This window comes from Oryctolagus cuniculus, chromosome 4, assembly GCF_964237555.1.
Source record: "Oryctolagus cuniculus chromosome 4, mOryCun1.1, whole genome shotgun sequence".
Taxonomy (NCBI): Eukaryota; Metazoa; Chordata; class Mammalia; order Lagomorpha; family Leporidae; genus Oryctolagus; species Oryctolagus cuniculus.
Genome location: NC_091435.1, coordinates 114920034 through 115496749, shown reverse-complemented (window position 1 = coordinate 115496749; position 576716 = coordinate 114920034). Strand labels below are relative to the sequence as shown.

Sequence of the window (576716 nt, the reverse complement as noted above, 5' to 3'; positions counted from 1 at the left end):
ATCAAAAAAATTGCCTGTATTTCTAGGTAGTCTATTCATAATCACCAAAATCTGGAAATAATTCAGCAGGTGAATGAATAAGCAGACTGTGGTAGCTTTCACACAACGGGATACTACTCAGAACTATGAAGGAATAGGACATTGCTGTACGCAACCATATGAATAGATCTCAAAGGCATTATTTGGAGAGAGGGAAACCAGCTTTAAAAGGATACTTTATCTCTGATTACACTTAATTGACTGCCCTGAAAACACACAACTATAGAGATGGAGAACTGATAACTGTTGTTCAGGGTTAGGATCAGGAGGAAGATCTGACGTTGAATCAGAAGAGTTTTGTGATCGATAGAACTATTCTTATCTCGATGGCAGATGTGGTTATACAAGTGTATGCATGTGTTAAAACTCATAAAAGTGTGAATCAATAAAGATCATTTTCAATGTACATCAACTTAAAGCATAAAAATAATAAAAATCATTTAAACAATGATATATCCTGAAAAACATAGTCACCTTGCTTCCAGTCTCCACATAGTTCTGTGTTCTAACACATGGTATAATATAATTGCTTTACATATTTATTCTTTATTATCTATCTTTCCCATTAAAATTTAAATTCTTTTGTCTAAAGACAGGCATTATTTCCCTTCTTGCTGCTGATTTAGTTCCAGTACCTTAAAAGAGCATTGCAAACAGTAGGTTCTCAATGAATATTCACTTAATGAATGAATGAAGGCACAAATATATTAAAGGGTTGTTACCATCTTCATTTCAATTAAAAAATAGATGGATAATGGTAGTTCATTGGAGACTGGGGCTTTCTTTTCAAATATGTTACTCAAGCATAATAGCAATAAAACAGATAATAGAGGAGAAAGTTGTTATGGTACTTTGATCTTCTTATCACAGTGAACTTTGTATTGCCAATGTACTTGTATTCTATATTTATTTCTCAGTGGGAAGTTAATTATAAAAAGTATGATTATCTTGTTATGTTCCATTTTATCAATTTGTGTGAACTTAAATTATTTAAGTAGAACATGATGTACCAAAATTTTCTATGCTAGTTCTTTTCCTAAAAACCCATATTTAGTGGGACACATAGTAATCTGTAGCACTGGCATACCATATGGGTGCCAGCTTGTGTTATGGATGTTCCTAATCTGATCCAGCTCTCTGCTTCAAATTTCTCATGTGTTTGCATATTAGGTTATACTTTTAATTATTATTTTCTCATTGTATTTAACGTTAATAGCTTTATGAAGTTTAATTGACTTTTTAAAACTTTTATTTAGTAAATATAAATTTCCAAAGTACAGTTTATGGATTACAATGGCTCCCCCCCATAATTTCCCTCCCACTCACACCCCTCCCATCTCATGCTCCCTCTCCCATTCACATCAAGATTCATTTTTTTTTTTTTTTGACAGGCAGAGTGGACAGTGAGAGAGAGAGACAGAGAGAAAGGTCTTCCTTTGCCGTTGGTTCACCCTCCAATGGCCGCCACGGCCGGTGCACTGCGGCCGGCGCACCGCGCTGATCCGATGGCAGGAGCCAGGAGCCAGGTGCTTTTCCTGGTCTCCCATGGGGTGCAGGGCCCAAGCACCTGGGCCATCCTCCACTGCACTCCCTGGCTACAGCAGAGAGCTGGCCTGGAAGAGGGGCAACCGGGACAGAATCCGGCGCCCCAACCAGGGCTAGAACCCGGTGTGCCGGTGCCGCTAGGCAGAGGATTAGCCTAGTGAGCCGCGGCACCGGCCCGATTCATTTTCAATTATCTTTATATACAGAAGATCAATTCAGTATATATTAAGTAAAGATTTCATCAGTTTGCACCCACACAGAAACACAAAGTGTAAAATACTGTTTCAGTACTAGTTATAGCATTACTTCACATTGGACAACACACTAAAGACAGATCCCACATGAGGAGTAAGTACACAGTGACTCCTGCTGTTGACTTACCAATTTGACACTCTTGTTTATGGCGTCAGTAATCACCCAAGGCTCTTGTCATGAGTTGCCAAGGCTATGGAAGCCTTTTGAGTTCGCCAATTTTGATCTTATTCCGACAGGGTCATAGTCAAAGTGGAAGTTCTCTCCTCCCTTCAGAGAAAGGTACCTCCTTCTTTGATGGCCCTGTTCTTTCCACTGGGATCTCACTCACAGAGATCTTCCATTTGGGTCCTCTACTTTTTTTTTTTTTTTTTTGCCAGAGAGTCTTGGCTTTCCATGCCTAAAATACTCTCATGGGCTCTTCAGCCAGATCTGAATGCCTTAAGGGCTGATTCTGAGGCCAGAGTGCTATTTAGGACATCTGCCATTCTCTGAGTCTACTGTGTATCCCGCTTCCCATGATGGATCGTTCTCTCCCTTTTTGGTTCTATCAGCTGGTATTAGCAGACACTAGACTTGTTTGTGTGATTCCTTTGACTCTTAGACCTATCAATGTGGTCAGTTGTGAACTGAAATTGATCACTTGGACTAGTGAGATGGCATTGGTACATGCCACCTTGATGGGATTTTATTGGAATCCCCTGGCATGTTTCTAACTCCACTATTTGGGGAAAGTCCGATGCACCATGTCCCAAATTGTACATCTCCTCCCTCTCTTATTCCCACTCTTATATTTAACAGGGATCACTTTTCAGTTAAAATTTAAACACCTAGGAATAATTGTGTGTTAATTACAGAGTTCAACTGATAGTATTAAGTGGAACAAAAAAAATACTAAAATGGATATAGTATTTCATTGTACATCAACAGAAAGGACAAGGGCTGATCAAGTCACTGTTTCTCATAGTGTCCATTTCACTTCAACAGGTTTCCCCTTTGGTGCTCAGTTAGTTGTCACCAATCAGGGAGAACATATGGTATTTGTCCCTTTGGGACTGGCTTAATTCACTCAGCATAATGTTTTCCAGATTCCTCCATCTTGTTGCAAATGACTGGCTTTCGTTGTTTTTGACAGCTCTATAGTATTCTATAGAGTACATATCCCATAATTTCTTTATGCAGTCTACTGTTGATGGGAATTTGGGTTGGATCCAGGTCTTAGCTATTGTGAATTGAGCTGCAATAAACATTAATGTGCAGACAGCTTGTTTGTTTGCCAATTTCATTTCCTTTGGGTAAATTCCGAGTAATGGGATGGCTGGGTTGAATGGTAGGGTTATATTCAGGTTTCTGAGGAATCTCCAGACTGACTTCCATAGTGGCTTGACCAGTTTGCATTCCCACCAACAGTGGGTTAATGTCCCTTTTCCCCCACATCCTCTCCAGCAACTGTTGTTGGTAGATTTCTGAACCTGGGTGAGGTGAAACCTAATTGTGGTTTTGATTTCCATTTCCCTGATGGCTAGTGATCTTGAACATTTTTTCATGTGTTTGTTGGCCATTTGGATTTCCTCTTTTGAAAAATGTCTATTGAGGTCCTTGGCCCATCTCTTAAGTGGGTTGTTGGTTTTGTTTTTGTGGAGTTTCTTGATCTCTTTGTAGATTCTGGTTATCAACCCTTTATCTGTTGCATAGTTTGCAAATATATTTTCCCATAGCTTTAGCTATTTTCCAAATAGCTTTAGCTATTCGAGGTCTCCTGTGTCTCCATATGAATTTCCACATCCTTTTTTCCAGATCTGAGAAGAATGTCTTCGGTATTTTGATTGGTATTGCATTGAATCTATAAACTGCTTTTGGGAGAATGGACATTTTGATGATATTGATTCTTCCAATCCATGAGCATGGAAGATTTTTCCATTTCTTGGTATCCTCTTCTATTTCTTTCTTTAAGGTTTTGTAATTTTCATCGTAGAGATCTTAAACGTCCTTGTTTAAGTTTATTCCCAGGTATTTGATTGTTTTCTGTAGCTATTATGAATGGGATTGATCTTATAAGTACTTCCTCATCATGGCATTGCCTGTGTATGCAAACTGTTCATTTTTGTGCATTGATTTATATCCTGCTACTTTGTCAAACTCTTCTATGAGTTCCAATAGTCTCTTAGTAGAGTTCTTTGGGTCCCCTAAATAAAGAATCATATCATCTGCAATGAGGGATAGTTTGACTTCTTGCTTCCCAATTTGTATCCCTTTGATGTCTTTTTCTTGCCTAATAGCTCTGACTAGAACTTCCAGAACTATATTTAATAGCAGTGGTGAGATAGGGAATCCCTGTCTGGTACCAGATCACAGTGGAAATGCTTCCAACTTTTCCCCATTCAGTAGGATGTTGGCCGTGGGTTTTTCATAAATTGCTTAGATTGTATTGAGGAATGTTCCTTTCATACCCAGTTTGCTTAGAGTTTTCATCATGAAAGGGTGTTGTATTTTATCAAATGCTTTCTCGGTGTCTATTGAGATAATCATGTGGTTTTTCTTCTGCAGTCTGTTAATGTGGTGTATCACATTGATTGATTTGCGAACATTAAACCATCCCTGCATACCAGGGATAAATCTCACTTGTTCTGGGTGGATGATCTCTCTGATGAGTTTTTGCATTCGATTGGCGAGTATTTTATTGAGGATTTTTGAGTCTATGTTCATCAGGGATGTTGGTCTGTAATTCTCTTTCAATGCTGCATCTTTTTCCAGCTTAGGGATTAAGATGATGCTGGCTTCATAGAAAGAATTTGGGAGTATTCCCTCTTTTTTGATTGTTCTGAACAGTTTGAGAAGAATTGGAGTTAGTTCTTCTTTAAATGTCTGGTAGAATTCAGCAGTGAATCCATCTGGTCCTGGGCTTTTTTGTTGGGAGGGCATTTATTGATGTTTCACTTTCTGTCTCAGTTATGGGTCTGTTTAGGTTTTCTATGTCTTCATGGCTCAATTTAGGTAGGTTGCATGTGTCAGGAATCTCTCCATTTCTGATAGGTTTCCCTGTTTGCTGGCATACAAGTCCTTGTAGTAATTTCTAATGATTCTTTTTATTTCTGTGGTGTTTGTTGTTATGTTTCCTTTTTCACCTCTGATTTTATTGATTTGGGTCTTTTCTCTTCTTTTTTAGTTAGTTGGGCCAATGGGGTGTCAATTTTGTTTATTTTTTCAGAAAAACAGCTCCTCGTTTGACTGAGTTTTTGTGATATTTTTTTTGATTCAAACCCTTTGATTTCTTCTCTGATTTTAATTATTTCTCTTCTCCTACTAGATTTGTGTCTGGTTTGCTGCAGATTTTCTAGATCCTTGAGATGAATTTTAACTCATCTATTTGGTGCCTTTCCAATTTCTTGATATAGGCACCTATTGCTATAAACTTGCCTCTCAGTACTGCTTTTGCTGTATCCCATAAGTTTTGATATGTTGTGTTGTTATCCTCATTTACTTCCAGAAAATTTTTTATTTCACTTTAATTTCTTCTATGAATCAGTGTTTATTCAGGAGCATGTTGTTCAATCTCCATGTGTTTGCATATGCTCTAAGGATTCCTGAGTTGCTAATTTCCAACTTCATTCCTTTATGGTCTGAGAAGCTGCATCGTATGATTCTAATTCTTTTGAATTTGCTGAGACTTGCTTTATGGCCTAGTATGTGGTCAATCCTAGAGAAAGTTGCATGTACTGCTGAGAAGAATGTAAATGCTTTTTGTGTAGGATGAAAAGTTCTGTAGATATCTGTTCAATCCATTTGGGCTATATGCCATTTAAATCTACTGTATCCTTGTTGATCTTCTGTCCGGTTGATCTGTCTATTTCTCAGAGTGGAGTATTGAAGTCCCCCAGTACTATTGTATTGGAGTCTAATCTGCCTTTAAGTCCCTTAACAAATCTTTTAAATAAACTGGTGCCCTGTAATTAGGTGCATATACATTGATAATCGTTATATCTTCCTGTTGAATTCATCCCTTAATCATTATATAGTGCCCCTCTTTGTCTCTCTTAACAGTTTTTGTGGTAAAGTTTATGTTGTCCAATATTAAGATGGCTACGCCCGCTCTTTTTACATTTCTGTTGGCATGGTATGTTTTTTGCAGCCTTTCACTTTCATTCTGTTTGCATCTTTGTTGGAAAGATGTGTTTCTTGTAAGCAGCAAATAATTGGGTTTTGTTCCTTAACCCAATCAGCCAATCGGTGTCTTTTAACTGGACAGTTCAGGCCATTAACATTCAATGTGACTAATGATAAGTGGTAACTTTGCCCTGCCATTTGCCAAAGATATTTTCTAATATATGCTTTGAATTCCCTATGATCTTTTGCTGTGAGGTTTCCTTCCTTTACCTTCTTTCTTGATGACCGTGTTTCTGTGTGTAACACATCTTTAAGCATCTTTTGCAGGGCTGGACGAGTGGCCACAAAGTCTTTCAATTTCTGTTTGCTATGAAAGGTCTTTATTTCACCTTCATTCACAAATGAGAGCTTTGCAGGATATAATATTCTGGGCTGGCAGTTTTTCTCTCTTAGTACCTGGGCTATGTCTCGCCATTCCCTTCTAGCTTGCAGGGTTTCTGATGAGAAGTCTGCTGTGAGTCTAAATGGAGATCCTAAGAGAGCAATCGGACGTTTCTCTCTTACACATTTTAGAATCTTTTCTTTCTGTTTCACTGTGGTGAGTTTGATTACAACGTGTCATAGTGAGGATATCTTTTGGTCATGTTTACTAGGGGTTCTATGAGCTTCCTGTACTAGGATGTCTCTGTCCTTCTCCAAACCTGGGAAGTTCTCTGCAAGTATTTCACTAAAAAGGCCTTCTAATCCTTTCTCTCTCTCCATGCCTCAGGAACTCCTAGAATTCGAATGTTGGGTTTTTTAATAGTATCCTATAGATTCCCAACAATATTTTTTAGATTTCTAATTTCGTCTTCTTTTTTTGGTTTGACTGTACACTTTCCTGTGCTCTGTCTTCTAAGTCCGATATTCTCTCTTCTGTTTCACTTACTCTGTTTTTAAGGCTCTCTAATGTGTTTTTCATTTGATCTATTGAGTTCTTCATTTCATTTTGATTTCTCTTCACTATCACACTTTCCTGTTCTACTAGTTTCTGCATTTCATTTTGATTCCTCCTTAAGATTTCATTTTCTCAAAGGAGATTTTCTCTCCTGTCCAGTAAGGAATTCCATAGCTCGAGCATTTGTTTTTGAAAACTTATAATTGTTCTTATAAATTTTTTGAAATCCATATCTTGTATTTCTTCCATATAATCATCTTCATAATCTTGGCTTGGGGTGGCTTGTTCATTTGTGGGTGTCATAATGTCTTCCTTGTTCTTGTTTTCTCGGTTTTTGCATTTGTTGCTTGGCATTGTGGAGATACTCTTTGGAATCTTCTTCCCTTGCTGTGGTGTTTTTTTCTTGTTATACTATGACTGTATTTAGTGGACTGTCTGCTTTTGATGGAGCCTTAGAGGCTTGAGATGGGTGTGGCCTGAGAGCTCTGTTTGGTTCCTCAGGATTAAGGGTGTGCCAAAGGTGACACTCCCAGGTAAGGCATGGTGAATCTCTCTCTCTCTCTCTCTCTCTCTCTCTCTCTTTCTTTCTTTGATTCAAAAGGGAAGTAATTCCACACAGCTGAGTGGAATTGGAGGTAATTAGCAGGCCAATGATATACCCACAGGAGCCAGAAATTGGAAGCTCTTTCCCAAGGACCACACAGGGAATCTGTTCTGCCCTCATTGTGGGCTCAAATTCTCCTGCAGTCTCCCACTGGGTTGCCAAGGTTACCGAATTGTAGCATCTCTGGAGAGTATTCACGTGAATTTGTGAATTCCGTGAGTTCTCTCCCACACTGTCTCTTTTTTCACAGTCTCAGTTCATTACCACCACACATTCACTAGGTCCTAATCTCCTGTTGTTTCACTCCCCACCCAGAGTCAGGTTTTTCTGCGTGGTTGAGGGCAGTTGCAGACCCAAGGTTGCCCCGCTTATGACATATTTCCAAAATGGCACCTGCTCTTTGTCTTGCTCACCTTTGAGAGGTGAGCAGGGAGAGAGAAACTCATGTCCGTATTGGTCACCTTTTTTTTTCCCCCTCTCTCATCTAGTTAACCTGGTGATCTTTTCCCCACGCGGTTTCAAGCCTCGTTCCCTCTAGTCTCCTCTTTCCACTTGCCCGCCGGTGTCTAGGGCTATTGCGGTTCAGCTCACCTCGCGTTCCAGCGCTGGTGTGTTGATTCTGCCACTGGTGTCCTGAACTGTGGGCACCCACGCTCTCCATGCAGGTCCACTGTGAATCACTAGTTCAGGGAGAGTTTCCTCTGCTGTTTCTTCCCCTACTCTTCCTTGAACCTACAGTATCTCCACTTTTATTAAACTGTCTCTTCCCAGACTATTAGTGTGCCCCCTTCCTATTTTGCCATCTTGCCGCTCTCTCAATTCAACTAGTTTATTACAATAAATATTTGTGGAAAATTTCCTCATGCGTCCCCCAGGAGTGAGAGAAAATAACTGCTTTGGAGTACATCGGAAAATTATGTTGTCCTTATCAGGAACTTCCCCTCAAGAGAAACTATGTGTATTTCACCAGATACTAAACCACTGAGGATTTTCAGAGCCTAACCAGCCCCAGTGGATGGAAAATACTCAACCCCAGCCCATGTTGGCCATCCTGTGCTAAGCAGGGAAAAGAAAATGAGAAACATGTGTAAAAGTCATTATTCATAAAAAGAGATTTACCAAAACACTGAGATTAATTATGCAGCTGTTGATGCTTCCTCTCCACTCATACTTTACCACCACATTGCTAGAAGTCTATGCATCACAATTCTTTTTACCAAGTTTAAAATTACAGGGAAAATTCACCAGAAGATTAAAAAAAAAATCAAGAAAATTAAATAGTTTGAATAGACAAAACAAGTACCAGAATCAGAATCGGATATGGTGGGGATGTTGGAATTAGGCTAGAATTTTAAAACTGTTATGCTTAATAAGTCAAGGGTTCAATCTTAATCTGTGTGGGCTGATGTAGCAAAATACCACATGTTGTGTGGCCTAAATAAAAGGTATTTATTGCTCACAGGTCTGGAGGTTGGAAAGTCCAATAAAAAATGTGGATTCAGTTCTTGGTGAAGCCTTATTCCTGATAAACACCCACATTCTGAACGTGTTCTCTTGTGGCTGAGGGAGTGAGAGAGAGAACACAACTGTTTCCTCTCCAGAAAATATTCTTTCACTCTCTCACAAGCATCCAGGGATAGAATTTCCACTCTGTTTTCCCTTTAATTATAAATTCTATTTTAAGGTAATTTCTTTTGTGCTCTGATTTCACTGTAAGCAGTTAAAATGAGCCATGCAGTAGTCTGAATGTTTTTCTGACTGAAGACTTTTTACACCCGATATTCTAGTTCACCGCTTTTAAATTCTTCATTCCATAAATTCCTTGGGCATAGATGCAATATAGTGAAGTTCTTTGTATCTTTATAACAAGTGTGGACTTAACTTCAGTTTCCAATATCCAGTTCTTTAATCACAGCTGAGACCTTGCCACAGTGGGTTTTACTGTCCACATTTCTATCAACATTCTGGTCATGAACACTTAAATCTCTGATAAATTCCAGAATTTCCCATCATTCTTCTGAGTCCCCATCAGAATTGCCCTTGAAGCTGCATTCATGGCAATATAAGATTTTGCTGACATTCACTTCAAAACTCTTTCAGCCCCATTGTTAGTATCCAAAGCTACTTTTACAATTTCAGATGCTTATATATCAACAGCTTTGTTCCCAATCAATTTTCTCTCTTAATCCATTTTCTTGTTTTGTAACTGAGTATTACAGACTAAGTAATTTATGAAACAAAGAAATAGAAATACCATGAATTTCCCTAGTGTGCTCTCTCTCTCTCTCTCTCTCTCTCTCTCTCTCTCTCCTCCTCTGTAAGACACAATTAGAAGTTTTCTCCTTAGTCTCTTTCTGGAGAAAGAGAGAAAGACAAACAGAATGACAATGATAAAAGCCAGTAAGATTTTGGACATACATTGAGACAATGCTAGGTATGTTAGAAGTCATAGTCTAAACACCTTGAAGAAGATGCCTCAGTAAAGCATATTTGGGCAGAGATCATGATGGAAGGCTTGGAGTTTATGCTAGGTAATTGTTAAATTTAGCATCATTGTTATAATTCCTGGCAGAAATCTTGAGGTGTAAAGTCCACAGATTTGGCAATCAGAAGAAAGCTCTGGCTTAGAGATGTAAGTGTGAATTTCACCAGACGGCAACCTAAGTCATTTAACTAGATAAGATTACTTTTTAAAAGTATACATGTAGAGAAGAGAAACTAATAGACTGAGAACTGGCAAGTATTATAACTAAACAGCCAGGGGAAAAAAGAAATATATAAGAAAACTAAAATAACAGGGAGGGATCAGAGATTTGGGGAAAAAACAAGGGAAGTGTCCTAAAAGTCAAATTTCAAAAGTTGTATTAAGGAGGAAGAGTTTACAAATGTTGTTAATGGCAATCATTAACTTCAGAAAATTATAGGTGAATTTTCCGAGAGCAGTTTTATTGGAGTGGTGTTAATGTTCAGTTAGACTGAGTTTAAGAGAGCAATAGTGAAAGAAATTTAACATTGTTTCATTATCTATTTTCTTTGAATAAAATCATTATTTTATTTAATGAAAATCTTAATGCACATACAAATGTTTTATGTAACAAGAATTTTTAGAGAAGATTTTAAGTTATAAAAGTTTGGTTTTGAAATTATAATTAACTTGGATAATCCATGCTACAATTTTCTTTAAATTTGTATGACAAGTAGAGATATAGATAGTGAGACAAAGACAGGAGAAAGGTCTGCTATGACCGGTGCTGCACCGATCCGAAGTCAGGAGCCGGGTGCTTCCTCCTGGTCTCCCATGTGGGTGCAGGGGTTCAAGCACCTGAGCGATCCTCCACTGACCCCCCAGGCCACAGCAAAGAGCTGGATTGGGAGAGGAGCAACCGGGACTAGAATCCTGCGCCCATATGGGATGCCAGTGCCACAGGCAGAGGATTAACCAAGTGAGCCACGGCGCTGGCTCCCATGCTACAATTTAAAGACAGTTTATCATCTCCAAAAGTCCTGTTGAAATTTGGTTCCTAATATAACACTGTTAAGAGTTGATGAGTCTTTTAAGAGGCTTTTGGGGGGCCTGCACTGTAGCACAGGAGGTAAAGCCACTACCTGCAGTGCTGGCATCCCATACGGTCAAGGGTTCAAGACTTGGCTGCTCCACTTCTGATCCAGCTCCCTGCTAATGTTCTTGGGAAAGCATCGGAAGATGGTCCAAGTAATTGGAGCCCCTGCACCCCTGTGGGAGACCTGGAAGAAATTCATGGCTTCTGGCTTCAGATCAGCTCAGCTTTGGCCATTGCAGCCCACTTGGGGAGTGAATCAGCGGATGGAAGATCTCTCTCTCTCTCTCTCCCTTTCTCTTTCTCTCTCCCCCACCCCTGCTTCTCTGTAACTCTACCTCTCAAGCAAATAAATCTTAAAAAAAAAAACCTGAGACTTTTGGATCATGTGGGCAAAAGAGTTAATGATGCCGTACTGGGCTGGGTTAATCCTGAGGGAGGGAGTGGGTTCTCACTGTCACAAGACTGGAAAAGATACTGCAAGAGTAGATTGTTAGAAAATGAGACAGCCCCTCAAATTTTCTCTTTTCCACACATTCCCGGTTCATGTTCCATTTCCACTTCATTTCATGAATCAGCATGAGACTCTCTCCAGAACATCATATTTTTATTTTTAACTTTTGTTATATTTTCTATGTTAAATACTTTTCTCCAATTTATTTTCATGATAGTTATAATCTTTTCACTTCTTTTCAAGATGCATTTACTTATTTGAAAGGCAGAATGAGAGAGAGAGAGAGAGAGAGAGAGAGAGAATCTTCCATCTGCTGGTTCATGCCCTAAATGGCCACAATAGCAGAGTACATTTACTTCATTTCAATAATTTTAAACTTTTCTGAGCTTCTCACTCATAAGGAATTACCTTCCTAGAGATGAATCATGTGTATTTTCCTCTATCTCATTAATCTCCCTTAAACATTATTATTGTGAATTCTTTTAATTCATTGATTCCCATTTCTTTGTGATCTGTTACAAGAGAGCTATTGAGTTCTTTTGGAGGCATCATGTTACCATGTTTACTCAAGTTTCTACATTTCTTCCTATACAACTGGTAGGTCAGTGGCTTCTATAATTTAATAGGATATTTTATATAGTAAAATATTTTCTGATGACTATGTGTCCTAGGATGCTAGTTGGATATGGTAGATTTCTTTTGGTTCCAGGTGGCTGCTTTAATGCAGTGTCCATGTAATGTCTTCAGAAGCAATCAATGTTGGTGATGTCTGTGGGTGCCTCAATACCTAGTCTTCAGGCATTGTGAGATTTGAATGCCACTGGGGATAAAGCTACCTTGGCCAGTGATGTACCCAGCTGCAGTTGTAGGCACTTTTGTGTTTCTATGTGTCATGTGAGGATGAGGTCATCCCCAGGTGCGTGCAGCGCAGCATGCCTAGTGTGAGTTGGGGTGCCAGTCACTGTCTGAGTACCACGCAGTCCTGGGTTACCTGGGTGTGCCTCTATAGGGCGCTTTCATTCACCTGGGGCTGCATAGATAAATTCATGTGGTTTTTCACAGGCTGATTTGAAATTTTTCTTGGGAACAAAGGTATGCAGGAAGCATCAAGTACCTATGTCTCAGGAATCAATGGGCTAGTCTTCTGAAAGCGGGTTTTTCAAATGCTTCTTTGGAATACGTAAGAATTGATGTAGTCATTCAGTCCAAGTCCCTCAGGAAAGGCTGCCCAGTTGTTCCTGAGGTTGTGGGTGAATGTTCATAGCCACTAGTATGTCTCCCTGGGCCTCTGTGGGCCAAGCCACTCAGGACTGTTTGTTGGATTACTTAACAAAGCCAAGGGTGCATAGGTGGAGCCTTGCAGCTGCTGCTGGGGCAGCAGAGGAGGTGAGCAGAGCCACCCACTTGTTTTCTGGGAGCCTCTGCAGGCCAAATTGCACACAGTGTGCCACCCATGTTCTTCCTGGAGCCATGAGAGGGTGGGTGGGGCTTCCTATCTGGTTCATAAGATTAGATCCTTGGAACTGTTCAGGGAAGCTGCTTCAGAGGAACCAGGTGAGTGGAGTCTCACGGGGACTGCATGCAGCAAGACCCTGGATGGGGGAGAATGCAATGTAGATTGGATCCTTTCTACAGATAACAAATGATGTGGTAACCCGGCAGCTCACCAAGCTGGGCTCAGGACCTGCGGGAGTCACAGTGTTCACCTGTGATAAATGCCTCAGGTGTCTATGGGTATGAGTGAGATTTGTGAGGGCCCTTCTGTTTTCCCTTTCCCTACAGGACAAGCCTCTCCTGGTTTAGGGTTAATCTCAGTAGATATAACAGCAGATGCTATTTCCTCAGCTCCCTCATTGATAAGGCCATAGTAAAACTCCTTGCTTGGCAATGTCTAGTCCGGTGCTAACTTCCCTTACCCACTCTCCAGAGGGTGGAGTCTTCTTTGCTGTGCTCTCAGGAATTCTATTATAACAGAAACTGGACTAAGACAAATACCATCTGAAATATGCTGCTTATTCCTTTGTTAATATTGTAGATAGCATATGGAAGTTATATTTTTGGGGACTGCGTTATCTTTTAGGTTCTAACTATTTGAGGCTGTAAAACATGTTTTTCATTCTTTCATTGCTACCAAAATTGTTCTTTGATGGCATCACTTAATGCTTACCCACTGCATGAGACATGCTTCATTTACTTATTTTATTTTATTTTTTAAAGATTTATTTATTTATTTGAAAGTCAGAATTAGGGGGAGAGAGAGGAAGAAAGAGAGAGAATCTTTCATTTGCTGGATCACTCCCTCGATGGCCACAATAGCCAGGCTGGGCTAGGCTGAAGGCAGGAGCCAGGAGAGTCTTCTGAGTCTGCCATGTGGTTGTAAGTGGTCCAAGCACTTGGGTCATCTTCCACTGCTTTTCTCAGGCCATTAGCAGGGAGCTAGGTAGGAAGTGAATCATCCAGAGCACGAATCGGGATGCTGGCATCACAAGCAGTGGCTTTACCTGCTAAACCACAACATTGCCTCCACCCTCCTACTTTTCTTTTTTCTTTTTTCTTTTTTTTTTTTAGATTTACCTTTTTTTATTTATTTGAAAGTTAGGGTTAAAGAGAGAGAGAGAGAGACACCATTGATTTAATTTGTGATGTTTATTATAGTAATAAAAATCAGATAAATCTCTTGGCTGTCATATAACTTAAAAAGGTTTCTACCTCTAAATAAATTTCTGTATAATTTTCCAAAGAATACGAAATAAGAACTTCAGTGTATCATCATTAAAAATTTTTGTGCCCGTTTTATAGCTTAAGGAAATGAATTTTTCAAAGTCTATCCCTCTGACAGTATTTTCCTATTTACTATCACTGGGAAATACATAACATAAGTTAAATAAGAAGATAATGATCAATTCTTGTAAATAGCTTTATCTATATCCCAACATATTTGGTCATTCAAGATATGAAAAATACACAATTTGACCATCTGTATATCACACCATGTTCATATGCTATTATTTATTTCAATTCTGTATTAAAGTAGTTAATGTTATGATTGTGTTGTATAAAAATAAAGTGTAGCTTATGGAGTGGATTATATTGCTTTTCTAAGATGACATGCCTATAACATGAAGGTTTAAAATATTTAGGAAGTAAATATTAGTGACCCTAAAGAGATCCAGTAGGAAGGCCAAGCGACATTAATAAAAATCACTCAAACTTTTCTAGAAAACATAGAAGATCAAGAAAAACCAACAACAAAGAATATGCCCTAGCTAATTTCCTAATGTCTCTGACATTGTTTCAGAATTGGTTATAAAACAATAATATATTATACATAGTAACATTTTTATTTTTTTAAGATTATTATTCATAGTAACATTTTTAAAAGAAAAAATCAATTTAAATTTTGGTTAAGGATATATAAAGAAAGAAAACAAGTGATCTTGGATATTGATTCCAGTAGATTAAATGAATAAATATTTTCACATAGTATCTTAAATGAACGTAAATGATTAATTTGTCCATAAAATATTGAGTGGATTTTTTCATGTTTTAATATTTCAGAAAGAGTGAGTTTCATTTGTTTGTGGTTTTTTATGCATTTGTTTATAAAACAAACATAAATTTAGTATGGATAACATTACTGAAATCATTTTTACGACTGTTGGCTATTCTATCCAATTGACTGAATTGGTCTGAGACAGGAGATTTGCTAAGATATATTGGATACTTAAATTTGAGATGAACGAGTCATTTCACATTCACCTAAGTATTTTCACCCATATAATGCTTATGTTAAATAAACTCATATAACTCTATGAGTTCTGATTTCCCTTCTCAGATAAAAATTGCTTTTGAACATTTCCTATCTTTTGCTACAAAAGTAAAATACTATGTCTAAAATTATGAAGTCTTAAATGTGTGTAATCAATAATTATGTACATTTCCAGAATAACCATAAAAAAGTGAACTTTTTTTCAATCTACCTCTCTGTGGTATACAAAATAGCATGGTACCTGAGTTCCTTCGTAGCTACATCATTCTTTTCCTGGATGTGTCTTTTACAAGGATGCGATTATAGCTTCTGGCTCACCAATCCCTATCTTCCCTCTCTTCTGTCACCATATTGTAAATATGTTCAGTGATGCCTACTAGCCATTATGCCATTTTGCAGTCAAGAAGACTAAGAGTGCAGAGGGAAATATACATTGAATGAGATGATTACTACTGTTTGAGAACTTTATGGATTGGAAAGACCAAGGATGTGGGCCAAATGTGATTGGAATAATAACAAAAACAAGGATTGCACGTACACATTAGCAGATCTTCTGATAGGAACTCATAGAAAACTACCACTTGTTCCTAAACTATAACCACAGAAATCAAGAACAGGTGCCCATTACGTATACATAATAATTGCTCTCTTCTTGGTTTCAAAGCTTGTCTCAGGGCATAAAATAATACAAGAAAAATAACTAATAAAAATGCTGAATGCAAAGAGGTATGAGATTAAACTATATCTCATTCTACATGTGTTTCATTGTGATAAATAAGATTTAAATTCTTTATACTGGACAAGAAGATCCAAAATTTAATCACAAAAATTATTTGTAAAATTTTGTTGATCACATGAAATGATGAAAAGGAGAAAGAACATTTTATTTATCTATCTGGAGAAAATCTATTGCCTTATTATGATATTTAAAAATCCAGATTAGTGTGAAAATGAATTGTTTCTGAGATGCATAAACCTACATTTTCTCTTACTAGCACTAATAACAAAATAAGTTTAAGAAGAGAAGTCAAAAGAGAAAAATGTGGAGGCAAATTACTAAAACTCATGTAGTATAGACATGGAAAGATGGTAGTACTCAAAACAAAATGAAAAAATAGTAAGAAATTAAAGAAGTAATTTTTTTTTGACAGGCAGAGTTAGACAGTGAGAGAGAGAGAGACAGAGATAAAGGTCTTCATTTTCCGTTGGTTCACCCCCTAAATGTGCCGATCCGAAGCCAGGAGCCAGGTGCTTCCTCCTGGTCTCCCATGTGGGTGCAGGGCCCAAGAACTTGGGCCATCCTCCACTGCCCTCCCGGGCCACAGGAGAGAACTGGACTAGAAGAGGAGCAACCGGGACAGAATCTGGTGCCCCAACCGGGACTAGAACCCGGGGTGCCGTCACCGCAGGCAGAGAATTAGCCAAGTGAGCCACAGTGCCAGCCTAAAGAAGTAATTTAATTGCTGAAAATGTGCAGTGTTATATGACTCTACCTTATGTTAACTTTTTATTTTGAAAATTTACATGCTGACTGAAACAAAATATATTAGTACAAATATTTTAGATACTTCAAATCACCTTATAAATTTACCTTGATATTAATTAATGGGACTAAAAAGCAACATAAAAAGTCTCACAAAAATTGATTTCAGAAACTAAAAAGGTGTTAAATGTCAGTAGTATGCTAGAAGAGTTAGTATAACAAGTTTCTTAAATATCTGTTATTATTTAATGAAATGGTTTCCAGTGTGGGAGACAAAAAGAAAGGAAGTTAACACTATTACATCCAATTCTTTTTGTAAAACACTGTGTAATATATATTCTTTTTTCATTATTTTATTTTATCCTTTGGGAAAAAGAAACACATGGACTGTGAAGTTGTTCTAGATATACAGGTGGAAAACACAAAGTTCAATGTCCTCAGTCAGCAAAGGTCCCTAGATTTCTATCTTGATAGACCACACTCCCTGCATTAAATCACTCAACATTTTGGAGTTTAGCCTATCATATATTTTAAACAATAAATAATAAGTTCATATAGAATGTAACCATTAATAATCTTCTGAGCCTCATCTGAATTACCCGGGTTAAGTCCAAAAGTTCACCAGGTCCTTTTTATTTATAAGAATACATTATCTTGACTGTGATAGTGCACATGCAGGAAGCACATGTCATCATAAAGATGACTTCCAATGAAGCCCTTTGTCAAGTAAGGCAGATTTAATTTCTGTCATGCCCATAGAAACTGAAGATGTGGGAAAGCAGTAACAGTTGAATTAAAAGACAAGTCAACAGTGCATGCAATTGATAAATATCATGGCATGACTAGGGGTGACTGTATAGCCTAAATACATCCAAGACTCTCATTCACCGTTGGAAATTTTAAAACTTACAGAAATACCATTTTGATAAGCCTGGGGATTTCTGAATACCAGCTATAATTTTTACTTTAGTTAGTAATTCCTGCTTAGGAGGAGCAGAAGGTGGGTATCCACTCTATTATCTTTTAAGACTTCTCATGGTCATGTTTTCCCTCCCTCTTGATGACTCAAATAATTTGCCTTTTCTCTTTTCCCTTAACCATTAAAACAGACATTTACCTGAACAATTAAATACTGCACAACCAATACATTACTGCTTCCAAGTTAAGTCAGGGTTTGTGATGTATTACAAATATGGAGAACAGGAAACAAATTATGTTTAAATACTTTAGCTAACACTGTTAAAAATGTAGAAATTAAAGTTACTGGTTCAAATTACTGATTAGCAAAATGGTAGTTTTGAAGAAATAAAAAATAATGAATTTCTGTCATACCAAAGTAAGTTACAGATGAACTAAAATCTTAGTGTAGTAAATGAAAGTATAAAAGTACTATGAGGAAACAGAAGAAATGGTCTTATTTTCTTTTTTTTTAAAGAAGCTCTGAGTAGGGAGTTATCTAAATATGTTTCAAAATTCGGAAATGTATATATAGAAAAAAATAGCAAATTAAATACATAAAATGTAAATGAATTACTTTTGTTCAAAACATGGAAAACTGAAGTGTGCATTAAGTCTAGTGATTAAAACTCCTGCATCTCACATTGGAGTACCTGGGTTTGGTACTCACTTCCAGTTCCTGACTCCCACTTCCAGCCAATGTGGACTTTGAGAGGCAGCCTGTGATGGCTCAAATACTTGGATTCCTCCCCACCCCTCCCCAGTTTGAGGCCTGATTGCATTCCTGGCTCTTGGCTCCAGGCCTAGCTCTATCTCTTGGAGCTACTTGAAGAGTAAACTAGCAAATGCAAGGGCTTTCTCTCTCTCTCTCTCTCTTTCTCTCTCTCTCTCTTTCTCAACATCAGAGTTTCTTTTCTGGAATTAACCTAATCTTCTATAAAAAAATCAGTAAAACCAAAGATCTACTGAAAAGGGCCAAAATTATGAACAGACATTACCCAGGAAAAAAGATGGCTCTTAGAAAATACTCACATAAGAAGAAATACAAAATGGAAACCACCTGATCATGAGCAGTAAACTAATTAGACAAAACTGTGATAGTGTGTGGGAAACAGTCCTTTTCACTCACATCTTGGTAGGATTGCTTTCAGCTTGAAAAATGGTGATTTTGGAATTTCTTTTATTAAAAATGTGTATTGGGTCTAGTGTTGAGACGCAATCGGTTAAGTCACTGCTTGTGAGGCTGGCATTCCATATTGGAGTGCTGGTCCAAGTCAGCTTCTCCACTTCTGACCCAAATTGCTGCTAATTTGCTCCTGAAAGCAGTGGAAAATGGCTGAGTCCTTGAGCCCCTGCTACACATATGAGAGCCTGGTACAGTGTTCTTAGCTTCTGGCTTCAGCCTGGCACAATCTTGGCTTTTGCTTACATTTGGAGAATGAACCGGTATATTGAAGATCTCTCACTCCTACTCTCTTATGAAGTCTATTTGCTCCAACATTTACTTTGTATTTAACATTAGTAGTAAGGTAGGGATTATTTAAATTGTTTAGATGGATGCATGGAGGTTATATTCAGAGTTTAGCATTTTATGTAACAAGTTTGAATACTCAGAGATTTGGTATCCAACAGCTGAGGGACAACTGAACATAAGCTGTGGATATACACATGCTTGCCAGTCACTGCCTCTAGGGTTTTCTCCTCGCTAGGGCAGGGCTTTATAAGACATTCACACTTGCAGGCTATTAGTTATGAGAAAAAAAAAGAAGAATCAGAATTAATTCTGTGCAAAAGTCTTAACATTAATAACATCTATTAACTATGCAATCTTGGGTGGTTATTCTGCATCTTGTTTTCCTCAACCATAAAGCAGTTGTGGTATCTTGTTTGCGTAAGAGACTATTTGTCCCAGTACATCAGATCACATTAATCATAGGATTAAAGATTATGTTCTTATTTTTGTTTCTTGTATTCTGTTCCTGACAAGTTACTTAGTCCACCTATATTTCATTTTTATAATTTATATTTTCATTTTATAATTTATTATATTTATAATATTTCAGTTTTATAATTTATAATTTATGAGAATAAATAGTACCAATCTCCTAACAATGGAATAAAGGTAAAATAGTTTGGTTGGAGGCAAAGAAGTTGTACAGATAGAAAAGACTAGATTGTTTCCTGATTAATTTAATAACCTAGTCACAATATCACACAATATATCTTCAATTACATACCAATGTAGAGATAAATATGCACACAAATGTTCTTAAATTATTTTATTTTTTGAAGATTTATTTATTTATTTGAAGACAGAGTTACAGAGATGCAGAGGCAGAGAAGAAAGAGAGGCCTTCCATCTGCTGGTTCACTCCACAAATGGTTACAAACACTGGAACTGGAAAAATCTGAAGCCAGGAGCCAGGAGCTTCTTCCGGGTCTCCCACACAGGTGCAGGGGTGCAAGGACTTTGGCCAACTTCTACTGCTTTCCCAGGCCATAGCAAGAGAGCTGGATCTGAAGTGTAGCAGCCGGGACTCGAACAGGCACTCATATGGGATGCCAGTACTACAGGCGGTGGTTTTCCTCATTACACCATAGCACTGGCCCCATTAAATTATTTTAAACATGAACTTTGTAGTCATACGGTTTAAAAGAATTTTAGACTTTCGAGGACTTTAAGTATATTGACTTTAGAGTTTATCATTAACCTTTAATAATAGCAATGAAAGCTGAAATATCACTCACTTTTATAGTACATATCTATTATCTCTTTAAAAAGACAGTATTTAGAAAATATTTTTAAAATATTGTGATGGATATTTAATATTGTGATGGATTTTTTTGGAGCAGGTGTTGTTGAGGGTAAACTTTGGGAAAAGTAAAAATAAATGCCAGAACATAAGTTGTAAATTAGTAGCTTGGACTTATATATATTAGTTTTCATCAAAAGTGTATGTCTCTTTCTATGCATTCTTTTATTGACACTTGTTTTTGGAGTGTTCAAAATAACTAATCTTTTTTCCAAAATTAGAAGCACTGCTAATATTGTGTAAATTACCTTTCAAAATGACTCTGGATGCAAAACATTCGCAACTTGCAAACATTTTGACTAAGAAATTGTGAAATAATCCACCCAAATAACTTTCTGAAAGAGTTCATATTTGGAGTACTAATGCAGAATACAACCAGTGCCAATCTCAAATTCAATTCTGTCCAATAATTTTACTGTTTAAATTTTTCTGTTCCAGGTGGGTATTTGGACTAGCAATTACGAAGTTGATGTTAATAAAGATGTCTATGTTCCACGTCAGGGTGCCTGGGTTCAATTCTTAACTCCGGTTCCTGCTTCCTGCTTCCTGCCAATGCAGATCCTGATAGGCAGTAAGTGATGGCTCAAGTTGAATAACTGCCACCCATGTGGGTGAATTTAATTTAGTTCCCAGCTGCTGATTTAGACATGGCCTAGTCCTGGTCACCACAGGTTTTTAGTGAGTAAGCCGGTAGATGGGAGCTCCCTCTGTCTGTCTTTCTGTTTCTGTTTCTCAAATAAGTTAAAAAAAATACTAAGAACATTTCCAGTTTAATGATGACATTTGTTCCTACTGTCATCACACTTAATTAGTATGTTTTATCAGGGTGAGCTTACAGTTCATTCTAACTATCAAAAAGATAAGCTGTTGGCATATTCATAAACATTTATTAGAAATCAGTTAGGTTATAGAAATTATTTGAATGAAGAGAAGAAAATAAAGGGAATAGATAGCAATCCTCTATACATATAATTATTACACCAAAAATTTTGAAAACTATTTTGGTACAAAGAAATCTCTTTCAATAACATTATTAAAAACTAGAGCAGAAAGAAATTCTTAGAACATTTGTAGTGAGCTATAAAAGGAAATCTTTTTATTCAGGCAAAAGATAATACAAGTAAAAGACTATGAAATTAAATAATCAGCACTCCAGGACAGCCAATAGACACATATTTTAGGATTAAATAAACTACTAAATACAAATATATTCCTTATTTCCAAATTTGGAAACTGTTATTTGAAGAAAAAAATCAAGATCTACTGAGAATTCTTGGTCATTTAGTCAAAATATTTTTTAAAATATTTACTGATTGATTTGAAAGAGAGAGTGACAGTGAGAGGGAGAGACAGAGAGAGATAAAGACAAAGAAATCTTCAACCCACTGGTTCACTCCCCAAGTGACACCAACAGGCAAGACTGGGCCAGGAACCCCATCTGGATTTCCCACAAAGGTGACAGGGCCTCAAACACTTGGAAGTTCTTCCCCTATCTTTACATATGCATTTTCAGGGAGCTGTTCTAAAACTGAGCAATAGAACTCAAACCAGCACTCTGATATGGAATACTTGCATTGCAAGCACCATCTTAAACCACTGTACCACAATGCCAGCTTACAAGAATGTTTTTAAGTACTTAAATATGCAATAGTTTACACTAAGAATGTCTACCTTTTGAACCAAAGTAGTCTCATATTTTTCATTGCAAATAAATATAAATGAAATAAACCCATATGTCATAGGGTTGCAAGCAATGTGTTCTCGTTTTGAATCGGTTTGGTGGATAAAAGTCTGAATTTGGTGATGCTTGATAGGACTGCTTGCCTGAATTATCTATTCAGCTCACCACACATATTCAATGGCATTTTGAATATTCTAAATATTTGTGAAGTCCTACATAGCTTACAAAAATAACAAGGTAATTATATCTTGTTTTCTATGGTATTAGCAAATGTACTCATACGTTTCTCCAGAGGTAAGATAAAACACAGGCATTCTGACTGTCTTATAAAGAGAGTCGCTAACGCATTCTTTGATTTCCTAGCCAAAACTATTAGGGCTGTCACATGTTTTTCAAGATTAGACTAACTACCAAGTAATTAGTGAATGTTCTGTCCTTCAATGTCATCTGTTATTGAGCTTCAATTCAACATAGAAAGAAATAATTTTAAGATCCTAATGGGAAATTAAATATTTATAATACTGGTAGGTGATCAGATTTGAAGGTATTCATACTATCAAAGTAACCAAACTATTAGAATTTGAAAAAGGATGTCCCAAGGCATTATCTAGGGCTTTCTTCTATAGAGCTACTTCTGTATCACAAAGAAATAATTTTCAACTTTTTAAAAGAGTAACAAATAAATATTTTATCAAAAAATTAATATTTATTAATTAATTTAATTTATTATATAAATATTAAATAAATTTATATAATTTATTAGAACCTTACAGAAAAATGCTTATCCAAGGTAGACATAAAGTGTTTACATTTTACTATATGTAAATTATATTCTAAATAAGGATAAAATTGAAAAGTTTATAGTGTCAATAGATACACTGTAAATAAGATCTAAGACTCACTAATATGTGGCCGGCGCCATGGCTCAGTTGGTTAATCCTCCGCCTGTGGTGCCAGCATCCCATATGGACGCCGGTTCTAGTCCCAGCTGCTCCTCTTCCAGTCCAGCTCTCTGCTGTGGCCCAGGAGGGCAGTGGAGGATGGCCCAAGTGCTTGGGCCCCTGCACCCACATGGGAGACCAGGAAGAAGCAGCTGGCTCCTGGCTTCAGATTGGCATAGTCCGGCCATAGCGCCCATTTGCGGAATGAACCAACGGAAGGAGACCATTCTCTCTGTCTCTCTCACTGTCTAACTCTGTCAAATAAAAAAAAAATTAAGATTCACCAATTTTTGGTCTCCAGAACCATCAGCTTCCTGATTCAGCTATGAAGATGTTTACACACATGATATTACCAAGCTGATATATCTATCACTAATGGTGTTTAAGCAGTTACCAAACTTACCTGTTTGTAAGGCGGTATGTATGCTATTAAACTCAGATATCCTAGAGCTTCTCTAAATCAATTGAATCTGTATGTTTAACAAATTCATCAAATGAGTCTTAGAATGAGCATATTTGAAAAACAGTGATTTTGCTTTCCCCAGTCTTTTTTCTTTTTAAGATGTATTTATTTATTTGAAATGCAGCGTTACAAAGAGGGAGAGAGAGAGGGAGAGGGAGAGGGAGAGGGGGAGAGAGAGAGAGAGAGAGAGAGAGAGATGCTTCATCCGCTGTTTCACTCCCCAGATGCCTAGATGGCCACAACTGCCAGAGCAGCACTGATCAGAACCTAGGAGCCAGGAACTTCTTCCAGGTCTCCCTTATGGGTGCAGGGGCCCAAGGACTTGGTCCATCTTCTATTGCTTTCACAGGCCAGCAGAGAGAGCTGGGTCAGAAGTAGAGCAGCCAGAACTGAAATCGGTGCCCTTATGGGATGCCAGCACTGCAGGCGGCGACCTCACCTGCCCCCACAGCGCTGCCCCTACAAGTCTGTCTTAATAATCACTTTTCTACTGTCTTCTAATTTTTTCCAGCTCAAATTTGTGCCATCGTTCAAATTGTTCAAAGTTTTATGGACCACTCCTTTCTAAAGTTCAATATTTGGTTTTATACATTGATGATATTCTAATCAGGAATTCAAAAAAGAATAAATATAAAGAAAGACTAAAGATTCCTGCTTCTTTTTACTGCATCATGCAATATATTGAAAGAAAATAAAAATATGAGCGTCTTCAAAAAGCTCATAGACAATGCATATTATTTTACAAAATATGCATAGATTTAAAAAATGTTTGCATCAAAATAACCTTATCCTTTAATTCTATTTTCCCATGAGCTTTTTGAAATCTTTCATATGGTTATGATTTACTCCCAATGTCACCTTATTAAACTTAGCTTTACACTCATGCCAGTATTCTTACTTCACACATAATTATGTATTTTTGTAAAGAAAAAATAAACTGCTGTAAGCATTTTGAAGGTCACTAATAGTTCCAAAAAATTACAAAGAACAAATAGGAGAACCAAACAAACAAGGTTTTATTATTTCACTAGTCATTTGGGAAAGAAAATTTATAAATTTTTAAGATAAAACTTAGCATGTCTGACTATATATTTCTGATTTCAAAGAAAAACATTATAATATCCACTTGTTTGAGGTTAAATGTATGTATATAGCTCTCATGTAAAAATTTCGCCTCAATAATTTTTAATTAATTATATGTGCCATTTTCACAAATTTCTAAATTATTGAGTCATTTTGATTATGGTTACACAAAGTTGTCTGAACCGAATACAAATGCTGACAAGTGCCTGGCGTTTCAGCTACCCAAATTATCATCACAAGAGTTTGTTGGCAGGCTTATTCCCATTTACTCTAATAGTCATGATTAAAGAAACTGTCAAAATCACCTGAAATGCTCACCAAAAACAGATTCCTGGATCTTGCCTCATACACGTTCCTCATTTCTGTGTTATCACTCTAATTAAAACTGAATAGTTTATCAACTTTTTAATGTATCTATTTTAAATATTTTGGAGGGTAGTAATTGACAGAAAGCTGTTGCCACTTAATAACAAGACACATTATAACAGCATTTTCTTGAGACTGTTTTAAATTAATCTTTGTCCAGTACACACAAGCTATGGTAATCACTACCATAAAATTGATTAGATAGCACAGTGATCAGTTTTCCTCACGTGGGAGAAAATGTGTTTGTACAAGACACACACATTAACTAAAGCAAAAATTCAGAATAAAAAGTGCATCTGGTATAAATCATACCCCTGTATAAATTATACCAAAAGGAACATGTATTTTATTTATTTAATCTATTCATTTTCCTGGTCTTAAATAAAAAAGAAAAAAAAAACAGTGAAGAAAATCAGTCACCATTAGTTTGCATAGAAATTGATGCCCTAAGATCCATTTATTAAAGAGCACCTTGATGGCCTGAAATAGACAATGCTTGTCAAGTGGAGACATTTCCAGGGAACCCAGAGTGAGTCTAGAAGAATATTTATGTGCTGCCATTTTAAAGTAGGCTAAATGATTTATTAAAATGACCCTTTTTCTTTCACATTTTGAAAATAAAATACTTTTAAAAATGAGTAATCATTTACAAAGTGAATCCTCTAAAGATAATAAAATAAAAACTTTGAAGAAATAGCAATTACAAATATGACAAAGCAACTAATTAAGAATTGAGCACAGGTTCACATATAAATGTATCTAAAATACATTCCTAGAAAGTTTACATACTGAATCAGCCATTGCCTAAACCACATCACTTGTTAAAGTGCAATACTTTTATTATGGTATTTATTATTTTATTTCTCTTTTAATCTTCAATAAATAATGTTAACTCCTTGTTCATGAATATTTTATGAAATAATAAAATTCTCAAAGAATCCCTTCTATTTCCTACATGCATGTTTTCTTACCTAATCTATGTAATCCCAAGAACAATAGCAAAACAAGTGGTTTCAGTCAAGCGAACAGTATCATCAGGTTTGCATTTTCAAAGCTCGATAAATTTAAGTAGAGAGCGTACATTGGAGTGTGTTGAGTTGAAGATATTTTGCTAATCTAGCTTTGGGTTTTGAGGAAACAGTTTGATTTGAGGTAAGACACCAAGTTGTCTGCTACTGATTTAAAAGCTGACTCTGATAGGCCTGGAGAATTCTTTTTTCTTACATTAAAAAAGCTTACATTTTACCAGCAGGTCAAAGGCATTAAAAAGATAAATTAATGAGAGTATAAAGACGTAAGATAATAAATAGTGGTCGAAATAAAAGTAAGGAAGGTAGTATGGGAATGTGAGGGTGGACATGAGAGTTGTACAGTTAAATAGAAAGAGTAGATGGCACTTCCTTGAGAAGGAGCACTTTGAATGATACTATCTTGAAAGCAATTAGGGTGTGAGCATGTGCAGCTCTGGGTGACAAATGACCTAAGCAGAGGGATGGGAGACTGCAGAGAACCTAGCCAGGTGCTGACTGATTGTTGCAGAAACAATCTAGATTATGGAAACCTTTTGGATCTCACATTCCATGCCTGCTTTCCTTGCTACTTCCTTTCTCCAGATCCTAGCCCATGGTCTGGCGAAAGCAAAGAGATCTCCAGCATGCTTGTCCAGAGCCAAAACTCACTTTTGACCTCCATCAGGGGACCGAGGCCCAAGCTTCACCACAGCCTCTAGAGCTGCTTACCTGGCCTAACCAACTTCTTTCCCTAGTTCAAGGCCAGGTGGACTCCAAGTAAGTATGCCTGAGCAGGCATGGAGAGAAGAGGCTGGTAGTTTTGAGGTAGCCCAGTGTGCATATAGTTCTGTGCTTTCCACTTAGTTCTTTGTAGTCCCTGAGTTACAATAGACTAAGAGTGCTAAGAGGCTATGTAGGGTTGATGCTCCTCAGAACCCAGCTTGGCCTCATGGGCAATTTAGTATTGCCCAGGCAGTGCAAGTGACAAATTCTAAGGACAACTATGGGAAGAGGGAGTCTTATTTGCCCCACCTTTTAACTCATTGTAGAACGTCAATTTTTCATTGAGTCACTGAAGTTTTGAGCAGACAATTCACAGCCTTACTTCTGTTTCTTAAGTATCAATGACTTTTGTATGAAGAATAAATGGTAAGCTATCACTCAGAACAGCAAAGACACATATCATGAGAACTGAGTGACTCCACAGTGGTTTTAAAAGGCATCAGCAACCAAAGTGCAACAATTTTATGAACTTTATTCTCTTCCTCTAGATGTCATTTGCCATCAGTTCTTAATTCAGACAAGTGTTCCACAAGTACATTTTCTTTTTGTGTTCTCTTAACATTTTAATGATGAAGTTGCCTGATCCAAGTAGAGTCAGTCTTCAACTTTGATGAGATTGAAATATTTTCGCTTTCTTTTTGCCTTCTATTCACAACATCAAGAATTCTCAGTCACACATCCAAGGCACAGGAAACCAGCAGAAATTTGGATTGTGATTATATGAGTTCAAGTATAACAGGAGCAATCTGGTTAAATTTAAGAAGGTGTTCATCATACATTGAAATCTTATTGATTACAGTGCTATTAGTCTGGGAAAGGGGATGGAAACAGCATACTCAAAATGTATTTCTATCTTGAATGGTTTAGTGATTACTATTTATCTTGAAATTGGATGTAATAGCAAAGAAAAAATCATTAGAATTACTAAATTCAGTAAATTTGCAAGATAAAAAAATCAACATAAAAAACAATACAGTTTCTATATACTATGAAGAAAAGAAATTAAGAAAATAATTCAATTTGCTATATCCCCAAAAGCATTAAAATACTTAAGAATAAATTTACCGAAGGAGTAAAAAGTCTGTACACTGAAAATAATAAAACATTACTGAAAGAATATACAAATAATTGGAAAAATATCCTATGTTCATGGAAGAAAAAGAATCTTAATTGTCAAAAATATCCAAATTACCAAATTAATCCAAAGATTTGCCACAGTCTGTATCAAATTTTTACAGAAATAGGAAAACAAATAGCCAAAGCCATCTTGAATAAAAATAAAAAACAAAGTTGGAGGCATCTAATATCCTGACTTCAATTTATGTAACATATGTATAGTAATCAAAATAAAAATTATGAAAATGACGTGAAAGACATATTGACCAATAAAACAGAATAGAGAGCCTAAAAATAAAACCATGAAACTATGACAAGCTAATCTGTGGAAAATATGCTAAGAATGCAGAATAGGGAAAGGATCGTCTCTTTTAGTTAGGAAAACTGGAGATATATGTGCAAAATAAAGAAATCAAATTCTTTACAGCAATCACACAAATCAATGCAAAATAGTTTAAAGATTTAAATGCCTATAGAATGATAATAAATTTTTGAAAACCATGTAGTCAATAGCAAGTCATCATCCAAAATTGATATAACTCGTAAAAATACAAGTAACTTGATTAAACGTAGGGAAAAGAGTTGAATGGACTTTTTTCAGACATAAAAATATCCAACAAATATTTGAAAAGGTGTTCAGCATCACTTATTTTTAAGAATGTGCAAGTCACAACACAATAAAATATTACCTCACAGATTAAGGTAGCTATCACAAAATACAGAAATATAGTTTGTTGGCAAGGAAGTGAAGAGATGGAACACTCGACACTGTTGGTGGGAATGGAAATTGGCACAGCCATATGTATAACAGTAGGGAGGATCCTCAAAAAATTTAAAAATAAAGCTACCATAGTATTCAACAATCCTAGATGTGTGTGTGTGTGTGTGTGTGTATGCATGTGTAATGGAATCACTATCTGAATGACATCTCTGAAATCCCATGTTCATTGCAGCATTATATAAATATTAATGATAGCAGAAAAAAACCTATTTGCTTATTCTTTACTGAATACATACAAAGAATATCTCTACAGACACAATGGATTATTCTACAATAAAAATAAATATTGCTATTTGACACAGCAAGGGTGAACCCAAAGGACATTAAGCCAAATGACACAGATAAGACACAGGAAAACAGATACTGAATGATATCACTTATGTGTGGAATCTAAAAACAAAACAGAAATATAGTAGAACGGTGATTACCAGGGGCTGGTGGGCAGGTGAAATCAGGAGATATCTGTTCTCAGTCCATGGAGAAGAGCATTTCATTTTTTACCACTAAATATGCAATTGTTCTGTTTTTATATGGGATTAGTTTCAGGTTTCCCTGTAGATAACAAAATCAGCCTATGTTCAAGCCTCTTAGATAAAATATATACACACACACACACACATTTACCCAAGTACTTTAAGTGCACTCTTCAATTCTGCATTTCTTACAATACCTAACACAACATAAATGTTTTTCAGATAGTTTTCATATTGTTAATATTTTGTTAAGGATCTTTACATTTTTGTTCATGAGGGATATAGGCTTGGAGTTTTGTTGGCTTTTTTTTTAATAAGGGTACTGAATGTATTTGGGATAACAGAGTATCAGAATAATACTATTTGATAAAATGATTCAGGAATGTCCTTTCTCTTCTAGTTTCTGAAAGAGATTATGGTGAATTTTTGTTCATTTTTTATTTTTTTAACATTTGGTAGAATTCTATAGGGAAAGGATCTAGGCCTGGATATTTGGGGATTTTTAAAAATCTGATCTCAATTCCTGAACAGTTATGAAGCTATTAAAACTACTTAATATTGGATAAATTGTTATAACTTACATATTTTGAATAATCTTTCCAAGTTCCAGTTTATTTGTGTAAAGTTGTTCACAGTATTCTGTTTTGATTCCTTTGATATCTAAAGGATCTATTGTGATATTAGTATCTTTTCTGTATTTTATTTTATTTTTAAAAGATTTTTATTTATTTATTTGACAGGTAGAATTACAGACAGTGAAGAGAGAGAGACAGAGAGAAAAGTCTTCCTTCCGTTGGTTCACTCCCCAAATGGACGCTATGGCTGGAGCTATGCCGATTTGAAGTCAGGAGCCAGATGCTTTCTCCTGGTCTCCCATGCGGGTGTAGGGGCCCAAGCACTTGGGCCATCCTCCACTGCCTTCCCGGGCCACAGCAGAGAGCTGGACTGGAGGAAGACCAACTGGGACAAGAACTCAGCACCCATATGGGATGCTGGTGCCGCAGGCGGAGGATTAACCAAGCGAGCCACAATGCCGGCCCCTGTATTTTATTTTTTACCAGTTTTGCTAGATGTTTGTCAATGTTATTGACTGAATCAATTCTCATTCATGATTTCTTTTGGTTTTTGTTGTTGTTGTTGTTGTTTCCAAACTTAAGTTTGCTCTTACTTTACCAAATCTTCCCTTCTGCTTTCTTTGTGTTTATATTGATCTTTTTTCCAGTGTCTTCACGTGAAAGTATAGTATTGTCTCAAAATTTTCCTCTTTTTTTAAGAATTGGCTTAGTTGAAAGAGAGAATACCAAATTGAGAGCAGAAGAGAAAGAAAGAATGAGACCTTTCATCCATGGTTGCAAAACCAGGACTGGGCCAGGCTGAAGCCAAGAGCCTGGAACTCCACCAGATTTCCCACATGGATTGCAGGAGCCCAAGAATCTGAGTCATGAAGTGTTCTCATTTTTCTAATAGAACTTAATGTTAAGAATTTGTCTTCAGCACTACTTTAGCTTTGTGCCATAAATTTTATGTTATATTTTTACTTTCATTTTTATTCATGTATATATATATATATATATATATATATATAAATATATATATACACACATATATAAATTTTCCCTTGAGACTTCTTTGGCTCATGGATTAATTAGAATTGTGTTTTTAAAATTAATATATGTTTGGAGGATCTCCTGTTTTCTTTCTATTATTGACTGCTGGTTTTATTCCATTGTCACTAGAATCCATACTCTATATTACTTCATTTATTGTTCTTCAAATTGGGGGATCATTTCTACTTAAATGAATTCTAGAGAAAAATTAATTAAATTCCAATTCTATTGAAAGGACAAACTCCACAGATACTCTTTACATGATAGGAAATACACTTCAATATTAGTAAGATATGATCCTCTTAAATTACATGTAATCTAAATATTAAGTTACTTATATAGCCTTAATGTTCACTGATTTACAGTGTGACCTCAGATAATTTACATTTCTCCACTTCCTCCATTATAAAGTGTCCTCAAATATCCATCCCAGTTTTAAAGTTTTATGTTTTTATGATTCACATCGATTTATGATTTAGTCATTTGTGTAAAAATACCAAGAACCAAATGTGATCACTAGAAAATGTGTTGCCCTTCTTTATCACAGTCCTACCCGTTTATATCTACCATCCTACTTCATCTTGATGCCCTTCTGTCACCTTCGCTTTGCAATTATTGGAGCTACAAACATTCACAACTCACATGCACAGTCACCTCTTTGAACTCCATTTCCATGATATGAAACTCAGAATATTTCCATACAGCTCTCATGCTCCCATCATTCCTTTTCTCTCCCAGTCCTGCTGACTCGCATTTCTCCTCTTTATGGTGTTAGGTCCTTACAATTCTAAGCACCATAGAAAGGTCACCTAACTGCTGATTGAATCCCCTCAAAGGTCAATTAAACAATCTCAGAGAAGCTCTGAACTATACTTTATTTTATTTGTCCATAGTCAAATGTCCATACAATCATGGATCTGTAAACCTTGTCACATTTTTTTTTTTACAATTAATGAAGAAAACCTTTCTTTCTCTTCAGGTCTCACTTAAATTTCTATAACATCAAATTTCTTGAACATATTAGACTGCTTGCCATTCAAAACTTCAATGTTTTGACATTCTTATATATTGTCATTAATGAGTTTAAATCTCCAATTTACACACTTAGAGCCTAGTATATACCAAAGCAAATGTCTACTCTCTCTGTTATTGCTAACTGTTTTTAAAAACCAGGTGATGTGTTCCTCAGGTTCAGGAATTCTACTTTCCAACCAGTCGTTAATCCTGTTGCGAGAGTTCCACCTTTTTTTTTTTTTTTTCTTTTTCTTAATTGCACCTGAAACTCTGAAGGATGTCTTAGATAAGGGATTGGAATGACTGTCTTTTGCTGAATTGCTAACTGTAACCAGATTTCTCAGAGCTGTTTATTGCAATTGTTTCCTTGACCTTTCAACCAAAATGTCCTACATGCCCTTCTAATACAGTACAACAAAATTGAATTTCCCTTCCCAAGTCAACTTCTTCTCCCATAATTGTTTTTTTTTTCCTGTAACCCCTCTCCACCTAATCTTTCCTTTTCCCACTCTTGACTACAAAGAATTCTCAAAAAACCTTAATATGCTCTCTTAGTATTTCAAATCTTAGCTTATCTCTATTGCTCTTCCAAAGTCAGAAAACTAAACAAACCAAAAAGGAAAGAAACAAAAAACTAAGAAAAAATAGCCTCAGAGATGACAAGGATAGTCTTGGTGTTACTGAAGCAAGGCAAATGAAAGGGATTGAAAGAGAAGATGTTGAATAGTCCAGTGCTGCAGAGCGGGAAAGCAATTTAAACATACTACATTTGCTGCCTGTTTTGTGAACCAGGTAGTTGTTCACTAGTAATAATAAATGACAAACAGTTAAAGATAATGAGCTTTGTCAATGTTTAAATTATTTTGCCAATGGACATTGGTTTGAGGGGATAAGCAGAAGGATATGGATTTAAGAGCACACTGCAAAATAAATACAAAATATATGGAAAACCATTGCCTTTATACATTAAAAAAGGCATATAGAAAAATTTTTGAATCTTGACTTTAAAGTAATGATGCAGAGAAATAATCTTTAAACAGAAAATGCTTACACCAAATGTTTTTAAATGGGAACTCAGAGGTTAGTTTTAAGAACAGACTACCTTGAATATGATAATACATCTCATAGTATATTTTCAGGATACTGAAAAATATTAGAATTAACATTTTTCATATCACGATTAAAGATGAGGCAAACAAGACATCTGGGGTAAAATATAAAGAAATAATTGCTCTAGGGTTCTTGCAAGTGTAGAGTCATTATTTGCATTGGATAGCGTTACTACCTTTAATTTTGTGCCTTGAGTACCTTGCTAGCCTCACTCAGATCCTAGATCGACCATTTGTAAAATGTATCCATATACTTTAAAAATACCACAAGAAATGAAGCCTAACAATTCAAAACTCCAGCTTAGAATATAATAGTATGCAAAGGGATTTCAAAATTGCATGAAAAGTGTTTTGTGAAAAACCTATGCATATATTTTAAAAATAAACATCTTTTAATTCCATTTTTCAAGAAGCTTTGTGAAGTGCTCTATTTGCTTATAGACTCAAAGGTCATATTATTTTGTTGTCAAATTATATACAGAAAAATTTTACTTATAAACATGAATCAGCCAGGGTAAGAATCATTAAATGAGTTAGCATGCATATTTTGTAGTGTATATTTTGAGGCTATGTTCAGATAATATTAGTGATATTGCAAAATTTGCATTTAAGTATTAAATAAAATGAGGAGGCTATAAAAAGAATTCACTGTTTGGTTCAAATTAAATAAATTTATAGATACATAGATGCATAAAGAAAATTAGGAAAAATGCATCAAAATATAAGTAATTTTATTTTATAATTTTCCAAGTTATTTAATTTTTTCACTGTATATTTCCCTGTATTTCTAACTTTGTCCCATAATTTTAGATTAGAAAGAAAAATATAATTTTGAAAGCATGTGTCTTTATTGAAAACCTACTAATCTTGAAATATAAATTATTTAAGAATCAAAGATAAGGAAAACAGTAGTCCCTGAAAAGGAATCTCACTGTTGGGAAGCAGCTCACCATCATACCCATACCAACGCAATTGGTTACAGTGTAACATAATATTTTCCACGATACAGCACAGAAATTTCTCTAAGTGATAGCAAAATAATATGATCTTTCTCTAAGAAAATAAGTCACTTAATTTCATTCCCCAAATGTCCACAACATCCAGATCTGGGCCAGATCAAAACTCAGAACTGGAAAATCAATCCATATCTCTCATGTGAGTGGCAGGTACCCAAGCATTTTAATCACCACTTGCTGCCTCCCAGTGTACACTTTAGCAGGAAGTTATTCTCAGGAGCAGAGAGCCACGACTTGAATTCAGGCATAGCAATATGAATGATTTAATTACTGCTCCACACTTTTTTTCTTCTAGATTACTTGTCATTGAAGAAACTCAAAGCATTTTTTTTCCTTGAGAAAATAATCAGTTGATATCTATACTCATGTGTATTTCCCATATTACAATGAATTATTCATTTAAAAGAGCAGTAAATAATTGAAACTAAATGTTCATAATCATGGTAATGTTATCTCTGTCCCTTATTATAATATTTTATTCTCTTTTATTTATATATATGCTTTAAGAGAAGTTATTAATCTATGTTGACATGTTTTTCTGAGTACAGTTCATACTTATAGATGAATATTATATCTTTCAAGCTTTTCACATCATATGTTTCTCAAGAAACTTAAATCTAAGTGTACATTCCCTACTGATTCATATAAAAGGTAGTAACAAATGTTTTCATTTTCCACAAATTCAATTATTCAATTCATTTCTCATTAATAGGATGGATGATCACTACATTTTATTTTACTTCAGTAGTTACTACCTAATTGTTATAATATTTATTATCTATTTTATGTTTGTTTATGCTTTTCCCAGCAACACCATTTTTTTTTACTTCTTATTTTTTGTAATTTTAGGCTGAGATTTATTGTAAAACAAATTTCAAGCAGTTTTTTTTTTTTTGGTAAATGTGGAAGGATTTGGAAAAGAAGGTTAATACATGAATGTATTTTCACACTCATCTCAAAGAGATACACACATTTTTCCTTTCTGCTATGCTCTAAAGATGTACCTGAGTCTAAGAGGAATTAAATACATCAATTTCAAAAGAAAGGAATATTTAATGTTGCTAGCATTGCACTCATAATGAAGAATGAAGAATTTTTCCCCAGAATACTTTTATTTAAGGAGAACAGACTTCATGCAGTTCATAAGTACAACTTTAGAAACATAACCTTTTTCCTACCATACCCATCCTCCCGCCCACCCCTCCACCCTCCAACGCACACTCCTAATCCACTTCTTCCTCACTCTCTCATTCCCAATTTTATATTTGACTAAGATCTATTTTCAATTAACTTGTTACACAGACAATTAATTCTATACTAACTAAATAGCCCAATAAATTATATGAAAAAAATGTTCCTCAATAGTCAAAATTAGGGTTTTTCAAAGCCATTGCAACTCACAGTGTCAATTTCACATCTATAGATTATCTTTTAAGTGCTCTAATAGTTATCACAGATCAGGGAGAACATATAGTGTTTGTTCTTTTGAGATCATTTACTTCAATCAGCATGATGTTTTCCAGTTTCATCTACTTTGTTGCAATGACAGGATTTCATATTTTTAACAATCTGTAGTATTCCATGGTGTACATATCCCATAATTTCTCTATCTAGTCTTCAACTGATGGACTTATGGACCTTTGAGTTGATTCCATATCTTAGCTATTATGCACTGAGTGTCAATAAATATGAGGCTGCAGATAATTCTTTCATATGCTGATATCATTTCCCTTGGGTAAATTCCCAGGAATGGGCTGGCTGAGCCATATGGTAAGTCTATATTCATATTTCTGAAGAATCTCCATGCTGTCTTCCACTTAACTTTACCAGTTTACATTCTCACCAACAGTGGACTAGGGTTCCATTTTCCCCATATCTTTGCTAGCCCTTAATGGTTGTTTTTTTTCTTAAACTTTTATTTAATGAATATAAATTTCCAAAGTACAGCTTATGGATTACAATGGCTTCCCCCCCATAACGTCCCTCCCACCCACAACCCTCCCCTTTCCCACTCTCTCTCCCCTTCCATTCACATCAAGATTCATTTTCATTTCTCTTTATATACAGAAGATCAGTTCAGCATACATTAAGTAAAGATTTCAACAGTTTGTTCCCACACAGAAACATAAAGTGAAAAATACTGTTTGAGTACTAGTTATAGCATTAAATCTCAATGTACAGCAACTAAGGACAAAGATCCTACATGAGGAGTAAGTGCACAGTGACTCCTGTTGTTGACTTAACAAATTGACACTCTTATTTATGGCCTCAGTAATCACCCTAGGCTCTAGTCATGAGCTGCCAAGGCTATGGAAGCCCCCTGAGTTCACTGACTCTGATAATTTTTAGACAAGGCCATGGTCAAAGTGGAAGTTCTTTCCTCCCTTCAGAGAAAGGTACCTCCTTCTTTGATGACCCGTTTTTTCCACTGGGATCTCACTCGCAGATATGTTTCATTTAGGCTTCCCCCCCCCCCCAGAGTGTCTGGGCTTTCCATGCCTGAAATACTCTCATGGGCTTTTCAGCTGGATCCACATGCCTTAAGGGCTGATTCTGAGGCCAGAGTGCTGTTTAGGATATCTGCCATTCTATGAGTCTGCTGTGTATCTCACTTCCCATGTTGGATCATACTCTCCCTTTTTTATTCTATCAGCTAGTATTTGCAGACACTATTCTTGTTTATGTGATCCCTTTGGTTCTTAGTCCTATCATTATGATCAATTGTGAACAGAAATTGATCACTGGGACTAGTGAGATGGCATTGGTACATGCCACCTTGATGGGATTGAATTGGAATCCCCTGGTATGTTCCCAACTCTACCATTTGAGGTAAGTCAGCTTGAGCATGTCCCGAATTGCACATCTCTTCCCTCTCTTATTCCCACTCTTATATTTAACAGTGATCACTTTTCAGTAAGAATTGTGTATTGATTACAGTATTCAACCAAAAGTATTAAGTAGAACAAACAAAAAAAAAATACTAAGAGGGATAACATATCAAGTTGCTCATCAAAAGTCAGGGTGAGGGCTGATCAAGTCACCGTTTCTCATAGTGTTCATTTCACTTTAACAGGTTTCCTTTTTGGTGCTCAGTTAGTTGTCACCTATCAAGGAGTACAAGTGGTATTTGTCCCTTTGGGATTGGCTTATTTCACTCAGCATAATGTTTTCCAAATTCCTAACAGGGATCACTTTTCAGTTAAAATTTAAACACCTAACTATAATTGTGTGTTAATTACAGAGTTCAACCAATGGTACGAGAACAAAAAAAATACTAAAATGGATAAAGTATTACATTTGTACATCAACCATCAGGACAAGAGCTGATCAAGTCACTGTTTCTCATAGTGTCCATTTCACTTCAACAAGTTTCCCCTTTGGTGCTCAGTTAGTTGTCACCAATCAGGGAGAACATATGATATTTGTCCCTTTGGGACTGGCTTATTTCACTCAGCATGATGTTTTCCAAATTCCTCCATCTTGTTACAGATGACCGGCTTTCGTTGTTTTTGACTGCTGTATAGTATTCTATAGAGTACATGTCCCATAATTTCTTTATCCAGTCTACTGTTGATGGGCATTTGGGTTGGTTCCAGGTCTTAGCTATTGTGAATTGAGCTGCAATATACATTAATCTTCAGACAGCTTTTTTGTTTGCCAATTTCATTTCCTTTGGGTAAATTCCAAAGAGTGGGATGGCTGGGTTGAATGGTAGGGTTATATTCAGGTTTTCTGAGGAATCTCCAGACTGACTTCCATAGTGGCTTAACCAGTTTGCATTCCCACCAACAGTGGGTTAGTGTTCCTTTTTCCCCACATCCTCTCCAGCATCTGTTGTTGGTAGATTTCTGAATGTGAGCCATTCTAACTGGGGTGAGGTGAAACCTCATTGTGGTTTTGATTTGCATTTCCCTGATGGCTAGTGATCTTGAACATTTTTTCATGTGTTTGTTGGCCATTTGGATTTCCTCTTTTGAAAAAAGTCTATTGAGGTCCTTGGCCCATCTCTTAAGTGGGTTGTTTGTTTTGTTTTTGTGGAGTTTCTTGATTTCTTTGTAGATTCTGGTTATCAACCCTTTATCTGTTGCATAGTTTGCAAATATATTTTCCCATTCTGTTGGTTGTCTCTTCACTTTCCTGACTGTTTCTTTTGCAGTACAGAAACTTCTCAATTTGATGCAATCCCAATAGTTGATTTTGGCTTTGACTGCCTGTGCTTCTAGGGTCTTTTCCAATAAGTCATTGCCAGTACCTATATCTTGCAGGGTTTTTCCAATGCTCTCTAATAATTTGATGGTGTCAGGTTGTAGATTTAAGTCTTTAATCCATGTTGAGTGAATTTTGTGTAAGGTGAAAGGTAGGGGTCTTGCTTCATGATTCTGCACGTGGAAATCCAATTTTCCCAGCACCATTTATTGAATAGACTGTCCTTACTCCAGGGATTGGTTTTGGATCCTTGATCAAATATGAGTTGGCTGTAGATGTTTATATTGATTTCTGGTGTTTCAATTCTGTTCCATTGGTCTATCCATCTGTTTCTGTACCAGTACCATGCTGTTTTGATTACAACTGCCCTGTAGTATGTCCTGAAATATGGTATTGTGATGCCTCCAGCTTTGTTTTTGTTGTACAAGATTGCTTTAGCTATTCGAGGTCTCCTGTGTCTCCATATAAATTTCAGCACCAATTTTTCCAGATCTGAGAAGAATGTCTTCGGTATTTTGATTGGTATTGCATTGAATCTATAAATTGCTTTTGGGAGAATGGACATTTTGATTATATTGATTCTTCCAATTCATGAGCATGGAAGATTTTTCCATTTGTTGGTATCCTCTTCTATTTCTTTCTTTAAGGTTTTGTAATTTTCATCATAGAGATCTTTAACGTCTTGGTTAAGTTTATTCCAAGGTATTTGATTGTTTTTGTAGCTATTGTGAATATAAAGAAAACAAATTTCATTAATTTCATAGGTACAATTCTAAGATAACCATACTTCCCACCCTACCCCACTCCCACCCTCAATCCTCCTCTTTCAACAGGTATTATTTTTACTTACTCCAGATGTAACCCTCAAAAAGCAGAGGAATTCAATGATTGACAAGTTTTAAGAATATTATTTAGTTCCCAAATTTATTGGTTTCTATGATTTTCAAAAAATGCCTGGATGGCACAGTTGAAAGCTACATGCTTGTCTCTTCTACTTGTTTCTTCCGGTGTTTCCTTCCAAAACTTAACTGAGCTGTATAATATATAATGGTGAATTTATTAATATCCTAGTGCTGCAATAAAAATATATAGGTTTAGAACAACAGAAATTTGCTGCTTCATTCTGGAGATAAAAAATGAGATTAAGATGTTGGCACAGCTGATTTTTCCTGTGTGTTAGGAGGAGATATATATATTCCCAGCCTTTCTCCTAGCTTCTGATCCTATGCTGACCATCTTTGCATGCCTTATATATGCATCACCTTGATCCTCACCTTCCTCTTCACTTATATTTTCCTGGTGTATGTGTGTGCATACATCCAAACTTCCCTATTTTGAGTGTGCCAGGACACACAGATCAAGATCTATTCTGAGGACCTTATTTTAGATTCTCTCTGTGAAGATTCTATCTCCAAACGAGGTCACATTTTTTAACACTTGGGAGTAAGAACTTCTGCTGGCACACAGCTGCACTCACAACAGTAGATATAACATTTTAGTATTGGTCAAAATCCATAGACCTTTACAACACAAGCAGACTTCAATGTGTAAAAAAGTTTTTAATCATTTAGGAAGTCAATAGGTCCCAGAAAAAAATGAAAACTTTGACAAAAGAATATAATTAAAAAGATGTGAAACATTTTATCAAAAATGCTGATTTAAAAAATTTTGGAAATGAATGGCATCTGTAAAATTAATAGCAAAAAGAATTGCACATGAATGCTACATTGAACTTATTAATATTGTTTACTACAGAGGTATCGGTTAGCAAGCTAATGCTTCTGTACATGTATTATAGAATTCAATAATTAATTAAATGGAAGGTGGATAATCAGAGCCAGTTTTATCATAGTATACAGGGGAGGAGGTTGGAATTATCTGTGATTTAAAGGCTTAGAGGTGGAGGTATCAGTAATTCATATTTAACTTAATGTAAATATAGATGGTATTTATACAAATATTTATAGATACTTGTATATACAAAGGAGTGCACAAATGTATTTATTTATTCAGTAGTTGAGAGGAACTGAAAGAGATGACACCACAGTAGAGATGTGCAAACCTGGAACTCAAGTCCTGGTTTCTAATAACAATCACTCTCAAAAGGGATCCTTGGGAAATGGCTGACCTAGGACTAAGATCAGCAGGAAACCTACAAGAAAATGCTCAAGTAGGAGTCTCTTTAGGAAGTCAGTAGGTCCCAGAAAGTTAGGGACGAGTTAAAACAAAATCAAATTTATGAGAACGTATCGAAGTGGTGTGGTACAGACGCCATGTGAATGATTTTAGGAAAAAAAAACACATTAACCAATAATGCAAATAATAAAATAAATATCTGTGAGTGAATACCGGTACACCTAAGTGAATGGATAGGTTATTTAATGGCAGATAAGAAAAAAATTTCTTGTACAGAATTCCAAATAAGTTAGTTAGCTATTTTACCCCACTCTAAAGAAGCAGAATATGACTGCCCACTTTTTTTAAAAAGAAGAGAAAAAAAAACATTTTTAAGATTTATTTTTTGAAATGCAGAGTTACAGAAAGGCAGAGTCAGAGAGAGAAAGAGAAACAAAGAGAGGTCTTCCATCCGCTGGTTCACACCCCAAATAGACACAACAGCTGGAGCTGGGCCAATGGAAGCCAGGAGCCAGGAGCTTCTTCCAGGTCTCACAAGCAGATGCAGGGTCCCAAGGACTTGGGCCATCTTCTACTGCTTTCGCAGGCCATAGCATATAGTTGGATCTGAAATGGAGCAGCTGGGCTTTACCCACTGTGCCACAGCACCAGCCCCTGACTGCACACTTCTTAAGTGTGGGCTGTGCATGGTGATTTTCTCGAAAGGTGTACAATATGAAAATGAAGACAAAGAGTAACTTTATAGTGGAGTAAACTGGCAAACCCTACTTTACCCAGGTGATCATAGTCAACACCAACAGTCATAAATCATATTGTTGGTATGCAGCTTTGGTACATGAGATGAACATGGCACTTTCTTTCTCTGACCTCTTTTTCAAAAATCCATTAACATTACATTTAAACTTGCAAGTATAAGAAAATTCTTCTACTTCTCTAAAAAATTATTATTTATGAAATATGTATAACATATATAATTATGAAAGACTATAGGTACTGTTTTAAGCAATTTGTAGATATAATGAGTTTAGTAAATTAATTCATTTGGTATTACAAATGTAAGGTAAGCCTTACTAAGTTCTCAGTTATAAATTCCTGTCTAATATCTCGGAGAAGTTGAAATGCTTTTAAAGAAAGGAAATCTGACTTCAGAATCTCTGTATCTAAGAACTATAGCATACTGCCTCTCAGACTCCTGGAAGTTTACAACTTATCTGTAAAAAACAAATAATAATGATCAATATAAATGTATATATGTGTATGTTTCTCTTTGTGAATATGCAAGTGCAATAAGCTTAATTGAAGAAAGAATTCAATGGATTCATATACAATGGATCTTCATTATTTGTACACTCTGTTTCCATGAATTTACCGACTCAATAAAATGTATTTGCAAACTCTAAATACGTGAGACAGTTGGGGAGATTATTAATGTACACATGCAGAGTGAATATAAATGAAAACATGCTTCCAGCTGAGGTTCACCATAGCAATACTTCCCAGGTATAGTTCTCATTCTGAAATGACCATGGCATGTCAAAGGCAGAGAGCATTACAATATAGTGTACTGCAAACTGTAATTAATACACAATTATTCTTAAGTGCTGAAACTTAACTGAAAAGTGATAGCTGTTAAATATAAGAGTGGGAATAAGAGAGGGAAGAGATGTGCAATTCAGGACATGCTCAAGCTGACTTACCTCAAATGGTAGAGTTAGAAACATACCAGGGGATTCCAATTCAATCCCATCAAGGTGGCATGTACCAATGCCATCTCACTAGTCCCAGTGATCAATTTCTGTTCACAATTGATCATAATGATAGGACTAAGAACCAAAGGGATCACATAAACAAGAATAGTGTCTGCAAATACTAGCTGATAGAATAAAAAAGGGAGAGTATGATCCAATATGGGAAGTGAGATACACAGCAGACTCATAGAATGGCAGATGTCCTAAACAGCACTCTGGCCTCAGAATCAGCCCTTAAGGCATGCGGATCTGGCTGAAAAGCCCATGAGAGTATTTCAGGCATGGAAAGAACGGGTCATCAAAGAAGGAGGTTCTGAAAGAACTTCCACTTTGACCATGGCTTTGTCTAAATATGATCAGAATCGGTGAACTCAGGGGGCTTCCATAGCCTTGGCAGCTCATGACTAGAGCCTAGGGTGATTACTGAGGCCATAAATAAGAGTGTCAATTTGTTAAGTCAACAAAAGGAGTCACTGTGCACTTACTCCTCATGTAGGATCTTTGTCCTTAGTGTGCTGTACATTGAGATTTAATGCTATAACTAGTACTCAAACAGTATTTTTCACTTTATGTTTCTGTGTGGGAACAAACTGTTGAAATCTTTACTTAATGTATGCTGAACTGATCTTCTGTATATAAAGAGAAATGAAAATGAATCTTGATGTGAATGGAAGGGGAGAGAGAGTGGGAAAGGGGAGGGTTGTGGGTTGGAGGGACGTTATGGGGGGGAAGCCATTGTAATCCATAAGCTGTACTTTGGAAATTTATATTCATTAAATAAAAATTAAAAAAAAAATGTAGTGTAGTGCAAGAAATACTAGATCTGGAGACAGTGGAACTGGGTTTGTATCTCAACTTTGGCATTCATTTTTGGGCCACCAGAAAATAACTTAACACCTCAGAACCTAATTTTCACTAGAAGAGACTTTTTTATTTAATTGAAAGAGAGGGATGGAGAAGAGGAGGGAGAGAGAGAAAGCAGACCAAGGGAGGTGAAGAGCTCCCATCCAAATGCTCTCAGTGTCTGGGACTGGGCTAGGCTGGGACCCGAGCAAAAAACCAGGGACTCAGCTAAGTTCTCTCATGTGAGTTGCAGAATTACAACTAGTTGAAGCATCAGTGCAGAGTTTGCAGGAAAATAGAGTCAGGAATGGGTTCCAAGAATCAGACCCAAGCACTCTAATGGGGAACGTGGGTGCCTTAACCACTAGGCTTAACCTCTTATTCTTTACATTTTGAAATAAAGAAACTACAGATACCAAGATGAATTGCTTTTAAGTTAATATTACAACCTATGTGGGGTGTTATGTGTATGCAGGAAGGTGTATATTAATATATAAATTATTATCTACAAATAATATATATTTTTCCTAGAAGAAAGAGTTCATTATCATGTAATCAATGTTTACTCAGCTAAACTGATTCAAATAAAAAAAGACTGCATTTTAAAGCATGACACATGTTCAAAATTTGCTAGATTCCAGCATGTACATAGTCTCTGACCAAAAAATGTCAGTGTCAAGGGGGAAGAAACTAAAAGTTTCATAAGAGAATTAAAAGTAAAAAAAAAAATCTTTCTAGAAACACTTGGCATATCAAGGGGATAAAAGGTAAATTCTATCTTGGACTTCTTAACCAAAGGAATTATTTTTCCTCTCATCTCTCCCTTCTTTTTCCTATCAGAAGTAAGTTTTTTTGGAGTGAGCAGATTGAATAAATAATCCCAATTTGATGTTCAGTTTTAATTCTCGATCTGTATGCCAAAGAAAACCTTTGGAATCTGCCTTCCTCTCTATTTTATGGCATCCAAAGTTATGCAGACCATGCAGTTTGTGAGGTTGTGTCTTGTCCTTGTACTAAACAAAGGCACGAAAGAATTTGTTTTCTTGTGGCTGGATGTCTCTGTTTCTTCCTTAATTCACACACTTGCATCTTTGCTTTTAGGCAAAAAATAACACAAACATGTATGAAAACCACCAAAGTTAATTTTATTATAATTTTAATCTCAACAGATGTTACTAGAAAGTCAAAGAACCACTATAATTTTAATAGTGAGCTTAAATGGCATTAGATTAGTTTTAGAATTAAATTTTTATTTTGGGTTGACAGTGCATTGCCACTTAATACTATAATATTCAGTTTTCTTTTCCCTGAAATTGAAACAAGTGAATAAATTAAAAAAAAATTCCCAAGAAATCTACATTTACTATCTCATTCCATTACAGATGTAAAGTAGGACACAGATTTACAACTTAATAACCTATCATTAATATAGTCTAAATTTTTCCAACTTAAGACATATAAATCACATTACAGTTCAGCTTTTATTTCTTTTGTTCACATTGATCATTAATATTTTGGTAACAATTATAAAAATAATTAACTAAAATAAAGATCACTGTCAAGTGATCTTTTCACTTAAAGATGAGAAAAAAGCTAACATTTACATAAGAATTTTTTTTTTTTTTTTCCTTTTAATTTTCCTAGAAACATTGGCAAAACTAGTGTCTTCCTCGGGTTTTGCCCATTAACATTGCCTGGAATCAGTTTATGAATCTTTTACATTTTTCCCAGAAGTACTCACTTGGCAAGCACATGGCTCCTAGAATTGAGAGATAAGCAACTATTGGGCCCCCTGTCCCAATATCAGTATTTACAGAAGCAATGGGGTGATGGCCATCCATCTTTTGCTGTACAAAAAGTCTCATTTATCCTTCAGATGCCAGAAATGGCCTAAATGAAGTGACAAAATTAATTAAAGACATTAGATCATGCAAGGTGACTGAACACTCATTAGACTCTTGAAAGCCACTATCTCATGGTGTTGAAATACAATCACATGGTATTTCCTTGTGTGTCCTTTGCTAGTACTTTTTTTTATTAAAGATTTATTTATTTATTTGAAAGGCAGAGTTACACAGAGAGAGGAGAGGCAGAGAGAGAGAATGGTCTTTTTTTTCCCTTTTTTAAAGATTTATTTTATTTATTTGTAAGACAGAGTTACAGAGAGAGGTAGAGACAGAGAGAGAGGTCTTCCATCTACTGGTTCACTCCCCAGATGGCTGCAACATCCGGAGCAGTGCCAATCCGAAGCCAGGAGCTTCTTCTGGGCAGGGGCCCAAGGACTAGGGCCATTTTCCACTGTTTTTCCAGGCCAAAGCAGAGAGCTGGATTGGAAGAGGAGCAGCTGGGACTAGAACCGGTGCCCATATGGGATGCCGATGCTTCAGGCCAGGGCTTTAATCCACTGCACCACAGCGCTGGCCCCAAGAAAATGGTCTTCCATCCGATGGTTCACTCCCCAATTCACCAAAATGGCTAGAGCTGTGCTGATCTGAAGCCAGGCGCCAGGAGCTTCTTCCAGGTCTCCTACATGAGTGCAGGGGTCCAGGAACATGGGCCGTCTTCCACTGCTTTCTCAGGACACAGTAGAGAGCTGTATCGGAAGTGGAGCAGCTGGATCTTGAACTGGCACCCATATGGGGTGCTGGCACTCTAGGCCAGCGTGTTAACCTGCTGCACCTCAGCCCAAGCCCCTGCTAGTACTTTCAATTTAGGGCTCTTTACAACACTAAATTTCCTTTAAAATGTCTTTATAGCCTTTTTTGTGCCTATATCCTCAATGTAAACATAAAATGTGATAATTTATGATGGAATTCACATGTGTCTCACCCATCAGGTCACTCTGGAAGAAACAGATTTTATAATTTCACAGTCTCATATTCTTTGTTGTAGTAAAACTAGCCACATATTATTTTTAGAATCCATGAAGATGAACTAACACTATAATGCAAATTTCTTGGGAATATTATTAAAGCTTATAATCTTTTGTATATTCATACCTTTGTAAACTCTGAAAATTCTGAGCACAAAGTGCCAAAAACAGAGATAGAGACAAAGACAAGCTGACAGAACTTTTTCTTCTTCTAGGAAAGCTTTTGGCTGTTTAGACTGCCACATAGTATCCTAGATAGCCTAATAATCTACCTCCTGTTTCTTCTCAATTTTCCTCCCTCAATACTGAGGCCTGACCCAAGCAGAAATAGTTAAGCTAGTGTTTAACAGAGTGATATAAAATGTGCATACTCTTTATCAACCCATAATGATTCCAAAACATGAAACTAGGTGACTGCTTTGATATATTGACAGGTTTGCAATTCCATCAAAAAGATCCTCCAGATTCATCCTTTGTAGGATGTGCAGTGTGACTTCATGGGTTAAGCTGACCCTTGGGATGAAGTCACCCCATATTGGAGAGCTGATTTAAGTCTTAGCTACTCTGCTTCAGATCCAACTCCTTGATGTTGCACCTTGGAGACAAGAGTGATGGTTCAAGCACTTGACTTCCTACTACCCCTGTGGGAGTCCCAAATGGAGTTTGTGGCTCCTGGCTTCAGCTTGGCTGAGCCTTAGCAGTTGCATCAATTTAGAAAGTGGACCTGCACATAACTCTCTCTCTCTCTCTCTCTCTCTCTGTCACTCCATCTTTCAAATAAATAGATCTTTACCAAAAAAAAAAAATCATACTTCCACAAGTATACTACTCTTTTAGAGAATATATACAGAATGGATCATCTTTATAAAATTTTGAATTTCATAACCCTGTTAGATGGTTGTAGTAAAAGACAAAACACAATTAAAAAGTACTCTTCCACCAGCATTTCTCCTTCTTAGGAAAGAGAAGTGTGTGTGTGTGTGTGTGTGTGTGTGTGTATGTATGTATCTACTTTCTCATATAGTTGAAAAAATATGTCAAAGTAATTTACAGTTTCATTTTACTATTTCTATTCCATAACATAATATTTCATAAATGGTTACAGTTTGTAGGAAGATAAAACATATTGCTTTTTAAGAATTGGAAACACTGGTGCCCAACATTGTGGAGTAGCAAGTTAAGCCACCATGTATTATATTGGGATCCAATATGGGTGCTGGTTGGAGCCCCTGCTGCTTCATTTCAGCTCCAGCTCTCTGCTAATATAGCTGGGAAAAAAGCATAGGATCGTCTGGGTACTTATACCCCTGCCACCCATTTGGGAGACCTGGATGGGTTCCTGGCTATAGTAAACCAGCAGATGGTAGATACTCTCTCTCTCTCTTTCCCTCTCTATCTATAACTTTTTCTTTCAAATAAAATAAATAAACTTTAAAAATAAATAATCCAAGACACTGAAACTCTAATTCACTAAGCTGTATAATTAATGTTAGCATCTTAAAATCCTTGATTTTAAATGTGGAGATCTTAATTTAGATCTCTCACATGAATGGTAGGGACCCAACTACATGAACCATCACCTTTGCTTCTAATGGTCTGCATTGACATGAAGCTGGCATCAGGAGTTGGAAGTCAGGAAACAAACTGAGGCATTCATGTGAGATATGGGATATGGGCATTTTAACCATTAAGCTAAATGTATGTTCTGGGTTTGTTTGTTTGCTTGCTTGCTTTGTAGTTATAAAATAAATAATGAGTAATATATATTAAAAACAATGCTTAAGCATTTATACAAATTCATTAAATTTTCCCCACGATCTTCAGTTAAGCTGTAAAGAATATGTATCCAAGGAATATGTTTAGATGATATTTTCTAATCTATGTCACATGTGCAGTATTTCTTTGAGCTGTTTGAAAAAATATTTTTTAAATAGAAGTGGAAAACAAAGTAAAAGAGAGATAGAGATGATAGAGAGAGAAAGAGAAAGAGAGAGAGACAGAGATGGGGGTGGAGAGAGAGGATAGTTGTTTTCTTCGCCAACACACTTGGAGTGTAGGAGCCTGGTTTCTAGAAATCTATCATTTTCAAATGTACCCTGCCATAGTGCCTGGAACTAAGAATGTGATAAACATATTGAATAAAAATGCAGTTGACAGCACAATGATGGCCATCCTAGCCCTTATATAGGGATTATTTGGTACTTTAAAAAAATTTGAGAAGCAGAAGACAGAGTGAAAGAGACCATCAAACATAGTCTCATCTGCTGGTCCATTCCCCAAATTTGCACAATGGACAGGCCTGACTTAGGACTGGAACTAGGAGCTCAGACCACAACCTAGGTCTCCATTATGAGTTATGGGAACCCAACTACTTAAGCCATTCCTACTGCCTCCCGGAGTCTGCATGAGCAGGAAGCTTCAGTCAGCAGTCAGAGACAAGCATCAAACCCAAACACTCCAGTCTTGGATGCAGGCATCTTAAATCATTAGTCCAAATGCCCACCCCATATCATAAAGAAGATTAGAAAGGTCAGATAGGTAGATAAATAGATATTGTCATAACCAATTTTATACTTTTTCAAAATGGGACATTTTTGAGGATATATGTTAAGGGGCAGATTTTGCTTTCCCACATGTCTCTTAAATAGCATTTTACATAATAGGAACCGATTGCTATGAGACTAAAGTCCGAATAAGGTCTGTCTTCTGAACAAGGTAACAATTTGTTTCTTTTGAGGAAGGCAGACTCCTTAACTTATGGCTGACTCACTGAAATGGAAAATGAGCATCAGTATGCTTTTATCTTTGTTTTTATAGTTACACACAGTATCCGTCCCTTCTTCCAGTACCTAATTGGGCAATAAATTTGTTTCTATGAAAGTAAAATCCATTGCTACTTAGGTTTTGGTTAGGGCAAATGGAATTTTCTTCTATTATTCATTTAAAATAAATCGTTAAAGAAAAGTTACATTAAAATAATCCAAATAAAACAAAATTTACAGAAGTTTCACTTCAACCTAGGATATAAAAAACTAATCAATTTTAATTTAAAATATGATGTATGAGTATTTAAAAATCCCTTTAAAACACAAATTTCTACAGCAAGCCTGGAAGGTATAATCTTAGATGACAGCATGCAAGCAAAGCAGGTTCACCTTTCACTGATGTTGACTAACTTGTCTGAATCCCAGGGAGCAGAACATGCAACTACAAGCTGCATGGAATGGGTTTATTAGGCACAGATAGGTAGCAAGGGACAATAGAAATTTTGGATTCATTACTAAAACCAAATCTCCTAAGGTTTAGAAATGCTGCCCCAAGTGAATGGAGATTCTTCTGTGCATGCCTCGCTTATACTACAGCTGAGGAACCTAGAAAGATCCCCACCCTCCATGTTGCATCCCTGTGAAACAAATTCTGTAACAACTTGTTGAAGTGTACCTTTTCAGATGAAACTGGTATAGAGTCCAGGCTAATATGGGAAATCCCTCCTTATCTAGGGTGTTACATTTACAGCATGTTCTAACTAATTTTTAAAGATTTATTCATTTTTTGAAAGGCAGACAGAAACACAGACAGATACACACACACAGAGAGAGAGATAGAGAGAGAGAGCGAGAGAGAGAGAGAGAATCTTCCATCCACCTGTTCACTCACCAAATGACAACAGGCTGTGCTAGTCCTGGTCAAAGCCAAGAAACAGAAATTCCACTGGGCCTCCTATGTGGGTGGCAGGAACTCAAGTGCTTTATTCACCATCTGCTGTTTCCAAGGTTTATTAGCAGGAAACTGAATTGGAAACAGTACCCAGGACTCAAACTGGCACTCCCATATGAGATGTATATATCCCAAGTGCCAGTTTACCTACCCACTTGTACCACAAGGTTTGACTTACTTTCTAGTTATTTTTGAAGACTACAGTAAGGAGGGAGAATATACTAGTTACACCTTCAATGTAGTGTAATGATCAACTACAAAATTTTTAAGCAAAATATATAATTTGATAATAAAAATATAATAATGTAAATCATTATATAAAAATTAGGATAGAGTATTTGTTTATGTGGAACTCATTTTATAGTTCTAATTTGGGAACTCACATTTTGTAGTTTTATTTTCTCAAACACATATGAGCACCCTCAATGTAACAGAGTTCATTATGGCCATAAATACTGCTCATAATCTAAAAAAGTTATCACAGTAGGTTGCAGCCCCAACTTCATTTGTAAGGATAGAATATCTCTAAGAATTTCTTTTCTCAGCACCTAAAATATAGTTTCAAGGTCTAGGCTCTGATCTCCTAACACTTTAATCAAGTACACCTTAATAACTGGCAAATTTACACCCTCTGACTGGCTTTTCTATAATCAGTAGATTTGGCTCTAGGTCTGTTAAATTTTACTGAATTAAAATCCATCTTACCCTGGGTAGGATCCAGCCATCTTGGACATTTGTAAAACGAGATCTATTTGGTCCATTATTTGCACCAGTTTCAGGAAGTGAGGAATTATTGTCATACTTGTATGTCACTTTATATAGTCAACTGACACTCTTGATTTTTTTAAAATTTTTACTATCTTCAGATAATTTTTACTAATAAATTGAATTTTAAACTTGTTTATTTTCTATGAATATATTAATTTCACAAACACACACACACATACACAATTATGCCTAATCTCAAAGCACATACAGCAAACCTCCAGGCTGTTCATCCCTCTTTTGGATCCCTTTGTAATCAGCTCATCAGTGTGCTTTCAACCAAGACTTCTTAACTGATGTTTGCCTTCACTATTAGCAGCTTCTTACTCTGGCTCTCCTGAGGGCTGACCTACAAATTGCTCCTCTGCATTCCTGGTACCACTTGTTATTGTACTGTGCTTCTTTAAAATTCTTAATGTTAGTTTTAATTAATTTTTAACAGATTCAATAGGATTTCTATTCTAAAGTTGCATTAAAGTAAGAAGTTTAACAAGTAAAAAGCAAAAAGATCCTAGTTTAGTGAGAGTATATATAATGGCTATAAACAATAATTGAATGTATAAATGACCATTTCACCCATATACAGTTTTTTTTGCCAATTAGGTATTCATAATTTCTTTCAATGAAATATGACCAATGACAACATAACATCTAAATATTTTCTGTTATTATTATTATTATAAGATAATAATTAAGTTAATTTAGAATTTAAGTCATTTCCCCTCAACTGTTTATGCACAGGAATAATTGTATGCATATTGCAGTGCAAATAACTATACTTAATGTTTTTTGTACTCTATTAGTTATCACACATCAGAGAAGACAAATGATATTTTTCTTTTGAGGTCCGGCTTATTTCAATAAATATAATGTTTTCCAGTTGCATCCATTTTGTTGCAAAAGACAGGACTGCCTTCTTTTTACAGCTGAGTAATATACTAATATATTATATGCTAATATACTAATGTATATTATATTAAAATAGTATATTATATTAGTAATATACCAATATAACACATACTAATATACTAATGTGTATGTACCATATTTTCTATGTCCAGTCATCTGCTGACAGACATTTAGGTGGATTCCACATCTTAGCTATTGTGAGTTGAACTGCAATAAACATGGGGGTACAGATAACACTTTCAAATGTTGATTAAATTTCACTTAGGTAAATTCCCAGGAGTGGGATGGCTGGGTCATATGGTATTGTTATTATACTTATAACTGTTCAAGAGGAAGAGATGCCAAAAAAGCTTGCCAGTGCTGGCTCTTTTATACCCACAGTAGCTCTCTTTGATTGCCCCTTTCTGAAAACCAGATTCAGATTTAACCAATCACCGTTACCAGATCAGTGTTTGGTGCTTTATTAGAAAAAATATTTTTTAAAAGATTTTATTTATTTATTTGAGAGGTAGAGTTACAGACAGTGAGAGGGAGAGACAGAGAGAAAGGTCTTCAGTCCATTGGTTCACTCCTCAAATGGCCGGAACTGCCAGAGCTGTGCCGACCCAAAGCCAGGAGCCAGGTGCTTCTTCCTGGTCTCCCATGCGGGTGCAGGGGCCCAAGCACTTGGGCCATCTTCTACTGCTTTCCCAGGCCACAGCAGAGAGCTGGATTGGAAGAGGAGCAACTGGGACTAGAACCGGTGTCCATATGGGATGCCGGCGCTGCACCACAGCTCTGCCCCCCAAAAAATATTTTTAGAAAAACATTGTTGCTCTTATTACTTACTATTTCAACAGCTACCACCATCATTAGTTAAAAATATCACTCCTTGTCTAGAATAAATGTGCAAGAGGGTATATAACCTGAAGCAAACTTATATTTCTATCACAATCTTTCTTGTTTCCTATGGTAATTTTTCTACAATTGAAATCTTAAACATCCTCATTAGATAAATAAGGCATAATTACTCTCAGAAACTTTCAAAGGAAGTGAGCGTCTTTCATTTTTCATTTTGCATTGACACAAATTAAGTCCCCAAATACAAATCACTTTTAAGACATGAAAACCTTTGCATCAAAACTTTATTTAAATGCTAAATAGTATATCTTTTTAAGCAGGTATTTTACTTTGTGTTTCTAAATCACTTCCCTAACAGTCTTAAAATAATTTCCAAAAGGTTAAATAAATTACCCAGATTATAACAAGTTGACCTCTATATTTCAATTTTCTTTCTTTTTGAATTACTAAGCCTATTTGTTAATAGAATTTGCCCTGTGCAAACAGTGGTAATATAGGCCCTTGATTTTTTTTTTTTTGAATTGGGAAATATCCCTTGTTAAATAATCATAAGTGACTGTGTGATAGGACTGCAGACTCACTTACTTCAGAATTTTTCTTTCTACACCTCTACCTTACACCTATTCTGAATGTTTATTATAATAATTTGAATATAGTACATTACCGTGTTTTAGATTTTGCTATTACCATTACATAACATTCTTTCGTCCCATGAACTGCACTAAATACCACTGTTTATATATATTTATTATTATTATTATTTATTTGACAGGTAGAGTTATAGACAGTGAGAGAGAGAGAGAGAGAGACAGAGAGAAAGGTTTTCCTTCAGTTGGCTCACTCCCCAAATGGCCACCATGGCTGGCTCTGCGCTGATCCGAAGCCAGGAGCCAGGTGCTTCTTCTCGTCTCCCATGCGGGTTCAGGGGCCCAAGCACTTGGGCCATCCTCCACTGCCCTCCTGGGCCACAGCAGAGAGCTGGACTGGAAGAGGGGCAACCAGGACTAGAACCAGTGCCCATATAGAATGCCGGTGCTGCAGGCAGAGGATTAACCAAGTGAGGCAGGGCGCCGACCCCAACCACTGTTTATATACATATAAATTCCAATATAAGTCACATTAACTAATACCATTGCTTCCATTTTGAAGAAAGGAAAATTAGTCTTAAAAATATTAAAGTCTTTGCTGAAGGTCAACACAGCAAATAAGTGGAGCATTCCAAGTCCAGAGCCTATATCTTAACCTAAACACTGCATTGCACAACTTCATATTTTCTTGCTTCACTAGAGAGGTAAAACAGTTTCTAAGCTGGCTATACTATTTAGAAGCATAGATTGGTATTACTTTAAATTTTCTGTTGCTGCACTTATGCCGGGTCCTTGGCATCTCTGATGCATGTTGTGGTTTATACACAGACTCAGCAACCACATTGTGTAACTGCTGTATCTACCACCATGAGCAACATTGCTTAGAGCAGACAATTTTCTCAAACCTGTCTTCAGTTCTTCCCAAACTCCTCTCCTTTTCATTACTTTAGCTATTGAATTACTGGCTCCATATCCTTACACTTTGTTTCTGTACCTTCCTGGTACTTTAAAAAAAAAAATCTAGAGCCTAGATTCCTACAAATGTTAGATTGTGTTCATACCTTCAGTTTAAATCCACTGAAGATTGGATACAATCTTCAGTATCCTATCTTATGAGTGATTCCCCATTCTCTGCATCAGGGGAAATGTATTGAGACTTATTAGACTGAATCATACTAAATAAAATAATAAGAGACTGATAATAAACTAGAATACCAATATCTTTATTTACAGTGAGAACTCTATAAAAGATGAGAATAGCTTTGTCTGCTCTCAGTGGCTTTTCTTTCTGAAAAAAAAAAGGGACATTTCCTTAAAAAGTTAATAGTAATAGCTGGTGATCACAGAATCAAAGCAAGGTTAATAACCAGATAATCTTAATGGATACTTCATTCTGCTTCATGCTAGGACAGTAGATCTTAATGATTCCCCATGAGGTATCCATACCTCTGAGAAAGTGTTGTGAAATAGTGATATATTTGTACCCAGTGACAGTTTAACCAGTTGTTGATATTAATTGTGCTTCCTTAAAGATACACTAGAATAGGCTTTAGCTCTCATTTATTAATTAATTCATTCATTCATTCATTCAAAAATATTTATTAAATAGGTGATATGCTAAGCAAGGGGAAAGGCACAGTTTTTATCCTCATGTAAATTTTCTGAAAGAAAATGGTGTTATGTGAGTGCACTACAGAACACCCCCTTCTCTGTGTTGAAGTTACAGAAAACATCCCGTTAGAAATGATTTTTAAGCTACAAAGTAAAGGATAAATAGATTGACACTACAAAGAAGTGGAGGAAGAAATTTTTAGGCAGTGGGGAAATGAAAGAAGACCCTCAGATGAGAAATCAATTTAGTATTTTAAGTAACTAATAGAAAACAGAAATGAGAATTATGTTGTAGTGATTATCATGCAATTTCTGTGAACCTGAGAACATAATGTATTAATGAATTCCTTAAATAAAAAAGTAAGCAAATAAATAAAGTGAATCTTTAACAAAGGCAAGATATAAGTAAATAAATAAAATATTTACTTTATAAAAGGAGAGATATCCTGGAGTTTAGCTAAGTGAAAAGAAGTGACTAATTATAGGAGGGAGATATTTGGGAAATGAGATCATCTTCCCATTTATACTGAATATTTTAGATTTTCCAAGAGGATCATGAGTTGTTGACAGGTTTTTTTAAGCAAGAAAGGAACTGATAAGAAAATCATTTTAGCTGCTTTGGCAAATGTGTTTCACAAGGTGGGATCAAAAGTGAGTGTGTTTAGAATAATTAGCATTGCTACAGTTCAGAAAAAGATTATGGCAGCTAAATAATGTTTTCTGGCATAAGAAAAGATAAAACCATAAATGGAACAAGGACATAGAATCAATAACAGCTCATTCCTGTCATGGAACTCCGAGACTGACCTAAATCATTGTGGCCAAATATGGTTATGTAAGAAAGTCATCAAGAGGAATAACCATGTAGGTTATTCTTGCAGATAGCTAGGATTTTCCATTATAAACTCATCACATTGATAGGGATTCCAGGGGGCCCTGGATAGGAAAGAAAAGCATAGCAGTAAACACACACACACAATAACTCTCCCAGAGTAATGAGGGAGGGGGTGTTGGATACAAGTGAAATGTATACAATGTTACCTTCAGAATGGACTTCACAGAACCCCATCCACTTATGTCCAAAAAAGGTTACTCCTGATGGGCTCCTGTAGCCTGCCTCAATAGCATGCACTTTCAGTTTCCTGATTGGTTCATATAGCATGCCTCATTAGCATACACTTTCAGTTCTGTTGTTGGTTGTTATACCTGCTTCCTGACTGATTGTTATTCTACTTCCCCCATGATTGGTGAAATCTGGATCTGGTTTTCAAAAAGTGGACAGTTAGAGCCACTTTGAGTATAAAAGAGCCAGAACTGGCAAGATTTTTTGATAATTCATCCCTTGGAATCTACCTCCTGACTGTTGTAGAAGTTTTCTTTCTTTCAAATAATCTCACTTCCCTCACTGGCCCTGCCATTGGAAATTCCTTTTCTTTGTGAGACAAGAACTAACATTGCCTTCATTGTCCTGGCACAGCATTGTGCCTATGATTTTGATTTAAGAGAATAACTTCTTTAAGCAGCAGAATAGCGATAACTCCTTTGGATTCACTACAGAGATTAGTAATTATGCACTGAAATTAACAGAATATGTGTAGAATGCTAAGAGTAGTGATATTAACCCAGAGGATTATGGAAAAAAGCTGATCCCCAACAGTTCCACCGCAAAATCTTCAGCCATTCTCTCTGAGCAATGTAGTTAAGTACTTTCCTATCATTCATAAAATAACTACAAGAATATCATAATTCTGAACTCATCCAGAGTTAAATATAAATTCAATCAGATTTAAGGAGTCAGAAGTTGTTTCCAGAAAATATGATTAAATAGGTATTTTAAAGCAAAATGATATGAAATTCTTCTTTCTTGCAGAAGGAGTGCTTAATATCTTCAGATGTAGTTTGAACAAGCCAGCATTTTCTAAATCCAGAATCCTTTTTAAAATTTCAATAGTTTAAATAATAATAACTGTATCATTAAGTGACCCTCCAACTAAGGAATTTTAAGTGCAGAATTGTGGCTAATCTTCCTTCAAATAGTTTCAATACGTAACTAATCTATACATGTAATGACTGATGTGAGTTTATACAGACCAAAATAAAAATGAACTGTGACCAGGAGCTGAGACATGGTTACTTCTATATTCTCCCAAGGTTCAGCAGGTCGTTTTCACAGTGGATCGGCTTGTTGAGAACCTCACACAACATTGATGTGACTTTCTGACAAATGGAAACTTAATCCCTTTTAATTCCTGGAATATGTTTTCTCTATACCAATTTTTTGTGATATTTTCTAATAAATGTGTATGTGTGATCCATAGCTCCTAAAACTAATCTCTCATTTCCTTGAGATTATCTATTTTTGCATTCCCAAAAGCTTACTTTGGAGTAGATATTCAATAACTCTATGCAAAATAGGATGCTATATATTCTTGTTAGTAACTGGCCAACCTATTGATAAATGACCTTGTCATTTGTGTCTGTAACACACCTAACATCATTTTAAATCATTATACTCATAAAATGACTGACCTCTTGCCTGTTTTATAGTAGGTTTAAAATTTAAAGTGGCAGGATTAAATTCCTCACTCAAAACAATATAAGGAAGGAAAAAGATACTGGTGTGCCAAAAGAACTCATGTAACTGAGAAGAATCAAGCACCAATACCACAGACAATAAAGTTAAAGTCATTCAAAAACAGCCTTTAAAAACCACTTTCTTTCCTCTAAGGAAGAAGTCTATAGATGTCTATCTAGAGAACTTCCGAGAATATATTTAAATGGCACACATTATTGAAAACCTTCTTTCAATCTCTATCCTAAAAACACATACTTAAATTATGCAAACAGCAGATCCTCTGCTTAGCACTGTGGTGTCTGTGCATTCACTGGAAAGAAAAGCAAGGCAGAGAGTTGACCATTATTTCAAATAACAGCAGCAAAATTAAGTAATCCTGTGGATAAAGAAGGAGTAGGCATGTTCTAAACACCCACATTCTTATTATTTACCTATGTGAAGCCAATGTTTACTGGCATTTCGTCCATCCCCAGAGACTGAAGTTGAGCTATGAAATTTACTTAAAGAATTCATGGCCTGAATTTTGCAAAGCTAGTTCTCAATGAAAGCATTCATTTCCTTAATAACATTGCCTTGTTTGTGAATGCTTTTAAACCTTATTTATTATTCTCTATGGCTTCTCATGTATATTGCTCAGAATAATAAAAATATAAAGCAGATCAAACGAAAGATACACATAAAGCCCCTAAGAGAACAAATTTACTAGAAGACTATAAACAGAAGTAGAAGTGAAGTCAGCTCCAGTATTTTCCTTTTCTTCGTAGCTCATATCCTTTCAGCAACCTAGCCAGTTGTTTCTAGATTCAAAATATATTTTATATTCACTTCCTTCTATCTTCACTGGTACTAGCCTAGTGTATTCCAGGCTGTAATACAGAAAAAATAAATAAAATTAAGCACAAAAGTTATGCTTGCAACCTATATTGGATCCTGGAACAGAATAAAACGATAGTGAAAGAATTACTGAAATCTAGATAAGTCCTAGAGTTTAATTAATAATGCTATACCAATGTTAATTTCTTAGTTTTTACAAATATGCCAACATTATGTGAGCAGTTAACATTAGGGTAACCTGGCTGAAGGGTATACAGGAAACTCTCTCTGTATTATCTTTGTCAGTTTTACATGAACTTAAAATTATAACAAACAATTTTTTAAAGGAACAAAAAGCCTAACTGCTTTCTTAGCTGCCATCTTAGCTCCCTTCTGTACACTCAGAGTGATCATTTAATAAGATAAATCTGACTGTGTAATTTAGAGGGATTAAGCAGCTCAGAAAGATAAAAACAACCTGTCAAAGATTACATGGATATTAATAACTGAACCGAGATTCTCACCCGGATCTGACAGATGCAATAGCACCTCGGCATGATGTTCCTGGACGCTTTCTATGATACACTCAGCATTTCTATGAAATAAACCAGTATCTCACAGCATTACACATTTTCCATATATGATTTACATTTGATCTGATTCAGATCCTTAAGCAATTCATGGTAATAAATATGAGCATGGATACATATCAAACTTATTTTGCCCAAATATGTATCAATCATTTTAATAAAAATTAATTTTCAAACCATGCACATATAACTATTTCTTGCTTTTACATACACACACCCATAATATTGGCCTCAAATACAATTGTAAGTTTCTTTAAATGTTAATGCTTATGCCAATAGACATAGTTCGTAGTTACAAAAGTCTTCAGATTTTAAGTTATGGTCTAAAACATTTTAAAATAACTAAATCCTCAAAGAGTTGTTATAGTATATTAACAAATGTACAAAGAAAATCAGCAATCTCATTTATTCCACATTAGAGACTCTCTAACAATATAAAAATTCTAGATGAATATTAAAAATATCAGTCATTTAATATGTTACTATTCCTCTATGAGCCTATACATCAAAAAACCAGTGACTTGTCTTTAGTTCTATATTCTCTTTCACTCAAATATATGTATTAAGGAGAGATAGGGGCACTCAATAGGTTAATGAACAGAACATATCATCATTTTAAAGACTAATATAATGATTTTTTTCAAGGATAATTTGAAAGTTAAAATAGTCAACAAAGCATACAATGTGTAAATTTTTGAAGCTGTGTGGGAATGGTGGTGAGTAAAGCTTTTAAAGCAGAGGAAAAAAGCAGATACAATTGTTTATATTTGACACATTAGGAATGTTGAATGGCTTCATAGAAATTGATATTAGGAAACACCTGGATTGGAGCCAAGGGTGTGGCTTAGCAGGTAAAGCCCCACCTGCAGTGCCAGTATCCCATATATGGGCACTAATTCAAGTCCCAGCTGCTCCATTTCCAATCCAGCTCTCTGCTATGGCCTGGGAAAGTAGTGGAAGATGGCCCAAGTCCTTGGCCCCTGCACCTGCATGGGATACCTGGAAGAAGCTCCAGGTTCCTGGCTTCAGATAGGCCCAGCTCCAGCCATTGTGGCCATTTGGGGAGTGAACCAGCAGTTGGAAGACCTCTCTCTTGCTCGCTCCCTCTGCCTCTCTGTAACTCTGCCTTTCAAATAAATAAATAAAACTTTAAAAAAAAAAGGAAGAAAATACCATGATTGTTGAAGCACCTTTTGATTATAATATTTTGTCTCCACAACCATTCTCCAGACGTTAAGTGTCACACACATACAGCCTACTGCCAGCGGCTAAGACTTAGGCATAGAGAAATCAATTGTTTATTGCACTCACTACTGGCTATACAGTGTTCAGTTCTTATATGTAATTACATTTTCTTTCAATTTTAGTATATGTGCTGCCAAAGTGAGTGCTATAATTACCTTTTCTTAGTCATTTACTCCTATGAATTTTTAAACATTTATTTAAATATTTAAATATTATTTATTTGAAAGGCAGAGTTACAGGAAGGCAGAAGTGGAAAGAGAGAGAGGTCTTCCATCCACTGGTTTACTCCCAAGATGGCCGCAATGGCTGGAGCTGAGCTGATCTGAAGCCAGGAGTCAGTCCTCTGGGTCTCCAACGAGAGTGCAGAGCTGGATTGGAAGTAGAGCAGCCGGAACTTGAACCAGCACCCGTATAGGATGCTGGTACTGCAGGCAGCGAAATGAGATCTTTACCAATACCAAGTAAATTAGTAGGCCATGAGAATGATGAAAGGAGGGGTTTTTTTTATGTCTTCACCCACAATCCAACTTTCAATGTTCAAAATAGTTCAGTGCCTGGGACTTTCTCAAGGTAGCAGCAGAGGTCTGTGAGATTACTGCAACAGTTACAGTTGCTTTCACCATGATATCTTACAAATCTAGACATTCGAACACATGCTGTAGCAGTGATCACTAGCAGAGATCCCACTCTTTGAACATAAAGCTTCATTCTCTTTGTTTCAAATATTCATTTATTTATTTGAAAGGCAAAGCAGTGGAAAGAGAGGAAGACACACATGGAGAGAAAGAGAGAGAGAGAGAGAGAGAGGGAGGGAGGGAGGGAGGGGGAGAGGGAGGAGAGGAGAGGGGGAGAGGGAGGTTGATTGAGGTCTTTTGTCTGCTGATTCACTCCCCCAAATGCCTGCAATGGCCAATTCTCCACCAAGCTGGTCTCCCACGTGGGTGGCAGGGTCCCAAGCCCTTTGACTATCTGTTGCCTTCCTAGGCACAGTAACAGGAAGCTGGGTAAGATGCTTAGCAGCTGGGACTTGAACCACTACTCTGATATGGGATACTGTCTTTGCTAGCAGCAGCTTAAACCCGGTGCCATAAGGCTAGCCACTTCATTCATTTACTTAGGAAGCAATAGCCAGATCATAAAGACATCCTTCTGAAGTTTAGCATCATTAAACATTCTAGAGTGTAGTAGAAAACTAAAACTATGAAAAACCCATTGAGAATTTGTAAGATGTTCTGTCATAGCTGTGCTCAGTATTAGGACAAGAAAAGCTCCAACAGCCCCAAGTCATTCATTCATAAGGAAAAGAGTTTTTAGCAGTGAGATATAAAACCTGTGTTTATCTCTAGGATCCTCTTTTAACTTGATTTCTATCATACAATAGATACCTCAGCTGAGAAACATGAACACAAGGATGCATTACATGTCACTACAGTCTTTTTCTATCTAGTCTTGCTTATAATAGCAGAAAGCAGAGAAAATCTAAATCCTTATAACAAACACTTAAATAAGTTCATGGTTTCTGAGTTTGTTTTTCATCTTTTTCCTTTGTTTCTTTTGTTTTGGTCATTCATGCAATGAACATCACTCATAAGAAATAATTTTGACTCAGAGCAAAATCTGCATACTGTCATGATAGCATATTCTCCACTCTGAAATAATTCTGACCACACTGCTATCCACAACTCTAAACAATCAAACAAAACGGAACATCTTAGTATGCAATAAAAACTACTTTTCATGTTTTGTAGATATCAGCACTCTATAAAACTCCAATAAAACTTATAGTTTGACTATGAGTGTTTTTAAGGTATCTAAAAACTTTTCCTGTGAGTTATTAATTATCACCACATCTGCTCTCGGTATAACATGTTTTACACAGCTGGTTATTTAGAAGAATTTAAGTTAAAATATCTACTAAGATTTTACAGAGGGTTAATATATAAAACAATTCATGTGTCATTTTCATAGTTTTTATAAGTTGTATACTAACCTTTTTATGAATTTTATCATTTTTATTCATGGAAATGTTAATAAGATTGGGATATTGATACATGTATACACATTTATAAATATTTTATCTTAAAATCCCAATATGCTAAATCATCTCAAAGATAGTATTTCCAGATTTTGATTTTATACATGCCTACTTTATGTTTGAAGGATGTGTTATCCTTATATTCCTGATTCTATTAAGTATCAAGATATACTTTATGGTACATTTTTTACATGTTTGACTATATGCCATTTATTTGCTTTGACAACAGTTGAAAATCCTGCAATCCATTTTGCACAGTGTGTTGCTAAATGACTTCTAAAATAATTAAATTATACTCAAAATGTACTAAAATATGCAAATATACGGTTTAGGATCACTTTTTTCTCTAATAGGATTAGCATTCAATCACAAGTATACTTCAAAGACAACATAAAATGCCAACAAGGTTATATAACTTTAACACAAAGTCACATTAAGACAGCTATGGTATAGGACCACAAGGACAAGCATTCACAAACCAGCTCTAAATTTTCATATTGATACCCATACTTTAAATAAAATAAGTGCTCATAGTGTATATAAAAATAACAAGGTATGACTTTGCTGTCTTATCTTCCTTAAATGTTTTTTATTGTGCTAAATTCACAATTAAATAAACTCTAGTTGATGTTTGTAGCCTTCAGTAAGATGGAAGGGAGTGTGATCATAGTAATATTTCAAGAAAAGAAACACAATATGTGTTCTCTGATTGGTGGTAACTAACATATAGGGCACAAAAATGTAATTTGTATGAATAAAATCGACATCTTGATATTTAATTTATGTTTATAGCCCTTGTCTATACTCCTGAGGAACAGTGGTCTTTCTACATACTACTTGTTGAATTCTTTGTATAGTGGAGGATTAAGCTTGTGATTACAAAGTAAACTGAAAGTATGTTGTCACAAATATTAAAAGATAAGAAGGGAAGGAGGAGGGAGAACTAGAAGCATTGTTCTGTTCTTAAAACTGTAAATATATAATACCTGAAATTTGTTCCCTTTATACAAATGAATTTAAAATAAAATTTTAAAACATTCAAACTTCAGTAAAAACATACTTTTTTAAAAGATCTTACACTACCTAACTGAAAATTTGGTTTGATATGCACTAAAATGGGAAAATGGAAGACATACAGTTATATATTCATCCACAGGATCACTCATACAAGCTTTTGTTCATCATCTATTCTTTCTTCACCTTTGTTCACAACAGGGTCAGAATTTGAAATAAAGTAATAGAGTTAGCAATATTATCTCACTCCCATTGTGAAATTCTTGTATATTTTGGTTGAATAGAAGATACAAAAATTATTGAGACTGCTCAGTTCTCTAAAGAAAGGTGATATGTTTAGTACTCGTAAGTGTTCCCCGCTTTATTTTAATACTCTTGGCCAGATTAACACTCTGGTATAATTTCCAGCGAAGTGTTAGAACTGCTAAGGAATCATCATAAAAACATCAACAGACCTACTAAACTATCACAGTTTTTTGTAAACATTGAACCAACAAACCAAAATCTTCAGGAGTACCATTTTTTATTCTGTTTGCAATGCCCCTTTCTCTGCTTTGCCTGCTCCAGAGGAAGATACAGCTGAGCTCTACACATCTGTACTCTCTTTCCTCCTTCCTCAAGGTCTCCCTCTCTTCCTTTCTTTTCTCCATTACTTTCTTCCTAGAAAAAGGCTCATATTATTCAATGTTCTTCAATCTCGATTTCTTGAGTTTAGTGTGTGTATTATTAATAAAGTTAAGGAAAGTAAAAGAAATCATTAGATTACCATACTGTTACACTTCTTACTATCTCTCTTGCACACCAAACTCCTTCATGTTTATCATTTCTACCAGAAGACTGACAACTTTTGTAAGAACCTATCATCCACACAAATTTTAAAACTTTGTTCATTCATTTATTAAGCAAATGTTCCTCTAGTGTCTGGTACTACTAAGGCTCTGTGTTGGAAACAACAGGAAGGCAATACTGTGACTATTCTAGAAACAAGATTGATGAAACCTGGGATTTTGATGATAATATATTGCCCAAAGCTGTGTAAAATATGGGTTACACCATGGACTACAAAACACCTTTAAGACAGTCTGTGCTCTCAAGTGCTTACAGTATAATTGAAAAGCCAGAATTCTTGGCGCAGAGAGACAAAATGACTGAAGGAACACTTAGGATAAAATATTCCAACATACCCAAATCAGCAAAGTGTAAACAATGTCCATGAATCTTTGAGAAAATTCCAAACTTTTAGTTTACTGTATCAGGAAAGGGCTGTTGAATGAAGGAAATTTGGACTTTAATTTTGATGCCCCTCAAAGTATGTATTTTCAGAAAATAAAATATCCACAGTGATCTGGGCAAAATAAGAGTGAACAAATTGCAAATTCTAAAAGATAAAATTCTGAGAGATGGGTTGGTTTGTGGCCAGACTCTTGCAGAGAACAGTATTCCACAAAGAAGCTGATGAATTGATATATCAAAGTACTTCAGAAGTTTCTGTCCATTTGACCACGCATTATCTTCTCTGTCTCTTCATTTTCTGTTCGCAACATTTCTTTCCATTATTCTGTGTTGATCCTAACAGTGGAAATAAGAGTGAAGCTGTGTGTATTACAGTTAGGTTAAGCAGAGTATAGTTTTCAGAAAAGTTCCCCAAGAATCAATATCTTTACCCTCTCTTCTTTGAATTAGGGCACAATGATTAATATGCTAACTCATGTTTTTGAAATGGGGTGGGAGTAGTGAACAGAGTATCTCAGAACTGCTTAGCCATGCTTAAATTTAAATGAAAACTGATTAAATATCAAACTCAAGTGTAGTCATTTAACAAATTAAACATTACTGGTTCAACATTCTACACTACAGCTTACCAACATTGTCCTAAGTGCAACACTGTATGATGCAAATTGTCACATATTTGATTAAAATGCTGTTAAATAAAATACATATGTGTGAATATACATAGCCACAATTCCTTTGAGCAAGTGCTCAGCTATAAGTTTTACACATGCACAAAGAAAGAAGAGTATATGGTCCAAATTAAGAAGCTTTTTCAAATAGTTTATACTGGTAAAATTCAAATTATAAACAGAAATAGAGAATGATATTATAGTTAATGAGAAATTCTTCGAAATATGTATATCTGGATTTGAGATAGTCATAGTCTAGAATATACTACCTGATAAATCATTTAAATATACATGGTTTTCTTAAATAAACATTAATAATTGCTTTTGTTCCTTAAATGCATTCTGGAATGGGGGAGAAAGACAAAGTAATATCAAAATGTCCCCAAAATTAATTGTTATAATGAAGAGTTCATTCAATTCATGAGGTGTTCTTATTTATGCAGGGAAACAATTTTTTTAAGAAAAAAAATAAGTGTTAATAAAGGCACATGTCTGTACCATGGACAATGCTAACTGGTTTAGGATGCATTGTTACCTCAGTTTATCTTAGTTATTTTTGTCATTAAAAATTAATTATAATTCAAATTTAGGAGTATAGTTTAGTTACTGTTAAAGGTTTTAATGTCCAGTTAGTGTGGCACAACATGGTAATTGAAGTGCCTCAGAACTACACTGGCAGATACAGTGGACCTATTATGAGACATAAAGTCTTCCACAGAGAGAAATCAAAATTAATATGAAAGCCTAGCTCAGACTTTCTCCATTAAGCTTTTATCAAGTCTTCAGAAAGGGAGAGCATTTTCATTTCTTCCCATTTTCTGTCCATTGCTCTTTTTGTTAAAGGTTCCCTGAAGAAAAAATGAGATTTATGGACCTGGTTATTCCACAGAGAGATTACTTATTCCCATAATTAACATTTCTCACTCACTTCCCTTTTTACAGCCAGCTAGAATACAAAAAAGGAACTATCAATTTGAAACAGAGGAACATATTTCAATTTTTTGAATCTAAATCTGGAAAAGAGGAACACAAGCAGAAAAAGAAATCCCCACTCAATTTAATACTATAAAATACCCAAATTAGATAGAACTACAAGTTTTCTTTTTTTCCCCCAAATAATATGTCTTTTTGTGTGGTTAAATTTTTTTTCAAAGACTATCTTTAACAAACTTATTTTTAGTATAAAGTTAGTTATTACAACCCCCCCCCCAAAAAAAACAAAAAACAAACAAAAAAAAAAGGTGGATGATGGTGAGGGAGGGCTTTTAAGATAAATTGTTTTACTAGAATCCCATTAAAAAAAATCCTCAATTCAAAGTAACAATGTAACACCTGGATGGTCCAAATTTAAAGAAATGATGTGTGGATTCTAGTCAAAGGCAACTATTTTTATATAAATATATTGCATTGAAGTTTTAATCTTAATTAAATCAATATTTTGGATTCCATGGAAAAGATAAATGGAACACCAGATGAGAAAAATCAAGTCTGTAAGATTTTAAAACTAGGTTTTATATTTTAAAAACATTTGCTTATTGTTGATTTACACAAATTGATCTAGCATTGAGATTCTGCTTTTTTGTTTTTTATTTTACCAGACTTAGAAATGTTTCCACGAGGAGGAGAGATTTGTTGAATTATTTTCTTAACTGAGGTACAAAGATAAGTGAATAGGATATTTTGTCATCAGATGTGAAGACACTCATCAATCCCTGATCTTGCCTTGGCACCTAACTTGAGCTCACTGAATCTGTCATTAGTCAGAAGAATATCTTGGTAGAGTCAGAAACAGAAGTAGGAGCTGTGCTTTCAGCAGGCAGTGGTGAAAGGAGTCAGGTCTGAAGAGAGAAGAGCACTTCTTCCCATCTTCCCACACAATCGGAGGACATCTTTGTTTTAGCGTCTCTCTTCAGAGCTAACATTTGTCATTTCCAGGAAATGGAAGTGCTCTTGTTTTCAAGCTACTAAAAATCATGATATAGTGTTCTATCATTCAAACGAACTCTAAACCTGTAACAATAGTTCCATCTTCACATATAATAGAGCATTATACAGATAATTTAGTGCCTTTCCTTAATTAGGGCACAGTATACTAATATTTATAATTTAATTAAAATATTCAGATTATCTTTACATGATCATTAGCACATTTTTATGAAACTTGTTCAGTTTTGATATAATCTAATACCCTGTAAACTCTATCACTCACTGCATTACTCAAAAACAAGTAGATAGACTAAATACACTAAAAAAAAAAAAAAAAAAAAAAACCTTTGATTAAGTATATTGAGTCTCTTTGTTACTGAATGGTAATGAAGACAGTTTTTATTTTTTTATGAATGTTTATCATGTTTTAATGTTTAAAGTTATTCTAGGGGTTGGGTCCAACCATAAATTTATTATAATGTCTCTTTAGCTATGTGTCTTTCAGGTTCATCATAAATACTATTTCCTGGGGCCAGCTCCGTGGCGCAGTATGTTAATCCTCTGCCTGTGGTGCCAGCATCCTGTATAGTCACAGGTTCCAGTCCCAGCTGCTCCTCTTCCAATCCAGCTCTCTACTGTGGCCCAGGAAAGCAGTGGAAGATGGCCCAAGTGCTTGAGCCCCTGCACCCGCAAGGGAGAAGAAGCATCTGGCTTCCGGCTTTCGATCGGCACAGCTCCAGCTATTGTGGCCACTTGGAGAGTGAAGCAATGGACGGAAGATTTTCTCTCTGTCTCTCCCTTTCACTGTCTGTAACTCTACCTCTCAAATAAATAAATAAAATCTTTAAAAAAATATTATTTCCTTTAAGAATTTAGACACTGAAAAATCATCTGTATGAGTATAATAGAAGGCAAATGATATATTTTCTCAAAATTAAACATATTAGTCTCAAGACCAAATGTTATCAGAAGAAGCTGGTTAGAGCATTACCTCTTCAAGACCAGCAACTCCTGTTGTTTACCTGCATTCCTGATAAGAAAAAGCTGCCCCTTCTACTCAGATTCCATTTACATTTATGCATGCCACAAATGGTGAGCTCTGCTTATTCCTAAGCATTTTAAATTACAGGGGATATTAAAAGAAACAAAATGGGATGATGAATATCTTAACACTGGTTCTTCACTTTTCACAATTCAACTTCAATATTTCACTTTTTCTAAATATGTAGATAAATTACAAAGGTCTTATCTCATCAATACATCTATTAAAATTGTTTTTACTTATAAAATCTATTCTAGAAATACAGAAATGAAAGAAAAAAGTATTTGATTTTCATTTGACTTAAGTTGCATTCTTGTAAGAATGGGGTCCCTTTACCATGAAGGTTTAACTTGAATAAATCACAATGTGATGGAGATTTGCCCTCTTTGTTAAACAACAAAAAGAAACAGAATGGCAGATAAAAGAACTTTTAAATTCAGAAGTATTCATTACAGCATTACTTTTTACAGGTAAATATTCTCAAAATGAAAACTCATAATTTCATCCAGCCTCACTTGAGGGGTATCTAGACAGGAAAAATAAATGCAGAAAATGGAAAGTGTTATACATGTAATAAAAATGCACACTATACACAGAATTCAGCATCTGTAAGTTATATACATGTATATACACTGTATATACATATATAATAGTGCTGTATATACACACACGATTGCCCAATGACACATGTGTTATTGCTCCTCTTACTTTTAAAAGGCCTATCGCATATTAAACAAAACACATATATGGTAAATTTAATGATATCATTTAAGTTCTGTTCACCTGAATTTTCAGAGTTGAGGGTTTTGAGCTAATTTATCAACGTCTAAATTCAAATTAAACCAGCTCAAATCACATAAGATGAAGTGTCCTTTTATTATCATTTCCTCTCACATTATCTTGATGCTATAATAATACACCTCTCATCTTTTGAAGCATCTCCTTGCTTTCTTTGTCATAGTCATTTCACAAAAGTGCAACCTTTCTTGGCTTAGACAACAAAATTGCAAAATGATGGGACTGCACAAATAATCACTTTGCACTAAATGAATAAAAATGCTTTGCAGTGGTTAAAGACGAGTCCTTTTGTTCTATGTCACATTATGAATTTTTATCATCCTAAACACAAACATTATTTTCAGATATCAAGGGTTTAAAATCAACATTCATAGGTAAGAAAAAATAAAAATAACAACTTCCAAACTCAGTCATTAAAGTTGCCTTGCAATCTCTCTCTCTGAACCTTTTATTAAAATATGGTATTCATCATCCTTACTTCTTAACTATTTTGCAATTAGATGAAATAAGATAACTTTCTAAATAAAAATATAAAGGCATACACATAAATAATACCATATATGATATATAACATGTTAAACTATTACTGAATTAAACTGATAGTTCATTTTCAATTATTTTTCACTAACCATGTTATAGATTAAGGGATATTTCAATATGTTTATTATTTCCAGTATTATTACTATCATTAGTAATAAAAATAGCAATGAGTAATAGCAAATATATGTAAGATTTGGTACTGCTTCAATCAAATCGACTAACAACTATGAAGTTCATTAGTGATCTATTTTTTTCTTAAAAAAATATTTTACTGTAGCAAAACATAAAATAGATCCTAACCATAGTACCTATATACCATGATATTTCATGAAAACACATCAGGAATTATAAATTAAAGCTAATTTAAGTAATTTTAATGCACAGCTAAAATAGGTGGTTTGATCAGGGGGTAGAAATCTCCCTGGAAGAAAAAATTATCTCCTTGAGTAGAAAATTCCACTCTCATATAAATTTATTTTCATCAAATTTATTCCTTATTCAAGGGAGAAATTTCTAGCTCTGTTTAAGACAAGATAGTCTCTCTATTTTATATATGAATTTAAGCATCATTATTATCAAGTTATATTGCAAATTAATAAGGTTTGTGGAGACTCATCTTTCAAATGTTGGAAGCATCAGGGTCTTTGTCTTTCAGGGATCACACTTTATCTTGATTGGTGCAATAAGCCATGTTATGGTGATGGTGTTCAGCAGTATCTGGCTTTGCACGCTGAATTTTTACTGGATACATGCTTTCTACCATTCACCAAAATGTTTTGATTGGAAGAAATGGAAGCATGATAAATTGAGATTCCAAAATTTAGGTTCCCAAACACTTTGGGGAAAGTACTGAGTTTCTGTGCCTTACAAAAAGAAATTCGTGGAGGAGGGAGACGATTGGAAAGAATGAGAAAGGCAAAACAACAGATGGGGAAAAGGTGACTTGCAAAGTAAAATCAAGAAGAAGAAGAATATAGAAGAAAACAACAAAAAAGGAATGACACCTATTTAATCATGGAACTGACTTTCTGGTATAAGAAGAGCTTTACTTAAATATTGTACAAAAAATTAGAGAGTGAATCATATTCATGGGATCTTTTCTGTTCTCTAACATACTTCAAATAATAGAGACAAAGTTATAGGTACAACATGTCCGCAAGGGAGCAGTGAAATTTCAGAGTTTTATATTGTTGCCTTGAGTTTTTTATTAGTTTGAGTACCTGTGTTGGTACTTACATGAAAATTTCAGGATATATATAGAGTATGTTCTTCTAGACATTTATGGGCTTGTTTTAAGTACAGTGCCTTAGTGTATCAACCACAGACCTTTAGAAGCTGCTATTCTAATTCCTTGTGGGGAAAAATGTGATGTAAGGCATCAGTGACTTGTGATGAATTACATTCAACACATAATGACAATTTCTAAGGGCAGTTGGAGGAAACACTAGTTAAAAACACTGGCCTCCCTGCGCAAGGCTGCAGCGCTGTTGGTGGATCATTGGAGCTCTGCTGCCCTCTGCTGGCTGAATTTATGACTGCCTCAAAGCTCTCCAGTTTCTTTTGAACAAAATACTGGCACCTAAAAAAAAAAAATCCAATGTCTTTGGTTTTGTTCACATGGAAATAGATAATAACTTGGATTATTGTCAGATTAATTTTGTAGCATAACCTTACTGTCCAAAAAGGAAACCTCATTCGGCATCCCCTTAGATCAAGCATTCTGGGGCCAGTTGTAGTGAGTGGTTAGAAAAACAAAACAAAACAAAACAAAACAAAACGAAACAAAAAAATGAAAACAAAAAATGGTAGCCAAATATAGCACTGACAACTTCCACAGATAATGGGATTCTGAAAGTTGAACTGGCTCCGAGACCTTTGATTGGGTGCTATGTGTACCTGTGCGTAGGTAAGAGTATATATGTCTGATTTTAGTGCCTAGCTTTCCAAGAATAACAAGTTCACCTTTCTTTTCCTCTATGTCATTTACTATCTGGAAATGCATAAATCCTTGAATCCATTCTCCTGATAATTCTGTAGTTTTTAGCCATGTAGTTAATTTCCCCCAAATGCATCCTACCTTGCGAACGATGCGTCATTGGGATACTAAGTTTGAAATTCACAATCCAAGAAAAAGAAGTGAACTATAAATCAGATTTCATTAAGCCCTAATTGTATCCTAGCATGGGATGGGGGTAATGGATTATAAGACTTATCAACATCACAGTGAATCAAACTTGTTAATAAATTAGTTTTCTGTATAACAAATAAAAGAAATATATTTGTAAGATGGGAGCACGAAAGGCATGGCATAGCTGAAGTTTAAGGTTCAAGCTTTGTATCCTCTATATATAATATATTATGTTTTTCAAAAACTTTTTATTAGGAAAGCTATACCAGACGCATAATCACTATACAATGATTAAACATTACCTTTACAATTTATAATCACTGAAATTACAGAATAAATATATGCACATTTCTTTTGAATCTTTGTGTGTGTGAGAGAAAACATTAAAAGTGCTTCCTACAAAGCTGTTAGTGATATATACCCAGTTGCTTTTTAATTTTTTAATATTATATATATATATATAAGAAAGTGCACATGTTCTCCAAAAAATATTGGTGTCAGGATGAAGTGTCACAAAGAGGGTACTTATCCCTAGGCGTCTGTCTCCAGCTGTTAAACCACCAGGCCTTCACTTCAGTAGGATCCAGCCTCGAATGTGACTTTTCCAGGGTGGTAGGAGAGATGCTGTGAGCTGTACACTAGGGAAGAAGGGCAGGTGAAACTCCAGAGAGGAGAGAAATGTATCAAACCCGAACTAAGTAGTTTGGGTTGAATGGACGTGGTGTGTGTGTGTGCATGTGTGTGTGTGTGTGTTGGTGTGTGTGTACCTGTAAGAGCAGAAAGAGGACCTAACTGTGCAAGGACCTGTGGGCTGAGTATGTGCGTGAGAGACAAGAATGAGTGAGAACATTCGAGCAAGACCCGCCCCCCCTCCCCGTCTTGCAGTTTCCAGGCATGCAGCAAACTGCATTGTTCATACATGTACAGAATCTGTGCCATGATGGGAAGAGGAAAGAAAGCCACAAACGTCAATTCCCCCCTCCCTTTTGAACAAAATTCTAACTAAAGAAAAAAGTTATTGAAAATAAAAAGACACTTTGAATTTTACTGAATTAGGATCAATAGAACGATCCCCAGTATACCTTATACATGGCACAGTCAAAGTCTTAAGTTTCAGTATAAAAAAATAATGGTAACATTTGCTGGCAAAAGTCTGCGAAGGCACTTCATTGATTAATGATCTGAGTGTGGCCCTTCCTCCAAATCACATCTGAGAAGGGAGAGCATACATCTGTGTCTCGAATTGTCATGCGATGTCAGTCCTGTTCAGGACAGGAAAGATGGTGAGGATGGAGTTACTGGGACAAATGAAAGGGAGCGAGGGGTAGATTTATTTTCCTTTTCCTTTCCAAAAAAAAAGAAAAAAAAAAAAAGCACTAATTTATTTTCAGCTTTCCGTTAGAACCTGTATGTTGTCTTCTCTAGGACTTCGAGGTAATCCGGCTTGGTTTGAAGTTTGGCCCTTAACTCGAGGTAATCGCTTTTTTGGGTTTGGTGGTCTGTGAAGCCCTTTCCAGCTGAGAAGAGAAGGGTTTCTTTGAGCCTGGCGTCCTGCTGTAAGTCTGGGTATTGCATGCCAGGAGGGTGGACGTGCAGTTCCTTTAATTTGGGCACTGTGCCATAAAGGCAGTCCACGAATCCCACCGTGCAGGGGGCTGGCTGTGGCCTATCTCGGTCTAGTAGCATACTGCCACCACCACAGCCTCCCCCTGGAGGAAACAGCACCACCCCGCCGTTCTTCTCATGGTGGCGGAATCCAGCCAAGTCTCCCCCGGACCCCCCGACCACCCCTGAAACCCCACCGACTGCCGGGTGGTGAGGGTGAGGGTGATGGTGATTCACCGTCACTATGGTGTTTAGCTGGGAGCTGGACACGGCCAGGGCCCACTCCTTCTCTTTCTCCAGCAAGGTCCGGTAGTTGCTGTGGTTCTCCTTGGGTGTCTCAGCAAATTGCTCACTTCCTAGGAGAACCTCACCCATTCCCGGTGGTTGTGTCCCAGGGCCCCCACGCTCCGCGCCCCCTGCTTCCTGGCCCGATGATACGGCCACTTCTTCCTCCTCGCGAGGCTTATAGATGGGGTTGTTGCACATCTGGGTAACTGGATGCGGGATGTACTCATACACATGCCCCACAGGAGGGGCCTTTTCTGGGGAGGAAAGCGTTGGTCGACCTCCACCTCCATTTCCACCACCACCACCGCCTCCACCATCCTCGAATAGCCGGTGGCATTGCATCTGGATGCCAGTGAGGTCCACGCCTTCCTGCCGCTTACTTCTAAAGGGCAGCTTCTTCCGTCGCCGGCGGAGCACATAGGCAAAGAGGCCTGCAGCGACAAAGACTGCGGAGAAAAACAGAACCAGCAGGCTGAGGATCAATACGGAAAGCGGCACAGGGCCCCCAGGGGGTGAGAACTCATAAGGTGATGCACTTGTTGGCCCCCCAACAAGGTGAGAATCTCCAGGCTGGGCTGGGGATGCCCCAGCTGGTGCAACATGCAGCATCTCTGGGCAGAGAACTTCCAGCTCAATAGTACGCACATCACGGTGGGTGAGGTTCTCAGGGCTCCTGCAAAGCACATCACCTACCACGCTGACTGAGCTGATGGTTTCAATCCACTGTTTAAAGGGCACCAGGTCACAAGTGCAATCCCAAGGATTCTCATTGAGGTCTATCTGGACAATGGCATTCAAGTGTTCCAGGACGCCAGCCACAGGAAGGTAGAGGAAGTAGTTCTTCCTCAAGTTGAGCCGGGCCAGGGATGTGCCTGCAAAGGCATCCGTTGGAAGGGTCCTCAACAAGTTGTTATTGAGGAACAGCAGTTTCAAGTTGGGCATGAGGCTGAAGGCCGCAGGCTGGATTTCTCGTATGACATTGAACTCAAAGTACAAGTAGTGCAAACTCTGTAGGCCTCGGAACATGCCCGGTGTCAGCTTCTCTATGTCATTGCCATTGAGAAAGAGGCTCTTTAGGTTGGGAAGGTTGATGAAGGCCCCATCCTGGACATAAGAAATACGATTGTTTCCCAGATGCAAGAGATCCAAGGAAGAAAAATTCCAAAAATCAGAACGGTATATTTTCTGTATGAGATTGCTGCTCAGGTACAGTTTCTTGGCATTCAATGGCCTTGGAAGAAGTTCAGAAATGTTATTAAATCCTCGTTCTTTGCAGTTGACAGTCAAACCAAGGTCATTGATGTGCAAATTACAGGTACACCCAGTAGGACATATAATGGGAATTGGTGGTCTGGTCTGATAAGGTGCAATGGGAGGTTGGTTTGGACCAGGATATAAAGCTTGGGATGTGGAGGGTGGTCTTGGTGTTCGGGGTTGTTTGGTGGGCTTAGGCTGTTTATTTGAGGACTTGTATTCAACAGAAGAAGCAGTAAAATGCACAGAGGACAACATGGAAGAGGGCTTAGTTGGCCATGCATTCTCCTTGCTTGATGTCAAGTGGGGGATACCCAAACTAGCCTCCACCTCAGAGTCAGACAGCAAGGGACACAGTTCTGTCTTCTTGATTTCTCGAAGGTCCTTCCCATGGAAATGGAAAGGTGTCTCACAGGTGATGTCCCCCACCAGGGCAGTGTAAGGAATGCGTTCCAGCCAGCTCTTCAGCTGTACAATCTCACAGGTACAGTTCCAAGGATTTTCTTCCAGCTGGAGCTCCATGAGGCTTCTGCCAATGTGATCTAGCATTCCTCGGTAAAAGAGAACCTTCAACCTGTTCCCACGTAGATCCAAATGCGTTAAAGAGACAGCTTTAAATAAGTTTGTTGGGAGCATGGGGATGAGATTATCATTTAGAATGAGAACCCTCAGCTTACTTAGGTTACGAAATGCCCCACTTTCTATACGTTTAATGACATTGTAATCTGCCTGCAGATATTCCAGACTTTCCAAGCCAAGAAAGGTGTCATTTCTGAAGACATCTAATTTGTTCTCATGTAGATACAGCCTCTTTAAAATCTTAAGACCATTGAAAGCTCCTGTCTGAATGTCCTGCAATGCATTGTTCCCAAGGTTAATGGACACGGCATTATTTAAATGAAGAAAACTGTTGGTGTATAATTTCCTCATTGAATTCCTCTGCAGATACAGTTTGAAAGGTCTTGACCAGAACTCTGTGATCTGACTAATATTTGTAAATCCTTTACTGTCACAATGTATATGAAAGAGGCTTTCTTTAACTTCACAGTAGCATGGATCAAAACAGGGCTCATCTATTTCCTCTGAGTCCTCTATCAGGGGAATCGGGGTAGTCCATCCTAGAGCAATTGTGCTTAGAAGAATTATCCACAACATCCTCCCTCTGTGAAGCATCTCAGCTACGGACGGTTTCATCATTCGTGGTTGATTACAAAACTGCAACAGAAATAAAGATGCAGATATTTAGCTTGCAGCCATATGTACTATTTTAATTATCTCCTATATGTGAGGCTTTTTAAGAACATTATCAAAATAAGAAGTTGTGAAACTGACATTCAAAATGAGTTAGCAACATGCTTAATGTTTACAGTGTGTGCTATATTTTAATTTGCGATACATTGAAATATTGAACCGATGCAATGACAGTTTCCAGAGCCAAGCCATATTTGGTAAGTGGCATATCACATGAATAAAAAAAGTTTGTATTACCTCTTATTGAAAATAATAAGATTAGTATAGAGTGGCACCTTTTGGACATAAGGAAACCCAGTAATACTGGGAATAATTTGGTCATTACACTTGATTGATTGTTAAAGTCACATTGGCACTGCCCATTATAAAATTGGAATTTTGATAGGGGAAAAAGATGTTTCTAAAATTATAGGCTTCTACTGCTAAAAAGATATACCCCAAAGTTATTAGAGAGTATGATGAAATTGGAACTTATTACTCAACATCAGTTGCTGAGATGTGTGAAATGATTGGCATCCCCCAAAATTTAAGAATTCTTTTAAGAAGTGAGTGATCATGATAAATGCAATTTCAGTGTATGGTCGTAACACTCTATGCCCCTCTCCCTTTGGCCCAAGCACAGATTATTGGCCTGTCCTTTAATTAGATAACTTCTACATATTTGTGTCATTTGCCAATTTAAATCTTTTACCAGTGATTAGTCCTTGTGAAGAATGTGTCCATGCAACTGTCAGAGCTAAAGATAGTGACTCCTAAGGGATGCTGTGTCTGGGAATGTCTGAATTAAAACATTCTTGGAGCTTAGTTTGGAATGACCAATGCAGAAACCTGTAAAAAGTTGGAAAAGCAGGAGACTGGTTTAGGAGGGGTGGGTGGTTAAAGGTAAGAGAGGATGGAAACCTCAATTCTTACCTGCTGATAAATAAACTATCATATGAAATATATTTCAGAAGAAGACATCATTCTTTTTCAATCGGAAGAAACAGATGCAGTGCACTCTTCTACATACAGAACCTTCCTCCATGGCTCTCTTTCCTTGACTAATATCATCAGTATATAAAAATGTGCACATAAATAAATTATAAGAATGCAGTTTTATTAGATTATCCTTCCTGAGTCACTGAAATATCAATCAAAATTGAATGACTGATTTTAATCAATAAAAATAAACCGGAGCTTCAGGCATACATTTTCTCCCTTCACAGATACCTATATCAAAGCAGTATTTTACTAACCCTCCAACTTAAAACACAATGATGTAATTTATAGAGAAAATGAAAAGAATAAATCTTCACATTCAACTTGCATATAATTTACACAGCTGTAAGGAAAAGAGAAACCATGAGAAAGCAAAGAGAAATATGCCTCAGGCATGCAATACTCAATTTTTAGAAACAATTAAATGAAAAAGAGAGATAGAGAGAAACAAGGCAGACCAGGGTACATTGCAGCACCAGTTAGTCTTCCCTGTCTCCCTTATAAAATATTAAAATCTACTTAAGCTCTTTCATCTTCACCACTCTTTTCTTAAATGTTTTTCTTGTTTTTTGTTTTTTTTTTTTTGTTTTTTTTTTGTTTTTTTTTTTTTTTTTACTACCCTGAGGTTTTGGAAAGATAGGCTCCAGATGTCTTTGACTTACCCATTTTGCAGATTTTTTTTTTTAGCATTGAACAATGAAAAGAGGGGTAAAGCTTGAGTTTAAGAATTCTATCTCTTTCCCTCTCCCGCCCCTCCTCTTGCTGAAACTGAAGCAAAGGGAGCTGGGGTTGGGGGGAGACTAAGAGGGGGAAAAAGGCCAGTTAGAGACGTGCCAGGAATGCAATGTGCTCCTCAATGGGCTTCTTTAGGATGCAGAACTGCTGCTTGGCACACTCAATAGGGGAGGGAGAAGGGGCTGCGGGCTTCCAGCTTTGCTGCTGCTGCTGCTGCTGCTGCTGCCGCCGCCGCTGCCGCCGCCTCCGCGGTGGCTGCTCTATGGGCACCAGCAGCACATCATTGGGCACTGGGAGGAAAGGTGGGAAGAAGGCAGGGAGGAAGGAAGGAGCAGAATCTTGGACTTCTCTCACCCGGGATTTTTCTTTCTTTTCCTTTTCTTTTCTCTTTTTAAATTTTAATATGTGCTGTAACCCTGGAGCCAGCTTTCCACGTCATGAAAAAGAGCTCCAAGCAGGGGAACGCGCTTAGCATGGGGTCGGGAGCGAGCACTAGGAAGCCCTGACTATTGAGTTGTGTGTGCCTGTGTGTGTGTGTGTGTGTTTGTGCGAGCATGTGTGTGCGCGCGTGCGTTTCAGGGCAAGGAAAAGAAGTGGAGGAGTCTAAGTGACAAATTGGCGAAATAAGAAACAAGAGTGAACTGGTAAGAGATGAACCCAGGAAACATTCCTTTGCTGGGGGAGGTGGAGATGAGGTTGTTTCCCCTTTCTTCCCTTTTATTTCCTCTCTTCTGCTCTGCTCTTCTCGTCTCCTCTCGTCTCCTCTCTTCTCCTCTCGTCTACTCTCTTCTCCTCTCCTTTCCTCTCCTCTCCTCTCCTCTCCTCTCCTCTCCTCTCCTCTCCTCTCCTCTCCTCTCCTCTCCTCTTTTCATCTCTCTTCTCCTCTCTTCTCTCTTCCTTTTTTCTTTCAAGGAAACCAATCCCTTAGATGATGTGATCCTCTTCTCTGTAGCACAGATGGTTAGGAAAGTGAATTTATTCCTAAGAATTATCCATTTTACAGCACACATCCCCTCCAAAGGTGAGGGTGAGGGGGGAATCCAGGTCCCCAGGGCAAAAGTGCTGAATCTGGCTGATTCTGTTTGAATTCTGTTTGAATTGTCCAGAGTAACAGCCCAGGCAGCCTGAGCAACTTGGACTGAGTTTCTCCTGCATTTTGCTTCGATCCCTTTGCACCAGGAATCCTTTTGTTGTGCTGCAGCTCAAAGCCCTTGATTTACCCTGAATTTAACAGCCATGTGTTTTCTTCCACCCTTTTAAAACCAAAGCCATGGCTCTGGGAGATGCAGACCACTTGGGTAACGGCCGGCACACTTCACTTCCTTCCATCTGCAAAACCCTCACAGAGGAGAGCGAGTGCAGGATTTCAGGATTTGGATTCTTTTTATTTTTCTTTCTTTCTTTTAAAAATCCAAATATTTATCTGTGATATTTTTGGAAACGGGGTGGTAGGGAGCAGTAGAGTGGGCTAGATTGGAGGAAGGTGTTGATATGTAGAAGAACCACCAGGTCATAGTTGGCAGGAAACCTCAAAAAGGAATTTTAAAAGGCTCAAGTGATTCTACAGTCCTATCTGATGAGAGGAAATGCTGCTGAGGGGGAAACTGAGGAGAGCCAAGTGTGCAGATGAGGTGCCTAGCTAGCTGGAATTGTGTGTGGCTGATGCATACCTCCCTCACCCCAGCATACACCAATCCTATCATCAACCCAAGGGGAGAGGGGAGGGGAGGGACTTCCTGGTCACTAAAGAACTAGATTGAACCTCAGTTGCCCAAAGGGATCAGAGTTAGTAGGTCGTCGTGACTTTCCCTTGAAATATTCCTTGCAAAACCAAATTTTAAAGAAAAGCACAGCTTATCCATTTTTTTTGCCACCAAAATATATGCATCATCAAACTAAAAATGTTCCTTTAAAAAGTCATAAGCAATTAACATGATATTGTGCATTTAAAATGACCGTCCCTGTGTCCACTTCCTCCCAGTAGCTAAGACTGGTACAGCAACCAACGATGAGATAAGCAGGGGGCAGAATCCTGTAACATTCTACACCCTTATTATTCCAGACCCACCCTATTCTCAGATAGGTCTCAGCCAAGAAGCAAGCCAACACCAACCAGCAGCCTGACCCCACAGACAATTCCACCCCTTCCCCCTACCCCACTGCACTCCCAGTACCTTCCGTGTTCAATATGCAAAGGCGGGGACTGTTTTCACGGATTTTTATCTGAACCCATGATTTAATAAAATCAGTGGGTAACCAGGAGGCTGCCCTGTGCTCCCCAGTGTCTCTCTGCAATCAAGTCCGGTTGTCTGGTGAACTACAACCCCCTAAGCCTGGACTTGGGCCATGCCCTCAAGGCTATTTCATCCTTTTCCTTCCTTTCATTTCAGGATAGCGTGTCCAAGGGACAGGGAAGACTCCAAAAGTTAGGGGACACGAGGGCCCGGGGGCCCGGTTTCCTACGCGTCCTGCTGGGAGCGCCCAGCACCATTTGTTTGTGCAGAGAACAAGAAGCCCTTTCTCCTGGCTGTGCCCCCTACCCACCTCCCCATTCCCATCGCCGGATCCGCGAACCCTCTCCTCTCTCCAAATCGAAGGTTAAATCTTCCAATATGGAAGCAGAACGATCTCCCCTAGAACAAATAATTAAAATGCTGCATCATTCATTTTCTGAAGAGCTTTGAGTCTCCTAGAGATCCTTTGCTAATCCGCTGTCGCCAGGCGAAACGCACAATGGGTCTGTTCAGACACGGAAAATTGTGGGAAGCACAAGCCGTTTTCCTCCTATCTTTTTACAACACCAGCGAGCGAGCTATTGGGGGGAGGGGTCCCTCGCTCCGCCACCTGGCCCATTTGTCTGAGTTACTTACGATTTCCTTCCCCAGAGACGGGGTCCGAGAGCAGGCTGGTCTCCGGTACCCCTCCTTCCATCATCGTCCTTAGACCTACCGATCCACTTCAAAAATGCAACAAACCCCTAGCACCTGTGAGCGTACGGAAGACGCGGCGGCCAAACTCTTGGCGTGCTGTGCATTGCACACCCTGCCTGCGAGACATACTGGTTTCAATTAGGCAAAGTAAGGAAAAGGATGGCGGCGAGTACCTAGCGGCGCAGAGCGCTCACCATCTCCGAGGTTTGCGGCGAGGGGCTTCCCAGCGGGAGGGGCAAACTCTCGGGGAGGCTGAATTGTATCCACCATGCTGGAGCCTTGCAGCGTCTCCTCTGCTGGCTAGCAACTTTCAGATTGCTCCCGAATCCCGCTTGTAATCCGTTCGAGCGTTTCCACCTTCAGGGAAATGGTCGCTTGCATACCAGCGAAGCCAGGCGCGCACCTAGCGTCAGGGGGGCTCCCGACCACAGCCCGAGGTGGCCCGATGGCAGGCACGCAGCGTGAGCGTCCCACGTCTGGCTTCCTTCGATGTGGAACCTCGGGGCTGTGGATCAGCCAGCGGCGAGCCTCGCTGCTCCCGAGGGCCCGGGGCTCGGGTTCCGGCTCTCTCTCTGTCTTGTCTCTCTCTTCCTGAAAGGTTGTCACTCAGAAGCGCGCAGTTCCCGGCCCGAGGCCTCCTGCTATCCGAGGAGACGGGAAGGAGCCCTCGCCTTTTTCCCGGGTGGCTGCGCTCTTTTGCCCTTTGGGTGGGTGGCCGTGGGGGCTTGGTGGTGTGTGGACCAGAGGCGGAAAGGAGGCAGGAAGGGGTGACTAGATCCCAGATCCCAGCATTGGTCAGACCGCCAAGGTTGGGGGGTGGGGGGTGCGGGGCGGCAGGGAGGGAGGCGGAGGGAGCAGAGACAAATACAACAGTATGGCTGTACACACCAAAGGCGCCTCGGGTGTGGGAGACCTCGCGCGGCGCACCAAGGTGCAGAGATCTCGCTGGCCGCGAGCGAGTGCCCTGACAGCTCACCATTCAGGCACCCTCACTTCTCCGGCCAGAGCCGGGCGGGGGAGGGGGCGGCCGAAAGGCTCAGGCCAAGGAGACGCTCGCGGCGGCGGCGGCGGCGGCGGCGGCAGCGGCATCTTCTCAGACTGACCTGCTTTAAAAGTGCCACTTTAATGGCCTAGGAAATAACTGAAATCGGATTACACGTTACTTACCGACGTCTGCTCCGAAAACTGGGAGCGCCAGGTCGGGTATTAGGGAGGCGAGATAGGACACGCAGGGGCTGGAACCCGAAGGCAGATCCATCAGCCGCCCCCAAATCGCGCACCGAGGGAGCGGCGCTCGGGAGCCCCCAGATCAGCCCATCGCCGGAGCCTCCGCCAGCTGGGCCCCCCCGCACCCCCGGCCCCTCCTCCGCGCCAACTGTGTAAATCAGCCGCCGCAGTCCTCTCGCCGCGCATCGCAGGCAAATCCCTGCTTAGGAAGCAAGGAAGCAAGCGATCCTCGCTCTCTCGCGCGCGCTCTCTTTCTCTCTCTCTCTCTCTCTCTCTCTCTGCCTCCTTCCCTTCCTCCCTCCCCAGTCCTCTCTCTCTCTCTCTCTCCCCCCCTCCTCTCTCTCTCTCTCCTCTCTCTCTCTCTCCTCTCTCTCTCTCCTCTCTCTCTCTCTCCTCCTCTCTCTCCTTTATGGGTCACAATCTGGCAGCTCTACAAAGAGGAACCCTACAGAATCTAGTACCAGGAAGTCAGCATTCTTTCTTTCCGGATTGATTTTAACTTTTGCAAAGGAAGATATGGCTGTTTGGAAAATTACAGCCCAAACTGGGGGGATGGGGTGATCAAATTAGGAACATCTGAGCTGTATTGGTGGGCGGTATCGCTAAACGCCTCCGACGACGAGCCGTTTCCAAGTGATTTGCAGTAATCTCCCACCTTCGTGAGACATAGGTGACAATTTGAAAGTACACATATTGCCTCATCTGTTTACACGTGCTAAGGGCAGGTGGCATAGAACTGGAGGGTTAGGGGAGGTCTGAGGGGGCGTTTGCTGGAGGGAGGCTGGACACCATTTCGTTACAAATTAGATAAGAACATTTGAACAATGATTGCACCTACGTGAAACTGTTATCACAACATTATGGAAGCCACCATTACCCCCACTGCAGTCATACTAATGCAGTCGTTTAATGCTCCATTCAATCTGCAGTGTAAACCAACGCAGTGCTTTTTAATAGATCCCTTTCATCAGTGGTGGTGTTGAAGAGGGGAGCCTTCCACGAACTTCCCAGCTGAGCACGAGGTAGCCTGAGAAATCATCTTAGTATCTCTTGCTGTTCCTTCCTGAAGTGAAGCCGGCAAATTGTCCAAGACAAGCCAAGTTGTGTAGCTATAATAAGTGTAGACCAAAAATGAACCTGACCCTATTTTTGAAAGCTTTCAAAGGATCTCTAGCTCACCCTTTGCAAAGAAACACATTTTAATTTAAATATGGAAATATTTGAGAGGCAGGCCTAGAGGTAGGACTTCAGCCTTTATCTAGTGAGTTTTCTGTATGCTGTAAATTATACCATTAAACCACAATTCGAGATGAGAATTGGTATAGGGAGAACCAGGGGCCTACAAAATTTTCTGAATATATACAAATACATTTATGTATGTGTGTATATATACACACACACATACACACATGGCAACTATTGGTTATGCACAAAGTATGGCTCTATATTATATACTCATGAATGTGTGTATATAAACATTTATATATTGTGTTTATAATATTACAATCTGTTTTCCAAAATAATCAGTACTATTTAAGATTAGTAAGGCATCTCCAAGTATATAGTAACTGCAAAGACACCAAGATATGAAAACCTACTCTAAATATAGCATTTCACAACTATTGACATGAATTTCAACCCTATATTCAGTATTTTCTAGGAAAATAAGTCCTTCCATGTGAATTTTACCTTTATGAAGACATAGATATGGAAAGACTATTTGTCCTATGTGTTTCACCACTAGGTCTCCAAATGGGGTTTTAAAGAGGTATATTCAGGAAAGCTGGCCAAAGGAGTTCATCTCTTTAATAAATAAGTGTGATTTAGGAGAAGGCAAATGGCATCAGTAGGCTGATGAGTCACAGAAATGTGTCTGGCCTTTTCAGGTGGTTGCTCAATTCGAGGCAAATCATCCCTGGGTACAACATATTCTGTGTGGGCAAGTGTGAACTCACACACATGCCCCTTGAGCCTCAGTGCTGGGAGGTACATTAGAGTAACCCTGAAAGAAACCAGGCAACATCATTCCTAAAACAACTGAATCACTTTAACTTTTTGGAAGTATTTTCACTTTATTTGATTTTCAAGGTTATCAGTTGATAAAAGGAATCATGAACATGTTAATGGATTTATTCCCAGCAGATGCTGGTACTTGGGAGGCACAGAACACTCAATAGCTGACATGTGTTGTGAGTCTTAAAAGTGACTTCTTCCAATACAAATATTTCATGCCAGATAAAAATGCACTGGGGTGATCATGAAGAATGCTTGATTTTACGTTACAACATTTGAGTGATTTCTGCAATGACACTTATATGTCCACAGCTTTATTTTAATAAAATATTTCCTTGTGAAAAGGAGGAATTCTTGTGGAAAAAAGGTCTTTATGTACATAATGGATAAAAGGAAAACATAAAAATAACATACAGGATGCAACTTTCAGTTCAACAAAAATATATCTACATTGCTGATTAGTGTGTGTCTAAGTCAAAATGGCATTACAGTATTTCAAATAGCTTCTTTCTAACTATTCTGTATTTTTCTAGAGAGGGACAGTGGTATTAAAATGACTAAAATAAGTATAATTTTCTTGTCTAGCATGTACTTCACTCATTCTGATGGCTTAAATAAAAAAATCTTTCAATAGATTTATTGGTAGAGTAACAATAGAGAACTCTTTAACATGCGGTGGAGTATTTATCAAGAAAGTTCCAAACTCTAAAGGCAGTCATCTTTGTTTATGTACAGTGTACCTAAGTCTTCTACATATTATATTCACTTCTCTTTAACTTTTGTACAAGTATTCATGAAGGTTACTGCTTTTTTTTTCTTTTGTCCATTCCAAATGATGTTTAGGCCAACAGACCATATATTTGATAATCAGGAGAAAGCTAACTGGCATCCTCTTTGATATACTACTGTTGAGACAATTGAAAATATATTGCACACAGTTGTCTAGCTGCAAATTAAGCCTGTAAAAGTTAAGCAAATAAAAATATGATAAATTAGAGATTATTGTTTCACTTTTGTTTTGTTTGGGGATTGTCAGTGTTTACTGAAATTCTAAGTGCTGAACAGTATTCATTCAGATGGAGGGCTATATACTTGCAGAAACTGTAATTTGTGTAGATTTTCCTACATCTATATGAAATAAATACTTTGGAAATATTTTATATCCTGTAAAAAAGTTGTAAAGCAGTCTAAAACTGTGTTTTTCAAAAAGATCTTGTAAAATTTAGTGAATCAGCATATATTTGTGTAGCTCCATTATCATTAAAACTAATATGCTATAAATACAGAAAAGTTACAAGATATCCAATTAGACATTGATCTTTTATATCATGTTACACTAAAACATTTCAAAGTACTCTATAAGCATCCACTAAATGAAACCTCAGCTTATTTTTTAAATAAACAAGTATTTTAATCTCAAAGGTTAATTGAATTATTTTAGGACAACAAAAGTAAGTCTATTCAATATGAAAAAAGTTTTTTAATTTGTAAACTGGATTAAGCATAGAAAGCTATTGCTTCCTTTGTAAGATATTTTTAAACATTACTTGTAATCAATGAATTGCAGATGTTATAATGAAAATTAACAAGATTTTTTTTAAAAGTCTTGAAGGACCAAGAAGAGGAAAAAGAAATAACATGCACTTGTTGAAGTAAATTGATTATTGAATAATGCACTGAGAAATAAAGAATTGGTATTATATGTAATTGAAAGAGGTAAATCACATAAGTTTTAGTAGTAAAGGAAGATTATTAAAATAGATGACATTATGAGAAAAGGCAGTGAGAATAATTTTGCAGAATCACAGACTCTCAGGCTTAAGAGGCCTTGGAAGGTTTTATATATTGAACGATTCTGCGATATTTGAATCTTTACAACACTGTGCCCTAACAAATTCGTATCAAGACTATGCTTTAGTAGAACTATGATGTGGAGTTTACTTCAAGATAGCCCATTTTACTTTTGAACAAATTTAACTGAGAAAACACGCTTGCATTAATTTGTCTTGGTTTCACCCCTTACAGACCTGTTTATATGACTTAGAAATTTAATCATGCAGAGACACCTGGCAGGTAGGAAAGCAGAACCAATCAGTCTTCAAGAGTTGCACTGGGGCTAGAGAAACAGTGACTGATAAATTGATACGTGAAGCCATGAGGCCGATTGTCCTAGCTCCATCCGTTGCTGCCATTTGGAGAATGAACCAGCAGGTGGAAGACCACTCTCTCTCTTGCTGTATCTCTGCCTCTCAAATAAATAAGTAAATCTTTTAAAAAGAAAAAAAAAAAAAGGAGAGTAAATCAGCAGATGGAAGATTCTCATTCTTTCCTCTCTCTATTTCTCTCTGTGTGCGTGTGTGTTTATAATGCTGTGTTTTAAATAAATAAATAAGTCTAAACAAGGTCCATTTCATATTTTTTATCTCAAGTAACTTAAAAATTCAAACAGGAGAAACTAGATTTCTCAAATATCATATTATGGTTTAGTCTCTCTAACATATGTGGCTATTACCAGTGCTATTGCTCTATTATGTTGTAGGGTTTTTCAAATTATTGTTTTAAAGATTTATTTATTTATCTGAAAGGCAGAGTGACAGTGAGAGAGGGAGAAACAAAGAGATAAAGAGATCTTCTGCCTGTTGGTTCACTCACCAAACAACCACAGAAGCCAGGAGACTGGAACTCCATTTGGGTCTCCCACATGGATGGCAAGGGCCCAAGCACTTGTGCTGTCCTCCTCTGTTTTTGAAGCGAAGCAGCCCAGCCCAATATGGAATGGCAGCATTGCAGGTGGCACCAAACTATCAATGTCACAATATCAGACATTATGGATGCTTTTAAGTTTAGTAGATTAAAGGGAAACATACATGGGAAGGTATTTAGCACAGTAGTTAAGACACTGCTTGGGATGTCCATATCCCCTATTAGAAAGCCTGGATTTAAATCTCAACCCCACTCCCAATTCCAGATGTTTGTTAATACAGTCCCTGAGATCCCTGCTCCCAGCTTAGCCAGGACCAGTTCCACCTGTTGCAGGTATTTGGGGAGTGAACTAGTAGATGAGAACTTCTCTCTCTCTCTCTCTCTCTCTCTCTTTCTGCCTTTCAAACAAATAAAAACAAAATTTTAAAAATTTGACCCTAAGCATGCAAAGAATATATGATAATAGAGGGAACTAAAATAAAAAGGGACACATAAAGCATTTCAAATGTGTTTCCAAAAGAATTCCAATGATAGCTTATCAAAATAGTTTAGATATTTTCTACCTAATTTTCAAGAGCTGGGCAAATCTGAACCTAGTAGCCAAGAGCTTCATGCAGGTCTCCCAGTTGTGTGCAGGGGCCCAAGCACTTGGGCCATCTTCCACTACTTTCTGAGGCCATCAGCAGGGAGCTGGATTGGAAGTGGAGCAGCTGGGACTTGAACTGGAACCTGTGCCCATATGGGATGCCAGCATAACAGGGGGAGGCCTAACTTACTAGGGCACCACACAGGCCCCCAGTTGACTTTCTTTTAAATGGTTGCAATGGCTGAAGCTGGGCCTGGCTGAAGCTAGGAGCCAGGGACTCCTTCCATGTCTCCCATTTGAGTGCAGAGGCCCAGGCATGTATGCATCTCCTGTTGCTTTCCCTGGTGTATTGCCAGGGGCCTGGATTAGAGGTGGAGCAGCTGGTAAAGGAACCAGTGCTGGTATGGAATGCCAGTTTTGCGGGCAGTGGCTTAACCTGCTATGCCAGGACGCTAGCCCCTGAAATAGATACTTTTTTCTAATTTTTTCATTGAATTTATAGAATTCAATGAAAAAGTCTTACCCCCCTCCCAACTGTTGGGTAAGACAAAAGGTTTTAATATACTCATGTGCTATAATGCACAGACAATGGAAACCTTATGGATAGTCTTGCATTTCAAGTGTAGAACAAAATGTTATGAAACACTGAATATGTTTGTTAATGTCAGCAATTCCTAAAGCGATGCATTTAAATCGACGACACTTAAGTTGCCTTGAACTTAGCTGCCTCCCCTTTATCAGTATGCTGAGGCTTTGGCATTTAACTTCTTTTAGCTCCAGTATTCTCTCCAAAAGTCCCTTCATGTTTCTATGTTGTTAACCAACTAATGTTTAGTGATTCCCATATGTCTGTACCTCTGTATTTTACATTTTGAAATTGACTTTTGTTTCACATTTAGGCATCTGATTGTAAATATATGCGATTTCATATGGGTGCCTATTTTTTTTTTCCATCAAGTCAGACAAAATACTCTTCTTTCATAGATGAATGATCTGAATTTTATTTCCTCAGATGCCGGTGCTTTACAAAATTTGGTGATCGGAAAATTTTTTATTCAGCAAATATTTTCAGTAAAGTAAGAAAAAATTAATAAGCATATGTGGTATGGCTAACCTACCACTCCCTGGTTTTTTTGTTTTTGTTTTTGTTTTTAGATGTCTTGATTTTTATTCATTTTTTTTTTTTTTGACAGGCAGAGTGGACAGTGAGAGAGAGAGACAGAGAGAGAAAGGTCTTCCTTTTGCCGCTGGTTCACCCTCCAATGGCCGCCGCTGCAGCCGGCGCACCGCGCTGATCCTGGCAGGAGCCAGGAGCCAGGTGCTTTTCCTGGTCTCCCATGGGGTGCAGGGCCCAAGCACCTGGGCCATCCTCCACTGCACTCCCTGGCCATAGCAGAGAGCTGGCCTGGAAGAGGGGCAACCGGGACAGAATCCGGCGCCCCAACCGGGACTAGAACCCGGTGTGCCGGCGCCGCAAGGTGGAGGATTAGCCTATTGAGCCACGGCGCCGGCTGATTTTTATTCATTTGAAAGTCAGATTCATAGAGAGAGGGAGAAACAGAGAGAGATCTCCCATCTGCTGGTTCACTCCCCAAATGGCCACAATGGCCAGAGCAGGGCCAGGCCAAAGTCAGGAGTCTGGAGCCTCATCTGAGTCTCCCACATGGATGGGAGGCGCCCAAGTACTTGGCCATTTTCCACTTTTTCCCAGACACATTAAAAGCAAGCTGGGTTGGAAATGAAGCAGTCAGTATTCAAACTGGTGCTGGCATTGCAGGCAGCACCTAGTAGTAGCACCTAGTAGGTTTTACCTACTATTCCACAATGCGAGCCCCCACTTAAGGTTTTTAATGATGACAAAATTATCAAGTGTGGAACCTTGATATTATAAATTTACCACACCTCCTCAAATTATAATAAATCTTCTAGAAAGAATCATCAAAGATATCAATAGAAGATAAATAACAGTTTTATATATGAGCATGTATTTTGATGTTGATCACATAACAAAACAATTTTGTTATTTCTTATTTTAGCTGAGTAATTTTTTTAACAGGTAGAGTTAGACAGTAAGAGAGAGAGACAGAAAGAAAGGTCTTCCTTCTGTTGACTCAGCCCCCAAATAGCCACTATAGCCGGCACGCTGTGCTGAACCGAAGCCAGGAGCCAGGTGCTTCCTCCTGGTCTGCCATGTGGTGCAGGCGCTCAAGCACCTGGGCCATCCTCCACTGCCTTCCCAGGCCACAGCAGAGAGTTGGACTTGAAGAGGAGCCACCTGGCCTAGAACATGGTGCCCACATGGGATGCCAGCACTGCAGGCGGAGGATTAAACAAGTGAGCCACAGTGCTGGCCCCTAGCTGAGTATTTTCATTCAAAATATGGTAGTGACATGTCTAATATTATTAAGACAGTGGCAAAGTGGTATAACTCCTCTCCCCTATTTTGAAGGACTGTATAGTTGATTTTATATTGTGTCATAAGAAATACCATGAGAAATACTGAAAATATGCCTGCACATATGCAATGACACGTGTGTGTGTATGCGTGTGTATCAAAAAAATCAAAATTATAAAGTATTGGACTCCTTATAAAACATTTGTTTGAGCCGGCGCCGTGGCTCAATAGGCTAATCCTCCACCTTGCGGCGCCGGCACACCGGGTTCTAGTCCCGGTTGGGGCGCCGGATTCTGTCCCGGTTGCCCCTCTTCCAGGCCAGCTCTCTGCTATGGCCAGGGAGTGCAGTGGAGGATGGCCCAGGTGCTTGGGCCCTGCACCCCATGGGAGACCAGGAAAAGCACCTGGCTCCTGGCTCCTGCCAGGATCAGCGCGGTGCGCCGGCTGCAGCGGCGGCCATTGGAGGGTGAACCAGCGGCAAAAGGAAGACCTTTCTCTCTCTGTCTCTCTCTCTCACTGCCCACTCTGCCTGTCAAAAAAAAAAAAAAAAAAAAAATTTGTTTGAATGTTTTATCTCTAAAATGGGAAAGTATCCTTCTTTTCAAAGAAAAAAACAAAATATAAAAAACAAAATAGCTTTGTACAAAATATTAAATTTGAGTCACATATCCTCAATACATTTTCATTGATAGTGAATGAAAATATTCATCCAGTTAGCATCTTGGACAACTCATGTCATAGAGGACCTGACAAATCTTTATTTTAGAAGTTGACCTTTCTTTTGCACTTAAACCAAACCCTGGAAAAATAACTTTCTCAACAAAGTAATAGACGACATAAACTCCACATATGTAAGATTTTTCTGCATTTTCTATCATTTAAAAAAGATAAAGTTTTAAAAATTTTTGAGGTCGGTGGTGTGGTGCAGTGGGTTAAAGCCCTGGCCTGCAACACTGGCATGCCATAAGGGCACCATTTTGAGTTCTGGCTGTTCCACTTTCCATCCTGTTCCCTGCTAATGTGCCTGGGAAAGCAGCAAAGGATGGCCCAAGTGCTTGAGTGCCTGCACCCACATGGGAGACCTGGAAGAAGTTCCTGGCTCCTCCCTTCAGATCATCTCAGCTGTTGTCTCTATTTGGTGAGTGAACCAGCAGATGGAAGACTCTCTCTCTCTCTCTCTCTTTGTCTGTCTCCCTCTCCCCATCCCCTCTCTCTTTAAAGGAAAAATTTACAGCTCCATTTCATGGAAATCAAGGACTGAAAGAAGTATAGCCAGACCTCATGAGAAACATAATAGGAAATTAGGACATACTTTGTCCCCCTCAGGGTCCACATGGCCTCCCTGTCACCTCCCTCACTTCCCATCTGTTCTTTATAGCAGCAAGGGTGACTCTTAAAAATATAGATCTGATGTAAATCTTCTAGTAACCCTTGATTGGCTTCCTGTCTCTCTACATCAAAGCCAGTGAGTGCCCTTAGACAAGTGCTACGTGATCTTGTTGCTCACTCCATGTCTGACCTTATAATCTATTATATGACCTCTTTCTCCCACAATAAGTCAGATTTTCCATCCTGCTTTTCCTTTGACTCATGAAGAACACATATATTTCAGTCTTTGTACCATGCACTCTTCTCATAAAACCCTTTCCACAAACATAAGCATGTCTTTCATCTTCACTGCATTTAAGTTTCTGTGCAACTAACACAAGAAGAAATAGACATCCCTGATCATCCTACCCAAGTAACATTTCTTGCATTGCTTTTCAAGTTCATAATTTTCTTTCTTTCTATTCCTACAGCTTTTCACTTAATAGCATATAATGTATTTGCTTGCTTGGGTTTATTTAATCTCTCTAACTGTAAAAATAATTTTCATGAGTTTATAGACCTTGTTCAATCCATTTGGGTATCCCTGGCACATGGAGCAGTGACTAGTGTATAACAATAAATTAACATGAATGTATAGAAAGAATCAAATGAATGAATGTTATCTTCATTTTTATTTCATTTTATTTATTTATTTTTACCATCTGATACTTTTTCATATTATTGTGATATTAATACAAAGAGAACAGATTCAGTATAGATCACAGGTGCAATTATAATATAACATTCTTTTCTTCCTTCCCTCCAACCAAACTCCCTTCCTCCCTTCCACCCTGCCTCTCTCAATAAGGTTATCTTTAATTTCTACTTTCTTTTGAATCTGCTGGGTGACTTTCTTTCCATCAGCCAGCACATAGCTCATAATTGCTACATGACCTGTCAGTTATAGTATGCTCTACCCAATGGAAATTCTTTTACTTTAGTACAATTTCATGAAAATCTAATTAGACAGACTTATTTTTTCCAGTAAGGCCAAACAAACCACAGAGTTCTGGCTAATCTATGGATGTATTCGTTTTGGTCAGATGTATATACTCCTGGTCTAATAATTTTGAGCAACCTGAGAGTTTTGCTAATTAATTGTAAGGGGTTTTGGGCGGGCAGCCAGGCAACATAAACATGTCTAGTACAAATAGCCATTTCAGCTGCATGTGCACCACAGCTCTTCATTGTCCCATGTCTTGCCCATGAGTCTGACATCACTTTCAACTCTGCATCTACCTACTTCTTCCATGACCTTCCTGATTAAATGGCTTCTCCAATATTTTTTGTTCATGACAGATACAGCTATGCATCTATAACAATTCTGTGATAAGTAGACTCATGTCCCTGTCTTGATCCTACAGGCTAAAAAATGTCCCTGTACTCCTTCTGTCCTCAATTCTGTTTTACCTAGCTTTTAATTAGTAAGCAAGAAATTCCATATTGGTCACATAGATCCTGTTGCAGACATACTCTGTGATGACCTCCAGTGAATTCATGTTCCTACTTAAAATCCTCTCCATTCTGTGAGCAGAACCTGCCACTTGCATCTCCTCAGTAGAATATGGCAAAGGTGAAGGGACTGTGTAGTCATTAACAAAGTCCCAACGAACAGGGACATTATTCTGGCTGGGCCTGGCTTAATCAACTGAAAGTCCCTAAAAGAATCATTTGGTCCCCTTCCTGATACGAATATACATTTTCCTACTAGCCTTGAAGAAGAGAGCCACCATGAGTACTATAGCCCCAAAGAAATGAAGTTCCTAACAACTTAATTGAACTTCGAGACTGGTTCTTCCTTAGCCAGGCCTCTAGATTAGAATACAGTTCAACTGACACCTAGATTTCAGTCATGGGAGACCCTGAGCTAAGAATTCATTTAAGCATTGTCTGTACTATTGTAAGAAACTATGAGATAATAAATGATCTTTGTTTTAATCCCCTGCTCTATTTTATTAAGGCTAGCAATAAAAATCTAACATAGATCTTTATCCTGGTTCCTTTTAATATAATTTTTATGTGTTTAATTTTATTTTTCACTAAAATATTTCCTTTAAATGCTGGGGAGTATTTATTTAAATATTTATGGGTAAAATGATCCCCAAATTAATCTGAGTATTACATATAAATGTTCATATAAACTTTTTGGCAAATGCTGGTATTTCTATGTTTGATCACAGATATGCATTTCTTTTTTTTTTTTTTTCATATGGTTCCAAATGTTATTTATTCTGTTTACGGTCTTTATATATTTGAGTGTCTTTACTTCTGAAGAATTTCTATATGTCATTCACCACAGTATAGTTTATAAAGGCATGTAATTTAGGATTCATTTAGTTATAAAATATATTTTTATTTTTCAAAGTACAAGGTGGCATGAATAGGGTATGAATAGTTAATCTTCATTTCAATCATATCAAAACATATATTTAGAGAACCATTACAAACTCACAAAAAAGTGTAGTTTAAATATTTGGCACCTGCTCTTTTTAATAGAAAACTTACATTTCTTTAGCAGATGTTTAATGGCATGTGTTTGAAAAGCAAATATATTCACTTTCATACATGGAAATAAATATTTAATATGAAATATGATGAAACAAATTTCTTCTATGTTTATCCCACCAGAAATTGTCAAATACTGGTTTGAAATTGAAGTGATTATGACTTTCTATTTCCCAAAGGGGCCCCGAAGAGTATATAATCAAACTTTGGTTCACACTTTGCCGGAAAAAAATCACACAATCACTGTAAATGAGTCTCTGATTACGTAGTTTCAAAGTGGAGTTTTGATTTTGAAGGAACAGGGAATTCCAAATTTTGAGGCATGGTGGAAATAGAATGGAATGGGTTGAGAGAGGGGGTAGCAATGCATGTTTGCTTTCTTGGGAATAGAGAAACATGCATTCGTCATCTTGCTGAATGCATATCACGGTACATAAGCCTTAAAAATGTCCTGTGCAATTAATTAAGCTTATATCTCATTCAGTTATACCAGTTATCCTCTAAGGGAAAGAGGCTTAGGGAGATGAAAGGAATTAACTCTGAGTTCTGCTAAAATTTTCAAGTTATATGGACACCTGTCACAGGAACTGCTTTTACTTGTTGTCATACTCAGTTAGTATAATGCATAGATATGGAACCTGTTAATCATCTTCAGGCATAAGATTTGTAATTTTTAAAAGTCACAGAGCTTGTTTAACATGCTTGCATTGTGTTGGTTGGGATGCACATAATTTCTCTTTTGGAAAGCTTTCTTTGAGTTAAATACCAAAATCTTGGAAACTTCTAATAGAAGTCGGTGTTAATTATTTTCTTGTCGGATGAGTCACCAAGAAGCAAAAAATGAATTTGCGTCTCCTGTTTGTACATACATGAGATCACACTTTTACTTTATTGTGAAGTATGAAAGAAATACAAATTTCATAGGCAATAGAATGTGCTTTTCCTGCGTTTTTTTTTTCTTGGCTTTTATTTTTTACGTTCCCTGGGATGGGTAAATAAACCCAGTATGCTTATTTAACAAAGAATCTGCTGACATTCTTGTTCCGCCCACAGTTGTTCTAAATTTGCTGCAGCTGCCTCGAGGCACCTCCAGATGGCGCCCCAGCGCGTGTTCTCTCCTCCCGTGATCGGCCGGTTGCCAGCTGCCGGGGAGAATGAGCTTGGAGCGGCAGGGCTTAACCCGGTGCGGCTCAGAGGTGGTTTCTGAAGGACTCGAAGAGGCAGCTGCAACAAGGCATCACTTACTGCACAAGTGTATCCATTTCTGAGAGCGAAAGCAAGAACTTAAGCGGGTGGTACTTGGAGCGTAAATTGCTTTGTAGTATTTAAAAGCAGCATGGATCGTGGGCAACCGAGCTGGTACGTGCGGTAGAAACTACTCAATGGAACTGTGCTGGGTAGGAACCCGTGTGATCATCCTTTGTGTACCAAATGTTCTGTGTCCGGGATTGTGCCTATGTGTATACGCCCATTTCATTTTCATCAGGAAGCTGGGGGCTGAGAGGTCGAGGTCTTTCATTCTTTCCAATACGATATAATAAAAGCTTTACAGAACGTTGTTTATGGATAGAAATGTGACCCGAGTCCTGGTCTGCAGGAACACATGATAATGGCACCAAATACTTTTATATTTCTTTGTTAGAGGACAAGAAGTAAGAAACTTCAATCAGGTTACTTCATAGTTTTACCTGATATGAGTGTTGAAAGACAATGGCAAACAAATATGTTTAATTACCGTGAACTAGATATTAAAACACTTTTAACTGTAAATGTGGACTTGAACACACCTGTAAAATCTCAATATTTTCATGTCTGTGTCAGAGAGAACAGTGTGTAGCTCTGAAAGTACTAGCTATGAAAAACGTGTCATGTGTATGTGCTTTTTATGGTCTAACGTGCCATCTGGATGTGTCATGTATGTGTGTATTCAGTAGTATGTATATGTGACCTAGATGTAGAATTATTATTGCATAGTTTATAATGTACATTGATAAACATGGATGGATTTTAGTGCCTTCACATGTGTTATTTTTATCTAAATAATTTAGAATATAGAATATCTATTACCAAACATTAAATTTGAATTTTAAAAAATGTACTTTTTTACCTGTTATAGTTTAAATTTGTCAAGTTTCACTCAGTTGTGCAGTTTGGTTGCAGTGCTTTTAAATTCTGAGGAAAGTGTTGGTTTTAAGAAATATTGATTTAGGTGATAATTTGGGAATAAGGTGCAAACACATATAAATATAAGTTCCCTGGACATGAGAATGCACATGGAGTTCACAAGAATTTTGAAATCTTAAGTGTTATGACTGAGAGTTTTTATTGTAAATAAATCAGAAAATTGAAAATTCAAAGATTCAGAACTAAACTGGAAATACCTGAGGCTGAATCTTACTCAATAATATTGTTCTAAGTCTAGTGTTAAACTACTTAAAAAATTGATGGACTCCCTTGGAACAGCTATTGCACACAAAGCAGCAGCTAAATATTATGTCCGTCCATTGCACACAAACAAATATAACACAATTAAACATCAGAAATAAAAATTTAGGGCTAAATATATAATAAAATATGCTAAATAACATCTAAGATACCAAAAAAAAAGTTTGAATTTGAAACTGTTGAACTTCTGCCCTCCAGGAGTTGCCAGTTGAATGGCTTGGTGGGGCTTACTCATGAACACAGGCTAACAGTAAAGTACAAATGAAATAAATACCACTAGGGAGAAGATGCACAGCATGTGAGCCACTTAAATAGAGAAAGAGCTCCGACTTAAAGGTATTAATAAGGACTTCATGTTGGAAAGTCCCTTCTCTCAATGGATGAGTTGAAATCACCATTTTGGCAGATGTGATTAGGTAGAGAATTATTCCAGTTAGTTGGTGTTATAACTACCTTCTTCATTGATTGTAGACATGACCAGTAAGAGATTTTATGCCAATAGATTGGGTAACATTGGACATGAGGTTGAACAGCAGACTCGAAATTTGGGGTTTCATCATTAGCTCACTGTCAGCACCACTAACAAGGTACATTCAGCACTCATAGGAACACTGTGTATAACAGTGAGATCCAGTGCAAAGTTTTAGAATAATTTTTTAAATTTATTTACTGTCTACCATAATAGAACATAAGTTCCAAGATATGGATCTCTTTTTCAAAATTATCTCCTCAGATCCTACGTTAATGTTTGAAAACATTTACCAAACTGAATGAATGAATGAATGAATGGTAAAATGGAGATAAACCAGGATTATATATCTTTCACTTTTAGTTTCTGTGAGAGTCATAAAAGATTAACAGCCTCAAACTTTACCAAGTCTTTGGTGCTATTGCTCCAGCTAAATCCATTTCAGATACATCAAGCAAGCTCCCTGGAATCCCTGCTACTGATAAATAATCACACTCTAATATCCTATTTTCAAACTCTTACATAGTCTTTCCTTCACATTTTAAAAAATGCTTATTAAGATAATTATAGACTGTGATTATTCAGACATAATTCATTAGTTCATCTGCATATCCCACTGTAAACATTGTAGATAAGAACACACATCAGACAAATAAATTCAGGAAACAGTTGAAGAATTTGTGGAAGTTTTTGCACTCTGTGACATGTTTACTTTCTTACAAATACACTTCAAGTACTTGATTGTCTGCACTCAGTTCAGATGAAACTCACTAGAGTCAATAAGTCTAGATTTCAAATGGATCATTTAAGAGAATCTTAGCTCCCGTAGCACGTGGAAGACTGACACAGTTTGACCATGGAGGTTCCTTTTCTCTCTCCCTGTGTACTGATGTCCTTACCTTTTATGGAAAATGACAGACATACGCGAAGAAACTAGTAAAGAAAACGATGCAACTAAATGAAAAAATAAAACAAATTTTAAAGGAATTTATAAATGTGATTTGTTCAACTAAATTATGAATGAATGCAGATCTTACAAACAGAAAAGTCAAACAAACAATGCCATTTAACCAACAAGTTAAAAAAAATTCACCTGGAATTTAGTCCCCCAAGAGGGACATCATCTGTGATGATGATTTTTATATCCCAATTTACTTTTATCTGACTCACCTAAAATATATATAAGGGTGGAATTTCTCAGTTTAACAATATATGATGTTAGCGTTTATATATGTCAGTTAAATCGAGAGTGCAGAATTTCAGTTTCACTTTGAGCTAATCTGCGCAGAGTCAGGCTTTTTCTTTCATCAGTGTCAATATGACAAATTTCCACACCAGCCCCATTCTCCATCCTGCTGGACCTGCTGTTAATGCTTTATTTTTAGCTCTTTGAGAGGAGGTGCTAAGACATAGTGGCTGACCCAAAACTTTCACCTTATTCTAAGCCCTGGGGCACGGGTTGGCAAGAGACTAATGGATTGGGGAAGCACACATTGTTCCTAAGATGCTGGATGTTCAGTTTTGGGGAAATATACTGCAGTGTATACTGCAGATTTTTTCCCCTAGTGGTTGACTTAAAGCTGTTGTGTTTCTTAAAACATCAGAAGTAATCTTTTCTTCATACAATGCAGCTAATTTGGTCAAGATTTTCTCAATTTGTAAAAACTTATTTCACAAGAGCATATGGTTTTCTTTAAATGATGAGTTTGAAAGGTACAAAGGCAATGTCCTATAACACATACCGAGGGTTTTTCTTTATTTTTTGGAAGGCTGGATATTAGAAAAATACACAAATACAAACTAATATAAAATAATAATAGATGATTCCCTACAACTCGATCCCATATTGTACTCTATATTTTGATGTGTAGAGGAAAGTTTCCTTCTCTCTGTGTATCCAATGCCACTCTTTTCTATAGTCAGTGTCAATGAATCAGTGTCACATGGTTTCTCTTTAGCCTCTCCAACCATAATGCAAACTTCTTAAACGCAGGGAACAGATTTCATACCTCTTTTGAAATTCCCAGTTATACTAAACACACTGCCAAGCCCAAATATCCCTTGCATTTGTTCATTTTTTTTTTTTGGAAAATTGAATAAAGATTAAATTATTTTTTCATGTAGATTGAAGCAGGTATATATTGCCGTACAGTACCGACTTCTGAAGGGTAGTTCCGTATACCGGGAACATTACACCTGCCACGTTTTGGAAGGAAAAAAAGTTCCTTCATCTTTGCTATTTACAATGAAACATCTTTTTAAAATGTCTGAAAACTGGAGCTATCCATAAAGTCACAAAACTTGCCTTTACTGTATAAAGCTATTTACCTGTAGAATAACTGTCTTCTAGCATATCTGCGTCTCTGGGGCATTGTGTAACTATAGGTAGAACATTGCAACATCAGAATTGCTAAAAGCTAGGGACAATGAGAATATTTCCTAGGAGTAAAAATTGAAGGAAGACTAGAAGCATTGACATGCTTTGGAGCTATTCTTGAAAAAATGTGTATTTTTGTAATGAACATATTTATGAACATACCACAGTCTGCCGCCAAGATGCATAAAATTGAGTTAGTAGCAGTAAATTGCTATTTTTGCAAGTGCTAAAGGAAAATAACAAAGGATCTGTGGCTGTATTGTCTACAGGAGTGAAGAAGCTTCTCTTGTATCTCTGGACAGAAAGGCTAACAGAAGAGCTTTTGGTTACTAAGATGTATTCTTTCCTGGTCTCAGGCTCATTAACGAGGGAAGTAGGAGGGAGAGCCTATAAAGCGGCAGCTGCAGCTGTGGGCACTCAGATCATTTGTCACCTGGCATGAAGTTAGTGTTGGCAGCTCCAGAGATCCAGCACTGAACACCAGGGAGCAAATGCCAGCTGATTGTTGTTGTCCCCAGCTTGCTGGCTGAGTCTTGCTCATTCTTTGCATCTCTGCTGAAGTGTTGCTTCCTCCAGGTAGCTTGATGCTCCCTAGGATGCACTTAGCACCTTCCTCTCTGCTGTTGTGACCTGTATTTCAACCTTGCTATATCACATTTACCTTCTGAAGACAGCCTGCCCTCTTCCCCAGCCTGAGGGCAGAGCTGAGTGTCCTCCAACATTATTCAGTGTCTGGTCTTGCAAACAGTAGATTGTAAATACTGATGAAGGTATTTCCTGTTGTATGATGGTTTTAGGACTGCTGGATTTTGATGTTGACAAAGGTGGAGTTGGGCTCTTGGTCCCCATGTAAGCTGAGAAGTAACTAAACTCTCCTGCAGTGTCTTTATCCAGGATCTGGGTAAATTCTGTACATGCATCTCAAGGGTGGTTGCTGAAGTTAAAAATAATATCTGTTGTTGTGATTATTATTATTATAAAAGCAATACTATGAAGATTTTCCCATGGGATTTCTACATATTAACTGAGTTAATCCTCAAAAAAAAAGCCCTTCTGAGTATCAATTTGGTATTATTATTATCCTACTTTATACAGGAATAGAGGCATTAAAAATGAAAAAAGAACCATGGAAAATTTGTTTCATTCCCAAGGTCATGGAGAGAAGAATAATGAAAATGAAGGACTGATGACATAACTCAGAAGAGTAGACATGCATTCAGTCCTGGTTTGGAGGCTATTGCAATTTTGTGAGGGCAAAGCTGATTCCCAAACAATTGGGAAATTACCCTACAAAGTTAAGAACAGTTTGTTCCCTGATTTCAGAACTTTCTGTTGCAAATATTTTATTTGTAGAATTCCCACAGAAGCAAATGTGGTCAGGGAAAAAACCTCTAATCTGTGTACAATCTGAGAGAATCTTTATCTTTCATTGAGGACTTCTCAGGGTAGGCATGTTATAAACTAAAGAAACAATTTAAAAAGCAAATAATAGCATATTTTGATAATTTGCATTACTCTGTCTTTATTTTGTTTTATTTCCAAATGCATCATTTGAAAATTTCATTTTATTTTATACATTACATATTTTTTTCTCAGTACAAAATGCCTTTTGGAGAAAATGTGTAAAATACAGATGAACTGCGAAATAGAAAAAATATAGTCCAAAAGTGTTTAACCAAGGCATAACTGCTATTAAGATTTTGACATGTTTCTTTCTTATCTCTTAATAAAATTACAAACACATAGCTGTATACACACATGCACTCACACACAAATAATTAATATGTAGGAGATCATGTTACATATATATTTTATGTCATATTTCATAGCTATCATTTTATCATGTTTTTAAAATAGTAATTTTAGTACCTGTATGATTTTTTAATGTGGTTATAATTTGAATTATGATTTTTGCTTTGTTTAATATGCTAATTTGTAGGTTCTTCTATTGTTTCCAATTTTAGCCCATTTGAACAGGCTTTCTAAGGGACTTTACATAGCAGATGTACTTCCTAAATAATCATACCTAGATGAGTGATTAATCTCTAATAATAAGATTTTAAATGTGGGAATGTGTTTCTACTCAGAAAGAAAAAGACCGAAAAAGAATTTTAAAATGAGGTTCATGTTTAAGAAAATGACAAGGAAAAAAAGAGAACTGAAATTGGGAATGGAGTACTACTTCTTGAGTGACCTACAAAGACCAATGATATAATCATAATTTTACCATGATTAACTGGAGCTCAAAGAGGATGAACGACAAAATCTGGCTGCTCTAGTGGCACTGCCAGGATTCCAATGTAAGTCTCCCTCCTGGACATTGTTATCTTTGTCACCCTATCATGCAGGCTACACAGCATCCTGGCAGTGTTCACAGCATCCCACAGCTTAATTTCTTTGAGCCTCAGTTTCCTCAACTGTAAAATGGAAACATTAATAATACTCATTACAGAGGACTTTTGAGATGATTACTTTGACTAAATGTGGAGTTGAATGCCAAAGAAATTTTTCATAGAGCTCAATGATTTCATTGAAGTTGATAAATAACTCATAAAATACTTCCACAAACTGATAAGAGTTTAAAAATCCTGGGATTAGATGGGCTGGCAGAAGCATTGCTAACTATCAAAATTCACAAATGTGGGGGCCAGCTTTATGGTGTAGTGGGTGAAGTCAAGGCTTGCAATGCAAGCATCCCATATGGGTGCTGGTTGCTGACCTGGCAGTTCCACTTCTGATCCAGCTCCCTGCCAAGTGCTGGGAAAAGCAACAGAAGATGATGCTAGTGTTTGTGCCCCTGCCACCCACGTGGGAGACCAGATAAAATACCTGGATGTTGGCTTCTGCCTGGCCCAGCATCAGTTGAGTGAAGCAGCAGATAGGAAAAAATCTAAAAGTGAATTCACAAAGGTGGGTCTAGAAAACATACTCAGAATCTGAGGTAGGTCATTGTCTTGGTCTTTTACAAGTTCTTCCAGTGATTTTACTAAGATGTAATAAATGGCAAACATGGATACAAGCAAGTTGAAAAATGAGGTTGAAAGAATGCTGAAAAATGTAAGACCAGACATGGAAATTTGGTAGTCATTGGACAGTGGTTGAAAGTAGACATAGCCACCCATTTAAGAAAGAGGGTGGCTGGAAACAGGACATAAAAACAACTCAGGGTTGGAAGGCGTCATTTTCCCAGGTGATTTGAATTATGTTAAAAGACATTTGAAATCAACAGCAAAAATAATACAGAAGTGACTTAACAGAAATGACATATATTAAAGGTTTACCAAGGTAGGATGTGTTTTATTTTTTCCCCAGAAAATTCCTTTATTTAAGGAATACAGATTTCATTAATGTCATACAACTGGGTGATAATGGAAGTAAATGCCCTGGGTGCTTGGTGCTTGGGTGTCATGATCGCATGCACACTATCTATGCTGAGAAATCTGATTTGAATTTTCAATTTTACTGTTTTTACAATCAGGATGTTTTAGGGTTAGTCAGTTTCTTCCATCTCTACAATTCCATTGTATTTTTCCATTCTTTCATACTGAGTAACAGTTGATGCAATTAACAGTTTTTAAGCAAGTGAAAAGTGTTTTCCCTGATCTGTGGTAACTAATGGAGCATCGAAACTATAATGTATAGGAGTGAAATTAACTTGAATAATACGTCAAGAGCTCGTGGAGAACAAGGTCCTATATTATTCAAGAATGATGCTTAAGAAACAATTTTTGATCCATGTATTTGTCAATCCATATTTTCTCTAATTTTGATATCATGAGAACATTTCACAACTCTAAGAACATTCTGTATGGGAGACATTCATTAATACTGATTAATTAAAATTATACTGAAGGTATTAGGACATTTTCCTTGTGTGTATTTGAAGCGACTTCTAAGAGGCTACTGAAGAAAATATTTCTTTTTTAAATTCTCATTTTATCTGAAAGGCATAGGAGAGGAGGAGGGAAGATCTTCAAATTATTAACTCCACAAATGCCTGCAAGAGCCAGAGCTGGCTGAAATCAAGAGCTAGGAACTGAATCCCAGTGTCCCAAGTATATGGGCCATCACCTGTTGCCTCCTGGGGTGCACATTAACAGGAAGTTTCAATTGGAAGCAGAGCCCTGACAGGGTCACAGGCATCAGCATGGGATGTGGTGTCCCAAACAGTGTGTTAACTGCTATACCCATAAAAACATTTCTAACATTTAAGACCAATGTTCTCCAAGGTTTGCGTTGTTAGGAAGCAGCAAGCTGCCTGACATTCAGATCTTGATGATTGTTACTGAGAAGTGTGAATTCCTTGGTGTACCTTCAGCTACGAAGATTTCGTGTTGTGCCAACCAATTTTGTGGATCTGTTACTACATCAAGAATTTACTGGAGGCTAGATATTTTGACTAATAGGAATGTGGCATACTTTATTATTTTTCTGGTTAAATATAACCTTTAAATTCTCTATAATTGCATTTTTGAACTGGCCCTTAACATATATCTTAAAATCTTAGGGGGCTGAAGAAGAGCTTGAAAAGTGATTTTCAGGGTGAGATGAGAACCTGTACAATTCCCAAGTATTTTCAAAAAAGCCGTGTCACAACTTCCTCCGCTAATCCATCACAGTGTGCAGCTAGCTGCATTGCTGTAAGGTTCTTGGTTAAACCCTTTCCTAAATCCTTCCTGGTGCTGCATAAGCCCCCATCTTCATGCTTGATCTTAGCGGAGACTGAGAAAAGCTGGTTACGGTCTTTTTAATACTTGTTATTTAGATGTTAGGAACTTGTTATTGAAATCTTCCTCAACAAATATTGCAGACATGTTACGCATGTCACCAGGATCTCTGGATGATTTCCTTTTGTAGGGTAGGCTGCTGTCCCATACACTTTAATGTAGCTACAAGAGGGTCTTCTTCAAGCCTCCTTGTCTTCTTATTTCTACCTTTTTAAATCAATTTTATCTGGTACTGTATTATATCTAAGTTGGCTATTTTTTGTTTTTTGCTCCCTTCTTCAATTTCTCCACTTGTCTTTTTACCTTCCACCTATGACCAACTACATTCAGAGAGAAAAAAAAAAAAAAAAAGCAGTTGAGCACTAATGCAGCACTTTTACAATAGGATTTTATATGGATGGGATTTCATACACAAATTTCAGAAACCCCTATTATCATTGTCCTTTTGGCATGGACTATTCAAATGTAGCTTTACATCAAACAGTAAGTGGGTTTCTAAATAATGCAAAGGAGTAAACCTCGCCCTTGTGGGAGGCCCAGCCTGCATATAGCAATAACAAAAGCAATACTACCTACTTGCTGTGTGCTGAATCCTAACAAAAATCCTGATGAGAGGTAATATGAATACACTGGAACTAAAAACAAAAGATTGTTTGAGTGATCATGCTGATCTTTTCACCTAATTCCTGAGCAAAGATTGTTTTGTCAAAGTGAGAAACTGTTCTGCTCTTTAGAAATTTAGCCTGTTTCTATTCATTTAATTTATGTCACCTACAGTAATTTGTACCATCCAGTTCTAGAGAGCAAGATTTCCTTGTTTTTTTTTTCTTTTTCACTTTTTTTTCCCCCTCATCTCATTTTGCAAGTCACTTTCTCTCCTGGCATACTTATGGATTTCACAAGTGAGAAGGTTGTTGAAGTCACATTGATTGCCATTTTCTATGCAGAATCTTCCAGCTAATGTCAAAGACAGCTTATATTACATTGATATCTCACGTATAGGAAATTAGATTCAGAATGGACTGGTTATAGTGAATTCACTGTATTCTATTAGATGAAATTAGATTCACTACAGATTTTCTCATGAACCTTTAAAACGTACCTATTTAATATTAAAATTGAGTGCAATTAATTGAGATAAATTATTTTGGAGTATGTTCATGGTCCTATGCATCATTTTCAGAGACACTTTTTATATTTACATTATATTTTTATTGTATATCTTTCAGCTATTTATTTATTTATTTAAGTTGCTTTCTCTTCAATGTTCAGAGAAATGTGTCTTTGGAAAATAAGAGTTGGGATTCTCCCTAGCCTTTGGTTATCTGCACTACATGCCTGGACAAATTACAAAGGGGCAAAGGAATTAGGCATTGAATTATGAGACATGAAATCCTTTATCCATAAGGAAAAGATGCTCTTTGATTGCATGATTCATATCATATTGTAAATAATAAGAAAAATTGAGGTTTGTATAAACAGTTAGGCTTGATATCAGAAAATGATGCTTTGTCAATTAGTTTGCTGTAATTTAACTTTCATTTGTTGCTGATAAGCATTTTTATAGAGCTTGAGAAATTGTTCCATTTAATTTTGTCTAAAACGGTACTTAAACAGATCAATCACTGATTTGGATTTTGTTATGAAAAGGATTGTTAGGAAGAAAATTTCCTGTATGGTGCGTAGTAATGAAGTGTTTCAAAAGCCCTGTTGTGCAATGGCTTCTTAGGATGTGATAAGACATTAAATTATATCAAAATTAATTTATTACAAAGATAAATGTGAAATGCAAGCGGTGAAATGAAACAAAAAATATTGAAACAATTAATGTTCAAAAACAAATTTTAAATGTATTGATGATTGAGATACATTAATTTATATCTGGGCTTTATTTTTATATGCTATTACCATCCCAAATGTCAGCAATGCTTGCACAAAGGCTCATTTTAACATATTAAATCTGAGCAGAATATATAAAGTTATGTTGCTAAAGAAAGGCAAATCTGAAGGCCTTTATATACAGCAGAAGGGCCTTTAATCTCTACTTCCTTCAGTTTTTATTTGTTATTTTGGTTTTATTCCTATCATTGCCCTCCTCTGTGTTCTCTGGTTTCTTACTCCATCCCACATTTGGACCAGTCTGTAGTAAAGAGATTCAGAGTGAAAACTCCAGTTAAGATTAGAATGGCAGGGACCATGTTATGGCATAGCAGTTAACCTCAGCATTCCATATCACATTGCAACATTGAGTCCTGACTACTCCACTTCCAATGCAGCTTCCTGCTAATGCACCTGGGAAGACAGTGGGAGATGGCTCAAGTGCTTGGACCCCTGACACCATGTCGTAGACTGGATGAAGTTCTTAGATTCTGAGTTCAGCTTGGTCGGAGTCCTAGCTTTTGCAGCCATTGGGCAGTGAACCTGTATATGGAAGATATCTCTCTCATTCTCTCTTCCTGTTTCTCTGTCACACCACCTTCCAAATAAATAAACAAATAAATAGTTTTAAAAAAAGTTTAGAGTGGCCGGTGTGGTAGAAGAGTAGGTTGATCCTCCGCCTGTGGCGCCAGCATCCCATATGGCTGCTGGTTCTAGTCCCGGCTGTTCCTCTTCTGATGGCCTAGGAAAGCAGTAGAAGATGGCTCAAGTCCTTAGGTCCCTGCACCCACACGGGAGACCCAGAAGAAGCTCCTGGCTCCTGACTTCGAGTCGGCCCAGCTCTGGCTGTTGTGGCTATTTGGGAAGTGAACCAGACCTTTTTCTCTGTCTCTCCCTCTCACTGTAACTCTACCTCTCAAATAAATAAATAAAATCTTTAAAAAAAATTACAACAGAACAAAAATTTTTAAAAAAATTAGAACACTGTATGAAATAAGGTTGTGGTAGGAGAAGCAGCTGAAGGTTTGATTTGTATACCAATAATCATATATCTGCACCTGCAGTAAGATTTTTGCCATCACAGTCAACTCTTTATTATTTAGAGAACTCTGCTTTGTAGATATTTGGCTGTAGCCCCAGACGTACTTCCCTGGAACACCTAACTTTGCTCTTGGATCCTGGCAGCATGGTCTCTTTTGGAAGAATTCAGCTTAGAGGTGGAGAAGGAGACAATATGAGTTTGTGTATGTGTGAATGAGAATGAATTCCTCCAGATTTCAAAAGCAAATATAAACGGTTTGGGTGCACTATTGTATATACAAGCCTCTTTCTAACATATTAAAACTGATTTTGAGATTTGTGTACCTTTAATACATTTCATTGTAGTGCATGTTTAAATATATTTCATGTGATTTCCCTTAATGTCATGCTTAATATTTAAATAACTATATAGTGAATCATTTCATTTTGGCTACATATACTTGATAGTCCAAGATTTATTTTCCTTTCATGGCTACCCTCAAAGGACTAGTATATTTGTAAACTTCTCTGAGTGAGTTTTAACCTTCCTAATAAGCAAATGTTACTTACATGCTTTTCCACCCACTCCTCCAGAGAGAATATAACAGGTACTGGCATTTTGGATTCCTGGTCTTTGGAGACATTCATTTACAAAATCTAAATATTTTCAAAATATCACCTAGCAAACCATTTAAATACCTACTCATGTCTCTTTTGGCTAACAAACATAACACAAAATATACCTACAAGTGACTATAGTAAAGAAAAAGTCCTTTAAACTTTTTTTGTTCTTAACATATTCTGTTTAGGAATGCCTATTCAAAATTGAAGCCTAATAGAAATAATATATTAGATGTTAATATAAAGAATAGTAATACAATGGAACATATTTAATATGAACATTTCTATCTCTTTCATCAGCAGGTGATACATAAGATAGCTGTAGAACCTCAATATTCAAAAGAACATTAAATGCATCATAATCTAGCATCAAAGGCAGGAGTTATGATGTGGGGCAAGACTGTTGGAGAGAGCTTGATGACACATTGTTTAACACTTTCCTTGTTTATTCAAAGTTTGAACTTTCATTCACTGGGCAATGGCATTTTTCCTGTGCTTCCTGTGTGGGATAATGTTATGATTGATTTTGTGTATTAGAAAGATAATCCTGGCAACAATGGGAAGGGCAAATTTGAAAAAAATTTTGTTGCCAGAAAATATGGGACCAAACTGTCAGTGGAAGTAGTGATGGAAAGGAAATGGTGGATTTATAAGTAGATCAATAGAATTTGGCATTAAGGGGTGAAAGAAAGTGTAGAATTAAGGATGACTCTGAGATGTCTGGCTAACGTGACTGGGTAGTTGATATTGCATTGATCATAGGAATAGCAACTAACTTTCTTGAAAGAATGCTTGCACTTTTAAAAGTGACATGGATAGCAGAGTGGAGATTATGAGCTTGGAGTTGTTTGTGTTGAATTTGTTAACCATGGGCCATAAGAACAGAGCAGAGTTTTCCCACCTTGTTCTTATTGATGCTGTAAGCTGATAATGCTTTCTTGTGAAGGCTGTTTTGTACATTTTTGGATGTATGCTTTAACATCCCAGGCCTCTACCCACTAGATGTCAGTAGTACCCCTCCCAGTTGTGCCAACCAAAATTATCTCCAGACTATTCCTAACGTTCCCTGAGGCAGGCGCAAAATCACTCCCAGTAGAGACCACTGAGAACAGTGACAACAGAGTATTGTGATTGTGTGTCTAGAATTTAGGAGACAAATAAGGCTTGAAATCAATATTTTGAGTCCTTATTGGTGGCAATCTAAGCAAGATGATATGTGAGATTGTGCAGGGGGTGAATGTTTATTATAATTTTGTGTGTTTGCTTGACTATGTCCAGAGACTTAAAATTTCCAAACTCATAGAGGAAGCACATTCTGTATATGGATAATTCCAAATGCTAAATCATAATATTGTTATGTACTGTTACAGATGGAGCCGATTGCTTGTATTGAGACACAATTAATCATTCCAAAAATGTCATTCTTTGGACCTAATTTTTCTTTCATGGGACATGAAACAAATCTATTAGGACAAGTCAAATGATTCATCTTAAATCTCTCCGTATTGTTTAATACAACTGCCAAATTAGCTTCTATAATTCAGTGGTATTGTGTGCTGGTTAAATGTTTTTAACATTTTCTGCCTTCCTTTATATGCCATATTTTGAGACTTCTTACTTTATGGGCACTTTCTCTTGAATCATGCCCATTTGAAATACCCTGATTAACACATAGAGCAGAGAACTGAACAAACTCCATCTTTGACCTTCTACTTTATCTTAAAGCTTCATGTTCCAGATTTTGGTCAGAGCACTTTTAACAAAATAGCTCAAAATTGCATTATTATTTTTGTCAGCCATGTTGTATCATTAATGATTTTTAAAAATATCCAAGATAGAAACTTAATATTCATTCCTTTGAAATTATAAGTTTCTTTCATAGCTCAGCATTTCAATCTGCTTGATCTTTTTGCATTATAATTTCATCACCCAACATGTTTGCTCTTTCTATCAGCTTCATGCCTTCTTCACAGTTGAGCAGCATACTCCACAGACACATTCATTCAACTCATTAATAAAAACGTGAGCAGGTGAAGTTTAGAAATAATGGGATTACATATTGTTATAGATCTTTTCTTCAGTGCTTTTCCAGCAGCTTTATACCTAAAAGTCTACAGAATTTAGACTCATGAATAGCCATTGCACTCCAACTTTTCCTAAATAATGCATTCAAATGTAATGCTACTATAGAACATGGTAAGGTTCCATTTACAAGATGGAATATTGTCAGGGGAAAATGATCTTGTTAAGCAATAAAAGTAGGATACAAATTTGAAAGCAAAATGTGACTTTACTACACAGAGTGGATGTAGTTATAAACATACACCTAAGTATTAAAATAGAGACTGTCAAACTCTTAATGATAGTTGTCTCTAAAATGGTTATTTTGATGCATTTTTTGTATTACATTTTGTAATCTCAGAATGTTATTAATTTGTCACTATATTCAGGAAGTATTGAACTGTATTTTCAATATGTAATTTTGATTCGAAAAGTTGAAAACAGAATCAAGGAGAAAACAAGTGGATTCCTGAAGACCAAGGTATGAGGAAAAGGCCTATATGATAGGAAAAACTTTCCTAAGGAAGCCAAATGTTTTCAACATTCCTTAGGCAGAAGGAGAGCTGAAAGTGCACAAGAGTTTCCCATCACCAGCACCTCACTGCAGCTGAAAAATCGCTGAAGAGACGTTAGATGTGGCTGCATAGACCAGAAGAAGTTGGGAAAAGTTGGGGAATCATCCTATATGTATTCACAGGGTTGTTATAAAGATCAAGTGAATGGGAAAATCCGAGTGTAAAAAGATTAAAACTTATTCAAGGGTAGATTATCTATAAAAAGGAGATTATATTGTAATTGTTTAATTTTAAAGATGTGCTTTAGAAATATATAGACTATTTCATCACTCTGCAGAGAAAGTCCCTCAGATAATGATGTATTTAGGTTGGTGTTGTAGCAGTGGGTTAAGCTGCTGCCTGTGATGCTGGCAACCCACATTGGATTGCCAGCTTGAGTCCTGGTTGTTCTACTTCCTACACTAATGTGTCTAGGAACGCAGCAGCAGATGACCCACCTACTTGGGCCCATGTCACCAATGCTGGAGACTGGGACGGTACTTCTGGCTGCTGCTTTGGCAGTTGTGGCCATTTGGGAAGTGAACCAGTGGATGTAGGATTGATATATACTCTTTCTCTCTCTCTCTCCTCTCTCTGCCTTTCAAATAAAAATTCTTTTAAAAGATAATGAGATCTTATTAAATTTTGTATGTCTCTGCACATAACAAATAACCTTATGCCTGTGTTTTAGGTATGGATAGAGAAAGAGTCATATTAATGACATTATTTATACAATTGCAGTAATTTTTAAAGATTTTTTTTTTCATTTAATGAAAGGCATAGAGACAGAGAGAAATCAAGGTAGAGAGAGATTGCCCCGATGCTTCACTTCCCAAATGTGTGCCACAGCCTTGGCTAGGCCAGGACAAAGCTAAAAGGCAGTAACTCAATCTCTGATGTGGCTGGCAGGGACTCAACTACTTGAGCCAAGACCTGAAGCACTACACAGGGCACATTAGCTGGAAGTTATATGGGAAGCAGAGAAGCCAGAAGAGGAACCAGACACTTGAATATGGGGCACAGGCATCTGAAACAATGACTATATCACTACAAAAAATGCCTACCTCAATTTGCTATTGATAAGATAAATGGAATCTAATGCTGTTAAACTGCCATTTTGTTATAATAGATCATCTATTTACATTATTATTGAATAATAAACAATATTTGACATACTTGTATATTTGCTGATCTTAAGCACTTTAGGAATTTATGTTTGGTCTTATTCTTTATATTCTCATCATTTGAATTGTATCAAGTTCATACACTCCCAAATATCTGTGTTGATGAATTAAATCTGCCTGGACTTTTTTTCCTGTCCTGCAGTCTAACTTGTTGAACATCTTTCCTGGCCATCTTCACATCTATTCAAATTCAACCTGTATAAAACTGAACCTACGGTCGACAGCCCTAACATGATGACCCACTTTCCAAATTACACAGGAGATAACAAATTATTTCAATTTGTTACATATCCTAACCTTTCTGAGAGAGAGAGAGAGAGAGAGAGGAGAGAGAGAGAGAATCTTCCATCCATTGGTTTATTCATCAGGCCAAAGCCAGGAATCTGGAACTTCACCTGGTTTTCCCACATAGGTGTCAGGGACCAAACTACTTAGGCCACCACCTGCTAGTTCTCAGTGTGCACATGAACAGGAAGCAGGGCTCAGAAGCTGGAGCTGGAATGCAAACCGTGGCACCCTTCCTTAAGGGATGCAGGCATCTCAAGTGGTATTTAACCACTGCACCAAACGCCTGCCACACATGTCACGTTTAAAGGAGAAAAAGAAGTTCGTGGATTTGAAATGGGTTTCCATTAAGTATGCCTTAGGAGGGATCACAGAGTCCACTAACATTGTTGGAAACGATACCAGGAAACTTCAGCTTCTCCTCTTCCTCCCCGCCACCACCCTGACACCTCTTTCTCCTTTTTCCTTTCTTCCTTGTCACCCTTTCCTCCTAATGCTCATCTTGAATAAGCATGAGCTAAATTGGAAATTTTATAATTTTCATGACTATATAAAGATATTTAAAGAAGTATAATCTAATTTTGTGTACAAAAGCATACTCCCACATGGCTTCAGTGAGTGGCAGCTGTGTTCCATTGATGACTGATTTCTATTTTCTCATGTTTAGTATTTCTCCTGTAGCCCTGTAATCAGTGAACACCATTCTTCTTTAATGCCTGAGTTTACTGTACTTTAAGAGGTTAAATTCAAACAAGAACAATTTTGCAGAACCATCCCACATTCTTTTTCCTGTTTGATAGTTCAGCTTTAGATATGAACCACAGCAGTGGGTTTTTGAGCAACACTGAATATAAAAATCAGGTTTCAGAACATTCCATTATTATTTTTAAATCCTATTTTTTAAATCTTTTTAAACCTTTCTTTTTTAAAAGATTCTTAATTTTAATTAAAAGTAGAGCTGGCAGGCGCCGCGGCTCACTAGGCTAATCCTCCGCCTGTGGTGCCTGTACCCAGGGTTCTAGTCCCGGTTAGGGTGCCGGTTCTGTCCCGGTTGCTCCTCTTCCAGTCCAGCTCTCTGCTGTGGCAAGGGAAGGCAGTGGAGGATGGCCCAAGTACTTGGGCCCTGCACCCGCATGGAAGACCAAGAGGAAGCACCTGGCTCCTGGCTTCAGATTGGTGCAGCGCCAGCCTTAGCAGCCATTTTGGGGGTGAACCAACGGAAAAGGAAGACTTTCTCTCTGTCTCTCTCTCTCACTGTCTAACTCTGCCTGTCAAAAAAAAGAAAAGAAAAGAAAAGAAAATGAAAAAAGAAAGTAGAGTTACAGAGAGAGAGGAAGAGAGAGAGATCTTCCATCTACTGGCCTATTCCCCAAATGACCTTAATGCCTGGAGCTGGCCCAGTCCAAAGCAAAGAGCTAGGAGCTTCCTCTGGGTCTCCCATGTGGTTGCAGGGGCCCAAGTACTTGGGCCATTTTCCATTGCCTTCCCAGGCACATTAGCAAGGAGCTGGGTCAGAAGTCGAGCAGCCAGGATTCGAACTGGTGCCCACATGGGATGCCAGCACTCAGTGGCCTTACCTGCTAGCCACAGTGCTGGCCCTAAACTTGTTTTTCGAATGATTCCTTTGTCCACACTCACTATTGCTTAAATGATGTAATGAGTCTTCCAAGTGCTCAGTCCTAACTGGGCATTCAGATTTAACAGATTGCACAAAGGTTCTCAACCTGAAGTTCCTGAACTAGCATCTGGATCCACAACTGAAAATGCAAACTTTTAGGTGCCACTCCCAAAGTGAGTCTAAATTCCTTGGAGGGAAGTCTAGCAGACTCTGCAAATCCTCCTACCAATTCTGATGCATTTTAGAACTAATGGTTTAAATTATCAGATGCAGGCAATGGATGTAAATTATTCCAGAGGGCTTTGATTAAATATGACATATTATTTTCTGCTAAATTTCTGTATTTGAATTTTTCAGTCAGTACTCTATCTCTGCCCATAGTTTCCTTTTGCATTCATATTATTAATAGTGTCCTGACTTGAATTTTTTAAAGACCTATTTATTTATTTATTTGAAAGTCAAAACTACAAAGAGAGAGGGGGGTAGACAGAGAGAGAAAGGGAGAGGTATTCTGTACACTTGTTCACTCCCAGATGTTTGCAATGGCCAGAGGTGTGGCAGACTGAAGCCAGGAGCCAGGAGTTTCTTCCAGTTTTCCCACGTGGGTGGCAGGGACGCAAGCACTCAGCCCATGCTCCACTGGAATTGAAGCCAAGATTCTAACCCACTGTTCCATTATGGAATGCCACTGTCCCTAGCATGGCAGTGCCAACTGCCCACCTCAATCTGCCTCTCTTGACGTTTGATAATGTATGAAAATAATTTCAGTCTGTGAGGTCAGTTACAAATGTTAGTATCTGTCAATGGTGTAGTCACAGAACAATATCTATAATATTTATTTTCAGGAACAATATATTTGATGTAATTGAAAGATGTCCTCTTCATTTATTTTCTAATGGTTTTGAATTGCCTTGAAGGTATTATTATATATCAAGCACTTATTTTGTTAGAGGTTCCACATCTAACCCATAGTGGCAAATGCTTGGATTCCATAAATGTTACCAATTTCTTTTTGTTTCTTCACTTCTCTTTAGCTACTTTTGTCTCTCTGGTGGAGTATAGTGCACACATGGATCCTCATTTTTAAGTCACCCCTTCTATTTTCCTTCCTTTGACTCATTCTTTAGTTTCTTATCTTACCTTATGCCTCAGTAATTACAGCATCCTTAGTTCAGCTAAAATGGGCAAGTATATCATTATGTGTAAAGTGAAGAACAGTCCGGAGAGCTGAAGACCATAGGTTGTACTTTGATAAAAATTCTTCTGTTTGTACTATGGCTCTACTGAACAAAAGAGATGGCAATGAAGACAGCGTAAGTTCGACATATAGTTTTAAGTTAATTTTCTTAGGTTGGCAGCATTAACAGCTTGTTAATTGGACTACTTGAAATAATAAGACAAAATTAGATGAAGTCTCAAAATATTGACTACTAGAGATAATGAAAAATAAATCATTAGTTGATGACAAGAACAAGTTTTAGAAAATTAACATATATCAAAGTTATGCATTTCATTGGTTTTTCTTTCTTAATACCTTCCTATCTCCAAACAGAGGTGTGATTCTCCACCTTATCATTCTTAATAGGTCAGGTTCATCATATTCATTTTCTTAATTTCATGGGTTCTCATTTCTATTGGGCATATCTACTGGCCATTGCTTTCATGAAAGATTAGTACCCTGGCATAGGCAAAAATAAGCTTCTTCATATATCACCTTCTCTTAAAAGTACACTGGATTGTAAACTGTTAGTGCAAATAGGGATCATATAAACCATTTAACTGAAGCCTTTGTTTTACTGGTGAGGAACTCCAAACCCAGAGAAGTAATATAAGTTAACTAAGATCCTTTAGTACGTTAACAATAGGGTCAATGTCAGAATTCCTGTGCTCTGATTCCCAATTCAGTGTTGTCATACACATATGGTTAACTACTAACTTTCTAGTTCTAGAAGTAGAAATAAAACAGCATCATTTCCCTATATGAGTAGATCTTTACTAACTGTAGCAACTGATAGCATCTAAATGCATACTGTATGTCAAATGCTTACTGAGTGTAAAATGTCTTGCATGTATGAGTCTCAGAGATCCTTTGATGTCAAGAATGTAACTACTGTGGCCAACGTTGTGGAATAGTGGGGAAAGCTGCCCCACAATGCTGGCATCCCATTTGGACACACTGGCTGAGTACTGGGTGCTCCAATTCCAATACAGCTCCTGGCTAATGTGCCTGGGGAAGCAGTAGAAAGTGCTTGGGCCCCTAGACCATGTGGGGGACCTGGAAGATGCTCATGGCTTTGGACCTGTCCAGCTCTAGCTGTTGTGGCCATTTGGAGAGTGAGCCAGAAGGTGGAAGATCTCTGTCTCTGTTTTTCCCTCTCTTTCTTTGTAACTCTTTCTTTCAAATAAGCAATTCCTTTTTTAAATAATGTCACTATTTCCACTTTACTGATGGAGAAAATGAGGCAGATCATAAATAACGTGCCTAATATTAGAGACTCAGATAGTCTCGGATTCAGAGAAACCACAGACAACAGGATGAAACATATCCAGTACCCTCTTAGATAATGGCTGCACTGAGTCAACCAGACATGGAATCCTTCCTAATGTAATCAGAGATGCGAAGGAACAGGAGTGAGGAAAAGAGCATTGTTCTGGTTGGATCTCAGTGGGTATTTCTGTCTTGGCAAGGATCAGTAAGTTATATGTCCTGTAACCTCAAGAATGTTTCCACTCTCATTTCTTTGTAGGACTGAATGCCCCAGCCTGTTGGACTCACAAGTTGGGGATACACTCAGTTCCTGACTGTGAACCTCTCAATATGACAACTAATTCTTCACAGCCTTCTAGGCTTTCAAGTCTCTAGGGAATCTGCCAGCATGAAAAAAATTAATTTTTATTATAAATTATTACTTCTATATTGTATGCATTTATGGGGTACAAAGTGATATGTTTTATACACATGATGTGGAATAATTAAAGCACTTTATCACCTTACACACAACATTTGCTATGGTGAGAACATTTGAAATTTACTTTTTTGGCCTTTATTTTTTCATTTCATTTTAAACTTTATTAAAGGACACAAATTATACATATTTATGGTTTACTACGTGATGTTCTGTTACATGCATGTATTGTTCAATGTTCAGTTTAGGTAAAAATAACTATCTCTTCAAATATTTAACACTTTTCATGGTGAAAACATCCAAAATCCTATCTTCTGGGTTTGCTTTTTAATACAGAGAAGTATATAATACATTAAAATTATAGCCACCCTACTATGAAATAGAACCTGAGAACTTCTTACCCTTATGTTATTATAATATAGTACCCATTAATTTACCTTTGCTCCTTTTCCCTCTTTGCTCACCATCCCGTGATAAACATCACTATATTTTTAACAGCTATGAGGTCATTTTTCTTTGTTTTGGACTTCACATGGGACTCAGATCATGCAATATTTATCTTTATTTCATGTGATATAATGACATCCATTTCTACTCATATGTTACATATAACATGGTAAGGTTTCATTCTTTCATGGATCAGTAATATTCCATTATGAATATGTACCATATTTTCTTTATCAATCCATCAGTGAGTGGACAAAGATATTGCTGCCATTGCTTGGCTATTGTGAACAGTGCTGCAATAAACACGGAAGTGCACATGTCTCTTTGACAGACTGATATCATTTCCCTTCGATATATACCCAGTAGTGGGACTGCTGGACCATATAGTAGCTTCATTTTTAGTTTTTGTGTAACCTCCATGCTGTTTTTCACAATTGCTGTACACATTTTAATTTCCCCCAGGAGTGCGCTAGGGTTCGTCTTTCTCCACATTTTGCAAACACTTGCTGTCTTTTATCTTTTTGACAATAGCCAATCTAACTGTAATGAGGTGACATTTCATTGTGATTTCAATTTTCATTTCCCTGATGATTAGTGTTGATGAGCATATCACTGTTGGTCATTTGTATATCTTCCTTTGAGATATGTCTCTGTAGAGCTACTGCCCATTTTTAAGTGAAATGCGTGTGTGTTTGCTGTTGAGTTCTTTATAAATTCTAGATATTAACCCCTTGTCAGATGTACAGCTTGCAAATATTTTCTCCCATTCTGCAGTTGTCTCCTCACTCTGTTCATTGTTTCTTTTGTTATACAGAGATCTTTAATTTGCTGAATTCCATTTTTCTATTTTTGTTATTCTTTCCTGTGCTTCTGGGGTCTGATATAAATAATTTTTGTCCATTCTACCATTCTGAAGTATTTTCTCTACATTTTCTTCTAGTAGTTTTAAACTTTCAGGTCTGACATTTAGATATTTTATACATTTTTAAAAATTTTGTGTATTTATTTGAGTTTTTAGAGTTACAGACAGAGAGAAGGTGAGAGAGAGAGAAAGGTCTTCCATCTGCTGGTTCACTCCTAAATGACCACAATAGTTGGAGCTGGGCCAATCTGAAGCCAAGAGCTAGGAGCTTCTTCCAGTTCTCCCACGTGGGTGCAGGGGCCCAAGCACTTGGACCATCTTTCACTGCTTTCTCAGGCCATATCAGAGAGCTGGATAGGAAAAGGAGCAGCTGGGACTCTAACTGGCACCCATATGGGTTGCCAGCACTGCAAGCGGAAGCTTATCCAGCTATGCCACAGCACCAGCCCCATTTGATCCATTTTTTTTTTTTTATTTGACAGGTAGAGTTATAGACAGTGAGAGAAAGACAGAGAGAACGGTCTTCCTTCTGTTGGTTCACTCCCCTAATGGCCGCTACGGCCGGCGCTGCACTGATCCGAAGCCAGGAGCTGTGTGCTTCCTCCTGATCTCCCATGCAGATGCAGGAACCCAAGCACTTGGGCCATCCTCCGCTGCCCTCCCAGGCCACAGCAGAGATCTGGACTGATAGAGGAGCAACCAGGACTAGTACCCGGTGCCCCAACCGGGACTAGAACCCGGGGTGCCGGAGCTGTAGGCGGAGGATTAACTAAGTGAGCCACCGTGCCGGCCAACCATTTTTAATAGATTCATTTTATGTGGCATAAGATAGATAAGGGTCTAGTTTCATTCTTCTTTATGTGAATGTCCGAATTTCCCAGCATCATGCACTGAAAAGACTGTCATTTTTGTCCCATGTATGTTCTTAGAACCTTTATCAAATATCAAATGGCTACAGATGTGTTGGTTTACTTTTATGGTTTCTTTTTTTTAACTTTTGTTTAATAAATATAGATTTCCAAAGTACAGCTTATGGATTACAGTGGCTTCCTCACCACCCCCCCCATAACTTCCCTCCCACCCGCAACTCTCCCATCTCCTGCTCCCTCTCCCATTCCATTCACATCAAGATTCATTTTCAATTATCTTTATATACAGAAGATCAATCTAGTATATATTAAGATTTCAACAGTTTGCACCCACACAGAAACACAAAGTGTAAAGTACTGTTTGAGTACTAGTTATAGCATTAATTGACATTGTACAACACATTAAGGACAGAGATCCTACATGAGGAGTAAGTGCACAGTGACTCCTGTTGTTGACTTAACAAATTGACATTCTTGTTTATGGCGTCAGTAATCTCCCTAGGCTCTTGTCATGAGTTGCCAAGGCTATGGAAGCCTTTTGAGTTCACCAATTCCGATCATATTTAGACAAGGTCATAGTCAAAGTGGAAGTTCTCTCCTCCCTTCAGAGAAAGGACCTCCTTCTTTGATGGCCCATATTTCTACTGAGATCTCACTCGTAGAGATCTTTCATTTAGGTTTTCTTGTTTGTTTGTTTGTTTTGCCAGTCTTGGCTTTCCATGCCTGAAATACTGTCATGGGCTTTTCAGCCAGATCCGCATGCCTTAAGGGCTGATTCTGAGGCCAGAGTGCTGTTTAGGGCATCTGCCATTCTATGAGTCTTCTGTGTATCCCACTTCCCATGTTGGATTATTCTCTCCTTTTTAATTCTATTGGTTAGTATTTTCAGACACTAGTCTTGTTTAGGTGATCCATTTGACTCTTAGTCCTATCATTATGATCAATTGTGAACTGAAATTGATCACTTGGACTAGTGAGAATGCATTGGTACATGCCACCCTGATGGGATTGCATTGGAATCCCCTGGCACATTTCTACTTTTAGGGTTTCTATTCAGTTCCATTAGTCTGTGATTCTATTTGTATGTCAATACCATGCTTTTTGAATATCTGTAGCTTTTTAATATATTTAAAGGCAGTTAGTGTAATTTTGCATCCTTTGTTCATTTTGCTCAAGATTGCTTTGGCTAGTTGGGGTCCTCAGTGGTTCCACACAAATTTTAGTACTGTTTTTCTAATTCTGTGAAAAATGACATGGAAATATATTTATTTGAAAGGCCAAAAGAGAGACACTCATAGAGAGACATAGACAGATACAGAGCAATCTTTTATCTACTAGTTCAGCCACACAACATCTACTAGTTCGAAGGCCCACAACATTTGGAGCTGGGCTGGCTGAAGTTGGGAGCCCAGAACTCAGTCTGTATCTCTTGAACCAAGTACTTAAACCTTCATTTGCTGCCTTCTAGGGTGTACGTTACTTGGAAACTGGAATTGGAAGTAGAGACACTCAGGCCCTTTGAAATAGGATGCAGGTATACCAAGCAGCATCTTAACCACTGCACCAAATGCCCGCAACGTCATTTGATAGGAATCACATTAAATATTAAATAACTTTGAGTAGTGTATATAGTTTAATAATATTGATTCTTCTAATCCATGAATACAAGGTGTCTTTCCATTTCTTTGTGTCCTCATCAATTTCTTTCATCAATGATTTATAGTTTTTGTTGTTGAGATCTTTTGTTGTTTTGATTAAATTTAGTCCTAGATTTTAAATTTTTGTTCTCTTCGTAATTTTTAAATGTACAATACTTTTTATTAACTATATGAGGGTACTTTAAAAAGTTCATGGAAATTAAGACTAAAAGATATGTTTGTTTTGGTGCAAAATATTTTGAAATCCATTATTATAAAAGAAATATAAAAAGTCCATGCAAAATGCAGATAAAAATACATGGATTTCAAATGTTTTGCACCAAAGCACATTTATCTTTTAGTTGCATTTTCTCATGAAGTTTTTTAAGTACGCTCTTATTCATCCTGATGCATAGTAATTACAAAAAAAAAGTTCTTTTTGTCTGAGATTTTTTTACCCTTTTTGCTGTTATTGCCCTCAGCCTTGTTCCCTCAGCCTAAGCCTCTGTAACCACCATTTTACTCTATATGTCTATGAATTCTGTTGTTTTAGATCCCACATACAAGTGAGAAAGCTGTGATGGTCTTTCTATATTTGCTTATTTCACTCACAATAATGTTCTTGAATTCTCTAATGTTATGACAAATAATAGATTTCTCTTCTTTTTAAAGGCTAAATAGTATTACTTTGCCTATATATGACATTTTATTTATCCAGTCATCTACTGATATAGATTTAAGTTTGTTATATTATACATTTTTCGGGAATAGTGAGATAGTAAACACAGATGTGCAAAGATCTCTTGAACAAACTGATTTAAAATATTTTAGATAACACAGAGCTGCATTTTTAGATTTTTAAAGGAACATTATGGATATATAAGTTTCCATACTGGCTTTATTAATTGATATTCTACCCAAACTGTACACTGATTTCTTTTCCTCCATATCCTTTCCAACACTTATTTTTGTCTTTTTGAAGATAGACATTCTGATAAGTGTAAGATGATATCCCATTGCCATTATAATTGCATTTCCCCATGCAATATTAAACATGTCTTTTATACCTTTTGGCCATTTGTGTGTCTTCTTTTGAGAAATGTCTATTTAGGTCCATTGCCTGTTTTTTAATTTTTTTTTATTTGATCTCTTGCCATTGAGTTATTTGAGCACATTAAATATTTTGGAAATTAACCCTTCATTGGATATTAAACTTGCAAATATTTTCTCCCAATCTGTAGATTGGCTCTGTACACTGTTGTTTCCTCTGCTCTACAGATTTTTTTTTTTTTTTTGGATAGGCAGAGTTAGACAGTGAGAGAGAGAAACAGAGAGAAAGGTCTTCCTTCCATTGGTTCATACCCCAGATGGCCGCTACAGCTGGCGCACTACGCTGATCCGAAGCCAGGAGCCAGGTGCTTCCTCCTGGTCTCCCACTCAGGTGCAAGGGCCCAAGCATTTGGGCCATCCTCCACTGCTTTCTCGGGCCACAGTAGAGAACTGGAGTGGAAGAGAAGCAACCGGGACTAGAACCTGGTGCCCATATGGGATGCCGGCGCCGCAGGCGGAGGTGAGCCACCAGGTGAGCCACCAGCACCGACCCCTACAGATGTTTTTACATTTGATGTAATCCCCATCGTTTATTTTTTGTTTATATTGCCTGCACTTTTTGGGGATAGAATACAAAAACAATCACTACCAGACCAAATTCGTATAAGTGCTCCCGCTGTGTTCTCTTCTAGTCATGTTAGCTTCTAGTTTTAGTAATCCATCTTGACTTGATTTTGTATTTGAAGTGAAGTAGGGTTAATTCTTCTTTCTGTGGATATCCAGCTTTCCTAACATGCTTTATTGCATAAACAAGTCCAGTAAAGTTTCAGGATATAGAATCAACACACAAAAATCAATACTGTTCTTGTGTATTAACAATAAAGTATCCAAAAAAAGGAATCAGGATACCAATCCAATTTACAATAACTGCAAAAATTACTAAGGAATATTTAACCAAGGAGGTGAAAGACTTGCTCATTGAAAATTATGAACATTGATGAAATAAATTCAGGAATGCACAAATAAATGTAGAGATATCACATGTTCATAGATGGAAAAATTAATATTTTTAGATGTATATACTACCCAGAGTGGTAGATTCAATACAAGATCTGTCAAATTCCAATGTCACTTTACATAAAAACAGGAAAGGCAATCCCCCAAATCATATGTAATCCCCCCAAAGTAACCAATCATATCAGGAGCAAAAATATTAATTCTGGATGTTTCATACTCCCTGATTTCAAGTTACACAACAAAGCTATTTGAAATTATTTGTGTACATACTGTGCTTAATAATGGATCTGTTCTTCAAAAGGTCATGAAGGGGATTGCTGGGTCTCTTAGAGTGATAAACATTTAAGAAGTGCAGGATGGGAAGTAGGATTGGGGCCACGGCATGGCCTCTGCATTACAAAATAAAGCCCTGGATATCCTCAAAAAATAATGGATCTGTACGTTTCTGGGCAAAAGAGTCCATACCTTTTATTTCTCTCATGGAGCTAAGTATAGTAAGATATTAGGGGCAGGCATTTGGTATAGTGGTTAAGATGCTCATACTCTATACCAGACTGGATTCAAGTCCTGGCACCAATCCCAATTTCAACATCCTATTAATGAGCACTCTGAGTGGTAGCAGATGATGGCTTAAGTAGTTGGGTCCTTGCCAGTCCAATTGGAGACCCTGATTGGGTTTGCGTCTCCTTATCTTCAGCCTGACCCAGCCCTAGCTGTTGTAAGCGTTTGGGGAGGGAAGCAGCGGATAGAGACCTTTCCATTTTGTAGCTCTCTGGGTCTATCTTTCTTTCTTTCTGCATTTCAAATAAATAAAATAAATTTAAAAAAAAAACACAATATCACATTAGAAAAAGTAAATGAATTCAGTGTACAGAGAAACAAGAAAGTTTTTATATCTACCTGCATACTAAATAGCAAAATAATATTGCTATTACTATAATAATTTATGAAACTGATGTTCACTTGTCTGAAATATGCTAGTGGAAATTTGACCCTATTATCTTCGTCTTCTTTTCATACAAATAGACATTGATCCAGACCATTTCTCTACTTTCAGGAAACATTCTATGAGAGCGTGTGGATCAATTTCTACAAATCTATCATTAACACTCTTAAAAGAAACTTTAAAGTGCATGCTTTAGTTGTAGTGTGTGAGAAATTGTCATCTTTTCATTGCAAAGTGAGCAGTATTTTATAGTTGACCTCACTAATCATGTGACATATTAATTCAACCTGTGCTGTAACTTTTCCATTCCATTCTTTCTTGACATACTTTCTAAGGAAGCTTAATTTTTAAAATAAATACATAAGTATATCCTTAGAGAGTTTTATTTTAAATTGTTTTCCTGCTAGTAATAGCGCTGTTCCTCTGCTTCCCACCTTGAAATACTAAGCCAGGTACAGAGACTTGTTGTTTCATACACAGTGATTGAAATAGTGGTTGGGAGGTGGTGGATGTGTTTTGGGACTTTTGTCTTCAATAAAGCATATAATGAACAAGAAAAAAAATGAGAAAATTTAAATCATTGTGTTCTTTCATTTATTCAAAAATCAAAATCAAAACTCCAACCCTAAATTGTAATCTTTTCTATACTGAGGAAAGACCAGAGAAACACTATTATGTTATAAAAGCTTTATAATCATTAAAATTGAAGGGCCTGCATTTTAATTTTCACAAAGTTGCTCAGTGATAAATCCAATCTTTTAAAACATTTCAATATAGACACAAAATAATATTTTAGTAAGTGCATTGCATTCCTCATAATGACTTATAATGATCACTTTATAGAGTAGGTATTTAATAATAGTAGATGCTGCTTAGCTTTTTAAAATCTATTATTGTAGAAACATAATTGTTTGGAAATAACATGCATACAAAATATTTCAAGGACTTTATTAAATTTGCTCCAGTCTGATAATAAAGAAAATTGGAAGATAAAAAAAAAAAACTTATTTGGGAAAAGTACCTAAGCAATATTGAACAGTTAGTAATTACTGTTAGTATAAGATCAAATGCTAAATGGTGTAAAAAAATTATATGTGGCCAAAATCCAGAGGGGGAGAGATCGATGCATAATATGAAAAACAGGTTTAATCATAAACCATATTAAAAACTGTTTTAAACAATAATTTGAATTAGTACAGTTTTTCATGACTTTTATTATAGATAAATGGTCTTGTGATGTTTTATTGAGCTGTATTTTTCTGATGTTCTAAGACTGGGACACATGGGGTTATCTCAGACCTTATGCAAGTAATTGAATGCTTGATTGAACTCTTCCCCCTTCCTTTCTTGCCTCAGTTGCTCTTGAGGCATGAAGAAAAAACAAATGCTGCTTTGTAAAGTGACTTTCCAGAATATTGTGGCCAAGAGCTCTGTGACTGACTCTCAAAGAGGATAGAGAAGAAACAAGAGAGCTAAATGAGAAGAGAATTTCTGAAGAGGATTCCTTTGGGAAGAGGTGTGCTATGAATTCCATCTTACCATTGACTGAGAAGGTGAAGAATGTCTGCTTTAACCTTAAACATAATGAGAAGGATTTCAATGAGATTACTTTGAGAGCTTGCTGTGTGTCCTTAGTAATTGAGAGGCTTAGTGGGTTTGTGCTTGGAGTCCTGACCAAAAAAGCTAAAGGGACTAGTGTCAACAGAGAGAACATATTTTTCTGAAAAGAACCTGGACTCATTTTTTCATAAGTCAAATTCCTGTGACGTCACACTTTGTGCTCTCTCAGAAGCCAACTCTGGAGCTGGCTTGCAAGAAAAAAAAAAAAGAGAAAACGGGTGGGTACCCTTTAGTACAACAGCTGTGAAAGGGGAGGCTGAGAGTTGAGCTGGGGAGTTAAATCATTTTTCAGATTCTGCTTGACTTGGAGAAAGGGGCCATGTCTCCTTGTTAATCAGTCTTTGGACTTTGACTGCCCACGGATAGCTGAGAGTACCCCTCCCACTAACTAGGGAATTAACCACTTCTTAGTGAAGGGAAATCTTGGCAGTGCATCAGAATAGTCATCACCAATTTTATATTCTAGGTAAGAAGCTCAAAGAGAAATTTTAGCTTGGAGTCTACTGTCTTCAAAAGTGGGGAGGCACTACCTTTAGCTGGAAAGAGGTGTATCCCTGTGGCACCAAGAGTATACAGAAAGCAATTAGGTGTAGGAAGAGCACTGTCAGAGGCAAGGGAACTCCAATGGGGGAATTTCTTCAACAGAAATACATTGTCAATGGCATATGTAATACTATTATAGTAGTCACATTTTTAAAAAGTTAAAAAGAGGTGAAATTCATTTTAATAATAATGCATTTAACAATTTAAATAATATTTTTCTAACTGAAAATATAATGTAAGATATTTTCATTTTGATCTTGCAGTGAGAATTTTAAAAAACATTAATGAGATATTTTACATTATTTTTTCAAACTAGGCCTTGGGAATCAGTGTTGTTAAGAAACTGGCTCAGTTTTATCTATGGCGTGATCTACACCCTGATTTACATCCTATGCTCTGGCTCCTTTCCCACCATTGCTGGAAGCCAGGTGGCCACAAGGCCCAACCACCAGTGTCAAGTTCCACTCCCATCCTAATGGGATTCATTGCTCCAGCTTCCCTGCCTGCCCTCCGGCAAAGTTTTAAGAGGGCCTGTTCCTGAACACTTGGCTCTCTTGGCTCTTCTCTCCTGCTCTCTTGGCTCCTCTCATCTGCTCTCTCCTCCTCTCAATCTCTCTTCTCTCTGCTCTATCTTCTCTCCTAACTAGCTCCTCTCCTTTGTCTCTCTCTCTCTCTTATACTCTCTTTCTCTCTCTTATACTTCTTCATCCCTCCCCTCCAGTCTGCTGGGTTTTCCCCAATAAACCTTTTCCCTTACTCTGGTGTTCAGGATGCTTTGTGACAGCTAACAAGTGTAGAGTTTATTCTCACTGTAACCACAATTCAAGTGTGTAGTAGCCTCAAGTGACCATATATTAGTACAGCATTAGAAAGCCTAAAGAAATGTCTCTGGAGAGGAAATTTCCAATTTAAATATTTTCCAGACTCAAAGGTTGTCATTATATGATAGTGGCAATCAAATCATAACATTTTACATCATCATAACTGCAGCTCTTTTCTTGAACAGTAAGAAGATGCCTATGCCTTCTTCCCCAAAGGTAATCAGTCTGCTCAAGGTATTTGAGGGGAGATGGAACTACAGTTCCTTATGTGAAGATAAACGTGCTGGATATGTTGGAAAATAATTGATGTTTAGAACTACAAGTTGAAATTGGAAACACTTCTTAAAAAGACCACATTTTGTCCAATAGTTTTATTGATATATGATTGACATGCAATCATCCGCTTATATACAAAGGGTGTATGTTAAGTTTTAACAGATGCACACATTTATGAAACCACCACTACAATCAAGTTAATCAATATTTCCATCATGCCCAAGTTTCTGTATGCCTCTTGGTAGTCCACACCTCCTCTCCCTACTTCTTGTATCAGGCATCTACTGTACTCTTTTCTGTCACTTCAGATTAGTTTTAATTTTTTAGAACTTTATATAAATGCAATAATATAGTGTGAATTCTTTTGTGCCTAGATAGTCATGTTCATGCAGTGCAATTCATGTTATAATATGAATCATCTCATTTTACTCATTGAGAAGAAGTCTATTATATATATTTATATATATATATATATATACCAAAATCGTTTATTCAACTTGTTTTGGATATTTGGACTGTTTTCATTTTTGGGCATTACAAATAAACCCTCCCTGAATATTTGTGTATAAATAGCTGCAAGCACATATCCTTTCATTTCTATTCAGCAAAACGTCAGAGTAGAGTCACTAGATTTATGTTTAATTTTTAAATACATGGTCAAACTTCTCATATGGCTACACCATTTTACATTCTCACGAACATTTTCTCCTCCTTCTCCACAAAACTTATTATTGTCATTCATTTAAATTTTATCTATTAATATGTGTATCTCATATGTGCAGTAGTATCTCATAGTTGTTTAAAGTGCATTTCCTTAATGAAAAATGTGAAATAACTCTTCATGAAACTAGTTTGCATCCATTTGGAGGTGTCTTCATTGTCAAAGTTTATTTTTTTAAGATTTATTTATTTATTTGAAAGGCAGAGTTACAGAGAGGCAGAAGCAGAGAGAGAGAGAGGTCTTTCATCTACTGGCTCCCTCCTCAGATGGCTGCAATGGCCAGAGCTGCACAGATCAAAAGCCAGGAGGCAGGAGCTTTTTCCAGTCTTCCACATGGGTGCAGGGGCCCAAGGACTTGGGTCATCTTCTTCTGCTTTCCCAGGCCATAGCAGAGAGCTGGATCAGAAGTGGAGCAGCTAGGACTTGAACCAGCACCAATATGGGATGCTGGCACTGCAGGCAGTGGTTTTACCTGATACACCACAGCACTGGCCCCTGTCAAAGTTTTTGTTAATCTTATTTGACATCTAATTATCTTCTATGATAAATTGTTTTCAAACACTTTGCCTATTTTTTAAAAAAAATAGATTTTTTTTTACTGAATTGTGCATGTAAATGTTAATTAATTAACCTTCAATACTAGAATATTTCTTTAGATATTATTTATTTCCTTATTTAAATTAAATTTATTTACTTATTTGAGAAGCAGAGACATTGAAAGAGACAGAGAGTGAGGTCAAGAGAGACAGAGAGAGAGATGCAATGCCGGCATCCATATTGCATTCACTGGTTGATTCTCCAAATGCCTGCAAGAACTGGGCCTCAATTTAGTTGAAACTGGAAGCCAAGAACTCCGTTTAGGTCCTCTACATGACTGGCATGAACCCAACTTCTCAAGCCATCATCTGCTGCTTCTCAGGTTGTTCATTAACAGAAAGCTGGGCTCAGATTAGAGTCTAGGACTTGAACCCAGGCACATCCCTGATATGAGAAGCACAAGTCTCATCTCACATTTTAACTGCTAGTTCAAATGTGCACCCCAAGATATTTTAAAAGAACTTGCTATTTTATTTTATTTTTTTTTCTTTCTCTCCAACCTTATGTATTTTTATTTAATGAATATAAATTTCCAAAGTACAGAATATGGATTACAATGGCTTCCCCCCATAACGTCCCTCCCACCCACACCCCTCCCCTTTCCCACTCCCTCTCCCCTTCCATTCACATCAAGATTAATATTCGTTTCTCTTTATATACAGAAGATCAGTTTAGCATGCTATTTTAGACACTATTATTTGAAAGTAAGGAGAAGCATTCCATCACCATTCTCATAAAGAATGGATGTTTTAAAAATCTCCTTTCAAATCTCTCTTTGTGAATCTAGGATATCTCCATAGCTCTCACCAGTCACGCTGACATTGGGGAGCACAGAGGAAAGCTCAGATCAGACATAGGTTTTGAATGTTTAAATACCATTAACACCAGAATTTACTTTTTAGAAAGTATAAAATATTAAAGAAATGCAAATTCCAATTTCAAGTGGCATTGTCAAACTTTTTTTTAAAGATTTATTTTATTTATTTGAAAAACAGAGTTATGGAGAGAAGTACAGACAGAGAGAGAGATCTTCCATCCACTGGTTCACTCCTCAGATGGCCGCAAAGGCCGGAGCTGTGCCAATCCGAAGCCAGGAGGCAGGAGCTTCTTCTAGGTCTCCCACGTGAGTGGAGGGGCCCAAGGACCCTACTGCTTTCCCAGCCCATAGCAGAGAGCTGGATGGGAAGAGGAGCAGCCGGGACTTGAACTGGCACCCATATGGGATTCTGGCACTTCAGGCCAGGGAGTTAACCCACTGCACCACAGCGCCGGCCCGGCACTGTCAAATTTTAATGTCCTAAGACTGCCTACTCTGTAATGGCCTCTCACTTCATTGTAAAGACTTGCCACTTTGTTAACTTCTTCCAAATTTCAAATTACACACATACGCACAAGTAAGACACAATATTAAGCACTCTTGTTTATATAATCTATCAATAAATTATGGAAAAAATGAGGAGAACAAATATAGATGCTTTATAGACTCTTGTGAATTTGTTAAGTATACATCAGTGTTTGACACAAGCAGGAGAGGGTCCGCATTATTAGACTTGAGATTGATTTGCTTTCTTAATATTTCAGTCAGAAATTTTTTCAATTAACTGAATGTTTTCTTGGTTGACCTATATATAGCATTGATAGAAAACTGAGTTGGAATTTAGTGAGCTATGTTTGAAAACCAGACATCTATAATGTAAAAGCAGGACCCAGGCTGTCTGTCTCCCTTAGCCCAAGGAGTCTTTGCCTGTACTCTGTCAAAAGGAATTCACTGTCTTGAGGGAGTGATGCAACTAGTCCTACAATGTTCCTATCGTTGCTGGCGCTGTTGCATAGTGGGTAAAGCTGCCACCTGCAGTGTCGGCATCCCATATGGACACAGGTTGGAGTCTCAGCCACTCCACTTCCAATCCAGCTCTCTGCTATGAACTGGGAAAGTGGTACAAAATGGCCCAAACATTTTGGCTGCTGCACTTGTGTGGGAGACTGGAAGGAAGCCCCTGGCTCCTGCCTTCAGATTGGCGTAGCTCTAGAGGTTACTGCCACCTGGGGAGAAAACCAGCAGATGGAAGAGACCCCCCCACCTCTGCCTCTCTGTAACTCCTCCTTTCAAATAAACAAATAAATATATCTTTTTTAAAAAAGTTCTTTAATTTAACAGGGATCACTTTTCAGTTAAATTTAAACACCTAAGAATAACGGTGTGTTAATTACAGAGTTCAACCAATAGTATTAAATAGAACAAAAAACCAATTTGGGACATGCTCAATTGGACTTGCACCAAATGGTAGAGTTAGAAATGTGCCAGGGGATTCCAATACAATCCCATCAAGGTGGCATGTACCAATGCCATCTCACTAGTCCCAGTGATCAATTTCTGTTCACAATTGATCGTAATGATAGGACTAAGAACCAAAGGGATCACATAAACAAGAATAGTGTCTGTTAATACTAACTGATAGAATAAAAAAGAGAGAGAATGATCCAACATGGGAAGCAGGATACACAGCAGACTCCTAGAATGGCAGATGTCCTAAACAGCACTCTGGCCTCAGAATCAGCCTTAAGGCATGTGGATCTGGCTGAAAAGCCCATGAGAGTATTTCAGGCATGGAAAGCCAAGACACTCTGGCAAAAAAAAAATGACCTAAATGAAAGATCTCTGTGAGTGAGATCCCAATGGAAAGAAGGGGCCATCAAAGAAGGAGGTACCTTTCTCTTAAGGGAGGAGAGAACTTCCACTTTGACTTTGACCTTGTCTAAATAAGATCGAAGTCGGTGAACTCAAAAGGCTTCCATAGCCTTGGCAGCTCATGACTAGAGCCTAGGGAGATTACTGACACCATGAACAAGCGTGTCAATTTGTTAAGTCAACAACAGGAGTCACTGTGCACTTACTCCTCATGTAGGATCTCTGTCCTTAATGTGTTGTCCAATGTGAAGTAATGCTATAACTAGTACTGAAATCTTTACTTAATATATACTAAATCGAACTTATGTATATAAAGATAATTGAAAATGAATTTTGAAACTGGCGCTGCGGCTCACTAGGCTAATCCTCCACCTTGCGGCACCGGCACACCGGGTTCTAGTCCCAGTTGGGGTGCCGGATTCTGTTCTGGTTGCCCCTCTTCCAGGCCAGCTCTCTGCTGTGGCCAGGGAGTACAGTGGAGGATGGCCCAAGTCCTTGGGCCCTGCACCCCATGGTAGACCAGGATAAGTACCTGGCTCCTGCCATCGGATCAGCGCGGTGCACCAGCTGCAGCGCGCCGGCCGCGGCGGCCATTGGAGGGTGAACCAATGGCAAAGGAAGACCTTTCTCTCTGTCTCTCTCTCTCACTGTCCACTCTGCCTGTCAAAAAATTAAAAAAAAGAAAAAAAAAAAGAAAATGAGTTTTGATGTGAATGGAATAGGAGAGGGAGCGGGAGATGGGAGGGGTGCAGGTGGGAGGGAAGTTATGGGGGGGGAGCCCTTGTAATCCATAGACTGTACTTTGGAAATTTTTATTCACTAAATAAAAGTTTAAAAAAAAGTTCTTATTATCAGACAGAGGAGTAATTTACTTCTCCAATAGATAAGAACTTTAAAGAGCAGTATTGTCTGGGTTTGAAGCCCAGCTGTCCATCATAAATTTTCTAAAGAATATGGTATGACTGACCAATTAAAGGAAAGTCAGGAGTACCACTGACTGAACAGAAACTTGGACATGACCTCTCAGCCCAAATTTCAATCTACAAGAATCTCCACCCCTACCTCCTAAGGGAGCTCAAGGATTAATCAATAGCTGCTGGCTTCCTTGCTGTACATTTTGCAGTAAGTATCTACTTTCTTCCACCATGCCCTGATTTGCTTTCTGTGAGTTGGGAAAGTGGGCCTAGTTTGGGGGTTCTACAGCAATGCCTCCAACTAATTTTGAATGTTTTTCTGTAACACAAAATGCAAATCTTGATATTATTCTTATAAAGGAAATGTGAAATACTGGATATGTTACAAAGTCATGAATAAAGGGAGAAATTTAAAAATTGAATGTTAATTGCAAGGGAAAACTAAATAGTAGAAAGGCAAAAATTTACAAATACAGCGAATTATAATTTTCCTGAATACCAAGTAAGGTTTTGATGTTCTGTGAATAGCTTTATAAATTTATGTGAAGATGAGATGAATGGGTAAAATGCAATACATTAATATTGTGTCCTAACCTTTTAAAGAAAAAATAATTCATGCAGTGCTTTTGTTAGCATTGTATGTCCCTAAAGCATCATTGTATTGGTTTCAAGTTGTTCTTAATTGTGGCCTCTGTTACAGCATGTCTGTGTGCTTGTGTACTACTGAAAATGAGAGCTTGTTATTTTTAACTGCACTTTCCCAAATGTGCTAGATAAACATAGAAATCTGTTAATCTGTATTTCTCCAATGTACTATTTTGAAATTTTTACTCAGAGAAACTCAGGAGTCTGTAATGCTTAAAACATTTCAAATTTCTGTAGCACAAAAGTATGTTAGTTATAAAAATAGCATCAATTTTAGACTGATTATTGAAATGCTTATTCTTAAATTCAAAGCAGAATAATAGAAAATTGGAAACCATTTAATTAGCTATCATCTTCAATTAATGGAAAAAGTGTTGAAACTTATTGGGACTAAATCCTTTAACCTGACTGTTAATACTAAGATGTTAAGCTATCTTGATGTAGATCCAAATGACTGAGCTAAATTGTTAAGTGAAAATACCAAGCTTTAATACATTCTGAGATTGTTTTTGTCACTTTTCATTCTCAAAATATATAAAGTAAATATGAAGCAGAAAAAGGCATTTCAGTAAAAAAGTGAGAATGCTTATCACTTACACATTATTTTTCCTTTTTCTATATTCTAATAGGCTAAAAAATTAGTGAATAATTTAAAAACAAATACAAAAAATGGAGGAATGATCTTAGACATTGAAGAATTACACTGCAGCATGCTAGAGAGTAGAAGTGATGTTCCTTTCACCAAAATGTTACTAAGAAATAGCAATCAGAACGTTATGTGAAGTCATTTCACCAAAGACCATGAGGGCATAAGAAAATCGAGTCACCAATGGTCTCCAATGTGGTTTATGAGACAATTTGTCCTCTTTAAAACTTACAGACTTAAAGAAATTGTACAAAAGTAGGAGAAACCTTGGTGCTATGATTATTGTGAGCCTTGACTAGTAGTTAACTGCAGCATATAGAAATCAGAATTATGTTTGTCCATTGTCTTGTATGTGATTCTTCAATATTGAAGTAGAAAATTCTAGGAATCCATCAGTCTTCAATTTTGTTTTCAACTAGTCTTAATTTTCAGCTTTTGTTCTTAACATAGCCAGTACCTTGGTGAGGACGTCATCTAACACCTTGCTACAGCATTAACATCACCTGACAGTTTGTCAAAAATGTAGAATCCATAGTGAAATAATATCTCATCATGGTTTTCACCTGTATTGTCTTGATGATTACGATTGGTAAGTGTTTTTAGACATACTTATTAGCTATTTGAATATTTTCTTTTGAGAAAAATCTTCAAATCTTTTTTTCTATTTTTCAATCTGATTTATTTTCTTGAGAGTTTTTTTTTTTTTTTTTTACTTTCTTCTGTATTCTGGATGTTAATTCTCAGATGCAGAGTTATCAAATGTTGCCTTTCATTCTGTACATTGTCTCTTCATTTTGTTGTTTCCTTTGATGTGCAGAAAAAATTTTTAAAGACCTATTTATTTATTTGAAAGGCTGAGTTACAGAGAGGCAGAGGCAGACAGAGAGAGAGGTCTTCCATCCACCTGTCCACTCTCCAGATGCCCACACTGGCCAGAGCTGTACCGATCTGAAACCAGGACCCAGGAGCTTCCTCTGGTTCTCCCATGCACCCAAAGACCTGGACCATTCTCCACTGCTTTCCCAGGACTTAACAGAGAGCTGGATTTCAAGTGGAGCAACCAGGACTCAAACCAGTGCCCATATGGGATGCAAGCACTGCAGGTGGTGGCCCCACCCACTATGTCCTAGCACTGACCCATAGAAAATTCTTATTCTGAGGTAATTCCATGTGTCTACTTTTTGCTTTAGTTACATTTGCATTTGGAGACTTATCCAAAAATCCACTGCCTTTACCAACATCTGGAAGTGCTTTGTCTATGTTTTCCTCTAGTAGTTTCATAGTTTCAGATCTTATATTTAAATTTTTGATCCATTTTGAGCTTATTTCTTATATATGGTGAGATATAAAATTCTAGTGTGTTTTTTTTTTTTTTTTTTTTTTTTTTTTTTTAAGACAGGCAGAGCGGACAGTGAGAGCGAGAGACAGAGAGAAAGGTCTTCCTTTTTGCCGTTGGTTCACCCTCCAATGGCCACTGCGGCCAGCGCGCTGATCCAAAGCCAGGAGCCAGGTGCTTTTCCTGGCCTCCCATGGGGTGCAGGGCCCAAGGACTTGGGCCATCCTCCACTGCACTCCCAGACCATAGCAGAGAGCTGGCCTGGAAGAGGGCCAACCGGGACAGAATCTGGCGCCCCAACCAGGACTAGAACCCCGTGTGCTGGCTCCGCAAGGCAGAGGTTAAGCCCATTGAGCCACGGCACCAGCCTAAATTCTAGTTTTATTCTTCAGCATGAGGATTTCTAGTTTTCCTGGACCATCCAGTTAGGATGGCTGTTATCTAAAAAGGCAAAAAGTCTCAACTGCTGGTGAGGATACAGATAACTTTTTTTTTTAAGATTTATTTATTTATTTGACAGGCAGAATTACAGAGAGAGAGAGGGAGAAGGTGATTCAGAGAAAGATCTTCCATACACTGGTTCACTCCCCAAATGGCCACAATGGCTGGAGTTGGTCCAATCTGAAGCCAGGAGCCAGGAGCTTCTTCTGGGTCTTCCACATGGGTGCAGGGACCCAAGCACTTGGGTCATCTTCTGCTGCTTTCCCAGGCACATTAGCAGGGAACCAGATCAGAGTGGAGCAGTCAGGACTTGAACTGGTGCCCATACCAGATGCAGGCAATGGTACCGACCCCACAAAAGACTCTTATACACTACTGTGGGAAACATAATTTGGCACAGCCATTATGGAAAATAGTATAGAATTTCTTTCAAAATTAGAAACACAGCTAACCTATTGTAGGTATATATCCAAAGGAAATGGAATTATTACATCAAAGAGGTAACCGCACTCTTAATGTTTACTGCAGCATTGCTCACAATATCCAAAGAATAGAATCAACAAATGTTTTCATTTGTCAATGAATATAAAGAGAACATTGAAGAGACCCTGCAAGATATTGGCACCAAAAAAGACTTCCTGGAAAAGACTCTGGAGGCACGGGCAGTCAAAGCCAAAGTTAACTATTAGGATTGCATCAAATTGAGAAGTTTCTGAACTGCAAAAGAAACAGTCAGGAGAGTGAAGAGGCAACCGACAGAATGGGAAAAAATATTTACAAACTATGCTACAGATAAAGGATTAATAACCAGAATCTACAAAGAGATCAAGAAACTCCACAACAACAAAACAAACAACACACTTGAGAGATGGGCCAAGGACCTCAATAGACATTTTTCAAAAGAGGAAATCCAAATGGCCAACAGACACATGAAAAAATGTTCAAGATCACTAGCCATCAGGGAAATGCGAATCAAAACCACAATGAGGTTTTATCTCACCCCAGTGAGAATGGCTCACATTCAGAAATCTACCAACAACAGATGCTGGTGAGGGTGTGGGGAAACAGGGACACTAACCCACTGTTGATGGGAATGCAAACTGCTAAAGCCACTATAGAAGTCAGTCTGGAGATTCCTCAGAAACGTGAATATAACCCTACCATTCAACCCAGCCATCCCACTCCTGGGAATTTACCCAAAGGAAATTAAATTGGGAAATAAAAAAAGCGGTCTGCACCTTAATGTTTATTGCAGCTCAATTCACAATAGCTAAAACCTGGAATCGACCTAAATGCCCATCAACAGTAGACTGGATAAAGAAATCATGGGATATGTACTCTATAGAATACTATACAGCAGTAAAAAACAATGAAATCTGGTCATTTGCAACAAAATGGTGGAATCTGGAAAACATTATGCTGAGTGAAATAAGCCAGTCCCAAAGGGACAAATATCATATGTTCTCCCTGATCGGGGACAACTAATCGAGCACCAAAAAGGAAACTGCTAAAGTGAAATGGACACTAGGAGAAACGGTGACTTGATCAGCCCTTGCCCTGACTATTGATGAACAACTTAATACTTTATCCCTCTTAGTATTTTTTTGTTTGTTTGTTCTACTTAATACTTTTGGTTGAATTCTGTAATTAATACAAAGTTATTCTCAAGTGTTGAAACTTAACTGAAAAGTGATCCCTGTGAAATATAAGAGTGGGATTAAGAGAGGGAAGAGAAGTACAATCTGGGACATGCTCAAGCTGACTTGACCCAAATGGTAGAGTTAGAAACATACCAGGGGATTCCAATACAATCCCATCAAGGTGGCATATACCAATGCCATCTCACTAGTCCCAGTGATCAATTTCTGTTCACAATTGATCATAATAATAGGACTAAGAGTCAAAGAGATCATATAAACAAGACTAGTGTCTGAATAATACTAACTGATAGAATAAAAAAGGGAGAGAATGATCCAACATGGGAAGCAGGATGCACAGCAGACTCATAGAATGGCGGATGTCCTAAATAGCACTCTGGCCTCAGAATCAGCCCTTAAGGCATGTGGATCTGGCTGAAAAGCCCATGAGAGTATTTCAGGCATGGAAAGCCAGGATACTCTGCCAAAAAAAAAAAAATGACCTAAATGAAGGATTTCTGAGCGTGAGATCCCAGTGGAAGGAACGGGTCATCAAAGAAGGAGGTACCTTTCTCTGAAGGGAGGAAAGAACTTCCACTTTGACTATGGCCTTGTCTAAATATGATCGGAATTGGTGAACTCAAAAGGCTTCCATAGCCTTGGTATCTCATGACAAGAGCCTAGGGTGATTACTGATGCCGTAAACAAGAGTGTCAATCTGTTAAGTCAACAACAGGAGTCACTGTGCACTTACTCCTCATGTAGGATCTCTGTCTTTAATGTGCTGTACATTGTGATTTGATGCTATAACTAGTACTCAAACAGTATTTTTCACTTTGTGTTTCTATGTGGGTGCAAACTGTTGAAATCTTTACTTAATGTATGCTAAACTGATCTTCTGTATATAAAGAGAATTGAAAATGAATCTTGATGTGAATGGAAGGGGAGAGGGAGCAGGAAAGGGGAGTGTTGCAAGTGGGAGGGAAGTTATGGGGGGAAAAGCCATTGAAATCCATAAGCTGTACTTTGGAAATATATGTTCATTAAATAAATGTTAAAAAAGAAAGAGAAAATGTGGTTAATATACACAATGAAATATTATTTAACCATAAAAAAGAATGAAAATTTTGTCATTTGCTACAACATGAATGAACTAGAGGATATGATGTTAAAAGAAGTACAGAAAGACAAATACTATTGACTATCATTTGTATGTGGAGGGTAAAAAGTCAATTTCATGGGAGAGTAGAATAGTGATTACTGGAGACTATTCTAAGAGGACAAATGATAAAGGGATATTGAATAATGGGTACTAAAGTACAGTTTCACAGGAGGAATAAATTCTAGTGCTTATGACAGAGTGGGTTGCTTATAAGTTTAACTGACTAACACAGTTTATAAATAGCCCAAAGTAAGAGTTTGTAGGCTCAAAGCACAAAGAAATGATGAACATTTAAGGAGACAGATATGCTAATTGACTTGTTTCATCATTATATATTGAATAGAGGTATCAAATTATCACACTATACCACACAAAGATGTGCAGCTACTATGTATCAATTAAAATCAGTTTTTAAAGATGTACAATCTGAAGTACTACTTTGGACTTACTGAACTAGAATGATCATCTGCATGTTAATGAGATACCCTGGTGTTTCCTATGCACATTAACCTGTGAGTAGCACTGGTCTAAAAGACTCATTTTCTGGGAAAGAGATGCATTCTTGTAATTTAATTTTCCCTGCTGCTGCCTTTGTCCAGTAATTTGTTCTTCATTCTTTTTGGAATATCTTCGTATACTTTTAGCACTATTGATTCAGGAAAAACTTTAAATTAGGTAATGTTTGACTTTGTTGTCTTCTGTTGCATATATATTAATAAAATATACATATATGTATAAAGTGTATCTCACTTTCACTTTCATTTTATATTCCCCCTTCCATTGCTCCACGATCCAGTCACACTGTCCTCCTATCTACCATCTGAATGTGCCAAATTCTCTTCTACCTCTGGGCCTTTGGTCTTTGCTCAGTGTACACAGTTCAAAGCTTATTCGTGTGTTCACATCAGATCTTTCACTTTTCTAAACTCAAATACCCTCTTCTCTTGGGGGTCTTCTGTGTAAAGCAGATGCTTTCTAATATCAGCTTCATCAAATGTATGGTTGTTATTTTTTAGAAATATATACAGCATTCACGGAAATTACTAATAATGGGAAAAATTTTGTATATTTTGCTTTTTCTGAATGTTTTCATGGAACAATGTTTGGTATTTACTAGGTCTCATAATTATTCATGATAAGTAAAATAAGAAATCTCATTTTCTTATATCTTCTTTATTCTGCTCATATAATTAGCCAAACACATACTGAGGCAAACTACATCTCAGTCATTTTCCCAAGTGCTAGTAATTAGATGAAAAAACCAAAAACCAAACAAAAAATCATTCTCAACTTCCAGGATCTTATGATCTAGAGGAGAAAGGTATGTATTGTAATAAACAAGTAGGATATTCATAGAGGCAGAGGTCATTGTAGGTTGTAAAAAACATGTGAAAAAACCAGAAATGTTTGTAAAATGATGAGCCTCCCTGTTGTTACTCAGTCTGAAATTATTCCAGTCATAGAAGAAATGTGCCAAGCATAAATATAAGCAAGTAAAACACAAGAAAATGCAGCAATCTCTACATTACTAGAAGGAATGTTTAGGAAAGATGTAAGGTGGTGCAGCTGAAACTTGAATTTATATGTGAATAACTGATGAGAGACTGTCATGGCTCAAGCATATCTCAAAAAAAATCTTCTGAAATGGCTGAATTCTTCACTCTCTTCATCTTGAATACAAATAAAACAAAAACCATGGAAGCAAAAGAAAATGCATTTTAAAGGCCACTGTGAAAGACAAAATGGGCAAGACAGTTCAGGACATGTTATTCTGGCCATTGCAACAGGGAGAATTTTCATTCATGGAGAACATCTCAATGAAGGAGACTAGAAGAAATTTATAAAGCCAGAGAGTGATTGAGGCAGGGTGGAGGTGGATCTTTTCATGGAATATGCTTGGGCAGAGTGGCTTTTTACAATTTCTCAGAACAAACATTGTTAGGAGGATTTCTTAGCCCTCTGGATTTTCCAGAAGCACAGACTCGAGTTCAATATAGCCACCACAAACCTCCCTCCCTCTAACCATTTATAGGAGTAAAATCTAAACTTTCCATGGTTTTTCAATTCTGTCAGAATATGTTTTACTGGTACACATATCCCGGTTATAAAGACGATCCATCAGAGTATGAAAATCTAGGTGAAATTGAAAATAAATCAAAATATCATACTTTACTATGAGACTTTATATTTTAGAGTACAGAAAATTTAAGCCATAATTGAATGTTAGAGTACTGTGCAGCTTAGAAATAGTGAAGAATTACTGTAAGTGTAATAAATGTTCTGTGGTTCAAAATTAATTTTCTAACTCTTTGAAATTATGTCATATCTGTTTAAAGTGGTATCTAATCCTGATATTTTAATAGTATCAAAGAAGAGGATATAACTGTGCTCCATAAATATTTCCTAATCATGTTAAATGATCTACAATTAAACTCAAACAATATTTACTATATATTAATACTCTAGAAGTTTCATTTAGAGTTTAGATTCAAAAATCAATTGAGATGAAAGAAAAATCCACTTAAAAAAGACAGAAATGGTTATTCTTTTTTTAAGATTTCTTTATTTGTTTTGAAACTCAGAATTACAGAGAGAGAGAGAAAGAGAGAGAATCTTTCATCCACTAGTTCACTTGCAAGATGGACTCAGAAAACCAGGAGCCAGGAGTTTCATCGGGATTAACCATGTGGGTGGTAAAGGTCCAGTCACTTGGGTCATCCTCCTCTGCTTTTCCTAGGCCATTAGTAGGGAGCTAGATGGGAAATGGAGCAGTCAGGACAGAAACTAACACCCAGAGGGGTGCTGGAGTCCCAGGCGGAGGATTTATCTGCCACACCAACCTGAATAAAAGATTCTTAACAGAAAATGATTTTTGTCCTCCAAGGGACATTTAGCAATGTTTGAAAACATTGGTTTTAATAAAATTACTTGGAGGGTTCTACTGACACCTAGTGGATAGAGGCTAGAGAGAATGATAAACAGCCTACTATGCACATAATAGCTCCTAAAAAGATAATTATTTGCTCTGAAATATCAATAGTTCTGAGGTTCTGAGTCCTGGGATTAAATAAATATCTATCTATCTATCTATCTATCTATAATCTATTTATGTATATTTCATGTATCTATATATATATATAGATCAATATGTGCTTATATCTATAAAGATCTAGAGGGTGTGCATCTATATGCCTGTTTATAATTTTAATTTAAAATTACAAAATCTTGCTCTTCATTTTACTGACTAGAAAAACTGGTATCGTCTTCCACTATAATCTTTGAGAATATGGCAATATTGATTACCAATTACTTTCCAGTGGGGTAAAAATCCTTTGGTTATAAGTAGAATTCACAAAAGGCTTTTTTTTTTAAGATCCCCAGTCCAAAATGACAAGAGCAGCAATACAAAAGAATAAAGTTGACAGCAAACAATTAAATCATCACATTCTAGAACATTATCAATTTTATTATTTTCCAAAGTTGAAAGAAGTAATGAAAAGAAATTTGAAAGTTCTTAGACGAAACCATTTGTTTTGACACAGAGTGAGACAGAGAGAGAATCAGAACGAATAAAAATATTTTTCTATATTTAAAGACTCACAGACAAAATGTAACTATGTGAAAAGGACATTATAATTTGAACTGGGGTGGAGAATCAACATCTTCCACAAGAAGTGATCATAGAAATTCAGTCAAAGAAAATGTAGTCAGTGAAATTATAGGCAGCTCAAAGCAAAATCAGGAATTCTAGATTCTTATAACTGCCATGTTTTGCATTGTTTCAAGACAGATATTCAAAAGTTACAGTTAGCCACATCAGAGATTTGCAAAAAAAAAAAAAAAAAAAACAAAAAAAAAAAACAAAAAAAAAAAACAAAAAAAAAAACAAAGAACAAAGGCATTGAAAGTGCCAAGAAATTGAAATTTGGTTAATAACAAAGAAAAAAGATGGCAACAGGAGAAATCATTGCTGCACTTGTGGAGAGCCAGTCTGAACTTAACTCAAAAGCTGATTATACTTCATAAAATATATGACATAAACAACTGCTGAAATTTCTTTTCATCAATTTCCTTAAACAATTTATAAAATTTTGAGTATATTTGTCAGAGTAAAATTTAAACTTTAATGTACATCACGACCACCACGGGTTGCTCCTTATTCACTAACCCTTGCCCTGATTTCTGCTTCGGTAGTTCTGGAATTCTAGTAGGTCCCCAGTGAAACACATGCTGCTGGGACCGGGTCGACACATTTTGAGAAGCACTCTCTATAAAGAATATCAGATTAAGAGGCAGGCATTTGGCACTGTGGTAAAGTCATTGCTTGGGATGTATGAATTCCATGTTGAAGTCCCTGGATTCAGTTCCTCACTTCTCTTCCAATTCAGCTTCCCACTAGTATGCACCATCAGAGACAGGAGATGGTGGTGCAAGTAGCTGAGTCCATGCCACTTCCTAGACTGGGTTCTGAGCTCTGGGCTCAGCCTGTCCCAGCCTCAGCTTTAGTGGGCATTTTGGAAGTACATCAGTGAATGGAATCTCTCTCTCTTTCTCTCTCTCTCTTTCAAAATTAAATATTTTTAAAAAGCAACGTCAGATTAAGTGTCATGTGATCTGACCAGGTGTCAGATAAGAAATTTTATTAACTATTTTACCTTTGTGAACCTCCTTACCTATAAATTAAAGAGGTTGTATGGTTCCTTAATGCATTTTATGTTACTGTAGCAAAATACCCCAGACTGGTTAATTTATAAGAATAGATTTCTGTGAAGTCCTGTATCAAGGAGTCGACATTGAGTAAAGACATTAGTGCTGTATTAAGACATGGTGGAAGGCATTGCATAGCCAGCAAACACATGAGCTCAGGTCACTCTGCCTCTTATAAAGCCACTAATTGCATAGTTGGGGGAACCCAACCTTATAACTTCTTCTAACCCTAATTTTCTCCCAAATACCCCACTCTATACAGCATCAACATGGATTTGAGGATCAAATTCCTAACACATAGTTTTTACGTGGACCCATTCTAGTCGTAGGAGATGACATCTTTACCATAGAAATAGGGAGCACCCTAGTTAAGTTAATAATGACTGCGATCTCAAATAGAAAATATTCTTACTCTTTAGAAGAGAATGAATGTTCGTCTCTGCTATGACTAATTGATTAAATTCGATCCTGAAGCTTTAACACTGAGTCAGCAAATTGAATGTCCAGTTATTAACCTGGCTCATTATCTTTGATGGTGGTTTGGAGACCATCGTTCCTTCCTTTGGTATCTCACGATATCCTCTGAGAACTGCAAGATATTTTTCACGATATGTTTTCCAATTTCTGGTCTCATTTTTACCAAAAGAGCTTTTGGCCTTTATTTAAGTTAATATGCAATTCTTAATCACATATTTCCAAAGAGGTCTCAGTGCTGTACAGAGATGTTTGCCTCTTAATTGATGGTAAATCCACCTTACAATTCATGTTTTGGAATTATCATAAAGCTCCATATTGCAAACTTGATAATAGATAAACTCAAGAGACTTCAGACTTCAGTGCACATAATGATGGTTGGGCCATTGCAGTGAGATGTTTATTTGGGAATCACTGGCCTTGTTCATATAGGGCAGAAGTGAAGACAGTTTTCATTGCTAACAGAGAACCTAGTGGTTAAAACATTTATTGCTCTGTCAGCGTTTTTACTGAGCTAAACTGCTTATTTTTTCTTTGAATTTGGAAAGGAATTTATCTTCATCATTGGCAAAGGACTCTCTTTATAAAGGCTTCTTTGACTAATTGGAAGGGTAAAATTTGGGTGAGAGAAGAGATGATGTGACAAGAGAATGGCTATTTGCTGAATGATGTGTACAACTCCTTATTAGTAAGCAAATTTGAGGGTCTTTTATACAGTATAAATTAACTTTGATATGAAAAATAAAAAAAAAAGTACTTCTGCTTCAATGCAATTTATCTTTCCAGTCACATTTTCTTTGGAGTTCCAGAGTTAATGATTATTTATTTTAATAGAATGAGTAGATTTAAGTTGATTAAATACAGAGAATTGAATTTCAGGATTGATGAATAGTGCCACTAATCTGAAGAAAGCCAGGTATGTGAACAGAAAAGAATATCTAATGATGACAGATAAAAATTAAGAATGTGAACCATGTAAATATGAAATTTACCTTTTAGACTCACAGTTTAAAGTTATGCCACATGTGTCCACCTTACTTAGGTTTTTCTGTCTCTTGATGTGGCTCATGATACTTCAGAGTATCTGAATATTTATGAGACCACTAACTATAATAAATAGTACTTAATGTACACAGCATTAACTCATTTGTTCCTAATTTCTCTAAGCAGATACATTTTTATCATAGCTAACATTTGATTGAAAATGACAGCTCAGAATAAGGAGGAAATTCATACTGGCAATCATTACAGTAAATTCTGGAACTGGCTTACTTCTAGTGGTGTGATTTTGTGAAAGTTATTTAACTTCATTGGATTTCAGTCTCCTTAATTTAAAAATTATAAAATTTAACACCTATTCCTTTCAAGATTCTGCCTTTTATATTTTTGTCAATGAGTCTTGGTTATAGTTGGGTCACTCAGTATACTGCCTCAAACTGAAAAACGAAGGACCAGGTATTTGTTTCAGCAGTTAAGGCATTCCTTGGGACATGGATGTTATGTCAGAGTGGTTCCTCTATTGCTAACAAAACTTCCTGCTATCATACACCCAGGGAGGCAGCAGGTGATGGCGCAAGGAGCTGGGTCCCTGACACACACTTCAGAGATTTGGATGAAGTGCCAAGATCCTGATTTCAGTCTGGCCTAGACCTACACATTGCTAACATTTGGGGACTGAAACAGCTGATAGAAGATGTTTTTGTCTCTCTTCCTCTCAAATAAATTGAAAATAAATTTTAAAAAACTGAGGATATTTTAAATCACATTGATAAAAGAAAAGATTCATATATTAAAATATTATAGGCTTGGTGTTATATGGATAAGAAATATATACATATATGTTATCATTTATGTTGGTTACTGAGTTGACAATGTTATTAGATTTTTTTACTTATTTAGTTTTTAATATCTAATGCATTATTATTTTAATATAATTTATTTTTCGTTTCTTACAATCTTCAGAAAAAAATCCTGAAAAAAAAATGTATGGTTAGCTGAAATCTTTAAAATGTAATGATGAAAGATGTTATAGGTTTACATAACAGGGTAATGACTAATAATTTTATTTTATGTAATTTCCCCACACTGATAATTTTGTTTTTCAGAAAGAAAGCACTAACCATGACAACATAAATACATAACAATCAGGTTTCAGACATTCTACTAATGTCTTTAAGATATTGTTACAGTGCTCTTATTTAGACTAAGAAAGACTTGTTAACTGCTTTTCAGTCTAATCAAATGGATTAAGCTCTATGAATCCCGTCGTTGAGATTTTCTACTGATAGTTGACAGTTCTCTATAGGAAAAAAAAAATCCAGAAGTCTTTGGTTTTCAAAGCTCTCTATCTACTAAAAGATTAGAAATATGACATACAATCATGATTTGCCTAACTTGCATAAGGAGAGATTGCCACATGTTATATACAGATTATAATTCTAAGATTTATTTTAGGTAATCAGAGATAATACTAAAGACTGCATTTTATGTGCAAGTAAATGTGTAATTCATATTTATATATTAGAGTCTTACAAAGCAATTAATATGATTTCCTTAACATCAAATCTATGAGAAAATAACAGAATTATGGAGGATTTTTCATTGACTGTCATTATCTTGTATAGAAGATTCTCTGAAAATACAAATTATATTTACTTGACAACTTTCTTTTTAATATATGAAGCTTTTTGGATTTGCGAATAGAGCCTCCACGAACTTGTCATGCAGTAACATTTCCAAGTATTTTTGCTATGTATTAATCTTATAGGATGTTTAACACTCAGAATCAGCTTAAACTTGACCGGGCAGCATTCCTTCAATTTTATTGTCTCCTCTGCTAGCCTGACATCATTAATGAAAGGCTGACTGTCACAAGGCAATGAGGACTGCCCATCAGTTGTGTAGCTTAGTCAACTGTGTAAAAGAACCTCATTGATTTGCTTTTTTTGTACCCTTTGTGACTCTTGACATATCTTGAGCTTCTTAGTGATATTGCTTATTTCACCACTTCTAAACCTTTTGTGTCATTTTACTAACCATTATGGAGTTTATTTTCTATATCTAGTAAGTCACTTGCGAAGTAATTCCCACTTTAGCAGCTAATTGGCGCAAAAGCAGTGTAACAACGCTATTAAAGGCAAAAACATCAGAGATGTTAGGAAATTAGAAACTACATTCACCTTATTTCTTTATTTTTGAAAAAAAATCGAAGGCTAAAAAGCAAATACACCATTGGTATTGGAAAATAAATAATAAGTATATAAATAAAAAGATTAAAGTAATTATAGAGTAATATATGTCTTGTTTTGATATCTCTATCTGCAATGCTTTTCAACACCAACCACCAATTCTCTGAATCTCTAGACACCAATTGGGTTTTCAGCAATTCAATTTGTTTCCAACTGATGCTAACTTACTTGAGATTAGTACATATCTCACAGTTTGATGACAGTTCCACAAAATTGTCTGCATTTCGAACCCATAGCCAGTCTTAAACCACTCATGGACCAGACCCGCTGCCTATATATTGAGGGTGCCTACAGCCCTTCTCCTAATGTTTGAAAATTTGCCAGAAGGGCTCACAGAATTCAGAAAGACAATTCAATATTTTTTCTTATTATGAAGAATGCAATTCAAAAACAGACAAATGGAGAAGACAGAGCCAGGAATGGGGTGGAGGATTGTGAGGTAGATGTCCACAGAGCTTCCATTCTCTTTCTGGGCCTCCCACCTTCCCAACATGTGGATGTTTTATCAGCCTAGAAGCTCATCAAATCTAAGTGTGAAAGACTTATTATAGAGCTCACTCTCCAGCCTCTGCTCCCCTTTTCTGAAGTTACTTGGGCCGAAACAACCACTCCTCCAGTCATTTGACCTTTCTGGCTAACAGCCCCATATTGAGATTATCTTGGGAGCCCTAATTTAATTTAATTCACTAACATAAACTCAGGTGTGATAAAAAATAATTCATTATGAACAACAAAAGTTATTTTTAAGACTTAGGAACTTCGAAGACTTTTAGGAATTTTGTTACAGGCATGTTGGCTAAAAACCAAATGTATTTATACCATGTTATTCCAATCCTAGTTTTAGAAGTCCAGTTTGTATTCTTCCCATTTTTTTTGCGTGTGAGAGCTCAGGATGAGACTGGATTGGACGCAAGGAAACAAAAAAGATATATATTATGCAAATTAATCAATAAATTAAAATCTAAATAACCATTACATAAATTTAAAACATTAGATATATTTTATAGTTCTTTTTATTTTATATTAATGAGATAATTCTTCCTAAAACTTACAAAGTGTTCCCTGAGATAAGCATTTCACAATTTATTTAAGTATTCATCATTGATGAACATTTAATACTTTTCAGTTTTCATTTTTATCAGTGATGCTGTAATTAATATCATGGTGTATATAGATTGAACCATTTCCGTATGACAAATTATTTTCTGGAATAAATAATATGCATGTTTAAAATGTTCCTTTAAAAAGTATACAGCAATATACATTAAAGTTTATATTCTATGATTTTCCCATTTCTTCATAATCATGACTTTAAAAAGTAATAATGTCAATGTGTTTGTTGAAGCACGTTTTGTTTAAACTTGGCTGTGATCCCAGAACCTCACATAATTCCTAATTAAGTGTCACTTGTTGACAGCATAATATCATACGGTGTATCAGGAATGTGTGCTGAAATTGATCAAGCTTTATTTAGAGGTTGGAGATCTTTTACTACTCTTATTATCCAAACTTCTTATTCTATTACAGCGTGGATGTTGGAAGCCATAGCTAAGAAGCAGCCACTAAAAATCTGTGCTTCTCTAGTTCTTTTGGGGACAAGGGAAGAAACTGAAAGAATATGTAATATTTGCCCTCATGGATAGTTAAATGCATTATTATATTTCTTCAATTTCAAAAATAACAAAAGTAAAAAGTGTAATTAAGGGGCTATCATATAATGTGAGAAAGATCATTATGAAGGATCAAATAAAACTAAGAACACACATGCAAAATAAAGAAAGCTGTGATTACAAACTTCAAGAAAACAAAATAAACTTTTTCCAAAAATGAAAAAAAAGGCAATGTAACTAGAGTACACTAACTGGCTCAAGGTTAACTGTATTAACTACTAACAATGAAACAAGCACTAAATACTGATTTGAGCATTAAAATAAAATAATTTCACTGAGTATATATGGTAGGTGGGTGTAATATCTAAATCTGTATTTTAAAGAGAAGGTAATTGTTAATCTTTTAAATGATAAATTGAAAGTTGATGGACTTTGCATGTAATTTAGAAGTACAAAATTAAAAGCATAAATGGTTAAAAGGCTTCAAATCCCCTAATTCTGAGGAGCAGAATTGAAAAATGGCCTGTTTTTAGTTTAACAATTTAGGATTTTTTTAAATTGAATTTGAACTTTTAATTTAAATTTATTTTTGTATGAATTTTTATATAATTTGATAAAACAATGTAATTTTAAATGTAAAAGTAAAGGAGAAGGCCGGCGCCACGGCTCACTAGGCTAATCCTCTACCTTGTGGTGCCGGCACACTGGGTTCTAGTCCCAGTCGGGGCGCCAGATTCTGTCCCAGTTGCCCCTCTTCCAGGCCAGCTCTCTGCTATGGCCCAGGAGTGTAGTGGAGGATGGCCCAAGTGCTTGGGCTTGCACCCCATAGGAGACCAGGATAAGTACCTGGCTCCTGCCTTCGGATCAGCGCGGTGAGCTGGCCACAGCGCGCTGGCCGCGGCGGCCATTGGAGGGTGAACCAATGGCAGGGGAAGACCTTTCTCTCTGTTTCTCTCTCTCACTGTCCACTCTTCCTGTCCAAAAAAAAAAAAAAAAAAAAAAAAGTAAAGGAGAAATGAATTAATGGAGATTAGTTCCTCACAAGCCAGACTAGAGGGAAAGAGAGAAAAAGAATGAGGGAGAATGGAAGATGGAGAGGGAAAGAGACAGACAAAAAATAGGGAAAGAGAGAGATTCTGAATTTATTTGATAAAATCTGTATTTTATATTTATAGGCAGTATTTGCAATGTTCTCATAACTACTTTTCTTTACCTTAGTATTTGGGAAATTAAATCTCTCCAGAAATTTCTCATCCCCCACCTCACTGTCTTTCCCATGTGTTTTATAAGTCAGTTATGACAACCACATTCTAGCTAGTGTGCTCTGTATAGCTTTGGAGTCAGTTTGGAATCGTCATCCTTTTTATTTTTACAGATCACAAATTCCTACCAGTTCCATCTAATATATATCCACTCTGTCCTCTGTATTCCTCCCCATTGTTGTCATGTTTTGAGTCTATTTTTTCTTGTCTTGGTTATTTCTTTTTTCTTTTTTTAAAATTTTTTTTATTTGACAGGTAGAGTCATAGACAGTGACAGAGAGAGAGACAGAGAGGAAGGTCTTCCTTCCATTGGTTCACTCCCCAAATGGCTGCTAAAGCCGGCGCTGCGCCAATCGGAAGCCAGGAGCCAGGTGCCTCTTCCTGGTCACATATACAGGTGCAGGGGACCAAGCACTTGGGCCATCCTCCACTGCCTTCTTGGGCCACAGCAGATGGCTGGACTGGAAGAGGAGCAACTGGGACTAGAACCCAGCACCCATATGGGATGCTGGTGCCACAGGCAGCGGATTAACCAAGTGAGCCACAGCACTGGCCCCCTTGACTTGGTTATTTCAAGATTTATAATCTTAAAATACCAGATGTATCTCTTTTATTATTAATTATTTTATTATGAATAATATCAAATATACATAAAAGCTGTGTTTCTACTCAGCTCCAAATTTTAAATATTACTGTTTTACTCTATATTAACGCCAGTAACATAATATGTGAACTTATTCAGATCAGCTAGTGTCTGTATTCCTTCACACTACTTTTTGTTAGTTGTAATTTTTTAGAGGAAATAAGCATTATGTATTATCTTATTTGTGAACCATTATTTAATTTTGGGTATAGATTATGATTATTATTTCCTTGACACAAATCCTTATGCTCATGTATATTCAAATATTGTAATTGTTTGAAGCTTAGTTACAAGAAAAGACTTATTAAAAACAACATGCTATGTTTATAATAGCTTGTAAATTATGTGTTTCAAAGTAAGTTTAGGGACAGGTGTTTAGCATGGCAATGAAGTCTCTTGGGACATCAGCAATCCATATCACAGTGCATGGTTTGAGTTCTGGTTTGGCTTTCATTCCAGCTTCCTGCTAATGTGCTCCCTGGGAGACAGCAAATGAAGGTTCAAGTACGTGGTTCCCTTGTGGGAAATGAGGCTGGAATTCCTGGCTCTTAACATCAGCTTGGTCCAGCACTGGCTCATGTGGGCATTAGGGGAGTGAAACAGAGGAGAGAAGATCTTTCTCTTTCTCTGTGTCTCTTTCTTATTCAGAAATTATGTCTTTCAAATAAATTTTAAAAGAAAAAGTTTGGTTGTAAATGAAATCCTAGACTCTCATTTTATTTGGTTATCTTTCATAAAGATATTACTATTCTCTGGCACATTATATTTGAACAATCTGGTAATAATCAGATTTTTTTTAGGTCACTTGGTCTTTCTATCTATAAGGGCAAAATAGATCTCTACTGTTAAAGTTTGACAGTTACACCAATGTGCCTTGGTTTTGCTCTTCTGGGTCAGTTTTCCAGGTATGTTGTTGTTGTTTCAATACTTTTTCAATATTGTTCACAATCTTCTTCTATTTACAAAAAAAAATCTTATACTGTTTGGTGGTCATTGTATTTCATTGTTTTGCCTCTATTTCCACATCATTTGGAGCCTTTGTATATGTTTCTATTTTTTTTTGAGAAAATATTATTTTCTCCTTTACATTTTCTGCTTCACTTAAGGAGACTAAAACTTTTAATTTAGTTTTTATTTATGATTTTTTTATTTTCTTCTAATCTTTTTTCCTTTTTTGTTTTTAATTAACTTCATATACAGAAGCCCAACCCTATACTAAGTAAAGATTTAACAAATTTAACAATTTGCACCCCCCCCACAAAGTATAAAGAACTGTTTTTTTTTTTTTTAAAAAAACAAGTTTTACAGTTAATTCTCATATTACAGTTCCTTAAAGACAGAGGTCCTACATAGAGAGTAAGTGCACATTGACTCTTGTTGTTTATTTAACAATCAATACTTTTATTTATGAGGTCAGTGATCACTCGAGGCTCTTGACATGAGCTGCCAAGGCTACAAACTCTGTCAGTATTTAGACAGGGCCATAAGCAAAGTGAAATTCCTCGCCTCCCTTCCAATAAATGTACACACTTCTTTGACGGCCCCTTCTTTCCACTGGGGTCCCACTCACAGAGATCCTTCACGTAGAACATTTTTTGCCACAGTGTCTTTACTTTCCATGCCTGAAATGCTCTCATGGGCTTTCTAGCTAGATGTGAATGCCTTAAGGGCTGATTTTGAGGTCAGAGTGCTGTTTAGGGTGTTAGTCATTTTATAAGTCTGCTGTGTAGCTTGCTTGCCATGTTGGAACTTTCTTTTTTAATTCTATTTATTGTTATTATCAGACACTTGGTCTTATTTATATGATCCCTTTGACACTTAATCCTATCTATATAATAAATTACACACTTGATATGATCACTTAATCACATAAGATGCGATTAGTACCACCTAGCTTAATGGGATTTGGAGTCCCATGGCAAGTTTTTAGCTTTACCATTGGGGTAAGTCCGTGGGGATGTGTGCCTAACTGTATATCTCCTCCCTCTCTTATTCACACTCTTATTTTTACTGGGATCTCTTTTCTATTGAATTTATACATCTATGATTAATTCTATGTTAAGTAAAGTGTTCAAACAATGGCTTTGAGAATAAAGAAATAATAAAAAATAAGATGATAAGCTGTTTCTCGACAGTCAAGACAAGGGCTGTTCAAGCCATTACTTCTCATAGTTTCAATTTCCACTTCTACAGGTTCCCTTTAGGGTACTTTGTTAGTTGTCAAATATCAGGGAGTACATATGGTATTTTTCCCTTTGGGATTGGCTTATTTCACTCAGCATAATGTTTTCCAGATTCATCCATTTTGTTGTAAGAGACCAGATTTCTTTTTTTTTTTTTTTTTTTAACTACTGTGTAGTATTCCATAGAGTACATATCCCATAATTTCTTTATCCACTTTTCTGCTGTGGGCATTTAGGTTGATTCCATGTCTTATTTATTGTGAATTGAGCTTCAACAAACATGCAGGTGCAGATAGCTCTTTTATTTGATGATTTAATTTCACTTGGGTAAATTCCGAGGAGAGTGATGACTGGGTTGTATGGTACAACTATATTCATATTTCTGAGGTATCTCCAAACTGTCTTCTATAGTGGTTTTACCTGTTTGCATTCCCATCAATAATGGATTAGGGTACTTTTCCCCCACAGTCTTGCCAGCATTTGTTGTTTTTTGATTTCTGTATGAAAACAATTCAAACCGGGGTGAGATGAATCCTCATTGTGGTTTTGATTTACATTTCCCTGATGCCTAGAGATCCTGAACATTTTTTCATGTGTCTGTTGGCCATTTGGATTTCCTTTTTTTGAAAATGCTTATTTAAGTCCTTTGCCCATGTCTTAACTCGATTTTTTTAGTATCTTGATCTCTTTATAGATTCTGGTTATTAATCCTTTACCAGTTGCTTAGTTTGCAAATAATTTCTCCCATTCTATCAGTTGCCTCTTCACATTCCTGAGTGTTTCTTTTACTGTACAGGAACTTCTCAATTTAAAGTAATCCCATTGTTAATTTTGGCTTTGACTGCCTGTGCCTCTGGGTCTTTTCCAAGAACTTTTTTCCTGTGCCAATGTCTTGCAGGGTTTCCTCAATGTTCTCTAATAATTTGAAGGTGCTGGGTCATAGATTTAAATATTTAACCCATATTGAGTGGATTTTCTGCAAGGTGTAAAGTAGGGGTCTTACTTCATACTTCTGTATGTGGAAATCCAGTTTTTCCAGAACTATTTGTTGAAGACATTGTCCTTCCTCTAGTGACTGGTTTTAGCTCCTCAGTCAAATATAACTTGGTTGTAGATGATTGTATTGATTTCTGGTGAATCTGTTCTGTTGCATTGGTCTATCCATCTGTTTTTGTACCAATACCAGGGTGTTTTGATTATAACTGTCTTGTAGTAAATCTTGTAATCTGGTATTGTGATGTTTCCAGCTTTGTTTCTGTTGTATGAGATTGCTTTAGCTATTCGAGGTGTCCTATGCCTCTATACGAATTTCAGCATCATATTTTCCAGATCTGAGAAGAATATCTTTGGTATTTTGATTGGTATCACATTTAATCTATAAATTTCTTTTGGAAAAATGGACATTTTGATGATACGGAGTCTTCCAATCCATGAACATGGAAGACTTTTCCATTTTTGGTATCCTCTTCTATTTCTTTCTTTAAGGTTTTGTAATTCTCATCGTAGAGATCTTTAACATCTTTGGTTAAGTTTATTCCAAGGTATTTGATCATTTTTGTAGATATTGTGAATGGAACTTATCTTAGAAGTTCTTTCTCAACTATGGCATTGTCTGTGTATACAAAGGCTGTTGATTATTGTGCATTGATTTTATATCCTGCCACTTTGACAAACTCTTCTATGAGTTCCAATAGTCTTTTAGTAGAGTTCTTTGGATCCCCTAAATAAAGAATCATATCATCTGCAAAGAGGGATAGTTTTGACTTCTTCCTTCTCAATTTATATCATTTTAAATTCTTTTTCTTGCCTTATGGCTCTGGCTAAAACTACCAGAACTATATTGAATAGCAATGGTGAGAGTGGGCATCCTTGTCTGGTACCAGATCTCAGTGTAAATGGTTCCAACTTTTCCCCATTCAATAGGATGCTGGCTGTGGGTTTTCCATAAATTGCTTTGATTGTGTTGAGGAATGTTCCTTCTATACCTAATTTGTTGAGAATTTTCATCATGAAAGGGTGTTGTATTTTATCAAATGCTTTCTCTACATCTAATGAGATAATCATATGGTTTTTGTTCAGTAGTTTGTTATTGTGGTATATCACACTGATTGATTTGCGTATGTTGTACCATCTCTGCATACCAGGGATAAATCCCACTTGGTCTGGGTGGATGATCTTTCTGATGTGTTATTGGATTTGGATTCTTTTCTGCTACTTCTTAAATTATGCAATTTCTAATTCTATCGTCTTCAATCATGTCATATCTTCAGTTTTTCTAATTCCATAGTTTATTTCACTTTTATAAGTTTATATTTTTTAGCTTGTTTTGAAATATAATTTTCTGTTTGATTTTGCTTTTGCCTTTTCTTTCTCTGATAGATGGTTGCTTTTAACTTATTCGCACCTTCACTTGGTGTAGGTATGTTATTCTGCACATTATGCCTACTTCATTTATAAGTATATTTGCATGAATTTTACTACAATGCACTTCTACTACTCATAAATAAATCAAATCATTCCTCTTATACTCTTAAAAATATTCATGTAAGATAGCCTAATTCATAGCTCTAGAGTTTCTGTTATTCTTGCAGATGCTTGAAACATACTGCTTGTATTTTTGAAATGTTGCCTCTCTTTCCCTTTCCCAATTCTATTTGAATCTCCTCTATTTAGATTTTTTATTCTACGATTTGTCTCAGTGCATCACTACCTGGATAGTGAATTTCAAGGCTACATAGGACACAACCAGTCTCAACAACAGCCTTTATTCAGTCTCCTTAGACATACCTTTGAACTGGTGTTTTGACTGCTGTGGTTTGAATGCCTGGCCAAATTTTTAAGTAGCATCGTCTATTTGTAGACAACTTCAAGGTTCTCAGATTGTGAACTTCATGTAAACTTCTGGGTCATTCCCCTGCTTCCTTTCTTATAGCTGTTGACACTTTGTGGATCTTGTTTTGTCATGCTCTATCTGTAGGTATGTGTGTTTTATATGTGTTCTATGTGTAGGTATGTTCTGTGTGTAGGTATGTGTGATTTCATAGTAGCTTTACTGAAATATAATTCATGTATCATAAACTTTTAAAATGCATGATCCAGTACTTTTTAAGTATATAGAGTTGCACAACAATAATAATCTAATATTTGAAATTTTCATTACTCTGAAAGGAAACCCATTAACAATAACTCTTCATTATCCCTTCCTGACAATACCTGGTAACCACTAACCTACTGTTTATAGAGACTATTTTCTTCCAAGATTTCATTAAATGGAATAATGCAATGGGCTTTTCGTAATTTTTGTAATTTCTCTCCCATAGCCTACATGCAAGATTCTTCTGTATTGTACTGCATTGCTGACTATTATTCCATTACATGGATATACTGTGCTTTGCTCATCCAGTCATCAAACAACGGACAACCGAGAAACTGAATTGTTTTACCTGGGTTATGTGTTTACTCTCTAATATCTCATTAGAGAATTTTGTGGCTTCCAACTTTCTGTGATTTCATTAATCCAAAACTGCCCTCGGCAATCTGTCCTGACTAATCAAAGCCTTAGTCACCTTATCAAGTTTGATATTTACCTAAGCAATGATTGTTTTACATCTATTTAAAATGCAAAAATGAATAGGATATTTGTATATAAAATGAGATTTCAATATATTTCAAGTAATCATAATTTAGAAACTTCAGATGATTATAAAATTCTATCTTGAAGTAGGTATGCTGTGAAATCGTGTGTTCCTTCAATAGAATTTTCAGTTATTGTATACATATCTAATAACAATATTATGGAAAAATTTCCCTTATTACTGAGAAGTTAGACAAACTGACCATCAGTTTCACTTTCAATTTTCTATTTCTATTGTTATATATCCTAGGTATTATGAAAGATTTTTAATATTCACTAACATCATATGTGGTCACTTTTCAAATGGGGTATATATTTTTTTAATTTTTACTTATTATTTTATTTTTTGAGAGGTAAGAAATATATGGTTACACATAGAGCCCTCAACCTCAGTTTCACTGCTCAAGTGTCCACAACAGCTGGGGTAGGGCTGACCTGAGCCGGGACCAATGAACTCAATCCGGGTCTCCTACATGGATGGAAGGGATCCAAGCATTGGAGCCATCAGCTTGAGGGTATGCAGCAGCCAGCTGGAATCATGAGTGGAGCTGGGACTCAAACCCAGGCACTTTGACATGGGATTTGGACTATGGGCTTCCCAATCAGCATCTTAACTGCCAGGCCAGAAGTTCGCCTCTGGAATAGTTTTTTCTGGAACACCTGCTCACATAAAACATGTTGCTCTGTTATACTACAAAAGATATATTCCAACAATATTTGAGCTATTTTCCAAAATTTTATGTTTAAAAATGTCAGGACTGGGGACAATGCTGTGGCATAGTACCTAAAGCTGCTTCCTGAAACACAGGCATTCCATATGGGCATGGATTAATATTGTAGCTGCTCTAGTTCTTTTTGTTTATTTGTTTTGTTTATTTGACAGGTAGAGTTATAGACAGTGAGAGAGAGAGAGAGAGAGAGACAGAGAGAAAGGTCTTCCTTCCATTGGTTCACTCCCCAAATGGCTGCTAAAGCCGGCGCTGCGCCAATCGGAAGCCAGGAGCCAGGTGCCTCTTCCTGGTCTCCCATGGAGGTTCAGGGGCTCAAGCACTTGGGCCATCCTCCACTGCCTTCTTGGGCCACAGCAAAGATCTGGACTGGAAGAAGAGCAACTGGGACTAGAACCTGGTGCCCTTATGGGATGCTGGCGCTGCTGGCGGAGGATTAACCAAATGAGCCATGGCACTGGCCCCTGCTCCAGTTCTGACCCAACTCCCTGCTAATGGCCTGGGAAAAGCAGAAGAACACATCAACACAACCCAAATGTTTGGGCCCCTGCAACCACATGGGAGACCAGGAAGAAACTCTTGGATCCTGGCTTTGTCCAGGCACAGTCCTGGCTGTTGCAGCCATCTAGGATTAAACCAGCGGAAGGAAGATCTCTCTGTCTTCTTGCCTTTCTTTCTCTCTCCAGAACTCTTACTGTCAAATAAATAAATAAATTAACTCTAAAAATGACAATGCTTAGAGTAAAATTAAGGATAGGCTGACCATTCATAATTTATAAAATGCTTCAATTAGGACACAAAAATAAATAAAACAATATTCTTTATAAATATGCAAATGCAGTTAAAGATATACCTCAAATTCCAAGTGTCTAAATATTATAATACATATATAATTTTAGTTACTAAAGATAACATAAACACTTTGGAAAAACTTATAAAGAAGATTTGAGGTAGGTTGCTCTATTATGAAGATAAAAATTAGAATTAAATAATGTATTTGTTTTATTGGGAACTAAAATGAATTATTACAAACTTAGTGGCTTAAAGCAATAGACATTTATATTCTTACAGTTCTGACCATCAGAATAAAATTAAAGTACTATGTCAGCAGGACAACACTTTAAAGAGACTTTACAACAAATTCTGTTCCTTATTACTTCCAGCTTGTGGTAATTATTAGCATATTTTGACTTATGCCTGCACCACTCTAGTCCCTGTCTTCATTTTCATCTGAATTTTTTCTGTGTGTATCTTCCTTATTTCTATCTGTCTCAAATCTCTTCCGCCTTTCTCTTATAAGTACACTTGCTGTTGGTTTTCAGTCCCATCCAGATACTCCAGGATTGTATCTCCATCCCAATTTCTTTTTTTTTTTTTTTTTTATCTTTTATTTAATGAATATAAATTTCCAAAGTACGACTCATGGGTTACAATGGCTTCCCCCCCCATACCGTCCCTCCCACCAACAACCCTCCCCTTTCCCACTCCCTCTCCCCTTCCATTCACATCAAGATTCATTTTCGATTATCTTAATATACAGAAGATCAGCTTAGTATACCTTAAGTAAGTATTTCAACAGTTTGCTCCCACACAGAAACATAAAGTGAAAAATAATAGATGATTTTTTTAAAATGATTCCATCCCAATTTCTTTAACAATTATATCAGCAAAAAACATTTTTCTAAATAAGACAATGTTCACAGATTGTAGGAATGAAGATGTGAACATGTGTGTTTGGATTTAGTATTCCACCCAATATATGATAGCAGACAACACATAAGCCAGTTTTGAGCTAGCAGTTGTCCAACATGAGTCAACAGTTAAATGTGGGGTCAGTTACATCATGTCTGATGCAATACTTTTTTCATGGTTTGCTGCACTCGGCAGTTACTTGGTGGCACAAAGCTAACGTGCTAAGGAAAGTTATACATGCACCAATGGAACTTAAACATCCTGTTGACATTAATACTCTGTTACCAGTCACATGTGACTAATTCACTTTCCAGAAAATACACATTGTGGCAGAAAGACTATAAATCAAGTATAAATAAACAGGAAACTACACTCCAGTTATAACATTTAAATTCTTATCAGATTGAGAAGTTTTAGAAAGGCAATATTGTGTTTTAGTTATTGAGAAAACTGACAAAACTACATTTACAAATGACTTAACTGGGATTTCAGGCGGGCATATACAGCTGGGAAAGTGGCATTTTATCAGATGATTCTGAAAGTTTTAAGTATAAAATAATGCCTTATTTCCAAAGAATGTAATTTTTGGAATCATTTATGTAAGGATATAAAACAAATATATTGAGATTTGTTCTCATAACATATAACTCAAGCATAGTATCATTAAATATAAGCTTTTCAGGATTCACTATGATTTCCCCAAATTTTTTTAGTTTGTTGTTTGTTTTTGGTATTTGCTATTTTCTCCTTTTCTATCTTTCTTTTCCATTACACTATTTTGTTTTTCAACTTCAGCAATGTGGAGCATATGGAGATACAGTATTTCCTTTAGTACCTTTTGTTGACGAAGCGTGAGACAGAATCAGATCCACTGTATGCCTCTGGGGAATGAGGAGAAAATCCTTTCACATTTTATTTCTGTCAAGTCTTCTGTTAAAGAGAGAATAGTATTTAGTCGAATTTCTAAAGAATTTGATCACCTTACTGAAATCCTACATCAGTTTCAGTAAAATCCTCCTTATACACATAAAAACATCACAGGTTGTATCTTATTTTGGAGTAAAAATAGAGTTATTTTAAGATATAACCATAATAGAGTGGCAGTGCCTGAGTTTCTTCAATAAATTGACAGTAAAAATGTTTTTCTCCATACTTAAGAACTATTAGGCTGGATTTTAGAATTTGTCTAGATAGCACAATTGTGTAATGCTATGTACCTATAAAAATCAATACATTTCTAGCTTAAGAAAAGCATAAGCTGTGGACTCACAGAAGGGTATATGGTTTGCACACTTGGTAAAAGCAGATTCCTTCTCAGAAGTAAAGTTGAGCTTGCTTTTGAAATGGGCTATCAATATTTAATCTATCATCTTCAATGATATCATTTTTAATGATTTATTTTATCATTTTCAAGACCAAGAACTTTCAGAAGCATATAGCATGTACCCTAGAGAAGAAGGGAACATTGCAGGCAGTTCTTACTTTTGTCCCTTTTATTTTGCTGTTTTACTCAATCTCAATTTCCTTATTGTGTTCCTTATCTCAGTTTACTCATTCATTCGGAGATTTTTCCAAAAAGTAACACTACATGTATTGAAGAATCTGTCCCATGTATATCAGCAACAATTTATATTTGTGACATTCAAGTTAATTCAACAAATCCTACAAGTATCAAGCACTTAGTGTTGTCTGAGATGCTCTGTGGGAGGTGATGTGGCCAGGTAGAGAGGGCAAGGCCCTAATGGTGTGGCCTTAAGGCCTGTGCAGTAAGCCCCGCAAGCCAGAGTGCATTGAATAAGAATCAGTGTATCTGTGAAAGAATACACGAATGCTTCCCGGCACAATCCATAATCTTAAACATTTGCTTTCGTGATTAACACCATTCAAGTCCTTAGGAAAGCTTCACTACACATCCCAGCCTATTAATATAGGTTTTTTCTGTGTGTATCTTCCTTATTTCTATCTGTCTGTCTCAAATCTCTTCTGCCTTTCTCTTACAAGTACACTTGCTGTTGGTTTTCAGTCCAGATACTCCAGGATTGTATCTCCATCCCTTTTGGAAACAAAAGGTGACTGTATCCAAATGCTTTGAAGATTTGTGTGTTGCGTCATTACCAATGTCAGAGACTGACATACTGCTCTGCAGTAGAGAGAACATTGGAGAGGAAGAAACGCTTAAAAATAAAAGACAAATCGATTTTTAACATCCTTCCTTTCAGTTAATATGAATCCATTAGCTTCTTACATAATGAAGTAATGTGTCGCAGGAATGAGTGTCCATTTTCTTGTAACTCTTTGTATTCATTCTTGTGAACCTCAAAATAACTAGAAATAAGAAATTTCAATTTATTTTTATTTGCAATTGTTCCACATACCAGTTGGGGAACACATTTTAATATTTAAGAACTCATATTACTCATTAATTTAATTAACTGTAGCTTCAGATGAAATGTTTATAAAGCATTACACTAGTTGTTGGGTGAATAAATAAACATTGAATGACAGGCTTCAGAGTAGTTTTATTCTTATAAAAATACTTAATGACAAAATGCAATTTTCATAAAATTAAATCTTAAAATCACCTTTACATAATTTTATTAAAATTCTTGTAATTTTATATTTTTCTTTATATTATAGTGGAATATTATTATTAATTTTGAACAATAACAATATATAAAAACATTTTTAATTTTATGTTTTTTATTTTTAGTTAGTTTGAATCATATTTGTATTAGGCTACTGGATTTTCATATACTTTTAATGTAATTATTTTATTTAGGTTATTATGTGAAATTTTCTGTTAGTATTGTCATTACTTATAATTTTGTTAAAATGAAGGAAGAAAATATGTTTTATAAAATAAATATGATATATGAAATATATGTATTTTTAACTTGATATTTTATTTTTTGAAATAGCATGTTTTTAAAAGATTATTTACTTGAAAGTTAGAGTCATAGAAAGAGAGAGTGAGACGGAAAGATCTTCCATCCTCTTGTCACTCCCCAGATGACCTCAATGACCAGGTTTGGGCCAAGGCAAAGCCAGGAATCTGGAATTCTATCCAGGTCTCCCATGTGGATGACAGTGGACCAAATACTAGAGCCATCTTCTACTTCTTTCTTAGGGGCATTTACAGGGAGCTGACTTGGAAGTGGAGCAGCCAAGACGAACTGGCACTTTCATGGGCTGTTGGTGTTTCTAGCTGTTGCTTAACCCCCTATACCATAACACTGACCCCCTCCGCCAGATAACATATTTTTAATTTACATTATATCAAAGGCTTAATGGCTCTAGTAACTAAAGAGTTCAAGAAATAAGTAAAAAAGACCATAGTCTAGCAGGAAGGTAGGCAGGGGCTATTAACGATAATCAAATGAAAAGATATTCAACTTCACTTACATAAATTATACTTTAAAATAGTCATAAAATCACTAAAAGTATAATAGTATATAATTCCTGTCAGTTTCTTTTACAAAGATTTAAAGTTTAACCAAATACTGTATTGTGCATATAATTGTGTATATATTTATGTGTGTGTGTGTATATATATATATATATGTCTGGATCTTAACATCAACATAGTAACACAGCATCCAGGCATGTACAGCAAAAGCTACATTTGTCTATGATATATTGTTTATCAAACTGATAGCTTGACACATTTTAAATTAATTAATTTTTAATTTTTTTTCAATGGGAAGCTTAATTTGCTAATGTAAGAAATAGAAGATATCTTGTAGTGTTTTATTTTATTCACAGTTACTAAGAAGTGACTTGTGGATCTGCATTTGCACTCATGTCCTGGGTCCTGCCACATGTTAGGGTCAGGTCAGATTTACACTTTCAGGTTGGAATCCAGCTGAGAAGAAATGTCTGCTAAACTTATCCAAGAAAGTGTTTGCCAAGAACTCTACTGGCTTCTCCCAACATTGCAATGTAACCCAGTCAATGAAGAAAATGTAGACTAACTTGACAAAGTGAACCTTTTTCTTTAGTGCATTACCTATCTTATAAAAATGAATACTCATGGGAAATTTAACAAACAATATCATTTAAAAAAAAATACTGTCCTAGACCTTGAGACAAGTACTGTTGATATTTCAGTTTTCAACATTCTTAAATAATGACTATATTTTATGTGAAATTTTAATTCTAATTGTATTTTCTAATTATTAAAATAAGATATTCACTTTGAAAATGTGTACATTAAAATGTTACAACTTTCTAGATTTTTAAATGTTTTAAGCAGTAACATTTTGGTGTAGTTTTAAAATACACTATTTTTATGTGTGCATTTATATCCTGAATCTTTCATCATTACTGAAGGAGAATAACTGATCCCAAGATTTAGAGGACAAAGGCTGATTGATAATTTCACATTTTAAGTGATTTTTATTATTTCTCATCTCAACCAAAGTAAATATAGGTAAAATAATTCAATATGAACTTTAATTATGATGAAAAGTATCAATTAAGTTTTAGGCTGTAGGATGTCTTTTATGTTGTTGTTAGCCTCTAATAACTTTGCAAGAGGAAAATAAAACAAAACAAAATATGGTTTAGTAACTCACTGAGCCTAATAGCTCAACTGTGCAGTTTAGATATTATTCTCAGTGTCTGCAGATAAAAGGATTATTTCATCTTTAGAGCTTCTGTCAATGCAGGAAAGAGATTCCATCTGCACTATTGATGAAGAATGTGTACTCAAGAATTATTTCTGGTACAGGAAAAAAGAAACAGTTGAAGGAAGTATTTCAGGATTAAGCTTCACATTATAGCCTTGTACAGTCGATCAAAAATTCATTTTGTGTTTAATTGATTTCTTATTCAGAATAGGTTCTGCTAATCTATTCAGTTTTGTCACCCTTAAATTGCATATTATCTGTAAGTTTTTTGTTTCAGAGTATGAGTTCAACATAGTTTTAGTTTTTATTTAGGAAGATTTATTAGTGCTGTTAGTTCTAGTCCTATACATATCGTAAAAAGTCTTTCAATTTGATATATGAGTATCAAATAAGTGAAATAGACATACAATTTATGGCTTTTAACACTTTATTTCATTGTCTTCTGCAAAGCAGTGGTTCCTCTTCTGCCTAAAGCTACTAGGATTTTTTATTCTTTATCTTACTGATCGGGAAATTTGCTAGGCTATTTATAGTGTTAAGCTCTTTTCATTGATTTTTTTTTCTTACAGTGTAGTAATAGCTTGGATTTGTGTTCTTAGTTCCTGTAATCCAAATAATTTTTAAAATTTTTGTTTATTCATTTGAGAAGCAGAGAGATAGAGACAGAAAGAGTGGAGGGAGGGAGAGAGAGAGAAAAAAAGAGAGAGAAAGAGTTCTCTCTCTACTGGTACATTCTCCAATACTGGAAGGCTGGAATTCAGTATGGGTATCCCATGTAGGTGACAAGGACCTAACTTCTGGAACCTTCAACTGCTGTTTCCCAGGCTGTGTGTTGACAGGAAGCTGGAATCAGGAATGGAACCAGGACTCAAACTCAAGCACTCTAATAAGCAGTGCAGGTGCCCCAACCAGCATTGTCATGGCTAATCCTGATACATGCCTCTAATTTTTTTTTAGAGATTTATTTATTTGAAGGCAGAGTTACAGAGAGGGAAATTGAGAGAAAAAGAGAGAGTGTGTGTGTGAGAGAGAGAGAGAGAGAGAGAGAGAGAAAATTAATCTTCCCTTTGCTGGTTTACTCTGAATTGTTGCCATGGCCTGGTCTGGGCCAGGCTGAAGCCAAGAGTCTAAAACTCCATCCAGTTCTTCCACGTGGTAAGGGGCCCAAGGATTTGGGCCAATTTCTGCTGCTTTCACAGGCCCATTAGCAGGGAATGCTAATTCCCATTTGGAATGCTGGCTTTTCAGGCAGCAGCTTAAATTGTTATGCCACAACACCATGCTCCCCTATGTATTTATAATGACTCCTTTATGATACAGTTTATTGTTTCTGCTTTAGTTCATCTCATTTTCTTATTAAAGACATTGAAAAATCTATAATTATATTGTTTTGTATTACCTAATGTCAGTGTCTGTCATTTTCTCCTTAAATTTCTTTTTATATTTGCTTTTCATCATCTGTTTACTAGAAGTTACCAATTTCCCTCCTCAACATCTCTTGTTTAGTTCATACCTTTGCCAATTCTACCCTTTATTTCTCCACTTGAAGAATTAATTATGTACTTTTAGTCTTTAATCATGTATTTTCATTTCTCTTTTGTGATTGTTCACCCCAGTTTTTCTCCTTGCCATTCATTCCTCCTACTTAGCTATTGTTATTATACAATAGTTTTGTTAGTATTCTCCTAATGCCTAGACAAAAACATTGTCAAGAGCCCCTTTGTCTTTTGCACAGTTGGAATTATATTCCAATTCCAAGTACCATAGTGTAATGGATTGTTGGAATATAACCATGTTGTTTCATTGTGCTTTCTGTTTGTTGTGTCTGTTTGTTCATTCTCAAACCACAATTCGGCTCTCTAGATGCACTCTTCGCCTACAAGATTGATGTCTTTGCCCTTTCCTCTGCCAAATGACATGCTAATTTAGTCTCTTCCTCAAAACCACTGCTTCTTGGAACCTGGCACTTTCTGAACCACAGAACACAATCATTTAATGACAATTTCTTCTATTCTCCCACAAATGAGAGAAAAGATACACAATTAGTATTATTCCAATTGAAAAGGAGAGAAGTCACTTCGTTGTTTTCAATTTAATTCTTTCTAGAAACTCAGATTAACAACAACAACAACAACAACAACAACAACAAAAAGCTGGAAAAGTTAAAGTATACAGTTTCTAATCCAATGCATGGTGTCTAATATAACTTTGCTCTTAAAAAGATATAACAAAGAAACATTTTTATACTATTGTTTAATGATATCAGTGCTAACCCCCTTGCTTTTTATTGGTGATATTCAAAGATATATATATATATATATATATATATATATACACACACACACACACACACACATACCACTGTGACTGGAGTAGCCTGAGGAAGCACATAGAAACATTAAGCAGTAATCACAATTTCAGTGTACTGACATACTGACCCAGGAATACTTAGTTTTACTTTTGCTAGTAATACCAATAGTCTTATTCTTCCGTAGCCATCTTCAGATCTTGATTCAAATGTCACCTGCTGAAATGTGACCTACTTATCTAAAATTTTCCTTTATTCATCTCCACTTTCCTTAGTCCTTTTCACTTCTGTATTTTTTCCTTAAGAAGTATTACTATTTAGAATATTATTTGATTTATTTGTCTATCCTCTATAAAATGTGACCTTATGACATTGTCTTTTCAATTTATTTTTTCATCTTTTTGTCTTTTTTTCTGTATTTTTTAAAAGATTTATTTATTTGAAAGACAGAGTTAAGAGGTCTTCCATCTGCTGGTTCACTCCCCAGATGGTCACAATGGCTGGAGCTGCACCAATTGGAAGCCAGGAACCAGGACCTTCTTCTGGATCTCCCACATGGGTGCAGGGACCCAAGGATTTAGGCCATTTTTTGCTGCTATCCCATCTTCTACTGCTATCCTAGGCCATAGCAGAGAGCTAGATGGGAAGAGGAGCAGCTGGGACTAGAACCAGCGGCCATATGGTCAGAGCCTCAGACCAAGGCATTAATCTGTTGTGCCACAGTGCCAGCCCCTTGTTCTGTATTTTTTTTTTTTTTTTGGATAGGCAGAGTTAGACAGTGAGAGAGAGAGAGAGAAAGAGACAGAGAGAAAAGTCTTCCTTCCGTTGGTTCACTCCCCAAATGGCCGCCATGGCTGGCGCTGTGCCAATCCCGAAGCCAGGAGCCAGGTGCTGCCTCCTGGTCTCCCATGCAGGTTCAGGGCCCAAGCACTTGGGCCGTCCTCCACTGCCCTCCCGGGCCACAGCAGAGAGCTGGACTGGAAGAGGAGCAACCGGAACAGAATCCAGTGCCCCAACGGGGACTAGAACCGGTGCCGCAGGTGGAGGATTAGCCAAGTGAGCTGTGGTGCTGGCCCCTTTTTCTGTATTTTTAAGATTTAAATATAAATTTATTTTTTGAAAAGCAGAATTTGTTGGGGGGGTAGATAATGAAGGAGAAAGAAATATTCCATCTACTGGTTCACTCCCAAATGGCCGCGACAGCTGGGGCTGAGCCATGCTGAAACCAGGAGTCCAGAACTCTATCAGAGTCTCTCAAGTGGATGGCAGGATTCCAAATACTCAGTCCATCTTTCTCTGCCTTCCCAGGTGCATTAGCAGGTAGCTGGATCAGAAGTGGAGCCACTAGGCACAGGCAGGTCTTAAGGCTGTGCTACAAGGCCAGGCTCTTTTGTCTGTGTTTGGTATAGATTCTAAAGCTATTTTTTTCCTTTATTTCTTTGTTTTGCAGATGGGTGTAGTGACTGAGCATATGCAGAATGGATGAATTTCTGATGAAAGTTTGTGTATGTGAATGTATATTGTTCTGAGTTAGGATTAATGAGAAGGAAACTCATGAGATTTGGTGTTCAATTTGTGCCACGTATTTTAAGCTTGCCCTCTTGTTAAATAATCACAAAAATCCAGCTCTTATTTGATAATCAGCAAGGAAATATGCTGGAGTTTTCTTATCTAGTAGAGAAGTTGAGCTGTAAAGTCTTGTATTACAGAATTCTTTTACTAGAAGTGAAAAACCACTAGAACACTTGAGAAATATTTTGAAGAATAAGTAGGAATCTATTAATTATGTGAAATGACACTGGCATTTCAAGCAAAGAAAGAAGGGCAGGAAAAAAAGCAAAAGTATAAAATACCACAGAATGTTAATTTGGTATTTTATTTGTAACGTTTTGTCATACATTTTCCTTTAATTGCTCATAACTTGGATTTATTTTTGGTAAAGTCATCAAATTGAGATATAATAAACAATTATGGCATTGGTCCTTGGGAAAAATAGCATTACCTAATACAGCTGACTTTAAGTCTGATTTTAATGTTTCTATTGAAGAAACAAGAAGAGATTGTCTGTGTGTAGCATAGGACCTCACTCAGCATTAAGAAGCTGATATTTAAAATATCCATGAAAAAGATTTTTAAGTATGAACTGAAGTGATACCTTTGTCTAAAATAGAATCCTTTCCTATATTCCATGTAAGTGATGGGCTGAAGGAGGTGAGTCAATGTTTCTTAGCTCTAATAAATGCACATTCTTAGATGATTTACACTCTGCTTCATTTCTCAATTCCTCATGGAATAAACTTTTTCTTTCTTTGGATATGTATGCCTATTATCTGGCCATAGGGATTGATTTTTACTCTTTGAGACATTTTTGTATTCCTTCACTTAACTAAGACAGACAAGGTAACTTGAAAAATACTATGGAAAATGGAATTAAGTCATAAATTTACTTTGGTGCAAACATTATGGAAATCCATACAAAGCTTTTCATGATACATCTCTTCCAGGAATTTATGGAAGATATCTCATATGTCTCACTTTCTATGTCCCAAATTCCCAGTCATGGATTTATAAATTGGTCACTTCACTCTCTCAGTTCCAAAAAGGGAAAACAAATCATTCTTGTAGTAATTTAAACATTTCTCAGTATCTATTTTGAAAAGCCAAAAATAGTGATAAAATAATCAGAATCTATTCCCACAAAATAAGGGTATCAAATATATTTTGTTATTTTCTTTTAGTAAAATTAATCAGATATTTCATATTGTACTTTCCTCATTGTATTGTTTGTTAATTTGTATGTTGGGCTTTGTAAAATGTTAGCTATCATCCTGTCATCTCTATTTAGAGTTGCTGAGGTCTAGAAAGATTACACTATTTGCTATTATCTCATAACTAGTTAGACTACATGAAATTTCTATCCCTTATCGAAGGACTTTTTGTACTAAAGCATATTATCTCATTCTGGATGTAGTATGTTTGGAAGATGTATCTTTTTTAGAATAGTTGCTTCCCCTTGATTTTCAATTATTTTAGCATATCTCCTAAGAAAACTTGGTGGAGTTTTCTAACAGCAACTCATTGGCAAATATCATGATCCTCATTTAGCTGGATGACATAGGACTGGACTTACATTGGCAAATATTTAATCATCTGTCAGCCTCTTGTTGGTGACTTTGAGCTAATCAATATCCAATCATGCATTTATGCCATCTGTATTCAGTTCAGCTTCAGGCATGGTCCTGATTCTATTTAGATTGGTTTTGAATCTATTCTATTCTGAAATCCTTTTATCACTTTGTGTATTTCTTATGACTGTAGTATTCTGAATTCTCCTTGTCTTGCTTTCAGCTCCCCTTCAGCAACTCAATTCTTCAATGATGATTTATAATTTCTAAAAAACCCAAACTCCTACCATACCCATAAAAACAAAAGACTAGTTGATGAAATGAATCACCAGTTAAGGGTTAAAATTTCAGTACTGAAAAAAAAATCTAGGGATATTGAAATCTGGTCATCCTAGAGACTTTCAGGAGGTACTGCCAGGTCAACACTATTTTCTTAATAATAATAAGATGCAATTTCATATTTTGTTTTCATTCTAATGTGAATATACAGTAGTTTTCCAGGGGTTACCTGACCGAATGCTGAAACTAAGAATTCAGTTGTTCCTATTAAATAAAGAAATTTGTAAAATAATGCTATGATTATAAATAACATTTTATTATGAAAAATTATAGTCTATAAAGATCAGTTAATTAATTTTTAAAATTTAGGAGCCAAAGAGAGATGAGATAGAGAGAGAGAGACATACAGAGATAGCTCTTCCACCTGCTAGTTCATTCCCCAAATGCCTAGAGCAATCAGGGTAGGCCAGACAGAAGTCAAGAGTGAGCAACTCAATTCTTATCTTCCACGCAGGTAGCAGGGACCAAACTACTTGAGCCATCACTGTTGCTCCCAGAGTGTGTTAGCAGGAAGTGAGAATCATGAGCAGAACCAGACTTGAGCCAGGCATTAATGCCACAACCAGTGTCTTAAGTGCTAGGCCAAATTACTGCCTGAGAAAAGCAGAATTTTATTTTCCTTTTATAAATAATTTTAATGTTAATTTGAAATAAATTTATTTTTAAAGATGAACTAATAAACTTTTTTTTAAAAGTTCTCAGTTGTAACTTACTGCAAAAGTGTGTTACATGCTTTAAAGAGAGAGTTTGAACTCTTTCACATTTATAAGCTGTACAATTTAGGGCAAGTTAACTATGATAAATCTTCCTTTTTTAAGACTTTTTATCTATTCGAGAAGCAGAGTTACTGACAGAGAGAGAGAGAGAGAAAGCGAGAAAGGTCTTCAATCCTCTGGTTCATGCCTCAGATGGCTGCAACAGCAGGAGCTGAGCTTATCGAAAGCCAGGAGACAAGAGATTCTTCAGGTCTCCCACGAGGGTGCAGGGACCCAAGCATTTGGGCTATCTTCTAATGCTTTCTCAGGTCATGGCAGAGAGTTGGATTGGAAGTTGAATGGCCAGGTCACTAACCAGCACCTGAATGCAATGTTGGCCCCACAGGTGGAAGCTTAGCCTATTGTACCACAGAACCAGCTCTAAATCTTCTATTTCTAAATAGAGCACAGAATCATACCAACTGACTTTGAAATAAATGCTATTTATTTTTATTAATACTCAGGACACTCAGGTTACCCCTTCTTTTACAAATTTTGAAGCATTTAAAAAGCTTTTAAGAAGAGATTTATTTATTTATTTTTTATAAGTCAGAGTTACTGAGCTAGAGGGAGAAATGAGAGAGAGAGAGAGAGAGATATTCCATCTGTTGGTTCATTCTCAAGATGGCCACAATAGCCAGGGCTGGGCCAATCTGAATCCAGGAGCCAAGAGCTTCTTCCAGATCTCCCACATGGGTGGCAGGTACCCAATCACTGGGTCATCTTCTACTGCTTTTCCCAGGGAACTGGATTGGAAGTGGAGCAGCAGGGACATGAATCAGCACACATATGAGATGCTGGTATCCCAGGCGATGGCTTTATACCCTATGCAACAATGTTAGCCCCAAATGAAGAATTTTTATAAGAATATTTTAGTTGATTGTGTTTAATGTTCAATATTCTATATCATGTAAATGAAATAAAAATAATTTCCAGATTACAATTCCAGATACCATATCAAATGTCCCATTTTTGTGTCTAATTATGATATTGATTTATTTCATAACTTTCCTTTTTTAAATTTGGATTCAGAGTTAGGGAAGACTATACGTGTTCCAGAATACCAGGGAAAGTAACATATCTGGTTCAGAGGATCTGTTCAGAAACAGAACAACTCATAGATAAGTAAAAAGTGGATCATCGCATAAGATCTCATGATTTCACATTACAAAGTCTTAGTTAAGTGTGACTACCTATAATGATTGTGATTTCTGAATCACTTTGTAAAGAATGGTTTGTATCCAGGGTATCAACCTACAACAACTAATTACAGTTACAAAATGGTTAGCAGATGGGCTCTGTCCAAAATCAGGAAATTCCACTTAAAAAAAAACGGAACCTGGGAAGATACATGATACATTTAGCTGTGGGTAAGATCCTTTGCTTTGGGATCATATCCTTCATTTAACTGACCTCCATGTATGACAAAAATACTCCAGTTTTAACTAAAAATAAAGAAAATCTAAGCAATGTTGATAAGAACTGTGTGGCTTCACAGATTTCGTATAAAAGGTTGGCATATAAATGTCACTGGCTCTCGACCTTTCACAAAGTAGGTTTGTGTCCTGCATGATACTTTTTGTAATGATAGGATCAGAGATCAGCCGTCCTCACACTGTCTTTCCATTGCATTCTGGACAGCAACCTGCTTTTGTTTGATAGCTTTTAGGAACACTGCAGATCCGAATAGGCAAATGTCAAATTAGTTGACAATGGAATTAGATTTCTGATCCCGTCACTAATAGTGCAAAGTTGTAAGTATTGGAGGTGTGGCCACTGACAGCACATACCGTTCACAGACATTTGACAAAAACAATACACATGAAGTAAATCTGTTTTAACTCATTATGTAAAGTGAATGTACAGAGAAAAAGTGAATGACTTATTTTTTCAATATCTGTTCTATTTCCATCTGAATTCCAACCTTTGAACAGTGTGCCTTACAGGAGGGAGATTTAGGGAGTGACTATACTAATGATTCTACACAAAACTATCCAAGTGTTTAGTGTTTATTTTTGTATTAAAAACAGCAAGTTATTAATCTCTCTACCCTTCAAACTACTATCATCCCATATGAGCAAGAGGGTTGAGGCTTCTATGTCTTTGTAAATATGGGAGTAAAGAGATTATGTTGGTCCTCAAGTGTGTAAAGTTAGACACCTGCTGGTCTCCTAGGAAATAACTCTTTTATGCTTGCTCCACTAACAGATTCACATTCTCTCTTTCTATAGGCCTTGAGGACCTTTCAGCCTTCTTCCTCTCAGCTGTCTTGATCTGCCAACCACCACCGCTCAGTCTGGGTTCTAAAACAGGTTACATCAGTGTGTCATGACACACACCATGATGCGTCCTCTGGTTCTTCCTTAACTTCCAACTCATAGAGGAAGTACACTGAGCCCTGAAAGCTAAACCACAAAGCCTCTCATACCTGGTCACATTTTGCTCCAGACTGTTGCTGACCTATTGTGCAGTCACCTCCTGCCAGTGGTTTAAGTAGGTAGTTTCAGGGAGAGCTCTTGTTTTCAACACTCTTTTATAATAAGGTATTTATCCTTCTACAGTTTCTCAAAGATTAAAATGGGGTAAACTTTTGTTTTGTTTCTTCCAATTCATTTAGGCCGTCTTCCAAGTTGAACTATAGTAGACATTGATGGAGGAATTTTGAGAATTCTTATGTAAGCTTGTAATAGCTGTGTTACATCAGAACAACAAAAATCATTAATTTTTAAGTGTTTATTTATTTTTGACAGTCACAGTTATAGAGAGAAAGACAGAGAGAGGGAGAGGGAGAGAGAGATATCAATCTTCCATCTGCTGGTTCACTCTCCAGGTGGGCACAATGGCCAGAAATGGGCCAGGTGGAAGCCAGGAGCCAGGAGGTTAATCTGGGTCTCCCACATGTGTGGCAGGGGCTCAAACACTTCAGCCATTTCTGTTGCTTTTCCTAGGCCATTATCAAGGAGCTGAACTGGAGGTACAGCATCTGGGACACATCGTACGCAGCAGCTTTATCTGCTATACCACAACACTGGCCTCCAGTAATTGCTTTAAGCAATAGCCAAGCTTACAATTGTGTCCGTGTTTGTCTCTGCATGTATATGGATGGCTCTGCATGCAAGTCCCAAAATGCAAATTGAAAAGACCAAATAGAAACATCTCAACATATTCAACTTCTGGCTAGTGAGATAATTTGTGACGGTGTGCGTGTGAGAGTGATGAGTATATCCTTTATTTGTCATACTTTGTATTAATTAATGATATGAAAAGCCTATGAAAAGTCCCTTTTTTCTTAGAGTTATTACTGAAATGGTATTTCATAGAACCATACTTTCTGCTCCAATAATTTAGAATAAGAAATGGAAGAAAGAAAAGATTCCATATGATAGGGATTATATTGTCAACACTGAGAACTTCTTTAGAATAAAACTGTAACTTATAGATGTAAGCTACAAATATTATAACCTATGAAATTTAAACAAACCATGTATTTTCTTTATCTCTACAACATGAAGTACAATAACAGTTAGCTGTCCTTATATAATAGTGAGATTGCTTATATGAGGAAGATAATAAGAAACTTTAAGTGGACCAAAAAAAGGATAAACTTTAATCAGAACACAAGAGATTTCTCAAAGGCAGTATCCTTCAAAATCCCTTTTTAATCTCTAAAATAAAGAGAATGGACCAATGATTTCTGAGGTTCCCTTCCTACCACAGTGTTCTCTGATAGCATGAAATCCTGCTCCCTAATGAAGGATAATGCTGCATTGAATCAGGCCAAAGAGATTTACTGATACAAAATATGAGAAACCCCTATTAATCAGCAGAGTGAAGGAGTCTATGACTGGCTTACGGCTTATTTTTCTCAGATTAACACAAAGTAGAACTGATTCTGAATTGAAATAATTATCTGAAACTATTTCAGTATTTCAATTTTAACATTACACATTACATTAAACTGTATATTTAGGAATACATGGTTATTTACATTTATGGAATTAGTTTTAAATATAACCAATGCTAGAAGCTAAATATTTTGTTCTTTTATTTTTACATATCTCATAGCATTCATTAGGGCCAACTAGGTAGGGCTTGATAACATTGTTTATAGCAGTGACTCATTTATCTGGAAGGTCATTTTCTGACTGATACAACTGTTTAAAATGAAGACAAACCCTCTCAAAATCTGAGAAATTTCCTTAAGCTATCTGAAATCTTTCTCCAACACACAGATACATACACATATGTGAGGCTGTGTGTGAGTGCACATATATATAATCACTTTAATGAAATGGCCTGGAATATGAAAAATGGTATGGAAAAAAAGAGACAAAGAAAGTGGGCTAAGAAAATGCAGTAATATAAACTTGAAAAGAGATGGCAGATATATAGATAGTGAGGGAAGAAATAAGGATCAGAACAAACACAAGAATGTTTGAGATCTGGGCCCGGGCATTGAGTAGAGCAGTTAAGACCCTCCTTAGCCTGCACCGAGGCTCACTAGGCTAATCCTCCGCCTGCGGCACGGGCACCCCTGGTTCTATTCCTGGTTGGGGCGCCAGATTCTGTCCCGGTTGCTCCTCTTCCAATACAGCTCTCTGCTGTGGCCTAGGAAGGCAGTGGAGGATGGCCCAAGTCCTTGGGCCCTGCACCCACATGGGAGACCAGGAAGAAATGCTTGGCTTCTGGCTTCAGATCGGCATGTAGCGGCCATTTGGGGAGTGAACCAACGGAAAGAATACCTTTCTCTCTGTCTCTGCTTCTGTTGTAAACTACCTGTTAATGCACACTTTGGGAGGTAGCAGTGATGTTTCAAGTACTTTCATCCCTCTCCACTTGGGAGATTTGGATTGAGTTTCTAGCTCCTGCTTTGGCCTGGCCTTGCCTGGCTATTGCAGGCATTTGGCAAATGAACCAGTGGATGGAGCTCTTTCTCTCCCTCTGCATTTTTGCATTAAAAAAAAAAATAGAAAAAACAAAAACTATCTGAATGATAAAACAAGAATCTGTGTATTGTGTAAGTATAATAATGGGCACTCATTATGATAATAATTATTTAGGAAACCAATGAAGTCTATTATTTCTAAAAGATTTCATCAAATATTGTTAGAGGGACCAGTGTTGTGGCACAGTGGACTAAGCCACTGCTCGGGATGTCGGTATCCCATATCAGAGTGCCAGTTTGAGTCCTGGTTGCTCTACTTCAGATTCAGCTCAATGCTAATGCACAAAATAAGGCAAGAGATGATGATCCAAGCACCTGGACCCATGCCTCCCATGTGAGGGACATGGATGGAGTTCCTGGCTCCTGTGTTTGTTCTGGTCCAGCCCTGAGTGTTGAAGCCATTTGGGGAGTAACCTAGGGGTTGGAAGATCTCTATCTCTCCCTTGGCTCTGTTTTTAAAAAAATATTATTAAATCAGTTAAGTCTTAAATGAATTTATTTATTTTTTAAAAAATTTTATATTATTTTTAATTGACACATTCATACATATTTATGGGGTACAATGTACTATTTTCATATATGTTTAAATTTTATAATAATTAAATCTGGATAATTAGCACATTTATCACCTTAAAACTTTTTAATTTCTTGTGGTGACAGCATTCAATAATCTTTCTTTTATATATTTTGAAATCTATAATACATTGTTTTTAATTACAGTAATCCTGATGTACAGTAGAAGCCCAGAATTATTCCTTGTATCTAACTGTAATGTAGTTGTTGAACAATCTTTCATCATTCCTTCTCCTCTAACAACACTAGCTGCTGGCAATCACGATTCTTCTTCATACTTCTATGAGATCAAGTTCTTTAGATTCTGATGTGAATGTGGTCAATGTAACATCTATCTTTTTATGATTCATTTACTTCACTTTAAATGATGTGCTCCAGTTTCATCCACGTTGTCTCAAATACAATTTCATCCTTTTTTATGGCTGGGTTGTATTCCAAGTGTATTAATAACCCCATTTTCTTTATACATTCATCTATTGATAAACATTTACATTTATTCCATGTCTTAGATATTAAGAATAGTGAGGCCGGCGCCACGGCTCACTAGGCTAATCCTCCGCCTTGTGGCGACGGCACACTGGGTTCTAATCCCGCTCGGGATGCCGGATTCTGTCCTGGTTGCCCCTCTTCCAGGCCAGCTCTCTGCTGTGGCCAGGGAGTGCAGTGGAGGATGGCCCAAGTCCTTGGACCCTGCACCCCATGGGAGACCAGGATGAGTGCCTGGCTCCTGCCATCGGATCAGCGTGGTGCGCCAGCTGCAGGGCGCCAGCCATGGTGGCCATTGGAGGGTGAACCAATGGCAAAGGAAGACCTTTCTCTCTGTCTCTCTCTCTCTCACTGTCCACTCTGCCTGTCAAAAAAAAAAAAAAAAAAAAAAAGAAGAGTGAAGCAGTAAACATGGGAGTACAAAGGTCTTTTTGACAGAGTGATTTCATCTCCTTAGTTATTTGCCAAGTAGTGGAATTGTTGAAACATATGACATCCCTATTTTTAAATATTTAAGGAATCTCCATACTGTTTTGATAGTGGCAATAGTAATTTACAATCTTCACATCCTTGCAAATGCTTGTTATCTTTTGTCTTTTTTTATAGTGGACATTTTAATAGAATAAGGTAGTGATTTGATTTATATTTCCCTAATGATAAGTGATGTTGTGAAGTTTTTCAATGATTTTTTTGGTCATTTCTATGTCTTCTTTTAAGAAATGTGTTATCTTGATATAGTGTCTATTTTTTAAAAATTTATTTATTTAGTTGAGAGGTATAGTTGCAGACAGAGAAAGGGAGAGACTGAGTTCTTCCATCTGCTGGTTCACTTCCCAAGTCGTTGCAATGGACAGAGATGGGCTGATCTGATGCCAGGAACCAGAAAATTCTTCTGGGTCTTCCACAGAGGTATAGGGGTCCAAGTACTTGGGCCATCTTCTATTCCCATTCCAAGCCATTAGCAGGGAGCTGGATCAGAAGCAGGAAAGCTGGGACTGGAATCGCCACCCATATGGGATGCCTGCACTAAAAGTGGATGCTTAAACTACTATGCCATAGCGCCTTCCCCTAGTGTCTATTTGTAAACTATTGTTATTATATGTGCAATATATATGTGTGTATGTGTGTTTTATATAGAATATATTACATATATTATACACATATATTATAACAACCCTTTATTTATCTTATAGTTTCCATTCGGTAGGCTATCTCTTTATTTGCTGATTACTTCCTTGGGTGTGTAGAAGCTTTATGGTCATGAAAATCTAAGTTTCTTGTTTTAGTTTTTGTTTTCTGTACTTTTGAGGTCTTATCCAAACACTGTATGCCCAATCCATTTTTTTTCAATAGGCAGAATTAGACAGTGAGAGAGAGAGGCAGAGAGAAAGTCTTTCTTTCCATTGGTTCACCCCCCAAAATGGCCGCTACATGCCAGTGTGCTGCACCAATCTGAATCCAGGAGCCAGGTACTTCCTCCTGGTCTCCCATGCAGGTGCAGGGCCCAAGCACTGGGGCCATCCTCCACTGCCCTCCCAGGCCACAGCAGAGAGCTGGACTGGAAGGGCAGCAACCAGGACAGAACTGGCGCCCCAACCGGGACTAGAACCCGGGATGCCAGCGCCGCAGGCGGAGGATTAGGCAAGTGAGCCGCGGTGCCGCACATGCTCAATCCAAATCATTAAACTTTTCCTATGCTTTCTTCTAGTAGTTTCATAATTTTGAACTTCCATTTAAGTCATAATGGGTCTTAAATTTATCAAATGGATATTTATTTATTTATTTTCAAGTTACTGAAGGCAGCTGGTATAGCACTCAGCAGTTTTTTTGTTTTGTTTTGTTTTGTTTTGTTTTAGATTTATTTATTTGAAAGGTAGAGTTACAGAGAGGATCATGGAGAGAGAGAAATCTTCCATCCTCTGGTTCACTCCCCAAATGGCCAGGCTGAAGCCAGGAGCTATGAGCTTCATCTGGGTCTCCCCTGTGAATGTAGGGGCCTAAGCATTTGGGTTATCTTCTGCTCCTTTCCCAGGCACATTCGCAGGGAGCTGGATTGGAAGTGGAGCAGCTGGAACTAGAACCTGCACCCACATAGGATGCCAACACTACAGGTGGAAATTTAACCTGCTACACCTTAGTGCAGGCCCCTAATTTTTTTTGTTTTTTTGATAGGCAGAGTTAGACAGTGAGAGAGAGATAGAGAGAAAGGTCTTCCTTTTGTTGGTTTACCCCCCAAATGGCCTGTACAGCTGGCACACTGTGCCAATCTGAATCCAGGAGCCAGGTACTTCCTCCTAGTCTCCCATGCGGGTGCAGGGCCCAAGCACTTAGGCCACCCTTTACTGCCTTCCTGGGCCACAACAGAGAGCTGGACTGGAAGAGGAGCAACCAGGACAGAACCGGCACCCTAACCGGGACTAGAACCTGGAGTGCCCGCGCTGCAGGTGGAGGATTAGTCTAGTGAGCCACGGCACTGGCCAACAGGCCCCTAATTTATAATTTTATTTATTTGAAAAAGAGAAAGAGAAAGGGAAGGAAAGAGAGCATGAGAGGAAAAGAAAAATAGAATTCTCATCCACTGGTTCACTCCTCAAGTGCTCGTAACCACCAGGACTGAACCAGTCCAAAGCCAGGAGGCTGGAATGCAATCCAGATCTTCTACAAGTGTGGAGGGACCACCGTACTCTAGCCAGCATTGGTTGCCTCCCAGAATGTTCATTAGCAGGAGTTGGAGTTGAGATTAGAACCAGGACCCAAACTCAAGCTCTCAGATATGGAATGTGGTTCATAAGTGCTATGCCAGCTCCTTCCGCTCTTGCAAATATATGTATTTTAATTCTCTGAAAAATACACTTTGATTAAACAGCTCATTTTATTAATAAATTAAGCATAAAGCTTATGGTGTTTTTCAAGTGTGTGCCCTTGTTCCTTTCTTCAGTAGAACCATCTGTTATTTTCTGTGGAGTTAGGTAAAATTGATTTAAGGTCTTAGATTAAAAAAAAAAAAAAAAAAAAGATTTGTTTATTTGAAAGGCAGAGCCAGAGAGAGAGACACATACACAAAGAGAGTGTGACAGATCTTTCATTTGCAGGCTCACTCTCCAAATGGCTGCATCAGCCAGGGCTGGGACAGGCTGGAACTGGAGCCAAGAACTGTATCCATGTCTCCCTTATGAGTGTCAGGGACACAAGTTCTTGGGTCATTTTCCACTGTCATCCCAGGTAGGTTAGCAGGAAGTTGGATGAGCTTTGGAACAGTTGGGACTTAACCCACTGCATCACAATATTGGCACCTAAAGCCTTATTTTTATGTTGAAAATGATTACTATTGCCATTTTATTTTATTATAGTTATCATAGAAAAAAGATTTTAAATTACTGAGAATATTGCTTTGGATGGATGTTGTTTCTTTCGTGTTCTAAACCATCATTTTAAAGCCCTGCTATTTAGAACTCTTCGCTAAATCCTAACTACTACAGGTTCATAATTCATGATAGCTCTAGGACTAGGATAATTGGTAGTGAAATATTTAAAAGTTTGCTCTAATTTTTATATTTTTTGTATATATTCTTAATAAGATTTTCTGAATGTTTCAATAGACAACATGTAAATATCTGAAAAATTAAAGGAAACAATTCATGGGACAGTTACCAAAAATGTACTGAATACATATAAGAAAATTGCAATGGAGTGAAAAGTCTCTCTGAGATGTATACGTCTGGGCAGGATATATTTAAATATAGAGTTATGCAATTTTACTTTTAAAATTTCTGACATAGAATATAAACATGTGTTTATAATGTCTGAAAATGATGCTAGTATGTAATATAATGATATTACGTAACTTAATATACTCTGGTATTATTGACTAAAACATATTCATGGTGTCAAGTTCTAATTGCTTTAATATGCATCCATGTAATATTACATAATTACCATTTTCTTATAATGCAACAAATTCTTAGTACATTAAACAGAGTGGGAATTTTGAGTTAATTATAAGTGATTTCTTGAGAGCAAGAAATATTCTAAAATTAATAGAAAAATAAAGTCAGATTTGAAGTGTGTTAATGAAGGAAGTAGAATAAATTTTCATAAATTCAGAATTCTCGATTAATATTTAAAAATAAGTCTTATTTGTAAAAGAAGAAGGCTGCTATAAAAAGCAGCAGTCCACAGAAATTTAAATGCTATAAATTAAAAGTATAAGTGCTAAAAGAAACAAATAATTTAGTTGGGGAAGAAAAATGCTAGATGGACAAAATATTCAGTCAAAAATCAAAATATAGGTCTCTGTCCATCTTGAGTTGATTTTTGTATGTGGTGAGTGGTAAGAATCTAATTTCATTCTTCTACACATACATATTTAGTTTGCTAGCATTATTTATTGAAGAGGCTATCTTTTCTCCAGTGTATGTTCTGAGCATCTTAGCCAAAAATCTGTTGACTGTACGTAATGGACCCTCTATTGTGTTCCATTGATCTTTGTACCAATTTTTATGCTACTTCTGTGCTGTTTTAATTGCTGTAGCCTTGTAGTATAATTTGAAATTTCTGCAGGTTGATTTCTTTTGCTCAGGGTCACTTTGGCTATTCTGGACCTTTGTGATTGGATATGAATTTTAGGATTTTTTTTTCTAATTCTGTAAAGAATGTCATTTATTCCCCTATTACTTTAAACATTCATTTTTTGTGATAAACATATTCTAAATATTTTCATCTCACTTTTTACTTTTAATTTTTTCCAGAAAGCTTTTATTTAAAGTATACACACTTTATGTGTATTTTATTTATTTATTTATTTATTTCATAAATACAAATTTAGGAACATAGTGATTCTTCCCACCATACCTATCTCTCACCCTTCCTTCTCTTCCCTCTCCTATTTCCATTCTTATTTTTTTTTTACTGAGATCTATTTTCAGTTAACTTTAAACACATAAGATTAACCCTATACTAAGTAAAGAGCTCAACAAATAGCATAAAATATGTTCCTCAACGGTTGAGACAAAGGCTGCTCAAAATCATTGCATCTCAAAGTGTCAGTCTCACTTCTATAGATTACCTTTTGGTATTCTATTAGTTCCCATAGATCAGGGAGAACATATGATATTTTTCCTATGGGACTGGCTTATTTCACTAAGTGTAATGTTTTCCAGTTGCATCCATTTTGTTGCAAATGACAGGATTTCATTTTTACCACTGTGTAGTATTCCATGGTATACATATCCCATGATTTCTTTATCCAGTCTTCAGTTGATGGACATCTGAGTTGATTCCATACCTTAGATATTGTGATTTGAGTTGCAATAAACATGGGGATACAGAAAAGTCTTTCATATGCTGATTTCATTTTCCTTGGGTAAATTCCCATGAGTGGAATGGCTGGGTCATATCACAAATCTATATTCAGGTTTCTGAGGTATCTCCAAACTGTCTTTCAGAGTGGCTAGGTTACATTCCCCCCAACAGTGGACCAGTGTTCCTTATTCCCCACATGCTCGACAGCATGTGACGTTTGTTAATTTTTGTATGAATGTCATTCTAATGGAGATGAAATGAAACTTCATTGTGGTTTTGATTTGCATTTATCTGATGGCTAGTGATTCTGAACATTTTTTCAAGTGTCTGTTGGCCATTTGGATTTCCTCTTATGAAAAATATCTCCCGAGGCCAAACCGGAGCCCCAGCCCAAGGCCAAGGCCAAGCCAGAGCCCCAGCCCGAGGCTGAACACTAGCGTGAGCCCGAGCACAGGCCTGAGCTCTGGCACTGGGGCAGAGGGTGCAGGAATGTTTCCCTTACAGGAAGTGATGGGACCCAATGGCCCCACCAAAATACGGGTCCCCTTTAAAATGCAGGATTTAAATGAGATGGAAGCAGAAATGGGAAGCTTCACTGAGGACCCCAACAGGTGGCTAGAGGGATGGTATAAGATTACCAGCATGTTTGAGCTTACTTGGAAGGGTGTAGTATTCCTTCTAAACACTACCCTAACTCATGGGGAAAAGCAAATGGTGTCGCAGCATGCCAATGATTATGCAAACGCCTTGCATAGGCAGGATGAGGGAAACCCAATCGCGGAACCAGTGATCCCAATTAAGGAACCTTCATGGAACTATAATACCCCTGAGGGAAGAAAAAGTAGGGACCACATGCTGGCTTGTCTTTTAGCAGGTCTAAGGGCAGCCAGTAAGGCAAGACCGAAGAACTTTAATAAGCTATCAATGATAGAACAGGGACCACGGGAAAATCCAGCTGCCTTTCTTAGAAAGGCTCAAAGAGGGTCTTGATAAGTATACTGATTTAGATCCTGATTCTGCTGTAGGAAATGCCATATTAGGGGATAGGTTCCTAACTCAAGCTGCCCCTGATATTAGAAGAAAGCTTCAGAAATCAGGGTTGGGTTGAGCACTCCCTTGACTGGCATCATAGAGGCTGCCTCCTTGGTCTACTTTATTAGAGACCAGGAGAATGAGGAGCAAGCAAGCAGCAGAGGATATGTGGGGAGCAATCCGGACTGGACTAAGTTACTGGAATTAAGACTTATTCTATGCATCTGCTCTCCCACAATATGGCGCTGGGAGAGAAGTAAACAGCTTCCACACAGCTGCCTCCAGTTCAACCAATAAACTGTAGGACTTGCTCCTGATTGGAGAGCAGCGTACTCGGCGTGTGGGCAGCCGAGTTGGGATTGGCAGAGGAGGACTATAAAGGAGGAGAGAGACGGCATTCACCGGGAACATCTAAGGGGAACATCTGAAGGAACACCTGTGCAGCCCCCCAGAGAGCCGGCCGGCGGTGTGCCGCTCCCCTGCGGAAGTGGGGAATGTGGCCAGGGGGAACTGCCCTTCCACGGAGGTGGAAGGGATAGTAGCCAACCCGGGAAGAACCAGCAGCAAACCCGGGGAGGGCCGAGCAGACGAAAGAACAGTGCAGGGTCCTGTGTTGCTCCTCCACGAAGAGGGGGAGCGACAAGGATAGGCAACAGGCCAATCAATGGCTGCTTTACACAGTGATCTGCCATCAAGGAGACCCAGAAAGGCTAATGCACCCCAAACAGCACCTGTTGCTGATATAAGGAGCCAGGGCATTGGGCAAGCAGCTGTCGTGACAGCAAATGCCTTCTGTCAGCTCTGCCAAGAGCACGACCACTGGACACGGAACTGCCCTGGGTGTCAAAGGACTCCTGGTTCAGAACCACAGACCCTGTGGCCCTGAGCTAAAAAGCCTTTGGCTCTGCCCAGCCTCTGCCCAGCTTCCAGCTCCAGCCACTGCTATTGAGGGATGGCCTAGGGTCAGTGAAACGCAAGTTGCCTATTTCTATCAGCCTCCTATTCGGCTCTCCTCCTAGCCCAGCCATGTAATGCAAGTCAACAGGGTGCCTCCCTTAAAGGAGATTTGCATCTCTTGCAATTCTCTTCCAGCACCCCGTGGATAGGTCTGGGCCTCACACATCCAGCCAGGCCTTAAAAATCTATCCAATAGTGTTAAGCGTAGAAAGCCCTCCCTGCCAGTCCCTAAAAACAGGGCTTTCAGTAACAGCTAACTCAGATAGTCCTGCACCTATTTGGACAGGTCCTCGCTGAGGACTTAAAGGGCCTATCTCTTGAGGGGGGTGCACAATAATTCATAATGTACATGGTTAAATGTAAATGATTTGTTAGTCTGTCTCTTTTCCCAACCTGAGACTCTAGTCTTGTACATTGGCTTAACTTCCTAGCAAAACTAGCTACTAGATATCCAGAGGAAAGCAAAGCATAGCTAGTCCATTAGAGTGTAATTATTTAACCCTTATCCTCACCCCTGGGGAGAGAAAACCAGCCCCAGAGAGGATATAGGCCATGCAGCAAATTCCTATTTCTGCCAACTTCAGGCAGTCCCAGTTTTTCTCTATCAGGTTACAGGTTCCTAGATACAGGGAAATAGCACAGTTCCTAAACCAGGCTCTCGACAGGCAGCCAATGCAGAGCCCTGTGCCGGCCTGCAGCACAGAGAGCCGGGTTTCCCTGGGCGGGGAGTGGGAGTGCTGGGACGGGGCGCAGAGGGTGGAGCCAGGACAAGTCCTGGTCGGCGCTCGCTTGTTCAACAAACCCAGTGGTGTTTGGGCATGGCCAATTGTGCACAGGAGGGAGCACAGGGGATTTGCATGTTGGGGAGACTGGGGAGTTCCCGGTGGGGTTCTTCCTCTTGACAGAGGTGTGGCTGATTGTCTGCATCATCTCTTGTGGGAGGTTTGGCAGTGGGATGGGGTTCTTCCTGTCTCTTCCTGGAATCTCCTTGGCCTGGTTGTCTGTGCCGGGAAGTCTCCATTCATGTGTTTGAGTGTGGATGGTGGTGGTGGGGGGGCAGCTACCTGTGGCTGCCCTCATTTCCCCCTTTTTTGTTTTTTGAGGCATTGTTCCTGTCTTGGGTTGCCCGCCTCTCTTCTTGTCCTTGCCCGTCGTTGGACGCCCCGGATGTTCTCCGGGGCTCCTGTCTTGGGTTGGTGCAGGGAGACCGAGTCTTGCCCTTCATTAGAATTTGGTGCCATCCTTTTTGGCTCGGGGGTGGAGCTGTGGGCACAGCTTTGGAATCTCAGATCCGGCAGCACCGGAGGACACGGAGAGGCATTGGAGTGTGCAGGGCAGGCACGGACAGGAGGGCGGGGGCAGCAATGGAGGACCCGGCAACATCGAGGGCTGGTGGGCCCATTGGGATCCACCAAGAGAAAAGGGATTGATTGGAAGCATGTGCTGGGGTTCACCTTTTGGCTGCTGAAAGATGTTTTATTCGGGGAGCATTATTTGAGATACTGGAGCAGCAGCCTCCAGGAGTCAGGTCACAGCTTATACGATCTTTCAGTGGTGGGTGGTCAGTGGCAGCCCAGTTGCGCAGTGCACCTGTCCGGACCTGATCGAGTTCCTCAGAGATGTTGGCTAAAGCAGCAGCAGTCATGTTTACAGTTTTGGTGACAATACATGCTAGTTCTCTTAAACCTTGATTGTTAGCATGGGCAGGGCCTGGAGCGCCCAGCGCGGGGGGGGGGGGGGGGGGGGCAGTGGGACAGGGGCTTCCTTTGGTCGGATTGCTGAAGGGGTGGAGTTTGTGCCAGTGATTTTTGTGGACTCCTTTTTGGTGGAGGGAACTCCCAGGATGTTGTTGGTTGGCAGGTTGGTGGGAGAATCGGCTGTATTTGCACAAGGGGATGACGTACCAGCCGAGGCAGCTGGATGTGGCCAGAGGTTGCCGCTTTCGACAGAGAGGGAGGAATTGACCACAAGAGTCACTCTAACAGTTTCAGCCAATGCATCAATAAGGCCTCCCTTCCAGAATTGATAGGGGTATACCCTGGTGTCCGACAGTGTGACCAGTTTTGATGTGCCGGGATCGGTGTTCTCCCTTTAGGCCATTGATTTTCAGCTGTATCCCTCCCAATACAGAGCAGGGTTTGATTGTTCCTTGCCCATTGTACAAACCCTGCTGTTTTGATTCCATTGTCCTAAGTGCATGAATGGTTTGGAACTGCCAGCGAACCAACTGAGGTGGTGGCATGGGTTTGGCTTGGAGTGAGCCGGCAAGCTTCGTTCATCTTCAGGGGGATCCCGATCAGCAATGTTGTCATGATGAGGATTAGGGGGCTGCTTCGTGGCATTGTCTGTTTGCCACACCAGTTGCTCAGACTAAAAGCTGTCAAACTCCAAATGGTCGTCAGACAAGGCTTCCAGCCCATTCCACTGGACGACATGAGCAGCCCTCTGGACCGAGCAGCACAGTCTTTCCAAGGCCACTGTCGCACACAATAAGACAGATAGCAAGAGGAAATACCCAAATCCCCCTCAACGCCCACATGCCAGCTTTGAAGAAGTTACAGAAAACAGAACTCTTTCCATAATCCCAAAGAAGAATTTTGGGTGTTACCTCTTGAGGGAGGAATATTAGGTAGGAAGTCAGTTATGAGCTTATGTGTGTGTGACATGAAGGCCTAGAGAGAAGACATCTATGTCCAGCATATGCTGCATCTCAAGGTCGTCCCAATGGTGTTTCAGGGGCAGCCCGGTATTCACATCCTGCACTGCCCTGCCCCCTTCCACCTGATAACCTGCCAGGTGAGGGGGTCCCCACCCCTTCTGCCTGACAAATCTTCCACAATCTCCCAGGTGCAGCCCAGTATCTGCATCTCAAACACCCTGCTCCCTTCCTCCTGTCTGATAACATTTGCATCCATAAAGTCCTTCATTTCAGACCTTCAAGAGAGAAGTTTTTCTATTTACATTCAAAAAGCCCTTTGTTCCAAGAGGGGCAGAGGTGGGGAAGCAAGACCCATCTCCTTAAAAGGCCCCCCGGACTCCTCAACCGGACTTCGCGCTCAGCCCTCTGCCTCTCTGCTGAGCCGCCTGCTTGGCCTGGTCAGGTGTAATCTTTCTACTCAACCATGTAACCTCACTCCTCCCCCACCCCCAGTCTCTCAGGTCCTGTTTGGAGAGGTGCCCATGCGTTCTTACGGATGTCCCTTCCCTAATAAACCTTGCTATTTTACCTCTCACTAAAATAAATAAATAAATAAAAATAAAAAGGGAAAAAAAAAGAAAAATATCTTAAGTCTTTAATTGAGTTGTTTGTTTTGTTGTTGTGGAGTTTCTTGATTTTTTGTATATTCTAGCTATTAATCCTTTATCATTTATAAAGTTTGTAAATAATTTCTCTCATTCTATTGGTTGCCTCTTCACTTTCTTGAGTGTTTCTTTTGCAGTGTAGAAGCTTCTCAATTTGATGGAATCTCATCTGTCAATTTTAGAGTTGATTGCCTGTCCCTCTGCAGTCTCTTTCAAGAACTCTTTGCCAATGTCAATGTCTTGCAGGGTTTCCTCAATGTTCTCTCATAATTTGATGATATTGGGTCATAGATTTAGGTCTTTAATGCATTTTGAGTGGATTTTTGTTTAAGGTGTAAGTAAGGGGTCTTGCTTCATACTTCTGCATGTGGAGATCCAATTTTCCCAGAACCATTTGTTGAAGAGAATATCCTTGCACCAGGGATTGATTTTTGCTCCTTTGTCAATGATAAGTTGGTTGTGGATGCATGGATTGATTTCTGTAGTTTCTATTCTGTTCCATTGGTCTGGAAGTCTGTTTTTTGTGCCAGTACAGGGCTTTTTTGATTGTAACTACCCTTTACTATGTCTTGAAATCTGGTATTGTGATGCCTCCATCTTTGTTTTTGCTGTATAAGATTGCTTTAGCTATTTAGGGTCTCCTGTGTTTTTTTCTAATCTGAAAAAAATCTCTTTGATATTTTGATTGGTATCACATTGAATCTGTAAATTGCTTTCTGTATTATGAACACTTTGATTATCTTTATTCTTCTTATCCACGAGCATGGAAGATTTTTCCATTTTTAAGATCTTCTTCTATTTCTTTATTGTTCTGTAATTCTCATCGTAGAGATTTTTGGTGTCCTTGGTTAGACCAATTCCTACGTATTTAATTTTTTTGTAGCTATTGTGAATGGGATTATTCTTAGATGTTCTTTCTCAGCCATGGCATTGTCTATGTATACAAAGGCTACTAATTTTTGTATGTTGATTTTATATCCTGCCACTTTACCAAACTCTTTTATTAAAGAGTCCCAATAGTCTCTCAGTGGAATCTTCTGGATCTTTTATATATACAGTCATGTCATCTTCAAGTAGGGATAGTTTGACTTCCTCTCTCCCAATTTGAATCATTTTGATTTGTTTTTCTTGTCTAATGGCTCTGGCTAAAACTTGCAGGTCTATATTAAACAATGGTGAGTGTGGGCATCCTTCTCTGGTTACAGGTCTTATTGGGAATGCTTCCAACTTTTCCCCACTCAGTAGGATGCTGGACATGGTTTTGGCATAGATTACCTTGATTGTGTTGAAGAGTGTTCCTTCTACACCCTATTTACTTAATGTTTTCTTCATGAAAGGATACTATATTTTATCAAATGCTTTCTCTGCTTCTATTGAGATAATCATGCATTTTTTGTTCTTCAGTTTGTTAAAGTGTTGTATCGTATTGATTGATTTGTGGATGGTGAACCCTCCCTGCACACCAGGGATAAATTCCACTTAGTCCAGGTGAATAATTTTTCTGCTGTATTGTTACATTCAAATGGCTAGTATTTTGTTGAGGATTTTTGAATCTATGTTCATCAGAGAAATTGGCCTGTAGCTCTCTTTCTCTGTTGTATCTGTTTCAGGTTCAGGAGTTAAGGAGATGTTGGCATCGAAGAAGGATTTTGGGAGGATTCCCTGCCTTTCAATTGTTTCGAATATCTTGAGAAGAATTGGAGTTGTTTTTAAGTCCTTGAGATGCATTGATATCTCATTTATTTGATGCCTTTCCAATTTCTTGGTGTAGGCAGCAATTGCTATAAACTTTTCTTTTAACACTGATTTTGCTGTGTCTTATAAGTTTTGATATATTTTACTGTCATCTTCATTTGTTTCCAGAAATTTTTTTATTTCTCTTTTGATTTCTCCTGTGTCCCAGTGTTCATTCAGCAACATGTTGTTTAGTCTCCATTGTTTGTATAAGTTCTAGAGATTCTTGTGTTTTTGATATCCAGCCTCATCCCATTGTGGTCAATGAAGATTTATGATGCGATTTCAAGTTTTTTGAGTTTGTTGGGACTTGTTTTATGGCCTAGAATATGGTCTATGTTCTATGTACTGATCAGCAGAATGTATATTCTGTAGGTTAAAAGTTCTGTAGATATTCATTTGATCTATAATGTCAATTAACTCTGTTGTTTCCTTGCTGATTTTCTCTCTGGTTCATCTGTCCATTGCTGAAAGTGGAGTATTGAAGCCCCCCATTACTATTGTATGTCTGCCTTTGGATCTATTAACATTTCTTTCAAATAGCCAGGTGTCTTGTAGTTGAGTGCATATACATTTATTATATTAACATGTTTTGAGATGATCCTTTAATAATTAATTAAATTAATTAAATAATTAATAAAAATTAATAATTGCATAATAATTGCATAGTGCCATAGTTTCTGTGTTAAAGTATATTTTGGCTGGTATTAGGATGCTTTAATCAGCTCTTTTTAGTTTCTGTTACCTTGCAATATCTTTTTATATCCTTTCACTTTCAGTCTACATGTATGTTTGTTGGTGAGATGTGTTTCTTATAGGAAGCAAATAGATGAGTCTTGTTTTTTAATCCGTTCAACCAGTCTGTGTCTTTTAAATGGAGGGTTAAAGATGTTTACATTCAAAGTTTCAATTGATAAATAATGATTTGGCTCTTCCAAATATTATGTATATATAAATATCCCTATTATTTACTTTGGACTTATTTTGGACTTCTACTGGGAGATTTTCTGCCTTCACCTTTCTTTCATAGTGATGACCACGTTTCTGTGTTTCTGAGTGTACCACATCTTTAAGCATCTTTTGTAAGGCTTGACAAATTGTGACAAATTCTTTTTCTGTTTGTTATTGAAGATCTTTATTTCATCTTCATTTATAAACGAGAGCTTTGCAGAGTACGCCATTCTAGATGAGCAATTTTTTTAAGATAGAGAATATATCTTGCCACTTTCTTCTAGCTGTAGAGTTTCTGATGAGAAGTCAGCTGTGAGTCTAATTGGAGATCCTCTGAAAGTAATCTGGCATTTCATGCACATTTTAGAATCTTTTCTTTAGGTTTTACTGCGGAAAGCTTGATTACAATGTGTCTTGGTGAAGATCATTTCTGGTCATATCTGTTAGGAATTTTGTGTGCTTCCTTTACTTGGATGTCCCTTTCTGCAAATTGGGAAATTTTCTTTAATTATTTCAGTAAAAAAGGCCTTATAATCTATTTTCTCTTTCCATGACTTCAGGACCATATAAGGTCCATATGTTGGATTGTTTGACAGCATCCCATAAATCTCCAACAGTGTTTTTAGTTTTCCAATTTCTTCTCCTTTTATTTTGTCTGACTATAAAATTTCCAGAGGTTGGTCTTCTAACTCAGATATCCTTTCTTCTGCCTCAACAAGTCTGTAGTTAAGGCTTTCAATTGCATTTTTATTTGATTTATTGAACAAGGCCTGTGCAGCACTGAGGAAATCACTGTCATCTTCCAACATATTCTTTATAGAAAAGAGACTAAAAATACATTTACCAAGCATTTAACAACACCAACAAAATAAAACCAAGAAAAGTAAATGAAATAAAAGTTGTTAGAGTCATTTGCAAAGATCAACTGCTTTCTACAATGGATTGAAAGAAAGTAATGTGAATTAAAAATGAAGAATTGCCCTTTCAAATGAATAAACAAACGAAGAATTTCCCCTTAGTAATAGAATTTATTAAATTTATTAAATAATATTCAAATTGCCAAGATCTATATGAAAAAAATATATAGTTCCTTACTCCTACAGTAAGTGAAGACAGAATCTGGATTTAAAGAATCGATCATGTGAAGTGTTAGTGGTAGACACTGTGATATTCTACCCAGATTCTTCTTCAGTGAGCGTTATTTCCACATTGCTAGAAGTGCTGTAGACAGATAGCCCTCAGCAATCACTCCCATTAGAAATTGCCTTAGCTAAATAAACTGCTTCTCCCAAGGTCATGTTCTTCATATCCAATGCCTGACTGATTAAGATATTTGGATCTTTTCATCACAAGTTGGGACAACATTGGTTTGCTTTTCTAATTTCAGAGCTTCCAATAGGGTGGGAAGAGGCTTTCTCTGTGTCTGTAGCATTTCAACATTTTCTGACAACTCTCTGTTTATTTCAGTTCTCTTTCATATGGCTCTTCTTAGTGAGTGATCATCCATGTCTCCAAGTCTCTGTTGGTCTCCAAGTCTCTTTCCCAATGGACCTAGCTTTGATGAATATCCTTTCATCTCAGATTCATGTGAAATACAACTGTCTCACTTTAATTTATGAGTCAAAGATAGTGTAATCAAATTCCAGAAAGAATTGGTTTAGAGTGGGATTACATGCTAGTTTTCAGATTCATATATTTGCAAGATTTTTCTGTCAAATTAAAAGCAAATATTATGATGCAGGAAAGGAGCAACACTCTGAATAAAAAATAAAAAAGTCTTAAAAATGACTGTAGCTGAATCTGGTGCTATAGTATTGAATTAAACAAGTAATGACCAAAGGAATCCAAGTTTATATTTATGTGGATTGCTGAACATGATATTTGATAACTGAATTGATGAAAAAATAATTTTAAAAAATGGTGTTGGAGGAAATGGCTATACCTCTGGAGGAAAACATTGTGCGGGTCTATCTCAAATCATATCCCAAAGTACTAGATCGAGTGCATATGTAAGCAATTAAAGAAACTATAAAATGGAAGAAAGCCTTTAATAATACCATGAGGAAAGCCAGAATAAAACACACTAATGTTAAACTTTGAAGGATTTAAATTTGAGTTAATCAAATTTAAAACATAAGACAGGCAAAGGACACCATAATCATCGCAAACTTTAAGATATAAAGCACAGAATCTGAAAATATTTTAAAAATATACGATAGCTGACTGATATCTCAAGGGAAAAAGCCCTCCAATAAATGAGTCAACCAACATGACTCAGCTTTTGCCTTATGTAATGGAAAATGCACAGCATTTGTGACTTTAATTGATGTTTGAATTTCCAGTAAATTCAAAATATAAATTTATAATTTGTGTCCATATTTCCAACTGTAACCCACATTAATTTCTATCTTAGTTGTTCAAAGAACATTCATTTAGGTACCTAGATACCCCTAGAAGAATCTAAAATATAATCCCTAGTTTGGACAATGAGTAGTGGGCCTCAAGCCTGTTTTACTCAAATCCAGACACCCTAATTTATTCAGGAGTTTCTTGAAGAGATTACACCAGGGACCAGAATTACTTTTCCCAAGGCCTTCAAGAGCTGATTGTCAAGATCAGTTGACATTCATCTGACAGTTGCTGAGGGCTATTTTGGGGGGAATTTGAGACTCCAGTAGCTGATGCTAGTGTGTGGGTTTTGGTAACACTGCTCTGGGAAATGATAGTGTTATAGCTATCATAGAAACTGAAATGTTAGATATTGAAAGATTTTCAAAGAAATATTAGTTCAGTTTTTGTTTACTTCTGGGGAAGCCATGACAAGCATGCCCTAAAAAAACACTACATAGTATTTGGGAATAACATCTTTATTTGCATTACTGAATTCTTTATGTGTGTACAATGCATTAATCCCATTGCTAAAACTCTGGAATATATTCTTTTTTAAAGATTTATTTATTTATTTATTTATTTGGGAAAGTTATGCAGATTGAGAAGGAGAGGAAGAGAGAGAGAGAGAGAAAGAGGTGTCTTCCACCCGCTTGTTAACTCCCTAATTGGCTGCAATGGCCGGAGCTGAGCCGATCCAAAACTAAGAGCCAGGAGCTTCTTCCAGGTCTTCCATGTGGGTGTGGGGGCTCAAGGACTTGGGCCATCTTCTACTGCTTTCCCAGGCCATAGAAGAGAGCTGGATTGGAAGTGGAGCAGCAGGGTTTCAACCGGCGACCCATATGGGATGATGGCACTGGAGGTGGCAGCTTTATCTGCTATGCCACAGCACTGGCCCCAGGAATATATTCTTAAAAGTGTCTGCGTGCTACACACACTCTATTATTGCACAATGTTTTCACAAGGGATTTCTTAGGAGAGAAGGTTTCTAGACATTTGATGCTAATATTGCTGACCTGACACACTTATTATCTCTTGTCAAGCTTGTGATTAATATATGAACAGTCCCCTGCTGCTGTTGTCTTTGGATTCTTTCTTGACCTTCTTATCTAGACTTTTGTTTTAAGACAACACATCATTGTCATAAGCCATAGTCATTTTCTTTATCCTGGTTTAAATTATTAATGTACTATAAGAGTAAAGTACTGCTTTGAGTACTTATTATGTGGACTGACACCATACTAGCATACTAAGAAAGTTAATAGAATGATAGCTAATCTTTGTTGACTGCTAACTGATTTATAATTCTATACTAAGACCTTTATCTTTACATACATTATCACATTGAATCTTCATCTCTATAAAGTATGAATTATTAGCCTTTTTACAGATGATGAACCTCACTATAGAATTAACATAACTTGGCTGAAGTTACAAAGCTTAGAAAAGTTAGAATTTGACATTTAAATTGAGGTCTCTCTGATAGCAGATACCAGAGCAACATCTTTATAGACTCTCAGGGATCCCTCCAGTGTAATGTGGCAGTCATGAACATAATCTTTCCCAGGAGTCAGTTTTTCAGATGGAAAATGAATGCAGGTTGTTGAGTAACTGAACATGCTCTGTCTTTTCTTCATGGAATTTCATATGGTTATACTTCTGCCCACTCTTTGACTTCTAACTCCCCATCAGTTTGTTCTAAGGGATTGTAAAACTGTCTTACAACAAAATAATCACTCATTACATATTTACTTAGAATCTATTTACAGATAGTTATTCTACAATCTCTTATTTTGGGCTATAGCATATATATGTCACATGCCAAAATATTACAGGTCTCAAGTAAAACATAGAGTTCTTATTGAATTAAATCCAGGGATGAGGTCTGGGTAATCATTTTCATACTCAAATGCTTTCCAAAAATTTCTTTTTTGCCTTCTTCTTTGCTATAGAAGCTAAGTCCTTTTACAAAGACTGTCTTGTTTGGGATATTTATATTTTCCCTTTCTCCAAATTTTTACTAAATAGGCTCATATATAAAATTCAACAATTTTTCTTCCCTGTGTTTTGAGTATATGCTACTAATGTGTTTTATACCTTTATTTAGAATCAGTTATTACTGTTTTGTTTTTCATTAATTATCCTTTTGAAGTATTTGTGAAACATTTATATTTTGATACATTCAATTTAAGCTTTGGCTTTCTAATTTTCACTTTAGTAGTAGTTTACACAGAGCCATCCATTTAGTTATTTTAAATGACTCCAGAGTAGGTGGGAAACTATGTAAATTGGAAAATGGAAGTGTTTAAAAATTTTTCACACTCCATTGCTCTTAATCTTAGTAGAAGAAAATAGAACACTGATTTATTTTAGGAAAACATACTCGCTAGAAGAGATAGTAGAAAAAATTTGAAAAAGAAATATCCATCAAAATATGTTTCAGTGAATCAATACATTTAAGTATTTCAAAAAGTAGCAATGCAATTGATTTATTTGCAATATTTTTCCTTATGTCTGTAGATTGTTCTCTCTGATTTTTGACATTAATCACATGCTTGTACTTTGCATGATACTAAAAAGGCTAGTTTTAAACTATGTAAATTTTTATTTCAGAGTCAGGGGAGAGAAAGAGAGAGAAAAAAACAGGGAGAGAGAGAGACAGAGAGGGACCACCCATCTGCTGGTTCACTCCCCAGATGCACACAACAAGCTGAAGTTGGGAACTGGGAATTTAATTCAGGTCTCCTATTCAGATGCGCTGAACCATCACCTACTTCATCACAGGACGGGTAAAACATGTGTGAAGTCAGGAACCCAGGCACCCTGATATCAGACACAGGTGTCCCAAATGGTATCCTAAGCATCAAGCAAATATCCACCCCTACAATAAGTTATTTTTATAACCTCACTTTAAAATCATTTTTGTACATTTGAAGAATACTTTTTGCCTTAGTTTTACTTTGAAATTTTGTTTTATTTCCAATGTTACTGAAACTGCAATATGTTAAAATAAGAACTTGTCTAATTTTGGAAATGTTCAGTTCTGGTCAATTACATTTCTATCTCAACAAGGAGTTTTGTTGTCTCTTGCTTAATAAGGTGAAAGCATTGTATTTCATAGAGCTACATTGTTGAGTTTTCTCTCAAATTATACACTTAATAATGATGTTGCACTTACCTTTATGTATTAGACTTCTCCAGAGAAACACTGGTGGGATGTAAGGAGAGAAGGATTCTGCGAATTGGCTCATATGCTATTGTAGGTTGAGAAGTCCTACTTTCTGCTTTGCAAGCTGGAGGACAAGGAAAGCTGCTTATTCAATTTTGTGCAAATTCTGAGTCTGAAGGCGTAAGAACCAGAGAAACCAATAGTGTAAATCCTGGGTATCCAAAGGCCAGAGAACCTGGAGGGAAGAGACAAGGGTACAAGTCCTAGCCTCAGGGGCTAGTGTTGTGGTGCAGCAGCTTAAACTGCCATGCCATATTGGAGTATCATTTAGAGTTCTGGCTGCTTGGCTTTTGATCTGGTTCCTTGTTAATGGTCTTGGGAAAGCAGCAGAAAACAGGTCACGTGTTTGGGCCTCTGACACCCACATGTCAGAGACAAATGGGGTTTCACACTCTTGCTAACCTGGACAGTAGCAGTCATTTGAGGAGTGAACCATCAGATGAAAGACTCTCTCTCTTTCTCCTCCTCCCTCCCTCCCTTCCTCTCTCTCTCCCCCGTCAACTTGCTTTTCAAACACATTAATAAATCTTAAAAAAAAATCTAGCCTGAGTCATAAAATCCCCAAATGTAAGAAGGCAGTGTATGGCTGTCTCAACCTAAACAGAAGGAACAAGTTTGCTTTTCCTCTACTTTGTGTTCTACTTGGATCTTCAGTTGTGAGATGTGCACCTTGGTGATGGCAGTCTTGACTCAATCTACAACTGCAATGCTAACCAGAAACACCCTCATATCACACCCAAAAATCATTCACGAGTAATGGTTTTCCAATTATTTGGGCAACTTTAGCCCATTCAGGCTGACACATAAAATTAATCACAGTGAGTAAATTTCTTTTTTTGTTTCCTTTTTCAGTCATGGAACAAAGAGGGGAAACAAAAAAATGCTGAGATAATTACAATGCACCATTTATTTCTCTATAAAGAATAAAAAATAGAAGAAAGAATTTTGAATGCTTTTACCATAAATGTTAAATGTTTGATGAGATAGTTGTGTTTACCCTAATTGGCCATTATATAATACATATATGTAATGATATATCACGCATATATCACACATCAATATTAACAATTTTAATATGTCAGGTGAAATTTTAAAATAATATATATTTCAGAAAGTTTAGTTGGTGAATTTACTTGAATAGACTGTATTAAAAAGGAGGAATTATCTTAAATGTTACAGTATATACTTAATATGTCAGAAGGGTTAGTGGCAAATTTCCTGATTCAGAACTTAGTAATTAATAGCAACTCAATAAATATTTGTAGAATGAGTGAATACAATTATCTTTCTTCTTAATAAGTTCAATGTCGTGTAAGAGAGGAACTATCTGACAGGCAGAAAGTAGCATTGCTAAATTTTGTTATCTGCCTTCTTGACCCCCTTACTTTCTATTCAGTAATTTCTTCTAGTAATGCTTTCTCTTTCCCTTAACAGGCATTGTCACAAGTTGTGATGATTCTGTTGGTCATTTTCCTTATTTTGTGTCTGTCACCCCTACTGGAATATAATATTCAGGTGAATCAAGTGTCACGTGTATCTTGTTCAAAATTTTAGCCTGCTGAATGTGACTGTGAGGCATTCAATTAAAATGTGTTGGTAGAGTGGTTTAGCTTCTTCATGGGACCATTTTTACCTTACCAGAAAACGGCAAAGCATTCTGCATTTGACAGTATTTTTTTTTTTTTTGTCTGATACATCTATCTTTTCTGTGCACCAAATTTGCCATGACTCCCATGGTTCATCAATTTCACAGTGTGTTTACAATTTCATTGGTAAAAAAAAACTAGTCTACACCTTTACTAGGCTTATTATCTCACAAAACACATAGTATTTCTGGCAATTGTAACAGCCACATTGGTACTGTTGTAAGCAAGATGCCTAAAAACCATTTGACACTCAGATATTTTGTTTTGGAAAATTTGCATTTAATTTTGGATTTCTGTTTTGCCACATTTTAGCCCCAGTAATTTATGATTTCCTAAATTGAGGAACTCTGACCTATTCATCCTGATTAAAATTATGAGAGGAAAGAAATAAACGGACCCTGTCTAGTCCTTACTGGGAAGAACAACGAGCAACTCTTACATTTGCCCAAGGTACTATGTTAAGTCAAACAATCTTATGATGGACTGGTGCTTCTCCACAGGTAGGAAATTCTGTTGTAAGCTGAAACTGATGCTAGTTGTATAGAGTACTGATAGAAAATGTAGAAATTAGACAAATGGATGTAGGAGAGTAAAGGCAAATGGACCAACCATTCATATTGTTCAACTAGCAGTGTTTTATAAATATGTGTTCAGAGTACTAGGTGGATCTTGAAAAATTACAACCATAGGAACATACAAGAAAATTGACTCGGTGCTCACCTTGTGCTTGACTGTCCTATAACCATAGAATAGTCTCTTGGGTTTGGCACTCTCCACCTGCAATGCCATTCCCAGAGTCTCTCACAATTTCTCACTGTGGCTTTCATAACAGTTCTTTGATTTACTGAGTTTTCCTGCCAGTAGTTTATACCATTGTTAATCTTCCCCACAATAGAAAGTTGTTTTTTTTTTTTCAGTTAGGTAATTTACACTCTCCATTGCTATATCTTTGCATCTGTTTTTATGCCAATATTCTCTGACTAGTCCGTGTTCTCATTGATATTTTTACTGAAAACTGTGCAAACCTAGCTAATTGCTGATCCTCGTCAAATTCTTTTGAAAGGAACAAATGATCTTTGATTTTATTTATTTGAAAGGCAGAGTGTCAAAGAGAGATAGAAGACACAGAGAGAGGTCTTTCATCTGCTGGTTCACTCCACAAATGGCCATGATGGCCTGAGCTGAGCTGATCTGAAGCCAAGAGCTAGGAGCTTCTTCTGGGTCTCCCACAAGGGTGCAGGGGCCCAAGAATTTGGACCATCTTCGACTGTTTTCTCAGGCCATAGCAGCAAGCTAGATTGGAAGAGGAACAGCAGGGACTCAAACTGGTGCCCATAAGGGGCTGGGGCTTTAACCAGCTGTGTCACAGTGCTGGAGAGGCCATATTTTAATAGAATAATGAAATAGAATTTCCCGTATATATTGGAAGAATTAACTTTGGAGATAATACTCCAGTGTATTTGTCTCAAATTATATAGTAAATTACTGAAACAAAAATCGCAGAGCAAGCAAGCCTGGGAGTATAATCCCCGAAACAAAAATGAAGAAAAGGCCTGAAATAATTACCTTCTGATTTTAGAGTTTTATACTGTTTAGTGTAGAATGCTGAGTGATGATTAAAAGTTCAATGAGTATCCCCAAATAAGACACATTAGCTCATCAAAGTTTTAGTTTCTCTGAAATGAATGCTGCTAGTTGATTCTCTAAGAATTGATGTCTGATAAATATCTTAGTGCAAGGATTCAAGGTGAATATGGATTAATTGGTTGCTCAGGGAGATTTCATTGATCAATAATAGCAAACAACAGGAAATGGAAACCTGAGTGCTAACAATATTTTTAGAGTAGACCAAAGGAAGTAATCACTGCACAAATTCAGATCTGCTAGAGTGGATTAATAGATTGATGGCACTTTATAGTTGTTGATATTCCTAACATTTGTTTATCCACTACTATTTACTTGGAATGGCATGTACATTTGAGTATGATGTTCTACCATCATATTAAAATTAAGGCATTCTCATCATCATCATTTGAAATTTTCCCTGATCAACACAGACTCATTATAACCTATCTATTCCCTCCCACTTGACAGCTATACTGCTGGCTTAAGTGGTTTTTAGTTGAGTATAAAGCAAAACTAACTAAGAAACTTGGAAAATCCCCAGGTTTCCATTCACAAGTCATTTGGGGCCCAGTGTTATTGCAGATTGTGCCCAGGAAATATTCTGCAAAACCTGCAGTTCACCAATTTAGATTTGTAACCCAAACTTTAATACTCCAAGGTGTTGATTAGCTTCTGCTTTTGCACATGTTAGCTCTTAGAATAAACATGTACATTCATATGTGATTTATTGTTGTAAAGTTTTCAGTTTTGGTCAGTAGGCATTATATCTTACAAGTATTAATTCATTTCTTAACTGAAGACTAGGGATATTTTAATGCAAATATCTCTATGCATTGTTATTATACCTAATGAACTTCTAAAATGTGAACTCTTTGAACTCAGGCAGTATTGACTAAGTTGTGTATGTTCATTTGTATATGTCAAAATCTACAACTGCATTTAATTTATATCATAATTAAATAGGACACATTTTGCAGTTAGAAAATATTTTAGAATCAGAATTTTTTTTTGACAGGCAGAGTGGATAGTGAAAGAGAGAGAGACAGAGAGAGAGAGAAAGGTCTTCCTTTTGCCGTTGGTTCACCCTCCAACGGCTGCCACTGCCAGTGCGCTGCGGCCGGTGCACCCCACTGATCTGAAGCCAGGAGCCAGGTGCTTCTCCTGGTCTCCCATGGAGTGCAGGGCCCAAACACTTGGGCCATCCTCCACTGCACTCCCTGGCCACAGCAGAGAGCTGGCCTGGAAGAGGGGCAACCAGGACAGAATCCGGCACCCCGACCCGGACTAGAACCTGGTGTGCCAGCGCCGCTAGGTGGAGGATTAGCCTAGTGAGCCGTGGCACTGGCTAGAATCAGAATTTTTAAAGTTTACAAATTTAGTGATAGTTTTACTTTTAAAGATGTATTTATTTGAAAATCAGATTTACAGAGGGAGAGGGAGAGGCACACACAGAGAGATCGTGTATCCACTGGTTCACTCATCAATTGGCTGCAGTGGCCAGGTCAGAGCCAGGCCAGAGCCAGGCCAGAGCCAGGACAAAGCCAGGAACCAGGAGCTTCTTCCAGGTCTCCCACATGGGTGCAGGAACTGAAGCTCTTGGGCCATCTATGCCTTAAGCAGATTTTAATTAAAAGTACATACAAATTTTTATTCATTTTTCAATATTTTTAATTTCTTTCAACTATTCAATCCATTTCTTTTACTATAATTTGAACATATGTGTCAAAAATATATATGCTTATTTTCTTTATTGGCATCAGAGGAAGTGAAGAATATAGGGAGAGGAGGAAACTATATTGTAAATAATAAAAATGATCCCTGCCTTCCTCAAGCAGTATTTTGCCATTAACCAGAAGAGGCATCTTGGGTAAGTCCCTTCATTATAAGCTTCACATACTTTTTCTATAAAGTAATATTGAATGGCCAGGTGATCTTTAAATGTTCTAGGAATCTATAGCATAATTAGAATGAAAAAATATATTGAAAAAAAAAACTTAAGGGAAATGTGCCAAATAAGCTAAAGCAACTGTACTATAATATACTAAGTATCTATATATTGTAGTATAAACTAGATGGCGTGTATACAAGCCACAAGATACTTCTGTTGAAATCATGTGATGCATTTAAATTATAGAAACAAGTGATCTTGTGTTTTACCCTTCATAAAGTTTCCACATTGAAAAAAAAAAAGAAACCAAGAATGATCTTTCCAAAAATAACAGCATTTATTCTGCAGATGAATTGTAATTTTTATAAAAGCTCTGCTGTCTCTTTTACTCTGAGTTCAAAGCCATACTCTGGTTCTCTTTAGAGAACACAATATTTTGGGACTTATCCCAGATAATAATCAATGCAAGACCCTGTGGCAAAAATTCAACACAGATGCTTAGATGGATGGTGACCTCATGATATCTACCGAATGTTACTATTCCTGCTTTGGCTCCTAATAAATGCTTGGGCAGTTAAATACACAGAAGCTGAATGCAAGTACAGGCAATGGCCCCAAGAGATGTCAGGAGCAATAAATACTGAAGATCTGGAAATGTGGTAGCTGTTGATGGCCTGAGATAGTGTTCCAGCACAGTGAGTCCCAGAAACTGGCAGCCAGATATCAAAGGGAGAAAGATAACTTCTAGATTTTTTTTTGTAACTAGAGGAAAAAAGCCTCTGCATAGGAGCTACAGATGTATATGAGTAGCATGTTAGGAGAATGTCATTTTCAAAGGCTACGGGATGTGTGATTTTTGTGGTATTAATGCGTTGTCATAATAGCTTTGGTTCACCAGAAAAGATGACCCTTAGATGAACAACACTCTGAAGTCAGAGTTTACGAAATTTGTTAAAAGTCTCATTTAAAACTCATTGTATCACCTATTTATTCTTGCAAATAGATCTGCTATTTGATACTTGTTTGTAAGACTCTTTAGGATAGAGATCAGTGGTCTCTTCCATGTATTTGTAGACTTGATAATGCCCAGCAGGTTAAAAATACATGATACGGCAACAGCAATAAGACTTTATATTTAAAAATGCTCTCAGACACATCTCCATACCTTTTTCTCACGAGTCTCATAATAAAAAAGAGAGATTATTCATATTTTGCATAGGAAAATTTCAAGTTTAGGGATCTCTAAGTCACTAGTCTGAGAACAATACCCCCTAAATGATAGAGCTAATTCTAAAATATTTTCATATCAAACCGAAAGCTTTACCTATCATATCACCTGGGCTTCTCAAAGCATGTGATGTTTTCCTCTCACTACAGCAAAGAGAGAGTCACTGTTCACTCGGCATCTACTGTAATAGGCACTATCCTAAGTATTTTAGTTTTTAATAATTTCTCCTCCCAACCCTATGAAGTGGGTCCTATGTCCCTATTGCAGTAGATGTGTTAATTTAGGCAACCTAAATGGCCTTCTCTGCATAACATTACTAACAAGGAGATAAGCCAGAATGCAAGCCCAGAACTAAATAAATGTTGATGACATCATTATGGGATTGAGAGTAAGATTATATAGAAAATAAAATTATATCATTCTACTAGACACTTCAGGTACATATACAGCTTGTATATACAGTCAACATAAAAAGGTTCTGACTTGCTTTAAGTCTGTTTCCTTTGGCTTTCAAAAAAGTTGTAAAAGGTGATGTGTGGAGAGAGAAAGTGAGTGTGGAGGAGGTACTGTGAATTAGGATGACTTGAAAATATAGGAAGAAACACTCTTTCAATAATATTTCAAATCTATAGAAAAATTTAGATTATATTTACTGCATTAAAAGCAAACTAGCTTTTGATGGATGGGAGACAAGTTACTGCTTTTTCCTGGATAAGTGTCTTCCTTTGTAAATTGACACAGCAATGTTAAGAGTTTTCATACTAAGTAACCAGAAAGGTGGATGTCTGACTTTTCACCTGTTTACTCCATGTAATTTAAATAAAGCTAAACCAAGCCATTTGGATATCTTCTCTACTACATCTAAAGTAATTTTGTATTAGCTGAGATATTCCTAATAATGATAGAATTAGTTGATATAATTAAGCCTTCTTTGCTGGTTGTTAACACAGCCTGTGCTCCCTAAGGATGTCCCTCTGTTCTGGCAGACTTCCAAAACACATGGGTATTGTTTTGAACCTGAGCCAGAATTGCATGGACATTCTAGAATTTACTCATTTGCTTAATTTCACGTGTTCATCCAAGAGCAATTCCCTGTAGTAATTCCAGATAAAGACTGAATAGTGAACAATAAAGTATGGAACAATTATGAAGCTGAGAGATACATGCATCAAATTTCTAGCTCTTATGATATGTAAAATTGACAGTTGGTCTTCCTCACATTTTCTTTTTATAAATTATCATTCTCCTTACTGTACTCTGCCTATGTCTCCCTGTCACTAAGCTAGAATTCTGCAGCCCCACCAATCCTTGAATGTCTGTGGTTCCCTTTGTTATTTCTACACCAAACCTATTACAAAAATGTTACAATGATAAACATCCACTTAATTATGACATTTTAATGAAAATACTAACCTTATTTTTTCCAGGCCAAAATTGACTGATAAGTTTCTCTTCTACTGTAGATTAGTAATTGATAAAAGCGCTAGTGAAGGGGCCGGAGCCGTGGCTCACTTGGTTAATCCTCCGCCTGCAGTGCCAGCATCCCTCTGTATGGGCGCTGGGTTCTAGTCCCAGTTGTTCCTCTTCTAGTCCAGCTCTCTATGGCCTGGAAAGGCAGTGGAGGATAGCCCAGGTGCTTGGGCCCCTGCACCCGCATGGGTGCATACTCCTGGCTTTGGATTGGTGCAGCACGCCGGCCGTAGCTGCCATTTGTGGGGTGAACCAACGGAAGGAAGACCTTTCTCTCTGTTTCTCTCTCTCACTGTCTAACTCTGCCTGTCAAATAAAAAAAAAAGTACTGGTGAAACAATTCGTGGTAGGGCAATGCCTGAACTACCTCCTGTACTAACTCAGGGGCAATAACTACAGGATATTGTTGCCTCAACTGAAATTAATGATGAAATTTCATATTTTACCATACTTTGTGCTTTGATTGGTGGTGGTTTCACATATTAGCATTTATAATATTAATACAGTGTTAACAATATTATCATTTCCTAATATACCATGGTTGTTTTAGTTAATATATTAATAGTAATAATGTAAATATTTTTATATTTTATAAATGCTCATATGTTAATTTTAATATATAAATAAACTATAAATCAAAAATATATGCTAATATATATTATATGAAATATAAGCATTACAGGCATCCATTAAACCTACTGTGTTGGACAGTCACCCTCTCTATCCTCCTTATAAAGTCATCTCTTCTGTCAGCACTAAGATGTCTATTAGAAAGCCCTGCTTTTGTTGGCCTACCAGGCACACAGCCAGTTGGCTACAAGCCTACAGGTTTCAGTGCCAGATTTTCATAGGATCTTCTCAAAGTTGTTTGGTAAAGTGTAGACTAACATTACCTATTTCTTTTCCCTTACAGAAATATGTCATGAGAATAAATGAGATAATTTAGAAGAAGTACTTTGAGATCCTGGAAAGAAAATGCATTGAGCTTATCCAAGTTGTTGTAGTCCTTAGTATACTCATTTATTAAATACTACATTGAAGTTGACCTGAAGGTAAGGTTTGGAACTTTACTATTACTGTATTCGAACATAAGGCTTCTACAAAATTGTTTGCAATTTGCTTCCAGGCTAACAATACATGTTAGAATTTCTCATTTTATTGAATATGAAGTTGTGGAATTGCTTCCCTTCCTAAGTGCATTTGCAATGTAAACAATTTGTTTTACAAATCAAGGGCATTTTTCATAGCTGACATGTTGTAATTTCCAATAGAAATATAAGCTAAATTGATGAGTTCATTAGGAGGCGTAGAGTAAGGTGATGCTCATTTATTTTCAAGGGATGAATATAACAGGAATACTAAGTTTGTTTTTATTTTTATTGTTTTCCTTCTGAACAAAAGAATGAAGAAATCCCAAATTGTCAAAAAGGAAAAACAATGGGCGAACAGAAGCTTGTGAATAAAAGATTTTGAATGGAGAAAAAAAGGATAACTTACTACAAAAAGACTAATAATTTAAATGCAGTCTTCCCTTCTTTGTGCATGAACAGAAGGCAAAGCTTTTTTATTATGAGTATTCTGTTTTTGTCTTGTCAGATTACCTCTCCTATTTTCCAATTGTACAAGTATATAGAGAGACACTAGTCTAGGTTACCCAATTCCAGACCATAAGTGGATAGTCTAAAAAAAAGCTGAGTCTGAGACATTACTTTAGTCTGATGAAAGACCATTTTTCCCATATTAATTATCTTCTATTTTTTAAATTATTTGTAAATGAGAGAGGAGGGCTTTTTCAAGAACAGGAATGTCCTTCTTTATTCCTGAACCAGAGCTTTCCAGAGGCAGACATCCTCTGTATGGACAAGTTAGGGGCCTTATTTTATATTTGACAATTCTAGATTGATAAAAAATAGAATGTTTTCCACCATTCCTAAATTTTTTTTAACCTGGGAAGAAATAGATTGAGTTCCAGCAAGTGCAACATTATGTTCTTTATTTGAATACAAAAAGAATTGTAATCCACTAAAATAATGTGTTAGATCAAATGTATAAAATAGAATAAAGCCATAATAAAGTTCTGCTGTCCTTGTAAAGGCATATGTCACTGAATTCAAATAATATTCCTCAAATATTAGAAAATGCTATGCATTATCTTTATGAGTAGTTATAAAGAGAATACCATTTTGACGTCTTTATTTTTAACAGCACTGTCAATATAATGTATTCATATTATTAGAGTTGGAAATGCTAATTCAAATCTATATTACCTTACGAGAAAATGTAAGAAGGATGCCAAAATCTGTTTTAAGAAAATGAAACTTAGACTTGAGACATTTGTAGTATATGTTTCCAAAGCATTGGCCCAAAATATAGACAGAACATATATATATTTTTAAAGAGATGAGTATGTTTAAATTGTGTGAGTAATTTATTATAATAAGCAAAGAAATTTGCTTCCCTTTATGCTTAACACACTTTTTAGCAGGAAATTGCTCACCTAGGAACCATCAATACTCTTATACCACTTACACTGTCTTGCAGTATAAGGCTTTCGTATTTGGGGGTGTATATTTTACGTCTTCTAACTCACTGACTGATAGATGCTTATCATGACATTTCCGGAACCTGAGCTGGGAGAGCCAAGAAGGGTAAGTTGAGGCTCCCCTCTTGTGTTCCTCCTCAGTGTTATGACTGTATTCTGCAGAGAAGGAATTTAAAGGTAATCTTTCTTCAAATTTCCTCTTAGTATGAATTGTTACAGGTTGGGGACAGAGGGTTACCCTATTTGCTGATCTTTGGCCAAAATATACAATTTTTAAGATTTATTGTTGAAAATTCTAATTTCGTATATTATTTCTGCTTCTGTATACTGGATATATAGATATTGAAACAGAAAAATACCAACAGGTGTGTATGTGAGTAAATTATTTTATACATTGAATATTTATAATTATATAGCAATATTTTCAACTATAATTGAACTTTGATCCAAACAGTAAAATTTTTTAAGTAAAACAAATATATTTCACAAAATATATTATTTGATATATACACTAATGCAGCCATTTATATACTAATGTAGCATTTTACCTAAAAGAAAAAAAAAAAACCTAGGGTGTGACCTTGAAATTTTTTCCTGTATAGATCAGTGCCTCTAGTGTGTACAGGCAGTGGAACTAGCTAAGCCATCTCTCCCTCAACATGATATCCAGTGTTCTTGTAGATTGAAAGAAAAGTGAAAGAAGGGGTAAAACGCATAATATTCCCCCTTCAGTATAACAAATATTTACTTTGGTATTTATTGCTCTAAATTAATTTGAGCAGAAAATAATGAATGATGAATTACTTAAGGAGAGTAAAATGCAACTGTAAAGAATGATACCCCTGAAGATGATGATGTATTAGGCAGGGCAGCATGGACATGTAAATATGAATTTGTAAAGAAATTGTCAGGAATAAAGAATATTAAGGAGCAGACAATATAAGAAGGAAATATGCTAAGAGATGATAGTGAGAATACTGGCTTAAATGTAATTATATGTTCATATTAGGGAATTACTGTTCATTCTATCTTGGATAGAACAGGTTCAGTCAGGTGATGGAGAGTATTGAAAACCAGATGCAGCACATTGTGCCTGATTGCAGTGGTCAATAGGACATTATTGTAGATTATTAAGGAGAAAACAAAAGCAACGGGTTTGAAAGAGTAAATCAGTGATAAGAAGAATAAAAGCTTTTGGGAAAGAAGATTCTGGAAAGACTACCAGATTCCATGCACTAAAAAGCTACTGCATGAGTTGGTAATAGGAGGAAATAATGGACATATTTCACGTCTTGATGGATTTTGTCACTGCAAGAAACACTGCATGCAGTGAAAGACAGAAAACTGATACTTTTTTTTCACTTTTCTCTTAATTTGGTTAAAGTGAAAGACTTTAATGAGCTTATGGTAGAAATTAAAGGAGACTTTGAAGAGAACCTGGTACAATTGTTAAAGGAAATAGAATGTTTCCAGGGATGATGGGCATAGATGAATTTAGAATACTGATGAAAATAAAGAGACTTCAGTAAATATGAGAAAATAGACGTAGAAACAGTGCTCTCTAGGAGTATATTAATTAGAATTCCATGGTTATAATAAAAACTGATTTTTAATGATAACTCAGAGCAATAGAGCATCTTGAATTGCTTTCTAAACATTCAGTGATTAATTTGTGCTCAAAATAGGTTTAGTACTCTTGTTAGCAGACACAAAGGATCCATTCTTGGGGTGCTGAAAAGCACTCAGCCTCAAGCGGGAGTGTCTCAGACAGAAGCTGTATTTACCTCTGACAAGAATAAGAGATGGTGGGAAGCTATAGTTCCTTGAAGAACCACCTCCTTGAGAAGCCGTTTTCTAGGGCTTTAACAGCAAATATTCAGGGAGATTCCAGGATGTAGCAGAGGATCCCTCCTGCTTAAGGAAAATACTTCATCCTCCATATGTTTAAAACTCTGACTCAGATTAATTTCTCTCGGTGTTCCTTGATTGACTAGTGGGCTGGCCCCCTTGACATACAGTATTTCAAGATAAACTTTCCTGCAACATCCTCTAAAAAACAAGTTCAGTTCAGTCAACTGTCTCAGATTTTCTGCCTCTATTCTTGTGCTCCCTCTTGCCTAAGTCCTACGCTCTGGATTTTAATATCAATGTATAATAATCCTATGAAAACAAGTAAATCATGTGTGCTTACACAAAAACTTTCTAGCAACCAGAAAATATAAAATTAGAAAATGTATTTTTTTCTAATGAGAATGATACTAAAGTATTTCTTACCTTTGCCAAATAACCATTAGAAATTATGGAACTTTCAATACAAATCTGAAGTATTTTTAAATTTTTTAATGGGAAAGCAATCCCAAATCTTTACATACTTAGAGGAACATCTTATTCTTGTGTAAATACAAACTTCAGATTAAAAAAATATTACTTGATGACTCTGAGAAGAAAATTCAAAATGGCATTGCCTTATATTGTTTCCCTGTTGAATTTTACCAAAATTTATACAATAAAGATTTTATTACTAAGTGTAAATAATCAAATCTCTTAGAACCATAAGGATCAGGCTATCACAGTGGTGTTATTTCTTATGTGAAATTATTTTGAGATATAATCAGATTTTAACAGAACATGAATGCTTTTCTAAAATCTAGTTTTTTTATGGATAAAAATCAAATGTTTGTAAAATATAAACATGATATCTCTAAACAGTACAGAGACTTCTGTTTAATCAGGCAATCTTCATTAACATGTACAAATAAGATCCTGATTAATGAATTGACAACATTCTAATTTTACAGAAATTTTTCATGGTGTGTTTTTGATTCTTGTATGAAAACAATTAGAAAAAGAGGAGTTTTAGGAGAGGTGATAATGACCCTTTCAAGATAAGAATGATGAACATCTTTCACTTAGTGAGTGCTTACTAAATGTCAGGCATCATGATAAAATCTATAGTATTTGATTTTTCCAGCATCTATCTTTCTCATCTAATATGAGAAAAATAACTTTGAAAATGTTTAATATCTTCCCTAAAATCACACAGTTAATAATGTATCAGCATCAATTTTCAAATCCAGGGAGAAATTCTTTCAATAGCCATGACCTTTGCCACTTTTTCATACTGTCTTTTAATATGTGGTTCAAAATGAGGAAATTGGTCAAAAAGGTCGGTGTGAGTGATCACTTGATTGCAGCTTGGGAGAAAAACACAAAAATCAAGAGTATAAAAACTGTATAGAATCATGAAATTTTAAACTTTTAATTTTAGAGGGAGAGAGACAGAGACAGCATTTTGTCCCGTAGTTCATTCCCCCAAAATCCACAGTGGCTGGAAGCTAGGAACCCAAGCCAGGTCTTCCACACACGCATGGCAGAATTCCAATTAATGAAGCCGTTGCCATTGCCTCCCCTGCAGTCGGGAGCTGCAAATGGGTATTGAACATAGACACTTCCTTATGGGATGTGGGAATTTTAGGTGCTAAGACAAACACCCATCCCAAATAATGGAAATTTAAAGATAGCAATACAATTTTCAGATCATAGAGTCCAGGTTCTCAACTGAGAAAACTAAGACTCAAAATAGGAAATTAGCGAGTGACATTACAGATAGATCAAATCAAATAGGCATTTAATTAATCAGTTTTATAATATTTACAGTAAAACCGTAATGTATATATATATATTACATATAGTGTGTACATGCACACACATGTAGACAATCTCTCTTGACATTAGAGACATGATGGGGAGAGGAGATTATGATGAGAAGGCAAGTCACTAAATTGTTCTCTACAACATTTCAAAGGGCAAAAAAAGCCTCTTTGTCATAATCTGTCAAGAGTTAATATTAAATGCAGAAGAACAACCCAGTGAACTCCTTCAATATATGAGGCCCGTATTACATATTTCTACATTTATTATCTCATTTAACACTGACAAGTTTGTTTGGAACTGTTAAAGTGCGCAGTTAATATATGAGTATCAATATTAATACTTGTTGGCAAGTATACTCATTTTAGAATTATCTACCAGTCCTACATTCACAGATAAAAATGTAATAATTATATAATGATATCTATCAGTGTGGTGTGAATATTAATCATTTTCCCCTCTGGCTTATTTAAGATATAAGGGAAAAATTATATGCATTTAAAATGATATCTGTTATACTTGTGTACCTTGTGAAACATATACCATGATCAAACTAATTAACATATTCATCACCTCATTGTCATAGTTACATGTTTTGTGTGTGTTAAGAATACTTTCATATTTCCAAAAAATTCAGTAATACGATAAGAAATTATTGCCTGTAGGCATCATGCTCTTCATTAGATCCTCCGAGCTTATATATAACTAAACTTGTGTGCACTTTGAACAGTATCTCTTCATTTCTCCCATCCCACAGTCCCTGGCTAACACTATTCTCACTGTTCTGAAGAGTTTGACTTCTTTAGATTCCACATATCAGTTAGATCATGGAGTTTTTGTCTTTCTTATCTGGCTTACTTTATCTAGCATAATGTCGTCAGGGTTCTGCCAGCAGGATTCCCTTCTCTTTTATGGCTGAGTCTAACATTCCATATTGTGTGTATGAGTGTGTAATGTATCCATCCTTGTGTCATCAACAGGAACTTAGGTTATTTCTCTGCCTTTGCTTTTGTGAATAATGCTGCGATGGACATGGGCTATGTCTTCAACATGCTGATTTCATTCCCTTTGGAGATATACCCAGAAGTAGAGATGTTGGATCACATGGTAGATAGTTTTCTAATTTTCCGAGAAACCTCAATATTGTTTTGTTTAATGACTGTGCCAATTTACATTCCCACCAACAGTGCACAACAGCTCCTTTTAAACTATTCCTAACACTTGTTATCCTTTCTCTTGTAATAAAAGTCATCCTGGCAGATGTGAGATGGTTTGATTTAGACTTCCCTAATGTTAGTGATATTGAATACTTTTTTCACATGCTTCTTGGTCATTTATATCATCTTCTTAAAAATGTCTATTCAGGCCCTTTGCTTATTTTTTAGTTATATTATTTGGTGTTTTACTACTGAGTTATTTGAATTCCTTATACATGTTGTATATTTAACCTACCTTTGGCACTTTAGGCTGGCACAAAAAAATACTTCCAAGTGGGAAGTTTGTAAACAATTTATTGCTTCCAGTTCTGGAGGTTGGAATGTATATAATAAGGCACTGGCAGATTCAGTGTCATGGATGGTGCTTCCTAGTTTGGCCTCACATGTTGGAGACAAAGGGTTTTCAAGTTCCTTCCAGCCACTTTTATAAGGACTCTAATGCCATTTATCCCTCATGGCCTACTCCACTCTGACAATCCCCATGTCTTCACACCAAGGCATTGAGGAATAATTTTCAACATATAATTTGGAAGGAGGTAGGGTACACACATTGAGATCATGGTCAATACCTTATCAGATGTGTGGATTTTAATTATCTTATTCTATTCCAGAGGTTATATCTTCACACTGTTGACTGTTTCCTTGAGAGTGCAGAAGCATTTTAGGTAGAATTCCAGACGACCAATGCTTTAAAAACAAAGTTGCCTCTAGTTGGATATGCCTTGGTACATCCCAGCACTTTACTATGGAATATGATTATGTTTCTATAAAGTGCAAGCTTTTCTATCCTAGAGTATCTGATTGCAAGTGCTTTAAGTGATATTCAAATATTATTTTGTTTACATATGGTTTTTCTGATATCCAAAAATGAAATGATTTAAATAAGCACACACACACACACGCACACACACACCAATATATAGCATCTATGATCCAGATCCAGTTTCTGGACCTCTGTTTCTGCACTATAATCTACTAAAGATATTGTTGAAGGTGTAGATTCCCGGCTGTACTCCAGACAAACTGAATCAGAATCTAAGGCTTGAGCCAGATATGCATTTTTAACAAATTCTTGGTGATTTCTGGGGCTTGTGCTGTGGTTCAGTAGGTTAATCCTCTGCCTGCGGCGCCAACATCCCATATGGGCACCGGTTCTAGTCCCGGCTGCTCCTCTTCCAATCCAGCTCTCTGCTATGGCCTGGGAAGGCAGTGGAAGATGGCCCAAGTCCTTGGGCCCCTGCACCCGTGAGGGAGACCTGGAGGAAGCTCCTGGCTCCTGGCTTCAGATTAGAGCAGCGCCAGCTGTTCTGGCCATTTGGGGAATGAACCAACAGAAGGAAAACCTTTCTCTCTGTCTCTCCCTCTCACTGTCTGTAACTCTGCCTCTCAAATAAATAAATAAAATCTTAAAAAAAAAAAAACCAAAACAAAATTCTTGGTGATTTCAATACATGTTAATACTGAGAAGCCTTACTCTGTATTCTCAGTCAAAAGCTGTTCCTTATTGCCACCAAAGGGTTAATTTAGCAACTATGAAAGCATTTTTCCTGTTTATTTTTTGCATTATATTATGGGAGATTCATAACTCATATGTATCAGGAAGAACCTTGTCTTGAGAGGAAAAAAATATCAATGTTGGAAGCAGTTATTTTCTTTTCCTGAAGAATAAATATATGTATACATGTATATGTATGTACACTTACTTGTATATGAAATAGGAAGGAAAAATTAACTACTGTTGTCACCCTCATATAAATAACGTTTTTAAGAAGTTAAGTTGGGTATATGATTCCAAGAAGAGATATCACATTTGTGTGCATTTTGTTCTTATTTTTGATTCTCCTATCTACACAACCCTTTACAGTGAATAATGGATGCCCTGTACTCCTTTGTAATACAGTCACTGAATTGCACTCATGGAAATCTTCTTTAAAGGTCATCTTGTCCTTCGCTTGACCTCCAAACCTCATGTATTTGAAATTCTATTTTTAAAAGATTTCCACAATTGCAATGTTCTGAAGTCCCCTGAGAACCCATTTAGTGTTGAACAGTCTTTTCCATTATCAAAAGCGTCTTTCTTCCTTCCCCTGTTTTTCTATTAAAATTCATCATTCTCTGTTATGTTTTCAATGAAAATGGAAAATCCGTGGTCATCATCATCTGTGACATAACCCTTCATTGAAGACTGTTAATAAAGACCCTTTAACCAGTTCTTCTCTAGCCAAGTAACATAAGTCCTTTAAACATTCATTAGAATTTCCATTTTCTAATCCTTCAGTTATTTCTTTTCTTCAATCTTGAGCTCACTTCAACCTCAAGTTCTGGGATGTGAAACTAGACAGTAGGAGCTCGCCTTGGCTGAATATAATAGTAGGATTACCTTGCTGTTCTTATTTACTCTACTCCTATATATGCATCCTGTAGAACTCTGAGAGGTACAGGTAAGATGTAAATGGTGTCCTGATGCTCATGGTCTTGAATAATTTCATAGCATTTTTTCATAAAGATATGGATGTTATTCCCAGGAACCTGGCTAGTTTGCATCACAGGTAATTACTTTCGGCCTATCTATAGCATTCTAGGTTTCAATTAGATGAAATATTCTTCATTTTCACCGAGAAAGCCATTATTGCAAAAAGTTGTTTCAGCGGAACAAAACAGCACTGCATTTTAACAGAGAGAGAAAGGACCACTTTATATTCATCCTGTAAAAAGGCTAACATTCCTCACAGGTATGAAACACAGTAATACAGACTCTTTCTCCCCAAGTTAATGTACATGATTCAACATGCTATTTTTTTCTTTTATATCCTGATCTGGTTTAGTTATCCTAAATGCTATGAAGAAAATCTACCTTGATTTCATTTTCATTCACTAGTTACAGTGACTTTTTAAGATAGAACTTGACAGGTGGCATTTACCAGATAAAATGCTGGGCCATATTTGAGGGCCTGGGATTGATTCCTGGTTTCAGCCCCTAGTTATTTGTTAATGCAGGCAGGAGGTGGCAGTGTTGATGTTTTAAGTAATTGAGTCTTTGCCACCATGTAGAAGTCCTGGAATCAGATTCATCCATCCAGGGGCCAATGTGGGTATTTGGTGAGTGAATGATGGAAGTTCTTTATCTCTGCCTGTGTTTGTCTTTCTGTCCTCAATAATTTTTAAAAAGATATTTTGAAAAATTAAAAGTTAGGTAAAATATGAAATTGTCAAAATTGCAAGTGATATGTATGTATACTTGTTTTATTGATATTATTGAACATACAGAGGATTTACTTCATTTTTTAAGATTGTATTTATTTATTTATTTGCAAGGTAGAGTTACAGACAAAGGGAAATACATGGAGAAGGGTCTTCCATCTGCTGGTTCACTCCCTAGATGGCCACAACAGCTGGAGCTGAGCCAATCCAAAGCCAGGAACCAAGAGCTACTTCTGGGTCTCCCACATGGGTGCAAGGGCCTAAGCACTTCGGCCATCTTCTACTACTTTCCTAGTCCATAGTAGAGAGCTGGGTCAGAAGAGGAGTAGCCAGGACACGAACCGACACCCATGTGGGATGCCGGCACCACAGGCAGAGGCTTAACACACTATGCCACAGCTCCAGCACCAAGAATTTACTTTTTTTTTGCTTGTCTTTTATTGTCTTCTTCCATGTTAGAAAAGACCAAAGAATATGAATATATGTATGTATATACATATATATATGAACACATGTATATGCACACATTATTCCATAAAAACCAGTTGATCATTTATATGTCAGTGCCTACAATTTATTAGTCATCAAAAATTCGAAAACATGTTAGAGCATTCTGGCTTTTGATGTATTCTCTATTTGAATAGATTTGCTTTTTTTTTTTTAATAGCATCTTCACTATTACCTCATTTTTTGGTAAGATTTATTTTATTTATTTGAAAGAGCAGAGTTAGAGAGAGAGAGAGAGAGAGAGAGGTCCTCCATTCACTGGTTCACCCTCCAAGTGATGGCAACATTTGGGACTTGGCCAGGTAAATGCCTGGAGACAGGAGCATCTTCCAGTTCTCCTACACGGGTACAGGGTCCAAGCACTTGGGCCATCCTCAGCTGGTTTCCCAGGCACATCAGACACATCAGCAGAGAGCCTGAAAGGAAGCAGAGCAGCTGGGACTCTAACTGGTGCTCATATGAGATGCCAGGGTCGAAGGCAATAGCTTTACCTGCTATGCCACAATGCCAGCCCAAAGGCTTTCTGTTTTGCTTTCTCACATACTCGACTTCTTGGAAATCGCATATTTTGTTTTAACCTGTTTAACTCTATGTGCATTCTAGAGCCTCTTAGATGCATGTGAAGGCTCAGGGGCCTTTGCAGAAGGGTTACAGCAGCACTTCTATATCCACTCTTTCCTCAAGTCTTTCCCTACCTTCCTGAACATTCTTCCCACTATGGGAAGAAGCTTCTGCCTAAGCAGGCTTTGTGAAGGCATATCTTCCTCAATGGAATGCAGCTGCATTAGCAGAAGGTTTGGGTTATTATTAGATATTTCTTTTAGGAAAACTCCTTATCATACTCCAAGGACATAGAAGATGAGCCAGGATCGGAAGTGGAGCAACCGGGACTCAAACCCTTAATTATATATTTGTAAAAACAGATAAAAAAAGATCCTTTTCGAAGATTAAAGATGTGGAAACAAATAGGGTGGTTTGTGAGCATAAATCTGTGGGAATGTATTCAACATATATTAGACCATAAACTGTTAAAGGGCAGGAACTATACCTAATTACTTAAATTACTTTAATAATTAATTACTTCCCTCTAGATACTGAATTAGATGAAAGATACATGCTCAAAAAATTATATTTTGCAAGTGCACCTTTGCTTTCTGGAATAATGAAAATGATTTTTAAAAACCACTAAAACTGAAGTATAACTTTTTTCTATGAGTCACTTCATAGCAATATAAATATTAGGTCATCACTACTATTTTCAATAAAGTGCATTTGGATCAACTCCAAAACTGTTTTGCACAGTTCATTTTTTTCTCTTCTGAAAAATCATTATTGTGGTGGCTTTTCATAATTAACAAGCAAAAATCATAAAATAATATTCTTAAGACATAAAAATTCAACAGTATGGGGTTGTTTTCTCTCATGAAGCATTCAGCAGATGGTAGGATCACTGTGATTCTTGGTGAGTGGGAAGTAAGAACAGTTCCACATTGTACCATGGACAAGTGTCAGCTGACAAGAACATTTTAGTGTAAATCTGATGGGACTTGATATTCCCCTTCGATAGTGAAGTGTTTGTGCTTAAAGGATCCCCGTTTTGAGACTCTATAATGATGCCTGATCCATATCAGAGGATGGGAATTCCCTGTAATATTTCATTAGGCTTGTCAACCAGATTTATTCATAAATGAGAATAAATGAGCATGTCAGCATAAGTTATTGTGGTAATTTGTGAAACTGTTAATGAGATATTTTCAGAGCTCATAAAAGAGAAGTGCTATGTCATTAAATTACTTCACAATAATTTTATTTTGATACAGTAAGTGAGCCAATATCTTATCAAAAATGACACTCTGATGCATCAGTGAACTGAAGATGAACAATTAAATGTTCCAATGAAAGGGGTTTGATATTATTTATAAATTATGACTTATAAAAATGTGAAGTTGTTCTTAATACATTGGACACATTGTAAACTTTATCAGAAGTAACCTATGCTTATCAGCAAGTAACTTAGTCGTAAGTATGACCTGGAAATTGAAAGTACAATGCACCCAGACATGTCACAGTGTAACAAGTGTATGGTATTCTTGAATATAAACCCTGATATCAGATGTGTACTGAATGCTTGAGGGATAAACCGGTCTTACCAGGACGTCTAGAGAGACAACACATCTTGACTACTAAGTCCAGTGGGTTGCAAGAAAAGAGAGAAAAAGGCAGGAATCCTGGAGAAAGATGAATATGTGAGTGCACCTTGATTTGAGAATGTTTAAAAATAACCTGCTATAAACACTGCGGCAGGAAAAGGAAGCTGGTGGTGTCAGCAGATACTACAAAGCATCCTATCAGCAGAAAAGAAACATAGGCTACTAGGATGGAAAATGTCTCTCCCTTCACGGAGAAGAGGCATCTGTGGCTTGATGGATACTAATGTTGGAAGTCAATTGGGGAGACTGTTTCATTAAAAGTGTACTGTTCGGCCCTTTAGTACCTTCTACGTGGTATCCATAGATTGAGTATAGCTTTTGTGATGCCTTAAAGAACAAGTGCAGATACTATCATAAAGGTTTGTACACCTCACTGGGAATACAGAAAAAGTTTACTGTCTGCACAGGGGCCTGAGAGTCAAAATAGGAAAGCCTGCGCACAGGTGTGCTGTTGTGAAGTACCAGTATAAGCCTAACTCGTAAATACTCTTTCCTTTTAACTCTGGCTTCATATTGTATCCCTTAATGTGTCTGGGTTGATGGACACCTTCCTGAAATCTTTCACCTCTGGCTTTTTTTTTTTTTTTTTTTTTTGAGACAGGCAGAGTGGACAGTGAGAAAGAAAGGTCTTCCTTTACCGTTGGTTCACCCTCCAATGGCCACTGCAGCCAGAGCTCTCCGGCCGGCACACCACGCTGAGCCAAAGCCAGGAGCCAGGTGCCTCTCCTGGTCTCCCATGCGGGTGCAGGGCCCAAGGACTTGGGCCATCCTCCACTGCCTTCCTGGGCCACAGCAGAGAGCTGGCCTGGAAGAGGGGCAACCAGGACAGAATCCGGTGCCCCGACCGGGACTAGAACCCGGTGTGCCGGCGCTGCAGGTGGAGGATTAGCCTAGTGAGCCACGGCGCCAGCCTCACCTCTGGCTTTTATTTCACTAAGTAAGGGAATCATTATTGGCTCTATTCCTTAAAAGCCAAGTCAGACCCAGAAGACTTGAAGCAGACTGATCCTAAACTTATGCAACAGCCATAATCACATTGATTTAATGAGAGACGTTGCTGGGGTCTGGGTCTGCAGTAAGGATCTGGGGATGCTCTTAGACAGAAGAGGCCCCCTGCCACATGGAGCCAGCAATGTAGGTAAGACATAGGAGACACACGTAAAAACAAAAGCGACATAGAAGTAACTGAACTAAACAGTGCCATATGTCTTTGAATGAGCACAGAAAGGTATATGAGAGTTTAGAGGGCTTATGGGAAGAAACACCTTCATTTGAGGCATAACACAAAATTCAGTAATGATAACTGGTGCTTTATAGTGTACAAAAGTTTTATGCATGTTCTTTAACTAGTTTGTTTCAAGAACCATGAAAATAATTATTATTTGTTTGTTTTTGAAGCTATTGAATCACAAGCACAGTAGAGTTAAGAGACAAATTCAAGTCTTCTGTTTTGTAACTTTTCTGAAAAACTTTATTACCAATCATGTAGGCAATAAATAGTAAAGATCATGTAACCTGGCAATCAGATTCTGGCTTCTTTGTATTTTAGCTATGTGATCTCTGACACATTATTGTGTCTTTGTTGCATTTATAAATCATGAAAGTATCATGCACTCATAGGGTTGTTTTAAGGATTAAACGAAATAGTGTTTACAGTGAGTTCAGACTACTATCTAGTATGTATTCAGCAATAATTCTCAAGTGTTGGGTCTTAGGGCTCCTTTACAAACTCAAAAGTTACTACTCTGCACCCTAAAGAGTTTTTATAGGGGCCCAAGTGTGGCACAATGATTTAGTTGCCACTTGGTATGCCCAAATCTTGTATCTAACTGCCATGGTTCAAGCCCCATCTTTGGTTCCGATCCAATTTCCTGTACAGTGCACTCTATGACATAGCCAGTGATAGTTCAAGCACTTGGGACACTACCACCCATGTAAGAGACATAAATGGAGTTCCAGGCTCCTGACTTCAGCCTGCCTGTGCTTTTGTGGGTATTCAGGGGGTGAACCATTAGAATGAAGATGGAAGGTAGATCTCTCTCTTTATCCCTCTCTCTTTCTCTCTCATTCTTTCAAATAATTAAATAGAGCTTTTAAAAAAGGATTTTTGTGTATGTGGAATATAATTAACAATTTAAAAAATATTTGCCTATTAAATTACTTTAACAAATTGATTACAATGTTACATAAATGATATAGTTTTTAATAAAACAGTTTACCAGATGAAAATATTTAGTTATAAAAGCAGAATTATTTCACGCTTTTGTAATTATCTTTAGAATTTGGCTTAATAAAACAGAGCTCACTGAGTGCATGGGAGCTGTTGATAATTTTTGAAGGAACATGTGAATAAAATCTGTTCTCCCACAGGTATAAAGTTGGAGAAGGGATGAATGTTCTCAAAAGCTTTTCATGCAGTTGTAGATTATCATTGGTGATGCTATAACAAACACTGACAAATTGTAGTTTCCTAGCTAATTGTGGTGTGGAATCTGAAACTATATTGATGAACATTTTGAAGTCTGTTGCATTAATCTATTTATGTATCATGTATTTGGATGGATGTTTCACTGATACAAAATTTTATATAATCAGGCATGGTCATTTGAAAAATCTTGGTTAACTGAATATTGAACAATCTTCCAAGTGTTGACACATTTCATTGCTATAATTAATATCAAAAAACTACATTGAAAGAATATGAACTCAGAGGGACAGATGAAAATTCTCTGTTTCTTATTTTGGCTTGAAATCTTGAACATTATTATTGGTAACGAACAATGCCAGCTGTTTTTCTTGAAGAATAAGCTTACTTTGTTCATTTCTGAGGAAATTTCTGCCAAGTGCACATCTGAATGGTTGTAGCTTATTAATCATCCTTTTCTATGTAAAATAGAAATAGTTCAGTCAGCACTGAACTCACATAAATTGATAACTACATTTTCTCAAGATGATCATCATACTTCAGTTTGCAGCAGAGGTGCTTATGTAAAGTTTCCATTTTATTATAAGGAAGAATAAAAACGACATTCTTAAGGACTGTGATTTAATATTGTTTTCCTGTTTCCTGGACACCCTTACGTTAATTTGTTGTTTTTCCTTTCATTTTTTAACTATGAGAGTGTGGTGATGAATGCAGTGACTGACAAGAGAGTTGTGTGCCACTGCCTTGATCTCTGCCCAGTTATTAGCTGTTTTTTTTTTTTAATATTTTATTTCACAGTAGTTTTAAATTTACCAAACAAAATGATGAGGTATTATTGCAAAGAGTTCGTGTATACCCCATGCAGTTTTCTTTACTATCGCTTTTACACCTTCAGTGCAAGCGTCAACACAGTGAAAATAGAAGAAAAAAATGTAAGAAGCAGTTTGAATTTCAAGAACCTCAGTGAAAATGTCGGTATCTCCAGGATCCTGGACTACAGATTATACATTTTCTCCATATGCTTTGTGGCCATTTGTGTGCCTTCTTTTGAGAAATGTCACTTCAGATCATTTCCCCTTTTTCATTCAGATCATTTGATTTTTGTTGTTGAGGACTTTCTAAATAAATTTTCATTTTTTTGAGAGAGACAGAGAAAAAGAGAGAGACTTCTGTCTACTGGTTCACACCGCAAATGCTTGCAACAGTTAGAGCTGGGCCTGGCTGAAGCCAGGAGTCAGGAACGCCATCCTGATCTCTCATGTGGGAAGAAGGGGCCAAAGTACTTGGGTCATTTCCCACTACTTTCCCAGGCAGATTAGCAGGGTGTTGGATCAGGAGCAGTGCAGCCAGGACTCAGAAATGGGATACAAGCAGTCAGGTTGTAACTTAATGTCTGTGCCAAATGTTGCCCTTGTTACTCAGGTTTCTTACATATCTAGATGTTATTCTTGCTTCTGATGAGTAGATTGCAAGTATTTCTTCCCATTTTATAGATTGTTTCCTTTGCTGTAGAAGCTTTTTGATTTGATATAATTCCAGTTATCATTATTTTTTCTTTTGTTGACAGTGGTTTTTTTTGTTGTTGTTGTTTCATTGTGCAAAAAAAAAAAAATCTTCAACAATGTCAGACACCATTTCTCTATTTTCTTCCGGTCACTTTATGATTTGGCATTTTAACTTTAATTCTTTAATCCATTTCATTTTGATTTTTATTTACTGTTGTAATAGATGCCTTGTCTTACTCTTCTGCTTTTGGATATCCAGTTTTCTCAGCATTTCAAAAACAACTGTCCTTGTCCATCCTGTATGTGTGTTCTTTGTCAAAAATTAATTGACTGGTAGTGGAGAGGCTTATTTCTTGGTGTCCATCTTATCTATTCCATTGGTGTTTGTGGGTATTTTTATGCAAGTGCCATGCTGTTTTGGTTACCATAACTTGTATTATATTTTGAAGTCAGATTTATTCTTTTTACTTGAGATTATTTTGGCCACTCTGTAACTTTTGTATTCTGTACAAATTTTAGGGCTGTTCTTATCCATTTTAGTGAAGTATGCCAGTGATGTTTTTTGTTTGTTTTTGTTTTTTAATTTATTTGACCAGTAGAGTTATAGACAGTGAGAGAGACAGAGAGAAAGGTCTTCCTTCCATCGGTTCACTCACCAAATGGCCACTATAGCCGGCGCCACGCTGATTCGAAGCCAGGAGCTAGGTGCCTCCTCCTGGTCTACCATGCGGGTGTGGGGGCCCAAGCAATTGGGCCATCCTCCACTGCCCTCCCAGGCCACAGCAGAGAGCTGGACTGGAAGAGGAGCAACCAGGACTAGAGCCCGGCACCCATATGGGATGCCAGCGCCGCAAGCGGAGGATTAGCCAAGTGAGCCATGGTGCTGTCCCTGTCATTGATGTTTTGAAAGGAACTGCATTAAATGTGTATATCACTTTAAGTAGCATGGATATTTTGAGAATATTAGTTCTTCCAATCCAGGAACACTAGGTGTGTTTCCATTTACTTCTGTCATCTTTTCAATTTCACTCATCAATGTTTTATACTTTTCATTGACCCTCTTTGTTAAGCTTATTTTTAGATATCTTATTTCCTTTTTTATTATTGCAAATAAGATTAAATTCCTGATTTATTTTCAATATTATTTACTGTTGGCATTAACACTTTGATATTTTACATTGGTTTTCATCCTGCAACTTTAATGAATTTGCTTTTCAGTCCTAATAGGTTTATCTTTCTGTTGGAGTCTATAGTATTTTTTGTATATATCATGGTGTCATTTATAAAACAGAGACAGTTTGCCTTCCTTCTTTACTACTTGGTTATTTTTTCTTACTGTGGCTTAATCGCTCTATACAGGGTTTACAGTTCTATGCCAAATAGAAAATGGTGAAAATAGTCATCCTGGCTTCTTTCTAGTCTTAGAGGAAAAAACTTTGATCATCTCTACATTCACTTATATTAGTTATGTGTTTGTCACATGGTATTTATTTTGTTTCCAAAAGAGAAGCATTATCTTTTCCTTATCATAATACATCTATTTTCAAATTATATTTAGCTAGGCAGGAACATTTATTGATTTTTTATACTAGGATGATCTTTAAAATTTAGAATTAACTTGTCTGCATTGCACTTTGAATTTTAACGCAGAGTTTTTACTATGTAATTGTCTCATTGAATACTCTGAAGAATCTTGTGAAATCTGAGTTATATCTCCATTTAGCTGTTCTTTCTACATGATCCTCAGACCATAAAGCTGAGAATTGAGAATAAAGAGTTTAATCTAGAATTTCTGATTTTTTTCATAGCTTTGAATAAATATAGTGAACTTCATTTTATATTCAAATACACAATTTGTTATACTGCTGTACACAATCAAGTGTTAAAACCTTCACCAAAATATCCTTGTTAATCTGTCATGGTCAAACGATGTTGTAAAACTGCAGTAAAAATATTTGCAGCTCAGCCTCTGTTTGCCAGTAGAGGTTGCTCTTAGGTTAGTGATTACCTTGAGATTACATTAAATCAAGAATATTAAGCAACTGAATGAAAGCTACATTATGCTGCAATTATGCAGAAGGTAGGTTTAAATTGAATAACAACTACTTGAGTGACTCTCATGTGCTAATATTTACATTATCAAAAATTTTACTCTTTATAAAGATATCTCTGTAGAAGAGCAGAAATGGATGTTCTTAAAATGAAAATAGATTGTGTTTTGCCAGCAGCTAAACATTGCTAATTTTGAAAATAAAAAAATTAAAGTTATCAAGAAGGATCTATAAATTCATATATGTATTCTAATCATATTATTTTTTGTTTTCTTTTTTTATATAATGAATATAAATTTCCAAAGTACGATTTATGGATTACAATGGCTTCCCCCCCATACCGTCCCTCCCACCCACAACCCTCCCCTTTCCCACTCCCTCTCCCCTTCCCTTCACATCAAGATTCATTTTCGATTATCTTAATATACAGAAGATCAGCTTAGTATACATTAAGTAAGGATTTCAACAGTTTGCTCCCACACAGAAACATAAAGTGAAAAATAATAGATGATTTTTTTTTAAATGATGATGAAATCAGATCAGACCTATTGTCATGTTTAATCCCAGTGAGAGTCAAGTTGGGAATTGATAATTTCTTTCTTTCTTTCTTTTTTTTTTTTTTTTTTTTTTTTTTTTTTTACAGAAGATCAGTTTAGCATGCATTAAGTAAAGATTTCAACAGTTTGCACCCCCATAGAAACACAAAGTGAAATATATTGTTTGAGTACTCGTTATAGCATTAAGCATCAGTGTACAGCACATTAAGGACAGAGATCCTACATGAGGAGTAAGTGCACAGTGACTCCTGTTGTTGACTTTACCAATTGACACTCCTGTCTATGGCATCAGTAGTCTCCCTATGCTCCAGTCATGAGTTTCCAAGGCTATGGAAGCCCCTTGAGTTCTCCGACTCTTATCTTGTTTAGACAAGGTCATAGTCAAAGTGGAGGTTCTCTCCTCCCTTCAGAGAAAGGCACCTCCCTCTTTGAAGACCTGTTCTTTCCACTGGGATCTCACTCACAGAGATCTTTTGCCAGAGTGCCTTGGCTTTCCATGCCTGAAATACTCTCATGGGCTTTTCAGCCAGATCCGAATGCCTTTAGGGCTGATTCTGAGGACATCTTTAGGACATCTGCCATTCTATGAGTCTGCTGAGTATCTCACTTCCCATGTTGGATCACTCTCCCCTTTATTTATTCTATCGGTTAGTGTTAGCAGGTACTAGACTTGTTTATGAACAAAGTGAAAATCGGTACACATAGGTTTGAAGAAAACAGGTAGTTACATATGCTTCAAAATGTGTCCTAATATGTTTGTAAGAAAATGATACTTCATATTAATAAGCAGAACACATAAATACAAGAAATGACAAAGCATAGACTATCTATAAAATGAACTTGGCCCATTTAAGAACCAATACAAAAAACAGTTGTAGAATTTGAATTCCCTTGTGGTAATTCAGATATATAAAATTAATTAAACCAAATATTCATTGAACTGGTACTTTAAAAACTGACTTTATTTTCGAAGATTTGAAATGTCAGAAAACATTGAGAAGTGGACCTTTTGTCCACATTGTTAGCAATATGATACTTTGAAAAAAACAAACACTCCTACTAAGATATGATTTTCTACAAATACACATTTGAAACAAAAGTATCCAAGGTTCTAAACCATCTTGTCAGTAACAATAGATTATCCATAACAATGATATATATGGAAGATCAGCCAAGATTTTCTGTTGAGGGCCAAATAGTAAATATTTTAAATTTGGCAGGCCATGTTTCTACCATAATGACTATGGTCCTGCCTTTAACAAAAAAGCAGCCATAAACTAGATGTAAAGGAAAAGCTCTACATTGATCCAACAAAAGCTTATTTACAGGGGCCTGCGTTGTGGTGTAGCATGTAGGGACAGCATCCCATATGGGTGCCTGTTTGTGTTCTGGCTGCTGAGCTTCTGATCCAGCTCCTTGCTAATGGTCTCAGAAAAAACAGTGGAAGATGCCCCAAAGAGTCCTAGAAGAAGCTCCTGGCTCCTGGCTTTGGCCTGGCTTGCCCTAGACATTGCAGCCATCTAAAGAGTGAACCAACAATGAAAGACCTCTCTCTCTCTCTCTCTCCTTTTCATTTTGTAACTCTACTTTTCAAATAAATAAATAAATATTTTTTAAAAAAGTGACAACTAAGAGATTGATTTTCTAGAATAGGGGACAATATAGGCATGAAAAACTGGTTTGCATGTTTTTGTGATTAAGTGCTCACACTCAACACAAGTGGACCCAAAGGAATATTCCTACTAGTGCTGTTTCTTTGGTAGATCTAGGGAAGAGGGAGAGGGAAGGATGCTGGTAGTATGACGATGCAGTTCTTACCAAGAGAAGTGTATACTGTCATAATGAGTATAATTTTATTTCTCATATCACCTCAAATATTTAAAATGTTTATTAATCAATTTATGTACTTATTTATTTATTAAAGAGAGAGGGCAAAAGAGAAAGGAGAGGGAGAGGGAGAGAAAAAGGGTGTGGGAGAAGGAGAGATTGATTTACCTTCCTTATATTGATTCACTCCCCAAATGGCCATAGCAGCCAGGGCTAGGCCAGGCTAAATCAAGGAGCCAGGAGCACAAACACTTGGGCCATCTTCCACTAACTTCCCAGGCACATTAGCAGGTACCTTAATTGGAAGTGGGGCAGCCAGGACTCAAATATGGAGCTACAATATTGGATGCTGGAGTTGGAAGCAGCAATTTAACCCACCGAGCCACAACACTGATCACATACATCAGTTGTTTCCCGCCTTACCTGACACATGAATACAGGACCAGTGATACAACAAGTGCTGGAGCAGGGATGATTGGTAAATGAGAAGTCATAACTATAGTTTTAAGCTTTGGAGTAGAATTTTAAAAGGTCTGATGTGGGTGGGTTGAGTTTCATTTTATCTGAAAAAAAAAAAAAGTCGGGGTCAACAATGAATGCAAGCTGTGATATGCAATGTGGTACAATAATTACTGCTAATAACCACTAGTTTTGCAACTGTGTAATCTTGCTTGCTCCAAATGGGAATGGATTAGAGGGCAGGTACTTGCTAGACTAGTCTTGTTGCCTGCAGTCTAGAACAGCACAGTAATCAGTTGTAATATTGCTTCCAAAGATAAAAACTTAGGCATTGATAGAAAGAAATATACTAAGTGAGTGCTAAGGAATAAATAAATGAATTATGAGATGGAAATCCAATGTTATATAACACCTCAAAGAGGCTCAGAGTAAGAGGTAAGGTTGTCTCTTAGCTCAGTTATATCCAATGCAAGAAAAGAGTATACCTGTGTTGACTGAAACCATTTCTGATTTTGGAATTTGACAAGATTGAATGGAAGCCTGCAACTCTAGGTGGCCCCAACCCTGGGAGATATATTCTTATAACATGTGGACTAATTGTTTATGATAAAATGGGAAGTCGTATACCTGACATAATTAAAAGTATTTCTTTTACAAAGCTTTCATTTCCTTCCCTTTTCTTTTTTGCTTTTTAGTCAATGTTTATTTTTCCATAGACTTATAGACTATCTTCTGTAATTATTTTATTTAATGTTAATACTTAGAAACAGTATGTCAAAGTTTTGTATATGTATATTTTTGAATATGGGTCCTGGTGAAATTAGTTTTATACTATGCAGGTAATAACAAAATTTCAGTGTCAAGATATTTTGTGTTCCAAATCGTTGCATCTGAAAGTGTCGATTTTAATTCTGTGGATTTTAACAGCCTTTTCTTGACTGTTGAGGAACAGTTTTTCTTTTTTTTTTCATACTATTTCTTGAACTCTTTACTTAGTGTGAGGTTAATTTTATGACTATAAGGTTAACTGAAGATAGATCTTCGTAAAAAATAAGAATGGGAATAGGAGAGGGAAGAGGAAGGAGAATGGGAGTGCAAGCAGGAGGGAAGATAGGGTGGGAAAAATCACTATGTTCCTAAATTTGTGCATGTGAAATGCATGGTTTATAGACCTTAAAAAATGTTTTTAGGTAAAAATAGATATATTTTATGAGAATTTGAATGAATAAGTCATTTTAATGTCTTAAGCATTCTAATTATATCTTCATTATTTTATTTTATCTAAAAATGTACTAGTACTGCACTCATGTGACTGTTATAGGGAGAAATTTTTCAAGTTATTCTCAACCACTTGGGAGTCCTGATGGTATAGTATCAAGCAGTACTTAGAAACCATAGTCCTAATAATATATAACCTTAAGTGATAGGCATAATAGTAAAAATTCAAATAATAACAATTTGAAGAAACTTGATCAAACACTTTACAAATGAGAAACTGATTTTTAGAAATGTTTGCTCCCTGCTTAGTAAATCCATGAAAAATTTTTATTGAGCATCTTAAGCTTATGGAAGGAGTAAGTTTTGCAAGTTGCCCAAAACCTCAATGAGATTTGTGTTCACAATAGTCTGTGTAACCCCAGCAACAGCTATGAATGTGTTAAAACTAATTAAAATTTAGAAAATAAGCAAAATGTAAATGATATATATATATTTAGAAGTACTTTTAAATATTGAAAGATTTGAAGCACCCTCAGTATTTTAAAAGATATTTCTTAAAATCAATATATTTAGAACCAACAAATTTAATTAAGATAATTTTCTGTAGTATTTGTTATTAAGCCTTCTGTGAGAAAGTATATTGTGCAGGAATTTTTATAATTCTTGTGAAGAGTAATTATTTATAATCTAATATGTTTTAAAAAGTGTATGTATTTTTCTGTCACAAATATTAGTTAAAAAACACGTTGAATCCTTAAGTTTAAATAAATTTTATTCAACCTGACTTTGGGTCTGAGTAGTACAAGCTAAAACAAGAATTAAAAATGAATTTTAACTTCTTGAAAATTACCCTTTGTTAAACTGATTTTTGTACCCTGTATGAATTTATGTAACTATCCTAATTTTTTAAAGATTTATTTATTTATTTATTTATTTATTTATTTATTTTTATCTTTTATTTAATGAATATAAATTTCCAAAGTACGACTCATGGGTTACAATGGCTTTCCCCCCCATACCGTCCCTCCCACCCACAACCCTCCCCTTTCCCACTTCCTCTCCCCTTCCATTCACATCAAGATTCATTTTTGATTATCTTAATATACAGAAGATCAGCTTAGTATACCTTAAGTAAGGATTTCAACAGTTTGTTCCCACACAGAAACATAAAGTGAAAAATAATAGATGATTTTTTTTTTTAAATGATGATGAAATCAGATCAGACCTATTGTCATGTTTAATCCCAGTGAGAGTCAAGTTGGAAATTGATAATTTCTTTTTTTTTTCTTTCTTTTTTTTTTTTTTTTTACAGAAGATCAGTTTAGTGTACATTAAGTAAAGATTTCAACAGTTTGCACCCCCATAGAAACACAAAGTGAAATATACTGTTTGAGTACTCGTTATAGCATTAAGCATCAGTGTACAGCACATTAAGGACAGAGATCCTACATGAGGAGTAAGTGCACAGTGACTCCTGTTGTTGACTTTACAAATTGACACTCCTGTTTATGGCATCAATAATCTCCCTATGCACCAGTCATGAGTTTCCAAGGCTATGGAAGCCCCTTGAGTTCTCCGACTCTTATCTTGTTTAGACAAGGTCATAGTCAAAGTGGAGGTTCTCTCCTCCCTTCAGAGAAAGGCACCTCCCTCGTTGAAGACCTGTTCTTTCCACTGGGATCTCACTCACAGAGATCTTTTGCCAGAGTGCCTTGGCTTTCCATGCCTGAAATACTCTCATGGGCTTTTCAGCCAGATCCGAGTGCCTTTAGGGCTGATTCTGAGGCCAGAGTGCTATTTAGGACATCCGCCATTCTATGAGTCTGCTGAGTATCTCACTTCCCATGTTGGATCACTCTCCCCTTTATTTATTCTATCGGTTAGTGTTAGCAGATACTAGACTTGTTTATGTGCTCCCTTTGACTCTTAGTCCTTTCATTATGATCAATTGTGAACTGAAATTGATCACTTGGAATAGTGAGATGGCATTGGCACATGCCACCTTGATGGGATTGAATTGGAATCCCCTGGTATGTTTCCAACTCTACCAATTGGGGCAAGTCAGCCCGAGCATGCCCCAAATTATACATCTCTTCCCTCTCTTATTCCCACTCTTATGTTTAACAGGGATCACATTTCAGTTAATTTTCAACACTTAAGAATAACTGTGTGATAATTACAGAATTAAACCAGTCATATTAAGTAGAACAGACAAAAAAAAATACTATGAGGGATAATATATTAAGTTGTCCATTAGCAGTCAGGGCTATGCTGATCAAGTCACCATTTCCCATAGTGTCCATTTCACTTCAGGAGGTTTCCTTTTTGGTGTTCAGTCAGTTGTCACCGATCAGGGAGAACATATGGTATTTGTCCCTTTGGGACTGGCTTACTTCACTCAGCATGATGTGTTCCAGATTCCACCATTTTGTTGCAAATGACTGGATTTCGTTGTTTCTTACTGCGGTATAGTATTCTAAAGAGTACATATCCCATAATTTCTTTATCCAGTCTACCGTTGATGGGCATTTAGGTTGGTTCCAGGTCTTGGCTATTGTGAATTGTGCTGCAATAAACATTAGGGTTCAGACCGCTTTTTTCTTTATCAATTTAAACTCCTTTGGGTAAATTCCAAGGAGTGGGATGGCTGGGTCGAACGGTAGGGTTATATTCAGGTTTCTGAGGAATCTCCAGATTGACTTCCATAGTGGCTTGACCAGTTTGCATTCCCACCAACAGTGGGTTAGTGTCCCTTTTTCCCCACATCCTCGCCAGCATCTGTTGTTGGTAGATTTCTGTATGTGAGCCATTCTAACCGGGGTGAGGTGAAACCTCATTGTGGTTTTGATTTGCATTTCCCTGATTGCTAGTGACCTTGAACATTTTTTCATGTGTCTGTTGGCCATTTGGATTTCCTCTTTTGAAAAATATCTATTGAAGTCCTTGGCCCATCTCTTAAGTGGGTTGTTTGTTTTGTTTTTGTGGAGTTTCTTGATCTCTTTGTAGATTCTGGTTATTAACCCTTTATCTGTTGCATAGTTTGCAAATATTTTTTCCCATTCTGTTGGTTGTCTCTTCACTCTCCTGACTGTTTCTTTTGCAGTACAGAAACTTCTCAATTTGATACAATCCCAATAGTTGATTTTGGCTTTGACTGTCTGTGCCTCCCGGGTCTTTTCCAGAAATTCTTTGCGTGTGCCAATATCTTGAAGGGTTTCTCCAATGTTCTCTAATAACTTCATGGTGTCAGGACGTAGATTTAGGTCTTTAATCCACGTTGAGTGGATTTTTGTGTAAGGTGTAAGGTAGGGGTCTTGCTTCATGCTTCTGCATGTGGAAATCCAGTTTTCCCAGCACCATTTATTGAATAGACTGTCCTTGCTCCAGGAATTAGTTTTAGATCCTTGATCAAATATAAGTTGGCTGTAGATGTTTGGATTGATTTCTGGTGTTTCAATTCTGTTCCATTGGTCTATCCATCTGTTTCTGTACCAGTACCATGCTGTTTTGATTACAACTGCCCTGTAGTATGTCCTGAAGTCTGGTATTGTGATGCCTCCGGCTTTGTTTTTGTTGTACAAGATTGCTTTAGCTATTCGAGGTCTCTTGTGCCTCCATATGAATTTCAGCATCATTTTTTCTAGATCTGCGAAGAATGTCTTTGGTATCTTGATTGGGATTGCATTGAATCTATAAATTGCTTTTGGGAGAATGGACATTTTGATGATGTTGATTCTTCCAATCCATGAGCATGGAAGATTTTTCCATTTTTTGGTATCCTCTTCTATTTCTTTCTTTAAGGTTTTGTAATTCTCATCGTAGAGATCTTTAACATCCTTGGTTAAGTTTATTCCAAGGTATTTGATTGTTTTTGTAGCTATTGTGAATGGGATTGATCTTAGCAGTTCTTTCTCAGTCATGGCATTGCTTGTGTATACAAAGGCTGTTGATTTTTGTGCATTGATTTTATATCCTGCCACTTTGCCAAACTCCTCTATGAGTTCCAATAGTCTCTTAGTAGAGTTCTTTGGATCCTCTAAGTACAGAATCATATCGTCTGCAAAGAGGGATAGTTTGACTTCTTCCTTCTTGATTTGTATTCCTTTGATTTCTTTTTCTTGTCTGATGGCTCTGGCTAAAACTTCCAGAACTATGTTAAATAGCAGTGGTGAGAGTGGGCATCCCTGCCTGGTGCCAGATTTCAGTGGAAATGATTCCAACTTTTCCCCATTCCATAGGAGGCTGGCTGTGGGTTTTTTATAAATTGCTTTGATTATATTGAGGAATGTTCCTTCTATACCCTATTTGCTTAGAGTTTTCATCATGAAAGGGTGTTGAATTTTATCAAATGCTTTCTCTGCATCAATTGAGATAACCATATGGTTTTTCTTCTGCAGTCTGTTAATGTGGTGAATCACATTGATTGATTTGCGAATGTTGAACCATCCCTGCATACCAGGGATGAATCCCACTTGGTCTGGGTGGATGATTTTCCTGATGTGTTGTTGTATTCTATTGGCCAGAATTTTATTGAGGATTTTTGCATCTATGTTCATCAGGGATATTGGTCTGTAATTTTCTTTCAGTGCTGCATCTTTCTCTGGCTTAGGGATTAAGGTGATGCTGGCTTCATAGAAAGAATTTGGGAGGATTCCCTCTTCTTCGATTGTTCTGAATAGTTTGAGAAGAAATGGGATTAGTTCTTCTTTAAATGTCTGGTAGAATTCAGCAGTGAATCCATCTGGTCCTGGGCTTTTCTTTGTTGGGAGGGCCTTTATTACTGTTTCAATTTCTGTTTCAGTTATGGGTCTATTTAGGTTTTCGATGTCTTCCTGGTTCAATTTAGGTAGGTTGCATGTGTCCAGGAATCTATCCATTTCTGATAGGTTTTCCTGTTTGCTGGCATACAGGTCCTTGTAGTAATTTCTGATGATTCTTTTTATTTCTGTGGTGTCTGTTGTTACGTTTCCTTTTTCATCTCTGATTTTATTGATTTGGGTCTTTTCTCTTCTTTTTTTAGTTAGTTGGGCCAATGGGGTGTCAATTTTGTTTATTTTTTCAAAAAACCAGCTTCTCGCTTGGCTGATTTTTTGTAATGTTTTTTTGGATTCAATCCTGTTAATTTCTTCTCTGGTTTTAATTATTTCTCTTCTCCTACTAGATTTGGGTTTGGTTTGCTGCAGTTTTTCTAGGTCCTTGAGGTGCGCTGAAAGCTCATTTATTTGGTACCTTTCCAATTTCTTGATAAAGGCACCTATTGCTATAAATTTGCCTCTCAATACTGCTTTTGCTGTATCCCATAAGTTTTGATATGTTGTGTTGTTGTCTTCATTTACTTCCAGAAAGTTTTTGATTTCTCTTTTGATTTCTTGAATGTCCCAGTGTTCATTCAGGAGCATGTTGTTCAGTCTCCATGTGTTTGCATACTTTCTGGGGTTTCCTGAGTTGCTAATTTCCAGCTTCATCCCGCTGTGGTCTGAGAAGCTGCATGGTATGATTCTAATTCTTTTAAATTTGCTGAGACTTGCTTTATGGCCTAGTATGTGATCAATCCTAGAGAAGGTTCCATGCGCTGCTGAGAAGAATGTGAAGTCTGTAGATGTAGGGTTGAAAGTTCTGTAGATATCTGTTAGATCCATTTGGGCAATAGTGTCAATTAAATCTGCTGTTTCCTTGTTGATCTTCTGTCCGGATGATCTGTCTATTTCTGAGAGTGGAGTATTGAAGTCCCCCAGTACTATTGTATTGGAATCTAAATCTCCCTTTAAGTCCCTTAACATATCTTTTAAATAGACCGGTGCCCTGTAATTAGGTGCATATACATTTATAATAGTTACATCTTCCTGTTGAATTGAACCCTTAATCATTATATAGTGTCCCTCTTTGTCTCTCTTAACAGTTTTTGTATTAAAGTTTATTTTGTCTGATATTAATATGGCTACACCTGCTTTTTTTGGTTTCTGTTGGCATGGAATATCTTTTTCCAACCTTTCACTTTCAGTCTGCATGCCTCTTTGTTAGAGAGATGTGTTTCTTGTAGGCAACAAATAGTTGGGTTGTGTTCTGTGAGCCAGTCAGCCAAACGGTGTCTTTTAACTGAAGAATTCAGACCATTAATGTTCAATGTGACAATTGATACGTAGTGACTTTGCCCTGCCATTTTCCCGGAAATATTTTCTAGTATATGCTTTGAGCTTCCCATGCTCTTTTACTGGTAGGTGTTCTTCCTTTCCCTTCTTTCATATTGATGGCCGTGTTTCTGTGTTTCTGAGTGTAGCACATCTTTAAGTATCTTTTGCAGGGCCGGACGAGTGGCCACAAAGTCCTTCAATTTCTGTTTGCTATGAAAGGTCTTTATTTCACCTTCATTCACAAATGATAGCTTGGCAGGATATAATATTCTGGGCTGGCAATTTTTCTCTCTTAGCACCTGTGCTATGTCTCGCCATTCCCTCCTGGCTTGTAGGGTTTCTGATGAGAAGTCAGCTGTGAGTCTGATTGGAGATCCTCTGAGAGTAATCTGACGTTTCTCTCTTGCACATTTTAGGATCTTTTCTTTATGTTTCACTGTGGTAAGTTTAATTACCACGTGTCGTGGTGAGGATCTCTTTTGGTCATGTTTATTGGGGGTTCTATGAGCTTCCTGTACTAGGATATCTCTGTCCTTCTCCAAACCTGGAAAGTTCTCTGCTAGTATCTCACTAAAAAGGCCTTCCAATCCTTTCTCTCTCTCCATGCCTTCAGGAACTCCTAGAACTCGAATGTTGGTTTTTTTAATAGTATCCTGTAGATTCCCAACAATATTTTTTAGGTTTCTAATTTCCTCTTCTTTTCTTTGGTTTGACTGTATGTTTTCCTGTGCTCTATCTTCTAAGTCCGATATTCTCTCTTCTGCTTCACCCATTCTGTTTTTAAGGCTTTCTAATGTGTTTGTCATTTGATCTATTGAGCTCTTCATTTCATTTTGATTTCTCTTGACTATTACACTTTCCTGTTCTACTAGTTTCTGAGTTTCATTTTGACTCTTCCTTAAAATTTCATTTTCACGAGAGAGATTTTCAATCTTGTCCATTAAGGATTTCTGTAGTTCAAGGATTTGCTTTTGAAAACTTCTAACTGTTCTTATCATAAATTTTTTGAAATCCGTATCTTGCATTTCTTCTATCTCATCATCTTCATACTCTTGGCTTGGGGTGTTTTGCTTATTTGGAGGCATCATAGTGTCATCGTTGATCTTGCTCCCTCTATTTCTGTGTTTGTTACTTGGCATAGTTAATTCTTCTTGCGTCACTGTGCGGTTTTTTTTTCTTTTTTTTTTTTTTTATACTGTGTCCGTGTTAAGTGGACTGCCTGCTGTTGGAGGAGCCTTGGAGGCTTGAGATGGGTGCGGCCTGAGAGCTCTGCCTGGTTCTTCCTGGTTAAGGGTGTGCAAAGGTGACACCCTCAGGTTATGCGTGGTAAATCTCTCTCTTTTTATTTATTTATTTATTTTATTTATTCAGGGGGTAAGTAACACCGCAGGGCAGGGCTGTGCAGCATTGATGGTATTTAGCTTCCAGTCTTTGGCTCCTCTGGACTCCCACTGGGTTGCCTAGGCTACTGAATTGTAGTGACTCAGTTCCTTAACTCTCCCCCATTGATATGTAAATCCAAAGAGGAGGCCTGCTCTTTGTCTCTTGGGAATTCTTCAAGTGTTGCAGCCTTGTAACCTTTGCAAGGTTAGGGGGAAGAGAAACCCCGAAGCTTTTTTTTTTCCTTCTTTCCGGTAGTGAGTTTGCTGCACTTTCCGGCCCCCCTCTAGATTCTGACCCCCGTTTCCCCACCAATGTCTCGGGTTATTGAGCTCACCTCCCCTTCCAGCGCCGATGTGTGGACTCTGAGCGTCCCAAGTCTCCCCGCTGTTGTCTGTGTGCATGCACTCCCCTTGGAGCACTGTCGCGTAGACCCTGGGGCTTCTGCGGCTGGGTCCCGCAACTTGGCTTCCGCGTGGTGGTGGGCGACCTTGTTCTCCCAGTAGGTCCTCCAATTCAAGCCTGCTCCATTCAGAAGGGTTTCCCCTGCAATTTTTTGGTTCTATTTTCTGCGGCTACCGTAACTCCCCTTTTATTAAACTAAATTTTCCCGGACTATCGGTGTGCGCCCTCACTATTCCGCCATCTTGGCTCCGCCCTGATCGATTTATTTATTTATTTAACAAAGTTACAGAGAGAGAAGGAAGAGAGTAACAGATCTTCCATCTGCTGGTTCACTCCCCAGATGGTTGCAATGGCAAGGGCTGAACCAGGCTAAAGACAGTAGTCAGGAGCTTCCTCTGGATCTCTCACGTGGCTGGCAGGTACCCAAGGACTTGAGTTGTCTTCTGCTGATTTCCCAGCCCTTTATAAGGGAGTTGGATTGAAAGTGGAGCAGCCAGTATACAAACCAGCGCCCATATGGGATGCCAGCGTTGCAGGCCATGACCCAAACTGCTAGGCAACAACATCCCTCTGAAAGTTTTCAAATGCTTAATATTTAAAAATATTTTTCTCTAAGATAATAGCTTAATCCCAATGTGGAAATGAACATTTTTCATTAAGAAAAATAATGATGTCATTTATTTTCAGAGAGTTTGGATTTCCATTTCTTTCCTGGAGAAAATAATGTCACAAGTAGTTAGAGAAACAAATTAGAAAAGACAATAAAATATTTAAAATTTAGCTTTCTGATATGTATTCAAATTATTCATAAAGGATATGTGTATATTAAAGGATATGTAATTTTCATTTAGGAAGCCATCAGTCACACATGTTAACATAAGACATTTGAATAAGGTACCTTGATTTCAGACTGTATATACTTAAGTACTTGTTGTGACTTGTGTTGGTTAAAAGGGAACATTAACTTCGGTCACATTCAAGTATTAACAGGAATATATACAGTTTCTGAATTGATTGCAGTTATCAGTGATTGCATGTTATCCTTTTTCATGGTGAGGTAGAGTAACACAGGGCAAACTGTAGCCTAGAGTTAAACTTTCTCTTTGAATGCATGAACAGATTTAACTGTATGCTCTAGGATTAAATACCATATCTGAGGACAATACTCAATACTTAGGAAGCTCATCTTATAAAAGAAAAAATAATAGGCTCTTAGATTTGGCATCCAAATAACAATCACAACAGTTTAGCATTATTATCTCTTCAGTAAGTTTGCAAAGTATGTATATCCCAACAATATGCTTGGATGAGCTTTTCTAACCTATGTTTTATGTGCAGTTTTTCTTTTCACTATTGTAAAGAAAATTTTTAAAACAAAAAATTGAAATAAAAGGAATAAAGCAAGATAAGCAGATAAATGGACAGATTTATGATAGATAGGTAGAAGGAAGGAAGGAAGGAAGGAAGGAAGGAAGGAAGGAAGGAAGGAAGGAAAGGAAGGAAAGGAAGGAAGGAAGGAAGGAAGGAAGGAAGGAAGGAAGGAAGGAAGAAAGAAAGAAAGAAAGAAAGAAAGAAAGAAAGAAAGAAAGAAAGAGAAAGGAAGAAAGGAAGGAAGGAAGGAAGGAAGGAAGGAAGGAAGGAAGGAAGGAAGGAAGGAAGGAAGAAAGACACATTGGTTATTATTGTTTCCTTACTAAGCTTAGGGCTTCCCAGTTGAAAATCTGTTGTAGAGTCTGGAGCAACAGAAATGTGATAAATATTTGTTGTTAAAAATGTGATTGAAAATACAGAATAGTGAATCTCCAAACCCTTATAGAGCATTTTTGGTCCAATTTTGTTTTTGAGAGATGAACACGCTCATCTGCTCTTCACTCTCTAAATACTCACAATGGTCATGGCTGGAAGCAAGAGTCAAGAAAGCAATCCAGGTCCTCAACATGGGTGGCAGGAATTCAATTACTTGAGTCATCTCTACAGCTTCCTAGCATCTGCATTGGTGGAAGTTGGAGTCAGGAGTTGTAGACAGACATTGAACCCAGACACACTGATGTTGAAGTGAACAGCTTTGCCACTAGGCTAAATGCCTCCTCTGTTTTTCCCCCTAATTTGTAAATAAACAATGAATAGTATATGCTACATAACATTTTTGTCTAAGTTTTATCAAATCCTTTCAACAGTTAGGTAGGTCCCAATATGATTTCTATTTTATGGAGCAGAACAGATTTATATAGAGAGTTGGTAATTTGGACAAGATTAAATACAGGCAATCTCTGTACAGGATCTGTCCTCTAAATCACTTCATTAATGTTGACTCATAAATATGACCTTGATATGTCTGTCATTCAAAAAGTATGGTGGAAATTGTTGATTCTCTCTCTCTCTCTCTCTCTCTCTCTCTCTCTCCCCCCCTCTGTGTGTGTGTGTGTGTGTGTGTGTGCCTGTGTGTAGAAGGGTGGTGTCTGAAGGTCCTGGCCTGTACCGAGAGGGTTTTCTCATGTTTTGATTTTTTCTTTAGCATACCTGAATTACACTATGCTATGATATATCAAGTTTATAATATTTAAGAGAAAATTCAAAATCTATTAACATGCACAAATCTAGTCTAGATTTCATCTAGTCTCTATCTGCATTTTCTCTTAGTTTTAGTCTTTAGTGATTTAACTATAGGGTTTTTTTTTTAAATAAGCTTTGGCATAGGCATTTGGTCTAGTATTTAAGGCACTAGTTAAGAGGCTCATGTCCCTTATCTGAGAAGTTGGTTTCGAGTCCCAGCTCTGTAGATTCCAGCTTCCTGCTAATAAAGAATTTGGGATGCAGCAATTGACAGTTGAAATAGTTGGTTTTCCTGTCAGCCATGTGAGAGATCTTGCTTGAGTCCCCGAGTCCCTGTCCTGCCTTCTCTCTTTGACCTGGCCACACTTTGACTGTTCCTGTAATTTGGGGAGTAAACTAGTGGATGGGAGCTTGCTTGCTCTCTCTCTCTCAAATAATAATAATAATAATAATAGTAATAATAAACAGATGCAAGGGGCAGGTGTTTGATACAGTGGTTAAGACACTGCTTGAGACACCTGTATCTCATATGTACTTGTGTTCAAATCCTGCTTCTTCTGCCGATTCAGCTTCCTCATAGTACGCACCCTGGAAGGCAAGAGGTAATGACTCAAGTAGTTAACTCCCTGTTGCCAGAGTAGGAGACCTGGATTGAGTTCCTAGCTCAGCCCCAGCTGGTGTAGATAGATATTGAGAAATGAACAAATGGGCAGGAGCATTCTCTCTTTCACTCTTTCTCATATGAATTTAAAAATCTTTAAAAAATCACCTGACTTTTGGTTGCTGGAAACTAGTGAAAAAAGATTCATCTTTAAAAGCTATTATGGGGACCCGGTGCTGTGGCATAGTGGGTAAACCCACCACCTGCAGTGGCAGCATCCCATATGGGTGCTGGTTCAAGTCCCAACTGGTCCACTTCCAATCCAGCTCTCTGTTATGGCCTGGAAAAGCAGTAAAATGTGACCCAATGTTTGGGCCTCTGTACCTGCGTGGGAGACCCGGAAGAAGCTCCTGGATCCTGGCTTCAGATCGGCACAGCTCCGGCTATTGCAGTCAACTGGGGAGTGAACCAGTGGATGGAAGACCTTTCTCTCTCTCTCTCGCACTCTCTCTCTCTCTCTCTGCCTCTCCTTCTCTCTCTGTGTAACTCTCTCTGTGTAACTCTGACTTTCAAATAAATAAATAAATCTTTAAAAAACTATTATGGGTGCGTATATTGCATTTATTATTTATTTTGACATATTTTGTGCTAATGCCTCAAAATAAGGTCAGCCATCCATTCTTTGACTCAATGAAAGATGCACCATATTTATTTTAATAAAGACTATCATTCTTTAATGAAATTGTTTTTATTGTAAAAATCATAGAAGAATGTTTGAAAATTTTAGAGCACTCCAAATTACTTCAGTCATCCAAAAAACATTTCAGTTATTTTGTGGCACTTTGCTATGTGTCTTTTAAGGGAAAAACTCTTAACTTAGAAATACAAGCTCAGAAAAACCAAAGGACGCATGATAGAACATAAGAGATAAGGCAGCTTACAAAAAGGACCTGAAGCTGTGAACTCACGGCTGCTTGGCAGAAGCTGTGAATCAATCATACAGCATGCAAGAGACATTTCGGTCATATAAATATGAAAGGCATTGGCTTAGTTAATTTACATAAAGTTTATATTTTCAATTGAATGTTGAACCATTCAGTCCATGTAGTTCTGTTCATAGCTACAATTACTACTTCATTGATACTAATTTTTCCCTCACATTTTACACAGTTGTTTACCATCCCATAGGCAAAATCTTACTATAAACAGCACTGAATTGCTAGCTGCTAATTTTAACTGTAATATAGTTTTATTTTTAAACATTTTCTATATTATATGCAATTGATTTTCAACAGTAAAACTCAAGATTGAGTCTACCATCCTCAAGTTTGTGACCTCATCCATTGACAAAGACAAATGGAATGGTCCTGTGTCATCATTTAATCTGATGAGAAAATTATTTATACTTCCATTGGTGAGTTGATATTTACATAACCAGGCTACAAGAAAATATATGATCAAATTCTTAAAAGTTCTTATTTATTGTTTGCTTTTATTCTATCCAGCTTTTGCTTCTCTAAACATTGCAGGTAATGTGAGACAGGCAAATTTCTTAGATTTTCAAGGTTATTACATATTTTAGTGCATTCTTAGATATTTAAATACTTTGAATGTGTATATTAAACTAAGAAATATGACCTATTTACATGTCACAATACTCTTGAGCTAACCATTTTGACAAACATCTTTCTGAAATGAATACACACTAAGTGTGTGATTCTGAATGTAGCTTACACTCCTTTTATGATTCTGTGTCACCTCTCCTCCTCTTCTAATGAAAATGTCTCCCGTCTATTCCAAAAATGTATTTTATGCCACCTGCTTTGATTTTCGATGCTGTAATTATTTTCTAAATTGGCAGCACTGGCTATTTATCCTTATTCCTTATTCCTAAAAACACTTATATCTTCCTCTTTCTAAACCAATATTCTGCTCCAACTCTCTACTTTTCTATAACTATAGTTCAATCTCTACCTTCCTTTTTAATCCTGAACATCCCTCAGATATCTCCCAATAGGCCTCATATCTCCTCCAAAGAATTCAGAGGGCCTTTCCTTCTTCCTTTTTATCTTTTCTGCCTGCCCTTACGTTCTATTTTCAATGTCACTAACAGAAACCAGGAATAGAATTTTTTATGTAATACAGTATATGCTATACAATAGCACAAATTCTGAATCAAAAAATAACTGATAAAAGTTATTATTAGCATAAACATAGTTATCAATGAATGCATCTATATGCTTTTACTAAAAGTGTTTTTAAAACAAATCATATATTTAACACTGGAAGGATCAAGGAAGCTGGGATACAAGGCCTATGATGTTAGATATGTAAAAAGTGCTAAAGGCAGCATATCTTTATTGTTTACAAGTAGAGATTATATAAGCTTCAAGGAAAGTTTGCCTCTTTCCCATTTAACTGCCTATATAATTATTGTACTCCTTTCCGATTTTAAGGTTTTCAATTACTGTATCCTTAGCTTGTTATAATTCTCAATTAGGATAAATTTTTATAGTGCATTAGCTATTCAGCTCTTTGGAGACTGTGTGATGCTTTCATGGAATTCATATTTCAATTTTGTTCTTATTCTCTCTTCTAGAGTCCTAGAGGACAGATATTCCAATGTTGTGCTATAGGAAAAGAATAGTAGTATTGATAAAAATGTGAATGTTGTGATGGGAGTCTTTTTCAAGTTCGAGAAGTAGGAAATTTACAAGTATGGTGAGGTAGTCAATACTGATATCTAAAAAGATGGTGAAAATGTATGACAATACCTCAGAGGTCACAAATAAATATACATTTAGCATCATCAGTATATAGCCAGAAATGCAGAGAAAGAACAATCTTTTCTCTTAATTTTAAAAGAAACAGCCACAATTTGAGAGTTGATGAGAGAATCTTTAGAGTAAAGGGACAGAGGGGCAATGATAAGTCAGGAAAAAGAAACTCAAGAATACGCAATGTTAGGTTAAAAAAAAAAAGATCATATTCAAGAATGAAGAGATAGGGACTTGCACTGTGGCATAGTTGGTAAAGCTGCCATCTGCAATGCTTGCATGCCATGTGGGTGCTGTTTTGAGTCCTGGCTGCTTCTCTTCAGATCCAGCTCTCTGCTGTGGCCTGGGAAAGCAGTAGAAGATGGCCCAAGTCCTTGAGCCCTGCACCCACATGGGAAGAGCCGGAAGAAGTTCCTGGCTGTTGGCTTTGGATCGGCACAGCTCTGGCCCTTGGGACCGATTGGGGAGTGAACCAGCAGAAGAGAGACTTCTCTCTCTCTCTGCCTCTTCTCTGTCTGTAACTCTGACATTCAAATAAATAAATAAATCTTTAAAAAAAAGAATGAAGAGATAGTGGTCATACATTCTCCAGTAAGCTTTTTTTTTTTTTTTTATTTTTTTATTTTTTGACAGGCAGAGTGGACAGTGAGAGAGAGAGACAGAGAGAAAGGTCTTCCTTTGCCGTTGGTTCACCCTCCAATGGCCGCCACGGCCAGCGCGCTGCGGCCGGCGCACTGCGCTGATCCGATGGCAGGAGCCAGGTGCTTTTCCTGGTCTCCCATGCGGTGCAGGGCCCAAGCACTTGGGCCATCCTCCACTGCACTCCCTGGCCACAGCAGAGGGCTGGCCTGGAAGAGGGGCAACCGGGACAGAATCTGGCGCCCCGACCGGGACTAGAACCTGGTGTGCCGGCGCCGCAAGGCGGAGGATTAGCCTAGTGAGCCGCGGCGCCGGCCTCCAGTAAGCTTTATAAGAACTGAAACCTAGAAGAGCGCTTACAATTAGTCAATAGGAACTTAATTTGAGATTTAGAGTGTGGGTTCATATACTCATGGGTGACTAAGACAAATTGGAAAGATTAAGAGGAAGAGGTTATATTAAAATAGAAAGTAGTTGGTTTGAAATACTGAATCAAAAATTTTGGAGGGAAAAGCTTATATTTTTGCTTTTCAGTGTTGAGTATCTCAGTACCTGCACCTTTACTCTAATTTATTAATTTATTCCATTAATTGCCTTTCTTTTCTCATTTTTTTCTCTTCTGATACCTCAAGTTAAGTACCTGATTATGAAACCCAGCTCACCTTGCCTGTGTAATGGTAGCAATGGAGGCTGGAATTATAAAATTGCAAATCTCTCATGATACATCAAGTGTGTTCAAATGAAGCCGGAAAGCTGAAAAAGCACAATAAATGTCTACTATAACATTGTATGATTTTTTCTGCTTGTGCAGAATATAAAACCCATCTTGGACCTGACATTGTGGCTTAGAGGGTTAAGACACCACCTGAGTTGCTGGCATCACATATTATGGGCGCCAGTTTGAGACCTGGCTGTTTCACTCTAATCCAGTTCCCTGCTGATATGCCTGGGAAAGCAGCAGAAGATGGCCCAAGTCGTTACCCCTGCACCCACTTAGGAGACTTGGAAGAATGTCCTACCTCCTGGCTTCAGCTGGCCCAGCTCCAGATGTTGTGGCCATTTGAGGATTGAACCAGCAGATGGAAGGTCTCTCTCTCTCTCCCTCCCTCTAACTCTGCCTCCCAAATAAATAAAAATAAATCCTAATTTAAAAAACCCTATTTTGAGGGATAGTGTACGATTGTAAAAAGACAACCCATCAGCAATTCGGGAGACTCTTGAGTGTTAGACTAATGAATTGATACTACTTGGCAAATGAGGGGCTGTCAAGGAGTGCACTGTGTTAGAAGATTAAATTGGCAATAGCACAAGGAAGAGAAATAAGGATAGACTCAATTAAACTAGTTAGGAAGTTTTGTGTTTTTTCCCCAACAGTAGAGTCAAGCTATTTCAGTAATTTCATCTTAAAGGTAGCAGGGTTGAAAACAGGCAGGGGAAAGTATGGCAATCTGTGGGTTTTCAAGAAATTAACAACTGATAGCAGGACAAACAAAAAAGACCCAAAAATTAAGATGACTTGACCCTTTAAATACATGAAAAGAGTAGATGGCAAGGTGATGAATTTGAGTTTTGATTTGATAAGATTTGTTGTGAACATTAGGGTAGACAATGTTGAGGAAGAGAAAAATGTTAGGTAAAGAAGGATTTTAAAATCTAAATGCAGGGATTGAAATTCAGAAAAGAGATACTTCTTTTTCTAAGACTAAATAACAGAATAACAGATAGGTGTAGGGAAAGTAATTTACTGAGTTTGGGAGAATTTTTACCTGAGGAACTGTACGCTAATTGTTACTGAGTGTGTGTGAACTGTAATTTTAAAAAGCATGAGCGAATTTTGATATTGCTTCTTGTAAATGTGCTAAAACATGAGAAAATATATAAATTAAATGTTTTGCAGGGATAAGTGTTGTGGTACAGCAGTGAGGTTAAGCCACAGATGTAAACCACCTGCTGTGACTTAGCAGATAAAGCCACGGCCTGCAGAGCCGGCATCCCATATGTGTGCTGGTTCTAGTCCCAGCTACTCAACTTCTCATCCAGCTCTCTTCCATGGCCTGGGAATGCAGTGGAAGATGGTCCAATTCCTTGGGCCCCTTCACCTGCATCTGAGACCTGGAAGAAGCTCCTGGCCCCTGGCTTCAGATTGGCTCAGCTCCAGCCATTGCAGCCATCTGGCGAGTGAATCAGTGAATGGAAGACATTTCTCTCTCTCTCTCTCTCTCTCTCTCTCTCTCTCTCCCAACCTCCCTCTCTCTCTCTCAATCTCTCTCTCTCTCTCTCTGACTCTGCCTCTCTGTAATCTGCCTTTCAAATAAATTAGTAAGTCTTTAAACCACCACTTGGAATGTCCACATCAGAGGGCATCAGAGTGTCTGGGATCCAGTCCTACCTCCATTTATTGCTAACACACCTTAGAGGAACAGAAGGTGCAAATACTTGGGTCCGTGCCACATAAATGGTAGACATGGGTGGAATTCCTAGTTCCTGGCTTCGGCATGGTCTTACCTTTGCTGATGTGGGCATTTGGGGAATGAACCAGTGGATGGAAGTGTTCTCTCTCTCTCTTTCTCCACCACCCTGCCTTGTGTCTTTCAAATAAATATATAAATATTTAAATATTTTGAAATAGTGAATTCCCAGTAAAAGATGAATATCCTGAATATTTTAAGGGACTTTGTCTTCATGTATTAAATCTTTGTTCAGCAGTAATTTATGGCCCATCCTGGAAGCACAAAAACAATAATTTTGGAGAAATCTGAGATTGGGAAGATTGTAAAAGTCAGGATGAGTCCATCATAATTAAAGATTAAAGATCTGTAAATAGGGTTGCATGAGAGGAGTTCATACTATGTGACCTTAAATGAAAGAAAAGTTGAACGTTTTATCAAGGTGCAGAGAATCACCTGTTTTAAGATCTTGAAGATAGAGAGGTTCTGAGTGATGCCCGTGTGGATGGAGAAATGTGAATTGTGGAGAACGTAAGAGATCTCATGGCTAGAAGCTACTAAGCTAGGATTTAGCAATAGGAAAAATAGGATCCCGGGCATGATGGGGAAAATGAGAAAAGGAGGCAAATCATCTAGGCGTTCCTTTTGTTTCAGCTGAAAGGAGTCACATTAAAGCAGAATTCCAGTGTTTAGTAGATGGTAAGGTTTACAAAACCTCTAGAACTGAGATAGGTATTCTTTTTCCTACCGAATATTTACAGCATCTTTGCGTGCCTTACAAAATTATCAATTTAAAATTATCTTTATCAAATTTCAAACATCCCACCTGTATTGCCTTGGCAGGGCCAGACCCAATAATGTTGTGGGCCTTGTAGGTCCTGTGGGTTGCATGGCTCCCACTCCCGCTCCAGAAGGATCACAGCAATCTGACATCAGTCTGAAGCTAAACTTCCAAAGCTGCAAGCACATCAATGTACAAGAACTATGAGAGATTTAAATAGAATGAAAAGACAACGTGAAGGCTAAGGAATTATTTTGCAGTACGGGAATCTTTTTCCCCTATTCCTCTCAGTTTCTTCCCCTCTGCTTTGCAATATATCTCCTAAATGATATTAAAAGACAAATGGAAGATAGGAAGAATAATTTTACATTCCATTTCCTCTTGTTCTATGAATGCCTAAGTTTAACATCACACCAGCTTGCAGATATTCATTGAAAGGATTTATACTTAAATGTATAATGTAAGCCATTTCTATGCAATTACATTTTTATTCCGTCATTAGAGTTTTTTTCTTTCGGAGGACTTCCCCAGGCTACCTGTCTCCTATATTTATAAATGTTAAATTCAACAATGTTGAAATCATAGGTTCCACCTAACAAAGCTGTTTTCTCTACTCTTTTCTGAATCCTTCAACCAAATACATCTGATGTCTCCCACCCTTGAGCCCTGCTAGCACTTATCAATATTTTTTTAACCTGAACTGAACAAACCCTTCATTTCTTTTTTCTTTTTAAAGATTTATTTTATTTATTTAAAGTCAGAGTAACACAGAAAGAGGAGAGGCAGAGAGAGAGAGAGAGAAAGAGAGAGAGAGGTCTTCCATCCCCTGGCCCACTCCCCAGATGGCGGCAACGGCTGGAGCTGCGCCGATCCGAAGCCAGGAACCAGGAGCCTCCTCCAGGTCTCCTATGTAGGCGCAGGGGCTCAAGGACTCGGGCCATCTTCCACTACTCTCCCAGGCCATATCAGAGAGCAGGATCAGGAGAGGAGCAGCGGAGACCAGAACCAGCGCCCATATGGGATGTCAGCGCTTCAGGCCAGGGCTCTAACCCACTGCGCCACAGCGCTGGCCCCAGACCCTTCATTTCTTATATCGACTATATACTAGATTCGTGTTTTCTTCTGCCTCACATGCTAAAATGTGAACTTATTTATATTTCTATTCTTGATGGTTCTTAGCATTGAATATTATAGAAAACAAGCTCCCAGGTTTGCCTGAAAAGTTGCTAGCATACTGATTACAGTTTTAATTTGATTGTTGTTACCTTTTTGAACTATCCAATATATTGTCTTTCATATTATGCTGCATATTCTGCAATACATTCATATCATGTCAACCATTTTCTTAATGTCTTTTGGAATTAGGTTTATACATAACACAGAGAGGATTTTTAAAAAAATATTTATTTATTCTTATATCTTTTAAAAATTTTATTTAATGAATATAAATTTCCAAGTACAGCTTATGGATTACAGTGACTTTTCCTCCCATAACTTCCCTCCCACCCGCAACCCTCCCATCTCCCGCTCCCTCTCCCATCCCATTCACATCAAGATTCATTTTCAATTATCTTTATATACAGAAGATCAATTTAGCATACATTAAGTAAAGATTTCAAAAGTTTGCACCCACACCAAAACACAAAGTGAAAAATAATGTTTGAGTACTAGTTATAGCATTAATTCACAATGTACAACATATTAAGGACAGAGATCCTATAGGAGGAGTAGGTGCACAGTGACTCCTGTTGTTGACTTAACAAATTGATACTCTTGTTTATGGTGTCAGTAATCACCCTAGGCTCTTGTCATGAGCTGTCAAAGCTATGGAGGCCTTTTGAGTTCACCAACTCTGATCATATTTAGACAAGGTCATAGTCAAAGTGGAAGTTCTATCCTCCCTTCAGAGAAAGGTACCTCCTTCTTTGATGGCCCCATTCTTTCCACTGGGATCTCACTCACAGAGACCTTTCATTTAGTGGTTTTTTTTTTTTTTTTTTTTTTTTGCCAGAGTGTCTTGGCTTTCCATGCCTAAAATACTCTCATGGGCTCTTCAGCCAGAACAGAATGCCTTAAGGGCTGATTCTGAGGCCAGAGTGCTGTTTAGGACATCTGCCATTCTAGGAGTCTGCTGTGTATCCTGTTTCCCATGTTGGATCGTTCTCTCCCTTTTTTATTCTATCAGTTAGTATTATTAGACACTACTCTTATTTATGTGATCCCGTTGACTCTTAGACCTATCAGTATGATCAATTATGAACAGAAAATTATCACTTGGACTAGTGAGATGGCACTGGTACATCCCACCTTGATGGGATTGAATTGGAATCCCCTGGCACGTTTCTAACTCCACCATTTGGGGCAAGTCCGATTGAGCATGTCCCTAATTGTACATCTCCTCCCTCTCTTATTCCCACTCTTATATTTAACAAGGATCACTTTTCAGTTAAATTTTAACACTTAAGAATAACTGTGTATTAATTACAGAGTTCAACCAATATTATTAAGTAGAACAAAAAATACTAAAAGGGATAAAGTATTAAGTTGTACTTCAATAGTCAGGACAAGGACTGATCAAGTCACTGTTTCTCATAGTGTCTATTTCACTTCAACAGGTTTTCTGTTTGGTGCTCAGTTAGTTGTCACCAATCAGGGAGAACATATGATAATTGTCCCTTTGGGACTGGCTTAATTCACTCAGCATGATGTTTTCAAATTCCTCCATTTTGCTGCAAATCACTGGATTTCATTGTTTTTTACTGCTGTATAGTATTCTATAGAGTACATATCCCATAATTTCTTTTTCCAGTCTACTGTTGATGGTAATTTATGTTGATTCCAGATTTTTTGTTCGCCAATTTAATTTCCTTTGGATAAATGCCAAGGAGTGGGATGGCTAGGTTGTGTGGTAGGGTTAAATTCAGATTTCTGAGGAATCTCCAGACTGACTTCCATAGTGGCTTGACCAGTTTGCATTCCCACCAACAGTGGGTTAGTGTCCCTTTTTCCCCACATTCTCACCAGTATCTGTTGTTGGTAGATTTCTGTATGTGAGCCATTCTAATCGGTGTGAGATGAACCTCATTGTGGTTTCTATTTGCATTTCCCTGATTACTAGTGATCCTGAACATTTTTTCATGTGCCTGTTGGCCATTTGAATTTCCTCTTTTGAAAAATGTCTATTAAGGTCCTTGGCCCATCTCTTAAGTGGGTTGCTTGTTTTGTTGTTGTGGAGTTTCTTGATTTCTTTGTAGATTCTGGTTATTATTCCTTTATCTGTTGCATAGTTTGCAAATATTTTTTCCCATTCTGTCGGTTGCCTCTTCACTTTCCTGTTTCTTTTGCAGTACAGAAACTTCTCAATTTGATGCAATCCCAAGTGTTAATTGTGGCTTTGATTGCCTGTGCCTCTGGGGTCTTTTCTAAGAAGTCTTTGCCCGTGCCAATATCTTGCAGGGTTTCTCCAACGTTCTCTAATAATTTGATGGTGTTGGGTCATAGATTTAGGTCTTTAATCCATGTTGAGTAGATTTTTGTGTAAGGTGTAAGGTAGGGGTCTTGCTTCATGCTTCTGCACGTGGAAATCCAATTTTCCCAGCACCATTTATTGAATAGAGTGTCCTTGCTCCAGGAATTGGTTTTAGATCCTTGATCAAATATAAGTTGGCTGTAGATGTTTGGATGATTTCTGGTGTTTCTATTCTGTTCCATTGGTCTATCCACCGTTTCTGGACCAGGACATTAGTAGAAAGCTGAATCAGAAAAATGGCAGCTGGGACACGAACTGGTGCCCATATGGATGCTGACATCATAGGTGGAGGCTTAGTTTATTACCAGCACCAACCCCGAAGCCCGTTTTCTTGCCCACTATGTTTTAATTTCTTCTCTCTTTCTTTGCAGGTTCTGAAACCCATTCACTAAGCTGAATGCTGCTATCCCCAGTTTAGCACTGGCTGGCAGGATCGTAGTTCACCTTTCATGTCCTCCACTGAGCACATCCTCAGGACTTTAGAAGGATAATCATTCCTAAATTTATGAAACCACTCTATTTTAAATTTCTGTACTTTCAGTTAAAGAATGCTTCTAGTTATAATCATTTGTTTATCCAATCAAGCATTCATTAACTACAATTTTCCAGCAATTTGCAAAACTAGAAGAGTAGAATGATCCTGAATCACATAGCTTTTCATTACATTGGTTTTTTAATTTGATCATAGTACCCTTGTTTTTAGTCTCCTAGAAATAATCAGACCATTGATTTTGTGACTATCTACTTCTACTTCCCAAATTATTATTCTTTCTGGCATCCTCTAGCATCTTCAGACCAGGCACCTTCACTTGTTCTACCTTGTGTGAACTTTCCTTTGCAATGTTTTTATTCCAAGGTGGATAAGAGTCATTGTTTTTGCACTATTTTTTGATGATGAGGCATCAAAAACCAAAATCATTAACCAAGGATTCTTCCCCATGTGGCGTAGGATATTCTCGTAAATGCAATGTCGTTGTGTCCTAGGGCCCCTGGAATTGGATTTGCTGAGATTTTTGGCACGTCTTTATTTTCATAGTAAAATAATTATTCTTATAAATAACATCACATGCCTGCATCATATATTGGAGTGCATGGTTTGAGTCTTGGCACTTGGTGCTTCCACTCATTTCTGACTACTATGCCTGAGAGGCAGTGGAAGATGGTTTAAGTAGTTTGGTTTCTGTATTATATGTGAGAGAACTGGATGGAGTTTCTGGCCTCTGACTTTGGTCTCCCTTAATCCTATGTGTTGCACACATTTGAAGAGTGAACCAGCAGAAGGTAGCTCTGTCTTTCTGTCTCTCTCTCTGAAAATCTGTCTTTTAAATAAATAAACTAAAAAAAAAAAAATTTAAAAGGGTAGGTGGTGTGGTGCAGCACATTCAGTTGCTGCTTGGGATACCCACATCTCATATTGGAGTGTTAGTTCGAGTCCCAGCTACTTTGCTTCTCATTCAGCTTTCTGGTAATATCCCCTGAGAGGTGGCAGATGATGGCTCAAGTGCTTTTGTTCCTGCCACCCCCTTGAGAGAGCTAGATGGTGTTCTTAGCTCCAATTTGTGGCCTGACCTACTCCTGGCTGTTGTGGGAATCTGTGGGAGTGAAGCAGTGAATGAGATTACCTCTTTCTCTCTCTTTCTCACTCTTCCCCTCCTTTTCAAATAGATGAAAATAAAAAAAAAATTAAACATTTTAAATGAGAAACTTTATTGTATAACCTATTAGAATACTTATTTCAATATACTGATTTTCTTCAATTTCTGTAAATGGAAACAATAAATTATAAATTGCCTGACAAAACAGAAACCAAACAAGTGGATTTAATCAAAAGAAAAAGAATGTCTAATGACTGACCATTCCCACAGTTGGGCTAGTTTTACCTGTGGAGTGAAACATTTGCAAAGTCCACTGGATAGAAATACATATCCTCTGAAGTGTGCTATGGTGAGCAGTGAGTACTTATTGCCACTGTTATAATTTTGTTACCCCATTCTAGCATGTCCACACTGTGCATAGTTGAGTAAATTCCTTTTCATCAGTCATGTTTGTTTTAAACTATTTATTTTCATTGTTTGGAAGAGACAGACAGAGATCTCTATCCAGTGGTTTACTCCCCAAATGCCCAAAACTGCCATGGCTGGGCGGGATCAGAACCAGGCGAATGGAACTCAATCCGAGTCTCCCAATTTTCTGGCAGCACTTGAGCCATTACCTGCTGCTTCTCCGAATGTGCATTGTTAGGAAGCTGGAAGTGGAAGTGGTTGGAACTGGAATCCAGGCACTTTTACATGGGTTGTGGGTGTCCCAAGCAGCATCCCAACTGCTACACCAAACACCCACCTCCCTTATTTTTAATATGTTATTAAACGTATTTATCTCATAGTCTTTGAAAGGCCACCACAAAACACGCCAGACACTGGAGTAAAGGAAAAATTTATTGTTGGCTGACAAAGCTGCCTCTCCGTGCACGAGAGAAACAGAAGCCTGCACTAGGAGAACAGGGCTGATTGCTTAGCAGAGATAAGGAAGTAAGGAGAGCAAATTCCATTGGTGGAGCAAAAGCAATCATATGGTTGGGCCATTAGGTGACCTGATTTCTGGCAAACAGGCTAGACTTAGGAAACTGAAATTTATCTCAGAGAAATCAAAACTTATTACACAAAATGTTGACTGGGCTGGAGCCTAAGTTGGTGCCTGAGGTATAAGACGGCTTCTCAGATAAGATGGCACCAGTTTCACTAACAGGGTTGGTGTGAGGATTAAATGAAAGACGCTTCAAAAAACATAGATTACTGCCTTAAATGCATTAAGTGCTCAATGGCTTTAGATTTATTTAATGTCTGGCTAATTCTCTTTCTTAAAGACATGTTTCCCTAATCTAATTTAATCTTTTCAATCAAGAGAACATCAAACATTTTGACTTCAGATTCATTTAATTCTTTAGGATGACTTACATGATTAGTTATTTTTAAAAGTTGTACTTATGTATTTGAAAGACAAAGCAAGAGAGAGAGAGAGAGAGAGGAGGAGAGAGATCACTCATTCTCTTGTTTGCTGCCCCAATGGCTACATATACTTCTAAATATTCCTTCAAAAGTTTTGAAATGATCTGATATAAAGCATCTGTCATGGATTCTGAAGCAGTGGCTTGTGTTCATTTGGTTCAGAAGTCCTTCTAAGAGGCAAAGTGATTATTAACATTCACTGTTCACAGCCTGTTGTGTGGCACTTCCTGCCCAGTGTTCTTCCTGTGGTTTCAAATGTTGCTCAAGTATTATGAGATACACTGTTAACTCATGAGATTTCTGAGTTTAAAAAATCTCCTACAAGATTTTAAATGAAATAATGAGGACAGCTAAGAATTTTTGGAAGCCCCTAGATGAAAACTCCTGTGAAAATATATCATAAATTGAGCCAAAATTGCTTCAACAGTATTGTAAAAAAGGTAGTTGACTAGCCTCATGCTTCAAATTGCTGAACATTCACTCAGATCAATAGGAGACAAGCTACCAAGATTAAATAAAGAACTGAACAGCAACCTCACTCAATAGCACAATGGTTTCATATTTAAAAATCTAAAAATCTTAATTGAAGATGTAGAATAATGCAGACAATGCTAACAGCTAATGTCATCTGCATTAAATGTCATAGATTATTTTATTTTGTTTAGTTGTAATTCTTATATTCATCTTTTCCCATAAACAGACAATTTATTCTTCATATTAACATTGAATGACAAGAGTGAAACAACCAATTTTTTTGTAATATACCAGATTTAAATATTTTTATTTTAAGCACTTTAAAATTCTGTACCATTTTTCATACAGTCAATTACCCCACTGAAAGATGGGGTTCCTTTATAAGGAAAACGTTTCATGAATGTTGATAATTTTACTGTTAATTTCTTAAAGATTTATTTATTTATTTATTAAATCTGTGACAGAGAGTGAATGGGAGACAGAGACAGACTTTCCAACAACAGCCAGTATTGGGCCAGGCAGAAGCTAAAAACCCTGTCTAGGTCACCCACATGGTTGGTAGGAATCCAATTACTTGGGCTTTTTTCCACCGTTTTCCCAGGTCCATTAGCAAAAAGCAGGATTGGAAGTGGAGCAGCAGGGACTTGAATCAGCATTTCATATGGGGTTCCAGTGTTGCAATACATGGCCTAACTTGCTGTGCCACAAAGGCAGTCCGCTCTGTTACTGGTGTCGGCTTGCCTGGATTCTTTTTTGCCAATGAGGTAACAAATTAGAATTCAGAGAGATGAAAGCAAGTGTAGTAAAGCAAAAGTTTATTGATGTTCCAAGGGAGGAATGGGCCTGTGGAGAGCACATGCATTCTTTCTTTCTGGGTTGGGGAGTTTATCCCTGAAGTATGAGAGAGCTTGACTAGTGAGGTGGATTGGCATTTGGGAGTTGCCTACCTTTGGGCTGTCTGTATGTGTGGCTACAAACTAGACTTTGCTAGTTTGGCTGAGCTGCCATTTTTCTAAGAATACTTTAACCACAAATTGAACTGTAAAGTGGACAGTTTTGGCTTGGTCCTGCTGGAGAGTAACACCCTTGGATTTGCTTCTGGAAGAGAGTTTTGTGGCCCCTCCCCACTCTCGGATGTCTAATTATTTGCCTGACAAATCCATTGTCAAATTTTTGTTTGTAATTTTAAATTTAAGGGTTCTGCTGAGTACATGCCCAAGGGTTATTTATCAGTAAAGAAAGATGAGAGTGTATAAAGGTGGTAATGATCATTATGACAGTGTTTGCTTCAACATCCATATAGCTACCAAGATTGTATCACTTATTATGCTCCAGAAAATATGCTGAGCAATTAACATCTTATGAAATTACTTGACAAGCAGTTAAATTAATTTCGTTTTCTACATTATCTTGATAAAATTGAAGAATAAAAAATTTACCTTACAAAGTGAAATTTAATCAGTAAACTACTTTATATTCAGATCTTTTGGACTCCCAAATCTGTGCTTTTAACATTGATGTTTCATTGTATATACACAAAAGAACAGTTATCCATGTTCATGTTAATTACAGACACTTCTATTTTAAAAAATAAAATCACGATTAAAAGTATCTGTTCCATTAGCCAATTTCACATCACTGAAATGAGTATATTATAGAGACATGTTTTCTAGAATTAAATATATTTTATCTCCCAGTTTGCGTCTCATTTCTTTCTTTCCTGTTGCTTAGGACGACCAAAATATTAACTAGTGCAAAGTTATTTTAAATATTCTTATTTGCGCTTCTCAAATTGGAGAAGTAATTTTGTAGTAGGCGTTTTATAGATGAACATGGACTTTTCTGAGTTTTCTAGCACTGATGGCCGCCTAGCTGCCATTCAAATTGCGGGGGGCGCTCCGCTACGCCTTCAGAGCAGACCTGCTCTTCACCCCGCCACCTGGCGGCTATGGCTGCTGCAGAAGAATTTACCCCGGGCTCAATCAGGGCTGCAAGAGCTTTGCCATGAAGCCACCCAAAGGCCTCACATCCTTGAAGTCTGCCAGGTTAAAGGGATTTAATTATGCCTCCAAGTGAAAGCGTCACCCTACTGCTCACTGTAGAGACAGCGATGTCAGAGTTCAGAAGTTTATCCTCAGAGACATTTTGGTGAGATGTGGAGTGCTTTCCCAGCCGCCAAATCCAGTATTTCTAACGACTCTGCAACCCCAAATTATGTATCTTTAGCTCTCCAGCATCTGGTAGAAGCTTTCTTCCTATGTGCCACTTATTTGTTAAACAAATGGCCACGAATTGTAGGTTTTTACTAGAGTCTTCTTCCATTTCCAAAACCAGCACAGGTATTAGTTGGAATGGGTGAAGAATTGAGTAAAAGTTGAAAGACCAGAAACTTAATATTTTAAATATTAATTTGTCACTGAGACAACATGTGATGTATGTCTGGGCTGACGGGCTTTCCTCTTAGCATCTCCTGAGGATTTGAAGCTACTTCCAACTTTTTGCCTACCCTGAGAGGAAATGGTTTCCAAGGTGACGGTGACCAAGGAGGGCATCCGGAGGCTGTGTGGTATTTAAAATGGCAAGGGCAGCGAGTGTCTCACTCTGCTCTGTTACACTCCACTGGTAGCCCCAGGAACAACACAGTGGTAAGGAGAGTAGCAAGTAGAAGGGTGTTAAGCGGTATACTCCCTAGCACAGTATCTGACTGAAAGATCCTATTAATTTAAAAATCTGATGGATTCCATAAAAGAACTTTATTGCCAAGATAAGTTGACTTTTTAAAAATCAGTATTATTTTAGTAGATGGATTATAATTGTGGATTTTTTGGGCTACCATGTGATCAATGTATCTAAAACATGGAATGATTAAATCAAATAATTACCATATCCATCACCTCACTTACTTACCAATATGTTTTGCTGAAACATTTGAAATATGCTCTCTTAGCAGTTTTGAAATGTAAAATAGATTATTCACTATAGTAACTTTACTGTGCAAAAAATCTTGAAATATTTTTTCTGTTAACTGAAACTTTGCAATATTTGACCAACGTCTCCCATGCTTCCCCCAGCCTCTTGTCATCAAATTCTATTCTCTCTTTCTATAAGTTTGACTTTTTCAGCTCCTACAGATAAGTGAGATATGGTTGGTATTTGTCTTTCCCACCCCCTAGTTTAATGTTCTCCAGAGTTATCCTCATTATCCCAAATGACCAGATTTTCTTCTTCCTGAAGTTTGAATAATAATTCACTGGACATATTTATCATATGTTCATTATCCACTCATTCATTGAAGGCCATTTATGTTGGGTCTATGACTTGGTTATTGTAAATAATGCTGCAATAAACATGAGAGTCCAAATATCTTTAAGGATTTATTTATTTATTTGACAGAGTTATACAAAGAGAGAAGGGGAGACAGAGAGAGAGAGAGGTCTTCCATCTGCTGCTTTACTTCCCAGAGCTGGGCCAATCTGAAGCCAGGAGTCAGGAGCTTCTTCTGGGTCTACCACATGGGTGCAGGGGCCCAAGGACTTGGCCATCTTTTAATACTTTTTCATTCCATAACAGAGAGATGGATAGGAAGTGGAGCAGCTGGGACTTGAACTGATGCCCAGATGAGATGTGGGCACTGCAGGCGGCTGCTTTACCCACTATGCCAAAGCATAGTGAGAGAGTCCAAATATCTTTGGCACGTTGATCTCAGTTCCTTGGGGTGTGTACCTAGTAGTGGGTTTCCTAGGTCAGATGGTAATTCTAGTTACAGCTTTTTGAGGGATGATCATAATGGCATTATCAATTTACATTCTCACCAGCAATATAATAAGGATTTTCTTTTCCTACATCCACATCAACATTTCTTTTTCACCTTTTTTTGTACTAACCATGTTAATAGATGTGAGATGATATGTCACTCTGGTTTTGATTTGTATTTTCCTGATGAATATTGATGTCAATAATTTTTCATGAACCTGTTAGCCGTTCATTCATATGTCTTCTTTTAGGTAATGTCTGTTCAGGCATTAGCCCGTTTCCCCTTTCTAACTTGATTATTTATTACTATTTTGAATAAAACTCCTTTTCAGATGTATAGTTACAGATATTTTCTCCAATTCTGTAGTATATATCTTCACTCTGTTAATGTGTTCTTTGTTGTACAGAGCTTTTTAGTTTGATACAATTTAATTTGTCTAATATTCTTTGTTACTTGTGCTTTCAGGGTTGTTATGGGAAAACGATTGCCAAAACCAATACCATGTAGATTTTCCCTGTTTTTTTTTTTTTTTTCTAGTAATTTTAGTTTTATGTCTTAAATTTAAGTCTTTCATTCATTCTTTTTCTAAAAGATTTATTTACTTTTTTTTTTTTTTTAGGTCAGAGAGAGAGAGAGAGAGAGATCTTCCATCTGCTGGTTCACTCCCTAGATGGCTGTAATGGCCAGGACTGGGCCAGGCCGAAACCAGGAGTCAGAAACTTCATCTGTGTGTCCTACATGGGTAGCAGGGGCCCACATAGTTAGGACGTGTTCCCCTGCTTTTTCCCAGACCGTTAGCAGGGAGTTAGATTCAAACTGGAGCAAGTGGGACACAGACCAGTGTCCATATGGTATGTGGCCATGGCAGGCGTTGATTTTGGGACTATACAACAATGCCAGCCCTGACTTTCATTATTTCTTTGTAAAAATTTAAACTGACCAATAAAAAGGCTTATATACATCATCAAGTGGATAAATTTAGATAATTAATACATATTAATTAACGAACCCAGGGTATTAACACAATTCATTTACTTATTTTTGTGGTGAGGATATTTAAAATAGGGACCCATGCTGTGGCATAGCAGGTAAAGCCACTGCCTGCATATGGGTGCTGGTTCGAGTCCCAGCTGCTCCACTTCTGGTCCTGCTCTCTGCTATGGCCTGGGAAAGCACTAGAAGATGGCTCAAGTCCTTGGGCCTCTGTACCCATGTGGGAAACTCGGGAGGAGCTCCTGGCTTGGGGCTTCAGATCAGCCCAGCTCCAGCCACTTGAGGGTGAACCAGTGGATAAGAGACTCTCTCTCTCTCTCTCCCTCTCTCTCTCTCTTTCTGTCTCTCTCTGCCTCTGCTTCTCTGTAAATTGTATATCAAATAAATAATACTTTTTAAAAAAGAATATCTAAAATGCCCTCTGAAACTGATTTTCAGGCATTATAATCACCACACTATACAAATGATCTCTTGAACTCATTCCTCCCATATAATTCATCCCAAATAACTTTGTACCCTTTGACTTGACCAATATCACCCCAATTACTTACCTTCTTTATGGTTTTCACTGTCTTTCTCGTGATGAAGGGGAAAGCAGCATTTCTGTCTCCTTACAATGAGGTCACCTCCGCTATTGTTCATTTTGTCATTGTGCTTGTTTATTATTTTGCTCACTTGCCTGCTTCCTGAAGTGTGTTGCTCATTATAAGTTCGTCATATGTGGAGGGGATAGTGGTAAGTCCTAGTTCAGTGGTAATATAGCAGTGCTTCATACTTCTTTGTAATGGAGTCACCTCGAAAATCTTCCATGTAAATGTTTAAGTAGTTAAAGCCACTAATCTCCCACTTTGATTGTGTGTGTGTGTGTGTGTGTCTGGTATGAGACAAGGATCCAATTTCATTCTTCCCCATGTGGATATCTAGTTATCTGGCACACCGTTTTTTATTAAATATATTTTATTCATTTGTAAAGCAGATGGAGAGAGTGGAGATATTCCATCTGCCGGTTAATTGCCCAAATATCTATAACAGTCAGGGCTGGACAAGGCTCAATTCAGGAACCCAGAACTCAATATGGATTTCCAATATGGGTAAGGTCCCGACTGCTTGAATCACTTTCTACTGCCTCCCAGGGTGGACATTAACAGGAAGCTGGAATTGGGAGCAGCGTCAAGATTTGAACAAAGATACTCCAATGTGGGATGCAGATGTTCCAAGTGGCACAGTAACTGTTGCACCAAACTTCTACCTTCTAGAACCACTTATTGAAGAGATTGTCCTTTCTTCATTGTATGTTCCTGGCCATTGTTAAATTTCAACTGGCCTTGTGTGGTAGTTCTTTTTCTGGATTTCTATTCTGTTCTATTGGTTCATATGTCTGTTTTTATGTTAGTACTATACTCTTTTAATTACAATAATTTATAATATTTGAAATCTGGGAGTATGATGCCTCCAGCTTTGCCTCATTACTCCAGCTTGTTTTTGGCTAATCAAGTTTTTTTTTTTTTTATTTTTTGCAATTCCATATAAAGTTTGTTATTTTTTCCTGTTTGTCAGCAATAGCGTTGGAATTTTATAGGGATTTCATTGAATCTATAAATTACTTGGGGTAGTATGGACATTTTAGCAATGTGAATTGTTTCACTCGAAAAACACAAGATACATTTCCATTTATTTAATTTTTTCTAAAACATCTTTCATCAACATTTTATAATTTTCAATATATGGGACAATTTTGATCATAAAATCTTTGAGAGCTATTTTGTGAAGCCTTATTGTATATGTCAAAGTACACAGTAATAACTTTTTCTGTGTAACTTAGCTGGTGCTAAACTGGTTTTATAAGATCATGATTTGATGCCCAGAAGAGAGAGGTCAGGACAATGCAGTAAAACCAGAATTGGACACTTGAGGAGCTGGGATACAGGTCCAGATATGACCTGACACTTTGTGTAACCTCTCCATGACTCACTGTCCTCATTTATAAAATGAGCAGTGCAGCTCATGTGTTCTGCAGAACTTTCTATCTCCAGAATTCTCAGGCTTCACTCATCCAAGAAGAAAGGACAGCAGTGGTCAAAGGCATCAACTCTGCTGTCAGAACTTCTTGACTTAACCTGGCTAAGCATTTATTAGCAGGATGAATTTAATCTTCCATGTACTTCAATTTTCTCATGCACACAATGTTGCCTCATAAATTTCTTCAGAGGGCTAAATGACCTAATGGATGGAAGTCAGTATTCCTTGAATTTAATATTTGCCAATTTTTAGTTATTATTTTCATGTGAGTAAGCCTGTGAAAGAAACCTTGGTGCCTGTCAAAAGTAATCAAGCTATTTGGTAGTAAAGTTGGAAATGTATTCCTTGATTTTCATTCTTCCCATTTGCACTAGACAACACTATTACTAAAATTTTTAAATATTTCCATACAAAGTAATTATTTCAGAAGTTATTATTTCTGTATAAAATATTTAAAATGAAAATGTAGTCATCCCTATATATATAAAACTATTTACAAGCTTTCCTGCAAAATGTCTATGCACCTCTAACTCTGGCTAAAAATTATTGAGCTTCCCAAATTCAAGGTTTTTGAAAAATATTATTGAATATTTCTTCAATAGTAGCTATCAGACCTACATTCATTAAAATGAGAATTAAAAGTCATATGCACAATTCTGAACATGGTAACATATAGGGTAACTACAGACACTAGAAAACTAGATATTTTCTTGAGGGAGAACATTGTTCTATTTTTACAAATCCTGATGTCTTAGAAGTATTTATTCTGTGGGCATGGCTAATGTAACAATTGTTACTGGCAATTTGTTATATTTTTAATATTTGAAATACATACAGTATTTCTTTTAAAGTATTTAAAGGGGGAAACCACTTGTTTAGTGAGAGCCCCGCAGCACGTTTCTCACATGTTTTCATGTTTAATTTCAGAGCCACCTCGAGGAAGGGGATTCTTATTCTCTGGTTCAGATGAAGGAACACAGCTCAGAACCTCGGTAGCTGGTACATAGCAAGTTCTATGTACATTTAAGCGCTCAACACCAAATCAAATATTCACCCAACACTATGCCATCATCTCCTTCGTTGTCTAAAATACTGGGGCTCTAGTGAATAAAATAGGCACATTAAGATAAATGTGAAAGAGTGTGGGTCTGGTTTTGAGGCAAAGATCATTTTTACTGTCTCCAGAGGTGCCTGAAATGTTCTCATATGGAGGATGATTGTTCACTGGGTAAGGATATATAAGTAGCTATGTTTGAAAATTATAAAGCTCCAGGCCATTGATGCCATTATCATTATTACTACTGTTATTTTAAATATCGGTATAACCTCTATCTTAATTTCCCCACAGTTGACACAATAACAGTTGTTTAAGATCATCAAGAACTTCTTTCATTATTTATTTATTTATTTATTTTTTGACAGGCAGAGTGGACAGTGAGAGAGAGGCAGAGAAAGGTCTTCCTTTGCCGTTGGTTCACCCTCCAATGGCCGCGCTGATCCGAAGGCAGGAGCCACGTGCTTATCCTGGTCTCCCATGGGGTGCAGGGCCCAAGGACTTGGGCCATCCTCCACTGCCTTCCCGGGCCACAGCAGAGAGCTGGCCTGGAAGAGGGGCAACCGGGACAGAATCCGGCGCCCCGACCGGGACTAGAACCTGGTGTGCCAGCGCCGCAGGTGGAGGATTAGCCTATTGAGCTGCGGCGTGGGCTTCTTTCATTATTAATCTACTTAGTTTTTCTATGACATTTGACCATTCTTTACTTGCTCAAACTCTTCTCTCATGACTTTTCTTTTTAAATTTTATTTAAGGTATATGAATTTCATGTACGCAGATTTAGGAACGCAGTGATATGTCATGACTTGATGTCTCCTCGTTTTGCATTCTTATCCTGCACACCCACTACCACCTCTTCTTGGTCTCCAGACCCCTGTCTGTTGGAGTCTTAGTTGACAGTTCTAAGGTTTTCCCTGCTGTCATTTTGTTATTGTAGTAACTGTGTTTGGTTCAATGCTTCATCCTTTTTTTCAGTAGCTTTTACTGATGGCCTTGGCCAGTGAATAAAATCTGTACTTCCAGCAATAATTCTTCTTTAAGTGCCAGTTCTATATTTCTAACTGACTGTATCTCTAGTTTTAAATTTTATGTGTGTGTGTATGTACGTATACATTTAAGAGGCAGATAGAGAAAACAGAGACTGAAGAGACAGAGAGCTCCCACTTGCTGGTTCACTATCCAAATGCTTGCAATTAGCCAGGGCTGACTCAGGCGGGAATTTGAGAGTTGGGAACTCAATTGAAGCCTCCCATGTGGATGGAAGGAACCCAAGTATTTAAGCCATCACCTTCTGACTCCCAGGGTGTTCATTTGATGGAGTCAAAAGCTAGAGGCAGATCAAACTCAGATACTCTGATATGTGATGTAGGAGTCTTTAACCAGCATTTTAATTACCAGTCTAAATGCCCACATCTATCTTCATCTTTATATCGTGCAAGCCTCTGAAACTGAAAGCTAGCTTTCTCATCAAAGGTAGGCATTCTCAATTTTTCTCTCTCCTTCATTAACTAAATATAGGGTGTCTCTAAATATAATTATTTTAATGCTTATGTATGCAGTCTCGACCCACGAGGCCCACGCACTGCTGGGAGGGTAGGGCGACAGCGTTCTTCGGCAAGATAAGTGTGTTGTTCAATGTGAATTAATGCTATAACTAGTACTCAAACAGTATTTAACACTTTATGTTCTATGTGGGTGCAAACTGTTGAAATCTTTACTTAATGTATACTAAATTGATTTTCTCTATATAAAGATAATTGGAAATGAATCTTGATGAGAATGGAAGGGGAGAGGGAGTGGGAGAGTGGAGGGTTGCAGGTGGAAGGGAAGTTATGGGGGAAAAAGCCATTGTAATCCATAAGCTGTACTTTGGAAATTTATATTCATTAAATAAAAGTTAAAAAAATATAAACAGACGAATCATTAAATAGACTGTGCATTAACCCAGATGAGTGAACATGTCTCAGACTAGGTTAGTAGCAATGCAAATGAGACCTGCTTCAGAAAAAAAAATACACTTCCTGTTGGAAAAGGTGATAACTGTGAGGGAAAAATAATAATTCTTCATTTAGATTAAAGAGTAGAGTGGATTTGAAGCTATTCATTGATATGAGAAAGACATGGAAGGAAAGTAGGAGGATTTCAGGAGAATGAGAAGAGAATTATGTTTTGAGACCCAGTTTGAGAAGGTAAAGAGTCACATGGGCCTATGAATGTGAAGCTGAAAACAGGGATAATGGCTGGAGAGAATTCACCATCGATGATATGCGAGTGATGGCACTGGGAGGTCACCAGGAGAGTAAAGTTGATAGGAGGAAATGAACGACTTAGAAGATACACTTCTGAAATTTTATAGCTTATAAATTATGAGTTTTCAGTTACTCTGAGCAGTGAACATAGTCAGGAAGTTACATTATCCTCTGAGCAGGTACAAATTACAGTTATGTGGACATCGTAGAACAAAGCTACCAGATCAGATCAAAACCAGATATGAAAACTATATTTTTTATCAAAGGAGATAACTGTGTGAAATTAAAATATGAAACAACATCATTCAGTAGCAATACATTTTCTACCCCTTTATTATTTCTCTAAGAATGACCATTGATTTCTGATACATTGAGTCATAACACTGTTGATTTTCTGATAGGAGAGTGGAAACATTATTGATGCTGATCCACACAAGGAAACCCTGCAAAGTCATCCAGGTCATGCTTTAAGCCAAACTTTACATTAAGAATTCCATTGGAATAGATATTTTCCTGTCATATGTAATCTAGGGATTCTTCCAAAATGCTGCTGCTATTGCAACATATCTAATGATTGGCAATTCCAACCTGAAATATGTTTTGATAGATAAACAATTGAATAGAAATTCAGTAGATGTATGATAATTAAATTAATCTGCCTGGAAATTGCATATCTATCATCATCATCATCATCATCTATTATCTATCCATGTATCTTCCTCTCACATAGTATATGTATAAATTATTGATAATCTACTAGCCAATTTATGTTGTCCTCTAAACATGGTCTTTCTAAACAGCTTAAGCATCTGCAAAATGCTGTTTTTTTTTTTTTTATTTCTAGAAGAAAAAAATATCTTGTGTGGTTACATTGTTCCCAAGACAACTGAAAAACAAGCATAATGAAATGATCCTATTTATATATCTGCCTAAATTAGGATAGCTCTTGAGAAAACTGAAGATTTTGTCATAAGAAACAAAGACTATAAATATTTAGAGTCATTAAGAAATTAATTACTAGATGCATAACAGTATATGTTATGGCTATATACATATCATACTAGTATGTTTTCACTAGGAAATAACTAGTGGCGTGGGTTGTCAGAAATTCCCATTTATAAGATATATGTAATCACATTCTGGCCTTAGGACACTATAGATGATGACAGATTATACACCCATAGCTGGGAGGGTTGACAGAGGAAGGCTGGATTTCTGAAATGGAGTGTTTACTAATTTTAGCAACCTCTTATTTCTATGCTAAATTTGCTATAGTTTATTTACGCTGGTTTGCGGCCATTCTTTTGAACAATATCTTTATACAGTGGGCGAAGAGAAGGTGAGTAGGGGGAAACGGTACTGCAACCAAGGCTGAAAAGAAAGAGTCTGAGTCATTGAAGCAGATCAATTGAAAGGCAATAAAATATCTCCAACGGATGGTTAAATTTAGGCCAAAGCATATCTCATTTGAAAATCAGTTGCTATAATAAAACGGGAAACTTTCCATACACAGAGTTTCAAAGAGTTACAAAGAAATACTTTTGAAAATTCTATCAACATTATCAAATACACCATGTATCATTTCCAAGTTTCCTTTTTTCATATGCAAAATAATTCATTATTAAAAATTTTGGTAGGTTACTAATATTAAAAATACCTAAAATTGTTGTGTCATTCTTACTTAAAAATTAATATAAGCTTAATTCCTATGACTTATTTTTTCAAAAAATTCTACTTATATTTATTTTCATATTTAAAAATGAAAAGACTAGCATATTTTGAATACTTTGTTAAGCATAGCATCCTCTGAGGTAAATCATCATTATAAGAAATAAACAACAACCCTGGCCGCAAACAGCTTGAAATTGGTTTAGAAAACAAATTAGAATCATGTTAAAATATAAATACAAAACAATAGAAGTGATATTGCTGTTTACATAAATATTGTAAAATAGCTGAATAGCAGGACTACAAAAACTTTGAGGAACACAGTTCTTGATACAATTCATTCATGTAAAAAGATTCAGGTGAAAAATGGTTATATAAAAAAAATTCTTTTTCCCTCCAGAACTCTGTACAGTTCTACTTTCATTATCTGTGTTTCTGTATTGTATTAATTATCAAGACTCATGGTGAAATAAGTGAAGAAAAAATAAATCCTACAAATAAAACTGTTCCAAAAAAATCTACCTCCAATTGATAAAATTTTCAAGGCAAATACATTTAAAAATTATGCATTTTATGTATAGTGTGTTTAAGCATGTTATAGATATTTTTCTGATAATGTTCTGAATACATTTTCATATTTTACTAATTCATTGGATCAACAAAATATAGAACATTTAAAGTGTGAAAAATAGTAGGCTGCCAGATTGACTTAATTCAGAAAGGTCATTTATTTACAATATTTTGTAAAAATGTTCTAGTTATTTTGCATATTTAATAGTTCCAAATTGGAAAGACTTATTAATTCCACAGAAACATAGTCAAAATGTGAATATAATACAAATGAAGCACACCATCATTTTTATGGAGTCATATACACAGAGCTGCTATATTTACAAATTGGGTACTTGTAAGAAGGTGTATGAATTTATTATTGAAGAAAAGCAACATTTCCGAAAATACTTAAACTTGAATATAGAGTCATGATCTCTACATTTTTTTGCACACTAAAACATAAATGCACACTTCTAAAATTTAAAGTATTAATAATATATTGTTGCTAGGAATATTCCTGTTTCTCATGAATGTTTTTATGGGATCCACCTTTTCCAAAATGGTAGCATCTTGTTATACATGGCTATTGAGGTTGGAGACGTGGGGTAATTATAAAATACATTCCAGATTTCAAGGGCTTAAAACAAATAAAAGGCTAAAATATCATTCATTAATGTCTTATAAATGATTAGTTATTGAAGTAATATTCTTGATCTATTGGTTAAATACATTACTGACCCTTCTGTTTCACTTTAATAATGTGGCCATGAGAAAATTTATAGATTTTAAATTTATATTTCATTTATAAAATCTATAAGTATATATGTGTCTCATTTTGCTCAAATAATGCTAGACTATGTTGTTGTATTAATGTTTTATTTTTATAGATCAAAATAATACTTCTATATATTAATTAGAGCAACATTCTTTATTACACCATTCTAATATGGGCATTATGGCTGCTTCCATTAAATGCTTCCAATCCTGGATAATGACACAATGAATAGCTTAATGTTTATAGCTATCTTTTTTATTGAAACATTTAATTAGAATAATAGGCACAAGTCAAGCCAAAGGTCATAGATAATTTTATGTGTCTTGTTACTTACACATATATTGCATGTCATGGAAGTGTTGTGTATACTTTTATAGTGCCTATAGCAATAAATTAGTAAGCTAGATTCACCAAAACTCCAATAGAATTAATGTTTTATTGAAACATTGCTACTTTAATGACTATAAAATGCTCTTTCCAGGTAACTTTCACATTCCTCATTTTTATGGATGATGAATATTATATCATTATACTTACTAATGCATCATCTCTAAATCATCTCTTTTTACCCTTTGGTTGTTTATGAGAATTTTAAAAAGTTTCTTGGAAAGTCGAAGAAAATATGTGCACATGAGTAAAGGAAACAAAAATTTGAATTGTCTTGAAATTATTGAATATCTACTCTATTTCAAATACAGTTATAGGAACTTTATATATTTTATTTATATTTAATTTTCATATTAACCTTAAAGATAGATATTATTAGTTCTATCAAGTAATTAAAATAAAGAAGTTTTAATAAGTTGACAGAGGATTTATTAAGAGAAAGGATGAGACAATTTATCTTCAAAGCCAATACTTTTTCTTTCATATAACGTGTTCCTTATTTAATAAATAATTTATTTTTCTATTATATTTGATTAAAGTACTTTCTACCCTTTTGCTGCAATTTAAGAAATTGTATTGTTATCTAAAAAAACACATTTGGGCTAGCAAACAACCTTGTGCAATATTTTTTCTAAAATGTATTAATGTGACAAAATGCTTGGGGAAAAATTATTCAAAATTCAGAAAAACAGAGGCAAAAATTAGATTTGAGAATGGCTAGGAGAAAAAAATTACATTTGAGTTTAGACAAAAAGTACAGTGTACCCATCTGTAGAAATACTATATTGTATTCATGTCACACACACTTGCTGAATATAAAATAGTAGGTGATGAGGAGATGAGGCAAAGTACCTTCTTATCCAAGTGATAATGAATAACAAGAGCAAAACAAATGAGGCCTAAATACCTCACACAAAGATCCACAAAAGTGATATCTGACCTCCATGGGTTAGAAAGAATTTACTTAGTAATCCAGGTAGAGAGAGATATTCCGGGCAGAGGAAAGAGCATGAGCAAACAGATATTAAAGGAGTAGACATACTTGAAAATTCTGGAAATCTGATTTATTGAGTCTGAGATTCCTGAGTTAATGGGGGGATTATGTATTAGAACAGAACTTAATTTACTTTATTGAGTACCTCCTGTGTTCCCAGCATTGTGGCAGGTGTTTTTTAAATGTTTTTTGTCATTTTCACATTTCTTTATAAGCCCACTTAAAAATGGGGATTCTGTGCTTCAATGATATAAGTAATTTTGCTCAAACAAAATAAATGAAATGGTTTGTTAGGTGTCAAACTCAGTCTATCTGTAAGGAAGCTTTTATCTGCCAAGGGGCACTTCGATATTAATAACATCAATCATGGGCCATATAAAATGATCAACTTAAAAATTAACCTGCTACAGATTTATTGAATTTTGAGTCCCACCTGTAGTTGCCAGGACAGGGTCAGACCAAATGATTTTGCAGGCCTTATTGGACCTACGGGCTGATGTTCCCCACCTGTGGCAAGGTCCCATTATTTAAGTAATGGCGGGGCCTTTAGATATTATGATGAATTTGGGGCAAAATCACATTTAGTTAAGATTTAAGAAATCGGATTTAATGAATGGTGCTGCTGATGACCTGAAGACTTGGGAAATAAGGAGTCGGTTAGAAGGCTGCAGTGGAAGATCTGAGGCAAATCAATGAGAGTCTCAACCAAGGCAGTGAAAGTTAGAAGCGGAAATAAAATCAAATAAAATCGGGGGTGGGGAGTCTACCTGCCCTGCCCATTCAGGAGGTTTAGAGAGCATGGCACACCACCTCTCCCAGGAAGGACCACTCAACCTGACTGCTGGCAGGCTGTGGGAGCCCCAGGCACTTTCCTCCACTCCTACTTAAAGGGAGTTAAAGGGCCCTGTAATTACCCACCAAGTAAACAGCTCCCAGGTGTGGCCCGGACCCATCAGGACCACCTGGAAAGCTGTCTTAGCTATGTGACCTTCAAGCTGATTGGAGAAGCATAGCAGCGCCAATATCGGTTCTATCCTTTAGAATTCACATTGCCCTGAATTAGTTACATCCCTCCTGCATGCCCTTTAAAAGATGCACTTGCTCTTTATTTTTTTTTTTAACTTTTTTAACTTTTATTTAATAAATATAAATTTCCAAAGTACAGCTTTTGGATTACAGTGCTTTTCCCCCCATAACTTCCCTCCCACCCGCAACCCTCCCATCTCCTGCTCCCTCTCCCATCCCATTCACATCAAGATTCATTTTCGTTTCTCTTTATATACAGAAGATCAGTTTAGCATACATTAAGTAAAGATTTCAACAGTTTGCACCCACACCAAAACATAAAGTGAAAAATACTGTTTGAGTACTAGTTATAGCATTACTTCACATTGAACAACACATTAAGGACAGAGATCCCACATGAGGAGTAAGTGCACAGTGACTCCTATTGTTGACTTAACAAATTGACACTCTTGTTTATGGCATCAGTAATCTCCCTAGGCTCTAGTCATGAGTTGCATAGTCTATGGAAGCCTTTTGAGTTCACCGACTTCGATCTTATTTAGACAAGTGGAAGCTCTCCTCCCTTCAGAGAAAGGTACCTCCTTCTTTGATGGCCCATTCTTTCCACTGGGATCTCACTTCTCACTTGCAGAGATCTTTCATTTAGGTATTTATTTATTTATTTATTTATTTATTTTTTGCCAGAGTGTCTTGGCTTTCCATGCCTAAAATACTCTCATGGGCTCTTCAGCCAGATCTGAATGCCTTAAGGGCTGATTCTGAGGCCAGAGTGCTGTTTAGGACATCTGCCATTCTAGGAGTCTGCTGTGTATCCCGCTTTCCATGTTGGATCATTCTCTCCCTTTTTTATTCTATCAGTTGGTATTTGCAGACACTAGTGTTGTTTATGTGATCCCTTTGACTCTTAGACCTATCAATATGATCAATTGTGAACTGAAATTGATCACTTGGACTAGTGAGATGGCATTGGTACATGCCACCTTGATGGGATTGAATTGGAATCCCCTGGGACATTTCTAGCTCTACCATTTGGAGCAAGTCTGATTGAGCATGTCCCAAATTGTACATCTCCTCCCTCTCTTATTCCCACTCTTATATTTAACAGAGACCACTTTTCAGTTAAATTTATTTTTTTTATTTAATAAATGTGAATTTAAAAAGTGCTACTTTTGTATTGTTGTGGCTCCCCCCAAACCTCTCTCCCTCCAGCGGCCCTCCCCTCTCCCACTCCCTCTCCCATCTCTTCATCGAGTTTCATTTTCAATTACCTTCATATACAGAAGATCATCAGTTAAATTTAAACACCTAAGAATAATTGTGTGTTAATTAAAGAGTTCAACCAATATTATTAAGTAGAACAAAAAAATACTAAAAGGGATAAAATATTAAATTGTACATCAATACTCAGGACAAAGGCCGATCAAGTCACTGTTTCTCAGTGTCCATTTCACTTCAACAGGTTTCCTTTTTGGTACTCAGATAGTTGTCACTGATCAGGGAGAACATATGATATTTGTCCCTTTTGGACTGGCTTATTTCACTCAGCATGATGTGTTCCAGATTCCTCCATTTTGTTGCAAATGACCAGGTTTCATTTTTTTTTTTACTACTTTATAGTATTCTATAGATTACATGTTCCATAATTTCTTTATCCAGTCTACTGTTGATGGGCATTTGGGTTGATTCCAGGTCTTAGCTATTGTGAATTGAGCTACAAAAAACATTAAGGTGCGGCCGGCGCCGCGGCTCACTAGGCTAATCCTCCACCTAGCGGCGCTGGCACACCGGGTTCTAGTCCCGGTTGGGGCGCCGGATTCTGTCCCGGTTGCCCCTCTTCCAGGCCGGCTCTCTGCTGTGGCCAGGGAGTGCAGTGGAGGATGGCCCAGGTGCTTGGGCCCTGCACCCCATGGGAGACCAGGAAAAGCACCTGGCTCCTGGCTCCTGCCATCAGATCAGCGCGGTGCGCCGGCCGCAGCGCGCCAGCCGCGGCGGCCATTGGAGGGTGAACCAACGGCAAAAGGAAGACCTTTCTCTCTGTCTCTCTCTCTCACTGTCCACTCTGCCTGTCAAAATAAAAAAAAAAAAAAAAAAAAAAAAAAAAAAAAAAAAAAAAAAAAAAAAAACCATTAAGGTGCAGACAGTTTTTATGTTTGCCAATTTAATTTCCTTTGGGTAAATTCCACCCTGATTAGCCATTCTCTACAAAGCAGCCAATGTGATATTTTAACGTTAATGACATCCTTCTGCTCAGATCCCTCCAATGGCTTATCATTGCACTTGGAATAAAATTCAAGCTCCATCCAAGTCTCTATCTGAGATAGTCACTGCTTCTCTTTCCAATCTTATCACCTCTTTTCCCTGCTCACTGATTTTTTTCTAATCACAAGAGTGTAATCTAAGTTTCTCTAGAACACCAACCTTATTGCCACTCTTGAAGCTTTACATCTACTTTTCCCTTTGCTTGTAGCTCTCTGCCCCTAATGTATACATACTCGATTTTCTTTTTACATCTTCTCAGAGAGAATTGCCTTGACAATCAATTGAAAGAACTACTTCAGTTTATCTCTCTCTCTTTCTCTCACTCTCTGCTGTTTTTTTTTGTACGAAGTAGTCCTCATCACCTGAATTTATATTATTTGAGTATTGTTTATTCTATCCTCTAAAATATAAACTCTATTTTGAAAAGTCATTTTCTGCCTTTGTATTACTGTATACCCAGCCCCACTAATAGGAACACTGTAAGGTGTTTATCTGGTTGGATGGGGGCAGGGAGGGATACAGAAAGACAGACAGATAGACAGACACACACATACAAGCATAGGCTCTCACACACATAAATTATGTACATGTAACATTGAAGTGATAGACATCTAATTCACATTCTTCTCAAATTTGCCTTGAAAACATGCTGACTTGTAAGATTCTTGGATTCAAAAACTTCTCTGTGCAAGTATTTGGAAGATTCTATTAAAGATTTATGAATTTCATTGCTCTGTTAATTATTCTGTAAACTTTTTCAGCAAATGTTTCTATTTAATGATAGCTAATCAAATGAAATTTAAAGTTACTTAGCCTTGGAAAACATTTTTCCCTTTTAACATGTATTAAAACCTTGGGAAATCTTGTCTAAATAAACATAATCTTGAACTTAGAAAATAGGATAACAAGAGGAAGCTATAGACCATTATCTTCTTTCAAAATTGTTTGAAATAAAATCTCAATGAATAAGATCTGTATATTTGGTTTGAGTATTTGAGAGAAATTAGAAATAACTACATTAAGAGAAAAATATGCTAAAGAGGAAATTTGGTATGTAGCAGATATGTAGCTACAATGCAAGAAAGAATGAATACTTTGCAGTAGTTTCAGATTTTTGAAGAATAGTATTAGGAAAATATGAATAGAAAGTAATGTTCCATCCAAGTGTAATATTTATGTGTAATAATATTTATGTGTAATAATTATGTTACTTGCCTGTTAGGAACTCTATAAAAACATATTTGAGAGAACACAAACATTAATAACCTGGTTATAATTATGGGAAGTGCTGCAAAACAGGAGTTTCAAAGTTAAATCAAAGGAGAGATTATGGAGATTAAACAGATAGTAATAAGCCCATGAAATTTATATTTAATGATGGCAAAGAGATAATTTTTAAAAGAAGCTTTTTGAAGAACCTAATTTTTAACTACATAAAATTTTGAGGCCAGCATCATGGCACAAGCCATCACTGTGATGCTAGCAACCCAGATGAGCACCAATTTGAGTCTTACCTACTCCGCTTCCAATCCAACTGCCGGCTAATGAACCTCGGAGAGCAGCAGCAGATGACCCAACTTCTTGAGCACCTGCACATCTGTGGGAGACCTGAATGGAGTTCCACAATCCTGGCTTTGGTATGGCTCAGGCCGTTACCACCATTTGGAGAGTTTACCAGCGGATGGAAGTTTCTCTCTCTCCCTCTTTCTCTCTCTCTTTCTCTCATGCTTACTTGAAAATAAATGAAATAAATCTTTTTTTAAGATTTATTTTATTTATTTGAAAGACAGAGTTACAGAGTTGTTTATGTAGTAAAATGGAGCTCAGAATTTAGGTAAGGTATTCTCTTAATTTAATATAAGCAATAGCTGGTTGGGGATTATATGAATCATAAATAGGATTCCTCAAACAAACTATTTGACAAAACCGTCTTTAATAAGCTATATGATAGCTCACTTAGCAATGGAAAGGAGAGAATATAAATGTGGGGATATATTTGGCTGCTGAATCTTCGTATCCAAAGTGACATTCCGATTCTAAACTATTCATTCATTCATTTCTGATTCGAACAGACTGACCTGGTTTTAACACCACAAAAGAAGTTTTCAGTTTGAAATGTTTATTCTACACAATTAATAAGATCATTATTTGAAATAATTTCCTCTGTAAGTTCAGCGCTCCCATATCTCTGCTCTTTTAGTCTACCTGCTGGTTTTGTGTTCAATGTTGCTATTTAGGGGAAAAAAACCCCTCATTTTAATATTTCTTAGACTATCAAACCAACCACAGTTGCCAAAGTGCCTGGAAATTCATCATTGGTGTTATGAAATTCAAAAAAGTTGGGGCTGACATTGTGGCATAGCAAGTTAAACCACTACCTGTGACACTGGCATCCCATAGGGTACTGGTTTGAGACCAGCTGTCCAACTTCAGATCCAATTTCCTACTAATGCAACTGGGAAAGCAGTGGAAGATGGCCCAAATGCTTGGGCCCCTGCACCTACATGGGAATTCCAGATAAATTTCCTGACTCCTGACTTCAGCCTGGTCTAGCCCTGGGTGTTGTGGCCATTTGGGGATTTCACTAGCAAACAAAAAAATCTCCCGTTCTCTCTGTACCTCCTTCTCTCTCTGTAACTGCTTTTCACATAAAATAAATGAATCTTAAAATAAAACCCTAGAAATCCACAAAAGTTGATATGTGTATCTGTAATCTCCTTGTGTGTGAATTGTCCTAATAATTGTCTAACAATGCTCAATAAACTACATCACATCTTAACGTGAGAAAAGCTGTTATCTTGAATGTGTTGGAATTTTTCTTTTTTAAAATTTAATGCCCATTTATTTATTTGAAAGGCAGAGAGACCACACTGAGAGAGAGAGAGAGAGAGAGAGAGAGAGAGAATTCCATTTCCAAATATCAGCAACAGCCCAGAATGATCCAACTTAAAGCCAGGAACTGGAAACTCAACCCGAGTCTCTCATATGGGTGGCATGAACCTAGTTATTTGAGCCATCATCGCTGTTCCCAGAGTGTGCATATCAGGAAGCTGGGATCCAAAACAGAGCTGAGACTTGAACTCAGGCACTCCTGAATGGGATGTGGGAATCCCAAGTGGAATCTTAAGTGCTAAGTCAAACGGTCAAAGAATTTTCCCTTTTCATAATTTGTGAAGAAGAATTTCATACTGAAGACATTACATCAAATGCATTAATATATTTTTTCTTAAAAATACTGTTATGGGATATTAATTTTATTTTGTAAGACTCAAATGTAATTAAATAATCTCAATCTTATCCATATTTTATGGAAAGTTCATTAAATTTGATCTATGTATATCTTGCCTCTTCCTCATAAAATGTACCTTATCTAGTCACTCCTCTTTTTTTCTTTCTTTTGACAAAGTTTTCTTTTTTAATATCTCTTTATTTGAAGGTAGAAAGACAGCCACATACATGCACATACACAGATGGGACAAATGATATCTTGCATACACTTGTTCACTTTCCAAATGCCTTCATGAACTGGGCCATGGCCATGCTGAAGCCAGAAACCTAGAACTCCATCCAGGCTTCCCACATGGGTGACAGGGATGCAAGGACTTGAGCCATTATCTGCTGCATCCCAGGATGCACATTAGCAGGAATCTGAAATCCGAGGTGGAGCCAGAACTTGAATCAAGGCATAACAATATCACAAGAGAAGTCTTAACTGCTATGCTAAATGTTCACTCTTTACTCTCGTATTTAGTTCTTGGATCAATTAAGTGAACCTAATAACATCTATCTATAAAATAGTGGTTTTAACAAGAAAGCAGAGAGTAATTATCATAACTTTCATTTTCATTATGTTTATTATCAAATTAAATGCAGCCACAAAAGATTCTAAAACTTCCACACTCACAAATATTCATGCAAATCTGACTCCCCTATTCATGAGCTTAGAAGGCACAAATCAGAATTAATATACTACTGATTACCAAATGTAATTTTGACTTTTTTTAAATCAATTGTTGTACCTGCCAAAATTCTCAAATGGTTATTTTGGACAAACAGAAGAAGATACAGAAAGTCTACTTGTAAAAATGCAAATGTTTAATTCAAGCAAAATAAATTATTGGGTGCCTCTAGGCTATTTTATTACCAAGTTGTCATAAAAAAGACTTTGAGTAATCACAAATGAATTGATACTTTTATTGAAATTTAATCTCCCCATATTATGTCTTAAGTAATGCAGTTAAATAAACAGCTTGACAAAGAAATTAAATTCACTAGAGCTATTATAATACTGACACCATGAATTATATTTTAAATGTAAAAAGTAGTTTTGATGTCCAGCATATCTTATTCCATTTGTGATAATAAGATCCTAATATAAAACTAGATTATTAAATAATCCAGACATTTTCTAATTAATTACACAAGTGCAGGTGTTCTTGGCAGAATCGGTGGTAAGCATTGCTGAGGGCAAACTTCCAAATCTAGGGACTGAAATAAAGTGAAAAGTACACACATCTGGCAAACAAAGCTGTGCAAATCTTTTATTATTCTCACTGAGTTTAAATTTTGCAGTTTATTTTTGTGAGATTTGAGTTGATTTTGTGTCAACTTGTATATCCATGAGAAACTCATAATATAACAAAATATAAATAAGTTTGAATGTATGGGTCATTTCATTTATTCCATCCAACCACTGAGCAAACAAAGATCTTTTTTCTGAATATCTGTTTTCAAAAGGCAAAATTAAATGATGTCTGAAAGTCCAGAATGAAAAGCAGACTTAAAAATAATAGTACGAGAAGTGTTGCTCTACACATATATACATGCATACACCATACATAGCAAGGGACAAAGGAAAGTGCCATTTCAGCTTTTCAACATCAGAAACAAGGAAATCTTTAGAGAAGAAAAAAAATCACTAGGATTTGGTTTTGAAATTTAGCAAGAGAATTTCCAAATACTTAAGACAGAGTTGTTTATTCCAAGAGGAAGTAAAAATATCATGTGCAGAGGCAAAGAGTAAGATTGCATGGTCCAAGTTCAGTGAATAAATTATATGAACCAATAGGTGACCACAGATTTTTATAAGATATAATTAAATGCTAAACTAAGCCAATGAAGTAAAGGTAAAGAAGAAATTGTGCTGAAAAATGGGTAGGACATAGTAATGCATTGCACGTAATATCAGTACAGGGAAGAAGAATGAAGATCCCCAGAAGGCTCTATGAGTTCAGGTTTGGTAAAAATATTGTATAATTATTTTATCCGTATCAGAAAACTTCTGAGTGTGAAAGGAAGTTCTAAAATAATAACAATTTTGTGAGGTTGGCATTTATTTCTTAACAAATTTGTTGGTTTTTATGCTGATGAATATATAAAATCTTTAATTCAAAAACTAAACCATTGGAGCTGGCTTTATGGCACAGTACATTAAGCTACCATTTGCAGTGCCAGCATCCCTTATGTATGCTGATTTCAGTCCTGGCTTCTCCACTTCTAATGCAGGGCCCTGCTAATAGGACTGGGAAAGCAATGAAAGATGGTTAAGTGCTTGGGCCTCTGTATCCATGTGGGAGACCCTGAATAATCTCCCCTGGCTCCTGGTTTCGGCCCTGTCCAAACCAAGCAATTGGGGTTGAACCAGTGGATGGAATATCTCTCTCTGTCTCTCCCTGTCTCTTTCTGTAACTTTGCCTTTTAAATAAAATAAATCAAATTTTTAAAAAAATAAAATCATTGAGGCTAGTATTGTGGAACAGGTGGGTGGCTTAATATGGTGGCATCCCATATTGGAATGCTGATTCTAGTTCCAGCTACTCTTCTTTGGATCCTGCTTCCTGCTAATGAGTTGGGAGAGGTTGACTCCAAAACTCTGTACCATGTACCCAGATGGGGGACTATGATGGAATTCCTGGCTCCTGATATACATATATATATATATATATATATATATATATATATCAAAGAAAAGTAAAACATTAAAAATTTACATAAGTAATGACCACCTTCGTGGCACAGTAGGTTAATCCTCCGCCCGCAGTGCCAGCATCCTTTATGGGCACTCGTTCTATTCCTGGCTGCCTCTCTTCCAACCCAGCTCTCTGCTGTGGCCTGGGAAAGCAGTAGAAGTTGGCCCAAGTGTTTGGGTCCCTGCACTTGCAGGGGAGATCGGGAAGAAGGACCTGGCTCCTGGCTTCAGATTGGCGCAGCTCCGGCCGTTGTGGCCATCTGGAGAGTGAACCAACGGAAGGAAGACCTTTCTGTCTCTCCCTCTCACTGTCTGTAACTCTACCTCTCAAACAAATAAATAAAAAAATTTTTTTAAAAAAGTTACATAAGTGGAATGATGATTTTTGTCTCATATACTCATAGATTCACATGCTTTATTTAGCCATAACTATCTCTAAAACCATGCCACTGAAGAGTGCACTTTTTGAATACATTCCAATTCATTTATGAGCTTTTAAAAATTAAAATTACTGGCTTGTGTTTCTTCAAAATTACATTTTATTGTTAATAAATTTGAATTTTTTGACTTTCTACAAGTCAAAAATATATGTACACTGAATTTGTTCCTGCAAATTTTCTGAGTTCCATTTTGTTGTTGTTCATTACTCTATTTTCTTTAGTTAGCTTGGGGTTCTCTAACAAAGCACCATAGACAGGATCACTTAAAAGCAATTGAAAGTTATTGCTCACAGTTTTGGAAGCTGGGAATCCAAGATCGGGGTGCCAGCCTGGCTGAGTTCTGGTGACGTTTTAGACTGCAAATTCATGGTGAGATGAATGCATACGACCTCTCTGGGGTCTGGTTTAAAACGGCTGTACTCATGAGGGCTCCCACTTCATGAATTAATCATTTCTCACAACGTCCTCCACATGTTAATACCACCATATGGCAGGGGGATAGGATTTTAGCCTACGGATTTGTGGGGAACACAAATATTCACCCACAACCATAGGGGAAATTTTTATTCTTTCCGTTTACAACTTTAGGTTCAATAATATCAAAGTCTTGAAAATAATGGTGTTGTGTTTTTCTTTGCAATATTTTTAGATAAACAGCAAAATTTTTAAAAAAAGCAACAGAAATTTAGAAAATCATTTCACAGTACAGTTCAATATCTTGCAGGGCACAGACTTGTTAACAAGGTTGTTTGGCAAAGGCTAAGATATTTCTAGAATTGATGGGCAGCCAAGTGAAGTGTGCAAAGCCTCATTGTTTTCAATTTTATCTGAGATATACAAATTTCATGTATTTTGCATATACATATTTAGGAACATAGTGATACTTCCCACCCTACCCTTCCTCCTGCCCACAGTCACACCCTCTTCATCTTTCCTCTCTTATTCCCACTCTTAATTTTACAAAGATCTATTTTCAGTTTACTTTGTACCCATAAGATCAATCCTACACTATCCTCATTTAAATATGTTGTGAGTGTGTTTCTGTGTGTATGATAGCCATAGTATGCAGCTTGGCATAGTAGGTTGGTAAAATATTATAGACAGTTTGGAAATTACTTTTTCGTGTATATAACCAATCACAAATTTACTTCAATACATACATTTCTTAATTATTTACCATGACTTTGTGATCCACAAGCATTTATATCTCCCCAAAAGCATGTCATTTTAATTCTTCAAGGTTTACATTTTAATTATTTTATAATCATACAATAATCTAGACGTTTCACCATGGAAGAATTAGCTGCATAAAGTTTTTCTAAGAGTCCATGAAGTAGATGAACTGTAATTGCTGTTGGGGTTAATCTAACTGGCTGTCTATTTAAAATAACTTTAGAGATTAATTTAAACCACACATCACTTTACTATATGAAAAATTCCTCTTTGGAAAATAGGAGTGAGGCCGGTGCTGTGTTGTAGTTGGATAAACCTCCACCTGCGGCACAGGCATCCCATATGGGCACCAGGTTGTCTTGGCTGCTCCTCTTCTGATCCAGCAGTCTGCTAATGGACTGGGAAAGCAGTGAAAAATGACTCAAGTGCTTGGGCCCTTGCCCTCACATGGTAGACATGGAAGAAGATCCTGACTCATGGCTTAGGATCAGCTAAGCCCTGGCTGTTGCAGCCATTTGGGTTAGTGAACCAATGGATGGAAGACCTTTCTCTCTGTCTCTCCCTTTCTCTGTAACTCTAAATCTCAAATAAATAAATATAAATAAAATCTTTTTTAAAAACAAAACTAGAACTATTCCATGAACAGTTATTGCTATATCTTATGTGCATAAACAAGAAAATTTGGGATTACAAAAACATGCAACTAAAATGAAGCATTTTATTTAATCTAAATTAGAATTTATTCCAGCAGTGATTTGGCTTTTGAAAATTCATATTCCTTTGTTTATTGACAAATTAGTACAAAACGTGTATTGTTTTTAAGATTCTTATGTATTAAGTATTGCTATTAAAATATTTGTGACAAATATTTTTAGCTTGTTGTCTCTTAACAATGTCTAAGAACTGACAGATATTTAAAAATTTGAGTTTATGCATCACATTGAACACCGCTTCTCTTTGTGTTACATTTAAATACTTCTATATCTATTTATATATTGTATATTTCATATTTTATATATTTCATATTAAGATATGCTGACACTTTATATTTCAGTTTTTATTTTACTACATTAAAATTTGAACTCAAAAATTATTTTATCCTTTCTATCAATATTAACATAGTATTGAAAATCATCAGAATAGTCTTTAATTCATGTTTGATTCAGGTAACTTAATTTGTATTCCATGTCGTTTATATAGAAGTTACAATTTTTTCAAATTAGATCAAAGTTGACAATGTTATTGATTTGTTGTGTTATATGAAAAGCATAGTACAGATTAAAATAATGTCATTGTATCTTAGTACACAGTATAATCCTTGACACATTATTAGTGTATATAATTCTTATGTTTACAGAATTGGATTGTGAAATTGACTTATCATAAGAAATCAATACCATGGTAATTATTTTATTCCTATAAGGTCATGCATGGCCTTTCTGAAACTATGCTTCTAACCAAGTCAACACATTCAGTTGTCCTCATTCCTTCCCTCTGTGTTATTTCTATCCAGCTTCAGATGATGTTGTCATAGTCTCCCATCTGTTTCTTCTTCAGAATTCTGCTGCCTGAAATAAAATGTTGTGTATTTATACAGTGAATCTTCTTTCTGAACACTTTAGATGACCACCCATTATCTAATATTCTGTCTGCCTGAGTTTTTCTATAAAGCTGGTTTTATGTGTTCTCAAATATGAAAACCATCATTCCTCCCCAAAATCTCTACATTCTGAACCTTCTTATATTATCTGCAGTGAGGAGACTACAACAAATGCTTGGTTACTTGCTTACTGACCATGTATTTTACAATAATCATTTTGATTAGTAGTAGTTCTAGCAAAAACCAGATATTACTCAGAGATTTTTACTAGAAAATAATTCAACATTTGCTAAAGAATAGAACTCTGTGGGGAGCAACTGGGAGCAACTCGGACTAGACTAAGTTACTGGAATTAAGACTTATTCTATGCATCCGCTCTCCCACAATATGGCGCTGGGAGAGGAGAAAACAGCTTCTACGCAGCTGCCTCTTGCCAACTTGAGTGATGACCTCCAGGAGCTGATCCTGCTCCTGATTGGAGGAGAGCAGCGTACTCGGCGTGTGGGTAGCCGAGTTGGGATTGGCGGAAGAGGACTATAAAGGAGGAGAGAGACAACATGCACCAGGAACATCTAAGAGGAACATCTAAGAGGAACATCTAAGAGGAACACCTGTGCAGTCCCCGAGAGAGCCGGCCGGCGGTGTGCCGCTCCCCTGCAGAAGTGGGGAAAGTGGCCAGGGGGAACCGCCCTTCCACGGAGGTGGAAGGGACGGCAGCCAACCTGGGAAGAACCAGCAGCAAACCCGGGGAGGGCCAAGAAGACAAAAGAACAGCGCAGGGTCCTGTGTCGTTCCTCCACGAAGAGGGGGAGCGACAGAACTCCACAGCTGATACATAAATTGTTGGAAAAAAGAATGACATTGAGTAAAAAAAGACATGTGCTTGGGTATTATTTTCCTTAATATTAAAATACAGCTTTATATGTAATAAGATGATCAAATTTTCTGAGATGATGTAGATTGAGTTTAAAACTTAAAGCTTTCTAAAGTAGAGGAGGATATTTGGCTTCGTGGTTAAGATTTCTGGAATGCCTATATCTTATATTTGGGTGCCTGGGTTCAAGTAACATCTTCTCTTCTGATTCCATCTTCCTGTTAATGTGTGCCCAAGGAGGCAGTAGGTGATGGCTCAAGTACACCCCTGCCACCTACAGGAGAAATCTACACTGATTTTTTGTTTCCTGGCTTTGGCATGGCCACCCTGGACATTCCAGGCATTTGGCTAGGGAGCCAGTAGAGGGGAGCTTATTGTCTATCTGTCTGTCTCTCTCCCTTTCTTTGTCTCTATGCCTCTCAAAAAGTAAAACAAATAAATAAAAAAGTCTTTCTAGGCCAATAGAAAGTATGGGACAAGGGACAGACAGTCAAAATTCAAAGAAGAAAAAATGAGCATAAAGATCTCCATAGAGTAAAACTAACACACATCTGATGTGGTTTCTCTCGATAGATAGATATAGATTAGATATAGATATAGATATAGATATATGTGTGTTTTTAAGAAATAAACATGGTAAGAAGAAACAGGGGCAGATAATGTTTTAAGGCTAATGTGAAGAAAAATAATGAGTCAATAACTACAACTGTGTGGGTAACCCATAAAACAAGATTTATGGGAAGAGCTGAGTCTAAAACCTCACAGTTTTGCCTGAGGCCAACTCTATTCTTCTTCATCTATGTACCAGGCAAAGAAAAACACTGTGGAAGTTTATCCTGTGTTGTAGAACCTCATGGGTTGACATTTTTGTGGACCATGGTTGTCTATAAATTTTGCACCTAGTAACAAGGAAGTTACAGATGAGTAACTCTATCATATTTTTTGATGGTTCATTAAAATAATAATACCTAATATTTATTAAACTCTCACTGTATGCAGACACTGTGCTAAGTTCCTAAAACATGTTTTATTTTATCATACCAGAAACTTTATAAGAAAATAGAAATGAAACACACATTACAGATGAGGATACTGAAGTTTAAGGAGACCTGATTGATACAAGTAAACAGGTAGTTAATGAGTTGCAAAGAGCAGAAGGCTACCAACATCTAAGCCCTGTGCACCATCTAAATTCCAGCACCTTCTATGTCAATTCAATGTGGCTGAAGGTTCTTCACACCAGATCCCCATCATGCACCAGATGCCATGACACATTCCTGGAGATGGCCAAATGCTGCTCTCAGCACCACCCCTTATCCTACAAAAGGACAATCCCAGCCTGGATGGCAACAATTTTCTTTCAAAAGGTTCTCCATGCTCGCAACTAAGAATGTACTATCCATTTGCCTTTCAATAAATCCTGCTTTTCTGATTTACTCTATCTATAGCTCCTGGTTGTACTTCTACACACAGGAAGACAATAACCTGGACTACATGCAGCAAGAGATTTCCACAAACCCGTGTGGTATTCCTGTACCCACACTACTGTATGTCACACAAATAGAGGTGGTAGAGCAGGAAGCTGAATGTAGGAGTGTCATCACAGACATTAGGGGAAAAAGGCCCTTAATATCAAGTCACACAAGATCCAGCTTTCAAAATTAGCAACATCAAGATTACTAGATATGGAGTAGGTGTTTGATCCAGCAGGTAAGTTGTCTACAACCCTTATCAGAGTGCCTGGGTTCAAGGATCAGCTTGGCTTCTGGCAACCCCAGGTGAAGTTTCAAGTAGTCGGGTCCTTGTCACCCACGTGGGAAACTCAGATGGAGTTGAAGTCTCCTTGCATCTACCTGTCCCATCCCTTGCTGTTGTAGGCATTTGGAGAATGAACCAGCAGATAGGAGTTCTCTGTTTGTCTGTCTCTCTGTTTCACTGTCTGATATTTTGCCTTTCGGATAAATAAAAATATAAAAATAATTAAAATTACTGGGTTTAAGAATTTGTAGATATAATCATGTCAGCTTTTAGGATTTAATATTTCTTCCACAGATTTAATAATTATAATATACAAATATATTGCATATTGATTCACATTAATAAATAGTATACTAATAACAATTTATACTTATAATAATGACTCTGTCATCATGATAGTTCTTAAAAATGATAGAAGGCAGCGTAATTCACTGGATTAATTTAAATGACTTAAGGTTGTATCCTCTAGTTAGGTCTCATAAGTAAATCCTTAATCTGACGATCTTTCAGTGGCATTCTTTATATAAGTACAGAAATTAATGAGTGATTTGAAATGAATGGCTTTCACATTGAGAAATATTGATTTAAAACTGAGACGTTTTTCTCTTCAGATTTGTCTAAAAGGCATTACTTGATGACACCAAAATTTGAAGTGGTATGTATGTTTCTAGTTTTTTTTGCATTCTTTTGAGGTTTCAAATGAAATAGAGAGTACCGAAGAATAAATAATGTATTAAAGGTGAGATACGATTTTTTCAGATGAGGTTGTAACAGGATGACAGAGACAAGATAATTTATCAAGTAAGTGAGTTTTACATATTGCTCTGAAGGAAATGCATAAAAAGAAAGTAGGTAATGAGATGATCGTTGTGTTGGTTTATTTTTGTTGTACCATTTTTGACACGTCAGCTGGAAGTAACCTGTGTTCCCATTAACCTCTGCTCTCTTTGCTGCTGTGTCCAAACCTTCCAGATGGCCTCTGAACAAGGATCACTTTTGATCATTTGAGATTGTAGAAAAGAGCTTATTTTAGTCCCTCCTGGGATACTGTTCAATTTGAAAAAGAAACTATAAGGAAAGGTTTCTTGATGCCTTAAAATAGCTAGTGATTTATTTCAGCTACCACAGTAAAGTTAATGATTTGTCTAATTAATTAATATTATAAAATATAATGATTATATTTATGTTATGCTTAAGAATACATATCACATTAATAACATGATTTTTCATCTTATTTACTTGATAGCCATAATTCTTTCACTAACATTACAGATAATTGTGCCTTTTTCTAAGCATGAAATATAAAACACACATATAGAGAAGGTACTGAGTATGGATTCCTAAACTGAAATATTATCTTGTCCTTTTTCCTATAAAATATTATAAATTAATCACATGGGTTGGATTAATTAATGTGAAGGAAGACATATTTAGACATTTGATAGTTTCTACATTTAACCAGTACTGCAAAATATTAAGCACAATCACTTCAAGTTTGCACAGTCATTTTCCCATTGAGATTCAAAGCAATGCCATCCATCCAATGTGGTTAAGATTTTTGTTCTCATTTCATTGGAAAGACAGGGAGAAACAGATACAACCAGAGATCTTCCATCCACATCCATGTGGTTCACTCCCACATGCATGCAACAACTGGGGCTGGGACAAACTAAAGCCGAGGCTGGTATCTTGGTCTCCCGCATAGGAGTCAGAAACAATTACAGCCTCGGTCTGTATTATGCTGAGAAGTGGCCAACTTCTGCGACTGAGGATGTTTTAAAGGACTATTCATTTTTCCTTCATCACGTACTGAATTAGTAAATCATATATTAAGTCTCTGCTACATATCAGGTACTGTTTGAGGAACTAGAGATATAGATATTTGTTTTGACAGGCAGAGTGGACAGTGAGAGAGAGAGAGAGAGACAGAGAGAAAGGTCTTCCTTTGCCGTTGGTTCACCCCACAATGGCTGCTGCAGCCGGCGTGCTGTGGCCAGCGTACCACGCTGATCTGAAGCCAGGAGCCAGGTGCTTCTCCTGGTTTCCCATGGGGTGCAGGGCCCAAGCACTTGGGCCATCCTCCACTGCACTCCCTGGCCACAGCAGAGAGCCGGCCTGGAAGAGGGGCAACCGGGACAGAATCCGGCGCCCTGACTGGGACTAGAACCTGGTTTGCAGGCGCCGCAGGTGGAGGATTAGCCTATTGAGCCGCGGCGCCGGCCCATGTCAGGTAACTTTCAAACCAATGATAATAGGACTTGACTATATAGACACACTCTCTCTCTCTCTCTCTCTCTATATATATATATATATATAAAACACATATATAGAGTGTATATATATATATATATAAAACACACACACATACATATATATATATATAATCAGTTGGCTAACTTCTTTTCTGATAAACATTAATATAGGACACAAGAAAGGATAAAAAAAGGTTGATAGCTTTATCTATAGGGTCAGGAAAGACTTCAATAGCTTTAGGAAGAAATACTATGCCAACCTGAATCCTTATTTGTGACCTGTTTTGCTCTGAAAGTCTATAAGCTCTTATTATTTCTAGTATGCTGAATCACAATGATATGCTTGAGTATATTGTAATCTCCCATTCTGAATACTAGTGAAATTCTTAGATTGTGTAGCCTAGATATTACTTCTTTATCAATGTCCTTCACTTTCTTTTTTTAAAAAAAGAGACTTATTTATTTATTTGAGATGTATAGTTACAGACAAGAGAGGTAGAGACAGAGAGAAAAGTCTTCCATTTGCTGGTTCATACCCCAAATGGCTACGATGGTCGGAGCCGGGCCTCAAACCAGTGCCCATATGGGATGCTGGCATAGCAGGTGGTAGCTTTAACCTGCCACACCACAGCGCTGGTCCCTGTCTTTCACTCCATTTTCTGTTTCTTTTCTAGCTTTTCATTTAATAAGATCTTGGGTCTGCTGAGACAATTCCCCAAATTTCTCATCCTCCTTTTTACATTTTCTTTTCTCTCATTTAACTTTACTATAAGATATATAATATATACAGAGATCTAAAAATACATGACACTTAATAATTAAATGAATATTTTTGTACAAATATTCTAGGATAAGAAAGAGACCATTACAAATAACTTAGATCCTTTTAATATTTTACTTAAGAATTATATTCCTTCTGTGTTAAAGAAATTTGTTTTATTCTTAGTTTGTCTTTTTTAATCCTTGAGTGGATTTTCTATTGGAAGGACATTTTTTTTCTCCCTTGCCATGACAATATGGTTAGTTACTTCTCTAATATTAAAACAAGATTGCATGTATGAGACAGATCTAACACAGTCTTTTTTATAAGTTGTCTTCGTTTCAGTAAATGTTTTCTATAGGATCTTTGCTTCAACATTCATGGGTGAGATACTAGTAAATTTCCTTTTGCATGGTATGTGTAAGTTTGGGAACAAGTCAAGGAGTATTCTCTGTTAGTCTATCCTTTGAGAATAATACAATATTGAGTAGTCATCTTTCCATTGTGTCAACTTAGTTAAGCTGGAATAACATTTCCTAGAATTCCCTTGCCTTTATGGTTCTGTGAAAGAGAGGGCCATGAGAGAAACAAGCATATATGTAGATGTAAAGGGGAACATAAAATAACAGCATGATTCTCTGAGGTTGTTGCAAGGAACCAGATATCATTGCAATTTGCATATTTCTGCCCACTTGCTCATCTTATTGGAACCTCAGCTCTTCAAGGTTCTGTAGTTGCATTTAGTGCTCCTTCAAATGTTCGGAATTCTGAGCCAGAGGCATGTAGCTAAGGACACTAGGGTCTGTAGAGATTGATCGTAGGGAAAGACAGACACAGATTCTAAAACTTCCTGTGCCTCTAGGTTTGTCTGGGAAGCTCCCAACTGATCTTTGTTCTCCTGAACTACATATATAGGAATTACTTCCCAATGGCCATCATGCTGATTTAGTGGCTTCAGACCCAACACAAGATGCAGAAGTAACAGTTTTCCTAAGGCTTTTTGATCTTTTCCAACAGTTACATGTGGCCTAATTCCGGAGTCTGCTCCATGAAGCCAGTGTTTTACAAACACCTCCATACTCAGAAGTGTGTTCATATGCTGTGGTTGCCATTGAAAAGTTCTTTTTTTAATAAAGATTTATTTTATTTATTTAAAAGACAGAGTTACAGAGAGGTAGAGCCAGAGAGAGAGGGAGAGAGAGAGAGAGAGAGGTCTTCCATCCACTGATCCATTTCCCAAATGACTTCAGTGGCTGGAGCTGAGCTGATCCGAAGCCAGGAGCCAGGAGCTTCTTCTGGATTTTCCACGTGGGTGCAGGGGTCCAAGAAATTGGGCCATCTTCTACTGCTTTTCCAGGCCATAGCAAAGAACTGGAGTGGAAGTGGAACAGCGGGGACACAACCTGCACCCGTATGGGATTTTGGCACTGCAGGCCGGGGCTTTAACCCCCTGAGCCACAGTGCCAGCCCCCATTGAAAAGTTCTTAAGTTTTTATCTTTGAATTTGTGCTGTGTGATAAAAATCTGATATGAAAGTTGAGTGTAAGACAGAGGCTTGGTCCTGCCTTCCTGGGAAGACTTTTTTGGATGTCCATTCCCTAGGCCTGCCCAACATTTGCTGCTCTGTTTTGGAACCTGGACAGGTACATGCAATCTATGCATCAACTCCTAAGGCTGAATTGGTGCCTGAAAGGCTCTGCACTAACCCTCACAAATCTCCATACTCTAGATAGTACGAGATTAAACAGTAAATAAAAACACCCTGGCAGGTAGAGAGATTGGGGAAGAAGTAAAAGGCTTTGTTCCTGTTTCTTTGAACAAGAGGTTTACATTTTTCTCTGTTGTGGACCCTCTAAATAACTTAGCTAGCCTGGTCTAATTCCTGAAACAAATCCCTTTTTCTTCTTACTCTTCATCGTTCTGATTCTCTGATTAAACCCTAATTGGTACTTAGTAGAATGAATGTTTCTTCAATGCCGATAGAATTTACTTGTCATACAATTCGACAATGTAGTCACTGTAGGAAGATAGTTATCTGATTGCATTTTAATGTTTATTCAGAATTTTAATATCTTCTAATAAAGAATTGATAAATGTTATTATCTAAGGATTTATTAACTTCATCTAACTGTTCAAATGTGTAGGTATAAACTTGATTTTGAAATTTTTGTAGCTGATTAACTTCTGTAGTATCTGTGCTTTTGTCCTCTGCCTTCTCTGATTTTGCTTAAACTAATCTTCAAGAGATCAGTCTGCTTCCTAGACTTTTCCATGAACCACCAGTTAATTTCTGTTCTTCCATCTTTGCTTTTGCATTCTTTGAATTTATTCTGCTACTGGTTTTCAATTTTTTATTTAAAAATTGAGTAACCAATTTTTTAAGTTTTCAGTTATACATCATTCTTTTCTGTTTTAATTTTTAATGCTTGCTTTTATGTTGCTGTGATACTAATACAAAGAGGAGATTCAATGTAGCTTATAAATGCAATTCTAAGAATATAAGGATATTCCCTTCCTCCCTTCCTCCTTCACTTTGATCTTTTTAGAAAACTAACAGTTAAGAATGTACTATTATATTTAAGTGAAAAATTTTTATTGAAAGCATTTTATAAAATTTGCAAATAAAAACTATCTTCAGTATACACAAAGTTTAGCATATTTTGACAAATATATGCAGCCATATAACCACCATTCCAATCAAGATACACAATATTTCCATTACCCTAAACGGTTTCCTCACGCCCTTTTTCTGTAACACTTTCTCTTGAGCTAGGTAACCTTTGATCTGCTTTTCCATTATTATAGATTACTTTGACTACCATAAAAGTTTATAAGTGTAAAGATACAAAATATATTTTGGAGGAACAGTTGCCAAAACCACTTATCACTTTAATGCATGTATAAACTTGAAAGTATAAGAGAGTTGACATCCCACAGAGCAAAACTGCCTTAATGAACAGGGATAGCAGCTGAAAGCAACTATATCCCCCTCTTCATTTCCTGGTGTGGATGATCCTTATCACATTCTACATGACTCCTCAGAGTGTCCCCAAGGAAATCAGATTCACCTGTCCATCTCAGTGACCATCCAGGAATTGGGTTTCTGTCTTCTACTTCACACTTTCCAATCCTCTAATAATTCCTTGGAAATCATTTTCCATAATAAACTGTGTCCTGCAAACACACATCTTTGGCTTTCCATTTTGTGGGAAACCACGCTAAAAGAAAACAAGTATAGTCATCAAAATGATTAGGTAGTTCTACATAAGCATATGAAAAGCTAGCAAAAATTTTCTAAAACAACTAATGAACATTTCCATAATAACAAAACCAATATTTCTCATACAGAGTTTGGGGAAGTACTAACATTTCTGCAAAGAAAATCCATTTATGAAGGTGTTCAAAAAGTTTGTGGAGGGGCCTGTGCGGTGGTGTAGTGAGTAAAGCCTCTGCCTGCAGTGCCAGCATCCCATATGGGCGCCAGTTCGAGTCCCAGTTGCTCCTCTTCCAATCTAGCTCTCTGCTATGGCCTGGAAAAGCAGTAGAAGATGGCCCAAGTGCTTGGGCCACTGCACCTGCGTGGGAGACCTGAAAGAAGCTCCTGGCTCCTGGCTTTGGATCTGCACAGCTCTGGCGGTTGCGGTGATTTGGAGAGTAAACCAGTGGATGGAAGACCTCTCTCTCTCTCTCTCTGCCTCTCCTTCTCTCTCTGTGTAACTCTTCATTTCAAATAAAATAAATATATCTAAAAAAAAAAGTTTGCGGTGAATCCCAGTGTCCCTTAATTCCATTTCCATGGATTTTTGAAGCCCTTCAATTTTTTAACAAAAAATTAAGAGTAATATAAAAATAGTGCATATTTATGAGCTACCCAGTGAGTGAGTGGTGTATATATATATATATATATATATACATATATATATATATAGAGAGAGAGAGTGCAAAATATCCACTCAGATTAAACATATCTGTCTCCCCAAACACTTAACAGCTCTTTTTTTGTTTATTACATTTATTCATTTATTTGAAAGGCAGAATTACAGAAACAGAGAGAGAGAGAGAGAGAGAGAGAGAGAAAGATCTTCTATTTGCCGGTTCGCTCCCAAAATGATCACAACAGTCAAGGCTGGGCCAGGCTGAAACTAAGAACAGGAGCATCTTCCAAGTATCCCATATGTGTGGCAGGGACCCAAGCCTTGGGCCATCTTCTGCCTTCCCAGGTGCATAAGTAGGGTGCTGGGTTGGAAGTAGAGGACAATCATATGGGATACTGGTATCTCAGTCAGTTGATTAGCCCACTGTACCACAATGTGTGTCCCTGTTAAAAATTTCTTTATGGAAAATCTGAAATCCAATTTCATACTTCTTTTCTACATGATACATATTATATACCAATGCATATTTTAGATTGTTAATTATGTGACTAACATCATCTCTATCAATGTGTCACAATGGTAGTATTATTGTCATCCCTTTTGAAATCTGTAGAAATACTTTAGTGGTTACAGATGTTGGGAGAGGGGTTGGTGTTCTTGTCATTTACCCAGTGGAGTCCAATAGTACTAAATATCCTCACTTTTCCTAAGAGAATGTCCAATAGTAACATATGTATCATATGTTGCATTACTAAAACTAGACCCTAACTTTCTTTTCCACACACAAAGCATTGTGTCAGTGTTTTATAATACACAGAATTTTCTAAGCATATACTTACAACAAGACTAAGTGAAGATAATGCGAACACCAGGGTAGCAGTCTGGACCGTCAGAAATAGCCTGCATCCGGATTTCACTCAGGGATGAGCAAACACACCGAGCAGTTGATCTCATGCGTATGCCAGGTTACATGGGCTAATACATTTCCTTATTGGTGAAACCCTTTTGAGCTCTGTTATTTTCATTTTAAAAATTCTTGTCAGAAGCAATCCAAAAGTTTTATATCAGGGTGCTTATTATCATTATCTTTGCTGTGCTGTATTGATATTTTTAGCATAAAATTCCTCACAATCTATTAGTAAACTTTAAAGATTATTAGTATTTTACTTATTTTTAATCAAAGCCCTTTAGTAAACATTTTTTAAAAAATATTTATTTATTTGAATGGCAGAGTTAGAGCAAGAGAAATGGAGAGGTAGAGAGAGAAATCTTACACTTCCTGGTTCACTCTCCAAATGACCACAATGGTGGGGGCTGGGTCAGGCAGAAGCTAGGAGCCAAGAACTTCTTCCAGGTCTGCCAAGTGGGTGCAAAGGCCCAAGCACATGGGCCATCTTCCTCTGCTTTCCAAGGCACATTAGCAGGGAGCTGGATCAGAGGTAGAGCATCTGGAACTCAAAATGGCATCCATGTGGGATGTCAGCACTGCAGGTGGTGGCTTAACCCATTGCACCACAGTGCTGGCCTCTTTTGTCAACTGAAATAAAATGTATATTTAGAGTTCTGAATTGGGCAAATGCTTTATATGCATTAATTTGATAACTTTCTTTTTAAGGTACTTTTTGTGTTTTTCTAAGTATAAAGCCTGTGCATCTTTATAACATAACTAATAAACAATTTAACTGATAATTTTCTGTGCTATTTTTAAAATTTGTTTTAATCGCAAATTATTTTATTTTCATACTTTATAATATTTGGTAATGGATTTAGTTTACTTTTTCTGCACTATGGGAAACTCTAAGCAGCATCTGATTTGAAATTATTAAAAGAATCATATTCTTTTATTACTAAAACAATTCTCCATGTCTCATTTTTCATTATCATATAGCTAACCTTTTAAAGATATATATTTTATATTAATATGTTTGAAAAGCAAAGTGTCAGAGTGAGAGGCAGAGACAGCTAGTTCATTCCCCAAATGGCCATAGCAGCAAGGTCTGAGCCAGGCTGAAACCAGGAGCCAGAAACTCCATTGTGGTCTCCCACACCCGAGGCAGGGGCCCAAGCACTTGGGCCATCTTCTGCTGCCTTTCCAGGCACATTAGCAGGATGCTGGATTGGCAGCAAAGCAGCCAGGACTGAAATCAGCACTCTAATATCAGAGGCTGGCACTGCAAGCAATGACTCAACCATCTGAGCCACAATGCCAGCCTCTCCTGTATGTAATTCTCAATTTTATTTAAATTTATTATAATTATCATGACCAAAGTTTTGTGTATTATCTTACTTCATGTCAAATACACTGTGCTTGAAATATTTATTAGTTGTGCTTTTTCTGTGCCTTAAAATTTTTCTTTATTTATATACAAAATATATGTTTTATTATGTATCCTGGTTTTTACAGCATTCTTCTTAATTAGTATATTTTTACATACATGTACCATGACTTGTTATTTGCTATTTTAGATATTTAATATGCTTCTTTTTTTTGGCTCTGACATATACATTGTGATAAATATTATCATAAATATTTCATTGTTAGTTTCTCTGATTACTTCCTAAGGAAACAATCCTACAAAAAGCTCCTAGGTAGAATGTAATAAACCCTTTTATCAGCAGGAAGCACTGCAAGACCCAAAGAGATGCCTGCACCCATGAATAGTGCTAAAACCTCTGTATACTATACTTTGTCTTATATGTTCATACCTAGGATACATTTTTATTTATAAATTAGTGAACATTAGAGAATAACTACCATTATTCTAAAGTTTAGCTACCTCAACATGCAATTTGTTTTCTTTCCTCATTATTTTAGGAACTTTAACCTTTAACAAAAGAAAGAAAGAAAGGAAGGAAGAAAGGAAGGAAGGAAGAAAGAAAGAAAGAAAGAAAGAAAGAAAGAAAGAAAGAAAGAAAGAAAGAAAGAAAGAAAGAAGGGAGGAAAGAAAGAAAGAAAGAAGGGAGGAAGGGAGGGAGGGAGGGAGGGAGGGAGGGAAAGAAACTTTAGGGCTCTCTTTGGCATACCTGAATTCCCAGCATCACTGCATTTGGGGAGGCATCACTAAGTAAAACGAGAGTTTTTGAATACAAGTGCTGCTTTAGGAACATTCAATCTGATAACCAAGTTGGCTACGAACTAGTGGCTAAGTAGCTGACACAAACAGAGGAATGATTTACATCCTAGGCAGGATGGAATTGGATGACATGAGATATATTATGCTACAAAGAAGTGTGTACAATAAAATTTATGAATTATTAATTTCTGGAATTTTCCACTCGATATTATTTGACTGAAATTTATTGTGGATAACTGAAAAACCAAGAAAATAAAATTATGGCTAAGGGAAGACTCTGTACTTTCTCTCTCTCTCTCTCTCTCTCTCCCCCTCTCCCACCCTGCCCCCCCAGTCTCTTCCTCCTTTTTTCCCCTCTCTCTTTACCTGCCTCTCTCTCTTTTCCATCCTCATTGTTATGCATATTCAAAATAATTGCCTATTAAAATCTTTGACTGATAGCCATCAGCATGATTCGGAAGTTCGATTTTAAGCATGGATATAGATTTAGGTAATTATTTTTCCAACGATCACACTTACTTAAAAGTGTAAGTGGGACATTGTAATGCTATACACTTTTTATTGCATCTAGAAAACATTGAAAGAAATGTAAAATAGTTTCATCTTAGAATTCTTGTAATGAAAGAGATCAAGAAACTCCACAAAAACAAAACCAACAACCCAATTAAGAGATGGGCCAAGGACCTCAATAGACATTTTTCAAAAGAGGAAATCCAAATGGCCAACAGGCACATGAAAAAATGTTCAAAGTCATTAGCAATCAGGGAAATGCAAATCAAAACCACAATGAGGTTTCACCTCACCCCGGTTAGAATGGCTCACATTCAGAAATCTACCAACAACAGATGCTGGTGAGGATGTGGGGAAAAAGGGACACTAACCCACTGTTGGTGGGAATGCAAACTGGTCAAGCCACTATGGAAGTCAGTCTGGAGATCCCTCAGAAACCTGAAGATAACCCTACCGTTTGACCCAGCCATCCCACTCCTTGGAATTTACCCAAAGGAATTTAAATTGGCAAACAAAAAAGCGGTCTGCAGCCTAATGTTTATTGCAGCTCAATTCACAATAGCTAAGACCTGGAACCAACCTAAATGCCCATCAACGGTAGACTCGATAAAGAAATTATGGGATATGTACTCTTTAGAATACTACATCGCAGTAAGAAACAATGAAATCCAGTCATTTGCAACAAAATGGAGGAATCTGGAACACATCATGCTGAGTGAAATAAGCCAGTCCCAAAGGGACAAATACCATATGTTCTTCCTGATCGGTGACAACTGACTGAACACCAAAAAGGAAACCTGTTGAAGTGGAGTGGACACTATGGGAAACGGTGACTTGATCAGCATAGCCCTGACTGTTAATGAACAACTTAATACATTATCCCTCTTAGTAGTTTTTTTTGTCTGTTCTACTTAATATGACTGGTTTAATTCTGTAATTAATACACAATTATTCTTAAGTGTTGAAATTTAACTGAAATGTGATCCCTGTTAAACATAAGAGTAGGAATAAGAGAGGGAAGAGATATATAATTTGGGACATGCTCAAGCTGACTTGCCCCAAATGGTAGAGTTAGAAACATACCAGGGGACTCCAATTTAATCCCATCAAGGTGGCATGTACCAATGCCATCTCACTAGTCCAAGTGATCAATTTCAGTTCACAATTGATCATAATGAAAGGACTAAGAGTCAAAGGGAGCACATAAACAAGTCTAGTACCTGCTAACACTAACCGATAGAATAAATAAAGGGGAGAGTGATCCAACATGGGAAGTGAGATACTCAGCAGACTCATAGAATGGCAGATGTCCTAAATAGCACTCTGGCCTCAGAATCAGCCCTAAAGGCATTTGGAGCTGGCTGAAAAGCCCATGAGAGTATTTCAGGCATGGAAAGCCAAGACACTCTGGCAAAAGATCTCTGTGAGTGAGATCTCAGTGGAAAGAACAGGTCTTCAAAGAAGGAGGTACCTTTCTCTGAAGGGAGGAGAGAACCTCCACTTTGACTATGACCTTGTCTAAACAAGATAAGAATTGGAGAACTCAGAGGGCTTCCATAGCCTTGGAAACTCATGACTGGAGCATAGGGAGATTACTGATGCCATAGACAGGAGTGTCAATTGGTAAAGTCAACAACAGGAGTCACTGTGCACTTACTCCTCATGTAGGATCTCTGTCCTTAATGTGCTGTGCATTGAGATTTAATGCTATAACGAGTACTCAAACAATATTTCACTTTGTGTTTCTATGGGGGTGCAAACTGTTGAAATCTTTACTTAATGCATACTAAACTGATCCGTAAAAAAAAAAAAAAAAAAAAAAAAAAAAAAGAAACTATCAACTCCCAACTTGACTCTCACTGGGATTAAACATGACAATAGGTCTGATCTGATTTCATCATCATTTAAAAAAATCATCTATCATTTTTCACTTTATGTTTCTGTGTGGGAGCAAACTGTTGAAATCCTTACTTAATGTATACTAAGCTGATCTTCTGTATATTAAGATAATCAAAAATGAATCTTGATGTGAATGGAAGGGGAGAGGGAGTGGGAAAGGGGCGGGTTGTGGGTGGGAGGGACGGTATGGGGGGGAAGCCATTGTAATCCATAATTTGTACTTTGGAAATTTATATTCATTAAATAAAAGTTTAAAAAAAAAGAATTCTTGTAATGAAGAGAAAAATAATAGTAAATATTGAAATAGTCTATTTCCATGGAGAATTTGGAGCTATCTACAAAAGAAATAATTTAAGTAATTTAACTATAAGCAGTAAAGTTTGAACTATAGCTTTTCTATAAAATCATGTTTTCATTTCATTATATAAATAAAAGAAGGGGAGTATATAGCTGTAAATTCATAATCAAAAATGAGTATCAGTGGAGAGGAACAGTTAGGCTATTTTCTCTACATTTCTTATTCTTTACGTTTGTTAATTTTTATTTATTTGAGAGGGACAGAGGAATGAGAGGGAGGGAGACAAAGAGCACTTCCATTTGCTGGTTCTCTTCCAAATTGCCTGCAAAACAAGGTTCCAAGAATCTCTGGGTGTCCCACATGGGTGTCAGGTGTGCAAATACCTGAGCAACCATCTGCCAAAACCCAGCGTATATATCATAGATAAAAGTGCATTTGGGGGGATTTGATTCCAGGAACTCTGATATGGGTTGTGGGGATCCCAAGCAGTAGCTCAACCTGCTGCACAACAATATCACCCCTCTTCTGTATTTAATAACCTCTTGTCCCGTGACTTTCAGCTTCTTGTCAAATCTCTGAACTCTTCAAGAACACTCTTAAGGTAGAAAAACACATTTCAACGTTTTCTAGAATTACAAAACAACTCTCTTGGCTTCCTCACACTTGCAGCTCTGTATATTGGAATGCTTACTGAAAATGAGGGAATGGGGTTTTCAATTATGAAACTCAATTGTTTCTATTTGTTTACACAAGAAAGATAGGAAGACAGGGACAACTGGCTGATAGTTAGAAATATGAGTTCAAGTTCTCTTCCTATAAATTTAGTGATTTTGGAAAGGCATGTTAATATTCTTAAACCTCAGGAACATTAAATTGATTGTGTATGTGTGTGTGTGTAGCTATATATATATATATATATATATATATATATAAATGACATTACTAGTTTCTCATACCTTTTCAGTGAAAAGTGTGCTCAGGGATAAAAAAGGTTTGTGGGAAAATTCTGTCTTTTGATTTCATTTTTCTATGGACTTTTTGATGCTCCCTCATATGTATAACAATTTACTTTCTTTTTTTATTTTTATTTTTTTTTTATTTTTTTTTTGACAGGCAGAGTGGACAGTGAGAGAGAGAAAGGTCTTCCTCTGCCGTTGGTCCACCCTCCAATGGCTGCCACAGCCCGCGCGCTGCAGACGGCACATCGCGCTGATCCGAAGCCAGGAGCCAGGTGTTTCTCCTGGTCTCCCATGGGGTGCAGGACCCAAGCACTTGGGCCATCCTCCACTGCACTCCCTGGCCACAGCAGAGAGCTGGCCTGGAAGAGGGCCAACCGGGACCCCGACTGGGACTAGAACCTGGTGTGCCTGAGCCGCAAGGCAGAGGATTGGCCTATTGAGCCAAGGCGCCGGCCACAATTTACTTTCAAACTTTGTTTATTATTTAACATGTTTTCACTGATTAATTGGAGTTTGTGCATGTGTGTGCACGCACATGTGTACCTGTATATGGTATATCTGTGTATGCAGGCACAATATAATAAATTTGAAAGCATAAGCATTTACAGTAGCCATTGATTTTTTTTTTCTGAAGGAGACAAGCTTATTGGTGGAACTTAGATTCATATTTCAGACCCACTATCCATTTAAGTACATGACCTTGAATAAGTTACACAGTTGCTCTTTTGTTTTATGCACCATGCATCTGCCACCCCTATTTGGGCCAATTGAAGAAACTATTTGAGCAAAACTTGAAATTCATTCATGGAGCAGATTCTTTATCTCTTCCAGACCTTTTATTATACCCTAGCTAACCATCTCATTATGCACACTGCTAAGGTCAGGGAGAGAATGTCAAATATCAAAGCCTCTCTTTGTCTTTCAAGGTCACTATAAGTAAGGAACATATACTTTACACCTGTATTAAACTGCTTATTTAAATTTCCTGCTTCTGTCTATTTGCTGTAACAAAAATAAGAAGTTTAAAAATGTGTAACAGCCTGTTTAGAATATACATCCACTTACTTCTACAATTCATGGATGAACCAACCCCCAGGAGACATCTGTACTGAATCAAGAACTCCATCGAGCATTGAATATTTTTGTTTTCTTTCAGTAGTTTTCTTTTGTCTACTTTTCCTCCCTTAACATTTACTTTGGGAAAATTACACTGAATTCACAATCAGGCTTATTCTAGTCTTCTCAACACAATAGTGGGAATAAAATGAAATGTATAACCAGCATACTGGCAATCCACATTTACAGTAATGCTTATGAATGTGGCATCTAGATGCCTGACAGATGTTTGTCTATGTAATTATCTGGAATTATATTTTCCATTGCTTTTCTGTTAACATGAAGCATAGAGCTGAAAATTTATCTCTGAGCACACTTTTCACTGAAAAGGTATAAGAAACTAGTAATGTCATTATTATTTCTACTGTAACTGCATTTGTCTGATTCCGATATTAGATGCCTGCCAGAATGTCTATCATCTGACACTCCATTTTCTTCTAAAGATGAATTCTTTATAAGCCTCTTCTACCAGCCTCAACCCTATTGAGTTCTCCCTCATTCCTTCAGTAAATTACATTTTACATCTAACCCATATTACTTACTACTGAACTATGCTTATTATTTATGTAAATATGTTTTCACTGATCAGCTAATATGTTTTACTTTGAAAAAATATTTGGCTATATAGAGTTGAGATGGAATATATTAGATTTTCCCATTAAAACTAGTAAATTGTGTATATGTATTGGGATGCAAATTTTTGAGAAAACATTAAAATTATAAATTAAAAATTTACATAAATTTATGAGACACTCAGAAAGTATATTTTCTATACTATGTATGAATACACCTTTCTTATTGAATATCACAAATAATCTTTAAATTAAGTATCAGTTTTTTTTTTTTTTTTACCTAGATACCTTTTATTTAAGGTATGCAAACTTCATGCATTTCATGTATACAAATTTTGGAACATAATGATTCTTCCCACTCTGCCCTCCCTCCCACTCACACCCTACCCTTCTTCCTACTCTCTCTCCTAGTCCCATTCTTATTTTTTACTAAGATTTATTTTTAATTAACTTTATACACATAAGATTAACCTTACAATAAGTAAAGAGTTCAACAAATAGCATGAAAACAAAACAACAACGAAAAAAACTTTTCCTCAACAGTTGAGACATTGATTATTAAATTCCATAAATAGCCTGCTGCAAACAAAACAAAGCATACATTTAAAATAAACTTGTATAAATTTTCTTATTAAATTCAGATAGTATTTATTATATAAATAATGTAGGAATCTTAGCATGCTATTTTAAAAACTTATAACTTAAAAGTGACAAAATTTGATACTAGATTGTCTAGGATAATTTTTTTTAAAGATTTTATTTATTTATTTGAAAGTCAGAGAGCTACACAGAGAGGAGAGAGGCAGAGTTAGAGAGGTCTTCCATCCACTGGTTCACTCCCCAATTGACTGCAACGGCCGGAGCTATGCCGATATGAAGCCAGGAGCCAGGAGCCAGGAGCCCCCTCAGGTCTCCCACGCAGGTGTAGGGGCCCAAGGACTTAGGCCATTCTCCACTGCTATCATCTACCACAGCATCATATCTACCATAGCATATCTACCATACCATACTGCTGTCATATCTACCATAACAGAGAGCTGGATCGGACAAGGAGCAGCTGGGACTAGAACCGGCACCCACAAGGAATGCTGGTGCCTCATTCCAGGGCGTCAACCAGCTATGCACAGCGCCAGCCCAGAGGTTAATTTTAATACATAAAAAGATTATCTCATCTAAATGTTAGCTTAATTGTTACATTGTAAAGTCTATTTCCTCAGTACTTATTTCATTATATTTTTATCATGAATAATGAGAAATTTAATATGGGTTTTAATAATACTGATTTATTAGAAGATAATAAAATTTTAGAGTGTCTTAATACATTAAGACAATTATGTTTAAAGTCGAGGCAAACATTGCCTTTGTTTATAAAAAATATTTATTTATTTGAAAGACCTGCAATAGAGAGGGAGAGACAGAGAGAAGTCTTCCATCTGCTGGTTCACTGTCCAAATGGCTCACAACAGCCAGGTCTGGGCCAGGTCCAAGCCAGGAGGCAGGACCTCCATCTGGGTCTCTCAAGTGTTGGGTGGGAGTCCAAGGACTTGGCCATCATCTGCTGCCTTTCAAGGTACATTACCAGGGTGCTGCGTCAGGAGCAGAGCAGCCAGGATTTGAACCAGGGCTCCGGTATTGGATGCTAGCGTCACTGGTGATGGCTTAAACTGCAAACCATGTCTGCCCTTGTAATTTTTTTAACATTAAAATTTAAGTGAACGTTTTAAGGAGAGAACTTTTACCTGATACATTTTATGCTCAGTGATATCAAAGTGTAACCTAAATATTTAGATCTACAATACCTATGCTTGTCTTTGAATGGTGTTTATGGAGTTAGAAAATTGCTTTATAGATAGATCAGTCTATATCATGTTGCTATAACTTAATACCTGAGATTGGGTAATTTAAAGAACAGAAGTTTAGTCAGCACATGGTTCTAGAGGTTGAGACGTCCAAGAGCTTAGAGTTGGCATCTGTTTTGCATTTGGAGAGTGACTTCCTGCTGGTTCTTTTATAAGGTGGTGGAGGGCATTGCATGAGGAGCCAGAGCAAGCTTGCTGGCACGATATCTTTTCACAAAGTCCCTAGTTGCATCATGTGGCCCTCACCCTTATGATTTTATCAAATCCTACTCACTTCTAAATGCCTCATCTCCAAGCATCACTACTTTATGACTTTGAAGATTAAGTTTCCAATTTATGAAATATATACATGGGCCAGCGCTGTGGAGTAGCAGGTAAAGCCGCCGCCTACAGTGTGGGCATCCCATATGGGCGGTGGTTCGAGTCCTGGCTGCTCCATTTCCAATCCAGCTCTCTGCTGTGGCCTGGGAAAGCAGAAGATGGCCCAAGTCCAAGAGCTCCTGGCTCTTGGCTGCGGCCATTGCAGCCAACTGGGGAGTGAATCAGCGGATGGAAGACCTCTCTCTCTCTCTCTCTCTCTCTCTCTCTGCTTCTCTGTGTAACTCTGACTTTCAAATAAATAAATAAAATCTTTATAAAAAATTTTAAAAAAAGAAAGATATTCAAATCAAGATATTCAAATACCAAACTTGTAATGGGACATTAATTACACTAACTAGTCTTCCTTCCCTTTAATAAAACTTTTCTCTTTTATTGTTTTGTAATCCCTTTGAATTATTTCAGTTCAATTATTAATTTTAGATTATTTTGGTGATATGCTTTGTAGCCCATTTTTATTGTGTGATTACCATAAAATCATCTTAGTATTTTGTAAAATAGGCTTTCAAAAATGATCTTAATTCTTTAGTTTCTCAGTTACTTTTTTTGTTTTTGACAGGCAGAGTGGACAGTGGGAGAGAGAGAGAGAGAGAGAGAGAGAAAGGTCTTCCTTTACCGTTGGTTCATCCCCCAATGGCTGCTGTGGCAGGCGCACTGCAGCAGGCTCACCACGCTGATCTGAAGCCAGGAGCCAGGTGCTTCTCCTGGTTTCCCACGCGGGTGCAGGGCCCAAGCACTCAGGCCATCCTCCACTGCCTTCCCGGCCTCAGCACAGAGCTGGACAGGAAGAGGGGCAACCGGGACAGAATCCGGCACCCTGGCCGGAGGATCAGCCTAGTGAGCCATGGCGCCAGCCAGTTTCTCAGTTACTTTCTTTTTTTTTTTTCTTTTTTCTTTTTTTTGACAGGCAGAGTGGACAGTGAGAGAGAGAGACAGAGAGAAAGGTCTTCCTTTGCCGTTGGTTCACCCTCCACCGCGCTGATCCGATGGCAGGAGCCAGGAGCCAGGTACTTCTCCTGGTCTCCCATGGGGTGCAGGGCCCAAGCACCTGGGCCATCCTCCACTGCACTCCCTGGCCACAGCAGAGAGCTGGCCTGGAAGAGGGGCAACCGGGACAGAATCCGCCGCCCCAACCGGGACTAGAACCCGGTGTGCCGGCGCCGCAAGGTGGAGGATTAGCCTAGTGAGCCGCGGCGCCGGCAGTTACTTTCAACATTTATGACAAAGTACCCTCCTTTTCTCAAATGGATTTATGATATATGATATAATCTATTTTTCATGTGGTTCAGATCTTCCATGACCAGCTTTATGGAGTCACAAATTCTCCTGTGGTAATTAAAAAAATGCAAGATTTTTTTAAACAAAATTTAATACAGTTGAATTGACAAGCTATGTAAAAAAACAGCAAAACTGTATGTAATTATTAATGTATTTAGATAAGTTTAGTTCTGTGACTAAAGACTAAGATTGTGAATTCCTTACTGATGATATTAAACATAATGATTTTAAATTCAAATAAAGCAAAAGAACCACTATATAACATTTCTGAACTATGTAGATAGGTAAAGATATATATAGAGAGATTTTAAAAAATATCTCCTTCTTGTTGGGCTGATATAATGGTCCCTATGACTGTTCAGCTTATAAACTAAAGGGGTTGGAGTCAGGAGACACGTTTTGAAAAATACTTTGAAATTTTCTATTCTCCAGCTCAGGAGTTGACCCTCTAGTGTAGCATTTCAGTGTGTATTTCATAGAAACTATAGTTAACTACACTGTACATATAGACTTGTTGTCTTTTTCCTTCTGTACTATGTGGTAAATTTCTTTCCCTGGTAGCAAGTAGTAAACTTTATTTCCTAAGAACATATAAAATGAATTGATGTTTTTATTTCTCTATAGCTAAATAGTTAAACTGGGCCAAGCTAAAATACAGAAGAGCTTAAGCTTAGATAACATTTCAAGTCTGGGATTTACTTTCCCTGATCACAGTTAAACAATGCTAGTTTTATGGGAAATAAAAACAGTTTCAGTGCACATCTATTTCTTTTGGGTTCCATTTTCATTATTATTTTAAGCAACTATGGTAGAGAATAAATTTCAGAAACAAAATGTGTTCTGAGTTTATTACTCTGTCTTTATTACTGATTTACAGATACAGTATTTAAAATAGGTCAAATAAAGATACAATATGAAAATAAACATTCCTTAATGCATTTAATTTTTATGATATACTTTTATGAAACAAATACCAAACATTAAATGTTAATACATATGAATGCTATATGTAAATATTTGTGAATTAATGTCATCTTGAGATACAATTATCATTTTCTAAATTCATTTGTCACAACTTGTCATTCCACTTAAGTATGCTCAAAATTTTATAAATGGTAATATATTTAATATATTACTGAGTGCAAGTTACATATGGCCAAGTCAGTTACAATAAATTTCCCTTGAAAAATTTTTACTAAAAGTGCTTAATTCTTTATAAACTTGGTTCACAAAATTACACCTATGAGTATTGACCAAAATAATTAAAAATGAACAAATAACAATAAAAATTAGATAAATACAACTGAAAAATACCTGCTTAATTTATAATATAAAATATATTTATGATTTGTTCTGTATATGCTGTCAAAAAGCTCCTGAGGTAATATAATTTTAAAATACATGTGTACACAAGACAGTTTCAAAAGTCAGTTTTTAAAAGTGGGAAAGTAGCTTAGATATCTTAATAAAACTTCTAATATACTAAAGTTTTTTGAAAACAAATGCAATAATTTATCCAATTTCTCTCTGCATTTTAGAAATCTGTGAAGTGAATTCATAGATAATTCATGAACTTCTTATCATGAGAAATATGATTCTTATGTGAATTTTGCCCTACCCAATTTTTACTGCTTATTCTCTATCCCTGGGTTTATTGAAAGTTCAGTCATAAGAGGAATGTAAGTGAATAGGCTGAGAGATGCTACACTTAAAAGACAACTCAGCAGGGGAGAAATGTACCTGAATTTAAAACCATACACTGTCAGATAAAATATTCACATAACAGATCTGATAAAGGACTTATAAAAATAATAAAATATGTAGACATGAAAATAAGCAAATGAAGAGATGCTCAACATCATGTGATTAAGGGATGCATGTGAAAGTAGTGAGATATCTGTCCTCCCTCTACCACCCAAATTAAATAAATAAATAAATAATAACAAAAGAAAATCAATTTCCACATTTGTTTCTTTCTCTTTTTTTTTAAGTAAGTTGTGTATAAGTCATGTAAGCTTCTGTCTGCAGTGCCGGTATCCCATATGGACGCCGGTTTGAGTCCCAGCTGCTCTGCTTCCGATCGGCTGTCTGCTGTGGCCTAGGAAAGCAGTAGAAGATGGCCCATGTGCTTGGACCCCTGCACCCTCATGGGAGACCTGGAAGAAGCTCCAGCCATTGTAAATATTTAGGGAGTGAATCAGTGGGTGGAAGACCTTTCCCCCTTTGTCTCTCCCTCTCTCTGTCTGTAACTCTTTTTCTCAAATAAATAAATATTTTTTTTTTTTTTTTGACAGGCAGAGTGGACAGTGAGAGAGAGACAGAGAGAAAGGTCTTCCTTTGCCGTTGGTTCACCCTCCAAGGCCGTCGTGGCCGGCGCACCGTGCTGATCTGAAAGCAGGAGCCAGGTACTTATCCTGGTCTCCCGTGGGGTGCAGGGCCCAAGCACTTGGGCCATCCTCCACTGCACTCCCGGGCCACAGCAGAGAGCTGGCCTGGAAGAGGGGCAACCAGGACACAATCCAGCGCCCTGACCGGGACTAGAACCTGGTGTGCCAGCGCTGCAAGGCGGAGGATTAGCCTAGTGAGCCGCAGCGCCGGCCATCAATAAAATCTTAAAAATGAAACAAAACAAACAAACAAACAAAAAAAACCACCACACATTCTTTATGAAAATACAAACTGGTCAGGGAAAATCACGCCCCAGATCACCCTTTGATAGATAATCTAGTTCAGTATTAATATTTTGCTTTTAGTTGTGACACCTTACTGTTAACAAAACTGCTATATGAAACACAATCACACAGGTTCCTTGTGTGCCATATATAGAAGCGAAAGCACATCATTGGTGAATAGACCTGAAGAAAAGAGCTTTGTCTTTTGAGACAAACTGTGATGTTTCTCAAAGCATCTTGCAAAGACTAACTCTATCAGCTACTCGTTCAAAGGAATCTTTGGAGCCAGCGTGGTGTCATAGCAGGTAAAGCCATTACCTATGTCACCAGCATCCCATATAAGCGCAGGTTCAAGATCCTGCTGCTCCATTTCCAACTGGCACCCTGCTAATGTACTTGGGGATGCAGGGGAAGATGGCTCAAGTCCTTGGGCCCCTGGATGAAGTCCCTGGCTCCTGGCTTTGGACTGGTCCAGCTCCAGCAGTTGTAGCCATTGCAGGAGTAAACCAGCAGTTGGAAAATCTCTCTCTCTCTCTCTCTCTCTCTGTAAACTCCGTCTTTCAAATAAATAACTCTTAAAAAAAATCCTCAATCTTATCCCTAGACCTTTTAATAAACAATCTGCAGGATTTAGAAACCATAATCAGCAGCAGTTTAAGCCACAGCATAGGATGGGGCATCCCCCATGTGAGTACAGGTTTCAGTTCTGCCACCTCTGCTGCTGCTGCTTCTTCTTCTTCTTCTTCTATTTTTTTTTAACAGGCAGAGTGGACAGTGAGAGAGAGAGAGAGACAGAGAGAAAGGTCTTCCTTTGCCGTTGACCTCTGCTTCTGATCCTGCTTCCTGAAAATGCATCCTGGGAAGCAGCAGATGATGGCACCAGTGCTTGGGCTGCTTCCAGCCATGTGAGAAACCTCAACAGAGTTCCTGACTCAGTCCTAACTGTTGTGAGCTTTTGGTTTGGGGAATAAATAGCAGATGGAACATCTCTCTGTCTCACTCTCTCTCTCTCCATCATCTCTCCCTATATATATATATATATATATATATATATATACACATCACCTCTATCTCTCTTTCCCTCTCTGTTGCATTACCTTTCACATACATGAAAATAAATATTTTGAAAGAAGAATTTGCACAAAAAATATAAAAAATTAAAAGTTACCTTTCATTGGAGAACTATTATTCTGTTTCAGAGTAAATCTATATTCCAAAGAAATCTTTACATTAATGTTAATAAATAAGTAGAATTAACAATGAATAATGTTACTGTTAATGGTAGCAAGTAATTTATCATTATATCAAATTGAATTTAAATCATATATTTAATTTGACTTGAAATGATATTTGTAGATTATTAGTAATATTTTAAGATTTGTAACAAATATTTTTGTGTCATTGAGAAATATTTAAAAATATTCAACTAATACTTAAATAATTGAGTTGAATATGTATTTGATGTGTTTGGTAGTAATTAGTTAATAGATAATAGTTTTACTATTTAACAATATTGAATGTTATATAGTCCAAAACAGGTTGGTATTTACTGATCTCTATATAAGATTTGTGCCAATGAATTTATTTTAGAGACAGTAGAGTTTATAAGGTATCATGGGTTGAGATGGCTTAGGGATCTTTTAGCCCCAAACTTCCATTTTAATGAGGAAAGCAGGTATATCTATAGGATAACTTCATAGAAGTCAGATTTCTGGTTCAAAGTGTAAATACTTTTGTAATTTTGATACATTGCCAAATTATACTATTTTGTTGTTTTTAATTTGTAGTTCTACCAAAATGAATGATAGCCTTTATTTCTCCTTAGCATTTCTTTTTTCATGAAGGTTTTTTAATTGTATCAACAAATTTTTATTTACAGATATAAATCTCTTAAAAAGCTACATGCCTTCATTTAACCACTGGTTAAAAAAACTTATTAAATAGAAACAGAGCCTAAACATTATCACTTAATTTAAAGAGAGATATAGATCATTAAAAGCGTATGAACATAGAACACAAAATGTAGTTTTTACTTAAGCAGTTATATGAATGAGGGTGTTTTTAAGTTTCTTCACTGTCAACTCCATTTTAACTATTGAAAAAAATTGTACTTAAATTAACAGTGGTCAAAATGTAAAAATTCAAATTTCACCATGAAAATATGGAACAACAACAACAAAAGAACAGGAAATATCTTTATTACCAAACAGATTAACAAATTTGCAGACACTCAAATACTTTCTGAGGCATATCAATACACTTACATCAAAGGTTGCATTCATTTGCGAGGTATCAATACATGTTCAGTGCTAAGACTATTTGTAGCACTTACAGTATATACAAAGCAGCATTAAATTACTATGGTTCACATTTGTGAAACACAGATTTAAGCTTTATGCTACAACTTGCCAATTTAACATTAAAGCTAACGCAGCGACATTTACCCATTTCATATTTTTTTCTTCTGAAACTCAGTAAGCAAGTTATAAGTTAAGAACATAGATAAATTCCATGTTTTTTTTCCTTATAATAGTAAATTTTAAAATCCAAATACTTTGTGTCATGGAAACTTTACATAGCTCACAAAAGCAAAGGCTCACAAAGACAGTACAGTCATAAAGGTTATTTTTTTATAGACTCCGTTAATTTATAGTTATTTTAGTACAGATAAATGCAGGATACTACTCCAAATTTTTGGACAACAAAAATTCAGTGTGTCATTAGCTGTATTTAAGTATGAGCACACCGCTGGCACCGCAGCTTATTAGGCTAATCCTCCGCCTGAGGCGCTGGCACACCAGGTTCTAGTCCCGGTCAGGGCGCCAGATTCTGTTGCCCCTCTTCCAGGCCAGCTCCCTGGAGTGCAGTGGAGGATGGCCCAAGTGCTTGGGCCCTGCACCCCAAGGGAGACCAGGAGAAGCACCTGGCTCCTGGCTTCAGATCAGTGCAGTGCACAGGCCGCAGGGCGCCGGCCGCAGCGGCCATTGGAGGGTGAACCAACGGCAAAAGGAAGACCTTTTCTCTCTGTCTCTGTCTCTCTTACTGTCCACTCTGCCTGTCAAAAAATAATAAAATAAGAAAAAAAATAAAAAAATAAGTATGAGCACACCACACCCACAATCATGGCAAGTAAACGCCTTTACATATCCTCCATTGCTTCTTGGGGTTTCTTTCCGCATCACAGGAGCTAGAAGAATGGATACTGTCAGATCTCAACCTATCTCTGAAAGTTCCTTTATTAAAATTTTTGAAATTTAACTAATGGAACATCTACAATCTCAATAAGATTGTTTTATTTTTCTTATTCTTCCATAACTAGTTCAAATATAATACGTAATGTTTTAAATCTTTATAGACATGTTATTAACTTTTTTTTTTTTTTTTGGACAGGTAGAGTGGATAGTGAGAGAGAGAGAGAGAGACAGAGAGAAAGGTCTTCCTTTTGCCGTTGGTTCACCCTCCAATGGCCGCCGCGGCCAGTGCGCTGCGGCCGGCACACTGCGCTGATGCGATGGCAGGAGCCAGGTACTTATCCTGGTCTCCCATGGGGTGTAGGGCCCAAGCACTTGGGCCATCCTCCTCTGCACTTCCCTGGCCACAGCAGAGAGCTGGCCTGGAAGAGGGGCAACCGGGACAGAATCCGCCGCCCCAACCGGGACTAGAACCCGGTGTGCCGGCGCCGCAAAGCAGAGGATTAGCCTATTGAGCCGCGGCGCCGGCCATATAGACATGTTATTAAAATGATTAAAGGTATCTAAAATACCATTAATGGTAAAATATTAATCAAAAATGACACTGAGTATTTTTGAGACTATTTTTCCCTAACTAGAAAAGCTATGGGATGCATAATGAACACAGATATAACGACACTTTAACCCTGCTGTTTTACAGCATCAATAATATCAATAAATGCATGAAGCACAGAGAAGATGAGCAGGATTTCACAAGAAAAATCTGGTGAACTTGAATTTTGGAAGCCTCAAACACAAAAGGGTTCACAGTGCTTATAAGCACTATCATTATTTTCATCCTTTAAGTAGTGCAAATCTTTATTTCATTTCTAATTTTATTCAAAATTAAAATCTAATTCATTTCATATGTATCTTATAAATTTCGGTTTTCAAATATTCAAGTAATGCAAACCCAAGTATTTTCTTTGTAGCAACAACATACTTATGGACTGAGCTTCAAAGACAGGGAAAAAATCACTTAAATAACCAATACACTCTTCTGCCCAGAGACATAAGGGCTAAGACTTAACACTGAAATCACACAAATTGTATGTAATAAGAGAGGGAAAAAAAATTGATCCAATATAATCAATGTCTTTTCCCTGCCATTTTTTCATAAATGTTCCCGTTGTTTAATTTGGATTTCCTTTGTACATTTAGTGGGAGATTTTCTGCCTCCACCTTCTTTCATAGTGATGATCATGTTTCTATGTTTCTATGCATAACACATTCTTAAGCATCATTTGTAAGGCTGGATGAGTGGTGACAAATTCTTTGAATTTCTGTTTGTTATGGAAGGTCTTTTTTTCACCTTCATTCATAAATGAGAGCTTTGCAGGGTACAGTATTCTGAGTTGACAGTCTTTTTTTCTCTTAAGACTGGGAATATATCTCACCATTCTCTCCTAGCCTGTAGGGTTTCTGATGAGAAGTGAGCTGTAGTCTAATTGGAGAGCCACTGAAAGTAATCTGGAGTTTCTCTTGTGTACATTTTAGAATTTTTACTTATGTTTTACTATGCAGAGTTTGACTACAATGTGTTGTGTTGAGGATCTTTTTCTGATAATGTCTAATAGGAATTCTATGTCCTTCTTGTGCTTGGAAATCCCTTTATTTCTGCACATTAAGGAAGTTTTCATAATTATTTTACTAAATAGGACTTCTAATCCATTCTCTCTTAACATGCCTTCAGGAACTCCTAAGACCTTTATTTTGGGTTATTTGATAGTATCTCATGAATCTCCAACACTGGTTTTTGGTTTTCTAATTTTTTTTTTTTTTTGGTTTGGCTGTAAAATGTCCAGAGATTTGTCTTGTAATTCACAATTTTAGATGTCATTGATAACATTTGTGTTTCATGGGAGGAGATGAAAATATCAATATCAACAGGAGTATGGAAAATATTAATGAAAACCCTCATGGATGTTTTTGAGGACTTTAAGACTTCAGTGGATGACATAATTGAAGATTTGGTGGGGAAAGAGAACTAGAGCTAGAAGCGGGTCTTGAAGATGTGACTTAGTTTCTGAAATCTCATGATACAACCTTAAATGATGAACAGTTGCTTCTCTTGGATAGGCAAGGAATGCAGTTTCTAGAGTTGGAATCTATTCCTGGTTAAAATTCTTGAGTATTGTTGGGATGACGGTAAAAGATGTAGACTATCTTATAAACTTAGTTGATTAAAATGGTAGCAGAACTTGAGATGATCTCCTCAACTTTGAAAAATGTTCTACTGTGGGCAAAATGCGATCAAACAATTTGACATGTTAGAGAAATTTTTCATGAAAGGAAGTGTCCAAATGATAAACTTCACTGTCTTCTTATAAGAAATTGCCATGTCACCTTCAGCAACCCCGACTCTGAGCAATCTGTAACCACCATTGTCAATGCAAGACCCTTCAGGAAAAAAAAGATTTACTGAAAGCTCAGATAATTGATAACATTTTTTAGCAATAGAGTACTTTTAAATTGAAGTTCATACATTGTATTCTTTTATACATAATGCTATTGCATATTTATTAAAATACCTTATTGGTAATATAACTTTTATATATACTGGAAAGCCAAGAAGTTTGTGTGACTCACTTTATTGTGATATCGCTTTATTACAGAATATGGAACCAAACTCTCAATATCTCTAAGGTATACCTATGTTATGTTGGGGAAATTTGTGTTTATGAAAGATTTGATATATAATGCCCCTTCATGATGTAAGAGAGGAAAAATAATTCTTTTAAATTTTCCTGAGTTCTTAGTTTGAAAAGATCCCTGTAAGAAAAGGCAGGTTAACATATGCATTACATATATCCATTATTGATACCTGAAGAATAAATGTTTCTTAAAGATATGGCTTTGAATTTCAGTTTTAAAAACTGTTCAACAAAGAACACTAAGTTTGTACAAATTTGAAAAGACAAAGGGAAAGGACTTTGAATATCTGGGGATGACAAACTGTGGAAAGGTAAATGAACAGCAGATAAAAGCTAGTTAACAAATCTTGTTTAATGTAAATTCCTCTGGTGCCATCTCTAGGCTGGTATGTGTCTAAAGGCAGAACACATTTTATCTTTATAAATTCAATTTTTACTTGTAAACAAAATAGAGGGGGTGCAGAGAGCTTTCCTGCCTGTACTTCTTTATTGTTTTCAGCTAAAAACAATCCTAAAATCAAAAGTATGTTTTGGGATAGCCTTTTCTCATCTCCCATAGTGAAAACGTATTTGCCAGATATTAATATCTGTATTATTCTGGCCTCCTCAAATAAACTTGGGATTGTTTTTTCCAGAAAAAAGTTTTTTTTTTTTTTTTAAACATTGGTGTTACTTTCTTGATGTATATCCAATAGAAATCAACAATGAAGTCATATATGCCTGAAGTTACTTTTGGGGAATGTTTTTCTTTCTTTCTTTCTTCTTTTTCTTTTAAAGAGTTAGAAACATACCAGGGGATTCCAATTCAATCCCATCAAGGTGGCATGTACCAATGCCATCTCACTAGTCCCAGTGATCAATTTCTGTTCACAATTGATCAGAATGATAGGACTAAGAACCAAAGGGATCACATAAACAAGAATAGTGTCTGCAAATACTAGCTGATAGAATCAAAAAGGGAGAGAATGATCCAACATGGGAAGTGAGATACACAGCAGACCCATAGAATGGCAGATGTCCTAAACAGCACTCTGGCCTCAGAATCAGCCCTTAAGGCATGTGGATCCAGCTGAAAAGCCCATGAGAGTATTTCAGGCATGGAAAGCCAAGACACTCTGGAAAAAAAAAAAAAAAAAAAAAACACCACTAAATGAAAGATCTCCGCTGGTGAGATCCCAGTGGAAAGAAGAACGGGTCATCAAAGAAGGAGGTACCTTTCTCTGAAGGGAGGAGAGAACTTCCACTTTGACCATGGCCTTGTCTAAAAATTATCAGAATCAGTGAACTCAGGGGGCTTCCATAGCCTTGGCAGCTCATGACAAGAGCCTAGGGTGATTACTGATGCCATAAACAAGTGTCAATTTGTTAAGTCAACAACAGGAGTCACTGTGCACTTACTCCTCATGTAGGATCTTTGTCCTTAGTGTGCTGTACATTGAGATTTAATGCTATAACTAGTACTCAAACAGTATTTTTCACTTTATGTTTCTGTGTGGGAGCAAACTGTTGAAATCTTTACTTAATGTATGCTAAACTGATCTTCTGTATATAGAGAAACGAAAATGAATCTTGATGTGAATGGAAGGGGAGAGGGATTGGGAAAGGGGAGGGTTGCATGTGGGAGGGACGTTATGGGGGGGAAGCCATTGTAATCCATAAGCTGTACTTTGGAAATTTATATTCATTAAATAAAAGTTTAAAAAAATTTATTTATTTATTTGAAAGAGTTACAGAGAGAGAGGGAGATACAAAGAAAGAAAGAGTCTTCCATACACTGGTTTACTCCCCTAATGGTCCCAAAAGCCAGGACTGAGTCAGGCTGAAGCCAGGAGCTTCATCTGGGTCTCCCACAGGATAGCAGGGGCCCAAGTGCTTGGGTCATCTTTCATTGCTTTCCCCAAGTGTTCAGGATATGGGTCAGGAGTGGAGCAGCCAGGACTCAAAGCAATGTGGCAGGTGACCACTTTACCTACTATGTGGCAATGCTAGCCCTGGGAAAGATTTTCCACCTCAATTTAATTTCCTTAATCAGTACATGTTTTCTCTTTTTTTTCTTCCTTAAGTTAGTTTTCATTAATTTTTAGTTTATTTATTGTCACCTTATTTGAAAAAGAAACACATACACATACACATACACAGAATGAGAATGAAATGAGAGAGAAAAATGAGAAAACAAGAGGAAAAGAGCTTCAGAGAGCTCCTACCTGCTATTTCACTCCTAGACTTTATCTAATTTTATCAACTTTATTAACTTAAAGGTGACGTTTGACTTTTAAAATTTTTTTATTATTGATTTTATATTATAATGATTGTTGCTCTACTATCTTTTAAAGATCTATTTATTTAAAAGTCAGCATGACGGGGGAGAGATAAAGAGACAGTGAGAGTGAGAATGAGTATGAGAGAGAGAAAGAGAGACAGAGACAGAGAGAAGGATGGATCTACTTCACTCCCCAAATGATATAAATGACTAGATCTGGTTAGTGCTAAAGCCAGGAGTCCAGAACTCTATCTGGCTCTCTCACACGGGTGGCAGGGGCCCAAGCATTGGGGCCATCCCAGTGCTTTCTCAGGCACATTAGCAGGAAGCTGGATCAGAAGAGCATCCATGTCTTGAGCACCTGCTCTGATACTCACTGTGCCACAATCTAGCTCCTCTACTTTAGTCTTAACTTTGTATCTCTCACCTTGTTTTCTTTGTCATCATGTCTATAAATACTCTAATTTACTTTAGATTCTTCTTTTTCATTCCTTCTTAATTAAAAATAGGTATCAACCTATTTGAGAATTTTCTGTACTTTTTTTGATTTATTTCTACTGTTGTGATTACAGACCATACTCCCTATGACTTCAGTACTGAAATTTACTGATACATTTCATGGTCTACCATATAGTCTCTCATGTAGATATTATATCTGCATTTGTCAAAGTGTGTGTATTCTTCTGCTATTGGATGGGGAGTTAATTGAAATTTATTTCATCATTCTAACACTTAGGTCAAATGATTTGAGAGTTTTGATCAGATTTTCAATACCATTTTTTCCTTTTTATTATGTTGTAATCTGCTGAGAGAAGAGTATGAGAAATATCTAAGATTATGGATTTTTCCATTTATGTCTTCAATTCTGCCTTTAGAACTGTAGTTCCATTTTCGCTTCACACATTTTAAAGCTCCATGATTAAGTTTTAAACATTCAGGATTGTTATATATTCTCAGTGAACTGAATGGTTATCATAAAATGATTCCATTAGCAATTCTTTCCTTGAAGTCTGCTTTGTTTGATATTATAACCCCACAAGGATTCTTGCCCCTAGTGCTGGTATATTATATCATTTCCCAAATCTTTTCTATTCTCTGCTTAAATCTTTTTTTAAAGATTTTATTTATTTATTTGAGAGGTACAGTGAGAGAGAGAGAGAGAGAGAGAGAAAAGTCTTCCTTCCGTTGGTTCATTCCCCAAACGGCCACAACAGCTGGAGCTACGCCGATCCGAAGCCAGGGGCAAAGGGCTTTACAATCTTCCTGCTCTCCTATGTGGGTGCAGGGGCCCAAGCACTTAGGCCATCCTCCATTGCTTTCCCAGGCCACAGCAGAGAGCTAGATGGGAAGAGGAGCAGCCCGGACTGGAACTGGTGCCCATATGGGATGCCCGTGCTGCAGGCAGAGGATTAACCCACTGCAGCACAGTGCTGGCCCCCTGCCTAAATCTTTAAATTTAGAAATATATTTAATAAAAACAGACATTTGAGTGTTGGTAATTATTCAGTCTTATAGCCAATGCCTTTTAATTAGGGATTTAGGCCACTTAAATTTAATGCAATTAATTGATAAGGAAGAGTTTTGATTTACCATCTATTCTTTTCTGATTGTCTCATTTACATTTTATTTCTTTGTGGTCACCATTGCTGAACTAATTGAACTAAGCGAATATCTTTTGGTATGCTATTATATCTTTTTATTGACTTTTGAGCTTTCAGGATTGTTGTATTTTACTGCAAATTAAAAATATGCATCTGCAACTCATCATAATTGAGAGTACTTAAAATAGCTTATAGTAAATAGAATTAAAATATAAGTTGGGGGCTGGTGATGTGGCACGATTAGTTAAGCCTCTGTCTGCCTGTATCCCATACAGGTGCCAGTTTGTGTCCAGGCTGCTCCTCTTCCAATCCAGCTCCCCAATCCAGGTAGGGAAAAGCAGTGGAAGATGTCCCAAGGGCATCTCTGCCACCTACTTGGGAGCTCTGACGAAGCTCCTGGCTCTTGGCTCCTGGCTTAGTCTGACCCAGCATAGCCATGGCCTTTGTGGGCATTGGGGAGTGAACTAGCAGATGGAAGATATCTGCATCTCTACCTGTCACTCCCCTTTTCTTGGTAACTTTCATTTTCAAATAAATAAATCTTGAAAACACAAAGTTAATTTTGGCACTAAAATTTTTGAAACCCATGAATAGATTTTTTAATAATGAGGTTTTTGAACCACTAGCATCATATGAAGAGATTTCAATTTTTTTCACCCAAAACACAAAACTTGGGTTTTAATTCAATTTTCCATGATATTCTTAAAGTGTCTTCATACTTTAGTAATTATATCCCTACATATATAGTATGACAGTCGTATAGCACTAACTTTTTTGTACCTCTATATACTTTCCTTGCCTTCCTGCTCCAGAAACATGTTATACGTCACTTAACAACAGGAATACATCCTGAGGAATGCATTGCTGGTGATTTTCTCATTGTGTGAACATCATGAAGTATACTTAATACAACCTATTTGATATATGTCAATCACTCTTGTGCAACTTGGCAGATTATTTAACTGTAAACATTTTTAATAAATTGGATTATAAACTAACAAAAAGCATAATATAGTAAAATGTGAACATTGTCATCTTTTATTATTCTCAAATATTATGCACTGTGTGTGTTTTGTACTTATACACAACTGGCAGCTCAGTATGTTTCCTTATTCCAACATCTGAGTAAAGCAATGTGATATTCACAATACGGCCATTGTGGTGTCTGCTACCTTTTAATCTTATGAGACCGCCATCACTTATGTGACCCATCATTGACGGAAACAGCTTTATGTGGTGCATGATTATTTCTGGCTTTGGCAAAAAGGACAACAAACTATGAAGCTAGTTTGGGGCAAAATGTATTGAATAGGAGCTGTGTGGCTAGGAATAGTGAAGTAAAGGCTTTAGTTTTCCCCAGGAGGCCACTGCACAGGCAATAACTTTAAGCAACTATTGCAAATAACCTTCTCCTGAGCAACAAAACAATAAATGTTGTCAAAGAAAAACAGTGTGTTTTATAACCAAACTTTATTCTAGCTATAAGACATATTGAAGATAACGTTTGACTCAGATTTATTTTTCATTCTTGTTTTCAGAAGTAGGAAAGTGTCAAATGTACAATAAGGCAAAAATAAGAAGTATAAAGTAACAGTCACAAATAATCCACTGCCTAGATTAACACATATTAGTATTTCATTATATTTCCTTCTGATGTCTTTTCTTTCTAAGAAACCAAACATTACAGATATATGTAATTCCTACTCATCCCCATTCCATTTCTTTCTCTTGTCTCACTCATAAATGCTTTGTATTTTGGCCAGCGCCACGGCTCAATAAGCTAATCCTCCGCCTTGCGGCGCCTGCACACGGGGTTCTAGTTCCATTTGGGGCGCCGGTCTTGTCCCGGTTGCTCCTCTTCCAGGCCAGCTCTCTGCTGTGGCCCAGGAGTGCAGAGGAGGATGGCCCAAGTGCTTGGGCCCTGCACCTGCAAGGGAGACCAGGAGAAGTACCTGGCTCCTGGCTTCGGATCAGCGCGGTGCGCCAGCCACAGCACGCCGACTGCAGCAGCCATTGGGGGGTGAACCAACGGCGAAAGGAAGACCTTTCTCCCTGTCTATCTCTCTCACTGTCCACTCTGCCTGTCAAAAAAAAAAAAAAAAAAAAAAAAAAAAAAAAAAAGAAAAGAAAAACAATGCTTTGTTTTTCTTTGGCATGCACCTTTTTGGACAATAGTATGAAATGAATTTTTTAAATTGAGTAGATTATTATGACTTTTAGATTTAATTTGTTGGTAGTATGCTTCAAATATTTAGAATTTTATTATTTTAATGCATTTAATTTGTTAGTTTCTAAGATGCACATTAAACTATGTGCATTTAGAATTTTGAATGTAAATTTATTCCACTTCTGTTCAAATTTTTCATGTTTAAGGTTATTTTATTAATCATAGTGGATCATGGTAGTTTTATGATACTTTTCCTTTTTTCTATTGTATTATGACCTTCTTATTCTTAGATTCGGTACAGAGAGAAGTTTTAATGCATTATTATCACCAACTTTTTTTTAAAGAATTATTTATCTATTTGAAAGTCAGAGTTACACAGAGGGAGAAGAGGCAGAGAGAGAGAGAGAGAGAGAGAGGTCTTTTATCCACTGGTTCACTCCCCAATTGGCCACAACAGTCGGAGCTGCACCGATCTGAAGCCAGGAGCTAGGACTTTCTTCTGGGTCTCCTGTGTGGGTGCAGGGCCCAAGGACTTGGGCCATCTTCTTCTGCTTTCCCAGGCCATAGCAGAGAGCTGGATTGGAAGTGGAGCAATTAGGACTCGAACTGGTGCTCATATGGGATGCCAGCACCACAGACGGCGGCTTTACCCACTACACTTCGCACTGGCCCCTGGCACTAACTTTTAGAAGTCATATATTTAATATTTCTATATCACCGTTTGGATATATTTAAATGAGGGTGGCTCTATAATCCTTTAGTATGATTGAAGATTAAATGGGTTAATAGACATAAGATGTTCAGTAAAATACTTGTCATGTGATAAGCTCTAACATCTGTTAAGGTGTCAGAGTGTTACTTCTATGCATCTCAGAGTTTAAGCAAACATCTCTAAGGTCGAGGATAACAAGATAGGTGCAAATGAATCCTCATTCCAAAATAAAAGGCCAACTCACCCACTCAGACATGTTAACAGTTTATTTGGTTATTTCAGCTAGTTTTGATCTTTATTCCTCTTGATGTTATAAAAGGAATTTAGGTTGAAAGGCCTATTGAGAAGTTCTTTATAGAGAGTTATCAAAGTGACTTGGTAAATGCTCTCTGCCCTGCTCTGCTTTTCTAACCCTAGATAATCCTGAAACAGCAGTTAACAAGAGGAGAATAAATTAGATCAAGAAAATAAAGAGGAAAAAAAATCACTCCAAGTTTCCACATCAAAGATTATCTGACCTAAGATAGATTAGAGTTGACAGAGGAAGCATTAATTGCTGTTAAGTTTTGAGATTTTAAATTGGGCTGAACTTTTCACTAAGTGATAGAAAAACGGATGGGAAAATACTTGTTCAGGAGGCAGTAGGAAAAGTCTACAAAGATATACTCAGGGAGAGTAGTGCAAAGAGATGAGCTTGCTTTGCTTCACCTTTCACTGGAATCCATTCATCCGTAAATCAACTGTTTTAGGGAGACTCACCTGGGGACCTTCTCAGAATCAAGATTCGACTTTAAAGATGTGCCCCAGGCTCATCAAGTGCCCCCCGACCAGAAAATGGAGATATAAGCTGCTAGATAGAAATTACTGCTATGATACTATTGAAACCTACTGAGATATTTATCTGTAGCAAACAGGAATGGGGTTTACTTTATAGATCATTTGATTTCATAGGGACATAAGGGGGCAAATGTACTAGTATTTTCAGTGTGAGTCTATTGCTTGGAATTTTGTCAAAAAAACCTTATACCTTAAAGATGATGGTAGATCACCTTTAAAGACATCTGAAATATTTTCACTCTTTGACATATTACTGCATCTCCTACCTACAGGCTATAATAGAGAAGTAGAAGAGGTTTGCGTTAGATTTCTGTCAAGAGTTCTCCACGTGCTGTGTTCTCTCTCTTCCTTGGGTACTTCCTGCCCTCACTCGTAGCTAGAGAGGAAAGCTCTGAAAGAGTCTGTTGGAAAGTTTTGCACGTTTTCCCTCACTGTGAGAGACTGAAAAGTCTCAAGCAAAGTACCAGGAGCTAGCTGTTATCTGTATAGTCACAGCAAGCAACTGGAGCCCTCTGGCATTCTGCTCTTCCACATTTTCTTAAAGAAAAAATGATGCACAGACAATATGAAAAAATGTGGACATCTTGAGAATAATGTCTTCCTAGTCTTCAAACTGGAAGTGTATCTTCAGGCAACAGAAGGATCAGGGAGGAAGTCTTAAGCAGCCAGCTGCATGAAGTAGCACCCATGAAAGGGGCAAATATATGGAGAGGAAGCATATAGGGGTGAAGAGTCATTGAAGAACCCCTTCTTTGACATGTGCTTCTGGAGAAAAAAAGCAGCAATTGCGCATCTCTCGAACCAGTATCCAGAGAAAAGGTGTGCGATTTTACCAGTGAGATATAATATATTTCTTGACATTTACCACTATCTGATCCCAACTCCACAAAAATGGATTTGCTACTCAAGTGGGGGAAGTGGAGTCTAATTTTTATTCCAGATCATTGCCTTCTACTTAGAGAAGCATTCTAAGTCACATATACGGTACACAAAGTGGTAACATTTATTTAAAAGATGAGAAAACAAATACACACGTGGCATAGTTGAGGAGTGGAGTGGGCCAGAAGGAGGAATGGGGTGGGGGAAGGGAAGCAGATGGAGAGGTCAGTTCAGTGCTTCCTCCATTCATGGTTTGCAGAGAGAAAGAAAAATGGAGCCACTCTCATGAGGTCAGAAGTGGAGTGGTTACATAGCACTTCACGCCCACCCCTGGTTGCAGGTGAGAGAAAATGCATCCTCGGAAAGAGGTGGCCTGATGGGAAGCAGGTGGGTAGAATTCAAGGGGGCAGGAGTTTGTGTGGCTTGTGATCTCCCAGCCTTGTGGCTGAGGCCTAGCTAAGCCACATCCCTCCCAAATACATCTAAACATTAAGAAATAGACAAAACCAGGAGGAGAAAATAAACCTACAATTCTTTCTGTTTACTGCAGGTTTTTATCCTAAAGTAGACTCAAACTGGGAAATAAGTAAAATAAAACCGCATGAAGCTGGGAAGATTGTGGTATCAGACTGCCCCTTTATTCTAATGCCAGCAACTCAAAAACTTTTATTGTTTCCTCATTTTTTTTTCCTGCAACTTTCCTTATCTTATGCTTTAACAGTGGATTTGACCATAATTTTTAATGCCCTGTGTTTTAGGACATGATGACACATGTGTAGAGGGAACCCAGAGCAGAGAATTGCATGGCATGCAATCTGAGTGTGTGCAGAGGAAAATCTAACAGACCTTACCATATGGGGCAACACCAAAACTTGAATACATTAGAGACTTTTCATAAATGAGAGCTTCCTTAAATGTAGAAATCTGGAACTCAAACCCATTTTATTTTCCTAGCCTGATTATAAGCCCTGGCATCCACAACTTGCATTGCTGGGCATCTCTACACACCTGCTTCCCTACTTACCTTATCCATAGGCTTTCCCTAGATCTCCTGGTCAAAAAGCACATTTTATTCATATTTTCTGCTTCCTCACTGAAATGCCTTACTGAATAAAGCCCTTCTTTTCTCAAGAGACTGACATCAGAGAGTGATTGATAGCAATGGCACATCTACCCTGTTCTATAGCATTTCATTGAGGTTGGACTTTTTATCACCAAGAAATAGATCTTTTCCTTATTGACTAACAGTGCACTGAGAATATTTTATGCTCTAAAATTCCTTAGAATTATGTGTTCTGCCTGGGTTTCCTGAAAGGGTAGGGACAATGAGTCTAAATAGTAGTGTTTTAAGGATAGTGATAAGAAGAAAAGAATGTTTCCTAGTTGAACACATACCAAAATATTTTTAAAAAAGTTATATTATGAAATGTTAGTGAAATTCAGATTTACACAAACAGTTGAGAGAAGAGGCTGTCATGGTCGAGGGAAATTGTTTTTCTCTGTGTTGACATTTTCAGCCAGGTACTCAAGTCGGTTTTCTTGGGATACAGTGGACCAAGGAGAGCTTTGCAAACACTGATTTCATATATAAACTCCATTTGTTTTTTTAATGGTAGGCTTGTCCTATCCAAATAAATGAGGTTTTTTCTCAAACATGACACTCAGTCATGGTCCTAGGCACACAGACAATTTGACCCAATATGTCCTGGGTGGGGGGGGGGGGGAGAGTTTCTTATGGAACCTATTTAAATAACTATATTTCCAAGAGAAATAATGAGACTCAGGAAAAGCGGAAAAGCATGTATTTCTGAATTCTGGAGTGATAAGGAGAATATTTAAAATGATTCATTTCAGTTTATAAAATATAGCCTACTAAAATGAGAGTTAGTGATAAAGAGAAGCCAGATATTTTCATATACATGAAAAGGAGATAAATTAAACATAATCCTAACAATATCACAAATAATAAAACTCCTTTCTTTGAGTCTAATTAAAAATATATTAATCAGGCTGGCGCCACGGCTCACTTGGCTAATCCTCCACCTGTGGCGCGGATACCCCGGGTTCTAGTCCCGGTTGGGGTGCTGGATTCTGTCCTGGTTGCTCCTCTTCCAGTCCAGCTCTTTGTTGTAGCCCAGGAAGGCAGTGGAGAATGGCCTAAGTCCTTGGGCCCTGCGCCCGCATGGGATACCAGGAGAAAGCACCTGGCTCCTATCTTCGGATCAGCACAGCACTCCAGCAGTGTTGGCCATTTGGGAGGTGAACCAATGGAAAAAAAGGAAGACCTTTCTCTCTGTCTCTCTCTCTCTCTCACTGTCTAACTCTGCCTGTCTATATATTAATATATAGAATATAATAGTAATAATATTATATAATTGTAATATAATATAATATAATTATAATATTACTATAATTCTAATATATAGAATATAATATTAACATAATTAATATTAATACATAATATTATATATTACATATAATATTGTATATCATAATATTGACATACAATATTAATATTATTAACATATTATATTAATATTATATTAATACTATATCATATATAATATAATATGTTGTATTAATATATTAATGTATAATATTAATATAATACAATATGATAGTATGATATAGTGATTAATATAATCATTGTGATTAATATAATTGATATTGTATATTAATATTACATAATATATAATAGTTAATATAATATAATAATATTATATATTAATAATATAAACTCAAATTCTTTTCATTGAGTCTATATTATTACTTGTTTTCCTGCATCTTGGTTTAGCAGTGGAATTTCATGGGGTATGTCTACTTCTAGATTGAGGAATGTGCATGAAAATCTGATTTAGTCTACCAGCATAATTTGAAAGTTGCATAAGAAACATCAGCTTGAGACTTTATCTAAAATTATATTTTTGAACTACTGAAACATCCGTAGTCTAGAGCATTGGGAACAGTACTTTCCTTGAGGTGTTGACATTGTTCTTCACTGAAGACATGAAATTCTTGTCTATAGTTACAGCAAAGCCTTTTGGCCAGCATCAGAAAAGAGAAACCTATTTGATAATGATATTGTTATAATAACTATATAGAATGAAGAAGAGGAAATTCTCTATTGAGTTATACTGCATTATTATATCATAAGGGATTGATCAGTATTTCTCTTAAGAACAAGGATATTTTATGTTAGAATTTCTTCCCCAGCAATGGGCTTTTGAACCATGAAGGAATCACCAGAATGGAATTTCCCCCGATATTTCCCTATGTCCAAGAAGAGATGCACTTATATCCAACAGAGGAGCTGAAAATCAAACTTAGTGTTCAGTTTGGGGTGGGTTGGAAAATCCAGCCACCATTTGAAAAATGACTGCCTTAAAAAAAATGACCACCAAATATAGGTTCACTAAATTTATTTAAAAATCATAAAACGTTTTTTACAAAAGAGCATTACATTCTGCACACTGCTCTGAACAGATGCCAGGGATATGTGGACTAGTTACTTTTCTGCCCTGTCCCATGCCCCCAAATGTTACAGTGACCACAAAGCAAAGTGTTCACAATAATTACATGGGGGAAGTTTTTTCTTTTTAACCACCAACAATGAACAAAAAATAAAATTCACTCACTCTGCTGCTGTTTCAAAATTTCAATGTTAGTTTTTGCATGCCCTCTCCCCGCCCCCAACCCTGTTTGTAAGGAACTAAAACATTACATCTGGTGAACAGCAAAGATTTCACTACACCTCCCTCATAGAACACCTATGAAGCAGAGGAATGTTAGCTTTTTAAACAGAAGCAGATAAAAAAAAAAAAAAAGATGCAGGACTCCTTCAGTTCTTCACTAGTCTTAGAAAAACTTTCCAGAATACTGCTTCACACTATAAAAAAGAAAAAAATATCTTGCACTAGAATCCTTCAACATCTGCATACTGCTTCACAGTGTTCTGCAGTAAATACTGTGCATTCTGTATCTGGTCCCGTGTTCTTGTAATGGTAATGATCCGATCTTCGGATCCTTCTAAAGGCTCATCAATTTTGATGGAAGCTCTTGACTCATGATGGATTTGTTTAATCCGCCGACCACCTTTGCCAATAATAGATCCAGCCAAATCTTTGTGTAGTAATAATAGGTCCACCAAGATCACCATATGAGCTGTGACCCCCTGCATAGGAATAATCGTATCCTGAGCCACCATGCGGTTCATAAGCCATCTGCCATTCTGATGGGCTCCATGTATCTATTGCAGAATCCCATGTTTCATCAGCACTGAAACCAACCATACTCACGCTTTATAATAAGCTGGGCATTATTTGTTTTTATGAATGCTTACCTCTACTTGTCAAAGGTTTGTGATAGTTTTGAAGAATCATAGTGGGGAAGCTGTACTTCACATTGAGTAATGGTATAGGTGTATGCCCGAAACCTCATTGGCAGCAAGTTTTATTGATGAAACTGACAGTTCTGGAAGTGACTGATACTGAATACTGATTATTTTTATTAGATAATTTCTCACTTATAGACTTAAATTGTCAACCTGCTAGTGTCTATTAGTTAAACTTTGTACATATATATATATATATTCTTGTTTTTCCATTGTATGCAAATTGAAAGAAAAAGATGTACCATTTTTCTGTTGTATGTTGGATTATGTAGGAAATGTTTGTGAACTATTCAAAAATGAAAAAAAAATTCCTGTGGATGTTTTGTGTTAGTATCTTCACATTTGTATTGATAGTTTACATTCGCTTCCAAATAAACTCCCATTAGATTTGTGTTCCCAATTTGAAAAAAAAAAAGAACAAGGGTATTTGGATATTTTATGAACACTGAGTATATTAATTTCACAGGGCCCTCCTCAAAATAATATGATTTCTGGATATTAGCATGAATAACATTTTCCCCAACTTAACCTAAGGAAATGTGATTGTCTCTGTGATTTGAGAGTTCTTCCATGTGCCTCTTACGATAGTATTGAGGAACTTAAGAAATATGAAGTCTGACAAATTAGCAATCATTTCTAGAACACTCTCTTCTCTTGTGAGATGATAGCATAAATTTTTGTGACTTTCCTGTGGTCCTCTCAGAAATCACAAAGAATTTTAGCTGTTAAAGATAGTATAAAAGTTTTACTTCAATATAGCTTTAATTTAGGCAGGGATCTTAGGAAGGCAAAGTCAAAAGAACTGTCGAAGCAGTCTTGGTCATTTAACAGGATCACAGGTGTTGACAAACTATAATTGTATGCCTAGTTAATCCAAAAGATGAAGTCTTTTAAAATAAACATAGAAGAAAAGAGCAGTATAGGAAAGAACTCTTGTCTTTCACAAAGGAGAGAGCGTTGTTCTTGATATTCTTGTATTTTTGTTGTCATTGTTGTTTAACATAATCAGTATATGATCAAGTTAACACAAAGCAAAGAGATTTAAAAGCTCATGCCTATCTGAGCAAATTACACAGAGAATAGAGAATAATTTTTTTTACTACTTTGTGTTAAAAGCTCTAAGACTAATTTATCTTTAGCAGAGATACAGTCAAATGTAATATTTGGCACTGAGGAATCTAGGCTTTTTTTTCTTGTCACTAAACCCATCAAAACAGAGCCATCTTTGACAAAATTTTAACACATTTCATTGCTTTTTTCAGCTCTTAATACACACTGGTATTTTAAACTGAGGCAAATAAAAATTCACTTTTGGCAAGCTTTCTACAACTTTCTGCAGCTGTTCTAGTTCTGTGTTTCTCCAATCTCTTTCACATTCTGGGCCACAGACAACTTAAGACAAACCTACTCCCTTTTCATCTTGAGAAACAAAAACACATACCTGTAGTTGGCCCATGCATGCATACAGCACTGCCGCCAATGTCCCCAAATGCTTACAGTGGATATGACTTTTTCAATGCTTTTTTTAAAGAAATTTATTAATACATTAGGTTCTCAGGGTCATGGCAAATTCAAGATAATTACTGCAACAGAATTTTCATTGATTTTAATATTAATGTGATATTCATACAAAGAGAACAGATTCAATGTAGTTCATAGATACAATTCTAAGACAATAATCTTCCTTCCTTGCTTCATTCCCTCCTTTGTTTCTTTTGAAGTGACTACCTTCTATTCCACACAGCAAACAAGGAAGTTGATCTCTGAGATCTGTCATATATCAATGTTCCAGCAGGCTAGCAAAGCTGACTTGCTGTGACCTATCAATTTACTTTGACACCACTTTAAAGTTGCAAACATGAACTCTTTAAGTATCAGGACCCACGTATATAGTCATTTTACAGTTTGCAAAGATAAGAAAAAGTCATGTAAACTTAAAATGATTCTTTGTAATCATAGACTCAGATGAAGACTCCATGTTTATTTACTCAGTTTAATATTAATGCATAGTTTTAAGTTACCCAATAATTTTGAAAATTATCTTCAGGAAGAATATAAAATATAAGTTCTGTTATTAGAATCATAGTTATGATTCAGTTTAGTTGAATAAAAATTGAGTAGTTTTATAATCTTAGACATTATGTATAATAATATTAGCTTATTTAAACAATACATTAATTTAAGAATTCAGGGAATTCAACTTAAGCAGTCTCCTCATCCAAAAACAGATTTTAAAAATAAACATAAGCATGTATCAATTGGCATACTGATAAATATTTAAGAAAAACATAGAGCTTTTATTTTATTATATTTTATTTTATTTTTTATTTTTAAATGCAAAACATTAAATATGTTTGATTTATCCAAAGTTTTACTTTTTAAAGATTTTATTTATTTGAAAGGCAGAGTTCTGGGGTGTGTGTGTGTGAGAGAGAGAGAGAGAGAGAGGTATCTTGCATCCACTGGGTCACTCCCCATATGGCCACAACAGCCAGGGCTTAGCCAGGCTGAAGCTAGAGCAAGAAGCCACTTCCAGATTTCATACATGCTTGCAGGGATCCGAGCACTTAGGCCATGCCCCACTGCTTTTCCGGGCACATTAGCAAGGAATTAGATTGGAAGTAGAGCAGCTGGGACTTCAACAGGCACCCACATGGGAGACTGGCACTGTGGGTGGCAGCTTGTCTTACTAAACCACAATGTTGGGCCTAAAATGATTGTAAGCTAGTGATCTAGAAAGAATTTTTTTTTTATAAAAGACATCTAGCTTCTTTAAGATATTACAAACTCATTTTCCTTGTTTTCTGTGAATTTTTGGAATCTATGTGTAAAGGTATCTATACAGCAATCAGAACAAAGCCATTTTATTATAGAATTCCAAAAATCTAATTTGTAATGCCCTCTGGTGGTAGAAAAAAATGCCACCCAGGAAAGGTAAACGCTTTTGAGATTATGACAAGTATATAGTTTTAGTTCTACAACTTCTGTCACAGATCAGAATGAAATCATAAATTCAAAGATGTGCCATATCAGATTTCAAAAAGCTACTTCCATTCCCAGTGGTTAGAAAGTAATGAAGAGGTTTGAGTTCATCAGTAGACAACAGAAATATAAGACTAGCCAACCAGTTTGTCATCTCTCAATCAATGGAAAATAGGTCACCACCATCCATCTGATTGAGATCTTCAAATAGTTTAAATCAGCCAAATTCCCAATTACTGTAGCCATTGATGAGAAAAATTTACTAGCTATACACAAACTCGAAACAAAACACTAAGACAAGTCATTTGAAAAGCAAAACTAGATAGTCCTGAAATTTAAAGTTCTGAGCTTCACTCTGAAAGACAAGAAAATAAATACCTGGTTTGAGCAGGCCCTGAGGTGTACTTTTCTGCAAAGCAGGCTTACCTGATTTCCTCAAGTGCATCCACTTAGACATCAAAGCAGATGACCTGTATAAGTCTTAATGCTTTAAAAACATGATTTTTCACAATAACAAAATATATGTTTTGTTATCAAATTGAAGAAAGAGCTCCATAGTTACAATCATGAAATAGTATCAATGAAGGGCAAATGTTGCTTACATTGGTTTGATCAGTACACATTCTATATGTTTAGTGAAATGTTACACTATAGCTCATAAGTATTTATAATTATTGTTAAATATAAATTAAAAACTAAACAAAAATTAAAAATAAATTAAAGACAAAAAATTGAACATTTAAAAAATCTTATACAAAATTAATAAGCATACTTTTTATATTTTTATGCAAATATAAATTAAAATGTGCCCAGAGGTTATTCAAATTTCCATATATTGGGCAAATTTTTTCACAAGAAAATTTTTCTTTCCTGTTTATTTTCCATTATTCATTTTCTTATTTTATGGATATAATATACTAAATATCCTCAAGAGCAGTAATTATAAATGTTTCATGTTATCTTTTGTATCCTGAAAGTTTTGTCTCTCTCTTTTTTTAAGATTTTATTTATTTCTTTGGCAGGTAGAGTTACAGACAGAGGGAGAGATAGACAGAGAGGTCCTTCAACCGCTGGTCCACTCCCCAAATGGCTGCAACAGCCAGAGCTGGGCCAATCTGAACCCGGTAGTCAGGAGCTTTCTCTTGGTTTCCCTTGTGGATGCAGGAGCCCCAGTACTTGGGCCATCCTCCACTGCTGTCCCAGGCAGAAAGCTGGATTGGAAGAGGGACAGCTGGGCAGCTGGGACACAAACCAGTGCCCATATGGGAAACTAGTGCCACAGGTGGAGGCTTAGCCTACTAGCCATAGCGCCAGCCCCTAATTTTTGTCTCTTAATGTCATCTATTTGCATTTCGTAATTTATACCTTGCACTAACTTTATTGAATTTGTCCTCTCTTCCACACACAACTTATATACAGTAATCCTTCATTCTTCATTCACATTAATGAGTAAATGCTATTTGTAATTGTATAAAGGATTAGTAATGGTCTTAAGTGTGGCATGAGGGGCTGTCTCTTTAATAGTTCACACTTTAGCACAGAATCTCTGTGTGTTCTGTCTGAGTGAATCACATATTTCGATAATCAGAATATCCTGTAGAAGACATGGACAATAAGTAAGAAATTAAGTTGCTATGACTCCCATCATATAAAAAATATAGGTTTGTGGTATAGTGTTCTCTGATATTGTAGGCTAGGAAAACATTCTTTTTCTATTTCTATCCCAGATTTATAGCTGAAGTCCTCTAACAAAAGAGAGAGGAACTAGAGAAAATCATAGAAATCTATTTAATCTAGGTTTCAATGTGATTCAAGGGCCTTCATCAGGAAGTGAATATGCCAAAGGAACTGTTACAGATAAATGCTTTTTAAAAATCATTTACTGGGGCCAGCACTGTGGCCCAGGGGGTTGCTGCGCCAGCATCCAATAAGGGCACTGGTTTGAGTCCTGGCTGCTCCACTTCCTATCCAGCTCCCTGCTAATGTGCCTGGGAAAGCAGCTGAGGATGAGCCAAGTGCTAGGGCCCCTGAATCCACATGGGATATCTGGAAGAAGCTCCTGGATGGTGGCTTTGGCCTAGCACAGCCCTGGCTGTCGAAGCCATTTGGGGAGTGACCTAGTGGATGGAAGATCTCTCTCTCTGTCTCTCCTTCTCTCTGTATCTTTGCCTTTCAGATAAACAAATGAATCTTTTAAAAACTCATTTACTTACTTGAAAGTCTGAGTAATAGAGAGAGAGAGGGAAAGACAGACGGGGATCTTCCATCCTCTGGCACATCCCACAGATGGTTGTAATGGCAGATCAGTCCTACGCCTGGCCATTCTGAACACTGGAGCTTCATCTGGGTCTCCCATGTTGGATGGCAGGGACCCAAACACTTTGTCCATCTTCTGCTGATTTTCTAAGGTAATTGTAGGGGTCTTGATTGGAAGTGGAGCAGCCAACACAAGAACTGGCACCCCAGTGGGATGCTGGCATCAAAGGCAGTGGCTTTACCTCTTACACCACAATGATGGCCCAAACCTAAATGCTTTTACAGAATATAAATATAGCATATGATATGATGTAGCGTGTACTATCATGAAGAAATATAAGAGAACAAAGAGATATATAATATTATAAGGGAAAAGAAATAGCTTTTCTTCCCATCATTGCTTCATTGTTGAGGTCTCTAAAACTAACGGGTGATAAATAAGAAAATTCAAATTTATTTAAGAAAAAATAAGTCCTACATGATACATGAGACTTCATGAAAGATGAAAACCCAAAGAAATAATAAACTTGTATATTTTTATGCTTAAGTTTGATGCACAGTAAATATTCCTGGAGAAATATTGGAAGACAAGAGTATACGATCTGATGGTGATAAAATGGAGGCTTTACCATGGGTTACCAAGGTTGTTTGTTCAGATTCTTCTTAGTATCCTTGAGTCTTCAGAGATAAGAACATTTCTTTCTTCCACATTGAGGAGGATAGCTCTTTTTTATTAGATTATTATTATTTTATTATTATTTATCTGAAAGGCATAGTTACAGAGAAAGGAGAGATGGAGAGATCTTCCATCTGCTAGTTCACTTCCCAAATGGCTGCAACAGCCAGTACTGGGCCAGGCTGAAGCCAGAAGCCAGTAACTTCTCCAGATCTCCCATGTAGGTGCAGGGGCCCAAGTACTTTGGCTATGCCCAATGTGGGCCCCTGAGGAGGGTAGCTCTTAAATGTGAATCTTTACCACCTGCCTTAGAGAGAAAAGCAGAGGACTGTCTGAGATTGAGTTTTCCAGGTTTTATGAATGATTTTATTGCATAAGGAAAAGGAAGTTGAGAGGAACTTTTCTGATTCTGCTATTTTTGCAAACATCAAGTTGCCATATTTTGGCATAGTGCGTACAGGATCCCATCAATCTAATGGTTATAATCAGAAGAAACAGAAAGCCCTATTTTCTCAGATTCTTCTCTGTGACCCTCATATTTAGGATCAAGAATTTTCCTTTCCTTCCTTATAGGGAGGGCACCTCTCAGTTGGGGTCTTAGAACTTGTTTATCAGGAAGGCAAGAAAAATTTGTTCTAGGTTTTATAAACTCCTTCAGGGGAGAAGGCCAGGGAGAATGTCAGACCTTTCTGCTTCTTTTTTTTTTCTCAAATTTCTTCAGTTTAAAATATTTAATATGCTAAGGTGCCACTTGTCCTGATTTAGAACATTAACCTAATCAAAATCACAAAACTAGAAATGTAACTGATATCAATACTTTAATTTTTAGTGTATTATAGACAATTTCTTTTCTTTTCTTTTTCTTTTTGACAGACAGAGTGGACAGTGAGAGTGAGAGACAGAGAGAAAGGTCTCCCTTTTCCGTTGGTTCACCCCATAATGGCCGCTGTGGCAGGTGCACCCCACTGTTCCAAAGCCAGGAGCCAGGTGTTTCTCCTGGTCTCCCATGCGGGTGCAGGGCCCAAGCACTTGGGCCATCCTCGACTGCACTCCCGGGTCACAGCAGAGAGCTGGACTGGAAGAGGAGCATCCGGGACAGAATCCGGCGTCCCAACCGGGACTAGAAACCAGTGTGCCAGCGCTGCAGGTGGAGGATTAGCCTATTGAACCACAGCGCCGGCCTGACAATTAATTTCTGTGAAAATTTTAGAATTTTTTTAGATTTATTTTATTTATATGAAAGACAGAGTTACAGAGAGCTTTAACATGCTGCGCCACAGTGCTGGCCTGAAAATTTAAGAAATTTATTAGAAATTATTTCTTTCTAAAAATTTATTTATAGGGGCTATTACTATAGCTTATTAGGTTAAGCTTCCCGCTGTGGTGCCATCATTCTATTTGGGCGCTGATTTGAGTCCCAGATGCTCCACTTCCAGTCCAGCTCCCTCCTAATGTGCCTGGGAAAGCAGCGGAAATGACTCAAGCTCTTGGGCCCCTGCATCCACATGGGAGAGCCAGAAGGAGCTCCTGGATCCTGGCTTCAGATCAGCCCAGCTCTGGCCATTGTTTTGGGGTATGAACTGGTGAATGGAAGACCTTTCTCTCTGTCCCCCAGACCCGAATTCTGCTCTCAAATAAATAATTAACTCTTTTAAAAAGCACTTAAGTGTTTGTTTACTTATTTTATTGAGAAGCTAGAAGGACAGAGAAAGATCTTCTACCACTGGTTCACTTCCCGAATGCACACAACAGTCTGAACTCAGCCAAGCAGAAATCAGGAAGTCTAAAACTCAGTGCTGCTCTTTCCTGCGGGTGGCAGGGCCACAAGAACTAGAAATGTCAATGTTGCCTCCAGGGCCATGCCTTCCTGAATTAGCAGGAAGCTGGACTTGACAACGGATCTGAGCACTCCAACGTAGGATGTGGGCATTCTAGTTGTATCTTAACTGCTTTGCCAAGTGCCCTTTTCTGAAAAAAAGAAAGTTTACTTTGGTGAAAATTTTAGCAGTGCCGGCTCTGTGGCATAGCAGGTAAAGCCGCTGCCTGCATCCCATATGGGCACCGGTTCGAGTCCCGGCTGCTCCTCTTCTGATCCAGCTCTCTGCTATGGCCTGGGAGAGCAGTGGAGGATGGCCCAAGCACTTGGACCGCTGCACCCACGTGGGAGAGCCGGAGGAGGCTCCTGGCTCCTGGCTTCGTTCGGATCAACCCAGCTCTGGCCATTGCGGCCAACTGAGGATTGAATTAGCTGATGAAAGATACCTCTCTCTCTCCCTCTCTCTCTCTCTCTCTCTCTCTCTCTCTTTCTCTCTGCTTCTCCTTCTCTATGTAACTCTGAGTTACACAATAAAATAGATAAATCTTTAAAAAAAAGAAAATTTTAACTGTTTCTGTTCATGTTCCATTATGAGTAAAGCACTTGGATGATTATCTGGATCTGTCCCTCGCTATTATTTTTATTACTACTAATACTACTATTAGAATATAAAAATCTATATTTGGAAAAGTATGGGAAAAATTTTATAGTGAGTTACATTCATTATCGAATGATGCATATTTTCTGTCCGTAAAAAAGATAATTTCCTAGTCTGATACTTGTTCTGTAAACTAATTATTTTCTTTAATTAAACTTTGCTAAAATTTATCATTGCTTTTTATGACCCTTACAATATATCTGCTAAAAGATTATACAAGATAGGCTACCATAAGTAATGTAACCAGCATTCAAATATATTTGGATCAGATGAGCTGTATTGCTAGTATTGATAAAAATAATCATAATCTGTTCTTATAAAGACACAATTGGAATGGCATGCTTCTGCTGGTTTTCTGTTAGTATCAAAGTATGGAAAACAATATCCCTGCTAACATGTTACACTTCAATTTACATTTTCTGCTTTTCTTCAGAATTGGTTCACATAAAATTTTGTTCACACAAAACAGTTCCCAGTTTCCTTATGATAGAATTGTTGAAAGGAAAGGAGGAAGAAGGAAGGAGAAAGAACTGATGAAGAAGATGGAGGGATACCATGGAAAATATATGTGTTTAACTCAAGGGCATCTGCAATTGAAATGATAAAGGATGCAAATATTTGATACCTAGATGTAATCTGAAGATAATATACTTGTAAAGGAAAGGTGATTTTCTTGTTTTTATTCACCTTTGTCCAGAGTTTCCTGTGTGGTTTACCTTGTCCTGTATTTTAAAGGAAGGGTGCACCTTACTCCTCTCCCATTCACTCATTTTGGTGTCACTGGAACTTTTAGAAGCAGCATTTGTCCTCAATGACAGGCAGTCTATTATCTTCTATTATCATTTTTAACAGATCATTTGGTAAATTTTCCTTAATTCATATTCTTTATATTTGGAGCTTTCTCCCCAATTGGTTACTGAACAACGTCTCCTTGTTTCTCCTTTCTTTTTTAGTGTTTTCTTGCTTGCTTCACTGACCTCTACTCAGAGTGACATTTTGTGTAATGTGTGTCACCAATACCTGGGATTGCACATGTCTCTCTCTCTTGTCAAGCCTTTCCAGTAAAGATGCCTCTTACGTGAAAGAAATACCCTCTTCAGATTGCTTATGCCTTGCTTTTCAATCCACTTTCATGACTATTTGCAAATATTTTTAGAATGTCTCTTATGATAATGTATAAAGACAGTTTTCTGAAAAAGGCAAAATTGACTGCTATGTCTGCTAACTCTCTTGAGACAGATTTCCTCATGTGCTATTTAGCATTGCTCTGAATTGTGTGCTGTAGTTGTAGGTCTCCCACAAGCTGGTAGTTTTGTGTGCAATGGCCAGGCATCTTGTTTTAAAGTCCAGAATGGGAAGCCAAGTTTTCACTGCTATTTAGGTTGGCTTTTAAAATATCTCCTGTACGCTATTTATTTCTCTTGGAATTGTTGTGTGTTTTTTTTTTTTTAATTACTCTTTATAATGCTTTTAGAGTAACTTCAAAAACATCTTCAAAACTAAAACTGGATTCCTAATTATTCATTCTTTGACACCTTGAAATTTAACTCTGTATCTTTATTGAAATTCCCATATAAATTTAGAATCTTAGAGCTTTTTAAATCCCTAAGGTGACTGAATAAAGAAAATGTGATACACACACACGCACACACACACACACACATGGTAGACTATTATTCAGCCATAAAAAAAAGATGAAACCCTGATGTTTACAATTAAATAGATGGAACTGGAGATCATTATATTAGGTGAAATAAGTCAGAAACAGAGAAGCAAAAACCACATTTTCTCTCATATACGGAAGTTAATATACAGAGATAAAAATGTATAAATATCATATTATTTGGCATATAGATAGATATGTTTTCACTCAATTATAGTCTCTACATAATAATATACACTTATTTCCCCACTTTGATTAATGTCATGAATCCCTTATTCTGTGATATCAATACTCCTGTTTTCAAGCAGAATGATATGTATGTATATGTATATAACATGCATATACATAATGAATGAAGCAAAATGTTAAAAATAATTAAATCTAAAACAAAACAAAAAGAATGATAAAAAACCCAAACAACAGATAACATCCAATCCTGGAGTGGACACTTTATAATAGGACCTCTCAGTGTTTTCTTGTTGAGAAACTGGCATGAGTATTTCTTGGGGTAAAATGGCATGAGTATTTTGGAAGAGAGTTTGATAGTTTCCTAAAAAACTAAGTATAGTGTTCCCATATAATCCAGCACCATTTAAATTGTTATCTAATTAAGCATGATGAAAAATATGTTCACACAAAAATATACACAAATGCTTGTAATAAGTTTATGCATAACTGTGGCAAAGTGGATGTAATCAAGATGTTTATTAAAAAGTAGGGACTAGATAAACTGTAGTACATCTGTACAATGGAATAGAATTCAACTGCTTAACAAAGTGAGAAGTCAAGCCACTGAAACATGTTGAAAAATCTTACATGAATGTTACTTAATGAAAGAACCCAGTCTGAAAAGACTCTCTACAACAGGATGCCAATCATGCAACATTCTAAGGAAGGTAAAACAACAGAGACAATAAAAAAGATCAGTAGTTTATAAAAATTTTGGGTGAAGAGGGAATAAATGCCCTAGAAATATTCTGTTCATCACCTATTCATCAAAGTTATTGGTAGACACATGACAGTAGCATTTGCCAAAACCCTATATATCTATACAATTCAAGACCAAAATGTAAAAGTAAGTGTTGTGGGTTAAGACAAGATTGGGACATCTGCATCCCATACTAGAATGCCTTGGATGGAGAACCACCTCTGCTTCTAATGCAACTTCCTGATAATTCATACCTTGGTTGACAGCAGATGATGGCTCAAGTATTTGGGCCCCTACAATTAATATGGAATACTTGGGTGCAATTCCTGGTGCTGGCTTTGTTGATATTTGGGGAGTGAACTAGCAGAAGGAAGACCTCCCTCCCTCTCTTTCTGTTCTGTTACTTTGACTTTCAAACAAATTAAAAATAAACTTTAAGAAATCCATTTTCATCTCTGTGTGTCCTCACATGGAAGAATGGGCAAGGCAGTGCTCTGGAACCTCATTTATACAACCACGAATTGCATGAGTGCTTTACCCTCATGATTTAAGCACTCAGACTATAGCGCAACTTATTAAACATTTGTCTATAAATAATTTCAAATACTTGAAGAAATGTTATTTTTTTCAAGAGAAAAGAAAAATAAGCAAAACTTTAGAATATGTTGACAGGAAATTTTTTTCTCTTTTAGTTTAGGTCTAGTGGTTGGGAGTCTGAAAATAAACAGAAAGATATACAAGAGAAACTACAATGTTAATTTACTTGTCTATGTGGGAGCATATTTACATTAAATATATTATATTTATATTATGCAACTTATATAAAATATATATACAAAATTATAACATAATTAAATGAGTCGCAGGGCTTCCATGGGAGAGTAGAGGTGATTTGAATGGTAGACGTTAAAAAATTATTTATTTTTTTATTTGGAAGAAAGGATAAACTCCATTCAGAGGTTCACTCCCCAAATCCCCAGAATATCAGGGGCTGGGCTAGTCCAGAGTCAGGACCTGGGAACTCAATCCAAGACTTTTCACATGGGTGTCAGGGATCCAATTTCCTGAGCCATATCTGCTGCCTCCCAAGATCTGCATTAGCAGGATGCTAGAACCAGGTAACCAGACCAGGCAATCAAATCCATGCATTTTGATAAGGGATGTGGGAGTGCAAAAGGCATCTTAACTTGAGTCAGCCATTAGGTCAAATGTCCACTTCTCTATTAGTTTTTTTTTTTTTTTTATTTTTTTTATTTTAATGAAAGAGGACAATCTGTCTTCTTGGAAAACCAGTTTCCTGGAAAATCCTTTTAGGGAGGTTAATGGCAGCTATATTTGGGGAAAGTTTTGCTTTAAGCCAACAAAAGAAGTTCCGATAAAACTTCTTTTACATATTTTGTAGTTCAAATGTCAGAGTAAAAGCCATAACCCCTATAAATTCTTAGTTGGAATAGATTCCTGTAACAAAAAATAGATTAACATGAGAAAAAGAAACAAATTCATTAGCACACATTATATATATATATATATATATATCTTATATATCCATATATATGGATATACATGGATAACTTTTGTCTTCCAAATCTCTCTTATGTGAATAGAGGAAAGGTGACAGAGTCTCTGTATCCATTTCTTCTGAACTGCTTTCAACTCAACAAACCTTCATATTTTGGTCATCCATAGGGTTTCATTTAAAATAATTTTATATAAATTTTGTGTGCTTAACAAGGTCCTCAAATGTTAGAACTAATACCTTAAAAATCTGCATGTTTTAAAATGCCATAGGACTCCAAAATCCCTTAAGCTGGCTGATAAAAATAGCAGCTTAAATGTTATAAAGACCAAATAGATAGGATTAAGTACTGAAGTGATCACATAGATAGGATCAAGTGAACAAGTGATCATATAAATAGGACTAAGTATATGGAAACAACAATAAACAGAATTAAATAGGATAGAAGGCTCCGACATGGGAAGCAGTCCATACAGCAGATTCACAGAACAATTGCTTTAGGTAACACTCCGACCTCAGAATGAGCCCCTAAGGCATTCCAGTCATGCTGGGAAGCCCAGGAGGAGCACATCAGGCATGGAAAACCAACATGCTCCAGCGAAAAACATCCTATACATAGGACCCCTAGATGCGAAACCCCAGAAGAAAGACAGGGTCACCAAAGAAAGATGTACTTTTCTCTGAAGGGAGGAGAAAAAGGCTTCCATAGTCAAAACAGATCATGTTAAGAGCCTTGGGCTATTACTGGTGTAATTCTTAAGAGTGTCATTTGTTAAATAAACAACAAGGATCACTGTGTACTAACTTCCCACGCAGGACTTCTGTCCCTGCTTACGAGTAAAACTTGCTCAAGAATCTCATCCTTTTAGTATATTTAAAGGAGGATATTATTATGTCTCATAAGTTATAGTTATGTCCAAGAGCTCACAAAATAAGTACCATCCTTGGGTTCTTCTTTAAAGATAATTAAGTTTTTAAAAGGGAAAAAAGGAGCAGAAAGGAAGGGAAAAGAGGAAGGGGACAAAAGTGAAATCACCTTCAAGAAGCAATAATAGATCAGCCCTTGTATAGACAGTGGAGTAATACTTCTCTTAATTTTTCTTACTCCACTTGCTTTTTCTTTTTCTTTATTTTTATTTCTCTTTCTTGGATAAAACAAAAAAGCAAGAAGGAGCAGGAAGAATGGGTAGGAGAGTGGGCATTTATGAGACATATACAAATTAAAATAAATAAATATTAAAATTCTGCATGTTTTTGCATTTTAAGTATGTACTCATATGAGTATGAAATGTTTCCACAATTATTCAACTTTTTACAGAATTTACATCTGTGGCATAGTTCTTGTTTCTAAAATTAATTTTGTTTATATGAAAGGCAGAGAGATTCAGAGTGAGGGAGAGGGAGAGTTTGAAAGACTGACAGAGAGAGGAAGGGTGAGAGGACTCTGCCATCCAATGGCTCACTCCTCCAGTGTTCACAACAGCCCCAGGAGGGACCAGGCCAAAACAAGGATCTAGGAACCTAAGTCGGGTCTCCCACATGGATGGTGGAGCACAAGTGCCTGAGTCTTTTTTTTTTTTTTTTCTTTTGACAGGCAGAGTGGACAGACAGAGAGAGACAGAAAGGTCTTCCTTTTTGCTGTTGGTTCACCCTCCAATGGGTGCTGCAGCAGGCGCACCACGCTGATCCGATGGCAGGAGCCAGGTGCTTCTCCTGGTCTCCCATGCGGTGCAGGGCCCAAGCACTTGGGCCATCCTCCACTGCACTCCCTGGCCACAGCAGAGAGCTGGCCTGGAAGAGGGGCAACCGGGACAGAATCCGGTGCCCTGACCGAAACTAGAACCCAGTGTGCCAGCGCCACAAGGCAGAGGGTTAGCCTATTGAGCCGCGGCGCCAGCCATGCCTGAATCTTAAAAAGCTTTCTCCCAGAGTGTACATTACAGGAAGTTGGAATTGGAAGGAGAGTGGGCCTTGAGTCTAGGCATCTCAATATCACACTAAGATGTCCCAAGCAGCTTTTTAAACACTGGGTCAAATGCCCACACTTATTTTTACATTTGATAAGGCCATCAAGATGTATTTAGTGAGACTTGTGTGAAGAGTCAAGGAAATTTCTCCCTACTCTGAATATTTTAGTCTTTAAGTCAGCTGAAATAAACTGTCAATAGATCAACAGAAAAAATGTTTACAAACATATTGATGTGTGCACATGTACATACATGAGAACTTATAAAACATGAAACTCAAAAGGTATCAAAAGGTATGAGTTTCAATACAATTTTCATAGGAGAAAGGGAAGCAGGGGGCTTTCAGCAGTTTTAGAGGGGTAGTAAATGATTCTTAAGGCAAACAGATGGGTCCAAAGAAAACAGCCTGGCACAAAGTTCCTGTTGGCTTCAGGTGAGACACTTTTGGTCTCTTCTGTGTTATTTTATCCATGTTATTTAATGAAGTTTCATAACCACATATTTTTTTCTGAGATCTAATTTTTTGTGAGATAATGAAATTAGGAGAAAGCCTCTCTGTATTTCAGGACAGAAAAAAGATCAAAGATGATTGAAACAGGACATGGGTGTAGGGGATGGTGAAGCTCAGAGTGACCTTAGTTCTTAGACAATAACTCCAGCTAAGCATAATCGAAGCACCTAGTTTGGACTACTACCTTCTTTCTTTTTTTCATTTCTTGTTTTATTATATTTTCATCTATTTTAAGGACTACAAATTTCAGAAGTACAACTTTAGGGATATAGTTATTCTTCCCACCATATCCGCCCTCCCTCCCGCACCCCTACTTCTCCTCCTCTTCCTCTCCCCTTGCCAGTCCCATTCTCCATTAAGATTCATTTTCAATTAACTTTGTACACAAAAGAACAACTCTACACTAAGTAAAGGTTTAAACAATTTGCACACACACACACACAAACTGAGAACTGGTTTCACAGTTAACTCTCAATACAACTCATTGAGGACAGAGGTCCTGCATGGGGAGTTAGTGTGCAGTGACTCTTGATGGAGTTTTACTTTCAAAGCCCCAACACCTGGATTATCAGATAAAATTCTAAATGAAAGTTTAAGTTATTTATATTTATTTTAGATATATGTACATTTATACTAAGATTGAAAATAATACTGAAAATAATTTTAAGTTAATTTTTACACTGATGTAAATAATTTGAGGGGCTGGTGCTGTGGTGTAGTGGGTAAAGCCACTGACTGCAGTGCCTGCATCCCATACAGGTGCTGGTTCAAGTCCCAGTTGCTCCTCTTCCAATCCAGCTCTCTGCTATGGCCTGGGAAAGCAGTAGAAGATGGCCCAAGTCCTTGGGCTTCTGCACCCATGTGGGAGACCCGGAAGAATCTCCTGGCTCCTGGCTTTGGATTGGCGCAGCTCCAGCTGTTGTGGCCATCTGAGGGGTAAACCAGTGGATGGAAGACTCTCTCTCTCTCTCTCTGCCTCTCTGTAACTCTGCCTTTCAAGTAAATAAATAAATCTTTAAAAAATAATTTGATAAGTGTCTTTCAGAACTTTCTACAAAAATTAAGTATGAAATTTTCAACTGTTATGTTTCAACATGAGAAAAGATCTCTGCTGAATGCTTTTTTTTTTTTTTTTCAGGCAGAGATTTAACCCACTGTATCACTTTGATGTTCTCTAAGAATAGTTTATTTATTTATTTGACAGGTAGAGTTACAGACAGTGAGAGAGAGACAGAAATGTCTTCCTTCCATTGGTTCACTCCCCAAATGGCCACTCTCTGCTGTGGCCCGGGAGGGCAGTGGAGGATGGCCCAAGTGCTTGGGCCCCTTCACTTGCATGGAAGACCTGGAGGAAGCACCTGGCTCCTGGCTTCGGATCGACACAGCACCATCTGTAGGGGCCATTTGGGGAGTGAACCAATGAAAGGAAGACCTTTCTCTCTGCCTCTCTCTCTATCACTGTCTAACTCTACCTGTCAGATAAAAAAAAAAAAAAGAAAGAAAGAAAAAGAAAAAGAATTGTGTTTGCAAACCTGTAACTTCAGTTTGTAATTCTCATCCACCCAAATTAATATTTCAGTTCCCAGTGGTAGAACAGTGCTTGGCATAAAGTATATACATGCATGTTAAGTAGGAACACAGATGAAGAAATGCTTGCTCAACTAGAACTAATTTGTATGTATATTTATTCCATAGGCAAAGAAGAAAATATAAACTGATTTTTAAATTGCTAGAGATAATTTCTCTCTGAATTCTTTCACAATAATACTTGCCGGTTTATATGGAAGAGTAATTATTAATATCTGTGTTCATTCTCCAAAGTGTTCTGGTTTGAACAATAAAGTGCACGGTTCTTCTACTTACATTCCATAGTGGATACTTAAGTATATGGGAGGGAAAGTATGTAGAAATGCCTGAATTGCCTCACTCTTTTCATATATTTCCTTACGCCTTAATTAAATGACTTTAAATCTCTGAACTAAATAATTTTCTTATACGAATATAAGAGGTCTTTACCTCCAAATATTACTTTGTTACATAAACCTGATGCCAAAATTTTCATATAATTGTCTTACTTGAGTCAAGACACTGAAAGTGCTACAAAACTCAGATGAGATGCTCTGATATGCAATAATTTAAATATTGCCACACATTAATGTGTTATTGGGAAAGGACAATAGAAGCTCCTCATTTGAGACCTTCCAATACTTGCCTAGATAACTCTTCTTTTAGCTGGTTCTGCTTTGTAAACTGTTGGTATAATAATACTATAATGCTAGGCAAAGAATTTTTTTCTGAGTTTCACAGATTATTCAGTGAATTATTGGACCTGAGCAGGTAATAGGAACTTCAGATTGGTAACCAGCTGTTAAGAAGGTTGGGTTGCCCAGGCACTCCCAAACTCAGATAGTGTCTACTGTGAGGACACTTTTGGAAATCTATCCCTTTAACCTGTGAAGTTTGGTTGAATATCAAATGTTTGGTGTCAGGAGTTATTGCAAAAATGTATTTCAAAATGAAGTATGTAAGTATATAAATTATTTCCTTTTTTGTGCAGATTTCATTTGAGGTGGTCTCATATGTCTAATTTTGCTTTTAAGTCCTGTTTTTAGATTATTATTGCAAACTTTTTTTGCCCAGACCACTGATTAGAGATTATTTCACCTATTACTTACTTTAGTAGTTTTATAATGTCAAATTTTACATTAATCCTGTATTCTGTTTTTTTTTTTAAAAGATTTATTTATTTATTTGAAAGTCAGAGTTACACAAGAGAAAGAGAGAGAGAGAGAGAGAGAGAGAGAGAGGTCTTCATTCTTTTGTTCACTCCCAAGATGGCCCTAAGGGCCAGAGCTGTGCTTATCCAAAGCCAGGAGCCAGGAGCTTCTTTCTGGTCTCCCACGTGGGTGCAGAGGCCGAAGGACTAGTGCCATCCTCTACTGTTTTCCCAGGCCATAAGAGAGAGCTGGATTGGAAGTGGAGCAGCCGGGTCTCGAAAAGGTGCCCATAGAGGAGCCGGCACTGCGAGTGGCAGCTTTGCCTGTTGTGCCACAGCACTGGCCCCCCTGTATTCTGGTTTTTTTTTTTTTTTTTTTTTTTTTTGACAGGCAGAGTGGACAGTGAGAGAGAGACAGAGAGAGAAAGTTCTTCCTTTGCCGTTGGATCACCCTCCAATGGCCGCCGCTGCAGCCGGCGCACCGCGCTGATCCGATGGCAGGAGCCAGGATCCAGGTGCTTTTCCTGGTCTCCCATGGGGTGCAGGGCCCAAGCACCTGGGCCATCCTCCACTGCACTCCCTGGCCATAGCAGAGAGCTGGCCTGGAAGAGGGGCAACCGGGACAGAATCCGGCGCCCCAACCGGGACTGGAACCCGGTGTGCCGGCGCCGCAAGGTGGAGGATTAGCCTATTGAGCCACGGCGCCGGCTTGTTTTTTTTTTTTTTAACTTTTATTTAATGAATATAAATTTCCAAAGTACGATTTATGGATTACAATGGCTTCCCCCCCCATACCGTCCCTCCCACCCACAACCCTCCCCTTTCCCACTCCCTCTCCCCTTCCATTCACATCAAGATTCATTTTCGATTATCTTAATATACAGAAGATCAGCTTAGTATACATTAAGTAAGGATTTCAACAGTTTGCTCCCACACAGAAACATAAAGTGAAAAATAATAGATGATTTTTTTTAAATGATGATGAAATCAGATCAGACCTATTGTCATGTTTAATCCCAGTGAGAGTCAAGTTGGGAGTTGATAATTTCTTTTTTTTTTTTTTTTTTTTTTTTACAGAGGATCAGTTTAGTATGCATTAAGTAAAGATTTCAACAGTTTGCACCCCCATAGAAACACAAAATGAAATATATTGTTTGAGTACTCGTTATAGCATTAAATCTCAATGCACAGCACATTAAGGACAGAGATCCTACATGAGGAGTAAGTGCACAGTGACTCCTGTTGTTGACTTTACCAATTGACACTCCTGTCTATGGCATCAGTAATCTCCCTATGCTCCAGTCATGAGTTTCCAAGGCTATGGAAGCCCTCTGAGTTCTCCGATTCTTATCTTGTTTAGACAAGGTCATAGTCAAAGTGGAGGTTCTCTCCTCCCTTCAGAGAAAGGTACCTCCTTCTTTGAAGACCTGTTCTTTCCACTGAGATCTCACTCACAGAGATCTTTTGCCAGAGTGTCTTGGCTTTCCATGCCTGAAATACTCTCATGGGCTTTTCAGCCAGATCCGAATGCCTTTAGGGCTGATTCTGAGGTCATAGTGCTATTTAGGACATCTGCCATTCTATGAATCTGCTGAGTATCTCACTTCCCATGTTGAATCACTCTCCCCTTTATTTATTCTATCGGTTAGTGTTAGCAGGTACTAGACTCGTTTATGTGCTCCCTTTGACTCTTAGTCTTTTCATTATGATCAATTGTGAACTGAAATTGATCACTTGGAATAGTGAGATGGCATTGGTACATGCCACCTTGATGGGATTAAATTGGAGTCCCCTGGTATGTTTCTAACTCGACCATTTGGGGCAAGTCAGCTTGAGCATGTCCCAAGTTATATATCTCTTCCCTCTCTTATTCCTATTCTTATGTTTAACAGGGATCACATTTTAGTTAAATTTCAACACTTAAGAATAACTGTGTATTAATTACAAAATTAAACCAGTCATATTAAGTAGAACAGACAAAAAAACTACTAAGAGGGATAATGTATTAAGTTGTTCATTAACAGTCAGGGCTATGCTGATCAAGTCACCGTTTCCCATAGTGTCCATTCCACTTCAACAGGTTTCCTTTTTGGTGTTCAGTCAGTTGTCACTGATCAGGGAGAACATATGGTATTTGTCCCTTTGGGACTGGCTTACTTCACTCAGCATGATGTGTTCCAGATTCCTCCATTTTGTTGCAAATGACTGGATTTCGTTGTTTCTTACTGCGGTATAGTATTCTAAAGAGTACATATCCCATAATTTCTTTATCCAGTCTAACGTTGCTGGGCATTTAGGTTGGTTCCAGGTCTTAGCTATTGTGAATTGAGCTGCAATAAAAATTAGGCTGCAGACCGCTTTTTTGTTTGCCAATTTAAATTCCTTTGGGTAAATTCCAAGGAGTGGGATGGCTGGGTCGAACGGTAGGGTTATCTTCAGGTTTCTGAGGGATCTCCAGACTGACTTCCATAATGTCTTAACCAGTTTGCATTCCCACCAACAGTGGGTTAGTGTCCCTTTTTCCCCACATCCTCGCCAGCATCTGTTGTTGGTAGATTTCTGTATGTGAGCCATTCTGACCGGGGTGAGGTGGAACCTCATTGTGGTTTTGATTTGCATTTCCCTGATTGCTAATGACCTTGAACATTTTTTCATGTGCCTGTTGGCCATTTGGATTTCCTCTTTTGAAAAATGTCTATTGAGGTCCTTGGCCCATCTCTTAATTGGGTTGTTGGTTTTGTTTTTGTGGAGTTTCTTGATCTCTTTGTAGATTCTGGTTATTAACCCTTTATCTGTTGCATAGTTTGCAAATATATTTTCCCATTCTGTCGGTTGTCTCTTCACTCTCCTGACTGTTTCTTTTGCAGTACAGAAACTTCTCAGTTTGATGCAATCCCAATAGTTAATTTTGGCTTTGACTGCCTGTGCCTCCCGGGTCTTTTCCAGAAACTCTTTGCCTGTGCCAATATCTTGAAGGGTTTCTCCAATGTTCTCTAGTAACTTGATGGTGTCAGGTCGTAGATTTAGGTCTTTAATCCATGTTGAGTGGATTTTTGTGTAAGGTGTAAGGTAGGGGTCTTGCTTCATGATTCTGCACGTGGAAATCCAATTTTCCCAGCACCATTTATTGAATAGACTGTCCTTGCTCCAGGAATTAGTTTTAGATCCTTGATCAAATATAAGTTGGCTGTAGATGTTTGGGTTGATTTCTGGTGTTTCAATTCTGTTCCATTGGTCTATCCATCTGTTTCTGTACCAGTACCATGCTGTTTTGATTACAACTGCCCTGTAGTATGTCCTGAAATCTGGTATTGTGATGCCTCCGGCTTTGTTTTTGTTGTACAAGATTGCTTTAGCTATTCGAGGTCTCTTGTGCCTCCATATAAATTTCAGCACCAATTTTTCCAGATCTGAGAAGAAGGTCTTCGGTATCTTGATTGGTATTGCATTGAATTTATAAATTGCTTTTGGGAGAATGGACATTTTGATGATATTGATTCTTCCAATTTTTCCATTTCTTGGTATCCTTTTCTATTTCTTTCTTTAAGGTTTTGTAATTTTCATCGTAGAGATCTTTAACGTCCTTGGTTAAGTTTATTCCAAGGTATTTGATTGTTTTTGTAGCTATTGTGAATGGGATTGATCTTAGAAGTTCTTCCTCAGCCATGGCATTGTCTGTGTATACAAAGGCTTTTGATTTTTGTGCATTGATTTTATACTCTGCTACTTTGCCAAAATCTTCTATGAGTTCCAATAGTCTCTTAGTAGAGTTCTTTGGGTCCCCTAAATAAAGAATCATGTCATCTGCAAAGAGGGATATTTTGAGTTCTTCCTTCCCAATTTGTATCCCTTTAATTTCTTTTTCTTGCCTAATAGCTCTGGCTAGAACCTCCAGAACTATATTGAATAGCAGTGGTGAGAGTGGACATCCCTGTCTGGTCCCAGATCTCAGTGGAATTGCTTCCAACTTTTCCCCATTCAATAGGATGTTGGCTGTGGGTTTTTCATAGATTGCTTTGATTGTATTGAGGAATGTTCCTTCCAAACCCAGTTTGCTTAGAGTTTTCATCATGAACGGGTGTTGTATTTTATCAAATGCTTTCTCAGCATCTATTGAGATAATCATATGGTTTTTCTTCTGCAGTCTGTTAATGTGGTGTATCCCATTGATTGTCTTGCGCACATTAAACCATCCCTGCATACCAGGGATAAATCCCACTTGGTCTGGGTGGATGATCTTTCTGATGTGTTGTTGCATTCTATTGGCCAGAATTTTATTGAGGATTTTTGCATCTATGTTTATCAGGGATATTGGTCTGTAATTCTCTTTCAGTGCTGCATCTTTTTCCGGCTTAGGAATTAAGGTGATGCTGGCTTCATAGAAAGAATTTGGGAGGATTCCCTCTTCTTTGATTGTTCTGAATAGTTTGAGAAGAATTGGAGTCAGTTCTTCTTTAAATGTCTGGTAGAATTCAGCAGTGAATCCATCTGGTCCTGGGCCTTTCTTTGTTGGGAGGGCCTTTATTACTGTTTCAATTCCTGTCTCAGTTATGGATCTGTTTAGGTTTTCGATGTCTTCCTGGTTCAATTTAGGTAGGTTGCATGTGTCCAGGAATCTATCCATTTCTGATAGGTTTCCCTGTTTGCTGGCATACAAGTGCTTGTAGTAATTTCTGATGATTCTTTTTATTTCTGTGGTGTCTGTTGTTACATTTCCTTTATCATCTCTGATTTTATTGATTTGGGTCTTTTCTCTTCTTTTTTTAGTTAGTTGGGCCAATGGGGTGTCAATTTTGTTTATTTTTTCAAAAAACCAGCTCCTCGTTTGGCTGATTTTTTGGAATGTTTTTCTTGATTCAATCCTGTTGATTTCTTCTCTGATTTTAATTATTTCTCTTCTCCTACTAGGTTTGGGTCTGGTTTGCTGTAGGTTTTCTAGATCCTTGAGGTGAATTGAAAGCTCATCTATTTGGTGTCTTTCCAATTTCTTGATGTAGGCACCTATTGATATAAACTTTCCTCTTAACACTGCTTTTGCTGCGTCCCATAAGTTTTGGTATGTTGTGCTGTTATCCTCATTTACTTCCAGAAAGTTTTTGATTTCTCTTTTGATTTCTTCTATGACCCATTGTTCATTCAGGAGCATGTTGTTCAATCTCCATGTGTTTGCATATGCTCTAGGGATTCCTGAGTTGCTAATTTCCAACTTGATTCCTTTATGGTCTGAGAAGCTGCATGGTATGATTCTAATTCTTTTGAATTTGCTGAGACTTGCTTTATGGCCTAGTATGTGGTCAATCCTAGAGAAGGTTCCATGTACTGCTGAGAAGAATGTAAAATCTTTAGCTGTAGGATTGAAAGTTCTGTATATATCTGTTAGATCCATTTGGGCTATAGTGTCGTTTAAATCTACTGTATCCTTGTTGATCTTCTGTCTTATTGATCTGTCTATTTCTGAGAGTGGAGTATTGAAATCCCCCAGTACTATTGTATTGGGGTCTAAGTCTCCCTTTAAGTCCGTTAACAAATCTTTTAGATAAACCGGTGCCCTGTAGTTAGGTGCATATACATTGATAATTGTTATATCTTCCTGTTGAATTGATCCCTTAATCATTATGTAGTGTCCCTCTTTGTCTCTCTTAACGGTTTTTGTGGTAAAGTTTATGTTGTCTGATATTAAGATGGCTACGCCCGCTCTTTTTTCATTTCTGTTGGCATGGTATATCTTTTTCCAGCCTTTCACTTTCAGTCTGTATGGATCTTTGTTGGAAAGATGTGTTTCTTGTAAGCAGCAAATAGATGGGTTTTGTTCCTTAACCCAATCAGCCAATCGGTGTCTTTTAACTGGACAGTTCAGGCCATTCAAGTTCAATGTGACTAATGATAAGTGGTAACTTTGCCCTGCCATTTGCCAAAGATAAGTTCTAATATATGCTTTGAATTCCCTGTGATCTTTTGCTGTGAGCTTTCCTTCCTTGGTTTCCTTCCTTTACCTTCTTTCATATTGATGACCGTGTTTCTGTGTTTCTGTGTGCAACACATCTTTAAGCATCTTTTGCAGGGCTGGACAAGTGGCAACAAATTCTTTCAATATCTGTTTGTTATGAAAAGTCTTTATTTCACCTTCATTCACAAATGATAGCTTTGCAGGATATAATATTCTGGGCTGGCAGTTGTTCTTTCTTAGTACTTGGGCTATATCTCGCCATTCCCTCCTAGCTTGTAGAGTTTCTGATGAGAAGTCAGCTGTGAGTCTGATTGGAGATCCTCTGAGAGTAATCTGACGTTTCTCTCTTGCACATTTTAGGATCTTTTCTTTATGTTTCACTGTGGAGAGTTTAATTACAACGTGTCGTGGTGAGGATCTCTTTTGGTCATGTTTATTAGGGGTTCTGTGAGCTTCCTGTACCAGGATTTCTCTGTCCTTCTCCAAACCTGGGAAATTTTCTGCTAATATCTCACTAAAAAGGCCTTCTAATCCTTTCTCCCTCTCCATGCCTTCAGGAACTCCTAGAACCCGAATGTTGGGTTTTTTAATAGTATCCTGAAGATTCCCGACAATATGTTTCAGATTTCTAATTTCCTCGTCTTTATTTGGTTTGACTGTATCCTTTCCTGTTCTCTGTCTTCTAAGTACAATATTCTCTCTTCTGCTTCACCCATTCTGTTTGTAAGGCTCTCTCTTGTGTTTTTCATTTGATCTATTGAATTCTTCACTTCAGTCACTATCACAGTTTCCTGTTGTACTAGTTGTTTCGTTTCATTTTGATTCCTCCTTAATATTTCATTTTCACGAGAGAGATTTTCTATCTTGTCCATTAAGGATTTCTGTAGTTCAAGAATTTGTTTTTGAGAACTTCTTAATGTTCTTATCAATTTTTTGAGATCTGCTTCTTGCATTTCTTCTATGTCATCATCTTCATAATCTTGAATTGGGGTGTCTTTTTCAGTTGAGGGCTTCATGGTGACTTCCTTGTTTTTATTACCTTGGTTTTTGCGTTTGTTATTTGGCATATTGGAGATATTTGGTTTCTTCACTGTGGTGCTTTTTCTTGTTATACTATGACTCTAGATTAAGTGGACTATCTGTTTTTGATGGAGCCTTAGGGCTTGAGATGGGTGTGGCCTGAAAGCTCTCTTTGGTGTGCCAAAGGTGACACTCCCAGGTTAGGCGTGGTAAATCTCTCTCTCTCTCTCTCTCTCTTTTTGATTCAAAAGGGAAGTAATTCCGCACAGCTGAACGAAGTTGGAGGTAGTTAGCAGGCAAATGATATACACAGGAGCCAGAGATCGGAAGCTCTTTCCCAAGGACCACACAGGGAATCTGTTCTGCCCTCGGAGTGGGCTCAAATTCTCCTTCAGTCTCCCACTGGGTTGCCAAAGTTACGGAATTGTAGCGTCTCTGGAGAGTGCTCACGTGAATTCCGTGAGATCTCTCCCCCACCGTCTCTTTTTTCACAGTCTCAGTTCAGTAGCACCACAAATTTACTAGGTCCTAATCTCCTGTTAATTCGCCCCGCCCAGAGTCAGGTTTTTCTGCTAGGCTCAGGGCCGGTGCAGACCTGAGGTCGCTCTGCTTATGACGTATGTCCAAGATGGCGCCTGCTCTTTGTCTTGCTCGCCCTTGAGAGGTGAGCGGAGAGAGAGAAACCCGTGTCTGTACCAGTCACCTTTTTTTTTTTTCCTCTCTCTCTCTTCCAGTTAGCTTGGTGAAGTCCCCCCCCCCCGGGGGGGTCATTCCCTCTAGTCTCCTCTCTCCGCTTGCCTGCCGGTGTCTTGGGTTATTGAGGTTCGGCTCACCTCGCGTTCCAGCGCTGGTGTGTTGAGTCTGCCGCTGGTGTCCCGAACTGTGGGCTCCCACGCTCTCCACGCAGGTCCGCTCCCCTTCCAGCGCTGATGTGTGGACTCGGAGCCCTGGACGTCCCAAGTTTCTCTGCTGTTGTCTGTGTGGCACGCACTCCCCTTCGAGCACTTGCGCGCAGACCCTGCAGCTTGCGCAGCTCGGTCCCGCGGCTCGGCTTTCGCGAGGTGGGCGACCTTGTTCTCCCAGTAGGTCCTCCGATTCACGACCACTGGATCCAGAAGAGTTTCCTCTGCAATATTTTGCTGGTTCTTTTTTCTGAGGCTACCGTAACTCCCCTTTTATTAAACTAAATTTTCCCGGACTATTGGTGCGCGCCCTCACTATTCCGCCATCTTGGCTCCTCCCTGTATTCTGTTTTGAATTTAGTTTTGTATATGGCAAGAAATAGGTCTGTTCTCATTTTTCTCCATGTAGACTTTCACTTTTTCAACACCATTTACTGAAGGAGTGAGTATGTGTTCTTAGTTTCTTGGTCAAACATTATTTTGTGGTAATTATTTGGATTTATTTCTGAATTCTTAATTTAGCTCTATTGGTGCATGTGTCTATCTTTGTGCCATTTACCATGCTGTTTTGATGACTGTATCTTTGAAGTAAAGTTTGAAATTGAGTAGCGTGATACCTCCTTTGTTCTTTTTTTACTTGATTACTTTAACTATTTTGAGTATTTTGTAGTTTCACATGGATTTTAGGATTTTTTGGTTGTATTTCAGTGAATATGAATGTGGTATTTTGATAGGAATTACACTGAATATGTATATCATTTTAGTATGGAAATTATAGCAACATAAATTGTTCTAACCCATGAACAAAGTGTTATTTAATTTTGTGTCCTACTCATTTTTAATCAATATTTTATTTTTCATTGTAGGGATTTGTGCACAACCAACAGAATGAAAAAAATATTCACAAATAATGTACTTGAAAAAGCTTAATATCCACAATATATAAAGGATCAAATGCAATAACAACAACAATAATAATAATCCAATTTAAGAATGGGCCAAAAATATACATAGGCCATTTGGGGGGTAAACCAACAGAAAAGGAGGACCTTTCTCTCAGTCTCTCTTTCTCTCACTGTTTAACTCTGCTTGTCAAAAACAAAACAAAACAAAAAAGAAGTTATAAATAATCAATAGGTTTATTAAAAAAAGGTCATCAATCACCAGGGAAACACAAGTAAAACCACCGTGAGGTATTACCTCACTCCACTTAGAATGACTATTACATAAAAAAAGCTATTAAAGTAAGAATGTATGGAAAGAGGAAACCTTACAAATGAATTGTGGGGAGGTAAATTAGAAAACCCTACAGAGGTTCCATAAAAAAATTAAAAATATAACTACAATATATGGTCCATTAATTTCACTACTAGAATAAATGAAATCAGCATATTAAATATACATACTCCAATGTTTATTGCAGGACTAGTCAAAAGATAGCAGATACTAAATAATCAAACTAAAAATTCATTAATAAATGAATGCATAAAATCTGTGATATATATATATGTATATATACAGTGAAATATCACTCAGTAATGAAAAAAGAATAGAATATTGTCATTTGCAACAACATGGATGAACCTGGAGATTGTTATGTTAAGTGAAATAAACCAGGCACACAGAAACAAATATTATAACATTTCATTACTATAAAACTCATTATGAGTTCAGATTAGGTAGCAATATTGTATTCTGAGTTTCCAAATTACTAGAAGAAAGAATTATGAATGTTATCATCATAAACCATAGATAAATGTCTGAGATGGTAGATAAGATGTCCAGATTAAATCATCATACAGTGCAAATCTGTTTCAAAATATCATATTGCCTTTCATTATTTCCCATGAATCTATACATTATATATTAATTTAATATATATATTATATACATACACAAATAAAATGTGGAAATTGCATTTGTCTTATAGTTTTAAACATTACTTAATTTCTTTTATTTACTTTAGAGTTCAGTGTGAGAGAGAGACCTGCAATGGCCTGGACTGAGACCAGCAAAAGCTGTGAGCCTGGTGTGTGCCATAGCCAAAAGCTGGAATTGCACCAATACTCAAATCCATACCTAAATATAAAACATGGGCATCTTAACCACTAGACCAAGTGCTCATCTTATTAATCTTTTGATTCTAGATAAATATAAACATTTAGATATGCCTCATATATTTTAGTTTTGCATTATGTTTAAATAATCAGAGGATATTTCAAGATTTTAGAATTTTTGTCTTGATTTTTTCCCCAAAATTTGTCTTCTCTCATTTCATGAAAATATAGTTTTTCCAAACTAAATATAAACGTATCTCATTGAAATACCAAAAATGTCAACATTGTTTTCTTTTTTGACATGTACCAAGTGGGTGTTAATTATATATTCTCTGTCTTTCTGTATGTGTGAGTTTCTTAAGTGTATTCATGCTTCAGTATTATGTTTTTTCATCCTTCCCTGTATAAATTTGACACTCAATTACGGGAAAATGAAAAATAAGAGCATCACAGATGCTTTTCCTTTCCAAGAGCTGGTGTTATGCAGTCTACAGTTGCATAGTGGTCATTTTCTTTTTCTTTGTTTCTTTTTTTTTATACTAGTCTTTTTAATTCACTGGATAAAAAAATACAATTTCTACCAGAAACATGTCCTCTTAATAATTCATTAATGAATGAATAAATGACATGTGATATATGCATATATTTTCACACACAAATAAATACTACTCAGTAATAAAAAGTGGAATATTGTCATTTGTAACAACACTGATGGATGTGGAGATGGTTATGTGAAGATTCTGCAGAATTGGAATATTATCAGCTGCAACTTTACACTGCCTGTGTTGTTGCTGACTGACAACCCCACATGCATTCTGCTCTGTCTTTACCTGCCAAGTCCTAACGAGAAATAGCTGGTATTCACAAAATCCTCACTGGCTAAGATACTTCAAATTGTGTAACTTCAAAATTTTAAATTTGTTTTTTGATGAACTCACCTAATATCTCTTGCTTTGCCCTAATAAGCTTAATAAAATCTGAGTACATTCTGTCTTAAATTCACAGCTAGTAAAACTATTCATCTTGAGTTTATCGATATTAGACATAAATTTTCCTTTTGATAATGAGTTATTTAATCTATACAAAGATTTCTTTTTAGTTACTATTAATGATTAACATCAACTGAATTCATGTTATATTACTTTTCCTAAATATTTCCCAGTGGAAACAGCTTTGTGGCACAGTAGTATAAGCTGCTACTTGAGATGCCAGCATCCCATATCAAGATGTTGGTTCAAATCCTGGATGCTCTGCTTCTGATCCAGCTTCCTTCTCATGTATCTATCAGAGCAGCGAATGATGGGCCAAATACTTGGAACCTGCCACGTATATGGGAGACCTGGATGGATTTCCTGGCACCTGGCTTCAATCCGGCCCAACCCTGGCTGTTGTAGCTAATTGGGGAGTTAACCAGAAGATGGAAGATTTCTCTCTCTCTCTCTCTCTTTCAAATAAACAAATGAATAAATAAATAAATATTTTTAAAACTCTACCAAAGAACTAGGTTTTGCATACAACCTTAATTTTCTATAAGCCTTACTTGGGCAGGAGCATTGTCTATTTTTTCAAAGACAAATCAAAAGTGCCTAGAAAAGTTCCAGAAAACAAAGTGGATATCCAATAAGTAAATACTAATTGAATGATTTTTTTTTTCTTTCGAGTAGACTGAAATGAAAATTTAATTTTTGATAATCACAAAATTTAGGAACCTGAATCTATAATCTGAACGTGAGGTTTCAATCAGTTATGTGAAAATATTAAATATACATAAATTATGTATTCACCACCTAAGAACTCTGTCTGGCAAACTTTTTTTTTATTATTCTGGAAATTGTAATATTTGTGATCAACCAGAAACAGTGAAAATATTATGTTGTGGTATCAAGCAAGATAAGAACTGTCTGTTTTACTTGATGGTGTATCAAAAAGTCATACATTAAACAGGGACTATTCTCAAAGATATTCTAGTTCTGATGATTAGTCAGTAACCTTGTCTACCACCAATAACTTTTAGACTTAGTCTAAAACTTTACTTTCAACTAAAACTTTTATTAGCCAAAATGCGGTTCGCAGCACTTATGCTCTTATAGCAGGTGCTAGTTTAAAAAAAATCCAGGTCCATTGTTGATAAACTTTAATTAAATAAAGTTAGACAACTTTTTTTTTTTTTTTTTTGCTGAAAAACAGTTTAGATTATTTAATAAACCACTGGTCAGTATGACTTTGTAAAATTGGACTTACACTAATCAATATTTCCTTAATCTGTTTGAACCTGAAAAAAAATGCTTCTCCTCTACAGGGCATCTTGTGGGATTGCTATTCTATATATATCACACTTTGAGACATCCTGTACAGAATTTATCTTATATCTAATTCTTCTGAACTGATAATCTTAATTACTGGCTTCTATAATTCAGGGTTCTACTGTTTTGGTTGCTACTACTATAAGGAAGTTAACTTGCAATTTCAGCATTCATGCTGTATTTTTCTAATTTTTTTTGTGTGTGTGTATTCATTTATTTGAAAGGGTGAGGGAAAGAGAGAGATTGCGCGCGAGAGAAGCCTTGCTGGTTTATTTATCAAATGCCTGCAATAGCTAGGGCTAGGCCAGCATGTAGCCAGGACTTATGGCTGGGTCACAATGAAGTCAGGAGCCTGGAACTCATTCTGAATTTCCCACGTGGGTAACAGGGACCCACGTATTTGAACCACAACCTGCTCCTTCTCAGGGTATGCATGATCAGGAATGTAGAATCAGGTGTAGAGGTGGATCTTGAATCCAGAACTTCTGTATGGAATATGGACATTTTAACCAGCTTAACCACCATTTCATGCACCTGGACCACCTCCACTGTGAAATTTTTGAAATAAAGTGAGAATTTGAACTGAAAAAATCAACTTATTTAATACATATTCATTTATGAACTACTGCAAAACACTCTGTTAGCATAGAATACATATTAATCAGTTGCCAAATTTCTTCAAATTCAGAAGTAGACAGAATATTTCTTTTAATGACCTATGATTCACAATTTAAAAATGCTGTATCCTTCCTGGCTGCATTGATAATCTTATTTTTATACTTTTTATTTACTAGTAATATTCATTTCATTTTTAAGCCTTTATTTTTATTTATTTGAAATGCTGAGTGAGATTGGGAGAGACAGAGAGAGAGATTTTCCATCTACTAGTTCACATCCCAAATGCCCTCAACAGGTGTGACTGAGCCAGACCAAAGCAGAAGCTAGGAACTCCTTCCAGGTCTCCTACGTATTTGGCAAAAACCCAAGTACATAAGTGATTATCTGATGTTACCCACGTGCATTAGCAGGCAGCTAGATCTGAGGCAGAGACAGGACTTGATCCTAGGCATACACAAACACTGGCTCTAACATGTCTTTAATGGCTAAATAGCTAGTGAGCTCAAGCTGTGTGCATTATATATTGACAACAAATTTATTGCAAGGATATGAAATAAAGAAAGGCAGACAAAGTTCGTAGGCAATGGTCATCTCATTGAAGGAGTTTGGTTATGAAATGTTAACCAAACAAAGGCATTATATGAAAAGAATATTTTTAAGCAAAATGAAAAAAAGAAACAAAGTGATTGCCCTGAGGGATGAGATGCAGTAGGAAGTAACCATGATACCACACAAAACAAGAGAGAGTAAAGACCAATTGACTTGAGTCTTGGATGATTCTACTTTGAGTCATATTGTTTTAAGGATATCAGGTCATATTTTGTTTTGTGTAAATCCAAGCCCCTTCCTTGATTCCACATAGGGTACTTGTTTACATGATCTCATATCTTAAATGCTGATTAGTGACTTTCCAGTTTAGGGAATCATACACATAAATAGCAGAGGAGAAGTATTACTACATACTAGAATACAAATATTAGATATAATTTTATAAATATTTTAATATACACGAATGCATGTTAATGTATATGTATATAAAATATCCATAATATATGTTGTGAAATTAAGGTTTATAAATGCATAAATTGGGATGTGAAGACTGGATCAGAGGAGGTTGGAAAAAATCGTACCTTCTTGGGCTTTCCTCAAAATTTACCCAAAGGCTGGAGACTATTTTTAAATCTGTTTCTCTAGCAGTACAGCTTCAGTGGGAACTTCCTGCCTTGTGATTTACTAAGGGAGTGCACTGAGGAGAAATCAGTAAGGACGTGAGAAAAGCAAGATAGGGAAGAAAAGGAGGTATACAAGATGTGATTCCAAGGACAAGATTTATTCTTTCTGGTCTGGTGGGAGCCTTGGAGCATAAATGACAAAACAGTTTGTCCTAACGTCAGGTCAAGAAGCAGAGCTTTTATATACCAACCACATCCCTGTTTATTGTTTACTCTAGGTTGCCAGGTAGAGGGAGACAGGACATAATGGTATAACTGCTCATCACTTCCAGGAAAGTGAGTACAATGGTTAATTTTATGTGTCAGTGTGACTGAGCCATGGCATGCCCAGATAGTTGGTCAAACACCTGGTGTGTCTGTGAGAGTGTTTGTCATAAATTAACTTCTGAATTGCTAGTCTGATTTGATTGCCTCTCCTATGGGGTTAGGTCTCATCCAATCAGTTGAAGGGCTGAATAGAAGAAAAAATATTGACTCTTTCATTAATAAAATGGACCTCCACCCACCTGATTGCTTTTGATCTGGGGCATTATATTTTCTTTTGCATTTAGACTCAAATTGAAGCTCTGGCTGTTCTATATCATCAACTCTCTTGGTTCTTAAGCCATCAGACTCAGAGTGGAATCACACCATTAATTCTACTGGTAATATAGCTTGCTGACTGCAGGTTTTAGAACTTCACAGACTCCACAGTAATGCATATGTAATGTATCTCTCTCTCTCTTTCTCTCGTATGTTCTGTTTCTCCTATAAAATGAGAGATGGCTTTCACAGTCTGGTTGAAATCCTCTAGAAATATTAGTCAATGAGATATATTAACAGAAGCACCCTAGGAAAGCAGTAGAAACAGTCCCAGGGTATATGAGTACAATGCCAACAATATCTACTGTGAGTTTGCATCTTGCTTTCATTAGATAATCCATTTCATGTTTGACTCTTCTACATACATTCTAGGAGACTACCAACAAACAAATTGCATATCCATGCATCTTTTACTCCCAACCTGTGCTCCAGCCAGTCCTTGTGAAGGCTAAACTTCTAGATATGAAGTGACAAAAATTTTTATTCTCTAAATTCATTTTCAAGTAAATCTCATTTCCTATTGACTTAAAGCCATATTTAACTCAACACCCATTCTCAAATAATTTTCAAGATGCTAAAGCCACTTTTTTATGGGTTCCCTATCATTTAGTTTCAACAAACTCACTCCTTGAGCTAAACTACTTCAATATTCACACTGGAGAATTAACAATTAAAAACACATATGTAGTGTATTGGAGTGAAATGGACATTTTGAGATTCAGTCGTTGTTTACCACCCTTGTCTCCTCTGTTGAGGAACAGTTTTGCTTTTTTTTCCTTCATACTATTTGTTAAACTATTTTACTTAGAATAGGGATAACCCTATGCTCATTAAGTATCCTGAAGTAGATCTTTGTAAAAATTAAGGGTGGGAATAGGAGAGGGAGGAGGAAGAAGTGTAGTTTCCTGGAGAGCATCCCATTCAATATAAGTTTTCTTTACACAGTCAATTTCAGGAGAATATGCAGTAAGCTGAGGAATAGAAGATACATGTTAATTTTTTCTACTTTGTGTTTTAAAGTTTTAACACCTTGATCAGCAATTATTTTTTGGAGTTTAGTATAAAGTCATTTATATACAATACATTTTTAATGTTGAAATCTTATTACTCATGACTATAAATTCAACTTGGAAAATTCCTCAGATGCAATTTTCCAGTAAATGTTTTATTAAAAGGAACATATTCGATAGAGAACAAACTATTATGAACAACATATAGTCATGATTTTTAAAATAGTTTATTATTACAAATCGTTAAAGAAAATAATGATTATGGTAATAATAACAACAACCACATCAGCGTTGGCATAGGAACATATTTCATCTCCAAAGAACTCTATGACCCTATTTTTTGACAGGTAGAGTTATAGACAGTGAGAAAGAGAGAGAAAGGTCTTCCTTCTGTTGGTTCACTCCCCAAATGGCTGCCACGGCTGGAGCTATGCCAATCTGAAGCCATGAGCCAGGTACTTTCTCCTGGTTTCCCATGAGGGTGGAGGGGCCCAAGCACTTGGGCCATCCTCCACTGCACTCTTGGGCCACAGCAGAGAGCTGGATTGGAAGAGGAGCAACCGGGACTAGAACCGGCACCCATATGGGATGTGGGTGCCGCAGGGGGAGGATTAACCAAGTGAGCCATGGCGCTGGCCCCTATGACCCTATTTTATGACCTTTACATTTGAGGAAATTGTGGAATTTGAATTCAGTCACTATGGTTTGCAAAATTCTCTTCTGTAAAGCAAACAAACTCCCAATACCTGTACCCCCAACCAGTATTTAAAACAGTGTAATACACATTGAAACTATAATCATACACATTTGCCCAAAACTTCCATGATCTGAATATTGTTTCATTACTCCTCTTGTTTTGGCTCTGAACATAAATCAGTAGGTGGTTATTAGGTGTAATCTACTGATCAAGTGGAAAATCATGTGCTTTAACACGTCTCTTAAACAGTGTTTGAATAATTTAGTTTGCTATTTACTAAAAATCTGGCGACCCTGACCTGATTCCTGGAATGAGCAAGTGTACATGGGGTTGATTCTACAGTTAATGAAGGATTACAGAGGCCATAATAATCATTCTTAGGAGAAAGTACAGTGGCATAGAAGTTGGGGGTCTAGGGTTTAATTTCTGCTTTATAAGTAGCTATTTTGTTTTAGCCAAATTATTTAACTCTATGAGAATAATTTTCCTTTGCTTTAAAAGTGAGCAAGCAGGAGCTGGTATTGTGGCACTGTAGATTAAGCCTCCATCTGTGAGGCCAGCATCCCATATGGGAGCTGGTCCTGACTTCGATTCCTACCAGGCTCCCTGATAATGCAACTGGGAAAACACGGAGGATGGTCCAAGTGCTTCAGACCTCACCACCCATGTGGGAGACTCAGATGAATTTCCCGGCTCCTGGCTGTAGCCTGGCCTAGTCCTGGTTGTTGTGGCTAACTTGAAAATGAACCAGGGGACTTGAGGAGTGAACCAGTGGATAGAAGACCTCTTTGTTTGTGTCCCTTGTCCCTGTAACTCAGCCTTTCAAGGGAAAAAAATCTTTAAAAAATAATAAAAAATGAAGAGTTTAGAATTTTGACCTAGATCAACTTGAAGATTCCCTCCAGGTCTATTCTAGCATTGTAGGCTTCTATGTTGCAGAATCTCATTAGTGGTGTTAGTTACAATTATGCCCCAGTGAAATATAATAGGTTGCTAGTTTGTATATGATAGATCCTGTTGCATTTAATATTCCTCTTCTTAGTTTCCATTTTGGGACCCTCTTCTTCCTTCTCTAAAACCATTGCTTATACAAAATAAAGCACATGAAAGGGATGCAGGTAATTTAAACATTTTAAAATCATTCAGCAAGGTAAATTATAAAGACTAAAGATAGTAAGTTTAATGTCTACGTTTAGAAAACAGTTGTTAATTCAGACAGTATATCAGTTGTTCCTTTCCTGAACTGAAGAGAGAGACAAGGTAAGGGATCATACTTTACCCAGGTAGAGAAGTTACAAAATGTGTCAAGAGAGAAGTAGGACTTTGGGAAAGATGTCCTTACTTGGCTTTTTTTTTTTTTTTTTTTTTTTCCTGTGGCCCTAGAACAGTTAGAAGGCTGGCTGAAACAATTGGAAAACAGGAGTTAGAGGGAGCTAAAGGAGCTATCTGCAACAGCTGAAGCAAAATGAACTTTTCTGCCGAGAAAAGCAGCTTAGTTACAACCATCTGAGCTCAGACGTCAATCCATCCCCAAACAGGACAAGTGTGGGTGATATATGGAAAGGGTATTTTAAAATCTGCTTGAGCTTGCCAATCTGGAGATTCGCCCAGGAAAGAGAGCCTCAGAAAAATCACGATGGAAACAAGCAAATTTTATGAAATTTATGCAGATTTGGAAAGCTACAGAAGCTAATTGGAAAGAATCCCACTGAGAGTCAGATAAAGATTTCATCATCAATAATTACTATGACAGATAGCTTTTCTAACTGTCATTCCTTTCTGTCTGTTGCAATGACTAAATAAGTATATGGGTTAATTTTTTGAAAAATCATGTTGAAAAAACAACTTTGCTCACATGTCCTTATCTTAGTATTTGAAGATTCTTACATGCCTTTTTCAAAGATGGATATACTGTCAAGCAGAAGTATTAGAAACATTTATTTCTGAATTCAGAAGCTTTTCATTTTCAATGCTCATATTCCTTTATAATTAAAGGATTTCAAAAAATTTAAGTAATACAAAATATTTAAGTGATACTAGATAATGATAGTACGCATTTTCTTTGGTATAAACAGAATCTTTTTGTCAGCAAAGTGATGTCAACACATTGAATGTAACATCTTGAATTAAAAATAATATTAATGCTTATTGGCTGTGTGTTAATGGCTTTTTCAGACATCAGCTGGATAATTATGATTTATTCCAAATTAGTTTTTTTAAGGAAAATGTATCACACAGGCAAGTTAAACCCTTTCCAGTAAGATCGTAACAGCTTCAAAGGGAGACACTGGGGTGTTAAAGAGAAGCACATGACTCTTGGTGTCACTGGCAGAGAGCTATAGTTTTAGTGTGTTGAATCACTACAAGTGATGACATGAATGATTGGATTTTACAGCAGCAACTTAATTTGAAAGAAAAAGACATTCTGGTTAGGAGGTCTAGTTAAAACTTCTCAACAAAGTTATAAAAAATGAAAATATGCCAAAAAATTTCAGATAACTTATTTTTAATAGAAAAGAAATTCTATGGTACAGTGATTCCTTTATAGATAATAAAATAGTCTTGGGTTAATGAAAATACTCCAGATGGGGTATAAGTAATTTCTTTATTTTTGTAAACTATTTAACATTAGTTGTTGTGATGGTCATCCTTGAGATACTTATTTAAATTGCTTAATTCTAGTATCTCAAATGACAGTGTTGTTCAAGGACAGCTAGATGAAAAGACAAGATTAACTTATTTTTAACAATTAAGATGTTAAAATATAACTGAATCCAGAGAAAGCAAAATAAGATCAAATTGCCTGCAACTCCAGCTTCCTACTGATATCACTTTGGGGGGCAGTAGGTTTTAGCTCAAGTACTTAGTTCCTCTTGTACCACCCACGCGGAAGATCTGGACTGAGTTACCAGCTCCTGGCTTCAACCTGACCTGGCCCCAGCTGTTGGGGGCGTTTGTGGAGTGAACCAGCAGATGAAAGACCTTTGTCTCTCTGTCTCAGTCTGCCTTTCAAATAAGTAAAATGAAACAAATAAGAATCAACTGTTCTGTACTCTTTTGGAATATATTAGCATGGATGCATTCACTTTAAAAGATCAGCATTAACACTATCAGCCCAATTATCATAGATCACTGCTGATAAGCAGACAGCAATTATTGTATGCAGATCCTCAATGAAGCAGTTGTTTTAGGTTACATTGTGAGGCAGCTTGGAATAATTCTGATCAATTTTAAAGAGTCACGACATTCAAATTAAAAGTGATGTTAAAGGAAGAAATAACTAGTAAAGTGCTAGTAATCAATCTCTTTAACCATCATTAGTCAAAATCCTTTACTACTTCTAAACTTAATGTACTTTCTACTTTATTCTTTTTACAGTGAGTGATATAGGACATAACTTGCTTTTGATTAAATCATAATTTACATATTTTCTGATTTGGAACAGATTTTTATAGAGCACATATCATTTAATATTGATAGCTCTCATTCAAACTAATTTAAATAATTATGTAATTAGTTGTTTAATGTCTGTCTTTCCACAACTACTTTTCCAAAAAGAATAATGTAAAAACCAAGATGCTGTCTGCCTTGTGACTGAAACCCCAGAACCTAGTATAAGACCTTCCATGTTAGGGAGTCACTGTGTAAGGAGTTGTTCAAAAGTGGAGTGTATGCAGAAGCCAACAGCTAGTCACTAAATCAAAGCCAAGTTCTGATCCCGTTCTCAGGAACTAATTTGAAATTGTAAGTGACAGCATATAAGCATCAAATGCATGGATATATTTCTCAGTGACTTGAAACTTTGCTCTTGAATAAACTATGTGTATAATGAGTAGCTTTATTGAATCATTTTGTTGTTCTTATGATGTGATTTCATAGTTTGCTATTTATGGAAATGTCTGCAAGTTACACTTTATACTGCATATCATGATCCTAGGGAGTTCATGGCTAGGGGCATTGATTCAGTTCTTACAGGGGAAATTAGATCTTCCAAGAAAACTTTCTTTTTCCACAGAATTTGTAACTTCAACTCTAGAGAAAAATGCCATCCTGTTGTAAAGGGAAACTACTGGATCCAACACCAGCAGCTCTCAGCCCTTCCTGTCTCAGACCCTGAATCATCAGGTGACTGATTAGCTATTGCTACGGAACTATACTATTTTAAATAAGCCCCCTTGTGGCTCTGAATGTAGATTGAATTAATGGTAACCAATGGTGTACATTTTATGCCTTTTCATTCTAAAAGCAATTCCAGGAGATAAATGGTAGCATCCCTGTTTCAAAGATAAGAAAAGTGAGACAGTAGTAAATTTTATGTCTCTATTCACATGAATGATTATTCTGAAATGAAATGAAGATGACAATAGGTGCAATGTTATTCAGAGCATATTCTGAACAGTAAATATGAGAAAATCACTGTGATTACTGTGATCTATTAGCTAAATATGATGTGTACAACACAGGGTATAATTATGATTTAATCCAGGTTGCAGAGCTCTACAATGGGGGAAACACACCTTGGGTTGATATAAAATTCCACACATATAAAACTTATCAAAGGATACCAGCTATAGAAATATAAGAGTTGTTAAGAAATATTGAGGGGGCCGGAGCTGTGCTGTAGCAGGTTAAGCTGCCATCTGAAATGCTAGCAAACCATATGGGTGCTGGTTAGTGTCCTGGCTGCCCTACTTCTGATCCGGCTCCCTGCTAATGTGCCTGGAAAAAAGTAGAGGATGGCCCAGGGACTTGGGCCCCTTCACCCATGTGAAAAATATGAAAGAAGTTCCTGGCTCCTGGCTTTGGCTTGTTCCCATCCCTGGCCATTGCAGCCATTCAGAGAGTGTACCAGTGGGTGGAACATCTTTCTCACTCTGTCTCTCCCCTTCTCTCTGTAATTCTGATCTTTAAATAAAAAAAGATTTAATAAAAGAAATGAGACTTAATTTTTATAATTCTGTGCGGTATTGATTATTAAAATGGTAAGTCTTTTTTTCAAAGTACAACCATGTCTTTCAGAGTATCAGCTAGCACAGCGTGACTGGGACTCTGGACAACTCAGAGACATGGGTAAACATTCTCATTCTGCCTTGGAGATGGGAAGTAGCTAGGCTGGCATTGTCCTTCTCAGAGCTTCATCTTGATGAGGTAGCTCATCAAGTAGGGACATACTTGTGGTCCAGCAATTTTTTTTTTAAAAGGCAGAGTTACAAAAAGAGAAAGAGAGACCTCTTCCATCCACTGGTTCATTTGCTAAATGGCTACAAAGGCAGGGACTGGACCAGGCTGAAGCCGGGATTCTGGAACTCTGCTGGACCACTTCCTCAAAGGCTACTGCAGCCAGAAGCCAGAAATCTGGAACTCCATCTGGAACTCCCAGGTGGGTGACAAAAGCTCAAATATTTGAGGTATTTTCTTCTGCCTTCCCAGGCACATTAGCAGAAAGCTAGATCAGAAGTGGAACGCCAAAGCACTGATATGAGATACTGACATTGTAAGCAGTGACTTAACCCACTGCAGCACAATGCCAGTCCCCTCCCCCAGCACTATTTTTACTTTTTTTAGAATTTATTTTAATTTTTAAAGATTTATTTCTTTATTATTTGAAAGGTAGAGTTACAGAGAAGCAGAGGAAGAGAGAGAGAGAGAGGTCTTCAATCCGCTGGTTCACTTCCCAAATGGCTGTGATGGCTGGAGCTGGGCCAATAAAAAGCCAAGAGCCAGGAGGTTCTTCCAGGTCTCCCATGCAGGTGCAAGGGCCCAAGGACTTGGGCCGTCCTCTACTGCTTTCCCAGGCCATAGCAGAGAGCTGGATCAGAAGCAGAGCAGCCAGGACTCAAACTGGTGCCCATAGGAGATGCCGCACTGTAGGTAGCAGCTTTACTGCTTATGCCACAGTGCTGGCCCCACCCCCAGCACTTTTTAAAACCTTTTTTCTTGGGCTGGTGTTGTGGTGCAGTGAGTAAAACCAAAGCTTGTGATGCCAGCACCCCATATGGGCTTTGGTTCATGTTCTAGCTATTCCACTTCAGATTCAGCTCCTTGCTAATGTCCTGGGAAAAGCAGTGGAGGATGGCCCAAGTTTGTGAATGCCTGCCATCCATTAGGGGGACCAGATGAAGCTCCTTGCTTCTGGCTTCGTCTGGCTCAGCATTGGACGTTTTGGCCAACTGGGTACAGAATAACTGGGTAATTCTTAAGAAGAAAATAAAAAAAAACCAAAACGTTTCCTCTCTGTTTAACAAAAGTAATGCCAAAGAATCTAATATTGAGTTTGCCAGCTATCTTGGCCACTACTAGACAGACATTTAACTAAGGTTCTCCCAGTGAAATGTACCTCTACAATATTTCAATTCAACAAGAAATAAACAGAGGATGCAAGCTTTTTGCTGAATCCTGGCCAGGTAAATACGGCAGAATTTGACATAGCACCGAGTCTAAGAAGCAAATATGACCAAACTCTGGCTGGGGGTGGGATCCCATGCCTAAGGTGTGCAATGCCTGGCATCTGGCCTGTGGACAGCTTAGAAAGCTTGGGTTTTATTTTTGACTACAACATTTCTAAACCATTATGTGGCCCTCTTGGCACTTCTGAGCTTCTAGTCTCTGATACATTATTATTCTGGTTCGCTTCGTTTTTTTCTCCTGGTGATTAAAATAATTCCATCCCACGCAGCAGGCTTGTGTTAGAATAATGACCCTTCAAAGCTGTTTCTGTGCTAATCGCTGGAGTCTGAATGCAGGAAGTTTCACAGGGAAAAAGGTGTGGCAGGTGTGATTAAGATTACAGACCCTAAAGCTGGGGAGTTATCCTGATTTATTCCAGGGCCCCAGTCTGTTCATATAAGTTCTGAAAAGCAGAAAACTTCTCCTGGTGAAGCCCAGAGGATCTCTGAGACTTGTGATCAAAAGGCAGGATATATTTTCAGCCTGAGAAAGATTCAATCAGCTGTTGCTGGCTTTGAAGAGCGAGGAAGGGGTCCAAGAGCCAAGGAAGGTGAGTGATCACTAGAAAGGGGTCACAGCACTGACAACAAGCGAGTAGACAGCTGCCAGTTCTACCCACTGAAAGCAATTGAGTTCTGCCAGCAACCTAAGCAAGAAGGAGACAGGATCTCTCTGCAGCCACCATGGTTCTGACCCACAGATTTATAAATACTGCATCTGTAATGTTTAAAGCCACTAAATGTAGTTACAGGACACTAATTCGAGGCTAAATCAGATTCAGTGGTTCACAGAGAAGGGTCTGAGTGGGAATATTATCCAGAATTTGAAAAAAGTCAGGAAACATGAGCCTGTCCTGGAGAATAATAGGGTCAGGATGGCAGGTTTACAGTCACAAAGTACACAGTTTAAAATCCTCTATTTTTCACAGTCTAGGTTATCAACGGCCTTATCATGTGTGCATCTGGGGATCAAATGTAGTTAGTCAATTTAAAAATTCATTTTTAACTCATTTTCAACTAATACAAAATCAGTATAAAGGCCTATGAGGAACAGGACTTAGTTTGATGGAGAAAAATGAATAATCTAGAGCCTGTTTTTCAGTATGATCTGTGGGAGTTTATTTGGGTGCAGAATCTCAGACTCATCCTGACATCCACTAACTCAGAATCTGCATTTTCACTGGAGTCCCAGGTGACTCATGTGTAGTTTAATGTTAAAAAGCACAGATTTAAACATAAGCAACAAACATTGGAAAGGTAGCCTAATTAAAATGTTAAATTACTGAAAGTTACCTCTACAGTAAAACTATTCTTAGGCATTCTCTATTTTATTTCATCATTTGTAAAAAGAGGACAATATGCTATCTATTCCATCAAATTCAGGGTATATTTAATAATACATGATGTTATTAACTAGATAATGAATGCAAAGCTCTTTCTGTAAGGTTGCCAGCCAATAGCAAATCTTTATAAAATATAAGTATGTCTAATATAATTTTTATTAATCCATTCTTCTACACAAGTCTGCATCTTCCTGATTATTCAACAACCTATTTCTTAATTTTATTTAAGTTATACAAGTTTAATATATTTCATACATATAGATTTAGGAACATAGGGACGCTCCCGCTCACACTCCAACCCTTCCTTCCTCCACTCCCTCTTGCATTCCCACTCTTAATTTTTACAAACATCCATTTTCAGTGTACTTAATGAATATTTAGTTAGCCCTACTCTAAGTAAAAGACTTCAACAAATAATATGAAGAGAAAAAAAATACACTGCTCCTCAACAGAAGAGAAAAGGGCAATAAACAGTTACTGAATCTCAAAATGTCTGTTTTACGCCAATGCAACCACATCTACAACATGAGAACTGGTACAACTAATTAACCATTTGAATGGCAACCACAGTGGATCAGGAAAAACAACGATCTTTTGTTGCTGTTTGTATGATTTAGAGGGAATAAGATAAGAAAAACGATATCTAATTTAATCTCATTTTAATAACATGTTAATTGAGTTTTAACTCATTGCTATAAAAATTCCTCAAGTTTAGATATTTATGCCAGTAAAAAATGACTTTAGTCAGTGCACAGGAATCACTTATAAAATCTAAAACCAGCAAAGACACAAATTTAGCTATGCACACTTTTATACCTCTACAGAAGTATTATATATGAAGTAGAAAATTTCAGGCCTAATTTAGAAACCATCAGGATCAGGATTGAAATATTGCTTATTTTTCTTATTCGTATGTGGCATTTAGAAAGTCAGTTAATCCTCTGAAATTTAATTTCCTCACCTGCAAACCCATGCCTTACAAATTGTAGTTATAATGAATGGAAACACCATTTACATGCAAGTATTAAATAAGGATATTTTTAAGACATTTGGATGCATAAATAGGATAAGGTATGTACCAATATTGTATCTTTTTTTAAACTTTTATTTAATAGATATAAATTTCCAAAGCACAGTACAATGTTTCCCCCCCCATAACTTCCCTCCCACCCGCAACCCTCCCATCTCCAGCTCCCTCTCCCATTCCATTCACATCAAGATTCATTTTCAATTATCTTTATATACAGAAGATCAATTTAGTATATATTAAGTAAACATTTCATCAGTTTGCCCCCACACAGAACACAAGGTGCCAAATACTGTTTGAGCACTAGTCATATCATTAATTCATATTGAACTACACCTTAAGGACGGAGATCCTACATGGGGAGTAAGTGCACAGTGACTCCTGTTGTTGACTTAACAAATTGACACATTTGTTTAAGGCATCAGCAATCTCCCCAGGCTCTAGTCATGAGTTGCCAAGGCCATGGAAGCCCCCTGAGCTTGCTGACTTTGATCTTATTTTGACAAGGGCATAGTCAAAGTGGAAGTTCTCTCCTCCCTTCAGAGAAAGGTACCGCCTTCTTTGATGGCCTGTTCTTTCCACTGGGATTTCACTCGAAGAGATCTTTCATTTAGGTGTTTTTTTTGTTTGTTTGCTTTGTTTTGTTTTGTTTTGTTTTTGCTAGAGTGTCTTGCCTAAAATACTCTCATGGGCTCTTCAGCCATATCCAAATGCCTTAAGGGCTGATTCCAAAGCCAGAGTGCTGTTTAGGACAACTGCCATTCTATGAGTCTGCTGTGTATCCCACTTCCCATGTTGGATTGTTCTCTCCCTTTTTTATTCTATCAGTTAGTATTAGCAGACACTATTCTTGTTTATGTGATCCCTTTGACTCTTAGACCTATCATTATAGTCTATTGTGACCTGAAATTGATCAGTTGGACTAGTGAGATGGCATTGGTACATGCAACCTGGATGGGATTGTATTGGAATCCCCTGGCACATTTCTAACTCCACCACTTGGGGCAAGTCAGCTTGAGCATGTTCCAAATTATACATCCCCTCCCTCTCTTAGTCCTACTCTTATATTTAACAGAGATCACTTTTCCGTTAACAATATTGTTTCTTTAAATATGAAATGGCATATTTTCTATATTTTCTTCACTCTTGTGGCATTGTTTTCCAAGGTCATTGTTTCCCTTTGAAGCTTGCATGTGGTGAAGATGAACAGTCACATGTGAGTGTGAGACATGAAGAATCAACTATATGCTTCCACTGTAGCCTCAGACAAGAGTGGAGCTGCATGCAGAGGAAGACAAGTTTGAGAAGTAATGGATAACTCTGATTAGAGAAACAGAGAGAAGGGTTCACAGACATTTGATGGACTTTTCAAGAGCTTGGGCTACAGGCATTACAGTCAAAAGAGACTAAACACTTACCAATCTATCCAATAAGGGAAAAACTCTGTCCAATAACTTGAACCATTGAAGGCATTCTGAATATAGATGAATGGAATTAAATAGTATATTGGTGACTAAGATGGAACTAAACACAGCCAGACTTTATTTCACTTATTAGTCACAGTGGCACTGCATACTCTGCCAAGAATAATCGAACAGACCAAGTGCTTGAGAAGAACAATGACTGAAGCTACATCTTTGATTTACACTGAACATGATAATGAAATCTTGCTTGTTTACTGCATTAATTTTACCTATTGCAGTTTTAAGAAGTTCCAGAGGGGCTGGAAAATTATTACAAAAATATATTCATCTAACATGTCAAATATATAGAGTACTTGTAGATTATTATACATAAATATGTATATGTTATACCAGTTAATTTGGATATAATTGTATAATATTTTGTTTAAAAATTACTGAGTAAATTCACTGTATTATTATATTGGCATTTTGGGCCTTAGGACCTGTTTAAATAGAGATTTTTAAAATATATGTTTAGCTATATTTTTTATTTTTTAATTAATTCATTTCTTTTTTAAAAAATAAAATTTATTTATTTTTTTAAAGATTTATTTTATTTATTTGAAAGACAGAGTTACAGAGAGAGGTAGAGACAGAGGGAGAGGTCTTCCATCCGCTGGTTCACTCCCCAAATGGCTGCAATGGCCGGAGCTGCATCTATCTGAAGCCAGGAACTTCTTCTGGGTTTCCCACGTGGGTGCAGGGGCCCAAGGACTTGGGCCATCTTCTACTGCTTTCCCAGGCCATAGCAGAGAGCTGGATCGAAAATGAAGCAGTCGGGACTCCAACCAGTGCCCATATGAGATGCTGGCACTTCAGGCCAGAGCTTTAACCCACTGTGCCACTGCGCCATAGTGCCAGCCCCCAAAATAAGATTTATTTATTTATTTGAAAATCAGAATTACACAGAGAGTGAGAGGTTCACTCCCCAATTAGCCACAAAGGCTGGAGCTGCGTCAATCCGAAGCCAGAAACTTCTTTCAGGTCTCCCACTCAGGTACAGGGGCCCAAGGACTTGATCCATCCTCCACCACCTTCCCAGGCCATAGCAGAGAGCTGGATTAGAAGTGGAGCTGCTGGGACTCAAACCAGTGCCCATATGGGATGCCAGTACTGCAGTGACAGATTTACCCGCTATGCCACGGCACTGGCCCCAGCTATATATTTATATGCAGCTTTATAGAGGTTAAAGTAACCACTTAAAAAAAATAGCCAATTTAAAAGAACCACTGTATCCATTGATGCAAATTTTAAAAAATTGTATAGGTTTAGTTCAAAAGATATGTTAAGTCCTTCATATATGCCAGGTAATAGTCAATGTACAACGATAATAAATATAAAAGAAACACTTTTTCAATGTTGTTTAATGTTATAGGAATACATGTAAACATTTTAAAGAGAACATTTTAAGGAGATATCTATTTCTGTGCTTAAATTTTATAATTTTAAAATCATAATTTAATTCATGCTCTGCAGAATATTCAAATTTTAATAATGCATTATTTTAAAACTATAAAGATATTTTGTCTTGATGTTATTCAGATATTTTAAAAACTTAATTCTAGAATTAGAATTTTTTTAATAACAAATTAAGTAACTTGCATCAACATTCAAACTTGCAATAACTTAAAAAAATACGCATGGCATTTTTTTTCCTTATTTTATTAAATTAACCAGGACTTCCAACACTATGTTAAAAAGCAATAGTGAGAGAGGACATCCTCATATTGTCCTTGTCGTAGCAGAAGAGCTTCAAGTTTCTCACCATCCATCATGTAAACTGTAGAGTTTGAAAAATGTTCTTCGTCAGAGTTACGGTTTCTCTTTATTCCTCATTTCCTGAAAGTTCAACATGAGTGGATGCAAGATTTTGTCAAGTACTTTTATTGAAATGATCATGTTATTTTGATCTTCAGGTTGTTTATGTAATTGATTATATTAGTTAAATATTCAAATGTTGAACCATCCATCTTTGCACACCTGAGATAAATCCTGCTTGCATAATTAGTTTTACAGAATATTGAATATCATTTGTTAACATTTTGTTCAATATTTTTGACTTTGTATTTATGAAAGATATTGGTCTGCAGTGGATTTCTTACACTGTCCTTGTTTTTATGTTAAGGGAATGCTTTCATAGAATGAGTTACAAAAGTATTCCCACAGGCTTTTTTGGAACATATTGCAGAGAACTGATATAATTTCTTTCTAAAATGTATGGTAGAGTTTACCAGCAAATCCATCTGAGCCTGGTGCTTTCTATTTTGGAAGGTCACCAACTCAATTTCATGTAAGTTGAAATGCCTTATGTGTTGATCCAGGTTCTTAACACATTTATGCCTATTAAGATCATCTGTTTCCTCATACATGAATTTTGACATAATACATCTTTTAAGAAATTAGGCAATTTCATTTAGTTATCACATTTATAGATATATAATTCTTCATAATATTCTTCGTTATTCATTTAATATCCATGGGATATATAGTGTTGTGTCTTCTTATATGTATGTTATTACTAATTTGTGTCCTATCTTTTTCTTTCTTACTTGGGTAGAGGCTTAAAGGTTTTATCAATCTTTTCAAAGAATCAGCTTTTAGTTTTGGTGTCTTTTCTCCAGTATTTAATTTCATGAATTTCTCTATTAATATTTACTATTTTTTCACCTGCCTATTTTGTTTGTTGCTTTTCTTTTTTCTATTTTTCTTAGGCATGAGCTTAGATTATTAATTTTAAATTTTCCTTCATTTCTAATATACCTATATACATCAAATGCTATCAATTTTTCTCTAAGCACTGTTTTTTTCTACATACAATGCATTTTGATAAGCTGTATTTTTTATTTAATTTAAAATCTTTTTAATTTCCCTTGAGACTTATTTTTTAAACCCGGCACGATTTTGATAGTGTAGCTTTCTCTATAAGTGTTTGTGTATTTGTTTCTACTGTTTTCTTGTTCTTTAATTCTAGTTGAATTCTGATGTGAACTGAAAACACACATTACATGATTTCTATCCTTTTACATTTGTTAAGGTGAATTCTGTGGCCCAGAATGTGGTCTGTATTCATGGGTGTTCCAAGTGAGCTTCCAAAGAATTTATAATTTGCTTTTGTTAGATGAAGTTGTCTATAGATGTCAGTTTTATCTAGCTTATTGGTAATGTTGTTGAGTTTTGACCTCTGGCAATTCATATTTCAATTATGTTCTTAATGATTGTCCACTTGATGCATACATTTCTGAAAGAAGACATTTAAGTATCAGTTATGATAGTAGGTTCATGTATTTCTCTTTACAGTTCTCTCATATTAGCCTCATATATTTTCATGGTCTGAAATTATACTCATAAATTTAACAATTTTTATATCTTCTTGAAATGTTGACTCCTCAGTTATTATACAATGCTCCCATTTATCACTAAGAAATTTCCTTATTTCTAACTCTGCTGTCCTTGAAATTAATATAAATATTTCCACAGTTTTTTTCACTAGTTTTAACATTGTATCTTTCCCTACCACTTTTTTTTTTCATTTTCAATTCTCTTTATATACAGAAGATCAGTTTAGCATACATTAAGTAAAGATTTCAACAGTTTGCTCCCACACAGAAACATAAAGTGAAAAACAATAGATGATTTTTTAAATGATGATGAAATCAGATCAGACCTATTGTCATGTTTAATCCCAGCGAGAGGCAAGTTGGGAATTGATCATTTCTTCTTCTTCTTTTTTTTTTTTTTTTTTACAGAAGATCAGTTTAGTATACATTAAGTAAAGATTTCAACAGTTTGCACCACCATAGAAACACAAAGTGAAATATCCTGTTTGAGTACTCGTTATAGCACTAAGCCTCAATGTACAGCACATTAAGGACAGAGATCCTACATGAGGAGTAAATGAACAGTGACTCCTGTTGTTGACTTTACAAATTGACACTCCTGTTTATGGCATCAGTAATCTCTCTATGCACCAGTCATGAGTTTCCAAGGCTATGGAAGCCCCTTGAGTTCTCCGACTCTTATCTTGTTTAGACAAGGTCATAGTCAAAGTGGAGGTTCTCTCCTCCCTTCAGAGAAAGGCACCTCCTTCTTTGAAGACCTGTTCTTTCCACTGGGATCTCACTCACAGAGATCTTTCATTTAGGTGTTTTTTTTTTTTTTTTTTTTTTTTTTTTGCCAGAGTGTCTTGGCTTTCCATGCCTGAAATACTCTCATGGGCTTTTCAGCCAGAACCAAGTGCCTTTAGGGCTGATTCTGAGGCCAGAGTGCTGTTTAGGACATCCACCATTCTATGAGTCTGCTGAGTATCTCGCTTCCCATGTTGGATCACTCTCCCCTTTATTTATTCTATCGGTTAGTGTTAGCAGGTACTAGACTTGTTTATGTGCTCCCTTTGACTCTTAGTCCTTTCATTATGATCAATTGTGAAATGAAATTGATCACTTGGAATAGTGAGATGGCATTGGTACATGCCACCTTGATGGGATTGAATTGGAATCCCCTGGTATGTTTCTAACTCTACCATTTGGGGCAAGTCAGCTTGAGCATGTCCCAAATTATACATCTCTTCCCTCTCTTATTCCCACTCTTATGTTTAACAGGGATCACATTTCAGTTAATTTTTAACACTTAAGAATAACTGTGTATTAATTACAGAATTAAACCAGTCATATTAAGTAGAACAGACAAAAAAACTACTAAGAGGGATAATGTATTAAGTTGTTCATTAACAGTCAGGGCTATGCTGATCAAGTTACCATTTCTCATAGTGTCCATTTCACTTCAACAGGTTTCCTTTTGGTGTTCAGTCAGTTGTCACCGATCAGGGAGAACATATGGTATTTGTCCCTTTGGGACTGGCTTACTTCACTCAGCATGATGTGTTCCAGATTCCTCCATTTTGTTGCAAATGACTGGATTTCGTTGTTTCTTACTGTGGTATAGTATTCTAAAGAGTACATATCCCATAATTTCTTTATCCAGTCTACTGTTGATGGGCATTTAGGTTGGTTCCAGGTCTTGGCTATTGTGAATTGAGCTGCAATAAACATTAGGGTGCAGACCGCTCTTTTGTTTGTCAACTTAAACTCCTTTGGGTAAATTCCAAGGAGTGGGATGGCTGGGTCGAACGGTAGGGTTATCTTCAGGTTTCTGAGGAATCTCCAGACTGACTTCCATAGTGGCTTGACCAGTTTGCATTCCCACCAACAGTGGGTTAGTGTCCCTTTTTCCCCACATCCTCGCCAGCCTCTGTTGTTGGTAGATTTGTGTATGTGAGCCATTCTAACCGGGGTGAGGTGAAAACTCATTGTGGTTTTGATTTGCATTTCCCTGATTGCTAGTGACCTTGAACATTTTTTCATGTGCCTGTTGGCCATTTGGATTTCCTCTTTTGAAAAATGTCTATTGAGGTCCTTGGCCCATCTCTTAATTGGGTTGTTGGTTTTGTTTTTGTGGAGTTTCTTGATCTCTTTGTAGATTCTGGTTATTAACCCTTTATCTGTAGCATAGTTTGCAAATATTTTTTCCCATTCTGTCGGTTGTCTCTTCACTTTCCTAACTGTTTCTTTTGCAGTACAGAAACTTCTCAGTTTGATGCAATCCCAATAGTTGATTTTGGCTTTGACTGCCTGTGCCTCCCGGGTCTTTTCCAGAAATTCTTTGCCTGTGCCAATATCTTGAAGGGTTTCTCCAATGTTCTCTAGTAACTTGATGGTGTCAGGACGTAGATTTAGGTCTTTAATCCACGTTGAGTGGATTTTTGTGTAAGGTGTAAGGTAGGGGTCTTGCTTCATGCTTCTGCACGTGGAAATCCAGTTTTCCCAGCACCATTTATTGAATAGACTGTCCTTGCTCCAGGAATTGGTTTTAGATCCTTGACCAAATATAAGTTGGCTGTAGATGTTTGGGTTGATTTCTGGTGTTTCAATTCTGTTCCATTGGTCTATCCATCTGTTTCTGTACCAGTACCATGCTGTTTTGATTACAACTTCCCTGTAGTATGTCCTGATATCTGGTATTGTGATGCCTCTGGCTTTGTTTTTGTTGTACAAGATTGCTTTAGCTATTCGAGGCCTCTTGTTCCTCAATATAAATTTCAGCACCATTTTTTCCAGATCTGAGAAGAAGGTCTTTGGTATCTTGATTGGTATTGCATTGAATCTATGAATTGCTTTTGGGAGAATGGACATTTTGATGATATTGATTCTTCCAATCCATGAGCATGGAAGATTTTTCCATTTCTTGGTATCCTCTTCTATTTCTTTCTTTAAGGTTTTGTAATTTTCATCGTAGAGATCTTGAACATCCTTGGTTAAGTTTATTCCAAGGTATTTGATTTTTTTTGTAGCTATTGTGAATGGGATTGATCTTAGAAGTTCTTCCTCAGCCATGGCATTGCCTGTGTATACAAAGGCTGTTGATTTTTGTGCATTGATTTTATACCCTGCTACTTTGCCAAAATCTTCTATGAGTTCCAATAGTCTCTTAGTAGAGTTCTTGGGGTCCCCTAAATAAAGAATCATGTCATCTGCAAAGAGGGATAGTTTGAGTTCTTCCTTCCCAATTTCTATCCCTTTAATTTCTTTTTCTTGCCTAATAGCTCTGGCCAGAACCTCCAGAACTATATTGAATAGCAGTGGTGAGAGTGGGCATCCCTGTCTGGTGCCAGATCTCAGTGGAAATGCTTCCACCTTTTCCCCATTCAATAGGATGCTGGCTGTGGGTTTTCCATAAATTGCTTTGATTGTGTGGAGGAATGTTCCTTCTATAGCCAATTTGTTGAGAATTTTCATCATGAAAGGGTGTTGTATTTTATCAAATGCTTTCTCTACGTCTAATGAGATAATCATATGGTTTTTCTTCTGCAGTCTGTTAATGTGGTGTATCACATTGATTGTCTTGCGCACATTAAACCATCCCTGCATACCAGGGATAAATCCCACTTGGTCTGGGTGGATGATCTTTCTGATGTGTTGTTGCATTCTATTGGCGAGAATTTTATTGAGGATTTTTGCATCTATGTTCATCAGGGATATTGGTCTGTAATTCTCTTTCAGTGCTGCATCTTTTTCCGGCTTAGGAATTAAGGTGATGCTGGCTTCATAGAAAGAATTTGGGAGGACTCCCTCTTCTTCGATGGTTCTGAATAGTTTGAGAAGAATTGGAGTAAGTTCTTCTTTAAATGTCTGGTAGAATTCAGCAGTGAATCCATCTGGTCCTGGGCTTTTCTTTGTTGGGAGGGCCTTTATTACTGTTTCAATTTCTGTTTCAGTTATGGGTCTGTTTAGGTTTTATATGTCTTCCTGGTTCAATTTAGGTAGGTTGCATGTGTCCAGGAATCTATCCATTTGTGATGGGTTTCCCTGTTTGCTGACATACAAGTCCTTGTAGTAATTTCTCATGATTCTTTTTATTTCTGTGGTGTCTGTTGTTACGTTTCCTTTTTCATCTCTGATTTTAATGATTTGGGTCTTTTCTCTTCTTTTTTTAGTTAGTTGGGCCAATGGGGAGTCAATTTTGTTTATTTTTTCAAAAAACCAGCTACTCGTTTGGCTGATTTTTTGTAATTTTTTTTGGATTCAATCCTGTTGATTTCTTCTCTGATTTTAATTATTTCTCTTCTCCTACTAGATTTGGGTCTGGTTTGCTGTAGGTTTTCTAGATCCTTGAGGTGAATTGAAAGCTCATCTATTTGGTGCCTTTCCAATTTCTTGATGTAGGCACCTATTGATATAAACTTTCCTCTTAACACTGCTTTTGCTGCGTCCCATAAGTTTTGGTATGTTGTGCTGTTATCCTCATTTACTTCCAGAAAATTTTTGATTTCTCTTTTAATTTCTTCTATGACCCATTGTTCATTCAGGAGCATGTTGTTCAATCTCCATGTGTTTGCGTATGCTCTAGGGATTCCTGAGTTGCTAATTTCCAACTTCATTCCTTTATGGTCTGAGAAGTTGCATGGTATGATTCTAACTCTTTTGAATTTGCTGAGACTTGCTTTATGGTCTAGTATGTGGTCAATCCTAGAGAAGGTTCCATGTACTGCTGAAAAGAATGTAAAATCTTTAGCTGTAGGATTGAAAGTTCTGTATATATCTGTTAGATCCATTTGGGCTATAGTGTCGTTTAAATCTACTGTATCCTTGTTGATCTTCTGTCCTGTTGATCTGTCTATTTCTGAGAGTGGAGTATTGAAGTCCCCCAGTACTATTGTATTGGGGTCTAAGTCTCCCTTTAAGTCCCTTAACAAATCTTTTAGATAAACCGGTGCCCTGTAGTTAGGTGCATATACATTGATAATTGTTATATCTTCTTGTTGTATTAATCCCTTAATCATTATATAGTGTCCCTCTTTGTCACTCTTAACAGTTTTTGTGGTAAAGTTTATGTTGTCTGATATTAAGATGGCTACACCTGCTCTTTTTTCATTTCTGTTGGCATGGTATATCTTTTTCCTGCCTTTCACTTTCAGTCTGTATGGATCTTTGTTGGAAAGATGTGTTTCTTGTAAGCAGCAAATAGATGGGTTTTGTTCCTTAACCCAATCAGCCAATCGGTGTCTTTTAACTGGACAGTTCAGGCCATTCACATTCAATGTGACTAATGACAAGTGGTAACTTTGCCCTGCCATTTGCCAAAGATAAGTTCTAATATATGCTTTGAATTCCCTGTGATCTTTTGCTGTGAGCTTTCCTTCCTTTACCTTCTTTCATATTAGTGACCATGTTTCTGTGTGTCTGTGTATAACACATCTTTAAGCATCTTTTGCAGGGCTGGACGAGTGGCAACCAATTCTTTCAATTTCTGTTTGCTATGAAAAGTCTTTATTTCACCTTCATTCACAAATGATAGCTTTGCAGGATATAATATTCTGGGCTGGCAGTTGTTCTCTCTTAGTACTTGGGCTATATCTCGCCATTCCCTCCTAGCTAGTAGGGTTTCTGATGAGAAGTCAGCTGTGAGTCTGATTGGAGATCCTCTGAGAGTAATCTGACGTTTCTCTCTTGCACATTTTAGGATCTTTTCTTTATGTTTCACTGTGGTGAGTTTGATTACACTGTGTCGTGGTGAGGATCTCTTTTGGTAGTGTTTATCAGGGGTTCTGTGAGCTTCCTGTACTAGGATTTCTCTGTCCTTCTCCAAACCTGGGAAATTTTCTGCTAATATCTCACTAAAAAGGGCCTTCTAATCCTTTCTCCCTCTCCATGCCTTCAGGAACTCCTAGAACCTGAATGTTGGGTTTTTTAATAGTGTCCTGAAGATTCCTGACAATATGTTTGAGATTTTTAATTTCCTCTTCTTTTCTTTGGTCTGACTGTATCCTTTCCTGTTCTCTGTCTTCTAAGTCCCATATTCTCTCTTCTGCTTCACCCATTCTGTTTGTAAGGCTCGCTATTGTGTTTGTCATTTGATCTATTGAATTCTTCACTTCGTTATGACTTCTCATCACTATCACAGTTTCCTGTTGTACTAGTTGTTTTGTTTCATTTTGATTCCTCCTTAATATTTCATTTTACGAGAGAGGTTTTCTACCTTGTCCATTAAGGATTTCTGTAGTTCAAGAATTTTTTTTTTGTGAACTTCTTAATGTTCTTATCAGTTTTTTGAGATCTGCTTCTTGAATTTCTTCTATCTCGTCATCTTCATAATCTTGAATTGGGGTGTCTTTTTCATTTGGGGGCGTCATGGTGACTTCCTTGTTTCTATTATCTCGGTTTTTGCGTTTGTTATTTGGCATATTGGAGATATTTGGTTTCTTCACTGTGGTGCTTTTTCTTGTTATACTATGACTCTAGATTAAGTGGACTATCTGTTTTTGATGGAGCCTTAGAGGCTTGAGATGGGTGTGGCCTGAGAGCTCTCTTTGGTGTGCCAAAGGTGACACTCCCAGGTTAGGTGTGATAGATCTCTCTTTCTCTCTTTCTTTTTTTTTTTTTGATTCAAAAGGGAAGTAATTCCGCACAGCTGAACGAAGTTGGAAGTAGTTAGCAGGCAAGTGATATACCCACAGGAGCCAGAGATCGGAAGCTCTTTCCCAAGGACCACACAGGGAATCTGTTCTGCCCTCAGAGTGGGCTCAAATTCTCCTTCAGTCTCCCACTGGGTTGCCAAAGTTACGGAATTGTAGCATCTCTGGAGAGTGCTCACGTGAATTCTGTGAGTTCTCTCCCCCACCGTCTCTTTTTTCACAGTCTCAGTTCAGTAGCACCACAAATTTACTAGGTCCTAATCTCCTGTTAATTCGCCCCACCCAGAGTCAGGTTTTTCTGCTAGGTTCAGGGCCGGTGCAGACCTGAGGTCGCTCTTCTTATGACATATGTCCAAGATGGCACCTGCTCTTTGTCTTGCTTGCCCTTGAGAGGTGAGCGGAGAAAGAGAAACCCGTGTCCGTACCAGTCACCTTTTTTTTTTTCTCTCTCTCTCTCTTCCAGTTAGCCTGGTGAACTTTCCCCTGTTGGGGGTCGTTCCCTCTAGTCTCCTCTCTCCGCTTGCCTGCCGGTGTCTCGGGCTATTGAGGTTCGGCTCACCTCGCGTTCCATCACTGGTGTGTTGAGTCTGCCGCTGGTGTCCCGAACTGTGGGCTCCCACGCTCTCCACGCAGGTCCACTGTGAATCACGCGTTCCGGAAGAGTTTCTTCTGCTGTTTCCTCCCCTACTATTCCTTGAACCTGCAGTATCGCCACTGTTATTAAACTGTCTCTCCCCGGACTATCAGTGTGCTCCCTTCCTATTCTGCCATCTTGCCTCTTCCCTCCTACCACTTTATTTTTAAAGTATAGGTGTTTGTAGTATGTTTCTTATAGAAAATGTGTAGCTGAGTCTACTATTATTCTTAGTTTTAGACTATTTGTTTTCTATTTATTGGTCTTGTTCTTTATATTTTACCTTCCATTCTTTTTTTTTTTTTTTTTTGCTTTTTGAAGTTTCAGAATTTGGATTTATTTTGGTGTAAATTTTTCTGAATTTTATTTCATAACATATTGTTTCATGATCTTTTTGAAGTAAGATTTTTGTTTGTCTACAAAATTTGCTATTTATGCTCCACTTTTGAAGAATAATTTTCTAGAATATAGGATGTGTCAAGAATGACTTCCAACCATACGTGTCATTTGATTTACAACAAGTCCTTTAGAAAGTCAAATTTCAAGTAAGATAACATAAATGGAAAGAATTTTCAAGGAAATGTATTCATTCATTTATTCAACAATTATTTGTTAATTTCCTACCATAAGTTACATATTTCAACCACTAGTGATGCAACTTGAAAAACATACCTACATGTTAATCTAGGAAGGTAAAAGCAAACAAGTAAATCTATGGTGGATTAGATGGTGAGAAGTGCTATGAAGAGCTATAAGGCAGGAACAAATGTAAGGCCCATCAACAGTAGATTGGATAAAGAAATTATGGGATATGTACTCTATAGAATACTATACAGCAGTAAAAGTGAAATCTGGTCATTTGCAACAAAATGGAGGAATATGGAAAACATCGTGCTGAGTGATTCCAATTCAATCCCATCAAGGTGTCATGTACCAATGCCATGTTACTAGTCAAAGTGATCAGTTTCAGTTAATAATTGATCATAATGATGGGATTAAGAGCCAAAGGGATCACATAAATAAGACTAGTGTCTGCTAATACTAACTGATAGAATTATAAAGGGAGAGAACGATCCAACATGGGAAGCGGGATACACAGCAGACTCATAGAATGGCAAATGCCCTGAACAGCACTCTGGCCTCAGAATGAGTCCTTAAGACTTTCTTATCTGGCTAAAAAGCCCATGATAGTTTCTCAGGCATGGAAAGCCAAGACGCTCTGGCAAAAAATGACCTAAATGAAAGATCTCTGTGAGTGAGAACCCAGCAGAAAGAACAGAGCATTAAAGATGGCAATATCTTTCTCTGAAGGGAGGAGAGAACTTCCACTTTGACTATGACCTTGTCTAAATAAGATCAGAGTTGGTGAACTCAAGAGGCTTCCATAGCCTTGACAACTCATGACAAGAGCCTCGGGTGATTACTGATGTTATAAATCGGAGTGTCAATTGTTAAGTCAACAACAGGAATCACTGCGCACTTACTCCCCATGTAGGATCTCTGTCCTTAATGTGTTATACTATGTGAATTAAGGGCATAACTAGTACTCAAACAGTACTTTATACCTTGTGTTTTTGTGTGGGTGCAAACTGTTGAAATCTTTACTTAGTATATACTAAGTTGATCTTCTGTATATAAAGATAATCGAAAATGAATCTTGATGTGAATGGGATGGGAGAGGGAGCGGGAGATGGGAGGGTTGCGGGTGGGAGGGAGGTTATAGGGGGAAAAAGCTGCTATAATCCAAAAGTTTTACTTTGGAAATTTATATTTATTAAATAAAAGTTAAGAAAAAAGAATTAATAAAAATGATCAAAAAAAACCACAATGTCTTAATTTGATTTTTCTGCCTGTTGATTGAGATTATAGTATGTGGAGGGAAAAAGTGAATAAAAGGAACTCAGGTTGAACATACTGGAATAATTCCAGTGAGAAATGGCAGTATAGTCCAAATAGTAATGCAGGCAATGAGAAGTGATTGGAATTTTTTGGTATAATGAAGGTAATATTAATGGTATTTTCTGGTCGATTGAATGAAGGCCAATTTCAGCTATGTAGTCCTAAACAATGAGGGTGATTGTGGAAGTTACATCTTGTCAGGACCTTTCAGATTGGGGTAGACTAGGTGTTAAGTATCGAACATGCTATGTTTTTTTTTAATCAAATACTTAGCTTCTAACTACTGAAAGAACTCACATCACAGTTGCTCAGCTTCTCTTTTTCCTTTTCACTAATTAGGGTGATTTCCTCCAAACACATGGAATGTACATGCAAATTGTACATCTCTAGTACTTTCTCATCCCTGGACCCTATATTCATATACACAATTTTGCCTTCAGCAGCACTAATTTTATATATATGCAAACATCTTAAAAATAGTGTCCCGGGGTCAGTATCGTGATATACTGAGTAAGGCTGCAACCTGTGATACCAGCATCCTACACGGGCTCCTGTTTATGATACAGATGCTCTGACATCTGATTTTAGATTCTTGCTAATGGCCTGGGAAATGCAGTGGAAGAGGACCAATTGTTTTGGCTCCTGCCACCCACGTGGGAGATCTGGATGAAGCTCCCAGCTCCTGGATTCAGCCTGGCCCAGTGCTGGCTGTTGTCACCATTTGGAGAGTGAACAAGCAGATGGAAAATCCCTCTCTGTCTCTTTTGTTCTTTCTCTGTAATTCTGACTTTAAAAAAAAGCAAAAAACAAAACAAAACAAAACAAAAAAACCAGAGACTTTGAGCCAGGTGTTGACATGCTGCAGGTTAAGCCATCATTTTGGAGGCCCACATTCCATATCAAAGTGCCACTTCACATCCTGGCTACTACATTTCTGAACCAGCTTCCTGCTTTTGCATCCTAGGAGGCAACAGATGATGGCTTAATTGCCTGGCCCCTGTCATTCACATGAGACACCCAGATGGAGTTACAGACTCCCTGCTCTGGCCTGGTCTCACTGTTTTCAACTTTTCTCTTATAATTCTTTTCTGAACCAATTTCAAACAGGCTTTCAATCCAATAATCCAACACAAATGCTCTTTCAAGGTCATTCACATTGCTAAAGGCACTGATCAGTGCTGAGGTCTCACTTGGCCTACCAGCAGCATTTGATTTCGCCTTTTTGAAATGCTCTCTTTACCTTTTCCAGACATCACTCTCTAATGATTTTTCCCTTTCTGGTAACTTCCTTAGTCCCACTGGCTAATTTTGCTTCACCTCCTTGACCTGTACAGCATATAAATTTATTTATTCCCCAGGATTTAGCCTTGGAGCCCTCTTTCTAATACCCACACTCACCCATATTTTCATGCATGATCTCTTCTAGTTTCATAGTCCTACCCTACCAGCTAATTATTCTAAAATTTATGTGTACCTGCTGGTCTTTCCTTACAAGTATACACTTCTCTACAGAACTGGTAAATCAATATCTTCAATCAAGTGTTTAATGAGCATCTTATCTTACTGTATTCAAAATCTATCGCACGACATTTGCTCTAAGTGGATCTACCCTCAGTCTTGTGCATCTGAGTAAATAACATCTCTATTCTTGTTAATCAACCCAATGCAATAAATCATAAATGCCACTCCTTTTTCTCACACTCTGTATTTAATATATCAGAAGTCCTACCTTCGTAATCTTGAAATTAGGATATTTCTGGTTTCAATATTCTCCAGTGGCTCACTCTCTCATAGAAAACAAAATTCTGAATAATAGATCAAGCCAGAAGTCAGGAACTCCATCTGGGTTTCCAAAAAAAAATGATAGGGATCCAAGCACTTGGGCTGCTGTCTTCTGCTGCTTTCCTAGGCATATAGCACTGAGCTCAAATATAAATGGAGCAGCTGGGACTCCAACCAGCACTCATATGGGATACTGGTTGCAGGCAGTGGTTTATCCTGCTGTGCCACAAGGCCTGCCCTTGAATACTCAATTTCTTCCTATTGCACTTCCGCTTAGTCCAAATCCTTATTGCATCCTATGTTGTATATATATTCTGATTCTTTCCTTTAACTTCATAATCTGAGAAACTTTCTATATTTTGTCTGTCCAGGATTTTTCTATCTTGAATGTTTTAAAGGTGTATTTATTTACTTGAAAGGAAGTTACAGAAATAAAGGGAAAGACAGAGTGCGAGAGTGAGTGAGAGCGAGAGGGCGGGGGGATCTTCCACCTACTAATTCACTTCCCAGATGGCCACAATGGCCAGGGCTGGATCAGGCTGAAACCAGGAGCCACACAAGATTTATCTGGGTCTCCCACACCGATTCAGGGGCACAAGCTCTTAGACCATCTTCTGAAGCTTTACCAGGTGCATTAGCTGCAATGGAAGTGGGGCAGCTGAGACATTGAACCAGTGCCCATCTGGGATCCCAGTATTACAGGCAGCAGCTTTACCTACTACGCCACGGTGTCAGCCCCTTGACCTTGAATCTTTACTCTTATTCTTTCCCTTCCTTGCAATATTAAACTGCTGACAATGCCACTAAGAGAACATAAGGCCAGTTCTTTGTCACCATTGAGCTTTCATCTAAACAGTACTTACTCAGGCAAACCTTCTCTGATTAATCCCAATAATTAGTCTCTCCTGTGTCAGTCATTTTATTCTATTGCTCTGTGTTTTTGTTGTTGTTGTTTTATGATACTTATATTTTCTCCTAGTTTTCTGTTCTGTCCTCTAGAATGAAAGTCAGATATATCACCACCATTTTCTTAAATCATAGTCGTGGAACATAGAAGCACTCAGAAAATAGGCCCGTTTTCCATTTTGATTCTGATAGTTAAGGGGTTAAAAACTTGTCTTGGGGATTTTGTTTTTTTCTTTTTGGAACATAGGTATGGTCATCCACCTCCAAGATGGCACAATGCTCTCCACCTCTTGCATTGTGTCTTGTGTGATTCTCTCTTCTTGAGTGTGGCTGATTTGCTGACTTGATTCTAATTAACTGAGTATGAAACAAATGATGGATTGTCATCTTTGACGTTAGGTGGCAGAAAGGCTTTGTTCTGACGTAGGTGTCCTCTCTTACTCTGTCAGTTGCTGGCTCTGAGGGATTCTGGATGCCAGCTTATTAGGAGCTCAGAAAGCAAAGAGCTGCTGTTTTTCACCAAGGCCAGCGAGGACCTCAAGCCTGTTAATAATGGATTGAATGCATGTGGAATTAAACATTCCTCAGATGAGTTGTGACATGATGGCAATGTTGGGCCACAGTTCCTTGAGAAGTGCTCAACCAGAACTACTAGGCTGAGCAAGTATGTAGATTCTCAACCTAAAGAACTCTGATATAATAAAAATATCTTGCTTGAATCCAGGATTTTTTTAAAGATTTAATTATTTACTTAAAAGAGTTAGAGAGAGAGAGAAGGAGAGGCCGAGAGAGAGAGGGAGAGGGAGAGAGAGAGAGAAAGTGAGAGAGAGAAGCCAGGAGCTTCTTCCGGGTCTCCCATGTGGGTGCAGGGACTCAAGCACTTGGGCCATGTTCCACTGCTTTCCAGGCCATAGCAGAGAGCTAGATCAAAAGTGGAGCAGCAGAGACTGGAACAGGTGCCCATTGGAGATGCCAGCACTACAGGCGGTGGATATCCCCTCTAAGCCACAGTGCTGACTCCCTTCTTAATGTTTTGTGAAATACATTACCCAATAAAGAAGAACTACATGAGAAGCACCCTCAGAAGGGTAAATTGGTTAGGGTGGTTAATGGGATATTGTCTATTAGACATATAATAATAGAAGTAAATTTAAAAATATCTGATTCAGAAAGGGACATGAGTTAGAAAATTGCTAAAAAATTACCTATTTTATTTAATGTCAAGATTATTTCCCTTATATTCATTACATCTAATATGCCAAGGCACAAAAATATATGTATGTATCTTGCACATGAATGTGCACTTGTGTGATCTTTTGGTTCTTTTTTCCTAGTCACTTATTTAGCTCTAAGCTTGACAAAGCAAATTAATCATCAATCATAATGAAATACCTCTATAGGTCAAAAACCAAAAACCAAGTTACTTTCATTTAAGACTGAACTTGCAAAAAAAATTTATCAGTTAATCCAATAAAATAGTATTATTCTTTCATATAACTTAAGAAGAAAGAAATGTGTCTATATTATGGTTCTGATAACCATGTATAATTCCAACCCGTAAAGATACTATCATGGGATTGGGGGTAGTTGTAGGTGTTGATTTCTAGAGAAACAGATTTTTCAACAGGACTTCAAATGTTTGCATAAACCTGGGTATTTATATAGGAAAATAGAGAGATTAATTACACATTGGCAATGTTACTGCTTGGAAAATTAGCTGTATGAAAGTATTAATATGTGTATATTTCAAGCACATAAAATTAAGAAGTTGAAAGTTACATGACTTGTCAGTTCATTATGCAAGGAAGACTTAAAAAGAGAATTGGATTTTATGAAACACACTGAAATTTCTATATATTCAACACATCTTTAAAACACTTCAAATATATGATGAGAAAAAAAAGATTTTAATTTTCTCTCTCCAAAATGCAATATTCTTGGGCTGATTCAGCACAGTAGAAATAATTTTGACACTTGTAGTGTCTAGATGAAATTTAATATGAGAATAAAAGTCCTTATGGGAAATATATGTTTGTAGATTTAGAAGTTTATGTTGAACAGTTTGAAAGTATGAGATTACTTTCATAACCAAGAAAAATGCAAACTGATTTGAGAAGACTGAATCAGCATAATAGGAAACCTCTGTTCATATTTTTGAGATAGAGTTGTTTATATGTTGTTATTTTTATAGGGAAATAACACCAAATTATGTAGGACAAGAGACTTCACTGTCTAGAGTCAATGGCAATGAAAATTGGGGCATTGGTGAGATGGCACTGGTGATGATATTACTGACGGAATTTTCACATTAACATTTATTTGTGGACTCTCTTCTGGCAACCCCAATCAAGGCAATTATAAGTGTCAAATATAATTGAATTTTGTTTAAGTTAAAAATGAAGATGCGGTAATTATACAGATGTCTTGATTTTTAAAAATATTTGTATAACCTTTATTCTGAAACATAACTTTGTTTCATGTGTTTTGTCATATCTTGACTAACATTCATGGTATGTGTAGTAGATTTATTCAATTAAGGATTAAATCATAACTAGAACCATATAATAAATATTTCAACTCCATATTAATGATGAGAAAGTTTGTGATTAAGCATATGAATTTCAATCAATGTTTTCTCTATTGTGAATATTTTAGTATGAACGAATCAGATAAATTTGAACACCAATTGTATTAACATGAATTCACTACCATGAATTAGCTAATCATTGAAACATTAGAGCAGGAATATTTTAAAACTAAAAATGTTGCATATGAAGAAATAGTCAATTTCATATATAGTCCAATCATTTTCTTAAGAATATGTACAAATTGATGATAATTGCAACCTTATATATTGTGACTGTTAGGCTGTATCTTGAAGATATCAATATTATAATCTATCAGGAAATGAAATAGATGTGTTAAGTATTAATAGGATTAAGTGTAAGCTTATATATATTGTTTTTCACAGTAGATACATTGTTTATCATTGTGTTTATTTTTTAAGGATCTATGAGTCATTTTTCTGTTGATTTGATTTATGGCATTTATTGATTTGTTCATATTGAACCATCCTGCCATCTCTGGGATAAATCCCAGTTGATCATGATGTACTACCTTTTTAACGCGGTGTTGGATTTAGTTTCCTGGTATTTTATTGAGAAATTTTGCATCTATGTTCATCAAGCGTATTGGTCCCTAGTTCTCTTCATTGCTGTGTCTTTGTTCATGTCGGATAACAGATTGATGCTGGAATTGTAAAAAGAGGTTGGCAGAGTTCTATCCTCTTCAATACTTTAGAAAAGTTTGAAAATATTGAAATATGTTTTGCAGAATTCAAAATTAAAGCTACCATGTCCTGGACTTTTGCTTGATGTGAGATGTTTAATTAGTGCTTCAATATCAATACTTCTTGTGGGTCTTTCTAGATTTTGTATATTATTGATTTAATTATGGTAGTTGATTTGTATCCAGGAATTAATCTATTCTTTGAATTTTTCCATTTGTTAGTATACATATATTATATCAGTTTCTTATTATCTCTACTGTTTTACTGGTGTCAGTTCTAATGTCTCCTTTTTCATCTCTAATTTTAATTATTTGATTTTTTCTCTTTTTTTCTTTGCTAATCTGGCTAAAGCTTTGTCTATTTAGTTATTTTCTCAAAAACCAGATTTTTGTTTCATTGAACTTTAGCATTTTTTTTAGTTTCAATTTCTTTTATTTCTGCTTGGATCCTTATTATTTCTCACTTCCTGCTAATTTTGGTGTGATTTGCTCTTGTTTTTCTAAATCCTTGAGATATATTATTAGACGATTTATTTGGACCCTTCTCTCTCTTTCATTAATGTAAGCATTCAGTGCTGTAAACTTCCCTCTTAATAGTGTTTTTGCTATATCCCACAAATTCTGATATATTGTGTTCATCTTCATTCAAGAAAGATTTTGATTTCCTTATTTCCCTTTAAATTTTTCCACTGACTCAGTGGTCATTCAGTAGCATGTTGTTTAGTTTCCATGTATTTATAAGTGTTCTGATGTTCTTCTTCTTGCTGATTTCTAGTTTTATTCGCTTGTGGTCTAAGAGGATACATGATATGATATAAAATTTTAAATTTACTAAACTTGATTCTGACCTAATGTATGCTCTACTGTAGAGAATGTTCCAAGTCTTGATGACAGGAAGGTATATTCTGTAGGTGATTGCTGAGGCGTCCTGTAAATGTCTTTTAAGTCCATTTATTCAATAGTATGGTTTTGACTCCTATGAATCTGTTGATTTTCTGTCTGGATGATGTATCCATTGATGAAATTGGAGTGTTGAAATCTCCTACCATGATTGTATTGGTGTCTACCTCTCCCTTAATATATAATAGTGCTTTATGTATGATAGTATATATGTGTATATATATATATATATATATATGATATTGTTTTGAGTTCACCTGTATTTATGATTGTTATATCTACTTGCTGAATTGATCCTGTCCTCCTTGTAGGTTTTTACAGTATTTTATTTTTTTAAGGTTTTATTTTTTTTTTATTATTATTATTATTATTTGAAAGGCAGAGTTATAGAGAAGCAGAGGCAGAGAGAAAGAGAAAAAGAGAGAGGTCTTCTATAGCTGGTTCACTCCCCAGATGGCTGCAATGGCTGGAGCTGCACTGATCTGAAGCCAGGAGCCAGGAGTTTCTTCCAGGTCTCCCACTTGGGTGCAGGTCCGAAGGACTTGGGCCATCTTTCACTGCTTTCCCAAGCCATAGCAGAGAGCTGGATCTGAAGTGGAGTAGCTGGGACTTGAACTGGTGCCCATATGAGATGCTGGCACTGAAGGTGGTGGCTTTACCCACTATACCACAGTGCTGGTCCCTACACTATTTGATTTAAAATCTTAAAATCTGTTTTATCTGATATGAGTCTAGCTACTACTACTACTAATTTTTTGTTTCTGTTTTCCTGGTGTATCTTTTTTCCAGCCCTTCAACTTTGGTATCTGTGTATCTTTATTTGTTAAGTGAGTTTCTTTTATGGAAAATATAGTTGGGTCTTTTTTTTTTTTTTATCTACTCAGCCAACCTAAATCCTTTGAATGGGGAATTTAATTCACACATTTAAAAAAATTAGTATTGAAAGATAAGAACATCTACCATTTTGTTGACTGGCTACTGATTATATCTTCTATGTTAATGAATTTGGTAATACTATGTGTTTTCATATTAACTTCTAATGTAGGACTTCCTTCATAATTAATTTTAAGGCTGATCTGGTGGTGGTGAATTCTCTATTTTTTGCTTATCCAGGAAATATCTTGTTTCTTCTCCACTTCTAAAGGAAATGATTAGCCGTGTGTAATATATATTTTTAAAGATTTAATTATTGACTTGAAAGTCAGTTATACAGCGAGAGAAGGAGAGGCAGAGAGAGAGAGAGAGAGAGAGAGAGAGAGATTCAGAGAGAGAGAGGTCTTCCATCCACTGGTTCACTCCCCAGATGGCCACAATTGCTGGAGCTGCACCGATCAGGAGCCAGGAGCCAAGAGCTTCTTCTGAGTGTCCCACATGTGTTCAGGGACCCAAGGACTTGGGCCTTCTTCTACTGCTTTCCCAGGCCATAACCGAGAGCTAGATGGGAAGTGGAGCAGCTGGGACACAAACTGGCGCCCCAAAGCGATGATGGAACTGCAGGCAGCTGCTTTACTTGCAATGCCACAGCGCTGGCCCCTAGCTGTGTGAGAAGAAGTTTTATTTTGTTTGTTCATTTGTTTTTCTTTTAAGACCTTAATTATACCATCCAGATTCCTTACAGCCTCTAGGGTTTCTGTTGAAAAGACTGCTGCAAGGGGCTGGCGCTGTGGTACAGCGGGTTAAAGCCCTCGTCTGAAACACCAGCATCCCATATGGATGCTCGTTCTAGTCCCAGCTGCTCCTCTTCTGATCCAGCTCTCTGCTATGGCCTGGGAAAGCAGTAGAAGATAGCCCAAGCGCTTGGGCCCCTGCACCCGTGTGGGAGCCTGGAGGAAGCTTCTGGCTCCTGGTTTCCGAGCAGTGCAGCTCCGGCCGTTGCGACCATCTGGGGAGTGAACCAGTGGATGGAAGACCTCTCTCTTTTTCTACTTCTCTTTATAACTCTGTCTTTCAAATAAATAAAATAAATCTTTAAAAAAATAAAAGACTGCTGCGAGTCTAATTGGTTTTCTTTTCATGTAACTTGATACTTTTACTCTCTTTAGGATTCCCTCCTTGTCCTTAATTTTTGACAATTTGACAACAAGATGCCTTGAAGAATATCTGTTCTTATTAGTCTGCTTTAAGTCCTTTGAGCCTCCAGTGTGTGGAAGTCCATGTCTCTTTCAACACTTGGGAAATTTTCAGCAAATATTTAATTTAGCAGGTTCTCAGTGGTTTTTTCCTTCACTTCTCCTTTAGAGATTCCTATACAATGAGTATTTTGTCACTTAATGATGATATTCCATATTTCACAAAGACTTTCTTCATTCTTTTTAATTCTTTTCATTTTTGTCTGATGGATTATTTTGAAAATCTTACCTTCAGGTCAGGAATTCTTTCCTCCATCTAGTCTGTTCTGCTGTTGAAACTTTTGATCAATCAATTAATTTCATTGATGGAAGTTTTCAGCTCCAGGATTTCTATTTGGTTTTTCTTAATGATTTGTATCTCATTAGTGAATTTTTCAACTCAGACTTTTATAATTATCCTCTCATAAGAATTATCTCTCTGAGGGCATGCTTCCAGTCATGTAAGCATCTCCCTCTAGGCCATACCTCCCAAGGTTCTACCAACTTCCAACACTGCCACCCTGGGAAATAAGCCTTCAACATGTGGGATTTAGAGGACACAAAACTAATATCAAACTGTCAATGCTATAGCATTCTGGTCCCTAAAGGTTAATTTCCATTTGCTAATCAAAATACATTCAGTTAATATCTATTAGTTTCAAAATTTGTGATGAAGATTTCCATTTCATTTGAAAGACAAAAACGCAGAAAAAGGGACAGAGATATACTTTCATCTTCTGTTTTACTCCCCAAATAGCCTCACAGCCAGGACTGAGCCAGGCTGAATCCAGGGACTGGGAACTCCATCTGGGTCTCCCAAATTGGTGACAGAGACTCAAGTACTTGCATTGTCTTCTGCTGCCTCCTCAGGTGAGCATGGGCAGGAAGTTGGATTGGAAGCAGAGGAGCTGGTACTTGAATTAGACACTCTGATATGAAATGTGGGCGTCTCTAGCAACAGTTTAAGCCACTGCACCAAATGTCTACTCCCCTTCCCTCCACCTAGTTGAAAATCTTGGTCCAGTATTACATCAAATGTCTCAGGTCCAAAATCTCATCTGAGATGGAAGGGAAACTCCCTGTAGTTGTGAGCCTATAAAATTAAAACAAACTTCTTACTTCCAAGATACAGTGACAGGACAGACACAGGATACATATTTGCATTCCAAAGCAGGTGGGTATCAAAGTTAATAAGCATGAAACAAGACTGAAACACACCAAGACAAACATTAAACATGAAGCTCCATGTCTGACATCAGAGTATACTCTCCTTCGGTGTGGTCTTCCAAGAACTTGGGCAACCCTGCCTCGCTGGCCTTGCTGATTGCAGGTCACATGGATGCTCACTAAGTTTGGTTTTGCACACCGATGTCTATGTCTTAGCAATTGTGTGGTGTACTGTTTGCAGCCTCCTGTGGTACATTTTCATGTTTTGGTAATTCTACCATACTTGAGTCTTCACCGTGGCTTAATTCCCTATATCCACTATGTGTTGCCTTGTCAGGAGCTACATGCAATGGCTCCAATCCTGAGACAGAACTCATTGCCCTCCCAGGGCAACTCATTTCCTCCTTTGAAAGCTTGGTAGAAGTTGCCATGATCCAAGTAACTCTTACATTCTCCATACATGAAAATCAGCATTACATGAACAATACCAAGGTCTGCTGCCTTGGAACCATAGCTACAGCTATAAAATGTTTTAAAGGCAGAAATTTGGGAAATAAATTCAGAAGGAAATGAATCTTGAGCTGATTTTGGGAGAACCCATGGAAAGTTTCCTGGGATTCCATGCAACAATTCTGCTCTTACAGGCCTCGTGAAAGGAGAGGTAGCCTCTAAACTTTGTGAATGCCCTCGATGCCTTTCCACTGTCTTGCCATTCAGTACATCCCTTCTACCTGTATTCATTTCTTTACAAAGCAGTTTCTCCACCGTACTCTCCTGTCTGGAACACACTGTTCTTTCTTTCTTTGTCTAGATTGTGAGTTTTGTAAATCTTTCTGCTTTGCCCTTTTATTTCTCCTATTTCTCTCCATACAACTTACTGAAAGCTGCCAATAATATCCATGCCAGTCTGAACATGTTGCCAACTGGAAATCTCTTTTGCCAAACAAACTAGTCCATCACCTTTAAGTCTAGCATTCCGCACATTATATCAGGGTATGGACACAATAAAGACACATTCTAGGCCGGTGCCGCGGCTCACTAGGCTAATCCTCCGCCTTGCGGCGCCGGCACACCGGGTTCTAGTCCCGGTCAGGGCGCCAGATTCTGTCCCGGTTACCCCTCTTCCAGGCCAGCTCTCTGCTGTGGCCAGGGAGTGCAGTGGAGGATGGCCCAAGTGCTTGGTCCCTGCACCCCATGGGAGACCAGGATAAGTACCTGGCTCCTGCCATTGGATCAGCGCGGTGCTCCGGCCGCAGCACGCCGGCCGCAGCGGCCATTGGAGGGTGAACCAATGGCAAAGGAAGACCTTTCTCTCTCTCTCTCTCACTGTCCACTCTGCCTGTCAAAAAAAAAAAAAAAAAAAAAAGACACATTCTTTGTCATGCTGCAAGAAGAGTGAACTTTTTTTTTAAGAGGATGACAGAGCAGAGGCCCTTTTTTTTTTTTTTTTTTTTGGACAGGCAGAGTGGAGAGTGAGAGAGAGAGAGAGACAGAGAGAAAGGTCTTCCCTTTGCCGTTGGTTTACCCCCCAAGTGGACACTATGGACGGCGAACTGCGCCAATCCGAAGCCAGGAGCCAGGTGTTTCCTCCTGGTCTCCCATGCGGATGCAGGGCCCAAGGACTTAGGCCATCCTCTACTGCACTCCCGGGCCACAGCAGAGAGCTGGACTGGAAGAGGAGCAACCGAGACAGAATCCGGCGTCCCAACAGGGACTAGAACCAAAGGTGCCAGCGCTGCAGGCCGAGGATTAGCCTAGTGAGTTGCGGTGCCGGCCCAAGAAGAGTGAACTTTAATCTAGTTCCCAGTACAATCCTCATTTTCATCTGAAATCTGATTAGCATGGCCTTTTGTGTCCACATTTCTATTGACATTAAGGTCTTCTGAGCCCTCACCAGAATCACCCTCAAACTGAATTTATAATATTTCTAGTTTTTCTCAAGCCTGCTCCTCCAGGACCTTGAATATTTTCCAGGAACTCAGTTCCAAAGTCTCCTACATATCTTCAGGTAGAATTACAATAATGAACCCATTCCTTGATATCATTTTTCTTTTGTATTAGGTTTTTGTAAATACGACAAAATACCCAAGGGAACTCGTTTTAGAAAGAGAAACAATTCACTTAGTTCATAGTTTTGGAGGTTAAAAGTCCAAGCAGTATGACCCAAGCTTGGCAGAAAATCCCGGAGCGGATGGCAGAATGTGAGGTGGAAGGAACACTTTGTAAGCCAGGAAGCAGAGTGGCTAGGACCAACTCAGGCTTTCGTAACCACCGTCTCAGAAGAATTACCTCCCACAGGCCTAACCCCGATGACTTAGCAATCAACCACTAGGCTTTACCTCCTAAATATCCTAATACCTACCAATAGCAGCTCTATGAGAATCAAGCTTTCAATATGTGGGCCTTTGTGAGAACACTCAAACTAATATGCAAAGGATGGATAGACAGAAAGATAGGTAGACAAACAGACAAATGGTGGTTCACCAGTAAAACTGGCTTACATGATTATGTAGGTTAAAACCTCCCACAACATGCTGTGTACAAGCAGGAGACTCTAGGATGCCTGCCTGTGTATGGCTCAGTAAAGTCTTATGTCTTAAGTGCCTGGGGGACCACCATTCTGTCACAGAGTTTCCAAGTGCTAGTTGGCCTAAGAGTTCCTTTGTTCAAGGAAAAGAGACGGAGACAATACTGTAGCTCCAGCAGAGCAGAGATAGCAATTTGTCTTTTTTTCTATTTGCATCTACTTAGACTCCTAGGCTGATTAGTCGGTACCTACTTATATTGAATGATAGTCTTCCCCACTTGGTACACTAAGTGTCACATGTCAATCTCCTTTGAAAACACCCTCTAGGATAAATCCAAAAATACTGCTTTACCAGTTCTTTAAGTATTGCTTAATCCAGACAAGTTGACATCTTTACTTTAATATTCATAATTGCTGCTATATTGCATCTGAAGAAGACTACTTGTTTAGTATGTTTGAAAATATCTTATTATAATTCCAGTTGGAAATGGAACACATTTAACATACTCTGAGGATATGACCCTTATGCAAAAATTGTGGGAAATAATATGCATCAGTTACTAAATTCTCTTAGTGAAAATGACTACTAAAATATTTTGTGTAAAATTTCTTTGCAGGAAAAAATATTATTATATATACTTCCTCATAAGTACTATGTTCAGTTTCACTTAAATTTAATAGTATGTATGGCTCTTTTAAGAATCACTGTATTTTAAGTTGGTGCCAAGTGAAGGCATCTCACTTGGTTTATAAAATATGAATCTTTGATCATTTCAACTGTGACTCTTTGTAGTTTCATGTTTAGTCTATCTATTAGATATTAATAGGGTAAAATAAGTTTGAAATTAGACAAGTTGAATTTTTAATATTAGATTGTTAAAGATAAACTTTCTTTTCAACACGCATACATATATATGTATATATATATGCATGTATATATTACATTCAAATTTGTAATTAAAAAAGAACTGAAATATACCAGGGATAAAGGAGACCTCCAGATGGCATTGTTCTTTTCCTGAAAGTACTACAGCTGAATCTTTCCTGAGAATGGTATCTCCTTTCCCCTTACAGACCTCTGGAGACAGAGGTTCTCTAGATTTAACAATTCCTTTCTGGAGAGTGTTTATTCCTAATCTGAAATACACATGTTTCAGTTTTTAAATTTTTACAACTATTTTGGTTCTAGCCTCAGTAAAGGTGAAGGACATTTCCCGTCTTCTACTGATTATGTTTTACATTTATGAAAACAGTAAGCTAGAACTCAGCTTTCACATTTCTATGTCACAGCCTTTTATTTCATTCCACTTTTAGATTTTTCTAGCAAATTATTTTTGAACATTGTAATTCAAAGATGGATTGCATATTACATAAATTAATCCAAATCATCTCTGTAAATTTTAGCCTATTTATCTATTAACACCTCATCAGAAATCAGCTAGGTCTACTGCTCTCAAATTTGGACAGAACATATTTGGGATGTGATGGTCTACATTCCTTATTTATTTATTTGAGAGGTAGAGTTATATACAGAGAGAAGGAGAGACAGAGAGAAAGATCTTCCACCTGCTGGTTCACTCCCCAAATGGCTTTAATGGCTGGAGTTGAGCTCATCTGAAGCTAGGAGCCAGGAGCTTCTTCCAGGTCTCCCACATGGGTGCAGGGACTCAAGCGCTTGGGCCATCTTCCACTGCTTTCCAGAGCCACAAGCAAAGAGCTGGAAATAAGAGGAGCAGCCTGGACAAAAGGCACACACTGGAGATTCTATTGCTGCAGGTGGAGGCTTAGCCTACTACACCACGGCACTGGTTCTGGGATGGTCTACTTTCAAAATTCACTGTTAGCAAACCATAATTTTGCTTCAGGAGCTAAGGAACATTTTTTAAAAAAGAGAGGCAGTTGAATCGCAATTGCTTCTAAAAAATGAACACAAATTATCATCAATATAGTAAATATGCTAAGAATAGTGTGAGTTAACTATATGCTATGTGAACTAAACAAAGTTTATTTGAATGGTGAATTCTGATAATACCTCAAAATGCAGTCATTCAGCTTGAGCAGCTAAACGAGGCCTTATAGTAAGATTTTAGTACTGTGGAGAGGGAATGTCTAAAATGACATGACCATTAACTAATCTCAGGAGTGACATAGCATTACTGGCTGGGTGCCTGCTAGAAAGTTAGAAATGTTCCAAAATAAGCCCATGGTTAATGAAGACTACATAAACAAATTTACTGAAGTCATTATGATTTGTGCATTTTATTAAAAGACATACTTTAATGTAACAGATAAAGAAATCACAGGGATAACAAAGCATGATTTGAAATACAAGCCCCCAAAATTAACAAATACGGCTGCTGAATATTACAGTTGTGATTAAAAAATAAAAAAAAATAAGATAGGATTTTATTATAAGGATGATGTTTAGTGAGCAGAATAGCTTACTACTATTTTTATTTGAGCTCTCAAGCTCAAATATTTTAATAAAAATAATTGTTAATTTTTTATTTTTTTTATTTAGTAAATATAAATTTCTAAAGTACAGTTTGTGGATTATAATGGCTTCCCCCCATAATTTCCCTCCCACACCCACCCCTCCCATCTCCCACTCCCTCTCCCATTCCATTCACATCAAGATTCATTTTCAATTATCTTTATATATGGAAGATCGATTCAGTATACATTAAGTAAAGATTTCATCAGTTTGCACCCACACAGAAACACAAAGTGTAAAATACTGTTTCAGGACTAGTTATAGCATTACTTCACATTGGACAACACATTAAGGACAGATCCCACATGAAAAGTAAGTACACAGTGACTACTGTTGTTGGCTTAACAATTTGACATTCTTGTTTATGGTGTCAGTAATCTCCCTAGGCTCTAGTCATGAGTTGCCAAGCCTATGGAATCCTTTTGAGTTTGCCGACTTTGAATATATTCCGACAGGGTCATAGTCAAAGTGGAAGTTCTCTCCTCCCTTCAGAGAAAGGTACCTCCTTCTTTGATGGCCCCATTCTTTCCACTGGGATCTCACTTGCAGAGATCTTCCATTTAGGTTTTGTTTTTTTTTTTTTTTTTTTTTTTTTTTTTTTTTTTTTTTTTTTGCCAGAGTGTCTTGGCTTTCCATGCCTAAAATACTCTCGGGGGCTCTTCAGCCAGATCCGAATGCCTTAGGGCTGATTCTGAGGCCAGAGTGCTATTTAGGACATCTGCCATTCTATGAGTCTGCTGTGTATCCCGCTTCCCATGATGGATTGTTCTCTCCCTTTTTGATTCAATTAGTAAGTATTAGCAGACACTAGTCTTGTTTGTGTGATCCCTTTGACTCTTAGACCTATCAGTGTGATCAATTGTGAACTGAAATTGATCACTTGGACTAGTGAGATGGCATTGGTACGTGCCACCTTGATAGGATTATATTGGAATCCCCTGGCACGTTTCTAACTCCACCATTTGGGGCAAGTCAGCTTGAGCATGTCCCAAATTGTACATCTCCTCCCTCTCTTATTTCCACTCTTATATTTAAGGGATCACTTTAGTTAAAATTTAAACACCTAAGAATAATTGTGTGTTAATTACAGAGTTCAACCAATAGTACTAGAACAAAAAAATGCTAAAAGGAATAAAGTATTACATTGTACATCAAAAGTCAGGACAAGAGCTGATCAAGTCACTGTTTCTCATAGTGTCCATTTCACTTCAACAGGTTTCCCCTTTGGTGCTCAGTTAGTTGTGACCGTCATGGAGAACATATGGTATTTGTCCCTATGGGACTGGCTTAATTCACTCAGCATAATGTTTTCCAGATTACTCCATCTTGTTGCAAATGACCAGATTTCATTGTTTTTGACTGCTGTATAGTATTCTATAGAGTACATGTCCCATAATTTCTTTATCCAGTCTACCGTTGATGGGCATTTAGGTTGGTTCCAGGTCTTGGCTATTGTGAATTGAGCTGCAATAAACATTAATGTGCAGACAGCTTTTTTGTTTGCCAATTTCATTTCCTTTGGGTAAATTCCAAGGAGTGGGATGGCTGGGTCGAACGGTAGGGTTATCTTCAGGTTTCTGAGGAATCTCCAGGCTGACTTCCATAGTGGCTTGACCAGTTTGCATTCCCAACAGTGGGTTAGTGTCCCTTTTTCCCCACATCCTCGCCAGCATCTGTTGTTGGTAGATTTCTGTATGTGAGCCATTCTGACCGGGGTGAGGTGAAACCTCATTGTGGTTTTGTTTGCATTTCCCTGATTGCTGGTGATCTTGAACCTTTTTACATGTGCCTGTTGGCCATTTGGATTTCCTCTTTTGAAAAATGTCTATTGAGGTCCTTGGCCCATCTCTTACGTGGGTTGTTTGTTTTGATGTTGTAGAGTTTCTTGATTTCTTTGTAGATTCTGGTTACCAACCTTTATCTGTTGCATAGTTTGCAAATAGTTTTTCCCATTCTGTCGGTTGCCTCTTCACTGTCTGGACTGTTTCTTTTGCAGTACAGAAACTTATACTTTTAGGAAAGTAACAGTAAAAGTTATTAGTCCCGGGGCCAACATTATGGTGTAGGTGGTTAAACTGTCCACTGTTAGACTGCCATCCCATATAGACATAGGTTCAATTCCCAGCTGTTTCACTTCAGATCCAGCTCCATTCTAATGTGCCTGGGAAAGCAGTGATAGATGGCCCAAGTACTTGCACACTCCCACATTGGTATGTGGGAGACATGGATGAATCCCTTGCCTTCTGGTTTCTGCCCAACCCAACTATAGCCATTGTGGCTATTTGCAGAGTGAACCAGTGTATGGAAGGTTTCTCTCTCTCCCTTTCTCTCTGGATCTCTGCCTTTCAAATAAATAAATGCCTTTAAAATGATTAGCCTTGTTACTTAGAAAAAATTATTTTAAGAATCTACTACTAATAAATAGTTACCCTTTTCTTATTCAATTTTCATCACTGAATAAGATTCATCACTGACTAAGATAGAATCTTTCTTCTCAAAATGTTTTCTGTTGGGGCCAGAGCCATGGCTCACTTGGTTAATCCTCTGCCTGCAGCACCGGCATCCCACATGGGCCCGGGTTCTAGTCCCAGTTGCTCCTCTTCCAGTCCAGCTCTCTGCTGTGGCCCAGGAAGGCAGTGGAGGATGGCCCAGGTGCTTGGGCCCCTGCACCCACCAGGAGGAAGCACCTGGCTCCTGGCTTCAGTTCAGCGTAGTTCCGGCCATAGCAGCCATTTTAGGGGTGAACTGACTGAAGGAAGACCTTTCTCTCTATCTCTCTCTCTCACTGTCTAACTCTATCTGTCAAAAAAAAATATTTCTCTGTCAGAATTAGTAGTTAAACTTTACAAAACTTTGTGTTCTCATCATATAGAATGTATATATGTGTATATACACATATACACAGAGACATATATATATATATATAAGATAGTGATGGGTTCTACTCTAAGAATTTTGCAGATATTAATTTAATCATCAAACAACTACATGAGGTATGTAGTGTTGTGATCTCCATTTTAATGCAACGAAACTAGAGCACAGAGAATAAGAAAGAACACCGAATGTGGTAGATTTGCCAATTCTACATAGAAATTCTGTGTTTGCACTTCTGTGTCCCCAGTTTAATATATACTTCCTGGTTTATATATTGTGAACATACAAAAGCAAATTTAGGTAAAATTAGCTTAGCTTGCTGAGGCAAGTTGTTAGCCTAGTGGTTACTACACTGATGAAGATACTCACCTGCCACATAGGAATACTCACATTTCACACCATCTCCAGCTTCTGACCCCAATTTCATGATAATGCAGACCATGAGAGGCAGCAATCATGGATCAATTATTTGGCTTCCTGTCACCCACATGGGAGACCTTAGATTGAGTCCATGGATCCCAGCTTCTGGCTGGACAATCCCTGGCCATTGCAGAAATTTGGGAGTGAAATGGCAGCTAGAGATTCTAAGCCTCTCTCTCTTTCTCTCTCTCTCATAAGAAATTAAAACAATGTTTTAAAATTAGAGTGCTATCAGGATATCCAGTCCATATTTTCACAAGCTCACTCTTAGACCATGGATAACTTTTTTGTTGTTTGTTGTTTCTAAATACCTATTCTTTTATCCAAGTGTAACCTTCACTGGTAGTAGAACCTTTTACTTTAAAACAGATTATGAGTAATGCAGTTCATAAAATAGAGATGTTAGATAATGGAGAGGGACTGAATAAGCATTCTCAAGAGAATTTTGAATTAGTTTTTATTACTGTAATGAAATACTTGAAGCTGACTATCTGTAAAGAAAATGTTATTGTGGATCATGGTTATGGAGATTCACAGTGCAAGATTGGGCAGGCTTTGAGTGATGGTCTTGTTGCTGGCAGAGTCCTGTGTGCTGTGGCTTTTATGTGGCAAGACACAAGGAGGACGCCTGTCTGTCAGTCTTTGTCTGTAAGTTCTCTTTCCTTTTAAAACTACCCATTCCAATGATATACTTCAATCTAATCACTTCCCAAAAACCTCACCTGTAAACATCGTAACTGGATTAAGTTTCCACCTTCTTAGCGTCATTTGGAACTCAAGAGAAATAATCAAACCATATCAAGTTGTTAAGGATTGACTTAATAAAGTTAAAAAGCATAGTCTTTCAAATCAAACAGGCATAGTATACATTTGGGCAAATCCACTCAGCTCTCAAAAGCAGCTTTCACAAATGACAAAGTAGTGTTTATATAGAAGAAAAGCTAAACATTTCAAAAAATAGAGGTCAATAAATTAGTGGACCTCAGAATTTGAAACATGTCCCTGTGGGACTATCTAAAGAAATTCAGAGATTATTCTCTTTACATCTCTGCTGCATATCTCTATTAATTCTTCTTTCTGTAAACAGATTTCCTTTGCATACCACCCTGAGATAAAGTGCATAGAGCTCCATTACAGAGATAAAATTAAAAAAAAATCAGTAAGATACTATTATATACCTGTTAGAACTGCAAACAAACCATTGGTAGTATAAAAGCCAAATCCTTGAGAATTTGAATTGCTGGTGAGGACGTTGAGTAAGTGGAACCCTCATACATTTCTGGGGGTGATAGATTGAAGACACATAATTTGGACAACAGTTTGGCTACTGAATATGGAATTAAATACTTATTTCACAACCTAAGATCCCATTCCTAGGTATCTGGCCAAGGAAAATGAAAAGAACATGTCCACAATACGACTAATGCATTAGGATTCAAGGTAGGTTTTTGAATCATGGCTCAAAGCAGGAACTAATGTAAACACCCATATGCATATGTCTATGGATAAACAAGCTGTGACAAATCCACACAGTGAAATGCTTATCAGCAATAATACTGACCACTAGTACATGCTATGTAGTAAGGTAAGCAATTTCCATATCCTACTCCCAGAACCTGAAACACTGCCCCAGCGTCTGAATCAGATTCCACAGATGTGATTTAATTAAGGAACCTGAGATAAAGACATAATCCTGGATTATTTAGATGCGCTTGTTATATCATGGAGATTCTTATAAGCAGGAGGCAGCAGACCAAAGAGGAATAAAGTGTAAAGAAAGCCATGACCACAGAAGCGGAGATTGACATGATGCATTCAGGAATCAGGGAATGCTGTTGTCTGAAGGCAGAGAAGAATGGATTATCTGTTGGAATCTACACGAAGAACCATCTCTGCTGACACCTTGATTTTAACTCCTTGGAACTATTTTAGACTTCTGAACTCCAGAATTACAAGAGAATAAATCTTCGCTGTCTTAGGCCTATAATGCATTGATTTCTTGCAGCAGCAGCAGGACGTTAGCACAGCAATACAGATGCATCTCGCATTTCATGTAGGCGCCAGTTCTAGTCCTGGCTGCTCCATTTCCAGTCCAGCTCTCTGCTGTGACCTGGGAAAGCAGTAGAAGATGGCCCAAGTCCTTGGGCCACTGCACCCACATGGGAGACAAAGAAGAAGCTCTTGGCTCCTGGCTTCAGATTGTTGTGGCCATTTGGGGAGTGAACCAACGGAAGGAAGACCTTTCTCTCTGTCTCTCCCTCTCACTGTCTGTAACTCTAACTCTCAAATAAAATAAATAAATATTAAAAAATAGAAAAATAATTTGTTGCTAGATGAAATTAAATTGTGCTGGATTTTGCACACATATATAACGAATCTATTCAAACTGATAGGGAGAATCCACATGTTTTGTTGTTTTAATCAATGATGATTATCTCTGCTTTTCCTTTCATTGCAAACCCAATTTCTTTTTTTATGTACCATTTTTTTTCATTCAGAAGCTGACTATTGCATTCAAATATCTACCATGAAAATGTCACCTATATTCAGCATTTAAGTTTCCTTTTTTGCCCATTTTGCTTAGCCTTTATTTCTTTAAACTTGTTTCTTCTTTCAGCTCTTTCTTGCATTAACCTAGAATTTTGTTTGCTTATTGTTAGAAGAAAACCCATTGAGATTTAAAAAGATCTTAGTATTTTATGTTTTCTGAAAGCAGGAAACAGATTTTTACTTATAATATTTATTATAGGGATTGATAATAATTCTGTTTTCTGGATATTTTCTAGATTATCAATCACCTTAACTTTTGGTAACAAATAAGGTAGATGTGACAACATACCACAACAGAAAAAAGTTGACTTGCTTGCAATGCAATGTGTCTTTTGAATAGATTTATAGATTTCATAATCTTACATAGTATAAAATTCCAATACTTAATAGTAAGAGAGATCTGGTACTCGTTATAGCATTAAGCCTCAATGTACAGCACATTAAGGACAGAGATCCTACATGAGGAGTAAGTGCACAGTGACTCCTGTTGTTGACTTTACAAATTGACACTCCTGTTTATGGCATCAGTAATTTCCCTATGCACCAGTCATGAGTTTCCAAGGCTATGGAAGCCCCTTGAGTTCTCCGACTCTTATCTTGTTTAGACAAGGTCATAGTCAAAGTGGAGGTTCTCTCCTCCCTTCAGAGAAAGGTACCTCCTTCTTTGAAGACCTGTTCTTTCCACTGGGATCTCACTCACAGAGATCTTCCATTTAGGTTTTTTTTTTTTTTTTTTCCAGTGTCTTGGCTTTCCTTGCCTGAAATACTCTCGTGGGCTTTTCAGCCAGATTGGAATGCCTTTAGGGCTGATTCTGAGGCCAGAGTGCTGTTTAGGACATCCGCCATTCTATGAGTCTGCTGAGTATCTCGCTTCTCATGTTGGATCACTCTCCCCTTTATTTATTCTATCAGTTCAGTTAGTATTAGCAGGTACTAGACTTGTTTATGTGCTCCCTTTGACTCTTAGTCTTTTCATTATGATCAATTGTGAACTGAAATTGATCACTGGGACTAGTGAGATGGCATTGGTACATGCCACCTTGATGGGATTAAATTGGAGGCCCATGGTATGCTTCTAACTCTACCATTTGGGGCAAGTCAGCTTGAGCATGTCCCAAATTGTACATCTCTTCCCTCTCTTATCCACACTCTTATGTTTAACAGGAATCACATTTCAGTTAAATTTCAACACTTAATAATAACTGTGTGATAATTACAGAATTAAACCAGTCATATAAAGTAGAACAGACAAAAAAAAAAAAAACTACTAAGAGGGATAATGTATTAAGTTGTTCATTAACAGTCAGGGCTATGCTGATCAAGTCACCATTTCTCATAGTGTCCATTTCACTTCAACAGGTTTCCTTTTTGGTGTTCAGTCAGTTGTCACCGATCAGGGAGAACATATGGTATTTGTCCCTTTGGGACTGGCTTATTTCACTCAGCATGATGTGTTCCAGATTCCTCCATTTTGTTGCAAATGACTGGATTTCATTGTTTCTTACTGCAGTATAGTATTCTAAAGAGTACATATCCCATAATTTCTTTATCCAGTCTACCGTTGATGGGCATTTGTGTTGGTTCCAGGTCTTGGCTATTGCGAATTGTGCTGCAATAAACATTAGGGTGCAGACCGCTTTTTTGTTTGCCAATTTCATTTCCTTTGGGTAAATTCCAAGGAGTGGGATGGCTGGGTCGAACGGTAGGGTTATCTTCAGGTTTCTGAGGAATCTCCAGGCTGACTTCCATAGTGGCTTGACCAGTTTGCATTCCCAACAGTGGGTTAGTGTCCCTTTTTCCCCACATCCTCGCCAGCATCTGTTGTTGGTAGATTTCTGTATGTGAGCCATTCTGACCGGGGTGAGGTGAAACCTCATTGTGGTTTTGCTTTGCATTTCCCTGATTGCTAGTGACCTTGAACATTTTTTCATGTGCCTGTTGGCCATTTGGATTTCCTCTTTTGAAAAATGTCTATTGAGGTCCTTGGCCCATCTCTTAAGTGGGTTGTTGGTTTTGTTTTTGTGGAGTTTCTTGATCTCTTTGTAGATTCTGGTTATTAACCCTTTATCTGTTGCATAGTTTGCAAATAATTTTTCCCATTCTGTCGGTTGTCTCTTCACTCTCCTGACTGTTTCTTTTGCAGTACAGAAACTTCTCAATTTGATGCAATCCCAATAGTTGATTTTGGCTTTGACTGCCTGTGCATCCCGGGTCTTTTCCAGAAATTCTTTGCCTGTGCCAATATCTTGAAGGGTTTCTCCAATGTTCTCTAATAACTTGATGGTGTCAGGTCGTAGATTTAGCTCTTTAATCCATGTTGAGTGGACTGTTGAAATCTTTACTTAATGTATACTAAACTGATCTTCTGTTAAAAAAAAAAAAAAAAAGAAGAAGAAATTAGCAATTCCCAACTTGACTCTCGCTGGGATTAAACATGACAATAGGTCTGATCTGATTTCATCATAATTTAAAAAATCATCTATTATTTTTCACTTTATGTTTCTGTGTGGGAGCAAACTGTTGAAATCTTTACGTAATGTATGCTAAACTGATCTTCTGTATATAAAGATAATTGAAAATGAATCCTCATGTGAATGGAAGGGGAGAGGGAATGGGAAAGGGGAGGGTTGCGGGTGGGAGGGACGTTATGGGGGGGAAGCCACTGTAATCCATAAGCCGTACTTTGGAAATTTATATTCATTAAATAAAAGTTAAAAAAAAAAGAAGAGAGAGAGATCTGGACCACAATAGTCATCTGAACATGTAGGTATTTGCTAGATTCGGTTGGTTGGATGTTTTCCAGTAAGAAATATGGAAAGCTATTTGGGACTACACATTAGATGAGTATTTAGCTGCTTATATTTCTAAAAGGAAATAATTTTATTTGTCTACATAATTATGAGAATATCTGCACCTTTAAAGTAAAAGTGAAATTTTCACAATAAGTTCATTCTTACTGGATAAAAAGTGTTATACAGAGTCACAAATACACATGTCTGGAAAATGTTCTCACTTGGAACTTATGGGAAAAAAATGTAAGCATGTCACTGCTAAAAACACACATATATTCAAACTTGAAAAACAAACAAATCAGCCTTCGTGTCCTGAATTTTCTAACTTGCTTTAAAATGTTTTTTACAAAAATGTGTGTATGTCTTAAAATCTGCTGTACAGATATTTATAAATATTTTCTCCACTGAATTATACCCCTTACAATAAATATATCTTCCCCTTTCATTTCATTATCTTTTTAATGAACCGTATATTTTGTAATATTAATATATTCACACACATTTCAGGAAAATTATGATATGTGCATATTTATATAATGTCTACATAGGAAGCCAATGCTGCTAGATGTCAAATTTGCTAAATCTATGTTTTCTCATTGAAAAAATAGAACTCGGGGCCGGCGCTGTGGCGTAGCAGGTAAAGCCACTGCCTGCTGTGCCAGCATCCCATATGGGCACTGGTTTGAGTTCCAAGTGCTCCACTTCTGATCCAGCTCTCTACTATGGCCTGGGAAAGCAGTAGAAGATGGCCCAAGTCCTTTGGGCACCTGCACCTGCGTAGAAGATCCAGAAGAAGCTCTTGGCTCCTGGTTTCATATCGGTGCAGCTCTGGCCATTGCAGCCATCTGGGGAATAAACCAACAGATAGAAGACTTCTCTCTCTCTCTCTCTCTCTATCTTGCCTTCTCTCTCTGTGTAACTCCTTCAAATAAATAAATAAATCTTAAAAAAAGAGAAAAATAGAATTTTAGGAATAATTCAAGAATAATTAGTAATTATGCATCCGTAGTTTCTTCTTATTTTCTGATTAAGCCATTGTAATCACAACATATTTAAAAATATTACTATATATCTTACTTGAAATGTATAAGTTAAACATCACTTTGATGTTTCAGGTTTTTCTCATTACTGTTTATACTATATTGTATTTATAATAAAATTTTAAAATATATTTTTATAATATTTAAAAGTATATTGTATCTATAATAAAACTGTATATTATTTTATAAACCCTTCAAATAATAGGTGGTAAGCTAATATGTGGAGTGAATTTGCAATAAATAATCTAGTTTCAAACACAGATCTATGTAAAGTAATTAAATAAAACCTTATTCTTCACCCCTTCCAACAGTTTCTGGGTATGCACAAAAATTAGAAAAATACAAGGTATCAGAGAAAAATATTGGGATTAAAAGGAAGGAATTATTTATACATCCTCAATATTCTTCCCAAATTTTAGGATCTATTTTTATTTTCATTAATTGTAACATACTCTGGAGGAATTTTGTATTTCTGAATTAATCTGGAACTGTGATTATGGGGAGTAATATAAGTGAGAAATTTAAATAGAGTTATTTTACTTCATTTCATAACATGTGTAGCATTTAAGAAGAGGATTTTAGCCAAGGACTTACTTGTAGAATTGGGCAGATCTGTGTCCCATTTATAGTGAATGCCCTATTATAGACAGTCTTTATCTCCCTTTTCTGAAACACTGACACTCTTTTTGGGTTGGCATCCTTCTCCTCTTTCGATTTGTGTTTAGATTCAGTAATTGCCCTCGTATCTTCTTGTAAAACAAATCTCATTTGATTACTAGACCAAATCAGCCTATTTGTGTACAGAACCCCAAAGGACCAGAATTTAATCCCGTGAGTACTTAACATTCTTGTGAGTCAGGAGCAAAGCTAAAGTAAATTGATGATCAGAGGCACCAAGGCCTGAATTCGTGGGTAGAGTTGACAGATACACTCTTTGTTCTATTAAAAGCTTGTAAACACACTGTTTTTGCCCAATAACCTCCAAGAGGGACTGAGTGAACACATTTCAAAATGCCAATCAAAGCATTTTGAGCTATTAGCAAGAATGAATTATGGTCTCTACTAATTCTTAAAGATTCTAAATTTAAATGACCAATACTCAGTAGGAGTTTCTATTTACTTTGCTAATTTTTTTTTCTTTTGACAGGCAGAGTGGATAGTGAGAGAGAGAGACAGAGAGAAAGGTCTTCCTTTGCCGTTGGTTCACCCTCCAATGGCCGCCGCGGCCAGCGCGCTGCGGCCAGCGCACCACGCTGATCCAATGGCAGGAGCCAGGTGCTTCTCCTGGTCTCCCATACGAGTACAGGGCCCAAGCACTTGGGCCATCCTCCACTGCACTCCCTGGCCACAGCAGAGAGCTGGCCTGGAAGAGGGGCAACCGGGACAGAATCCGGCGCCCCGACTGGGACTAGAACCCGGTGTGCTGGCGCCGCAAGGCGGAGGATTAGCCTAGTGAGCCGCGGCGCTGGCCTACTTTGCTAATTTTGAAATGAAAAGACAGCATGAATGTCTCCATGGCTTTTCTCACTTCACAGTCTTACCTATGTGGTTTGGATTCTTCCTGCCCTGCCTGCTAGATCGTTTGGTTATTGTCTGAAACAGTAAAGTTGTCTTATGTGATAATCCCCAAATGCAGTTTTTATTTATTTTTTTTTGATTTTCTGTAAGTTTGTTTTACTATTTATTCAATCTGCTTGAATGCTTGAATTGGTAATGAGTGAGGATTGCTGATGACTCAAGAGAAGAGCATGGCAGAAGGTTGACATTTTTGCGGCCGGTGCCTTGGCTCACTAGGCTAATCCTCCGCCTGCGGCTCCGGTACTGTGGGTTCTAGTCCCCGTTGGGGCTCCAGTTCTGTCCTGGTTGCTCCTCTTCCAGTCCAACTCTCTGCTGTGGCCTGGGTAGGCAGTGGAGGATGGCCCAAGTGCTTGGGCCCTGTACTCGTATGGGAGACCAGGAGAAAGCACCTGGCTCCTGGCTTCGGATTGGTGCAGCGTGTCGGCCTTAGCGGCCATTTTTAGGGTGAACCAAAGGAAGGAAGACATTTCTCACTGTATAACTCTGCTTGTCCAAAAAAAAAAAAAAAAAGTTGACATTTTGCCACTCACATCAAAGTAAGCAAAGTAAACACTAACCATAAAATCCTAACAGGCAATTGTAAGGAAGGATGTTAAGAGATTCATAGGAGAAAAGAGGAAAGCGTGGTTTCCAAAGCTGGGGCTCCCAGCTCCCCTCTCAGACCCCCTACTTTCTACATGTCTGGCTTTGCTTGGTAGTGCCATGGTTACCCCTGGAAGATGGGCCTTCTCTACTTTGACAGAAAGCGAGCACTACTAGCACCACATTCCAGTCTGTCCATTTTATAGCTTAGCAGGAAGCACAACAAAGCTGCTCCACACTAGAGTCTGAAAATCACCACCAGCAGAATCTTGTGGCTCCTAGACCATGTGCTTACCCGTGGGCTTTTTTACTGGATCTGAAATTCCTGGGTCATGTGTGTTTTTGTGATAACATGAAAGGACAGGGTCAATGTCAGGAAAGGGAGACAGTAAATCTTTCCAGACAAATTAAGACTCATAGACTTGCCTTTCCTTAGAACTTATTTTAAATTACATTATTGAGTAACCTATCCCATAGGGTTAGTCTTCTTCCTATTTCGACTTAAGTTGCTGAGTGAAATTTACTCATTCTCCCCTGGATGCTAAATCAGTGATCAGAGGTCTGAATGCTACTGAGAAAATACTAGAATAGAAATCACAATACTTAGGCCCTAATACCAGGACATACGAAACTCATTGTGAGAACTGAGATCAATGGAAAAATAAAGTTACTACCTTACAGGGTCAACCTGAAGATTTAACCAAAATACCCCTTAAGAATACTGTTTGTCATATAATAAGATTACCTAAGTATTATCAACAATATAATGATGATGATGACAGCTTTAAGATTCAATTTTTTACCTAGAAAAGCATGGATGTATGCTACATATGAACTCATAATACATATTTAATATAGATATTTAACCTAAATTTGTGAAACAGAATATGAGAAACTGGGCTTTTTTGAGGCACATAAAAACAGGGATACCTCACCTGCAGGTGGAACTCACTTTTCATCCTCAGTGGTTGGTTCCCGATGTGAATGTAGAGCTTCTCATATCAGGTCTATGCTATAGTTTGCATATTAGTTTAAGTGTTCTCCAAAGGTCATATGGTAAGGACTTCATATCCATAACGTTCATTTTTAAAGATTTATTTATTTACTTGAAAGGCAGAGTTACAGAGAGGCAGAGGCAGATAGAGAGAGAGGTCTTCCATCTGCTGGCTCACTCTCCAGATGGCTACAACAGCAAGAACTGGGCCAATCCAAGCTAAGAGCCAGGAGCTTCTGCTGGGTCTCCCATATGGGTGCAGGGGCCCAAGAACTTGGGCCATTTTCCACTGCTTTTATAGGCTATAGCAGAGAGCTGGATCAGAAGTGGAGCAGCTGGGTCTTGAACCAGTGTCCATATGGGATGCTGGCCCTGCAATAGGCAGCTTTACCTACTATGCCACAGCACCAGTCCCATAAAGTTCAATTTTAATGGTAACAGGGGAATAGAAACTTAATCCAACCTTGGCATTTAGAGATGAAACCTTTGGGAAGTGATTGCATGGGATTAATGCATTAGGATGGAGCCCTTTGATCAAACTATGGTGTCTTGATAAGGAAAGACATGGAGAGACAAAGACATAATTTCTGTGTCTTGCTCCATTGTATCTCAAGATTCAGCCAGGAAGAATTGTATCACCAAAATCCAGATTAATGGGGGGCATCTAGTCTTGAACTGTGGACCTCCAAAAACATACATTAAAATAAGTCTCCTCAGTACACAAATGACTTGACCTAGGGTATTTTGCTGATGTGATGAAAGGATGAATAATAGACACATTAGAATTATTGTTAAATATACAGCTGTAAATTTTAAGATTATTTACATGTTAAACTCCATACAAATGAAACATAGCATGTTTGTCGTAAACCAATATCAAAGTCCCCGGGCCGGTGCTGTGGCGCACTGGGTTAAAGCCCTGGGCTGAAGCGCCAGCATCCCATATGGGCACCAATTATAGTTCGGGCTGCTCCTCTTCTGATTCAGCTCTCTACTGTGGCCTGGGATGGCAGTGGAGGTGGGCCCATGTCCTTGGGCCATTGCACCCGTGTGAGATACCTGGGAGAAGCTCCTGGCTCCTTGCTTTGGATCAGCACAGCTCCGGCCATTGCAGCCATCTGGGGAGTGAACCGGCGGATAGAAGACCTCTCTCTCTGCCTCTCCTTTCTCTGTGTAACTCTTTCAAATAAATAAAATAAATTTAAAAAAAAATCAAAGTCCCTCTTAATTTTATATCACTGTAGGGAAGGATCCTGATATCTGTTTGATTTTAAAGTAGGTAACAAGATCTGAATTGTTTGATTCTAACCAGCAAGCAATTTTTATGGAAACCCTGGCCTAACATCTCAGAGACTAAAACTAATATAAAGATAATATAAAGTTTAGATAATATATAACTCTAAATTCATAATTTAGATAATTTTCATACTCTTACTTACCAGAATTCTGACTTAATTGTACTATTTTTGTTTTCAAATTTATTTCCATTTACTTTTTTAAATGAGAAAACTCATTAAATCAGGAAAGATGTGCTAATTAAATTTTAAGAGAAATACTATACAAGTATTTGCTTTTAAATCATGATACTATGTATTTTAAAATGTATTTTTCTAGTAATGGAGGTGAGCAAAAATAAGATTTAGAACAAAATCTACAAGAAAAGAATGAAAAAAGATAGTTATGAAGCAGCAAGGAAGAAAGGGAATAAAAATAAATTATTGTTATAATTATATTATTATTATAAGTTATCTGTGAATTCATGGCCAAACATTTTTATATATGGTCTTTAAGTTTCCATGATACATGTTATTTATGATAAAAAAAATCCTCACAACTATAATAAGAGAGATTTTCCCCAGGGACAACAAATTCTGTGTTTTTTTTTTTTTTATTTTACAAATCACAAATATAATCAAATTATTTAACTACAAGCAGATACCATTTCACAGTCAGTTGAATGGCTAGCATTAAATATGTTGACATCAAATTTTGATGAGGATTTGGAATGTCTGTAACTATTAAGTTGATCAACTACTTTGTTATTTGTATTTCTTTTTTAAAACTTATATATATATATATATATATATATATATATGACAGGCAGAGTTAGACAGAGAGACAGAGAGAAAGGTCTTCCTTTGCCGTTGGTTCACCCCCCCAAGTGGCTGCCACTGCCAGCGTGCTGTGCCAGTCCGAAGCCAGGAGCCAGGTACTTCCTGCTGGTCTCCCATGGGGTGCAGGGCCCAAGCACTTGGGCCATCCTCCACTGCACTCCTGGGCCACAGCAGAGAGCTGGACTGGAAGAGGCACAACCGAGACAGAATCCGGCGCCCCAACCGGGACTAGATATTTTTAAAATTTGTTTTTATTGTATTTAAAAGGGAGAGAGAGAGAGAGAGAGAGCGAGCAATCAAGATATCTTCCATTCTCTGGTTCAATACCCAAATGCCCAGATGAGTCAGTGTTGGGCCAGATGGAAGATGGAAGCCTGAAATTCAATTCATGCCTCCCATCCACGTGGCAGGAACCCACTTACTTGAGTCATGATCTGCTAACTCCTGAGGCATGAATTCAAAAGAGAAGCAGAACCTGAATTCAAAGCAGGCGCTTTGTTAGGGGATGTAGGTACCCAAGTAGGACCTTAGCCGCTCTGCCACTCACCCCAGTTTTATACTTCCTTTTTAAAGAAACAAATATGTTGGTATGATCTAGCAATTTCACTCCTAGTTATTTAACCAATAGAAGTATAGTCGTTTGTGTACGAGATGCCTTGTACAAAATGGTTCTCAGCAGGTTTTTTTTTTTTCTTTTTTTTAAATTTTTTACTTGTGTATTTGAGAGATAGAGTTACAGACAGTGAGAGGGAGAGACACAGAGAAAGGTCTTCTATACGCTGGTTCACTCCCCAAATGGCTGCGATGGCCAGAACTGCATCAATCCAAAGCCAGGAGCCAGGAGCTTCTTCCAGATCTCCCACGTAGGTGCAGGAGCTCAAAAACTTGGGCCATCTTCTACTGTTATTTCAGGCAATAGCAGAGAGCTGTAGCAGATCGAAAGAGGAGCAGCTAGGACTAGAACCAGCGCCCATATGGGATGCCGGCGGTTCAGGCCAGGGCTTTAACCCACTGCACCACAGCACTTGCCCCACTATTTCATTCTTTTTAGTATTTTCTTTTTCTACTTAATACCATTGGTTGAACTCTTTAATTAACACACAATTATTCTTAGGTGTCTAAAGTTAACTGAAAAGTGATCCCTGTTAAAAATAAGAGTGGGAATAAGAGAGGGAATTTATGTACAATTTGGCACACACTCACTAGGACTTACCCCTAATGGCAGAACTAGAAACGTGCCATGGGACTCCAAAGTTGGCATGTTCCAATGCCATGTTACTAGTCAAAGTGATCAGTTTCAGTTCATAATTGATCATAAAGACAGGATTAAGTGTCAAAGGATCACATAAATAATACCAGTGTCTGCTAATAATAATAATTGATATAATTAAACAGGAGAGAACTACCCAACATGGGAAGCAGGATACACAGCAGACTCATAGAATGGCAAATGCCCTGAACAGCACTCTGGCCTCAGAATCAGTCCTTAAGACTTTCTTATCTGGCTAAAAAGCCCATGAGTGTTTCTCAGGCATGGAAAGCCAAGACACTCTGGCAAAAAAAAGACCTAAATGAAAGATCTCTGTGCGTGAGATCCCAGTGGAAAGAAGGGGCCATTAAAGATGGAGGTACCTTGCTCTGAAGGGAGGAGAGAACTGCCACTTTGATTATGGCTTTGCCTAAATAAGATAGGAGTTTGTGAACTCAAGAGGCTTCCATAGCCTTGGCAGCTCATGACAAGAGCCTAAGGTGATTACCTATATCATAAATTAGAGTGTCAATTGTTAAATCAACAATGGTAGTCACTGTGCACTTACTCCCCATGTAGGATCTCTGCCCTTAATGTGTTACACAAGGCGAATTAACTGTGAAACCAGTATTCAAATAGTACTTTATACTTTGTGTGTCTATGTGGTTGCAATCTGTTGAAATGTTTACTTAGTATATACTAAATTGATCTTCTGTATATAAAGATAATTAAAAATGAATCTTGATGAAGAATGGGATGGGAGAGGAAGTAGGAGATGGGATGCTTGCACGTGGGAGTGTGGCTATGGGGAGAAAAACCGCTATAATCCAAAAGTTGTACTTTCAAAATTTATATTTATTATCTACGTCCTGACACCATTAAGTTATTAGAGAACATTGGAGAAACCCTTCAAGATATTGGCACAGGCAAAGAATTTCTGGAAAAGACCCGGGAGGCACAGGCAGTCAAACCAAAATCAACTATTGGGATTGCATCAAATTGAGAAGTTTCTGTACTGCAAAAGAAACAGTCAGGAAAGTGAAGAGACAACCGACAGAATGGGAAAAAAATATTTGCAAACTATGCAACAGATAAAGGGTTAATAACCAGAATCTACAAAGAGATCAAGAAAACCACAAAAACAAAACCAACAACCCACTTAAGAGATGGGCCAAGGACCTCAATAGACATTTTTCAAAAGAGGAAATCCAAATGGCCAACAGGCACATGAAAAAATGTTCAAGGTCACTAGCAATCAGGGAAATGCAAAGCAAAACCACAATGAGGTTTCACCTCACCCCGGTCAGAATGGCTCACATACAGAAATCTACCAACAACAGATGCTGGCGAGGATGTGGGGAAAAAGGGACACTAACCCACTGTTGGTGGGAATGCAAACTGGTCAAGCCACTATGAAAGTCAGCTTGGAGATTCCTCAGAAACCTGAAGATAACCCTACCGTTTGACCCAGCCATCCCACTCCTTGGAATTTACCCAAAGGATTTTAAATTGACAAACAAAAAAGCGGTCTGTACCCTAATGTTTATTGCAGCACAATTCCCAGTAGCCAAGACCAGGAACCAACCTAAATGCCCATCAACGGTAGACTGGATAAAGAAATTATGGGATATGTACTCTTTAGAATACTATACTGCAGTAAGAAACAACGAAATCCAGTCATTTGCACCAAAATGGAGGAATCTGGAACACATCATGCTGAGTGAAATAAGCCAGTCCCAAAGGGACAAATACCATATGTTCTCCCTGATCAGTGACAACTGACTGAACACCAAAAAGGAAACCTGTTGAAGTGAAATGGACACTATGAGAAATGGTGACTTGATCCGCATAGCCCTGACTGTTAATGAACAACTTAATACATTATCCCTCTTAGTAGTTTTTTTTTGTCTGTTCTACTTAATATGACTGGTTTAATTCTGTAATTATCACACAGTTATTCTTAAGTGTTGAAAATTAACTGAAATGTGATCCCTGTTAAACATAAGAGTGGGAATAAGAGAGGGAAGAGATGTATAATTTGGGACATGCTCAAGCTGACTTGCCCCAAATGGTAGAGTTAGAAGCATACCAGGGGATTCCAATTCAATCCCATCAAGGTGGCATGTACCAATGCCATCTCACTATTCCAAGTGATCAATTTCAGTTCACAATTGATCATAATGAAAGGACTAAGAGTCAAAGGGAGCACATAAACAAGTCTAGTACCTGCTAACACTAACCGATAGATTAAATAAAGGGGAGAGTGATCCAACATGGGAAGTGAGATACTCAGCAGACTCATAGAATGGCAGATGTCCTAAATAGCACTCTGGCCTCAGAATCAGCCCTAAAGGCACTTGGTTCTGGCTGTAAAGCCCATGAAAGTATTTCAGGCATGGAAAGCCAAGACACTCTGGCAAAAGATCTCTGTGAATGATATCCCAGTGGAAAGAACAGGTCATCAAAGAAGGAGGTACCTTTCTCTGAAGGGAGGAGAGAACCTCCACTTTGACTATGACCTTGTCTAAACAAGATAAGAGTCGGAGAACTCAAGGGGCTTCCATAGCCTTGGAAACTCATAACTGGTGCATAGGGAGATTACTGATGCCATAAACAGGAGTGTCAATTTGTAAAGTCAACAACAGGAGTCACTGTGCACTTACTCCTCATGTAGGATCTCTGTCCTAAATGTGCTGTACATTGAGATTTAATGGTATAACGAGTACTCAAACAGTATTTTTTACTCTGTGTTTCTATGGGGATGCAAACTGTTGAAATCTTTACTTAATGTATACTAAACTGATCTTCTGTAAAAAAAAAAAAATGATCAATTCCCAACTTGACTCTCACTGGGATTAAACATGACAATAGGTCTAATCTGATTTCATCATCATTTAAAAAATCATCTATAATTTTTCACTTTATGTTTCTGTGTGGGAGCAAACTGTTGAAATCCTTACTTAATGTATACTAAGCTGATCTTCTGTATATTAAGATAATCGAAAATGAATCTTGATGTGAATGGAAGGGGAGAGGGAGTGGGAAAGGGGAGGGTTGTGGGTGGGAGGGACGGCATGGGCGGGAAGCTATTGTAATCCATAAGTCGTACTTTGGTAATTTATATTCATTAAATAAAAGATAAAAAAAAAAACTTTGACCAAAGGAAAAAAAAGTTACAGACTAGAAGCAAAATTAAAAGTAACATAGCATGTTTACAATAAAAAAATTATATTTATTAAGTAAAAGTTTTCTAAAAACAAAACAGATGCCTCCTCTACTGTGGGTGAGTGTCATTCAGTCAGTTGAAGATGTGAATAAAATGAAAGGGCTTGGTAGGAGAAAACTCTTGCTGCCTGTTCCTGCTGATAGAATCTTCGAGTTTTGTTGTGTCTTTAAAACTTGTCTTTCTTGGGTTTAGAGCCTGACTGGACCTGGCACCACCAAATTCCCTGGATCACAAGCCATTGGATTCAGGCTAGAAGTACACACTGGCTCTTCTGGTTTCCCAGCAAGCTGAATACAAATCTTGGGACATCTCTGTTAATTGCTAGAGTCAATTCCTTGTTAACACACACACACACACACACACACACGTCTGTGCTTGCCTGCATGCACATGTGAAGGAACTTCATCATATTCAGGGAAAATGAAATTAAAATATGGGTCATTTAGCTTAGCAGTTAAGACAATGGTTGAGATGTTCTTGTCTCATTGTTGGAATGCCTGGGTTTGAAAACTGCCTCCAGATCCTTTCTCCAGCTTCCTGTTAATGCAGACCTTGGAAGGCAGCAGTGATGACTGAAGTGGATGAGTTCCTGTCACTCATGTGGGAGACCTGGATTTAGTTTTTGGTTCCAGCCTATGGCTGTGGCCCAACTCTGGCCCAGCATCAGTCTTTGTGGGCATTTGAGGAGTAGGCTATTTAGGACATGGAGCTCTTTCTGTTTTTCTGTCCACCTCTCAAATAAATGAATAATATTTCTTGAAATAGATATTGGTCTTGGTACCAAAAATTAAAATTTATAGTTTTTATAACATGCATTTTCTTTTTCTTCTTTTTTATTTATTTGACAGATAGAGTTAGACAGTGAGAGAGAGACAGAGAGAAAGGTCTTCCTTCCGTTGGTTTACACCCCAAAAGGCCACAACGGTCAGAACTATGCCGATCCAAAGCCAGGATCCAGGTACTTCCTCCTGGTTTCCCATGCGTGTACAGGGACCCAAGCACTTGGGCCATCCTCCACTGCCTTCTTGGGCCACAGCAGAGAACTGGACTGGAAGAGGAGCAACTGGGACTAGAACCTGGCTCTCATATGGGATGCTGGTGCCATAGGCGAGGATTAACCAAGTGAGCCATGGCACCAGCCCCAATATAATATGCATTTTCTATTGAGTTTTTGAAATACATCCATGTGTGTGTATTTGCTTCTGTATATCATTTTATCTGTGGCCTCTGAAGAATCCTGACTAATACAATTATATATTTATGTTTTAACTCATAAATTGAGGTTAATTTTAGATCCTGTTAGAAGTAAGGATTAAATGTATTATTATTTCTGATTAATTATAAAAAGGATGATTTTGTTATTTTGTTTGATAATCAAGTTTTAATTGGTCATACACCATGAATAACATGGAATAGATTGTATTTCATAGTTTCAGTTCAGAAAAGTGATTATTCAGTCTCATCTTCTTCCACTCTTCCTGTGTTCTGGAGGCACTAGCCCACTTGAAATCTAATTTCCTCTGAATTACTGTCTTTTAGCTCGAAATAAGCATTGTATTTGTAGAATTAGATTCATCTGTTTAATTATCACCCAGCTACAAAATTCTCAGCATCACTTTCTTAACTATTATAATAAATAACTTAATTACTATCAAAGAGACATTTCAGATCAGTAGTTAAGATCATGGACTTTGCATCAAAATATTAGCTGTTCCATTTTAGCTGACATTTTGGTGTTTTTATAAATTGTGGCAGAAATTCTACCTATTACATATATTTAGCATAAAATTATTTAATGGATTTCAGGTATTTATATCACTGTACATAGCCAACAAAGTGAATGCATCATTATAGAAATTGAAACTGTGTTGCTACAATGCACATATTATGTTTCTGCTACTGATTTTCAGGATTTTAAAGTAAACCAATAAAATACAAAAACAAAAACAAGACATGAGTTTTTCTAGTTTTATTATGAGGCTTAAAAACCCAACGGTGGGGCCAACACTGTGGTGCAGTAGGTAATTTTCCTCCTTGCGGCGCCAGCATCTGATATGGAAGCCAATTCTAGTTCCGCTGCTCCTCTTCCAATTGAGCTGTCTGCTGTAGCCTTCTGAAGCAGTAAGAAGATGGCCCAATTCTTTGGGCCCCTGCTTTCATGTGGGAGAGCGGAAGAAGCTCCTGGCTCCTGGCTTTGGATAGGCCTAGCTCTGGCCATTGAGGCCTTTTAGGGAGTGAACCAGCAGATGGAAGACTTCTCTCTTTCTCTCCTTCTCACTGTATGTAACTCTACCTCTAAAATAAATAAATAAAATATTAAAAAAACCTGAATGATGGACTTTAAAAGTTAACACACAAACCACAGGACTATTACAAAATAATATTGTAAAAATCTGGGAACAGGCCTTTAGTCTAGTGATTAAACCCCCTTTTGTCCCACATCAGAGTACCTGGCTTTGATTCCTGGCTCCAGCTCCTTACTCCAGCTTCCTGCAAGTAATGGGATCCCTGTCACCCATTACTGGAGAGGTAGAGTTACAGACAGAGAGAGGGAGAGACAGAGAGAAAGGTCTTCTAACTGCTGGTTCATTCCCCACATGGCTGCAATGACTAGAGCTGGGCTGATATGAAATCAGGATCCAGGAAGTTCTACCAGGTCTCCCACATAGGTGTAAGGCCCAAGCACTTGGTTCTGTCTTCTGCTGCTTTTCCAGGCCACTAGCAGGCAGCTGGATCAGAAGTGAAGCAGCCAGGACTCAAACTGGCCCCCATATGAGATGCATGTGTGGCAGGGGAGGCTTAACCTCCTGTGCCACAGCACCAGCTCCTGAATTGACTTCTTGACTTCCAGTTTTAGTCTGGCTCATACCAGGTCATTGTAGGCATTTGATGAGTAGAACAGCAGATGGGCATTCTCTCTCTCTCTCTCACTCTCTCTCATAAAAATTGAAACAAACTTAAAAATTAGCTTGTTATCAGGGATATCCCAGTGCCTAACCCAGACTTAGATGGTGGATAACCTCAACCTACCATCTCCTATTTTTGAACATCATTGGTACTTGTGTCAAGTGTTTTGATCTTTGTCAACACATGAGACCTGCATTGCATTCCGGGCTCCCACCTTTGATCCTGCCCTAACCTTAGCTGTTGTGGGGACTTGGGGAGTGAAGGAGTAGATAAGAACTTTCTCAGTCTGTCTGCCTCTCATTCTCTGTCTTGAAGCCTTGCAAATAAATAAACACTTGAAGAAATATTGCCCATGATGCTAAAATATAAATCATTTATAGTTACAAATTTTTTATTTTCTTAAAGTTGTTCTTTCTCTTAGAATCTAATAACTTATAGCAAAGTTACCATGAAATATTGCTAAAATCTTATTGTGATATATATATATATATATATATATATATATATATATATATGTAAGATATTGCTTGGGCCCCTACATACTACATGTGAGAAAGGAGGATGGAGTTCCTGGCTCTGGCCTTCAACTTGACCCAGCCCTGGCAGTTGCTGCCATTTGGAGAATGATTTGCAAATGGAAGATTTCTCTCTCTTAACCTTGTGTGTGCGTGTATGTGTGTGTGTGTGTCTACCTCTCCCTCTTTCTGTAACTCTGCCTTTCAAGTAAATAAATACATTTTAAAAGATGATGTTGCTAATTTCTTGGGCTACATTTTTCCCTACTGCATTCACAAAAAACACTAATTTTGGTTTTAGTGAATAGTGCATTTTCATTCACATTCTCTTACATCCCTCAGGAGGCTACCAAAAGCATTCACTATCCTAATAAAAATCTAATTTCTTCAACTATACCTGAACTTATGACTCACTTCTCAAATAATTCATGCCTACAATCTTTCCTTTTTCCCTTAACATCATCAGTATTTGTTGCCTAAACTATTTCCATTAGCACTCATTTATCTCCTATCTCTAAATGCAACTTTCCTCGAACTCATATACCTTACAGCTTCTACTATTTTTATTAGTTCCCTTCAAGTGAAGACTTCCTGAAACATCATCTGTGGTCACTGCTCTCATGTTCTCATTACCCTTTCCTTTTGAGTCTTCCTAAATCTTATTTTCATCCCCTAATATTGCTCATGTCAGGGTTAACAGTGACCTTTCAGCGCTCACTGTAATAGGTTCAATTACTAGATATCTTAATGGAATTCAAAATTGCTGACTCTAATTGATAGGCTTTATTTATCTATGACAGATTATATTTTCCAAAGATGACAGCCTCAATATATCCCACATGTTCGTCTAATAAAGTGACACTGAGATATGGGTTCTAGGCTTCCTGCACTGAGTGATCATGGCTTGGATTCAGCCTCTTGACTTCTGTAGATTTTTAAAGCTGTATTGACAAACACATGTGGTGAATTTAGTGTTTCCTGGCTTTTGAAGCTAATAAAAATTTGTAATTCCTGCTCGTGGGACACACAACTTCAGAGCCCTGAGCTCCGTGAATATAAAAATTCCAGATATCAAATACCCTCATCCTGGCATGATTACAGGAAGACACTACCTAACAAAAGAGGAGGATGCTCTAAGAAACACTAGCTGGCTCAGCTCAAAGCGGTCTGTTAGTCTTTACAGCACAGGTATCACAAAGTCAAATGATGACAGAAGCTTTTGAATGATTTCAGCTTCTTGCCTTCAAGCTGCTCCAGCTGATACTTTGAGCATCGAAGAATAGGTCCATGCTCAGGGTGCCATTTCAGAGCAATTCCAAGTTTTGTGGTGCTTTTATCACATAATCATAAAATACGAGACATTTGTCTTTGCTGATATAATAAGAAGCATTTTGGATTTTCCCTGTCTTTATTGTTAGTTCTCATTCTCTTCCCTTGGTTCCTATTTCTGTGTCTAATATCCTAATGTTAGAATGTTCCAAGATCCTGAGCTGCCCATCATTTCTAGCTGTATTATATAAATCGCTTTATCTCATTTACACATGATATTGACATGCAAATGGCCTTCTTTACTCCACAATTTCTCACTTCTACCTCTGATGTCTCCTCTGGACTCTCTGGATTTGGATATACATATGTAATGACCCATCTCACATCTCCACTTAAATATTTAATAAGGAACTAAACTAACATATGAATATTTGAGCTCTTGGATTTCTTCTTCCTGTAAAATAGTACATGAAAATTATTCCTCCTCTTGTCATACTCAGCTCAGCAAATAAATTACAAATCACACAATTTTTAACATGGAAAATTTATAAGTCTTTTTTTGATTCTTTCCTTTCTTTCAATGACTACACACAGTCTATTTTCATTAATTATACTTCCAGAACATATTTTACTGTTATCCATTTCTGCTTCTTCTTATGTAAATTAACATTATCTATTTCCTAAACTATAGCAATAAACCAGTTAACAGTCTCCATATTTAATCTTGCCACACATTTATCAATCATCCACATAATAGCCAGAGTGAACTGTTTCAACAAAAATCAGATCACATTATTACCTACCTCAAGGCCATTCAATATCTTCCCAGTTAGACACTTTTTATTTTCCAAAGAGAGTCTCCCAAGCAGTAATCTGCTGCTTTGACGTAACTTGCTACATCTATCATTGAAAGGTGGGAGTCTATGTTCTTCCTCTTTAAATACGGAGAGACCAGTGGAGGTGACATTATAGGTAATAAAACAGATAAGAATATGTCTGATGCTCTTGGAATGTCTGATTTTTGAACTGATTCCCCATGCCTGAATAAGCACATGTAGCCTGTGGGGAGGCTCATATGGTGAGGATTTGGGCCTTGCAACTCCTGCCAAGTTCAACAGCGAATATCCAATATTAATTTTCCAGCCATGTAGGTAAAATATCTTTTTTTCAAAATCCAATAAAAGTTTTCAACCTTGCTATAGTTACAAAATTTTGTATGCAACACATATCTTTTAGTATTGCAAGTTTTGGCTTTCTAAACCAGACTACATTTCCATAAAGTTCATTGGCTTTTTCTGTTCTAGCCAACAGTACTACAACTAAGATTCCTTTACAGTTTTTAATAGATATTTGGAACAACAAATTGGTGGAAAACTGAATCCTTATCAATAAAAAATATTATCTCAAAATTTTAAAATTTCAGCAGTCTCTGCCCATCAGAAAGACCTATGTTTTGAACTCTGCCCAAGAATCTGTGTTGTAGATTTAGCATTTACCAATACTAGAAGATAAAGGTTTATCTTTAAACTTTGCTTTAATGAGTATTAGAATTGTTACTGTTTTTTGTTACTATTAAGTAGTGTTTTTTATTAAAAAGTGCTGATTTTATTTTATTGTTTTAAAGATGTATTTATTTGAGAGGTAGAGTTATAGATAGAGAGAGGTAAAGACAGAGAGAGATTTCCATCTGCTTGTTCACTCCCCAAATGGCCACAACAGTTAGAGCTGGATTCCATCTAAACCCAGGAGCTAGGAGCTTCTTCAGGCTCTCCCCAATGGGTACAAGGACCCAAGCACTTGGGCTATCTTCTACTACTTTCCCAGGCCATAGCAGAGAGCTGGATCAGATGAGGAACAGCCAGGACTTGAACTGGTGCCTATATGGGATGCAGGCACTGCAGGCTGAGGCTTAGCCAAGTATGCCACAACATCAATCCCTCGAAATATATTTTTTTGAAAGCTAATACGTTAAAATTGCCACTTACACACACACACACACACACACACACACACGTACAGATATACACACAAAATTCCTGAAAACATCTCCTTTGTTTCTAATGTTTTATTTTTTTTCCAAGAAAAGAAAATCTTCACTGAGATACAACTTATGTATCACTTGCACTTGATCTACCTACAGTGTGTAGCCAGTTGGCTTTTGGCTTACTGATATAACTATTTTTTTTAAAAATATGGTAAAATATAAAACTTGCTGTTTCAATCACTTCTAAGGATACAACTAAGTGGCATTAATCGCCTTCACCATGTTGTATAACTTTCAGCATAAAGTAGTTCTAGAACATTTCCTTACCCCCAGAAACTTGCACCAGAAAGCAGTAACTCTCTACTCTTCCTTCCCCCAACCCTTGATAACCCATCATATATACTTGCTGTATATATGAAGTTGTATATTCTAGATGCTTCATAAGCCGAGTCCTATAATATTTGTTTTTCTGTCTCGTTGAATTTTTTGCAGAGGCATTTTTGACTCATTTCTCATTTGTCTTTGTGTACATTCTATAGATATTAGCTTTGTGGTTATTATTGCATTTTAAATTATATATTGAAGCTATAAAATTGATTTAAAATTGAGTATAATTTCAATCATATATAAAAGATATCTTTATATCTCTAGTCTCTCCGTTCTTATGTTATTCACTACACAAATTACTTTTCTTAAAATTTTATTTGTTTATTTGAAAAGTAGAGTTACAGACCGAGACTGGGAGAGACAGAGAGAAAGGTCTTCCATCCACTGGTTCACTATCCCGATAGCCACAATGGCCAGAAGTGGGCTAAACTGAAGCCAGGATCCAGGAGCTTTTTCTGGGTCTGCCATGTATGTTCAGGGGTGCTGGACATTGCCTAAAATCTCCATTACAATATGGCACCTGGCAGATGTTTGAGGGGTGTGCCTACTGTGGCTAAGCTACATAATGCAGGGATAGGTTCACTTTGGTTCTGGACACATGGACAGTGCTTGATCCCTATACTTTGCTTAAGATGCCCCTGTGCGTGGTCCACCCATGCCTGCGTGACCTTTTCGCTGATTGGCTCCCCTGCTGCACATGTCTTTCAGTCAGGACATAAACTGGGGCTTCTATGGATTGTTGGCTCCTCCAGCAGAGGCTAAGCTTACTATGCCACAACACTGGCCCCCAAATTACTTTTTATAATGTGTCTCTGTTAGCATAGATTCAGTTGTTTATTATGATTCTATTTTTTAAATTCTATGCCAGATTTTAAGTTATTCATGCACCTACAACACAATGTTTTAGGATTTAATTTTTTTTTGGACAGGCAGAGTGGACAGTGAGAGAGAGAGACAGGGAGAAAAGTCTTCCTTTGCCGTTGGTTCACCCTCCAATGGCCGTTGCGGCAGGCGCACTGCGGCCAGCACACTGCGCTGATCTGATGGCAGGAGCCAGGTACTTATCCTGGTCTCCCATGGAGTGCAGGGCCCAAGCACTTGGGCCATCCTCCACTGCACTCCCTGGCCATAGCAGAGAGCTGGCCTGGAAGAGGGGCAACCGGGATAGAATCTGGCACCCCGACCGGGACTAGAACCTGGGGTGCCAGCACAGCAAGGCAGAGGTTAGCCTAGTGAGCCATGGCACCAGCCAGATTTAATTATTTTCAGTATATATGACTTTACCATGGTATTTATATTTTCATATGGTTTTGTTGCTGTTTTTTGTCCTTTTGTTTCAATTTGAAGGATACCCTTTAGTATCTTACCCTTATATATGGCACAAAAGTGACTTGTATGGCAGCTCTGGTGGTATTGAACTCAGTTTTTGTTTCTCTGAGAAGGTCTGAATTTCTCATTAATTTTTTAAAGATTTTTATTTGTTTATTTGACAGGTAGAGTTACAGACAGTGAGAGAGAGAGACAGAGAAAGGTCTTCCTTCCGTTTGTTCACTCCCAAAATACGGCCGGAACTGCGCCAATCTGAAGCCAGGAGCCAGGAGCTTCCTCCGGGTCTCCCATGCGGGTGCAGGGGCCCAAGAACTTGGGCCATCTTCCATTGTTATCCTAGGCCACAGCAGAGAGCTGGACTGGAAGAGGAGCAACCGGGACTAGAACCCAGCGCCCATATGGGATGCTGGTGCCGCAGGCGGAGGATTAACCTAGTGCGCCACGGCGCTGGCCCCTCTCATTCATTGTTGAAAGAGAGTTTTATAGATACAATAATCTTGGTTGGCAATTTATTTCAGCACTTCGACTATAAGATGCAGGACTTCCACTGAGAGATCCTTTCATCTTATAAGATTAAAGACTAAATATTACAAAAATTTAGACTAGTTATAACATTTTTCACACATTAGCAATATTTTTGGAATCCATAGTGTGGGGAGCAATCCGGACTGGACTAAGTTACTGGAATTAAGACTTATTCTATGCATCTGCTCTCCCACAATATGGCGCTGGGAGAGAAGTAAACAGCTTCCGCACAGCTGCCTCCAGTTCAACCAATTAACTGTAGGACTTGCTCCTGATTGGAGAGCAGCATACTCGGCGTGTGGGCAGCCGAGTTAGGATTGGCGGAGGAGGACTATAAAGGAGGAGAGAGACGGCATGCACCGGGAACATCTATGGGGAACATCTAAGGGAACCCGTGCAGCCCCCGAGAGAACCGGCCGGCGGTGTGCCGCTCCCCTGCGGAAGTGGGGAATGCGGCCAGGGGGAACTGCCCTTCCACAGAGGTGGAAGGGATAGTAGCCAACCCGGGAAGAACCTGCAGCAAACCCGGGGAGGGCCGAGCAGACGAAAGAACAGCGCAGGGTCCTGTGTTGCTCCTCCACGAAGAGGGGGAGCGACATAATGGTGCCGTGACTCGGATATGAAGCCTAGGCAGGACTTAGTGTCGTTCCTCCATGAAGAGGGGGAGCGACACATAGAATACATTACATTGTACTGCATTCAACCAACTCACATGCAAAATATAACCAAAATCAAACAATGTAATTAAATAGAAGATGTTTAACGACATCTGAAAAAATGAGATATCTGTCAAAATATTGATGTGACGAAACCAATTTAATTTTTCATTATTGACAAAAGCATATAAGCTTTATATTGGCAAAACTCATGCCACAATATTATCAAAATTATCTGTCAAAATCACAAATCACATAATATATGAGTAGCAAGTTGATTGTGAAAATGTAAAATTAGATTTTATAGAAATGGCATGGTGCTGCAGTGTCCCTTTTCTATGACAGCTTGGCAAGTTCAGGAAAATAGCAATTTGTGATTTGGAAGTATGCAACAATACCACATAAAAATAGGAAGCATAAAATATTGAATTCAAATTCCACACAGTCTTTATACAAAAATTGCATTTTTCTCCACCCTGTTGTATGCACTCTGTGTATTATTTAACTCTCCATGGCATTGGGCACATTTCATTTCATCTTCTTTTATTTTTATTTTAATATTAATTAGCTTTTTAACAGATTTAATATGCTTTGTAGCTACAAGTCTAAGAACCTAATGATATTCTCTTTCTCCCTTTCTCCCCCCCTCACTCTCATGGTCCTTCCTTCCTCCCTCCCTCTTTCTCTCCCCTCTCTCTCTCTCTTTCTCTCTGTCTTCCTTCCTTCCTTCCTTCCTTCCTTCCTTCCTTCCTTCCTTCCATTATTTCTTTTACTTCTTTCTGTGAAAACATATTTTAAACTTAGATTAAAATAAAAAAGCTTAACATTTCACAAAATACAAAGTTTAACAAATACAAAGTAAAGAAACCCTAGTGTAGTGGGAATATAAAACAATGATGATAAATAATAATTGAATGGAAAAATGACCATTTCATCCATATACAGTAAATTAAAAAGTATTTTATCATTAACTAGCCTTTTACAATGAAACTTTAGTGGCCAATTGATACCAAGAGTTCTAAGACTCTTCTTCTATTGTTGTTTAAGACTGGAGGGGCAAGTTGTAAAGATACTATTTAATTAGCTTTCTGATCTTCCTGTGCATACTTGCTAATATGACCAGTTCCAATAGACTTTCTGTCTACTGCTTTGATGGCACCCATATCAATTGTCTGTCTCATTTCATGAACAGAAAATGACCCAGAAAAGGAGAGTCAGAGAGATTCTCAACACACATGGGCTTGCCAAGAACCATATCAACGATAGCAGCATCAACAGATTTTAAAAATTTAGAGTCATCTTTCATCTTTTTACCAGAACAGCAATCAATCTTTCTCTTCAGCTCAGCAAATTTGCAAACAATGTGAGCAGTCTGACACTCCAGTGCAGGAGGATAGCCAGTGCTGACTTGGCCTGAATGATTCAGGAAAATCACCTGAGCAGGGAAGCCAACTGCTTCCACTGGTGGCTCATTTTTCCTGTTATCTTCAAGGTTGCCATGTTGGACATCTTTGACAGACACATTCTTGACATTGAAGCCCACGTTGACCCCAGAGAGAGCTTCACTCAAAGCCTCATGCTGCATTTCAGCAGACTATACATTAGTTGTGACATTGTCTGGAGTAAGGTTACAACCATGCCATGTTTGAGAACACCAGTCTACATTTTGACCACTGGGACAGTATCAAAGCCACCAATTTTGTCGACATTCTGAAGGAGCAGACATAAGGCTTGTCAGTTGGATGAATTGGTGATAGGATGCAATCCAGGGCTTCAAGCCATTTGGTTCCACTGAAATTGTCATCTTTATGGGTGAATTTCCATCCCTCAAACCAAGGCATATTAGCACTTGGCTCCAGTGTATTGCTCCCATTCCAACCAGAAATTGGTACAAATGTGATTGTCAGGATTGTAGCCAATTTTCTTAATGCAGGTGCTGACTCCGTTAATGATTTTCTCACATCTCTTCTGGGTATATGGTGGCTCAGTGGAATCTCCATTTTGTAACACCAACAGTTAGCTGTTTCACATTCAATGTGTAAGCCGGAAGGGAATGCTCATGGGTCTGCCTATTCTTGGATATGTCAGCTTAAAATTCAGTGGAACCGACAGAAACCATCAGGACAGCACAGTCAGCCTGAGATGTGCCTATAATCATAAATTTGATAGTCTCTTTGTCCTAGGGCATCAATAATAACCACGTAATGATCACTGGTCTCATATTTCCACAGGGAGGTGTTGATGGTCATAGCATACTCAAGCTCAGTTTATTGAAGACATAAGTATATTTGAAGGAGCCCTTTCCCATCTCAGCAGCCTGCTTAAACTTCTTGGTGATTCTTCTGTTGATCCAAGCACGTTTGTAGATCAGCTAGACAATAGTGACCGACTTGACCAAATCTATGTGTTCAATGAAAATAATATTGATATGAGTTTTTCTTTCCCTTTTTGACTTTCACTTAGCAATGGTTTTCATGACATGTCTTCTGGTAGCAAATCCAGTGTGAAAAATGATGAGATATCTTGACAGTTGGAACAGGCATAGGATTTTCTCCATCATTATTAAGCTCTGCTTTGATTGAAGAGTGATGATCAAAGTAAATATTTATAATTTCTTTAGGTTATTTAGCTTGGGGATTGATTTTTCTTTACACAAAAACAGATTATTACACAGATTTTGGTATTTGAAAATGGGCTATGGCTGTCAAAGCCCTAGAAAATCATTACTGGTTTTGAGACAAACCATATAAAGAAGTAGAGGGGGCTTGACAAAGTGTTACTAGAGGGCTATAGAACCATGAGGAAGCTACCTCTGATAGGTAAAATGGAAACTTTAAATTGTAATTGCAATATGTTTTGTAGTGTGGAAATTTTGACAATGCTATTACCTGAAGTCACAGGGAAGATAAAAAATGCACTACAGAAGTTGATGATCAAAATGGTCAAACCAATTTCTAGGCAGATATATTGAAAGTGTCCATTGAATTATCCTTACTTATGATAAAGTATGAGGGAAAGATGAGATAAAAATATACTCTCAAATGTGAAAGATCCAGGAGTTCCTGAGTTTGAAAATAAGTATACTATTCATTCTCAATCTCTAGACTACAAACAATCCTTAAATTAAGTACTGGCTTCAGGCAGAAGAGCAATTGTACAGTAAAATCCACTGTTAAGAACTTAGAGAAATCTAAGATGATTTCTCATAGAACCTTTCAAGCAGACAAATACCCTTCTAAGGATCATAGTACTGTGCTTTAGCTGTGCTCTCCAGTATACAATGAAGCTTATAAAAATTGGGGGAATATTGGCCCACAGCAATCTAATGGTGAGGTCAAGTGAGAGGATAGTTTAACTTGAAAAAATAGCTATTTTTTCCTGATGGACTGAATTATATCTTCAACACAAAAAGCTCTCAAAAATATTTTTTAAAAAGTATCAGCTTCTGAGAAAAATGGAAAGAAACAGCATACAATAAGAAAAGGCCCTAAAACCACAAACATTAACAGTCAGGAAATAGGCTTAAGGTAGACTCAGAGGACAGAATAAGAGTTAGTGCAGTCTGTCAAAAAGCCAGGGAGAACAATTCCCAGGAAGTAGAACTGAGGTCTATTTAAGATACTAACTGCATGTGCCAGTTTTTCACAGTGGATGTGTGCCTGTGGCCTCCATGTTCTTTCCTTCTAATCATCATTTTGCACGCAAGTATCTACTGCCCATTATCCAATACCTGTCCCATCACTTTATTTTGAATGTTTGGAGAATGAGAAAAATTGTCACTATAGATCAGGGAAGTCACAAGGAAGAAAGAGTGCTCAATGAGCAGTATTTGAGAAACTGCACAAATATCATTTATAGCTAAATTTGATTTAGATGATAAGACTAGACATTGAGCTGATGCAAATATACAATGAGATTTTACTTCCTGGAGAAGTGAATGAGTATGTTCTGCATGATGAAGGGATACATACTCTTGTTGACTTAGATTATAATTCAAGATGTCTATTAAGAATTCCGTGTTGTAGCTTAGTGGGTAAAACTGCTCCTTGTGATGCTGGCACCTCTTATGTGTACCAGTGCCTGTCCCAACTACTCCACTTCTGATCCAGCTCCCTGCTAATGGTCTGGGAAAATCAGCAGAAGATGATCCAAGTGCTTGGGACCCTGGCTCCTAGCTTTGACCTGGCCCATCCTTGGCCATTACAGCCATCTGGGGTGTAAACCGATGGATGGAGGATCTCTCTCTCTCTCTTACTCTTCCTCTCTCTTTATGTGTGTGTTTGTGTGTATATCTCGCTCTCTGTAATTGTGACTTTCAAATAAATAAATACATCTTTAAAAATGTCTGTTAAAGTCTCCTATTTCACCCTTTTTCTTAAAATATGTTGTTGATACTCCTCTCATCAAGAGGTATTCCTTTCCCTTGAATCTGGGCAGAAATGTTATTATTAATGCTATAAAACTTTACAGAGTTGTTCATGACATATACTAAATATTCATACTTCATTCATGATAATTGCTCTAAAAATTTTGCAACTGTGCTGTATATGCCTAGTAAGCTTGTTTAGCAGAGAAACATGTGAAGAAGAATTAGGCTCATGGCCAACAGTCTGAGCTCCCACCTGATAGCCAGAATGAACATGACACTCATGTGAGTAAGCCATCTTGAATACTTATGCCCCCAACTTAACCATTTCAGCTGATGCAACAGAGATTCTTACAGATTTTAGATTGAGTAACATTAATATTTTTGCTTAAGCCATTAACTGCTGGAATGGATTGTTATACAGAAATATACAATTAATACAACCATTAATATAGAATAAAATCAAGCTCTGCATTGGCTATGTTCATGTCATATTCTAATATTTGCAGCTTTCTGTGATCTTCCTTGGGAATTTTTCAGATATATTCTATTGAGAGAAGTACATAAAATAATTATAGTTTGAGTAGCATGAAATGAAAGTCACAGTGTTTTTTGTTTTTTTCAGGCAGAGTGGACAGTGAGAGAGAGACAGAGAGAAAGGTCTTCCTTTTTTGCCGTTGGTTCACCCTCCAATGGCTGCTGTGGCCAGTGCGCTGATCCGATGGCAGGAGCCAGGGGCTTATCCTGGTCTCCCATGGGATGCAGGGCCCAAGCACTTGGGCCATCCTCCACTGCACTCCCTGGCCACAGCAGAGAGCTGGCCTGGAAGAGGGGCAACCAGGACAGAATCTGGCACCTCACTCGGGACTAGAACCCGGTGTGCCAGTGCCGCAAGGCAGAGATTAGCCTATTGAGCCACAGCGCCAGCCAAAAGTCACAGTCTTACACCAAGAAACAACATGTTGTGAGTCATTCATAGACCTGCTCTAACAACCTTTACTTTCCACTCCTGCATAAGAATTTCCTGGAAATAGTGGTTGCTAGACTCTAATTGCCTTTATTTCGTGCTCATGCTCTTACTTCTTTGATAAGAATGAGAGACAGAGATGTCAATAAATTTTGCACTTATGTCTTATTCTATTAACATAATAATAGTGCAATTCCTCTTAAGCACAAACACAGCAACAGCAATCATTACCTAATTCTAATTCCTTACTGTAAACAAACCAACCCATGCATTTACTAACCAATTTCCAATGCATCTAAATAATAACACAAATTTAGCTTATCATAGTGCTTAACTCTCCCTGATGAGCAAAAAGATTATATTTACTTATGCTTCTCTTGCAGTTTCACAGGATGCCCCATTAATTTCCATACTGTTCCCTTAGGCTATTATGTGCAGTCAATCTCCCCACCACCTGCTTCCCACTGTCAGCTCCTGGTCTTTTTCTTTAGAATTCTGCTTGAGTTGCCTCTTCTATTAGTGACAGCTTCTTTCATGGTCTAACTTCCTTCACTTTCCTTCTCTTTCAGAGTCTCACCGCATCTTGCATTGTTCTCCATCTATATTATTATGCTTATGCCATACTGTATTTGTGAAATACATAAAAGATTGGTAGTATTTTCATTTTATAGGTGATGAAACTGGAGAATGGAAGATAAATGGCTTACCAGAGGCCATGATTTGTGAGCTTTGTAATGGCTTTGATAGGAAGAAAGTAGAGGTGAAATGTCAGAATAGAGAAGTTATTGAGAGCTGAGATGAGAGATAGAGACCATAGAAAGTGGGAGTTAAATGGTCCAGGACATAAAATGACCCAAGGAATAGTAAAAGAAAAGGAAGGAAAGATTTAATATTGATGACTCCTCTATCCTGGTCATTTCAAAGTACACTTAAAGTTGAAATCTCTATCATTCCATTGCATTCGGACAGAAGAATGCAAACACATTCTGAGCACATGAAGCTCATACTGAAGCTTCGCAAATTCCCCACATTCTCAAGAAAAGTTAGAAAAAATACTATGAGCACACTTAGTTTTATATGATTATTGTCGTTTATCCTTCCAAATACATTTCACAAATTCATTGTCTTCTATTATTATACCATTTTTCCTTAACATTAAACAATTCTGATGGTATATTTCTTTTATTAAATATTAATTATACCTATATAAGTTGCACTTGGCACCTGGCTTCGGATTGACACAGTGCGCCGGCTGCAACACACTGGCCTTAGCGGCCACTTCGTGGGGTGAACCAACGGAAAGGAAGACCTTTCTCTCTCTTTCTCTCTCTCTCTCTCTCACTAATTCTGCCTGTAAAAAAAAATAATGTACTAAAACTGAAATTGGAAGAAGAGTGAAACTTGAACCCAGGTATCCCAGTATGGAATGCAGGCATCTCAAGCTGCACCGAATGCCTGCTCCTTGACACGTTAAATTTGAGATGCTAATTGTCATATAATTAGAGAATATTGTGGTTTGTAAGTTGGCTAACCTGGAATTATGTTTCCCAACATTCATTTCCCTAAAAGTGTTGCATCCCCTTTCTGGAATAATGTAGTGTGCACATGAGGTCACATATATTATATCTCTCCTTGCTGGTGTATTGCAGAAACGTCAAGAGTGTAAAAAATTCTAGTGCTAGAGGTATATTTTTACTGTTTGCATTATAATAGATTGATAGTGGAAATGAGATATGGTATTAATATAGGAAGGGATTTCATCTATAATTAAGGCAAAATCTTGGCTAGAAAGAATAACAAATACAATTGCACAGAGTTCCCATTGGTCTTGAAAACTGGCAAGTACTGGCAGTGTCTTTTAAGAGGCTACAGAGTATGATCTGCTAGTTTTCCTGGACCTGTTAAAAATAGCTCTAAGCCAGACACATGCCATCCATCAGAATTAAGTGGATCAGTCAGCACCTGCTTCCTGTTCCCTGTCTTCTGTTACCCCATGTGCTTTCACAGATGCTGATGGGTCCTTGGCCCTCGTTTCTAGGTGTAGTAGTGATCTCTGCCCAGAGGAAAGGTAATGATCCCTGGAACAAGATATGCAAGTTGGGCATGTATTTATCATTTCAGGATAGAGCTTTCATTGCTAATAATAGCCACCTTGCATTAAATCTGCACTCAATGACAACTCTTACAATGCACATTCCAGATCTTATTTCATCCTGGAAATAGTGAGACAAGACAAGATTTAGTGTTATTTCTATTTCATATTTTAATAAATGTAATTACAAATAAATTGAATAAAATTCTCAACTAAATATCAGAACAATATTCACCTAAATGCCACCTGACTCTAATGCCTGATTTCACTTACTATATTAAATTGTTTCTGTGAGTTTGGGGAAATATTTTTTTCTTGAAGATTTCTAGGGTTATGTGGCTGGTTGCTTTGAAATTGAACTCTGATGTGGCCCCTAGATTCTTTGAAACCTTGAAAGGAAGAGGAGAACTTGCAATGACCCTTGTGATGTTTCAAAGGAAATAGCTGGTTTCTATTTTGAAAGAGAGGTAATAGATATATCTTGAAAGTAGATTCTTTTGCTGTAGAAAAATAACTTGAATAAACTATATAACAAGGCAAATAAACAGTAGATGACAGTATCAGAAAAGCTATTTCAGAATCTTGATTATAAGCAGTAAAGATGGTCTGTATAGTAATGCAAAATGTTGCCACCATTGTACACCTCAACAGACTGAAACCTTCTGGGCATTGCTATTGTTATTGTTGTTGTTGTTAATAGGATGGGTCTTGGCTGTTCTAGAAAATTCCAGCTTCCTCTATGGAGAATTCTGAGGACTTGCTGATGGAAAATCAGGGGCTAAATGCCAAAAAGCAAAGGAGCTCTTTTCCTGAGAGTCCATCTCTGATCCCAAAAGACTTGTCCCTCTAATGATCTTGGGGGCAGAGATGAGGCATAGAACTGCAGAGGAGCAACAACTGGGAAAACAGACAAGGATGCGTGCCCACCAGGAAGATCAAGCCACTGTAAGCCTATGTGTCCTGAAAAAAAGCCAGAAGTCATGAAAAAGAAAAACAACCAAAAGCACTTCACAGAATATATATTTTATAATTTCCAAAAAACAAAGAATAAAGAATTTTACTGAAATATTCATAAAGTATTTAAGATGTTAGTAAAAAATAATTTAAAAACTCACAGTAAAAATATCTTATACATGAGATCTTTAAAATGTTAATAGAAAATATGCATTTAAAAATAGCTTATGCAGCCGGCGCCACAGCTCAATAGGCTAATCCTCTGCCTTGGGGCACCAGTACACCAGGTTCTAGTCACAGTCGGGGCACCGGATTCTGTCCCGGTTGCCCCTCTTCCAGGCCAGCTCTCTGCTGTGGCCAGGGAGTGCAGTGCAGGATGGCCCAAGTGCTTGGGCCCTGCACCCCATGGGAGACCAGGATAAGCACCTGGCTCCTGCCATCGGATCAGCACGGTGCGCAGGCTGCAGGGCACTGGCCGCAGCAGCCATTGGAGGGTGAACCAACGGCAAAAAAGGAAGACCTTTCTCTCTGTCTCTCTCTCACTGTCCACTCTGCCTGTCAAAAAAACAAAAACAAAAACAAAACAAAACAAACAGACAAACAAAAAAAAACAGCAGACCCATAGAATGGCAGATGTCCTATACAGGACTCTGGCCTCAGAATCAGCCATTAAGGCATGCAGATCTGGCTGAAATGCCCATGAGAGTATTTAAGGCATGGAAAGCCAAGACACTCTGGGGGAAAAAAAAAAAAAAAAACCTAAATGAAAGATCTCTGTGAGTGAGATCCCAGTGGAAAGAACGGGTCATCAAAGGAGGAGGTACCTTTCTCTGACGGGAGGAGAGAACTTCCACTTTGACCATGACCTTGTCTAAATATGATCAGAGTCAGTGAACTCAGGGGGCTTCCATAGCCTTGGCAGCTCAGGACAAGAGCCTAGGGTGATTACTGATGCCATAAACAAGAGTGTCAATTTGTTAAGTCAACACCAGGAGTCACTGTGCACTTACTCCTCATGTAGGATCTCTGTCCTTAGTGTGCTGTACATTGAGATTTAATGCTATAACTAGTACTCAAACAGTATTTTTCACTTTATGTTTCTGTGTGGGAGCAAACTGTTGAAATCTTTACTTAATGTATACTCAACTGATCTTCTGTATATAAAGAGGATCGAAAATGAATCTTGATGTGAATGGAAGGGGAGAGGGAGTGGGAAAGGGGAGGGTTGCCGGTGGGAGGGACGTTATGGGGGGGAAGCCATTGTAATCCATAAGCTGTACTTTGGAAATTTATATTCATTAAATAAAAGTTAAAAGAAAAGAAAAGAAAAGAAAAGAAGAGAAGAGAAGAGAAGAGAAGAGAAGAGAAGAGAAGAGAAGAGAAAAGAAAAGAAAAGAAAAGAAAAGAAATAGCTTATGCACTGATTTCAAATATTTTTGCAGCAAAACAAATTTAATTTTTAATTCCCTATTTCCACAAACTATTTGAAGGGCCATCATAGAAATGCAAGGTAATAGAATAGTAGAAGTGAAAAGCAAAAATAGCCAAAATTAATTAATTGAAAATAAGATCATTTTATTATTTGAATTAAAGAAGCTTTACATTACAGGCATTTACAAAGAATCTCAGGGGCAGGTGTTTTGTGCAGTAGGTTAGGCCGCCACTTGAGATGTCCACATCCCATACTCGAATGCCATGCTCCAGTCCCAGCTGCTTCATACTGCTGATCCAGATTGCTGCTAATGCACATCCTGGGAGGTAGTGGATGATGGCCAAAGTACTTGGATTCCTGCCACCCATGTGAGAGACCTGGATGGATTTCCTGGCTCCTGTCTCTGGCTTCGTCTAGCAGTGGCTTTTGTGGGCATTTGGAGTGTGAACCAGTGGATGGATGATATCTCTATCTGCTTCTCCCTCTTTCTCTGTTATTCTGCCTTTCAAATCAATTAGTGAATCTTGAATAAAAACTGAATAAATCTCAGTACAAATCGATATGTCATTAAAATTATGCAATAACAAAAACATATAGTAACAAGTAAAATTTTAGACAAATGCAATTTACATTTGTTTCAAGAAGCTGTCAAAACAAAAAATTGAGAACCAAGGTCAGTGTAGTTTCTTGTCATCTTGTTAAGCTAACTGTAACCAAGAAAAATTCTGCTTCCTTTTCTTAACTGATACTGATAACAAAAATAAGCCAATCATTGCTTTAGGAAATATTTGCTCTTGGCAGATAAAACTGTAAACCAAATAAAGCTGCTTTTTAATAAAGACTCATGGCTTGTTTAGCAGTACTCATTCCATGACCCTGGATTCATGGTGCCCACTAATCTGAGACTATTTCCTAAGCCCTGTGTAATGCCAGTCAGTTTTCCATCTGGCATGACTCACTTGAAAATCACCAATTCCAAACATTTAATATAACAATTATTTCCCACCCTTTCTGACTTCTCTTTCCTGAGACTTAGAATTCCATCATAAGTGTTATTCTTCTGTACCACATTAGGTCTGATAAACTTAGCTTTGCTTTATCACTACTTCTGGATGTATATTGGGATGTTAACAGTCAACAGAAGAGAAATGCATCAACCAACATTAAAAACAGTTATTTTAATGAAGGAGAAGGACAAGCCTTTTTCACAGAATTATTCCAAGTAATTTTTGGAGAGACACCTTTCCTGAGAAATGGAACTTAATTATTTCCCTTTCTCTGTCTTTACTCATAAAAGGTGGGCTAGAATTGCTGGTATTTCCCGAAATGTAGGGATAGGAGGAGTCATAAATTTTATAGTTGAGGAATCTTGTAAGCACTACTTTAACCAAATGATAATGGCTAATGACACCAGGGATGCCATATGGACATCATTACCCCCTGATATGTTGAGATGAGAATAGCACTTCCCTCTGTGATATTGTTCCAAAAACTTCCAACTCTGTTCTAATCATGAGAAAAACAAGACATATTCATATTTGGAAACAACAAACAGGAAACCTGTCCAGTATACATCAAAACTTTCAAGTCATAGAAATCAGGAAAGACCAAGAAACTATTACATCTCAGAAGACACTAAAAATCAAACAATAGTATGCAATAGAGTAACTTGGGTTGGAGCATGACCCAATAAGAAGACATTAAAGAAAAAATTAGTTTCATACAAATAAGCCTGGCATTTAACCATAGTGACATCACAAAAGAAAAAATACGTTGAAATTTGAAAAAAAAAAACTATTTGGCAATTAAAAAAGAAAAATAAGTGAAATTCTGATTGAAAACCTAGAAAAAAAAGTAGTTTGTTTTTTACAAGTAGTAAACACAACCAAAAATTCAGTTTATTTTAAAATTACTGTATCTAGAATTTTATTCTAAAAATTTGAAAATTTAAAGGAAATAAAAAAAAGTTTCTTAAAAATAGGTCATGAAAATAGTATCTCTAGGTTTAAATGAAAGGCGTGGAAAGGCCAACCATTAGAAAAGGGTAGATTATATTTCTACATAGGAACTATTAAGACATTCAAATAAATAATTACTAAAAGTAGAGTTCTAAAGTAGACACAATTTTTTTAAATTCAATATAAGAACATTAGGAGAAAAATATTCACACTAACGAGAAAATAACCACAAAATATGAAGCAATATTTTAAGCATGGAATGCTTAATAGTTTTTTAAATAAAAAGTAAGTGTTTATTGAAGAAGTAAATAAAACATGCAAGAATGTAAGAATACCATCTATATGTCAGGTGATTCTATACATCCAATGCAACTGTAGTCGAAATTTAGCATGGAATTGTCTAGCTCTTCCCCATGGTTATCTGGAAATGTGACTGCATGAAGAAAACTATGCAAATGTTGGGAGTGAACTACTCAAAGTGGTGGAATTGCTTCCCCAGAGATTAAACAGTCCATGAAATTCATATAATCAGAATAATAAAGAGGAAGAGTACTGTATGTGCATATGGATAAGATGTGTACGATGTGCATGTGGACACTAGGGGTACCCTGGTAAACAAAATACCAACTTAACTTCCTGATCTATGAGATTTGAAGATTTAGAGTTCTAAAAGAATGCATTAAGATGGTCCTGACCAAGGTATGCTGGCAGACAAAGTCACTAGAGCCCATAGCAGGGAACTCATAAAGAGTGAAGGTGATATCATCTCAAGAACATCAAGGCTGTTTATTGGTCAGGAACAGTGGAACAGAACAAAGGATACATCAGCTTTGTATTGTGTATCCAGTTAATCTGACAATATTACATATTTGTTCTCCAAAGAAATAGAATTAACAGCATGTATATATGAGAAGCAAGAACTTATTTTAAGAAACTGATTTGACAGTGGATGTTTGTCAAGTTCAAAATCTGTAGGGTAGGTCAGCAGACTTTTTAGGAAGAATTATCTCCTCATCTGGGAAATTCACTTTCTTCTACTACAACCTTCACTGCTTGGATGAGGCCTACTTGCATTATGAGAGGTGATCTATTTTACTAGAATTTACTGATTTAAATGTTATTCTCATCAAAATATATCTTGACAGACACATCTAGAATAATGTTTGACCAAATATTTAACTACTGTGACCAAGTCATATTGATACAGAAAATTATCAAAGATGAAATTATGTTTCAATGTCTGATTATATGAATTTAAAATGGTCTTGACTGTGCCTGTGGGGCCAAGAGTATGAATCAATAAAACTGCTCTTTATATTTTGGCCTTAGAAACTCCTAATGCAATATGATGAGAGGGGGATAGCACACTTCAAATTATTAAGGAAAAGTCTGGTTGGGGTAGTAACTGAACAAACAAATAAAATGCACACTAAATTCATTAAATAGTTCACAATTACTGTACATAAAGCATTAAAACACAATATATTATTTTTTCTTTTTCTTAGAGATTTATTTTATTTGAAAAACAGAGATACAGAGAGAGGTAGAAATAGAGAGAGAGGTCTTTCATTCACTGGTTCACCCCCCAGATGGTGGCAACGGCCTGAATTCTGCTGATTCGAAGCCAGGAGCCAGGAGCTTCCTCCAGGTTGCCATTCGGGTGCAGGGGCCCAAGGACTTGGGCCATCTTCTACTGCTATCCCAGGGCATCGCAGAGAGCTGGATCAGAAGAGGAACAGCTGGGGCTCAACTGGCACCCATATGGGATACCGGAACTTCAGGCCAGGGCGTTAACCCGCTGTGCCATAGCACTGGCCCCAACACAATGTATTATTAACCTAATACTTTTATTTTCTTCACTTGAAACACACACTCTTATTAAAGATATCATAATATGGTGACGAATGCAATTATATCAGAAGTTAGTGGGAAGATGTTATTAAAGATAAATTTAGGGTGGGTGTACAGAGTGGTGGTCAGGACACTACTTGGGATGGCTACATCACATATCAGAATGCGTGGTAGATTTGTGACTCCACTCCCAATTTCAGTTGCTTTATTTGAAAAAATAAATTTATTTTGGCAAAAAAAATTTAAATGAAACATTTGAAGATTCCCTGTAAAATTATTTTATGTTATTTATGAGTTATAATACCACAATTGGTTAAAATAAAAGGAACGTGGTAAATTATGGTTTGATTGTCACTATTTATTCATAATTTTTCAAATCATTGACAAAATGTTTAAATAACATAGCATAAAAAAGGACAAGGAAAAAAAGCAATTCAAGGTAAAAACATAAATAAAGATAATAACTGAAAAAAAAAAGTTGAACTGTGTCAGTGATTGGGAAATGTGTTTGAAAGGAATACCATTTCTCATTTGTGTAAATTTGCTTTTTTTTAAAAAAAGGCAATGATTTAGTGAGGGTGATGGTGTTCTAAATATGCAGTTTTTAGAAAAGTAAATTGGAAGCAAAGTGCTTTCTCCTACCAATATTTGAAACATGCAAACACTGTGAATAAAAATTCTTAAAGAATTCAATCTTATAGAAATTCTCCCACTGAGGTGTTTAATATTTCATTATTAGGAAGAATAAATGAAGACATCTTTTATCAGCGAGAGCATCATTTAGTAAAAGAGGGTATATTTACAATGTGTAGCACCTGGATATAGTACAAATGTGATGCATTGATGTGCAGAGATCCATGCTATTTTGTTTGTTGAATGGTGGAGAGAAAACAGTAGTATCTACGCTTAGGTTTTATTTTGTAAAAGCACATACACTGTTATGTATTTTCCAGCACACATACATATACATATATACATATTGGTGCACATGCATAAACATACTTTCATTCATATAAGAAGTCTTAATTGTGTTTATCAGTGTGTTCACAGACTTTAAGTAGTGCTTCAGAGTTTAGGGGATAGGTAAAAAAAGGTAACTTTTAATTTTTGCACTTCTATATGATTGAATATTTTCAAAAAAATCTTTCTTTTTCATAAGAGTATTTATTTTAAATTATAGGTCAGTGTTATTGAAAGTTGGACGTACTCTGTGCCCTCCTCCAATAAGGTTGGTTTTCCTTGATGTTTAGATCATTCATCACACTATGAATGACTACTTCGTATAAAAATATCAGGTGCAAAATAACAAGCGCATAATTCTTAATACTACCTATGAAGCATAATTCAAAATGAAATTATTAATGGATATAAATCATCAAAATTATTAAATAAATTACCTAACAGGTGAAAGAATCAACAAACTAAGGTAACACTGGGAGAAATAAAGAAGAAAAAAAATGAGTGACAAATTAGAAAGTTACCATCTACTACAAAGAATTTTCAAAATAAAGTGATACACTAAACATCAAAACATTTTAATTGAAATAACAACCAATGGATACTGGTGTAAATGCTTATCTATTTCATCATTATTTTACAAACAAAATAAAACATGATGATGCACATTTTAAAATAAAACAAATTAACTTCACACTCAAATTGCTTATTTTGTAATAACACAGCCTTCATTGATTTCTTCAAAGCATCTGGATTTCTTTATAGCTACTTAAGTGTATCATGAGTAGAGTAATTGTTATTTTGTCTAAAGAATTAAATTATCTGTTCTTCATTACTTATCAGAACCAATCACACTTAGTATGAAACCCTGTCATTTAAAAAGATTATGCACTCTACTTGGTAATTTGTTTATTTCTTTTCAATTAATACCTTTGAATTGGCAAGAGAGATAAATGCCTGTTATGTTCATTTGATTCCTTCTAATGGTAATTATTGTTCAAAAAATCAGAACTCAAGGTACTCAAAACACATTACACACACCCATGCTGATATAAGAAAGCTAGTTTTTTCCTATTACTAAAATATGTTACTTTGACACGTTTCTTCCAAGAAAAGTCAGCACACTCAAAATCATAATAATGGAGCTTTTTGAAAATTCTGTACTTCAGACATAAAAATGAAACATTGGCTCCTAGAATGGCGATCATTTCTTTTTAAATGTTTAATGAGATGGCTAATTTATGCAACTGTCAAATTCTTTTAAACTTTACTACAAAACATTATTTTTGAAGAACGCAGATTTTGTTCAATCTTTCTAACAAATAAGCCACTTTTAAGTTAAAGTAAGAAACACATGAGATGTACCACTGTGCTAATGGTACTAGAATGCCCTTTTTAGATGCTGGAGAAAGGTAACTTACTCAAAAATATTTTGCTAGTGCATCTCCAGATACAAACAACAGTTCATGGATTCAGTGTGGTCCACTTCATATTTTTGTAAATACAGTTTTATGAGATCACAATTATAACCCATTCATTTATGTATTGTCTATGACCACATTTTAAATTCAATAGCAGAGGTGAGTCTTCAAAACTTAAAGTATTTATTATTCAGCCCTTTGCAGAAATAGTGTTACTTCTTGAACTGAACTGTTTTGCACCACTGAAGCCACACAGACTATAACAGTATTTACCATACTTGAAAAATGTAACTAAGCCCTTCAAAGGATGAAAAGTATTGTATTAGACCAGCAGTTATGGCTTTAATTTCTTTGACTGTATACTATTTAAAATCTGAATAAACACGTTCCTAGGTATATTCTCTTATACTTGTAACTTAAGTATTTCAAAAATAATGTGAACATTAAACGGAGTTAATGATGATGTTATTTTGCACAGACTAAATCAGTACTTGGCACAGACAAAATTGGCATTACTTGGTTTTACATACAGGCTCTTGTGAGTTTGGCGCATGGACCCCACAGCATTCTCTTTGATGACTCAGGTTTCCTTCTGATTTTCTCCATTCACATTAACCTGGATCCTCTACTGAAGTAGAAAATGCTGGAATCATTTGGATCTGACTTCTAAGCTCATAAGTGAAGAAAGATCATAGAGTTGATTTTTTTTTTTTTTTTTTGACAGGCAGAGTGGACAGTGAGAGAGAGACAGAGAGAAAGTTCTTCCTTTTTTCCATTGGTTCACCCCCCAGTGGCCGCTGCACCCGGTGCACCACGCTGATCTGAAGCCAGGAGCCAGGTGTTTCTCCTGGTCTCCCTTGAGGGTGCAGGGCCCAAGCACTTGAGCCATCCTCCACTGCCTTCCCGGGCCACAGCAGAGAGCTGCACTGGAAGAGGGGCAACCAGGATAGAATCCGGCGCCCCAACCTGGACTAGAACCCGGTGTGCCGGCGCCGCAGGCAGAGGATTAGCTTATTGAGCCACGGCGCGGGCTCTATAGTTGATGTTCTAAAATTCTGTTGTTTTTATCATTTATCAGGAAAAGGACACTATCTCTTCTTGACACCAACTCATTTTCAAAGTGATATGCAATGTGGACATGCCGACACTGGAAATCCATGAATTTTGATTACCATCAGGCTTAAATGACATGAGCTCTTAAACGGAGAGGAAAATGAAACCGTTCTTACAGAGAACTTGTGGATTCCCTATACGCATTTGCACACTTCTATTCTGTGTAAAAAGAAGTGACTCACAGAAAAAAATGGAAATATTTAATGGAAAGGAAGTTCAGGTTAATGGTTGTTAGTTCATTGGTCAATGCAGATATAAACGATGCTCTATTATTATGTAATGCTGGAGTCACAGAATAGACTCCTACAACTTTAACAGAGTTAAAAATCAATCAAATCCAACTTCTTTTTTTTTAACTTTTATTTAATGAATATAAATTTCCAAAGTACAGCTTATGGATTACAATGGCTTCCCCTCCATAATGTCCCTCCCACCCGCAACCCTCCCCTGTCCCACTCCCTCTCCCCTTGCATTCACATCAAGATTCATTTTCGATTCTCTTTATATACAGAAGATCAGCTTAGCACACATTAAGTAAAGATTTCAACAGTTTGCTCCCACACAGAAACATAAAGTGAAAAATAATAGATGATTTTTAAAATGATGATGAAATCAGATCAGACCTATTGTCATGTTTAATCCCAGCAAGAGTCAAGTTGGGAATTGCTAATTTCTTCTTCTTTTTTTTTTTTTTTTTTTTTTTTTTGACAGAAGATCAGTTTAGCATACATTAAGTAAAGATTTCAACAGTTTGCACCCCCATAGAAACACAAAGTGAAATATACTGTTTGAGTACTCGTTATAGCTTTAAGCCTCAATGTACAGCACATTAAGGACAGAGATCCTACATGAGGAGTAAGTGCACAGTGACTCCTGTTGTTGACTTTACCAATTGACACTCCTGTTTATGGCATCAGTAATCTCCCTATGCACCAGTCATGAGTTTCCAAGGCTATGGAAGCCCCTTGAGTTCTCCGACTCTTATCTTGTTTAGACAAGGTCATAGTCAAAGTGGAGGTTCTCTCCTCCCTTCAGAGAAAGGTACCTCCTTCTTTGAAGACCTGTTCTTTCCACTGGGATCTCACTCACAGAGATCTTTCATTTAGTTTCATTTAGGTTTTTTTTTTTTTTTTTTTTTTTTTGCCAGAGTGTCTTGGCTTTGGCTTTCCATGCCTGAAATACTCTCATGGGCTTTTCAGCCAGATCGGAATGCCTTTAGGGCTGCAAATCCAACTTCTAATAAACAACCTGACAATTTTAATTAACTGATCACATTAAAAGTCTGTCATGCACAGTAAGAATTATAGAGAGACTTGATAGTATATTCCAGATATATGTTTCTTATGATATAAAATCTTACTGTTGACCTAAAGGAACAAGGCTTGATACATCAGATAGTTACATGTAATTGAGTTTCAAGTCTTTGTCTGAATAGCTACCCAAAACAAGTGCAGAAATATAATACACTGGGGTCATCACTGTGGCACAGCAAGTTAAGCTGCCATCTGAAGTATTGGCACCCCATTTGGGCACCTGTTTGAGTCCTGGCTGCCACTTCACTTCCAATCTAGATCCCTGATAATGCACTGGAAAAGCACCGGAAGATGGACCAACCCCTTGGGTCCCTGCACCTGCACTCACATGAATCTCCTGGCTCCTGGCTTTGGCCTGGCACAACTTTGGCTATTGTGGCCATTTGGGGAGTGTACTACCGGATGGAAGATCTCTCTGTAATGTCTCCCTCTCTCTCTCTGTAATTTTTATTTTCAAATAAAATAAACAAATCTTTAAAAAAGTAATGATAAATTAAAAATTCTGAGTTTTATTAATTAGACCAAATGACAAATGCATGTATTAATAAAACTGGCTAAATGCTTACTTTTTTAAAAAATGGGATTCCAAGTTTTAATTTACATTTAGCATATTTTGATACTAACTGAACATTTTTTGAAAGAATTAATATGGATATAGTAATAGAAATATAATTTCATTTTCCAATTTGAATTTCTAAAAATTTGGGAAATTATGATTATTCTGGAAAAACTGCATCTCTGACTTGAACATGTTCCAGGAACCAACAGTCTTTGCTATTTAAGCAACTGTTCTAGCACAGACTATGGAATATATTTGTGGTTAGGATGAGTGGAAATGATGACTTGGATTCAACTTTCAAAGCAGAAAATTTAAGGAACAAATGAGATAAGAGAGCAGATGAATAATATAAATTAGAAAGGAAGATAAGTGTGGTGGACACATACTGTCCCCCTAACAGCATACATCTTTAATCTTACATGCCACTGAGGTGGAGCAGTTTGGGGTTCATGGCAGATCGTGGGAAGGAGATGCTAATAGGCACAGTATGTGTCCATGCACGTACTGTCTTTCAAGCACACAATAGTCATGACAGTTCCCAGAGCAACTTTCACTATTGTAAAATTTAATAATTCTGTTATTTAGAACTTGCCTCCCCATGCCTTCTCTACAGAGACCTAAGAAGTTCTGTTTTAGGCATGATTCCAATAACATTCTGTTTACATGATTATAAGTACATGTTCTTGTAATGTTTTCTTGAAACAAAAGACCAATGTGGTTGCAAGGAATAATGATAATGAGAAAGAAAAAGTCATAGTTTTTCTATAAAATATTTTTGATTATTTTATAAAAATATACCTTAGATTATTATGCCAACGTAAAATGCTCTGAAAAATTGTATGATTTCAAAATTTTATGAATCTTATGTACAATGTACTCACAGAATTCCATATACAAAGAAATTCATGGTCAGCGCTGTGGCTCACTTCGTTAATCCTCTGCCTGTGGTGCCAGCATCACATATGGGCGCCGGGTTCTAGTCCTAGCTGCTCATCTTCCAGTCCAGCTCTCTGCTGTGGCCCGGGAGGGCAGTGGAGGATGGTTCAAGTGCTTGGGCCCCTGCACCCACATGGGAGACCAGGAGGAAGCACCTGGCTCCCGGCTTTGGATTGGCGCAGCGCCGGTCGTGGCAGCCATTTGAGGGGTGAACCAACGGAAGGAAGACCTTTCTCTGTCTCTCTCTCTCACTGTCTATAACTCTACTTGTCAAATAAATTTAAAAAAATAAAAAAAAATAAATTCATTATCACAAAGGCAATAATAATAGCTACATTCATGCTAAGAAATGATATATAAACCACATAGGACATGGTGGCATCATTGACATTCCTTCTTACACTTTTAAAAGACTGTGGCACATTGAAAAATAGATTCCCTTTAGTTCATGACTTGTTCAGTTGCAAATTCATGTAAACTACAGAACCAGTTTGGCACCTGCTGTGATCATGAGTCTACTGCTGTTTCTCTAATCAGAAAACATTCCTATTAGATAAACCATCTGGCTTGAAAAGCATCCCTTTTGCATTCAAAATGGTTTTGTTAGAATTCAGCCAAAGTATATTTTAAAAGGAAAGATGTGTCAGCAAGACCAGTCTGTTTACTAATGGAACAGTCTTCTATTAAAATACCATTTGTGAGATAAAAGCCATAAAATGAAAATATTACACAAAAGGAATGTGTTCTAGTTACATGTGAAAATGTGGGTGGTGGCAGCTTTTGTCTAGGCCATACACTAAAATCTGTTCAGATTTAGCCACTCATAGTCATCATCTGACCGGAGCCAACTGAATTTCATATTTTTCTGATTGCAATCATTTCCATTGAAGTGCGATGCAGCGATGTCACTTTGTGACCATCACTATTACCTGTGGGCACTAAGGTAGTAATTGATTATCTACAGAGTTATATTGATTCCTGTGAATGTAATCATTTTTATTTAGGTTCTTAATATTCAGAATATATATATGTATATATCTAGAGAGAAAATCATTTATTCAAATATCAATATAATGTTATTTTAGGAATAATGCATAAGAACTCCAAATATCTAGGCTTAATATTTTCAATGAATTTGGGGACATATAGAGATAAATATTTAGTTTTTTTGTCAGGTGCTACAGAAAGACAAAAGAGTTGAACCATGTTGACTCAGTTAATTAAAGCTTAATGATAAAGGAAAGAGTGCATCCTGAAGGAATGTTGCTATTGATCTTTTCAGTTACCACATTTGTCAAAATGTTATGGTATGAATACACTTGCTGAGATACTTTTGGTTGTATTTCAGGAAATATAGGCATAATTTTTAACTTCAAGGTGTTTGCCTCTAGCATTTACAGAAGCACTAGTGATGTATAGAACAACCGCACAAGGGCCTAATCTTAAAGGAGAAACTGCAGGTTTTTGAGGTTCAATTGAAAACATAAACAGAGGTTTACAAAAGGAAAATGAGAATGGAAGATGTAACATTTGAAGGTTGATCTGTTGGACATAATAACTTTAGAAGGATAGATAGAAATAAAAAAGACACTTGGAGGGAACACAGAGAGGAGCAGAAATGTGGGTACAGATAAAATCACCTTATTTACAGTCTGTAATGAGGTTTGGATAGATCAAACTTAAGGTACTGACAATTATGCAGTCTTTGTAAGGTGAGTCAAATAATTTAATAGTTGCCAATGAAAATCAATCCTACCATTATTTTCCTTTGATTTATCCAGTTGGATCATATACTTCTTACCCATAGGACATCCATTGTACTCTGGAGCGCACAGGAACGTGCAATGCCTTGTAAATTGCAACATTTACATGGTGCTTTTTAAAGACTGAGTGTTTGAATGGGTACATAATAAATGCAGGTTGTATGAATGCTTTTTGTGACTAAAAACACCACTGTCATTATTTGTCTAAAAATTCAAAATCTTTTTGTTACTGATAATGCCTGAAGTGAGTGAAATAAATTTGTTGAATTAATGTAAGGTATGGTTATTTTTTAAAAAAAATAAATTACAAAGATAAAATGAAGGGTGTTCGGCAATTCAAACAATTCTATTTTGTAATCACTTCCTCTTTCTTTGACATTAAACTCTCATCATTGAAATTATTCTTTGGGAAAGAACAATGGACAGAGGCTACCAGGAACACACTATGTATTATTTGGAGCTTTTATGTATTATGTGGACCTAGAAATAGATACTGCACTATTTTTCAATCACACTGTTAGTAGGACATCTTCATCATATTTGGTAGCTAACAACTTTGAAAGCATAGAGGAAGATTTTGTTCTGAGAGAAAATGAAAAAGACAGTCGAATTTCAATTGGTAGGAAAAAAACTTTATCAACTTTCAGGACTTTGGAGGGAAGGGAAAAGCAAGTTATTTCAACTAGTTCCTCCTGCATAGATGCATGTGTGTGTAGGCATGTGTGTTCATGACCTAATGTGTGTATGTATGTGTATATGTACATATGCTAGTATGTGTTATGTGAAAGTCTTATCACCTTTCAATAAGGCACAAAAATGGAAAAGTAAAAATTGAAAGAATAAGTTATTCAATTTCATTATAAGAATTTTCTATTAAAGAATTCTTCAAGATTAGATACTCAATACAATTACCAAGTAAAGAAAAACCTGTTTCTGATGAAAATTTAGGTAAAACAGATATGTATTATTAATCATTTAATTATGTCATGCACTGTAGCAAGTGTTTACATGTTCATATTTTATTATGTAGTTGTTGCCGCATTTCTACATGGTTTCTATAGCAGAGGAAACTGTCATACAGTGATCTAGCAACTTCTGCAGTTGAATAGAGCCTATGAATTCAAGCACCACACACCCTAGATGTAGACTCACATTGATGCAAGGCAAGAAACAAAAGAGGAAGTAGATGATTCTGTTTTGTTGTTATTGTCGCTGTTGTTATGGTTGACATTGTCCAGGTCTAGGTTACTAAGAGAACAGAATACCAGCAGAGTTGTGGTGAATAGCGAAGTGTCACTACCTCAAGGATGAGGACTCAGTTGGAAATCTCAGCAAACAGAAAAGTAGACCTAGCGCATTGCTTTCAGTAAGAGCTATTAAAGCTTCAGGGGCATTTGAAACTCATATTTAGTCCTTTTTTAGTCTAGCATGGTCAGAAGAATTCAATACTAGAATTCTGATCAGGCCAAAAAGAAATGGGGAATATATAAAAGTCTTTATCAATGATTAATTGAAATATATATTTTAATCAGGGATACGTATTGTGTCTTTAGTATAGTCTTTATTATCACAGTCCTGATATTTCTGTTTGATTTTGAATCCTACATTGTCTGACTAGCTGGGTAACCTAGGATATAACATTAACTTTACTGTGACTTTTAAAAAATTATTCATGTATTTATTTATTTTTAGAGTGGTGGGGAGAGATAAAGAGAGCTGTCATCTGCTTATTCACTCTCCAAATGCTTTCAACAGCTGGGTTGGGCCTGGGCATGGGGATATAGGAAAACTATCTCCCTATGTTGTAAACTCGACCCACAAACTCAAGCCATGTCTCACACATAGGTTGTAGGAACTCAATTACTTGAGCCATCACTGTTACTTTTTAAATTCTACATTGGAAGAAATCTGGAATCAGGAGCTAGAGATGGGCACTGTCTCAGGAATTGGAATATGGAATGTGTAGCTTTAAGTGTTAGGCAATATGCCCACAGATGAGTCTCAATTTTTTCATTAAGGATTTGTTTGGGTATCACTGAGTTACAGTATTTAAACATTTGGAACAGTTATTGAAAAGCACAGATTTTTTACTGAGAAATGATGATATTTCAGAAAGAGGTAGAAGAAAAGGATTTTCTTCATCTAAATAGCTCCCTGGAATTATGAAAAACTCCTTTCTTCCTCTATCCCTTGTAGAACCTAGAACATTCTTACTCTCAAAATTTACATTGAGATCTTGCTTGTAGGACTGTCTGGTGGATGGGAATGAGGCTGCAGCACGAAAAGATTGAGAAACATTGATTTAAGTAGGGCTGGAGTACATTATCTTAACTACTTGAAGACCAACTTTCACTTTACTCACCTTTAGTGGCAAAGCTTTAAATCTTGCTGTAGAATATAATCCTATGCAGTGAATACAGCATCAAGTCCAACTGTTCTAGATCTGAACAAGTAAGACATGGCTTGCCATTCAAAATGCCCCCCAGAAATTTGCCAACTTTGAGAACCAGGAATATCCTGTATGTTTTTGGTGGACTTATTTCTTATTTCTCGATTCACTCATTTTTGTGGCCCCATCCCCAAAATGCTAGAACGTAAACTCCATGAGAACAAGAATTTTATGTTTGTTCAGTAATTAGAGTCTGACATATGTTGTCATTCAACATATACTCACTGAAAAAATAAATGAATGAAGTGGTAGGTGTTTACTATTTAAAAAAAACATTATGTTGCATTGTATATTTTGTTGTTTCATTTATATAAACATTTATTGCTCTCTCATTACATATGAAATTTGTGGAATTTTTATTTTTTTCAATTTTAGTTAACAAAATTGGGCCTACAATGGGTTATTTTATAAATATTTTTTGCTATTTCTTAATAACTAACAATTACTGGCTCAGTATCAGTAACTGAAAAGTGTATTATCTACCGTGTGTTTATTTTTCATTTTTCCAAGGTAGCTATTCACAGGAAAATAATTTTAGAAAATTTTCTTTTACCAACAAATTCCTGAAAATAGTAGTTGATATACTCTTCAGTGTTCTTACCTTGTCAAGAATACAAATGTAATCTGATTCGCTCTCTTGATAATCTTTTTAAAAATTGTATTATTTCAAACACTTTTTGGCTGGGGCCGGCACTGCTATGTAGGAGGCTAAGCCTCTACCTGCAGGGCCAGCATTCCATATGGGCATCAGTTTGTGTCCCAGCTGCTTGTCTTCTAATTCAGCTCTCTGTATGGGAAGGCACTGGAAGATGGTCCAAGTGCTTGGGCCCCTGCACCCACATGGGGGACCCAAGAAGAAGATCCTGGCTTCAGATAATCTCAGCTCCTGCCGTTGTGGGAGTGAACAAGCAGATGGAAGTCTTTTCTCTCTGTTTTTCTCTCTCTGTCTCTCAAATAAATAAATAAAACCTTTTAAAAATACTTTTTGGCATACTTTTTTATTTAAGGCATTTACTAATACATTAGATTCATGACATCACAAGAAATGTATGATTATTACTAGAACATAATTGTCAATCCTCATGTTAATGTGATATTAATACAAAAAGAACAGATTCAAAGTAGTTTATAGATACAATTCTAATTATATATTTATAATATATAATACTATATATTGTATATAATTATATAATTATAATAATAATATATTATAGTATTATAATTATATAATTATACTCCCCCCTTTGTCTTTCTTTATTGTGGCCAGACGTATATGAGTTTATGAAAATGTGCTTGTGAAGGAAGATGATGAACTGAATGGAATTGGAATATTCTCTTATTCCTTCAATCAGAGCGTTCATCCATAGTTCCAGCAAAATGGCCACCTCCATTTGATAACTTTGGTGAAATTCTGGCCTACAGTTTTCTAGAATATGGCTTTAACACCTCCCTAATATATCTGTCCATTACTGATTATTTCCAGAAACTTATAGTTTGAAACTACCATCACAAGTTGACAATATTTCTTAAAATCATCAGAGACTACTTTTTAATCTACTTTTTATAATTATAATTCATGTTTGTAGTAGCCTAGAGTCCTTGTGTTATTTTTTTCATGTTGTATAGTTTGATTTGTATGTACTAGTTATATTTGTTGTTTCTTTTATCCAATGCCTTAGGGTTTTTCTCTAATACTAATTTTTGAAATCTATTTCTACTTTCATTTTAATTTGTGACTGTGTTATTCAGCCACATTTGCTCATGTGTGCCTAATTGTTCAGTGTCTAAAATATACAAAGGATCCTTTCTCCTTCTCTGTCTCTCTCTCTCGCTCTTGCTCTCTCTCTTTTCCCCTGCTTTTCTCTATTTCCCACATTCAATTCATCAACAAAACTTGCTAAGCTTATTTTTAAATCCATTCACTTTTCTTCTTCTATAAACCTATCACTAGTCGACTGAATAAATTACTAAAGGACTTCTTACTTCTCACTTCATTCCTCTACAGGATACATTCTTTCACAACAGACTGGCCAGAAAAAAATCCTATTATACTACAGCCATGCTTTATACTATGAAATAGTGTTGTGTGGCATTTAGTACAAGCTCAGGGACTCACTGTGACCCTGGGAGTCATAGCAACTGACTCTGCCAACTACTCTAACACTGGTTTTATTTCTGTCTTCCGACATGCCAAGATCATGTGCAACTGAAAACCTTTCAATTCCCTCTGCTCTTCCCAGATCTGGCTAGTTGCCTTCTCAGCATTAAGTTTCAGCTCATTTATCACTTCCTCAGTTTTTAACTGCTTTTATAAAATACTCCATGCTTATTCTCTGAAGCAATTTTTTTTTACTTAAAATATATTTATTTATTTATTTATTTTAAAAGACAAAGACTTGCGTGTGCACACACACACACGCACAGAGAGAGAGACAGACAGAGAGGGTGCTCCCATCCTCTGGTTTATTAGCCAATTGCTCACAACAGCTGGGGCTGAATGAGACTGAAGCCAGGATCCAAGAACTCAATCTGGTTGTTCCCAAGGGTGGCATGGTTTCAATTACTTGAGCCATTGCAAGCTGCCTTTTTCAGAGTATTCACTGGCAGGAAGCTGGAGTCAGGAGTGGGGTCAGAACTCAAACCAAAGAATGTGGGTGTCAAAAGCAGTAGCTCAACTGCTATGCCAAAAGCCTTACCCCTGTAACAGACAACTGTTTATTAATTTCAAATAACATTTGGAATTTTTTTAGATTTATTTATTTGAAAGACAGAGTTAAAGAGAGAGGTAGAGACAGAGGGAGAGGTCTTCTAGCCACTGGTTCACTCCCTAGATGGCTGCAATGGCCGGAGCTGAGCCAATCCAAAGCTAGGAGCCAGGAGCTTCTTCTGGGTCTCCCACATGGGTGCAGGAGCCCAAGCACTTGGGCCATCATCCACTGCTTTCCCAGGCCATAGCAGAGAGCTGGATCAGAAGAGGAGCAGCCAGGACTAGAACTGGAGCCCATAAAGGATGCCAGCACTTCAGGCCATGGCTTTAACCTGCTGCATCACAGCACCGGCCCCAACACTTGGAATTTGTACATTCTCCCGGCATCTCCCCATGGTTAGGAGGATGTGCACTTCATCTTCATTGGTCTAAGTCTGATGGTTTTCTCTCTTATTTTGTCTGAGAAGTTGTCAACCAATGCCAGAGCCCTGCACGTAGAAATTCTAAAATTATTTTTCTGAGATTGAAAACTATTTTTTCCAAACCATGTATGACATTTTAAATTCAGCTTGGAGTGATTAGGTATAGGAATGGGCATAGGTTACAATTTGGTAAATGAGATGTGGAAGAAAGATTGCTAATGGGAGTCTGAAAATGCTCATTGCCTTATAAAAGGGGTGGGTCAAAGAAGAAATGATCTTTCAGCAATAAGATGGGTGTTGCTTTGTTAGGCCATGAAGCTTGGCACTATTGTGGTTATCTTGTGCCCAGAACGATAAAAGCTTGATGATAAAAGCCAATATCCTAAAGTTGACAGAGGAAAGAAAAAAAAAGACAAAAAGATGAGGTTTCAAATGACCACAGCTAGTTAAGCCACCTGAGGGACCCATTTTTCATGTTGGAATGCCAGTTCAAGATTGACGATTCTGCTTTGGATCCAGCTTCCTTTTACTGTACCAGGGAGGTAGTGAATGATGGTCAAAGTATATGGGTCATCAACACTCATGTAGGAGACTGGAATAGAATCTCTAGCTTTTGGGTTTGATCTGCTCAACCCCAGCTGTTACAGGGGTTTTCAGAGTGAACAAGTGGAAGGAAGATTTCTCTTACTTTCTTCCTCTCCTCCTCTCCCTCTCCCTTTCCCTCTTTCTCTCCATCCTTTCTCTTTGTCACTCTACTTTTCAAATAAAAACAAATCTTTGAAAAAATTCAAATAGCATTGCTGAATTATGTGACAAAATAGTAATTTGAGTCTTCTTTATTTTTTAAGATTTATTTATTTATTGTTTGAAAGAGTGACAAAGGGAGAGGGAGAGAAGGAAAGGAGAGAGAGAGAGAGAGAGAGAGAGAGAGGAGAAAGGAATCTTGCATCTACTTTTTTCACCCGCCAAATAATTGCAAAGGCCAGGTCTGTACCACATCTGGGCCAAGCTGACTCCAGGAGCCCAGAACTGTACCTGGGTCTCCCATGGGCATGGCTGGGCCCCAAGGACTTGAACCATCATCAGCTACTTTCCCAAGAAAATTAACAGGGAGCTGGATGGAAAGCAGAACAACCAGGACTGGAACCAACACTCCAATATTGGAAAGTGGCATCACAAATGATGGCTTAGACTGCTGTGCCATGACATTGGCCCCATCTAGTCATCTTTTCACATATGATAATAAGTCCCACTTCTACTTAACCCATTTGAAATTGGGTATCCGGTTCACTTCACACCACAGTAGCTTAATTGACATGTTTTCTAGTCCATTAGCCTGTACGGTGGTCTTCATGTAGGCAATGCATTTCCTTGTTTCTGTATGTCTTTTCCTATTTCTTTCTGAGGAAAAAAACGTCTATTTTGTACTTATTTCTAATCATATGCCTGGAATGGTGTTAGGCAAACAGTAGTCAGTAAATACATATAAATATTTCATGAACGCATTTGGTCTACTCCCTGTTTATCTAAAGGTGAACTTTGTCATGCTTATTTACTATAATAGCTTTAGCTTACTAGTTCTTTCCATTGCCACTTTAGGATTCTCTATCAAAATGTTTCTAAAGTCATATCCTACTAAGTTATTTCCCACACCTCTACTAGAAAAACAAAAATTTTACCTTCTTAAAATCTTTCCATAATGTTCTATTATCTACAAAGTCATGTTCAAACTCTTACATTGTAGACATCAGGCCCCTACTATTTAGCCAGCATACCCACCGTGTCCTGTACAGCAATCTTACCTAAGGTCCAATACCTCTTCTCAACCTTTCTTTCAAGATCTATCTCATGTTTTGCCTACTTTGGGAATCCTTGCCCTGCAGTACAGCTTCCCCTCAGCCCTCACTATCTCATTTTTCCCTCATTCACCCCCTCAGATTTTTTTTTTCATTGTTCTACTATTATCCCTTTTCATGTGTCTTTTATGTGAAAGTAAGATTGTCACCAGGAGTGGTTGGCTTGCTCAGATTTTGCTGACAGAGTAACAAATTATAGTTCAGAAAGACAAAAGTAAAAATAACAAAATAAAAGTTTATTGAAATATGTTCCCAGGGAGGAAGAGGCCAGAGGAAAGAGCATGTGGTGCCCTGCAGGGATAGTAAAGCTAAGCACGTGAATGGGCCAGTCGAGAGAGAGTACATGGCAGCTTCTCTTCCTGATTTCAGACTTTTATCCCTAAAATTTGACTGGTGACGTGGCCTTATACTCATGACTGACATTTAGGATTGACATATGGGGTGTAAATACCTTTGGGCAATCTGTGCATGTGGCTACAGAATAGACTTTTATAGCTTGGTTAAGCTCCCGTTTGATCAGTATACTTTAGTAACTTAAAATAGAAAGTTGGTGGTATTGTGTGGGTCCTGATGGAGAGCAGGACCCCTGGGTTTGCCCCTGGAGGAAGGTCTATGGCCCCTCCCCAATCACTCATGTCTAATTATCTGCCTACATGAGTATCCTCATCTTTAACTGAAGCTATAACCCCTATATTGGAAGGAGCAATATCATATTAGAATCAGATCATAGGGAACCTCCTGATAAAAGCATAACCCAGTTATCCTGCAGACATTTGATTGAGCCTGCAACTTTGCCTCTGGTTTCTGAGAGGATATGACATCAATGTTACTCTCTCCTATATTTCTCTCCACACTAACACTCAATGGGTTAATGACTAAGTCTACAGCTGACAATGGACATCAAAGGCAACAACAAAATAAATTTTTAAGAATTTGTTGCTGGTTTACAAGGATATAATGATATCTCTATAGCCTCTTTTCTTTTTGAAAATATTCTCAAATAATGAGAATTGTAATAAAGAGATAAGGGACTTGATCTTTGATGAAACGAAACTACTTGTAAACCTAAAAAATACACAAAGGCACCCTAAATCCAATGACAATAATACAGTGCAAGAAAATGCTGAGAAAGGAATCTACAGCTGTGTTGTTAGATAATGCTGGCACAGAGAACTCTCGGATGTAAATGGCCATCTTAAGGGATAAAATATCACTAGAGATTGAATTTCCAGGATGGTAGGACAGCCAGGGAAAGCCTCTGGAGAACTTTTTGAACATCACAGAGAAGCCAGGAGAGGTGGCTAAGGAAGAAAGCACACAAACATTTAGGATGTATAGAAAACAATCTACCAGGGAGGCCAGATAATGGAAGCCTCTGCTCTGTGAGCAGCCCTGCAGCTGCTGATTTCTTTCAGCTGAGAGAAAATGGACAAACTAAATAATCTGTCTCCTTATATTTCTCTCTGCTTCTACATATGCACATGAGTTTGTTTAAATCATATGCATATGTACATTGTTATAGAAAAGTTAAAACAGAAGAAACAGTCAAAATACAGATATACATACTCTAAAGACAATTGCTTAAAGCCACAAAGCCAAAAGTTATCCTGATTTTACTGAAATGTCAGTTCTAATCATAAATTAAACACAAGACACAAGCTTTATATCTCACCAGCATGATTCAGTGAAATTAAACCAATCATCTAGAGAAAAAAAATCAGCTTAACTAGCTCTGCTTGCATTGAGAAGATTGTTAGGGTAGTCACATGACAGCCAATCAAAAAAGGACAAAATACTTCCTCTTTTATGATTTATAAACCGCTGTAACTGTTCTAAAGCAAGATTCTTAGCACACGGTTTATGGTCTCCTAGTTTGCAAACTGTTCTTTTACATGCCCAATAAATTTATATAATCTCTAAATTTGATGCTATTTAATATCTGTCACTGTACAAATAAATAAACACAAAGTCTTGCATCATAAGAAATTTCTCCATGAATGAGAGAGATATCCTGGTAAGATGTAAACTGTTCTGTGACACTCTAAACATCTCCTAGCAGATATTGTATGTAATAATTTAATATTTTTGTCATTTATAAAATGATTAAACAAATTAAAGATTAGAATTAGAAAAAAATATAAATAACAAAGAAGGAACACATAGCAGGAAAATATCACTGTGGAGAAAACACAAATTTTAACAATACTATGCAGAAAATATTCCAATTTTGAACAGAAACTCAAAGCAGAGAGATAACAGAATGAGGAAGTCGTTGGAAAAATAAATAAAACAGGAACTGGGAGGTTTCAGGAGAGTAAAAGAGAAAATAGGTCATTCAGAGAACTAGGACACATAGAAAACATCAAATGAAGTAGACCCTCCTGGAATGGGGAGAAAAAATCCAGATTGAGAAAGTGGAGTAATCAGGCAATAACTGGTATTAAAGGGATTAGAAAGAACAGGTCAACAAATAAGATACCCAGAGCACATTCAAAATATATAGTTTGTTCTCTTGAGTAAAAGAAAAAATATAATACAAACATTTCTAAAACTATTAAAATTTATTTTATACATTATATTGGTAGAAAATATTTAGTGTTTAGATTGGATATACTGTTAAAGTAAAACTACTGTAATGCTAATTATCCTTCCTAAATTTCAGAGTAAATAATAATAATAATAATAATAATAATAACCCTTTGAGTTTTTAGAAAAAAGGATGAAGATGCTTATGGTGGTTGCAGAAAAGAAAGCTTCTCAAACCCCCAGTACTTTTCAATGTCTCAAGCAAAGAAGAAACTGAAATGTTTATGCTCAGTGAAGATTTTATTCCTCATACACAAATTCAAACACACAAGAACACAGGGGATAGTGTTTTCATGAGTTCTCTGAAATAATTTCAAGATGGCAAGGTGGCCAATATGACAATAAATACAAACATTACAGCAAAAGATTGGCAATTATTATTTCTAATTGATGGTAGAAACATAGTTATACAATAGTGGAAATAACTCCCAGAACAATATAAATATCCTAAATTCTGTTAATACGTAGAAGAAATGTTCATTCACAGGGGCATCCAAGGTGGCAGATAGAGAAAAGACACAATGATTTTGATTACAGGAAGACTCCAGAGGAACAGGGTAGCGACCATGTTCCCAGGGGACAGTTATAGAGAAGTTTTGAGTTGAAAGCTTACAGGACAGAAAGAGACTCTGTGGGACAGCAAAAACAGTGTACAAACATGCAACAGCTGCTGGATGCTACTAGTGACTTCTTCATCCAACAGCTGGTGGGGAGATGCCCTTCTCTCAGAGCAAGGTGAGAGGATTCCATAGCAGCCTCCATGCCACCGGTGATCTTGTCTAAACCTTGCAGTCCCCAGTGACTTTGAGTCTGGCCTGGAGAACTGACAAAGGGTGAGGATGCCCACGTAGTTCTGGGAAGGGAGGTTCCATTCCCTCCCCCCCCTCTTCCTGCCAAAGGACCAGACTCAGCTTGCTGTGGTGGAGCACTTACCAACACCTTTCAGGCAGGCTGCTAGCCCCGTGATGGGGACTCCTGCAAGGCAGAGAGCAGATCCCTTGCACTGTGTGACTGCAGGAGCTCAGAACTCCCTGAGTGCTGGGGAGAAATCTTGTACAATGCTCAGGATAACACTATGGAGTTCATAGATCCTTTATATGATTAGCGTGCCTGAGTGGGTGGGATGCACTGCTACTGTGAACTGTCCCTAGGGAGTTTTTTCACTTTGGCATGAAAAAGGCCTGAAGTTGGGAACAGGCCATCCAGGGTGATCTCTGCCTCCACCCCCTACTGATGATAGAAGAGATCTATTGTGTGCAATTTGGGTGTCACTCTGCACTCAAGCCTGATCCGCAAATGCTGGCAAGAGCTCCTTGGTCCCGCACAGCACATACCTTTAGGTATTCAGTGAAAGTGCAGGCATTCCAATGAGGCATAGAAGAACAACTCAAGAACAAGTACTTCAGAAGATATACCGAGAAATATTTTTCTAGATATGCAAATGTAACAGAAATACAAGAAACATGAGCAAGGAAGACAATATGACTCCCTAAAAGAAACAAAATATACTTGAAAATTAGACTGGGAAGACAAAAAGATTGACAAAATGCCTGAAAAGGAATTGAACAGAATGATTGCAAGATTTCTCAAAGATGCAGAGCAGAAATTATATGAACAAAGGAAATTTATACATAACATGGATGACAAATTCTGCAAGAGGTAGTGATATTAAAGAAAACAAACTGAAATATTAGAAATGAAGAATTTAATATATCAAATAAACAATAAAGTAGAAAGCATTAAAAACAAATTTGATGAAAAGAATAAAGCTATCAGAGCTAGAAGACATATCTTTGGAAATATCTCAGTCTGAAAAAAAAGAAGAAAAAATTAGAGAAACTAAAAACAGTGGGATCTATGGGGTACTACAAAATGATTAAATATACATGTCTAAGGAGTTCTTGAAGGAAGGGAAAAACAGAATGACTTATAAAAATAATTCAGTGAAATAATAGCAGAAACTTTCCCTAATTTGAAGAAAATTCTGGATATCCAAGTACAAAAAGTGCATAGAATCCCCAATGGAAATGATCAGAAAAGGTTTCACTATGATACATCAAAGTCAAATTTCCAAAAATAAAACATAAAGTAAAGAATGAAAGTAAAATAAATTTTAAATACCTGGGGACAAATTTAACCAAGGTCATGAAAGATCTCTACAATGAAAAGCTGAAATATTAAGGAAAGATATAGAAGACAGAAAACTTGGAAAAATCTACCATGTTTGTGGGTTGGAGGACTTAATACCAACATGTCCAAACTATCCAAAAAATTTATAGATTCAGTGTAATTCAAATCAAAGTACCAAGGATATTCTTTTCAGATCTAGAAAAAAAAACCTGAAATTCACAAGGAAACATATAAGACTCCAAATAGCAAGAGCTATTTAAGATTTTAAACAATAAAAACAAATCTGAAGGAATCTCAATATCAGATGTCAAGACATGGTACAAGGCAGTTATAATCTAAAAGTGCCAGTGCTGGCAAAAAAACTAGACACTTGGACCGGTGGAAAAGAACCCAGAAATTAAACACATCTACAACTAACTAATCATTTACAAATGAGCTAAAATCAGTCCCAGGACAACGGATACTTTGTTCAACAAATGGTGTTGGGAACATTGGATCTCCACATGCAGAAGTGTAAGATGCATATCTTACAGCTTATACAAAACTCAACTCACAGTGGATTAAGGACCTAAACTTAAAACTTGAAACCATCAAATTACAACAAGACAAGATGGTGAAATACTGGGAGGCATTGGCATAGGAAAAGCCTTGTTAGATAACACCCCAGACAACAAAGTTAAGTGGCAACCTGCAGAATAGGAGAAGATCCTTGAAGCAATCCATCTGATAAAAGATTAGTATCCAGAATATGCAAGGTACTCAAGAAACTCAGGAAACAGAAAACAAAAAATCGAATTAATAAATGAGTAAAGGACATGAATAGCCAGTTTTCAAAATATGAAGTACTAATGGCCAACAAACACAAAAGAAAGTGTTCAGGCTTACTAATCTTCAGGGAAATGCAAATCACAACCACAGATATACCAAAATAAATAGCTTTCAAATATACTAAAAAGAAGCTTATTTCAATAAAATCTCTGTAAGCATTGGCATATTGGCAGCACTGTTTTAGAAACAATGTAACACAATAAACGTAAAGGGAAAAAAGAGATCATTGTCTGCTTTTGCATGATGGGTACTAGGCACAGCCACACAAAGTTCTGTAGAGAAGGCAGGTACCGTCCATCAGGCACGTGTGTAGCAGAATGTCAGTGTCCCATGGGACATCAGTGATCCCTAAACAGAGGTAATTTGGCTAATTTTGCTGGAAGAATTGGCAATGCAGCTCTATGCAGGCAGCAAAGAATTCAGTAGGTCTACAAATAGTGGGAAAACACTAAGAAAATGACCTCACCTCAATGCTGTCAGCATCTGTTTTTGAACATGGTTGACATTCCTCTGCAACCCTGCACCTGAACATCTCCTAAGTCTGGAAAGACCTGACAGAAAACTGGAGGTTTTAAAAAACAGTTAGCATGTAGTATTAACGCTTGTGCACCCCACGGTAATATATCAGGAAACAGGATCATGGCACAGGTCGAGTACAGAAAGGAACAAATTACAAGTCTCTGATTGCTAATGAAAGATATGTGTATTCGAATTACCTAGGAGCTAACGCTTGGGGTCAAGCCTTCAGTTAGTAATGAATTTTCATATAGTTAGTAAAACATGGCCACTGCAGGTAAACAAAGCCCTGCATAAATTTAAGGATAGTTGAATAGAAATGCTCAAGACTGAATAACAAACAAGTGCTTCTAAGTAACTCTCCTTCACTAAGAAAGGAATAGCTAGCAGTGAGAGTGATAGGAAACAGGTGGCATGTGAATATTTCATTAGTTCCCCCACTCCTGCCTGCTTAGTCAGCTTCATTTTACTTTCATCTTCTCTGTTCCAATCCAGCACAATACTCCTTGCTTTGGTCATCCTGTTCTTCTGAGTCCTTGTTCAAAGTCATTTTACCATCATCGGCTGCAGGGAGCATAGCTGGCAGGAGCCACCATAACCCTTCTTCCCAGTCCTGCTGCTCACTGGAGGACCAGGCCAAGCAGCTGCAGGAAGCTTTTCAAAGCAGCCTGGCACCACAGGAAGCGATGCGTTGCTCTATCTGCTTCACCTTCCCTTTGTACCTCAAGTCTGAGTAATGTCAGAACTTAAAACAACCAGTGCCCTCAGAGGATTAGTGTTCATTTCAAACATCAAACAACAAGCAACTTGAAATTAACTCCCAATCATGTACACATTACATTATGGTAGAAGCATAACCTGAAAAGTTCAATTGAGTGATAATTTCAGCCTATAATTCATTTTCATTTTCTTAATTTATTTAACATTTATTACCTTTACATTCTTTGAATTAAATAAAGGGAAATACTCTAAATTTTTGTTATTTTCAGTGTTCAATGCATATATGTAAGCCTCAGTTATTTGTGGAATTCTGAAAACACTTGGTATAAAGATTACATTTTTATATCAAAGTATATTTTATTGAAAAATGTTTTTATGCAGGAAGTAGAAGAATAATGCTTTGTATTGATGCATTTTGTCCTAATCAAGGTGTGGTGTTAAATGCCCCCTCTGAATCATAGACATTTCCCTGTTGGGTGCATGTGCTTATGCAAAACACATTATCTTCTCTGTAGTTGGTTAAACAGTGTCCCCTAGAGATCATGGAACCCAGAGCCACAGAATTTGGCCTTGTCTGTAAGAGAAGCATTTCTGCAGGCATGATTAAATAAAATGAAATGATACAGTATTACAATGATCATTAAATTCTGTGACTGGTGCCCTTATAAGAAGGTCTAATAAAGCACATAGGATCCAAAATCATGAGATGACAGAGACAGAGACTAGAGTTCTCCATCCATGGGCCAGAGAACATAAAGGGTGACTTCAAACCACCAGAAGCTAGGAGAAAGTCAAGAGATAATTTCTTCCTCAGAATCTATAGAAGAAAATTACACTGGTAAGAACTTGTTTTCAGAATTCCAGTTTATAGAACTGAGAGAAAAAAATTACATTGCTTTAGCTAATCCAGTTTCATGGTATTTATTATAGCTTCTTCAGAAAGTGAACCTATTTTTATTCTGAAAACAAATAACTAAAATTGTGAAAGTTGGTTTGGAATTGGGAAGTGGTTTGACAAAGTTGGTGCAAAAAACATGATTGCCTTGAAGAGGTTGATAAAGATTGAATGTCATAAGAGATTTTAATAAAGTCTCAGATGTGAGTGAGGATGAAGGTAGGGAGAACTATCATTGTAGAAAAATATATATATCATTGTAACAGAACTTTGGTTGAAATACAAATGTTAAATTTGATTCTAGTGTGTTGTCAGAAGGAAAAGAGAAGCCCGTTATTTGATACCGAATATAAGATGATTCCTGATTCTTATTATGAGGGGGTAGAAAACTTATCTGATTTGTGTTTTAGGGCTAGGTGAAAAAACTTTGAAATAAATGAATTTGAATATTTAGCTGGAAAGATCCCTAAGCAAAATGCGGGAGATGCATCCTGGCCTCTTCTTCCTGTTTAATAAGATGTAAGAGAAGAAAGAGCAAAGGAACTCTAGAGCAAACAGAACCAGAACTCAATGTTTTGGAGTATTCTAAGTCTATGTATATTGCAAAATGTGTTAAGGCATACTTTTGAGACAATTCCAAGACTGTGGCTAGACAAAGTTTTGTCTAAGAGATGAGGTGTATCACTCATGGGACCAATTCACCACCTCCACCAGAAATAGAGATTTATTCAGCAGGCACCAGTGAAGAATTCCACCATGTGGTATTGTGGATTCCCTTGAAATGCACAGAAGATTCACATGTTTTCTGAACATTTTATACCAGCATCAATACTGCCAGTCTGAATGGAAAGGAACAGAGATGGGAGGAAATGAAAGAAGAATGGCTTTGAAGGTGACACAGAGGAGTAGTCCAAGAAGTTTTGCAGGATCAAAGATACAGAAGTTATTCTGAGATCTTTAAACCTAGTGAAATTTGACCCACTGAGCTGTGAACTTCCTTTAAAACACTGAGCGCTTTATTCCTTTCATGTTTTCTCCTTCAAAATGAGAATTTTTTAAACATTTATTTATTTATTTACTTGAAAGACAGGGTGATGGGGGTGGTGGAAAGGAGACAGAGATCTTCCTTTCATTGGTTCATTCCCCAAATGGTCAGACACAAGCCAGAAACCACAAACATCATCAGGGTTCCCTATATGGATAGCAGGGGCCCATGTACCTGGGTCATCTACTGCCTTCCCAGGCACATTTGCAGGAAGCTGGATTAAAAGGGGAGCATCATATTGACACTTAGCTATAGGCTGCTGACTTTGCAAGAGACACTTTAACCTGTGCACCACAATGCTGGCCCCAGAATATCTTTTATAAGTCTATCCCACCTTTGTATTAAGAAAATAAACTTGTTTTCTAGTTTTATATAGTCACAGGAGTTGTATGCCAGGATGAATTGCATTCAGAGTCTGATTTAGAGCATTTGAATGATGAGATTAGAAATTTTTTGAGTTGATAATTTTTTATCTAAAATTAACACTGGCATGAATCAAGAATTATAGGAATTTTGAACTGGGGAGACTATTTTGTATGTGAGTCAACTCTAAATTTGTGTTGGATGGAAGGTGGGCTATATTTGATTTAGTACTGCTTCACGTCCAACTGGAACCCAAGAACATGACCTTATTTGGAAATAGGGTTTTGCAGATATTATTTAAGGTAAGATGAGATCACACAGGAATGTGGTGAGGCTTCAATCTAATGAATGGTACCCTTGTCAGAATACTGCATGGAGATATACAAGGAAAAAAAACCATGGGTAGGTGGAGGCAAAGATTAGAGTGATGCATCTATAAGCCAGTGTATGCCACAGATTGCCAAAAACCACCAGATGCTAGGAGAGAGACATGAGAGAGTTATTCCTTCAGAGCCTCCAGAAGGAGTCAATGTCCCTGACACCTTGATTTTAAAGTCACAGTCTCCGGAACTGGGGAAAAATAAACTCCTGTTGTTTTTAACCATCCTCTGTGTGGTACTCTGTTACGGCAGCCAAGGAAGTTAATATATCCCCTTAAATAAAACATGGATGTAAGCACATTTATATTCAGTTTAATTTTTATTGTAATGCTAACATTTTTGCTTCTTATAACTTACATTATTGAAAGCAACCAGCATTTATTGGGCATTTACAACTTCCAAGCGCTATGCATTAATAATACTCACAGCTGTTGTGGAGTTAGCATTATTATCCCCAGTTAACAGATTAGGATATTTTCATGATTATAAAAGGTGGGAGATTCCTACAGTTCTAAGTAGAAGCCCCAGTGTTTTAACTGATTTCTGTTTACCTCCACACTTCATAGCCTATCTATTACTTTATAATGAGAGAAAAAGAGATTAGTCTAACATATTGCAAAATTTTAAATCACAGTGAGCAATAGAAAGACCACTAACCCTTTATCAGTGTGTAATCTAGGTGCATTTAATTTCCTTTTCCAACCTTGCAAAATGTTGCCCAATGTGTCATCAATCAGGATGAACTTTCCAATTCATTTAGAAGTACAAGCACACTCAAGTGTGCCATGTAGTCAATTCCCTTTTCAATGAACATTCTCTCTGACATCTTAAAGCTTTTATATTTAAGCAAGTCTAATGACAACACCATTACTTCAGGTATTGACTAAAACTTGCAAATAGACGAGCAATAAAGAGATTCTCCTAAAGATGCTATTATAAAGTGAGAGCAGTGAATAAAGGCAATACTATCCCTTTTAAGTTGAGCTTGCCCTTTACCCTATATTAGTCCATGTCTAAGAACCTTGATGATAGGATGATGTATAACAAAGCGATTCCCACCATTTAAGGGAGTATCCATTATAGTGAGGGGTCCAGGAGTAGTGGTGCAGCAGTTCATTGAGTGTATAACAAGAGTATTAGTTATGAGAAAAGAAAGTGTATGTTTTATATAAAACTTAAAATTATCCAACACCCTGGAATTCAGACCTACTGGATATGTCATGGGGATGTGTGTGGCAAAGGAATGGAGAGCTGAGGAGGGAAATTTCATTTTAAGGGATGAAGGGGACATAAGATTAGGCCCCTTCTATTAACAAAACTTATAAATAAGATGACAAGTGTAATAGTTTGCCAGGAATCAATAAACTACCACAGAATGAAGTATCACACACTGGGTGACTTATGCAACAGTTATTTTCTCAAAGTTCTGTAGGCTGGAAATCTGAGATCAAGGCCTTCTTATGATTTTCCCTCTGAAAATATCTATGTTCAAATTTCTCCTTCTTGTAAGGGCACAAATCCTACTGGATTAGGGCCCATAATAGAGACCTTATTTTAACTTCATTGCCTCCTTAACAACTCTATCTCTAGGCACAATCACATCTCAGGTACTGGGGATTAGAACTTCAGAATATAAATTTGAGTGCTGTGGGAGACACAATTCAGTCTATAGCAGGAAGGATGATACTAAGTAAAATATTGTGCTATAAAAATTAGTCTCTGGCATTGATGTCCTTAAATTTGTATCTATTTCCTCTGGAGGACTCCAGGGATGGCGATTTTGAAGCATTATATCTCCGTGATAAACCACAACTGCAAAAGCAATAAGGAATTCTTCAGTTTGCATTGAACCTAGTGTCCACAGAGAATCCCCTGAGTTCAGAGTATTAAAGAGTCTGAGCAAGTAATACATTTCTACTGACAGTGAAGAGTTCCTCCCTATAACTATTACCAAACTCAGTTGATCAACACTCACAAAACCATGGGCTCAGTCCCGCCATCCTGCATCTTGTCTCATGATTAATTCTCCAGTTTTCTCATGCCTTTCAAGAATTTGAACCATGAAACTTCACTGGAAATAACTAGGCATTTTATGGCCACCCTCAGTTTTTTTTAAAAATAGACTTCAAGCTAATTTCTTGAAAGAGTCATGAGTCAGCCTCTTGTTTCCATATTTTAATAAGATTTGAAATAATAGCTTTGTTTTTGTTATTTTCATCTACTTCAAATGCCAATTTGGCTCTCTGAGATGTTCATCTCACAAGGGATGGAAGTGCCTGGAAGAGGAGGAGGAGGCAGTGAAAATCCCTATGGAAGGTGAAGGTGCCAGTGGCAGTGGTAAAGACTGGTAAAAGTACTGCCAATGCTTGGTGGAGACAGGTCAACCGTGGGGTGCAGGGGTTAACTTAAAATGGTCTCCTGAACCTTTTTAACAGTGATCTTGGCAGTGTACCTCCCTATAGGAACTTGAACATGGAGATGAAAAAAGAAGGTGCATCAGTTCATCAGCATGTGTAATGCAGACTTTGAGGATATGTATATGATTTGAGTTTTTTTTTTTAAGATTGTATTTATTTATTTGGGATGTAGAGTTACAGACAGTAAGAGGGAGAGACAGAGAGAAAGGTCTTACTTCTGCTGGTTCACTCCCCAATTGGCCGCAAAGGCCGGAGCTGCGCCAATCCGAAATAGGAGCCAGGTGCTTCTTCCTGCTCTCCCATGCGGGTGCAGGGGCCCAAGGCCTTGGACAGTCTTCTGCTGCTTTCCCAAGCCACAGCAGAGAGCTGCATCGGAAGAGGAGCAGCTGGGACTAGAACCGGCACCTAATGGGATGCCGGTGCCACAGGTGGAGAATTAACCTACTGTGCCATGGCACAGGCCCCCGATTTGAGATGTTTTAAAAGGGACCTGGGTTTCAATGACCGCAAAGTGAGGAGACAATTTAGATAAATGGCCATTGTAACTGGTGTGACCCAAGGGAACAACTTTGTATCATTTCTGTGAACATTCTTTCTGAACTTCTTTTCCAAGGAGAGCCATTTAGATCAGATTCTGCAACAATGATCATATCTGGGCCAGTGCAAGTACTTACATCCAAAAAATATGATCCAATTTTAATTTAAGTCTTAAATTGTGTTGCCCCAAACAAGTACTTAGATATATTTATTAATTTCTGATTTACAGTACATTTTCACAACATGTGTAATTGAACTTCAAGCTGTATTAGGCAAGCATTAAGTTGTTCATATCTAATGAGTAAGGAAATTTGGGAGTCATTTTGCCCTTTCTCCAAAAACATGTATTTCAATAGTACAATTATTAACATTTACTAACTGCTCAATAAATATTTGATAACCATGGGATTCTCATGAGCAAAATAAGCCTGTGAAAAATTTGTGTTCAAGTAAAAATCTAATTGTGATAAAACAGATATTTTATCTTTGTGGATATAACTTTATTCATATTCAGCTACACCAATAAGTAGAGATGTCTGTGACTTTGTCTTGAAAATTCAGTAACAAAAGATGTTGATGTTCCAAAACAATTAATGGAATCCTAATTGTCAATTAAAGATATGAGTTACCTTAGTATCACACCCCATTAAAACATATGATATTTTATTTTTTCTATTAGTAGAATAAATAGAAAAGAATCAGTCAAGGGAAAAACATCCATGTACTTAACAGTTTTAGATTCTATATGCAATGACTTTCTCTACAGGTTTGCATAACAGTGCTTTAACATTGGTAATCACATGATTTTAGCATGGAAGATAGCCTGAGTCATGACTTGTTCTACTGCAAGTGAGAGAACTCTAACTCAAAGTTACTTAAAACCAACTTCACTGAGCAATCAGGCCTAAGTATAGGAATTCATGCTAATCAAGTCCTCTCTGTTTTCCTACTTATCTATTCTATTTTCTTTTGCATTGGCCTTATTTGTTGGCAGGTTGCCCACCACAGGTCCTCCGAACATTTCCAGGGACTTACATTCAGTCAATTTAGCTGCCCAGGGGGAATGAGCCTAACTTTTCCATAGCTCTAGCAAAAATTTCATGTGTGACTGTGACTGATCATAACTAATTTTTTTGTCCATGCATGAGCAAATCACTGACACCCCAAATATAATGCTGCCAACTCTTGAACCACTGTGAGAGACATCTGAACACATCTGAACACATACACTATTACTAGATTAAAGATGATTTCCCCAAAGGACAATGACAGTCTGTTACCAGTATAAGTGGGATTGAATATTGGTCAGGCCGAAAGAACAAACTTCATTCCAGCACTCCATGAATGCTGAAATTAAGTGACTTTTCACAGTGAAATTAAGTGACTTTGGAAGCAAAGCCAAATTGGGCCTGAAATTCCTGTATCCTAGGCCAGAATTTTTCAATTGTACCTCACTGTCAGTTTTTATTATGGAGAGTAAATAAGATTGTGAGCTTAATTGTTCTTTGAGAAAGTGATAATGTGCTGAATAAATGGCTATTATACATGATCTCTAGGCAACAATCTTGAAAGTTCCAGATGTCCTGATTTAATTTGTACATTTAAAATTTATTCAATCTGGAGGAATGTATAATTTAAGTTATTTGGAAAATGTGCTGCAAGAGGACTTTTTATTCAATGGATCTTACTAATGACCACTTGGAAATGATAATAATCCTTTGGGCTAGGAAGTGAGATAGTCTTTCTAATGTAAAGGCTGAGAAATGTTTGGACAATGTTTCTATTCCAATAGGGCTCCAGGGCTTTCCCAGAAGGCTCTTCATAGTGATTCTTTATTTGCTTCTCTACTCAGCTCTTCTTATGCTGAGCACCACTAAATCTCACCAGAATCAACAACCTGGCTTGGGCACAAGTATTAATAGCTCTCTTACCAAACCAATGATCTACTTCTTTCAAGGGGAAAATTATTCCTTCCTTATAGATTTCCCCAGAGGAATTATATCTCTTATCTCTTCTAAAATTATATTTTGTTCTTCTTATATGGGAAGAGGCATTTATGGCCTATTAAATCCAAATTTAGAAACACTGACATCTTTAAAGCTAGCTCTTTCTTTGATAAAAGGAAAATCTAGATATTTAGATTTCTGTAAAAATAAGGAGCAATTTTGTGTTGCCATCCTTTTAATATGGCAAAACAGAACATAAAATTACATTTTCATATTAAGATCGATTAAAACATTCTGGGGACTGGTGCTGTGGTGTAGCAGGTAAAGCCAATGCTTGAAGCGCCAGCATCCCATATGGGGGCTGGTTCAAGACCCAGCCACTCCACTTCCGATCCAGCTCTCTGCTATGGCTTGGGAAAGCAGTAGAATGTGGTCCAGGTCCTTGGGCCCCTACACCCATGTGGGAAGACCTGGAAAAGGCTCCTGGCTCCTGGCTTCGGATCAGTGCAGTTTGGGCCGTTGTGGCCAATTGGGGTCTGAACCAGTGGATGGAAGACCTCTCTCTATCTCTCTCTCTTTCTCTCTCTCTGCCTCTCCTTCTGCCTCTGTGTAACTCTGACTTTCAAATAAATAAATGAATCTTTAGGGAAAACACTCTGTCACAATTACATATTATACTTTTTGGAAAGTATTAGGTATTTTCAATTATAAATTATAAATAATTTAGGAAATTCTAAGGAAAAGTTATAGTTTCATATAAATCTGCTACTTACAAAATACTCACTATTAATCTAAAAGGGACATCTTTCTGAACCATGAATGTTCTGGAAATTGTTTCTTCCAGTCTGTGCTAAGAAATCATCCAGGGCAGGTGCCGTGGCTCACTTGGTTAATCCTCTGCCTACGGCACTGGCATCCCATAGGGGTGGCGGGTTCTAGTCCCGGTTGTTCCTCTTCCAATCCAGCTCTCTGCTGTGGCCCGGGAAGGCAATGGAGGATAGCCCAAGTGCTTGGGCCCCTCCTGGCTTTGGATTGGCACAGCGCTGGTGGTAGCAGCCATTGGGGAGTGAACTAACAGAAGGAAGACCTTTCTCTCTGTCTCTCTCTCACTGTCTATAACTCTACACATCAAATAAAAAATAAATAAATCATCCAGCAGCCACACCATATAATAGAAATAAACATTCACACTCCATCTTAATTGAAAGTAGGAAGAACTAAAACTCAAAATGCGAGATGGATGGTAAAAAATGCCCATACAAGTGGCTATTCCTCAGAGAAGATGTACAATTGGATATAGATAAATGCCACCCCTGCATCTCCAATGATATAGAAAAGAAGTACTCTTCAAAAAGAAAGCAAAATATTTTGGAAACCTTTGTTTTATACCTTTGCCAAACAAATAGTTAAGAATATTATAACACTAAGTACCATAGCTTAATGAACTGTGATTACTTTAAAATTTACTATAAATGAGTGAAATTGTCATTTTTCCATTCAATTATTGTATATAGCTGTTGTCTATATTCTCATTAGGTTCTTTTTTTTAACTTGTTAAAATTTTTGTATGTTTTTATTTCAATTTTTGACAGGCAGAGTTAGATAGTGAGAGAGAGAAACAGAGAAAGAGTTATAGACGGTGAAAGAGAGTTGGAGAGAAAGTTCTTCCTTCCATTGGTTCACTCCTCCAATGGCTGCCAAAGCCGGCGCTGCACGGATCCAAAGCCAGGAGCCAGGTGCTTCCTCCCAGTCTCCCATGCGGGCGCAGGTGTTAAAGTTTTCACACAGTGACAACTAATCAAACACCAAAAAGGAAACCTGTTGAAGTGAAATGGACACTATGAGAAACGGTGACTTGAAAAGCCCTTGTCTTGACTGTCGATGAACAACTTAATACTTTATCCCTTTTAATATTTTTTTTCTACTTAATACTATGGTTGAACTCAGTAATTAATACAGAACTATTCTTAAGTGTTTAAATTTAACTGAAAAGTGATCTCTGTTAAATATAAGAGTGGAAATAAGAGAGGGAGGAGATGTACAATTTCGGACATGCTCAAGCAGACTTGCCCCAAATCGTAGAGTTAGAAACATTCCAGGGGATTCCAATTCAATCCCATCAAAGTGGCATGTACCAATGCCATCTCACTAGTCAAAGTGATTGGTTTCAGTCTACAATTGATCAGAATGAAAGGATTAAGAGTCAAATGGATCACATAAACAAGTCTAATGTCTGCTGATACTAACTGAAAGAATTAAAAAGGATAGAATGATCCAACATGGGAAGCAGGATATATGGCAGACTCATAGAATGGCAGATGTCTTAAACAGCACTCTGGCCTCAGAACCAGCCCTTAAGGCATTTGAATCTGCCTGAAGAGCCCAAGAGAGTATTTTAGGCATGGAAAGCCAAGACACTGAGGCAAAAAAAAAAAAAAAAAAAAAAACCAAAAGCAAAAAAACACAAACCCTAAATGAAAGATCTCTGCCACTGAAATCCCAGTAGAGAGAGGAAAGAACAGGCCATCAAAGAAGGAGGTACCTTTCTCAGAAGGGAGGAGAGAACTTCCACTTTGACTATGAACATGTCTAAATAAGATTGGAGTTAGCAAGCTCAAAAGGCTTCCATAGCCTTGGCAACTCATGACAAGAGCCTCGGGTGATTACTGACACCATAAACAAGGGTGTCAATTTGTTAAGTCAACAACAGGAGTCACTGGGCACTTACTCCCCATGTAGGATCTCTGTCCTTAATGTGTTGTACTATGTGAATTAAGAGTATAACTAGTACTCAAACAGTACTTTATACTTTGTGTTTCTGTGTGGGTGCAAACTGTTGAAATCTTTACTTAATATATACTAAATTGATCTTCTGTAAATAAAGAGAATTGAAAATGAATCTTGATGTGAATGGAATGGGAGAGGGAGTGGGAGATGGGAGGGTTGTGGGTAGGAGGGAAGTTATGGGGGGGAAGCCACTGTAATCCAAAAGCTGTACTTTGGAAATTCATATTTATTAAATAAAAGTTAAGAAAAAGTTTTTATACAATAAAGTATTAAGCCTTTTATTGTAATGTAAATTTAAAATAGATAATTTCAAAAATGAAAACAAAAAGAGAAGGAAGTAGACTAGGAGAGAAAGACAAGAAGAGAGGGAGAGAAAAAGGGAAAATAGTTCTGTTGTTAGAATTGTATCTACAGGGCTGGAGCCGCGGCTCACTGGGTTAATCTTCCGCCTGAGGCGTGGGCACCCTGGGTTCTAGTCCCGGTTGGGGTCCCAGATTCTGACCCAGTTGCTCCTCTTCCAGTCCAGCTCTCTGCTGTGGCCCGGGAAGGCAGTGGAGGATGGCCCAGGTCCTTGGGCCCTGCACCCGCATGGGAGACCAGGAGGAAGCACCTGGCTCCTGGCTTCGGATCTGCACAGCGCCAGCCCTAGCAGCCATTTGGGGGGTGAACCAATGGAACGAAGACCTTTCTCTCTGTCTCTTTCTCTCTCACTGTCTAATTCTGCCTGTCAAAAAAAAAAAAAAAAAAAAAGAATTGTATCTACAAATCACATCTTTTTTTCATGAATTTTCAAGACAAAGATACAGCCATCTCTAATGTTCTTACTGGTGTGGCTGACTATGAATACAGTCATATCCACAATTAAAAATTAAAATTAAAATTTTAAAAAATCATAAAAAGTAAATAAAGCAAAATATTTAAGATAATATTCAGGGCTTAGCACCATGGCATAGCAAGTTAAGCCTCTGCATGTAGTGTTTGCATTCCATATGGGCATTGTTTCAAGCCCTGATGGCCCACATCTGATACAGCTCCATTCTAATGGCCTGGGAGAGGGGTGAAAATGCCCTAAATGCTTGGGCTCCTGCACCTACATGGGAGACCTGGAAGAAGCTCCTGTCCCCTGGCTTCAGATCGGCCAAGTTTCAGCCAGTGCGGCCATTTGAGAAGTGAACGAGTAGATGAAGATCTTTCTCTCTGTCTGTCCCTTTGTCTGTCTGTAACTCTGCTTCTCAAATAAATTCATAAGTATTTTAAAAAGATGACATGCAAACATCTATATATCTTCACTGCAATAATGCCATCAAGGAATAACTGACTAGAAGTCGAAAAGAAATAACTTAATGAAAAATTATGAAAACAAGTAGGAAATAAGTTGTTCTCTGGAACTCAAAGAAAAGAAAATCATTGTATTGGGTTCTGGGGAGTAGGGAAGACTACACTGCTGCCTATTGTCATGTACAAAGAATAAAGTATAAAAGAAATTAATTAGCTTGAACCATAGTCCCGCATCATCTTAAATATAAGCTATTTGCAAAGTAAGTGAAGGGGAGATAGTAATTAAGCAGATAAAAAAGAATATAACAATATTTATTACTAGATATGGTCTCACTGGGCAGGCAAAGCATATTGCAACAAAATATTAATAGAATTTTAATGATTATATAAAGTTTATATATATATTGAATTGTATTCCTATATATTAGCGATGAGCTTAACTTCTGAAGGTCCCCCTTTATTGAACATCTGGATTGAGGCTGGCACTGTGGCCAAGTTGGTAAAGCCACCACCTGAAGTTCCAGCATCACTTTTGGGCGCCGGTTTGAGTCCTGGATGTTCCACTTCCAATCCAGCTCTCTGATGTGGCCTGGGAAAGCAGTAGAGGATGGCCCAAGTCCTTGGGCTTCTGCACCCACATGGGAGACCCAGGGGAAGCTCCTGGCTCCTGGCTTTGGATTGGCTCAGCTCCAGCCTTTGCGGCCAATTGAGGAGTGAACCAGTGAAAGGAAGACCCTTCTCTCTCTCTCTCTCTCTCTCTCTCTCTCTCTCTGCCTCTCCTTCTCTCTCTGTGTAACTCTGACTTTTAAATAAATTAAAAAAAGTTTAAAAAAAAAAGAAAGAAAATCCAGATCAATGAAAATCAATTAACTGAATGAATTTTGTTTAGCAAAATGAGCCATTCTTCTAAAGAAGATGGGGATCCAGGATACATGAGAGAATGTGAGCCCCTTTTCTCCTAAAAGTAGATGCTGATTCTGGATCAAGTGGCTAAATTATTCAAAGACACATTTGATAGCTTAGGTAGTTATAGGTATAGAGCAAACAGTCATAACAGGGAGACTATAACATCTGTATCCTTCAGCTATAAGACTACAGTTGTTAATTCCACAAGCCACAGCATCATCCACCATTACCTGATGGGGCACAAGTAAAGTCCCTTCAGTGGCAAGAAATTCTGTGGCAGTTGCTGCTGCAAATATGATATTACCAGTAAAAACTCACTCTGTGGGGCCTCTGGAAGGTACCATGTTACCGTCATTCATTCCAAGGACATGGGAAAAGTTTTCTCTGTCCTGTGGTACTGGTGTCAAGATTGCAGCATCATAACCCCTTAACATCAACTGTGTTTGCGTAGTGGCACTAAGACCTAGTGTTTGCAGTGCCAGAATCATGACTGCCACCATCACAAGCTCCAATAGGATTGAAACTAAACTCTATGGACCAGAGGACATATATCATTGGAAACCTATGTCTACAGCAAAGTCACACTATCATGTCCACAAACTGCAGCACTATAGAAAATTTCAGCACTTGCAGATACCGCACTGATGCTAAAGAATTCACACAGGTGCTACACGTCTAGTATCACCTAGAACCAAAGCCAGAGCAATTAATCAGCTGAAACCCCACACTACATAAAAATATTTTTGTCAGTGAAAATTACTACATAAAATTAGAAAAAGTAACTGTTACCCTGCATACACAGATCTCAATGTGGAAACAAAAGGAACAGAAGCAAGGAAATATGAGATCTCTAAAGGAACACAATAATTCTGCAAAAATAGATCCTAATGTGAAGGATACATATGCAATGCCTGAAAAATAATTCAAAATAATGATCCTAGAGAATACTCAATGTTATGAAAATAAAGACAAATAAACAATTCAATAAATAAGGAAGACATTTCAGTATGAGAATGAAATTTGACATAGTTAGAAATGAAGAGAATTAGTTATAAATGTCAACCAGTGAAATAAAAAAAAAATAAAATTGAGAACTTCAATAAAAAGTAGACCAAGCAGAAGAAAGAGAAATTCTTTATTTTAATATTTGTTAATGTATTTGCAATGCAGAGAGACAGAGATCAATTTTCCATTCACTGGTTCATGCACCTAATAGTCACAAAAGCTACATCTGGACCAGGCAGAAGCCAGGATCCAAGAGCTCCATTTGGGTCTTTCACATGGGTGGCAGTGGTCCAGGTACTTGGGCCATTGCTCCAGGCACATTAGCAGCAATATGGGTAGAAGTTTAACAGTCAGTACTTAAGGTAGCACTCTGATATGAGATGCCAGTGTCTTAAGCAGTACTTTATCCACTGCATAACATGCCAGCCTGAGAAAAATAAAAACAATTTCTGAACTTGATAACAGGTCTTTTGAAATATCAAAATCAGAGCCCTTAGCTTAAAAAAAAAAGATTGAGAAGAGTGAAGAAATACTGTGAGACATACATAACATCACTAAGTGAAAAAATAGTCACATTGTGGATTTTCTTGACAGAACAGAAGGGAAGCATACACTGAAAATCTATTTAATATAATTACTGTAATCTTACCAAGGGTTGAAGGAGATGTGAACATCCAGATCCAGGATGTCCAAAGCACCCCAATTTGACTCAATCACAAATACATTCTTCAAGGCATATTTATCACATCTAAGATGGGCGGGGAATTCTATAAGCATGAAGAGAGGGGCCTGTGCTGTGGCATAGCAATGTTAAGCTACTGCTTGCAATCCTCTCATCCCATATCAGGGCACCGTTAGAGCCCCGGTTGCTCCACTTTTGACTCAGCTTCCTACTGGTGTATGTCAGAAAGCTGTGGGATATGGTCCAATTACCTGAACCCCTGACACCCACGTGGCAGACCTGGATGGAGTTCCAGGCTCCTGGCTTTGACCTGGCCCAGCCCAAATGAAGAGAAAGGCATCAAGTCACACGTAAAAGTATACTCATCAGATTAACAGGAAATTTCTCAGGAGAAACCTTACAAACCAAAAGTATGTTTACAGTTTACAGGACTATGTTTACAGTTGTATAGGGAAAATAAGTCAAATAAGAATGCTGTACTCAGCAGATATCTCTCAGAAATGAATAATAAGCTAAAACAGGTAATCCATCACCATCAGAAATTCTCAACAAGAAATGCTTAATAGATTCCTACATTAGAAGTAAAAAGATAGCAATCATCTCTTTCTCCTCCTCCCCACAACTTCCTCTCTCTGTCACTTTACCTTGAAAATAAAGAAGTAAAACTAAGAAGAAAGAAAAATGCTATAAACAAATGGATCTGACAGACACGGATATTTCATACAACAGATTCTGAGTACATATTCTTTTCATCAGTAAATAGAATATTCTCCAGAACACTTCATATGCTAGGCCACAATTCAAGTCTTAGTAAATCCTTTAAAACTCAAAATCATATAGTGTATCATTTCATGATACAATGAAATGGAATTAGAAGCCAGGGGTGATATTTGGCACAGCAGTTAAGAAACCACTTGGGATGCCCACATTCCATTTCAGAGTAACTGGTTCAAGTCCCAGCTACTCTCCCACCAATTGCTTCCAACTCAGTTTCCTTCTGGTGTGCACCCTGAGTGGTAACAGATGATGACTCAATTACGTGAGTCTCTGCCATCCATATGGGAAACTTAGATTGAATTCCAGACTTCAAATCTTTCAGTGTGGCCTAACATTGGTTTTGCTGGCATTTGGACACTGGGCCAATAGATGAAAGTTAGACGTTAAACAGATCGATTTCAAGTAATGAGATGGATGAAAGGAAAGTATAAGATCTCATGGTTTTACAGTCGAATTCTGTAAAACTTTAAAGAATTAATTCTAAATCTTTTCAGAATTTTCCAAGAAAAATAAAAATGAAGGAACTTTCTCAAGCTTTGTTTGTGAGACCAAAAATGCCATATCAAATACAAACAAAAAATAAAAATTACAGGCCAATATCCTTAATGTTCAAAATTCTCAGCAAGAACCAGTAAACTGAATATAAGAGCATCAAAAAGATTAGAGGTAATGATCAAGGAGTATATAATTCAAGGATAAAAGAATGGTTTGAAATTTGCAATTATAATAAATCATATCACAGAATGAAATATAAAAATCAATATCATCATGTACATAGATGCAGAAAAATGCAATAAGATTCAATATCCTTTTAAGATAAAAAATTCCAAGAATTTTGGTTTAGAGATAACCTATTCATAATAATAAAGATTATATATGACAAAGTCACTGACGATATCATACTAAGTTATCTGGAACAAGGTAAGAATGTCCACTTCTACCATTCTTTTCAGTATAGTATTGGAAGTTTTAGTAAGAGCAGGGCAACAGAAAGAAATAAAGGGCATACAAATTTGGAAAAAGAGTCTTAAAAATCCATGTTTTCAACATTATGTGATTTTAAACATAGGAAAGCCTAACTATTCCACCAAAATGCTGCCTGAAATGACAAAAGATATTTCACAGGATATAAAATCAACATACAAAAACTAATAGCATTTTTAAATACTAGTGACAAACTTGTTAAAAGAGTAATCAAGGCATAAATTTAACTCACAATAGATAAAATCAATCAAATAATCAATCATTAAATAAGAGTTAATCAAACCAAGGAGTAAAAGATATTTGTAACAAAAATTATAAAACATTGAGGAAAGGAAGCTTAAGAGAGACACAAAAAATGGTAAGGTATTCCATGTTCATGGATTGCAAAATTATAATTCTTAAAATGACAACAATACCCAAAACAATCTATAGATTCACTGCAATCTGCATCAAAGTATCAATGCTATTCTTTATAGAACAGAAAAAAAATACTAAAATTTATGTGGAACCACAGAAGAATGAGAATTGTCAAGATGATTCCAATAAAAAAATAAACTAATAAACCTGAAAGCCTAACATTATCTGATTTCAGATCATACTAAAAAGTACAGTAAAAATATCATTGTACTGGGATTAAAAACTGAAATACAGACAAATGGAACAGAATATGGGACCTATAATTGGACCCACATGCATACAAACAACTTATTTTTGTCAAAGGTGAAAAGAATATTTATTGGAGAAAGGACAGTCTCTTCAATAAATGATGCCATCAAAACTGGGTATAAATTTGTACAAAAATGAAATTAGATTCCTACATGTCACTATAATCAAAAATTAACTCCCAATGGATCAAAATGTTAAATGTAACACCTGAAACTCTCAACTTTCTAAAAGAAATATTGGAAAAGCATTTCAATAAATTGGTGTAGGAAAATATCTTTTGGAATAATAAACAAAAAACATTGGTAGCAAAAGTAAAAAAAAAAAAAAGAAAAGGAAAGGAAAAAGTGAGATTACATCAACTAAAAAGCTTCCACCCAGCAAAGGAAATGATCAGCGCAGTGAAGAGACAATCAGTAGAGTAGAAGAAAATATTTATATTCTATATTATTCATCTGACAAGGGATTAATATCCAGAATATTTAGTTCATTAAAAAAAGTGCAAATCTGGGTCAGCATTGTGGTGCAGATTATGCCATCACTGGCAACACTGGCATACCATAACAGAGCACCTGTTTGAGTTCCAGATTCTCTGCTTCTTACCAGGGTCCCTACAAATGAACCTAGGAAAACAGCAGAAGATGTCCTAAGCAGATGGACCTCTGCTACCCGTATGGCACCTAGCATGGCCCAGTTTCAGCCATGGTAGCCATTTGAAGTATAAATGGCTATTTGAAAAATCTCTTTGTCTGTGTCTTCCTCTCTGTCACTCTGTCTTTCAAATAATAAATAAATAAAACAAATCTTTAAATAATGTGGAAATAACCTGAAAGATTTCTCAGTGCAAGACAGAAATAGTAAAACCAGCATATAAAAAATACCACTCTAACTACTCATCAGGGAAATGCAAATCCAAACCATAATGGTGTACCAACTCAGCCCATTTAAAATGTTATTATTAGGATAAAACTTTTAAAAATGCTGTTGAAGGGTTACAGAAAGTGTAATTCTTATACAAGTTGAGTATTTGAATTAGTACAGCCACTATGGAAAATAGAATGGGGGCAGTAGGTTAATCCTCTGCCTGTGGTGCCAGCATCCCATATGGGTACCAGTTCTAGTCCTGGCTGCTCCACTTCCAATCATGCTCTCTGCTATGGCCTGGGAAAGTGGTAGAAGATGGCCCAAATCTTTGGGCCCCTGCACCCATGTGGGAGACCCAGAAGAAGCTCCTGGCTCCTGGCTTCATATTGGCCTAGCTCCAAATTTTGCAGCCAACTGGGGAGTGAACCAATGGAAGAAAGATCTCTCTCTGTCTCTCCTTCTCACTGACTGTTATTCTACCTCTCAAATAAAATAAGTAAAATCTTTAAAAATAAAGAAAACAGTATGGAGATTCTTTAAAATACTAAAAAAAATAGATCTATCATTTGATACAGAAAACTCACTATTTGGTCCCAAGGAAATGAGATCACTTTGTCAAAGAGACATTTACACTTTCATTTTTATTGTAGCACTATTCACAAAAGCCAAAATATAAAGTCAACCAAAGTGTTCATCAGCAGATGAATGAAGAAAAAGTAATACATAAACACAAAGAATATATATTCAACCATGAAATCCTGTTATTTTCAGCAATATGTGTGATACCAAGGGACATTGCGTTGGGGCCAGTGCTGTGGCAGAGTGGGTTAATGCCCTGGCCTGAAGCGCCAGCATCCCCTATGGGAGACGGTTCGAACTCGGCTGCTCCACTTCCTGTCCAGCTCTCTGCTATGGCCCAGGAAAGCAGTAGAAGATGGCCCAAGGCGTTGGGCCCCTGCACCCATGTTGGAAACCGGGAAGAAGCTCCTGGCTCCTGGCTTCAGATCGGCACAGCTCCAGCTGTTGCGACCATCTGGGGAGTGAGCCATCGGATAGAAGACCTCTCTCTCTGTCTCTCCTCTCTCTGTATAACTCTGACTTTCAAATAAATAAATAAATCTTTAAAAAAAAGCACATTGTGTTAAACAAAATCAACCAGACAGAGAAGGAAAAATTCTGAGTCCTTTCCTCATATATAGATACTAAGAAAAGTTCTCCTACAAATAGAATATTGTTTACTACAGTCTGGCAAGTTTGAAAAAAAGAATGGTAGAGGGCATTGAGTAATAGGTAACGAAACATAGAATGAATAAGCGCTGGCGTTCTACAGCACAGTGGGAAGACTACAGTTTACAACAGCCTATCATGTGTTTAGTGTTACAAACAAAAGAGAGGAGCTTGTGCTTCCTAACAAAAAGTAAATGACAAGGAGAGGCAAGCATCGATTCTCCTGACTTGATCCGTGTGCATTGTATGTGACAAGATTTCACACTGTGCCTCATGCGGCGTAAGTACATACAATTATTGATTGTTAAATCAAAACACTATTTATTTATTTATTTAAAAAGAAGGGAGGGAGAGAGGGAGAGAGAGAGAGAGAGAGAGAGAGAGAAAGAGATCTGCTAGTTTATTCCCCAAATGGCCACAACAGGCAAATCTGGGCCAATCAGAAGCCATGAACCAGAAACTCCACCTTGGTATCCCACATGAATGGCAGGAGCCCAAGAATTTGAGACATCTTCTATTGCCTTCCCAAGCATTAGCAGTCATCTAGATTGGTAGCAGGTTATAACAAACACTTTGATATGAAATCCCGGCATTGCAAGCAGTGGCTTAAGTCATCACAGCATCAGCCCTAAACAACAAGCCAAGAAATTGAAAGAATATTTGTAGGTAAGGAAATGCAAACTAAGCTAATTTGATCATCACTCACTGAATATATGTACCAGATTATCACACTGTACTCCATAAATATGTTCTGTTTAAATAATATTTTTTTTAAATTAAGAAGAAATGAACCACAGAGAAGAGAGCTTAACATTTTGATGACAGACTTCATCTTTGGCCTCTTAACGTCAGGGAGAGCAGTAGCTAGCAGATTAAAATAACCTAAATTAAATTTCTACTTCTATCTACCACGTGATAGAGTTTATAATTAAATCTTAACAAGCAATATGGGATTTGTAAACATGTGAGATATTCCTGTGTCCACCAAGAATGACAATGTCTCAGGAGGAAAGACTGCTGCAGAAATAAGGGAGTTTTCATTACAAAAAATATATAAAATGAAAATAAAATTACTCTTAAAATGTAAACAGCAAGCTTGTGCATGATCAAGGACACAAGTCAGCAATTTTCAGTCTATACATAAGAAAATCAATATATTTTCAGCAAAAAGAAACAATTTAGAGTCCTTCCAATATATAATAAAAATTCCCAACAAGTAATCAATACCACTAGACATGTGAAGGAAGAGGGAAATGCTATCTAAACCAACTGAATAAACAGTAAAAAAAAGAAAAAAAAACATGAAATGTAGGCAGGTATTTTACTTTTAAATATTTGTTTAGTTATATATTAAAAGGCAGAATGACAGAGGAAGTAGAAGAAACATAAAAAAGACAGAGAGAGAGATGTTTGCAGCTGCTGGTTGATTCCCTAAATGGCTACAGCAGCCAGGTCTGGCACAGGTCAAAGCCAGGAGCCAGAAACTACTTCTTGTTTTCCCACTTGGGTGGTAGGGGCCCAAGAATCTGGGCCATTCTCCACTACCTTCCCAAGTGTATTATGAGGACACTGGGTCTGAAGTGGAGCACTTGGGACTCGAACTGAATCAACAAGCAAGTGGTGGTTTAACTTCCTATAGCACAATGGCATCTTCCAAGTCTTTTTGAGTACAATTAAACACTTAGTAGAAAATTACACTAATAACAATTATTATATGTAAGCATATCAGCTTATCAGCTACCAAAGTCAACTTTGGAGAAGAACCACATAAAATTATACAACTAAAAAATGCAGTTGTTGTTTTTTTTTAATTTAACAGGTAGAATTATAGACAGTCAGAGAGAGAGAGAGAGAAAGATCTTCCTTCCGCTGGTTCACTCCCCAAATGGCCGCTACAGCTGGTGATGCAGCCGATTTGAAGCTGGGAGCCAGGTGCCTCTTCCTGGTCTCCCATGCAGGTGCAGGAGCCCAAGTACTTGGGCCATCCTCCACTGCCCTCCCAGGCCACAGCAGAGAGCTAGACTGGAAGAGGAGCAACCAGGACTAGAACCCGGCACCCATATGGGATGCCAGCGCCACAGGGGGAGGATTAACCAAGTGAGCAACAGCGCTGGCCCCAAAAAATGCAGTTTCTGAAATGACAAATTTAATTCATGGGCTTAATAGTATATTGTATATTGGAGAGAAAATGTCCAGTGACATTGAGTACTAATAAAGGTATCACATATTAAAGAAAAAAAAGTTTTAGGATAGTATCAAATTAGGTATCATGCATGTAACTGAAGTTATAAAGAGGGACAGCAAAACAGTTAGTTTTGTTGTGTACTGGGTAAAGCCTCTACCTGTGATGCTGGCATCATATATGGGCACCGATTTGTGTCCCATCTGCTCAACTTCCAATCCAGCTCCCTGCTAATGGCCTGAGAAAAGGAGTGGAAGATGCCTCAAGTATTTGCACCCCTGCCAACCTCATGGGAGACCTGGATGAAATTCCTGGCTCCTGGCTTCAGCTTGGTCCAGAGCTGGTCACTGGCCATCCAGGGTGTGAAACAGCAGATGGAAGGTCTCTCTCTCTCTCTCTCTCTCTCTGACTTTCAAATAAATATATAAATCTTTAAAAAATGTATACCAAAAATGATGGAACAGAAAAATAAATAAAAGCTGGAATATTTCCAAATATGTTGAAGGCTTCATTATACATATTCCAGGAGATTGGTGAAGGGTAATCACGATAAGTGCAATGAAAAAAGTATATAAAATCACATTATAATTAAACTACTAAATATCAAAACTTTTGGAAATTGACCAAAAATGGTACATCATGCATTGAATAAAAACAATCAGAAAAAGTATAGAATTATTATAAAGAAATAATGAAAGTCAGAAGAGAATGGAATCTCACTAATATGATGAAATAAAAAAATGTTTTCATGCTCAGCAAAAAAAAAGTTATATTAAAAATGAAGATTTAATAGAATTATGTTTTTGGGTTGGGTATCTGGTGTAGCAGCTGAAATGCCCCCATCCCATACTATAACATCTATGTTAGAATCCTTGCTCTGTTGGCTGGCACCACAGCTCACTAGGCTATTCCTCTGCCTGCGGCACCAGCACCCTGTGTTCTAGTCCTGGTTGGGGCGCCGGATTCTGTCCTGGTTGCACCTCTTCCAGTCCAGCTCTCTGCTGTGGCCTGGGAAGGCAGTGGAGGATGGCCCAAGTGCTTGGGCCCTGCACCTGCATGGGAACCAGGAGGAAGCACCTGGCTCCTGGCTTCGGATAGGCGTAGCACGCCAGCTGTAGCAGCCATTTGGGGAATGAACCAACTGAAGGAAGACCTTTCTCTCTCTCTCTCTCACTCTCTAACTCTGCCTGTCAAAAAACAAAACAAACAAAAAGAATCCTTGCTCTGCTCCCAATTAGTTTACTGTTAATACACATTGTGGGAGGCAGCAGTGATGGTTGAAGTAGTTGTATCTCTACCACCAACAAAGACACCTAGATGGAGTTCTGGTTTCAGCCTAGATGGCTCCTGGTTTCAGCGTGTCCAGAATGATACCTGTTGGGGGCATTTGAGGAGTGAAACGTCAGATGGTAGATATCTATCTGTATCTCTTGCTCTATCCTGTCTTTCAAATAAATAAAATGATCAAATAAAATGTTTAAAAATGTTTTCTTATAGTTTCTAGCAAAGAGATTTTTATAATAGTAGATGTGCATTGCAAAAAATAAGCCAACAAGTGCTGTTTGAGCTGAAAGACAACAGCAATAGGTGAAAACTCAGATATAAAGAAAAGAATAAAGATACTTTATAACAGAATGTGGACTTTTATCTTTATTTTTATTTATTAAATTTTATTATATCACAATTTATGGTTTAAGTCAGGAAAATGTGTAATGGCATAGTATTATAATAGTATTTCACAAATTCAGAACATGTTGATCAAAAATTTGATATTTTCAATTAAATGATGAAGTTGGGTATATTATAATTTGTGAGATTTTACTGAAGTCTACTTTGAGACAATAATTTGAGCTTAATCTAAATACTTTCAAAATTAAAATGAAGACTTATAAAGTATCTGTGATTAAATCAGAGATTAGGTTAAGCTTCAATAATTAGAAAAAGCAAATAATAATGTCTGGGCTTCTAGCTTTAATCTCACCCTGGGTATTTGTGCTATTCTCTCTAGCTTTCAAATAAAATTAAAATTTAAAAATAAATAAAGAGAATAATAAAAGCAAATGATGTACCAATTAATTTCATATATAGATATATAGATAGAGGGATTCAATCCTGCAACAAGTTTTAACAAATAGAATCTTACAATACATAGAAAAATATTATGAAATGTTACTTTTCAGGAACTTAAAGGAAGTTTGTGTTGAAAATACTCTAAGCATAACTTTTTTATAAGTTAAATGAGCTAAACATGAAAAATCATACTTTTGTAGATACAGAAAAGTATTTTATGAAATTTACTATCCAATTCATGATAAAAGCTCTGCATTTCAGGCATGGATAGCCAAGACACTGTGAAAAAAATATCCTACATGAAGGATCTCTGCGAGCGAGACCCCAGTGGAAAGAAGTGGCCATCAAAGAAGGATGCACTTTTCTCTCAAGGGAGGAGAGAACTTCCACTTTGCTTATGCCCTTGCCTAAATACTGATGGAAACTCGACTCAAAAGACTTCCATAGCCTTGACAGCTCATGTCAAGAGCCTAGAGTGATCACTGATGTCAATTGTTAAATTAACAATAGGAATCACTGTGCACTTACTCCCTCCCCATGCAGGTCCTCTCTGGCCTCAATGAATTGTACTATGAGAATTAACTGTAAAACTTGTTCCCAAACAGTAAAAAAAAAAAAAAAGCTCTTAGTAATCCAGAAATAAGAGGATATTTTAAAAACTTAATGGAAACCACACATAATGAAAACACTACAAAATGATTTGAAAATAGTTTTGCTACAAAATACATGCAACTTTTAACACCACTTCCAACAAACTTTTTGAAGTATGTTCACAGAATATCTATTATCTTAAGATAATAGATAATGCCTACCAAAAATTTACAGCAAATATCCTACTTCAAAATAGGCTATTAAAATTAATACCTCCATTACCTTTGATATTTATATTTACTTATACTTAAACTTATCCTTTAGTTAAAATTAGCAAATCTGGTAAGAAAAGAAAAATATAAACTGAAATAAAAGTATAATTTCATTGTTTGTAGAAGATATGCATTTCATGCATAAAAATCAAATATATGGACATATTTAACTATCAGAATTAACAGGAAATTAGAGAAAAATGCTCACTACAAGGTTGATATGTAGAAATAATTTTGTTTTTGTATGCCAGTAATAAATAATAACATTTTAAAGTATATTTTACAGCAGCAGTACAATATCAAATATCTAGTAATAAATTTAACAGAACTGTGTGAGATATCTTTATTGAAAATTAAGATATTATTGAGAAACATCAAAAATTTAAATGCACAATGTGATAAAATATTTATTAAAATATGGCTCAATACTGTTAACATATAAGTTCCTCCAAGTTGATCTATACATTAAATCCCATCCCAAATTTTTAGCAGATATTTCTTTTCTTGAAATTCACAAGCTGTTTTTAAAATTAATATGGACATACAAATATCTGAACTACACAAGACAAACAACATTATAGAAGATGAAGTAGCTAATGGAATAATTCACCATATATCACAACTTACATATAAAAGAGCTGGACTGGGAGGAGTCCTCCAAGATGGCAGAATAGGGAAGGAGTGCACTGATAGTCCGGGAAAAGATAGTTTAATAAATGTGGAGAAACTGTTGCCGTAGGGAAGAGTTAGGGAAAAAAACTGCAGAGGAAACTCTTTTGGAACTAGTGGTACATGGTGGACCTACATGGAGGGCACGGGTGCCTACGGCTCAGGACCCCAGCCGCCGAGTCTAGCCACCAGCACTGTAAAGGGAGGTGAGGCAAAACCTCAGTAGCCAGACACACTGGCAAGGAAGTTGCAGGAAGAGCCTAGAGGGAATGAAGCTTGAAGCCCAGTAGGGGAAAGTTCACCAGGCTAACTAGAGGAGAGAAAAAAAAATAATAAAAGGGACCAGTATGGACACAACTCTCTCTCTACTCACTTTACAAAGGCAAAGAGCACACGCCATTTTGGACAAACGTAACAGCTGCACCAGCTCAGGACTTCGCCCGCCCTCAGCCAAGCAGAAATTCCTGACTCTGGTGGGGAGAAATAAGACCTAGTGAATGTGTGGAGCTTAGGAACTGAGACTGTGAAAACAAAACAAAACAAAACAAAACAAAACAAAACAAAACAAAAAAAAAAAAACTGAGGGTATGTGAGAGAACTCACAGAGTGCCAGAGACATGAGTACTCAGTGAGAGATGCCACAAACTTGGTAACTTTGGCAACCCATTGGGAGATTGCAGGGGAATCTGAGCTTACACTGAGGACTGCACAGATCCTTTGTGTGGTCCTTGGGGCAGAGCAGACGAATATTATACCCACAGGGGACAGCACTCAGACACTGATTGCCTTCAAGGAGAAGAGCTCAGCTGTGGGGAATTACATCCCTTCTGAATAATAAAAAAAAAAAAAAAAGAGAGAGAGAGAGAGAAGATTTACCACATCAAATCTGGGTGTGTCACCTTTGGCACACCTTTAACCCTTTAGAACTGAACAGAGCTCTCTTGCCACACCCATCACAAGCCTCTAAAGATCCACCAAAAGCAGACAGTCCACTTAATCTAGTCATAGTATAACAAGAAAAGCCACCACAATGAGGAAAAAAAAAAAGAAACTAAATATCTCCACAATGCCAAGCAACAAATGTAGAAACTGAGGAAATGAGAACAAGGAAGGCATTATGATACCCCCAAATGAACATGACACTCCAATGCAAGATTATGAAGATGATGAGATGTCAGAAATGCAAGATATGGATTTAAAAAATTTATGATAAGAACATTTAGAAGTTCTCAAAAACAAGTTCTTGAACTACAGAAATCCTTACTGGACAAGATAGAAAATCTCTCTCATGAAAATGAAATCTTAAGGAGGAATCAAAATGAAATGAGGAATCTAGTAGAACACGAAATTGTGATATTGAAGAGAAATCAAAATGAAATGAAGAGTTCGATAGATCAAATGACAAACACATTTGAGAACCTTAAAAACAGAATCAGTGAAGCAGAAGGGACAATATTGGACTTAGAAGACAGAGCACAGGAAAGTATACAGTCAAACCAAAGAAAAGAAGAGGAAATTAGAAATCTAAAAAATATTGTTGGGAATCTACAGAATACTATTAAAAGAAAAAAAAACAACATTCGGGTTCTAGGAGTTCTGGAAGGCATGGAGAGAGAGAGAGAAAGGATTAGAAGGCCTTTTTAGTGAGATACAAACAGAAAACTTCCTGGGTTTGGAGAAGAACAGAGACATCCAAGTACAGGAAGCTCATAGAACCCCTAATAAACATTACCAAAAGAGATCCTCACCATGACATGTTGTAATAAAACTCACCACAGTGAAACATAAAGAAAAGATTCTAAAATGTGCAAGAGAGAAACGTCAGATTACTCCCAGAGGATCTCCAATTAGACTCACAGCAGACTTCTAATCAGATACCCTACAGGCTAGGAGGGAATGGTGAGATATAGCCCAGGTACAAAGAGAAAAAAACTGCCAACCAGAATATTATATCCTGCAAAGCTCTCATTTGTGAACGAAAAATAAAGACATTTTGTGGCAAACAGAAATTGAAAGAATTTGTCACCATTTGTCCAGCCTTGCAAAAAATGCTAAAGCATGTGTTACACACAGAAACACGGCCATCAGTATGAAAGAAGGTAAAGAAAGAAAACCTCCCAGTAAAAGATCACAGGAAGTTCAAAGCATATATTAAAAATATCTTTGGGAAAATGGCAGGGCAAAATTACTACTTATCAATAGTCACATTGAATGTTAATGGCCTCGAGCCGGCGCCGTGGCTCAATAGGCTAATCCTCCACCTTGCGGCGCCGGCACACCGGGTTCTAGTCCCGGTTGGGGCGCCGGATTCTGTCCCGGTTGCCCCTCTTCCAGGCCAGCTCTCTGCTATGGCCAGGGAGTGCAGTGGAGGATGGCCCAGGTGCTTGGGCCCTGCACCCCATGGGAGACCAGGAAAAAGCACCTGGCTCCTGGCTCCTGCCAGGATCAGCGCGGTGCGCCGGCTGCAGCGGCGGCCATTGGAGGGTGAACCAACGGCAAAGGAAGACCTTTCTCTCTCTGTCTCTCTCTCTCACTGTCCACTCTGCCTGTCAAAAAAAAAAAAAAAAAAAAAAAAAAAAGAAAAAGAATGTTAATGGCCTCAACTCTCCAGTTAAAAACACAGACTGGCTGAATGGATTAAGGAACAAAACCCATCCATTTGATGCTTACAGGAAAAACATCTTTCCAACAAAGATGCATGCAGACTGAAAGTGAAAGGTTGGAAAAAGATATTCCATGCCAACAGAAACCAAAAAAGAGCTAGCGTAGACATATTAATATCAAACAAAATAAACTTTAACACAAAAACTATTTTTTTTTTTGACAGGCAGAGTGGACAGTGAGAAAGACAGAGAGAAAGGTCTTCCTTTTTCTGTTGGTTCACCCCACAATGGCCGCTGAACGGGTGTGCTGCAACCAGCAAACCACGATGATCTGAAGCCAGGAGCCAGGTGCTTCTTTTGGTCTCCCATGTGGGTGCAGGCCCCAAGCACTTGGGCCATCCTCCACTGTACTCCTGGGCCACAGCAGAGAGCTGGCCTGGAAGAGGAGCAACCGGGACAGAATCTGGCACCCCGACTGGGACTAGAACCCAGTGTGCCAGTGCCACAGGCGGAGGATTAGCCTATTTAGCCATGGTGCCGGCCCTACACAAAAACTTTTAATAGAGACAAAGAGGGGCACTATATAATGATTAAGGGATTAACTCAACAGGAAGATGTAACTATTATAAATGTATATGCACCTAATTAGAGGGCACTGGTTTATTTAAAAGATATTTCAAGTGAAAGTGAGACTTAGACTCCAATACAATAGTATTGGGGGACTTCAATACTCCACTTTCAGAAATAGACATATCAACCAGACATAAGATCTACAAGGAAACAGCAGATTTAATCGACACTATAGTCCAAATGGATCTAACAGATATCTACAGAACTTTTAATCCTACACTTAAAGAATTTACAATCTTCTCAGCAGTACATGGAACCTACTCTATGATTGACTACATACTAGGCCATAAAGCCAGTCTAAGCAAATTCAAAAGAATTAGAATCATACCATGCAGTTTATCAGACCACAGTGGAATGAAGTTGGAAATTAGCAACTCAGGAATCCCTAGAGCATATGCAAACACATGGAGACTGAAAAATATGCTCCTGAATGAACACTGGGTCTTAGAAGAAATCAAAAGAGAAATCAAAAACTTTCTGGAAGTACATGAGGATAACAACACAACATATCAAAACTTATGGGATACAGCAAAAGCAGTGCTAATAAGAAAGTTTATAGCAATAGGTGCCTACATGAAGAAACTGGAAAGGCTCCAAATAAATAAGCTTTCAATGCATCTCAATGATCTAGAAAAACTAAAGCAAACCAGACCCAACGCTAGTAGGAGAAGAGAAGAAATCAAGAGGATTGAATCAAAAAAAAATTACAAAAGATCAGTCAAATGAAGAGCTGGTTTTTTGAAAAAGTAAACAAAATTGACACACCATTGGCCCAAATAACTAAAAAAAAGAAGAGAAAAGACAAAACCAAAAATCAGAGATGAAAAAAGGAATGTAACAACAGACACCACAGAAATAAAAAGAGTCATCAGAAATTACTACAAAGAGTTGTATGTCAGCAAACAGGGAAATCTTTCAGAAATGGATAGATTCCTGGACACATGCAACCTACATAAATTGAACAATGAAGACACAGAAAACATAAACAGACCCATAATTGAGACAGAAATTGAATCAGTAATAAAGTCCTTCCCAACCAAGAAACGCCCAGGACTGGATGGATTAACTGCTGAATTCTACCACATTTAAAGTAGAACTAACTCCAATTCTTCTCAAACACCACATTAACAAACCGCTGAAGGAAAACCATATGATTATTTCAATAGATGCAGAGAAAGCATTTGATAAAATACAACACCCTTTCATGATGAAAACTCTCAGCAAATTGGGTATAGAAGGAACATTCCTCAATACAATCAAAGCAATTTATGAAAAACCCACGGCCAGTATCCTATTGAATGGGGAAAAGTTGGAAACACTATGAGAAACAGTGACTTGATCAGCTCTTGTCCTGACTGTCGATGAACAACTTAATACTTCACCCCTTTAAGTATTTTTTTTTTCTACTTAATACTATTGGTTGAACTCTTTAATTAACACCCTGTTATTCTTAGGTGTTTAAATTTAACTAAAAAGTGATTCCTGTTAAATATAAGAGTGGGAATAAGAGTCCACAATTGATCAGAATGAAAGGATTAAGTGTCAAATGGATAATATAAACAAGACTAGTGTCTGCTAATACTAACTGAAAGAATTAAAAAGGAGAGAATGATCCAACATGGGAAGTGGGATACATAGCAGACTCAAAGAAGGTAGGTGTCCTAAACAGCACTCTAACCTCAGAACCAGAGCTTAAGGCATTCGGACCTGGCGGAAGAGCTCATGAGAGTATTTTAGGCATGGAAAGCCAAGACACTCTGGCAAAAAAAAAAAAAAAAATGACCTAAATGAAAGATCTCTGCGAGTGAGATCCCAGTAGAAAGAACGGGGCATCAAAAAAGGAAGTATCTTCCTCTGAAGGGAGGAGAGAACTTCCACTTTGTCTATGACCTTGTCTAAATAAAATCGAAGTCAGCGAACTCAAAAGGCTTCCATAGCCTTGGCAACACATGACTAGAGCTTAGGGAGATTACTGACGCCATAAACAATAGTGTCAATTGTTAAGTCAATTGATCTTCTGTATATAAAGAGAATTGAAAATGAATCTTGATGTGAATGGAATGGGAGAGGGAGAGGCAGGTGGGAGGGTTGCAAGTAGGAGGGAGCTTATGTGGGGGGAAAGCCACTGTAATCCAAAAGCAATACTTTGGAAATTTATATTTATTAAATAAAAGTTAAAAAATAAAAAGTGCATATAGGGCATACAGCAGTATCTATAGTATGGAATAAGGATATAAAACTACATTAAGTATATACTTTATAAATATACCTTTGAATATATATTCACTTGATAATCAATAAGACCTTCCTTAAATGAGAAAGGATATTTAAAAATTATACTTACTGGGGCCGGCACCGTGGCTCAATAGGCTAATCATCTGCCTGCGGCGCCGGCACACAGGGTTCTAGTCCCAGTTGGGGTGCCGGAATCTGTCCCGGTTGCTCCTCTTCCAGGTCAGCTCTCTGCTGTGGCCCAGGAGTGCAGTGGAGGATGGCTCAATTTTTTGGCCCTGCACCTGCATGGGAGACCAGGAGAGGCACCTGGCTCCTGGCTTCCAATAAGCGCGTGTGCTGGCCGCAGTGCACTGGCCGTAGCGGCCATTGGAGGGTAAACCAATGGCAAAGGAAGACCTTTCTCACTGTCTCTCTCTCTCTCATTGTCCACTCTGCCTGTCAAAAAATATATTACTGGGAAAATTTCATATCTGCATGGATATAAAATAACCTTAAGGACTACTTCGGACCCCTTGAATACAGTCCTGAGTGAAACGTAGATTTGAATGCGACAAATCATGGCTTCCAGTGGACAATTTATGGGGATATCTATATAATATTTCATTAAGGAAAATTTAAATAGTACACTGAGTGCTATTATGGAAAATTAGCAAATTGGTTTCCATTCAATATAAGAGTATATGTTCATTAAAAATGCCCTAATGGGTTATCCAATAGCAAATAATGAAATAAGGTGAGTTGCAACTTCCATTTATCATCAAAGATCAGCAAATCAAAACCACAATAACATGTCAGACACAAGATGAGCTAATCAGAAAGGAAGGAAAAATAGTAAAGATAGATACTAAAGTTTGGCAAAAAAATAAATCAAAGGGAAAGTCTTTCTACACGGCCACTGAAATACACATTATTATAATCACCTTGGGGAAAAAAAAATTGGCAGTTTCTACTCATGCTAAACTATGTTCGTCTGCTTGGGCTGTTGTAACAATGTAAATTAAACAGGTTCGTACCAACAGAAATTTATTTCTCATAGTTCCGGCATTTGGAAAGTCTAAGTTCAAAGAGCTGACATATCCGGGTCTGGTGAGAGCCTGCTTTCCAGTTAATAGATGGTGCCTTGTCCCCATGTCCTCGCTTGAGAGCAGCGTTCTCACGACTTACTCACTTCTCAGCACCATCTTCTGTCACAGAGAGAATTAAGTTGAACATAAGACTATTAAGGGACGCAAACATTCAGACCACTGCAATAGACAGGCAATTCCCCTATAATTCTAATCCCCCTATAGCTGCGCAAGTGCACATCCACCAAAAGACATATACAGGGGCCTGTGCTGTGGTGTAGAGAGTAAAGCTACCGTAGTGCCAGCATCCCATATGGGCCCCGGTTTGAGTCCCTGCTGCTCCACTTCCAATCCAGCTCTATGCTATGGCCTGGGAAAGCAATAGAAGATGGACCAAGTCCTTGGGCTTTGTACCCATGTGGGAGACCTGGAAGAAGCTCCTGGTTCCTGGCTTCAGATCGGCACAGCACCATCCGTTGCAGCCATCTGTGGAGTGAACCAGAGGATAGAAGATGACTTTTTTTTTTTTTTTAATTTTTTTGACAGGCAGAGTTAGACAGTGAGAGAGAGAGAGAGAGAAAGGTCTTCCTTCCGTTGGTTCACCCCTCAAATGGCTACTACAGCTGGTGTGCTGCACTGATCCAAAGCCAGGAGCCAGGTGCTTCCTCCTGGTCTCCCATGTGGGTGCAGAGCCCAATGACCTGAGCCATCCTTCCCTGCCTTCCCGGCCACAGCAGAGAGCTGGACTGGAAGAGGAGCAAACCGGGCGGGACAGAATCCAATGCCCCAACCAGGACTAGAACCCGGGTGCCGGCGCCACAGGCGGAGGATTAGCCTCCTATGCTGCGGCGCTGGCCAGGATAGAAGACCTCTCTCTGCCTCTCTGTAACACTGCCTTTCAAATAAATAAATAAATCTTCCCCCACCCCCCAAAAAATGAAGCAGCCAAAACACAAACCAGTGCCCTTATAAAATAAAAAGACATAAACATACACACATACATATGTATGTGAAAATAAACTTATATGTACAAGAATTTCCACAACTGTAGTTTGCTAATAGTCTTCATTTATTAGTGTTAAATTTCATTGCAACTATACAACTCCTAAATTTTTATATATCCATAACTGGAACATTACACAGCACTGAGAATGAATAAATTACAACTGCAAACACACACCAGTCCATTAATTCACAAATACAATCTCAAATGCAATACTGAGTGATAGAAATCAGACATGTGATTGCATTTATACAGTGATGGAAAAACACATTATGTAGTCACCATGATTGTTAGCCATGTCTTGGGAGAGCTAGCGATAAGAGTGGCATGATAAACACTTTGTGTTTTACAATGTTTTGTGATTCAAATGGGGCAACACATGCATTTTGTTTTGTGGAAGTCTTTGTAAGTGCTGTGCTCTTATTTATAGATTTTTCTTCAAGTAAATTTTGCTTAAAATTGTCTATGTAGCAAACATAATTCTCAATATAGATAACAGTTCTGAAATTCCTCAAGTAACACAATCTGTTTACATACATATAACTCAGTTTTGTTCAAACTGATTTAACACCAAGACCCACAACTCAATTTTTATTTCAGTATAACACATTTTAACATCTTACATATATAATTTTGTCTGAATTACAGTGGGAAATAAATTATATAATTGAGTTTTAAAATCTAAAACAATGGATTATATTTCTTTGTTTTTAAATGAGATTTTAAATCTGCCACATTTGCTTGCTATCCAGTTCATTATTTATTTTTAACTGAGATATTACCATATAAGCTATTAAAACACTCCAGGTCTCAGTGTGCTTTTTAAAAAAGTAGCAACAATGAATACTATTCCTCAAAAGTTACTAAATGAATATGAAAGAGACATATCAGTGTAGTTATTCCAATATATGATGAGTCAAATCATAAATAAGTTAAGATTTCCTCAAAAAGCAGTTTTGTTAATAGTTATAGACTAAGAATTCTAAGGTAAACATTACTATTGCTCTCAAAGCAATCTTTATAAAAATATTAAATATAATTGAATCTGTTTTTTTCATGACATATTCATTATGAAAGAAGCCATTGGTAATTGGACAAAACTGTAACACAATAACTCCCTTTAGCCTTGTATATGCTTCAAGTGTTACTGACCTTAATTGCCTTTTTACCTGATACTCTTATGCGTAAGCATTAAGATTTGATTTAAGCACTATTAATAACTCTTGCTACTGGATACAGAATTTAAGTGTTCTGCTTGATTTTCTAATGATCTTTCTTTAGCTGGCTTATACATTATTTATAGGAGTTATAAAGACCTATGAAGAAGCCAATATAAAATTCAGATTTTACACTAAGGAAATTCACATTAGATTCACATAGGAAAAATGAAGGGTGAGTGGGCTTCAAAACATTCATAAAAATTAAATTTAGAGGCTAGTACCATAACACTTCAGGTTAAGCTGCTGCCTGCAGCACTTGCATTCCTTATGGGCACCGGTTCTACTCCCGGCTGTTCCACTTATTAGGCTCTCTGCTAAAATGCCTGGGAAAGCAGCTGAAGATGACCCAAGTCCCTGGTTCCCTGAGACTTGCATGGTAGACCCAGAAGAGGTTCCTGACTTCTGGCTTCAGCCTGGCCTAACCCTGGCATTTAAGGCCATTTGAGAAATTAGTTAATGGATGGAAGATCTCTCTCTCTCTTTCTGTCTCTCTTTTTTTGTTTTTGTTTTTGACAGGCAGAGTGGACAGTGAGAGAGAGACAGAGAGAAAGGTCTTCCTTTGCCGTTGGTTCACCCTCCAATGGCTGCCGCAGCCAGCACGCTGCGGCCGGCACACTGCGCTGATCCGATGGCAGGAGCCAGGTACTTCTCCTGGTCTCCCATGGGGTGCAGGGCCCAAGTACTCGGGCCATCCTCCACTGCACTCCCTGGCCACAGCAGAGAGCTGGCCTGGAAGAGGGACAACCGGGACAGAATCCGGTGCCCCGACCGGGACTAGAACCCGGTGTGCTGGCGCCGCAAGGCGGAGGATTAGCCTAGTGAGCCGTGGAGCTGGCCTTCTCTCTGTCTCTCTTTATCTCTCTTTGTCTTTGTAACTCTGACTCTCAATTGAATAAATCTTTGAAGAAATGAAATTTAAAGGTAGTGTGCCCCTTTCATGAGCTTTTCCAAGTCTCCTCTTATATAATAAATTGATCCAAATCTTTAAAGTTTAAATCAACAAACGTTTATTCTTTTATAGTTTCTGTAAGTATTTGATTATTTAGTCAATAAACACTGGGTTAAGTACATTGCAAGGGGATTTCAAACTGGCAGCTGGGGCTGTGGTCTATCTGAAAGATTCCTTGCAAGGAGGATCTTCCTCCAAGCTTACTTAAGTAGGTGTTGGAAGGACTTTATGTTTTCCATATTTCCTTTGGAGATACTGGGAACATCAAAGTAAGTCATTTCTTGAAGGTTGTCTAATACGTGGGTATATATACATGGTTATAGTACCTAAGTATCCTTCTGCATTTGCTTTTAGTCGTATTTACTCCATAGATTTAATAACTAGTACCCATCTAAATTTTTATTTAATTTTTCTTTAGTGATGTTTTTAGTGATGTTTATAAAATCTATAATTATTTTTCAGTTTATTTGTTCATTACACATATATGTAAACCAATGTCAAACCATCATTCAAATAAGAGCTAAACTTGTTTGAAGTTATCTCAAGATAATATATGAAGTGAGCAGAATTCTCCATAGAGAAAACAACAGTAACAGTGTTTTTTAATGGAAAATTTAATATTTTTTGGTGTTATGAAGACTGTATATGAAACCAATTGTGGAGACTAACAGATACAGATTTAGCAATGATTGTATATGAAAAATATTGTAATCAATTTATGCTTCAGAAGCCATTGGTATGTGTGTTAACTTTATTGGCTCACTTTATTCTAACAACAAGCCTACAAGGTAAGTGTTTTGGGTGTCTGTTTTCTTAGCTGATAACATAGAGACACAAAAATAATTATTAATTGCCCAAGGTCATGTAGCTAGAAAATGTTGGAGCAAAACTTTACTAAGCAATCTGTCTCCAAAGTCCACACTATTCTTGAAGGAAAAGTTACTTATAAATGACAAGGAAGCATGGCAGAATAGTAACAAAATTATATCTTTGTCCAGAGATAGGAAAAGGACAGAAGAAAGAACATAGTTTCTCTTTAACAAAGCCTTGATTTGGGGGATTTGAGGTAAGGTTTAGCTTTAGGCAAACAGAGAGGAAGAATTCTGTGCAGAATTTCAGGCTACTGGAGGATCTTTTCATTGAACAAGGAGTTTCAGAGAGCACTGTGGAAATGGTTAAGACGGAAACACAAGGCAGCATCGGATGAAGTATCAGTCATGTGAGATTCAAGAGGATGTGAAGTTCTGGGCTATGAACCGTCCTTGTAATGTCAGGCTGAATGAAGATCTGCCGACACCTAACAGGGTCCAGTACCTGCCTGGGCTTCTCAGTGCAGCATTGGAAAACTGTGTTACTGACTCTGGAATCTCAACCCTGTGGCCAAGGGGAAACACTTTTTTTGAATAAATCCCCAATAGCAAATGCATGTTTGGTGCACTGCATTTTTAGCTACGTGTTTATTTGCAAAACTTATTTTATTGTGTTTGCCTTTTAATCTTTGCCTTGTAAATTATATACAAACTCAAAAGGGATAAAATTCATTCACATGCATCATTAATCAAAAGTTAAAAATAATTACATTTACTTCAGATTATTCCATGAAGTAATCATAGATGAAGATGCAAGTTTTGAAGTTGTTTTGCTCTTTCTATTCTTAGTGGAGGCTATTATTTTTAAAATTGAGGTAAATTCAAACTACATGTTTATATATTAATGATATGAGTATAATATACTTAATAAATCATACAGGTGTTCATTAAAATTTCTACATGTTCATATACTTTGTTTCATATATATAAAAATTAAAGAGATAAATACTATAATAAAAAGGTGATAAATAAAGAGAATGAAATTTAGAGAGAAAAGTGCAAAATATCATTGAAAGACATAAAAGAAGAATTAAACAAATGACACAATGTTAATGTTCATAAATACTCACTCGGTATTGAAAATCTTGAATATTTGTCCACTGAAATATAAAGATAATGCAATTACATTCAAACTACCAATAACTTTTTTGGGGGGAAGAGAAATGTGAACAAATTGATTCCAAAATTTTTATGAGGTGCAAAAGTTCCTGAATTAGGCATTGTGACACATCAGGAATGGCAACCACTTGGAACATTCCCACCCCATATTGGTGTGCCTGGTTTAAGTCAGCTACTCTGAGTTATCAAACCAGCTACCTATCAATGTGCCTTGAAAGGCAGCGGATGATATCCCTAGGACTTGGGTTCCTGTCATCCACAACAGAGTCCCAGATAAAGTTCCTGGGTCTTGCCTTTGGCCTGGCCCAGCTGGAGAGTGAACCAGTAGATGGAAGATCCTCTCACTCTTTGTTTCTCTGTCTCCTTCTCTCTCACATATATATACTCTCTCATATATATATTTATGTTATATGCATATACTTCTGTCTTTCAAATATTTTTGCCTTAAAATCTTTAAAAAAATATGAAGCTTCAGGTCAGAATTACCATAAACGATTCTGTCTGTTGAATTTCCTCTTTTGAAAAATACCTATTCAAACAATGAATGCTGATGAGGATGTGAGGAAAAAGGTACACCAATCTGCTGTTCATGGGGATGTACCTTATACATTCATTGTGGAAGACTGTATGGAATTATCTCAGAAAGCTGAAAATAGATTTACCAGATGACACAGCAACCCCACTGCTGGGAATTCACCCAAGGGAGATTAAATCAGGACATGAAAGAGTTATCTGTACCCCTATGTTTATTGCAGCTGAATTCACAATATATAAGCTATGGAATCTACCGAGATGTTTATCAACTTATGATTGGATATCAACTGATAATTGTGTGTGTATAATGTGTGTGTATATATATATAATAGTTGTGATATTATTATATCAATATAATGTGTATAAATTTTGTTTATATTTTCAAAAAAGTAGCTTCATTTCACTGGTCTTTTGTATTATTTGTTGCTTAAATTTTATTTATAGCATCTCTAATTATTTCTTTCATCCTATTAATTTTGGGTTTGTTTCCTTGTATTTCTAGTCCCTTGAGATGCATTGATTAATTTGATTCCTTTCCAGTTTTTTAATGTAGGCACTAATTGATATAAGCTCCCCTGTAAACACTGCCTTTGCTTATCTGATAACTTTTGATGTGTTGTATTGTCTTCATTCGTGTCCAGGAATTTTTTTATTTACCTTTTGATTTCTTCCATGACCTAGTATTTGTTCAAGAATGTGTTGTGCAGTCTACATGTGTTTACATTTTTTCAGAGATTCTTGAGTGGTTAATTTCCAGCTTTTTTTCAACTGTGGTCAGAATTAATACTTCTTGTGATTTTTAGTTGTTTTTTTTTTTTTTTTTTTGAATTTGCTGAGACTAGATTTGTGGCCTAGCATAAGGTCTATCCCAGAGAAAGTTCTATGCACTGATCAAAGAATGTGTATTCTGAAATTGTGGATTGAAAGGTTCTAAAGATATCAGTTAGATCAATTTTGGTCTATAGTGTCAGTTAGCTGTGTTGTTTGTTGATTTTCTATGTAGTGGAAACATTCCATTGATGAAAGTTCAGTGTTGAGGTTCCATTACCCATTACTATTGCATTGTCCTCTATGTCTCCCTTTAGTACCATGAACATTTGTTTCAAATAGCCAAGCACCTTATAATAGGGTGCATATATATTTGTTATAGTCATCTCTTCTGTTGAATTGATCCCTTAATCATTAAATAATGCCCTTCATTGTTGCTTTTAATCATTTTTGCAGTAAAGTCTACTTGGTCTGATTTTGTGATAGCTACACCTGCTCACTTTTCTTTTTGTTAGCATGGAATATTTTTTTCCATCCTTTTACTTTCAGTGCACATGTATCTTTGTTGGTAAAGTGTGTTTCTTGTAGGCATCAAAGAGCAGGGTCTTGTTTTTTTATTTTTTTAATCCATTAGGCCAGTATGTATCTTTTTTAATATTTTTTATTTAGTAAATATAAATTTCCAAAGTAGAGTTTATGGATACAATGGCTTTCCCCCCAATAATTTCCCTCCCACTCGCACCCCTCCCATGTCCCATGCCCTCTCCCATTCCATTCATATCAAGATTCATTTTCAATTCTCTTTATATACAGAAGATAAATTTTTATTAAGTAAAGATTTTTATTAAGTAAAGACTTCATCAGTTTGCACCCACACAGAAACACAAAGTGAAAAATAATGTTTGAGTACTAGTTATAGCATTACTTCACATTGGACAACACATTAAGGACAGATCCCACATGAGAAGTAAGTACACAGTGACTCCTGTTGTTGACTTAACAATTTGACACTCTTGTTTATGGCGTCAGTAATCTCCCTAGGCTCTAGTCACGAGTTGCCAAGGCTATGGAAGCCTTTGAGCTTGCCGACTTCAATCTTATTCTGACAGGGTCATAGTCGAAGTGGAATTTCTCTCCTCCCTTCAGAGAAAGGTACCTCCTTCTTTGATGGTCCCGTTCTTTCCCATGGGATCACACTCGCAGAGATCTTTCATTTAGGTCTTCTTTTTTTTTTTTTTTTTTTTTTTCTCCAGAGTGTCTTGGCTTTCCATGCCTAAAATACTCTCATGGGCTGTTCAGCCAGATCTGAATGCCTTAAGGGCTGATTCTGAGGCCAGAGTGCTATTTAGGACATCTGCCATTCTATGAGTCTGCTGTGTATCCTGCTTCCCATGTTGGATCATTCTCTCCATTTTTGATTATATCCGTTAGTATTAGCAGACACTAGTCTTGTTTGTGTGAACCCTTTGACTCTTAGACCTATCAGTGTGATCAATTGTGAACTGAAATTGATCATTTGGACTAGTGAGATGGTATTGGTACATGCCACCTTGATGGGATTGTATTGGAATCCCCTCGCACGTTTCTAACTCCACCATTTGGGGAAAGTCTGATTGAGCATGTCCCAAATTGTACATCTCCTCCCTCTCTTATTCCCACTCTTATATTTAACAGTGATCACTTTTCAGTTAAAATTTAGACACCTAAGAATAATTGTGTGTTAATTACAGAGTTCAAGCAATAGTACTAGAACTAAAAAAATACTAAAATGGATAAAGTATTACATTGTACATCAACACTCAGGACAAGGGCTGATCAAGTCACTGTTTCTCATAGTGTCCATTTCACTTCAACAGGTTTCCCCTTTGGTGCTCAGTTAGTTGTCACTTATCAGGGAGAACATGTGATATTTGTCCTTTTGGGACTGGCTTAATTCACTCAGCATAATGTTTTTCAGAATCCTCCATCTTGTTGCAAATGACCGGATTTAGACACCAGAAGCACAGGCAGTCAAAGCCAAAATTAACATTTGGGATTGCATCAAATTGAGAAGTTTCTGTACTTCAAAAGAAACAGTCCAGAGAGTGAAGAGGCAACAGACAGAATGGGAAAAAAAATATTTGCAAACTATGCAACAGATAAAGGGTTAATAACCAGAGTCTACAAAGAAATCAAGAAACTCCACAACATCAAACAAACAACCCACTTAAGAGATGGACCAAGGGCCTCAACAGACATTTTTCAAAAGAGGAAATCTAAATGGCCAACAGACACATGAAAAAAGGTTCAAGATCACTAGAAATCAGGGAAATACAAATCAAAACCACAATGAGGTTTCACCTCACCTGGTCAGAATGGCTCACATTCAGAAATCTACCAATAACAGATGCTGGAGAGGATGTGAGGAAAAAGAGACACTAACCCACTGTTGGTGAGAATGCAAACTGGTAAATCCACTATGGAAATCAGTCTGGAGATTCTTCAGAAACCTGAATATAACCCTACCATTCAACCCAGGCATCCCACTCCTTGGAATTTACCCAAAGGAAATGAAATAGGCAAACAAACATGCTGTCTGCATATTAATGTTTATTGCAGCTCAATTCACAATAGCTAAGACCTGGAACCAACCCAAATGCCCATCAACAGTAGACTGGATAAAGAATTTATGGGACATGTACTCTATAGAATACTATACAGCAGTCAAAAACAATGAAATCTGGTCATTTGCAACAGTATGTATCTTTTAATTGGAGAATTTAGGATTTTTTTCAGGCAAAATTAGACAGTGAGAGAGAGAGTGAGACAGAGAGAAAGGTTTTTCTTCTGTTGGTTCACCTCCCAAATAGCAGCTATGGCAGGCGTGCTGTGCCGATCCAAAGCCAGGAGCCATGTGCTTCCTCCTGGTCTCCCATGTGGGTGCAGGGCCGAAGCACTTGGGTCATCCTCCACTGCCTTTCCAGGCCACAGCAGAGAGCTGGACTGGAAGAGGAGCAACCAGGACAGAATCCAGTGCCCCAACTGGGACTAGAACCCAGGATGCCGGCACCGCAGGTGGAGGATTAGCCAAGTGAGCCACGTAGCCAGCGGAGAATTTAGCTTATTTACATTTAAGGTTACTATTGATAAGTAACAACTTGGCCCTACAATTTTTCCAAATATATTCCTATTGTTTGTTTTGGATTTCCTTTGTACTTTTACTGGGGTACTTTCTGCTTTTATTTTCTTTCCTAAAAATGACTATCTTTTTGTGGTCTGTGTATAGCACATCCTTAAGCATCTTTTGTAAAGCTGGATGAGTGGTGACAAAATGTTTCAATTTCTGTTTGTTATGGAAGGCCTTTATTTCACTTTTATTCATAAATGTGAGTTTTGCAGTCTATAGTAAACCAAGTTGACAGTTGTATTTTTTTTTTTTTTTTAGACTTGGACTATGTTTCTCCATTGTCTCCTAGTTTGTAGGGTTTTTGATGAGAAGTCAGCTGTGAGTCTAATTGGTGATCCCCTGGCATATCTCTCATGAATATTTTAGAATCTTTTATTTATGTTTTATTGTTGAAAGCTTGACTACAATGTGTCATGGTGAAGATCTTATTTCTGTTTTACTCTTGAAAGCTTGAACACAATGTGTCTTGGTGAAGATCTTTTCCGGTCAAGTCTATTAGGAGTCTATGTGCCTCATATACTTGGGCATCCCTTTCTTTCTTCAGATTAGGTATGTTTTCTTTAATTGTTTTACTGAATCGGCCTTCTAATCCATTATCTCTTTTCATACCTCAGGACTTCCTTAGACCTTCATATTGAGTCAGTTGATAGTATTCCATAAATCCCCATCACTGTTTTTAGTTTTTCTAATTTCTTCTTCCTTCTTTTCTTCTTCTTCTTCCTTCTTTTCTTCTTCTTCTTCCTTCTTTTCTTCTTCGTCTTCCTTCTTTTCTTCTTCGTCTTCCTTCTTTTCTTCATCTTCCTTCTTTTCTTCTTCTTCCTTCTTTTCTTCTTCTTCTTCCTTTTCTTCTTCTTCCTTCTTTTCTTCTTCCTTCTTTTCTTCTTCTTCCTTCTTTTCTTCTTCTTCCTTCTTTTCTTCTTCTTCCTTCTTTTCTTCTTCTTCTTCTTCCTTCTTTTCTTCTTCTTTTTCCTTCTCTTCTTCTTCTTCTTCTTTTTCTTCTTCTTCTTCTCTTTCTTCCTCCTCCTTCTTCTCCTCCTCCTCCTCTTCTTCTTCATCTTTGTCTCCGTCTTCATCTTCGTCTATCTATTTCCAAAGATTTGCCTTCTAGCTTGTATATTCTGTCTTCTTCCTCACTAATTCTGTTGTTAAGGCTTTCAATAATATTTTTCATTTGACATAATGAATTATTCATTTCTTATATTTCAGTTTGATTTCACTTCAAAAACTCAATATCATGTGAAAATTTTTCCTCCATGTCATGTGTGGATTATTTTAACTTCTGAATTTGCTTCTCATTGCTTCTGAGTAATCCTACATTGTTTTGAGTTCCTTTGCAGGCATTTCATCAATCTCCTTTAGAGGGGTCACGCTATCTTCCTTATTCTTTTTAATTGAAATTATGCAATTATTTTTGGCATTTGTAAAAATATTTTTTTTCCTGTAATGGCTTATATCTTTGATCTATGTCTTGTGGCTTAGTGGAGTGTCTGCTCTTTCAGCGAATGTTTGGATGTATGTGCTAGTTATGGCTAGGGAGCTCTGATCAGTGCCCCAGTGTGGGGTGAGTAACCAGGATGACACCCAAGTTGGGCATGATAGATCTCCTCTATTGTCAGCAGTGGAAAGGGTATGGCCTTCTCTGTTGGTGTAATCACAAGCTCACCTACTGTCTTCCAATATTATCGACACCTGGGATTAGCCCACAGTGGGTGGTACATTGACCCACACTGCCACATGAACTGCAAAAAGCATCTGTGCTGAAGTTCTCACTGTGAGCATGAATCCCACTGCAATGACCTGCCCCAGGTAATTAGGGCTCTCTGAACCCCTGGAGCCCTACACACTGTTGTGCTGAGACTCAGCTCCACACTTAAAGTACAGTTACAGAGTTCCCAGCATCATAACACATAAGGCTCCCATAGTCACAGGATGCAGAGGGTCCACTCCACCTCACTAGCCTATCTCATCCACAGAGACAGCAGAGACATTCCCAGAGCCAGCTCCCTGTGGGTGCTCTGCATTGGCAGTTTGAGTCCTAGTGCTGGTGATAGGTTGAGAAGATGGTGGCATCTCACAGTCCTATGTGGGTGCCCAGCTCCCTGTCAACACTCCCTGCCAGACTCAAAGTCACTGGGGAATTTGTTTTTTTCTTCTTGTAAAATCCCTATTGAGGAGAAAAGAAATGTGCTTTTCTTTTGCTGGAGTGGATGGGTACCCTGCACACAATTAGGGCTCCAGGCTGGACTCAAAGACAGTGTGATCCACAATGCTCTCTCTCTCTCTCTGGCAGTATTATCAATGACACGGGCTGTCACAGTCGACTCTCACCTTGCTCTCCAAAGCTGGTGTACCCTCCAGCTACGGCTGTGGTGGCTGCGTGTGGTGTTAATGCTTGTTGCTGTACATCTACATCTTCCATGGCATCCCTTTTCCTTATATAGATTTTCCACTGCAAACTTCTAACACTCCCCTGCGAATGCACTTCCTCAGCTTTTTTGCTGGTATTTTCCCCTCTTCTGAAGCAGTATGTCTTTTCTATCTTCAGACATGTTGGAATCCCCTTAATAAGTATTTTAAATGAATGTGTACATTGTTATAAGAGACACTTATTGAGCAGATGTTCAAACTGGTTTAAGTTTTCTTCCAACTCTAAATATGATATATTCTACTAAGATTTTATTTTGAAGATTATAATAGTTAATAGCCTCTAAAATATTGTTTCAAGTATTTTTTTTTTCTTCTGCTCCCAAGAAGCCTAAGTCGTACATTTATAAACAATGACTGAATATTAGAGAATTTTGAAAGCATTAGTTTGCTAATCAAGACATCAGTTAAATGATTACACACTTGGCATAATGTCTTCTTTCATGAGACACAAACAAAAATGCTATAATTGCTTAATCTCTTGAATAAATAGACTCGAAGGTACTAGTCACCCATATAAAGCATTTATCTTGTTGCTCAGCAGGTTAATTTGCCAATTTTTATGCCAGTATCCCATTTCAGAGTGTAAGTTCCAATACTGGCTGCTTTCCTTTTCATGCAGCTTCCTGCTAATGGAAGTGGAAAGTAGCAAAAGATTATGCCCATGATATCTATGTAAGTGACCAGGATGGAGCTCTTGGTTCCTATCTTTATCCTGTCCAAGACCTGGCTATTGAATGCTATAAGGAAGTAAACTAGCAGATGGACGATCAATCTCTTTCTGTGCCTTTCTTTCTCTCTCTCTTGCTTTTGGCTTTACAAATAAATGAAGTCTAAAACCAAATCATTTAATATTACTGTAAGTCATTCATAAGCAGTATTTTTTTGTGCTTTTTCACAGATGGTGTGGTACATATTAAAAGCAATATTAGACATTTTATGAATGTAAAATAATGATTTATATTTTTTAAGTTTTGGTTTATCTATCTATATGAAAGTAAGAGTTACAGGGAGAGATGGAGAGAGAGAGAGAGAGAGACGTCTTCTATCTTCCTGGGTCACTACATAGAAGGCTGCAGTGGCCAGGGCTAAGCTACGCCAAAGCCAGAAAGAGATTCAGTGGGATAACCCTCATGGGTGGCAGGGGCACAAACACTTGGGACATCTTCCAGTCCTTTTCTCAGGCCATTAGTTGAGAACTGGAATGGAAGTGGAGCAGCTGGTACATGAAAGGTACCCCTGAGGGATGCTGGTGTTAATGGTGGCAGCTTTACCTGCTATGCCAAAATGCTGGCACTGATATACTGATATCTACATTAATTATTGTAAAATGATTATTTAAAAATGACAATATGAGAAGTATAGTAAAACAATACATAAATTATAGCTAAGAGTGTGGGAAAAATGATACTAAAAGATCATTTCTAAGGTTATTGAATTCCTTGAAAATTACTATTAACTTACTACTGTTCTATGTTTAGAATATTTTTGGACTACATATAGAAATCATTTAACCAAAAAAAAAAAAAAAAAAGAAATGTTACCTTACTAAGAAGTGGGAATAGACTATTTTCATTAAGCCAGGTTTTTTCTTTGATTTATTAGTCTGGTTGTGCAAATTTCTATCCAGTTAGACTACATATGAAATTGTGGTTTCATATTTAAAGAAAATTTCTTATAAAAATAGCAAAAACTCTTCTGAAAAATTTCTCATTGAAGGGCCAGCGCTGTGGCACAACAGGTTAAGCCTCCACCTGCAGTGCCAGCATCCCATATGGGCGCCAGCTGGTGTCCCAGCTGCTCTACTTCTGATACAGCTCCTTGGTAAAGTGCCTTGGAATGCAATGGAAGATGGCCCAAGTCCTTGGGTCCCTGAACTCACATGGGAGACCCAGAAGAGAGCTCCTGGCTTTGGCTATTGTGACCATTTGAGGAGTGGCTATTTAAAGAGTTAACCAGCTAATGAAATACCTCTCTCCTTTCCTCTGTCTCTCTCCTTCTCTCTTTATCTCTGTCTTTCAAATAAATAAATAAATCTTTTAAAGAATTTCTCATTGAGTTTTCTTTGTACAGGATCATATATGCCCCATCAAATACAGAGTGCATTATTTTCCTTCCAAGAAAATGAAACAGGAATAATAAATGAAAATAGGACAAAGATGAGGAGTGTGTGGAGACTTGTCTTTTGGATGACAAACTATTTCTTACTTAGAACTGCTTTGTTTAGTACTCAACTGTTTTACCTTTTATATCATTTTCATCCACTCCATAAAACATGAATTTCATTTTACAAATCATATTTTAAGCCTCAATAAAATTGCATTGTGGATCCATCGTTATTCAAAAAATGGCTTTGTTTCCCTCATTGTTTCTAGTTTCTCCCAAAGCCACTATTGCCTCCCATCCCCCAGACATACCAAGTTAGTCTCTCCTGAAGTGGCACACAGGGTAAGACCTCAAATGATTCCGATGCAAATGAAAAGGTGAAGATCACGTCTACTAAAGCAACATATAGGAAAAATCTGGAATCAATCCCCTTAGTTAAAACCACATAGGAAACTATCCTTTTTTTCTCTAAAATTAATGTTTCTTTTAATTTTGTGTGATAAGTTATAGCTCCTAGCCACAGTAGAGTTTTGTGCTTAGTCATAAATTTGGAGTAAACAAAAGTAGAAACTGAAAAATCAGCCAAAAAACAACAAAAAACTAGCAAAAACCTCTCTTAACAATAAATTCCAGGTAAGGAGACATTCTGATGGCTTATAAAATGTATGAGGTTTTACTAAGTAATATCAGGTAAAGGGCCTTGAATAATATGGGAATTTTCCATTATGGATTTTTAATCTCATTATTCAGTGGCTACTCTTCAGCATACCTTGTTGCCTCTGAATTTGGGAGAAACGAATACTTTATGGAAATCCATGTTAATAATGGCTAATGCCCTCTGGCAATTGATCAATGTACTTAACTTGGAAAATCTTTAGTCTCTTTGAAAATATTGCTTTGGAGAAGTTGAATTTAGATAACAGTTCCTCAAGTATTATAGAACTGTCTTTCAGAAAAATAAAACAAATTAACTTGAGCTAAGTATTTGAGCAATAATCAATAAGTTGGAGAAGACCCCCGGACTTGAGATGTGCTCTATAATTTTAAATTATGTGTCAGCATACAATTTTAATACATTTATTTGATTCTTTTATAAATTACTTGACAATTCTGTGGCTTCCTGTCTTTAAATAAATATTAGGACTTATAATGTCTTTGGAGGTTTTTTTTGCTAGTCTCTATTTCATAATCAGAGAAATAAGTATTGAAGTCATTTGCACTGTTATTCTAATTATGACAATCCTATTCAACTTGACTCTTTTTATAGGAAAAGTTACTTTTGGTAACAATATTCTCATTGATTAAATAAGCAAATACAATTAATATAAAGAAATAAATAACAAAATTTAAAGATCACACAAAGAATATAGAATCCATTAAAATTTTAGGATTAAGGATTATGAAAGCAAAAATTATGATCATAGAGTAAAAAAGATAGGATTTAGAATATTTTTAACACTGTTCTTAAATTGTCCTTAGAAAACACACATTTTCCATTGCAATGTTAAGGTCCTGGCTTATCTTTAATCATCTGATTCATCAGATGAAATAGTGAGTTAGAGAAGAAAAGAAAGTAGTTAAACTGAATAAAAGATGGACAGAAATTGGATAACAGATTAAACTTTAAACTTTATGTTCAGTATGTTTGAATATAATATTTTTCCATGTAGAGTCTAAATTATATAAGTCAATCAATTTCTTGAGAAAAATATCCCCAAGCTACAGTACAGGAGTATCTTAATATACATGCAATGCCATGTGGAAATTTCTGTCTTGCAGAATCAGGGAGAGGAAAACAAGGGCTCGCAATTAATGCATTGTCAGAAACAGAATGTTTTTTGTAAAAACTGGTTTTAAATCAAGTGCCCTAAATGTATCTAGAAGTTGTAATGACATCCACTATTGTCAATGAGAAGTATAGTTTTACTGAAAGAAAAGAAAGGAACTGAACAGGACAAATGATAAACTGTTCTCAGAGTAGAGAAATTAATTATTAAACAATGAGTGCATTATAAAATGATGCTACTTATTCAAGAACTGTTTAAAAGGTCATTTGATTTGTTTCCTATCCTTAAAATAGTCTTTATGTATGTGCAATTTTTAAATGCTGTTATATTTTTCATGTTAGTAATTTAACACAAAGAGAATAGATTCAATGTAGTTCATAGACACGATTCTAAGAATATATTTCCTTCCTCCTTCCCAGCTTCCCTACTTTCTTATCTCCCTCTCTCCCTCATTCTTCCTCCCTTCCTTCCACCCTCCCTCCCTCCCTCTCCTTCCTTCCTTCCTTCCTTCCTTCCTTCCTTCCTTCCTTCCTTTCTCTCTTTTTAGCTTATGAGATAACATAGTTTTAATTAATATTGCCGTCAAGAGCTCAATGCTCCACTAAATAAGGAGATCAACATGTAAATAGTAAAAAGAATCTAGTTCAGCAGTAATATAGGAAATGGGCTTAACAATACTCAAATGGAAAGATGTTCATTTCACCCATATACAATAAATATTAAAACAATCACATATTATTAAAACTATAGTAGTATAACATTCTTAACCACTGATTTGGCAAAGACATAAAACAAAGTTTGCCAAAAAATATATTCATAGTATATTGATATACACCAGAGTTTTTCTTCTTTTGGTTTTTATTATTTGATTTATTTCTCTTCTTTAATCTTAGTTCCCACATATAAGGGAGAACATGCAGTATTTGTCTTTCTTTGTCTGGGTTATCTCACTCAGCCTGATGTCCTCAAGTTACATCCATTTTTAAGCAAATTGTAGAGTTTCATTCTATGTTATGGCTGAATAACATTCCATTGTGCATACATATCACATTTTATTTGTTCATCTGATGATGGACATCTTGGTTGACTCCATATTTTGGCTATTCTAAGCAGTAGTGCTATAAATGTGGTGGTGCAGGTATCTCTTTGACACAACCTGTTCATATACTGGCTTTATATCCAGTAGTGGGATTGAGGGCTCATATAGCAAATCTATTTCTAGATTTTTTAAAAGATTTATTTATTTAAGTACTTGAAAATCAGGATTGCAGAGGAGGGAGAGAGGAAGAGGGAGGGGAGGGGAGAGGAGAGGGAGGGAGGGGGAGAAGGGGAGGGGGAGGGGGAGAGGGAGAGGGGCAGGGAGAGGGAGGGGAAAGGGATCTTCCATCCACTGGCTTACTTCCCAAATAGCCATAACAGCCATGGCTGGGCTAGGCCTAAGCCAAGAGCCAGCAACTCCTGGGTTCAGGTACTCGAGAACTTGGGCCATCTTCTGCTGCTTTATCAGCCACTTTAGCTGTGAGCTGGATGAGAAGTGGAGCATCGGAGACTTAATCAGGTGTGTCTATGGGATGCTGGTGCTTCAGGTAGCAGGTTAACCCACTGCATCACAGCACTACCTCCCTATTAATACTTTTATAAGAAATGTCCATAATGTTATCCATAGTGACTGCACTAATTTACATTCCCACCAACAGTGTGTAAGTGTTCCCCTTTCTCCACATCCTCACTAGCATTTGCTACTCTCAGTCTTTTGGATTTTAGGCATTCTTATGGCATGAGTTGATATCTCATTTAGTTTTGATTTGTATTTCCCTGATGGCTAGTGATATTGAGCATTTTTTCATATATTTGTTGACCATTTGTATTTATTATTTTGAAAACTGTCTAAAAATGTCCTTTGCCCATTTCTTAACCTTATTGTATTTTGTTGTTGTTGTTGAGTTTTCGGTATAGCTGATATATACTGGATATTAATCCTTTTTTCAGATGATTGTTTTAATGTTCAGTGTATATGGGTGAAATGAATATCTTTCCATTTGAGTATTAGTAAACTCATTGCCTATATTGCTGCTGAACTAAAGTCTTTACTCACAAATATTTTTCTCCATTCTGTTGGATGTCTCATTACTATATCAATTGTTTCTTTTGCTTTGTAGAAACTTCTGAGTTTGTATAATTCTATTTGTTTAGTTTTGTTTTTGTTGTCTATGCTTTGAGGCTCTTCTCTAAGAATCTTGGAGTGTTTCCCCTATATTTTTTTCCAGCAAATTATAGTCTCAAGACTTAACTTTAGGTCTTTGATTCATCTTGAGTTAATTTTTGTGTTTGGTGCGAAGTATAATTCTAATTTCATTCTTCCACATATATTCATCCAGTTTTTTTTTTTTTTTTGACAGGCAGAGTGGACAGTGAGAGAGAGAGAGACAGAGAGAAAGGTCTTCCTTTGCTGTTGGTTCACCCTCCAATGGCCGCTGCGGCTAGCGCGCTGCTGCTGGCGCACCGCGCTGATCCGATGGCTGGAGCCATCTCCCATGGGGTGCAGGGCCCAAGTACTTGGGCCATCCTCCACTGCACTCCCTGGCCACAGTAGAGAGCTGGCCTGGAAGAGGGGCAACCGAGACAGAATCCGGTGCCCCGACCGGGACTAGAACCCAGTGTGCCGGTGCCGCAAGGTGGAGGATTAGCCTAGTGAGCCACAGCGCCGACCTCATCCAGTTTTTTTTTTTTTTTTTTTAAGATCTATTTATTTTATTTGAAAAGCAGAGTTACAAAGAGGCAGAGGCAGTAAGAGAGAGAGAGAGAGAGAGAGAGAGAGAGAGAGAGAAAGTCTTCCTTCTGTTCATTCGCCCCCTAGATGACCACAACAGTTGGAGATGAGCTGACCGTAGTCAGGAGCCAGAGCTTCTTCCAGGTCTCCCACATCGGGGCCAGGGCCCATGGACTTGAGCTATCTTTTACCGCTTTTCCAGGACATAGCAGAGAGCTAGATCAGAAGTGGAGCAGCTGGGACTCGAACCAGTGCCTGCATCCATGACAGTGCCTCAGGAAGTGGCTACACCACAGTGCCGGCCCCATCATCCAGTTTTTCCTGCATCATTTATAGAAGGGATTATCCTTTCTTCAATGTATGTTCTGGGTGCTTTTTTCAAAAATATGTTAGCTGCTTGTATGTGTATTAATTTCTGGACTTTGTATTCTGTTCCATTGATCTATTTGCTGCCATGCATTTTTAATTACTATAGCTTTGCTGAATGCTTCGTAGTTAGGTATTATGAAGCCTCCAGCTTGATTTGCTTTTAAAGTTTTACTTATTTATTTGAAAACCAAAGTTACAGAAAGATAGAGAGAGAGGGAAAGGGAGAGAGAGAGCAATCTTCCATTTTCTGATTCACTCCCCACTTGGCTGTACTAGTCATTGTTGGGCCAGGATGAAGCCAGGGATTAGGACCTTTATCCGGGTTTCCCACGTGGGTGACAGGGACACAGAAGTTGGACCATGGTACTGCTTTTTCCAGGCCAATAGTAAAAAGCTGAGTTGGAAGTGGAGCAGCCAGGACTTAAACCTGACCTCATATGGGATGCAGGCAGCACAGTTAGTGGTCTTATCTGTCAGGTCCCAAAGCCTGCCCCATTTGGTTGATATTTTTAGTGTTTACTTGAATATTTTGAGTCTTTCATGATTTCAAATGAATTCTAGAATAGTTTTTCTAATTCTGTAAAGAATGTTGTTGGTATTTTTCTTAAGTATTGCACTGAATATGTATATTGCTTTAAGTAGCATAGACATTTTTCATGATGTTGATTCTTCAACTCCATGTCAAGGAGTGTCTTTCAATATTTTGTGTCCTTTATGATTTCTTTCAGAAATCTTTCTAATTTTCATTGTATAAATCTCTCACTCCTTTGTTTAATTTATCCTTAAATATTTGATTATTTTTTGGTTATTGTGAATGGGATTTCTTAATTTCTCTTTCAGTGAGTTCATCAAACTTTAGAAGAAAGTATGGCACATATGACACTTGAATAATACTGATAGAAATGTGTAATTTACATACAGTTTAAGATATTTTTTTCCAAAAAAGCACTCTAGCTATTAATTGTTGAATAGAAATTAAAGAAAGCTTAAAATAATGCACTTATCTCATGTATATGTACAAATTGTCACCAAATATATTAATCTGTTTTTCTTTTGATCAAACTTGTCTAATTTTTTTAAAGTCACAGCACAGATCACAACCTGCAGGTACCAAATAATCTAGCTCTGTATGTGTGTGTATGTGTGTGTGTGTTTGTGAAAATTTTGCTAGCCACCTTCATGAATTTACCATTTATTCACCTACAAATGTGGAACAAAATAATAGATGTGGTAGAAATCTCTTCTAGTTGGGTTCTAAGCAAAATGGAGGAAACAATAAAGGATGACAGAAGAACATGCTCCATCTTGCTTCTGAGAGATTATTCCATATATTTTTCACATCATCCTAAATTTTCTGTAAATATTTTTGACAAGAATCATATAAAACTTGAATGTGTTGCAAGGGAAAATATAAATAAGGAAAAGAATCTTTTTAGATCCTTTCCCCTCATCTGTCAATTTCAGAACATTTCCTTGAAAAACATTTGTGATTATAATTTTCTCTGTTACTTTGGATTACATAAATCTTTTTAAAATCTGAATATTTTTCGAGTTACTTTATAAACCAGAAATATCAAAGTTATGTGCTATTAGCCCATTCACCCCTGATTTCTTTTCCTTGTTCTATATTTAATATTAAAACTTTGCAAATATTTCTGAATGTATCTTTCACTTACAGTAAACATTTGAGTAAACATTTCTTGAGAAACTCATTCAAAAAATAAAATTGACAAGAAGGAATGGAACTGTTGCATAAGGCAAATATAGAAGTTGTGACTCAAATTATAATATTTCCTAAAGGAGGTATGTTCAGTGCATATGAGTGTAAATATGCCACATTAGTGAAGCATAAGTAATAATCATAGTGTTAACATTTGTTCAAAGTGAAAAAATAAAATCTTGTAAAATTTCCCTGATGTTAGAAAAAGTTGTGCAACCTAAAAACCAAGATGTCAAATGTAACTGATAAAAGTAAACTCATAAATTTGAGTTATTTGAAACTAGAAATGTTTGAAAATCCTCTATTCATCTGACATAAGCAGCATCTCAGTTACAAAGAAAACAAAGCTGTATTGATATCTGAATCAAAACAAATCAAATAAAACTTAAATCAGAAAACTAATGGAGCAATGTCTATAGAATATTTGGTGGTATGAGATTTCCAGAAGTTAGTTTACATCCTTTTCTGTTGAAGAACACATAATAATCAGTTGTTTAAAGTTTGAAAAAGCATAAATATCCATATGATATCCTAAAATGATGTTAAAGATACAATTAAAATGATTCAAAATTAAGGAAGTCAAGGGCCAATATAATTGTGGAATATGTTGTGACAGATTGTATTTTTCTGGTTAAGTCAATATCTCACCTTCTCTTCTTTCAATATGTTTGCCATTTCTCCATTGTGAAGTGAAGTATACATCCCTTTCTTTTGAAGTAGCACAATTTTGACTGCTACAACTCATCTGTTGTATTGCTACAACCCCCTCTACTCTCACACATACAAAAAAAGACATCTGTAAGTCTAACTCCAGGGCTTCTTAATATGACCTCATAAAAAAATAGTGTCTTTTCTGATATAATTAGTTAAACTGACATCATATTGAAGTGAGTTGGGCACTTACTGCAATAGTATTGGTGACCTTGTAAGAAGATGGCTGTGTGAAGACAGAGAAACATGGGAGAATGCTCTATAAAGATGAATACCTGAATACCTTCACAATTAAAAAAAATAACAAAGTTTGTGAGTAAGTCACCAGATGCTAGGAAAGGAGGGATTCTCTATACAAAAAGCATGGCCATACTGATTCAGCCTTCTAGCCTTCATTACTGTGAGACAGTAAATCTCTGTTAAATGGGGCCAAGTGCTGTGGTGCAGCAGGTTAATGCCCTGGCCTGAAGTGCCTGCATCCCATATGGGCACCAGTTCAAGACCAGGCTGTTCCACTTCTGATCCAGCTCTCTGCTATGGCTTGGGAAAGCAGTAGAAGATGGCCCAAATCCTTGGGCCTTTGCACCCATGTGGGAGACCCGAAAAAAGCTCCTGGTTCCTGGCTTCAGATTGGTGCAGCTCCAACCGTTGTAGCCAATTGGGGAGTGAACCATTGGATGGAAAACCTCTCTTTCTCTCTCTCTCTCTCTCTCTGACTCATTCAAATAAATAAATAAATCTTAAAAAAAAAGAAATCTCTGTTAAGTAACACAGTCTCAGTGCTTTGTTACTGCAGCCCTTAGAAACTAATATAACGGCCAACAAAGTATGCAAGAAGTGATAACAACTTCTTTTGGAGGTAAGACAGGAAATCAGATTTCCACTTGAATCTCCTGGAGTAAATATCTTGAGAATCCTGAAGTAATATGTGAACAGTCTGACATCTTAAGACTAGGTACAGAAACCACACTGAGATAAAGAGAAATATCAGAAGAAATCCAGTTTTCCAAGTCCTATCTCTGAGCTTTTCATACAAATCACCAATATATAAATCAGTAGAAATGGGTAGTACTTCAGCTGATTCCTCCACAGCTTTGCAGGTGATCCACGTAATACCACATGAATAAATTACAAGCATCCCCAACAAGAATCAATATTTTAGATTTGAGAACAAAACAGACTTCACTGTTATAGTAGGTCACTGAACTTGTGGGCACTTTTTCTAATCTAATATGTGAAAGAGATTTTATTACCAGAATTTTTTTCTAATCTAATATGTGAGATTTTATTACCAGAATTTGTGAACTGACAAAGCAGAAAGAAATGTATGGAGACATCCTTGTGAATACACATTAGCAAATACTGGAACATTGTGGAGTGGTTCAACAAAATACTAAAAAAAAATACAAAAATTTTAATGAGATCATTAAAACAAACCTTTGATGTTCTTTGAGAAAGTTTTATTGAGAAATATATTTTTAGAAGATTCATTGTCATATTCAGTAATTTGAACAGTGGGTAACTAATGGGAGTTTTTCCATATACATGACACACGCATTTCTAGATATATCTTACTGAGGCCTAACCCTACCCCACCATGCCAAATCTCAATGAAAGTGGTCAAAGATAATTCAAAGGCTAGTGGAATTTGTATTGCTTGGGAAAGACTCTCACCTGGGACATCTCAAACTGCTAAGATAATATATTGTAAACTTTACAAGGAGCCTTTTTGCACATCCCTCACCCACATTATCAGGGTCCATCTGGTGTCCTGTACCTCCCCAGAGAAGCAGCTTAAGAAAGAACTTTGCCTACTGCTCAGACAGAAGGAAGCTTTGCTTCATACCCCATGCCCTCTGTCTATACATCATCATCTTAGAACCTAAAAAATCCTGAAACCTAACAATGATTGTTTATCATTTTACTTACTATTGTATTTGATTATTCTTCTGATAGTTTGATAAGGATTTCTACATTTAAATTCTTAAATAAGATAGTTCTGTAGTTATTCTTGCTATTTCTCTGCTTTTGTAGGGCGATTCTAGCTCTATAAATTGTATTTGTCTTCCTTTATGTTAAAGTAAAATATGTTTAAAATTGGTGTTAGGTTTCTTTCTTTTTTTTTTTTTTTTAAATGATGATGAAATCAGAGCAGACCTATTGTCATGTTTAATCCCAGTGAGAGTCAAGTTGGGAATTGATAATTTCTTTTTTTTTTTTTTTTTTTTTTTTTTTTTTTTTTTTTTTACAGAGGATCAGTTTAGTATGCATTAAGTAAGGATTTCAACAGTTTGCACCCCCATAGAAACACAAAGTGAAATATATTGTTTGAGTACTCGTTATAGCATTAAATCTCAATGTACAGCACATTAAGGATAGAGATCCTACATGAGGAGTAAGTGCACAGTGACTCCTGTTGTTGACTTTACCAATTGACACTCCTGTCTATGGCATCAGTAATCTCCCTATGCTCCAGTCATGAGTTTCCAAGGCTATGGAAGCCCTCTGAGTTCTCTGACTCTTATCTTGTTTAGACAAGGTCATAGTCAAAGTGGAGGTTCTCTCCTCCCTTCAGAGAAAGGTACCTCCTAAAAAGTTGATGGAATTCACCAGGAAATAAGGACTGGAAATTTATTTACTTATAATAAAAATTTTATGTATTTATCATATATAGGACTATTTAGGTTTTCTATTTCTTCTTCAGTAAATTTTTATACCTGTGTGTTTTGGGAATATTTTGACCAACCTATGTCAATTTAAAACTAGTACAAAACATAAGACAGAGAGTGAAATGGTAGATTTTCATCACAACTATCAGCAACTGAGTTCATTACAATGGCAATTTAATACAAACTTAAACTGAATTCAAGCAAAAGAAAACCAAACAAAACTGCTCAAGGTTAAATAATATAAGGACATAGAAAAGTAAAAAAAAAATGAAAAAACAAAGTATTATTTCTAAATTTTTGTTTATTTACATATGCAAAAGGCAAAGAGAGATAGAGAAACAGAGAGAGAGAGCACTCATCTGCTGATTTATTTCTGAAATTTCCACAGTGGGGTTGGGCTGAGTCCAAAGCTGAGAGTCAGAAACACAATCCACATCTCCCATATGAGTGAGAGGAATTCAATTGTTTGAGCCATCAGCACTGCCTGCCAGGGTATGTGTTAGCAAAAGCTTTACTTAGGAACTAGATCCTGGTATCCAATGGAGGAAGCTTAACCAGTGCCTGAATCACTAGCCCAAATGCCTGTCTAAACACAAACCTCCTTTCTTATATCTATTTTTTAATAAATTTTTTACTTACCTGTTTTAAAGGTAGAGTGACAGTCACACATACATAGAGCAGAGAGAGAGAGAGAGAGACAGAGAGACAGAGATCTCTAATCCAGTGCTTCACTCCCCAAATAATTGCAGTAACTAGACCTGTTCCAAAGCAGGAACGGAAGTAAGTGAGCCATCATCCACTGATGCCAGGGCTCATTAGCAGTGAGGTACATCAGAGGTGGAATAGCCAGAACTTCAACCAGTGCTCTGATGTGGAATGTGGACCTCCTAAGCAGTAGCTTAGACCAACGCATCTTACTTAGATTGCCTACTTGCTTTCAGCATGACAAATTGAATCCTGTTTCTGAGTTTTTGCTTGACTGGCAAAGTTGCATATTAGGAAAGAAAACAACCACTCAGGACTCACTGGTAGAAATAGATTGTTATATCTTTATTCAGGCTTTAACTTCTTCTTCAGATGCCAATGAATATATTGCTGGAAATTTATTATCATGTCTCTCTAAATGGAGGCCATATTCACTTAAGCTTTTCAAAACTTTAAGCAAAATAAGGGTAATGTTTTTGCATATAGTTAGGAATTGGGTTCTATTATTAGAAGACCAGAAAATTGAGATAGTTTGTAATACATGTCTAATTAGTTGGAATTTTCTAGTAACCTAGATCCAAGAGATATAAAAATATTAAAGTAATGTGACTTAGATCCCATATTTAAATATCAAAATATATTAATCAGATACATTTTTTGTAATCCTGAATGATTTGGGGGAACAAAAGTTCCTAAATGAAACTTAAATGCATTTTTAATTATTTTAGGAGGTTGGGAGTCTACAAATCATAAAAATTCATCACAGGAACATGCATTTCCTTATGAATCACAAAAACTTTGGTGGTGGGGTGGGAGTTGGGGGGAGACTACTGCTTCAAAACATGCATAAGCTGCTTTGTCTCCTGAACATGAAAGTATCTTATACCATTTCATAGAGATGGCATGACGCTAACAGAGAAAATATGAATTTACTTTATAGGATTGTAGAAGGCAATGAGTACTCTAATTTGTTACTGGAAGGCAGAAATGAAGGATGTTCATTTATGGTTTCTTTGCAAAACCTGATTCAGTGACCTCAAATCATTAGATAAAATTAAACATTCAGCATCTTTTGGGGAATAATAGTCTAGAGGGTTTCTCTTTATATTTCTCTTGAAATTAATTCCTCTGAAATATCTTCAGCAATATTTAATGACAAGAAAGTTATGTTACTCTCTTCTACCAAGATATGGTTTTAGATGGTATAAGTCAGCAATCTGATTAAGCTCTTTAGCTAGAAAGTGAACTCAAAGGTGCCAAGTGTCATCTAAATGCCAAGGTTTAATCATTGGTACCCATACTAATAAGATTGGGGAAGTAACTTGTATAAATTCATTTCAGTTATCAAGATGTCTAAATCCAAGGCAAAAGAGAAAAAAAGCCACGAAAATTGAGAGGAGAAACACCGATAGTAGTAAGAGTTTTTTCATTCATTACATCAATGTTTTGATCTGAAAAATAAGGGTAGAGGTGTAGAGGCTCTTTCTAGCTGTCTGCATTAGGCCCAGTTTTTTGAATGAAAAAGAAGAAAGAGAGAGAAAAGATAGAAAAAGAGAGAAAAAATATCTTCCATCCACTTGTTTAGTCCCAAAATTCCCACAACAGCTGAGATTCAATTGGGCTGAATCCTGGGATCAAGAACTCCATCCTGAATTCCCATATAGATGGTGAAAACCCGAGTACTTGGGCCATTATCTGCTGCCTCTAAGGCATATTGGCAGAAAACTGTATCAGAAGCTCACAATATCTGGCTATTCAACCAGGCAGTCTGCTAAGGTATGTGAATGTCCCAAGCAGCAGTTTATCTCATTGTACCACAATGCTCATACCAGATCTAAATTTCTTAACAAATCATTTTGTTATACATTTTAATTTAGGAGGTGGATATATATCCTTAATTGGGGTACAGGATTCCAAATATCAATTTTGTGAAATTTTACTGCACAGGTTAAAGTGAACAATGACGCATAAGGTTTTTTCCAATAAAATTCAAGAGCAGTCTTAAGTTGCGGGTGTTTCTGGTAAGCTGAGTTTATGGACTAAAGATCATGTAGGAGTACATGGTGTTTACTCTTGGGAAAGACACTAAGACATATTGATAATACATTTGTATTAAACTTTCCCAAAAGTTGTCTTTGTCAGGCTTCTGAGTGAAAATAGGGAATGGCATTATTAGAAGGAGCTCATATGAGAATGGTTCACGAGTTCTGTTTTGGAGCGGAGACAATGGTTATGGGAGCCGAGGGCAAAACCTTTATCACAGATACTGAAATTCTTAGAATAATTTTGTCACTATTAATTTTAGTATACCATTCATTCATTCTAATCTGTTTGAGAACTTTGAAAGTAAAGCTTCAAAGCAACAGACAGAACCTTCTCATGTACCTTAATTTTTGTTCAAAAGGAATGGATACTCCTGTCACTGGGCAGCTGAATTTGCTGTAGAGGGAAATGAAAGCCTGAAAGTTGGTTTCCTACGAGAAGAGCAGGTACTTTGTGATAAGGACAAACTCAAGTTAACCAGAAAACCTGCAGAAAATAATAAGAATATCTTGACAAACCTCTAAGACTCAGTTAAGTCCGTACATAGAGGTTTGAAGGAAACTGAAGACATTGGCTTATGATCATCTTTAGAGATTTTTCAGCATATGGGGTTCCTAGGTGGGACATGCACTACAGATACCCCCTGTAATGTATTGTAATTTTCTAAAGATTATTGAAAATTACTAAATTTATTTTACGTGATGAGTTAAATTTTTTTTTGAGAATGTCCATTTCAGTGTTTTAAGACAGTCTATAAGGCTGCCTTGTTGTTTCCAGAGATGTTGAATGGACTAAATAGTTTTATCACTTCTAATGTGGAGTGTTTTTGTTTCTTTCCTTGCTTTCAGTAGTGCTGCTTGGAGAAGACATTGAAGCATAGCTGCTCAGCTGCCACTTGAGATGCCTGTACCCCATATCAGAATGCTTAGATTCAAGATCAGGCCCACTCCCAATCCAGCTTAATGCTGTGCACACTCTGAGAGGCAGAAGATGTTGGCACAATCATTGAGTTCCTACCACTGATGTGGGAGATCTAGATGGAATCTTAGGCTCTTGAGTTTGGCTTGATCAGCAACAGGTGTTGAGGGTATTTGGGGAGTGCACCAACAGATGTGAAGTCTCTCTCTCTTTCTTTTTCCTTTTCCCTTTCTCTTTCCCTTTTTCTTTCCCTCTCTCTCTCTTTCTCTCCCTCTCTCACACTCTTTCTTGCCTGTTTTTCAAGTAAACACATAAAAATAAATATTTACAATTAAAAAATACCATAGTTCTGTCAAAAATATTAATTGGATACTTTGATATAAGAATTGTGCTGAGATCTGGGTAGAAGTCTTTATAGAACTTAGTTAACACTACAGCTGCTACCACTGCCCATAAACAAGCAGGTAAGATTTTTCTCATGAGATTAAGCAAAAAGGTCTAAACAAACAATGTTTATGTACTGTCTTATTGACTTAGAATCCCTAGGTAAGTGCGAAAACAGGTTCTATGTGTGAGGGTACTCAGGTATCCTTCATCCTTTATTTCTTCAATATTAGCTGCCTCAGAGGAAGGCTAGGAAACAATTATGGTTGAGAACTGCAGGGAGTGAGGAAGTGTGGACTTGTAATTGGACCATGAATCGTGGACAAGCTGGTAACCACATCCATTTGACTTTTTGATTATAAAGGCAGCAAGGGGGTTATTGATTATGATGTGCCCTAGCCAGCACCCCTGCTGGCTACATACATTTCCTTTTGCAAATTCTTTTAACTATACATTTAATATCTCCACACATTCTGTACCTGTGTGTTTTAGTGAAAAATCACCATTTAATTAGATTAGATACTTCCTCCTAAAACTCTTCTCTGAACTACTGTGTCAATAGTAAAGCCATCCCAGACTCTATAGATCTTGCGTTGAGGACTTATAAAGAACATAAATTCTCTGGACATTGTCCTATACAGTAACTCAATGTTCTCTAATTACTATACCCCAGCTTAGCTTACTATGAACTTTTCTTTATTAAAGAGAAGCACCATTTCTTCTGTTAGCATCACAAAAGACCAGTCTTTGAGATTTTCTTTAAGGCTATTTACTTCACTTTTATAAGGCAATTATGCTTTGACATGGTAATTTGTTTTCTTCTCTTGTGTTAAATAGATACATAAATCAAGGATCATCAACCTTCAAATATGTATAAGATGGATTTTTAAAGTTTGCTGAATCACAGATTTTCAAGGAGAGACTTAAAATATAAGGGGCCTTCAAAAATGTTTATGCAAAATGCATGTTTGAGGCCGCGCCACAGCTCACTAGGCTAATCCTCTGCCTGTAGCACCGGCACACAGGGTTCTAGTCCCGGTTGGGGTGCCGGATTCTGTCCCGGTTGCCCCTTTCCCAGGCCAGCTCTCTGCTGTGGCCAGGGAGTGCAGTGGAGGATGGCCCAAGTGCTTGGGCCCTGCACCCCATGGAAGACCAGGAGAAGCACCTGGCTCCTGGCTTCGGATCGGCGCGGTGCGCCGGCCACAGCGCTGGCCGTGGCAGCCATTGGAGGGTGAACCAATGGCAAAAGGAAGACCTTTCTCTCTGTCTGTCTCTCTCCCTGTCCACTCTGCCTGTCAAAAAAAAAAAGAAAAAAAGAAAAGAAAACTCTAGAAGACCTTTCTCTCTGTCTCTCTCTCTCACTGTCCAGCCTGCCTGTCAAAAAAAAGAAAAAAAGAAAGAAAGAAAATACATGTTTTGAAAAAACTGGATAAATTTCAATTTTTTTGCATCATAAATCAACTTCTATTTTAATTCTGTTTTCCACAATTTTTTGAAGGTCCTCATATACACACGTGCTTGGGACTAAATATTTCAAGACTACTGAGTCTGCACCCATAAGGAAATGAGAAGGGTCAACTGTGTAATCAAATAATTCATAAAATGAATGACTTAAAGATTTACCTTATCATTTTTGTGAATCACTATCAGAATTTATCCCAATTGTATACTTAAATTATATTTTTATTTATTAAAGAATCAAGGTTATAAGATAATTCCAAACACAAAACTACTTTAACATTTGCTCTAAGTTATGTAAGGAACAGATCTACAGGAAAACACTGAGAGCTAATTAAGTTAGGAATGTTTCAACAAATAGTGTTTGTGAAAGGGATAATATACTTTATGACTTTTAATTAAGTTCTGATGGTACGCCACATACCAAAATACATTCCAGATTTGTTAAAGATTAAATTTTTTAAAAATTACCATATAAAAAGCAGTAAGATAATTTCTTGAACTGTGAGATGGTTAAAGTTCAGAATAGGGAAATAAAGAGGTTTTGGAACTGGAAGTTTTTATTCTAAACATAAATATTAATGAGAAGAATAAAAATATAAAACTATAGTATATCTTCACAAACATTAGTACACATTGGAAAAACTAATCAATAGAATTAAAAGCTAAAGATCAAAGGGGCAAGAAAATACAACAAAGGATTTACATCGTGTACATAAGGATACAAATTATTTAATAATCAAAAATAACTTTGAAATGTGAACAAACCTATAAGAAGACAATTTAGTATATATATAAAACAAATTCCATTCAATACAGGAAATAATTTTCAACTCCACCAATAATATAGCATTTAATCATCACACTAGTAACTGGTGTCTAAGATTTCACTACACTGGCAAGCTAACAAATTAACTTGTCATAACTGTAGTTTTACCCCAGTAGAAGAACTAGACCTGTAGGCAAGAGACAAAGTTTATTCATCATTGCAAAAAATATTAAGCAGAATAACATCTCGCTTCCATTCTCCAAGCCCTAATTTCCACAGAGCAACATGATGAGGGCCAGATGGTACATGAAATTATGGTGAGAAAATGCTGCAGTAGAGGTCTCCAGTGTTTAGGACAGCCTGATCTTAACAAACGGCTGCTGGCACACCTATCCATCCTCCCCTCTTGATTCCATTATTACCTTATAATGTAAGCCAATGTCTTCTGGAGAAGAGTTTCCTCTATATTAATCTGCAATGTCTCATGGGAAAACCATTTTTAAATCAGTTGACAAGCCATCACTGATGTCATCTTTACCACATGGAGATGTAAATACATTTGCTGCAGGAGTCCTGTCTTGAGCTTTGCAGAGTGTCCTGTAAAAACATTCTGGGAAAGATAGCTGTGGAGCCAGGGCCTGTAAAGTGTGGAGATGTTGACGCAATAGAAATTTGTGGGGAATTGTCTAACAGCAGCAAGAATGTATGGATTAAATAACTGACATCCTTCTCAGCCATCTTATCACAAATAATATATATATATATATATGTATATATATATGAGGGATGCAAAAACATACATATGCACTACTGGATAAAATTTACTCATATTTAGTCCTCTCTCTCTCTGTCTCTCGGACATCCATCCACTGGGTCACTCCCCAAATGGCCTCAATGTTCATCTTCTTTTGACTTTCGAGGTACTTTAACGTGGAGTTGGATTGGAAGTGGAGAAGCTGGGTCTCGAACTGGTGCACATATGGCATGCCGGAGTTGCAGGCAGGGGCTTGACCCACTACACCGCAACACTGGCCTCTCATATTTAATCTCATAATGTGATAGATAGGGAATTATTGCAAGTTTTATTAAAACATGAAATATTATTTATGTATTTGGCTCTATGCTCTCATTTACAAAAACAAAAGCTAATTAAATAGAATGATATTCAAACTGTTGTGGTGACAAAATTAATTATTCTATTCATTATGATTAAATTAAATATTTATTATATGAAAATAATGTTTAAATATATTTGGAATATATACACAGTACAATGATTTGAAAGGTATTTTTACATAGAGAATGGTAATTTAGACAATGTTAAGCTAAAATATAATTATTGTCAAACTTGAAAAATTATATGAAGATATAGATTTGCATAATTATATATAGATATAAAAAAGTAAAGATAGAATCATACACAGATACTTATATGAGGGGTTTCAATAGGATCATGGAAAATGTACATTATCTTTGAATTCCATTTTTCATATGCTTTTTGAAGTACTCTAGTATGTTCAAAAGTGATGAGAAAGAAACTATTACATATTTTTTTAAATAATACCATGAATCATTTCTATTTTTCTTCATACTTGTTTCTGTTTCAAAAGCTCATGTGTTTAATATGAATTTTACCTGAAACAATAAATTTAACTCCATTTTTTTTCATTCTTGGTTATTTAAATGGCATCCACATCAGATCCTAATCATGTTTTCATGTACTAGAGTTTATAACACATGACTTGGTTGGATAACTGCAATATGTTACCACTTGGATATGGTTTGCTCATGTTCCCCAAACACGCATGTTGGGAGCTTGGTCTTCAATGTGGCGATGTTGGAGCTGCTGTAGAACCATCAGAAGAGTCATCATGGCTGGAGTTGTGGCACAGTGGGTTAAGTGTCTGCCTGCCTCAGAAAGCAGCAGAGAATGGCCCAAGTGCTTGGGTTCCTCACAACCATGTGGGAGAGTTGGATGAGGTTCCTGGCTCATGGCTTCGGCACGGCTCGGTCCTGATGTTATGACAATTGTGGGAGTGAACCAGTGGATGAAACAGCCCTCTCTCTCTCTCTCTGTCTCTCTCTCTTTTTCTTGCTCTGTGTCCCTCTCTCTGAGTATGTGGGTATGTGTCATTGTGCCTTTCAAATAAATAAATAAATCTTAAGAAATGGAATCTCTTGGAAGGTCATTGGGAATTGCCTTCAGAAGGGATTCAGGTACCACTTGTAGTACCTGGGTTAATTATTGTGAGAGCAAGTTGTTATAAAAAAGCTAGCTTGGTTCTTCCTGCCCTCTGGCTTGGGATCACTCCCTCTTACATGGTCTCTCACCATGCTGTCATCCACTGTTGGGCCCTCACCAGAGATGCAGAGGTACAACACATGGGTCCCATTGATTTGAGAATTTCAGCCTTCTATACTGTGATCTAAGTAAGCTTCTGTACTTTATAAGTTACTCTGCCTTGGGTATTTCATTATAGTGACAGAAAATGTACTAAAATGCTGGGCGATTTTATATTATGAGGTATAAGAAGTTTTGAAGGCCAGCACCGCGGCTCAATAGGCTAATCCTCCACCTGCGGCACTGGCACACTGGGTTCTAGTCCCAGTCGGGGCACCAGATTCTGTTCCGGTTGCTCCCCTTCCAGTCCAGCTCTCTGCTCTGGCCCAGGAGTGCAGTGGAGGATGGCCCAAGTGCTTGAGCCCCTGCACCCGCATGGGAGACCAGGAGAAGCACCTGGCTCCTGGCTTCGGATCAGTGCGGTGCGCTGGCCGCAGCGCACCAGCTGCAGCGGCCATTGGAGGGTGAGCCAACAGAAAAAGGAAGACCTTCCTCTCTGTCTCTCTCTCTCTTACTGTCCACTCTGCCTGTCAAAAAAAAATTTTAAAAAAAGAAGTTTTGAAAATTAAGGTTATATACAAGAACACATTAAATCTAGTAATGGGATTTATAATAAAGTATATGATTACATTTTTTAAATTTTTTTTTAACTTTTATTTAATGAATATAAATTTCCAAAGTATGGCTTATGGATTACAATGGCTTCCCCCCCATATCGTCTCTCCCACCCGCATCCCTCCCCTTTCCCACTCCCTCTCCCCTTCCATTCACATGAGGATTCATTTTCGATTCTCTTTATATACAGAAGATCAGTTTAGCATACATTAAGTAAAGATTTCAACAGTTTGCTCCCAAACATAAAGTGAAAAATAATAGATGATTTTTTAAATGATGATGAAATCAGATCAGACCTATTGTCATGTTTAATCCCAGTGAGAGTCAAGTTGGGAATTGATAATTTCTTCTTCTTTTTTTTTTTTTTTTTTTTTTTTTACAGAAGATCAGTTTAGTATACATTAAGTAAAGATTTCAATCGTTTGCACCCCCATAGAAACACAAAGCGAAATATACTGTTTGAGTACTCGTTATAGCATTAAGTCTCAATGTACAGCACATTAAGGAGAGATCCTACATGAGGAGTAAGTGCACAGTGACTCCTGTTGTTGACTTTACAAATCGACACTCCTGTTTATGGCATCAGTAATCTCCCTATGCACCAGTCATGAGTTTCCAAGGCTATGATTACATTTTTGTTGATTGATTACTATCTTTCCTTCTATCCAAACATGTGGCCAAGCTGATACAAACAAAACAAAACAAAACAAAACAAAACAAAACAAAACAAAACAAAACAACAAACACACACTAACTCCTTCCCTGGGTAATTACCAGGAAGTCCAAACCCCACGACCCCCTCCCCCACCCCCATATGTGCACAGGAACCCTTTGCCAATCCACTCTTTCTGCTTAAGCCAAATGGTGTGGTTTGCCTGCTTCTCCTCCTAACCTCAGAAAGCCTCCATGTGTGAGTCATAAATATTTCTATACTCTTTCAAGGCATACATAGAATCATCAATCTGGACCTCTGAAATGGTTTTTGGTGGGGAGAAAACATCCCATTTTCCTTGAAGTGAAAACAAAATAATATGTTTCCGCATTTAAACACACACTCGTATATAACAGGTCCTTTGAAAAATATGTGTTGAGTGAATGAATCTATCAATTTCTCATGCCTCTGGCATAAAAAAAAGACAGAGGTCATTTTGTTTTCTGGATGTAAGAAATGTTATCAGCAAAACAGCCTTGAGAATACAAGGGGAACAAACATTTTTACTATTCAAGTTCAACTGAAAATGGTACATATTTCTGGAGAACATGAATGATTAAGTGAATTTCAAAAGTATATAGGTTCTCCAGCCTCTTCTCATTTGCACTCTTTCTTTATTAACCATTCACTCATATCCAAAGAAGCTCTCTATCAAAGGAGAAGAGCTTTGAGTATTTCTTCTTCTTGGGGAAACTTAAGTAATGATCAGACCTTACTGGGATTTTCCACACTGTATCAAATTAAACATAGGCAGTTACTTTCTGTAGGGGAGATTATTGGTGTTTACCAAGACCTACTTCCCTCTTCTCTCACACAGAAATATAACGTAAAATTTGGAAAGATATATGTCTGCCCAGAATATAGACTACCATTTCTTAGTAAACAATGTAACTGAGTGTGGTCATGTTACTAAACTCTAGACAATGGGATATAAACAGAAACTATACTTGCTACTTTGTGAGCTTATTCTTGCTTCAGATTTGAGGATGACAAAGAGCAGAAGTATTTATGGCCCAGTTCCTGCACCAGGAGCTCTGAATTTTTTGAGTAATGTGAACTTATAATTTATCACAGGGTTTTAAGTTGGGAAATATAATTTGTTAATATTGTCTGACCTTAGAATTTAGTAGCACCAAATGGTCTGTGTGAAAGTCAAAGATATGGGGCAGGCATTGTGGCACATGTGGTTAAGCTTCCACTTGGGACCTTGCATACCATATCTGAGTGCCAATTTGAGTCCTTGCTGCTCGACTTCCAAAGCATCTTCTTGCTAAAACACCTGGGAAAGCAGTGAAGAATGGCCCAAGTGTTTGGTTCCCTGCCACCCACGTGGGAGACTGGGAGGAATTTGTTAGCTGGCTTTGTTCTGGCCCAGACCCGACTGTTCTAGCTATTAGGGAAGTGAATCCATTATGGAAAGGTCTGTATCTGTCTCTACCTGCTCCCTCCCTCTTTGTTCTGTCAATCTGCCTTTCAAATCAGCCAATCAATAAATAAGTCAAGGATACACTGGGAAATAAATTAAGCTCTGTTCATGATCTAGCATTAATCATGTAATGGCAAAACTTTGAAAAGAATCTTTTATTAAAGACCGTTACTAGCATAATTAGGGAGCATGACAAAAACTAAAATATTTGGGAGGGGGGTGAATGATGTTCCTGAGAGTAAATCTACTGCACTTAAGAAAATCTTGATTTGTGGAAGGTGACTCTGATCAGGGAGTAAAAGTAGTTTCTTTTATTTTTAAACTTTTATTTAGTAATCATAAATTTCCAAAGTACAGCTTATGGATTACAATGGTTTCCCCCCATAACGTCCCTCCCACCCACAACCCTCCCATCTCCTGCTCCTTCTCCCATTCCATTCACATCAAGATTCATTTTCAATTCTCTTTATATACAGAAGATCAATTTAGTATATATTAAGTAAAGATTTCAACAGTATGCACCCACAGACCATAAAGTGTAAAATGCTGTTTGAGTACTAGTCATAGCATTAATTCACATTGAACAACACATTAAGGACAGAGATCCTACATGGGAAGTAAGTGCACAATGACTCCTGTTGTTGACTTAACAATTGACACTCTTGTTTATGGCAACAGTAATCACCCGAGGCTCTTGTCATGAGGTGCCAAGGCTATGGAAGCCTTTTGAGTTCGCTGGCTTCGATCTTATTTAGACATGGTCATAATCAACGTTGAAGTTCTCTCCTCCCTTCAGAGAAGGGTACCTCCTTCTTTGATGACCCATTCTTTCCACTGGGATCTCACTTGCAGAGATCATTCATTTAGTTTTATTTATTTATTTATTTATTTTGCCAGAGTGTCTTGGCTTTCCATGCCTAAAATACTCTCAGGGGCTCTTCAGCCAGATGCAAATGCCTTAAGGGCTGATTCTGAGGCCAGAGTAAAAGTAGTTTCTAGAAGAACCCAGTGACTGTACTTAAATTTACTTTGGATCTAATCAGTCTTGCAGCATGTTCATGCCCTTGGACATATGGCAAAAACACACGCAACTATAAAGCAAGAAAGAGGCATGACTTAACTGCAAATGAAAGACTTCTAACAACTAATGGTCTTATGATGCTCTTTAATCATGAATAGAAATATTTTTACCATTAACAAAACAAAGTTAGTTTCATTATTACTATAAGAAAGTATACAAATAGCATGATTCTTCAGCTGAAGGATACTGGAGAAAAGGGCAATTATTATTGGAGACATCCATGTTTGGCTCCAAAACAGTAGAGCTAATAGGAGAAGTAGTATCAGGGAACCAGAGAGGGAAACCCAAATAAGGGGAAGCGGAGCAGGAAACCTCAAGGAAGCCTCTGTAAGGTCACAAGTTAGTGACCGGAATTCAGTGCATGGCAGAAATGTGGCCTAAGAAGAAAAGAGTGGAATGGCATGCAATGCAAGTAATGCCATGGACTTAGGGAATATGGCATGTGGGTTCAAGAAATCTTGGGAACACAGCCAGGAGCTGAACATGCGGGACTGCAAATCATTCTTGGAGTTCAGGTGGTCTTGAGAAGCACATTATGAGTAGCATAATTGTGAGTATGTCAGTGGTTGGGTGGAGTTATGAAACTATTTCAAGGATCAAGGGCACACGCACAACTCTTAAAGACTTGCAGAGACACTACTAAAGGGAAGCTTGTCATTTGGCACCCTATAATTACATAGATGAAGCAATGGCATTACTAAGATTCAGTTATATCATTAATGGGATTCAATTTGTACTCACAGACTAAGGAAGCCCCATACATGCAAGCTATAGAAAACTGTTAAATAATGGTCAATTTAAGTTTTACTTTAAAATTTCATCAGCTTAAAATGTAATGCAAACCAATCATGTAAATCTTGCTTATGGGAAATGCAATAATTTCAAGGAAGTTGCAGGTCTCTAGAAATTATTTTAACTCTTGTATATAGGTATATATAGTTTATAACATCTTCAGTATGACAGAATACATAAAAATATAGTTGTACAATCCAAACTGTATTTTAACTGAAGCACAAAAATAACAATATATCCTTTAACATAATTCTAAAGAAAAATAATTACATATTTACAAGCACTTATAACTAATTAATCATTAATTCATGCCAGAAAGTGAATACTTTTAAAATATTTTTTCTGACTTTAAGGCAAAGTATAGTTGCTACCTTGCACAATAACATGGCACTTACATTGTATGACTGAGTGAAACAGTATCTATGACTTCTTATGTACATGCCCATTGACATTTGTTGATATTCGCATTCCTTGCTGAGCTACTGCTTGGAAAATCTCTTACATAAAATAAGTTCAGCTGGCTAACAAACCATTAACCAGCCTTTCACTTTAAGGGATTAAAAAAAGAAATTGGAAAAACACTCATTAACTGAGCAGTGTTTCCTTAATAAATCCATGTTTAGCTATTTGTTGAGTATGCTGTGCAGCATGGAAATTTCAGCCTGTTTGTTAGTGTCCCTTGTTCTCTTCAGAAAAGCAGTGTTATGCTTTCTTCACTTCTCTTATATCTGTAATTCTATCAGGACTCTTGATGTCACTCTGGAGATAACTCTATCATCTACTCATTTAGAACTAGAATGGTCAGATGGGCTCTCCCCAAAGACTAAACTATCAAATCTGCAAAATTACCTGTAATTTAAGTCATTGACTTTTTCTCCACTTAATTGCAGTTGAAATAGAGTAATCATTCCACCAGGCCACTGAAACTTGCTACTTCTGCTCCAAAGAGGCCACACTGTGCTATTATCCGTCTTCAACTTCTCTTTTTAATTCTTTTTTAAATTCTCTACAAATATTGAAACATCTCTGATGCTCACATTATTTTTAGTCATACCTCTCAGCCAGTCTCTATCCCAACCCTCTCTACATTCCTTCAAAATGATTTTCTTTGGGTCGCTTCATCTTCACTTCCACTCATGAACAATTCACTGTTATCTGTCCTCTGTTCTTACTCTTTTCTCCTGACGCTAGTAGTAGTATCACATACATCTTTATTTTTGAGAAATGCGGTGGACACTTTTAGATTTTATTCGATTGAATACCTGGGTATTTGTCATCATTCTTTTCTTTCTTGAAGTACTGTTGAGAATTTCAGGTCAGGGTAGCCTTTGTCTCCAGAGTTCAGGGCACACTTGGGATGCCTGTATTCCACAGCACACAATACCTGGGTTTGAGTGCAGCCTCTGCTTCTGATTCAGCATCTTGGTAACGCACACCATGGGAAGCAGCAGGTAATGGCACAAGTACCTGGGCCCCTGCCACGCATATGGGAGATCTGGAATCAGTTTCTTGCTCCCCTGCCTGTGGAAGTGAGATAACAGATGGAAGATCTCAGTCTGTCTTTCTGTGTCTCTAATTTTCATTTGAAAGAAAAACATTTTAAACTTTAAAGAAGAGGCCTATGTCACCAAAGACTCTGGATTTCCCTGTTTTATATCTTGATATATTTTATCAGGTTTCTTTTTTATTTTAATATTTATTTTATTTATTTGGAAGGCAGAGTTACTAAGAAAAGGAGAGAGCGAGTGAGCAAGTGAGAGAAGTCTTCCATCTGCTTGTTCACTTCCAAATAGCTGCAACAGCTGGAGCTGGGCCAATCTGTAGCCAGGAGCCAGGAGCTAGGAGCCAGGAGTTTCTTTCGGGTCTCCCACATGGGTTCAGGGGCCCAAGCACTTGGTACATCTTTCATTGCTTTCCCAGGCCATTAGCAAGGATCTGGATTGGAAGTGGAGCAGGTAAAACTCGAACCAGCACCCATACGGGATGGCATGCTGCAGGAGGAGGCTTAACCTAGTTCGCCACAGAGTTGGCGCCTAGACTCTTTTTCCTTATCTTTTATAGTTCAAAGTTTTGATAATCCTCTCATGTATTAGTCAATTCCCATTTATTCTGATGATTCTGTCATTTAGATAATTGAACACCAGTTTAATAAGCTTCAGACTCACATGTCCAACGAAACACTAAACACTACAATTAGCTCAGGAACAGCGTGATTGAAACTATCGTTTTCTCTTTCACTTTTTCTTTTGAATGTCCAGTCTCATAGAATCACATTGCCATCAACTCAATTGGCAAATCCCAAAATGTGGCATCAGCCTTGTGTTCCTCTTACTCTCACTTCACATAATCAATTTGTCTCCAGTTGCTGTTTATTATACTTTAAAATTATATTTTAAAATTTTCCACTTTTTTCATCTCTTCTGTCATGATCTGAGTTCTGAAAAGAAAACTTTTTTCCCTTTGATGAATTAAAAATTCTCTTAACTAATATTTCTCTCACTATATTGACTCTAATTAACCTAATACATTTTATACTAATATGTCATGTCACACCTTAGTTTGACACATCAATAACTTTTTGAAAAGTTTATTTATGTAATGTATTTGAAAGCCAGAGAAATAGATACCGAACCATCAGCAGGTTCACTCCAAAAATGCCTTTAATAAACAGGGCTGTGCCAGGCTCAAGCCAGATGACATGAACTTCATCTGAGTCTCCCACATGTGTGATTGGTACCAAACTACCTGATTCATCACCTGCCACCTCTCAGGGTGCATACTATCAAGAAGCTGGATTGCAAGCAAACTCTATCTCAAGTACTCACATATGGATGCTCTTGTTCAAAGTGGTGGCTGAACTGACTGAATGACAACACCATCCCCTATACTACTATCAGAATTCCAAAACTCTTTATGTGTCTACTGTATATAAAACTAATTTGATGCATTTCTTAAGGAGAAATCACAACTCATGGAAAAGTGCGGTACCAAAAACCATACTGAAAAATAAAATCTGAATATGTTGGGAGTATTCAGAACCAGTAATATGATTTTTTGTTGTTAACTTGATTTAGTCTTGTATGTGTATGCCACAAAATTCAGACTAATATGGTACTGAGAGCATCAGAAAATCACTTCTCATGGTGAAAATCAACACTATATGAGAGAAACAAAAAAAGAAATTGGAAGCCAAAATTGCATCAGTGAAATCTAGTGTTTCTTAAGGATGAGTAAGAAATAATTTGCAGCCAGCACGGAGGCTCACTTGGTTAGTCATCTGCCTGTGGCACCAGCACCCGGGGTTCTGGTCCCAGTCGGAGCGCCGGATTCTGTCCCGGTTGCTCCTCTTCCACTCCAGTTCTCTGCTGTGGCCTGGGAAGACAGTGGAGGATGGCCCAAGTTCTTGGGCCCTGCACCCGCATGGGAGACCAGGAGGAAGCACCTGGCTCCTGGCTTCGAATAGGCACAGTGTGCCGGCCATAGCGACCATTTGGGGGGTGAACCAACAGAAAAGGAAGACCTTTCTCTCTGTCTCTCTCTCTCACTGTCTAACTCTGCCTGTCAAAAAAAAAATAATAATTTGCTTCTATATATATTAGGATGATTCAGTGGCCCAGTAAATAAAAGTTAAATATGCAAACTTTTGACAGAGATCTGTTTAAAGGCATTTGATTTTTCTGAAAACAAGAGAATAAACTCAGGTGCAAATTGTAACCAGTATTTTCCTGTTCATAGAGTTTGCTAAATAGTAGAGCGTTTACCATACAGAAACCAACACAAGGAACACAAAGTGATTACCTCTTAAAGTTTAAATTCCCAAAACAGGCCAGCGCCGTGGCTCACTAGGCTAATCTTCCACCTTGTGGCGCCAGCACACCGGGTTCTAGTCCCAGTTAGGGTGCCAGATTCTGTCCCAGTTACCCCTCTTCCAGGCCAGCTCTCTGCTGTGGCCAGGGAGTGCAGAGGAGGATGGCCCAAGTACTTGGGCCCTGCACCCCATGGGAGACCAGGAGAAGCACCTGGCTCGTGCCATAGGATCAGCGTGGTGCGCCGGCTGCAGTGCGCTGGCTGCGGCGGCCATTGGAGGGTGAACCAACAGCAAAAAAGGAAGACCTTTCTCTCTGTCTCTCTCTCTCTCACTGTCCACTCTGCCTGTCAATAAAAAAAAAATTAAAAAAAATTAAATTCCCAAAACAGGATCCCCCCCCCACACACACACACCGTAGAGTGGTCAAATTGATTCCATAACTGAAGAGAAAAAGTGAATACTCCTTTGTCAGGATAAGTTTTGTGAAGGAGAATATCACTCTCTATAGAAGTTCAAGCAAAGGAAACCTATGGTTGACCTTGCTACTCAAATCTGAGGGGAGGGAGTTTGAGGAAGAGTAGTCAGTATCTTTGTATGTGGTTCAACGTATACCATTAAAGGGTCCATAGTGACCTTTCTCTGATGATGTAGACATACGAGTGTCAGGGAGAGATGGATTGGTGGGTTGGTCAGGTGGAGAAGGTGCAAGATCTAACCTACTTTAGTTCCCAAATCTCAAGAGCAAAATAAAAAGATCCATTCATGTCTACAGTCTCTTAAACATGGGAAAAAAGATTTCTATGCAGAAACATACTCATGATCACATTTCAGGTAACAAATGGGTCCCAAATTTCTTAAACTGAAAAGCCTTCAATCTCTGTCCACCTTAGTAAATGACAGCGTTATCTATTTACTGGATAAGTCAGAGTACTGTGGTTATTCTTAACTTCTCTGTTTCATTTACACTCTTCTAGTCCATCAGAAAATTCTGGTAGCTTTATCTATAAATAGGTTATATTCCTGACTTTTTTTTGTCTTTTCATCCACTAGTACAGGAGTGTTATGTCAAGCCATCCTAAACTCTCTCCATTGTGCATGGAACAGGATTAAAGATCAGTAAATATTTCTTCATTGAATTTTACATATGCATTTATTAATATAAAGATTGTATAAGACACTTATAATGAGAATATAGTTTAAAAAGTGATACCTAGTGCTTTCGGGGATATTATAACTGTCCATTATACTCTGTTAACAACTCTTCCCACTTCTGGTGCAGAATTTCTGCTTGCCTTTCATGGCTTACTTAAAACATCATCTTCCCTAGGAAAGTTTCCCTCAGGCTTCCAAAGAAATGCCTTATAGGCTGCCCTCTTAATCTCCTTGTGTACCCTCCAGCTTATCTCTCTATGGAGCTTAAATTAATTTTTGTCACATTATAGTTATTGTTCTGATTATGTTTTCTTCCTCTGTCAGATTATAAATTCCTTGAGGACATCCCCATTTAAATATTGAGAAGCAGTAGATTTTGCTATTGCTATCTTTGTGTCTCCTCCTCCTGACCAGAGACTTAATGTGGTTGAAATGTGACTTTTCTTAGAAAATAATCATAGCTCACACATATGCCACCTGGATGGCATGTACTATAGTTGATTTCCACATATAATTCTAATTAGGAAGTATTTTATGTGATAGAAGGAAATAATAAACATGTATATGAAAGAATTAATAATTCAATGATGAGTAAACATTTCTGATAATATGAAGCATAAGTAGTAACATGAATATTAATCTATGGAAGAATATAAAATGTAAGACCTAAGCTCAGATACTAATCTTGAAAATAATTTATTACCTGTGCATGCTACAATTGGTTTGTTTAAAGAAAGCACATTATAAACACATTAACTCACTTCAGGTGTTTAATGTAACAATAACATATCCTGCTGTGTTTTATTACTTGGATGGAGTTGAGATGTGGTTTTCCTGCTGACTATTCAATCATATTTTCTAGACAATGGTAGTAACTTAGATCAAATTAGTCTTGTTTATCTATGGAGAATTTTGATCAATTCTATATGGTTTCATGTCAGCTGCTTCTTTTTCCTTAATCACACTGCTTTTGAGAAAGTACAGATACCTCATATTTTCAAATATTGGATCAATTCAATTTACTACATTACAGAGCTATGATGCACAGTATTATGCTGGTGATTATGTGAGGTTTCCAGTGTATAATCCAGTTCAGCAACATAATATTTGTCCAGCACTTGATATTTTAAGTAATATATTCATTATTCTATTTAATTGTCAAGATAAAGAATATCATTAATAATACCAACCAGCTAAGGAGGTAGGACAGAAAGTAACAACCACAATTTGTAATTTTAGACATAGAGATTTTACTCATAGAGATCAGTAATCTGTTTTTAAGATTTTTTTGTGAAAAATCAACTTTTAAAATTCATTCGTTAGTTTGAAAGGTGGATTTATGGAGAGGGAGAAACAGAGAGATCTTCCATTTGCTGCTTTACTCCCCAGACAGCAAAAGTGGCTGGGCCTGGGCAAGGCCACAGCCAGTAATGGAGCAGCTAGGACTCAAATACTGCTCACATGGGATGCTTGTGTTTGTTGCAGGAGGAGGCTTAACACACTACACCACAACTCTGGCCCTGAGATCAAGATTCTAACTAAAGTATTTCAACAACAAATTGTGTGCCTCTCACAAGAGAGACATAATGTTCAAAAATTACATTATATCTGGACATTATATCTGGACTTCTCAGCATCTCAAACAATTTATTTTATTTTTTGTTTTATTTAAAAGTTTTATTTATATAAGGTGAAAAAATTTAATGTATTTCATATATACTGATTCAAACACATAATGATACTTCCCATTTTATCCTATCTGGCTACCTACACTTGCACTTTCTCTCCTTCTTCCTTTCTTATTTTTTCTCTTGATACAATGAGTTACTTTCAGTTGGTTTTATAACCATAAGCTTAACTCTCCACCTAATAAATAATTCAAAAAGTAGTAAGTAGAAAAATTTCTGTTCCTCAAGAATATAGACAAGGACAGTAAATAATATTCAAATCTCAAAATGTCAACTTTACTCATATATATTACATTTTTGTGCTCTGTATATTAATTGTCAAAGATCAGAAAAATATATGATATTTGTCTTTTGGGGACTTGTTTATTTCACTAAGCATAATGGCTTCCAGTTTAATCCATTTTGTGGCAAAACACCTGATTTCATCCTTTTTCAGATAAGTAGTATTGTGTAGAGTATATGTACTGCATATTCTTTATCCAATCATCATTTGATGGACATCTGGCTTGATTCCATATCTTAGCTATTGTGAATTGAGCTGCCCTAAACATGGATGTTTAGGTAACTCTTTCATATGCTGATTTCATTTTATTTGGAAAAAAATCCATGAGTAGCATGAATAGATCATCTTTTCAGATTTCTGAGGAATCTCCATGCTGTCTTCCATAATGACTGTATGAGTTTATATTTCCAATATGGAATATTAAGGTACCTTTTCTCCCATGTGCTCAATAGCATTTGTTGTTTTTTGATTTTTAGATGTTAGCCTTTCTACCTGGGTGAGATGTAATCTCAGTGTGCCTTTGATTTTTATTTCCATGATGGCTACTGATGCTGATCAATTTTCATGTGTGTTGGCCATTTGAATTTCCTCTTTTGAAAAATGCCTGTTGAAGTCCTTTGCCCATTTCTTAATTGGATTTTGTTGTTGTTGTTGTTGAGTTTCTTGAGCTCTTTGTAGATTCTGTATATTAATCCTTTATCAGTTGCATAGATTATAAATACTTTCTTCCATTCTGACAGTTGCCTCCTTACTTTGTTGAGTACTACCTTTGTAGTGCAGAAGTTCTTAGATTGATGTAATCCTATTTTTCTATTTTTGCTTTTATTACCTCTGTTTCTGAGATTTTTCCAAGAAGTCTTTGCCTAGGACAATGTATTACAAAGCTCCCTGATGTTTTTCTTTGGTAATTTGATATATTAGATTATGTATTTACATCCTTGATTTATTGTGAGTTGAATTCAGTATAAGTTGTAAAAAAGGTTTTGGTTCATACTTCTGCATGTGAAGATTGAATTTTCCAGAACCATTTGTTGAAGAGACTGTTCTTTCTTCAGGGATTAATTTTAGCTCACTTATCAAAGATTGTAGATTGGTGGATCAGTGATTATAAATGTGTGGATTGATTTCATGCATTTCTTTTCTGTTAAAGGTCTGTATGTTCATTTTTGTGATGGTACCAGGCTATTTTGATTATGATTGCCTGTAATATGTCTAGAAATCTGGTATTGTGATGACTTCAGCTTTATTTTTGTTTTTTAAATTAGCTTTTAGCTATGCAGGGTCTCTTGTGTTTCCATATGAATTTTAGCATCAATTTTTCTAGATCTGAGAAGAATGTCCTTGGTATTTTGATTGATATCACACTGAAACTATAAATTGCTTTGGATAGAATGGACAGTTTGATGATATTAATTCTTCCAATAATTAACATGGAAGATTTTTCCATTTTTTGTGTCATCTTCTATTTCTTTATTTAACATTTTATAATTTTTTATTGCAGAGCTCTTTCAAATACTTGGATAAATTTGTTCCAAGATATTTAAGTTTTTTATAACTATTGAGATTGGTACTGATCCTACAAGTTCCTTCTCAGTGCATAGCATTGTCTGTATATAGTAAGGCTACTGATTTTTTTAAATATTTATTTTATTTATTTGAAAGGCAGAGTTACAGAGAGGCAGAGACAAAGTAAAAGAGATCTTCTATCTACTGGTTCTCTCCTCAAATGGCTGCACCAGCCAAAGTTGGGCTGATCCAAAACCAGGAGCCAAGAGCTTCTTCCAGGTCTCCCATGCAGTCACAGTGGCCCAAGGACTTGGGCCATCTTCTGCTTTCCCAAGCCATAACACAGAGCTGGATCTGAAGTGAGCAGCAGGGACTTGAATATGGGATTCCAGCACTGCAGGTGGCAGCTTTACCCACTACACCACAGTGCCAACCTCAAGGCTATTGAATTTTATATGATATTTTTATAACCTGTAACTTTATCAAATTCTTCTTTTTTTTTTTTTTTTTTTTTTGACAGGTAGAGTGGACAGTGAGAGAGAGAGAGAGAGAGACAGAGAGAAAGGTCTTCCTTTTTGCCGTTGGTTCACCCTTCAATGGCCGCTGCGGCCCACGCATTGTGGCTGGCACTCCACGCTTATCCGAAGCCAGGAGCCAGGTGCTTCTCCCGGTCTCCCATGCTGGTGCATGGCCCAAGGACTTGGGCCATCCTCCGCTGCACTCTCGGGCCAGAGCAGAGAACTGGACTGGAAGAGGAGCAACCAGGACAGAATCCGGCACCCTGACCTGGACTAGAACCCAGTGTGCTGGAGCCGCAGGTGGAGGATTAGCCTATTGAGCTGCGGTGCCGGCCAACTTTATCAAATTCTGTCATGAGTTCCAATAGTCTCATAGTGGAGCCTTTTTGTTCTTACATATATATGTTCATATATATGTTCATACATATATATGTAAGAACAAAAAGGTATATATATATATGTGTATATATATATGTAAGAACAAAAAGATATATAACATATATACATATATATATAACATATATATATATTACATATATATATTACATATATATATGTAATATATATGTTATATATATTTATTTAATATGTAATATTGTATATATATAAAACTATGTCATCTGCAAACAGGGTTAATTTGACTTCCTACATTCCAATTTATATCTCTTTGATTTTCTTTTCTTGCCTAATGGCTCTGGCTAAAACTGCTAGTACTATATTGAATAGTAATTGTGAAAGTGGACATCCTTGTCTGTTTCTGGATCTTAGTGGAAATGCTTCCAATTTTTCCTCATTGAATAAGATGCTGGCTGCATGTTTGTTATATATTGCATTCATTGTGTTAAGGAATATTCCTTCTATACCCAATTAGCTTAAGGGTCTAAGGTTATAATCTTGAAAGGATGCTATATTTTATCAAATGCTTTATTTATATCTATTGAGATAATCATATGGTTTTTATTCTTCAATTTGATTCGCATATTTTGAACTTTGCATGCCAGGGATAAATCCCATATGATCCATGTGAATGATTTTTCTTATGTGTTGTTGGATTTAATTATTTTGTATTTTATTATTTGTTGGTTATTTTTGCATCTATGTTTACTGGTGATATTGGTCTATGGTTCTCTTTCTTTGTTGTATATTTTTCTGGTTCTGGATTTAAGATAATGCTGACCTCTAGAAGGAGTTTGGGAGGATACCCTCCCTTTCAATTGTTTTGAATAGTTTCAGAAGTATGGAAGTAGTTCTTCTTTAAAAGCTTGGTGGAATTCAGCAGTGAAACCATCGATCTTGGGCTCTTTGTTGGGTATCATTATTACTGATTCAACAGGTTTTCTATGTCTTTATGATTCAATTTTGGTAGATTGAATGTGTCCAGAAATCTATCCATTTCTTCTAGATTTTCCAATCTGTTGGCATATAACTCTTTATAGTAATTCAACCAATTTCCTTTTTTTAAAAATTTTTTTACTTATTTATTTCATAGGATGAGAAAGAGAGATACAGAAACCAAGATTTTCCATTCCTTGATTCAATCCCTAAATGCCCACAGCAGCCAGGATTGTGCCATAATGAACCCAGGAGTCAGGCATTCCATCTGGATCTCTCATATGAGTAGTGGAAACTTAAGTACTTCATCATTCATCTGCTGTCTCCCAGGGTGCACATTAGCAGAAAGTTTTATTAGAAGCAGAGTGACTTAAACACAAGCATTGTGTTATCGGATGTGCATGGCCTAAGCAGCATCTTAACTATTTAGCTATAATGCCTGCTTCTCAATCAATTTTTACATGTAAATTAATTACTCAAAACCTATCTTAACCTCTTGATTTTATCATCAGTTTGAGATCATACAGTCCATATTATTATCCTCTAAATGCCAGAATACCCAAATTAAGAAACTCAATACTGTACATGTTTACAATTTCTTTCCTTTCTTTTTAAAATTTCTTTCATTTCTAATATTTTATTCTATTTATTTTTATTCTTGATGATTTTTGTTCAGATAAAGCCCTTAATCTATGCTCCCTGTTGCTCCACCTTCTCTTGCCTTTTGTTATTTTCTTACAAGACTTCAAAACAATAATTCCTGTTAATAACTTACTAGTCAAAAGCATTAAACAATTTTCCCTATTAAATGTTGTGCCCAGACTCTACAACAATCTTCTCTGCAATAGTACCAGAAATGCTCAATGCACAGAGTAACTGTGTGGATTGATTCTACTTCAAACTCACTATCTAGGTCCTCCTTTTTGTCACACATCCCTCATCATAAACCTGGGCACACCTTGTACATTCCCCTCTGGATCTACCTCAAATTTATTTTTACACCCAGATTTCTTTCCACTCTTTCAGGATATGTCTTGGTGTTTTAAATTCAGAGCAAAAAGGGTGCCAACATTTGAGCACTTCCTTACTTCCCTCCCCCATGTCTGTAGGTTTATTTGCATGCTCAATTATTGTTACATACGAAATAGTATTGCTTCACCTTGCTAAAAACAAAGTCTATTCCTACACAAGTGACTTCACTCTCTGTTTCATATAAAACTTTCTCTTATCTATTATCTCTTCTTTTGTATATCTTCAAACTCACCTTTCATATTAGTACATCAGCAAGTATACATTTCTAAGACTTTTATTTGTTATTATTTTTGAAATATGCATTTATATATTTTGAAAGGTAGGGATGAGGGTGGGAAGAAGTGATAGAGAGAAAGATCTTCCACTCACTGGTTCACTCCTGAAATGGCTACAACAGTCAGAGCTGGTCCAGGCTGAAGCCAAGAACTAGAAGCTCCATCTAGGTCTTCCAAATGGATGCAAAGAGCCCAAGTACTTGGCCTATCTTCTTCTGCTTTCCTGAGCATATTAGCAGTAAGTTGGATTTGAATCACAGTAGCCTGTACTCATACTCATATGGGATGTTGGTGACATAGGCAGATGATTAGCCAATTGGCAACAGTGCAGGTCCCCTAAGGACTTTTAAGTTTAATAAAACACTTCTTCAATCCTTGTTTATTTTCTTTCATCTTTCTTCATTCTGTCTTCCATCTCCTCCAATTATTCCTTTCAGCTTTCCAGGACACATTGGAAGCAGCTTGTTATCCCATAATGTTCCACTAAGAAAGTGTTTATTATATTTCTTTCTGAAACAAATTTGAGTCAAATCAGCCTTTGTATGTGAATGCTAAGTTTGACCTAAAGAAGTCATCATATATAGCAAACTGTACTAACTTAACATGAAAGAAATTGTAATTTAATTGAAGAATATGCCCTTGTAATAAACCATAGAGTTTCATGATCATAATAGTTGAGCTTCCAACTAAAAAGAAATTGAAAGCTGCTAATGCGTGATCATGTAAAGCAAACACCAACTGCAAGCAATCTGGCTGTTTCTGTATGTCACTTTTTTCTCTTACTGTAATTACAACCCATACATATATTGGGGTGGGAAGCATTACAAACTATCTTTTGTCTGGGATGTTGCCTGATCCTATAACTGCTTTCTTGCCCAAGTAAACTTAGAAAAATTGAACTATTTTATCCCATGTTTCAATGTGGATATCATTAGTGTCATTCACTAACTATTGCCAGTTCTTCCTCCTGCTAATGTCACAGTATGACACCTGCTTTTCTCCATAAGTGGGTATGTGTGTATGTGTGTACATGTGTGTGTTCAGAGCCATTGAAATGTGCCTTTGTGTTAGTTATCAATGTACCTTCCTCCTACCCCTGAAAATCCTTCACTGTGTTTACAATGGCTTTTAGGTTTTCGCTGAGGAAATCCAGATATGTGATTTTTCAGGTGCACTACATCCCAGAAACATGGAATTTTACAGCCTTGCAATGAAAAACTTAAAAGAGTAACTGACCTGGAAGGGGTGTAGTCACATAGGTTCTGTGCCCTCTGGTCAGGACAATATTTGGGATTGACTCACCAGCCTCCAGAGCTGCGCTGATGATGAAGCTAGATTCACCCTTAGGGCACTTTACTTGCTGGTAGAAACTTAGCGAGTTCCTTTCAATTTGGTCCTACTTCCCTTTCCCACTTGTGGATTCGGCTCACTATTATTTACTAATGATGTCACTCTCACATGAGCCATCACTTCTGAGGAAGCCAACTAAAAGGAAATGTGTGTGAAATTGATGTGTCAGACCAAGGCTGACAGAGCTCAGGTCAAGGGTGATTTACCTTCTAGTTGGTTCCTCTACCTGGCAACTGGCAATGTTCCAGATAGTTACTGCTGTGTTTTCTTGGGGCGTGAGAATATGGGGAACAGATCCAAAAGTAAAGCCAAAAGTAAAAAACAAAACAAAACAAAACAAAAAAAAACTATTATGATATAGACATGAATTCTCACCTAATTTGTATCAATTTACATATTACCAAGATAGACTAGGCTATGCCTTGGTGATAAATTCCAAAATCCCAGTGGCAAAACTTTGTTTCTCCATTATGCTTCTTCCCTCTGCCAAAGTCAGGAATTTTATGATATGCTCCTCCTGCTGCATTCACTCGTCTGCTAAAATAGAATGTTACAAAAACCAGTGACAGTCACATATGAAATTTATTCAAAATGAGAAGCAAATGAGAGACAAATGAAAGGCAAGGTAACCGATTGGGACTGGCCACCGATCAGGACCGACACTCCTTACCAGAGTGCAGCCCCCAACAGCAGGTTACACAGCTTTTTATAGTATTCTGTCCACTAGGACTCACAGTTTTGAACTGGACCCCTGGTATGCAGTGAACAATAAAGAGTAAAACCAGAATATGGTTGTAAGATAACAGTTAACAACAACAAACCCAATAACAGATTCAATATATGGTTGTAGGATAACAGTGAAGGACACATTTCGGTCAACCTAGTTCCTGGGAATTTGGGCCCAAATAGTTTCACAAGATACACCCTTAGACATTAACAAGCAAAGCTAATATGTACAAAAGCAAGAGATCTGCAATTAGCTTTTAGCCACACTCACTCCATTTTGATTCTGATTTTACACTCCACCTGCATGAGTCTATGCATAAGGAGACATGCATAATGGGGGAATAAATCTTTCTCATTGGGGTTTTGGAATTCATTACCACAGCATAACAGTATATCTTAATAATATATAAATTTATTAAAATATTTATTTTCATGTATCTTATTTCATTATGAATTATTTTAATTGCAAGTAATTTAAAAAGTTACAGAGTGGCTTAAAAGTTAAGTTGGATTGTCTGTGGTTCAGGCAAGAAGACAGACTAAGGTAAATCTAAAACATCTCCTGTTACAAAATGCCAAGAAATACTGATGCAAACAACTAAAAAGCAAGTGGGGGCTGGTGTTGTGGCACAGAGGGTTAAGCTACTGCCTGCCACGCTGGCATACCATTTCAGACTGTTGGTTAAATTCTTGCTGCTCTGCTTTCAGTCCAGTTCCTTGCTAGTGTTCCTGGGAAAGCAGCAGAAGATGCTCCCAGTACTTGGACCCTTGTCATCCACTTGGGAGACACAGGTGAGATTTCAGCTCCTGGCAGCAGCTTGGTCCAGCTCTGTCTGTTACCATTTGGAAAGCAAACCAGCAAACCATTGGGTGGAATATCTCTGTCTTTCATTTTCTCTCCTTTTCTATTGCTGTCTTTCAAATACATGAAATAAATCTTAACAAATAGAAATAAGTGGATAGTGTAGTAGAAGGAGAATGTAAATGAGAGAATATACCTATGAGTTTGGGTTAGTAACAGTTCCTTAAACAGGATCTGAAGCTATAAATCATTAAAAATATAGTAATGAAAGTAATACATTAAAATTAGTCTTTGTATGATTAAAATACATAACCAAAAGACAGCAAATTGTGAATTGGCATAAATATGTATCACCCATATATTGGATACAGATTTTGTAACAGGAGTACATACAATGCTCCAGTGATTAAATAAATAAAACCATAAAGAGCTAATTAGAGAAGAGACAAAGTATACACACATTGAAGCCTCAAAAACTCACATGTTAAAGTAAATTGTATATGAGCCACTTCAGGAGTAATCAGGAAAATGAAAATTAATACCATAATAAAGTACAATTTTTATAACCATCAAAGAGAAAGAATGTAGTTAATCTCAATGATTTTAGTGTTAGTAAAATAAAAACTAACAACTTTGTTGTTGAGATCACAAATTAGTGTAACTTTTTAGAAAGCAATTTTGCAATATATAACACATTTGAAGTTGTATGCATTTAATACCCAAGTAATCTTAGAAAATAGAATGTCTCATAGATGCACAGGAAAATTTATGACAATATATTTTGTAATATTGTATTTGAATAAACATGCAGCAAAAAAGAAAATATTACTTGGAAGAGGAAGGCATAAATAAAGTGTGGCTTATTCATTTAGTAATATAACTACATAGGAAGTAAATTGTAAGTTAGATGATCCAGTATCAACAATTACATTCAGCATGAATGTAACTCACACATGCAATGTTATGTGTTAATTTTCTGTTAAGACAGAAAAATAAATACCAAATAGATATGTGTATAAACAAACCTTAGAAAACCTAGTAACATTATAATTGTAATGATTTGAGATAAAAGAATAAAAATTAACTATAAATGTTATTTTCCAATATCAGAACAGTGATTACCTCTGAGCTTGGAGATAGGGAGCATGAAGAACAATGGCAGGAAGTCTCTGAGATGGTGTTAATGATTTGTGCTTTCTCATATTCACTCCATTGAAGTATAGATTAGATCTAATGCTAAGAATGAACTGAATATGGAAAAGTAATAGACTATCTATCATTTTGGGCCTTCATTTTATTTCTTCACTTGCTTTCTAGCTCTGAAGTAACAGTTGCAATGTTGTAAGCTGTCCAGTGCAGAGGAGACAACACAACGAAGGCCGTAGGGTGCCTGCTGGCCAACCGTCAATTAGGAACTAAAAGCTCTTTCTTTTTTAGATTTATTTATTTAAAAGGCAGAGTGATAGAGAAAATGCACAGCGAAGGAGAAAGAGAGAGAGAAAGAAATATTTTATCCACTGATTCAATCCCCAAATGGCTGCTACAGCAAGGGTGGTCCATGCCAATCCAGGAGCCAGGAACACTTTCCTGGCAATGGCAGAAGTATTTGATCATCTTCAATAGCTTTGCTAGGTGAATTACTAGGGAGCTGCATCAGAAGCTGAGCAGGGATAGTGGTTTGTATAAGCCACTGCTTAACCCACTACACCACAATGCAGGCCCCAGACCTAATGTTCTTTTCCAACATTGTATAAAGAACCAAACCATGACAGTAAAAATATAAGTAGTCATAGAAGATCTTTCCCCAGTCAAACCATCAGGTGAGACCAAGCCTTGGTTACACCTTGCTTGCAACTTTGTGAGAGACATTGAGGCACAGGTAACCAGTCAAGATTCATAAGGTTTGTCTAGATTCATGTTCCAAGAAATTGTAAAATAATGAATATCTTTTTTTTAAAAAAATACATCTATTTATTTATTTGATAGGTGGAGTTATAGAGAGAAAGAGAGAGAGAGAGAAGTTTTCTATAAGCTGGTTCACTCACCAAATGGTTGTAATGGCTGGAGCTGCACCCATCTGAAGCCAGGAGCCAGGAGCTTCATCGAGGTCTCTCATGCAGGTGTAGAGGCCCAAGTACTTGGGACATTTTCTACTGCTTTTCCAGGCCATAGCAGAGAGTTGTATCAGAAGTGGAGCAGCTGGGACTTGAACCAATGCCATCTGGGATGCCAGAACTGTAGGTGGTGACTTTACCCACTGTGTCACAGTGTCAGACCAATCATTGTTTTAAACCACTATTTTGGGGATAATTTGTTAAGCAGCAATAGATAAGTAATTCAGAAAGAATGGAAAAGTAACTGAAATTTTCAGGTAGCCTGGCAAAATCAGCAGTTTTCAGAAAGGTTTGTTATTTCTCTTTTCGAGTTTGACTTTCCCATACTCTGTGCTTTTGTCTCATGCTGATGACAAGATGCCCACTGAATGCCTTATAATCACCCATACTTGCACAGTGAAGTCCAGGAGCAGTGTAACATTAACCAAAAATATTAAATTTAAAATTTTCTTGTTATCACTTATAACGAAAGCAAAGATAACAGGAATTAATTTTAGTAATATGTTGTATTTAACTTAATAGATTAAAAATCTTATTCCATTGCAAAATTTGCATAAATTATTGAGACATTTTATATTACTTTTCATGCTAAGTATATTTGTATGTAAATACATGTTTCATAAAATATACAGTTGAGAAAATGGATTTATATTCTGAAGAATATTCTAAAATAAACATTTTCCAAGAGTAAAAATGTGATAAACTAAAACTAGCAATTCCAGCTCTCAGTTGTCATAGCCACATTTCAGAACCCAAATAGCTACCTATGGCCAGTGGCTACCATATTTGACAGCTTGATTCCAAAATCTAGTTCTCCTGATATAGAAACTTTCTTTTCTTTCAGCTATCAGTGATTCTCATTATTAGTATGTTTAGGTATGTATTTTGAGTCATATATTCTGTTCTAAACTGACCTCTATGTACGGAGATTGAGTGCCACATTAAGAAAGTGCTTCTCAAATTTCTCTGTACATAAGTTTGAACAGGAGAGTGTTAAATTAAAAAAAATCACTGTGTTCCATTGTCAGGTTCACAGATTCTGATGTACCTGGTTGGTGGTAAGTCCCAAACTGATTCCTCAGAAACCTGAATACAGCCCTACTGTACAACCCAGCCATCCCACTCCTTGGAATTTATCCAAAGGAAATTAAATTGGCAAATAAAAAAGCTGTCTGCATCTTAATGTTAATTGCAGTTAAATTCACAATAGCTAAGACCTGGAATCAACCTAAATGCCCATCAACAGTAGACTGGATAAAGAAATTATGGGATATGTACTCTATAGAATACTATACAGCAGTAAAAAAAAAGAAATCTGCTCATTTGCAACAAAATGAAAGAATCTGGAAAACATCATGCTTAGTGAAATAAGCCAGTCCCAAAGGGACAAATATCATATGTTCTCTCTGATCATTGACAACTAACTGAGCACCTAAAAGGAAAACTGTTGAAGTGAGATGGGCACTAGGAGAAACAATGACTTGATCAGCCCTTGTCCTGACTGTTGAGGAACAACTTACTATTTTATTCCTTTTTTTGTTCTACTTAAAACCATTGAATGAACTCTTTAATTAACACATAATTATTCTTAGGCATTTAAATTTAACTGAAAAGTGATCCCTGTTAAATATGAGTGGGAATAAGAGAGGGAGGAGATGTGCAATTTGGTGCATGCTCACTCGGATTACCCCTAAAGGTAGAGTTAGAAACGTACCGGGGATTCCAATTCAATCCCATCAAGGTGGCATGTACCAATGCCATCTCACTAGTCAAAGTGATCAGTTTCAGTTCATAATTGATCATAATGGTAGATTTAAGTGTCAAAGGGATCACATAAACAAGACTAGTGTCTGCTAATACTAACTGAAAGAATTAAAAAGGAGAGAATGATCCAACATGGGAAGCAGGATACACAGCAGACTCATAGAATGGCAGATGTACTAAGCAGCAGTCTGGCCTCAGAATCAGCCCTTAAGGCATTCGGATCTGGCTAAAAAGCCCTTGAGAGTTTCTCAGGCATGGAAAGTCAAGACACTTTGGCAAAAAATAAAAAAAATAAATAAATAAAATTTCTGTGAGTTAGATCCCAGCAGAAAGAATGGGCCATCAAAAAAGGAGGTACCTTTCTCTGAAAGGAGGAGAAAACTTCCATTTTGATAATGGCCTTGTCTAAATAAGATTGGAGTTGGCGAACTCAAGAGGCTTCCATAGCCTTGGCAGCTAATGACAAGAGCCTCCAGTGATTACTGACATCATAAATAAGAATGTCAATATTTAAATCAACAACAGGAGTCAATGTGCACCTACTCTCCATGTAGGATCTCTGTCCTTAATGTGTTGTACTATGCAAATTAATGGTAAAAGTACTACTAAAACCGTACTCTATATTTTGTGTGTCTGTGTGGGTACAAACTGTTAAAATCTTTACTTAATATATGCTAAATTGATCTTCTGTATATAAAGATAATTGAAAATGAATCTTGATGAAGAATGGGATGGGAAAGGGAGCAGGAGATGGGATGGCTGCTGGTGGGAGGGTGGTTATGGGGAGAAAAAGCTGCTATAATCCAAAAGTTGTACTTTGGAAATTTATATTTATTATATAAAATTTTTAAAAAGAGCTTGTAGAGGAAAGGAGATTAAAAATACAAATGTCTTGTTTTCTTTCTTATTTAAGTGTGGTATTTGGGATGGATCCTGATTGTAGCACTTTTTTGTTTTCTTCAAAAAAAAATCTAAATGATCCTAATGTAGAGTCAAGGAGGGAAATAGCTAATTACCACCAAGATCAGACCTTAAAGTTGTATTTGAATAGATTGCTCTGATAACAAGTCTTTTTGGGAAGAAGAGATGGTTACTAGGACAGCAACAAATTCAGAAAGGAGAAATAAATTCTGTGTGGATGATCCACTGTCTCCACTGTACTCTCTGGCTTTTCAAACTTTTATATTTACATTTAATCTGTGTCGCTATTATGTTGCGAATTCCTCTTTATCCGATAATATTCCACTCTTTTACTTTTGGATTTTGAATACTATTATAATCTGATGACTCCTGGCTCCAAACAGAATAATCCATAATGATTTCCTGTCTACATGATCACTTGAAAATGATTTGATTTCTTTTAAGGTTTTATTTATTTGAAAGTTAGAGTTACACAGAGAGAGGAAGGCACACATACAGACACATACACACAGAGGGAGAGGGAGAGAGGGAGAGAGGGAGGGGGGAGGGGAAGAGAGAGAGAGAAAGAGAGGGCAATGGCTGGGCTGGAGTGGTGCAGTGGGTTAATTCCCTGGCCTGAAGTGCAGGCTTCCCATGTGGGCACCGGTTCTAGTCCCGGCTGCTGTTCTTCCCATCCAGCTCTCTGCTATGGCCTGGGATAGCAGTAGAGGATGGCCCAAGTCATTGAGCCCCTGCATCTGCATGGGAGAACTGGAGGAGGAACCTGGCTCCTGGCTCCTGGCTTCAGATTGGCTCAGCTCTGGTTGTTGCAGAATCTGGGGAGTGAACCAGCAGATGGAAGACCTCTCTCTCTGTCTCTGCCTCTCTCTGTAGCCCTTTCTTTCAAATAAATAAAATGAATATTTAAAAAAAAAAGAGAGAGACAATGGCAGGCCTGGGCCAAAGTCCAGCCAAAGGCCAAAGCCAAGAGGTAGGAGCTTCCTCTGGATCTCCCATATGGGTGAAGGAGCCCAATCACTTGGACCATATTCTGCTGAATTTCCAGGGACACAGCAGGGAGCTGGATCAGAAGTAGAGCAGCCTAGACCCGAACTGATCCTCAAATGGGGTGCTGGTGTAGCAGGCATCAGCTTTACCGGCTATGTCACAATACTGGCCCCGCCTTGATTTATTGGATTTTGATTGTCAGACTTGTTTTCTTCACATGAAGTTTTGATATTCCATATTAAAATAGAAAATTTTACTGCTTTTGTGCTATAACAATTGCTATATTTTGCAGGAGTACAATTTATATTTATATTCAATGTTATTTATATAATTCTCATCTACTCAGAAAATTATTTCTTTGGTTTGTTTTCTAAATGCAGAAGCATGAAGTTTAATCTTGACTTTACTAATGTAGTTTCCATGAGATTAAAGGCTAAATATAATTTGACAGTGTTTCAAAATCTTTAAGATCTTCAAGTAGATATATAAATATATATATTACATACTTGATGTTCTTTTAATATTTTCGAAAATTAGAGTTATAGATAAAGAGGGAGACACACAGAGAGAAATCTTACATCCTCTGCTTTAATCCCCAAATGGCTGCAACCTCTAGGGTGGGAAAGATTGAAGCCAGCATCCAGGAGCTTCTTCAGGGTCTCCCACATGGGTAGGAACTCAAGCACTTGGGCCATCTTCTGCTGCTTTCTCAAGCACATTAGCAGGGAACTCAATTGGAAATGAAGCAACTAGGAATTCAATTGGTGCCCATATGAGATGCTGGCGTTACAGGTGGAGGCTTTACCCACTATGCCACAAAATGGACCTGGTATATTTTGTTTTTAATATGGTTGAATTAAGGGTTTTGTGGGGTTTTCTTTTGAGTCACTTGTTCGTCTGGTAATAGCTAAGTATCACAGTTCTACGTCATAGATGGACCAATCACCAACTTCTGTACAATAGCCTCTGACGGGGTGGAATAATTCTCTAGGAATCTGTTAAAAAAGATGCTTATCTATTATCTTACAGGAACAGAGAGAAACGCTACACCTAATTATATTAAAAATCATTTGCCATCATGACCTATGTGAATTTTCCATAATTTGGAGCAGTTATTTATCAAGTTATTAGGTTATTAGGAGGAACATTCTGTAATACTGCTCTGTATTAAAACTACTTCTTTTTATTACTAATTAATTTCACTTCTCGGATCTTGTTGCAAAACTACCACTGCCCCTAAACTACTTGAGGGAGTAGCTACAGATCTCTCAAATCTGTGTCTGCTCCCCCTACACTCAGAAAACCAATCACTGACTTCACTGTGGAAAGCTGAATATAATACTCAATTTCATACAAAAACACCATGCGCAGCTGGGGAATCAATATTCTGGGTCATTGTTTTCTGCCTTCCTAGGTACATTAGCAGAAAGCTGTATCAGACCCATTCTCCAAGATGGGGTGTCAGCTACATTAGCAGAAACATAACTTACTGTGCCAAAATGCTGGTCCTGAAAGATGTACACTGTTACAACAAGGCCTCATGACTATGTGTTTGGTAGTGTGTTACAATGTGAATTGCTATAGAGGAATCTTATGACAGTAGTGACAATGCACTTGAAGAAATAAAATCAACAAGTTTTGTCAGTTAATTCTTAGAACATGCTTAAGAGTAAAGAGAAGACAACAATCAATAAGATTTCCTGCGGGCAGAGATGTGGCATAGCGGGTGGGGCTTCTGCCTGCAATGCTGGGCATCCTATATGGGTGCTGGTTCGGGTCCTGGCTGTTCCACTTCCTATTCAGCTTCCTGCTGGTGCACCTGAGAGGGCAATTGACTAGGAACTTCTATTTAAAACTGAATAACGCAATAAAACACACATAGAATAATAGCAGCAAACAAGGAAGTTTTATTTATCATCAGATCCAAAGAAATAAGAATGGAAGTAGGATAAAAGGAAGACCTTTCTCTCTGTATCTCTCTCTCACTGTCCACTCTGCCTGTCAAAAAAAAAAAAAAAAAAAAAAAAAGAAGCATATCAACCTAAAAGTAGTGATTTTATATCTTAAAATGTATATAAAAATGTACTTGAGGCTAGAGGCTTCTGATATCTATTATACATATGTGCATACACCCGAAGCTTATTGGATCAAGTGTTGGCTTTGTGAGACTAAAGTAAAATGACTGGAGTTAAAACCCAGAATCGGGAGCAGGTATTTGGCCTAGTGGTAAAAATTCTACCTGGGATGCCTGAGTTCTCTATAAGAGTGCTTGGTTCAAGTCCTGGCTCTGCTCTTGATTCCAGCTTCCTTTCAATGTGCACCATTAGGTCAGAAGTAATGGCACAAGTAGTAGGGTCCCTGCCATCCAAGTAGGATACATGGTCTGCATTCCTAGATCTGACATTAGCCAGGTTCAGCACCAGCTGCTATAGGTATCTGGGGAGTGAACTAGTAGATGGGAGTTCTCTATATGTCTCTGTATCATTCTCTTTTTCGCTGTCTCTCTTGTTATCAAATAAATAAAGACCAATATAAAAAAGAGCAACAATCTTTGCAAAACAAATCTAACAGAATCTACAAAAAAGATACTGAAACTACTAATTGAGGTCTGTAAGATTAAAGAGAAAGCTTAAATTAATGGAAAGAAATACTAGAGATTCACCAATTTTGTATGTCAAGCTCTCCAAACTGAACCAAACATTCTATATATTCCTGGTTAAAATCCCAGCCAGCTTTACTTATAGAAGTTGCAGGCAGATTCTAAAGTTAATCTAGAAAGGCAAAGCTCTCAAAATAACACAAGCAACTCTGATTAAAAAGAGAACAATATTAGAAGACTAACAGTACTTCGTTTTTAGAATTTTTATAAAACTACAATAATCAATACAGTTGGTTGCAGCATTCAAATGCAAAAATAGAGCAAAAGAACAGATTGGATTCTAGAAGTAGACTCATATATATACGTTGTTTTTGTGCATTTGGACTGCTGTAACAAACTCCATAGGCAGTGTTAACAGAAGGAATTTATTTCTCATAGTTCCACAATCCATTAAGTTCAAACCAAGACTCAGGTGTCTGGTGAAGGCCTGTTTCTTGGTTCATAGACAGTTGTGTTCTCCATGGCAGAAGAGGACTTCTCTGTGTTTTCACTGGGTGCACTAATTCCAATCATAAAAGCTTGTCTATTATAACTTAATCACATCCAATGATAATGTCACATAATATTAAATTGGTGAGTTGGTTTCAACATGTGAATTTGGGGAAGACATAATATTCATTTCTATATCATGCTTAGATGACTAATGTCAACAGATGTAAATCAAAAATTCTGTGAGGAAATTAAAATATTTCCAAAATGCAATGCTGGAAAAATTGGATTTCCAAATGCAAAGTATAAGCAAATCCGTATCTCACACTTAAAAATATTATATAAAAATTGATCATAGACTATAATATAATAATCAAAACAATGTAACTATAAGGTGAAATATATGTGATCTTCACTTAGGAAAGGGTTTTTTGTGAATGAAACCATAATCGTAATCCATAAAGACAAAAATGGATAAATAAAACTTACAGGGTCTGGCATTGTGGTATTGCCAAAAAAGACGCTGCCTGCAGTGCTTGCATCCCATATGGATGCCAGCTCAAGTCCCTGCCACTCTAGTCCCAATTCAGTTCTCTGCTATGGACTGGGAAAGCAATAGAAAATGGTTCAAGTACTCAGGCCCCTGCACCCACGTGGGAGACCTGGAAGAAGCTCCTGTCTCCTGGCTTCAGATCAGCCCAGCTCTGGCTGTTGTGGTCATTCGGGGAGTGAATCAGTGGAAAGAATACCCCTCCTCCCCCTCTCTCTGCTTCTCTGTAACCCTACCTTTCAAATAAGTGAATAAATTAAAAAAAAAGACTTCCATAATGAAAAAATAATAAAATTCTGCTCCTCTTCTCCCTCCCCAACAAGAATCATCTGGTTTTGAAGAACATTGTTAAGTAGATGAATATATAATTCATATGGAGGACATACTACTTTCCATATATTTATATGATAAAGGACTAGCATTCATATTATAAATACTTTTTAAAAATCCTAAAAACCTACAATAACAAATTAAAAGTAGCCAAATATTTGAAAAAATATTACACCAAAAAAGACACACAGGGGGCATGTGAGTGCATGGAAAGATGCTGAATGTCCTTAGTCACTAAGACCATGCAAGTTATATGAGAATTATTTACTACTACTAACTTGACATATGGCTTATACTTGAAAAATTGGCTGTATCCACTGTTAGCAAGACATAGACAGCAGAAACTTTTAAACATGGTGGTGGGAATGTGAGTGGTATAGCCACATTTGAAGATCATTTGATATTTTCTTTAATTTTCCAACATAGGCCCATCATATATTCCAGGCATTCCACCCCAGGGTTGTTGTCCTAGAGATGTGAAGGTTTGTGTCTAGGGTCAGTATTGTGGCACAGCAGGTTAAGTCATTGACTGTGACACCAGCATCCCATATGTGTGCTGAATTGAGTCCCAGCAACTCCACTTCCAATCCAGCTCAGGCTAATGTGCCTGGGAAAGCATTGACAGGTGGCCCAAGCACTTGGGTCCCTGCCACCCACGTCAGAAACTAGGTTGATGTTTCTGGTTCCTGGCTTCAGCCTGGCCCAGCCTCAGCCATTGTGGACACTGAGGAAATAAACCAGCAGATGGAAGGTCTCTCTCTGACTGCTTCTCTTTCTCTCTGTAACTCTGCCTACAAATAAAATAAATAAATAGAAGAAATCAAAGAGAGATCGTGTCTCTATAGAGATCTGTGAATGCATATTTACATCAACTTTATTAGTCATATTCCCAAGTTGGGAAAATAAAAAGGTTAAGAGTAGAAAAATACATTTTAGTATGTGGTATACTTATACAATAGAACACCACTCAGCAATAAAATGATGCAATATTAATATATGTGGCAATAAGGTTGAATCTCAAAATAATCATGCTGAGTGAAAGATATCACAAAGCGATGTATATGGTAAAATTCCACTTGCAAAATTCTAAGATAATACACAATGAAAGAAAGCAGATAAGTGATTGACAAGGAATGTTGAAGGACTGATTTAGGGTAGGCTAGATTATAAACACACATGAAGAAAAGTCTGTAGATGAGGGATATGTTCATTATTTCAATTATGATAATAATTTACAGATGTGTATATAAGCCAAAAAAACCTATCAAACTTCATTCTTCAGCTATGGACAGTTAACTGTATGTCAATTTTATCTCAATAAAGTTTTTAGAAATTAATATATATATATATATATATAAATATAAATTGTCGCTCCCCCTCTTTGTGGAGGAACGACACAGGACCCTGCGCTGTTCTTTCGTCTGCTCGGCCCTCCCCGGGTTTGCTGCTGGTTCTTCCCGGGTTAGCTACTGTCCCTTCCACCTCCGTGGAAGGGCGGTTCCCCCTGGCCACATTCCCCACTTCCGCAGGGGAGCGGCACACCGCCGGCCGGCTCTCTCGGGGGCTGCACAGGTGTTCCCCTTAGATGTTCCCCTTAGATGTTCCTGGTGCATGCCGTCTCTCTCCTCCTTTATAGTCCTCCTCTGCCAATCCCAACTCGGCTGCCCACACGCCGAGTACGCTGCTCTCCTCCAATCAGGAGCAAGTCCTACAGTTTATTGGTTGAACTGGAGGCAGCTGTGTAGAAGCTGTTTTCTTCTCTCCCAGCGCCATATTGTGGGAGAGCAGGTGCATAGAATAAGTCTTAATTCCAGTAACAGTCTAGTCCGGGTTGCTCCCCACAATAAATCACAAGTAGTTTTGTCTAATTTGGTACAATTTAGAGTATAACTACATGTATCATGATTAAGAAAAGCTAATACGACAATTGTTGGGATTAGAAAAAGTGAACATGACATCATCATATAATGAAGCCAAATTTAATGTTAAGAAAATCTACACTATAAAGACCTGTATTCTTTTTTAGGTCATTAAAAATAAAGGATAAATGCAATCAAATGATAGTCTTAGTACATATGTGATTAATGTACATCACTTTTTAGGACAAATTTAAGTTTTTCTGATAGTATGTATTTAGACCATCTCCATAGCGTATAACAAAGAAGATACTGGCCAGCACTGTGACGCAGTAGGTTAATCCTCCACTTATGGTGCCAGCATCCCATAAGGGCACTGATTCTAGTTCCGGATGCTTCTGTTCTGATCCAGCTCTCTGCTGATGGTCTGGGAAATCAGTAAAAGATAGCCTAAATGCTTGGGCACCTGTACCCACATGGGAGACCCGGAGGAAGTTCCTGTTTCCTAGCTTCTGATCGGCCCACGTCCGGCTGTTGAGGCTATCTGGGGAGTGAACCAAAAGAGGGAAGACTTTTCTCTCTGCCTCTACTTTTCACTGTCTGTAACTATATCTGTCAAATAAATAAATGAAATCTTTAGAAAAGAAAAGAAGATACTATAGATTATATTGCAAGCAATACCTCAAATACTGTACATTATCTATCTATCTATCTATCTATTATCTGTGTGTCATCAACCTATAGATGCATATATACAAATGAGTTCTCTTATAACATCCTGTAGTACAGCTTAATGGTATACATTCTATAAAGATCAGTCTACAATGAACTAAAGGATACAAAGTATGTATGGTTTACATCCACATTGAAATGTTGGAGGGGTGAGATGCTTCAACGAATATATAACTTAACTATTTTTTCAGGCTATAGTTCTACTATATTATTAATTTCAACAAATCTTACAATAATAATTAGAGAGTATACAAAGCATGGTTATAAATGACCATATCAATTATCTCAACAAAGTACTTCTCAGATTTACAATTAAAGCCTTATAAGTTTTGCAAGTTGCAAGATAAAGTTTTATAAAACATAGATATTGAAATAATTTACTATGGTTTGCTAGTGACAAGTCATCTAAATTACAACTCGGAATAAAAACTTTATTTATAATTTGCCATTATTAAATTATTTCTGGCTATTATTAATTAGGAAATTATGTCAATTTATAATTGCTATTCTAAAGTCACATTTCACATTTAGAAGACTATCTGTTTTCTGTACCAATCTATTCTTTCTGTACCAATCTATTCTTCTAAACTTGTGATTTTAAATAAAAGATATGTACATTTATAAAATATTAATTTAAAAACCCACACTAGTATATTGTTTCTATAGATTTTTATTTAACAATGTTTATGCAAAAATTTGTTCCTGAATTTATATTATACTATGATGAACTTATATAAATTTAGATTGTAAATGCCCACAGATCAATTAGCTGGAAAAATACTTCAAATTGTAAACTTGCAAATTGTAAAGTATGTTTGTCCTTAACTGATGCATTTAAAAACACATCCAAACACATCCAAATGCCTTTAGAAAATGATTTAGAGTATAATCTCAATGCGTTATTGATAATCTTGCCTGACACCTGTCAGATTTGCACATAAAATTCTGAGTGGCCTGAATACTTCAATTTCTAGATAACTAATTTGTACTTTCATAGAAAGGAGATAGTATATCAACAAATCACATGTCTGATGCAACTTTTTACTGTGAACGGATTTTTATATGAAAGGTGTTACTATAAGATGTTTGAAATGAGACATCATCTGTTCCTATTTATGAAGTACTCATATAGCAATTAACACAGAGGCACTCAAAATTTGCTCTGCTTCCTAAAGCTAGGATGGAGTTTGTTGGTGATAAGGTGACTATAACCAAGAGACACTGCTATGACTTACCAAAAGCCAGCCACTACAGGAATGAAGAGACTCATGGTGACTGTCTCCAGAGAATTTCAACATAAGATTATCAAGATTGTACAATTTCCAAGGACCTCTACATTTATGTTCTCTTTATGTTTAGGCTTCTAAGGAAAGAAAATAGTGCTTACTCTGTCAATTTTGAGGTCCAAGTGGAGTCTTTACCATATTCTGTATTTTTTTTAAGATTTATTTATTATTTATGTTTTTTTTTTTTTTTTTTTTTTTTTACAGGCAGAGTGGAGAGTGAGAGAGAGAGACAGAGAGAAAGGTCTTCCTTTGCCGTTGGTTCACCCTCCAATGGCCGCCGCGGCCAGCGCGCTGTGGCCGGCGCACTGCGATGATCCGATGGCAGGAGCCAGGTACTTCTCCTGATCTCCCATGGGGTGCAGGGCCCAGGCACTTGGGCCATCCTCCGCTGCACTCCCTGGCCACAGCAGAGAGCTGGCCTGGAAGAGGGGCAACCGGGACAGAATCCGGTGCCCCGACCAGGACTAGAACCTGGTGTGCGGGTGCTGCAAGGCGGAGGATTAGCCTAGTGAGCCGCAGCGCCGGCCCCTGTTATTTATGTATTTGAAAGCAGAGTCAGAGAGAGATTGAGACACAGAGAGAAGCAGAGAGAGTGAGAGAGAGAGAGAGAGAGAGAGAGATCTTCCATTCACTTGTTCACTCTCTAAATGATCATAACAACCAGATCTGGGCAAGGCAGAAGTCAGGAGCCAGGAAATCTGTACTGGTCTCCCACATAAGTGGCAGAGGCTCCAGTACTTGGGCCATCTTCCATGACATTCCCAGGCACATTAACAATGATGCTGAAATGGAAGGAGAGTAGCTGGGACTGGAACTGGTGGTGCAATATGAGATGCCAGTGTCTCAAGTGGTTATTTGACAATCCAGCCTCTCTTTTTAAATTTTGTTCTTGGCTTCTTAACCCTACAAATTCTTACTCGGTACATACAGTTTATGCAGTACTCCAAGAACTAGTATAAGATTATAAAACAGTGGGATATTTAAAACTTGATTAGTGTAAATAAGATAGATAGACAACTATTTAAAGGGAATTATCTTTGCCAATTTATTTTTTGTTTTGAACTAAATGCCTTAGATTAATTCAATCATTTAAACTTGGACAAACATCTATATTTTGTTAGCTTTGTATGAAGTTTACCACATCATTTTAATATTACACCAAATTTTCTACTCAACTTCAAACCTCATTTTATTTAGGATGAAGAGATTTTAATTTATTAACCTATATTAGATCAAGTTAGAAAGTTTTTATTTCCATTGATTAATTTGGTTTCAAACTCCTTAAAGGATTAATATAACAATGCTGAAGGAATTCATTACCGTCATTGCTTGCACAAATAGCAAATACCATTGTGTTGGGATATGGTAACAATTAATGCAAACCAAAATATATTTGTGCTCTGACATTCAGGGCTCATGGAGCACCTTCATGGTTCTTGGAGCATATATGCAACTAGCAAATTTTTGGCACCATGACTACGCTAATAAAGATGGATTCAAAGAGAAAAAAAATAACGATAACAACCCATTTTCCTATTCATCTAAATTTTCATATTTCCATCAGATTTGACAAGAACCAACAATGAAATTGACTCTTAAATAACATTTTCTGGTAACAATAAAAAGCAGAAGCAAAGACAGAGGACTACAAAAAATTATATTTTTCCACCAAAGAAAATAATTCAACCTATAAATTCATTAACTTAGCTATGTTACCTAGACTGGATTAGTTACTTTGTTTTCTGAGTTCCACAGAAACAGTGACCATGAATATTTGTTCTAAATTATTTCTTTTACTGAAATATTTTTCTGCTGTTGAATGATTTTCAAATATTTAAGATATTCATTTTAAGACATGTAGTTCACTAATTGGTTTGTGCATGCATAATGTCTTATTACCTTAATTATGAATTCTTCACAGAAAAACATATCTCCTATGATTTTGTAATTCCAGTCCCCATCTCTGTGATTGAAGCATAAATGTGTTCTAGTTGTTCTCAACTGCAGTTGTTTCCTTCAAAGTAATCTCCCTAAGGTTGAACTCTAATTCCATTACTTCCCTATCCTAGTTTAATGGAGATGAGCCATCATCCATTTTTTTATGGCTGGTTAGAGGTCTGTGTATTCCCCCAGAAATAAATTATAGTCAGAGATCAACATGAGATAAATCAACCCAAGTCCACAGTAGCATTCCCTGACAAGTCTGTTCATCTGCTTGAAGTGACAGAGTAGAGAATTTGTCACTCAGGAAATTAGTGCAATTGGTACTTCTAGGAGCCTACATAAATGACTTTACATTATATGAACTTTAGTAAAGCAAGGAATCATCAGTTGCGTCCAGTTGTACTCTCCTCTAAAGTAGCTTATTACATCAAGGATTCGATTTTGCAACTTGTAACTAATTTCTCTGTGGCAGAATAGCAGAATTTGTGAGGTAGCATGAAGAAGTATGCCAAAAAGTAGGGAAAGAGAGGTGATCACAGTTAACTGAGAACATATGTCTTTAGGGGAGCCCCCGAAACACTTAATACTCCTAATTACCTAATAAATTATTGTCAATTTTTAACTCACTATAAAAGGTGTATACATCTTTCACCAGATTTATTATTTCATGATGCAGTCTTGTGAAAGAATTACCACACCTGACATAGTCTCTGATATACCCCATTTCCACAGATGCTGCATCTACAAAATTCAGCAAAATATTTGGAGCATAGTCCATGTCATATTTACTTATGGCTTGAACATACTTTTGCAACCACCATTCTGAGAAAATTAAGCACACTATTTTTTTTTTTTTTTGACAGGCAGAGTGGACAGTGAGAGAGAGAGAGAGAGAGACAGAGAGAAAGGTCTTCCTTTTGCCGTTGGTTCACCCGGCCAGCGTGCTGCGGCTGGCGCATCCTGCTGACCCAAAGCCAGGAGCCAGGTGCTTTTCCTGGTCTCCCATGCGGATGCAGGGCCCAAGGACTTGGGCCATCCTCCACTGCACTCCCTGGCCACAGCAGAGAGCTGACCTGGAAGAGAGGCAACCGGGACAGAATCAGGCACCCCGACCGGGACTAGAACCCAGTGTGCGGGTGCTGCAAGGCGGAGGATTAGCCTATTGAGCCATGGCGCTGGCCAGCACCACTATTTTGTCAATTATATTAGAGAAGGTACATGGTTAGGGCTATTATGGAGGCAAAAAGATAAGTGAATTTATTGTAAAACAGATCAGTGTCTACAATATCAAGAAGATATTAATATCATGGAAACTCAGTTAATAATTTCCATATTAATTTAATTCAAAATCAAAAAAGAAGAGAAATTTAACAGTGCCTACTTGTACTTTTCTTTTTTTTTTTTAGACAAATAATAGATTAATTTATTTGATGCATGAATTCCAAAAATTTTTTATATTGTTGTCTTACAGTACACAGTTTCCACAACCTTTTCAAAGACCCCATGATGTGTGTGTGTATGTTTTCTTTTTTTTTTTTTTTAACTTTTATTTAATGCATATAATTTTCCAAGGTACGACTTATGGATTACAATGGCTTCCCCCCCATACCGTCCCTCCCACCCACAACCCTCCCCTTTCCCACTCCCTCTCCCCTTCCATTCACATCAAGATTCATTTTCGATTATCTTAATATACAGAAGATCAGCTTAGTATACATTAAGTATGGATTTCAACAGTTTGCTTCCACACAGAAACATAAAGTGAAAAATAATAGATGATTTTTTTTTAAATGATGATGAAATCAGAGCAGACCTATTGTCATGTTTAATCCCAGTGAGAGTCAAGTTGGGAATTGATAATTTCTTTTTTTTTTTTTTTTTTTTTTTTTTTTACAGAGGATCAGTTTAGTATGCATTAAGTAAGGATTTCAACAGTTTGCACCCCCATAGAAACACAAAGTGAAATATATTGTTTGAGTACTCGTTATAGCATTAAATCTCAATGTACAGCACATTAAGGATAGAGATCCTACATGAGGAGTAAGTGCACAGTGACTCCTGTTGTTGACTTTACCAATTGACACTCCTGTCTATGGCATCAGTAATCTCCCTATGCTCCAGTCATGAGTTTCCAAGGCTATGGAAGCCCTCTGAGTTCTCCGACTCTTATCTTGTTTAGACAAGGTCATAGTCAAAGTGGAGGTTCTCTCCTCCCTTCAGAGAAAGGTACCTCCTTCTTTGATGACCTGTTCTTTCCACTGGGATCTCACTCGCAGAGATCTTTTTCCAGAGTCTCTTGGCTTTCCATGCCTGAAATACTCTCATGAGCTTTTCAGCCAGATCCGAATGCCTTTAGGGCTGATTCTGAGGCCAGAGTGCTATTTAGGACATCTGCCATTCTATGAGTCTGCTGAGTATCTCACTTCCCATGTTGGATCACTCTCCCCTTTATTTACTCCATCAGTTAGCATTAGCAGGTACTAGACTTGTCTATGTGCTCCCTTTGACTCCCAGTCCCTTCACCATGACCAACTGTGAACTGAAACTGATCACCTGGAACAGTGAGATGGCATTGGTACATGCCACCTCGATGGGATTGAATTGGAATCCCCTGGTATGCTTCCAACTCCACCACTTGGGGCAAGTCAGCCTGAGCATCTTCAAAAATATGGTGGCTTCATTTTCTCTATGATCACTTCTAAAAGCAGTAAGGCAGGTTTAGGAGTTTCTCCAGGATGACTAATGGGATATCCCAGGTTCTCTTCTGGCTTTGAATCATATAAAAACAAACTGTTTACTGCCATGGTAGGATATCAAATGACTTCCACTAGAATGAATGAATCCTACATTTTAAGTCTCCCCATTTTATGCCTTATAAGCCTTTTTTGTGTACACAGGAAATCTGCTCAAATATTTTGTATTGAACAAATGCATAATGAATTGGAAAATACTTGATGATATCTGAAATATAGTTCAGAGCTGAACTATTCTTTAATCCTTGCTGCCCCCAGAGGCATGATGGGTATTACCACTTTGAAACAGCTGGCTTTTCACTTTAATTCAGAGTGCTGCCTAATCCCCCTTTGATTTTTTTCTTCATCAGTTAACAGTAAACGTGCTATTCATTATTTAGTCTTTGTATTTGATTCACTCTGATTTTATGAAGCTTCATTCCATTTTCCATGCTATTATTTATGATCATTTAGAAAACATTTCATGTATCCTAGGTTTCCTATGATAAGCATCCTTTCTATTTTGACTAATTCCTGGGATCATTTCTTTCTGGGATTCACTTCTTAGGCAGTTTTATTCCCAGATTTAGTCTCAACTTTGAAGTGTTTGGGCACAATAATAAGAACTATATTTAGATCAGTATTATTAGTATCCAGCTTAGTGTTGAAAGAAATCTATTTAACTTTCTTGCTTTTGAAATAAATATTTTACCCATTTCCATAAACCATTTAAAATTTAGTTTAAATTTTCCACTAACTAATTCAGACTAAAATAACAAATAATTTGAGAGTTTTTTCTGGTCCAGAGAAATGTGAAACACTTGAAATCTGACAGATCAAGTGTAAGGCAGTGCTACGACACCACATAGCCATAGCAGCATGCACATTCCCATTCAAAACAAAGCAGCTTCCACTAAGAAATGCCTTCCTGCACACTGAAATCAAACTGTACTGTTCCCAGGATTGCAGGCTCCACTTATTTCACCTGATTTCCATGGATATTTATCCTCAATTTCTACTTATTTTGCTGTAGTCTGCTTGGGCTGCAAAAACAAAATAATATCATAGACTGATGGCTTTAAGAAGAGAAATTTATTTCTCACATATGGTCAAGGTACTGGCTGATTCAGGTTCTAGTAAGACTCTCCTTTCTGGCTTGTAGACTGCCACTTTCTCAATGTAACCTCACATTACAAAAAGAGACCTCTGATGCCTCTTCTTCTTTTATGGGAATACCACTTTTGTGGGATCAGGGCTCCACCTTTATGCTCTCATTTGACCTTAAACACCTCTTTAAAAGCCCTTTCACCAGTCAGTACAGTCTCACAGGGGTTAGGGCTTCCACATAGGAATTTGGGATGGACACACAATTCAGTCCAAGCACTGGGTTACATCTCTCACACATTCCATACTCTACTAGTGAAACTCCAGTGAACTACAGTTTTTCAACAAGGTTTGCTTCCACATCTCTCATTTTATGTCACTAGATCATTCCTAGGCTTTTTTTTTTTCCACTTAAGTTTCTCTGGTTCTCCATCTTGCAATACCATACTTTCACCCTTCTGAATACCGTGGTGCATTAGGTATGTCATCTAAGGGAACAAAAGTATTACCCAAGGGATTCTTCTATCTAATGAGACAAAATCAGTTCATAAGACATGTGCTATGTCATAATGGACTCCCTTTACCAAATATAAGGTTGGAAAGCTAAACTTTTTTTTTTTTTTTTTTTACTGAGGTTGGAGGTGATGATAGAAGAAATGTTCACAAAATGTATTTTTGTTTAAAAATGATGGAAGTGCTGTGTAGAACCAATTATTATAGCTATGGTTTGAAGCATGATTCCTAATTGGTGGGGTCATAAGAGACATAGATGAGAGATAAGAGAGATAAGCTGAGAGATTACCAATACATAGAGAAAGCGGGAGACATCTCTCTCTCTCTCTATCGATATCTATGTATATGCCATAAGCATATTTTCCCCCAGGGAGCAAAAATCTCTCCCAAGGCTTGCAATCATTGGAGCTTAGATAGACTGAAGTTAGGAAACAGGAACTCAATCTAGATCTCCCACATTTGTGGCACAGACCCAAATACTTGAACCATAACCTAATGTTTCATGTTGTTTGCTGCAGTAGCAAGCTGAAATTGGAACCAAGACCCAGCACTCAAATCTAGACACTCTGATATGGGATGTGGGCATCAAAATCAGGGTCTTAACTGCTAGTCAAAACATCGAACCCTACATAAAAATTCTGACAAAACTTCATATGCACATATTTCATTTTTTGCATGAAAATAAGCTTACCTTTTAATTTGAATTTGCATCAACTTTTTGCAAAAATGTATTCTTGGAGCCCATTTTGTGGTACAGTTGGTAAGGCTGCCACAGGTAAAGTCCCAGTACTCCATTTCTGGTTCAACTCCCTGCTAATGTGTCTGGTAAAAGTGATGGAGGATGGCCCAAGTGTTTGGGCTCCTGCCACCCACACAGGAGATCCAGATAAAACCTCTGGCTCCTGGTTTTGGTTTGGCCCAGCCCAGGGTCAATACAGCCATCTAGGCAGTGAACCAATGAATAAAATTATGTCCCTTTCTGTCTATCTCCTTCTGTCTCTGCAACAGTGACTTTCAAGTAAGTAAATCTTTGCAAAAAATGTATTCTCTCTATATATCTATATGTATTTACAGATAGATAGATAAATAGATATTTGTGTCTATGTATCTATCTATATATAGATAAATAGATATTATCTATACATATATAATATATATTATATATTATATATTTTAATATATATAATTATAATATATATAAATATATAATATATTTTTATTATAGATAATATATAATTTATGGGAATACCATATATTATTATATATAATATATTATATATATTATACCATATATATATGGTATATATATATGTGTGTGTATATATATGGTATAATATATATAATATATTTACCATATATCATTATATATATAATTATCTATATAATATATATGGATAATAGATATCTATATATAGATATAGATAGATATCTAAGTGTAGAGCTATATCTATCAATCTATATTTATATCTTTCCATCTATATGTGTGTGTGTATATATGTATATTTATATATATATTTATATATGGCTTTTAGCCAAGATGTGACAAGAACATAAATGTTTAGACTTTTATATTCTTTGTATATCTTGGCAATTTTGAATAGTTTTGAAATGAAGGAGAGTGTAGATATTGCTTTTCAGACTGTGATTTAATTTCCCATGCATCTATACAAAATGTGGTGTTGCAGAATCATGAGACAATACTCTTTATTTCTGAGGAAGTTCCATTATATTTTCTGAATTGGATTTGCCAATTTGCATTCCCACCAACAATGTGGAAGGGTTCTGTTTCTCTAGATCCTTACCGCTTTTTATATTCTATTTCCTAATATTAGAGAGAGGGAGAGGGAGAGGGAGAGGGAGAGAGAGAGGGAGAGGGAGAGGGAGAGAGAGAGAGAGAGAGAGAGAGAGAGAGAGACTCTCTATACTTCTCAAATGCTTGCAATAGCTATGGTTGGGATAGGCAGAAGACAGGAGCCCAGAACTCAATCTGACTCTTCCACTGCATGTCAGGAACCCAGTGATAATTATCATTATCTTCTTATATACCAAGAAGGTACATCAGAAACAGAAGAGCTGAGATTTGAACTAGGTACTCAGATGTGGGATGCACTAATGTCAAGCAGTATCTTAACCAATACCAAATTCTTACCCCTCTAAGAGTTTCTTTGTGAATTTTTAGTATTTTCTATGTGCATAACTCTGTAATGTGCAAACAAAGATAATTTTAGCTTTTTCATTCCAAGGTGTTTATTTTTCATGTCTAGCAACACTGACTAGAATTTCTAGAACTATGATGTAAAGAAGTGGTAAGTGTGGGCCTCCTTACACTTTACCAGGTCTTAGAGGGGAAGCTTCAATTTTCCCCATTGACTAGGATGCTAGCCATGCATTTTATATATGCTTTTCCTAACCTCCTCATCCTTATTTTGATGAGTATTTTCATAATGAATGGGTGTGGAACTTTGTTAAATGATTTTCTGTGTCTCTTGAAATGGCCTCTTAAAACAATTTATTAACATGTTGCATCCCAGAGGATTTGTGGGTTTGTTGAATCATCCTTGCATTCCTGGAATAAATTCCTCTTAGTTATGGTGTATAATCTTTTAAATGTGCAGTCAAATCCGCTTGCAACTTTGATAAGCTTTTTGCATTTTTGTTCATCTGGGATATTTATCTGTAGTTTTCCTTTCTTTAATATATTTGCATGATTTTTCTCTCAGGGTAACAGTGCCACATAAAACAAGTTGAAAGTCTTCTCTGCTCTTCTTTGTTTTGAGAGAGTTATTTTTTTTTAACTTTTATTTAATGAATATAAATTTCCAAAGTACGACTTATGGATTACAATGGCTTCCCCCCAATACCGTCCCTCCCACCCACAACCCTCCCCTTTACCACTCCCTCTCCCCTTCCATTCACATCAAGATTCATTTTCGATTATCTTAATATACAGAAGATCAGCAGAGTAAGCAGTAGCTCAACCCACTGCACCACAACACTTACCACATATGAGAGATTTTTGATTACTGATTTTATATTCTTATTTGATATTTGTCTGTGTTTTCATTTATTCTTGATTCAGTTTTAACAGGTTTTATATTTCTAGGAATTTATTCTTTTCTTCTAGGTTATACAATATTGATGTGAAATGTTTCAAATAGTCTCTTATGACTCTGTTCATTTACAGAGGCAGTTATTGTAATGTGTTATCTCATGTGCTTTATTTATCATCTTTCTATTTCTCAATTTTTTCTTGTTTAAAAAACAAACTCTTAGCAGTAATCATTTAGCCTAGTTATTAAGATGTCCATATCCAAAATTGGAGTACCTGAGTTCAGTTTCTGGCTCTGATTCCTGATACAAGATTTGTAGACTCTGGGAGGCAGTGGTAATTGCCCAAGTAATTGATTCTCTGCCAAACATGCAGGGGAACTAGACTGAGTTCCCAGCTTCTGGCTTCAGTCTTGGCCCAACCCTGGCCATTGTGAGCATTTGGGGAGTGAGCCAGTACATGGGAGTGCTCTCTCTCTCACTCTCTCTCTCTCTCTCTGCCTCAAAAATAATAAATACATAATGTTTAAAAGTCAACTCTTAGTTTATTTTTTCTATTTTTGTTCTTTATTTGATTTATTTCTGCTCTAGTTACTATTATGTCCTTTTTTTTTTTTTTAATTATTTTACGCTTTTTCCCTAGCTTCATGGAGTACACAATTAGGTCACTTTTTTTTATATATATGTAGGCCTTTATCACTAGGAATTTTCTTCCTATACCTGATTGCTGTATCCCATAGGTTTTGGTGTGCTTTGCTTTTCTTTCCATTGGTTTTGAAGTGGTCCTTCCCTTTTTATCTCTCACTTTGATTTCCTGCTTGACTGAGCAGTTGCTTAAGACTATGTTGCTTTGTTTCCACATATTTGTAAATTTCCTTTTTAAATTTTTATTGTTGAATTCCAGTTTCATTCTGTTGTGTTCAGCAAGATAATTGAAAATATTCCATTCTCTTAAATTTGTTGATTCATTTTGTGACTCATTATATGCTCTAACCTGAGAATGTTCTGTATTTGCCTGAAAGCTGCTGTTGGTAGAAAGTTTTGTGTATGTCAGTTAAGTCCATTTATAAGTCAAGAACTAGCGTTCATGATTTTCTATCTGAATATTACAACTGTTAGGGTAAGTAAAGTATTCCCAACTACTATTATATTGTCAATATCTGCCTTCAGATCCATTGATATTTGCCATTATACTTGATAGATTGAAGTGTGCTGATATTGGATGTATTTGTAACAGCTGAGGTGTTTTTTTTTTTTTTTTTAATTTTATTTATTAGGGCTGGGGCTGTGGTGCAGTGAGTTAAAGCCCTGGCCTGAAGTGTCAGCATCCCATATGGGTGCCAGTTCTAGTCCTGGCTGCTCCTCTTCTGATCCAGCTCTCTGCTGTGGCCTGGGAGAGCAGTAGAAGATGGCCCAAGTCCTTGGGCTCCTGCATCCACGTGGGAGACCTAGAAGAAGCTCCTGGCTCCTGGCTTCAGATCAGCACAGCTCCGGCCATTGCGGCCATCTGAGGAGTGAACCAGTGGAAGGAAGACCTCTCTCTCTGTCTCCACCTCTCTCTGTAACTCTTTCAAATAAATAAAATAAATCTTAAAAAATTTATTTATGTATGTATCTGAGTGATAGCGAGAAGGATACATGCAAAGAAACACATAGAGAGACCTTCCATCTGCTGGTTCACTCCTCAAATGGTTGCAACAGCCATTAACCAGGCAAAACCAGTAGCGAGGAATTCCATCTTGGCCTCCTACAGGGGTGGCAGAGGTCCCCATACTTGGACCATCTTCTGCTGCCTTTCCAGGTGCATTAGTAGGCAGATTGATTAGAACAGAGCAGCTGGGGCTTGAACTGGCTCTCATATATATGATGCCAGCACTTGCAAGTGGCAACTCAACCTACTGTGTAACAATGCTGGTCCTTAATTTGTGTAAAATTTATCTTCTGTATGTTGACCTTCTAGAAAAGATATGCACTCCTATCAAGCTCCATGGTAACCAGCATGGTCCAGTGCTTAAGGCCATTAATCTTGGAGAGTTTCAAGTCTTCACTCAGCACAATTGTAATATGATGCCAGGTGTGAGGCACCTTGTGCTTCCATAACCATAAATAATGATGGCATGGTAAATCCTAACAATTTAATTTTATGACATAAAGCTTCAAGTAAAGGATTTGCACACTAACTCCCTGTAATATTTGGGTAGATACTGCTAATCCTAGCCACAAATACAGAGCTGCCAACTGCTGATCACACCTGTAAATGAATTGCTGGTCCTTTAATCATGTGGCTTAAGAAATACATAGATCAAATATTGGAGACTGACTCCTTAAGTCCAATATCTGGCTTTTCAGCTAACCTGATATATATATATATATATATATATATATATATATATATATATATACACACACACACACACACACACACACACACACCAGAGGTTGTTATAGGTGAATGGAAAGCTTAGATATGATTTGTTGATTCTGTATCTATTAGTTTTCACCAATAATGTGACTCCAGCAGGCCTGGAGTAACATGTCTTATTTGCATGTTACATTTGCTTTCACAACAAGGCCCATGTATATACTTCATATTAAGAAATATATCATTAAAATTACTGGATGATTCCAAGTCCCTCTTATAATACATATCCTACCCAAATTAATTTGTCATGGATTAGGTACACTGTCATTCTTTATAGTTTTATGTTATATACATAAATTTACAAATTTTTAAAATTTTTGATGATCAATTATGGTATTTCTAGTTTTATTTTTGGTGCTGCCTAAAGCTTTTATAATTCTTTTCTAAGTCTCCTGGTGCACCTGTATGGGCTTTTTGTTCTAGAATGCTTACTTGAGAGTGGGATTTCTGCTTTGTAGAACCTATATTTCAAATACTTAATAGGACAGTGCAAAACTTCCTTCCAAAAACTGAAATTAAGGATGAAAGAGAATTTTCATGGTTTGTCATGTTCACTACACTTTAAATTATCAAAGTATAAAATTATTTTTTTTTTGCTGATTACCAAGTAGAAGCCTTTTTTTTAAATTTTATTTTCCTTTTCATTATTACTGATGAGATTTAGTACCTTTTAATTTATGGTACAACAGCATTTTTTCTTCTGTGAAAGGCTTACTCAAGTCTTCTGCCAGTTGTTGATCCCATGCTATGACTTTTCTATCTCAGACACTGTAATATTCTTATAAGAAAGTTTGATTTGGGTCTTTTTAAGTAAAATTACTTGTCTCTCAATTCTTTCAATAAGTAGAGTATAGCAATAATACAAATTTGAATAATCTTGCTCCCTCTCCCTAAGATATTTTTACATGGTATTTGCAATGTTTAATCCAGTGGTACTTATTGCCTAGTAGCAATGCCTATTTTTGAGTATTCAATCAAATGTTTCATGAGTTATGGGTGTTTCCAGTTTGATTCATGTGAGTATTATTTCTTGCCTTTGTGAATGCCATGTATTCTTCCTTCTAGTCTGATAAATGGGTCTTTGTTATTTTCTTCACTTGCATGACCTGAATGGAAGGAATTCCACTAATTACTCAAGGAGGACCCTTGATGTCTCCAGCTCTCTCTCTCTTCTTTCTCTCTAGGCTAAATGCCAGCCTCTGGATTTGGTTTTGATTTCTGTTTTCTTTCTCATTATTCACAAGTAGAAAAAAATCTAAGTAATTGTTTTCTCAGTTCCTCATTTATTGCCTCATATACTCTGTCTTATTGCCTTCTGGAACTCCAAAGAGACATACCTCTGAAAAAATTCCATACAATGCCTTTATTCCATGCCTAATATTCCATATTTTTCAATGCCTAATATTCAATACAATGCCTTTAATATTTCCCTTCACTTTATTTCTTTGGGTTACATTGTGCACAATTGATTTTTTTCTATTTTCCTTGCAGTAATCCTCATTTAACTCATTTAATATGTTATTTGATCTATCTTTATTTATTTAATATAATGGTTTATAAAAGCTCTATTTTGTTACTTGAAAATTCTGATTTTTTAGAAAGATTATTTATTTATTTGAACAAGTTACAGAAAGCAAGGTAGAGAAAGGAGGAGAATGAGAGAGAAAGGTCTTCCATCTGCTGGGTCACTCTCCAGGTTGTCACAATGACCAGGGATGAGTCAGGAGAAAGCTGAGAGCCAGGAGCTTAATCTGGGTCTCCCATTGTGGTGGAAGGGGCCCAAGCACTTGGGCAATCTTCTACTTATTTTCAAAGACCATTATCAGGGAAAAGGATTGCAAGCATAGCAGCCAGGACACAAACTGGTGCCCATATGAGATGATGATGTCACAAGTGGCAACTTTACCTACTACATCACAATACTGGCCCCCAGCAAATCTAATTAAGTATCTCATTATCTTTCTCTTTTTTTAAAGTTTAAAGAAAATGTATATGGTTACTGTATATTGTGTTTCTGGAAAATTTTATATCTAATTTTGATATGATAATATAAAACTTTTACTCCCCTATCTCTGCTAACTTTGGTGAACTAATGGAGCATTGTTTCATGTAATGTTTGAAGAATTGAATATGAACTGCCCATTTTTCCTAGAAATTTATGGCCATATTTTAAAGAGAAAATTGAAGTACCATTTCTATAGAAATAATTTAGCTTTCTCTCAGTAGTAAACTAGGTGACATCTTAAAGAAAAAATTTTATTGATGTTTTCAGAGCAGAACATTAGTATGTATTTGGATGAAAGCCCTACAATGATAATTTTGTGCTTGCAAACTCCCAGAGCATATCTTCTCTGATCAATTCAATGCGAAGTTCACAACAAATGACTGTCTTTCAAAGTGGGGTTATTTCTCTTTTATCTGTGCACTCAGACTATAACCCTGAGGACCCCAAATTTATGGAAAGTCTTACCTTTTTATTGGGATCTGTTATGAAATTTCTAATATTGGGAAGATCTAGGTGGTGAAATATAGAGTCAGGTTTTACAGAAACATGGCTTTAGCTCCAAAATGTCTTCTAGTTTTCCAGTACTCTGCTTCTTAAATCAAAGTACTTTAGGAATATATCTATTCAATTAAATTCCCAAAACACTTACTGAGTAACTTCTGTCTAAGACATTGCTTTATAACATGGTGATATCACACAGACCATATCTGTGCTGTGTGCATATATTTCTATGTTGCCCTTAATGATTGCTTGCTCATAGTTTATTTTTAGATTTTTATCATTCAAACTAGATATAATCAGGCTTACAGACACTTTTCCTTCTCAACGACACTCTAAACAGAGTGCTTGTCCTCTGATAAAGATTCAGAGAGCTTATTGAGTGGGGAGAAATGTAATATTGGTTGTTCAGAATTTGAATTGTCCACCAAACAAGTTCCCTTACATATCTCTTGTCAAGGCTTTAAATTTCCTGCATCTTCACACTAGCGTTGGTCCAATAGCCTTAGGATTTAAAAATATCAGCATCTTTCCATGTAACTGGGTCCTTTTCTTTTTCTTCTTGAGGCAGATACAATCATGCATTTTGTATGCTGTCAATACAAGAATCTTTGCTACTTGTTTTCTCAGCAACTTAGGTCTGCTTTCTGATTTTGAGAAGCGAGTGGGACTCTGGTATTTCACTTAGTATTTTTCACTTTTAGCATAATTAATAATAAAGATTTTAAATATTCAGAAAGAAAATGTGCAAAGCAATTTTTTTGAAGATTGGAGGTTATAATTTTAGAAAACTTTGTCCAAATATTCCTGAATATTTTTCAGTATGTCTTAAGAAAACTAGGAAAATCTGCAACACATTTTTAAATAGATTTGTTTAAACATTTCAAATTAAATATATGTTCACTGCAATTTTGACTTAGAGGCTCTGTAAGCATGAAAACAGTATATTGGAGTATCAGAAATTTCATAGTGGGGTCAGCTGTTATGGGACAGTGGGTTAAGCAGTGACTGGTGATATTGGCATCCCATATCAGATTGCAGGTTCAAGTCTTCTCTGTTCCATTTCCAATCTATCCAGCTTCCTCCTAATACATCTGGGAAAGCAGCAGAAGATGGTTCAAGTACTGAAACCCTGCTACCCATTTGAGAGACCAGGATGTGCAGTGGGAAACCAGTATGTAGTTCTTGGCTTCTGGCTTCAGAAGCCCCACCTGGCTTTTGTAGCAATTTGGAGAGTTAACCAGCAAGTGGAAGATCTCTCTCTCTCTCTCTCTGTTGATGTGCATTCTAAATTAAAAACAAATGTGTATTTGAAAAGTGTATTATGAAAAAAGCTATGTATAGATTTAAAAAATTGCGTCTCAATTTATTGTTTACTTCCTTTTTTTCCATGAACTTGTTAAAGTGTATTAATATAATGAAAAAAGAAACAAATTCTAAAATGTATGATCTTAAAATATTTTTATGATATAAAAAAGAGCTTCCTGGGGTCAGAGCTGATGTGTAGTAGGCTAAGCCTACACCTGCAGTACTGACATCCCATATGGGCACTTATTGTAGCCTGGCTACTCGTCTTCTGATCCAGCTTATTACTTATGGCCTAGGACTTCAGTTGAGGATGGGCCAAGTGCTTGGACCCCTGTACCCATGTGGGACACCTGGAGGAAGATCCAGCTCCTGGTTTCAGATCAGCCCAGCTCTGGTCATTGCAGCCATTTGGGGAGTGGATCAGCAGATGGAAGTCCCTTCTCTCTGTCTCTCCCTTTCTCTGTAACTAAGCCTCTCAAATAAACAAATTTAAAAATAATAAATAGGGGCCAGTACTGTGGCGCAGCAGGTTAAAGCCCCAACCTGCAGTGCCAGCATCCTGTGTGGGCACCAGTTCGAGTCCCTGCCACTCCACTTCTGATCCAGCTCTCTGGTATGGCCTGGAAAAGCCAACTCCTCGGGCCCCTGCACCAACATGGGAGAAGAAGCTCCAGGCTCCTGGCTCCTGGCTCAGCTCTGGCTATTGTAATCATTTGAGAAAGGAACCAGTGGAATGGAAGAACGAACGAACTCTCTCTCTCTCTCTCTCTCTCTCTCTCCTCTCTTTCTCTGGTTCTACATCTCTCAGTAACTCTGACTTTAAAATAAAAAAGATAATTCTTAAAAAATAATAACAACAAAAATCTTAAATAATTTTAAAAATCTTAAATAAAAGAGCTTCTCATGCTCTTGTTCAAGTTGTTTATTATCCACAGTTTGAAAGAGAAAAGATAGCTTGAAACACTAATGAAGACTTTAAAATCACCGAGTAAAACTCGGTATAATCTGGGCAGGCATGGGGTTATACGGTTTTCATTTATTTAGTCTTTCATTTTGACTTGAATAGCATAAATTCACATTCAAATGTGAATTAAATTTGAATCTGGCGAATAAACTAACCTCAGGAGTAAGAAATAATTTTTAACAAATAGGATTAAAATGTAAACATCATTAAAGGCTAAAATACTATCCTGAGAAATTTGTAAAGAGATTCTTACACTATTAATGAGAGCAACTAATATAAATTACTAACATGAACATTTTACCTTTTATGAGCAAGGTATTGAGCTAGTTTCTCCATAGCAGTTACCTACATTAATCCCTCCATAGGCTCATGAGAAAAGCATAATTCTTATATAGCTCTATTTAGACATAATCATTTTTGTTTGAGACATGTCGTCTTTCATACAGAGTCTTGCTTTGTTGAGTTAATAATAAGATAAGTCGCTAGTGATGTGGTAGCAAATAAGTCTCTCTCATGAATTTGTTAGAGGATAATAAGTTATCAATGCCATGGGTACCTCTGGGTTTTCATTTAACTAATCAGGGGTACTGGAATCAAGAGTAATAACTATAACAAAAATGATTTATGAGATTATTTAATGTATTTGGAAGAACGTAGAGGAAACAGCAAACTACAGAAAAAATATCTTACTGGAGAAGTGAACCATAATGTAGGCAATTTGAATAAGATTTTGATGTGTAGTGTATAACATGAACCCTCATTCCACATTCTCTCAGTATTTCCAGTCAACTATGCAATTCTTGGTAATGGATTGTTAAGTTGGAACTATTTCATGGATAGAGTTAGTGAATTATTACTCTGAGCAATGCTGATTATAACTCTTAGCAACATCTTCAAAATACTCATATCATTTTAGGTGAGAAAACTTGTTCTTTAACAGGTTTTATCATTTACTCAAGTTTAATTAGTTCATGAATGATAAAGAGGAGATTTTAATGAAGGCCCTGTGACTCCTGATATAACATTCTTAATTATTGGGTAGCACTATCATTCTGAGTTTTGTTGAAGATACATGTCCCCATCAAGACTGGTATATATCTTTTTTTTTAATGAGAAAACTGAAGCTTAAAGGGATTAAATAGGGGCTGATGTGGCACGGCAGGTTAGGTCACCACTTGTGCCATCTATATCCCATGTTGGAGTTGGAACATCAGTTAGAGAACCAGCTGCTCACTTCTGGTCCATTTCCCTGTTGATGTGCCTAAGAAAGCATTCGAGGATGGCTCAAGTTCTTGACCCCTATAACCGAGATGGGAGGACACAGTAGGTTAATCCTCCGCCTGCAGTGCCAGTATCCCATATGGGCACCAGTTCTAGTCCTGGTTGCTCCTTTTCCAGTCTAGCTCTCTGCTGTGGCCTGGGAGGGCAGTGGAGGATGGCCCAGGTGCTTAGACACCTGCAGCCGCTTGGGAGACCTGGAAGAAGCTCTGGCTCCTGGCTTCAGAACGGCATAGCTCCTACCATTGAGGCGATTTGGGGGGGGGTGAATCAATGGAAGAAGACCTTTCTCTCTGTCTCTCCCTCTCACTGTCTTTAACACTACCTCTCAATAAATAAATAAATAAAATATTTTTAAAAAAACTAAATGAGAGGAGACTGCTGTATCCTGTGTAATATTGCCTGAGGGAGAACCTTGAGGACCACACTGACTTTGAGTTCAGCCTGGAGCTCTGGCAGAGAAGCATGGTGCCTATATGAACCTGTGAAGCAAGGGCACATGGTCTACTGCCGTCCCCACCCCCAACGCCCTGTCAAGGGCTCCTGGAAATAGCAGAGAGAAAGTTCCTTCTTGAAAGGTGTTTACAGGATTCCAAGGCTTGTGTGCATGCGACTATGGGATTCTTTTTTCTGAGGGATAAATCTGTAGCATTCACTGAGTTTGAATCTGGCCTGGAGGGTTGGAAGAGGACAGTGCAAATATTTAAATATTTGAGACACTCTCCTACACTCTATATAGCTGGCACCTGTACAAAAACTACCAAGATGGAACACCAGCAGGCAGCTGGCTCAAGAAATGCCTTGGCTCTCTTCATGGATGGAGCAGCCTCTCTGGACTGAGAGTGGACCCCTGCTCCCTGTGACTGTGGGGGCCATGAGTACTGACTGTGTGAAATTTGTGACTGCACAATGGAGTATGAAGTGTAGCTAGTTCTTTGGGTAATCACTGTGTCTTGTTTCAGAGGTTCAGAATTCCCTGAGTGCCTGGAGTGGATCATTGCAGAGGGTTCTGTGCTCACACTAAGGACGATGCAGCTCCTTCATGTGATTCTGGTGAATGTGTGGAAGGGGTGTGTAGACTCTGCAGGCTCATGCTGGACATTGATCACTTCAGCAGAGAGTAGATGAGGCAGTGATCACACCAGCTCACATGATCATACCCTCCTCTCTGTTGCTACTAGAGGAGATCTACCATTCCCAATGTGAGAGTCATTCATCCTGTACTCTTGTACCATACACAAGCACTGACCAGACTTCCATGGCCCCACTCAGCACATGCCTCTGAATGTCCAATTAAGAAACAGACACTCCATTAAGCCATATAGGTGTATTTCAAAGATAAAAGCCATCAGAGGAGAAAACAAACAGGTGGTTACACAAATGCCAAAAAAATAAGTGTAGGGAGTAGGAGGTGGGCTGGTTTGCAGGTGGGGGGTGGTCATGGGGGGAACCTGCTATAATCAAAAGTTGTACTTTTGAAATTTATATTTGTTAAATACAAGTTTTCTAAAAAAAGTAAATGTAGGAACATGAGAAACACAAACAAGGGAGACGATATGACTACCCCAAAGGAACACAATAACACTTCAATATTAGCATGTGTAGACAGAGATTGATGAAATGAGTGAAAATGAATTAAAAATTATCATAGATTACTCAAAAGAAATGAGAAGCAAATCAATAACTTAAAGAAATCCATGCATGAAATGTATATAAATTTTTTTCAGTAAGATAGAGATATTGAAGAGAAATCAAACTGAAATACTATAGATTAAAAATGCAATGTGTCAGATTAAAAATACAATGAAAAGCTGTAACAACAGATTTGGTGAGGTATAAGAATGAATATCGAAGTTAGAAGGCAAATCTTTGGGAATATCTCAGTCAGACCAAAGAAAATGAAGAAGAAGAAATTAGAAAAATTAAAAACTGTGTCCTGATTTATGGAATACTTTCAAATGACTCAACATATGGGTCTTAAGAGTTCTTAAAGGTGTGGAAAGAGGGAATGGACTAGTAGGCCTATTCAGTGAAATAATCACAGAAAACTTCCGTAATTTTGAGAAAGAAAAAACATCCAAGTAGAGGAAGCACATAGAACTCCTAACATACATAAACAGAAAAGATCTTCATCCTGACACATTATAGTCAAACTTTCAACAGTAAAAAAAAAAAAAGAAAATATTCTAAAATATGCAAGAGAAAAATGACAGGTTAACTTCAGAGGATCTTCAGCTAGAATGGCAGCTGATTTTTCATCAGAAACCTTGCAAGCTAGAAGATAATGGAGATACATAGTCCAAAAAATAAAAGGAAAAAAAAAAACCTGTCACCTCAGAATACTAAACTGTGCAAAGCTATCATTTATGACTGAAGGTGAAATTAAGACCTTCCATGACAAACAGGAATTGAAAGAAGTTGTCACCACCCATCCAGCCTTATACTGATGCTTAAGCATGTGCTCCACACAGAAACACAAAATGATAGTCATCATTATGAAAGAATGTGATGCAGAAAATCTCCTAGTAAAACTGCAAAGGAAAGTAAAACAAACAATAGGAATCTTGGTGGAAAAAATATAGGGTCAAGTTGTTATTCATCAATAATAACCTTGGATATAAATGGTCTAAATTCACAACTAAAAGGTACATACTGGCTGAAAGGATTAAAAACAAGACCCATCTATTTGCTGTCTGCAAAAACGTACCTCACCCACAAAGATATACACAGATTAAAAGTAAAAGAAAGAAAATGTTATCCTATACTACCAGAAAGCAAAAACAAGCAGGAGTAGCCATCCTTATATCAGAAAAAATAGACTTCAAAACAAAAAATATTAAAAGAGACAAAGAAGGGCATTATATAATTATAAAGAGATCAATCTGACAGGAAGATGTGACAGTAGTAAAGGTATATGCACCCAATGCTTCGCTGCCTGGCTGCCTGGCGATTTAGAACAATGTTAATAAAGTTAAGATATGTGCAAAGGACTTGAATGGCCCTTTTTCAAAGGATGAAATACAAATGGCGAACAAACACATAAAAAATGCTTAGGATCATTAGCCGTCAGGAAAGTGCAAATCAAAACCACAATGAACTTTCACCTCACTCTGGTTAGAATGCCTATCTTACAGAAATCTAAAAAAAAAAAAAATGCTGATAAGAATGTGAGGAAAATCTTTCTGATGTGTTATTGCATTCTATTGGCCAGAATTTTATTGAGGATTTTTGCATCTATGTTCATCAGGGATATTGGTCTGTAATTCTCTTTCAGTGCTGCATCTTTTTCCGGCTTAGGAATTAAGGTGATGCTGGCTTCATAGATAGAATTTGGGAGGACTCCCTCTTTTTCGATTGTTCTGAATAGTTTGAGAAGAATTGGAGTTAGTTCTTCTTTAAATGTCTGGTAGAATTCAGCAGTGAATCCATCTGGTCCTGGGCTTTTCTTTGTTGGGAGGGCCTTTATTACTGTTTCAATTTCTGTCTCAGTTATGGGTCTGTTTAGGTTTTCTACGTCTTCCTGGTTCAACTTAGGTAGGTTGCATGTGTCCAGGAATCTATCCATTTCTGATGGGTTTCCCTGGTTGCTGGCATACAAGTCCTTGTAGTAATTTCTGATGATTCTTTTTATTTCTGTGGTGTCTATTGTTACGTTTCCTTTTTCATCTCTGATTTTATTGATTTGGGTCTTTTCTCTTCTTTTTTTAGTTAGTTGGGCCAATGGGGTGTCAATTTCGTTTATTTTTTCAAAAAACCAGCTCCTCGTTTGGCTGATTTTTTGTAATTTTTTTTTTTGATTCAATCCTGTTGATTTCTTCTCTGATTTTAATTATTTCTCTTCTCCTACTAGATTTGGGTCTGGTTTGCTGTAGATTTTCTAGATCCATGAGATGCATTGAAAGCTCATCTATTTGGTGCCTTTCCAATTTCTTGATGTAGGCACCTATTGCTATAACCTTTCCTCTTAACACTGCTTTTGATGTGTCCCATAAGTTTTGGTATGTTGTGCTGTTATCCTCATTTACTTCCAGAAAATTTTTGATTTCTCTTTTAATTTCTTCTATGACCCATTGTTCATTCAGGAGCATGTTGTTCAATCTCCATGTGTTTGCGTATGCTCTAGGGATTCCTGAGTTGCTAATTTCCAACTTCATTCCTTTATGGTCTGAGAAGCTGCATGGTATGATTCTAATTCTTTTGAATTTGCTGAAGCTTACTTTATGGCCTAGTATGTGATCAATACTAGAGAAGGTTCCATGCACTGCTGAGAAGAATGTAAATGCTTTATATGTAGGATGAAAAGTTCTGTAGATATCTGTTAGATCCATTTGGGCTATAGTGTCATTGAAATCTACTGTCTCCTTGTTGATCTTCTGTCCGGTTGATCTGTCTATTTCTGAGAGAGGAGAATAGAAGTCCCCCAGTACTATTGTATTTGGGTCTAAGTCTCCCTTTAAGTCCCTTAACAAATCTTTTAAATAAACTGGTGCCCTGTAGTTAGGTGCATATACATTGATAATTGTAATATCTTCCTGTGGAATTGATCCCTTAATCAATATATATATTAACAGTTTTTATGTTAAAGTTTATGTTGTCCGATATTAAGATGGCTACGCCCGCTCTTTTTTCATTTCTGTTGGCATGGTATATCTTTTTCCAGCCTTTCACTTTCAGTCTGTATGGATCTTTGTTGGAAAGATATGATTCTTGTAAGCAGCAAGTAGATGGGTTTTGTTCCTTGACCCAATCTGCCAATCGGTGTCTTTTAACTGGACAGTTCAGGCCATTAACATTCAATGTGACTATTGATAAGTAGTAACTGTGCCCTGTCATTTGCCAAAGATAAGTTCTAATATACGCTTTCAATTTCCTGTGATCTTTTGCTGTGAGGTTTCCTTCCTTTACCTTCTTTCATATTGATGACTGTGTTTCTGTGTTTCTGTGTGCAATACATCTTTAAGCATCTTTTGCAGGGCTGGACGAGTGGCAACCAATTCTTTCAATTTCTGTTTGCTATGAAAGGTCTTTATTTCACCTTCATTCACAAATGATAGCTTTGCAGGATATAATATTCTGGGCTGGCAGTTTTTCTCTCTTAGTACCTGGGCTATATCTCGCCATTCCCTCCTAGCTAGTAGGGTTTCTGATGAGAAGTCAGCTGTGAGTCTGATTGGAGATCCTCTGAGAGTAATCTGACGTTTCTCTCTTGCACATTTTAGGATCTTTTCTTTATGTTTCACTGTGAAGAGTTTAATTACAATGTGTCGTGGTGAGGATCTCTTTTGGTCATGTTTACTAAGGGTTCTATGAGCTTCCTATACTAGGATGTCTCTGTCCTTCTCCAAACCTGGGAAATTTTCTGCTAATATCTCACTAAAAAGGCCTTCTAATCCTTTCTCCCTCTCCATGCCTTCAGGAACTCCTAAAAGCCAATTTTTTTTTTTTAAATAGTATCCTGAAGATATGTTTTAGATTCCTAATTTCCTCTTCTTTTCTTTGGTCTGACAGTATCCTTTCCTGTTCTCTGTCTTCTAAGTCCGATATTCTCTCTTCTGCTTCACCCATTCTTTTTGTGAGGCTCTCTATTGTGTTTGTCATTTGATCTATTGAATTCTTCACTTCATTATGATTTCTCATCACTATCACAGTTTCATGTTCTACTAGTTGTTTAATTTCATTTTGATTCCTCCTTAATATTTCATTTTCACAAGAAAGATTTTCTGTCTTGTCCATTAAGGATTTCTGTAGTTCAAGAATTTGTTTTTGAGAACTTCGTAATGTTTTTATCAATTTTCTGAGATCCGGTTCTTGCATTTCTTCTATCTCATCATCTTCATAATCTTGAATTAGGGTGTCTTTTTCATTTGAGTGCGTCATATTGTCTTCCTTGTTCTTATTACCTCGGTTTTTGCGTTTGTTATTTGGCATATTGGAGATATTCTTTGGTTTCTTCACTGTGGTGTTTTTTCTTGTTATACTATGACTCTAGATTAAGTGGACTGTCTGTTTTTGATGTAGCTTTAGAGGCTTGAGATGGGTGTGGCCTGAGAGCTCTGTTTGGTTCCTCAGGTTTAAGGGTGTGCCAAAGGTGACACTCCCAGGTTAGGCATAGTAAATCTCTCTTTCTTTCTTTCTATTTTTTTTTTTTTTTGATTCAAAAGGGAAGTAATTCTGCACAGCTGAATGGAATTGGAGGTAGTTAGCAGGCAAATGATATACCCACAGGAGCCAGAGATTGGAAGCTCTTTCCCGAGGACCACACAGGGAATCTGTTCTGCCCTCCGTGTGGGCTCAAATTCTCCTGCAGTCTCCAACTGGGTTGCCAAGGGTTAGAAAATCATACTCTAATTCACTGTTAGTGGGAATGTAAATTAGCACAACTGTTTTGGAAGACAGTATGGAGATACCTCAGAAATCTCGAAGTAGATCTACCATTTAACTTAGTCATCCTACTCCTGGGAATTTACCTAAACAAATTGAAATCAGTATATGAAAGTGCTATCTATAACTCCAAGTTTATTGCAGCTCAATTCACAATAACTAAGACGTGGAATCAACACTGACATCTATCAAATGATGTGTGAATAAAGAAAATGTGGCATAAATGCACTATGATAACTACTCAGTCATAAAGATTGAAATATTGTCTTTTGGAACAAAATTGATGCAACAGAAAACCATTAGGCTTAGCTTAATAAGCCAATCCAAAATACAAAATATATGTTTTCCCTTATTTGTGGTAACTAATAGACTACAAAAATTTATAAATAAGCAAAATTGACATTTAGTGGTTCAATTAATGTTTACAGACCTTGTCTCTGCTGTTCAGAAATGGTGTCTTTTCTTCTTCCTACTTGTTAAATTCTTTACTTAGGAGAGAATTAAGTTTATGATTATAAAATAAACTGAAAGTATGTCATTGTAAAATACATATAGGGAAGTATCAGAATTTAATACATACATATCAATTACCAAAACCCCTAAATTTGCCATTTATCACATTCTTTTTTCTTTTTTTTTTTTGGACAGGCAGAGTGGACAGTGAGAGAGAGAGACAGAGAGAAAGGTCTTCCTTTTGTCATTGGTTCACCCTCCAACGGCCGCCACGGCCGGCGCGCTGTGACCTGCACACCGCACTGATCTGAAGGCAGGATCCAGGTGCTTCTCCTGGACTCCCATGGGGTGCAGGGCCCAAACACTTGGGTCATCCTCCACTGCACTCCCAGGCCATAGCAGAGAGCTGGCCTGGAAGAGGGGCAACCCAGACAGAATCTGGAGCCCCGACCGGGAATAGAAGCGAGTGTGCCAGTGCCACAGGTAGTGGATTAGTCTATTGAGCCATGGTGCAGGCCATTTATCACATTCTTGATAAATATGCTTAATCTTTCTTTATGAGGTCACAACTTTGTTCTGGTTGATTAAGTCTAAATTAAAATATACCTTTAATAGTTCCTTTAATAAAAAAGTCTGACTTTGTTTTTATGTTTGGCTGCTTTAATGCTTTTAAAACCCCACCACTACCCTCCTTTGCCTTTTGCCTCATGCCTGGCCAAGCTGATATGAATTCCAACTACCTCCTTTGGTACCCATAACAATATCAAAACATGAAACCCATGTACCTGCTCCTAGGCCTATCCACCCATCCATAACTTTAGCCACCATAAAGACAAGCAATTCTCCTGTCCCTGTTCTCTAAAGCCATTCTCTGACCAGCAATACAGCTAGTACTTGTGCTAGCCAGCCTCTCAGTGGGAGTAATAAAACCCTTCATATCTTATTTGTGTATGT

At 37.2% G+C, this 576716-nt stretch overlaps 1 protein-coding gene, 1 long non-coding RNA gene and 1 pseudogene across 5 annotated transcripts; 1 reads left to right on the top strand and 2 right to left on the bottom strand.

Annotated features, from left to right (window-relative positions):
- Positions 1 to 61423: 61423 nt before the first annotated feature.
- On the bottom strand, positions 61424 to 81370 carry SLITRK3 (SLIT and NTRK like family member 3). Of its 4 annotated transcripts, XR_011388070.1 has the most exons (3): positions 80034 to 80166; positions 71881 to 75160; positions 61424 to 64032 (listed from the first exon to the last, which is right to left on the bottom strand). XR_011388070.1 is itself a non-coding variant. In XM_008266433.3 (2 exons), exon 2 carries the CDS (start codon positions 75140 to 75142, stop codon positions 72197 to 72199), a length of 2946 nt encoding a protein of 981 aa, XP_008264655.1. In that variant the 5' UTR covers positions 75143 to 75160; positions 81007 to 81370; the 3' UTR covers positions 62622 to 72196. The 4 variants fall into 4 exon arrangements, 3 of the variants coding, with proteins under 3 accessions (XP_008264655.1, XP_008264654.1, XP_008264656.1); XM_008266433.3 differs by lacking the exon at positions 80034 to 80166 and adding an exon at positions 81007 to 81370 and having other exon boundaries at positions 62622 to 75160; XM_008266432.4 differs by having other exon boundaries at positions 62622 to 75160.
- A 12425-nt stretch (positions 81371 to 93795) lies between these two features.
- LOC127482892 (uncharacterized) lies at positions 93796 to 355119 on the top strand. Its single transcript, XR_011388069.1, has 3 exons — positions 93796 to 93995; positions 200664 to 200802; positions 349604 to 355119. It is a non-coding gene; the product is annotated as an uncharacterized lncRNA (long non-coding RNA).
- A 64485-nt stretch (positions 355120 to 419604) lies between these two features.
- Positions 419605 to 420943, bottom strand: LOC100354047 (elongation factor 1-alpha 1 pseudogene; annotated as a pseudogene).
- Positions 420944 to 576716: the final 155773 nt, after the last annotated feature.